At 40.3% G+C, this 576,716-nt stretch overlaps 2 protein-coding genes across 8 annotated transcripts; both read left to right on the top strand.

Annotated features, from left to right (window-relative positions):
- Window positions 1-4,315: 4,315 nt before the first annotated feature.
- PPDPFL (pancreatic progenitor cell differentiation and proliferation factor like) lies at window positions 4,316-6,339 on the top strand. The gene is made up of 4 exons (XM_009903687.2): window positions 4,316-4,523; window positions 5,453-5,542; window positions 5,632-5,731; window positions 6,140-6,339. The coding sequence occupies exons 1-4, from the start codon at window positions 4,469-4,471 to the stop codon at window positions 6,150-6,152; spliced, it is 258 nt and encodes an 85-aa protein (XP_009901989.1). The 5' UTR covers window positions 4,316-4,468; the 3' UTR covers window positions 6,153-6,339.
- A 190,552-nt stretch (window positions 6,340-196,891) lies between these two features.
- SNTG1 (syntrophin gamma 1) lies at window positions 196,892-462,311 on the top strand. Of its 7 annotated transcripts, none has more exons than XM_054179614.1 (18): window positions 196,892-197,363; window positions 340,133-340,187; window positions 348,346-348,480; window positions 356,847-356,903; window positions 360,226-360,283; window positions 364,126-364,169; window positions 364,278-364,319; window positions 382,637-382,739; window positions 384,201-384,283; window positions 385,456-385,586; window positions 388,867-388,996; window positions 409,195-409,233; window positions 424,268-424,384; window positions 429,343-429,414; window positions 442,115-442,267; window positions 448,665-448,757; window positions 455,596-455,706; window positions 460,657-462,311. In XM_054179614.1, the coding sequence occupies exons 2-18, from the start codon at window positions 340,161-340,163 to the stop codon at window positions 460,813-460,815; spliced, it is 1,554 nt and encodes a 517-aa protein (XP_054035589.1). In that variant the 5' UTR covers window positions 196,892-197,363; window positions 340,133-340,160; the 3' UTR covers window positions 460,816-462,311. The 7 variants fall into 7 exon arrangements, with proteins under 7 accessions (XP_054035589.1, XP_054035588.1, XP_054035593.1 ...); XM_054179613.1 differs by having other exon boundaries at window positions 196,892-197,367; XM_054179615.1 differs by lacking the exon at window positions 196,892-197,363 and adding an exon at window positions 276,994-277,012.
- Window positions 462,312-576,716: the final 114,405 nt, after the last annotated feature.

Genomic DNA, 576,716 nt, shown 5'->3' with positions numbered 1-576,716 from the left:
CAAAGTATTTAGAAATACTCCTTTTGATTTCTCTCCTGGCTCTGATCCTTGTAAAGGGCAACAGTACCAAGCTGGTGAGTTGTAGAGCAGCTGTGAGCGAGATGAAGCCAATGCAGCCAGTGCTGAACAAAACTATTTTGTTTGGCAGCTTGCCTAACTTTAACCACTCTGTGCACCTCCCAACTCCAATACCAAAGCTCCTTTTCCCAAAGGTGGCTTATAAGAAACCTGTAACTGTAATGACAAGCTGTTCTTTTTAACAATTGTTTCTCAGACTGCAGGCCACTACATTTCTGGCAATCCTGAAAGGGCTTGAAATGGGTTGGTTAAACATCATGTGGCAGCAAGTTCTCTCTCAGGTTGGCAGCAGCTCGGGCATTAACGAGTGAGGACAGCATGTGATTAGTGGCTGCAGGATTTTACTCTACCCAGGGAATTGATAACCACCTTAAAATGCTGACAGCAGTTCATTTTCTCCAAGGTGAAAAAGTGAATATAAACACTTGTAGCCAATTATAAGCTCTTCTCTCTTGGCTGATACAGAGGAGCTAAGGTGCTGGGAAGTCTTACTGAATGGACATGAGATGAACCAAGTGGAGGTGACATGTTCAGGATTGCAAACCCCTGTTCTAGATATTTCTAGATTCTCCTGCTGAGTTCAAATACTCTATTCTCTGCATCTGTGCTGAAATCATACAGAAAATGAATCCTGCACTTCTCCCAGTTCCTTTTGCTGCCATTTATCTTTGGTCATACAGGCAGTTGGAGCATTGCAAACACAGAAGCAAAGTTCATTACAGAACCAGAAAAAAAACATAACCAATAATGATGCAGAGATGAAGCCTCAATCATTTGTTACAGCTTGACACCTTTTATTTACTGAGGAATTACAGAATTTGTCAGAGATGAAGATCACACAGGGTTTGATCACATATTTCTTCTGCCCTGAACAGAGCTTCACTCTTGCAAACACAGGGTAGGTCAAGATCCTCTACGGCTCATTTGGGGATGATAATGAAATCTTTAAAGCATTTAATGGGACTTGTAGATAATTGCAGGCACCAAAGGCAAGTGTTTGACAACTTTATTTCTGTTTCTACATAAAAGTGTCAGATGACCTTCTTTCATAGTCAGTGTAACATGGATGATGTCAGTGCAGATTTCCTGCCCTATCTGAGGGGGATTTTAGTTTGTTGTTTTCTTTTGGGATTTTTTGCTTGTTTGTTTGTTTGTTTTCCCCTAGAAAGAGCAGGATTAGATGTGAAATGATAGCATCTTCTCATTTCTTTAGTCATCAGTTATTTGCTTGGGCTGTCAAAATGGATCCAGTTAATATCAGTTGTACAGGTGAATTTTATCTACAGTACTACATGAACATCTATTTCACATGGAAAGAACTAATGACTATGACTCATTTTGTATGTCAACAAATAATCATTCAATCAAAACCATTGACAGCATTGTAAATGGTAACTTTTAATCAACAGCAACAAATCTTTCACTCCTCTTGGGCTGACAAGCTGCAGACAACAATTTTCACACTGCGGTGGTGAAAAGCTTGTTCCGTCCCTTCCGTGCTCTGGCTCTCCCCAGCAGCTCCACACCTCTCTGTCTCTTCTGCAGATTACATACTATATAAATCTCCAGCCCTCTGCCACCTTGCACACTGCCATTTAATTCTTCATCAATTCCCCAAATCCTCTTGGTTTTGATAGATGTGCCATTTAATTCTTCATCAATTCCCCAAATCCTCTTGGTTTTGATAGATGAGCCCTGCATTCCTGCTGAGCTGTCTGGCTTGGAGGAATATTTGAAGAGTAAACCAAATTAATTAAAAAGATAAGTGATGGCACTGGTCCTTGAAGGAGCTAACAAACCAAACTAACAAACCAAACAGGTTTTGATAACTAATTTTTGCATAGCAAAGGTTTGCTACTTTACACAGTGGAGCTATTTAATTTAATGCAAACCTCTTTTTACAAACTCCTTTCAAAATATGACAGAACAAGTCTGCAAAACAATTTGTTGAGGCAGTGAATAATTAGTTACTGAAACATGCATGAAGGAAACCTTTCTGAAAGTTCTCTGAAAATGTTAATACACCCATTACAAAATACTACCCGGGGAAGCTCATGGAGAGTCATGATGCCAAATTAAGAAGCAAGTCCCTTCAAATAAAAGAGCGATTTATACTTTGTGTACAGAATTTTATTGGAATGCTAATTGTGGATGGGCAGTAAGACTGGCTAATGAAAATGTGCAAAGTCTGTTTTCCAGAAGCTTAGGAAGAGGTAATATTCTACCCTCATGTGCTAAAAAAGTACCTTTCTGCATATACATGTGGAAAGATTAGACTAGACTAGACTAGACTAGAATAGACCAGGTTGGAAGAGACCTTCAAGATCATTGCATCCAACCTATCATCCAACACCACCTAATCAACTAAACCATGCAACCAAGCACCCCATCAAGTCTCCTCCTAAACACCTCCAATGATGGTGACTCCACCACCTCCCTGGGCAGCACATTCCAATGGACAATCACTTTCTCTGTGTAGATCTTCTTCCTAACCTCCAGCCTAAACCTCCCCTGGTGCAGCTTGAGACTGTGTCCTCTTGTTCTGGTGCTGGTTGCCTAGGAGAAGAGACCAACCTCTGCCTGTCTACAACCTCCCTGCAGGTAGTTGTAGACAGCAATAAGGTCTCCCCTGAGCCTCCTCTTCTCCAGCCTAAGCAACCCCAGCTCCCTCAGTCTCTCCTCACAGGGCTTGTGTTCCAAACCCCTCACCAACTTTGTTGCCCTTCTCTGGACACTGAAACTGCTCACATCTCTCTAAACATTAATGTCATAGCACCCGCACAGCCATTCAAAGGACACAGCCATGAAGCAGCACCATAAAACTTTAATGCCACGCAACCGTTTCCCGAGGTTAAGTAACAAGGTAAAGAATTGTCACAAAAGTGCTAGGAACAAAACATTCCAAACAAGTCCCTCAAAAGATTGGCTGTTCCAAGAACCAAAAGAGTAGTTTAATTTATTAGATAAACCTTATCTAGTGAATAATTAACAGGGTAGATTCAAGGTAAAGTTCAATATTGACTGTTTCTTTTGTATTTGTTGTTGTGACTGAGATATTTTCGTTTTAGTGTCTAAAGAAGGGTTATACCAGGTAATCCCAGCAGGATCAGACAGATTTATTCATTTAATGGGTTGCAGTGATTTGATTTTTAAATTTAAGTTATACTTTTGATAAGTAATCATGGTCCACAGGATGATGTAATCAGTTTTGTGTACACAAATGTTAAATGAACACTGTGGTTGAGGTCACAGTATTAGTCAGTCAAAAGGCTGAAAATATTCTTTCTGTAAATGAATGTTTATGAAATTGAGGATTAGGTACTAGGGCCCCTGTGTCTTTTAGCACAAAGCACAACTATGAAGTAAGCTTGTGAAGTTAAAACTGTTGTTTGGTCCTGTTGCCACTTCTGAAAGGTGAGGAAATGCACTGTAGGACAGGTTTTGCCATGAGATAGGTAGGATTAATTACATTGATCAAGAGAGATGTGCATTTATCTATGGGAAGAAAGAAAAAAACTCACTTTGAGATCCAGCTGGGACTTAGTTTAACTTTACCCAGACTTTTTATGGGTTTCAGTCATTACCATGAGAGTGGAGAATATTCTTTTGACTTCACTTTCTCTAGCATATGTGCATATTAATGTGCATAGTTAAGAATAAGATAATCTCTACTGAAACAGGTACAGAATAACAGAACATTGGGGAGTAGAAGCGAGATCATCCAGCCCAACACCCCTGCTTAAAGCAGGGTTACCCACAGCAGGTTGTCCAGGATCGCCACGTCCAGGCGTGTTTTCAGTCTCCACAGAGATTTCACAACGTCCCTGGGCTGCCTGTTCCAGTGCTCCACCACACCGAAACTAATTAAGTTTTTCCTTATGTTTAAAGTGAAACTACTTGCTGTATGCTTTACTTTCCCTTTCTTCGCCTTCCCCACAGCGAGCACCTAACGCAGTAGCTATTAGTCCCCGCGTAACGCTTTCTAGGAAAGCGCTCGGAAGGAGCACCGAAGCCCGAAGTGAACAAGAGAGGCGATACACAGGCCACCGCGGGCTGTCCCGGGATGGTCCTGGGCGGCTCAGAGACGGGGGCTGGCTCCGACCCGTCCCGTCCCGCCCCACCGCCCCCGGGGCGGGCCGCCCGTAGCCGCGGTGGCCCATATAGGGGCGGCCCGGGGCACCGAAGGCATTGGCTGCGGAAGGGAGCGTGGCGGTTTTCTTAGCTCCTGCGGGAAGCTTTCCTTGGGTGACTCAGGTGAGCCGCCGGACAGGGTCCGGGGCTCGGAGGTTGCTGTGCTTCCCTCTGCTGGGCCCGGCTTCAGCCGGTTAGAGAGCGACCTTCCCCCGCAGGCTCCTCCCGGAGAGAGGTGGTTAGCTCATCGTGCTAAGCCATGGCCTCGGTACCCTCCGCCGGCTGTCTCCTGGCCAAGAACCAGTACTATAGAAGTAAGTCCTTGGTGTGGGGCGGGAGCTGCCTTTTCCCCTAGTCCCCTCCCGGGCGAGAGGGCATCCTCTGGAGGAGGGAAATTGAGCCCCCCGAGCCCGTCCCGGGAAGGCGTCTGCATCGTCACCGCTCAGCAAAGGTCAGAAAGCGTCTCAGGTGGTGTCTGGGTGAGCTGGAGGGAAAAAAAAAAAAGGGGTGTTTACCTGGTAGTTTTTAATTGTTTGGAAAGTTTTCAGCCCGTCAAGGTTCTTCAGTTTTCTTGAGCATCTGCTTCTGGTTATTAATCGCGTTTTTATTTATTTAGAAGTGTGGGGTGCTTTTGTGTGTGTGTTGGTGTTTTGTGTTGTTTGTTTTGTTTTAATTGTAAACCAGAAAGTGTTACCCCAGCAATCTCTGGCTTCTAGCTGCCCTTCATCTTTACTGTTCAGGTGTGGGTAGAACACAAAAGGAACTCGCATTTTTTGTTTTTAAGTACGTGAAACAATCACTGGTCTGAGAGTACACCTGGTGTATTAGGATCTCTCTGTACAGGATGGGTGCTGTGGTGTGGGTGTAGTATTTGGTTGTACCACAGTAGAAGGCATGGAAATCAAATTGTTTTGGGCTTGAATAGTCAAGAACAGACTCATTTGTTTCGATAGCAACGTGTGCATTATCATATGGTTTGTCACTGAATTCACTGGAAGTTGTGCAAATAAATCTTAGCATCTTTTTAAGTGAGCAGTAAGTAAACTAAGATTAACTTTAAAAAACTGCAGTAGAGTGATGAATCTAATATAGAAGTCACAGTCTGAAGCTAAATAAACTTCTCTTTTGGATTCTTTCCTCCAAGATAGCAGCATGTCTGAAAAATAATTGGCATAGTAATAGTGTACTCTCTTGAAGGATCTTTTGTTTATTTTCATTATCTGTGTCTGTTTTCCGTGAACAGCAAGACAGAACTCGGAATCCAGCGCTTCTTCTAGCTCCTCCTGCTGTTCAGATGCTGTGAATGCTACAGAGCAGGATAAAGCGTTTCATGGTATTGTTCCCTTCTTTCAAATAGTCGTCTAGTTTTGCCTGTTTTTCAGCCAGTGCCTAATGGTGTGGGTTTTTTTTCTCTTTTGGCAGGGTTACCTGACATAATTGATACATATTGGTGGATAAAAAGCTTTTTTCATAGCGAGCCGCCACCACCAACTGTTGGCAGAAAAACGCTATCGGCAAGCAGGTGAGTCCTGTTTTCAGTGATGGGAATAACTTAACCAACAGGAAACTGGAATGAGTAAAGTGTTACTAAACAAACCACAATCAGCTCTAACAACCTGGGGTGTGCAGTGCTATTTTGATGGCTTAAAATACTGCAAGCACAGAAGTTTCTCATGTTTCCTTTTTAATAAATGAACTCGTGCTATTTCACATAAAGCAGGTGGTAGTCACTCCTTGCTGCTCTGCATTTATAGTGATACTTACTTCATCCTCTACCTGTAGCACTTGCACACCTATTTATGCTGTTTACACATTTTACTTTGTTCCAAAGCTGATATGAATGCATTCAAAAATACTTGGGCATATATATTTTCCTCCAAGATGTTTAATGATAATTCTACTCACAGTGGGTTTGTTTCTCTTTCTACAGTACCAACAGTTGAAGGGGACAGCCCTCTGGCTTCATTGACCGAGATACTACATACAGGCTTGTTTTTGACCAAGAGGCTTGGGATCTTCCTAACGTCTGGGTTCAGCTGCAAGAAGAAAACAAAACCTGTGGGAGAGTGGAAGAGTGTATTTTCAAAACATTTGTCAGTAGCTTAAATGATATTGCTTAATGGACTTGTCCATGGCCTACCTTGTTCATTACAGAGTTGCAGTAATTTGAGATCTCTCTAATGGAAGGTACCACAGTTTAACTATCCTGATGACTTGGATTGTTAGAGAAATGACAGTCAAAGTAAAATATTGTAGATCTAGAAGTATGCACACTGAATGACTTTGCTATAGGTGATACTGCTAAGTTCTACCCTTAAGATATCAGATGTGTGCTGATGTAAACAGGATTCAGAGATGTAGTCCAGAGTAGGACTGCTGTGTGGTACATGTTTTCTATTAAGTGTTTATGTATGAATTACAGGGAGTGATCTTGCAAGAATGCTTCTTAATAGCTTTGCTTTTAGAAAGCTCAGTTATACAAAGAAACAATAGTTTGATCCCTTTGTTCGAGCAGGGTGCATGGATCCCATCCTCAAATAACCAGCTACAACTTCTGTCTGAGTCTATGCACATTGGTATTTGAGGGCAGAAGAGATGTATAAGGAGCCAGTAATTGTAATGGGCACTGACATCTTCCAAACAGAAGAGCAACCTTAATCAGAGTTGATACTCCTAGCTCTGTTTTAAATTATTCTCACCTTCTGTGGTGCTGCTTGAAGAGCTACTTATTCTCAAGTGACTAATCCTTTCAATAGTCACTGTTGTCTGTCAGTTATGTGCCAGATCTGGCAGTGTTCAATGCAAAACAATCACATTAGTGTCATTAGCCAAGTCTGCCTTTGTTATGATTCATGCTCTTGAAAGACAGTGTAACATAGCTTCATTTGGTCTTCAGCATTGCAGATCAGTACATCAGATTGTTTTGTTGTTGTCTACTGGGTATAACTGAAATGTGTCAGAGGCCATAGGAAATAACAAGTATTTGGCTAGATAATATAATTTCTGTAATTATCTATGCAACTTCTTTATATGCTGTCACTAGACCTACCTGACCTTTGTCCATCACTGGGAGAGCTAACAAGAACAAACACTGTAGCAAAAATTTCTCATTATAGGTTAATGGTTGTCATGGTTATGCATAAATCCAGACTGTATCAATTGACTGCTTCAGGAAAGTAACAGTTTTGGAGGAGACAAAAACATGGCACATGACAACTGGAAAAAAAAAAACACAATTACAAAACAGTTCAGGAATCTTAAATTGACTTACTGCCATTGTGTAGTTTCATCTCTGTCCTTTAAGTGCACAGAATTGACATTTTTATACTAAGGGTTTTTTGAATAATAAAGATTTAATCAGTATTGGGTCAGACTTATTTTTGGTCTCCAATAACAAGCTGGTGTTCAGTTTTGCTTGTGGGGTGCAGCTGGTGAGTTTGTTTGAGGGTTTTTGTTGGGGGTGGAATAAAATCCCCACAGAAGTCTGTGTTAACATTCTTCCATTAAGTCACTGATATAAAGTGAAAAGAAATGGTAGGAATCTAAGCTAGGAAGAAGATGTGGTAAAGGAAGATTAAAAAGCCAGGCTTGCTAGTTTTAAGAAGGTGGTTGTGTCTCTTAAGGTGCTTGGAGTCACTGAAGAAAGAAATGCTGGAGCTCTTACTGTGCATAAGAGAGACAGGTTTCAGAAACAGTGGAAAAGTAGATTGGCAAGCTTCTATGTTGCTCACTGAGCTGGAGCTACTTCTTTTGTTACATAATCAATGTGGGATATAGAACGTGCCAGGAGACCCAGGAAAAAACCTTCACCTCAAAAAAGTGGAAGTTCAAGAGGATGCTGCATGTTGTTTGCCTTCCTCTGCTTAGCCTGTATGAACTACTTTTTGTAATAGCATCATGGGGATATGCTTTGAAGAGGCACCTGCCTGCATTCCCCATCCCTCACTGTAATCAGCTTCATGTTGCAGCAGCAGCAGCAGCACTGCCAGCTAATAGTTGTGACAGTATTCCAAAGAATTACCCTGCAATGAATCAACTTTATTAAATAACATCTAATGTTTCTATGGCAAAACTCCTGAGGATATGGGTAAATGGGGCAGTAAAGTGCTTGCTGTCAAAGGGCTGCATTTTATTACATCATGGTAATAAGGAAATGTCTATTTTCTTGAATTAAATGTCAATATGAAGTAACTTTGTGGGGGGAAGAAGTCAAAATTAAAATGGTTTTAGAAGAAGCTCAGACAAATTTGAAGGAGAAACTATATTGTATAGCTTAAATGCATCCTGGGATAAGAAAAACAAGAAAATGATTTGATTTTCATACTTATGTGTGTAAGACAGCTACAAATGTTTGATCAAAGATAAATTGCAGTAGAAAAATGGTTTTGTCTGTTAGAAGGGCCATAAGCAGAGACTTATTTTAATGGAGTTAATCAGTGTATTGCTACCAATCTCAAAAAAGTATCAGAAACAGGATTTATGCCAGAATATAAGTCCTAAAATCCAAATGTCACTAAGTTAGGAATGGAGAGATGGAATTGTAAACTTTTCCTGCATGATAGCAGTCATATTTGATTCCATTTCTTTCCTCCAAAGAGAACTTGCATCTGCTGGTCCTAATAATACTCCATCATAGGAGTCAAAAGATAAATCTGTTTGGGTTCAAGAAGGATGAAGTCTTCCTGATGAGCATAGTTAAAGAGAAGTTCATTACCATGGGGTTGTTCTTTCCCAACCTGTTGTAGTTTGGAGGAAATACCCTAAAGTTGCATTTCTTTCCTAGGATTTTCCTGCCTGTATATGAGGTAAGCAAAGCTTCATATTGCTGATGGACAATAGTAAGGATTAAATGTAAAGGCTCTAGCTATTGCTGTGAAATGGGAAATTTTGGGGAATAGGATAGAATAGAATAAACCAGGTTGGAAGAGACCTTCAAGATCATTGTGTCCAATCCATCATCTGACAGTATCTAATCAACTAAACTGTGGCACCAAGCACCCCATCCAGTCTCCTCCTAAACACCCCCAATGATGGTGACTCCACCACCTCCTCGGGCAGCCCATTCCAATGGACAATCACTCTCTCTATAAAGAACTTCCTAACATCCAGTCTAAACCTCCCCTGGTGCAGCTTGAGTCTGTATCCTCTTGTTCTGGTGCTGATTGCCTGGGAGAAGAGACCAACCCCCACCTGGCTACAGCCTCCCTTCTGGTAGTTGTAGAGAGCAATGAGGTCTCCCCTGATCCTCCTCTTCTCCAGGCTAAGCAATCCCAGCTTCCTCAGCCTCTCCTCACAGGGCTTGTGTTCCAAACCCCTCACCAACTTTGTTGCCCTTCTCTGGAACACTGGCCTTTACTGCAGGAGCAAGGATGATGAATGAACCCCTTTAAGAAGAATGTCTTTCAATGCAAGACTGAACAGTGAATCAATCAGCAAATCAAACTTGATTTGAGTTCTTAGCAATAAGTAATCTTTTTTTCTACTACATGTGGTGATTAATACTCCCACAAACAATGCAATTTAGTGTTCCTCTGTAGCTTCTTTGGAAAGGAAATTTCTCCTTGTGGTATTATAGCATTCTGAGATTTTAAAATATGTCCAAATATCTCTTCTTTTCTTTTTCTTTTTTTTCCCCTAATGATCTTAACTAACCATTCATTTTTTTTTCTCCTTGAAAGGAGACCCTCTCTTATTGTCACTTCTCAACTCTTCTGCAATGGAAAAACTCAGCAGGGTTCATTCAGCCCTTCCTACCAGGATTAATGTTGTTTGCAAAACATTTCTCAGTTTATTGCACTTGCAGATGGTGACTCTGAAAATTTTGACCATGATCATGTTTGGTGCCTTGGCTGACTTTTCAGTGATGGAAGGATTCTGTCAGCTTTCTCTTGTCACGCACTCCATCATGTGCCATTTGAAGCTGTTCTGGCAGTAGCAGATGTGCAGTGATCACTGTATGTGATCACTGGAAGACAGCTCTTTGTAACAGAAAGAGGCTATCACTAATAGGGGAGAGAATCTGATCAGGATATTGGGAGGAAGTCAGGGGAAAAGCATTTTTTTTCTCCATTTTTTTACACCACTTCTGTGTGTCTCAGAAACTGCAGAGAGAGCAATCAGTTTCTCTGCCCTGTACCAAAAGAGAAGGTTCAGTTCCCAGTCTCAATACTCAGTGGTATGTTCAGAGACATTCTATTGACTTTTGCTCAAAACCTTGTAAAAGTGTAAAAGCTGACAGGACATGATCTGGACAGAGAGATACTATTAGATCAACTAATAACAGGAAAAAAGGGAGCTTGTACACTCAAACTTCTTGCTTTTCTTAGCTGTGCCAGCCACTACATCTCATTAAAACTTTGTTGACTTTGGCTTCAATAAAATTAATTTTCACTTCTACCTGTAAGGCAAAACCCATAATCTCACCTGAACTGTTTAATTGAAGTAGAAGTATTGAGTGGAAGTTAAAACTGTTCTGTCAGCTTCTGAGGTGTGCTGAGGTACAGCCTCTACTATAACAGAAGAGGTCTGATAGGACTGGCTGGACATCAGTCACTCTTGTGGGATCATCTGGACAAGCTGAGGCCAGGATGGTCAGGAGAAATGCATCAGTAGTGGGAACAGCTTTTAAGAACCCACACCATTATTCAGCTTTTGGTTTATTTTGTTTTGATTGGTTTGGGGATTTGTGACTTTGTTTTTGGCTTGGGTTTTCAGTTGTTGGTTGTTTCATTTAGAGGGGTTTTTGTTTGGTTTGGGTTGGGGTTTTTTTTGTGGTAGTGGTGTTGGCTTGGGGTTCTTTTTATTTCTTTTGTTTTTTTTTCCTGTTGCTATTATTGCAACAAGTGAATAAAAAACCTTATTCTGGAGTAGACAGTGTCTGAAAAACACTCTTGTAAAACTCTCAGTGGATGATCACTTTCACCTTTAAAGATCTTCCTCATTGCTGCCAGCTTGAATTTCCCTGTGAACAGCAGTTCAAGGGTTAGTCAGGAATGCATGACTCAACAAGCAAAAAAAGTTTTAAAGTGCTGATTCTACCTCCTCTTCAAGGATTTTGACAGTCATTTCCAAAGAGGTGGTATCATTTTGTTTAATCCCCAGCTCCACTGACTTCAAGGAGTATTTTAGCACAAATAGGAGTGGATCAATAGGTAGAAAACAGCTGGAGCTATGCTTTTTGCTTCTGTGAGTCAAAGCTCAAAGCCAGCTTCTTAGAAAATGTTTCCCCCTGAGCAGTTTACTTATTTCACATTGTGTGAGGACACAAAAACTATTGCTAAGTCAGCCGAAAGAGAAGTAAAAGGTGATGGTGCTGCAGTTTTGGGGTGGCATAAAATGGTAGACAGTTTGAAATCTTGGACACTCAACCACATGGCTTTACCTCAGTTCACTTGAAAACAAAATGCAATGCACAGGTTCCTTAATATCTCAAATTAGAGAAGGTTTAAAGACTTCTACCCATTACACCTGTTCATTTGAAACACAGAAATTCACATTTATGGTAAAAAATCATCTCACAGTAATTTTCAGTCCTCTCTTTGGCATGCACTGTGCATTTTTGTGTGTGTGTTTATTGTCAGATTATATATAAAGCAGTCTCTTCATCTCTAAAACCCTCCACTTTAAATGTTTAATAAAATCTTGGAACCTTCAATAGGTTCTTACAATGAACCTAATTTACATATAATCTACTTTTCTAAGAACCTCTAGACTGTAAGTTTCATCGTCTCATAACAGTGTAGAAGTGAAAAGATAATTCTAGGGGTGAAACATGCAATAAAATAAGCTCTTTTGAATAGGTATTTTCCCATCATATTTTAACCAGGTTGATTAGTTACTTCAGCTCAGACTTACACTATGTTTATGTGAAATCTAGAATGAACCACACTGACAGAGCATGGTAGTAGCTAGACAATTCCTTCATGGCAGTAGCAGACTGAGTGAAGACTTGAATGTAAAAAGCAAGACAACTACGTTGTATGTAGGACTGCCTTCATGTTCTGTCACAGTAAAATTCCTGCCTGCAAAACACACAATCAGTTTTGGAGGCAAAAACTATATATTCCACCAAAACCCCTTTGGTGTTCTCACTCTGTGCTCTTCACAGATGTATTTTTCTAGGTGAAGCATTAGTGGTTTTGTATTTATTTATAATTTCATTGCACAAGAATGACAAGCTGAAATGCATTAAGCAAACAGATTGTTGCTTTCACTACTTGTTTTCCAGGTTGTCATAATTTTTGTCCTACATTGATCTTTTGCCATTATTGCTTAATGTATGTAGTGGGGGAGTTTGTTCTTTGTTTGTCTGTCACCATACTGTGAATGTAACTGAAGTGTTATCTGGAGGGGAAAGCTTTGTAGTGGAAACTTTCTAAACACCTCCACACCATTAAAACTGTGACTAAGAGGCTCAGCTCAGACCTTCTGAGATAAATGTGTGCAGATCCTAAGTCTCTCATGTAAGGACAGCTTTTTATTCTGTATTTTTCCAACAAAGCTTGGACATTAATCTTGAGAAACATCAACCGCTAGGCGTTATAATATTATATGGAGTCTTTATGACTAATTCTATAAATGGCTGTCCTTGCATTTCTTTTTGGGCACTAAAACATCCACAGCATTTATTATATATTTTAAGGGAGGATTTTGCAAGAGTAAGGATGATGATTTATTGGTCAAAACATTCCTCAATCGAGAACAGGCCTTTTTTTGGTACAATATCAGTCAAATCCTACATCCTCTGTATATTTAACTTGCTCACACTCATAATATTTAGTTCAGCCCCCAAACAGGAAAGTCATCTGAGATTTATTTAAACTGGCTGTAGCTCTTTTTCAATGTCACCTAATGCTGAAATCCGGGGAGATTAAAAGTGCTTATCAAAATAAAATAATGTAAATTCATTGATGTTGGATTTGCATTCAAAACCAAAGAGATTATGAAGTAAACAGTTGTGATATTCATTCACACCTACCTAAAATCCTAATTATATGTAGGGATTGCTATGGCTCAGAGAGTCACAGAGGTTAAGTTTTTGTCAATGTTCATTCACTTTCTCTCCTCTCCCCCGGTTGCTCTCTGCACTAATTATAAGTAAGACAATGACAACAACCTTTTAGCACCTACACAAGGATGAAATGAGATAGGAAAGCCAGCAAGGGCAAACAGCAGTCTCTTTAATCCTAGAACAAGTCAGCCTATCTCTAGGGCATATATCTTTCTGACTCATTGGAAAAAAACCCCACGACAACCTCAAACCAAAAAACAAACCAACCCCTCAAAACCTACAAAACCAAAATTAAACTGCTTTGTTGTGACCAGGAAATAATCTAGATGATATTAGAAACTCAGAAAATCATTTCTATCATCTATATTGAGCCAACTCTCAAGTAAGGAAAATTAATTGAAAGAAGCAGCAGCTTTGCTGTAAAACAGGGGATAGGATGGAAGCACAATTTTTACCTTGAGAAAACCTTGACTTTTGGGCTGAAAAATAACAACTCTGACATATGTTGACAAGATATGTTCCTGTGATGGCTAGTGAGAAGGAGTTTTTAAAGACTTCTTTTATGGGCTAGTATTATCAGAAATTGCTTCTCTTGTTTGCCCACTCCCATTTTCATGCACCTTACATTAAAGTGGTTTAGGTCTTTACGGAGGAATCTGTGATGTGCTGCAGCCAGGCAAAAACTCCCTGAGATGTATCTCAAGCATGTACTTAATTCAAAATGTTGTGACTGGGGACAGGCTGAGAGAGCTGGGGCTGTTCAGCCTGCAGATGAGAAGACTGTGGGGACACCTTCTAGCAGCCTTCCAGTACCTGAAGGGGGCCTGCATGAAACCTGGGAAGGGACTTTTTACAAGGGCTTATAGTGAAAGGACAGGGAGCAATGGCTTTGAGCCTGAGGAGGACAGATTTAGACTGGGTATTAGGAAGAAATTCTTTCCAGTGAGGGTGGTGAGACACTGGAACAGGTTGCCTGGGGAGGTTGTGGATGTCCCTTTCCTGGAGGTGTTCAAGGCCTGGTGGGATGAGGTCTCGAGTGACCTGGGATGGTGGGAAGTGTCCCTGCCCATGGCAGGGGGGTTGGAACTGGATGATCTTCAAGGTCCCTTCCAACCTCAACCATTCTATGAATCCATGAATCTATGAATTTCAGAGCAAACATAATAATAATAAAATATAATAATCTGTTACTACAGATTTTTTACAGATCTTTCAGTGAAAGAGCAGAAAAAAAAGAAAGCCAAAGCATTTTGACTGACCATAATGACTGTTACAGGGAAATGTAGTGTGAGGAATAAACCAAATATAACATCGACCTGCAACGTCAGAGAGTAACCACTTTACTAATCTCTGAGGAAACAACTCTGCTGTAGTAAATGGTGTATGGGAGCTTGATTTCCCCTTCTTTTGAATGAACAGCAGTAGCAGTGATGTCTCTACTTAGAGCAGGGCTGAGAGAAGGTGAGGAGGAAGGATAAGCTGAACTACTGCTGACTACTGCACATTATCAGAAGGAAAATCTGCAGGCTCATCTGGGGTTCATAGCTAACATAATGATTTCTTGTCACAGAACTAGAGGAGGTTGTCCACCAAGTCACAGTAAAAAAAAACCCCCAGGCTTTTTCTTCTTATTCTTCTTACTCTTTTTTTTTTTTTTTTTTTTTTAAGCCTGACAAACTTTTGCTATAGGAACTGAAAAGCTTTAATGAGATGAAAATCCTTGGGTAAATGGATGCTGGGAAGATGATGCTAGGTTCCAGCTCCTGAGAATTTATTTCTGAAACTTAGCTACATATATTATTATGCTTTTGATGTGCATTTAAAGTAATGCAAATTCATTAACTGAAGTTACTTTTTATTTACATAATTTACAATAGAAGGAGCCATGCAGTTTGTGGCAGGATATATATAAAGACATATTTTTAGTAGGATTTCAGCTACCTCAATATCCACTTAGTTGATGAAAGGAATGCCTTTTCAGTGTGAACAAATAAGAAATATTTTTATGATAGCTTTTCAGGATTGAATAAAACTGTTCAGCTAAAAGCAATTTCCAGTTAATAAACCTCACTTCCATTTCCCTCATGTGGAGGAGCGACCTAGAAAGAGCACTGCTTCTATTTGGCTGTGAAATACTGTGCTACAAATAGAGGATGAGGAGTTCACCTCATGTAACTCCCTATTTCCAAGAAATCCAAGTGCCTCTAGTGCTACATAAGTCACCTAGGACACTGGAGCTGAAGTAACTGCACTGAGGCTTGCTTAGCACTGTGCTATAATTAGTTGGCAAGTCAATTCAACATTTATTTCAAGTGTATGAAGGAGAAGCAGGTTCATGAATAGATAATAGAGAAGGCCTACATTGTCTGAACACATTAGTTTAAAAAAGTGTTCTTAAAATACAGGCTTATTGAAAGTATGTATTTGAAGATCTTAGATTATTCCATTTGCATTTGCATATGTATTACATGTGCATTAAACTTGCATTGAATTATTTTGCCTCAGCTAAATAAAAGCCCTCATCCCTGATGCTTCATTTTTATGAGCCTCCTACAGTCATGTGCACAAAGGCACATGGGAGAGGAGAGAAAGAGTTCTTTGTACTTTCAGTGTTTACTGAGTAGCACAGTTTTGGGTCATCACAGAACGTAGGCACAATTTGATCAGTAAAAGCATAAGCAGAATGTCTGTTGAGAATGTTCTTTTGAGACTTACCAAGATTTCTTTCAGCATTGTCTAATTAGCCTTGCTTTCTGGCGCAGCATGAAATGAGGATACAAAGAGTTCTCAACTTGTGGGGTTGTTTCTTGAGCTGTACAGTGAAAATCAACTTTTTGCAATGCATAGAGTCAGTATTTAAGGATATGGAAGGCCAGGAATATTTCTGCAGGGAGAGACAGGAGCAGAGAAGGTGGAACATAAAACACTCTGACTTCAGCTTGCTGCTTCTTTCTGCAATTTGCTGAAAATTCTCAAGTGACCATTTGTTATCAAGTTGATCTTTTTTCCCCCCATATTGTAACTATTCTACTTTTGCCAGCCAAGACTCTGGCTGGACAGGAATGGGAATACTTAACATCACTGATTTGTAACGTGTGGGGTCTAAAAGGTGGAATTAAAAGCTAACATCAATAGGTACAAGCTTTTTCTTTCAGTAAGGAGTAAAATGTTATTACAAGGCTTGTATTAACATAAGGGTAAAGCAACAGTGTTGTATCTTACCAGATAAAAAATAATAATAGTATTTCTGGAACAAATTTAGATATTTTAGGCACATACATACTTTACAACGCTCATTGAAGTGCATAGTATGCATTGAACTACAGCCCCTTCCCCCCAAAATTAGCATTACTATATTATTGCAAGCAACACAGTGTTCAGCAATTTCCACTGAAACTCTTATTAGCATACCCTAATTTTTCTGGCTGTGTAATCTTAATCTGTATTAGCATCGCTCTTTATTTTCTTCTTTCATATAAAGTGGGTAATGCTGCATGTCTTTTTAAAAGCAACCTATTTCATTTCTCAGCTTCCTCTCTTCCATCTCATATCAAACCACCAGAGCACCACTAATGATGCCTTTGCCTAATTAGTGGGGCCTGTACTAGGATAAGTTTATAATCAAGGATGCTGTGCAATGGCGCTTGCAGTTCTGCAGGGGAAGTTGTTTCTGAACAGAGTGAATTCTTATAGAGCAGTTTTCTTTTTCTTAGCAAGTTGCTTCATTCTTTTCTTCTATGGTTTTGTGTGTACACAGAAACTTAACATTTAGAAATGGTCATCTTTTATATTTTAAAATGGATTTTATTGCTAAAATATATCAATACAAGAACTTAAATGGTAATTTTAATATTCATTATAACACTTATGCAAGCATAAAGATCTGAAGATCCGTGCAATTAAACTTTTCTGCCTGAACAATAGTTCTGATGCGCTCACCTCGGCAATGAGGCTGGTGAGAGGCCTTGAGCACAAGCCCTACAAGGAGGCTAAGGGAGCTGGGATTATTTAGCCTGGAGAAGAGGAGGCTCAGGGGAGACCTTATTGCTGTCTACAACTACCTGAAGGGTGGTTGTAGCCAGGAGGGGGTTGGTCTCTTCTCCCAGGCAGCCAGCAACAGAACAAGAGGACACAGTCTCAGGCTGAGCTAGGGTAAGTTTAGGCTTGAGGTGAGGAGAAAGTTCTTCACAGAGAGAGTTGTTAGCCATTGGAATGTGCTGCCCAGGTGGTGGAATCACCCTCCCTGGAGATGTTCAAGAGGGGATTGGACATGGCACTTGGTGCCATGGTTTAGTCCTGAGGTCTTGGGTGACAGGTTGGGCTTGATGATCTTTGAGGTCTCTTCCAACCTTGGTGATTCTGTGATTCTGTGCTTTTGCTTCTTTTTGCCCATATGTAAGGAAGCCCACACCCACAATTTTTTTAGCATTCACACAACCAATTCTGACAACTTTGCCAAAATGAGGCATGTAGGATCAGATCTAATGATTCATTTACAAGTTATTATTGGGTTTTTAATAATAATATTAAATGGATTTAGAGTATTTACTGATAGCAAAAGAAAAAAAAAACTCCTCTGATTTATTTTAAGATAGTTTTAAACTATTATTATTTTCTTTCAGTTAAATGACTTTACTTTTTCTCCCCTTGACATGCTGTCTGAGGTAAGAAGCTGTGAGTACTCAGATTAGGGCAAATGGATTATATTGCAAAAACAGTTCTGAAATTTCACTTCAAACTCCTGGTCCAGATTCTAGGCCCCAGCCCTCAACGAAATCTTTATATCTGAAAAGTCTCTGCCATCTGTTCTTTGTCACAGACCACTAGCATCAGCTCAAGCCAGAAGTAATTATGCTACATGAATGAAGTGAAACAAGTTGATTTTCCACAAGCTTTACTATTACAATATTTATTAGAAGTATCAGAAACATTCATTGTAAAGCATTATACAGGAATTAAAAACATTAAAAAGAACAGAAAATCACATCGTCAGATCCAGCCAAAGCTTTGCTCTTCATGCAGAACCTGCAATTACCTATGCACATATTAGAAACATATAACAGAACTTAAATTACTCTTTTTAATTCTTGAAGGCCGTCATATTTAAATCCAACAGCTTATAATATTGGGGGACTGTTCCATAATATTGGTTTTAAAGTACTTCCTTCCCCGCCCTGGAAAGTCATAAATTAAGGCACCAAGCAAGGGTTTAAACCATTTGTCATCAGCTCTGTATGCTTGCTACTGTTTATTGTCTTCAGAAACTTCTGAAACAATAATCATTTAATTAAACCAGAATTTTATCATACCTTGTGTACACACACTAACTGTGCCATATTCATTAAGCTCTCTGAAAAGCAACATCTAACTGATGCATATAGAGAGTGCTTGTGAGGATTAAATAAAGACAGACTTGTGTGTTGATTTAACTCAGTGAGGTCATTACTGTGCTAGGAAATGTTCTGAATTAAATAACATTTAAATACATACTGTAGTGTAGATGTTTAAAGCACTCAGAGCAATGCTTTCTGGACAAGATATAAGCAGGTGAAGACCTTTATTATGTTATATAGCATATCAGAAGGCACATGTGTCACATCTCAACTGGTCATTTTCTACTGGCATACGTGTAATTAAGGCATACAATAGGTCAAAATAACAAAACAATATTTTAACACATCCAACCAAATTCTGCCTAGTTTCTCTCCTTCAGTTACAAGGTGTTTACATTACTCTCAGAGTCAAAGAGAAAACATAGCTTTCTCTAATTTGAGCAAAGGAAAATTTTCCTTATAGCCTTCCACAGCTGTCCAAAAACAACCTCTTCCCACAAATACATTGTGAGGTTTATGCATGTCTCTGTCCAGATAGCTAATCATATGAATAAGGATCAAGAGCCTTTATTAGAAATCTTCTCTCCAGAAGAAGCAATCAGTGTTATTGTGTTTATATAAATCACAATTCCTCCATAGGTGCATGAGTTAGCTATGTGTGTGTACCAGAGTGGATTGATGTGAACATTGAGGCTGTTTGGTGGGAAAAAGCAGAGGGGATGTAGAAAGGAATATTCAGTGGAGAGCATGTGCAGAGTCAGACTTCCAAAGTGATGAACCATAGAATCAAAAAGGTTGGAAAGGACCTCAAAGATCATCAAATCCAACCTGTCACCCAACACCTCATGACTGTTAAACCATGGCACCAAGTGCCACGTCCAATCGCCTCTTAAACACCTCCAGGGATACTGACTCCACCACCTCCCTGGGCAGCACATTCCAATGGCTAACAACTCTCTCTGTGAAAAACTTTCTCCTCACCTCCAGCCTAAACTTCCCCTGGCACAGCTTGAGACTGTGTCCTGTTGTTCTGGTGCTGGTTGCCTGGGACAAGAGACCAACCCCCTCCTGGCTACCACCACCCTTCAGGTACTTGTAGAGAGCAATAAGGTCTCCCCTGAGCCTCTTCTCCAAGCTAAAAGGAGAATCTAAGAGTCTAAGATCTATGGACCTTACAGGGATGCTATTTCCTGCAACCCCAAATACCATTGGAAGCTGCTGGACTGAGATTAAGTTTGAAGAAACCTGCAAGGGCCTGCTGGCTGTGGAGAATGTCTGCGTTCCTAAAGCATTTCATTTTGATCTGCCAAAAGATCAGAAACTTGCTGTGCTTAGAAAGCTTTGGTGTCTTGTGATTCTTTTGACATGTGCTGCTAAAGAAAAATAGCAGGCAAACTCCTCACAAGGCTTTTGGCTGAATTTAGGTCCTGTCACAAAGCATTTAATTTTGTTCCAGGATATTATTTACCCTAATTTCAGGTAAAGCCATTGTGAGATAGCCATAAATCATAGCCCCATGTGTTTACTCCTGAATACTTGAAACACACATCTTAAAATACATTGATTTGCCAAATCAGAGGCCTGACAAAAAAAAGGTGGTATCTATTCCTTCAGAGAGGTTTCTCTTGCACTCTCTCCTTGCAACTGAAAAGTACAATTAAGGTACTATTGGAGGTTAAATAAAAGTAATGTCAATAACATCTTCTCCTATAAGTGAGTGAGAAATTGTTTCTGCAGAGTGCTCAGGCACTGTAATGAGCTGCAGGGAAGAAACACTTAACTCTTTAAATGAGCTTTGGGAGCACTGGAGTATTAGCTATTAGGAACTGAATTTACCTTAAACTTGTCTTCACCCATCCCTGTAGATTTATATCTACGAAAGCTAAAGATGCTAGACCTTAAGATGGAAAATGGACTCATCCAACCCACAGGACACTTATCTTCCTCATCATCTGCCTGCATCTTTCCACAGGCAGATAGAGCTGTTGTGAGACTCATGAGGACCAGGCCTTAGAGCAGAAAGAGCTGAAAGCCCTCATCTATCACTTACCCACTAGATGACAGGCATTGCCGTGTAACTCAGCATGATGACTGCTACATGTCCTCTCTGCAACTGCTAGAGCTGTAGGAAGCAGCAATGTGTTGAAGCTGGACTATCAGAGGGGGCTGTGGTTACTCCTTGCCCTTCAGAGGAGTATATTTGAGGTATGGACATTTTCATATTGTCAGAGATTTGAATTTCTTTTGGCTTGTTGTTGTAGACTACACAGACCTGTTCATTCAGTTTATTCAGAAATTTATTGTGCTGCTAGTAAATCCTGGCTGGTTTAATGTTGTAGTATAGGTGTTTGATCACCCTGAGCACAGCTTCCAGGACAAGATGTATGTAGGCAAAGACATTTATTATGTTATACAGCAAGACTATATACTCAATCAGAAGGCACATGTGTCACATCTTCATTGGTTGTTTTCTACTGACATGCATGTAATTAAGGCATACAATAGGCTAAAATAACTAAACATTATTTTAACACATCCAACCAAATTCTGCCCAATTTCTCTCCTTCAGTTACAAGATGTTCACATACTTTTCTAAGTCAAAGACTAAACATAGCCTTCCTAAGCTATCCGAAAACACCCTACAGGTTAGGCCACACCTTGAGTACTATGTCCAGATCTGGGCCCCTCAATTTAAGAAGGACATTGAGACTCTTGAACATGTCCAGAGAAGGGCAACAAGGCTGGGGAGAGGTCTGGAGCACAGCCCTGTTAGGAGAGGCTAAGTGAGCTGGGATTATTTAGCCTGGAGAAGAGGAGGCTCAGGGCAGACCTCATTGCTGTCTACAACTACCTGAAGGGAGGTTGTAGACAGGAGGGGGTTGGTCTCTTCTCCCAGGCAACCAGCACCAGAACAAGAGGACACAGTCTCAAGCTGCACCAGGGGAGGTTTAGGCTGGAGGTGAGGAGAAAGTTCTTGACAGAGAGATGTTAGCCATTGGAATGTGCTGCCCAAGGAGGTGGTTGAGTCACCGTCCCTGGAAGTGTTTAAGAGGGGATTGGACGTGGCACTTGGTGCCATGGTTTAGTAGTCATGAGGTGTTGGGTGACAGGTTGGACTTGATGATCTTTGTTCCAACCTTATTGATTCTATAATTCTCCTCCAGTTTAAAGGCTAGTGTACTCTTTGAGGTGTCAGAATGTTTAAAGAAATAAAATACACAACTAAGCTTTGCTTATTGCCAAGATTTATGTTCTAAACTTAAGCAATATCCTTTTTTTTTTCGGTTATGGTTAAAAAAGAACACCTAATTATACCAGTATTATATTATGTAAGATACAGGTGCTCTTAGAAGTCTCATTAAATTCAACCCCAATAAATTACTGGTTCTGCGTGTGTTCATTTTGTACAGCATCTTTTGGAAGCAGTCATTGAAAGGAGGTTTTGTGAGTAATCTCATTTTCAGTTTATTTTGCATGACTATTAAGTACAGAGAGCAATATGGGCACAGATGCATACACACACCCCCCACCACCCTCCCCCCCCCCAAATTAATAAGAAACTATAATTAAATTGAGCCTTACACATGTTTCTGCAGGTGCTCAGACTGCTTGGTATATTCCTGAGAATCAACTTAATTCTATATTCAGTATTTGAATATCAGCTGAGAGTATTTGATCCTCCTCTTGTTGAAAACAACTGCTGCTTCTCGCTGCTGCTACAGGCATTATTTAAATGTATTGTTGCTATCACCAAATACATTTTAATATGTTGATTTTAATGTTGTATGTGGGCACTCTAAAAATGGCTTTATTCCTGTGTCTTTAAGTTTAGGACTTGATTTATATTGACAGTATTGCTTTCATAAGGAAATTTTATGTTCCAGTGCTCTGTAGAAGGCTTTAGTATCTAATTTAAAGACTTGATAGCTATTGGAGAGCCAGAGGCTTTTCTCTGACACTATAGCCTGCAACAAAAGAGGCGATAACTTGCTTCTGCAATATTTCTGAATGAGCCAGATAAAGATTTCTCTCCTGAATCCACATAATTATAATATGTAGGCATCATTGCAGAAGAACCGTTTTAGCCCCTAGAATCTGAAACTGCTACTTTCGGTTTTCTTGCTTTACCACCGCAAGAGCCTGGGTAGAAATCAATAAACTGCTATAGCCTTGTATCTTTTCATCTAAAAGGGTGTTCCAGATTTTCATTTCAGAATGCACAGTGACCCCAAAGAGAAATGCTTTCAAAATACCAGTAGCAAAACATCTTTGCATTGTATTGTGGTCAAGAGATGAGACAAACCTGATAACACAAATACTGTCGCAGCGCATCTGCCCTGTTCAGTTTTACCTCCTGTTGTACGTGTTCGTGTTGGGAACATGGGCACAGTAAACGTTTTTTCCACTTGACTGGGATGTTGGGTCTTTATAAAGCATCATGTTCTCTCAAGGATTACCCAGGAGCTACATTCCACCCTACACAGCACAGATCAAGCCTCAGTTGAATTTGCATAGTTTTGCTCCTTCTCAGCTGATTATGAGACAGCCCAGGTGGACGTGAAAGCTACAGCCTTAAGAAAACAATGGAAATGGAACATGATGTATAAGTAGCTCTGCTAAGAAGATGACTGCAGACTTTTTCTCTGCTCACTAGCTGATCTTGCAATGCCTCATAAAAGTTCCACAGGACTAATGGGTTCCCACAGGCAATAAGGAAAACTTTCTTTCCTTGTTCCAAGTGCAAAATAATATTCTTTATGAAGCTTTTAAAAGCATAGTATATAATGAGGCATCAAGATAAAAATCCCTCTTACACAAGGCAAGATACCACAAGGAACTTCTCTGTACAACTGCTTCTTCAAGCCATGGATAATAACCTCATTAGCAGTAGCCAGAATAAATATCCTGCAGCTGAATTGCAAGCAAAGATGCAATGCTGTATCCTGAATCTGGAGAACTTTTTATGTTGGCTAGAGACTACAGCAAAATAAATTACTTAGGGTTTCCATTTTGGTGCTGAGTGTACCTTCATCCATTAAATACTCAGGTGTTCAGAAAAAAAACATGCCAATGAAAGCACTTTACATATACACAGATATCACTCTTGGAGGCGATGCTTTGCATCCAGAAGAATAGCTGAATTAGCATATCTGCAAGGCAGGGAAAAGTGACAGATTGCTTTCTACAAAGCAATCACACAACTCACACTGGCAACTCTTTGGTATGCCACAGCAGTATTGATCCAGGAGACACGTCACAATCAATCAGGCTCTCAGGGAACCGTGGAAGAATTGCAACTGCTGAAGTTAACTAAGCAAATAGCAAAAAGTTTTATGGAAATTAAAAGTGACTGGTTTCAGCTACAGATACCTACCACCCTTTTTTTACTGTAGCTTGCTCGAGTAAATAATTATGTGAGCTTATTAACTCTTAATAACTCTGAGAGCATACTCCAGCTCACCTTTATTAGTGCTGGGAGTTGTTTTGCATGAGTGATATAAAGAACCCCATAACATTGTGCAACTGAACTGTGATGGGGTACAGAAGATCAACCTATTGGATGGTGCAGGGTTGCAACCCAGCATGGCACAATAGCTGTTTCTCATTCAACTAGAAAGCCTTGAGATGTTTTCTCTTATCAATGAAGTCTTTTATGTTTGCAACGCAGACTTTGTGCTCAGAAACACAGGAATAATGTTTGGTCTACTGTGTACACTAACCAGACAAAGAAATGTGCAGTGAACCTGGAGATAAAGGGTGTTTAGTGGTGATCACGCCGTAATTTCATGTGGTAAAGCCTATTTATGGAAGATAATATGTGCCTATTGAAAATCAAGCTCCCTCAGCTCCTGCCAGCACCTGACAAGGACTAAACATAAAGTTTTGCCTGGAGATGTCATAAAAGTGGCCATTGCCTTTCCCTGAGAAAGCAAAAATGCTCAGCTTCAACTCTTACTCACTTATTTTAACCCATGCCAGTTGACAGGCCCACTTCCTTAAATAACTCTACTCCTTTGCTGTTATTCCTAAGATCTCCTATTTTCTGTTTTGAAATTACAGTTTTGCCTGCAAATGGCTGTGACTAACATCTTTATTACAGGACTGAACAACAACAACAACCAACCAAAAGAAAAGAAAAGAAAAAATCTGAAAGGAGAAAGAAAAACCCTGCAGATCAAATGGGTTTGTGCTAAGTCTTATCAGCCTTGCCCTCAGGGCCATTTCACACATTTACTGTGTCTCTGCAACAGAGGAAACAGCTCTTGGCAATGACCTTTTTGAATCTAAGGTATATCTGAAATGTGCAGCAGAGCATGCCATTTCTCACCAGTAACCTTTTTGCCTGCTCTTTTTGGTTCCTTTCACTGTTTTACTCCTTCTGGGCATACCTGGTACTTCCTCTCTCTCTATCAGACAGGCACAAACACACATACAGAGTCTGAAAGGATTCCAAACAAGCTTCTGCAAACTCAGGGGAGCTTTTCTAACGTGGAATTCATGAGTAGTAAAAATCGTTGTTCCCTAGCTAGCTCTCAGCACCTCTTACACCTCTCACACCTCTCTGTATCTCAGGTGGGTTAGGACTCCTTCAGCAGCAGCTCTTCAGGAGGATATCCTCTGATCTACCCATTCTGGAGAGATATACACCTCTACAGCACTGAGCATTTTGCTTGTGCTTCATGGCATTGCCTCAAACCTTGAGCAAATATGCATGCTTAAGGAACAAACAGAACCTAACAGCCTGGGTAACTGTAAAATCCTTTGTAATGGAAACATTTTCAAACAATATATTTTGCCTAGAGTGTCCCTGGAGTATGGATTTCTGTTTGGAAACTAACTAGCATGCTGCAGGATGACTACTACAGACTAAACAGGACACCAGAGACATGCTAAAATGAATCTTAGTCTTATCAGTTATGTAATACAACCAGAAGCTTCTCCAATTTCATTTGAAAGAGATGGTCTGAGGAATAATTAATTGTGCTGCACTGTGATTTACAGTTCTGCACAGACTGATGTATTCACTTCAAGTTTGCAAGGCAAGACTGATGGCCAGTGAAACTGATGAGTGTAACACTGACATTTATAAGCCATTTAACTTATCTATTACTTCGCTGGAAGTAGTCATTACTTATTTTATGGAGTCTCTCGTTCTCTTCATACTTTATATATGGAAAACAATATTAAATATTCTGTTTAGGACAAGAGCAGCTAAATTGTTCAGGTCTGCTAAGATAATGCTGATGTTAAAAGATTGTCCTCTTAAAGTATCCATGACCCTGCTTACAGAAAGGGACCTGGGGGTACTGATTGACAGCCAGCTGAACATGAGCCAGCACTGTGCCCAGATGGCCAAGAAGGCCAATGGCATCCTGGCCTGCATCAAGAATAGTGTGGCCAGCAGGAGCAGGGAAGTCATTGTGCCCCGGTACTCAGCACTGGTTAGGCCACACCTTGAGTCCTGTGTCCAGTTCTGGGCCCCTCAATTTAAGAAGGACATTGAGACACTTGAACGTGTCCAGAGAAGGGCAACAAGGCTGGGGAGAGTCTTCAAGCACAAGCCCTACAAGGAGAGGCTGAAGAAACTGGGATTGTTTAGCCTGGAGAAGAGGAGGCTCAGGGCAGACCTTCTTGCTGTCTACAACTACCTGAAGGGTGGTTTTAGCCAGGAGGGGGTTGGTCTCTTCTCCCAGGCAATCAGCACCATTCTATTCTATTCTATTCTATTCTATTCTATTCTATTCTATTCTATTCTATTCTATTCTATTCCATTCCGTTCCATTACACTCTATTCTACTTTATTCTATTCTACTCTACTCCCTGAAACCAAGCTGTTACCACAAGAGATGCAGATGTAGCTTGTAGCAGGAGACAATGGATCACTTTTGCAATGAATGTTTTCTGCTTTCTTATATGAATATGCACACCAGTTGGTTTGTGCCCATCACTAACACATCATTGATAAGCAGCTGTTATTTTTCCTAAGCATGAGAATGTCAGACAAGAGCCAGGAGTGTCAGTGCTTGCCAGTATAGATTTGCCAGCAGATTAGAATTTAATTTTACCTCTGTGCGTTGCTTTTCATCAATGCCCACGAAAGTATCAGATCTATGGAGGAGGAAGGCAGATCAAGCACACACATCAATGCCAGCGCTAAGTGTGATTGCATCGTTATCCTAATAATACAGAGAACTGATAAAAAAAGGAGCAGACTGGTGCAACAAATGATTGACACTTAGATGAATTTGGAATGTAACACAGGCTTAAAAAACATAAATACACTGGTTGAGTTCTGCAGCGTCAGATGGAATATTGAAGGTGAAATTTAACAGCTGATACAAACTGCTTTAAATAAAACATGCAAACACCTACTGGTAGTCTCTGATTTTTTTTTTATCTTACAGGAGAAATGCAATTAATTTAAGTGATCTCTAGAAATTATATATTGGTCTTACAAAAAAACTCTAGATAACTTGGAGGCCAGCAGGAGCAGGGAGGTCATTCTGCCCCTGTACACTGCAATGGTTAGGCCACACCTTGAGTCCTGTGTCCAGTTCTGGGCCCCACAGTTTAGGAAGGATGTTGAGTTGCTGGAACATGTCCAGAGAAGGGCAACAAAGTTGGGGAGGGGTTTGGAACACAAGCCCTATGAAGAGAGGCTGAGGGAGCTGGGGTTGATTAGCCTGGAGAAGAGGAGGCTCAGACCATATTGCTCTCTACAACTACCTGAAGGGAGGTTGTAGACAGGTGGGGGCTGGTCTCTTCTCCCAGGCAACCAGCATCAGAACAAGAGGACACAGTCACAAGCTGCACCAGGGGAGGTTCAAACTGGATGTTAGGAAGAAATTCTACACAGAGAGAGTGATTGCCCGTTGGAATGTGCTGCCTGGGGAGGTGGTGGAGTCACCATCATTGGAGGTGTTCAGGAGGAGACTTGATAGGGTGCTTGGTTGCATGGCTTAGTTGATTAGGTGGTGTTGGATGATGCGTTGGATGCGATGATCTTGAAGATCTCATCCAACCTGATTTATTCTATTCTATTCTATTCTATTCTATTCTATTCTATTCTATTCTATTCTATTCTATTCTATTCTATTCCATTCCATTCCATTCCATTCCATTCCATTCCATTCTATTGAGGCTGGTTTTGATGATTCTTTGTGTTCATCCGAGCTCAAATACCAGAGTAACCATTTTCTATTAAGGAAATGGGGAGAAAAGCTACAGGCAATTTGTGGGTTTTATTATTATTATTATTATCATGTATGAGTAAAGAGCTTGTGTTTAAATTAAATATTGAAAAAAAGAACCATTGAAAAAGACAGAAATAATACAATGTCAATTAAAGGAGGACTACAAGTGGATAAAACCAAATGTGTTGAGAAGAAACACTGCAAATAACATTAATGATTTCTGAAAACTGACTGAAAATTAGCCCTTCATGGAAGCCAATGTTCTGAAGCTTCAGTGCCTGCAGATGTCAGCCTGCAGAGGACTGGAAGAATGATGGCTTGAGAGAGCAGCCTACAGGCTTTCACCTAAAACCTTTTGAAAACTTGGGGCCGCTTAGGAAAGAAGAAACACCAACAACCACAAGTGAAATCTCAGTTTCTCCTGAGAGACAACAGTACATGGTCTCATTTTGGGAGAGGGAAATACATAAGAAACTTGGTTTTTAAAATCTTCACTTCCAGCAAGTGCCATGGTGGTTTGAAAAATGTTTCCACCTAACATGAACTTCAGCAAGCTGGAGATGTAACTACTGGTTTGCTAAAAAACACTCACCTCTCATTTTATCATTAATCTAATCACTAATTTGGACCATTCTCTAACAAATGAAACTCTCAGTAATTTCACAAAATCTAGTAGAGCAGAATAGAATAGAATTAACCAGGTTGGAAAAGACCTTTGAGATCATTGAGTCCAACCTATCACCCAACACCATCTAATCAACTAAACCATGACAACAAGTGCCCCATCCAGTCTCTTCCTAAACACCTCCAGTGATGGTGACTCCACCACCTCCCTGGGCAGCACATTCCAATGGCAAATCACTCTTCTGTGAAGAACTTCCTCCTAGCATCCAGCCTAAACCTCCCCTGGTGCAGCTTGAGACTGTGTCCTCTTGTTCTGGTGCTGGTTGCCTGGGAGAAGAGACCAACCCCCCCTTGTCTACAACCTCCCTTCAGGTAGTTGTAGACAACAGTAAGGTCTCCCCTGAGCCTCCTCTTCTCCAGGCTAAGCAATCCCAGCTTCCTCAGCCCCTCCTCATGGGGCTTGTAGCATATAGCATGATTTGCAAAACACCCCATACAATAATGGGCAATCTAATGTGGATTAACTTCAAAAGAACTTTTTGGGTTTCGGGGTAAGATGGAACAAATTCTGCATGCACTACATGTTCCTTCAGGCTCAGAAATGCTGTCCCTTTGCAGGTTGGCTTTACCAAGTTGCAACAGGAACAGCTAGAAGGAAAAAGTAATGCAGTGTATGAAAAATTAAATGGATGTTTATTCCTGGACTGTGCTGGAGGCAGTGTTGCCCGGTTTAGAGGATATCAAAAGTCTTAGTGGGCTTCTGGCTATTAAAGTGGCTCTTAAGTGGGACCTGTCAAGCTATACTCCCTGCTGCTACTTTCTTAAATGGAGCCTCACTGCCCATGTTCATGGTCTTTCTTCTCCACCCAGAGTTTTTGTCTTGCAGCTGAATATTACTGCAGAAACCTGCCCAGCATGCTGCAGATAGAGCTGATGGCTGAAACTGGTAATTCTATAGTTTATTTGTACCTGATAACAAAGCAGGGCATTATGAAGCTGGCTGGAATACAGATATATCTGGTCTTGCCTTTTACTTCAGTGCACATGTAAACTTTAGATATAAATTTTTCAGAGCAGAGCTATGATTTGCAAGGAAAGGTTAACTGCAAATTACAAATTGCTTTGCTTTTACTTGTAAATGGCAATAACTGTCAATACAGGCTATAAAAGTCTATGCCTGGTTCAAATACCATCAAAATAATGGTTTGCTCTAATTGTTATCCACAATTGTTATTCCACATCTACAAAAAGGCAACACAAATGAAGTCACCTATCCCTGCAGGTGAGCATGATCTCTTCTCTAGAATGATCTACTGAAAATATAAATGCTCTTCCCAGAAAAGTTTAAGGTTTGAAGACTCTTTGCCCAGGTGGCCAAGAAGGCCAATGGCATCCTGGCCTGCATCAGGAATGGCCAGCAGGAGCAGGGAAGTCATTGTGCCCTGTATTCAGCACTGGTTAGGCCACACCTTGAGTCCTGTGTCCAGTTCTGGGCACCTCAATTTAAGAAGGACATTAAGACTCTTGAATATGTCCAGAGAAGGGCAAGGAGGCTGGGGAGAGGCCTCGAGCACAGCCCTATGAGGAGAGGCTGAGGGAGCTGGGGTTGCTTAGCCTGGAGAAGAGGAGGCTCAGGGGAGACCTTATTGTTGTCTGCAACTACCTGAAGGGAGGTTGTAGACAGGAGGGGGTTGGTCTCTTCTCCCAGGCAACCAGCACCAGAATGAGAGGACACAGTCTCAAGCTGCACCAGGGGAGGTTTAGGCTTGAGGTGAGGAGAAAGTTCTTCACTGTAAGAGTTGTTAGCCATTGGAATGTGCTGCCCAGGGAGGTGGTGGAGTCCTCATCCCTGGAGGTGTTCAAGAGGGGATTGGATGTGGCACTTGGTGCCACGGTCTAGTAGTCATGAGGTGTTGGGTGACAGGTTGGACTTGATGATCTTTGAGGTCTCTTTCAACTTTGGTGATATTGTGATACTGTGATTTACTTGATGATCTTTGAGGTCTCTTCCAACCTTACTGATTCTATGATTCTGTGACCCAGTTCTCTGTGTGTCAGTGAAGCCTGTAAGTGGGTGCACAGCTGTGATGCGAACATGAGAAGTTCTTCAGCACACTGCACAAACTACAGCCCACCAGAAACTCTGCATTCATCAAATTATTCTAAATATTTAGGGCCCAGACTGATGAAATCCTTTCCTTTCAAAACATTGCTGATGCTTTTAACTGAAGCTGTGGTAACTGCAGTTCTGAGCAGCTACGAGGCACCTCAAATACATGCACACACATTCGCACACATTTCAACCTTGGAGCAAATTAAATTCCATTCAGAGATAAGTGCAGGGTTGACTGGATTCCTTTATGTTATCTATGCCCTACTTACAGAACTGAGATGATTTTGCAGTCTTACAGAAGCTTATCTGTTAAAAGATTAGTGTTCAGACATGACAAGGAAGACAAGGTGAAACTCAAACTATTTTTACCCTCTTATTTATTTTACTGAATTGGGGTTATTTATTTATTTATCTATTTATTTTGCTGGCTGTTAAGGCTTTGTAAGACCTTATTGTTCATTTACCTTTCTTGAAAAACCTTAGTGGAATATTTTAAAAGCTTTTCCATGAATGTGGGATATCACCTCTTGATCCTACAGGAAACAAATGTTCTCAGAAAGTAATGAAGTGTTCTTGAATCACAGTTCAATCTTATAGTTAGGTTGAAGAAGCTCTCCATGTAAAATGTGATAAAATAAATGTCTAGATTTGTGAGATGGCATAGAGCATTAATCACCACCAGTCTTAGATAAATTCCAGGAGAATTCTGTGACAATTCCTGTAGGAGAAGAATGTGATAAGTTCCTTTTGTCATTTTGGGTCTTTATTTAAGCACTTCCATTTGGGCTAACTTTATAAGGCAGCAGCCTGTTACTGTTATTCCTCTCTCAGAAAAGATCCAAACTTCAAAGAATTCTCAGTTTTTGAAGGCATTTATTTGGTCCCTTACTTCTACAGTTGTATATACTGGCTCCTTTTCAGAATGTATTTCATTATGCTTAGCTTTCAAAGCTAAGACTATCAATTGATTTTGGTTCACCTCTCTTTTTAAGTATACCAATACTAATAATTTCTCCTTTTATTGCAGACTTAGAGGCTTCCTGGACCATTTCATTATTTACTTTTCCCACCACAACTTGTCATAAAATAGCAAATGAAAGAATTCTTTGTAATCTTCATCATACCAGAACCTTCTGTCAGGCCTGATATTAAATCTCTGCCTTCTAGTTTTCTTTTTCAGGAGTGGGCTAACACTCCACTTCCATTAGTACCTGATCTAACTGCTTAATTAACTCACTAGCTATATATCCTCCTCAGATGAATGCTATGAAATATATTCATAGATAGATGGTCCTGGAAGATAACAATTGGACCTCATTGAATGCAGTAGGCAAAGAGAGAGTATAGCATCTCAAAAGGTCTGGGCTGTTATCTATTACATTGTGCCTCTAAAAAGAGTCAATTTGAGTCTCTTGATATTGGAGGGGAAAGCTGGGATGCTGATAGAAAGAAAGCTGCAAAGCAGCACACTGATTAGCTGGTGGTATATTTGTTATCTGATGTTGCAGCATGCATAGAGGGCCTGCTAATTAAAACATCTCACCCATCTTTGCTCTTCTGTCCAAGATGAAATCAGATTAGCAAGTCCACTTAGTTTTAAATGAGAAAAAGTATAATGGTTTGTTTCACATACACCCTCAGTGGGTTACCACTGTTATCATGGATTTAATTACTTCCCAGTATGGGCAGAGATTAGAATAGAGTGGAAATAACAAAACCTTGACCTGTTGCTTCCATATATTGTCCCTCCCAGAGACATATATGTAGATACCAGTGTGAACTCTCCAGGAGGCAGCAGTTTGGAGAACCAGAACCATTTCATACAGAGGTGCAGATGTCACTAAAAGGATGTCATGTGTCACAAGCAGCAATTTCAACACTGGGGAAGGAAACAAAATAAAATATTGAGATTCCTTAATCTGCAGCATGGCTCCAGTACAGAGGACAAATAGCTGTGAATTACTTTGGACATGAGAAATTCTGTTGACAAAATGTAGACACCTGCAATGTAGACTAGGAATCTCCCAAAACAGTTACTGGGACAAAGGTACTTCAAATGTGAGGTTCATGTCTTGCTACTGCTGATGACATGGGTCAGAGGAATTTTACTTTAAAGACTGGAAATATTTTCCAATAGACTACAAAAGTAATTCAGATGACCAGCTCAATATGGGAGTGGTTTACTCAGACACTAATGAGACAAAATCCAAAGAGAAAAAGAAGCTGGCACTGTAGGCTTTAGTTCTTTAATGCAATAAACCAAAACAAAAAATCAAAGCACATCTGTAGCAATCAGAAATGATAAAGAAATGTGTAGTATGGGAAGCAGAATACACTAAAATGGCAAAATACAGAGTTGCTCAAGAATGTGCACAAAAGGGTGAAATACTAAAATAAGCTAAAGCTGGTATTAGAGAAATAAAAGGAAGTACTAAGGAAAAAGTACAAAACTAAGAAACCTACCTCTCTGAGATACGCCTCACTGAGTTCAGTGACACTCCTGGTTACTCAACAGATGCTTAGCATTTTACTCATGCATAAGACAGGCTGAAGCTCCATCTACCATGAAAGCTCTTAGTATTCTGTTAATATCACATGCTTTTGCAATTCCAAGCCAAGAAAACAATTACATGTAAGTTGATTAGCATAATATGTCAGCCAGAGGTTCTAATAGAGAAGGGGGAAGGCACGAGAGAAGAAAGCAATGAATGTAATTATATTGTGGATTGGTGTGCACAGAAAATAGCTGGGAAGGGGACATTATTGGTGAAGATTTAATCACACTTTTTTGTTGGCTGAGGCTAGCAGCAATGAAGTCAGTAGCCTGGTTTTATCCTGATGAGAGTTTAGGATTCAGGGCTGAGTTCAACGTGGCCTGGCCTTGGACACACAACATTAAATCAGAGCAGACTGCTTTGCAGAAAGTACTGCAGTTCATTCACTGAAAATTGCACAGGTCTTGGGCTGTGCTTACTAGCTGTAAGCATCCCATCGTTCCCTCTGAAAGGGAAAAACAAAGCTGTTTCTCATAACTGTGGAAGAATGTAGACAATTTCTGACATTTCTCAAAACTGTCACCCCCAAAAATTCCTTCCACAATGATTCTTACTTCAGCTTGAATCTCTTCTGCTGTTATCCTGGCTGGGTATGTGAATGCCAATTCAACCAATTGTCTCTGAGAACAAATACAATCCTTATTTCCAAATTATCCTGACATGCATTTGATGCAGGTTTATTGCAGCTACATTTTCTTATTAGCTTTAAGCACCTGATTCTCAGATAAATTTGGGACTATGAACTGGCTGAAATTACATCAGTTTAAAAACCTTACTTGTTCAATATTTTGCATAATTTATGAGTTACAGTAATAAAGTGAGAGCTGTTTCCTAGAGAGAGTCTGACCCAACTGATGTGAATAGCTGTAATGACTTTTAAAACAAGTATGTGCCAGTCTCACCAGTGGATCACCTTTGCACAACAGTAAACGGTCATGGACATTTCTATTAGTAAAAAGATACCAAAACAAACAAACAACTATTAGATTGTCCAGGCTGCAAAATGTTTGCACTGGGTTTTGGTAGTGAGTGATGTGCCATGGTTTAGTCATGAGGTCTGTGGTGACAGGTTGGACTTGATGATCTTTGAGGTCTCTTCCAACCTTGGCGCTTCTGTGGTTCTGTGTGATTCTGTGACTTCAGTGAGAAACTCCCCAATATCCAAAAGAGCAAATGCCAGCCAGCTCCAAGGCAGACAGAGTTGAGGAAATGTATTATAAGATTTGGGTGTATTTCTCATTGCCTTACTTTGACTTGGTTGGTAATAAATCTAACTAATTTCCCCATGACAAGTCTGGTTTGCTTGTGACAACAGGCTGGTGAATTATCTCTCCCTGTCCTTATCTTGACCCACGAATCTTTCCATTGTATTTTCTCTCCCCTGTCCAGCTGACATGGGCACCTGGCATCCAGCTAGGGTTAACTCATGTCACTGTAAATAAATTCATCAAAAATTGTGAAAAATGAAGCCTAGTCATGCCAAATAAGAAGCTTGGCTGTCTTTCAGTTAAGATCTTCCAAGGACATAATGAGAAATAAATACACTTGAATGAAAGCAGCAACAGAATACCAACCATTCTTGCCAGGAGGAAAATACTTCCTATGAGTAATGTCTCTGGCAGGGAAGTATGTATTTGCTGAATTAGCTTCAATGAAAAGACATTTACATAAAACCACATTAATTTCAGCAGGGTGTTTAACATTTCTGCTTTTGCTTTGTCCATCTGACAAAACAGAGATGGTGTGCCATGAAAATGCATGTTGAAACTGTGATTCAGTCCTGGAATCAGAGCAATATTAACTGAGTTTAATTCACACGTTTCACTTTGTATGTAGCTCCTCGATGGAGTTACAGTCTTGCTATGAACTTTTAAGGGGACACTGTTCCAGAATTTTAATTGAAATGGCCCCAAATTTACAGCTTGCCAGCATAAGAAAAATTAAACTTTACATCTCTAGTGCCCTCAGAGAGCTGTAATTCACTAACTTCCCTAGCCCCTTGATACTGCTGTTGTCAATTACAGGCATTTCTGAAGTGTAAAACTAACACAGGAACACTTTGCTCCTCAGTACTGTCTGTTTAACTGTCTGAGTAATTCCCAGATCACTCCACTGTACTCTAAGAGGACACATTAAGTTGGTTTTGGAACAGGAGAGCAGCCATATGACTTTGAAGCCTGAAAAATTCCATTTCCATTGCTGTAGTCATACCTGGGTATCTTTAATGTCTAGCTATACATTTTGTAGAGATGTTCTAATTTTTTTCTTGAGGCAATTTCTGTAGCTGCTCTGAACATTTGTTCTATTTATTAGAAAAGTCTTACTAAAACAGAACTCTGCTGGTAGGTAGAGCTGTTTGCAGGAGCAAACAAATTTACAAGGCAGCAACAGAGATTTATTTCACCTATAATTTTGATCATATCAAAAGGAGGAATCAGCAGCACCTGGTAGTGCAAGAATAACCAAAACCCTCTCCAGATGGACTCATTCCTGCCCTCATCTCTTTTATTCTGTTTACAAAGCCTGTCTCAAATCTTCAGCCACAATCAAGGAACTGGTTGGTGATATACAGGTGATAAACAGGGAAATGTTTGACTAAGTTCCCTACACTTCTGGTGTCATGCTGTTGTTCATGACAGGAGACCTGTCGGAGGGCACCTGCTGCATTGGAGAAAAGCAGAAGGGTGGCCAAACCTCAAGGATGTGCACACTCCTGGGGCTCATCCCAACATTTAATCAGGATACATCTGGTGTTTATTTCCAGGATTAGAGACTGGGGAATGTTTTCAAGTTTTATGGTTACCTAATGCATCAAGATTTTCTCTGTCCTTTCTAAGCTGCCAGATAATTCATCTTCTTCACACAGGCACTAGTATACTAATGTATGCTTGAGATGCAATAGAGCTACTCAGCACCAACATCTGTCCTTGGTTCTCCAGGGCAGAAACAGATCATAAATCAAAGACAACTATCAAAGGCAGTTGCTAGTCCTCTTCTAACCAGAGCCTCTTCTCCACAACAACTTTTTATTGAATACACAGGAAGCAAAACATTTTCAGCAATGAGACTCACTCTTCCTTGCCTGCCTTGTTTTGAACTCTGAATCCTCCTTTCCACCTCAATGATATCTCACACTTTAGAACAGTACTGTTCAGAAATAAATTCCTTTTAATGATGAAATACCACATGTAATCAGTCCACTAAAAAGCCACAGAAAATCAGGTTTCATTGACATGAAGAAATTAGTTCTGCATTTTAGCAGCTTACTTACATATTTTTCACTGTTTCTACAATCAAAATCTTCCACTAACAATTGCAAATTCATACAGGTAAGCATTGCCAGGAGTTTAGCACTGATTAGTCAAATTAACACATTCAAACTTCTGCATGTGGTGCAGTTTTGATGAAGTGAACGACGTAACTGTACCCTCTATTTCATATATATATGTGTGTGTGTAAATAAAAACAAAGAATCTATGGATATTGTCTATTAAGGGAAACATCCTGTAAGGTTTATAGTATCATAGAATCATAGAATCAATAAGGTTGGAAAAGACTTCAAAGATCATCAAGTCCAACCTGTCACCCAGCATCTCCTGACTACTAAACCATGGCACCAAGTGTCATGTCCAATCCCCTCTTGAACACCTCCAGGGATGGTGACTCCACCACCTCCCTGGGCAGCACATTCCAATGACTAACAACTCTCTCAGTGAAGAACTTTCTCCTCACCTCGAGTCTAAACTTCCCCTGGCACAGCTTGAGACTGTGTCCCCTTGTTCTAGTGCTGGTTGCCTGGGAGAAGAGACCAACCCCCTCCTGTCTACAACCTCCCTTCAGGTAGTTGTAGACAGCAATAAGGTCTGCCCTGAGCCTTCTCTACTCCAGGCTAGACAATTCAAACTCCCTCAGCCTCTCCTCATAGGGCTTGTGCTCGAGGCCTCTCCCCAGCCTCGTTGCCCTTCTCTGGACACGTTCAAGAGTCTCAATGTCCTTCTTAAACTGAGGGGCCCAGAACTGGACACAGTAATTGAGCTTTGTTTTAAAACTAAGACAGGAACAAAATGCAGTATGACACTAATGTTGATTCTGATAAATAAAAGAGAGTTGAAATATTTATATCTAAAATGAAAGCATCACAACTAATAATAGCAATTGTGTTTTTTCTAGGGGTTATCCTGGTTTTACAAGGTCATCTGCTTACTGTGTTACTCTCTGTGTAATTGTGCATGTCTATGATAATGCTATTAGTGTAATTTTGGCAACACAGAGTTCCATGAAAAGACTAAGGAATGGTAACAATGGGATCAAGCTAGGCAAGGGGCATATATGTTCATCTTTCATTTAATGGTTGTGACTAGTTTGATATATTCAGCAACTCACACATTACCATCTGCCTTGAAATACAAAGGATTTGCAAAAATCAAGAGGCATAGTTGTTATGTTTGCCTTTGCAAAGGCATGGTTTTATCGTGGTTTTATACCTCAGGATGCTCCCTTGACACAAAATAACAGTGCAAAAATTTGAATCACTTTACTGTTTAAGCAGTAGACATTCAAACCGCTCATGGTTTAGGAAGCATCAAGCCTCATGCACTTTTAATTTCCCCAGTGCAATATCTTTAGGTTTTTATCTTTGAGGCAGTATATCCAGGAAAGCTGCAAAGGCAGTAGTTAAAAATTGCTAGAAGCTACTCTAGGAAGGAGACAACTGGCAAAAAGCTTTTCAAACAACTCTGTGGCCTGCTTAAATGCTCAGAATTATAATGCAGAATTACTAACCAATTGATAAATTACCAACTTTTCAATCAGGTGTGATTTGCACAGTTGCTTTCTGTCCATTATCCTTCCTGATTCTTCTGTAGAAACATTTAGCTTTCATCATAGTGTACTACCTTTCGTACTACCATTGTACTACCAATTTCTTTTTCATGTGAAGCAGTTTTAAACATCATGCAGGTATTTTAATTCAAAGATCCAATATGTAGGGTACCAAGAATAGAAATTCAAAGAGTAAATAACCCTATAGAGCCATTTCTTCTTGATGACTCAAGCTCAGTCTGCCCTAGGCTTCCTTTGTGTTCCTCCCTGAACTGCAGCTACAAAAGAAACATTCAGAACTCTGGCAAAACACTGACGAAAATGAAATGTCATCAGAGCAATCAGTATCACGAACTGAGGTATTTATTGGAAAGCCAGTTATTAGCCTGTTTCTCAGATGAGGCACAGTACATAGAAATACAGAAAGCATGGCTAAAACTTAACCCAGCATATGCCACTGGCATATCATAGTAGTATCAGTCAGGGTAGGAAGTGACCACAAGGATCATGTAGTTCCAACCCCCCTGCCATGGGCAGGGACACCCCACACTAGGTCAGGCTGGCCAGAGCCTCATCCAGCCTGGTCTTAAGCACCTCCAGGGATGGGGCCTCAACCACCTCCCTGGACATATATTGTGCACCTATAGACATCTTCAGATGCTTGTACAGAAAACCATTCATTGATTCAGATTCTGAAGCTGGGCAGTGTGTGAAGCAGAAAGCAAACTTTGACATAACAGCTCACTAGTGCACAGCAGTACAACATTCCTGAGCAAGAGCGCTACAAGTTTATATTGATATTTGCTTGCTTTTTACAGCGATGATCTAGCGTTCCATGTTGCAGGAACAAAAAAAAGAGTGAAGTACACATCTAGCAGCAGAAAAAGGACATTGTCTTTTCAGGAAGGGAAAAGTACTACTCTTATTTCTGAGCAATTTTTATAAAGCCATTTTAAAGTCACCACAATGAAATATTAGCAACAATAAAGTGAATGTATGCTTGTTATACTTGACCATTATCTAGAGGCTTTTTCCTGCTTCTTCTTTGTATAGATGTGATTCCTTTAAATGATTCCCTAATGCTTGAATAATTAACTCTTCTGTATCTATCAGAGTAAGTTTTTCATTCATTAAACCCAGTCATTAATCACCCTCTGCTTTCAGTGATACAAGGCTGGTGGTCCAATACTCCAATACTAATCCTTTGTTTTATAAAGTGTGAATTCACAGGTATTTTAAGCTTAGACATTGTAGAGTAGGCTGAGTACTGTGTCCAGTTTGGGGCCCCTGAGTTTAGGAAAGATGTTGAGTTGCTGGAATGTGTCCAGAGAAGGGCAACAAAACTGAGGAGGGGTTTGGAGCACAGCCCTGTGAGGAGAGGCTGAGGGAGCTGGGGTTGCTTAGCCTGGAGGAGTCTCAGAGGAGACCTTATTGCTGTCTACAACTACCTGAAGGGAGTTTGTAGCCAGGTGGGGCTTGGTCTCTTCTCCCAGGCAACCAGCACCAGAACAAGAGGACGCAGTCTCAAGCTGCACCAGGGGAGGTTTAGGCTGGATGCTAGGAGGAAGCTCTTCATGGAAAGAGAGATTGGCCATTGGAATGTACTGCCCAGGGAGGTGGTGGAGTCACCATCACTGGAGGTGTTTAGGAGGAGACTGGATGAGGCACTCGTTGTCATGGCTTAGTTGATTAGATGGTGTTGGGTGATAGGTTGGAGTCGACGGTCTCAGAGATCTTTTCCAACCTGGTTTATTGTAATGTAATGTATTGTAATGTATTGTATTGTATGGTATTGTATTGTATTGTATGCTATGTTATGCTATGCTATGCTATGCTATTTGAATTGCTATGGAGCAGATAGTGGGAAAGGAAATTTTGAAATCAAGATAACCCAGGCATTGTCATATGGATCAAATAGCTGCATCACAGAGTATGACATTTGAAAAATCAGACCTGTTGAGTTCCAAATGTCACTAACAGATGAAAACTGTCGTTCCCTTCAGCTGAAACAGAAGAAACCCACAAATGATAGCTCTGTGTTGGAATAATGCCATTGACTTTAACAGAGCTACTCATGTTACGAATCTAGCCCCTGCAGATCTATTTAGGTCATACCTGAAAAAGAATTAGGCATCTCTAAAAATAACTTAGGTCCTTTGAAAGTGAGGGCTGGCTAAGGTGATATCAGAAGTTGTCAAACATTTTAAAACAAGAGAAACAAAAGAAAACCAAAATCAATAAAGCCTCATCTGAAAGGTGATTTTTAAAAAGTAAATTGGTAGGTTAGATTTTGCTGTGGTAACTCTGATATGAAGTTTTATAGTTTGGTTTTGCCCCTAAGCTACTCAAGAAAAGTCCTTCTCCAGCCAGGCCAACCAACAGCAAATTTACAAACTGGGGTTTTGTTGTTGTTGTTTTAAACAGCTTTTCTCAGTGGCCTGCAGATAGAAAGCTGCTTCTCTTTTTTTTTTTACTGATGGAACTATTCAGCCCAAGCCTAGGTCACTCCCAGCTCTGTCAGTTGGAGTTGGGCATCTCCCCCTGAGCCTGCCTTGTTTTCTTCTGTGGGAACTGTCAGGCAGTGTACACTGGAGAGGTACCTCCCTCCCTGCTCCTTGGTGTCCACATCCAGGACTTACCCCTTGCACCCATGAGTAGGCACCCATGAGTGACAATCCCTCACAGCAGAATGTCCTGCAAGGCAGGTGGGTTGGGCTGTAGGGCTGGGTATGACCTAAGAGAAGATCTCTCAGGAGGTATTTGGTCAGGATCATAGTTTCACAAGGGACAGAAATTTGCATTGAAGCTGAGTATTGGTTTGGGTACCTGCACGTATAAAGGAGCTTACTGGATGGTTGGTTTTGTAAAGGTTTGTGATGGGCTTTTTATCCCCTTTACTTCTTTGGTTTCTTTTTTCCTAAAGATGTGTTTTGCTTTCCTTTAGGCATCCAGACCTGTAAAGCCCACTGGAGGGTGAGGACTCCTCTTCCCTTTAGGCTGTGCTCAGAGGAGAGATTACTGGAGACAGAAAGGTAAAAGTCACTGTACTGAGCTGGAAGGACACAACTCATGCTTAAATAAAGAGTGCAGTGAGGAGCAGAGAGCCAGGCTTCAGCAGCAGCTCAGATCTTCCCAGGGGCCAGAGGATACAGCAGTTCACTGTTCACGCCAAAAGTGAGTTGCCTGGAAGCAAGGACTCACCTTTGAGCACAGAGTCAGCAGGAAAAGAGTTGTGTACAAGACCTCATAATTCTGCCTTGTGTTATCTACTTTTTTTTCTGAGCTATCCTTCATTGGGATTTTAGTTTCCAGGCTTTGTTCAGCAATATTTGGCTTGGGTGTTTTGTGTCTTGTTGGGTTTGTTTCGGTTTGTTTGTTTGGGTATGTTTTGGTGGTGGTGGTGGTGGTGGTGGTGTGTTTGGTTGGTTGGTTTGGTTTTGTAAGAGCCCTTTAATAGTTTAAGGTTTAAAAACTTTATAGGAAGAAATTTAGGTACAGCCACTTTAAAACAGCAATTATTTTAGGATCCTGCTCAAAAACACGTGTCCAGTGATTAAAAGCCCTTCATTCCACGCAAGGTTTTCAAAGCCTCCTAATAGTTTTCATCTAAAATGAGATTAACCATGGCAGATAAAAATTTTACCTCATTATTTTATTTTAGAAACTGCTTTGTTGTTGTTTTTTTTTTCCTACCCTGCAGCTTTGTCTTCTAGAATTATTTAGGCAAATTTCACCTAATCAGGTCCTTATTAGTTAACAGAGTTTGTGTTCAGACAACTCTTTCTCTAATTTCTGCTTTCAGGAAGCCAAAATGCACAAATTACCCAAGACACTGTACATTTGTTTAATGCTTTCTGCTTATTACCTTAATAAATATTGCAGTGGGTTTGATTACATTTACTTGTAAAATGCCAGCCACTAAGACTTATCAGAAATTAGTCCTGAGATGGAAGAGAAGGGAGAAGGCAAATATATTCTTAACACAAGAGCACCATGAGGTGTCTGGACATTGAGAGTGTAACATGCAACATCTGAATGAAGATTCTTCTTGCACCATGTCACTGCTCAATTGCATAAAGTCATATGGCTGAAGCTGCAGCCAGTATTATCACTTTACTAGCCCAAAGCAAACAGCAAGGTTTAGCTTCAAGTATTTGTTGCACCCTCTGCTGTTATGTTGGGAAACACTCTGTTTCCCACATTAGTGTGTTTAACTACACCAGTGAAATACTGACTCTTGCTGGCTTATCTCTGCTAACAAAATGATCCACAAAAGGGTTGTACAGTTATAGCAGCTATTTTTCCTACACTAAGATACTGCTTTTCTCCCCTCCCCTGAAAAATGGCAAAGCATAGTTCTGTATAAAAGCCCCAAAAGAACACGTTCATACTTGGTGGTCTCCCTTTCTCCTTCTCCTCCTCAAATAAGATGCAGACAGAAAACAGAAGCAGTCAGTTCAGCCTCATTTTAACTCCGGTATGATTATTTGAACTTGCTTAAATTAAGTGGTAAATGTGTTTAAAAGGCTTCTGCTCTCATTTACAAACTTCAGATTGTTTAGGCAGAGTAAATCTAATATAAAGCAAAAGCCAATTAGTTCTGTATCCCATTACAGGGCAGCATATACTGTGAGATTGATTGCAAGCACGAAGTTTGCCTAAAAATACAATTTCCCAGTTGCACAGAGTATTTTGCTTCACTTTTGGAATGCAGAGGAGGGAAATACTTTGAATGTTAAAAAAGTTGTATAACATAACAGTTCTTCTGCAAAGAGAAAAAAAACCTTTGATGTGAACATGAAGCTCTGGCATCTAGCAAGTCACTAAACATCAGCCTCGAAGTAGTGTCTTTGATGTACACTAGACTTTGTTACATACTTAAAATTAAGTATGTATCTTGCTCAACCATATTCACTAGATCCACCAGTTTTGAGAGAATGTTCCACGTGTGCATTACTTTCAATCTTTCTTTATTTCATTTTTTTTCCCCCCTCTCCCTCATGAGGAAGTATTTTTCAGGGTTTTCAAATTCAGTATTTAAGCATAATAAATCTGGGATCTAAAAGCTACATGGCTGTCACTTTCAATCGCTCTAACTGGAGCATATTTGTGCTTTTTGAGGCTTACAGGAATACTTCTATGAAATGTGTTTATACTTGCTGACTCTTGGGGTTGGTGGTTTTGGGGTTTTTTTTTGGTAAATTAATTTTAGTAATTTAAAGGAGTCACACTGATGCAGGTTTTTACATGGCAGTAGTGGTTCAGGTATTGCTATGTCCACTGGCAATTTCTGTGCCTGGTCTCGTGGTCTTCACTGAAATGTTTTTTTTTTGTTGTTGTTATTTTGTTAGTCTTAGTTGGTAATTTCACAGAGTCATAGAATGGAATGGAATGGAATGGAATGGAATGGAATAGAATAGAATAGAATAGAATAGAATAGAATAGAATAGACCAGGTCAGAAGAGACCTTCAAGATCATCACATCCAACCCACTGAATCACCAAGGTTGGAAGAGACCTCAAAGATCATCAAGTCCAACCTGTCACCACAGACCTCATGACTAAACCATGGCACCAAGTGCCACATCCAATCCCCTCTTGAACATCTCCAGGGACAGTGACTCCACCACCTCCCTGGGCAGTACATTCCAATGACTAACAACTCTCTCTGTGAAGAACTTTCTCCTCACCTCCAGCCTAAACTTTCCTTGGTGCAGCTTGAGACTGTGTCCTCTTGTTCTGGTTGCCTGGGAGAAGAGACCAACCCCTTCCTGGCTACAACCCCCCTTCAGGTAGTTGTGGAGAGCAATAAGGTCTCCCTTGAGCCTCCTCTTCTCCAGGCTAAACAACCCCAACTTCCTCAGCCTCTCCTCACAGGGCTTGTGCTCTGTCCTTCTTAAACTGAGGGGCCCAGAACTGGACACAGGACTCAAGGTGTGGCCTAACCAGTGCTGAGGACAGGGGCACAATGACTTCCCTGCTCCTGCTGGCCACACTATTCTTGATGCATGCCAGGATGCCATTGGCCTTCTTATCCACCTGGGCACCCTGCTGGCTCATGTTCAGCCATCTGTGAATCAGCACCCCCAGGTCCCTTTCTGTTTGGCAACTCTCCAGCCACTCCAACCCCTTTTATTTTATCTTCTTCTTCTTCTTTTATTTTTTACTATTTATTATGGCTAATGCAACTTTGTCTCCACAACTGACAATCTCTTTGTGGGTACGTGTCTGGGGAAGGTACTGCAGCTAAGAAAAAAGGATATGTACAGAAGAATTGAGGCATAGCCTTACAGTTTCTGACTTGTTGTCCAAGTGAACACAGGAAATTAGAGTTGGGGAAAATGCCATATAAGAGGGAGTGGTCTGGAAAGAGGCAGAGGAAAGTTTCGCCTCGAGAAGAGAAGCATCTGAAGGGGACTTACAAGAAGGCTGCAGAGGGATGGTTTACAAAGGCCTGGAGTGATAGGATGAGAGGCAATGGTTTGAAATTTGAGAGGAGCAGATTTAGACTGGATGTTAGGAACAAGTTCTTTACCATGAAGGTGGTGGAACACTGCAACAGGTTGCCCAGGGAGGCAGTCAGGGCCCCATCCCTGGGTCAGTCTTGACAAGGCTCTGAGCAACCTGATCTGGTTGAGGATGTCCCTGCTGACTGCAGGCATTTTGGACTAGATGATCTTTGGAAGTCCTTCCAACCCAAACTGTTCTATATTCTCTGAAGCTATGATTTCTTTGCATAAGGAAATCTTAGAACTTAGCAGGAGAAATCTGTTCCACTTATGCCTGCTGATCATAGGGGGGAAAAAAGCAGAGGGGTAAGGTTGAAAATGCTGATTTTGGTTAAAGGCAGACCTTCCTAGATTTCTAGTCTCAATAGAAAAGCTTTTTAGAGTAGTCTAGGTAGAAGTTGAACTCTGTGGACTGCAACTACTCAGGCTGAAGCATGAATCTGAGTGGATTGCACATTTCCTTGGCTTTAGGGCTGAGATTGATCAAGGAAGAAGGCATAAAGTACAAGCATCTTCCACAAAAAGAGTTTGGCTGGATGGGAGAACAAAACACTCTGAAAGCTCTTGCTTATAATGGCATGTTGTTATCTTCTGAATAAAGTAAGAACAAAACCCAATAAAAACTGCAGTCAGGCTTTGGGGTCTTTACTTCTGTTTCTCAAAGTAGGAAATAACTTATCTTTTCAAGTAGGAAACAACTTATCTTTTCAAGTATGTTTCAGATGAAAGCTTGTGTAGCAAAGTGCATTACCCTAATTTGGTAGATGGTTTCTCAAGCGTAACAAAACAGTAGAAAAACTAATCTTAAATTTGTTTTCAGGTATTAACTTTAGAAAGCTAATAAATGATTGGACAATGCACAAAGATTAGCTGAATACACAGTTCAAGAAAGTAATTTTTATTGTCTGATTTATCTCCTCAAATTAAAAAATTCCTCAATTCCTGTGACATTCCAATAGCTCTGATAGACTCAGCAGCCTATTGCTTCACAGTTAAGGTGATAAAACAGTCTCCAGTCTTCATTCACATCACACAGGACCACCTGCATTCTATGAGGTCTGACAGAGAATAAATTTGGTTTCCTCAACTCTTTTGCAGACAAGTGTTTATGACATGAAAGTCACCATGCAGATTGATTCTGTACAGTAAGGGAAAGTGCCTTTTTTTGTTTGAATTTGTGCACCTTTTTAAAGAAATTGATTTTGCTGCTCTGTTAGTGGTCATTGTGAAAGGGGCTCCTAATTGCCTAATATTTCAATTCTTTCCCTTTTCCACTTTAGAAACATTTCAGCTGCTGACTATCAGCCTAAGATACTAGTAGATTCTGCTGGATCATGAGGTGTATTCTTCTTTGGCTTAATAAGCAGAGAAGAGCCAATTAGATACTAATAACAAATTAGGGTTGAATAGTTCAGAAGTGAAGTGCAAAGAAGTCTAATTTTTTTGCAGGCAAAGAAATCTGATGAAAGCTTTCCAAAGGAGCAGCTGAGAAACTACTTTTTGTCCTCTCTAAATAAAGGGGGAATTTTCCAGCAACATGAAAGCTCTAGTTCTGGGGGAGTGGGGGGGGGGAAAGAAGTCTTAAAAGCAACCTGCAAGACAATAAATTCCAAACTGCCCATTCAACTGGAGGGAAAAAATAAACCAACCAACCAACCAACCCTGCAAGGATAAATAACTCTTCATTTCCCTCATCTCTCATAAAGATTCTGAACCTGATCAACCACAATGACTGTGTGGGATTCAGATGTTGTTCTAAGGTGCCTCTTCTTACTCTCCAGCTAGGTTTAGAAGTAGCATTGGATTTTGTTCAAGTTGAACAGTAAATCTACACAAATAAAATGGTCTTCTCAGTACTATGAGCTTCAGTCCCAGAGCCAAATATAAGGTCTATTGTTTAGCTTCAACTTCACAACCTCTTGGATGGTTTAAGGTAGAAGCCTGACATTTATGAAGTCTTTATACTCTTTTGAAGACTGCTGAAACAGTGTAAGATAAAAGCAGTACTTCCAAGCCATTATTTTTTTCACTGAACACCCAGTGTTTGTTTCTCTCTCTTGAACACTGCCTACCTTTCCTCAATCCTGAAGTTTTTCATGTAGGAGAAAAGGCAATTTTGAAGTATGCCTTGTGCTGACATATACAACACAACAAAGTGTCCTTTAGGTGGAGAGGAAAAACCCCAGAGACACTGATTTTAAAGCATGTACATATTTCCTTACCTACTGCTGCTCTGAGAGTGTTTTTTCAAATGAGGCTACAGAAAATGCTGTGGTCAAAGATTGAGAGATTTGCAATACTTCTCTAAAAAGAGACAAAGAATTGTTGTAAAGTCATTTTTGGTACTAGACTCTAGCATTCTATACACAAGGGTGGCATCTCATGAATTATATTTGCATTGCTGTACTAAGGATAACATATCACATGCAAACTAAGGATTTATCAGGGTGCAAAAAAGATGCTTGGATTTATATACCTGAGTGACAGGCAGTATAGCAGTTAATAGGATCTGGAGTCTTATAGTGTTGCATTGATGGGTAGGAGAGTTGGCTCAGGGGGGAGGGAAGAAATGAAGAGGTTTTTTAGACAATAATAACCAGGCAAACTAAGAGAAAATATTGGCAAAAGAAGCCAGAATTTTGGTGAGGTTATTTCTTTACTGAAGCTGACCTTCAACTGTGGAGACTTTACACACATTGGTAATTCTGATAAAGTTATCTTTTTATACCAGAGGAAAAAAATACATGAAATATCTCTTTGAGGTAAGGCAAAACAGTAAAGATTAAGAATCAAGAACAGAAATGAGAAAACAATGGATCTGTGGGAGCAGATAGGGGATAAAATCAGTATGAAAATGTCAAAAGAGTAATTCAACCAGCATTTTTTCAGTGGTATTTTGTAACACTGATCTCATTCTGTAGAGAAATACTGAGGCAAAGAAAAAGGAAAGCTCAGTCATGATGGACTTCACGTAGTACATCAATGGCAGGGTGAAAAACTGAGTTTAGATCTGCAAAAAACTGAGTTTAGATCTGAGTTTAGTACTGCAATGTGTCCAAACAGCAGTACCTTGTGGAAAAACAATGGAATACAGCAAGCATAAAAATGTGCAAAAAGGTAATTTGAAAGTCAGGATAGGCAGAAGGAGTAAAAGAGGCTGACATATCAAAGAGAAAAAGTGACTGTCTGAGGGAAGCTGCTCCAAAGCTAGCCCAGACTGCAGTGGCAAATCTGTTTAATGTCTTTATCAATGATACAGACAGTGGGATCAAGTGCAGCGTCAGCAAGTTTGCAGATGACACCAAGCTGAGTGGTGCTGTCAATATGCTAGAGAGATGGGATGTAATCCAGAAGGACCTGGTAAAGCTGGAGAGGTGGGCCCAAGTGAATCTCATGAGGTTCAATGAGACCAAGTGAAAGGACCTGCACCTGGGCTGGAACAAGCCTTGTTAGCTATATAAGATGAGAGAAGAGGTGATGGGAAGTAGTCCTGCAGAAGAGGACTTGGGGCTTGTGGTGGATGAGAAGCTGGATATGAGCAGCTAGTGTGTGCTTGCAGCTCAGAGGACCAACGGCATCCTCAACTGTATCAAAAGCAGCGTGGCCAGGAGATTGAGAGAGGTGATTCTGCCACTTAGCTCAGGTAAGACCTCATGTGGTGTACTGCATCAGTTCTGGAGTCCCCAACACAAGAAGGACATGGACCTGATGGAGTGGCTCCAGAGGAGAGCCCCAAAAATGATCAGGGGGTGAGAACACCTCTCCTGCGAGGTGGGGTTGTTCAGCCTGGAGAAGAGAAAGCTCCAGGGTGACCTAATAGTGGCTCCCTATTTCCTGGAGGGGGCTTACAAGAAGGCTAGGGAAGGTCTGTTTACAAAGGCCTGTAGTGATAGGATCAGGAGCAAAGGTTTGAAATTAGAGAAGAGGAGATTTGAGTTGGATGCCAGGAGGGAGATACCTCAAAATTCCTGTGATTACTGACTTCTGGAGAAGCCTGCCAATGTTCAGTTTCCTTTCTGCTGCAAAAGGAGGGGAAGGTTCAGGGATGGAGAAGAAGTAAACAGTTTTCATATGTATTGTTTCATGTGATTGGAAAAGTGTTTCCTTAAGAAGAAAACACAGAGCTGTAGCCTTTCTCTTCATTCAGTGATTTCTTTTTTATTTCCCTTTTTCATTTCTTTACTTTCAAGAGAGCAGGACCACTATGTCTATATAGCTGAGAAATCTAAAAGTGGTTTATGAAGTGTACCTGGCTGAATGTGTCTACTGTTGAAGAACCTGCATGTAGTATTAATTGGTGGGAAGTAATAATCTCTTATGCCCTTTGACTATAGAGTGGGTTTTTGTAAATGTAAAGAGATTGGTTTTCTGGAAGTCAATGTACCAAACCCCCTTTTTAGAAGTACCAGGCTGATGCTTCTGAATGTTCTAGACTTGGGGAATAAGCACAGTTTTCACTGCTGTAAAACCAAAGCAAAACAGAGTCTTTGGCTCTCAGTGGAACACTGGGTATTTTCCTCCCTTTTAATTTTGTGTTGGTTGCACTGACTGTTGACAAAAATGAGAGAAATGCTGTTCTTTATCACTACTTATAAAATGGAGATAACTCTTTAATTAATCTTCTGTTGGTGAATTGAACACAGGGGAGAGATTAAACTGATTGATTAAACATGTGGCAAATGTAGCCCTTGAAGCAACCTATTTAGACTCTTTCTGTTGGTTGTCTTGGTAATATTTTTCTTGTATCTTTTCAATATTAGGGAATTTAAGTGGCACTTGAGAAGAAAATATATTGGAAATAGCTAAGAACCAGAGAGAATCAAGGCAGAGATTTCATTGCATCTTGTCCTAAAAAAAATAAGATGAGTATATAGAAGCTAATGCTGGCATGGTATCCCTGGAGAAGAAGCAGCAGGAGAAATTCAAGTGTTTCTACTCTAAAACTCATTAATGTTGATTTATTTTATTCATGTCATTATTGCAGGGAGAAAGCTGCTATGAGCTTGTGGAATAATGTATATAAAGTTTAGTAGCATCTTAGAATATCAAAATCAATTTGGATGATTCCTCCTGACTTTCTTCCAAAGATGCTATATGTGTAAGATACACAATGGTAATATCTGTAGGTTCTATGGAATGACATAGCTCAACATCCCTTTTTCCAAGCGTATGACTTCAGTTTTTACTGATGTCAGTATTTGGTGGAAGCAGCCTGTGAGATTTGGATCTGCCAGTCTGCCTGCTTTATGTATATGTGTTGAATAGCCTACAGTTTGAGAAGGCACCCAGGCATCTGGATTCAGGCTCTTAGCTTTTTGTGCAAATGGCCTAATGATAATCAAAGCTGGGACAGGGTGTGGGAAGACTGGGAGGGAAGGTTACTCTGCGATGTGCTTCTTGGTCAAAGCATTGTGGCTGTGTCTGGGCCTTTACATTATTGTCTTTTCTTCTCCTGATGGAGTTCCTCCAAATGCCTTCCTTAACTAAGCTGCATCTAAATTTCAGCCTGATGGGTCATGCTGGTTTGCTCTTTTTCTATATGTTTTTATTTACTGTCCCCTCGTTATTACTTTACGTGGGTCTCAGCTTACACATTGTAGAGCATTGTGCACTGGTGCTTAAATTGTTTGTTAAACTCTTTATCAAGGCATGAACCAGCAGTTTGGTTGGAGGAGCCACTAGTGCTTCATATAAATGAGGGCATTTACTGGCTAGCCAGGTATTCTGTCTTCTCAGTCAGAACCTTACATATTCCAGTCTTGCATCTAAACCTATCAAGGCTGTAACAAACAACATCTCATTAGGAAGTACAAGTCAGTACTGTTTAAAAGAGGCAGCCAGAGCAGTATTTGTGTTTAATAGTGTTTCAAAGGAATATGTAAAGGAAATCAATTTTAGGTGTCCCAGCCTTTCAGAAATTTGAGAAGACTGTCCCTAATTGAAAGAGCTACAAAATTACCCTGTCAGCTGGTTCTGTTTCTCTGTCAGCTGAAAGAATTACTAACAATGGCCTTTAGCAAAGGAAAAAACAAAGTACCAGGTAGTAAGAAACATTATTTCTAGTTATATACCTTCAGATCTAATGACAGAATGTTGTTAGAACACATTAGTGCTTAGTCTTTTTCAGGATGCTGGTAAGTGGTTTCCAGGTTGAATGGTCTATATACTTGACTTGCTCTTGGGGTGCCTGTGTCAGAGTTTTAGCAGAGACAAGGGGTGTACCACTACAGGGGATCTTTTAGGCATCTGCAGTTTCTATACACTCCAATTGAGCATCCTGAGGCAGTCTCAGAGCACATAAACCTGATTCCTTCCAGAAGGATGCAGATGTGCTGCAGAACTGCACCTAGCACAGCTGAAATTGTGGATGTTCAACCTCACAAACTGTCTGAGGAAAGAGGAAAAAGTCCCTGGAGATATATATGAATGTTGGGTAATTTGTTACCAACTATATAAATCCAGTCCTGCTGATGTGCTCCACTTGCTAATACAGCAAGCAATGCACAGCTCAGGTATCTTGATGAGTGAAGTCTTGTGAGGGTTTGGTTACATGCATAAAATGACAATTTTTTGAAGAGATACCTCCATGAGCTGGAGTGTGCCTTAGCATACAGCAGGCCCATGTGAGATTCAGGTGTTCTCATAGTCCAGTTGGGAGGATCAGTCCCATGAGTGTGACAGCAGACTGATCTGGTTGATATATTGTGGCAGCTAGGCAAAAAGGTGCCTTCCCTTGAGCTACCCATCCTATGCTGCTCCAAATAATTATTTCCCTTCTTGCTGACACCTGGAGCTAAGATTTAGCTTTACTTAAGACCCAGACCATTTCAGAATGGCTTCTTTGTGCATGGTGTGAATCATAGCCTAGGTTTGTATGTTTAGCTCTTAAAGATCTATGCTAGTGAGATGAATCACACCAGGAGAGGCCAGAGGTCTGTGACTGAAGGCACTACCCTTTGTGAAGCCTACAGTCTCACAGGCCTTGAGTTTCCTCCTCCCCAATTGCTTTTCACAATGCTCACCGGTTCTGTGATTTAGAATCCTCTCAAATGCAATGCCTGTGCACTGACTGGGATGAAACAGGAGTGTTTGTTAGCTTCTAAGCTAAATTTGTTTGTACATAAGCAAACATCCTCAAGGTATTCTGTCAAACACAGGCTGTAATTATGAATCTCTGTAACTTACAGCACCGCTGGCTACTCTATTTGCAAGGCATGCTTTTGGGAGACATTTGAGGAGACGAAAGGCATTCTGTGATTAAAGCACAGAACTGGGAAATCTTGAGTTATCTGTTCAGTCCAAGCTTTCTGGTGTGATCTTGAGCAAGGTGCCTGAAACAATTCTGTTCTGAAAAAGACTTATTTAAAACCAGCACCTTGTTATTCAAGAGAAAAAGCTTCTGGGTATTCTAAGCACTCTGTGCTGACTCTACTGATGCAAACAGAACCAACCCACATCCCTTCCCCATCCCCAAAATCAACACCACTCTTTGTTGGAGTTTTAATTTTTTTTAATTCCTGTTCACCCTGAAGAGCTATTTGTCAGGGAAAGAACTTGGTGTTGTGGCTTGTACATCAAGCAAATGGTTACCACAGGGCTCCCCTGCCTTCTATTATACGACCAGTCTCATCAACAAAAGCTATCATGCCATGTTTCTATTATCGGTGAGCAGAACAGGTCTCCCTTTATTACCAGCACTTTTTTCACTTGTTTCTGGACTTTAATAAGATTGTGGTGGTTTTAATGGCCTGCTTCTAATAAATAAGGGGTGGGCCCAATTAAAAATGTTCCCAAGTTGTAAAGTGAAGGGAGACTTCAGCAAGAAAGTGTTGCTTGCAAATCCTTAGTTGAGTTTACTCAGCATCTTCAATACCTAGCTTCTTTAGCATACATACTGTGGATATTTCAAAACACAGCATTCTGGTTTCACAAATCAAAATAATCTTCTGTTATCAACCCTTGATTTGTTATCTCAGTAACAGCAGTGATAATAAATGAGATCATGCCTAACGCTACCTTCCTGGTCCTCTAAACTGCATATTCTGTGATGTGAACCTGCTAAGGCTGTAGCAGGTGAAAAAGTATTCACAGAATCACCAAGGTTGGAAGAGACCTCAAAGATTGAGTCCAACCTGTCACCACAGACCTCATGACTAAACCATGGCACCAAGTGCCATGTCCAATCCCCTCTTGAACACCTCCAGGGGTGGTGACTCCACCACCTCCCTGGGCAGCACATTCCAATGGCTAGAGACTCTCTCAGTGAAGAACTTTCTCCTCACCTCAATTGCAGAACAGGAGGCTGAAAACTGCACTTTGTCATGAAAATGTCATGCTTTAGGTGCTTTTCAAAAAGACAATAAGAAGTTGAGGGTGTTGCTCAGTGCATGTGTTCACAATAGGACACAGAGTATGCAAAACCAGTTCACTATGTATTACTTTTATTTTAGAACTGCTGCCTAAGGAAGAGGAGGATGTTTGTTGAATGATGAAGGCTTAAGTCCCACCCTTAGCTAGGCTGTAGAATCTCTTAAGCAGTGGGAATGGCTGTATAACTCACGCAAACACCATGCAGGAAAGAAAGAGCTTCTGAAGGTTGAATGGTGACAGATTTATACTATATGAAGTTGTGAGCTGGAAAACTAAGAATGTCAGGGAAAGTATGGCTCACTTGTTCCAGCACAGATTTTTGATTAGATTTTGTGATCCAAATGAAAAGATGAATCCTAATGGGTTTGAATTTTATTACAGACAGGCTTATTTTATCATATCCATGCTCCATGTTGTTTAATACCAGGGTATAAAGAAAGTTTCTGTGTTCCCTCTTGTGTACAGGCTTATTTAAAAAGAGCAATAAACCCAAACCTTGGCATTCTAATGCTTTTTGTTTGTTTGCCTGCTTAGTATTTTTCAATATGTAGATTCAGCCAGGGATAAAGAAAGAATAATCCTTTGCATAAAACTCATTTTATATCAGTAGCTCCTTTCCTTGTTTCCAAAAAATGGATGTTTATGTTGTAGCAACCTGCATGAGACCTGCTTATATAATGCTATTGAAGTTTGGTCAGTGAAGACAATAAGGTATTAAAAACTCTTTCAATTTTCCAGAGCAGATTAATATTAGGTTAATCCCATGACAAGTTGTTTTAGCATGAGTTCTGTGTGTTCTTTGTGGTGCAATGGCAGTTATGCTGCAACCTGCATCCATATCTCGAATCATCTGCAGAGTGAGGATGGATGTACTTCCCCATGTACCCCCAGGGAGGTGGTGGAGTCACCATCACTGCAGATGTTTAGGAAGAGACTGGATGGGGCACTTGGTGCCATGGTTTAGTTGATTAGATGGTGTTGGGTGATAGGTTGGACTTGATGACCTCAAAGTTCTTTTCCAACCTGGTTAATTCAATTCTGCCACTTGTCATGGGCTGATTTCTCTGACTTTAAGAAAAAAGACCATGTGGGTTAATGTACTCCTTTTGAAGAGCTCTCCTCTCCTCCCCAAGAGATAGCTGGTTTCTTTCACTGATCCTTCTTAATTTCTCCAATTGTTCTCAGGATTTGCATTTCTCGCTTTTAGCAAGTAGAAATTTCTTGTTTGATTCTGTCAACTCATCAAGCAAGGCAAATATTTGTGTAGAAAGTGAGGATTTTTTTTCCCTTATTCATATGTTCTGTCTCATTTCCCCCCTGTGCATTTTACTGCAGGTTGGCCATGACCTTTTGCCTGAATGGCTTCAAACCTTACACAGTTTTCAGCAATTTAATCCAATTATTCAGATAATTATGTTTGCTTATTGTGCCACTGTATCTAATCACTTGATTTCTTTAGTGTTTTGCTTGTTTTCAAAGAGGTATTTTTTTTCAGCCAAACTTTTGAGAAAGCAAGGTCTGAGCTGGTAATGAGAAAGGTCTTCACAGAGAGAGTTGTTAGCCATTGGAATGGCTACCCAGGGAGGTGGTGGAATCACTATCCCTGGAGGTCTTCAAGAGGGGACTGGACGTGGCACTTGGTGCCATGGTTTAGTAGTCATGAGGTCTGTGGTGACAGGTTGGACTTGATGGATCTTTGAGGTCTATTCCAACCTTATTGATTCTATGATAAAACATAAAAATCATAGTACTGCTATATCTGAGTCAAAACAAAAACCCAACCAAAACCCACCACCAAAACATGTTGCTGAGAGAATACAGGAAAAAAATGAAGGATCTTTTCTATCTCAATATTGAATCTGATCTTCAGTGATATTATTCAATATATTCAGTATTAGCTGCAGTCCACTGAGTAATCATGATCCAGAATATGCAACAATAAGCCAGCTGTAAATAGGAAGATCTTAAGTGTTTCGTGTATGTCTGACATAGTTTCTGCCAAGACGTAGTTGAAAACTTGTTTCTTCTGCCTACAAGATCACTCCTGGAAGCACTTGAGGTAGAGGATACAAAGGAAAATGACAAAAGAAAACAATAAATGTAAACAAAATTTTCTCTTTGACTATTCTGCAATGTGCACTGGGATGCTCTGCTAGAATTTCAGGTACTGGGGGATAGCAAACAGTGACTGATGAAGGGGGAAATAGCGGTGCCCTTGAAGTGTAAGCTTTTATGAATGGTGGCTTTAGATCAGAACACAGCTATGGACACAACATGCATTCCAGGGAACTAATTTTATTACTTTTTTATGGCCAGCAGGAGCAGGGAAGTCATTGTGCCCCTGTACTCAGCACTGGTTAGGCCACACCATGAGGACTGTATCCAGTTCTGGGCCCCTCAGTTTAGGACAGATGTTGAGTTGCTGGAACGTGTCTGGAGAAGGGCAATGAGGCTGGGGAAAGGCCTCAAGCACAAGCCCTACGAGGAGAGGCTGCAGGAGCTGGGGTTGTTTAGCCTGGAGAAGAGGAGGCTCAGGGGAGACCTTATTGCTGTATACAACTACCTGAAGGGTGGTTGTAGCCAGGAGGGGGTTGGTCTCTTCTCCCAGGCAACCAGCACCAGGGGATGTTTAGGCTGGAGGTGAGGAGGAAGTTCTTCCCAGAGAGAGTTGTTAGCCATTGGAATGTGCTGCCCAGGGAGGTGGTGGAGTCACTGTCCCTGGAGGTGTTCAGGGATTGGATGTGGCACTTGGTGCCATGGTCTCATAGTCATGAGGTGTTGGGTGACAGGTTGGACTTGATGATCTTTAGGTGTTTTCCAACCTTATCAATTCTATGATTTGAGGCTCATATTGAACTAGATTCCAAAGTAGCACATTGAATGCCCTATGAGATGTACTGTTCCTAGCCTTACTTTGAAGAGTTTGCAGTACTTGGACACACAGTTGATTCAGATACTACGTTTCTTTTTAAACGAAGTATCTCACAGCTTTCTGTCTTGCTTTCTGTGCAGCAGTGTTCCCTGTTTGCATGGTGGCTATGCTAGTTATCAGGCAACAGAATTTTCAGCTTTTTGGGTTACAAGTGCTGTTGTAACTTGGATAACTGGGGTGGCTGTAATTTTTTATTGTTTGATAACTGCTGTTGATAGTCAAAATGTTGGCAGTCAGTCCTTGACCTCTTATCTTGCATGCTTAGATGCTAGTAAAGGATCTACTGAACTGAAAAGGTAACTTTCACTGCAATTTCTCCAGCAATAGAAGGATTTACCATAGCCTTGGTGTTGGCACTCTGCCAGCTTTGTGACTGTTCTGGGCTTCTACACCTGAGACTGACAAGGCAAAGCTCATTGACATGAAAGTCACATATGACTAAAACACTGCAATGCTGCTTTGTATGGCTAGAACAAAACCTAAAATACTCAGCTGCAATAGCACATTCCTTGAGTCCTTCCACCTGTGAGATTACCACTGGTAACAGATTGTAATTGCTCTGTGTGACACAGCTGTAAAATACTGTGTTCTATGATGCTAGCACAGAACTTTGTGCAAAATCTTGATTGTGTTTTTTCTCCATGCTGTTCCCAGACCCACTTTTAGTTCTTCCCCTAAGGGGGAAAACAGGATGGCATACAGAAGAAACATTGCAAATCTAAGCCTTCAGTTGCTGCCAGTAAGTGCTTTTGCTGCTCTAGCAGAGCTGCTCTGGCATTCCTTCAAAGAAAAGATCTTCAGGTCAGCTCTTCCCAAACAATATGGTTTGTTGCCCTTTGCTTAATATTATTCAACACAAGATCCCAGTAATATGTTTTAAATACCGGGGTGTGGCCTGAGGCTCACTTGCAAGGGGCTGTGGTGGCCTGGGGCGTTGCAGTTACTTCAGACAAATAACTTAGGTGACTAAGATGGGAGGAGAGAGAAGGAATGTTTGTAAACTGTTCTTTTTAAGGCAAAGTATATTTTTCATCCTTGTGTTTTTTTTTAGTGATCCTTTTAGCTGTTGTGGTGGGTTGAAAGGAAAGGCTCCGCTTTCCCTCCCCCACTGAGAAAGAAGTCACGGCTAAACCCAGTCGGAGAAAAAGCAGACTATATATTTACAAGCATATATAGAAAGCAGATTATATGTGACACCACAACTACAGGTATTTTACAATGTATACAGGAGTATACAGCAAATGAACTCAACCAGAAACCAGACCCCCAACAGAGGGGGCTTCCCCCTGTGCCCCCTTCACCCCCCTACCTCCCTTCTTTCCCCGCAGAGGGTTGGAAAAAGAGAAGAGGCAGACAGAGGCCTGGAAAGGAACACAGGGAGTTAGTGTCTCTTATCTGTTGGCCAGAAGCAATCCAGCCAGCAGCAAGAACGGAGAAAGGAAGACTGAAAGTCCCAGCTCCCCTGGGTCCAAGACCTTACCTCCCACAATCCTACCAATGAAATTCGTTTAGAATACCAAGATATTTTATAAACATTTAGCCAGTGTGCCCCTTCCTTAAAGGCACAGCCTCAAATGGTCACAGCTGTACATGACCTGATGCTTTGACTGCATACTGATACATTTTAATAGAAGTTTCTTCGTTTTACATCAAAGATTTTTTTACACCATACCCTGTAGCGTGTTCCTCTTCCATACATCCCCCTGAGTCACTTTGGTGTGTTAGAATCCTCATGTACTTAAAGGCTATGCTGTCATATTCATACTAACAGCTTCACCATCTGCAAACAGAACCCAGCCTAAACCAGTTGATCTTCTAGGATTCTGTACAAGTAAGCATTTTTAGGGCAGACATGTGTGCTTAAAGAAGAGCAGCCCAGTCCCTCACCAAATTGCTCATGAAGGTGTGCTCTAGTAAGAGCTTACAGATGTGCAATCTGTCTGCACAGAAGGAGCCCCTTTTGCAGTCCAGGTGCACAGATCTAAGAGGGAACGTAGTGCTCTTCTCCATGTTGGTGTTTCCTAGGGGTTGCTTTCCATTGTTTTCTGAACTATTTAAAGGTTTCTAACTTCCCCCAGCATGCATGAAGCGTTAATAACCAGCTAGGTCACATTTGGGGACAATTATTTTGTTCTTCTGACTCTCTCAGTTTAACTTGATAAGCTGAATTTTGACTGGGCTGTCAGAGGCAAATGTTTCAAGCCAGCTGTAATGATGCTACATTCAGACAGGACTAAGCCTGGACTTGCTAGTGTGCATTTCTGAATGCTCTCTTCTGGCTCCCTTTCTTGGAATATGATGCTCTGACATATCTTGGCTTCTCAAATACATTTGCGGAGTAAACTGGTTCAGCCTGAAGAGCAGGAAACCAAAGCATAGGACTGGGAGCAAGCTGTTCCATATATAGAAGAGTTTTAGATCCAAAAAGGTTCCTAGCCAGAGTAGATGTGCAGCAGAGCTGCGATGTCAGTTGCAGCCTTCACTGTCTTCACCCACTACTCACGTTTGTCGGTTCATCTTTCTCAGCCCAAAACACCACTTCTTGGAGGCAAGCTGTTTGGCTGACGTTGTCAGCTGTCACAATACAGGTGTGCAGGAGCACACTGGCTCAGAATGGCAGACACTGCAGGTGTTGCTGAGGGCTTCATTCAGCACTTTTCTTCCAAGTGTGTAGGGCTGTATACTGGAATATGAATGCCATCTGTTACTCACTTGCTGTGTGGATTCTATAAATAACTTGGAAAGGATTGCTGCTCTGCTGCTGTAAGCTGCAGATATTTCAGACACCTGTAAGAACTTTGTATCTTCAGGAGTTTGTGGGGGGTTTTGATCTGGGTTAAACAGCTTTCTGTTCAAGTTGTAGAATCTTTATTGATCCCTAGGAGGCAACTGACTGGTTTTGTAAGCTGTGCTGACTGCATCCTGCTATCCTATGTCTATGCTCAGGTTGGCTGCTAAAAAAATCTATGTTAGGAGAGACGAAGCACAACACTTTCTTGCATTCTCTCCATGGGCTGCCCCAAAAGTGCTTAAGGAAAAGTCTGATTAATTGCTCAGGCATACAAAGAAACTCTCAAACTGTATGAATACAAGACATGTTGGAACACCTTCAGAAGATTGCGACTAAGCCATTTCCTTACCAGCAACATTCACAGTAGCTTGCAAGAATGCGGATAGTAAATCTTGCCAATGTCCCTAAAATCCATCTTGAGTGAACCAGGAGGCAGGCACTATAAATAAGTAGGAAATAAAAAAGTTGTACTTGAGTATAAACCAGAAGTGATAACCTAAAATCTAACTTTAGATGTCTGTCACATTAGAAACTGAAGTGCTGTCACTCACATCCAATCTCACAATGAGCTACTCAACCCATAGTAATAACCACTGTCACTTGGCTATAGCTTCTTGTAGGAAGGGAGAGCAGTCTGCAGTCCATAAATAAACTTGGTGGAAGGGCAGAAAATCCTCAACACCTCACATACATTGGTTGTATGAATTGGAGGCTAAAGACTTAAAAGATGCAACCAACATATTTTGCTGTTCTTTTTAATAGGAGTGGTTTATTCTGTCTCTCTGATTGGAGCGTACATGATCATGTGCCTTCTGGACAGATGCTTGAAGCAAAGCAGATCTTGGTCAATTCAGTCATTGAGAGGTGTAGAGTCAGCAGGACATCAGTTGGGTTCATTATACACGTTTTCTTTTTGCTGTTACCTTTCCTCTCCTTCTGAAGATGGTGTTTTCTTTTGTCTGCCTGCCTTCCCTCCAGACACATGCAGAAAAGCTCAGGCTTTCCAGTTTTTCAGTTTTGCAAACCCTCTAAGTCAAGGTGCTTGTGCAACACATACATAATAGAGTAGAATAAACCAGGTTGGAGAACACCTTTGAGTCCAACCTATCATCCAACACCACCTAATCAACTAAACCATGGCACCAAGCGCCCCATCCAGTCTCTTTCTAAACACCTCCAGTGATGGTGACTCTACCACCTCCCTGGTTTCATTATACAAACCACTTTTAAAAATATTTATGTTGTCTACTCCTCTCCTTTCACTACTAAGTACCATTTCCATTTTTGGAAATTTCTGTCAGGTAGAGTGCAGTAGCCCCTTGCAGCAAAATAAACAAGTGTTACAAATGCATCAGAAATAGTGTGGCCAGCAGGAGCAGGGAAGTCATTGTACCCCTGTATTCATCATTGGTTAGGCCACACCTTGAGTCCTGTATCCAGTTCCCTCAATTTAAGAAGGACATTGAGACTCTTGAATGTGTCCACAGAAGGGCAACGAGGCTGTGGAGAGGCCTCGAGTACAAACCCTATGAGGAGAGGCTGAAGGAGCTGGGGTTGCTTAGCCTGGAGAAGAGGAAGCTCAGGGGACACCTTATTGCTGTCTACAACTACCTGAAGGGAGGTTGTAGCCAGGAGGAGGTGGGTCCCTTCTCCCAGGCAATCAGAACAAGAGGATACAGTCTCAAGCTGCACCAGGGGCAGTTTAGGCTGGAGGTGAGGAGAAAGTTCTTCCTAGAAAAAGTAATTGGCCATTGGGCTGTGCTGCCCAGGGAGATGGTGGAGTCCCCATCCCTGGAGGTGTTCAAAAAGCGATTGAATGTGGCACTTGGTGCCATGGTTTAGTAGTCATGAGGTGTTGGGTGATAGGTTGGACTTGATGATCTTTGAGATCTCTTCCAACCTTACTGATTCTACAACAAAGCCCATCAATCCCTCAAAAAGCAGATGCTCTTTCCCCAGTGGTTTCTCACTTCTCAGCTAAGCTTCACATGCTACAAAATAAAATTTCCTTCTGCTACTTTCTTTCTGAAAGCTCCATAATAATCTGTATACACATTCTTTGCCCTAATGTGTTGGTTTGGTTTTTTTAATAAGTAGTCCTATAGGTTTCTATGAACCTATTTGTGGCACTAGGTGCTCACTGTAGTGTGGATAGGTTGTACAAATGGAGTATAAGAAAGCTCTCGGTTCCAGCTTCACAGGTAACTTATTGGCTCTATGTCTGATGAGAGGAAATAAAAATAACTTTTAATGCTTCTCTGCTATTGATGTTTTTCAGGCTTCCTCCTTTCTTTAAAAAAAAAAAATCTCTTGTAGCTTGAGTGTCAAGAGAGTCTTGAAGAAAAGGGGGGGGGGGGGGGGGAAACAACAGGGCACATACTAACGTCATGGAAATTTAGGATTAAAAATAACCTCTTTGCTGATGGGACTGAAGGACCAAGAGTGAAGCATGACATTTCTGGGGCTGAAACTTGAAACCTTTTTTATGGTTTTGTTAATAAATAAGTTTCTTCAGACAAATAGTAAAAGGGAATAAGCACCCAAGGTTTATTTTGCCTGGGAACTTTGATGCTGAGCACTCTAACCTGGAATGGAAGCAGAATATAAATGATGGGTATTGATGTTTAGTAAGAAGTTGCAGCACATAAAATGTTCTTCTTTTCAAAAAAATCATTTTTCATCCTGATTTCACCAATTTTGGACTATGCCTGTGCTATGTAGACTCAACTGTAGGCTACAAACCCTGTGAATTAGAAATAGTCAACATTTATCCTTAAAACTGGGGTTTTCAGTAATATGGGAAACTGTCAGTGGTAGAGGGTTTTAGTCACAGTATTTGGTCAACATTCCGAAGCACTGAAGTAATCGAAATCTGGCAGATAGTTTAGGTTTGCCTTGATTTAGTCTGAAGGAATCAAGACACAGTCAAAATGGTAGATAAACCAGACAGCTGCAGCTACTTCTTTCAAGGTCCCTTTTCATAGAATCAATAAAGTAGGAAAAGACCTCAAAGATCATCAAGTCCAACCTGTCGCCCAACACCTCATGACTACTAAACCATGGCACCAAGTGCCATGTCCAATCCCCTCTTGAACACCTCCAGGGACGGTGACTCCACCACCTCCCTGGGCAGCACATTCCAATGGCTAACAATTGTCTCAGTGAAGAACCTTCTCACCTCCAGCCTAAACTTCCCCTGGTGCAGTTTGAGACTGTCTTCTATCCATTAATTGGATGGTTTTAATCCATAACTTTTCCATGCTGTGTTTTCCAAGATCAATTAAAAATTCTTTTTAAACACCAAAATTGGCTCTTAAAAATTAACTCGGGAACTGACAAAAACACCTTTTGGTACTCGGCATGTCACTGAGCTGATTCATTACTTTCTACCCTCCATTTTTACATTGGTGCAAGTCCATTGAGACTTCCATTCTAAAACTGGAGCAGTAAGTCAGAGCAGTAAATCAGGTTTCTTGTAGGAAAATAATAAATGTCCAGTTGGGAATCTCTGGAGAGCGCAAGTTGAATGATCTTTAAATAATTCTTCCCTGGTAGGTTTTATAGAACACACTTGTAGCCCAGGACTTCAGGGGTTTCCTTTCACCTTACTTGACCTCATTTTTTTTATCTTTTAAATTTTTATTTTATTTTTTTTTTAGATCAAATGTGGTGCTGTAATCAGTTCATGGAACAATTAAATGCTGGGATGAAATGTATGGTCTTTTTGATAGAACGGACATGTTTTCTTCACCAGAGCAGATTTTTACGGCATCCTTAACATCCCCCCAAGACTAAAATTCACGTCTGAGGCATAGTTCATTTCCACCTGCTCACTAGACCTTTTAAACTCCTTTTGCCAAAAATTTCTTCTTGACAAAACCTCCCTTTCCCCTCTAGAACACTATTTATTTATTTTTCCTTATTTCCTCTGGTTTTGCAAAGCCTGTGGTGCTTCCAGAAGACTGGAGTGCATGCCGGCTACACTGACAGGACTAGGTTGTGGGGGGAGGGAAATACTGTACCTGAAAAATCCAAGTTGTGATAAAGCTTGTCCTCTGAGATACTTGACCTGTTTACAAGGCTTGTTACTGTTAGGCAGCCTGGGAGTTAGTTTGGTGTAGGTAGTGCTCTTCTAAACATCTCCAGACATGGAGCTTTGTAGGAAAGAAACAAGGAAGGTCTATCTTTGCTTTGCTGTTCTGCTTGCTTTCACAAGGCAATGCCTAAGCTTCTCAGAAAATGAGAAACAAGACAATGTTTGCAGTGCTCCACTGGGCTTGAGAAATGACAACAACAGTAATTAGGAGATGAGAATGGTGAGGAGGCCAATGGTCTTCTACACAGCTGTCATGCTCTGGGGTAGATCTCATTTTACTGCTGTGCCTGGGCTATCAAGACTGTCACCTATTCCTGCCTTGCTGATCCATTCCACTCCTCCCTTTTATGTCTTGGTTCACATGGGGGTTACACCTCTATCTGTCTTTACTTTTAGAGTACTGCAAGTAAAATTTGTTTTCCTACTAAAATGCTTTTTGTTTTCTTTCAAATTAATGGAACCCTATGGTTTGCCAAGTGGCAGTGTTTCTGAAGCTAAAAGCCACACTTTGAATGTGGAGCGAGATTTCTCACTGTTGTTATGGTAGCTCTACCTGAGGGGTGAACAGACTCAAAAGATCATCTCAGTAAGATTTAATCAAAAGCTATAGATGAATAAACCAGTCACACTTTGCTTCAAGTGCAGATGGAAAACAACTCAAATCTAGTACACGCAAACACACCCAACAGATCTAATGGATATATAACTAGCTGCAGATGGAGGACTCTGTGTGAGAGTAGCATGGGAGTATTTAAAATCCCCAGGCATGTACATTTCTCCTAACTACAGCTAATTACTAAATAAGAGTGGAGAAGTATTTTTGGAAGATACTTTGCCTGCAAGAAGAATCAAATGCATGCCAGTCACGTGGCTATGGGGTCTATCCTGCACTAGCAACAGTAAAGGTCACATTCTTCATTTACTCTTTCTGAAAATGTTAAATAAATAGCTAAGCTGCCCTGACTATACTGTGTTTGTAGTAATTTGATTTCTAATCAGAATGTTATTTATCCTGCTGGACTGTGAAACTCTTTAGAGGAAAGAATCTGTTAGTTCTTCAGCATGTATTTCCTCGTTGCATGTTCTGTAGCCATTCAAATATAAATAGCTCCTAAATTCCCTGTTCTAGGGCAATTATTTTAATGTTTCAGGGTACTTATTTTGCTTTGCTTCTGGCACCTGGCAAAATGAATAGCATGATCTTCCATCAGACTCGTCTAAACAAGAGGCCTTGCTTTCATATTTGTGTTTTTTCGTATGTAAAGCAAATCAGAGGTTGTAGACAAGCAACCATGGAAACTGAAATCCTTTCACTGTAAAATTGCTTGGATATTGCCTACACAGGCTTTAGAACAAACAGGTTGTCAACATACCTGCTCATTCCTTGGCCTCTAGGTTGCAAGCAGTAATTTAGAATTCCAGCAGCGTAATCACCATTCATTCTGATCTGTCTCCCTGTTATCCCACTTCATTCACAGAGCTATACCTGTCTAGCAAAGCTTTTGATTTGGCCAGTCAGACACTTGCTTACTCTTGTAGAACCATACTTTCATCTTTGAGTTGATAATCTAAAATTCAGCACCACTTCTTTTGGGTTTCCTAATTTACTCCTCGGGCATAGCCAAGGCGGTAATCAGCCTTTTGCCAAGTGTGAAGGGTTTTCCTTTGTTTTCATAGCATCATAGGAGAATACAGAGATTAGATTGCCATTTTAAGAGACTATAGTGATCACAAATGATGTATAAAACTCAAAACCTAGCATTTTAAATGTAAGAAATTTGGTGACTGACTCTCTTCTCTGTTACTGTGTTTGAAGTCAGGCTTTTTTCCTGACATTTTCAGAAGGCTTTGGAGGGCTGTGCAAATCCTTCTGTGAATCCTCTCCCCTTCAGCTTAAACTGTGTATATTTAATCCAAACAAAACTTTGAATTTTAAACGGCTTTTTGCCTTTCCCCTCCCCAGGTGTTTGAGTGGTTTGTGTGGCTGACACGAAAGAATGAAGAACAAAATGGTAGAAGAGGATTGATGGAAGAGGGAGCATAGTTCCCCAGGGAATATAGGGTTGAGATCTCCTGGGTTAAAGCATTGTGTCTGGAGTTAGAGGGCATTTCTAATTGCTGCTGCTGATTACAAGGCATTTTAGGAAAAACCCTCTCACTTTTTAATCTTTGATTGGAGCCCTCAGTCTTGGAGGATTTCTGTCTTTCAGGAATGCTGTTAATTTAGCAGATAAGTATAGCTTCACCTGGAGAGAGCAAACATCTTGTGCATGGAATGTCTTTGGCCTTGTGCTGAGGTGATCATCTGAAAGCAAGAACCTGGATCTCAAATTCGGACAGGCTGAGGAAGAGAGACATTTAAAACTCAGGTTAGAGGTTTCCCAACTGGATTCCAGTTTCTGTTCAACATTTCTCTCACTGCAAGTATTTCTGCAGCTTTTTGCTGTGGGCAGCAGGTTAGCCACAAATATTTGGGTGACCAGGAATTTGACAAGGAAGAAGTTTCTAATAGCATCTTTCCTGGCATTGTTGCTTATAGACTGCATCAAGCTGGGGAGCTGAGTTGGCTGCAGTGCAGGAAAATAAAGCTTGGGAATAACCCCATTGTTAGGATACCACTTCACTGGGTTGTGAAGGCACACTTCTGGAGAGGGAAGTTTGTATTCAGATGCTTGGTAGGTAGTCACTGAGTCTGGATAGGTGGCAGGTGTCTCATGGAAATGGGAAAGAGAACACTAGGCTTTTGTCCAGAAAGTACAACTGTTTTGTGGGGGTTTCTGTTTGGTTGGTTTTGTTTTTCTGATAGCTCTTTAGCTCACACCAGATGACATAATTTGTGCATTCATTATTTAAATTGTTGTCCATCCCTAGATGCTAGCCTACTGCCTTGTCTTTCTAGGCATATACACGATCTCTATCTTCTTTGAATACAGAACATGCTACAGAAAGAGAATGCTAACATTCTGTCTCTCCCCATCTGTCCATTTCTAAACTCTTAGACTGACATTTGATTTCATGTGCAACCTGCTGCACACGAACTATGTTAAGTACATAGCTGCAGTAAAATGGAATTTAATCCTGCAGATAAGGAGCTGAGAACATGCAAGTGAATCATTATCACAGTTAACAAAACTGATCATGAAACCAACCCATTACAGTCAGTTGAGAAGACCTTTGTTTCACTTGTGGCTATGGCTGTGTGAAGATGTTAGTGAGAGAGTCATAGCACAGATGTGATTCCTGAATTTATTGCTGAACTGGTATCCAGAAGTCAAGCTGACTGGCTCTGTTACTTCTGAACAGGAGGCACATCATTTCTCTAGAGGGTCTCTCCACTTGTTGCTCTCATTTGGTTGGAGTTGGCTTTTGTTTGGGTTTTTTTGGGGGTGGTGGTGGTGTTGGTTGGAGGGGGATTGTGGTGGTTGTGGTTGTTTTGTTTGAGTTGATTTGTTTGCCTTTTAATTATCATTAAAATGTGCCAGAACACTGGGGTAAGCTGTTTGAATCCTGTCTCATGAGGTAAAACAGTTCTAAGTTTCCATGGAACAAGAGTCAGAATAAATGTTTATGAGGAATAATGTAGATGATGGGAGGATGTAATTTAATAAGCAGCTACTGCACTAAATTAACAAATTAATATAAAAGGGCTGTGCTCTTCAGTGATTTTGTTTATTTGCTGGGAGTGTAATGGTGTAGTGAAATAAAAACCTCTGAATCTGAAATGATCTGTAATAATGAATTTAAGGAAGGGCACAACTGCATGGAGATGTGAAGAGTGAAAGACAAAAGCATGAGGAACAGCCCTTCAGACACCAAGACCAGTGAAGAAGAGAGGTGAGGAAGTGCTCAAGGTGACGGAGCAAAGATTTCCTGGCACTTCCATAGGGAAGACCATGGCAGAGCAGATATCCACACTGCAGAACATAGAGGATTCAATGGAGTAGGGAGAATTGTAGGGGGAGAAAGGAAGAGCTGTTATGGACAGATCAAAGCCCCGTACTCCCCACCTCCTTGTACTGCTTAGTGCTGGCAGGTAGAAGGGTCTGGTGTGAATGGGTGAAGCTGAGCTTGGGATGGCAGCTGTTCTGGTGGCTGGCAGTTGGTTGGTTTGTTTTGGGTTTTTTTTTTTTTGGTCTGTTTCTTATTAACCAACTGTGATTGGCAGCAAATGAAATGATTTCTTTCATCAAATCAGTTCTGCATGTTACAGTAACTGATAAATGCTTTCCTTGTCTTTACCTCAATCAATGAAATATTTCAATCTGGTGTCTCCTTGCTCTCTCCTTCCTCCTTTGGAAACAAAACTCAGTTTAGGCTTCTGGGCAGAAGCATTATACAGACACCAAATAATTGTAATGTCAGTTTCTTTACACTGTGCTCAATTAGTTGTTTTCTATGGTGACCTGGAAATGGCAAACTCTGCAGCTGTTCAGTGTTTAATCCAGAGTTTGAAGTCTGTGATGAGCCATTTACAGGCGAGTAAAGTTTTTTGAGGTACAGTGGTGTCTCAAGCCACGAATAATGCAAGGCAGCTTCTCATACCAGGAATATCAACCCTCTGTCCTTAGGGAATGTGGGTTGATCTGCCAGTTTCACATTAACTTGCTCTGCCCTGGACATAAGTTACAACTATGTTGTTTTTAAAATTAGCGCTGAACTTGATGCCTCACAGGAGGAGTGAGAACAAAACTTCAAGCTGTAGTTGCATCAGGAATTCTGCCAGGGCCACACTGGGCATAACAGATAAAGACTTGTGACTGTGTCGTTTATGTGCTACACCAAAAGCTGCCAGTGGCGAGTGTTTGGGATAGGAACATTTGTTCACACAGCATGGGATGAAGTGCTGAAGCGGAGGGCTGCTACTCATCAAAATAATGCTTTATGAAATGCCAGGAATTAAAATTTTAGAGCTTGAATGTGGTTGTCCTGTCACCATCAAGCACACTTATTGAGCATCATCTGAGCATCTGACCTGTGACAACTTCCCTCGCCAAGAAAAAATAATGATTCCTTTTACCACTGAATGGAAGTATTTTCAATTTGAGGAGGCTAGTGGTGGTTACACCTCCAATTTTAACATATTATATTAGTTACAGGGTCTAAGAAACATACTGAGAGCAAAAACCTATCAGTCAGCTTTATACATAGTTAAATCTATTTACTCATCTTTCCAGACTTGGAATTTTACCCTAAAACAAGTTAAATGAATGCTGTAATACTGGTTTGTAACCTGCGGTTTGGTTTTAAGGTATTGCTCTGTTACAAAGATTAAGTTTAAAAGCCAAAATCAGATGTTGGTGCTGGTAGATGTGGAAATATGGCACAGTACATCCTCATCTGCTTCTGCCTTTTGAATTAGTATGATTTTTGGAAAGCTAGTGCAACTTCACATTAAAATAGCAAAAGAAAAACCTCTTCTTCTATCAAAGGTCGTTTTTGAAGTTGCCCCTTCCATAACTCTTTGGCAATATGTTCTACAGCTTTCTTTAGCATTCAAACTCCACATCTTTTCCTTGCTTCAGCTAAGCCTATTAGAGTCAATGTTTTCTGCTAAACAGTTGTAGGTTAGAGTCAAAAGGAAGTCAATATTGAGCCTCTTTCAGGTGCCCAAAGTCTTAGGGAAATTTGTGTGCAGAAATCCCACATGGAACAAGAATTCAAAATGTAATGTCTAAATGACAGTCTAAAGATTTGACTAAATTGCAGCAATTTAGGTGTTTGTCCAGGGAGTGGAAAATGCTGAATAGGCGTGTTTTTAAAGTACCACACTACTCCAGTGCACACAGACTACTCAAACTTTTTATTCGCTTCCATATCACACAAACTGAAGGGAATTGGTGTCAGTCATGCCAGTGTAAATAAATTAGTCTTCTGAACAGCAAACCCAGAGCATGACATTTTCTAACAGAACTAACTCAGTGTGTTGCCTACCAAAATCAACAGACACCACCTGCATCCCTTGGGGATTCAGGATTAAATTTTGTTCTTCACTCTGTGCCTAAATTTAATTGCTCTTCTCAAGTGCAACAGGGAAAGCTCCTGACATTGACTGCAGTTGCCCTCCAACCTAGGGGATATAAAGGGAAAACTTGGGTTCAAATTCTCTTCTGAGAAACTCTTATTTGTTTGGAATATGATCTTAGCTGAGAGTGTGGAGCAGTTTTGTAATAGATTTCTCATTTGCAAAGATGGTGCTTTTTATAGTATATGGAATATCTTCAATTGCTCCTCAAACAGGCAGTTATGTTGCTAGTTTTGTTTTTCATGGGAATACTACAGGCAGTGAGTGACAGCTGCTTTCACTGTAGCCAAATTAATATTGCATTGTTCCATGAAAAATGAAAACCTTTTAGCAAGGAAAAATAAAACTCTGAAGTTAGAATAATTTATATGTGGTGCTAGACCTGGTTTAAGCTGATTCACATAAATGAATGTCTCCAAAATTCTCCAATCTCCTGCAGGACAGGTCTTGATTTTCTGTATCACCAAAGATGCTTTAACAAAACAAACTCTCAATCAGTATAGCAAGTCGTCTTTGGTCACTTACATACCTTAAACTGGGGGCAGATTCAGAACTGAAACTGGCTCTCTCTGAATGAAAGGTCAGCCTGCAAGCAAACACTTCTGTTTTCTTCCTTTTCCTGTTATTCTGGTAGCTTGAGGGTAGCCAGGAGATTGTGCTGGAAATATCTTGCCTAATCATAATGCTTAGAACCATTTTGTTCGGACTGCTTGGAGGGAAAATGAACAGCTACTGCTATTCTGGCACAATAGTAGCAAACCATTTATCAAATCTGAGGACTTGAAAAAGTCTGTGGACTTCAAAAAGTTTTATTTATTAGCACAGATAGTTGCAGCTTGTGCTGACTTGTGTGAGTGTGTGTGTGTATAATTAGTAGTACTTGGCAATCCTAGGGAAACTGAGAAATGCCTGAAAGAATCAAACCAGAAACTTCAAGAGAAGTGGGTGGGGTAACTAGAGTCAAAAGGGGAGTCCCTGGATATTATAGCAGCCTTAAACCTGCATGTGGCAGCATCAGAACACCAAATAAAAACATCAGGACTGTAAAGTATAAACACAAGCAAAAGAATGAACTTAATGGGCACATGGTTCATTTGTCTACGTTGCACTGGCAGCCTCAAGAGTGAAGATTCTGCCATGGATCATCTGCTCATGATCTCTACAGACAGCTCTCCCGTTGTTCCAGAGCATTTGAGAGAGCTCAGTTAAGCACAGCACCAACAGTACATCATCTGGGACTGCAGCTGTTATCCAGAGAGAAGTCGGAAAGGAAGATGAAGGGAGGGGAGGAATAAATCAAAAGCAGCCTGCTCATGGCACTTAGCACATCGTGCTCATTTCTCTTTGCTGCAATTTTTAACATCTATAGGATTGCTGAAGGTTATCTGAAATGCAAACATTCCTTATGGATGTTACTACAGGGACATACATTCTGGAGTGTTTGAACTCTTATCTTGGGTGTGTAATTCAGTCTGTTACAGGTGACTGTGCAATGCTTATAGGATCAATAGAGAACTGCATGCTTTAGCACGTGGTGAAATCTGTACAGATACTCTAGGCAAGTAGAATGGTTATGACAAACTCCTTTTCATGTTTAAGGACAGGTAGAGCACATTTGACATGGATACTTTTGCTAAAATTCAGAGCATGCTCTTGAATCTTGAAATTGTGACAGAACCTGTCCAAAATCTGCATTCTCTTTGTAACCTCTACAAAGCATTCAGTCAGCTGGAATCCATTTTGACAGAGAGGTAAAAGGATTTAGGGTCCTGTAAACTGTCAGTGTTGTCAGCTAAGTAGAGAAGTTTCACTTGGTGCCCCTCATTAATGAAAGTGTAAGAAAAAAGATGGCCATTAAAGTTTGTTGGAGTGTTTTTTGAGGAGCAAATGAGGTTGTGTATAACTGTGGACCAGACATAGCATTCACTGTTTCCTGCCCACGTTGTGATGGGCATAAGGGAAGGGAAAAATATTAGGGAATAAAAGGCAAACATTCTTAGGAAACTGTTGTCATTAATTCCACTGCTCACAGAAATCTTCTGTAAGAAGCAAAGCTCCGAGTTTGTAATTCAACAAGGAAAGTGATTTTGCTGATGCACTGTTTTCATTGGATAATTACTAGAAACTCCACAGTCAGTAGAACCCTTCTGCTGATACAGGCATATCCCAGATGGGCATTTCTGCACCAGTATACCCATTTACTTAGTCCTCTTTTGTCTGGGAGCGTTGGAAGTATGGCGCGCTCTGTTCTGGATCCCTCTCTCTGAAAAGTTCCCTTTACACTGAGAGGAGATGAGTCATTTCTTTTCTTTCATCTGCTAGCATCAACATCCCTTTCCGTTTCTTTCATCCCTCAGAGTTGCCTTCTGCCTCTTATCCTGCACTTAGTGGTGCACAAAGGAGAGTGTTAGATGTTCTCAGAATCTGTTCCTGGTGCTTATTCTTTTAAAAAGATAGACACACATCCTTCCAGGAGTACCAGTGAAGAAACCTGCGTCACTTCAATTTCGTCTGCTGAGCAGCCACAGGAGTTTGGGGATTCTTCAGAGTGCAAGGATGGCTATCTGTTCAAAAAGAATCCACATAATCACTTACATAAAAAAAGAGGAAAATTACAATAAACTGCTTCATGCAAGTTGTTAAAATAACCTCATTAGGAAGGAGTTTTATAGACGGGGGAAGGAAAGCAGAGGGAAATCACAGAAACGAAGATGCGCATCGAAACGTCTTGCACTTCGAAACATTTCAATTTGCATGCAAATTGAATATTGAATTAAAAAGCTTCAAGGAAATTAAAGCGTGAGCTATTTTATAAATGAAGAGGATATGCAAAAGGCTGAAATATGTTTTGTATGTTTCTCCACCATTCCCCTTGGCATATTTGTTGTGATCTTTCCTTCCACTCTTCCACTGAAGAAGTGGAGAAGAGTTTAGATTTGTTTTCAGGAGGGCATAAACAGCAGTACATCACAATATTATTGCAAGACAGTTGTTACCATTAATCATTATGCATATATTCTCCTTGATTTTATTAACCAGAAAGATGAAAGCAAGCAAATTTGTTTGAGGAACATGGTCAAATGAAATAAAATCTGGGGTGGGGGAAGGGAATAAAAGCAGCTGCATATATTAATTGCATTTAGTTTTAATACTGTCTGCAAATTACAGTAAATAAATGACATTGCCACTGGAAATTACATAATGAGAGCTGTTATGCAAGGGAATGCCTGTTACAGTATTAGGAATGATACTGTACTCTGCCTGCTTTTATCTGTTCATCACCAAAAATTGATGTCTACTGCCCAAGACATTATTCATGACAAACCATCTTAATTTGAGATGAAGTAATTTGTTACCGCAAAACGCAGTGCCTTTAGTGCTCATGTCTGGCCTGTTAGATATTCTCCCTTACAAGTACTGGGAAATAATTGAATAATAAACAATTCTTGCAAGAGAATAGAAAATGTTAACATTTCTCCACAGAGATACCTGTTTGTAGGGTTTTGTAAGGTAGCCCTATTACTATCAAGAGGAGGTATGGATGTGAGAAGGAAAAGCAGGCTTGTGGTTGATTGGCAAGATCAATATGGCCTTTTATTACGAGAACTGTATGTTTATTGAACTAGCAGACTACACACAAGTATAAATTAACTTACCACTCATTTGCTCGGTTTGTTTTTGGTTTTTTTAATAGAAACAGTATGACTAGACTAATATCTTTATACAAATATCCAAACACCTAATTCTCACTTAAGTCTTCAGTCCCTTGGCTTCAGGGAGGCTGTAGCCAGGTGGGGTTGGTCTCTTCTCCCAGGAAACCAGCACCAGAACAAGAGGACACAGTCTCAAGCTGCACCAGGAGAGGTTTAGGGTGGATGTTAGGAGCAAGTTCTTCACAGAAAGAGAGATTGGTCATTGGAATATGCTACCCAGGGAGGTGGTGGACTCACTATCACTGGAGGTGTTTAGGAATAGACTGGATGGGGTGCTTGGTGCCATGGTTTAGTTGATTAGATGGTGTTGGATGATAGGTTGGACTCAATGATCTCGATCTTTTCCACCCTATTCTGTTCCTTTGAGATGCCTTTTTTTTTTCGTCTGTTACAACTGTAACAAGAAGAAAGTTATACATGATGTTAAACAAAAGGAAGAAGAAAGCAGAAAAAACCCAAGCCCACAACATTTCTAGAGAGATGTTTCCAAATATGCAGTCAACAGTGATGTTGCCACAAAACACAGCAGACTTCCAAGCAAAGGTTGGTTGTTTTTATGATTGGATGTTTAAAGGTTACCAACCAGTATCTGCTGCTTGGTAGGTTTAGCGTGGTGTGTGGAGTACAGACTCTTAGTAACTGCCATAGAAGTGCTTAGGTCTTGTTTAGCAGGACCACAGTGACTTCAAAGATTTATGAAACAGCAGGAGAATGCTCTTCTAAGGTGCTCCAAAAATCAAATTCCAAAGGCAAAGGAGTCAAAGGTCTCAGACTTTCTGTAGCAAATGTGAATTAAGGGATGGAATATGCTGAGGAAAAAATGGACGAGGGGAGCTGAAAAATAAGTGTAACTGAAAGTTTTGTAGCATTGTTACTTCCATACTTCTATGCTTTTATTTCCCTTAGCAGGAAACCAGAAAATAGTGGGTGTTTATTAAAACATTCCATACCTAGCTATGCATTATGAGGCTCTCATGAAAAAGCTTTACACTTTTAACTGGGAGTTTGACACAAAACTTGTGTTTATGAGGTGGTTAACAAAACTGGCTGTTAACCCTGCTGGAATACAAATGAATACTTGTGTATTGGAAAAGATACAATGAGGAAGGAGTAACTCTAAGCCAGAACTCACTTCACTCTTGAAACTCCCTAAATGCCAATCATCGTTTTTCATGTGCTAGTGCTCGTAATGATAGCTTGTGTTTGTGTTTAACTTCAAAGATCTTTTAAGAGCAGTGACTACTTAGTAATTACTGTAATATCTCATTGTCAAGTTTTATTCTGCTTGTGGAGTAAGGAAGCATTTTTGACAGCCTAAGCAAGACAAGTAGTGGTTTACTAAGCGATAGATTTGTTGTAAATGTCCTCGCCTTAAGTAGGACTTATTTTCTGTGTTAAGTCAGGTTTTATTGCATAAAATAGTAACAGTGCACAATAAGGATTGGTTCACTGTCATGGCAAGACAATGAAGGCACTGCATTTTTCTGTAGTGTGCCAGGAACAGCAGTGTAGGATACAGCAAGATATTTGATATTTTCTGCCTATTTGATAGTTCCACCTATTAGTGTAGGTGGAATTGTTTTAAAACTAACAACACCTTTCCACAAAATATGAGATAAATGCTCTTATCTCTCTTCTAGCTTGGAATGTATTTGGATATTGTCTCTCAGGAAGTTTGTTTGTTTGTTTTGGAGTTTAAGAGTGCCATTGGACTCTAAGGTCCATTTCCTATGACTTTCAATGCTAAAGTAGGACTTGAACAAGCCATTACCTTAGTGGAACTAGTTCAAGGTTGGCTTTATCCAGCTCCACCCATTCCTTCGCTCTGTGGAGTCACAAGGCTTGTGTTACTACCTCTCAGATCGTTCCATCTTGGAAATAATATACTGTAAGCAATGGCAATTAAATATGCAAGTCCCTCCTGCATTTCAAGCGTACAGCACAATCCTGCCTCTCCTGTTATGCCAGATCATAATTCCTAACAAATAACAGAAAATGTATTTATTTTCCCCAACAGAAAATATGGTTTGTTTATTTTTTATGTGCTTATTAAAATGAATTCAGAAAAATACCATGGGCAGAATAGTTTGTGAGCCATTTAGGAGACTTCCTTTGTATTTTATGCTTCACTGTGCTGCTAAAAAATTTCGGTGTTGCTAAAATACAAGACAGTATTCATAGTTTCTAAGACTTTGATTTGTATCTGGATCTTCTAAAATCTTGCACTTTCTTTTGCCGATTGCTTTTATCTTTAGAGAAGAAAAACTGGCAAGAATTCCTGCATAAGTCTATGTATCATGAGTGTCTGCACCAGAACAAGAGGACACAGTCTCAAGCTGTGCCAGGGAGGTTCAGACTGGATGTTAGGAAGAAATTCTACACAGAGAGAGTGATTGCCCATTGGAATGTGCTGCCTGGGGAGGTGGTGGAGTCACCATCATTGGAGGTGTTTAGGAGAAGACTTGATAGGGTGCTTGGTTGCATGGTTTAGTTGATTAGATGGTGTTGGATGATGGGTTGGATGCAATGATCTCAAAGGTCTTTTCCAACCTGGTTAATTCTATTCTATAAAAAGATAATGTGTGAAAGGATCATCAGTAATTCTTAGGATTATCTTAGAAGAAGAATTTTTAAATTCCATAGGGAAAAGCAGCTGGAAGAAATAAAGAACTCTTCCTTGGAACCTGTTAGTGTAAATTCAACCACAGCAAGGTGGTGCAGGTTGAATAACTTTGAATATAAACTACTTAATTTCTATTAAAACAAACCAAAAAGGTTTGATTTTTTTTTTTTTTTTTTCTGTAACAACTGATTCTCTTGTAGTATACTATTTCCTTTTACTCTAAGAGGGCTGTGGCCTGGTTTTCATTATTAAGAAGTTGGTTTTTTATCTAACTGAATACTTCATTTCTTAATGTGACATCTTTGATTGCTGTGACATCCATTGGGATTTCTGCATCTTATCTTTTTTACCCTCTCCAGACTGAACATTAAGTGGGTTTTAGTGAAAGCATAGAAAAATAGGGTTGTGAAAACACAACTCCAGAAGTGTGACAAATTTTCCTTTGATGAAACCTTTAAGCTTAAGATTCAGGTGAAGCGCACACATAAAAGAGATCCAAGAGAGCTTGTTTCTCTTCATTATTGGACTTGATGATATTCTGCCTCTTGGTCATGCAGAAAAGTCAAACAGAAAAGTGGATAAATACTGCCAATATAGACACCTAATGTAAGATACACTAAGAACAACTGAATCTGCAAAATTAATGTAAGTTCCACACAATGTAGTCTGATGGTTATGGGGAAAAAAGGTGGCTCATTTTCCCCTTTGGCTTTGGAATATTTATAAAGATGGTTGTCAAAAAGCTCTAATATTTAATGGGAAACCAAAGTGAGCTTTATGATTTTTGTTTTTTTTTTCTTGTTATCTTTCCCCCCCTTTATATTAGCAGGGAACACATTTCTCTTCTGTCTAGCTCTCCTCATGTTTATTTTATGTCTAATATTAAGGAAAACAAAACAAAAAATCCCCAATCAAACTACTAAAACCACAAACCCCAAAACAACACATGAAAAGACTTTCTTCTTCCCAAATTGAAGGAAATCTCTTATATTAGGTTCTAATAATAGTTGTAAGGAAAGGTTTGTTTCACAATTCAGTCTATTTACCTTTTTTTCCACATTTGTTTCAGTGCCTTTCTTTTATGGATTTTCATCTTAGTCTCTTATCACACGTCACTGCATCACAGAACTGTATACAACCACGTTCTTCCAAGTCCCATTTTAGCACTTTCCTTTTGCCTTTGTTTTGGGAACTGTGAAGTAGTTTAGTAGCTGATTCTGCAGCTTGAATTTCATAAGCAGGCTGCTCTTACTGCACCATGAATTATGAGGTACAGTGCAGAATCAGGTGTAAAATACATTGGCATTCTGTCTACAAAATAAGATGGAAGAGTTTTGTAATAGGAAGTAATGCTCAGAGAGCCCTGTAATGCACCTGGCTGTCTAGCAACTGAAACAAATTTACTGCTGATGGTGTTGCAAAGGGCAACAGTAAAGGAAAGTTCTGTTCTAATGTAAAAAATTCAACTAATGTTTATGTTGCAATCAATCTGGCTCAAGCTCTTCTATAGTAGCATAATAACTTCTTTTATTTATTTATTCTTCCCTTGCAAGTCATTTTTTTTAGGTTTCATCTGTAAATCAATCACTTTCTGAGACTTAATTTTAGTAAAAGACTATTTGAAGGTTGCTAATCTGGTTGCTGGGAATCAACTGAGCTACAATTAGAGGGCATATCACAGTGGAGCTGTACAAATGATACAGAATTTTGAGAACAGGTCACTGAGATACTTTTGATGTCCCAAAGGAGAGAAAGCAATGACTAGCAAAACAGATGTATTTTTAGCTACTGCTCATTTGGGTCTCAAACATTAGGTCAAAAGTTAGGTGATGAGTCTGATTAAGATAAAGCTTGCTGACAGTTTCAGGAAGATGTAGAGGAAAGAAAAGTGGTTTAAGAAACAAGGTTCTTGGGCTAGTAAGTGTATGCTTATTTGGGAAGGTAGCTAAAAAGCCAGTCCTAAGTGAGGTTGAAAGAGGGATAAGCTAATGTGATGTTCTTAACCATCTCTATCAATCTAGGATGTTGTTTGTTCTCCCTTTAGAATGGATCTGCAAGCTGCATTTTTGACACATTTCTTTTTCTGGTATACTTTATCATTTCAAATCACTTTTCCATATTCTAATAAAATCTGGGGCCTAGCTTCTTGTGTTCTCTTCAATAGTAAGTAAAAATAAAAATAAGGCATAAATGTCACCATTTTATCTCAAGTCCATCTGCTCCATCATTCTGTGGAACTCTTTCTTACTGTCATTTCATTCAAAGCAGTGCAGCAGATGGTGTGGGAATAATCTCATAAAGCACCTTCATTTTCTTTTGTTTATAGGTGTTCTAGAAAAATCTGCCTATAGATCATTGTTAACTAGCTACTCTGTAGGAAGCCAATAAAGTTAGGCGAGTAAAATTAACAATTAATGATACACATCCTGATGTTTTAGTTGATTTTAAATTGTTGACTCTTTACCAGAAGGGAAAGCTCTCTGAAATATTACCAGATGTGGAATGACTGAAAATACCATTAAGGTTTCCCTATTTTCTCTAATATAAACTATTCTGACATTCACACTTAGCTCCTATTGTGTAAAATGATTGTTTTTTGGAAGCAAAGACCATTCTTTGGTGAAATGAAGTTTTGTGCCAGTCTAGGTGTCCCCTGTTACCTTCATGTAAAAGAATCGGCAAATGAATACAGTGCCAGGAATGGCTGCTGGAGGAAGGAGTTGTAAAAGACAATACGGAATATTGATTGCAAATTCTCCTTGAGCCTTTGTCCTCTGATGTTTTAATGAGAAACTTTTTCTGAAGTGAGCAGGCTACATAGCCCTTGGCACTTAACTTCAACAGCCTAGTTAGGAAACCAGGATCAATTAAGAGAGAGTGAGAGAAAACAAATCAAGTCACAGAGAGATCCAGAGTTACAAAATTAGTCTCTGGTCTTATCCCTTTTGTTCCAAAAGGACCTTTATCTATCTTAATACAGTGTGATCTTCATGAGACAAACCAGCTTGTGTCAGTGGCTGAGGGTGAGCATCATCAATCCTGCAGGAGGATTTCTGTTGGAGCAAGGCAGAACTGGAAACGGCATCATATGTCAAATGTGTTTAGGCAAATCTACTTCAGCTCAGTTGGGTTTTTTTACTGCTTATGCAATGTAACTGTGAGTGCATATTATGCAGGGTAAGAGTTACAGGAATCCTAGCTTAATACTATTGAACTACTAACGTAAACCAAGAGGAAATGACAGCTGGACTGTGCTGAATTAAATTCTAAATGCCATCAAAGACACACGGTGGACTAAAATGCCATCAAAAGCCTATGATGAGATCATAGCATATGAAGGTAAAACTTCTCTTAAGGATACATTGCCTTACATTCTTAGATCAAGCAAGCTGAGAAATACAAGACAAGCTTTAGTGGCTGTAAGATGATAGTTTCTATTGTCACGCTCAACTTGGAAGTTAGAGGGACTTTTGCTCTTGAAGTCCACTACAGACCGAATTTTTTCTGCTCTTTCCATTTATGATGTAGAGATGGAAAATCAAGGAGTGGTTTTAAGGAAATTAGCTAAGCAAAATCTAGGAGGATGATAGAATAGAATTAACTAGGTTGAAAAGACCTTTGAGATCATAGGGTCCAACCTATCATCCAACACTATCCAATCAACTAAACCATGGCACTAAGCACCCCATCCAGTCTCTTCCTAAACACCTCCAGTGATGGTGACTCTACTGCCTCCCTGGGCAGCCCATTCCAATGGCCAATCTCTCTTCCTATGAAGAACTTCTTCCTAACATCCAGCCTGAACCTCCCCTGGAGCAGCTTGAGACTGTGTCCTCTTGTTCTGGTCACAGGGACCAGGAAAAGCATCAGATTAAAGGCACTTTAAGTCTGTTGTAAACTCTGGATTTGTGCCCATGTTTTCATTTAGGAAAATAACCTGGATGTAGTAAGAAAGTCATTCTGCAAGGTCTTGCTAGCAAAATATCTTCTGACTTGTGTCAGAGAAATTGACTCAAATGCATGAAAATTGCTTACCTGACCAAAAATTTAGTTGTCCAGTCTCTGTTGAAGACACTGGTAGTTTTCTGCTTAGCACATTTGTCATAGTAGTTAAAGGCTCTCTTCTTTTTTTGGTCATGCAGCATGTGACTAAAGCAATCCTTCCATGTGTTCCTTTCCTTATGTAGTATTTCCTATATTTCCCCTTTCTACTTGTCATTCTCTATCCATTTGCTTTTGGCGTACCAAACTTTAGCGACATCATTAAAACTCAGATTCTTATAGAGGCAATTCACATACTCCACATGGAAGACAGACAGATATGCATTTGATGACTAATGGCATGTCTATATAATCTTGTTATTTTTGGAATAGGTTCCAGATTCCATTATAGAAAAGGTAATGAAATCAACTGGGTAGAGCAGGTTCTGTTAAAATAAACAGAAATGCCAGCAGGGAATTTCTGTCCTATTTTTAAGGCCAGATTGTTTAAAAAAATTCTGCTGTTCTCACTTTTAAATATCTTCAATGAGAGCTAAATTAATTAGGAATTTGATTCTTGCATGCATTATTACCACCCTCAAGTACTTCAGGATATCCTTATACATAGGGTTTTAATCGCAGTATATAAACAGTAATACTGTTGGGCAAATGAGTTCTGCCTGCTTTTTAGGACTTCAGATTTTTACTTCCTTTGTAAATGTGAGGCAAATTGTTATAGAACAGAATAGAATTAACCAGGTTGGAAGAGACCTTTGAATCATAGTCCAACCTATCACCCAACACTATCTAATCAACTAAACCGTGGCACCAAGCACCCCATCCAGTTTCTTCCTAAACACCTCCAGTGATGGTGACTCCACTACCTCCCCAGGCAGCCCATTCCAATGCCCAATCACCCTTTCTATGAAGAACCTATAAAACATCCACTTCAAGGTGCTAATTTGCTGTGCTGTCACTCTTAAGTGTTCAGACTGACCAAGTGATAAATTTTGTGTGGAGAAGATTACTGATACATGAATATTGTCATAAGTTATATTTAAGGGGCAAAAAAAGCTCTTCAAGACACCAAGCATTCACAGCTAAATTATTTTGTAGGTAATAACAAATTGTTTCCTGAAATGCAATTTTAAGCTGAGAGATACAGTTTTGTGTGTGTGTGTATATATATATATACAAAAGTTGTCTACTGATGTGAATTCTGCTCTTCTAGAAAGCTTGCATTATTGTTCATGTACACTTTCATCTTTTGAAAGCCTTTTCGTGGTCTTATCCACTGTCTCCTCTCACTATCCATTAGCTCTAAACCATCCATTGAATAAAACACACAATCACTTTTCCTCTCAAAACCTAAGAGTGTGAAGATACATCCCTTGTGTTTAAAGGACTTCTTTGGTGATGCGCACTCTCTCAAGTGGTGAAATTGTACAGGTGGAAGATGATGAAAGTGCCAAATATAGACAAGATCACTTTAAAATCTGGGAGGGAGGCCAGTTTTGGTCTCTTACTTTCTGACTAATACCTTTGGCATTTTTCAGAGCTTCATTTTTAGAGAGATATTATCAGATGTATACTTACCTGTTTGTCTGAACTTAATGAATCCTGTATTAAGAGTTAAGGCTTTGCCTGGAAGGAGCACAGAATCAGGTCAGAATTGAGGTTCCTTCCCCTCTTTCTTCTTCCCTTTTCCTCCACAGGAAATATTGTCAGCTGCTTCTTACCTGTCACAGTTTATTTGGGGGTTTTTCACATGGGAAGCCATTCCAGTTCCACTTTGCCTGCCAGCTCTCATGTCTGCCCAGGATGAGTGATAGACCTGCAGAAAATGTTGTCCCTTCGCATTTCACTTCTGATACAGACAGCAAGTGAGGGTAGAGTCTCTTGCAGCCAGCCCAAAAGTGCCTTAATTCAACACAAATATTCTAAATATATCTGAGAAACTTCTCCATTGATTGTGCCATCAATCTGGCAGAGCTGTACAAAAGCAGCACCTAATTTTTCATGCAAAACCTGTTATTTTAGAAAAAAAATAAGTGCAACTCTTGACTGTTATTTCTTCATGAAATGTCAAAGTAATTACTGAATATGGGGGAAAGAAAAGAATCTTGCTACAGATATTTTTCTAGCTGTCCATCTTAAGCCAAAACGACCTACTTTTTTTTTTTTTTCCCTGCTTCTTTTTAATAAAAAGAATTCCTCTGATGACACAAGTCAGCTTGTGTAACACATTGAATTAGGCTGTGATTTTTGGAAATAACATTTCCTCACTGTATCATGCTTTAGAAGAAATCAGAGCAGCCTTTGAAAGGAACCTGTGCCTTCGGAAGGACAAGACGGGTAATTTGCAGTGCAGATATTCAGATTTAATCTTGCCATTCCCTATGTACACTCTAGTTTAGCATACTGCAAAGAGTGGTATTCCAAACAAGAGCAGATCAGCTGAGCCTTTTTCAGTTTAAGCTATATGACCTTTGTTAACACCTTACTTTCTGGATCATTGTAAATGAGGCAACTTAGTTTGTGTGTGCTGGCCATGGATACAAAAGAAGATAATAGAATAGAATTAACCAGGTTGGAAAAGACCTTTGAGATCATCGAGTCTGACCTATGACCCAACACCATCTAATCAACTAAATTAAACAGAGAAAAGATGTCTCAAAACTGCCTTTTCTAAAGCTCATTCTTCAGGTTGCAAGGAGGAAAAGAGGAGGTTATTGTTAAATGCTGTTATATTTACTGGGATGATATTAAATTTGGGAGTTTTCATTCCAAAGTGTGGCTGGAGCCTGTGGCACAGCTTTTATGCAGGAAATGGTCTATCCTGAGAAGCTGCTGAAGCCCTGGAACAGGCTGCTCAGAATGGTTCTTAATTATACAAGCTTTCCTAGAACTACTGTTTTTCAAATACTATGAAATGTTGGAGTGTTTTTTGTATTGCTAAGACTTGAACTACATTTGAAACCAAGCTTATATTAGAATAGAATTAACCAGGTTGGAAGAGACCTTTGAGATCATCAAGTCCAACCTATCATCCAACACCATCTAATCAACTAAACCATGGCACCAAGCGACCCATCCAGTCTCTTCCTAAACACCTCCAGTGATAGACACACATAACAGAGAAGAATTCAGCTGAAAAACTTAGCTGATACTATTTTTTTCAGATTTAGAATCATACTAGTAGCATATAATAATATGCAAATGTGTTACAGTTACAAAAGATCTAGGAAAACATCTTCACTTCCTTAAGCAGCTGTTTCATGAAACGGAAGGAACACAATAAATTGAAGTTTAGAAATTCTAACAGAGAATCCCAATTCACCTAAACCCAAATCATACAATGCATAATATAGGATTCAGAATAGCTGAATTAAAATCAACTTGTATTACTAACTATGCAAATTGCCTATTCATAGAATCAGTAAGGTTGGAAAAGACATCAAAGATCAAGTCCGACCTGTCACCCAACACCTCATGACTACTAAACCGTGGCACTAAGTGCCACATCCAAGTCCCTCTTAAACACCTCCAATGATGGTGACTCCACCACCTCCCTGGGCAGCACATTCCCGTGGCCAATTACTCTTTCTGGGAAAAACTTTCACCTCAATGTGAGCCTGAAGTTCCCCTGCCACAGCTTGAGACTGTGTCCTCTTGTTCTGGTGCTGGTTGCTTGGCAGAAGAGACCAACCCCCACCTGGCTACAAGCTCCCTTCAGGTAGTTGTAGAGAGCAATAAGGTCTGCCCTGAGCCTCCTCTTCTCCAGGCTACACAACCCTAGCTCCCTCAGCCTCTCCTCGTAGGGATTGTGTTCAAGGCCTCTTCCCAGCCTTGTTGCCCTTCTCTGGACATGTTCAAGTGTCTCAATGCCCTCCTTAAACTGAGGAGCCCAAAACTTGACACAGTACTCAAGGTGTGGCCTAACCAGTGCTGAGTACAGGGAGACAATGACTTCCCTGCTCCTCCTGGCCACACTATTCTTGATTCATGCTAGGATGCCATTGGCCTTCTTGTCCACCTGGGCACACTGCTGGCTCATGTTCAGCCAGCCGTCAATCAGTACCCCCAGGTCCCTTTCTGTTTGGCTGGAATTCATTAAGATCTTTTAAAAAGTGTGTTTTTTGTTGTTTAGGAATTAGATAAAATTGAGACTTCAGAAATAACTGTGAAGGCTTCCTTCTGTGTGATGCTGCCTTTCATACATTGGAAAAACAAACGTAGCATTTACTTATGAAGTCCTAAGTCATTTTGACAGCAGATACATTTCAAAGTAAATAGAGAACTGGGGAATTGCTGGTCAGAATAGGTGATTACCAGGGGAAAGAAGAAAGTAATAGTGACAGATACATGCCTGTATGTTGCCAAGAATAAATGTGACCGGACTGGAGTAGCTGCCAGGGCTGTGGTTGAAACAAAGCACAACACACAGGGAATATGCAAGAGGAGGAGAAGATTTGTTACCTACCTCTTAAAACCTTAGCCAAAAATCAACAGCTCTAAAGAAATTTTGGTTGACTTACCTATCCACTGTTTCCAGATTGTGAATTAAGCAGCAGCACAATTTTAGACCTAATTGACATGTGCAGGTAATCCAAGCAGTCAAACACAGATGGGATTTCCTCAATCGAAATCTCACTTTGAGCACATATTTCAATGTTCTATGTAACTGCTTTGTCTTTGCCTGTCATGAATAATGCAATCAGCTATGTCTTCAGGTTTCACCAAGTTTTCATTTACTCAGATATAAGTTCAATCAAGATTCTTAGCTCTTTCATATCTAATACTTCTGTGCTTTATTGAGTTAAAACTATTCATTCATTAAGTTAGAAATGTTTCTTCTCTAAAAAGCTTTGCCTTTGCCTGTGGCATACGAATGACTTCTTTTTTTCTCCTCTTTGTGTCAAAATGGAAACACAACCACACACACACACAAAGAGAACCCCAAACTAACCAACCAAATCAGAAAATAACCAACAACAAACAGTAAAGTAAATAATCCCCAAGCAACCCAACCACAGGAAAAAGGATGCCAAAGTGATACTGGGAAGCTGGTATTTACATACTCTGTGAAACAATCTGGTGAGTAAAGGGGCTCAATAATATAGTTTTTAGGATGAAGCCAAGGGAGAAGGGACGATTTGTAAACTTTTATGAGTGTGAATCAAATATTTAGGGCAAGATTATCCTCTGAATCATTCCTGTGTCATGTACTGATTCACCAATCATGGTACATTCTTTCAGAGCGCTTTATTTATGAATCATTCTGGTAGCCTGGCACTGTTGTACAAAGTGTCATTAAAATTTGGGTTGTAGTTAAAAGGAGTAATTTAAGAAGTAGAGAACAGAGCTACAATGATTGAAGCTAATAATGTGAAATTTAGCATTCAGTAATGAAAGCTAAATGCAGTCTGCTTTTTTTTTCTGTCTTTTTTTTTTCTCTCCATAAATCAACCTGGTTCCCACTGTAATTACAATTAAACCTTATGAACACAAATGAAGCTTTCTCCTGCTGAAAATAAAACCCAACCTGGTATTTACAGAAATCTTGTACGTGAGGATAGAGAATGAACACAGAAAATATAGCGGTTGCTGTGGTTTACCCAAGCTCCCAGCGAACCCCAGCAGAAATATTCAGGTCCAGAGTACTTTGAAGTGACCCACCATGACTCAGGGCCCTGAAGTTTCCTTCTGCCCTCATTGTTTCCATTGTTCATTAATCTTGAATTTTACATCACCCCTTAAAGAATTTCCAAGACCTTCTTTTTCTGACAAACCTCACTCTTTTATGTCAATCCCTCTTTCTCCAGCTCTAGCCAGACAGCTCCTGCTCTCCCATTTAACCACGCAACCACCTCTAGGCTCCTCACCTCCTTTCCTTCTGCAACAGTCCCTTTACCACAAGAACTTAATTCTGATGGAAGTTCTTGCCAGTTCCTGCAACGTTTTCCTAATCCCACATTCCATTTTACACCTTCACCTACTGGCTTTGTACTCTTGACACGTGCAGGTTTTCTTTGTGTCTACCTGTCTCTTCAGAGGGTATCATACCCCTGGCTACTGTTTCTAACAGGGATTGAAAAATAGCTTAGTGGATACCCTTAATTCCTGAAGGACTACAAAAGGGGAGGGGAAAAACAATCTCAAGCCATGATAGCCTCAAATTTGAGTAGAAATCAAAATATTGTGTGAGAACAAAATACTCCTGTCCTGAAATGCTGTCTTGGTCTATTTATTCATCCTCACATGAGTTCTCTGGCCTCAGGGAAGGTTTATTAAGTATTAAACAAGTAGATTCCAGAGTTGCTAGGCAAAATATTTAATGCTGAGAGTAGTGTCACAACACAAACCATAACATAATAAAGCAGTGACAACTGTGGTAGTTCAGTGTAGAATGGAAAAGGAACAGTGCCTTTAATTATTGCCGTTATTTTGTGTGTTTTCATTGTTGCATCTCAGAGAAGTGTCAGCCATTGAGAAAGTTAAATAGGAAGCCTGCAGTTATGCTCTTGGTTGAGGGGTGAGCACAAGGAGCATTATGCCACACACCTTTGAGTTTATTCGGCTCCCATTGATGTAGCATCTTGAATACTGAGGGAATAATTCACTAATTCTGTGATGGCTGCTGTGTTGGTCAGCATATGGGTGAGCAAACCAAGAACTGCCTGAGCTAAAACGTGGGTATGTTGTGGTATGAAGAAGGCAGACTTCCATTTTGTGTTCAAGCAGTATTACAGCAGCAGGAAAGGAGTTTTCAGCCTGTCCTTTGCCATTAGCACTAGCTAATGAAACACTGCTTATGAAACCTGCTGCAGAAGGGATTCTGGAGAGCCTTATGCTGCCTTTGTGAACTGTTGCAGCCTCAGACTATTTGTGGAGGACGTAGATATAGAAATACATAGGATATAAACAAATTAGTAAGTTGCTTGTATGTATCTTTTGGAAAGGGAAAAGCCTGTAATGCACCAAGGGTCAAAATACTTAAATTCCAGGCAAGCTTTTAATAGCACAAGTCATCAGTGAGAAATAACCTGAACAGCAGGTCAACTCAGCTTGAATTAAGAACCTATGATTCAACTATAGGGGTCATGACAGTTGCTTTCTCTGTACACTGTGCACAAATTAGGCTACAAAAGAACCAATGATGGGTAGATTATACCAGTGATAACTTCAACATAATTTCCCTGGTGTTTTCCATGTATTTCCTCATATTTACCTTGCATTTTCCTGAATTACAAGGCTGAGTCAGTCACAGAAAGTGACTTCTTTAACATAGACCAAAAGTGTGAGGTGGGTTGGGCTGTTACCTGCAGAGTAAGCATTGAAAAGAGTAAAGTTAGTCCAGTAAAAGGAAGAGCTTGAGGCATGGGCACATCATGAAATGGACATGAATGTGTTTAAAGGGAAACAAGAAGTAAAGTGCACTAAGTCAGCAGGGTTAAAGGATAACCTTTCAATGGGAAGAGCACAGGGCAAACAACATACCTCATTGAAGGTAAAATTTGATGCATTTCTGAACAGGTTGTATATAACAAGACTGAAAAAAAAAATTACTGCTCAGTTCTTGTCTAGTGTGCACCAAAGAGATTAACTTTTCTCTTAGCACAAGGATCTGGGCTTAGGACTCTTAGTTTAGGGCTGTTGCCATGTCAGGTGTCTTGCTATGAGGTTATGCTATAGAAACAGCTGTTGGCTACTTTTGTTTGTAGGGGGCTTGATTGGGGTTTTGGTTTTTGTGTGTGTGTTTCGGGGGGCGTTTTGTTTGCTTTGGGTTTTGTCTTGGTTATTTGGTGCTGCAAAAGATATAATTAGAACTGAATCAGACTAAAGGGGGGAAAAAATGAAAAGAAGAGAAAGAAAACAGATCAGAACTTGCAATAAGCAGCTGGAAAACTGAAAAACAGATATGATGAATATAGTGGGAAAATGAAACTGCTTAGTCTCAGGATACACTTAGAAAATTTCAATAAATGTAAGCATGAACAGATTGAGACACTTGGATTTCTGTTAAGAGTGTGGTACCCCAGTATACCTGAAAGCTATTTTATCTGGCTGGCAGGAATATTAGCATTCATTATCTTCCAGTTTACAATCAAAGGGCTAAATGAGCACGTTACATTAACCTGAGAGAGGGTGCATTGATTGTGGAGATTCAGGACAATTGCATGGTGTTTAAAACGTGGAAGCTTCTGTTACCGGAGCGCAATTGTGACAAGATATGCCAGCTCACAGCTATAGAATTGCTTTTTAATGTAAAGCAGTGTTAAATAGATTCTATTTTGCAAGAGAAGAGCCTGAGGAAAGAAAACAGTTTACTAATAGCAGGCTGTGTCTTATTCCTTATTTCTCAATATGTACTAAGATTTTAGACTATAAAACACCTGGAGCTGATAAAAGAACATTACATCTGTTGAAAACACATTCAGGAGTAAAATCTAATTGAAAGTCATGTCCCATGATTTACAAAACAGTTATGTGACTTATTTGCTGCTATAATTTATTTGCAATCTGGCTCGTGTTTTATGGCCCAGCTCAGGTTTTTTTTCCCCCATCAAACTACAAGAGTTTTGCTGTTATAAAATAAATGAAGAGTTAAGGCAGTTCATTGGCAGTTCATCCCCTTGGGAAGCTCAAAATGTAATCATTAGGTTGATTATATCCTTTGATAAATGCAATCATTAAATGGATTTGATCTTTTGATACTTCCACGAAGCCTTCCTGCACAAACACGTCTGTGTAATTCCATGTGAGAAATACAGCAGCAACCAGGACTGCCTGCAAAACCGGCAGCTGATAGAACTAACAAGTGCCATGAGAAATACAAGTTGTGTATTTGGAAGTGCTGCTTGCTAACAATCCTTGCAAATCTTCACACTGTTCTGTTTCTGTGTGTTCTGAATGTAACTGGAGACAACAGCTGAAAAAGTTGAATAGGGAGAGCAGCTTCCACTCCTCAAAATAACCCTTTAGTGCAATCACATTTGTTGCCTCTTGCATGTGGTTTTTTTTCTTTCCCTTTTCACTGGATGCACTACGTGTCCTACATGATTACTTTACAGATTAAAAGGATACATAGGGCATGGTGACCATAACAATAAGAGCAGTTGCATTTGAGCCAGGCATTGTATTTCTGTTTAAAAGCAATTATGGAAATGTAGTTTGTCTTGTTCCGTTGCCTGTAATAATTGCTTCTTACAGGGGCTGGACAGAGAGCCCCTGCAAAGGGTGTGAATAGCAATTCTGCCTCACCATGATGCTTCAAGTTTAAAATAGAATGACACAATATGTGATTTTATTATCAAGAACTATAGAACATGTATATGACAAATGGGTTCTACGTCTATTAAAAGAGAAGCAGTGCTGTGGTTAAATGAGGTTTGATCAGACTTTGAGTGTTGCCATAGGAATGCCTGAATCCTTGTGGTGCTTCTTTTGCCTTGATGATGTTCTTGAATTTTGTGAGATCAGGACACCCTTTTGATGTGATTTTTTTTCCCCCACTACTTTGTGTCCTCATAATTCACTTTTCTGAGGCTTATAGGTGCTCTGCAGAGCTCTTTGAGTCGGGGATTTTATCACTTTGTTTTATCATACCTTCTGCAGACAGCCAACAGTCACTTGATGATTCTCTCTACCAGTTGCAGGCTTCAGACTGTCAGTGTGGGGTTTTTATTACCCTGCAGGTATCCAATTCTTTATTGTGAGATTAATGTTTGGGTGGCTTGTGGTTTATTTTGTTGTGGGCTTTTGGTTTGTTTTGTTTTCATGTCTTTGTCTTTTTCAGAAGTTTCCTTGGGTTTGGAGGGGTTCTAAAATGCTATCTGAATAACAGCTCCCACTAATCATGTACAGCAGGTTGTAATTGGTGATGCACTGCAAAAGATTTTAGGAAGAATGGTCTTCATTTTAGCCTTGTGGTAGTGCTGCATATGGTGGTGGATGCATTTCAAGCACTGGAGGATTGATTTTTGTTTGTTGACCAATCCAGCATATAGCTGATACAGTTCTTCATTCTCCAGATAAAATTACAGCATGAGAACGTGTCTTTCAGAGGTTCCTTCTAGGTGCCTGCTGTGAATATTCCTGTTACTTCACAGAACAGGAGTTATATTTTCAGAGCTGAGGGCCATGCAGGACACTGTGAAAGTTCTCTGTACATTTTACAAGCTGAAAGGCTGGACACCCATGGGAGCCTTGTTATTTCCAGTAATACTCAGAACAACCCACAGAATCATGAAGTTGTGAAAACTACTGTAATCTGCAGGAATTCAATAAAGACAAGGAAATATTAAACCATGAGTTCAGAAGAAATCTATGATATTGATACTGGAAAGAATCCACACAGTTAAAGGACTCGAACATCTTTCCTGTGAGGGAAGGCTGAGAGGTCTGTATGGAACTGCTTAGTCTAGAGAAGAGAAAGCTCAGAGGGAATCTCATCAATGTGTATAAAAGAGAGCTGGCAAAGAAAACAGAATAAGACTTTTTAGTGGTGCTGTGACAGGACCAGAGGTGATAGGCACAAACCAAAAAACAGAGGCCCCTTCTAAACATCAGGAAACATGATTTTACTGTGAGGCTGGCTGAGCACTGCCATGAACTTCCCAGAGAACCTGTGGAAGCTCCCTCCCTGGAGATATTCAGTAGCTGTCTGAACATGCTTCTGGCCAAGCAGTGCTAGGTGGCTCTATTTGAGCAAGGAGGTTGAACTATGCAGCCTCAGGAGGTCCATTTCAGCTTCAAACTTTCTAATTGTTTTTCCATGAATAATTCATTCAGTATCAACATGCATACATTGGCAACATCTGTGAAGCCCTGCCTTTTATCTGTGAATCTCAGCAGACAGATGACAGACGTTGATTGAGTTGGCTCACAATTCCTTTCAGAGGTTTTTTTTTTCTTCAGTATCCTGATAAAAAGCTCGAAAGCCACAAGGCAGAAACTGAGGGACTTGCACATTGCTACGCAGTATATATTTGTTAGAGCTGGGTGCACATGCCTTGACCCTCCATCTGTGCTGTAACCACAAAGGGATGATCTAGTATCATGGCTGCTTTTTGTTTCAAATTGGCAGCATATGAAGCTGACATTTTCCTCTTCAGTTCTTTTTTTCCCCTTATTCATCTTTAGTTTCTTTTCTTTATTCATTCTGGTGATTTTCAGAAGGTACAGACCAGTACAAATGTTGCTATTTCATGAGCAGAGGTATTTTTAAACTATTGATTTATGTCATTTTTTTTTCTTTCCCTCCCATAGTGTTAAGGTGCTAGAGGGAGGCTACCACATTCATCATTTTCCTTCTCCCAGGCTGGGATATAGGGTAGATATAAATAGAATTTCTGACTTGTTTTCACAGCAGCATTACGTTGTATTTCTTAATGATCTTTTATGTTATTAATTTGTTACTTCCCCACCCCCCTCATTATTTAAAAGGTAAAACACAAACTTCTTTCATCTCTGTGTACATCTGATGGAGTATTTCTATTTCAGGTGGATGCTGCTTTTCTCTAGTTGCAAAAAAATATCACTCAAAAGAATTTAACTACCAATATTTGTTGAGCAGAAGAGTTTTCTTAGCTAATTGCTTATTTTCCTTATCAGTACTAGTAACTATGTGGTCTACAACACATTTGAAGTGGTGGCCTTGTAGAAGACCCAACAGTGTAATAGGGTGCATTTGCTACAAAGGCTGCAGCAAGTACAGTCTTTGACACCTCTTTTTGTCCCTAATTGACTGGCAGCCTTTAGAGCAGCCGAAGGCGGCTTGCAAAAATGAGGCAGTAGTGATTGATGTTTGTGGCTGCTGCTGAAGCTTCAGAGGTTCTCCTCAATGAACGTTTTTACTTTCTGATCTTTCCGTATTTTTAGGGAAGGTTTTCCTCTTTCTGATGGAGCGAAAATAACTTTGACACACGAAGCTAAAGGTTTCTCTCGTATAACTGCACTCACGTTTAGTCATTCTTCACAATGAGCAAGACTGTAGACAACCGCAGGGTCTTTCAGAATTTACTGGTCTCTCTCTTTTTGCAAGGTCCTTTATATGTGTTACCAACAGGAAAGAAAAGGGTGCTGCCAGTAACTGCTGCCTTTTATAGGAGAGGCTTCATAGAACTTCCTCAGTATGTTGGTTCTCCCCAGGGGCAGCTTTGATTACTTCTGGCAAAGTGACTATAGTAGAATATAGTGGCATGTGGACTTCACTGTACAGAAGATGTGAGGAAAATTAATGTGTAGTTTATAGAAGTAATGCTGTTCTTTGTTTTCCCCTTTCCTTCGTTATTGGCCTTGTTCCTGAACTATAGGATGAAAGAATAAATCAAAGTATAAATTTATCTCAAGGAAGAAAATGTGTTGCTGTTGCAGTTCAAGTTTTGCATTGTGCCAGCAAAAAAAGTGTCATACAAATATAGAGAGGTCAGTGTTAAGAAGGTGTTGTGACACAACTATAAAGATCTTTCCAGTTCTTCATAAACAGAAGTTGGGGGATGCAAGCCAGAGGAAAACTTTTGTAGAAGGGGAAAAAAAAAAAGCCAACTACATTGCTTTTCTTGTGTGAAAATACAATTGCCTGCAGTAATGCATACTTCCTGAGATAGAAAAGCCAGTTCTATTAAACTGGGGCTTTTTTTGATGTGTAAAAGTACATTCTGAGGCAAACTAACAATTTTTGAGCTGTACCATCTCAACGTGCAGTCGAGGTGATAGAAAACAAACGTATGGGGAATTCATTTGTACTCCAGTGTCCATGAAAAAAGCAGTAGTCTTCAGTGCTACCAGCATTAGCAGTATGTATTGCACAGGGCAGCACAGACAGGGGTATCCTGTTGTATTCAGGATTCATTGTCTTAGACATGGCAATATTACAGCAGAACTTGGTAGTGCTACGGTTGTGGCCAGTAATAATTCCAAGTCCAGCAGACTTCACCCTCACTGCTGCCAGAGCTACACACTGGCACTACCTACAGCTTTTGTTCCAGGGGAAGAGCTTTCTACAAGTTTTTAAGGTGTTTTAGTGATGCATAAAATGAAGTCAAGTCCTTCAGTTAACTTGAAGGAAATGAAAGCAGAGAAGAGACAGAAAGGTGCAAATTAAATAAGCCACATGCTGGCAAAATTGAAAAGTGGAGCTTTAGGAAGATGAGACTTTGGAGATAGAAATTCAGACTTCTGCATTTACATTTTAAGAAACATTCTGTCAGGCTGACTGTTTGAAGAACATTTCCTTGAGTGAATGGAACCTGGAAAGAGTCTGCTCTCCTGGCAGCCTGACATTAGGACCTAGAGACTGTGAAGTCTTACTCTAACCCAATACTCTAAACCCATAAATTATGTCATTATGTGTTGAGGGAGGGCCTTTAATCCTTACACTAACTACCAAGTAGTCTTGAAATTCTGCAAGACTGACAAAACTGGAATGGATGTAAATAATTACAAAAAAATGAAGGAGAAGATATACCCTTGCATCTTTTCTGCCTCATTTATTGGAATCAGAAATGGTTCATGCAATAGGAAAACTGCTGTAAAAGGGCAATGCTGTAGCGAGAAACACCATCCATTCCAATCGGGTTTTAAGGCAGTTTTTCATTCTGTTGCTATTATAATCTTGAGGAAGCTCCATGTGAAATTTCAGTGTCAGGCCTTGTCCTGGTTTGTACAATTGTGTTTTTTTACATCTGGAAAAGGCATTGTCATCTTCTCTGACTTCATCAAGTAGTGAATGAGAACTTTGTCCACTGCTCTGAAAATCACACATTCTGCTCTCTCCAGGAGGGAGGCCTTGCTCCATTCCTCATTAGCAGCTGACTACCACTGTGCAAATGAGATTATTTCATATTCTCACTCAATCTCTCTAAAAAAAACCCCACCAAAACCAAAGAACTTGTTTCTTAGTTTCTCATATTTTTTCTCTACTGCCACCCAAACTAAGAGTAGGATTTGTCAGCTAATGTAGCGTGAACACCTAGTCCATTCCCTTACTCATAAGTACAGGAAGTGCTTATAAGGTATATTTCATGCAATCACTTTTAAATCATTGCTTTAGAATCAATGCCTTCTAGCAATATTAGATTTTCATGAGGTCTGTGGTGACAGGTTGGACTTGATGATCTTTGAGGTCTCTTCCAACCTTGGTGATTCTGTGATTCATTGACTTTAAAAAGTATAGGCATCTAGCTGGAACTTAGATGAATTTCATCTTTATTTCAGATACAATGTGTGTGCTCACACATTCTTCCAGTTTGCTGTCAAATCAGAAACAGAGCTTTTTGGCTGCATACACAGCTGAACCCCATGTGCAAATAATCATCATTAATTATTGCATTGCAAGTAATAATTAGCTATTTCTGTCTTTCCTTGTATCCAGGATGAAAAGAATAGTCTTGAGGTTATGTCAGGAAATAATGCTTTCTTTAAGACATTCTCTTCAATGAGAACTGCAAAAGGTAATTGCAACACTTAGATCCTCACTCAACTTTCCATGAGAGTGAAATTTCATATCTCATCAGAAGGAAGAGGATCTCAAACAGCAGAAGAGAATAAGATGCTTCTGGGTTTTTTTTAATGTAGTTTTGGTCTTACTGACAGTGCTGTGACACCTCTGTTTCATTTCACTTTTTAAATAACAGTCTTGGAAGTCAACATGGAAATTTACCTGCTATTTACCAATCTGCAATTATCCACAGGTGAATCAGGAAGGATTTAGAAACGCAACCACAGCTTTGGTTTTCAAATGACTGATTATTTATGCCCGTGTTAGCTAATTAAAACACACCATTTACTTGGAAAATACCACTCTGTAAATCAAAATTACCTGTCTCTTGCATCAGTCAACAAGAAACAGAAACCATACATATCCTCTGTTCCACTCTTTATTTTTTAATACAGTAATTTTTCTACCAAATACAGGAGTATTTAATGCCCAGTGTCTTAAATGGTTTGATTTCCCATGCTTGTGTTCAGACTTGTAAGCTATCCTTTAGATATCTGTGGAAAGTCTCCATCAAGAGTCCTTTGTGATCCTTAGCATCATTCATTCCATGGTACTGTAAAGGTGTGGCAGTAAATAAGCTCCTGTAGCCCTTCAATATTTGGAGTCTCCTAGTTATTTTTCATTGCTCTTTACGGCAAGCATTGTTGGAACAACTCATGGGAACTTGGAAAGCCTCAAGGATGCAGCAGCTTTTTTCTTTTTATGCTGGCTTTTTATTAGCTGTGCTCAATTTTTTTTTTTTTTTACTCTAAGGCAGTAAGAATGTGGTTCCAGTGTGACTTTCTGGCCCAGTCATTGCATGGTAAACTGCTTTCCCTCTGCAGAGAGTTAAATATAGCAGTCCGGCTGGCTGGGCTGCTTTTGTGCTGTCTTTGCGAAGATGATGGTTTTCATGACCTACCATCTATTGCTTGGTTTCCTTTACCCTGGTCAGGAGGGATTTCTTGGTATTTTATATTTGACAGCCTTTCTTAATTCTTGTGCTCTCTAGCCATTTCTTGTCAGAAGGCTTGATTCTCCCTTTATCTCTCTCATGATCATTGTGAGACTGGGAAAGAGTATTGTACAGGAGCTGGCAGGGAGGAACATGAGGGGTGCTCTCTTCCTGACTGCCAGGCTCTGTTTTCCTCTTGGCTTAGTGACTTACAGCCTTTATGAAGGCTTAGAAAAGATTAACTTTGCTTTGGCCATGCATGACATAGTCTATTGAAAACAACTGAGCAATTTACAGAAGTAGAAACAGGGAGAATTCTTTCTGTTGCTATTTGATTTCACCGTGCAGTGTGTACCGTTGCACTGTATCCATTGCAATATTACACTTTCTCAAAGGGCCTAAGTGGCTTTATTTCCTAAATTATCACTTTGAAAATACATGTTCCAAGTTCTGTTGTGACTTCTAAAACTGCAGCTGGACTGTCATGGTTCAACAACCACCACTTTTTAATTAGGTAATGCAATAAACCAATCTTGCCTAAGAAAAGAGTATTGATGTGGCTAAACTCACTTTTGGATGGCATTTGTTTAGTGGTTGAGCTTCTTTCTTTTCTGTCTTTTGTCCTTCCTCTTCCTTCCTCCTCAGTGGCTGTGTTACAAGAGATGCTCATGGAGTAGGATGCTTTTCCCCTCCATTGCCTCTTATTCGCTCTGTTGTCTTGCGTAGTCTTTCTACCTGCTGTAACAGTGACTCAGTGTCAGCTAAAGAGCAGAAGTGCTTCTGGTAGACTCTGCTTTTTTTTAATACAGTAAGAAGCTGCCTATAACACATTCTTTACCACTACTCCTGTCTCAAAGCCTGCAAAAGAGGGTATCCTGAGCCATTTTGCCAAGTAGAGGTACAGAAGCTTTGAAATGTTTCAGAAGCTTTGAAGTGTTACAGTGTTCAGTCAAAACAGTATATTCTCCTGCTCAAGAGACTTAGAATATCTTCTTTTCTCAATCTGTTCACAGCTGTGAAGTAGAAAACATACTTAGACTTTCTTTAAACTACCCACGTGGACTTTGTGCAGCGGAGATGTTTCAGAAGAATAATGGTACTGCCATGATGAATTAAACAGAACCCCATCCTGTGCATGGTCAGTAATGAAGAATCATAGGTCTAGGAATCTAAAGCTTTGGCAACCTCAGGTTATGTAACACAGAGAAAAACAATGAAACGCGTGCTCCCAAATGGTGAAAAATGTTAGCGATAGAGAAAAAGAAACCCCACAAACCATTAAGAATTCACATCATAGTTTAGGTTACAGTGGAGCAGACATTTTTACAAGGAAAACCCACAGGCACCCTCATTTAGAGAGCTGCTACAGGATAGCAATTTATGGATTTGATATATGAAAAGATAAGTTGACTGAGCCCAACTAAGCAGAAGATCATCCAGTATGTCTGTGGGGAACCAAAAGGAAAAATCAAGCCAAGAACAAAAAATTACAGTCATAAAGATTCAACTAGGGAGAACAAAACACAGGAGAGAGGAGGGTGTAGGAATTTAGTAATCTACCTTGCAGCCATGAAGCCAAAATTGTTTTCTCTGTGTATTCTACACAAATATTTGCTTATTCAAGCTACCTGAAATACTCACAGTAGTATATTAAAATCAGTGGAGTTAGGAAAAGTACAAATATGCTGATGCAACTTTATTATCATACAGAGATTATTTGGAGGAAAAAAAGACAGGCTTGCCACATTTTAAGCTAATGGTCCTCTCTAATAGCAGGGAAAATGGGGCTGCAAAGCTACTGATACAGCCATTGCCAGTAGCTATTTGCTGCTCAGCTCAGACTCTGATACCCTGGCACCTACTGTATGTTGCTGAAGGATTAATCATAATATTTATAAATTGTTAATTGAAAACATATCTGACAGCATGAGAAAGCTGAGCCTGCTGCAGTTCTGTGTCCCCAGATTCAACCAGCAGCAAAGCTGTAGGTGTGCTGCTGGTAGGTAGGTGCACACTGGTACACCATGCGTATACATCTTTGCATGTAAATGTTATAACTGGCCACACAGATCACAGGCAGACACACAAGGCACTCATGTGAGCACAGGCAGCACCAATGGACTAATCCTTCTCTGAGCAGGATGGAGGTTCACTAGTGAGAAATATGTATTTGTATGTATGTAATGCACATGTACACATGCATAAGTAGAAAATACATGAGTGTAAAGTTTGGATGCCTCCAGGATTTGGTCTCAGACACTGCAGCAATCTTCCCAACAGCTGTCCCTGAATCCCAGTGTGCCCTGTTGCTGGCATCTGGATTTGTAAGCCCATGAGGTTGCAGCTCCACTCCCCATCTCACCGGTCTGTAACAGTGCACACACAAACATACAGAGCTGGCCAGGCTTCCCCAGGTCCAATAGCTAACCCATAGCTGGTTCTCTGCTCCCACATCAGGCTACTGCAGTTTGCTGACTAAGTGGCACAGATACAAGGTGAGGTGTTGCAAATCGTTGTAAGCTATTGGAATTATTGCTGGAGACAAATGAGGTAATGCCTTCTGACAACAAAAAGTTAATTAAAACTTGGTGTTCAGAACTTTGGATTATGTAGCTTATCCTCTTCATAAAATTCTGAATAATGGCACACATCAGGCTGTAAACTTGACAGAAATTTCCCTCAACAGTCATTCTGGCTGAATTAGTGGTCCCATTATCTTGATCTGTGTTCTTTGTATTTTTACACAAACTTTCCTTACTTGGATTGTTGCAGATCATAAATGTTTTGTGATGACTTCTGTTGTATAACTGCAGCTGATATTAATGAAAGCATAAACTGTTCTCAATGCACATAGACATCCATTTTGTTCATTTCAAGAACATCAAAATTCCAGTTTGCCCAAAAGCCTGAAATACAGACTTGTGTGCCTCACAGAGAGGCATAATGGCTGCATTGCTGCAAGGGGAAGGGCTTGCAGGTTGGGGATTGATTGCTTTTATGGTCCTTGCTTCCTCTGGACACGGAGATGAAAAGACAGTGAAAGTTAACTCCTGTAGACCATTCAGACATTGCAATTCTGTAGGCTGGCATGTTAGATAAGGTGGAAACCTGAACCCAGAGTTTTGCTCTCAGTCCTTCACCATTCCTTGACCAGAGGAAAAAAATGCTGTATAGCTGCATGGCACTCTAATCCTGTTCTCATAACATCTGTGTAGCATCAGGAGGATGGACTGGGGACTTGGCAATTTGGTACAGAACTCAAGTGACTGGTTCTCACCACATGCTTCATAGATTCACAGAATGGTTTGGGCTGGAAGGGATCTTAAAGATCGTCTAGTTCCAACTGCCCTGCCATGGGCAGGGACACTTCCCACTAGCCCAGGATGCTCAAGGTCTCCTTTCCTGACAGGATATGTAGGTTCTCAGATTCTGTGACACCCTTCCAGATAATCACTCAAAGCTTTCCACTTTTAACTTCTACTCGGGTCCTACCTCTTTAATCTCTTTATTGGCACAGTTCATACCAGTCACTATCTAGCCCTTGAGGTTGCAGCTTGAACTGCTTCTTCCTGAAATAGCCACAGAGGTATCAGTGTCCTGGCTCACTCGTCCATTAGCTGTGAGTTCAAAACTAACAGCTTGGATTGTATAATTTTAATCTAACATTTAAAATGAGCAAGACCAAGCACACAGACAAGCCTCTCAGTGCAAGAAGCAGGGAGCAGCTCTTCCAGTCCCTTGGGTTTGATTAGGGGTTGAATGTGTGCAGGCAAGTTCTTTAACATTAATCTCTGCTTACTCAGTTGAAGCCAGACTGATGATTCCCTAATTCTGCATATAGCCTGGAACCAAGAACAGACATAAAAGAACATCATGCACTTTTAAATGAAATGCCTTGTATTTTACCTGCTCTCTTCCTTTCAGCTGCTGTATGCAGGTTGTATGCAGAGTGGTGCTGCCTCTGTGCATGCTGGCTAGAATAAAGACCATAATTCTGCCTTGCTGTTGTGCAGGTAACACACACACACACAAGGGAAATCATCTTTGCGTGCTGAATTAGGAGCTTGAATCCTTCATTCCACTCTCTTTCCACCCACATTGCCAGAGCAGAAGGGAGCTGCAACTTCATCCTTTGTGAAATCAGCACACTGCATTGCTTCTGCGACCTAAGGGAGGACCTGAGGCCCCACTAAACCTTACAAGTAAATCAACATGCAGGAGCTGCCATAATCCATACAGCTGCTGCTTATTTCCTTTATTTTCACCTTTTCCACTCTGCTCACAGCTCCCACCAACAAAAACTCGGAAGATTAATACTGCTACAGCAAATCTGAGCTGTTGTAAAGAATGCCTGCAACCTGTTGGTACCCAAAAGGGTTTTTATTCTGGCATGCAGTGAAGTATTAGAAAACACAACACCTGAATCCTCAAAGGATTCAGCATGTCACACATACCTTTATGCAAAGCCCAGAGCATAACATGGCATCTTTGTACAGACAAGTGAAGTCTTGTATGTTCAACCTAAAGCTTCTCAGCAGAAAAAAATTGAAGTGTATATCCTGTCTGATCAGTCATACTTAACCACTACAGATTTTAGGTGTTGATTGTCTGGGGGTGGGGGGGGAAAGAAAGGCAACACAGAAATGGGGCAAACTACATGCTGTTACCATTTTTCTTTATTTGTTATAAAACTGTATTCTTTCAGAATCACAGGTGCATTTGGTCTCATAATGTTACTAGAGCACTGAAAAAAAAAATAGAAGCTGTCCTGGAACAAACAGAAAGCATGTTTTGTCTGTGTTCAGACAGTGTCTTGAGCACCAATAAATATTGGAGATCACCATGCTGAGGACACAGTCTCAAGCTGTGCCAGGGGAAGTTTAGGCTGGAGGTGAGGAGAAAGTTCTTCACAGAGTGATTTGCTATTGGAATGTGCTGCCCAGGGAGGTGGCAGAGTCACCATCCTTGGAGATGTTCAAAAAGGGATTGGATGTGGCACTTGGTGCCATGGTTTAGCAGTCATGAGGTCTTAGGTGACAGGTTGGACTTGTTGATCTTTGAGGTCTTTTCCAACCTTACTGATTCTATGAAGCTTAAATTTGTCTTTTGTCAATATGAAGAGTCTAACTTTTTCTATGAATGTGCTGTCCTGATCAAGAGTACCATGCAGGTTTTTGAGGCCAGGCTGGATGTGGCTCTGAGCAACCTGATCTAGCATGAGGTGTCCTTGCCCACGGCAAGGGGGTTGGAACACAATGATCCTTGAGGTCCCTTCCAACCCTGACAATTCTATGTTTATAATATTTTAGTTAAGATATGGCTAATTACATTGTTTTATCTTTCTCTTTTAATTGTTAGTGATGCTAGTGGTTGTTTCCCATACAATGTATTCTTTCCTTTACTTTCTTTCCTTTTCCACTTTCCTTCCCATTTCCCCCTCTGTTTCCCTTTGCTTTCTGTGCTGAAAAAAAACACAACATGAAAGTCAATATTTTAACATACATCAAAGTAAGAGGAGATGATCAGCTAACACACTGCACAATCTTCTTTCTGCCCAGGAATAGAAAGCTGGCAGGTTTTGAGAACCAATTGCTCAAGAAAAAGCAACAAGCAAATTATCACCTTCAGCAGTCTTCTACATACTCTCGATACACTTCCTACGTAGAATGGGTCATAAATCCATATCCTGTGTGAATAAGAATGCTCATATATCAATGAACATTTGGAATGTTATGATTTTAACTGTGAGAAGTTGATGTCATCATAAACTAATGCTAACTTCAGTAAACAAAAGCAGCTTCCGCAGGATGATGAGCTGTGATGATTGCAGTTTCAAGCAGGCATTCACAAAAGGACTCGCAGCCACACAGAGAAAGTGGTTTACTCAATCTGTACATTGAGCTCTAGGCCAAACCCAAAGCTGCAGAAAGTGATTTCTGCATAATTTAGATACAAAACACCCACACTTTCATATATATTAACTTATGTGGGTGTGTGTGTCTATCTGTACCTATATAATAGTGTATCTGTGGGTAGTTGCAGATATTCACACTGCCAGACTACTCATCCTATATATTTATATAGAATGAGAAAATTTTTAGTGACTGAATGCTTTTTAAATTGTTGGAATAATTTCACTTAACAGCTGCTTTTCTAATGATGGTTTTCCTTTTGATTAAATTGTGCTTGAAATCTTAATGAAAAACTGGAGAAAACTTCTCCAACTGCCTGCAGATTTTCAGGCATGTTTTTTACTTTGTGGCAAAGTATACTTATCAACAAGAATAAATTAGTCATGACTGCATGGTATGCAGAAAGCTTTGGGCTCTAAAATTGGCTATTTCCACCTGAGGACACAAATGAGCAAGGAATGATGCCAGTAAAGAAATGTCTGTTGCAGCTGAACAGAAATAGATAGAAAAATAGCTTGTAAGCACCAGCTGTGGAGGCATGCTGCTCCATTCCTCAAGCAGAGCAGTTGTTTATCTTCAGGAGTGAGTTTACCTACCCATGTCAGACACTTCAGAGAACTTTGTAATGGGGTCCTGGGACAACTTTGCAGCAAAAGATCGTTTCAGACATTATCTGACAATATCTGAGAAGCAGAACTCCCATTGCTCAGGTTCACAAAGGAGAACAAATTGAACCCAAACATCTGAATGCACATAATGGCCCATATCTATTAAATATAGAGGCATGTAGTATTTCTTATCTCTTCAGCAGTATTTTGTCCCTAACTGGGACTAGCAGTGCAAATTGTCTGAGTATGAACTTACATTTTCCATTCTGTCACTCGAGTTATTTCCAATAAATGCAACACATTTCATCGTTAATGATGCATTGCAGCATTTCCTAATGGAATAAAAAGTACAATCAGCTGGTGAAAACCACCTCCCAGGTGAAGCTAATTCATCATTTTCAAGGGTGCAAGGGAAATCATGCAGAAGAGAAGGACAGGAAAACATCAGAAGTTTTCATCATGGAGTTTCTAACAGTTAGGGGTTTGGGTTTGGTTTTGGGTTTGTTTTCAGAAGAACATGGTATGTTCGCTTCCAAAATGAAACCCTTGTCCAGGTCTGGGCTCCTCCATTTAAGAAGGACATTGAGAGACTTGAAGGTGTCCAGAGAAGGGCAACAAGGCTGGGGAGGGATCTGGAGCACAGCCTTGTGAGGAGAGGCTGAGGGAGCTGGGGTTGCTTAGTCTGGAGAAGAGGAGGCTCAGGGGAGACCACCTTGCTCTCCACAACTACCTGGAGGAAGGTTGTAGCCAGGAGGGGATTGGTCTCTTCTCCCAAGCAATCAGCACCAGAACAAGAGGACACAGTCTCAAGCTGTGCCAGGGGAGGTTTAGGCTGGAGATGAGGAGAAAGTTCTTCCCAGCAAGAGTAATTTGCCATTGGAATGTGCTGCCCAGGGCAGTGGTGGAGTCGCCATCCCTGGAGGTGTTCAAAGAAGGCTTGGATGTGGCACTTGGAGCCATGGTTTAGCTGTCAGGAGGTGTTGCATGTTAGGTTGGACTTGATAATCTCTGAGGTCTTTTCCAGCCTGGTTGATTCTGTGATGATTGGTTATATTGCTAAGCTCCAGTAATTTCCTTCAGCACTTTTCTTTTTACCTTCTCTTGCCTGGATCAGGTCTCTGCAACATAAACAGTCTTTCCTTCTCCATATCCTCTTTCAGTGCAGTCAGCTTTAACACTTCAGATCTCCCCCCATTTACAGATACGCTTCATCTAAGTATTGTGTATGTAAGTCACTAACCAAATGCTCCATAGGTGGATAAAAAGTAAATATTTGTGGGGATCTGATATGTTTACTTAAATACACGTCTTTCCTGACTAGCCACGAGGGGGGCTGTGTGGGATTTTGTGAATATTTTTTTCACCAGTTCAAGAGAGACAGGGATCTACTGAAGAGAATTCAATGGAGAGCTGTGAGGATGACTGGGGCACTTGCACATCTCTGCTATGAGGAAAGACTGAGAGAACTGGGGCAGTTGTGTCTTGAAAAGGCTGAGATGGGATCTTATTAATGTCTACAAGTATCTGAGGGGTGGGTGTCAAGATGAAGGTGCAAGGCTCTTTTTGGTGGTGCCCAGTAATAAGACCAGGAACAACAGCTGTAAGATACAGGAGGTACAAGAACACAGGAGCTTCCACCTCAACATGAGAAGAATTTTTTTTTACTGTGAGAGTGATGGAGCACTGGAACAGGCTGCCCAAAGAGGTTGTGGAGTCTCCTTCTCTGGAGACCTTCACAACCCACCTGGGTGCATTCTTGTATGGCTTCTCCAGGTGATTTTGCTTTGGCAGGTGGGGTTGGACTTGATGCTCTCTGAAGGTCCCTCCCAAACCCCAACATTCAGTGATTAACAATAAGCACGAAGTATAAAGCACCTCACTAAGGAAAGGGGATCATTCTAATAGTTCTACTTGATAATTCATCATAACAGAGATGAAAAATGATAGCTGACTTCTGTTTATTGCTGTATAAACACCTAAGAGCTTACTGTCTAAGAGTTAGACATGAAGTACTAACACTGACTGAGAAGCACATAGAAGCAACTCCTCCTTCACCACACGTTGGTTGTACTTGCCAAGGATTTAATAGACTCTTTAATGCTATGAAGTGCATGGGAGACAAAAGCTTTGGGAAGCCTAATGAACATACAGTAGCTGCTTTTATTATCTTTGTTTATTTTTACTTTTAAAAAAAATATTCTTAGTGCCAGGAACTATAAGCTATGTTGGTGGAGATTCTTAGTGTAGACCCCCAAGAAAGATGCCACCCTGTGACACTGATTGTACTTGGAGCTCTCTGGCCCGTTGTCAGGTAGAAAAAAGCAGATGGAAGGCCAGATACATTATCATTAATACATCATTACATACAAATTAGTTAAGTTAAATTTCCATTAAAGTTAACTATGTGAGGCAGCTGCAACTTATAAGGTAAAGATAAGTTCAATCCCTTTAGGCATCCTTTAGGCAAATGTTTGCAGTGACTCAGGGGTTTTAATACTGTAAATCTGGACTACCTCCAAAACAAAGGAACTTTCTGTATTTTTCACATGATTGTGCAGGTGTATCTGCAGAAAAATATGTGGGGAGGGAGGGAGAAATAAAATCAAGCTTCTTTTCAGATGTCAAAATAAATATCCTGCTATTCCTCTCTCAGCTGAAACCACACTAAGGTGACCGCGTAGTGTTATAAAATTGAGCCAAAATTGGATGCTCAAACTGTGTGCATGCTCACACAGGTAGCAATGCATCATAAAATAGTGTTTGCAATTAGAATGCTTCCTGTTAGTGGAAGTATCATCATTGCTCTGCTCTGTTGAGCAGATAAAAGGATTTGCCACTAATCCACCGGTCCCTACGCCACCAGTCACTGAGGAGCAATATTATGTCCTGCAGCAGGTATCCTCAGCCTTACCATCTCTCTCATTTATCTACCATCCCTTCCATTGAAAGTTAGACTTAGTTTTCCCTCAGAGAACTTTCTAGCCAACTTTTCTAACGCTGCAGAACAAGAGCAAAGTATCTGGCTTAGAAACTGAGGACCAAGTACCTAATGCCCAGTTTCTGGTTAAATAACAGGGGAAAGAAGCGAACTAGATGGTCTGACAGCATGATAAATGCATTAAGCAGCATGTTTTCAAACTCCTCATAGTGATGAAATGCAGTAAAGATTCTAGTAAAAAAGGAAAAAATAAGGAGGGCTGTTTTCTCCCCCGCATCCTCTGATTAAAAATGGAATAGACTCCATGCACCACATTCTGGGAAGCTCCCAGCTCCCTTCAAGACTTACAACATCACTACCTTAAGGTAATTCTAAGAAATTAAGCTGCCTGTGCTAATCATTACTGCTGTGTTTTAGTCCAAACCAGCAGGTATTAATCAGTTGGATTTGCTTAACAGGTGAATCTCATTAACAGAGTGTGTGGGAACAGTTGAATCTACTGATTTTTGTCTGCATTAGGGATTTAGCTAAAGAGACCATTTTTCCTCTTTGGGTATTTATTTATGTGCAGCCTGCAGATAACCTAGATGTTACTGCTGCATCTATACTGGAAGAGTGCACTTTCTAATGAATTATTATTTTCTTGCTTTTAAAATGTGTACTTTTTAATGCTTGGGAGGAGGGGATGGGGGGGAATATCTGGTGCTTCAAATAAGGTTGTCTCATGCAGTTATATTGACCTCTGAGCAGCAGTGCCAGCTCTGGCACTGACAAATTTGGTGTAAAGCCAAAGAGGGTTTTATAAATATAACTTTAAATAAGTAATCAACCCAGCAGCAAGTACCAGCAATTTTTAAGACTAGGCTTTATTCTCCTCTGGCCTGCAGCTTATTTATGGATTCTGAAGATTTTACATGACCAAACCTTTTGACTAACTCTATGGGAACAATTTTGAAGGATCTGACAGAACTTACCAATGTAAGAAGGTCTTCTGCTCTCTTTATATAATACTAATTTACTTAAAGGAGAAGCAACTAATTGCTGGTTTTGGTGCACTGCAAGTCTTGAATTTCTGGGCAAAGTTTCCTTTATAGACTATAGTGCAAGCTGCTCTAAGTGGGAATGATATTTAATTATGATCATATAAATTTTTTTGAGTTATCAGAGATGTAAATTTAATACCAAAGGACTGAATCAGGAATAGTGTGAGAAGGGCAGGAGTTCTTATGCTTTGTTATACATTATGTGCCTAATTCTGTGCTATAAAGCTTTCTGTCACAGTGACCTTCACATTCTGTCATACCCAAAAGAGTTATTCCCCATAAGGCACTGGCCTTTCCTTCTCAGCTTGCTCCAGGACTGGCACATTCAGAATACTTTCCCAAACTTTCTGATTCTGAGTCAGGTTATTGATTAATATTTGCTTGAATCTCTTTTTGAAGTTAACACTTCAGTATCTAAATCTGTGGAGTTTGTCTTCTTTCTGGCCATGATGGTGCTGAGCAGAGTTGGTATTCGTGGGAGCACTTAAGGCCTGTAGCACGAGCAGCCTATGAAAACATTTTGCCTCTAACATCTGGCATGAGATGGTGGCTTTGCAGTAAATGTTTTTGTAGAAAGCTTTAGCAAAAAGGGTTCTGATTTTTCTGAGAACTGGATCATTTGAGGAAAGCATTACAGTTCTCCTGGTACTGGGAAGGTTGCTCCAAATCCTTTGGACCAAGGGTTTGAAACAAGGTCCTCAAACCTGAGATGTAGGCTAACACCCATCTAATCTCATTTTCATGGATCTTCGTATCACAAAAGAACCTCTTCTCTAATATAAAACAGGTAATTGTTGCCTCATTATAATTTATTTCTATTCCTGACTGCGTTCTCAGTTTGAATGCCATAAATAGGAACTATTGAAATCATACTGCAAAATAATTATAAGCAATATTTTTGCCACTGGGGATTCCTAATTGTGTAGAACTGATTCTGAGTTTTCCTACTCTTCAGGCAACCATGGTAGTAGAAGTGTCCTTGACAGTGCAGAAGGTGACAGAAGGTTTGAGACTCTCATGGTTTAAGCCTCCTGGTTATACGATACCTTTTATGACAATATGAATTTTGGTAACAGCAGTCATTATTGGTACCATCAGCAGACAGCTTGGAGGTAGCAGTAGCACTGATGGAGCTGAGGCTTGTCCAAATGACCATAAGGATTCAGTGGAGCTGAGCAAGCAGCATGCCCATCCTTTTTAGCAAGCTGTGTGAGGTTACTGTAGAAGTAACCAGAGACGATTTTAAATAGTCCTACCAATACCCTCAGCTACTTCTAATGAACCAAACCAATTTTAACCTTAAAAACCAAACACCTTTTTGTCTCTTCATTGATCATGTAGAAACTTGGGAAGTCGATCATCCCATCCTATCTTTTCTCAGTTTTCAGAACTGAATTAAAATGCTAGATTGATTGAGATCTTAATGACTAATATTATCTCTTTCCTTAAGAAAATTTAATTCTCCTGGGCTTCCAACAAAGAGTGAGCTCTGCCGTGGTAAGTTTCTGTTTACATCTTCTAATGTACTGCCTTCAGAGGCAATTCAGACAGTCCAACATTCTAATTCCCCACTGCCCTTTTTACTTTCCCACACAAAATTCTCTTAGCATACTAGTAAATTACTGACTTAGCATAACAGTGATTAATTCTAACTTCACTTCCATCAGCCTTCTTCATAGACCTATGTCAGTCAGGAAAATTTCCTGTCGTGTCCTCAGTCTGATAGATATAGAAGGTAAACATTTATATAATCAAAATGTATGACTTCTTAAGATAGAGCACTCTGAGTTTGAACTTTATAGTACATTTTCTTTAATATATTAAAAAGAAATCTTATTTGTTCTTAGATGTGGATGTCTAGAACCTGCTCAAATTCTATATAACCCAAGATTGAAAAGATATGAGGTTTTGGGGTCTGGCTGTTAATATGCATCTGGGCACCTCTGGCAGAAACAGAAAAAACTCATCTTACTACAAAAAATAAAATAAAATATGATTTTCCTCCTATAATTAGAAGAGCAGAACACATTTCCTTGCAGACAGCCTCTTCTGCATACCATTAAAATCCACGGTGGCATTTGGAAAGGTGCAATAGTTTGGCCACTTCTTCTCTCATTGTTTTTTTTATTAGCCAACAAGTGCTGAAAAAAACCCACAAAAGCCAGGTTTTATTAGAGCAGAAACAGGCATGAGTAAGGCTTCTAAGCAGCCCACTTTTAAAATGCCTATGAAAAGAGAACTCAAGGTGAAACTGAACAGGAATAAACCCTCTGTAAACAGATCTCTCCAAGCTGTGCTCTCCTTTTGTGCTTGTTCCTTTTTGGGGCTTTGTTTCCAGTCTTACTGACTTATGAGTTACAAGAAACTCCAATGCCTTGACTATTTCAATGCCTTTTGTCCTAAAGAACTCTTTCTTTTTGTCAGCTGTTTTACTGTACACAGGAAGACTTCTTCCCTAGGGACTAATTGACAACGGAGTGAAGAAGGTAGCTCTCACAGAAGGAGTTGTTGGCTATTATAATGTGCTGCCCAGGGAGGTGGTGAAGTCACCATCCCTGGAGGTATTCAAGAGGGGATTGGATGTGGCATATGGAGCCATGGTTTAGTAGTCATGAGGTGTTGGGTGACAGGTTGGACTTGATGATCTCTGAGGTCTTTTCCAACCTCATTGATTCTATGATTCATCTGCTGATCTATGGAGGGTGTTGCTTGATACAGGAAACTGGCTGCCCATCCACACCACTCATGCAGTCTAACATGATTCCAAATAAAACAGTGAAATTGTTACTGTTTCTCCCATGGTTAAACTGAAAAACTGATGGTTTTCTTTTAAATCATCCCAGAAATATATTCCCTGGAAAAATCCTTCTGATTTCTACTTCTCAAATGTACACTTAACTGACAGAATATATAACAAGATCAACAAAAAACTACTTCTAAGCAAAGTTTGTTAAATAGACTGAGCTGGGTAGACTTCCTTCACTGAGGTCACTTAGAAGTAATGCAGCTCTGAAAGTCTTTCACTAAACTTATTATCCCTCACAGAGAAAAACACTTCTCTTGATTACTTAAAAAAACCACCAGTGACATCCTATTGCTTTCCTTTTCTGTTTTAAAGTGTGTTGGGCTAAAGAACCTAAGAAATGAGCGTTCAACAAAGGTTAATCTGTAACATGGCTGTTAATTTCCCATTGTTCACGTTGATCAGTAATTATGAGAATGAATAGGTGAGCTTGAAACCTGTGCCAAAAAAAAACCAGTTCACTTGCTTAGTCTACCTGTAAAAACCCCCCCAAAATCACAGCAGGATCCTGTGAAGGAAGTTATAGAAATCAAGTTAGCAGCTTCTGCTCTGATCTTTCTGCTGTGTGCAGAAGTAGCTCCATTAATGCTGATTTATAGTGATGGAAATAAAACTCTTACTGATTGTAATCAGGTTCCTTGTGCTGATGGAAAACTGTTTTTTCCCCATGTTTTTCCTCTGTCTATAGAAAAGAAAACTTTCTGATGTTGTGTTAGTATTGCTTATATGCTTTCGATCACAGTATCACAGTAACTAAGGTTGGAAGAGACCCCAAGGATCATCAAGTCCAACCTGTTCCAACAGACCTCACAACTAGACCATGGCACCAAGTGCCACGTCCAATCTCCCCTTGAACACCTCCAGGGACGGTGACTCCACCACCTCCCAGGGCAGCCCATTCCAATGACGAATGACTCGCTCAGTGAAGAACTCTTTCCTCACCTCGAGTCTAAACCTTCCCTGGCACAGCTTGAGACTGTGTCCCCTTGTTCTGGTGCTGGTTGCCTGGGAGAAGAGACTAACCCCCTCCTGTCTACAACCACCTTTCAGGTAGTTGTAGAGGGCAATGAGGTCACCTCTGATCCTTCTCTTCTCCAGGCTAAACAATCCCAGCTCCCTCAGCCTCTCCTCATAGGGCTTGGATGATAGGTTCAACTCAATCTCAAAGGTCTTTTCCAACCTGGTCTATTCTATTCACTTAACTGTAAGCCACCATCCAAATCCATTTGGAGCTTCTATAGAAATCAATTGGATAAAATAATCTTGTGGCATCTGAAAAGCTGTGCTTGAGCAGAAATAGGGATTAATTGATAACAGGAAGCGTCTAAGGAGGACACAAATGCATCATTTTCTTTGACAAAGCTTGATCACCTTTTAATCATTTGACAAGCATGACTTTACTGTGCAGAGAGCAGTTTTTCTAGCTGGTGCAGGCTAGTTTTCCCCTTTAAAGTAGAGTATTAGTATCCAGCCTGCTTCACTTTCTTCAGCCATCAGTACTGATTTGATAACATTTAATATTGCAGTTGACAGCTCTCAGAGTCAGCCAGCCCCATGGCTTTTGTAAAATGTTGCTCAAGAACAGATTAAAGTAACACAGAGTGTATCTGGAGACTTGAAAAATGATTTTAACGTTATAACCTACAGTCATTAATTTGGGGGTAGTCTGTAACCTTGTCCCTGCATTACAACATCTGTCAGTCTTATGCAGGAAGTAAACCTTAACTCTTCCCAACCGAAGTGCAGATAACAGAGATGGAAAAACACCACCCTAGCATGAAAATTAGGGGAAACTTACTCTTTAGAAAACTGTTTTACCTTTGAGCTGATCCTTCTAAACTCAGCACAAATTAAAAGCTTGGACAACTGAGGCAGAGCAGTCAGAACAGTCACAGGGATCAAAGTTGTGAAAGTAAACACATTGTTAACTGGTTATGGCTTAATCAATAACTGTAAATTGGAAACCCTCAAGTAATGAATTATCTAAATACATAAAGTATGTGATGTTCTTCAAGATCAGTTAGCCTGTGCCTGAAAGAAATGACAGGTTAAAAACCTGTTTATCATGCAGATAAGATTAGACTCTCTCCAGTAGTTCTGTCTCTCTTGAACTGGGGAGCTGAGGACTCGACTCTTCTCTGGTGGTATTGCACATCTCTACCTTAGTGTTACACACCTAGTAGCATTAAGTGAAAGTCTGTGATACGGTGTCTGTCTTTACCCCAGTGTGAATCCCACACATTCTTTGTGACAACTTCACTTTGGCACTTTTCATTGATTTCTTGCAATGAAGGTGGTGCCTGATGCAATACACTTGATCTTTGTGACCCAGGCTTTTGTCACTTGCTTCTTCCTTTGAAAGAGCAATGTCTCCTGAAGTCTCATTAAAACAGCAAACGTGTGCAAGATATTTCTTTCAGTCTTTGGAGAAAAGGAGGGGGGGTGTCATATTCCCTGTAATGAAAAGAAAGCAACAGACAGTCTTACAAGAGCTGTCTTGGCATGATTCTGCTTTAGAATTGGCCATTTGGGAGGGAAAGGTGAGAAAAATGTTTCTCAGCACCCTTTTCATAGATTGATTTCTTCTTAAAACCCCAGTCACCTTATAATGTGTCTATAAAAGTAGCTACTGTGGATGTTCCTTGACTAATGTGGGTAAGTTGCACATGTATAAACACACCTGTCTCCTCCAAGTTTCTGGTTTACAGTCTTGAAGTTTTTGGTCATTAAGTCACTAACATTTAGTTCTTGCCTGCAATAAAAACAGAGCAGCCATGTATTAAACTCTTCTTTTTGTTGTTCTGAACTATCAAAGTTCATTGAGTGTAGCTTAGCAGTATTTCAGAGCACCCTGTTTTCTCGTACCTTGTGTATACCTTTGCATAGCCTGTGAAGCACTGCAAGATTTGTGGTGGAACATTCTATCTGTGAAAGCACTTTCAGTCTGACCAAAGCTATTAGATAAGCATGCAATAATAAAAACAACGTGGCTGAAAATAATTTGTACTAAAAACATTTGAAAGGTTTCATAAAACCAAGCAAACAATATTTTGGGATTAGGTTTTTATTCTCTTAACAGTCAAAATCTGCTAACAGTTCAATGGCTTACAAGTAAGGCTGAGCTGCCTTGCTTTCACTTTTCTGTGGATTCATCTTTTCCCCACATAAATATCTTTGCCCTTGCCACACTTAAGATTCAGAGAATAAACTCCAGAGCTAGCAAAGCTTATCCTCCACTTGGTTTTACAGTCTCTCTACTAGGGATATGTAGTCATAAGATCAAGGATATTTATTCTATCCTTGATGCATGTGCATAACTCTTATGAAGTTTAATAAGAATTATGTGCATACTAAGTGGAAACTGCCCCTGTAGGGTAATAAAAAGGAGTTGGGTAAGCTCAGTGGAGAGGGGAAAGTCAGTCTTTTACCTTTGAAGAGATCTGAATTGTCTAGGAAAAAAAAAAAGTCTCTCACTTCTTACAGAATACTGTGAATTTCCACATTAATGAAGCCCATGTTTTCCTCCTTTAGCAATAATTTCCTCACAATTGCTTTTCTCTGCAACGCTTCTGAAGCGGGTAATTTTTATTTTGACTTTACACCTAAATCCCTACATCACATAAAATGGAGTCATGAATTGTTCAGTGCCATCTCTTTTTTATATATATATCCTACTTCTGTGGAGGACTGCCACTTTGCAGTCTCCAATAAGTCACTAGCAGTAGAGCAGCAGTAATAAAACTGTATTCTACCTTTTTATATTCTCTTCTTCTCATATGCTGTCTTTTTGCCCTCGTGTTACATTCTGCAGGCAAACTATTTCACTGAGTATTGTGGTTTGAAGTGTTCGGCTTCACCATTTGTCAGAGCTTAAGGTTTCATTAAAACTCAAATTAAAACTTGGGAATAACTTCCAATAAATAGGAACACAGGTATCTTCTGGGTCATATGTTGTTTTCCAGTAGATATTTCTTTCACTTCTAGGCATTTTTCTCTCCCCTCTTCAACTCCCTACTAAAGAACAGCTCATAGTAATATATGAGACACTGTTTCACAAGGTAATTATTTTCTTTTGTCATTCTAGATTGTTACTGCCTCTTTTTGGTACTTTGGTTTTATTATCAAGAGCACAGTCTTTAAATGGTAAACTCTATTTCAGCAACTTTCTGGCAGAAGAGAGCCTCCAAATCCCTGTGCTCAGGGATGTTTTACAAGAAGTAAATTGCGGGCTGTATTCTGTGTGTTAGATGTCAAGGAATGCAGAGCAGTGAAGAGTGGTGCTTGTAAAGTATAACTAAGTTACCCTTCCCCACTCTACTTCAGAGCCTCATGCCATTGGTGTTTGTGCTGCTTTGGACAGTCATCTCCCTGTGTAAGAAAACTTCTGCACTTGTATAGCTCTTTCAATGTTCTCAAGCTGGGAATTCCACATAGCCATTATCTGTTTGGTTCTGCAATGGCACAGGAGATATTTTGTATATGTTTGGCTGCAGGATAATTATGCTGCTGATGCTACCCATCAGGGAGAGGCACTGAGGTGTATTTGTAATGCATCAATATATGCTGAGACCTCACAAATTTGGCATCTTTTTGTGCAGTCCTTCTGTTACTGAAGAGTTAACAGGGAAGGACACCTGACAACAATTTGGATGGTTTATGCAACTGACCTTCTTTGGAAGGACATGAGTATGTGTGTCCCTGGAAGAGAACAGGAGAATGTATAAACTCAATAACGTTCTGAATTTTTACCTGTCCTAAGCTAAACTTTCCATAGTATTTGCTTAGGCTAATACGAATAAACCACTCAGATCTGAAAGATGATTCCTCAAGGATGCAATCAAGGTACAGAATCAATCCTCATGTGTCAGGCAGCTAAGGACTACCAAGGTGCAGCAAGGGCAAGCTGCTCCAGAGAGCAAGGAGAGCCAGCAACTGAAGATGATAACGAGGCAGGCAAGGATGATGACACAACTGCCAAACTCAATCTCCATAATCCCCTCACTTGTTCAAGGTGAGCAGAGCAGGTGTAGTGTCAGACAGGAGTTAGGCATCACACAGGCCTGTAGCAGAGGCACCAGCACTACTATGGCATAGCTTGGCCAGGACAAGGAACAACTAGCCCAGCTATACACAAGTGCAGAGTGAGGTGGGGCAGGTCCCATTTCTCATGGCTTTTTCTCACACAGCTTTTAATACAGAGCTGGCTGACCTGAAGTCACACAGCTGGACCAAAACCTGGATCTAAGCCCAGGCAGCCAAACGCCTGAGAGACCTAAGGAAGAAAAAGTTGCATTCATGGCTTAAAGACATTTTGATTTCAAAAGTTACAGAAGACTTTAATCTCAGTCATGTTAGTAGATACTAAAAACAGAACTAAAGCAAAAGTATCGTATCCTTCAGTTTTTACACAACTGTGTAACTCCAGCTTTATACAGTCTGAAGGTGCTGGCAATTTTAGGTATTTTGTAGTGCTTGCTACCAAGAGATGGCAATAAATGGTGTGAGAGGGAAGGTGTGTGGCTGTATTTTTAAAACATGAAAGGGAGAACGTTTCTGTCAAGTCACCTCTGCAAGTCCAGCCTGAAAATTCTTACATGCCAATCGAGAAAGAGGAAACTCAGAATTTGCTAGTTAAGAATTAGAGAACGTATCAATCTGCTATGAGGACATTATACCACTAGGAGACAGAGATACATTGGTTTTGCCCAGGTTCAAGCTTGGATGTTTTGCACAAGTTTATCTAAAATACAAATTCAGATTGGATTCACTGGCTGAAGGAAATAAGCTGATCTCTTCAGGGTTGCTGGCCTCTGTACCAGTTCAGTGTGTGGCACCTGACACTTCTCACATTAGAGAAAGAGGAGACCCTCCATGCATTCTCTTTGCAAATCAACAAGCTTATTTTCAAGAAAGCATGTCAGCTTTTGTTGCCAGAGCTTTTCTAACTGATTATTGACATTCAAGTCATCTGCATACCTGTGTAAAAGGAACAGCTGATACCACTGAATGCAGTTTTCAACTCATCTGCATTAAAGGATGAACCTGATTGCAGCCAGCTTTGGCCGTCATCTCAGCTATGCACTGCATGCAGGTTCCCAAGCAGAGGTGGTGAGAACATTCATAACATGAACCTGTTGTTCATAGTCCAGTAAATTCATTGCTGAATAACAGATGTTAAAAGGAAAGGGGTCCAAGACTGGATTATCAGCTCCCAAAACCAGCCCAGGCTTCAAGAAATGCAACAGTGCTCCTGCCAAGTCAGTGAAGGTATGATATGTGTTTGGCGTGGGCTCAAGTCTTACAACGTGAAAGCCAAAACTCTGTGTCAATCAAAAGACTGAGGAATAGCAAAATGGTGTGTAATGTTAATCTGATGAAAACTTGGAGATGGATTTTTATGTTTGAGGTACACATTTACAGTATTAAGGCAATGTAGCACCAAGCAGGAGAGCTTTAGGGGGAAAAAACCAAACAAACAAAAACCAAACACCAGCCAAAAGGAAGGTATTCAGGTCATGTTATACAGAGAGAATTGGCAAGGCTCAAGGCTACACTTCTGTTAATTTCTCTATGAACAAAATTACATGCAATGTGGTATAATGCAGACGTATCTTCATACTGAGACTGGGAGGGAAGGGGGCTGCTATCACTAACAATATGACTACCACTTCTAAGCTTTCCAGCCTTAATGTTTTCATAGTAGGCACAGAGTTTTGTTTAGGTACTGCTACGTTGGAAAAGTATTGCTAGAATTTGCCAGTTCAGATTTTGCTGTGTTTATTCTGTGATGACTTTTATGTGACATTACTGTACAACAAGAGTAGAGAGAATTTTGCCTCCCTTGATTCACTTTTCTGCTACCAGTTTTCTTCTTGCTGTCCTCCAGATTGCCTCCTCTGGGATTTCTTGCCCAGAGATCTTGGTTGGAAGTACATACTCCATGCTGGTTTGGCTACCTGATTAGTGATACCAGGGAATCCAATATCTGCAGGTCTCCTCATTTTCTACTGTGGAAGGCTGATTTTTTTTTTTTTTTTGAGACTTGCTGACAAAGGCAGCTTTAAATCAAATATTTCCATTTCTGGTTAGGCATAGAGGCTTAACTATGAGCCTTTGGATTCTTATACTCAGCAGTTTTCATGATATATAAGTTAACAGGTGACTCTGTATTGCAGCTTGTAGGTTTTCAGGGGACTGGAGATGAAGATTATGGTCCTGAAGGCATGAAGGAATCTATTAGGTTGGATGTTAGGAAGTTCTTCATAGAAAGAGTGATTTGCCATTGGAATGGGCTGCCCAGGGAGGTGGAGGAGTCACCATCACTGGAGGTGTTTAAGAAGAGACTGGAATGGGGTACTTGATGCCATCGTTTAGTTGATTAGATAGTGTTGGGTGATAGGTTGGACTTGACGATCTTGAAGGTCTCTTCTAGCTTGGTTAGTTCTGTTCTGTTCAGTTCAGTTCTGTTCTATTCTATTTGAAAATGTTTGTGGTTTTGTGTTGGGTTGTTTTTTTTAATCCCAGTTGTTTTGTAATTACTGTAATAAGCAAAAAATCCAAATTACAGTATCCTGTAAATATTTCTTTGTGTGAAATAGTTCAATGTTAGCTATATGAGCAGCAGTCCCATGGAAAACATTTGGTAGCAGATTTAACAGTGGTTTCAGAAAGGCTTTAGGCCTCCTTGATTTCACTTTTCTGCTGGTTCAGCAGCAGAACATTAATGAGTTCAGTAACCATAGACTCAGGTTAGGAGTATGCAGAAGTATGAACTTCTTAGGGTGCTCCAACCTAGCTTGACTGTACCGATGGATCTTGCATCTGCACTTGGATCTTTCATAGCTAACCATCACTCAGTACAGGCAGCAAGCAATTAAATTTGTCCATTACTGTGTCCTGTTGCTATAACTTTGGAACAGCTTCAGTTGAAGTCTGTTAATCTCCTAGACTGGTGCTCAGTAATTATTGATGAAATTATAGTTCTTAGTTTATTTTAGGTAAAATCTAATTAGCTAGTTTGAACCATCAACAGCCTTTGTTTAAATGAAGCAAGTTCAGCTATTTGCTTTAGTTTGAACTGGAACCCAGCCCATTAGAGCTAGAACTCATTTGGGAGGGTGTAAATTACAGTTGACTCCTATTAGGTCCTCAAAAAATATAAAACAACAATTCAGGTGCTTTAATCCAAGTCTCCTGTATGTAAAGGCTATAGTCCAGTCAATTAACAAATAATTTGCTGGCTAATTATAGAGCCTGACTGCAGAATTTTAAATACAGAATGTTAGGACTTTTTTTTAATGAGGTTAGTGAAAGTACTAATAAAGTCTCTTCCCATAACTCCAAACAAACCATGAAAATATTCAGGTCTCTTCTCCCAGGCAACCAGCACCAGAACAAGAGGACACAGTCTCAAGCTGTGCCAGGGGAAGTTTAGGCTGGTGGTGAGGAGAAAGTTCTTCACAGAGAGAGTTGTTAGCCATTGGAATTGGCTGCCCAGGGAGGTGGTGGAGTCACCATCCCTGGAGGTGTTCAAGAGGAGATTGGATGTGGCACTTGGTGCCATGGTTTAGCAGTCATGAGGTGTTGGGTGACAGGTTGGACTTGATGATCTTTGAGGTCTTTTCCAACCTTATTGATTCTATGATACTATAAACCTTACAGGATGTTTCCCTTAACAGACAATATCTTAGGCAACCACCTGTGTCCATCCCATGCACCAAATTACCTTCTGTGTAGGTACTCCGTTACTGACTTCCTACGCTAAATGCGCAACAGCTTTTTCTAAATACATAGAATAGAATAAACCAGGTTGGAAGAGACCTTCAAGATCATCGCGTCCAACCCATCAACCAATCCAACACCACCCAAACAACTAACCCACGGCACCAAGCACCCCATCAAGTCTTCTTCTGAAAACCTCCAGTGATGGCGACTCCACCACCTCCCCAGGCAGCCCATTCCAATGGGCAATCACTCTTTCTGTATAGAACTTTTTCCTAACATCTAGCCTGAACCTCCCCGGCGCAGCCTGAGACTGTGTCCTCTTGTTCTGGTACTGGCCGCCTGTTTGGGTGTCTCTTGTGAAATAATTTCTCCAACTGCTCAGCTAAAGTACCTGGAGAACAGCATGAATGGTCTGTTTAAAGACTCTTGCACGTAGCCTCTTGGTGTGACAATCTGGGCTAGGAATCATCTCCTACAATTCTAAAGGGGATGTAGCTCTTGTAGCCAAGGCAAAGCATATTCTAGTCAGGCTTTGAATGTGTTTTGTCAAAGAGATAAAATGCTTTGGATGAAAACGCCTCGGATGGACACAGTTTCTCAGTCAGCTAAACTCTGAAATGGAAAAAGAAATGTAATACAACACCCAGGAGGACATACCTCATTGATTTGATCTGCCTGGGATAAGAAAATGGTTATAACAGTAGTAAAAAGAATGAAGAAAACCAAAACCATACCCTAAACAACTTTCCTCAGTGGAGAAACTACAAATCTAAACTTCCATGTCCTATTTAAATGTAGAATGCAATTTTAATTTCCTGGAAGGAAGCCATACTATTTTAGATGTACTTTGATATTAGCATAATGGAACTCTAGAAGGTAATAATTAATTGCAACCACTTTGTGAGCTCCCAGGTATCTACAACTGAGATTACAGCAGTATATCACTCATCATTAGAAGACTATTTTGTAGCACAATTTTATCTAGCTTTTTTCATTAGCTTTCCTTAACAGTGGGACTACTCAACTACTCCTCAGGTAATTAACCTTTGTTTACCTTTGTCAAGTTCTGCATTGGAACATATAGCAAAGCAGTGTAGCCTGGAGAAGAGGAGGCTCAGAGGAGATCTTATTGCCATCTACAACTACCTGAATGGAGGCTGTAGACAGGTGGGGGTTGGTCTCCCAGGCAACCAGCACCAGTACTAGAGGACAGAGTCTCAAGCTGCACCAGGGGAGGTTTAGGCTGGATGTTAAGAGGAATTACTTCATGGAAGGAGAGATTGGCCATTGGAATGTGCTGCCCAGGGAGGTGGTAGAGTCACCATCACTGGAATTATCACAGTATCACAGTATAACCAAGGTTGGAAGAGACCCCAAGGATCATCAAGTCCAACCTGTCCCAACAGACCCCACAACTAGACCATGGCACCTAGTGCCACGTCTAATCTCCCCTTGAACACCTCCAGGGGCGGTGACTCCACCACCTCCCTGGGCAGCCCATTCCAATGACGAATGACTCGCTCGGTGAAGAACTTTTTCCTCACCTCGAGTCTAAATCTCCCCTGGCACAGCTTGAGACTGTGTCCCCTTGTTCTGGTGCTGGTTGCCTGGGAGAAGAGACCAACCCCTTCCTGTCTACAACCACCTTTCAGTAGTGTTTAAGAAGGGAGCAGATGGGGTGCTTGGTGCCATGATTTAGTTGATTAGATGGTGTTGTGTGATGGGTTGGACTTGATGATCTCAAAGATCTTTTCCAACCTAGTTTATTCTATTCTATTTTATCACAGAGTATCAGTGGATGAGGTGTTTTAGGTGCAAAAGGTACCTTGACTTAAATTTAGAGCTATCTGATGAGAAACAAGAGTATAAAATCAAACTTTCAAAGAAGTCTGCCCAGAGTTAACTAAAGGAGAGACTGAGGGAGTTGGGGCTCTCTAGCTTGGAGAAGAGGAGACAAAGGGGTGACCTCATTAATGTTTATATATATGTAGAAGGTAAGTCCAAAGAGGCTGGGTTCAGGCTCTTCTCAGTGACGCCCAATGACAGACCAAGGGGTCATGAGTGGAAGTTGAGGTACAAGAAGGCCAATAAACCAAACCCCAAGATTTTTGAAAGAGTCACTTCTTCATGAGCAATCATAAATCGGTGATTTAGCAGAGGCACAGATTTTGCAGCAGTTTCAGTCATATCAGTGGGCCTGTAGGACGCCAAACCAGATGACAGCCTGGAAATATTTAGTGATTAAAGGCCAAATAGATAAGGGTCCCTGTGTGCCACTGCACTGATCATCAGTAAGTGAGATGCAGGTACAAACTGGACTTGCAGCTCCCTGGTATAAGGCAAACTACCATTGCCTTCAGGACATTTGGTGACGTGGGATGGTGCAGTGGGCATGTATGGAGGTGCTTCTCAACCCTTCTTAGCACTGCAAAGTGTGCCAGTGAGCTGAAAAAAAAGGTCCATTAAGGATCCCGCAGTGCTCTTTGAGCAAAGCTGCTAAATAAGAGCTCTAAATGGTGCATAATCACAAAGGCAGAACTTCCTTCTGTATTTCCCACCGAGTTCTGAGCACAGGTAAGTGTCACACTACAATTTAGTAGCTTCTACTCTTTGTGGCAGAACTGCATTGGGCATTGCATTACTCTTTCATCATGAATTCCAGCTGATCAGCTGCCAATGTTTATTCTTTACACTTCAGTAGAATATGCTGTGCCTGAAAATATCTTGGACATAATGTATTGCTCTTTCCTTGAACAGGTGTAGCACTACTTCTTTCTTGAAAAATAAATATCCCTCACACTGCATAAGATCTCTTCTCTCCCTTCCTGAAATGCACCTCTATGGATTTTCTTGGTGATGGTTCAGAACAGGTAAAAGCTTTTTAGAGCTTCCCAGTATCTCAGGGAATGTATTAACTCAGCTTCTGCTCCTCTTTTGAATGCTTTTCCCCACTCCTGAGATGCAGTGGAGGAGGGGTGGCAGAAGATGGATTCTGGTATTTCAGTGTCATCAGAAGCAGGGGTGATTCTCTCCTTGCACAGGCTGCCTTACACCACCTGTGGAGAAAGCTGGTACCAAAGCTGATGCTATTAGAGGATCAATTAGTTCTCCCTTGTTGTTTTTTTTCAGTTGCCTGTTGCTGCAAATCTTGAATCTTCCTTGAGTTTTATCTGAAATCCTGTGAATTACTCTGAATTTCAAGCATCTTTACTTCACCTTGACTGCAGTTGGAAGCCATAAAAAAAAAAAAAAAGGCATTTAAGAATCTTGTTAAAAACCTGCAAAGCCCTGCAGATGTTTAAGACAGACTTATGATATTGATTTCAACTGGAATTAAACTAAATGGTATTGATATGACCCAGCTAGAAATCGAATCACAACGTCCATGCAAGGTTTTGTTGTGGTTCAGAATTGCATTACTAAGCTAATATTAAAAAGGTAAATTAATTTAGCTTTAATCACACAAGAAATGTAGTTTAAGGATCTATGTGCTCTGAAATTTAGACTGTCTGGATTCTCAGACAGCTACAGTATATTTTTTTCAGTCTATATACCAGCATATTCCTTAAACTGTCTGCTTAACAAATGAACACTGAGTAAATACTACACTAACAGCTCTTAGATACAACTGCAGGCAAAGAGGTGCAGAGAGGAAGCCACAGCATAAGAGTTCTACAGAACATGGTAAGCATATTAAGAAAGTTAATGGGTTTTCACATAAATTATTTCATAAACCTCTGTAGTTCAAAACTTAATTCCTTTTTCTCATTTCTCTGTTTCATGGAATTATGTTGAATTCCACAGGAAAAATCCTTAGCCAGCTGAAAATACTGAGTTAAGCATTTCCATTGGGGGGGGGGGGGGGGGGAAATATCTTAATGATTTACAGTGTTTAATGCTTTGTGAAGAATTAGCAGCACTCTTTATCTTGCAGCACCTTTAGGTCATTTACAGTTTTAACAGCTCCAGGATTATTTGGCTTTGTTCCACAGTTTTATCTCCAGCTTCCATTTAAAATCAGAAACTTGGGGGCTTTGACATAAGCTTTTAAATTAAGCTATTCTTGTGCTAAATAACCCCAGAATTAACATACACTAAATGAACAAAAAAAAGTTTAATGCTAATAAATCCTTGTGACTGTGAATCCTTTTTTGTATTTATAATAACCAGTTTACTTTGGGTTTTTTAGATTGGAGTTCACCAAGAGCAACATGATCTAGTTAGAGGTGTCCCTGCACACTACTGGGGTATGGGACCAGATGAGTTTTAAAGGTCTCTTCCAGCCCAAGTCATTCTATGATACTCTTATTCCATGATGTATGGAGAAAGGAGCACCAGCACTATTGGCAGAAAGGAAACCAAGAAATGCATAATTTGAAATCAGTGAAACAGCAGCTGTTTGGTGCCACTAGCTTCATGTAGCTACTGATGCAGTTGGAATCTAAAACTCCAAACCAACCTCAGACACAGGCTGCAGTCAGCAGCAGTGCCTTGGAGAAAACCAGACAGAGCCTTGAAAGGCAAAGTTAAAGCCTTGAAGCGATCTTCCAGCATCTGAAGGTTCCTTGCTGCACACTTAGAGGCCAGGTCTCCAGTGCTTAGATTTCAAGCCTTCCATTTTGTGGAAGGAAAGTCTTTGTTATGGTGAGGCTCCCAAAGGTTTTCACATGGTGATTATGAATTTAGGAGATGATAGTCCTTTGGGAAGTCCCTGTGTTAGGACTGCTCCAGGGGTAAGCATACCAAGGCAGGAAGCTGCTTTGTGCTGTAGGAGTCTTCAGCCTCGTGTTCTTAAATGTTGTGTGGTCCAAACCCCATTGTTTTAGGGCCTCATACACCTACCTGTGCTAAGACAACTGATTTTTCTTTTCCATATCTTACAGCTTCATCTGAACAAAGACATGTAAAAGACAGATAGCGTTATTATCAGAAGATAGAATTATACTTTAGCCCTGATTCAGGGATAAGATTTTACAGGCAAACTATAATCAGGAGGGTGGCTGCATTCTCTTGGTGAGTAGAAGATGATGATCTCACTGTGGAAATTACTATTCTGAAAGCAATTTCACTATGAGGGGGTAGCCACCTCCAGAAATGAATTAATGTCATGACAGTAGATGTCAAAATAATACCTGATCTAGAGTGTGTATTACTGGCATTAATGACAATTGTGAGAATTTAAAGGTAGTAAAGTCATAAAACCTATACAATGATAGCTGCAGAATGGTCACCCACTGTCCCTCTAATGGCTGCTATCTAATCAGACACAAATTTTTTGGAGTATAATAGGCCATTCTAATTCCATTAGATTTACAGTGATTGCCTATAATGTAATTAACCAGTAGCTTGACTCTTAACCTAGAAATTCAGAGTCACCTGTACAGAGTAGTATAAATCTACTATCTTAATTAACAATCTGTTTGAAACAAAGCCTCTAAGCCCAGAATAACTGAAAATGGATACATTTCTGCTCTTGGAAATTACTACATCTTACTTGTAGAGACAGAAGCTGTACAGGGTTCCTTCTGGATATGGTTTAAATATAAAACTGAAGTGAGACCTAGGTGTCCAGAATATCTTAAACCGAGCAGTTACTTAGTACACTCTGCATGGGGATGCAGTTCTTATTAATTCATTACCTTTAGCTGAAAGCTAACCTGTGACAGATAAGCATCTCTTGTTTAGTGATACCTCTCTTTTTCACATTTCCAAACCTCCTAATATTTGATGTTGCTCCAACTAGTTCACCAGCGTTTTAATCTGGGAAAAGATGAGTTTCCTACATGAAATCTTTTCTGTGGGCTCAGCTGAAAGCAGAATGTTCCTTTCTGCATTAGTGGGTAATGCTCTGTGCATTTGAACTGCTGTATTTTAGCTGTAGCCACTGCTAATAGAAGTGCAGTGATTTTAACTTACCCCCTCCCCCCCCCCCAAGAAATATCCTTTTAGCAGTGAAATAAGAGCACATTATCTCATCCTAGTAGTTAAGGTTCTTTTTATATTTGAACTGCTGAAGATGTGCTACACACCTGGGGGGGAAAAAAATCTGGAAAGTGAAGTTCTCTGTCTTTATAATTTTTTTTTATGTATAACATTCCCATTTTCTCTTGTTTGCCTTATTTTTCAAAGGATACCCAGACAACACTCTCACAGCTTGACGTTAATTATAGTTGCAACTGAATTAATTGATATCTGAAAGAACAGACATTTCCACAAATAAGGAAAGACCTTCAACTAAAGCAGTGTGGAAAGGCAAAGTTTGTGCTGCAGTAGGTTGGAAAGCAAAAATTATGAAATGTGTGTGTGGAAGGAGTCTCCAAAAATGTCTGAACTACTGGTCCTTGTCTGTATAAAGCTATATATTACAACTTGTACCTTGCCACATTCTTACTGTGACTCATCACCGAGCAATCTACACTTTGCTAAGTACTGGCTGTTCTCCATGCAACTCAGCTGGCTGATGGTGAGGTTTGCCTAAGCTTTGGTCTCAACCAAAGTGATGTGAGGATTTCAAGTTTTGCCAGTTACTTCTTTTGACTAGGAATTTGTTTATAATCTTGTTTTCTGCTAGCAGTCTGAAATAATCACATTTCCTTGCACTCACTCCTCAGATAAAAGGTTAATGACATTTCACATCTCCTTCCCTTGCCTAATTCAAGTCGATCAAGAAATAGAGTAGGGACTCCTCTAGTTATCAGCCCTCTTCTAATGTGTCTGTATGGAGCCTAACTCAGTAACTCCTTTGACTTTCATGCTGATGGCAAATGAGCTCATATTTGAAGCTCATCATAAGCACTTGTTGCTGCCTGGTTGGAATGATGAAAGATCTTTGAAATTCCAGAATCCTTCATGATATCTCCTATCTCCAAAACCCTGAATGGGTTCATCAACATTTTACTAAACTCCTGAGAAGTAAATAGCTCTTCAGTCACTGGCAGGGATGTGTGTTTCTACTGTAGGTAAGTTTTTCCTGTGATTTCAGCATGTTCACTTCAGGACATGGTTTAATGTCCATGGTGATGTAAGGTTGATGATTGGACTCAATGAGCTCAGGGGGCTTTTCTATGATTCTATGAATGGCTTTTATTTTTCTTTCCCAGTGGTTTCATGAGACATAATTGTGTTGGATAGAAATAGATTGAATTTTATTTTGTATCCCTAGTTCTTTGCTGTTTGTATGAAAGGATTTGTTGTAATATCAACAGTCCTCTTACTATATCTTATTGACTTTCTCACACAGTCTAGAAGTTCAATAATCCTTGTCACTGTTTGAAAGTGAAGAGACATTGAGGCAGACAAAGTGAAAGGATGAAAGGACAGCTCTATTTTTGATACACAGTCCCACTTATGCAATGTATTTACTGTGCTAAGGTAGGCAAGGAATGAAATAGAGCTCCTTCCTAGAAGTTTTGTTGGGTTTTCTTTTAAACTCCCCTGCCCCATGTACAAGCAGAGAGGAGTAAAACCTAATCTGGTGAGGGACTTTTTAGGGTGTCAGGTAATGATGGGACTAGGGGAAATGGAGCAAAAATAGAAATGGGTAGATTCAGATTGGATGTTAGGAAGCTCTTCACCATGAGGGTGGTGAGACACTGGAACAGGTTCCCCAGGGAGGTGGTGGAAGCCTCATCCCTGGAGGTTTTTAAAGCCTGGCTGGGGGGGGTCTGAGCAACCTCATCTAGTGTGAGGTGTTCCTGCCCATGGCAGCGGGTTGGAACTAGATGATCCTTGAGGTCCCTTCCAACCCTAGCTCTGTGCTTCTATTAGAACTCTTCTTAACGATGTTCTGTATTACTGAATCAGTTTGAATGCCACTGAGAGCAAACATCAAGTGAAATGCCACCATAAATGGTGTATTTCCTTAAATTTAAGGAAAAAAAATCAGTGGGATTTGGGAATAAAAAGAGATGAGAAGGTAAGATTTTAACAATCCTACTTTCTTTTTTGGAAGCATCAATCACCTTTCTGCTTGTCCACATTGTCCACAGGGCTGCTATGCTGCAAGCACTTCAGCATGAGCTCCATGCTCCACCGTGGCTTACACACAGCTCAAAGTACTGAGGTACAAAGTATTGCTCTGCAGTTTATGGATAGATATGCATAAAGCAAAAGAGAAGGAAACAGGCTCACTTTTGTACAAGATGCAAGGCCATCTTTCAGCACATCCTTGGAACTTGAAGATGTCCCTGTCAACAGCTGTCTGACTGCATCTTGTAAGGGACTGAATGGCTTTATTTAAGTTGAAAAGTATTCTTTTCAGTAGTTTAAAACAAAAACACCCTTGCCTATGTGTGAAAGCTGAATGCTTCCCCAAAAGAAAGGCAACGTCTATTCAACCAGAGGTAGCCCAGTGTACTTAAACCAGTCCTCAAGTATATGTCCGATGTGCTAGGCTGAAAGAAATTCAAGCCTGAAAATGAGACTGGGAGCCATCTGCTCTTATTTGAAATGTCTGCAATAAACTGATCATATAAACTGCCTTTATACTCAGTGGAACAAAATGAGCACCCTAAGAGAGCTATTATTCTTGAAAGATGTTGCATTACTCATGGGATGATACAAGCCCCTTCCAGCAAGTTCCTGCTAGTTTCCCTGATGAGACTAATGTGGCTCTCATCAGCAGATTCAGCCTTTGTCCCTGCATGCATAGATTCATAGAACAATTTGGGTTGGAAGGGACCTTACAGATCATCTATTTTCAGCCCTAGCCTGGCATTGTCCATTAGATCAGATTGCTCAAGGCCTCATCCTGGCTTTGAGCACCTTCAGGGAGAGGGCGTTGCCCTGGGCAACCTGTTCCAGAGTCTCACCACCCTTACTGCAAAGAGGTTCTTTCTAGCATCCAGTCTAAATATGCCTTCCTCAAGCTTTTATCCATTTCCCACACTGCCTGTGTAGGGGATGCTGCCATTAGACTGGGTGAAACCCTGGGAGCATGCACATACTGCATGGAAAAATGAGCTCTGAGTTAATGTTTATGCTTGGATGAAGAGGCTGAGCTGCAGGCTTGCTGCATCAGCCTGCACTGTTCCAGCACTGGACACTCTTTAACAGTGAATCAGAAGGAAAAGTTTTCTTCTTCCCTTTTTCAATAAATAATTAAAAGATATTAATAGTTTTTTTTTTAAGGCAGAATTAAATTACAAAGCAATGTGAAGGGCCAGTGGTGAATGTCTTAGGCTTCTAAAAACATCTGTATTTAAAACTTACTTTGAACACATTAAGGTAGAATTGTGAAGTCAAATGCACTGTTTACAGGATGAATCTAGTCTTGTATTCATGAGGGTTTTCTTCTTAGATGTCAGTGAAATCAAGACTTATTATAGCTTATTATTATAGATTTTATTCAATCAGTGTTGTTGTATTCTATTGTTATGAAGAAATTGTCTTTAAAAGCACTGGTTCTAGCTGTCACTTCTGTCAGTGGAGTTTAAAGGCTTCCCTTCAAAAATCCTTCTTACTGCTGCTCAGAATTCTGACTGGCAGCTGTGAGATAATGATTTCTAATTATTCTTTTTATAATACTGCTCAGAATTGTTCTTGAAGTGTTAAAGAAGGAAGAGATCCTGCAAATTGCATTTCTTCCATTCCTTGGCTCCACAATTCTAAAAATACTATCATAACCAAGCATCTCCCTTTTGGTGTACCATAAATACATAAAATAATCATAAAGTTCAAATTTATGGCCAAATGGCACTACCAAGATAGTCATCTGCATCTAGAGTAAATTGTATTTGAAGGTTGGACTGTTGCTGTTCTCTCCATACTTTCTCCTTGCTTTATCATAACTCTACTGCTATCATCCAAGTGTTGTGTGTGTTTCTTGGCATAAACAAAATTTATCACTTCATGACCACAGCCATAAATACACTTGACCATATATTATAATGCTTTAAGGAAGTCTATTTGCTGTTCTCCTTAGGAGAGTTTTTCATGTTTAAAAAATACATTTTAATCTACAAACAGTTTTGGCACCTATAGTGTGATTTATCTTCATTTGTATCGTAAATAATTTGTAAGGTCTGACTCTCATCTGGTTTTTATTGTGATTTTTTTATTGTGACACTATTTCAACTGTGTCTTAGTAGATCACCAGTCTTTGATCTGGCAAATGAATAGCAATCTATATACTTTTTTCCCATAACAATTGTTTGATGTAAAACACAACAACCCCCAAAAAGTGTAGCTGTGGAAGCCATTCGGTAAGCTGCCTGAGGGACGTTAGGTCAATTTTCAGCCACACACCTAGAGGACACAGTCTCAATCTGCACCAGGGGAAGTTTAGGCTGGAGGGGAGGACAAAGTTCTTCACAGAGAGAGTTGTTAGCCATTGGAATGTGCTGCCCAGGGAGGTGGTGGAGTCACCATCCCTGGAGGTGTTCAAGAGGGGATTGGACATGGCACTTGGTGCCATGGTTTAGTAGTCATGAGGTGTTGGGTGACAGGTTGGACTAGATGATCTCTGAGGTCTTTTCCAACCTTTTTGATTCTATGATTCTCTTCTTGTTCATAATGAATCATGGAATCACAGAGTCATAGAATGCAATCTTTAGTAGGTGACAGTGCAAGGTGTTCATAGCAGGTATGTTTTCCACGCAGTAATTTTCAGTTCTTAACATCAAAATCATTACTTCCCTTTTTAAAAAGCAACTTATTCTGGAACAAAACTGTATGAGATGACTCACTGCTAAATTTAATCTTCTGTGAGGTGGAGTGCTCTCCAAAAGAAGTAGCTGGGAAGGTGTAATTACACATGCTTTATTTTTAACCCATTTTCTCCTAATTTCTTTGCCCACAGCTCTCTGCTCTGAGGAAGCACTAGCAGTTCTACACCATAAAGTACAGTAGAAATTACTAAGGTTTATATTACACTAACTTTGTTAGAAAGTTGTGGTGGGGTGGTGGTGGTGTTATATGTAATCTATTACTTTAATCTCTTCAAGATCTAAGTGTTGGAATATTTAACTTGGGGACTTAGGAAAACATTCTTAAGCAAGAGCTCTATGAACAATATGGATGAACACTGCATTTCATGGCCCCTCCCATGCTAACTTGGTACTCTCTTGTTTCATTCAAGTACCCTTGGTCTTTATTTATATGTCTGTTGTGATTTCTTGTAGACATTGTTGGTCAGTTTTAAGGCTCAGCTTGACAGGGTGCTGGGCCAGCTCATTTAAACTACATTATCACCTAGAAAAATTGGACCAGATAATCCTTGGGGCCCCTTCCATCTTGGGATTCTGTGATTATAACAAAGATAAGTGGCAGGTTATACAGGGAATAATACACAGATAATTCCAGGCCTTGGGGGATTTTATTTTACTGGTTGATAATTTCTTTGATATGCATGGATTTTTTTTTTTCCCATTAATCTTTTTCTTTCTCATTCTGTTTCCCTGTTTTTCCCTCTGCTTAATGGTTCCTGACATGTCACCATCAATATTTTCAGTCTTCCCTGGTCAGTCTTGTGGCCTACCTCTTGCATTTCTTCTATATTCATTGGGGTCTTTCCTTCCTTAATTTTCTGCATTGATGAGCTGCCCATTTCTGCCTCATTAGCACACACACACATTGCAGTCCCTTTCGTCCCATGTACCCACATAGAGAGAAGAAAGAGAAACTATTGGCTTCCAAGAAAAGAAAATGTGTTATTTGAGCTGATTTTAATACACTGAAAAAAACCCCACACAACTAAGTTATCAGGATGTGTGAATGATTTATTTACTTGGGGGTTATTTCTCCTTGGTTATGGAACACAGTTGACCTACTGGATTTGTGCATGTAAATCCTGAGGGCAAGGAAAGATAGTTGTACATACTAAAATACAGTAGATTGAAGTGCCATGCTTTCTCAGTTAAGTCTTCCCTTGCAGAGGCAGAAGATACAGCTCCACCTTTCCCAGTATTCTGGCTTCTCTTTGGTTTGGAAGGTTTAAGTGCAAGGATGTAAATTTTTAGAGGGGTTATTTTTGCCACTTTTTTTGAATTGACAGTTGTATGAGTTCATAGCTTCAATTTGAGTTAAGGAAATAAGGATTTCAGCTGGTAGCTAATGACTTGTGAAATGAACTTGAAATATTTTATGATGTCCCCATGACAAGTCTTGGCTTTAAGTCTGGGTAAATTAACAAGTGCTTTGGGGAAGGCTTTGTTAGATCATTGACTGCTGCTGTGAATGGAAGACTTCACTTCACCTTTCTCTACTTACTTTCTGCTGGCCAAAAAGCTGTCTCAGACTCAGACATAAATAAGGCTATGAGGAGGTGATCAAGAATGTTAGTTCTTTGCATAATTCCTCTGAACCTTACAGTCAGCAAAGCTGGTGCAAAGATAAAATGCATCCCAGGTCTGAATGGTGGAGCTTGTAGAATCAAGAAGGTTGGAAGAGACCTCAAAGATCATCAAGTCCAACCTGTCACCCAACACCTCATGACTACTAAACCATGGCACCAAGTGCCACATCCAATCCCCTCTTGAACACCTCCAGGGTCAATGACTCCACCACCTCCCTGGGAAGCCCATTCCAATGGCGAACAACACTCTCTGTGACAAACTTTCTCCTCACCTCGAGTCTGAATTTCCCCTGGCACAGCTTGACACTGTGTCCTCTTGTTCTGGTGCTGCTTGCCTGGGAGAAGAGACCAACCCCCTCCTGTCACCTGCAGGGTAATGCAGTCCCTTTCCACTGCCTTTGTTTTCTGCTGGCAAATCACTGGAGGTTTTTAGGAGAAGACTTGACGGGGTACTTGGTGCTGTGGGTTAGTTGCTTGGGCGGTGTTGGATTGGTTGATGGGTTGGACGCGATGATCTTGAAGGTCTCTTCCAACCTGGTTTATTCTATGTATAACCTTCTATGTATAAAGATGTGCAGCTTGTGTTCTAGTTGGAATGGAATGGACCAGACCAGGTTGGAAGAGACCTTCAAGATCATCGCGTCCAACCTATCATCCAACACCACCTAATCAACTAAACCATGGTACCAAGCACCCTATCAAGTCAGTTCTTCAGTTATAGAGAGGAATAGCACAGAAATTAAATCCTGATGTCAAAGTGGCGTTTTTATCTGCATTCCATGTTCTTATTGTGTAAACCCCTGAATTTTCCCTTGAGAGTGTTCATATTGCAGGCAGTGCAGACCCCCTTTCATCTTACTTTCAAATCTCAGTCTGCAGCTGTACTGTAAGATCACTGTTCTAGAATTAAAAAGTTTTCTTTGGTGTCATGCTTTAACAGCTTGGTGCTTTTGCAGGCAAAATTTCTCATATATGAACAACAGGCAATTCCAGGTGAGTCATTACTTAGTTGAATGTAGCTCATAATTATACTGTGGAACACCCACTAATACATCTCTTAGAGAATAATTTTCTGGAAATGTGATTGTATTGAGCTCTCAGCCAATGTGAAATAAGGTTTTACTGGTTTGCAGTTTAGAAGACGGGCCTTATTTTCAGCTATGGTGTAATTAACATCTTGAGAAGCTACTAGAGAAACCTGTTAAACTATTATTAGACTGGAGGGAAGGAAACTTGATATTAACATGGTTAATATCAAAAATAGTCTTGCATTTGTCCAAAATTAACATATGAAGAGGGGGAAAAAACCCACCAAACCAATCAAACAAGACCCCACCAAAAACTGGTGCTGAGAATTTCTTAGGCTGCACCAGTCTGGACTGGTGAAGTCATTCAGTACATACACAAAGAGAATGTGCTGCTCCTGAATCTAAACTGCTGCACTAGCCCAGGTGTTTCTACAGCACCTGGACAAGAACAGTGCACTTGAATGCCCAGGTGGAACTGGGGAATACTTGAGTGGATGAATCATAGGGATATTCTGGTTGGAAAAGATCTCATTAAATCAAGTCCAACCTGAACTCCCAAGTCTGGTGATAAATCGTGTCCCTCAGCACCACATCTATGTGTCTTTAGAACACCTCCAGGGATGGAGATTCAACCACAAGAGGGTTGTGGTTTTCCCCTTTCCTTTCTCAAGCAATGTGTTAAGGTAGGCTTTGGTTAGCATTTAGATTTCACCTTTGCCAAATATACAGTAGAGCACTTGGAGAGCCAAAGTGGTTAACTTTATTCAGTCTCATAGCTTTAGGACAAGAGTTTCAGCCAAGTCTATAGCAGTGCAAAGTAAGCTCAGGCTGATTTGCCTTGGTGAAGTGATGGAGAGGCATGTGTTGGGAGGGTGTATCCTAGACTGTCTGAAGGAAAGCTCTGTGGTTTTGCTGAGAAGTGCCAAGGCTGTGAATGGAGCTTCTGTGGCCGTCTGACACTTTCAAAGTCTGTATTCAAAAGCACATTTAAGACTTCCACAGTAGGCAAAAAAAAACCCCAAACCCCAATTATATAAATGCTTTAACAAATAGGAATCATTAATTCCATGGAAAATGTGCAACCTCTGGTGGTATTGAAGATGGTTTTAATTTGAGAGTTGAATAACATTTATTATATTTGCTTCAATCATTGCAGGAAAAGAAAGGAAATTCCTTCTGGATTCTGAGGAGCACCTATAGAAATAACTCAGACACACTTGTAGCTGAAATAGTGAAAGCAAAAGGTTTTTCAGTGCAGGTAACTGTCAATACAGTTTAATGCAATTAGAATTTTAATAATTAGCTTTTATAACTGATAGTGTGGAATTGATTACCATAGAAAATTTGAAGGCTGAATTAGAAGTTATGATCTCCTTTTACAAAGTCTTTTGTATGCAAATCTCTCTATGCAAGATTGTATGCTCAGATTTTGAAGGTTCTGGCTTTTGAAATCACTGATCTGGAAATGTGATAGTGAATATTTTGGGTTTTTTCCTTAAGACTGTTAGATATTCCATGCATTTCTGATAATGCTGTGAAGTCTTTTTATAGGAATAGATAAATAAATAATCCGGCTGTTTCCTGACCTTATTCCAAGGCACAAATTCCCAGTAAAAAGAGCAACAGGTTTTCAGTTTCTTGCAGCAGTGATGAATTTATTTGGTGGGACAGGATGTCCCTTTTAGTTCCATGGTTTCAGTGCTGCTTTTGGAGTTGACCTCTGCTCTTTCTGTCTGTGCTGCCTCCGTGTGAGAATGATTTCTACAGGCTAAATTCAGTTTACAGTTAGCATTCTGCAGCTGTTGAATTCATGGTAGTCTTTCCCAACCAACAGTTTTGCAAACACTCCATATTTAATGTTTATAGTCTTTATTTTTAGTTGCTTAAAATTAGAACGTGCATTATTTTATATTCTACAGGTACAGTAAGGAACCTACATTGAAAGCTCACAGAAACACATGCATAGAAGACTGGAGGCAGAATTTTACATTAAATACTTTTTGATAGATTTCAAGTCTTTCTGAGGACCCTGTCTGCCAGTGCTGCTGAAAACTGATAAGCCTGTCAAACTGGGCCTTCCACTGTCTTTAGGAAATTGCCTAAAATTTCTGAGCAGAATGCTCAGCTTCTCACTCCATCACGTTTCAGTGAGGCATGTACACTTGGGAGGGCTTTTTGTTTGTTTAGATTGTGCAGATAATGAAAATGAAGCAATTTTCTGAGGCTGATCTTCCTGTCTTTTGCCAGGACACGCAGGAACTCTCAGCTAATAACCTCTGTGTCTTCTGAGTGAAGAAACTTGAAAGAAAAGGAAGAGGTTGTTCTGGAAATTAGCGTTGTAAAGGTAAGGTAGAGAAATGGATGCAATCGGAATCAGGAGAGAGAGAAAAACACACATGTGGATATTGACAGAATGGGATCTGCTGAAGATTCTGACTGTAAAACTGGAGCCTGCATATGTGAGGTTTATAAGTTTAAGAGTAAGTACTTTCCTTTATCCAGCCTCTGGGAGAAATAATGCTTACTTCTAATTGGAATAATAGAAACAACTTAATCTTTCATCTCAACTTTCCATCCTAGGTTAGACTAAGAGCACACATTCTTTCTCTCTCTCACTGTAACAGTATGGGTGGGGGTTTTGGTTGTGGCTTGTTTGTTTGTTTTTAATTCCAATAATCTGGAATCCTTGCAACCCATTGTGGTTTCACTGGGACAGAATCCTAGGCCAGGCACGGTCTGCAGTTTGGAAACAGCCAGGAACTTAAGGGACACACTTTTGATCACATATTGATGACAGCAATGCCAGAAGCCAAGTGCATAGTGGTACTACTGTACTTCTAGAGTACTAAAAAACATAAAGAGCTTCAGAAATATTTATAGCACCAATTTTGGTTTTCCTAACGAATTCCTATTCCTCTAACTTTTCAAAGAAAGGAAATGGTTCTGTCTTTATTGTGCCATCTGTTCATGGCAAGGGATAGGAGGGATTTGAGAATGCTGAGCTTTTGTTGTAATTGTCAACTTAATGCTACCTTGGGGAAAAATAATTTGAAACTACCCTTGAAAGTTACCTTGATGGATTAGAATTGTAACAGGGGCAAGGTTACAAGAGAGAGCTGACAGGCTGCTGACCTGCTTTGCTGAAATAACAATGATCAGAGAAGCTATTTTCAGTGGTTAATTTAAGTTTTCTGACAAGTATGAAGAAGCATAGATGTTGAAGGTTAAATTCTGCTACCAAGTTTTGATGTACTGTTTGTGTCCAGAGATCCACCAGCAATTAGAGATCAAACTCTGATGTATTTCTCTTTTAATAGGCAAGTCTCACACTAATGAAATTCCACTTTTTAATCTAAAATTGTTCCTTATTTGCACCTCAAATTTATAGAATCAGTCATCTGAGTGGGTGCAGAAGTTTGCTGGATTGTACTGTTACAATATCACTACAGGGCAGTTTTCTCTCTGAAAGAAAAACAATTTTGCTCCTATGTAGCAAGAACTAATCAAAAACTATTGAAATATCTTTGTTTCCTTCATAAATTCACTTTCTCTAATCATTAGGTTTTTTTCACTCCTTCAATGTGGGCAAGGGAGTAGAATAGCCTTTAGAGAAGGGTACCAAAGAGGCTTAGGCTTTTCCTCCCCTTCCCCTTTTCCCTTGGATTTGACCCTGAATTGTAAATTCTAACTTGACACTGCAAAGACTTTTACTAATGAATGCCCAGAGATATGTTATTAGCACTCCAGCCTTCATTTTATGCATTACATGAGAAGCATTGAGCTTATATAGAGTCAGCACTGAACACTTAACATTGGTTCAGCTGCTCCAAGCCTGGTCCACAAGCATGAAAATAAATTGTTTCAAATACAATTATTTGTTCTAGATAACAAACATCTACCTCTAAGCCTTTGCTTCTGATGTTGGTTTTGCCTTTTATACACTGGTTCAACTCTCTCAAGCAAAGTAAGCTTCTTTTCTCTTGGAAGGAAGATTGTGCTGTAGGGTTCAATTACAGAACATCTCTGAGTCTCTAATTAAGTTGTCTCTGTTATAATTATATGACTTTTAAAAATAAATCTTCCAAATGTCTCTGAACATCTCTGAAAAGTTCAACATTTTATTAGGAGTGTGGCTGTAAATTATTAGAGGTTCCCAGTATTAGAAATTACACATGGCTTAGAACAGGCTAAATGAGTAGTGCTGAGGTCTGCTTGATGCAGAGCTGCAACACTCCAGTGTGATACTTTCACATTCATTTCGTTGTCAGGATGGTTCATCTCAGAGGTGGCTTGCTTAGTTTGTTTTGCAGACAGAAAGTAGCTGTTACTTGGGACACCTTAACCTCACAGAAGCATCTCAGCAATACTCTAGATCAGAACCAGACCCATCCAGCCTACTGTTCTCCCTCTGCCACTTTCTATACCCAACGTGTTTTGAAGACCTCTCTGAGCATGTAGTAGAACTTTTGTATTCTCTGGTAATTTGGGCTAAAGAGCTTCATCATCAGAATCTTCTGCATTTGAAAGCCTTTGAGGCTTTCTCCCCTTTCTTTCTCATTTTTGTAAATTTAAGTAAATAAATAACTAAATTCAGCTCAATTGATGATGGACTGTGCCCCACAAACCATTTTGCAGTTCTCTTGTTTCAAGGCATTTTTGTGAGTCTTGCACTCCACAAAGAGCTATTTCATTTTTGGGCTGATCAAGAACTCTTTACTGAATACCTTCCAGCCCTAGTGATTTGTTGCTGTTCATTTTATGAGTTTGCTTTAAAGCCTTTTCTAGTTACATTTCAATCTGACACAGATCCCTTCAGCAACTCCCCTGGAAATGAAAGTTGCTGCCATGGGAATCTCTCCAAATTTCAGCACAGCAAATAGGGAGGCACATTTCCTTTGGCATTCTGGTGTAGCCCTACCTCCTCTGCAGGTTTTCTTTCTGCTTTGATAATCTATTGACCCTCCAGGCTCTTTGCTAGACTTTGTTCTTCCAGTGCATTTCCTTGAATTTCTTAGAAGCTGTTCCTCAGTCCTCGCATTTTATTTTTTCAGCCTACCTCACTTATTGTAATATATAAGCTCCCAGGGTCTGAGTCTCTCTTGCTGGAAGAAGGGAAGGGGAAATGTATCTGTACAGTCCATATACAGATGTATTTTTTTTCTCTCTGTGTGTGTAGCTATATATAGGTATGAAAATACTTCTCCCAAGGATCTTTTGTCATTTCTAACAAGCTTCCTTATCTTGCTCAGTAGCAATAGTGTCAGGTTTTGTGTGAAGCCTTCTTCTGAGGCTTGTGGTATACTACTTCTAGGTGTTTGTAAACCTCTTTCTAGTTACACGTGATGCAATGTAGAACTTGGGGTCAAATCCAGCAGAAAGGGATTCCATTGAGCAACCAGTCAGAAAACTAACCAGAGCAGTAACTTCTTCATTGATTTTTTTTTCAAAAGAACACAAACAATTCAAGTATCCTGAAACAATTGCAGCTGCTTCATCAAGAATAGTTATGTGTGGGCTGCTCATCCTTTCAAGAATCAGAGGACTTTCTTCAGTGGTGCTCACCTCAAAGATGAGGAACTACATGGCCTGAAAAACCCTTCTGAAAGGGAGGAGGCAGACAGGAGTGAAAACCTGCCAATCTGCTGGGATGCTGGTCAAAAATGTTTTATGCTATTTATTCTAGTGGAATCATACAATCACTTCTGTTGGAAGAGACCTTTAAGATGGAGTCCAGTCACTGTCAAACTCTGCCAAGTCTGTTGCTAAATCATATGCTATAGTACTACATCTCTGTGTCTTTCAAACACTTCCAGGGATGGTGATTCAGACACTTACCTTGGGAGCCTATCCCAGTGTTTAAGAAGCCTTTCAGTAGTGGAATGACATAGTATTCTGAAGTTGTTAATTTGTGAAGTTGATAATACTCTTGACCCTCTCCAACAGATTCAGATCTTTCTTGTCTTGGGGGCTCCAGAGCAGGACTCAATGCTCTGGGTGAGGTCTTACAAGAGCAGAGAGGAGAGGCAATCCGAAACATGTACAGCTGCTTGAGCATGACACTGCCCCACCTGTTCACTCAACTTAGCCCATTGACACAGCTTTTTTAACACATGATCAGGTGTCTAGCCTACATGGCAGTAGGTTAGTTTCCTGGCCAGCCTGGAGTAGGAGCAAAGCAAGTTTGAGGTCTCTTAATAAAGGTTAGTTGAAGTTTACTATGTCACTGCCACAGTCCTTGCAAAAAGCACATATTGCTCTGCAGAACTAGTGGTATTGTTAGGAAAGGATGAAAGACCAAGAACCAATTAACACAGATGCTCTGAACTCAAGTGCTGTTTCACATTTTTACAATATGGTTGGGGGGGTTGGTGGTGTTTTTTCATGTCAAATGCCAAAGTTTACCCAGGTGCTCTGAAAGCAAACGGAAAAGTAGGCCATTTCAGCAAGCTTTAAACTCAGAAATTTTCCATACTGCAAGCTGCTTAATCATGTACTCCCCAGTGGGCATGTGTCACTGCTGAGATGGAGTATTTGCTGAGTGACTTCTATTTTTCAAAAAAAAAAAAAAAAATAACTAAAACCCAGAAATGCATTGAGGGAAGATTGCCTTGGAATGAAAGTCAGGGAAGCTAAGCATGAGTGTTATTGTTTCTATAGATCTTTATGTTGATTTATGCAATGTAAAGTGGCTTTTGCATTTGTGATATGCCTGCAAGCTCTTTGCCTCGTTCGTGCAACTAACTGTGGCACATTAGAAGGACACAGTACAAGCTGAAATGTTGCAGGGGAAGAATGTGATCAAGGAAATTATCTTAGCTCTTTACACCATATTTTTCACTTCCTTTTCCTGCTGCGGAGGAGCAATCAGTGTAAGAAAAAGTTCTGGCAAAGGAATAAGGAGCATTGTAAGATGAAGATAAAAAGAAAGGAGGAATGAGAGCATAGTGCTTTCCAGAAAAAACATTTCTCAAAGATTGACTGTACTATTGATGAATGTCTAAGGTGATGAGGGGTACAGGTTTCAGCTGGCATCACTGAGAAGTTACTGATTCCTGGAAGCCCTTTGAATCCAGGAATTACTTCGAGTTAATGCTGGGGTAACAGTAAGCAGAATAGCTTTTCAGTGATGATTTATTTATTGCTTAAGCTCTATGAATTCCTTTCCCAAGAAACACACTGGTGTTTTATTTGATTTAAATGAGAGACATTGGCACTGATGAGCATACAGAGCATCTGATCACATTAGTAAAGAGGTTACTGCATCCATACGTGTGTTGCTTCAGGGATTAGTTGAATCTACTCAATGAGGCAAATGCCTCAATTTAAATATCCAGCAGATTTGAGGAGATTAGTAAGAGCTGTCTGTGTTCAGAAAGGACATTTACCAGAGGACTCAAATACTGTGCTAACCCAGTACATCTTACATCTAAGACTGAATGCTTGTTCCAGATGAAGGTGACTCATCTTCCAACAGTGTCTGCTGAGGCAAACTGTGATGCCATTTCCAGCACTGATAACTTAATAAGTATTCATTGAAGATTTGTACCTATCAAAAACTTGCAACCTTTAATCACTGGTCATAGTCTCCAATGACTTCTGTAGCTTTTCAAAATATTAGCATATATTAATGCACTTTTCTATGAAGCAACAAACTCCCAAACCAAACAATCAAGAAATCTTGTTCAGCCATGGAAAAGCCTTAGAACAGGAAGGGCCTTTCTCCAGTTGCAGTCTGGTTCTTGGTTTGTGTTTGTTTGGGGTTTATTTTCCTTTCCCCCCACCTCTCTTCTCTTTCCCACATGGAATTTTCAGTCTTTATCTCAAATCATTCAAAAAAAAAAAATCACCTGCAGCCACTGTTCCCTGCTGGTTGGGGGGAACATTGGTTTTTACTTATTTCCTTTTAGCTTCTGAGAACACTGGCAAGACTTGATTACAGTAATGAGAGGTTCCAGACTACCTACTGCTCATTTTTGGTCTCAAGGGGAGCATACAAAGTTTTGAAAGTTACTTCTTATTTTAATCTCTACAGGTTTCATCATTAACTTTCCTTTCAAGTCTCTCAGTACACACCATGATTCGGATTTTCAAAGAAACCCAAATGCCTCTAAAGCTTCAGCAACTACTTCCTTTTAACATGCTTTGAAACTCTCCCTCTGAATCTTTCTGTCACTAGGGAGCACTGGTTACTTCAAGAGATTTTTTTTTTCATTCTCACTCTGGTTACTTCAAGAGATTTTTTCATTCTCCCTCTTTCATTACCTATGCAACTACCCATATAAAGTTGCCTTTCCACACCTTCATTTTATTCCCCCATCACTTTGACTTGGATATTTGACAGGACTAGGGGGAATGGAGCAAAACTAGAAGTGGGTAGATTTAGATTGGGTGTTAGGATGAAATTCTTCCCCATGAGGGTGGTGAGACACTGCAACATGTTGCCCAGGAAGGTGGTAGAAGCCCCAGCCCTGGAAGTGTTTAAGACCAGGCTGGATGTGGCTCTGAGAAACCTGACTAGCATGAGGTGTCCCTGCCCATGGCAGGGGCTTGAAACTGAATGATCCTTGAGGTCCCTTCCAACCCTGACAATTCTGTGATGCACACCTTGCTCCACTCTGCCTTTGTTCTCCTTCTCCCTCCTCATTTTCTCCCTTCCTTTGTGGTTAAGAAGTTTGTCAAAGAGTTTGTTTAAAGTTATTTACTAGAATTCTACATCTTACAGATGTAGGTTTATGAAAATGAAATTTCTATACCTAGTGATGGCATTTAGAATTGGGCAATGATGAAAGACCTTCAGTTTTTATCCTGCCAAACCATATTTAAGGTTTCTTAGGTTTGGTTTTGTTTTTTTAAGGTAGTCATATTTTTTACCTCAATCTGCACCAGAAGCATAGTCCTTGGTTTCCTCCAGGTTATGTACAGCATTGCTGCCAAATGGAATCAGAACCATCACTGTGGGTATCTCTTTGTATCTATTATCTCCTAGTGATAGTCAATGAGTCAATGTTTGCCTGCCAGCATACTCAGATGACCAGCTCAACATGTGGGCCTGATTCATCCCTAATCTTGCTAAATACCAAGTCCTTGTGCTGCAATATGAAAGCTAGGACTATGTAAGAATGATGACAGTGTGGCTCACATTCTCACATGGAAGCCCTCTTGGGCCCTGGGCTGCCTTCAGTAGCCATAGGCTCTTTTCCATCATCAAGCTGATGAAAATGGATTCATTTAATAATTGCATTTTGCTAAGAAATGCTTGGAGTAGTGTATAATTTTTATTTTTATTATCTTACTAATTATTTTAAGTCATTAAAGACTCTAAAGAGTGGAAAACAACTGAAAAAGAACCCCAATTCTTTAGGATCTTAACTAATTCCTAATCTTTTTAAGCCTTGAATTCTGGTCTAACTTCATACTCTGCTCAGATGGTGTATAGGCACTGAGAGGTGGAGTGGGACCTAGCTATTCATGTTTCAGCAGTTTGCTAGAGCTCCATTCATTAACTTTCCAACACTGTGGAGTGCTGGTGTTGCTTCAGAGAGGCAACCATGAGTCCCAGAGGCAGAGCTTAGCAGAGAGAGCGGGAGTGATGCTGAGAGACAGCATCAGCAGCTGCTGATGTCCTTGGGAAGCTGCCATGGCTTGGCAGCCCCTTCTTTTGGCAGTCTGCAGGAACACTTAGCCAGGGTCCCTGTGGGCTGCAGGATGGTTAGGTAGAAGCAGGCACATGGGGAGATCATCACAAGGGTGAGAAAAGAACTGTGAGGAAAGGGATTGAAAGAGGAGCAGATACTTTGGTCCGCCTGTGATAGGAGCTGCTGGTCTGGTTTATGTTTTCCTTCAGGAAAAAATGTGCCTTCTCTAGAAATTACTGCACCAGAAAACCAGATATATAAGCTTCAGGCAAAGCTTTCTGACTCCCACTCTTAAAAACTACCCTAAACAAAATTCTAGTCATATGCTTTTATTTACCCAGGAACAATGCCACCAACACAGCATTTACTTTTTCTCTCGTCTATATTGATGGGCTACAGATATTTCTTCTACTCTATTAAATCCTACACGTATTCTAGATAGTTTTGATTCTCATCTTGCCTTCAGGCTTCTGTCAGACAATACAGCAAATAAAGATGAATAAATATGATTGATAGTGAACATAAGATAAAATATCTCATTTGTACTCTGACACGGAACGTGAGCAATGAACACACTACAAAGAGATGGTCAAAAAAGTCACTTTTTGGGCCACTAAAACAAAGAAATGGCTTCAGGAATCTTCAGGATTGTGATTTGGTTTGTTGTAGACTTATAGGTCTGATTAAAAATAAAATCAAGTTATTAAATATATATGCTAGAGAATAAGTAGCAAATGTTTGTTCCTTCTAGCAAAATAGTTAACAGATTGCTCTAATTTCTGTATATTTTGTTTGTTAATATCTTCTCACATGTCTGTACAGACAATTTAGGATATTACTTTGGATATTTATGGCTTACTTGATATCTAATTGGTAGATATTATTTCTGTACTTGTGCTGATGATTTAAACATTTGAAAGAAGAGGAAAGAAGGATATTGGTTGTTATCAGTTTCAGAAGATACAAAAGCAGCTGAAGCTATACCTGCACTGGTTACCTAATTCTCCTTAACCTTCTCAGAAAATTCAATGCAGCAGGCACCTCCATAGGGCCACAGCTTCATTTCTGCTGATCTGTGTGCGCACAACCACAGCTCCCAAAGGGATCCACAGTCAAACATCTGTCAAATAAACCAGACTACTGGATGCGGAGTTCATGAAGGCTTAATGTCAGGAATAAGAGAGCAAATGGTATCTGATCTGACATGAAGCTAGAGTGGCAAAGGCAGTATCTAATCCAGCATCAAGCATGACAGAAAGAAGTTTAAACTTTCAGTCATTTTAATGTTTGAAGCAGCTGAGAGGAGGAGACTGATGCAAGCTCGGTGATTTGTGTCACAGGACTCAGTGTTTGTGACCTACTGCTTAAGACTTAAGGCTCTATTTGCTATCTTATTGAACCATGCTTCTAGTCAACCTCAGGGATGAGAGAAAATGTCCTCAAGTTGCACCAGGGCAGGGCTAAATTAGATAAGCTTCACTGAAAGGGATGCTTAACACTGGAATAGGCTCCCGTGGGAGGTGTCTAAAAGACCCAGAGGAGTGGTGCTGAGGGACATGGTTTAGCACCAGAATTGGTAGAATTAGAGAATGGTTGGGCTTGATGATCTTAAAAGTCTTTTCCCACCAGAATAGTTCTATGATGTAAACATAGGAAGACCCTTTATGCAGGGCTTAGCTGCTTGCCGGGGTTAACCCACAACAGATAAGAAAAGATGGTGTCTTTGGATGAGCTGAAATAGCTGGAAAAATCATACATCCCTGCAGGACTTAAAAAGTGTATTTGTTTTTCTTTGGAGTTTTTCAATTCTGTCATAGCTGCTTCTGATGTTACCTGAAGTAAAAATGCCTTTAAAAGCTCTATTAGTCTCCCAGTCCACAGCAAATGGTATCTAAAGGACTTCCTGGGCTTGAGATTATGCCTTTCATTACTAACCCCTAATAGATTTTTCTATAAACTACTCCCACTGCTTTTTATATTCTTGTAAAGGTTTGTCATCCACATCCCCTTGTGTCAGAGTTCCACAGATTAGCTACGAGCTATGGATTGTTTCTGTTTTGTTTGGTGGGTCATTTTTAGCTAGGTTACTTTGACACTCCTGGTCTTTATTAGACTAGTCTTTCCATTTTTATGTTCTCAGTGTCGCATATGACATTATCCCTCTATCCTTTATTAGTTGTTTCTTTCCCAAAGCTGAATAACACTTGTGACTGCCCTTGATCATTCTCTGATTTTTTTTTTTTCCCTGCTTCCTTTTTGAGATGGTTATGGGAGCTGCAGGAGCTGCAAAGAACACCCAGGGTAACTTTATACAATATCATTCAATAGCATAATGTTTGCAGTGTTGCTTTCCTCTTCCTTTTTTAGGCTTTTATTTTCTTTTTAACTGCTCCTGAGTATTGAGCTGACATTTTCATTGAACTGTTTATTACAGACCCATTCTAAAGATCTCCTTCCTGAGTGGCAAAAGTGGTCTCTGAGCTCCTATGCAAAATTAGGATTGTTTTTCCTTGTGTGCATCACTGTGCATTTACCTACACTGATTCCATCAACCACTTCATTATCAGTTTATTTCTTCTGCAGCTCAGTTGCCCTCATGTTTCTGACACTGAATAACTACCACCAGCAAATTTTGCCTCCTCGCAGCTTCCTCCTCCCTTTTCTTGAGATGATTTATGAAAGTGTTGAACAGTCCTGAAACAAAGTTCCTGTATGACTTCACTTTGAATTTTTAAGTTCAACCACTGAAACAATCCCAGATAATTAATGCATTTCCTTGTTGAATCTCCTCCTTCTGTACTGATGGAGATGCTGAATTTTATACATGTAGTCATGTGTGTTTTGAATAGAACAGAATAAACCAGGCTGGAAGAGACCTTCAAGATCATCACATCCAACCTATCATCCAACACCACCTAATCAACTAAACCATGCGACCAAGCACCCTATCAAGTCTCCTCCTAAACACATCCAATGATGGTGGCTCCAACACCTCCCTGGGCAGCACATTCCAATGGCCAATCACTCCCTCTGTGTAGAATTTCTTCCTAACATCCAGTCTGAACCTCCCCTGGTGCAGCCTGAGACTGTGTCCTCTTGTTCTGGTGCTAATTGCCTGGGAGAAGAGACCAGCCCCTGCCTGTCTACAGCCTCCCTTCAGGTAGTTGTAGAGAGCAATGAGCCTCCTCTTCTCCAGGCTAATCAACCCCAGCTCCCTCAGCCTCTGTTCATAGGGCTCATATACTTCAATGTTTAAGCTGGAGCAGGTATGGTCAGTCAAGGATATAATTTAGCAGACCTCCTTGAACCATGTGAGATATCTTGTTTTATCTTTTTGTTTGCTTAGCTAGACTTCTAATATTTTTTACAGGGACAGTTGTAGCTTCCTGATTCTGCAGAGAGACTTTATTGATGTCATATGATGGAAAACAGTTATCAACAATGTAAATTTGGAAACAGCTGTAGATAGATAGTATACTATCTACTACTAACTAGTGTTATCTACTACTAGCACACCTTGTGTGTTCATTTTTTCATATTGTGTGGTTGTGGACTATGTTTCTATGGGTAGGTTGACCCTAAAGTTCAATGACACCATTGCAAAGACTTGAGTGACCTTGATTAGAGGACCATGTTACTTGAAAGAAGAAAATGTCTTTGATCTAGAGGTCCTAATCTAGTAGAATAGAATAGAATAAACCAAGTTGGAAGAGACCTTCAAGATGTGTCCAACCCATCAACCAATCCAACACCACCTAAACAACTAACCCATGGCACCAAGCACCCCATGAAGTCTTCTCCTGAAAACCTCCAGTGATGGCGACTCCACCACCTCCCCAGGCAGCCCATTAGATAGACTTAGGAAATTATCAAGACTCCATTTAAGATTTTTAAGTTCAATTGCAAAATTGCCACATCAAGGGGTTCATCTCTGTACACATTTTCACTGATAAATCTTGTAGGATGGGGTGCTTGGTACCATGGTTTAGTAGATTAGATAGTGTTGGATAATAGGTTGGACTCGATCATCTCAAAGGTCTTTTCCAACCTGGTCTGGTCTAGTCTGGTCTATTCTATAGTTGTAATAACATAAATAGAGTTTAGTTACTTGTTGATAGCTGTATTTGACTGGGTAATTTTGAAAACTCTGTGGCTAAGACAAATGATGAAGGACATTTGGAAGAAACCTTTGAAGAATGTCAATGAAATCTCAGGAAATGCCAATAAAAAGAAAGACAGTGGGTGAATGGAAGGGTAAGACTTAAAGGAAAGACTGTGCAAGCACAGAAATGAATTGGGAAGACAAGAGCTGAGAGAGAAGACAAAGACAGAAAGGGGGAAAAGCTCTTCTGTCGCACCAGACAATCTGAACTTGCCCGAAGTTCACTCCAATAGAGCTGTTAATGGCATTGGAGTGGTCTTGTGAAGCTCTGGCTAATAGATGTGTGTACATGACTGTGTGAGAGGAGAGTGTGTGTATTATGCAACATTTCTTCTGGAAGAAGCAAATTTAGACTGTCTCTGAGGAGGAGCAGCAAGACAGACCACAAAGCACTATTTCCATCAAGGGGTCAGCGACTGCAAATATTAAATGTAACTGAGAGGCCAAGGGAAGAAGCTGTACAATAGCAAGCTTTAGGGAGTCCTCACATGTGCAGGATCCTGGAAATCTGTCAAGAGCTTAAATATATAGAACTCAGAAGAGCTCTGTGACAAAAGATTGTCTGAGAAATCTTCTTTTCAAGTACTTAGCTTGGCTGTTTTTCCTATAGGCAAGAGTGTGGAAGAAGACATATAATGACAATTTCAACCAGTTTGGAGCCCAGCTCAGCACCAGGGCTGTTTTCTGGATGACAGATGATTCATGCTCTATAATTTGTTTTAGCATTTATACATCTGGGTTTCAATGCAGCATTTGGCACTTCTGATTGCACCAGATTAGACTCGACTCAGAATGTACTATCTTTAAACACTACTAAGCAGTGCTTAAGGAAATGTTTCCCTCTCTGTGAAGTCTTCAGACAGTAACATCAGTGGGGTTTGGTTCATGGATTATTGGAAATGTCACAATCATTTTTTTTCTTCTTTATTTTTTTTAATGCTAGATTAATTTTGGGGAAATGTTAAGCTGTGGTTTTGTGGCAGACTTCTGGGTGGTTGCTTTTGATGGGTCTTAGCCATCATAGATGAAAGCCTGCCTAAAGGAGGGAAAGCATTGAAATTCCTCCCAAATGAATCTGGTGAAGAACAGAAGACAACCGAATCAGACCAGGTTGGAAGAGACCTTCAAGATCATTGTGTCCAACCCACCATTCAACACCATCTAATCAACTAAACCATGGCACCAAGCACCTCATCAAGTCTCCTCCCAAACACCTCCAAGATGAGCATATTTAGAGATGCTTACTTAGAGTTTCAGTTAAGCTCCTTCCTGTAGTTACCATAATTTTATTTTCTCTTTCCTTTTTTTCCCCCTACATATTTCTCCCTTGGAAACTGGAGTATGAATATATCTCACATTCTATATACTCAAGTGACCATAGGGTCAATCATTACTGTAATTATGAATTATTGGAAACCAAATATTTTTTCAACAGGAGGTGATACTATGAAAAATGTGCCAATACTCTTTGCAGTGAAACATTCAGAATCCAAAATATGCAGCTGCATTGGTCTCTCCCATTTGAGGATCTTTAATTACTTTTGCCTTCAGGCTGTGCTGGAAGCTATAACATCTAAGGTGGCTAACTCTCAGAAGTATTCTTTTCCTTTCCTCATTGTAGATTAGTGACTTTCTTCATTGAAGGAAAAAAAGGAAATGTAAGATGATTTTTTAAATATAAAAATAATTCCAAATCAGTTCATCAACATTCCTAAGTTTCCCTAAAATAATTTTTTACTGAGATGATGGTAAAAGGTGACCCATGGTTCAAGTCACGAGGGTTGGAGGGTTTCCAAGACCTTTGTATTAAAGCAATGATGACATAACTTTGTAACAGGCAGATATTAGAATAGAATAAACCAGGTTGGAAGAGACCTTCAAGATCATCACGTCCAACCCATCATCCAACACCACCTAATCAACTAAACCCATCCAGTCTCCTCCTAAACACCTCCAATGATGGTGACTCCACCACCTCCCCAGGAAGCCCATTCCAATGGGGAATCACTCTGTGTAGAATTTCCTCCCAACATCCAGTCTGAACCTCCCCTGGTGCAGCTTGAGTCTGTGTCCTCTTGCTCTGGTGCTGGTTGCCTGGGAGAAGAGACCAACCCCCACCTGGCTACAACCTCCCTTCAGGTAGTTGTAGAGAGCAATAAGGTCTTCCCTGAGCCGCCTCTTCTCCAGGCTAAACAACCCCAACTCCCTCAGCCTCTCCTCATAGGGCTTGTGTTCCAAACCCCTCACCAACTTCATTGTTCTTCTCTGGACACATTCCAGGAAGTCAACATCCTTCCTGAACTGCAGGGCCCAGACGAAATGCTCCTCTTCTTCCCTGCTTATTTTTCAGACTTGATTGAACGCTGACTGAAAATGAATTATCAAAGCATTGGATGAAATTTGCTGTTGTCTCTCGAATAACTCAATCAATAGCACTCAACCAGCTATAAAATTAGTCAATCTGCAAAATATTTGTCGGTCTATTCAACCATGAAGTTATTTGTATTCTAATCTCCAGTATGCAAGAAGTTTTCTTTTCTATTGGTATGCAGATGAGAGGAGGTTTCAATGTAAAATCTTAAAGAAAGGAATGTATGTGCTTGACAACTGAACCTTTTAACCTTTAAAATCACACAGGGTGCTGATAATTTTCTGTTCAGATGTAACCAATTTGAATTACAATAATTTATTCCATAGAAGGAGTACTCCCAGTAAAGCATGCTAACCTGCAGGAACACATTTAGTTGGTACAAATAATGCTGTGAAGGTTTAAAAAGGTTTACTTCATCCAAATTTTTGAGCAGGAGTTCATTAGAGTCTGATGTAAATTAAAGTATTATAAATATGCCTTGGGATAAGGACTGCCTATTGTACAAGGTAGAAATTGTGTGATGACTTCATGGATAGCAATAAAAGAAGAATGTGTTGGGTTTGGTTTGGGTTTTAACTCCCATTTATGTACCTAACATGTAAGATTTCCTGTTCAAGGAATTTTGGCACAGATGTGAAAAGTGCTGTATATTTTGGGTCAAATTTCTTTCATGTATGAATGTTAATGGACAGGGTGCTCGGTTGCATGGTTTAGTTGATTAGGTGGGTTGGATAATAGGCTGGAACACGGTGATCTTGAAGGTCTCTTCCAACCTGGTTTATTCTATTCTGTTGAGGGAAGCATGTTAATGATTCCTCTCAGCCTGATTTTTTTTCTTGGTGAGACACTGGGGTAGGCAAGCTGAGCTGGAATCAGCACCCTGACCTAAGCTCTCCAGGTTGGGGATAGCCAAGGGGTTCTAGAAAGAAAAGGACTAACTCATACCCAGAAGGTTAGGGCAAGGCAAAATTACTGTAGTTCCAGATACATTTATTCAGTTTGATGTCACTGATGATCCCTTTAGTAGTCCTCTGCTCAGTTTTTCTGTAGCCCAACCAAATAAAGAAAACAACAATTTGTGGAACTGCTGCATGTTTGTCTGCTAGTCACCAGCTCTGCTCATGTGCATTTCAAAAGCCTTCTCTGACCAGCGCTGGCATATGGAGCTGCTCAGGGATGAATCATGAAGGAAACATATGGATAAAACATTTATGGCATTAAGATTCTTACTGAAGCAGAAGGTGGCCTGTGTAGGCCTATAGGGATGATTCACAGATAGTCACCCCTATGTTTTCTTGAGGGCAAAACTTCCTTCTTTTGAACATCATATTTGCAAGCTTTCCCCTGCTTTTATAGATGCTTCAGTTCATGATAGGATTGCTTGGAGAAAGGCAGCATGACCTGGTAATTAAGGTGCAGGATTAGCTTGTTTAGCTGACAGCACTGCTTCAGACCACAGTGAAGGAACCTCAGCCTGTCTTTCCAGATGCAGAGCTGCCAAAGCAATTTTATGCACAGCAAGGCTACAGATTTATGCACCTTCCCTGGGCTGTATTCTTATTACTGAACTCATCCACTCCCTGGCTCTTCAATTTTTTTCAAAAAACCTGTTTAATATCTGGCATTCAAAACACCACCACCAAATAAACAAACATTACAAACAAACAAGGATGTTGAAAGTTGTTAAGTGACAAAAACTCTCATAATTAAGGCCAGTTTATTTCACACAGTGAAAAAGCTACAAAGCCCACTTGGTCCTGCTGTGGTGGAAGGGGCTGAAACAAAGAAAGGGCAATGATGAAACCCCTGCATATTCTGGTCCTCTCTCTCATCTACTCCCTGCTCTCCTGTTGCTGTGGGGAATGAAATGGCAGACACTGCCAGGGTGGTTTTCAAATAGGTCTCAACTGGATTTGTTGTTTCTGCGGCAAACTAAGCAATTTTTGACAAGGCAGCTATTGGCATCTGGCATTTTGGGAGCAAGAAGGTATAAATTCCTTTGAGGGAAATCATAGCTGCCCATGACAAAACTGGTGCAAGAGATGTATTATAATCAGGAATACAATGCACATGGCTAATTCTTAGGCAGAAACTTCAAGTAACTTCTTTAAATAGCTATAGCTTCTGTGCCCATATATGCCTATATATAGTTTCTGCTGTGTAAATATGCATCTAATTCATATGTACTACTCATAATTCAGCCACAGAGCATGATGCACGTTCATTATATATGCTGTGAAGGTATGTGATAATCACAATCAATATCATTTAAATTCCATTTTTTTTCTTTCAGAGCCTGCCTTCTGGATTTCAGTTACAATCACGATATTTCTTTTTACCAAAAAAAATACATTCCCTGTGAAGTCTGGGGATGAGTAAAGTAAGTAAAAGTTCAGATTAATTTTCAGTTTATTTGTCTGAAAAATGGCAAGGAGATATTTTTATAATCCATTGACTTCAAAGTGTTTCTGGCAAGAGTTGCTTTTAGTGCTATAAATCTCTTCTTCTTGGTTTTGTTTTTTGTTTGTTTGTTTTTTTAAAGGAGTAATTGCCACAAAATTAAAATCACATTATTTTAGCTTGTCTGCAACAAATTGTTGCTGTGTTTTTACCAGCACCTAGCATTTTTCTAGCATTGTTTCCAAAGCATTAGTCCCAACCCTGAAATGAGATCCACATGCTGATGAGAGCTGTGAAGCTGTTAAACTCTCTTCAAAGATCTTTCAGCCTCAGCCTTTTTTAGGGTCTCCTTCTTTAGCCAGGAAAGACAAGTAACAAAGCAAAAATGCTCAGATCACACAGGCACATCAATTTAATTATTTTGGAGGTGTGATGGTAGAACCAGCCATTTGTTTCAGAGTAATTTATTCATGTCTCTGCCTCCTTTCCTTGGATAGATGCTGTGAAAGAGAATTTTGCTTACATAGATGAGAAGGTCTACTGGAGTTTGTTTGCATCTTCCCTTCTAGAGTGACTAACAGCTGTGAGTTGCAGTCATTCCTGGTCTGGAGTGGTCATCTAGGAGAGGAAGCTCTTCTGCTTTAAGGAGGGGAGTAAGAAAACAGCAGAGGGGGTGTTTGGGGCATGTGATGCATGTTTCTGCTTTGCAATTTTAGCCCAGCACCATGAAGTGCTGTATGCTAGACCACGTTCATGTATAGCTGGCCATAAACTCATTCTAATTGTAAGTTTGGGGTCAAAGCAGATGCCAGCTGCACCCATAGAACAGAAGCACGTTAAGGAAGATGTAGCTGAAATACTTTTGCCTCGAGCCCAGACATATTAAGCATACTAATGGCAACTGGGGAAGGTGTCTAAGTGCTTTGTGGCCTTTAGTAACAGCTAAGCATGAACTTATAAATAATAGTCATAACCACAGAGGGGTAAATGGGGATTTGCAGTAAAATTGCACAAATGAGAATGTGGAGCATATGTGCAAGTAGTAAATGATGTCTATCAGGCATTAAAGATCTCTAATAAAACCAAAACCCTCTTGCAGAGCTTAGTGGAATCAAAAGAATCTTGCAGAATAAATGAGAAATGTCCCTGATGAAACAAACAAACAAGCAAACAAAAAAAGCCAAGCACCCCAAAAATGAGAAAGGTTTAAAAGTATGTTAATATATAGTATATCAATATACAGTATATTAATATATACTATATATACACTAAATATATATTATACTGTGTATTAATATACAGTATATTAATATATATATAGTATATTATTAGCAATCATAATCAACAAAATAATGGGGAAGAAAGTCATTATCAGGTCCATCAAAGACCTCTAAGAACTGGGCACTGAAGTCACAAAGGACCACAGCCATCAGCAACATCCACTCCATTGCATTCCATACTCTATAGTTAGAAGAACTGTCAAGAATATGGTGGTATCACTTTTGTTGATCAAGATAGAGAAATTCAGTTCTCCTTCCAGAAGGTCATGCCAACAACGATTACAATTCTAAACCGTGTTGTTCTGATGCACTTCTGCAATTACAAATGAAGATTTATGGTCTCTGAGTGGCATAATCATAAAAAGTCACTACCTAGTATAGCAATGATAAAATAATAGATGAGGACATAAAACTGGGAATGCATTAAATACTCTCAATTACTTTTCAACCTGTTGGCTGTAAAAAACAGTCTCTCTGAATATTTCATGAAATATTAGATTTCTTTCTAAAATAATTTAAAAGAATCAGCATGAATAGCACTATTCAGCCCTGTTTCCACGTGGCAGTCTATTGGGCTGCACGCTACATAGCGTTTTGCATTCAAAGTGGAAACACAAACAGAGCCACGTGGAGCAGCAAACTATTAAAACTGAGTGGTCTGAGGGAACATAGCTAGCCATCAAGAACTGTGCATACAGATGCTGTTTGTATGAATGCATGAACGCATTTTTCATCATTAAATGGGCTCTTTTAGGTGAAAAGATGCAAACAAACTACCTGGTGTTCCTTTTATTGTCTCTCCATTGACCTGTTGTATTGAGCAGTGATGGTGGCAGAGAGGTGCATTGCGTGATACCCTTTGTCTCATGGAACTCATGGAATCAGTAAGGCTGGAAAAGACCTCAGAGATCATCAGGTCCAACCTGTCACCCAACACCTCCTGACAACTAAACTATGGCTTCAAGGGCCACATCCAATCCCTTTTGAACACCTCCAGGGATGGTGACTCCACCACCTCCCTGGGCAGCACATCCCAATGGCCAATTACTCTTTCTGGGAAGAACTTTCTCCTCACCTCCAGCCTAAACCTCCCCTGGTGCAGCTTGAGACTGTGTCCTCTTGTTCTGCTGCTGGTTGCCTGGGAGAAGAGACCAACCCCCACCTGGCTACAACCTCCCTTCAGGTAGAATAGAATAGAATAGAATTAACCAGGTTGGAAGAGACCTTCGAGATCATCATGTCCAACCTATCATCCGACCACCTAATCAACTAAACCATACAACCAAGCATCCTGTCAAGCCTCGCCCTGAACACCCCCAGCGACGGCGACCCCACCACCTCCTCAGGCAGCCCATTCCAGTGGGCAATCACTCTCTCTGTGTAAAACTTCCTCCTAACCTGCCATCTTCATATTTGAAGACACCTTCCATTCTTTTTCAAGCTGCTACAACTGGGCTGACAAAAAATCCTAGTCACTATGCTTTCTCTTGACTGTTGGAAGTTGTGGTAATTGCAATTCAGTGTTTTCTGAGATGTTGGCATTAAATTTAACCTGCATATTTTATAAGAAAAGAAAGTGGCTAAAGGGAGACTGTTATTAGTGTTTTGCAATATTGCTTTATTTGTTAGTTTATTTATTATTTATATGTATTCTTTCTATTTCATTGTTTATATTTATTATTTCTATTTTGTTATTTATAGTATTTGTTAGTTTATTTGTTGTTTGGGATCTCTTTTAATGTCTGGAAGCACGTGACACCACTCAGCTCACACCGCAATACCCCTGGCAGCTCACGGGACACGAGATCACAAGGGATTGCCTTTTTGATTGTGCATATTCCTCACCCAGTAGTATTAGTAGTAGTGAAATTTGGGTTCTGATTAATTTTTGTAACATTGACTGAGGGCTTTTTTGCAGTGCAATTGTGCTATACAATTGCATGAATTTGGCCAGTGTAGACTTGAAACTGGTGGCTGATCTCCTTATTTCCTTCTGTATTCAGTGTTCAGATTAGCATTTTTTCATGTGCATATCACAAGGAACATCCATTAATACTGTGAAATACTCTGATTCTACAGTGATGAATGCCAAGCTTTAAACATTTTAGCCTTGTATAGATAAAAAGTGAATGAAAAGCGAAGTATTATCCACTGCTCATATCCTGGTTTAATTTATTAGCTCAGAGTATATATACTAAAATCCTCTGGAATTAAAAGCCTAATACTTCACTACTACTTAGTATAACAAATAGGCTCTTATTTTATATAGGTGGCTGTAGACCTCAAGGCCGTAACTGGAGATCAATAATGAAGAGCTAATCTCTTCTTTAAAAGGTTTAGCTTCAAGATACATATTTTAGTGGAGCAGAATTCTGACTGATATGAAGGTGTCTGTTTCCAGTCTCCTGGCTGCCCTAGAAGAGCACCCAGACCCTCAAGAAAATATCTCCCACATAAATTCTTCTTTTCTGCTCTTTGAACCATCCAAACATTGATGTTTGTCTCTCCATTACCCTCATATTTTGATACCAAATTACTCAGAGTACGGTACCTATCTAGGTCCTCGCATTCTGGCTTCTTGATCTTTCACTCTGAAGCTGTATTCTCTTCAGTGTGAAGTCTGCACCTTCAAGAGCAAAGGCTACAGTCAAATGAGATTCAATCAATTTTCTGGTGCCACAGGGGAGGCCACATTCTTCTCTTGTTTCTTTTTTGGTGCCATTCCTTGACACTGTTAGGGCAGGACATGCTCTTGGAGGCATTGGAGCTGCTACTCCCTGACTCCTTCTACTTGTTGCAGCCTTAAGGTTACTCCAGTGTGAATTTTACTGTCCTTGAGTTGTGTTAAATGCAAGTAGGTTGTTTGCTATTGGAAAGACAGGGTTTTGTCTTGCATTTCCCAGAACCTCTCCTAACTGGATTGTTTTGGGACCTATGGAACTGGCTGCATAGCAGTGCCTTCCACTGCTCCTCTGAAAAGTGTTGCAGCTTGCTGCAAAAGGCTTTGGGGGATCTTAGCCTGCTTTACTAGTAGCACTTGCCAGCTCTTGAGTTTCTGGACTTTCACCTGTCATGCTATTCTTGGAGCTATCGTTGAAGATGGTTCAAGGCTGTTCTTGGGAGGCATTACCTCAGAAGCACATACATGCTGAATGCAATAATTGTTTTTGTCAATCTTACACACAGACTGCAGGCACAAGGGTTGCACCTTCTAGACATTTCTCAAGGCCTCTCAAGACCTTATCACTCAGTGGAGTGATTCATCTGTCAGACTCAGTCAAGTAAGGCATGGATAGATGACTCTATGGGATAACACAACTGAGTCTGCAAGTAGAGAAGATGAGAAAGAGAGAAGTGTTGCACAGAGAATTGATGGAGAAGCAATAGACACATGAAAGCTTTGGGGTCTTCCTCTGACCTTGCCAGTCAAGTGCTGGATCAGAGACATCCAGGAAGAAAAATCTGCCAAAAGAGCTAGAGTCAGAACCAGAGTATTCCTCAGAAATCTTCCCACACTGGAAGGTGCTGTATCCTGTGAGAGACCTGTGGGTTTCTCACCTGGTTTTGCAGCAAGGCGCCTGTCATTCGCAGACAGGCAGCCACCAATATTATACATGCTTGCATGACAGACTAATACCTTGCTATATATGGAAAACGTGGGTATTGGCCTCTGAAGTCACAGATGTGTTGTTATTCTACAAGCATCTATGAACTTTTGTGCCTGGAAATCTAATTTTCATTTTGCTCTTTGAGGAAGAGTGATTGTTTTGTTCAGTTGGTTAAACTCTACTATGTGTTTTGTTTTACAATTTCAGTTTAAATTGATAAGCCTTTTTTTCCCCCCCACGTGGACTGTATAGTGGTGGTGAGGAGGGGAATAAATGACTTTCCTATAGTAAGATTTGTGTGATTGAGTGGGAAGAAGCAGGCCACTATATTTGCTGTTCTTTACTGGCTGTAGCATTAAATAGCAGTGAGAGCTTTCCTTTCTTTATACTTTATTGAGCAGATGAGATTCATTGATCTGCTTTCCCTCCTGATTTGCCATTTGCTCATATTACATCCCCTTCTGTTTGCCTGCTTTGTGAAGAGTTCAATTTTACTTTATGTTCAGATTACTTTTTCATGACTTCTAAAGTTCAATGGGGTCAGTAGTCAGATACAACATCTTCTGTTGTATGCTCTGGAAAAGCACACTCCTCGGTTTTCCTTTTGTATCTACTGGCAGGTTTTACACTGTGTTGAGGATAGCTATAGCATATGGCTTGCATTTATTTCAGACATATCTGGACCACCTCTCTTATGAAGACAGAGAGAGTTGGGATTGTTCAGTCTGGAGAAGAGAAGGCTCAAAGGAGACCTTATTGTGTCCTTCCAGTATCTTAAAGCAGCCTGCAAGAAAGCTGGGGAGGGACTTTTTAGGGTGTCTGGTAATGATAGAACTAGGGGCAATGGAGCAAAAATAGAAATGGGTAGATACAGATTGGATGTGAGGAAGAAATTGTTCACTGTGAGGGTGGTGAGACACTGGAACAGGTAGCCCAGGGAGATGGTGGAAGCCTCATCCTGGAGATTTTTAAGGCCAGGCTGGATGCAGCTCTGGGCAACTTGATCTAGTGTGAGGTTTCTCTACCCATGGCAGAGGCAGTTGGAACTGGATGATCATTCCAGTCCTAACAATTCTATGATTCTATGGTGACAGGGGAAGTTTTCAGAGGTTTACAGGTATAAACAACCTTGTACTTGGACCACTGTGACCTTGTACAGTATGGCACTCCAGTGCTTAAACAGGACAAAAACAAATAGTGTCCAAAAAAATGACCACTGAAAAAAAGGAGGAAAAAAATAGGGCTGGGGGAAGAGTATTCTGAATTAAATACAGCCATTTGTTAAACCTTGAGACAAGGCTAGAGAGAACAAGTTTGCTTTGGGTTTAGAAAATATGTGCTCCTGTCATGGGGAAAAAATGACCTCCTGTAGCAAAAGTCACAAAACTGGACTGCTGCTAACTGATCTGTGGCTACAAATAAAGGAACTGTAGACTTCAGAGGTTTGTGAAATAATGCATGTAGGGTTCCCACTGAGAAATTCAAACAGCCTTTTCAGTCTGAGTGCACACGCTTTGGTTCATGTTTTCTGATGGCCTGCATGGTGCCTGCTGTGAAATCCAACATGCATGTATTAAAAAGTAGCATTCTCTGTGCAGTCCTGGTGCTTTCCAAGCCAATAACACCTCAAGGTGGAATTCTTGGGAAATTCATAATGAAGCTAGAGAGCTGACATTATGCTCCAGGCCTCCTTTCCCAGTCAGATATTAGGCATAATAGTCTGATACTGTTGTCTGATGAAAGAATTAATTGAATTGTCTCAAAAAGTGTTTTGTTTTTTTTTTTTTTGTGAGGGCAAGTTATATGAAAAGAAGAAAATCAAAAATAAGTGGTTAGGGAGAGGGCCCACAGTGTATCTTGTAAAAGTTCACATTTTATGTTCAGCATATTCATTAGTTCTCCAGTGATCTTGGACTGTCATTGTCAATTACCTTTTAAATGTTTAAAAAGTAAATAAATAAATCAATCTGATGGAAGAAGGAGAAGAAAGCAAGGCAGTGGGTTTGACAGTAGGTTAGAGAAAGTTGAGAGATATAAAGCATAAGCTACAGTTATAGATTTACAAAGGTTCTTTCTTTCAACCAATGCCTCTTCTGCTGTTTGGAGGACTAGGAGTTGACTGTGTAAATAGGAGAAAGCTGGTTTCATAATTACAGATTAGTTGGCATTGCATATCTCAGCAAGTAGCAGCTTTCTTGCTGTACAAGTTTCAGTTCGTGTGTGGTAACAGTAGAGTTGCTCTCATGCACACCAAATTAAACCAGCAATAAAAACCTGAAATAGGCCATTTTTATTGCACAGTGACATTATTGCACTGTGCACCTTCATAAGTGACTTAAAGCATAAAACTCAACCCCCAAAACATTTTTACTACAGGGAGGGAGGTTCTCAACTCTTCTTAGTGATCATGAAAGTTGTGAGTGTATGGATTAAGCAAGGCTATTACTCCAGGAAGCTACAGTCTCAAACTGCACCAGGGGAGGTTTAGGCTGGAGGTTAGGAAGAAATTCTACACAGAGAGAGTGATTGCCCATTGGAATGGGCTGCCTGGGGAGGTGGTGGAGTCACCATCACTGGGGGTGTTTAGGAGGAGACTTGATAGGGTGCTTGGTGCCATGGTTTAGTTGATTAGGTGGTGTTGGATGATGGGTTGGACACTGATCTTGAAGGTCTCTTCCAACCTGGTCTGGTCTGGTCCGGTTCAGTTCTGTTCTGTTTGGTTCTATTTGGTTCTATTCTGTTCTATTCTATTCTATTCTATTCAACAGCATGAGAGAAAAAAAAGTAGATTGATTAGTATTTCACCAATCAGTGAATAGCTGAAACTGCCCTTGGTCTTGCTTGTTTTCTGTGTAAAAGCAATATTATCAAGGGTTGTTTTAATGTTTCACTCTGTTGCTTGAGCAATTCATAGTTACAAATCATGTTGAGATGTAGATCTATATTAGTCTCGTTACTTACAGGTGTTCTCCAGGGAGGGACTGTTTACAAGGGCATATAGCAATGGGACAAGGGGGAATGCTTTGAAATTAGAGAAGGGGAGGCTTAGAGTGGACATATTCTTTACTGTGAGGCTGCTGGAACACTGGAATGAGTTGTCCAGGGAGGAGGTGGTGGTGGAAGCCCCATCCCTGGAGACATTCAATGCCAGGCTTGAAGGGGCTCTGAGAAACCTGATCTAGGTGAGGATGTTGCTGCTTACTGCAGGAGGGTTTGACTAGCTGACCTCTAGAGGTCCCTTCCAACCCAGTGCATTCTATAATTCCATGATTCCTCTGCAAGGAACTTCTTTCCTTATTGAAACTAAAAGCACAAATTCCAAGTCTGTATATAGTTATATTAGATACATTTTTTTCAGGCATGGAAAGGCAAGGCCAGGTAAACTCCACCAGTTCCTCTTCAAATTCCTGTTCAGGCCTTTACCAAACAACCCACAGGAGTAACGTGCTGGGTTTCCTCCCTCCATGGGGACCTATCAACTCTGCTCATTCAGTGCAATGGTTGTTCAATCTAGTTTCCTACTTTCAATTTCAAGGCTCACCCCTTTACCATTCTCCTGCTTACCTCTGCTGCAGTTGGCTGCTGACTGCTGAGCCCTTATAAATCACATGCCCTGAAATATGTGAAGTATATCACTCATGGGATGTAAAAAGGAGTGTTAGGCAATAGACAATTTTTGCTCCACATAACTGATATGAGCTAAACATATTTTCTGATCTTTGGATCAGGCAAGCCCTCATTGTTTTGGCTGGACTTCATGACTGGTTTTTAAAGCCAGGCTGGATGCGGCTCTGAGCAACCTGATCTAGTGTGAGGTGTCCCTGCCCACGGCACGGGGATTGGAATTAGGTGATTCTTGAGGTCCCTTCCAACCCTAACAATTATTTTAAATACTCTAGCAAAGTGACTGCATTTTGAAGTCAATTTCAAAGGCAGCTTTTTCACCCAATTTACTTACAATTTTTCAATAGACAAAAGGCTCAACTATTTGGCTGGATGGCAACTTGCAGAGACTAAGTGTTTCACATGACAGCACACGACTATTTACAGCTCCAGTTTAATTATCAAACATCTGGTTTCCATGGCAACAGAAGGACATTCACTAGACAAAAATAAATTGCACACCCATTTCAAGGCTAAAGCATATCTAATTAAGATGCAAGCTCTCAATGCTTGAACTAAATCAAATCAAAGTTGTAGCGATGGATATAATGTTACACCAAAACCATCTAAGAAGCGATGGCATTTTGATGTTTGCTCTCAGTATGAGTTTCTCCTGTCTTTAAATCAAAAGGCAGGATGACAAAAAGTTATCTAGCTAGAGAAAATTTCCAAAAACTTATCTCTTTTTGGTTTGCTGATGGACAATTCCCTGTGCATAACAATTTGGGAGTTGTTTGCTGATTATCAGTCCTCTGTGGGAGACAAAAAAAACCCAGCGACACCCTGCATTTCATGTCATGCTCTAACTTTAGGCAGTCTTTATCCAAGCAAAATCACTACTCAAGTATTTTTATTCAGGATTTTTTTAATTTTTTTTTTTTTTTTTTTTTTTTTTTTTAGTCTGGAGATTCAGTGTCTGAATTGCTACTTTGCAGTGGCTTTACATAAGTGATTGCTGTAGGGTACATAGCCACAGAATACATTAAGTGCAAAGTCAGCAATTCTAAATTCAGCAATTCCAAGCTCAAAAAAAAAAAAAAAGGGAGAAAAGCACAGACTTGAGCTGCCCAGGTTGTTCCAATGGCATTACCTAATATTTTATAATGCTAAGTGATTGACAAATATCAGATTTAATCCAAATAAATACATTTCTCTGATTCACAACATGTACGAGGTCACTTTATATAGTAAAAATGATCAGAATCACACACACAATCACAGAATCTCCAAGGTTGAAAGAGACCTCCAAGATCATCAAGTCCAACCTGTCACCACAGACCTCATGACTAAACCATGGCACCAAGTGTCCTCTTGAACACCTCCAGGGATGGTGACTCCACCACCTCCCTGGGCAGCCCATTCCAATGACTAATGACTCTCTCAGTGAAGAGCTTTCTCCTCAGAATGGATCTTAAAATTCTATTTATATATATATATAGAGAGAGAGAGAGAGAGAGTAGCCTTCAATTTTGCAAACAAAAATTGGCCCTGGGCAGAATGGTATCAGTTAGTTGTAGCAACTGTATGTAGGATTTCAGCACTCAGACTAACATTTATAGCAGTAAACTTCACTTCCTTTTTGACTAATACAATTCTGTTTTGGTGGCAATACTGTAACAACAGTAAAACTCCACTTTCTTATCCTCTCTTCCACCTTAGCCTTTTCTCAGCCTAGAAAAACTCTCAGGTTGTGAAATTTGCTGCAACATTCAACACTTCCACACTCTGATGATCAGAGTATGAAATTTAATTGTAGATTGCATTCCTTTTGAGGACGAAGTTTAGTTGGCTGCCACCTCCTGTTCAGGCTTTTCTGTGTGTGTGATGTGTGTGAGCAGGGAGGGCAGGGGTTTCAAATTAAATGTTTCCACTTTGAATCAACAGCTTTGGAAAATTTCAGCTGCTGACAGTTGCATGGAAGGGAACTAGAAAAAAAGGCCAGAAATGTTTAGTGCTTTGCAGGCTACAAGCAACACTTTGAAAGGCATTTAGAAAACCAACTGGAAATGAAATTAAATGGTAGGCAGCAGTGCAGGATATTCTCCTTGCTATGCAAAAAGACATCTTTCACACCTGGTGAAACAGGTGACAAAGATCTGGTACCACTGTCTCCATAAGTAGTTTGTACAATTTGAGCTGGAGGTAGGAAAAAGATGCTTTCTGTAGTAGGAATTGATGCTGAAATAAAGAACAACTCTGTTTTCTTTTCTGAATGGAAATATGCCTTACCATGGGATACTGAGATTAATCATAATCCAAGAAATTGAAAACAAATTGTTTTGAGGGGAAAAAATGGCCCTTTGAAGTTATGAATTGATTCAGCAACAGTATTTCACTCAACAGTTTTACAAGAACTCTTTAAAATAAACAGACAAGAAAAAAGATGGAGTCTGAGCACCAAGTCATCCATCCATCCATCCATCCATCCCTCCACCCCTGTCAGTCCTCTCTCTTCTGAATGGTAACAGTGCCTGGCCCTGGATGGGCTGAATCTCAGGCCATGATGTTCATCCCAGCTGCAGTCTTCACTGGGTCGGGTTGAGCTGACAGTCCTCACTGTCTTTTCCAGTGAAATAGAGTTGTAGAGTTGAGTGTCAGTCCTATAGTTTCCACAGCTGGTGACAAAGATTGAAAGGGACAAGCAGCAAAAATGGAGATTATTTGAAAGGCAGAAGTGTCCAGCAAACTTGTCTTTCAGAGATGCTCCAGAGCTTTACAATTCAGAAGTCTCAATCTTTTGAGAGAGAATGAGGCAAACTGAAAATGGTACAGAATTGATTTGTTCTCATGACAACAGCTTTAATGGAAACAGAAAAGGAAATTAACCCATTCTTCTCGTGGAGTGAAGGTTGTAATCAATGTATTAACTTCTAAATGCTGAAGATTTTAAGTTAACCAACTGAAGTGGGAAAGGAAGTAAGGTGATTATATTTGTTTTCCCCCCTATGCTTCACACATTCTTTTTGAGCCCAACATGACATTTATGGTGTGCTGTTTTGCACTAGATAATGGCATGTTATTTACTATGTGATGTCCTTTTGTATGATGCACAGCAATTGAGCAAATTTGTAGGTCCTGTTTTTCCATTTATATGAATATTTCATTCAAATGGCATTATTAAGGTTATAGTCCTGCTCAGCTGGGTTGTTCCTTACCCTACAACTTTTCCCCAGCGTTTCTCCTCGAACAGATAGAATCCACCCTGTAGCTGTTCTGTACTGCTGAAGTGAGACACTAAAATTTGGATTTCCACCCTTCTTGCATAATCAGTTTTCCTGGTCCCATTTTGTAGCATGAATATTTTTTCCTCTATCGCTAATTTCTACTAGATATCAAAGCTTCTTTTTAATTTACTGATCCTAGCTTAAATCTCTCTTTTTCTTGTTTTTGTTGTTGTTTCTAATGAGCTTGATGCTGTGAAGATTAAAAGAGGCTAGGGAAAGGAAAAGAAATAACAGCTTTAAAACAGCTTTGATCTCCTAAGGTGAAGCATATTTTTGTGCAATACTTTTTCCTCTGAGGCATGATAACAGCTGAATAGATCTGGAGGGAAAAAGGAAAAAGCAAAACAGGTGGGTGAGAAAATGAAGAGGAAGGAAATGTGGGTACTTACAATGAAAATTAGATCTTTTTTACATTTGTTTTATATTATCAGCTTTCCCCCTACATTTTACTTAAAATACATAAAGAATTCAGGACTTGAAATTCTCTGAAGAAAACTAGCTGATTTCCTGAGCACTGGAATAAGAATTTAGCGTGCCAAAGCTTTTTATTCTCTTTGATATAAGAAAATGCTTTTAAATTTGACTTATTCTCAAGATTACAAATTAATTAGAAATTAAGAGAAAGGGAAGAAATCTTGCATGGGATGTGTGTTCCCTAAAGGTCCTTGTTTGTTTGAGACTAGCTAAATGTTTTAAATGATTTAAATGCTCAACTGCTACATGGCAACCTCAATTTGAGTATGGGACTTGTCATTGAATAGAATAGAATAAACAAGGTTGGAAGAGACCTTCAAGATCATCGTGCCCAACCCATCATCCAACACCATCTAATCAACTAAACCACGGCACTAAGTACCCCATCAAGTCTCCTCCTAAACACCCCCAGTGATGGTGACTCCACCACCTCCCTGGGCAGCCCATTCCAATGGCCAATCACTCTCTCTGTGAAGAATTTCTTCCTAACATCCAGCCTAAACCTCCCCTGGCACAGCTTGAGACTGTGTCCTCTTGTTCTGGTGCTGGTTGCCTGGGAGAAGAGACCAACCCCCACCTGGCTACAACCTCCCTTCAGGGAGTTGTAATAAGAGCAATAAGGTCTCCCCTGAGCCTCCTCTTCTCCAGGCTAAGCAACCCCAGCTCCCTCAGCCTCTCCTCACAGGGCTGTGCTCCAGACCCCTCCTCAGCTTTGTTGCCCTTCTCTGGACATGTTCCAGCAAGTCAACATCTTTCCTAAACTGAGGGGCCCAGAACTGGAAATTCCTCACAGAGAGATTGGCCATTGGAATGTGCTGTCCAGGGAGGTGGTGGAGTCACCATCCCTGCAAGTGTTTAAAAAGAGACCGGATGGGGCACTTGGTGCCATGGTTTAGTTGATTAGATGGTGTTGGATGATAGGTTGGACTTGATGATCTTGAAGGTCTTTTCCAATCTGGTTAATTCTGCTTTCTGACTCTATGGGGAGATGGATTGTTGAGTTCTTTACTTGCTTGTTTGCTTTGATGTCTCAGGGAATTCTACTCCTTGTGACAATGTTTTACTTGTTTAAAAGGACAGGAAGATGTTGGATTATGTTCATCACATATCACAGCTTTCCTTTCAGTGTTGGTCATAATTATTTATAAAGGCAAAAATGGAACTAGACATTTGACTGTCCTTTGTGCCTTTGAAAATCTCACCCTCCATACATAATTTAGTACATACCAATTATTTTTTCCTCAGTTTGGTTTAGAGATATCAAAACAAAATTGCATTAGAAGAAAAGGGCTGTTAGGTTTTTGACTGTTCTCTCTTTCTGTCAGAGATTAAAATCACATTTTGCCTCCCTTACAGTGGATAAATAAAATGTTATTTTAGTTCTGTGGCAAATAATGCTGCATTAATATAATAGCACTGTATTCTCCTGTCATGAATCCAGCATTTGTTTGCAAAATTAACACAGCTATCTTTCAGGTCACAATGAAAAAGGAATCTACTCCCAGCCTGTATTTACAGCTACTAAAAAAAGGGGATTAGGCTTCTCTTGTTGCTTCCACGGGTAGAGTTCCTGCTCTTTTCATATGACAGAGGTCTTGTCAAGTTGTTCTCTTAATTTAGAGGAACTTGTACAAATTTTACCCCCTCTGATAGTATTGCACATATTGAAATAAAATAAAATCTGAGGTATTTCCAGAAAGAAAAAAAGCAATAGCAGAAGCAATATCCAAATATGTTACTGGTGTTTGAGGATGTAGAGCCCAGAACCAAGTCCGAAACGTAAGTAATGTTCCCCTCCAAAAGCCATTACTTCTTAGAATTATAGGTCTCAGGATCCTAATTCGAGATGCTCAAATGCTCAGGGGTGAGGTTGCTACAATGGTTATTGACCTCAGGGCCCTCTCAATGCCCTGTAGATGAGGCAAATAACTGACAAGGGCCATCATCTCCCGTTATTGCATGAACATAGAGGAAGTCTCCTCATTTGTCAGAAGGATCTGTAATTGGAAACGTTGGAGCTTGATGTATGCTACTCACAGCAAAGAGAGCAAAGGTTCTGGCTTTTTTCTTTCCACAGGTCCAGAGAGGTCTCAGGAAACTTCTTTGTGTGGAGGCGCTGTTGATTGGAACTGTGCATCAAAACACCGTTCGGCTGGGCTCATGCCATCTCAGTTTCCCTAACAGAGTAAGGTTGCATTGTGAGCAAAGAATCAACAACGGTGAAGACCAAGCTAAAGAAAGAAGCAGAAGAATCAGGTAAGTTTTTTAAAAAGAGAATATAGATACAGATTATGTTAGAAAGGTGAGAGGCTGAGGGATCTTCACATGTAAAATTCTGAACATGTGATGCTGTGCTGAGAATGCCTTATCTGAGAAGTGCTCATTTCTCACAGGGGCAAGCGGGTATGGTTTAGCTCTATAGCTGAATAAACATTTCTTTATCTCTCTTAATCCACATAAAGCCATAATTTAAAAATTCATCAAGCATTTGAGGAACCTTCCTGCAGCTTCCAAGTAGCAATTTGATTTTCTAACAGCCAGCAGAGAGCAGTGCTACTTTGCAGTCCAAATAAGATCACACTAGACTCTTGAAAGCTTTTTCAGCAGAAACTTACCAAAATTCTCTCTAGGGCTTTTGCAAACATCTTTAGACAAGTTGTGATGTCATGTCAGTGATGAATTTTTACTAGTTCCCCTCTGAACTGAAGCAGAAGTAATGAGCAGCAGTCTGGCAAACGTGGTAAAGGAAGTCGGGGTAGAAAGGAAGAAATTTGATTTCTGTTTCTAGAATTCTTTTTGCAAAACACAAATTCCATTTTTCTCCCTATTCATTTAAATGTGACATTAAAGTGCAGTAGGAAAAAATGTTAAAAGAAGACTTTAAAAAAAAAAAAAAAAAAGAAAAAATAAAACAAACTCTAATTAGCTGTGGATTTCAAATAAGCAATAAACGTGTCTAGAGATTGGCAACAAAGCTGCTGGGGGGTTTGGAGCGCAAGCCTTATGAGGAGAGGCTGAGGGAGCTGGGGTTGCTTAGCCTGGAGAAGAGGAGGCTCAGCTGTCTCCAGCTACCTGAAGAGAGGTTGTAGACAGGTGGGGGTTGGTCTCTTCTCCCAGGCAACCAGCACCAGAACAAGAGGACACAGTCTCAAGCTGTGCCAGGGGAGGTTTAGGCTGGATGGTAGGAAGAAATTCTTCATAGAGAGAGTGATTGGCCATTGGAATGTGCTGCCCAGGGAGGTGGTGGAATCACCATCACTGGAGGTGTTTAGGAGAAGACTCGATGGGGTACTTTGTGCTATGGTTTAGTTGATTAGATGGTGTTGGATGATGGGTTCGCTATGATGATCTTGAAGGTCTCTTCCAACCTGGTCTGGTCTATATTCTACTCTACTCTACTCTACTCTACTCAAGTAGAACAGATCTCCTGCATGTTTAACAGCACTTCTACTGATAGTGACATCTCCCAGTTTCTTAGTGGCCCCACTGGTTTGGATGCAGTGAGGATGTCTGAAGTGAAATCATTAAATGGGAAGAAGTATAACAGCTGGAAGAAGAAGAAAAAAATGTAATAAATTTTAAAAAATGATAATAAAAATTAAATGTGAAATTTATCTTGCAGCTCTTCATCTGATCCCTGACTGTGAAAGATCAGAGGAGAATCCTCTAGGCATAAAGGGAAGTACCTTAAGAAGGCTGAAATCATCATTACCATTTGCCACATCCAAACCTGTATGACTGCAGTATTCAGGTTGGTGCTGTGAACACACCAGAAATCCAGTGATTGCTTGTTATTTTGCTTGTCCTTAATGCAGTGTATGTAGCAATTTGTGGCATCCAGTGCAGTAAAATATAATGCACAGATGGTCACATAAACATAGCCCCAAAGGATTATCAAGCTATAAATGAATTAATTGGTATCCCCATGCTAAATGAAGGTTAAGATCCCATTAAAATGGAGGCTAACTGCAACTCATTCCTATTATTGGGTTAGCTAATATACAATTAAAGATCCCTGAGTTCAGGTCAGAAGTTCTATCATGCACATGGCCAGAAGTTATCTCATCAGCAAAGGCATGCTCACAGCTGAATCTTGCAGGCAGCAAACATAAGGTTGTGGCATATTTGCCATTATAACAGAGGCAGAATTAGGTTCTTAAAAGACTAGGGACAGTCATACAGAGAGGACCTCTGGTGCGGGTCCAGAGGAGAGTGATGAGACTGGTGAGGGGGCTGGAGGGAAAGATGTATGAGGAAAGGCTGGGGGAGCTGGGGGTGTTCAGCCTGGAGGAGACTTAGAGGGGACCTCACCACCCTCTGCAACTACTTGAAAGGAAGAGGTAGTTAGGTGGGGTCAGGCTCTTCTCCCAGGCAACTTGTGACAGGATCAGAGGGCATGGCCTAAAGCTGTGCCAGAGGAGGTTTAAGTTGGATGTTAGGAAGCACTTCCCCACAGAAAGGCTGATTAGGCTCTGGAACAGACTGCCCAGGGAGGTGGTGGAATCACCATTGCTGGAGGTCTTTAAGAAAAGATTGGATGTGGCACTTGGTGGCATGGTTTAACTATGTCATGGTGTTAGGTCATAGGCTGCACTTGATGATCTCAGAGGTCTTTTACAGCCTCATTAATTCTGTGATTCTGTGACCTTTTTATGAATGAATATCAAGCCTGTAACATTTTACTTTTCTATGGCTGTCTGGTTAAGAGTAAATACTTAATATCTTATTAAGCACAGATCATCCTTAAGAATTGAAAGGTGCTTCAGGGAGGTGCATGTTTCTGTGCAATAGCAGCTCCTTTTTTGTTATGTTTTGTTTGTTTGTTTGTTTGAATTCTCTTGATTTGGTAGAGTTGAAATATAGGTAGGAATAGTGGGGAAAAATAATTGTAAACAAACATCTGTATATGATATAAAACGGGCTAGTGCACTGTAGACAGAGTGGGCAATCAAGGTATGTCTCTGAAGATGATTCATTAAACTTGTTAGTGGGTAACAGTTAAAAAATACAGCTGTGAAGTACTTCAAAGAGAAACACAAAACATTTGGGCTAGACATGTAGTGCTTGACAGTATGTGATTTTAAGAGCAACTAGAGAGATCAAAGCTCCAAGCAGAGGGAACCATTAAATCATTTGCCATGTGAACTGGGTGATGCAAAGCTGTATGACTCTCCTTTGCATCTTGAAATTATCTTTGATACACTGATGCTAATGTGTTAGGTTTGTGAATACAGCTATTTATAATACAGTTCTGAACTGGACTGTGAAATGAAATGCAGAAGCCGGACCACAGTCGTCCAGAGAGAGGGCAAAGCCGAGTCGTAGTCACTGCCCTGCAGCTGCAAACCTTTTCAGAAGGGGAAGGTGATGAGTCATAAAGCTGCATGGTGAAAAAAAAACAAAACAGAAACAAACAAACATCCTGAGGGATATAGACTGCTGCTGCAAGCTTATCAGGGAAATTTAAGTTGCATTTTGCAGCCTGACCCCAGTGTTAGGCTGCATTCCACTCTCTTTGACAACAAAGTGGGCATGAAGTCCTTATAGATTCCTTTTCCAAGCATTCAGAATGTCCTGAAGACATAAAACAAATGAGATTTGTCCTCCTGACACATCTGCTTAACCACAATCCTTTTATTTGTGGTAAAACAAAATTCTCAGAGAGACTATTAACTTAATCATGTCCCAGAACCTGCAGTGTGCCAGTTTCTCTGTGAGCTGGTCAGAGAAACATGCTCCACATCTCTGTAATGTCTCTGATGCCAGCAAGGATCAGTATCTGCTGTGCTGCAGAAGTCAGAGGGTAACTGCACAGCATCATCAGCTCTTTGGTTTCTGAGTTGTTTGGCCTTGTGGTCAATTACTTACCATTGAAAACCCGAGCTATTTTACCCCTCCCACACTTTCTGACAGACAGGCTTTTGCAAGCCAGCAATGTGCCCTTGTGGCCAAAAGGGCTGACAGTATTCTGGAGTGTGTGAAGAGTGTGACCAGCAGGTCCTCACCCTCTACTCTGCCCTGGTAAGGCCACACCTGGAGTACTGTATCCAGTTCTGGGACACAGAGAGGTAGGGAACTACTGGAGAGAGTCCAACAGAGGGTCACAAAGATGATGAGGGGTCAGGAGCATCTCTCTTAAGAGATGCTGAGACAGCTGGGGCTGCTTAGGTTGGAAAAGAGTAGACTGAGAGCAAGGCAAAAGATCATTTGACCTCAATGGAGGTGAAGGAGGAAAGTTTTTTTCAGTGGTTTCCTAATTTCAAATTTTATCCTGGTTTCACTGGAACAGAATTCTGGGCCAGCCATGGTCTACAGGCCATTAGCAGTTTCCAATCAGCCAAGACATTAAGCTGGGAGGGTCAAAAGCCAGGACAGCTGAGCAGAGCTGACAACAGGTGTATCCCAAACCATGAACATCATGCTCATTATAAAGGGGGAAGTGTGCAGAGAACGGGGTCTGTTCTTGATCTTTCTTCCTCTTGCTTCTTCCTATCCCTAGTAGGGGCTTGCTTATCATCCTCCTCCTGAGGACTGCTTTCCTGTTTGTTGTGACCACTGTGCATTCACTGGGGTGAGTATAACTTTTTACACTTTACCTTGTCATTAGTATTAATATTATTTTGGCTGTGCTTAAATCTTCTCTCCTGATCTCCCTTCTCTGCTGGGGAGAGGTCGTGCGCTGATAGAACAACTGCTGGCGTTTAGCCCTTGGTACAGGCTAAATGTAGACAAATTCCTAAAGCCATTTTTAACATTTGGCTTCTCTGGAATTACTCTATGTGATGGGAATGGATTTTCTGAAGAACTTTGACCCTGCAAGTATTAAACTGCATGGCATCTCTTCCATGTCCAGGGTAAATTAAGTCCAGGCATTCCATGGAGATGGAAAAACACGTAGCTTTGCTTGATATTTTTTCCCCCTTGTTATTCAGACTGAAATTACCAGAACTCTTGCAACTTTGTGACTTTTTTTTTCCCCTGTAGTCCTATTTTTTTCCAATTATAGATGGTCTTCTGAAAATTATCTTGTGCACCTGGATTCTTTCAGACTTAAAAGTGGTAGAGATGTTTGGTTTTGTTTTTCTAACGTGAGATCTGATTAGGTCAATTGCAAAGTTAGTAAATGTTTTCTCCAATATAAAGCAAGCCTTGTGAAATGGATTAGGGTGCTGATACAAACTGTGGACATGGGCCTCATGGAGTGCAGGAAGAAAGAAGTGTTTCAGTGGTTTAAGACAGTCAACTTGAAATAATCTGAACCAGTTCTGCAAGCTGCTCAGCTTCGTTGCTTTTTTATACTGCCCAACTAAAGAAAAGTGCCTTGAAATACTTGCAACTCCTTTTTCATGACTCTGTGATGAATATCACTTTCACCATTCCATGAGCATTTTATGGTAGTATCCTCCAAAATGCTGCTAGTTTGAGGGCATGAGAGGCAGGCAAGCATCTGGAGTCCTGAGCACAGATGAGTCCATAGTGTAGCGAGGACAAGAATTTCAGAACATTAGGAACTGAGAAACCTGTTGGAACCAAAGGAATCCATAAAGGATGGACAGAGTTGATTTTAATCAAAGTGGAGACAGACTGCTGGCTCTGGAAATTAAGAAGGTCATACAGAAACTGGGAAAATGTTGATAAGCATAGAGGAACACCTTGTTCAGATTGATTCAGCTTGGCAGGCTAACCAGGATGATATTCAGTGCACCCCGGAGAAGACCAGAGAGAAAATAAACACAAATAGTGAAGGTAAGTCAGTTTGCCTAAATTGGAAGCTGACTAGCATGGCAAAGCTAAACCAAGGACAAAACTAAAATGATGGCTTCTACACCAATGCTAGAAGCCTGAAAAATAAGAAAGGTAAACTAAAAATGTTGGCAATAAACATAAGCCTGATACAACAGGGATCTCAGAGACCTGGGGAAAGCATAATTAACAGGCTACAGTGTTGCCAGGCTACCAGCTTTGGAGGATGACAGAATGAGATGTACAGGTGAGGGCACTGGTGGGAAGGAAAACACAAAATTTAACAGCCTAAAAATATTGTGGGAAAAGAGAAGCATCGTGGAATTCCAGATGGAAATCCCACACTCTAACAATAATACAGAGATAGTACTGGGATGGTACTTTGGGTTCTTTGAGCTGGAGGTAATGTTGAAAATTTAAGACAGGTTGCAATACTTTGAGATTTTCACTACACAGATACAGATTCTATCTTTGCTGCCTTAGGACAAGTGGTAGAGATAAGGCTGTTGTAGGAATTGGTCATTTATTGCATGCAACTAATCTTAGCACTCTACTACTGAAAAGCTGCCGTTTGGGCTTTGGTCTTCAGTAATGCACAGGACCTGCTTCAAGGGGTTGAAAAACAGCAATCAGATTAAAATTAGGTTCAATATTGCAGTGGAAGACAACTCAAGAAATAGAATGACATAAAAATGAGGCTATTAGCAAAGATGCCCCTAAAGTGAATGCTCCAGAAAGCAAAAAGCCTGCAAGCAGCCTTGAGGCTGTTCAAAAATACTGTGTCTGTAGCCCAGGTAAACTGCTCAGAAAAAGAAAACAGAATGACACAGTGAAAATTCAGTGTAGCTAAATAGAAAACATAAGGAGGCTATGGTACAGAAAGGACTGACTTCAAAAAACATGAGGAGAGCAGCGAAACGTGTACACAGGAAACTATAAGAACCAGAAATGAATTGGTAAAAGATACTCAGGTTTATAAGGAAAATTCTTTAAATACCTCAGAAGCTGGAAGCCAGCTCATGAAACATCTGGACCACCTGATGACAAAGGTGTTAAATGGCACTGGAAGACAAAGAAACAGCAGAGAAAAGGAGATTTATATTCTGTATTTTATATTTTACTGTCAAAGATGTTGGGGAGTTTCCAACATCCAGGGCATATTTTATAGCAGATCAGGGGAGCTGTATCAGTCTGAGCTAAGTATACTGCAAGTATCAGACCACATAGAATAAGTTAGATGTCAATAAGTCATCAAGATCAGCAGCCATTCACCCAAGAGTTCTGAAGGAACTCAAATGTGAAATTGCAGAGCTGCTGGCCAAAATGTATAACCTATCATTACAAGCAGCCACTGAGTCAGGGACTTGGAAGAATGCCACTCTAAGTCCCAGCTACAAACAGGGCTCCAGAGAGGATCATGGAAGAGCAGACCATTGATTCTGCCTTTCATCCATGGTAAAAAGGCAAAGTCTGTACTAAAGGGTGAGATTACTGGGCACATGGATAAACACAGCCTGTAAAGAAAGAACCAGGATGGCCTCTGGGAAGGGAAATTTTGCCTCACTAACTTGTTCTGGGTACATAGATACAACTGCCAGGAAAGAAACCAGTGCTGCCCTGAGAGGAGAAAAAATCCAGGTCATGGGGAAAAGAGACAGAGGCTGTTGAAGCAGCACCAGAAAATGGGCAGGACTGGCAGGATTTCATCAGGCTTCCCTGAAAGCAAGGAGCTGCAGCGGACCTGCCCAGCTTCACACCTGCTCTGCCACCCTGAGCTTCATTTTGTCCATGATAGGGGCTGTAGAAGGGTTAGTTGCAGAGATCCTGGACATCTGTGGCTGGGATGACAACTGCACTGCTCAGTGTGGTTCAGAGATCAGTGTGTTTGTATGAAATAGGCTCATTGCTGCAAATCAGTATCAGCTGATAAAAGACAGGCAATAACACAATCATTTGTCTTTCAAAAGAATTATTTTTAAATGTACAGACTTCAGACCAAGGAGAATTCCTTGGATCCTAAGGCCTTTTCAGGATATAGAGGAAAAATATTAAGAAGAGTTAATTTTTTCCCCCCTGGGTATCTATTTTGACTCACAAGAATGTGGTGTCCTGGCATGCTGAATCCTGCCAGGGGCACAGATTCTAGGATAAGCCACTCAGCTCTTATAAATCACCCAGGCACCTAACTGTTAGGGGAAAGACCCCCTAACATGGAATTACAGAGCAACAAAAATGAATTGAAAATGGAATAACTGTGCTGTGAGAGAAATGAATTTAGCCTTGTGACTGCTGGAATTTCTTATGATGGTGAGATTGTTTCTTGCAAACCAAAGCTTGAAGAATATAAGGTTAGGCCACACCTTGAGTACTGTGTCCAGTTCTGGGCCCCTCAGTTTGGGAAAGATGTTGACTTGCTGGAACATGTCCAGAGAAGGGCAACAAAGCTGGGGAGGGGTTTGGAGCACAGCCCTTTGAGGAGAGGCTGAGGGAGCTGGGGTTGATTAGCCTGGAGAAGAGGAGGCTCAGGGGAGACCTTCTTGCTCTTATTACAACTCCCTGAAGGGAGGTTGTAGCCAGGTGGGGGTTGGTCTCTTCTCCCAGGCAACCACCAACAGAACAAGAGGACACAGTCTCAAGCTGTGCCAGGGGAGGTTTAGGCTGCATGGTAGGAAGAAATTCTTCACAGAGAGAGTGATTGGCCATTGGAATGTGCTGCCCAGGGAGGTGGTGGAGTCACCATCACTGGGGGTGTTTAAGAAGAGACTTGATGGGGTGTTTGGTGCCATGGTTTAGTTGATTAGATGGTGTTGGATGATAGGTTGGACTCGATGATCTCGAAGGTCTTTTCCAACTTGGTTAATTCTATTCTATTCTAATATGGTAATGCAGGGAATCAAAAAGAATGAGGAAGATGAAGCTCACCAGTATCATCTTCCTTACCTTGTTTATAGGCTTGAGCAAAAAACTCCGTAAGATCTGTTTAAATGGAGGCATTATTAAACTTACAGCTAATCAGAAACAATTAAAAACAAACATGAGTAAAAGTAAATATAAAGTTTTATAGGCTGTGAGTCCACAACCTCTATGGAATGGAGTTAGAGATATGTTTGTAGGTTAGGAGGCAACAGAAACAGGGAAGGATGAAGAAGGAGCTACAAAGGTGTGTTGGTGACAAACCCAGAGATACCTAACTGATGAACTGCAAGTTTTTTGCTGCTACCAAAATGGCTAACCAGTCTTCTGGGGGGGTGGGGGGAGGAAGAAAAAGTTTATAATTGTGGATGAAGAAAGAACAGGAAACGCATTCAAAAGCTGTCATTTACTTCGTTGCCTGGATACGCTGTGAATCATCAGAAAACTTGGAGACAGGCGTACAGGGGGTAGCACACTGTAAAGCACTTGTCCTTTATTCACATTAATAACTTGCATAAATTGGTGCCTTTAAATTCTTTTTCTAGTATGGTTATTTAAAGATTGAGCTGCAGCTGGAAATACGATGCAACTGTCTTAATGAGGTTCCCTTTCAGCCTGGATTTAGAATTTGAATAGCTATAGAATTTACACAGCTTTTGCAGGGCTTTACTGTTAATTTCTGTGTTATTCAGGATTATGAGAAGTATGCACTTGGTTTGTAACGAATGTGAGCTATTCTCAAAAGACTTGCAGTTGTTTCTGCTAGCTGCTCTCCAGTAAGGAGTGTATTAACATTCCTAAGCCAAAAAAAAAAATGAAAGCAGCATCATGTAAACAAATAATAAATATTTTAATCAGTTACATTGCTATGGTAGAAGTGATTTCATAGAATCAATAAGGTTGGAAGACACCTCAAAGATCATCAAGTCCAACCTGTCACCCAACACCTCATAGCTACTAAACCATGGCACCAAGTGCCACGTCCAATCCCCTCACACAACTTCAGTGTAGACATTGCAAACTTCAACAGGGAATGGTGAAGACCTTGGAGTATTTAATAGGGAAAACTGATGGAGAAGTGATTCCCATTTAGCTGCACAAGAAAGGAATTGTTCCTTAAGTATCTCTGAAGTCCTATCTGTCCCAAGAGCTCTGTGTGTGCAGGTTATCGTCGGTTACTGTTGCTACATTCCAGTCAGCCATTCCATGTATGCACCTATGCACACAAGTATAACTTCATAGGATAAAGTGTTCTGATATTCCCAAGTTCTTCTTCATTCCAAGTTCATTCCCAAGATGTTTGTAAGCCCTAATGATGTCAGTGGTGTCTAACTTGTGTGCCACAAATAATGACCTCATGAGCTTCAAGTACATGATATCACATCAATAGGTAAGCAGAACAAAAAGTTTGTGTTCAGAGAGTCTTCTGTTGTCTTAGGGGGGGTTTTTTTGGTTGCTGTTGCAGGGGGTGTTGTTGGTAGTTTTTTGGGTTTTGTTGGTTTTGTTTTGTTTTTAAATAAGCTCTGGAAATCAGTCGCTTCTGAATCTGAAGTGAACATCACTTTGTGAGAAAATCATAAGGGGATTCTCCTGCTATTTTGAGAATGCTTCAGTAATTCAGATGGAGAATCAGAAAAGATTTATTTCTGAGTAGGACAGTTGGAGTAGGATACTTCATGTCAGCTATCTACTCAGCACAAAGAAAGGTGGTGCAAGCAGCGTTCACACGTATCTTTATTCCTCTGCCAAGCCTGTATATCCAGATCCATATTTACAGTCAAGTCAACTCATATGAAGGAGTGCAGAGCCAGATTTATGCCTTGAGGACAGAAGTTCTTCCCCATGAGGGTGGTGAGATACTGGAACAAGTTGTCCAGGGAGGTGGTGGAAGCCCCATCCCTGGAGGTTTTTAAGGCCATGCTGGATGGGGCTCTGAGCAGCCTGCTCTAGCGTGAGGTGTCCCTGCCCATGGCAGGGGCGTTGAAACTAGATGATCCTTGAGGTCCCTTCCAACACTGACAAGTCTATGGTTCTGTAATAATGTTTTTTCCACCCTGAAGAAAGGAAAAAGATTAGAACATAAAATGAAAGTGACATTTTAATGGCACACACATACAGGTGCCCAACTCATAAGCTATGTAAGTTACTGTAAACAGTTCAGTTGATTAACCTGCATATCACCGACAAATGAGTTTGTCAGTAATGTCAGGAGCCTGGGTTCCCATTTTTCACTGGGGATGCTCTCATACAGAAGATCTTCCTGACTAAGAGAAAAGGATAAATTTATTCTCAGAATGGTTGCCAAAATATCAATTTGCATTCACTTAACAACAGCTAAATTAATTTATATGTTAATTTTAAATGTCAGTTCAAGGAAGCATACCTTGGAATGAAAAGCACGTACTTGTGCCACAGAGTGACTATATTTTATGCTTTATGAGTGATGTCATTCTTAAAATTAAACATTGGAAACTAGAATAGGATCTTGATTATTATCAGACCCAAAATAGAGCTGAAAGGTGTTAGGGCAGGAATCAGGAGAGGAAGTGTTGAGTCTACACCTGAAGCTGCTACTCACCTATCATGTGGTAGCATTGATAAATTATTTAATATCTGCTTCTTTTATTCTCCATTATGTCTTCATGGAGTGATATCCTGTAGCAATGTGCTCTGGTTGAATCTGTTTCATTTCCTTTGCAGATGGCTCGCTGCCATGGAAGATAATGGAAAAATAAAACTGCCAGGCTTCTACCTCCTGCCAGTTTCAATAGTGTTGGGGGGGGGGTGAGGGGAGAAAAAGAGCAGAATTTAATCTTAAAGACTTTCATTAGGGTCTTTCAGCATGATGCAAGCAATTTATCCATCAAACAGTTTACTTGAATGTGATGCTAATTGCGCTTCACCAAAAAAAGTCTCCTTAAATCTTGCACTGGCCTTCGAATGTGTTCAGTGTTTTAATAATGGCATGGCATGGGAAAGCTTTGATCAGGGTAGGAAGAAGTAGTAATATGACAACTAACAGTTACTTAGATCAACAGGAGCTGTTCATAGCCAGGAAAGAAGGATAGTAAGGAGGAGAAAAAAAAGCCAAACTAAGTGGTGGCAATTGATATGAAATTCAGCAGATTTAGCTTCTGTTCCACATTAAAATAAAAATCACGTTGACATTTTGCATTAAATCACTCTCTAAGTTACAACCAAGATGTTATAACCAAGTCTAAGATCTTATAACCAAGAGTTTTACTCATAAGAAGAGATGAAGCACAACATGTTTGCTCCTTGCTCTTCTGTCCTTAGCAGTGAGGGTCCTGTGTTTTGGAAACCCATACTACTTCGGGGCATACCAAAGTGAAAAATATCTTGGCTATTTTACAAAGGATTAACAAAAAGTCATAAATAAAATGGGTGCAAGTAAATCTTCCACTTATGTGTCATTATATAATGCAAGCCCAGAACGATTTGACTTGTATTCTCTTTCTGTAGCTTTTCCTATGATATCAGAAGCTAAATCTTAGTTCCTATGAATACATATCAAGATCCTTCAGCATTTTGCTGCTGTTTATGAACTAGTTGTTTATTCTGTGAGTGAAGTGCACAGATAATCCCTGGAGAGAACAGAAGTAATGATCTTTGTACAATATGTTTGGGAGTAAAAGCTTTTTCTTCTTTTACTTCCATTTCTTTTCTGCACAGATACTTTTGGAGTTGTATTTTTTTTTTTTCCTTAGGATATTAATTGCATTTTCTCATTGGGGTATCTGAAGAAAACATTCCTTGGATTTTGCCTAGAAATCAATATGGTCTTGAAATGTTATTCACTCTGTTTTCTGCTCCCATTTATGTAATTGTGCTTCAGCACTCTGAAGGAAAACCACAAGTAAAGAAATGCTGGCCAGCTGCATAATATATTCAGAGCACAATTTTCCTGTTACAAATAATCATACAAATACTCAATAGCTTTAATTACTACTGAAAATGGTGTGACAGTTCCTCTCTGCAGCATTCAAGCTGGGCCAGGCACCATTTTCAGATCTCTTCTTGTATTTAGAGAGTTGTACTCCCAGCGAGCGCCCACATCTGTGTTTAACATGCAAGGCCAAGCCATCAAAGAACTATGCAAATGCCAAATGCTGCTTCTGTGTCCACTCACTTTCCTTTTTAGTTAAATTTACTTTAGTGGTTCAATTTTCCCTTCAGGGCTCTTTTGATTGGTCTGAAATATAGGCAGATTTCTAGTAAAGCACTGTCCTTTGGTGGCAGCCTGCTTTGACATGGGAATGAATACCTCTTAAACTGCTTTACATTAGGGGAAACCAGAATAACTGCCTCTGGAATAATTTAGTTCTTCACTCCTTCAGCATTAGAAACTTGAGGAGCAATTACCAACAAAGAGGAGATACACATTCATCTTCCACAACACAGTAAGAGTAGTAGGCAACCAGTTCACCCTCCAGCCCCCTGTTGCAGAGCAGCCCACTAGGAAGCCCATCACAATGACTCTCAAAGTTCATAAATGTTTTATTAAGAAAGATCTTTCTCTTATGCTCTGTTCATCTAAAATCTTGGAATCACAGAATCAATAAGTTTGGAAAGGACCTCTAGGATCATCAAGCCCAACTGTGAACCCAGGATTACTATGCCTACTTAAACCATGAGTACATGTTTTTTAAACATCTCCAGTGATGCCTCTCTGGGCAGCCCATGCTAATCCCTGACCACCCTTTGAGTAAAGGATTAGCCCTTTATTTTGTCATCCAGCTCCATAAGAACAATGGAATAAAAAACCCATAAATGTTACCCTAGCTTATTTTATTCCTCTGTTTTAGGATTGCACCTTGTGTTTTTCTGAAACTGTCTCTGAATTTCTAAATCTTCTCTGAAAAGCTACATTTTTATACCTGTTTGTTTATATTAGAACCAGAAAGACATCTCTTACTTCTGTGGTTCTTCAGAAGGCAGCCAAGAGGCACAAATGGTAGTGAAGCAAAATGCCATAGATCTATTTCTTCACTAACCTGAGAACAGAGATGAAAGAGATTAATAACATAAAACTACTTTTAAAATCAAAGTAAAGATGCCAAGAAAACCATCTAGCCCAGGGACACTGGAAAAGGTGTAATTCATAATTATGTAACAAAAGGGGCACTGTATTTCTGACAATATTGAAGTTTAATGGGAAAGTATCACTCACTGATTTGTTTAGGGCTTGGATACACATGGAAAAGTTTGAATCACTGAATTGGAATTATTTTCTCACTGTGTGTTTACAGCTACCCTTGGCACATCCAGTTGCTCTTCAGGACTCAGCAAAGGACAAAATGCTTACAAACAAGTTAGAAGAGGAGCAGTGCTGCTGGATGCCTGGATAACCCTCCCACTAAGGTAGCGTAAATATCTGGCCAAGCTGTCATGAATGGAAGGAATTTTTAGACTTAGCTTCTGTCATCTCAGCACAGCTAAGATAACATGACTGTTGGTTTCCTGCAGATTCAAGTCAAATTTCTGAGGCAAGATCAGAGAGGCCAGGAGCAATGTCACAGAAAAATCCATCTTTCACAGTTCCACCTAAGGTGGTGCTCTTTATGCATCATCTGGACAGCTCCCACTGTCATGTCTTAATTGTATCAGGATAGCATCCAGAAGCCTGAGTTCCAGTTGAGGGCATTACTGTCAAAACCATGAAACAATAAGACAGTCTCCATTCCAAAGACATGTGTTTAAATTCACGGTGATCCTTCACAGAATTTAGGACATTTGAACATAATGTTAAAAAGAAAAACTCCAAAAACAATGGGGGACGGGGGGGAACCAACACCCAAAAACTATGGGGAATGACTGACATTACATTCTGGCACAATATGTCAAATTATTGTTATCAGGCTGTCTCCAGCTCAGTGTGTTGCACAGCAGAGTACAGCAGAAGTTATTTGTCAAAAATGAAAGACTGCCATGAAGTAATCTGCAGCAGATCTGGCTGTCAACCTGAAAAAGACCAAACCCAAACCAAACAAACCCCAAACCCAGCAGCCCTGATGTACTTTTCTAGCATGCAGGCTGGAAGAAATAATAGATCAAAAACTTACAAAGTCTGCAACTAAGGAAACTATATGGCCTTTCATCAGGAGGCTCAGACTGTTCTAAGTGTTGCATTACACTCTGAATAATTCTTCACTCCAGTGTAGAAAGATGGATTATCTAAAGCCAAGTTACTATATGGGAGAGGAATGATGTCAAGACAAAGCCTGAAGAAAGGTTTAGCATGTCTTTCTGTTTCTGCTCAGCAAGGACAAAGAAAATATGCTTAAGAGAAGGAAAGACTGCAGCTGATGGTATATGGCTAATAGTAAATATCCTACTTGGATACATAAGAGTGGGACTGGTGGTTCATTATAACTGTTCATTATTGATTAGGTACAATAATATCAGCAGGAGTTGTAGCTACTGCACAATACAGAGGACTCAGACATTGATCTGCTATGCTCCTTCATCACCCAGGGTGGTATTCATCTTCTCTAACAACAGCCACCCAAAAATAAGCTGCCTAATCTATGCTAGTGATGTAGATTCCTTCTGTGGAGGTAAATGCACTTCCTCTCATCTCTAGGTAGGTATTCACAGTGCATAAGATGAATTGTCCTTTGGAGGGGCCTCACTCTCTGTGAATTTATCTACATGATTATGATAGATCAGGTACCTACATGTTAGGGGGAATAATGTTGGATATGACAAAACTCATGCTTGTGTATTTGATAGTAATGGAATGTCTCCCCTGCACAGCAAAAATCCATGAAGCCATACCTTACTATCTCACTAAAAGGCACCTTGGGAACCTATGCAGAGAAATTTGTGAGGAATAATCTAGCCTGAGAAGGAGACTGATTTGCTCCAGAGAAGGAGCTGAGCAGCTGTTGATACAAAAATGTCTCCATACCCTCTGCAAGTCACAGCAGTTACACAAGAATGGGAGCGATACCTACTACCTGGGAGGTTTAATACCCTCAAAGATCTATATAAAAGTTATCACATAAAAGCATAAAGCAGAATACTGGCACTACCTAGGGAAGCTCAGCTTATTATCACTGCTCTTGTATCTCCACTCTTGCAAAACTAGGTGGTCCTGGTTTGTAGAGCAGTATCCTGTTCCTGTGACAGGTGAACTGTCCTTTTCTATTTGCTTAGCAATGACAACTTACCTATGGCAATAATAATGTACAGACTTAATCTAAAAGTACATGCACTTTAAGATGCTAGTTTTGCCTAGTTGTGTTAAAATTTGACCTTCCCCCCCTCCCCCCCCCCCCCAGTAATTCAGATTTGAACTGCTTCTCTATTACTGGTGTCTACTTTGTGCACTTAGATGCATGTCTGTACTTGGGGGCCAATGCACTCTCAATGTCTTGGGAGTGTTATCCCTTTCACTTAAAACATAAAGCAGCAGATGACTTTGAAAGAAAACTGGTTTAAGCTGATACTGATATTAGAGAAGAGAAATCTCACAATAATGTAGGATCAGAGTATATCACACACAGGAAAAAAAAAGCCAATACAGCAAGGAAGCTCTGGATATTGTTTATTCTGCACCACAAAAGAAAGAAGATAACATTCCATAAAATCATGCATAAAATTTGGCTTAAAGCACCTAAGAAAATTGCATGTAAGGAATGATATATAACCAAATCTTGGCCCCACGCAGCAGTTTTCAAATGGATGATTATTACAAGTGTTTTAAGCATATATAACTTTGATCAAATTATGTGTCAGTGTGACATGAGCAGAAAATCCTCTGCAGCATGTTTTCACTGCTATTGTTTAAAGAAATGGTGAAAATTTGCTTGTGATTGAAAGTTCAGCAGCAAGGTTCTCTTCCCTCCATTTATCTCCTTCATGGTGTTTTGACAGATCTTACATGCTCAGCTGCAGTAGTGACTAAAATAAAGCCATACTTCTATAAGCTCTAAGCTAAGCAGATACTATTCAGATGAAAGGGGAAATAAAACTGAAGCAGCACTAAGGGTGAAGAGAGAATCAAGTTGTTCAAAGAATGCATTTGCTTGTGCAAAAATGTATCCAAAAATGCAAGGAATTGAGGAATATAAGGAACTTCTCTCTCCTTTTTTACATGTTGGCAATGAATTAAATATTCTCTGCATTAGTATCTGGCTTTAATATTATTGCATTTTTCACCTGTCTAGAAAAGCATTCTTAGAAATGAGACAGTAATGTGGTTTTAAAGTATTAGAATCTAGAATTAGAATGAAATTACAATTTAGCCTTTACTTCTGTGATAGTCCTGAGGCTACTTCCAACATCCTGATACATTCTGGGGGCAAGCATCCTCAGGATAACATCTACTTTAATGAATTAATTTTAGAAGTGGCTTTGGTAGGAGAAATGTTATGGTAAGTTGCTCTTTTGTTTTTTTTCACTTTGTCAGTATACTTCCAATGAGCAGGGGTAGATAATAGGAATAGTTTTTAAAAGATATCTGCACAGACCAAAAACCTGTAATGATTAGGGTAAAAACATAATCACTCTGTATGGCTTTTATTCTTCAGCTGGCATGACTCAGAAATAGTTCCACAGGTAAGACTCATCATCATTACTCTCACCTGCAGGTTATTAAGTACCACAGTTGTTAGAATTCATGATGCCCAATATGTTTTCAAATCAGAAGAGGGGAGCACGGCGTGAGATTTAATACATCTAAGTGCCGGGTTCTACACACTGGCTGCAACAATCCCATGCAGCGCTACAGGCTGGGGTCAGAGCGGCTGGAGAGCGGCCAGGCAGAAAGAGACATGGGGGTACTGGTTGATAGTAGGCTGAACAGGAGCCAGCAGTGTGCCTAGGTGACCAAGAAGATCAATGGCATCCTGGCCTGGATCAGGAATAGTGTGGCCAGCAGGAGCAGGGAGCTCGTTCTGCCTGGTTAAGCCATACCCTGAGTACTGTGTCCAGTTCTGGGCCCCTCAGAATATAAAATAACCATTTGTTATTTTTAACTATGGCTTTATTAATGCACACAGATGTAAATCTGGAAGACTTTCACACTTGGAAAGTTCACCTCTGTTCTTCATTTCAGACTGTCACCCAGTGAATTCATCAGTGTCACTTAATGTCTTGTAGTCACGAGTTTCTATCAAAAGCTCAGGCACTGCCACAGTCAGCCCCATTGAAATATGCTCAACCGTTTTTGAGAAGTTGATTGTGCTGCAGTTAAAAGGGTGAATTACCCTGACTCACCTGAAGCCTTTAAGAATTTATGTTTGAAAAGGGCTTGTTGGTGTACTCTACTGAGTTTGACTTTAATGTGTGTGATAAAAAAATCATTTCAAGGATGAGGATCAAGTTTTCAAACTTTGTTCTGATTCTAGATGCATAAATTAAATACATGTAGCTAAATAGTTAGGTCAGCCAAGAACTCAAAGCTCTGAGCTTCCCTGTAATAATCAGGTAAAACCATGCAGCCCCATGAACTTAGACTAGCAATTAAACAAACCAGCAATGACAAGGTAAGGAAAAACCAGGAACCTACATTTCAAGATGAGGGATGAAATAGAAACTCAGAACTCTTGTTTAGAATAGACTGGTTGTTAGGATTGGATTTATGCTGCATTGCTGGGCACTGAGGTAAGTAAAGAACAGTGAAATTAATAGACAGGGCACTAGATATTGTCATTTAGGCTCCCATTCCCATGAAAGGCTGGACCAGATGATTCTTAAAGCCCCTTCCAACCTGGACCGTTCTATGACTCTATTAATAGCAGACTACAAGAGGTAGCTGCCGACTTCAGCGAACTCCAGCCATGCTCATTATGAACTCTACACCATCTGCTATGCAATAGTATATAACTGGGGCCTAAAATTCTGATGAGTATTCTGTTTATGGTCACTGATTTCCAAATTGCTGACTAGAAGGTACCTCCTGAACTGTGCACAGGCTTTGTTTCAGTAGGAACTGTGGCTTCACACCAAAAGAGAGCCTGGCAGTGACCGAATGCTTGTGCATCATGGATAATCTTGGAATCAGGACCTGAAAAAAAAAGAGCTGGAGAACTCAATAACTTGTAGCATGCTTGTACCTTGGGCTGCTGGAGGAGAGGATACAGAATGTGCCTTTTGGTTACCTTTGCTGCCATAAGCCACTGCTTAAAAATGCAGAGGGAACTATTGCAGTGATCTATTCTGCAGCAATACAAGGAAGCTTGAAAGAAGACCATGCCTCAGTTATTAGTCCCCCCAGAGCTGTTAGGGTCTGACATTTTACCTGTATAATGGCAAGTTTTATCTTACAGTTTAATATCCAATACAAAATTTAATACAAAATATAAAGCTTCTATTCAAGGCTGCAGATGGGAAACAAACCAAAAAATACTTTCATACCAAATTCTGGCATCTCCTGTCACGCTGCTAGCTCTACAGCTAGGCCAAAACATTCCTGCCTGTTCTTGCCCTTCTTTTTTTGTTAAGTAGGAAGGTGTCTTGCAGAATATTGTCATTTCAAAACTTAAGATGAGATGCCTTACTGCCTCACAAAATTTGTAACAAGAAATATAAGAAAAAAGTTGCATTTTAAAAAGTGCCTGGTAGCCTCCAGAGCCCAAGCCAGGCTCATTGAAGCCCAGGGGACCCCAGCTGGTTTGGAAGATGCCTTTCCATTACCTGGCAGTTACTGACTTTCTGTAAAAAGGAAAAAAAAATATATGTGCATTTATTTTTACATTTCAGTGTTTTCCTTCATTTTCATCGCTACTTTCAAGAGAAACAAAACAGGAAATTTTCACAAAGAATAGAACAGAAGTAACCAGGCTGGAAACCACCTTTGAGATCATCGAGTCCAACCTATCACCCAACACCATCTAATGAACTAACCCACGGCACCAAGTGCCCCATCCGGTCTCTTCTCAAACACCTCCAGTGATGGTGACTCCACCACCTCCCTGGGACAGAAGACTCATCTGAAACCAGGCTGTCTCACATGAAACACCCCGAGGAGTGAAACGGATCAGGAAAAGATGAGGTGCTGTGCAAATAAACTGAATGAGAAACGCAGGATTAGAATAAGGTAAGCACACTGTCCATGCTCACAGTTGCTTTTTCCTGCCTAGGCTACTGCTAGGTGACTGATAATACTTTGGCTTTTCACTCTATGCTACTTTGAATAGCACATTGCCTTACATAAACTCCTCAGTGAGACTGGCTCTCATTCTTGACACATATGTTAGGTACAGAGGCATATTCATATTTCAGAGAAGGTTTTAATTCTGCTCTTTCCCTCACACACAAAAGCCCTCCTTGCCTTTCTTGAACAGCACAACTTTGTGCTAAAATTGAGACCAATGACTCAATCTCTTTCCTGTTTCTTCCCTGTAGAAGTCAAATTTCCTAATCAATCTCTTTGGCTAGGATTGTTTTCAGGACAACTATTACCTTCCTATGGAAACACTTTTATGTGTGCATCTATCTACAGTAATAGATCAGATCCATACTTGCCAACAGAATTTCAAAATTCTCATATTATAGAAATTCAGACCAGGTATGTGCCAAGCATTCCTGAATGGTTATGGAAAGAAACACTGATTTCCACAACTTCAGCATTTTTGTTAATTTGATTGGAAGGCTGAGATAAATATGAGCTATTTGCATTGTTAGCAGGCAGTAACATGGAATATTACGCAGATGATCGCAATGAAATTGAATTTTCCAACAGTTAGCACATAAAAGATAACTGAGAATACTACAAAAAAGAAGAGAAAAATATCATTGGAAAGAGATTTTAGGGTATCACTTTAACAGTGGATGGTAAGCATTCCTGTTCTAATGCCTTTGATGCAAGGACAATCACTCTAATGTTGCCACGCAGACAGATGTAAGTCACTACTATTATTTGCTTTTGCATGTATAGGATCTGTCTATGGAAGACCATGAGGTATTTCATACTCCATGGTGCCTTTGTTCAGGAAAACACTAGTGTTCTATGTGCACCCCAGATGCTTTAGCCAAATACAATATCCCACCCCAGGACAATGCATCTTGCACAGGGATTCATTACCTTGATAGCTGAAAACTGCTAGTAAAATTACTGAATGATGGCACATAGCCTCAACCATGTTCAGATGTTGTGAAAGCAAATCCTAGCTTGAGATATATTCATCCTAGCATCCTTGGTGAGCGTGAGGACTCTCTGGTACAGAGATGATCATGGGCAGAAGTGAGATGAGAGCACCTGCATCCTCCACTCTGGCAGCTGCAAGCACCACGCTGAACATCCATTATCCCCAGAGCAGCTGGTTTGCTGGAGTCAGACAGGTGTAGCCCAACACTGTTATTTCTTTTCTCTTCCTAATTGCTAGTTTCTGGAAAGAACAAACAAGATACTTACAGTTAAATAAATATGTATGGAAATCCCTTTATGGCTTTAGATGACAAACTGAATAAAATTCTCTTCACATTAGTAGCATCCATAGATACAAGCTGGAAATTTTGTTTTTCAGCATAACTGCCGTGGGACTTAGTCTGTTATTTCTAACATCTCAATGAACTTGTTTCTTACACTGGTGTGAAACTAACTGTGCATTTACAACACGCTGTTCTCATAGCTGTCAAGGGGTTTGAATTCACCAAGTGTTTCATTTTCACAAAGTGTCAGTTTATCAGACCACCTCAGAGCACATTCCCAACCACAGTCCAAAGGTTTTCAGATTTGGGATGCTCGGTCAGTTCTGAGAGAGCCTCTCAATATAGCTAGAGAGGCTCACCCCCTGCAATGTAGGACATCAGGTACTTCACCTTGCACCAAGGTTTTTCACATCCTGAGGCAATGTGAAAAATTAAGCTTTTCCCTGTGCTTTAGATTGTGGAAATGCAGGAAAATCTTTTCTGCTCAGCTTTAATTATTTGCCTGTCCTTCCAAAGAGGGCATTCAAGGACTTTGTTTAAAAATCACTGTATAATTAATGGATATGCTTAATAGTATGATAGTGGAGTTATTTGCATTCCCTTTTTAATACAAGCCCAGGGCAAAGACAAGGGAGAGGTGGGCTTCTATTATCTAGTGAATAGTAAAGGCATTACAGCTGTGAAAACAGAGATCCAAATCTTGTACAGAAAACGGTGAGATACCTTTTCAGAAGTAATGAAGAAAATTGTTAACAGAGTCTACTGCTGAAGTATCGTGCTTTCAGAGTTAGGTAAATGAAATGCAACTGCAGTTGAAAGTCATCTGTTTTGTTATCTCCTGCACTTTTAGTGGGATGATTTTGTTTGATTTTTGTTTTTCCCCTCTCCTCTCTAGGTGTTAAATTCTTGCTGGTCTTGCTATCAACCTCTGTTATGATCCCCTAGCTATGTATATGTGAACAAAACTATAGATGTTGGCAAGATGGCTTACTGTAAGGCATGTCTTTTCACATTGTAGGCATTTATGCATATTTAATCCAACTTTGTATACAGATTTTGGGGTTTATTTCATGCTAGAAATTCCAGTCAGTAGCTGTGAGAATTCTCCCTTGACAGTGAGCCATCTTGTGCCTTAAACAATGCCAGTTTGCTGTTTTTACTAGAAGCACAGCAGCCTTTGTGGTTCCAAATTCCACAGATCTTGAGGTTTGCTCTTACCTAATGATGTGAACAAGGATTCAGAAAGGGAGTTATGAGTCTGTCAAATTATGCCTGTTGACAAGGACTTGTGGGATTGTTGCTTTAAGTTCTTGGTAGGTCTTCATAAAAATCCAGAGGAGGAAGATCCTGTGGGAGGCATATCTCTTAATTCCAAAGTTCCCATCCACCTCACTCCATTTGGTAGCTGGCATCTTGTGATTTCTTCCACACTCATGCAAAGCAGCCACTTATGATTAATGCCATCTACTTCTCTTTGGGCACTTATTGGATATTCAGCAACTGCAGAAAAATCCTGAACTTTGTCTTGAAGTTGACTTCTTAGTGATTCATTTATCTGACAGTTCTAGTGTTGGCTGTAATACAACTATTGACAAGTCCCCAAGGAAGAAAGGTACTATTCATTTTGTTACTTCCACCACCATTTGCCTAGAGTCAATGGCTTCAAACCAAATCTTCCCTCTTCTCCCTTTACCTTTAATCTGAAACACTCTCAAGATGAATATGACTGTACAGGGATCAGAATCAAGATACAGCAGACATTTGCTGGATTCTAATTATTAACAATTTCCACAGCTGTCATATAGCACCTCAGTTTTAATTGGTTGCACTAATAAAAGGAATATTTCTGTGCACTAAGGTGCAGACAATCCTCATGTAATTTAGACAGCCTGCTGTTAGCAGCCCTATGGGTAAGTACTCAGGGACTGCTACTTACTACAAAAGGCTTCCCCTAAATTAAAATAGTGCATTTGAAACTGAAATAATGCATATGTTGCATTAATATAGTCATAAATTACGCTCAGTCAAGCTGCTTTATGTCACTGGAGGAGTTTTAATCAATCAGATTGTGTTCTCTCTTTAGTATTGTTCCATTTGGAATTGTCCAGAGAGCTGTCCTGAAATAGAAGATTATTAATTTTATTTTTTTCAATTACTGAACACAAATGGTCACAGCAGTTGCAGATGTTGCATAACAAATACACTGAGAAAAAGACCTGTTCTGGATGTAACATTTACTGCCCTCTGACTGCTTGATTCCTTAGCAAAGACGGAGTGAGGCAATAGCGTGAGAGCTTGAGACCCTGTGTATCATTTATCAAATCAGGTCAAACAAGACATTAAATACAGTAAATACTTTTTATAAAGATGTGGCCTAAATCTAGAGAAGATCTTGTATCTTCTGGGAGGTACTTTGAGTTTCAAGCTCTAAGGACCTATCTACACAAAAGGAACTGTATGAACTGTAACCAAAAATCACATGTACATTACTGGGCTCTGGAAGCTGTGGCAATAAATTTTCTAGCAAATTTTAACACATTCTGCAATCTCTTCTGAGCAACATTGGAATTGGAAATTAGATAAATTGCTGATTTTCATTCAGGAATGGGTTTATTACCCACTCTGTTCGCTGTGTAAAAATTAACATATGGATAGAGGGAAAAACTTTTTAATGGGAAAAAAAAAATTCCATTTAAAATTAGTCATCTGGTGAAACTCAAAATGCATTCTGTGAGGATGACTTATATATTTCAAGTTTCTGCCTGGCTGTTTTTTTTTTTTTCCAAGCCCAAGCTTTAACTTGGTTGTAAATGACCAAAATCAAAAGACCTACAGAAATGATACAAAAGCCAATACATATGACATGGTTTTAAATAAGCCTGACAATTCTCAGAGCCTAAAAGCAATCTGAGTGCTTGTGGCTTAGCATTAAGCATATTTTACTTCATCTACATTATTAGTATATTTCCTTCTAGAACCTCTACTTGGAACAGGTTCTTACTTGAAAAATTCCCACTGACATCAGTGGGCATTAGGAGAGTTTCCAAGACTATTTGCTCTGCAGGACTCCAAAGAGTATCAGAGCTAGAAGCAGAAATGCATCATCATCTTATTTTTGTCTCCCTCCCTGACATGCTCATCTCCATGGGTAAGTGGGTCATCAGGCCAGGGAAACCTGCATCTGTGATCAGGGTGTCAGGGGACTGGGATCCCTGGCACCCAGGCTGCTCACCTGCTGTGCCACCTAGACATAGCCTAAGTGCACTTGCTACAGCACTCAGACAGCAGCGGTACTGCAGAGACATTTTTCTTTCTTTAAAGAAATAAAACCACCAAAATTTTATAAATGCAACATCCATTTTACAAGGTTAAACTAGAAAGCAGTAAAAGCAAAAGTCAAGGGATTTGCTTCATCTCATTTTGTGTCAGTGTAACTTCAGGATAATTCAGACACTGGATATTTTTTCCAGGGACCAGAAAGTTTTGGTACATGTTAATATGCAGAGTTAATCTGTGATTCAGAGAATTCTGTTTGCATCTATGTGCATGGCCATCATGTGCAGAGCTGCACCCATCTGTATGGCTGCATGTGTGTGTGTACATCATTGATGGCTTTGTGCACGTTCATGTGTGCACACAGCTCCCCATGACCCAGGCTGGATGTAGCTCTGAGCAACCTGATCTAGTGTCAGGTGTCCCTACCCATGGCAGGGGGCTTGGAACTCGATGGTCCTTGAGGTCCCTTCCAACCCTAACAGTTCTGTGATTCTATGATCCTCACCATCTGCCACAGAAATATTACCCTTATTATTCCCCATTCTGTGAAGAGTACTCTTGTGCTGTTGCTCTTTCCTTTCTGGAGCCTCAGACAGAGCTGAGTAGAACATGTAAATAAATGTTCAGGCTTTCACACTCTGAATGAGCAACAGTGGGCAGGAGAGATTCACTGACTATGATATCAGAAGGAATCAGAATGAAGCATCTGAGCCATTAGCATTTGAGCAGCATGCAGCTTAGTGAAGCCAGTTAACATGGGAATAGCTGAGGGCTGAAAGATCTTAGGGTGTCTCAAGACTTTAAAGCCCTATTATCTAAAAGCTAGTGATATTAAGGAGGCTTGGGGGAACACAGTTTCATGAAAGATCTTGGATTATTGCCCAGACTAGAATATCAAGTTCAGGAGGGTCGATGGGAATAAATCTGAGTTGGTCAGACAGATGTAAGAGGTTTTCTAAGATCTGTTTCAGCTCCAAATGTCAGTCTTTGGAGTCTCTCCACAGGATCTTCATGTCTGGGTTGTAGTTTTAATAGAGTACTTAATCACAAAAGACTGTGGAGCATCTCCTAAGCGATTCCTCTCTGTGATCCAGGAGCATTAAACCATTTTGTGACCAGAGGAAGCCACAAGCAAAAACCGTAATTTAGACAAGAGAACCATAAAAGCTGGACAGCGCCTTCTGCCTGATGTATCAGGAAGAATAGAGGGAATACATGATGTCTTGAACCTGTCTCTCTTTACCAGAAAGAAGTTTTATAAGGAAAGTTGCCATATTTAAGCTTTGACTTTTTTCTTTCTTTCTTTCTTTTTTTTTTTTTTCCTTCAGTATTTCAGTTTGTCAGAATGTATCTCTCTCTGTCCATGAAATGGCTTCAGGTTAATAGCCTTTTCTCCCAGCAGAAAAGGAGCCAGCATGCTAATACAAAACCTCTAGGAAGTAGCCAGTGCAGGTGCTGAAAGTAAATGATTTATCTATTGGCAGCTGTACATCAGCTTCTGCACAGGAGCTGCTGCAAGTGACTGTTCCAGCCTTCAGTTTGATACAAGGGCAGAGAGAAGCTGCGATATACATCAGCACCTATCAACACTAGCTGGGGTTCAGATGCCAATCAGTCAAAACAGCTTGCATGAGTGCTACATAGACTGATACACAGACTATCTGTTATAAGAGAATTAGTCTGGGGTTTTTTGGCAGAATGCCTCCATTGCAGAAAAGCCAATTTATCAAAAGTGTTTTGGTGGGGAGCCACAGTGGCACCAAGTCAGCTTGACAGAACTGTGCTTTGAAGTAAGCATCAAAAATAAATTGATACTATCAGAAGACAAAATAGATAATTTTTCTGATTTGGAATTACTTATGATTTCTTCTTTTATTCAGTGTAGTCCAATCAGCATATTTCTTTTCACTTGTGTGAAAGGAGCCTTTTTCACAGAATCACCACCAAGGTTGGAAGAGACCTCAAAGATCACCAAGTCCAACCTGTCACCACAGACCTCATGATTAAACCATGGCACCAAGTGCCACGTCCAATCCCTTCTTGAACACCTCCAGGGACGGTGACTCCACCACCTCCCTGGGCAGCCCATTCCAATGGCTAACTACTCTCTCAGTGAAGAACTTTCTCCTTCTGTGGGAAATGTGGAGATATTTTATCAACAACACAACATTTCCTACCATGTCTGGTCTGGTCTAACTGATACATTTCACAATGATTTAATTTCTGAAATGCATGTGTTCCATATGTTTAAACTTCTGCTACCTTTTAATCAAGCTTTATGCATATTCCAGGGTTTGATGTCTGTTTCTTGTAAGAGCTATTAATCAAAAATGGAAAGCAGATGTTAACCTCAAATGTTAAGTCAATGTTTTAATTTAAAAATGAAGACAAGTACAGAGCTGACATTTCTTTAAAGCATTCACAATGGTGTTGGAACAAAATCTAACTCACTGGTTAGTCCACATGGAGAAAAAAAAAGCAGGAGTTTACATTGCTTTCATAGCCAACCAACCCTACTTGTGATGAGTTTTGCTAAGGGTTTCATAGGTTTGTGATAGTTCGGTGACCCACTTACACTTAGCCTCTCAGAAATATCTGCAGAGAAGAATAATATTGCTTTGAGGTGCCAGTCTGCTTTCTCTTTCTTTCTGTTTTTTAAAGCTGAGACCTATGCTGAAGGCTAATTAACCTATAAAAACTACAGTGTCCAACTACTGCATACTGACAAATGGTTTGTTTTCATCATGAACAAGATGCAATTAATATTTGAGTACATATTAAATTATGGCTATTTTCATCCCATCTGCAGATAATAGCAGATCAGTCTTGAGAGGTATTACTGAGGGAGAAATAGAACATACTTAAGAGTCAGTTTACTCTTCTGAAAGCAATAAATAATTTAATTTGGTTTATTTAAATAGTACTTAGGTGTTTTTTTTTTCTCAGCCAACCTTTCATTATGATAATGCATAGTCTGTTACATTAATTAAATGTGTCCAGAAGAGAATAGATGAATTATTTTTACACAAATGCTCATAACAAAAGAAAGCAAAGTCTCTTTATGAGCTAATGAATAGCTAGTGGGCACAAAACCAGGAAAACCTGCAAAAGTCAGACAACTGAAATTGAGAGGGAAGTGGATCACTTGAAGTCAACTTCTGAGTCACCAATGGCAGAAAATAGGATACAGGCTGTTTCTAGGGGAAATGGGCTACTAAATGCAATATTGAGATTTGAAGGCTACTACCCTGCAACACTTTCCTGTTTCTGCCTCATGGACATATTTATTCAGGAACTGCTACAATGATTGGCTAAATCATTTTATATATAAGACATTTTTTTTTTTTCCTCCCCTCCTCTGCTTGTAAGTGTGGCTAAAGTTTTCAATAGGTTCCTGGGGCAGTGGAGTTCCCTCCAGGAAGTGGGATGATAATGCAGACAGCAAGACCGAAGCACTGGTATGGGACCAAGATGACGCAGATGACATTATTTTTAGCAGGTCTCATCTATGACTTGAAGAAAGCCACCAGGTATAGCCCATCCTTCACTTTACTTCTGTTAAAAGAATTATTTCAGACATATGTAATATTTATAGAGAGGTAATACTTGGAAGACAGATTATTACTGTCTTGCAAGACAAGTAGAGGAGGATAGTGCAAATTAATTCCTAGGTTTCATTGCTGCTGACTGCATCTCAGAAGGAACACTTCAAAGGTACCATGTCAAAACGTTTTTTTCTTGTATAAAAATAAGAAACATTTTGCAAGAATGTTTCTTATCCTAATTACAAACCACTCATTTTATGATTCCTGGATGAGGTGCCGTGGGTGGGTTTTTTTATGTCTGTAAGCAAAACAGTGCTGGAATTGCACAAGGGCTTCCTTTGCCCTGGAATCAACAGCTCTTGGGAAATGCTGTATCAGAGCTGGGGCTTCAGCTTGGTACCTTCATGGTTTTGAAATGAGTGATAATCTGGTACATGCATAAGCAGCACAGAAAACCTCTGCAGCAGGGATGTTCTGGAGTAGATTTAGTTTAGGAAAGTGGTACGCTCTGTAGAGGTGAAGCAACTTTTGTATTTGCATGAACTGTGAGGGCCCTGAGGGCACTTCCAGTCCTTACTGTTCCCACCCAGCCTCTCCCAGACCCCAACCCTGCTGATGGGACCAGCCATCAGTCCCTGTACTACTGTGCTGTGGCTTTGCCTCCCTGTAGTTCTCTCGTAACTATGCCCATACCTAGCTGTGGACCTTGATGAACTGGACCTTGATCTACGAGTTGTCTTCACAGTTTGACCTTGGATCTGACTTTGTCATTATGCCAGGCCAGTCCTCAGGGAGCCACCAAGCCTTGCAGCACCGTGACATCACCCAGGAAGGTGTACACCCTACAGAGCCCTCAGCAGCAATCTGCTCCTAAGAGCTGCCCTGGAGCACCACATTGAGGCAGAGGAGCCCCCAAGTGTGCTGCTTCCAAGGTATGGTTATATAAAGCTGTCCTAGTTATGTCATTTGCATCAGACTAAAGCAGAAATGGAGCAGATGACACTAGGTTTTGTGGGACAACACTGGAAGGCTAACTTGGTGGGTAATATGTTTGTTGTGACCACAAGTAGTTTGTTTAATACAAAAATGCACATACTTCTGAGCTGGAGTCAGTTACTTCAAGAAACATCAGCAAAGGGTGCAGCTTCCATAACCCAGATGGTTTTAGCTAGGGGTAGGTGTAGGTCAAACCTCATGCAGCGTGGCAGAAGACTACTCAGATTTTACAGAGTAGTCAAACTAGGCCAGGTTCTTTCTTCTTCACGTGCACTGAGCATCAGCACACCGTGTTCAGCATGCGTACACCCGTCATGTTCCTCACACCGAGACATCTACATCTTCTCTACAGATAGCATCAGGTGGAAAGGCTTGCCTTATTCATCCAACCCCCTCTATTTCTTTGGCACCCTCAGAAGAAGGCTTTTTCATCTCCTCTCTCTGGCTGGGAGCTATGAGTGTGAACAAATTATTGAGCCATCTGAAAGCATTTGCTGATTAAACAGCCATTACTCTTCATCTTCCCACAGGCAGACACTTGGGTGAGGTTGAAGATGCTGGGCAGACCATGTCCTAATACCCATCTGTCAGGGATTATCTGTAACAGATGTCATTTTATACCTAGGCCTTAATACCTCTTTGCAGAGTGCTTTCAACTCTGGGGCAAAACTGTGACTTCTATTCCATCCATAAACATTGTCTGAAGTATACACTAAAGACCTTTGATGCCAGGCACACAGCAATCATTTCATAAACTCTAGCCACATCTATTTCAAAATGCTTTAGTCAATTAAATTATTTGCAGATCAGAACTCATATTTGAATTCCACTGCGTCATCTTTTAACTACCCTTTGAAAAAAAACAAAACACCTGTGATGGTAGCAGAAAGAAATTCTTTCAAATCCTTAGCCATCTTTTTATCTTTTCAGTTTTCCTATGGAGACTTCTAAACGACAGAGTGTAAGTCAGCTATTTTCAAATGCTGCTTGTCTTTTATCAGTTATTTGGCTCCCAAAGGGAAAAACCAGTTTGAACTATGCAATGTGTAAAATTGATTTTTAAATGCTCAGAGGGCAATTTTATCTTCTGCTGGTGAAGAACTAGGGCAATTGTGCTAATACAAAGATTGAGAATAATACAGGGGGAAAAAAATTATTATTTTCTTAGATCCTACTGCCTGTAGCCTATGATTTGTTACTTGCCCTTTCTAATTTGTGGTAATTGATTTAAATAAATTAATTCTTAAGCCAGATAATTTCCCCGAAACTAGCTAAAATCCTTTGTTATGTTTACTCAAATTCTCTCACAGGTTAAAAATAGCCATTAATGAGATGCAAACCAAGTTTAGGCCAGCATAAATAATAACAGTACTGAACATGATGTACAGGCTGCGTGTAAAATCTGGGATTAAGTAATGAATTTAAGACTATGAACTTCACAGTTTGGCTTCTTTGAGATTCTCTGCTGTTTGGTTTCAATCTATGTGGGTTTAAATTCTCCAAGCTTTGAGGTGATTTGAAAGGCTCAGAATTTCACAGCAAAATCCACATAGATTTACAGAATTATGCTAATATGTTGTTTAAATGTGAAAAGAGGGATTCTGATGTATAAGCATATTCAGTCCCAGTCTGAACTAACCACCATGCCTCTCTTTGGGTGTACATGAGTGTGAGTCTCAAGACCTTTGAGAAACAAATCACAGCAACAAGGAATGTTATGGAATATAGCTGCATCTTTTTTGGCCACCCACAGACCATAGAACACTATTTCAGTCTCCATCATTTCCCCAGTCAGATTTTCAGATTACAAAGCAGAGTGATAAATGACACATTGTTTTATGTAAGTGTGCCAGCAACTGGCAAATCAAGTTGCTTTTTGGGTGTTGGCTTTTTTTTTGATACTTAGCTTAGACTAATTGTGAAGGAAAAGAGGGAATATGTTCATAGACTTCTCTGGACTTGGTTGTGTGGATTACTACCAGTCTGTGAATGGAAATTAAAACCAGTACAAAGTTATCAGAAATTGGGAATGTGCTTTCGTTTGTAAGTCGGCACAGGGAGTACCAAGGTCCTTATACATGACTTTGTGACACCTGTCCTTGAGAGACTTACACTTGCTATTCTGATTGCTACCTTTTCCAAAAATGCTGATGTCTTAAAGTTGATAAGGAATGAGGTTCCATCAAGGAAAGAATAGGTAGTAGTGGAGAGCCATAATGTGCTTCTAGAGGCACTTGGATGTGCTGCAAGAGTGGAAAGCCCACTGTTGCACTGATGCTGGATAAAAAGGCTTTCCCCTCTGCTTCCCAAAGCATCTCTAACTCTTTCTTATATAGTCATCTTAACTGTCCACTGCTACTTGTAATTTCTTTCCCCATGCACTTTTTCAAAGCTTCAGTCTCTGCTTTTCATTTCCCAGCACCTTCCCAGTGAACCTTAAGTTGTGACAGGCATACACACCGGTGTTTGGCTGCCAAATGTCAGAATCGCTGTCCACAATCTAAGTGAACTACAACTAGAAAAACAGAGATTGGGTGCTGTAATAATTTTGCTAAGTGAAGACAAATGACCTCTTGCAGATAGATAGTCAATACAGCTTTAAAAAGGATGTCACTCGCTTTCTTGTTGGGTGACATTCTTCCTTTCGTCCCCATCGGTTTTTTTAAGCGCTGCCATTTCATCTTTGTGCTTAGCCTCCGTTTCTTCCATTTTTAACACTCTTCCTCTGTCACTTTATCCTTCTTGGTGACTTGCATGGTGCCAGCCTGGTGAAGCTGCAGAACCTACAACAGAAATCAACCAAGCACCAGCTTATTACATGAAATTTCTTAATTAGCGTGGCCCACACTACACAAAAGCAATTCTGGCTCACACCCTCTGCCTCTCAGTGTTGATTCATATTCTGACTACGTCCTGAGCTTACCTGAAATATGATTTCTGTATACGTAAGAATCCTACGTTGTGGTTGTGCTGCCTGAAGCAATAATGCAACACAAAACTAACCTCGTTGTGTCTAAAACTGGCAATCACACTTATTTCATACAACCACATGGCACCAGTTGGATAATGATTAAAAAAATACTGCACACTTTTTAGTAGAGTTAACCTTTAGTATAGTCTTACCACTAATGAATTTTCTAACACACATATTCTAATAAATGTAGGAATAGTTTCAAAGATCCTGCAATTAGTTAATTATAACTTCCTCTTGTGGAAATTGAACTTACAAAAAAAAGAGATGGCATTCCTACACGTAGGGGGAACATAATATATACCAATTAATCTGTACTCAGTTTAAGAGTAGTATGTGAAGGTGGCTTCAGTACTGGAAGCAGATTGTCCCTTTCTGAACTTGAGAGTGGGATTTGCTCTAGTCAGGGTAGTTAAAAGGCCCTAGAAGTTTGTTTATTTCCACTTCGTTTAAAAACTGGTGTTGAGATTGTCATTCTGAGTGTTGTTCTCGGCAGGGGATGAGAAAGAAGTTCTGTTTTACAGTTCTGTTTTACTTCTATTTGACTTTGAATAGTTTTTAGTTCATTACATTTCACTTATTTCATATCTCAGACATATTTGAATCATCCTGGTCCTAATATACGTATAGTTGTAGTAATTTTTCACTCTTGGCAGAAGAATGTCAGTTCAAACCATTCAATCTTCCAGGGGAACCACAACAGGACAGGCATCTTGACTAGTGCTACTACGAGATAATGGTTCAGCACGAGACTTCATAGTTAGATATTAGTTGGACTTGATCTTGATGGTCTTTTCCAGCCAAAATGATTCTATGATTCTATCAAGCACTGTTAACACCAATCAAGAAACAGGGAAAAATAAGGATCTGCATCTTTAGAGCAGAACTCAAGTACAAATCTGTGCAATTAGGCATGACATTTACCACTCGGTATTCTTATGCATTTATCAGCTCATCACTTTTCAGAGCACCTCGACTATCTTTGCATGAAGTCATCTTTGAAAATCCTTATCCCTCGTAATGGCTCATTGCACCGTAATGAAGTAAATATTTATAAAACGAATTCATAAGGCACAGAAAGACCTTTGTTTGCACCAGCTTGGTGGAAGAAAACCCCTGAAGCCGTAAGACACACGTGAAAATCACTTTGCATTACAAGAAGCCTAAATGAATTGAGAGGAAAAGGGCTGGCAAAGAAGCTACAGAAAAGTAAAGCTCAATCTCCTCTTACCCTTTTAATTTGGAGCCTCCGCTCTGACATCCTTAGCTTTACCACATTAACACATTACCAGGAGCTCCAGCGGACGCGGCTGCGGCCACGGCTGCTCCTCCCACCCCAGTCTAGCTGGAGCCCCACGACGAGCAGCTCTGCCCCAAAACGAGATGGGGGCTCTGCCGCAACAGCTTGGGGATCCGCAGCTCCGCTGAGCGGCGGCCGAACCCGGCTCCGGGTGCCCGCCCCTGGGGAGCGGGGTGCTGCGGGGCGGCTCCGTGGGCGGCTCTCCCCAAGCTCCCCCCAAGCTCCCCCGTGCTCTGCGTTAATTCTCCGCGAAGTCTGCGGGGGAGAAGGAGGCGGGTCGGTGCCTGGTGGCCCCCGACCCGAGGAGGGGAGCCGAGAGGAGGCTCCGGGTCCCCCCACAGCGGCCATCTCACACGAACCTGTGCAGACAGGCTTCTTGTATGTCTTTTATGTATACATATATATGTACATACACACACACACGTGTGGATGTGTGTGTATCTCGCCACTCGGTCACGATATACACCCCCTTCGGAGCTGCCCGACGGGGAATGATCAGCAGCAAAGTGCCGAGTGCGAGAGGCACGGATGTGCGGAGGAGGAAAGGGACCATGCAAGGGCTTTAGAGGGGAGTATCCTCGCAGACTTGCCAAGTTTAATGCCCAATCTTTGCACGAGGCATCCCGGGAGAGCGGGGCTCACTGTACTCCGGTGAGGGACCAAGCGCCTGGGTTAGGGGCTGGGAGACACGAGAACGGTCGTTGCCATCCTGGCGAGAAGTGATAAAACCGGCACAAATTCCTGCCCAACATGGGGGTCGATGTATGTTCTCTCTGTCGAACTGTCGGTCTAGACCCACTCACGCAGCCGGGAGAAACGGCAGCCGCGGAAACTCGCAGCGGAGGCTCACTGAGGCAGGCGAGCGGGCTGGACAACTTTCCCGTCTGGGCATGGGGGTGCGCCGGCAGCCGCAGCTGCACAGCACCGGGGAAGGCTCCGCGGGCTGCAAGCTAACCGGCTGCCCGGTCGGCCAGCATCAGCGACGCCGGTGCTTGGAGTGCTGTCCCAGCACACCGACGGTCTCCGGCTGCCGCGGCGGGACAGGCTTCGACAAACCCAGCTGTGTTCCCCCGGGAGGCGGCCCCCAGAGCGGCGCTCCGCCTAAGCGCTTGCTCGCCCCACTCCGCCACGGGGGCCGGCCCGGGGGAGGGCTGCGCGTCACTGGTTCTGGTGGCGCTGGCAGCGGGGCGGCGTTACGGAGCGCCCCGGGAATCAGCGGACGGGGTGTGGGGGGGTGTCCCGGGCGGGGCCGGCATCGCCGCGGCTGGCTGCGGCCGCGGTGGCGGCGCCGCGCCGCCTCACCTCCCCTCGCCTTGCCTGGCCGCTCTCCGCCGCGGAGGGGCGGCGCTGCCTCTCCGCACTCCCCCTCCCGGCGCCCCCGCTCCGACTCCGAGAAGGGCGCGGGGAGCCCCCCACGCTCCCCCTCGGCGCGGCGGCGGAGTTTGAGCCGGCGGCGGCTCGGGTGCGATGCCGTGTTAGCCGGCGGCCCGCCCCCCGAGGTAGCGCCGGCGGAAAGGGGTGCGAGTTGCCGGGGCTGTGTCTTGGCACCATGGGCACCGGGCTGGGGGTCGCGGCGGGTGGGCTCCCTGCGCGTTCCGGCTGAGCCCAGGGATGTGCCGGCGCCCTGTGGAAATATTCTGGGAATAGCGCGGAGCGGTCCGAGGAGGACGAGCGGCACAGCGATTCACCAGCTGAGAGGAGGTCGCCCGGTGGTGCTGTACAGGCAAGTGAGTGCTGCTTTTCTCCTGCCTTTTCGCTGCGTTACCTTCGTCTCCAATGACTTTTTTTTTTTAAAGCTGTTACTCGTCCGCTCCCGGTTTTCAGCGGCGGGTTTCAGGCGTTTGGGTGCGGGGGGTTTGTGGCCGGGCTTGCCGGGGAGCCCTGCTCTAACTCTGCCGGAGTCCGCCGCGGGCATCCCACCGGTGCGGCGCTCCGCTGTGGCAGCCCGGCAGAAGGCTCCGTGTCCCGGTGCTTCCACTGCTGCAGCTGTACGAGATGATGCCTTCTTACAGCGTTAATGTAAAATGCTTTTGCCTTTGTGCTGAGCTGTAACTACATAGTGGGAGTCTCTTAATTGCTTTCCATCAGTGCTTCTCGTTAGAGGCAGGGTGCATGTTAAGCATTCCAGACCCACGTAAGATGGTGAACCCAGAGTTTTGTTTTTTTAACTTTATTGTGCCTTACCTGGTGATTTTCTTTTGAGATGTTCCTATTGTGAGGATATGGTTTGCCCAGCCTTGTTTGTTTGCTTACTTTTTAGCCTGTAGATATTTATTGCTATACTTGACGTTGTTAGGAGACAAAAAGTTGGCTGTAATTTATTTCAATATACGGAGCACAGGTTGCAGGCAGGGGACTAATTCTGCTTTTGGAGGAGCTCCACTTCAAAGGAGGAGGCCCATGGGGCTCTAATCTCTTGCTAAAAACTCAGAGCAGAGCTGTCACACTGCAAAGACTGAATTCTCCTGTTCACCTTTCAGCACTGATAACGAATAAGCTAAGCAGCCTGCCTTCCCCTATCTATGAAACACCTGTCTCTGAAATGCAGGGGATAGAGATGTGAATTCTGGGCAGGTTTGGGAGAAGATAGAACTTCAGACAGTGTTTAATTAAGTTTGCTCTTATTGATTTCCTTGGTGTCTTCTATGTGCCTGAAAGCTACAATCTTTTACAGTGACCTTGATGTACGTTCTGTTCTAACATGAGAGCGCCACAGAATAAAACCATTTACACAGATTTATTGCTAAGCTCTGACGTTTTACTAAGAGCTCAGTCCCAGTTAATGTGGTAGTTTCAGCAGGGGCACTGGGCATGGTAAATGTGTAGGAAATAACTTGGGGAGATAACTTGATGAAAGTGTAAGTTGCCATGTTGGAAGCATATGCTCCTGCTGAAATGCCACTGCGTGAAATACTTGTTGAGTTTGGAATATTTCATTTTCTAATCAGTGAGATCTCTGATCTGAGGGTGTGTGTGTGAGGCAATCTCACAGCTTCCCAGGTTAATGTGCTTTGATTTGTCAGCAGCAAGAGATCTCTTTATGCTCTGAAATACACATTTGTACATAGACACAGTATTGACATAATAAGATTAAAAGATGTTTGGATGTTAGTATGGTGAGCCTGTAACTAAGTCAGGTTTGTAGCAGAAAGATAAAGTAAGCCTTTCCTGTGATGGTGGATGGAGATCACTGTGGGTGAACTGGCTGAGGGGACTGACGTTTGCTTCAGTGCAGTTTTTGGGGAACGTTCATGTGCTTCGTATTTCTGATTCCCTGAAGATACTATGAAACACAGTTAAGTGATGCTAGACAGTGGGATGCAGACCTATCCGTTACTTAAAACACTCAGCTGCTTCTGTGCTATGTAAAAAAGTACAGTGTTTAGCAAAGTCTGCCTATGGTTTTACTCTAGTAGTTCCTTCCTCTGTTGCAGAGTGGCAGGCTTTCACTAGGCATGTGCAGTGGAGATCATAAAACACTGAAGCATGCACTGATCTGGAATTCATTTGGGTTATATATTACATTTGAGGTTTCCACAATTAGTGTAAGTAGCTGCTTATACCTGGTGGTATAAATAAATAGGATCTAAAAATTGTATCAGCTTTGTCACTTCCAATGTATGTTACAGAGCCCTTTTCTTCCTTTCCTTTTTAGTCCTTCAGACTAATCTAATGCTATACTCACTCTTTGCCTGGGGAAGAAGAAAACATAATTTAATGATGTATCATTTGGCTTTTGCAGTACCTTGTCCCATAGCTATGAGATAATCTAATGAAGATCCCCATCACTGAATTAAAGAACATGGTGCTCTAGACTTTCACTTACAGATAGGTTTTCACTCTGTTATGTGGCTGAAGAACAGACTTTTCATAGGCTCTGATAGAAAAAAAAGCAAACTAAACCAAAACACCTGAAACACATTTCTTTTTCTGTTTGAAGGCACAACCTGAGGTCTTTAAGGATATAATTAAAAACACCAACTTCTAAGGTATTAATCAAGCTCCTTTATCTTCACACATTTTCTTTTATTTTCACATTGTTTTCTTGTCTTTTGCTTGGTACTCGCCTTATACTTCAAAAAGTCTTTTAAAATGTGTGTAGTTCTTAGTTTTAGAAATTCAGGAGTGGCCAGCATAAGGCAAATCTAGTGTCCTCTTTTAATGTTCTATGTCCCAGTTTGCTGATATGTTTTGAATTGGAGATTTCCAAAGTACACTTTTTTCCCCCAGCTTTATAGCATGCCCTTTTGTTTTACTACTAGGCAAATTTCATTAATGGAGAAGAGGTTGACTGGATTCAGAAATTTCAGGGCAAGCTCAAAGATTACATTTCTGTTTTGATTTATTTTTTTTTCATGTTTGCTCAGGCATGCTGTTTGGCCTTGCAAGGTATAACTTTTATGAACTGACAGAAAGACCTGTAATGAAAATTAAACATACCAACAGTTAAGCATGGCTTTTCTAAGTCAGCCTAACTCATTTGAGTGTCATTTGTATTTATTCATCTTAAATATTTAAAACAAGCAAACAAACAGCAGCTATAATCTTATCTCAGTTCTTCCCTCTGAGGTGATCATAAAGTACCATTTCTTCAAGCTTGTGATTTAACACTGGTCCTTGTGCCTGAGCTGCTAGGAAAACTGTGATACTGTCAGTCTGTCTTACTGGTAGTTGTGGCCAGGTCGGCTTGCATGCAATGTTAAAAAGGGAAAGGCTTGTAGTGAATGTAAGAAATGTCAGATAGGTTTAATGTGTAGTCTTTCTTGGCCAATCTCATGCCTGCCTTTTCTGTTCAGGTTTCTAGGGAGAGGACTGAATGTGGGTGGGTTGAATCCAAATGTTAGTCTGCTGCATCAGTGTGTACCTCTGGCAGTATGCTATGACCTTGGCTCAGCATAGTTACCTTTTGTATTTGCCCTGAGTTTTACTTACGGTAACTGTAAGAGTCAGAAAGCCTTACTGTCATCGTGGCCAAGCTAAATAGTCTGCATTCCTCTTGCAGATCAGAGGAAGGACAGAGAGCATACAGTAAAAAAGCCCAAAAGATGGAAGCTCTAATCAACACCAGGAAATGCAGTGGAGACACAGCCAGTGAGGTTGATGTGTATATCCAGTTATCCAAGGGAGAAAATACCTTGAGAGACAGAGTAAATAGGTGATGTGTCTATTCATTATGGAGGTGAAGAACTACATGATACAGAAACAAAGATTTTTCCCACTGCCCACTTTGGACGTGGCTGTCACTGTCATTTGGAATGTGGAGCTTTATCTTCAGTACTTAGCTCAAGTTGGCCAAAGAAAGTGGAACACTTAGTGGTGTGATGAGTCTGGAGATGCAGGAGCCAAGGGCAGGGTTGTTTCCTGGGAACTTGCTCTCTTCAGTTTATTAAAGTAATGAGTAGGGAGAAACTCATCCAGAAAAGTGTTTGGGATGAGATTAATTTCGTGACATGTTCTCCAGCTTACTTTGGGAAGTGTTGGACAAAACCCTGAAAATTCTTCATCGTGATACTGATGAGAGAGTAACAGTAGAATTGAGTTATGGATGTGTCATTGTTCTAAGAGATGGGATTGGGGTTTTGCACATGAGGCAAAAAGCATGGTTAAATGATGCTGCTGGAGAAGGTTTGCTGTGCCACTCGGGTATTCAGAATGACTTCAGCGATAAGGCATGGACAGTTTGATGAAGGCTGTCTTCCACAGTCAAAAGTAGAAGGTCTTCCATGCCAGGAGCTGAATGAAGCTGTGCAGTCTTAGCCTGAGGGTGGAAGTGGATGTTCCTGGAGTGGAACAAGCCCTGGAGCAGAGTGAGAGTCCACACTGGTGCTCACTGAAATTCCCCTGTGAGATGTGGCTGAGGCAAAGGCACTGCTGTTTTACTGTGTTAATACTGGCACTGACACGGAGTCTGGGAAGGAACTCAGGGCTTCAGAGATGCCGTGAGAGGGATCGATTGCTGGCTGAACTGATTATTCTGCAGATAGTTATCATCTAGCATCTCAAGAGTGTTGGATTTAATTTTTTAATTTCCCCCCCCTTTGAAGCATTTGTTACTTGCTGCTAGATTTGGATGTTCCTTCCCTGCTCGGGTGAGATTTTGGGTTCAAAGGTGTGCTTTTAAAGCTGATGACATCAAGCACTTCTGAAGCATTCATTGCTTGGAGCTTCTGGGATAATTTTATCAGGAGACGAGCAGTTTATTAATTGGATTACTCTAAAGTTTGGATTTATTATATGTCTTCTTCAGGCTCAATGTATTTTATCAAACAGTGGGCAGAGTACTGGCTTTATTGCTAAAGATGTTAGAAGTAGCTCTTTAACTAGATTTTATGTTGCTTTTGGTCAAATTATTTCAATTGACTTATACTTACCTATGAGCAAAGGCTGTTCAAGTAAAGCAAAACTCCTGCCTTTCCCAACTTCACCTAGTTTACTGAATTTATATAAAAGAATGTGGTTATCTGTAAAGAGGTAAGAATGGAGATGCTGTTGATGACACAAATTTTTCTTCCTCCTTCTGTCAAAAGCTAAAGGGGAACTTGAAATAGTCCTATACAGATGACAGAATCTGATGAGCGACAGTAATCTTACTCTCTGATTCTTTCTTGGTGTAAAGATTATTTGGCTATTTGATTTCAACAGGTATAGCACTAAGTTCTTGGAAATATATTCCCAGCTTGGTATTCCTATGTAGCATAGTTTAATATTTGTCATAATACACAGCATTGATCCAACCTTGGTGATTCTTAAGTACAGAATTGTTTCTGAAATTCTTTTAGTGAAATGCTTTGCTATTTCAAAACGTATCTTCATTCAAAAATAGGTGAGAGAGCTTTTTCTAGTCTCTCCACATGGCAAAATGTTGTGATTGACTATTTTAACAGTTGTGAATAATGAACTGTACGTTTCAGCCTCTGCAACACAAATGGACATTGATTTTCTCTGGCTTGCTTTTGACCCGTAAAGAAGTAAAGCAATTAGAATTATGTTTGTAGGAGAACTCTCTTCTCTCTCTCTCCCCTGTAATTTTCTAGATATTATAAGGAGCCTTTGAGAACTGATCCACATTAATGTGATCAGTTTTTCATGTGAAAACGAAGGGCAAAATCTTAGTCGCCGCAGATGTCGTGCAGTTCTGGGTTTGATCACACACAGCTGTCTGCCTGCATCCTTTACCCCTTGGTGTCGCAGCTGTATGTCCTGAATGCAACAGAATTCACACATGGTTCTTTGCAGAACTGTTTTAATCAGTTATTGAATAACAAACATTTCTGTGGCAGTGTAAGAGTTTGGTGCATTCAGAGCAGTTGTCATGTAACAAAACACACACTGATGCAAGCACAGAGCTCTTCACTGAAGACAGATTGTGAGTGAAAATCAGCAGCAGACCTGTGTCTCTGTGGCTTTACATTTGGAATGCTTTCCTTCCCATCCTGTGGGTTATGTGGTTTTGATTTTTATGAAACAGCTTTATGAGCACAGAATGCAATATACAACAGAAAGTAGTATTTTCAGAACCGGCATTAGGCTTTAATAAGAGAGAGGAATGGATGTAAAAGCAAAGTGGGGTTAGGGCTCCGAGGAGCTGGAGCAGTTAGCACGTTATGAATGGGGAATGATTGGCCACTGCCAGGGGTGCAGTTAGTGGCAGGGCTCCCTGTCCGCAAACTAAGCAACTCTGTTAATGTAAGTGCAAAAATAGCTGCTCTGTTGCTTTCTCAGCTGAAGGGAAAACTTCTCAGTCAAATGCAGTGACATCCGTGAAGGAATTTTACTGGAGGAAGCCTGCAATAACTGTGCCAGACGCTTCCAAGCAAAGGGTGTAGAGAACTCATGATAACATCTGATGACTATTACCTGTCATTTTTATCTCTCTCTGAGCTTAGGAAGGGCTTCAGATAAATGTGTTTCAGATAAATGAATGCACAAGTAGAGAATTTTTTCTCTATGTTCTTAAAGATAGTTAATTTTTAAACATCTGTAGTAATGGTTCATCATATGCTGCTTTATACAACTTCCTGTCTCTTACTACCTCTTTTTTATCCTCTTCATAATGGTACTACAATGTTTTTTTTTTAAAATGAAAATCTCAATGTCCATCCCAGTCATTCTTTCTTTTACCCATGTAGTACAGTTTGCATCCTGTTGAGTCCAAAGGAGGGCCACGAAGATGATCCAAGCTCTGGAGTATCTCTGCTACGAGGATAGGCTGAGGGAGCTGGGGTGGTTCAGCTTGGAGGAGACACCAGGGGTCCTTATAGCTGCCTTCCAGTACCTGAAGGGATCCTACAGGAGGGCTGGAGAGGGAATTTTTCATAGGAGTGTCTAGACATAGGACAAGAGGGAATGGTTTTAATCTGAGGGAGAGTAGCATTAGACTGGATTTTAGGAAGGGAGGAAGTTCTTCAGTACGAGGATGGTGAGACTCTGGAGTAGGTTGCCCTGGGGGGTTGTGGATGCCTCCACCCTGGAGGTGTACAGGGTCGGGTTGGATGAGTTTTTGAGCAGCTGAGTCTAGCTGAAAGGCATCCCTGCTCATAGGTTCTCCCTTTTTGCTCTGCCCTGCATGTGTGTACCTGTATCTGTGGCTTAGGATAAATGCTGTAATAAATTTGGCCTCATGCACACATGTGTTCTTATAACAGACTTTACAGTGCTCAGAAGTCTGTGGAGGCTGAAGTGGAGTTACTGATCTCATTTCTCAATTCCAATTTCCTTAGGAAAATTGTCTGAGCACCTTCCCTTCCAGCAAGTGAGCTGAAAAAAATAGCTGGAACTACCTCTACAGGCAACTGTAAAAGTGTAAAATTAAAACAGTGAGCTTGCTAAATGCTAATTCTGCCTCAGAGAATGTAAATGAGGAGGCTGCTTTCATGGATCAAGCGTCAATATTGCTCCAGTTACAATGCGATACACAAGATAAACTTACATTCTTCATTTTATGGCAAGCAGAATTGCCTTTTCTGGGTGGTGAGAAGTATTTTAGATCTTCCTGCATATAGACTCTCTCTGCAGGCATTTAAAGTGCTGGAAAAACCCAGCACAAAAGCTCACAAAAACCCATGCAGTACTTTGAAGTTTTGCAATTACAGCTAAGTGTCACTTTCTGCAGGTTTATGGCATGTAAATAGCTGGAGATGGAACTGCAGGGAAAGCTAGTCCCTTATTTTTCAAAATACCCAAGCATAGTAGTAACCTGTGTTTAGGAGTGTATATAGTGTCCTGCTGTGTGTTCAAACCCTGTGCTTTTGCCTGGAACACCCATCTGTTTGTTCTTCAAAGCTTTTTGTTAGCTTAAAAAGAGAGTATAATTACATAAATACCATCTCTTATTTGAAAGAATTTCTTATTTATTTATTTTTAACACCATCCATCTGAAATGCACTCTGGTATTTTGAAATTATGTCAACCCACCTGCAAACATGCCTTTAAGTACCACAGAGTAATGCTAGATGTCAGAACTGTGGTCTCTTACACAAGCCAATTGTTTTCACAGTGATGGGGCACCTTGGGGATGCAGAGAAAGGGCAGTGTTTGAGCTTTGAGTTTTTCAGCTGTGCAAAAAATCCAGCATAAGGAGTGCACATGTGAGATGCCTTGGACTGGGGATAACTACATATCAGTAACACCTGTCTATGCAGCCTTTGATTTAGGATGAGGGTCCCTCAGGACATCTGCCAATCAGATTTCCAGGGTGATATTTGAAATTCTGAAATAAAGGGAAGTGAAAATCAATACAAATGTAATTTGTAACAAAATAATTACTGTAGGCAGTGCAATATGCAACCATATGCTGGTTTGGGAAACTGGTACAACCAGGTTCTTCTTCCTAAGCATTCAGAGAGGCCTAGACATGGTATACTGATTATTGCTACTTCATAGATCATAGAATGGTTTCGGTTGGAAGCAACCTTAAAGGTTATCTAGTTCCAAGCCCCCTGCCATGGGCAGGGATACCTTCTGCCAGCCCAGGTTGCTCAAGGTGTTGCTGCTCATAATCAGAAAGCTCCTCAGTCCTGTCCTGCTGGAAAGGAGACGCACTGTGTTGCTCTTTGTGTAGAGAACTGGTTCTTAGGGTAATCCTCATGGCACTTGTACTGCTGATTACCCTGGAAGCCTGGATGTGCTTGCTTGGAGCAAGAGTGCAGGTGTTTTGTAAGAGCATGACAGGCATGATGTGTGACTGAATTAGTTCTTTCTTCCTTGACCACAGAGAGGATGTTCTTCTACCTTGAGCTCAGTTTTCATCAGTCTGGGAAGCTTTTGATTTACTGAAATATGCCAGGCACCTTCCCAAGTGTGAAATGATTTATATGGCGGTCCTTTCCATGTGAATAACTGCCTGGTGTCTGGGGCCTCGCTGGAGTGCTCCTGTTAAATGAAGATAGAAGATTAATATTGAGGATTTCTGGGGTGGCACCCTTTTTATTTACAAAAAATCAGACCTAATATTGCTGTGACAGATCAGTGAACGTGCTGCAGATAGTTGCTTGTGGCAAAAAAAAACATCTTTGGGGGAAGTGTTGTGCCTCATAGAGCTTGGGCTCTTTCTTCTTGCAACCACATGATGTCTCTTCCTGTCTCCCATCTTGCATGTTGTCACCTATCAGGTCTTTAGCAACAGCATTTGCAGTCGGTCAGCACCAGGAAGGCCATGCATTGAGTTCTTTTGGGCTATGTTCTTGGGCAGTAGCCTACAGGAGACCAGGTAATTAGCCATGCATTGAGTTCTTTTGGGCCATGTTCTTGGGCAGTAGCCTACAGGAGAGCAGATAATTAGTCATGGTTATTTATGAGATTCATAGTGCTGAGACTTCTTGATGGAAACTGGTAGGATCTTCAGCATAATAATGATGCAGTGATATAAAAGTGTGGAATTCCAAGAAGAAATGGTAAATGGGGAGCATTTCTTTGTTGTTCATGCATACAGCAGCAAGTGTAGATGGCTTCTCTTTAAGGCACAAGATGCCATCATGAGAGAAGTAACAGTGACCTGAGTTACAAAGGCTGTTGTTAATTCATCTGTAACACTTGAGGTATATCGTTCATTTCTGGTTACACATACATATAAATACACAGAGAATATATTTCCCTTAAGTTACCATAAGGTTTAATTTTTGGTTTTCAGCCAACTTTTCCCTGAGGGAACGAACAGCTCATTTTAATATTTCTGAGGATGTTCCTTAGTTAGAGCTTCATATTTATGATTTCCCCTTCACAGTGTTTCTGTTCTGTCCTTTACAGATTCATCATATGGCAGTATATATTTCCAACATATATGTGTTTGTAATAGATAAATGTCTATCTGTGTGTTAAATATGATACACTAAGGGCATGTCAGCCCTCATAGCCCTGAAATTTGGAAATGTATAATAATAACCCATTTTTGATGGTGACAAGGGCTGTGTTACAAGGTTGGATGTCATTGTGCATGTCAATCTTTTACACCTACGTGAAATACACAACAGCCTGTGCATGTACAGGGATTGAGCCTCTTTCAGGTAATCTTTCTTACACCCTCCTCAAATCTATTCAGAATCACAGGTGAGGATCGTCCTCCTGGCCTGTTAAATCTTCTCTTTATATGCCTCTGCTGGTTCCTCCTTCCTTGCCTCAAGCTGAAGCTCTCTTTGTTTTCAGGGGTTTTACTTAGTAAAGCCAAGCATTGGGTGCTGTATTTAGCAGCTCACTGAGATTTTTATTCTTATCACTGGTTCAGCACTGGATTTCTTCTTCTGGTCTTTTGAACTTCCATGGTATGTATTTTTCTATTCCATATGAATGTAAAAATGCTCTACTTGAAAATCTACTTTTATAATATTGAGTGGCAGACTTCTACTAGGATACTTGCAGATGCTTTCCATCTGGAAATGATTTCAAGCTTAAACAAGAGGGGTTTTTTGGTGCTTCATTTTAAACAGTTCCTATGAGTAGTTTTATATAATTCAGTGGGATCTTAAAGATTAATTTTTGATCAACTGAAATGTTCACCTTTTGTTCATTTTTGTCTTACAAATCCAATAGCCTACTTAACATGTCTACTGTTGTGTATTAAAACATCCTGGCACAGAGTAGGAAAACAATATTTCTTGTTTCAATAACTATGCTTGACTAATTTAAAACTATTTAATATACATTTATTCAGTGAAATCACAGATGCTTGATGTGAATGTCTTTGGACATCTGCCTTTAGGCAGTACATACCAGATGAGGGCAGATTACCTGGAAATTTCCTTTTAGCTTCATAGAACATCCCTCTTTTGTTTGTGGGTGAGTCTTCAGCATTTAATGGTGGTTAGTGTGAGATTCCTTGTATTTAAACCAATTTCCATTTGCTCAGTAACGGAAAATTCAGTGTGCTGGTGTCAGGAGTTGAGTTTAAAACGCCAGAAGAGAATTTAAGAACAAGCAGCTTCAATAAGTGAAATTGGACATACCAGTTTGAATGTACAGTGAACTAAAAAAACAGGAGTAAGTGAAGAGAAATTTTACTGTTGAATCAAGACTGTGATGATGTAAAGTGTGTGGGGGGACCCAAAAATAAGATGTGGATCCTGGTGTGTGTTGCAGTGGCTCCTGCCCGAGTCCCCATCACGCTCAGGAAATGTTGGGATGGGCAATGAGCAGTCAAGTGGGCAGTGTTGAATGGCCACATTGCTGACCTGGGCTCCTCCCTTTGAAACAGATCTTGCTCTTTTTCTTACGCTGCATATTATTTTCCTCACAGTTGATAAACAAAAAAATGACATAGCAAATGAGCATAGTGCTGGAGGAAGGACTATGAGTGGTTGAGGTGCCTTAATTGGATGGGTTTTGTGGGCTGATAAGAAGCTGTGTGAACAACCCATAGTTAGATTGGTCTGTTTGGATTTTATTTTTATTTTTTTTCCAACTTTTCTGGTTGGTGGAATTTTACTGCAAGCTTTCCTGTGTAATAATTTTTGTTACTGAAGTTTAAGGCTATTTCAAAACTGTAATCTTCCCTTTAAACCTACTTAACTGCAGCTTGGCAGTATCAAGTGTACTGAGTAGAGCAGGGTCTCAACAGTGAACTGGAATTTCTGTATGGGATTTACTCTGGCATTACCACATAGACTTGAGCAAGTTGCATGAATTTCTTTTGACTCCTTTATCCCATTTAGCTTGAATTCATCCTCCGTGGACACACTGATTAGTACATTGAGACTTCGTTAATGAGTGGTTACATAAAGGTTTATTTCCAGTAGTTAGAGATTGTGGAGGCAAAGAGTGTGTTAGATATTGATTTACATGCAATTTTGGGTTCTCAGAGTATTTTGTGTGATCTAGTAGCAAATCTCTGTATACTTGGAATCAGTGCTTTCTCTGAAGTGTTATTACCTTTTAGGAGAACATTATGCAAACCTGTTACAGAAGCATTTAAAATGGATTTGTCTAGATCTACTCTTGACATAAATTAAATTTGATATGAAGTCACATTTGCTTCTTTTCCAGTCTCTGGAGGGTTTGGGATATACATACAAGCACTTGGAGGAGTCTGTCTGTGTGCATTTTGTCTGTGAACAGAGCCACAACTGCTAAATAAATGCATTCTTTTTCTGCTACAGCCCTGGAAGAATCAGACTCCTATTTAGAGAGCTAGAAATTCTCAAAGTAGATTTAAATTTGTTTGCAGCTAAAATAACAGCTGAACATATGGGACAGGAACCTGTGCTTCTGGGTACAATGCAGCAGTTCTGACTTAAAAAAAAAGTTCCTTTTCCTATGTTAAGATTTAGTTTCTAAATTACTGTAATTCTAATCTGGATATGGGTTTGATGTAATGCTACGTTATTCTTGTTACAGGAAAGAACTAAGATAAAACTCAAATTATAAGAGGAATTTGAATGAAAGTGGAGAAATAGCACTTGTTTTGACTGGCTTCATCTTAGGCTAAGCATTAACAGTTACTCTGACAGTGTTTCTAGCTGGCTTCAGCCTTGCTGTAGCCAGATTTATAATGGCACAGATCTCTGTCTTTAGCATGGGCCAACACATTGACTTCCAGATCAAAATACTTACCAAATATTCATGTTCTGGCAAGACCTCTAACATATTATGCATATGCATATAGAATGGATGACAACAGTGTAAGTAGCATGGTAGTAACAGTGCAATTGAGTTGTCCCCTTTAAAAGGAGAGAGAACTGTCCCATGGAGATCCCCTCTCTCCCACAGCACCTTGTTGTCAGTGGCTCATTCTGCAGGGTGGATCAGCAAGCAGGTGTATTAGTTGCTGGTGTGAGACATTAAACCACTTACAACTTCTGCTTTGCTGTCGTTGCACACGATATGTCCTCATTAGCAAAGATTTCTAGTGCCATTGCCTTCATCTTCCACAGCTGTCTTGTTATCATAAGGTAACAACTGTAGCTGATATTCAGATTTCCTCACCATTAGGGCCCTGCTTTGCTTAATAGGAAGTTATTGTTTCAATACAGTGTTCTGGCATAGCACTGGGATTATGCAGTGTTTTCACTTTAAATTGGATAATCTAGTCTGGCCTTGCATGTATTACGTTTATGTAAATAGCTCTGTGGTCCCACCACTGTAGGACCTGGGTTCCTCCACAGCAGTTAATAATTCTGCAAGCAGTGCTTGCATTTGTCTTTACTTATTTTGAAGCAATAGGTTATCTGTCAAGAATAAAAGCTCACATCCCTGGCGGATGTGTTATCTGCCAGTGGGATTAATTGTTTTATCCAGCTGTGTGTTTGCACACAACCCTAAGGAACTTTTATTGCCAGTAACTCTCCCTCTATGACCCATTTTGCTGCAATTGAGTATGGGGAAGAGACTGCAAACTCATAAAGGCTTTTGGAGATGTTCAGACATGCAGTTATTTATCACCCATTCACCCTTGGGTGGGGATATACATGCAGCATAATAACACAAACTTCATTATCTTTTAGGCAATCACATGAAAAAATGATGCCAACTGTGCCAGCATGTCCTTTGGTTTTCTGTCACTTGTTGCTCTCTGGATGTTTTGCATACTGTGTTGTATTTCACAGTGCGTTTATAGAGAATGTATCGTGAGTCCTAGTTAAAGTTTACTGTGGCCAAATTTGTGATCACGATACAACTGAGGAATGCAGTTTATTAACATAGTTGGGGATGTGAGACCTAGGATTCCATTAATTTGTCTGAGTGTTTTTTAAATTATGGCTGGGGGACTGTGGAATTTACTTCAGTGTAGCACAAATGGGCTAAGAGAAGCTGTGATCAGTGGCAGTAGGCAATTTGAAAAGAAACTGTATGGATGAAAGGCTAAAAAGCTTCTGCCATATAATTCTGGGCTCAGTAGTTCATCGTTACCCAATAGCAAAGATTAAAGCAGTTCACAGCTTAGAGGCTGTAAACCAAAACCTGTCCAAGCAAGGCACAGGAGAGCCCTAAAACCTGATGAAAATGCACGAGGATAAACTTCCAGAACTCCTATTTGCATTTAAATATTTATTACTATTTTATCTTTGTATTTCCCTGTGTTTGTCTCTCCTCCATGCCAGCTTTCCAGCCTTTGAAAGAACAGTAAACAGCTCTCTCACAGAAAGCTTAAGTCACTTCATTCTCTTTCATTCCTGTGGCAGTGACAGAGAGGATTATCTAGTGAAATATTTCTGCTTGGTGATTGGAAATACAGATTCTTCTTTTTTTAGTTTTACTGGGTGGATTATTGGGGTTTTGTTTTGGTTATACTAAAACACTACAATGAACTTCAGCCAAATTCTAAGGTTTATTTAGTGCTCCTGCATTTTGGGGGAGAAGTTGTTCCTGGAGTTACTCAGATCCTCCAGTATCCATGCAGAACCCTTGAAAATGAAATGTAGCATTCAGATTTGCATTTTCCAGCTGCCTTAAAGTACTTCTGTAAGCGAGGGGGAAACATCTCGCTGCTAGCAAAATTGGCACCATTTGTGAATTGGCTTCGTGTTTTCTGTTGGTATCTCTTCAAATGAAAGGTGTAAAATGGTCTTGTCTAGCTGAGGGTATTTTCTGTAAAAAGATTAAAGTTTCATAATGCTAAATTCTAGTAAAATTTTACTGCTGGCAAAATGTCAGTGCATGCATGCTGTGGGAAACTGAGAGCCCTGTGCTGCATTGGACTTGGGAAACTGAAAAACATTTGTTCACGGGTGTTTTTGGAAGTGCAAAACCAACTGTGTCAGTATGGTACTTTCTTCAAAGGCTTTTCACAAACCCTGTGTGAGGAAAACACCCAAATATATCTTTCATGTCAGGGTGTGGGAAGAGGATTGTTTTCGGGTAGCTTTAGAAGACTATAGGGAAGATTTGCTTTTGCTTGAGTTAGGGAAAGCTATGTTTTGTCTTTGATTCTGAGAGTAATGTAAACGCCTTGTAACTGAAGGAGACAAGCTGGACAGAGTTTGGTTGGATGTTTTAAAGTATTGTTTTGTTGTTTTGACCTATTGTATGCTAGTAGAAAATGACCAATTGAGGTGTGACACATGTGCCTTCTGATAGATGATATAACTTTGCTGTATAACATAATAAAGGTCTTTGCCTGCTTACGTCTGGTCCTGAAAGCATCGGTCGAGGTGAACCCAACATCTATGAAACTTCTGTAAAACATCTGTACTTTTACATCAGGGTAAAACTCTCTGAAACTTCTATAAAACATCTGTACTTTTACATCAGGGTAAAACTCTCTGAAACTTCTATAAAACATCTGTACTTTTACATCAGGGTAAAACCCAAAAATAACTATGGAAAAGATGCAATCTACCTTGGCTATTGGAGTGCTGTGTGAGTGCTGGATACAAATCTCTAGCAGGTGAGGAATGTGGTCACGTGCAAATTTTTCCTGCACTGATACTGCTAAAGTTCTTTCCAAACAAACAACAGGATCAGGGCACAGAAAATCTTGTAAGTACAAAGCACAAAGACATTTTTTTAATGTGCAGTACTAAAACACACTGGTGGATTCACATTCCTTTTATGTCTTCACATTTGGCTAACCTGTTTTGCTGAATATATTCTTTTTGTTAGATTTTTCACCCTCTTCTCGCCACTCTGTGCTTTTCACTGAACTACGAGAGGTAATAATTTACCTGGTGGTGTCAACCAAGTGAATGAGAATCGTAGAATCAATAAGGTTGGAAAAGACCTCAAAGATCATCAAGTCCAACCTGTCACCCAACACCTCATGACTAACTAAACCATGGCTTCAAGTGCCACGTCCAATCCCTTTTTGAACACCTCCAGGGACGGTGACTCCACCACCTCTCTGGGCAGCCCATTCCAGCAGCTAATTACTCTTTCTGTGAAGAACTTTCTCCTCACTTTGAGCCTAAACTTGCCCTGGTGCCTTGACTCTGTGTCCTCTTGTTCTGGTGCTGGTTGCCTGGGAGAAGAGACCAACCCCCACCTGTCTACAACCTCCCTTCAGGTAGTTGTTGACAGCAATAAGGTCTCCCCCGAGCCTCCTCTTTTCCAGGCTAAACAGCCCCAGCTCCCTCAGCCTCTCCTCACAGGGCTTGTGCTCAAACTGTTAGTTTTTGAAGTCACTTCCATTTACTAAAGATCTGGTCACAAGTCAGACAAAGGTTGTGTTACAGATGAAAATAGCGAGGTATGTCTTACAAATTTGTAGCTCAGTGAAACAAGTTAAACTAAGTTCATTGGGTCTGAAGCCAAGAGCATTGCTACAGGGGATGCATAATGTGCTGTGATATTATTTCCAGTGAGCTTTATGAATAAAAGGGTAGAACATGTTAACCATGATGCTGATGGCTAGGCCTAAATTGAATTATAACTGCATTAACTGTAGGAGCAGGTTTGCCCTTTTATTTGCAGTTATTAGGAAATCGTTTTCTTTGAAAAGAAAACGAAGCAGATTATTACAAAGGAAGCATATAATGAAGAGTCTTTTGTGGATGTGAGTAATTGTCTTGTTAGAAAATAGAGATTTGTTCAGTGAAATCTAGCCTGGGGTGTAAATCGAAATGCAAACACAAAGCTGAGCGATGGTGACACTGGTCATTAAAAAAAATGAATAAGTCTGCTGAAACAAAGTAAGGTTGGTCAAAAAAACCCCACAACCCTTCTGATTCTTTCCCTGAAGGAATTTCCAATCATCCTCCTTATCGGTTCCAGAGCATTGATTAATACAGAAAACAGAAGTAAGGGTTCCCATCTGCTTGGCTGTAGTGAGGTCACACCTTGAATACTGGGTTCAGTTTTGGCCCCCTCACTACGACAAAGACATTGAGGTTCTGGACCGTGTCCAAAGAAGGCCAGTAAAGCTGGTGAAGAGTCTGGAGGGCAAGTCCTATGAGAAGTAACAGAGGGAACTGGACACTTTTAGCCTGGAAAGGAGGCAGCTGAAAGGGGAGACTCTCTACCTGAAAGAAGGCTGTAGGGAGGTGGGGGTTGGTCTTTTCTCCCAGGTATCAAGCAATAGGAGATGAGGAAATGTCTTCCAAGTTGTGTCAGGGGAGGTTTGGGTTGAATATTAAGAATAATTTTTTCCCCCAAAGGGCTGTCAATCCCTGGAACAGGCTGCCCAGGGAAGTGGTTGTGTCACCATCCCTGAAAGCTGTTAGAAGCTGTGTAGGTGTGGTGCTGAGGGACATGGTTTAGTTGTGACCTGGTAGTCCTGGGTTAATGGCTGGGCTTGATTATTTCAAAGGTGTATTCCAATCAAAAGAATTCTATGATTCTTCCCTCCTGCACACAGTGGGAAGGAAACCATCATGTGAAAGTTGCCAGGACTGTGCCAACAGTGACCCTGCTGGCTCAAGTACAGTGTGGAAAGCATCAGGGCACATAGCTGGCCCCACCGTTTCTGCTGTCTGCCCAGCTTCTTTCCTTCCCAAGGTGGCTCTGTGTAAGGGCTGACTCCTGCATAAGTTTGTGTGATTGCACAGGAGTATAAATCAGTTGGGGATGTGTGGCCTTTCCTCACAGCAAGCTAATACCATCCATAACTCAAAATGAACAGTTCCTTTCTTGTGCTTTTATCTTACTCTCCAGATTTTCTGGTTATACTGTAAGTGGTCCTTTCAAAACCTCTTGCCAACCTGACTAAAACAAAGATGATAAATTGTCTGACATCTCCTTGTGTACTGTATGACATTCTGTTCTTCTAAATAATTTAGTAGCAGAGAAATTGAAATGAAAGCATGACTCTGGCTTCTTCAAAGCGTTCATCTTGACAATTTATGGGCTTTCACAAAATATTTATCTTGTGTCCAAGAACAAAAAATGAGGCAAGACAGATTTGATATTGCATCAGTGGGTTCGTGTCACTTTTGCATGTTTCTCAGTAAAGAGAGATTTGAATCCCATCTAATCAAAGTTGAATCAGCTCAGATGAAATGATAAGAAGCCTTCAGTTCTGAAGACAGCATCAAAGAGTTGGAGTGCTGAGTAGGTGAGGGAGGTTACCACTGAAGCTGCCTGGATACTCAGTATGATGCAAAGGCTACATTTCATGTTTGTCCCTGGTATTTCAGTGTCTCAATTAGAACTCCCTGGAGCTCATTTATGAGGTCTTAGGAGTCTTTATCAGTTGCCTTGAACATTTTCAGGGTTATTTTGGTTTCATTAAAGCAGTGTAAAATGAGCAAGTGGTGATTTCCTTGAAAGATAGTTTTGGGCTATTTCTGTGCTGCAAATGGAGGTTCACGTTCTGCTGGTGGACAGAGGCAAGTTGTTCTGCTAACCAACTTTGGATTACTCTGTCTTTTATGTATGATGCACATCATTAACAGTTGCCATTTTTGATCTGTTTGTTTATTCTTTTTTGATTTTTTTTTCGTGCCAGTCAAAATGCATTGTCACTCTGTAATTTGGCTTCACCAAAAGCAGGAGCTTACTTTTGGAAGCACTGCATTCCCCGCTTTTAGAGTTAAAGGTAACAAAATGGAAGCTGATTCTGGCTGTAACTGACACCTGCTGAAATAATGTGTTTTCTGATTATATTCATTAAGCTGATGCAAAGTGCTGTTAGCAGTAACTGTTGAGGCACATGCTGAATGACTCTTAAGCTGCTTTGTGTCCACATGAGACTGTCTGTGCAGGAATTAACTTTAGACTTAAGACAGGTTTTAAAGTAGTTCAACCTTGGTGTCAGGTTGGTCATTATTTACAGCTGCTTTGCTTTGGGGAGGTATTAGTTTATGCCCTAGCAGAGAGCATCATTTGTTGCCTTTCAAGGGTGATGTCATGCTGTTTACTGGTGGCAAGGAGACTTCACTTCAGCTGGTCAGCCTGTGCCAAAATGCATTCTTTCCTCTGTATTAGCTAGCGAGTGAATGAATGAGTTAAGTAAGGTAACACCTCATAGCTTTATCCTGGAAAATCCTCTGAAATTCCATCATCTGATTAACATCATGGGTTGTCTGATTGCTGCCAATAAGCTCCACAGGAAATTGCTGAACTAGGGCACCAAATTGTGTTTGTTAAGAGGGGATGATCTTGGTTCAGGAAGTGATCAGGAGTTACTTCAGCATTTTCTTCTGAATATTGGAGTGAATCAGTTTGATTCGTCATACTGTATTAATTTCAGACCCTCTGGAAGGGAGATCAATGCCCAGGTTTAGTTGTAGGAGTTTAACATCATTATTGAAGCAGGCAGCAGAGAGAATCAGAAGTAAAAATCTGTATGGGATGGATTGGTAATTGTGTCTATCTCAGCATTTCATTATTCAATGAGGAAGAGTCCTGTGGAGGGTCTGCTCCAGGCTAGGTGAGCTGGTCTGGCAGAGATCAGCAAGGAGGAGGACTGAACCCCCAGGAGGTGGCATCTAAATGTGTCCAAAGCAGTGAGGGAGGAGAACTGGAATTTTGTGATTAATTGATCAATTTAATAGTTAATCTGTTTCAGCTCCCTCCACTCTAAATTACTGACAGGTCCCTTTAATTACCTCACACAAGTAGTAATTAGTTTGCTTCAGTGACAGTTCCTGAGGTATTTACTGCATGTGGCTATATTGGAAAGTCAGGCAAATTAAAAATATGGATGCTCCATTTTGCTGTGGTGTGGATGGGTTTGTAAGTTCAGCCTATGCTTCCTATTTTAAACACATTTCTGTACTTAAATTCTGGTAATAAAGGCCAAAACCCAGATTATTTAAAAAAAAAACCCAACACCTTAATGGGACTGCACCGTTATAGTGAATTTTCCCTGTATCATTCTGAAATGAAAACATTGCAATTACTCAAATTATTCCAGAATTGAGCTTTGTAGGGAGCAGTGGATTAATAACCATTTAGAAGAGCTTTGACTCTCAGTAAATGACTAAAGCTGAAACTTGACTCGTTTCAGGACAGTACATGGAGACTAATAAGCTCATTCAGAGATCCCCTGGAAAGTAATGTGCCAATTCATGAAACAGAAATCAGATATATCCATCAAGCAATGGAGTTCTTCATAGTCAGCTCCAATTTGTTGTTAGATTTTTGAGGCATTTCCCAACAGACAGGGCTTCAGTGATTTATTTTTTGTTGTGAGCTGAACTGCTCAGTTTTTCCTGGGTATGAGTTTTTTAGTGCTCTTGAGGTTTGTTTCCTACTGTTTTAAAGCATGTTCTGTCTTTTGCTTTGGCCAGAAACATTGAGTGGTGATTTTGACCAGGCGAAAATGAGGAGAGAGTTGTGCAGCCTTGCTGAACTCTTGCAAACCTTGTTGCACAGTGGTCTGCATGGAAGCTCTCTCTGGCCAGAGGAAGCAACTCTGGAAATATTTTTGTCTGCCTGTAGGTTCTACAGCTGATTTTACTATTTAATCTGCAAAAGTGTATTTTCTAAAGTCATGCTTGTTGGTTTTGCTTCCAGTAAACACTTAACACATAGAGAAATAAGTAGACCTCTTGACATATTTGTGCTATCCAATTAATTAAATGTTCAGAAACTGTAATAAATACTTGTATTTCTTTGCCTTCCTTGGTTATTTATTTCAGTGGATAATGTATTAAATAAAACATGACCTCCCCTGTTCAAAATTGAATATGTAGCTCATTGCTTTTGCAGTTTATTATGTAGCCCTGGACTTCTGCATCAGAGAATTATTTTCTCCCATCTCCTTCATTAAATAAATGTTGGGAATCCTCAGTTTGTAGAGATTCAATTAAGTAATTTGTTTCTCATAATTAAATAATGAACCACAGCAACTGACCAAGCAAATGCCCTCAGAAGTGATGTCTGAAACATTTTACCATGAGCCTGACACCAATTTGTTGACTGTATCTCAGGTAATCAGCTTACTATATTGGATAATTTGATCATAAATTTGATCAGGCCAACTCAGTCAGAGATGCCTCTGATTTGCTGCTAAAATGACAGGTAGATGTGGTGCTGAGGGACATGGTTTAACACCAGACTTGGTAGAATTAGATAAAAGTTGAACTTGATGATATTAAAGGTCTTTTCCAGCCAAAATGATTCTATGATTGTATACTGTTCTATGTTGTCATTAGGGCTCTGTTGATCAACCACAGTTATCAAAGGCACCACTTTTGTTAAAGCCATTAATTTCTTTAGTGCAGTGATTTTGCTCAGAATGACAATACAACAAACTGCTCTTCTTCTGCTTCCACCAGGTGTGATAGAAACTTGATCTTTATTTCAAGAAGGAAGAAAAGATTCAGTTCCCATCTAAGTGACTTTGTGTTGCCTGCTGCCTGTGTTTAGTTAATCCTGAATACCTTTCCAGCAAAGTAACAAACATTTGATTTCAGAATTGTGTGACTGCATAAATATCCTCATGAGCATGAATTAATGGAGGCTTCTGTGTGGGGATTTGCAGGGCAAGGGCAATTTCTTTCAGACTGAAGACTCTTATTCATCACTGGAGTAGTCTGAGCATCTCTGTAGTGCAGAATGCTGTTGCTACCTCTCATCCCAGACCTCAGTTCTGCTCTGGCACAGCTATAGAGTGGAGAGGATTGTCTTCCCTCTTACGACAAAATGCTCTTTTTGCTTCACTGCTGGATGAGATTTCACTTGCAATTTTTTTTTTTTGGTGTGTGAGGAAGCTTGAAACTGGCAAGATGGAACCAAAGATGACCTCTAGAGGTCCCTTTCAACCGGTGCATTCAATGATTCTAGGACCATTCTGCAGAGCTTCTCTGGGCAGGAAAAGAAATGGGACCTGTACTGCATGAAAGTAAGCGCTGAGGTGCTGCCTTACAGGATGGCCTGTTTGTCTCTATTGCTTTGCCTATTCCTGTCTCCCAGACAAGGACAGGGCCAGGCCCTTTCTAGCCTTTTGCTATCTTCATTTTTTGGACATGCTTTTAAGTAATCCTGTGCATTATTGTGTCTGTTTGAAAGGCTTACATCTTCAAAGCATTTCATTTATTCTGGATTTGTAAATAAGCTTCTAACCCTATGGAAACTGATTGCAGCCTGATGTAGCTTCTGCTTCCTATCCCATTCTACGCTGCACAACAGCAGAATTATTGAAAGATAAAGATGGGCCTTCCTGCTTTGGCACACAGCACTTTTCCAAGTGCAGGATACTTCAGAGGAGCAAGATACTATTTGAAATGTGCGTGGCAAAATAGAGATGAAACAAAACTTACTGTTTCCTGCATATTTAAGGAATGTAGCACTTAACAACTACCAGAAAACGTTAGGGCCACATTGAAATGCAGAATGTATGAGAAGTCTTTGGGGAGATGTTTTGACTGTTGCGGAATGTGAAGAGTTTCCATCGAGGACAAGATTACAGAGGAGTGTTTGCATTATTCAGCATGTAGTTGAAAGGAAATAACTCTGCAATTCAAGGGCAATGAAACACCCATGGGACCATTGATGAGATTATGCTATGAAAAGAGATTTTTACAATACTTTTGGGTCATAACTGGATTAAGTAAGATTCAGTGGTGTATAAAGAAAATCTTGCAGGAGAGCTGCGGCATTCATATCTTCTCCAAAAGGACAGAGATAATGATGATAAAATACGATTAGTGTAGGATCAGTGTGGCTTTTTGTTTCATTTACTGTTGTCTGTGCAATGATGCTACATTTTGAAGGCACTTGTGAAAGCTTTAGCTACAGTGTGTTCTGAAAAGATTGAAGGGGGAACACTGTGCTCCATGGTTCTGCAGGCAGTGCTCTGAATAATGAATGAATTTAATGAGATTCATTTTGATACATGCTGAAGTAGGGTTGTGTGATTATTGGTTATTGCCTGTCATTTATGCTTTAGTAATGTTTCAAAATAATCTGTTTCTGCTGATGGAAGATTGTTTCAGATCAGACAGGAAAATCTTACTGAAATGATTTGCTGACTCATCCACTCAGTACACAAATCTGTTGTTGTATGCTTCATGCTTGTGGTGAAATAATTCATTCTCTTACAAAAGAAAAAAAAAGATATTTGAAGCAAACCATATATAAAAATGATCTACAGGCTCTCTTAAAAAGCCTTAAAAATGAGTTTAAAATCATCCTGGTGGAGTGATACTTCTCTTGTCATGTTGTTTGAGAGTAAGAGGATAACTGATATTTATTATGCAGTAGGACTGACAAATAACAATCAATCCCTGATTTCCTTTGATACTTTTTTTATTATGTTCAGAGCAAGAAACTTGCTCAGTGCTTGTAGCTACAATTCAATCAGTAAAGAATATGAATCCGCTGCTTTGACAGCCTAATGATGTAGAAAACTATGAGGCAGAACTGGTCAATAAAGAGATAAATGCTTACTGCTCATAAACTTTTTTGAAAGGGAAATCTTGCCTCTTCTCTGGTAGGTAGGTTCTGGGTTTACTGGTGAGACAGATAGGATGCAAACGAGGTTTGTACCTGGTATAATGTGTAACACAAGAGATTGTCTGTATCACTAGAACTGGCAGTGATGTAGGCCAAATGTTTTGTTATTCATTACTCTCTTTTGTGTCATGGACAATCAGGAAAGAGGCTTTTACTTTTTCAAAAGCAACAGGGTTTTTAAATAGTCACTTAGCTAAATTTGCTCCTGATTCAGAAATTGAACCATTTCCTACCACAAATCCTTCTGTATAGTATTAAGACATAAACTTGGTAACATGGTTCTTAGAACATTAGTTGTTGTGGCTTTGGCTGGGGTTTAGATGCCCAGGAAGCTCTTTACTGTGAGGGTGGTAGAAAACTGAACAGGTTGCCCAGGGAGGTGGTGGGGGCCCCAGACTGTATGAGGCACTTAGTGCCATGGTTTAGTTGATTAGATGGTGTTGGGTGATAGGTTGGACTTGATGATCTCAAAGGTCTTTTCCAACCTGGTTAATTCTGTATTCTGTATTCTGTATTCTGTATGCCTGGAGACATTCAAAGCCAGGCTTGGTGGGGCTCTAAGCAACCGTTCTTGGGGTTTTGGACTCTATGGGGATTCGACTCTATGACCTGTAAAGCTCCTTTCCAACCTGGTGCATTCTATGATTTAGTGTATAAGAAGTGTGGGCTAATCTGACAGGGCACCTAAATTAAACTCATCCTTAGTTGTTGAGGAATGGCTTGTAAAGACATGGTTCTATGGAATTATGGTTTGAACAAGAGCATGTAGGCCGCACTCCATCTTGTTATTTACTGCTCACAGTAAGCTAGTGTGTTGATGCAGCCAGGCCACCGTGGCCTTGTAGCTGTGCTTGCAGCTGCCTGCAAAGGATAACAGGATACCAAAGCAAGGTCACTACGCCCTTACAGGAGATAACAAGTAAGGAAGAATGTAAAACAGAATTCTTGTGATTATCTCATCAGGATGGGAAAGCAGGATGTTTAACTGCAGAAGGTGGGATCGGCAGCTAGGCTACTGTATATAAGAAGTGTCTGATGCTCAATAAAGTTGGATTTCGTGGATCATATTGATCGTTTGCGACCCCTTCTTGCGGCAAGTGGCGCCTTGAACAGGGACCTTCCTTTGGAACGACACTTCCGAAGACAGAGAGCGGCGTTCACCGAAGCCCAAGTCGTAAGATTTCCGGCACCGGTTCTGGCAGCACCGGCGGCGAGCTCGGACCAATAGGGGGGAGCGCGCTCGGACCAACAGGGGGGAGCGTGGCCGATCGATCACCAAAGAAGCTCGGGCAAACGCAGAGTGGGATCGATTGCTGAAGACGCTGCAAAGTCTGGGAGACTGCCATACAGTCTGGGAGACTGCCTGTGCGCACAGGTACCAAAGCAAAATGGGAAGGCAGGCGGCGTATGATTTATTTAAGTGTTTTTTAGAAAAACGCAAAGTATCAGGCATTGATCTGAAAAAGGAATTAGAAGGGTTATTGTGTATAATTTGCTAGCGGAGATAGTTATTCTGATGAAACTTATTTGGAGAGACTATGGAAACAGACTGTGGGACTGGGTCACTACCAAGCTGCAAAAGCCGTGGCGAGAATGCATAAACTGTATTAAGAAATATCAACTAGAACAGCGAATGGCTGCTGCAGTTACAGCAAAGTTCTATCTGAGTTGCAGCCGGACGATGTGTTTCAAAGTATCGACCGATCGACCGGGGCCGCCCCCGATACATCTTACGGCGGCCACATCGCGTTTTGCTAGCCACCAGCACTACTGTCTGCACCCAGCGGGGAAAAAGCCGAGAGAAGGCAGCTCGGTGCGTTCGATCTCGTTCATCAACACCTTCCTCTGATATCGCCAGCGAGGGCTCGGATTCGGAGACAACAACACCGCCAGCGAGGAGTTCAAGCAGCGTCGACTTTGCTTAACGGCCCCTCTGAGAAACAGCGGAGCGCTTGGGGGCTCGCGGTGACGGCGTTCTTACCACCGCACCCCGCCCGCGATGGCTCCGACCAAGGCAGTACCGACTGACGCACCACTGATACCGGCACTGACAGCAGCGGCAGCCCAGTGGCGGCCGCTTGCCCGGCCCCCACCCTTTCCCCCGCAGAGGCTCGCACCAGTGACCCCCCTTTCCCAGTGGCTTCAGCCGCGACTCTGCTCTGATTTAAAGCGACAGTGCTTAATTTTCTCATTCCTGGTTGTAATGTCTTTCAGAGATTTGCTATTTAGAGTTTTGCTAAGTTTTTGTAATAAGAATGGTGAATGGTACGCATTTGGTACTTGTGGGTGGTTAATACATAGCCATTGTGCTAAGGTGTGAAGATTTGTTATTTAGAGTTTTGCTGGGTTTTCCTGGTGAGCATAGTGAATGGTATGCATTTAGTACTTGTGGGAAGTTAATGCATAGTGGTTGTACTGAGGTGTGAGTACTTGGTGATGAGTTCACCTTGTGAGATTTTCTTTTGGTTCGAACCTTCTTGTCTTTGTTTTTGTGTCTGCCTAGGCATTTCAAAGGAGCTCCATGTAATATTGTAATAATGTTAAGGTTTGTAGTGAATAGGTATTCATTTTCTAAGGTATTCTTTAGCTAATGTAACGTCTTTAGATTTCTTTCTTAGACATAGCCTACTTAAAAAAAAAAAAAAAAAAAAAAAAAAAAAAAAAAAAAAAAAAGGTGTGAACAAAAAGAGGTAACAAGTGCAAAGAACAAAAAAAAAATTTTTTTTAAATGGTAAACAAAAAGGTATCAAGTGCAAAGAAAAAGTTTAAACATACAAAATATTACAAAGGTACAAAAACTCTGGCTACAAAAAATAGAGTACTAAATACCAGAATAGAGTACTAAATAACAGAGTAATAAACAAGAAGAGCAACAATAAAATTAAAATATTAAAACCAAAATATGACAAACTAAAAAATCATAAGGATTGCTGACAAAATAGCTGTTAACAAAAATGTAAGAATTGATAGCAATAAATAAAAAATAAGGATTATCAAAACTACTAGATTAAAACAAAAACTCTATAAAAAGAAGACATCAAGAAAGTTAAAATGCGCAATAATAATAAAAAGAATTAATAGAAAAGCAGGTTACAAATATAATAGAAAAGCAAAAATACAAATAAAAATAGAAAATAGATGAAATGAATTAAACATGCAAAAAAAAATTGAGGACTATAAGATCAAACAAAATAAAAGATTAAATACTAGATAAAAAAAATAAAAAGGTGATTCGAATAACAAATTAAAATACAGATTAAAAATGATAACAACAAAATACAAATAATAATTAGGAAAGTAAACAAGAAATAAATTTTAAAAACAGATGACAAGTAGGTCGCCTCAAGCTTTCTTTCCTGCTACCTGTGATCATCGCAATAAACAACAGCAGAGGAATCAAGACCGTGAGGACACAACACTGCCCATGAAGCTGAACATCGATCATCTGGGATCACAAACGCCATTCAGAAGAATGTACCATGGCATCATGTGAATTAGGACTGAATATTATGGTTGTTTGATAACTTTGTCTTCTCTCTTGTTAACTACGGATAAAGTTTCATCTTTACATTTTGCCAAAACAAAAAAAAGGGGGGAAAAGAGAGAATACCCCCATAGTAGGAAAAAAAAAAAAAAAAAAAAAAAAAAATTAAAAATTAGCTCATGGTTACCCTAGAAGTGCTGTAACCCTCTCACCACAAGACACACAGCGCAACTGTCATGAAATGACAACCAGCAAACCTGCCTAGCAGTGACCTCGACTGTCACGATGATCCAAGATGTCAACAGAAAGCATCTAACTTCTAACTGAGTGTCGTGACTGCTTAACTGTTGTGTGAATGTGAAGAGATCAGAATTACTAGGATGAGCAAAAACACGTTATTTTGTGTAATTTTATATTGGGCAAAGCAATGAAGCTCTTTTTGCTCTTGCTGTTTTCTTGCAGATTTCTGTCTGTGAAGCTAGAGCCTGGCCAGATCTACCTTTACAGATTAAAGAAATCTTGCTGCCATTAAGCAGTTGATGATTTTTGACCATCCTAGAGAAAATAAAAATGCAACATACCCCTAAAGCAGATTGTAAAAGAGTGCTAAGGATTGCATTTGTGTCTTAATCTCTGTGTGCAATGTGTTCAGGCATAATCAAGTCTTCTCTGTCTATAAGTGAAATGTAAAGACTGGAACTATTAAGATCTCAGTTCTTCTTTACAATGTCTGTTATCTTTGACCATGTGTTATGCCAACGCTGTTAGAATATTCTAACCAGTTCAACTTAAGCACCGTGTCTTGCATGGGTGACATGGGCCAACATGACAGGCAGTAACAAATTTTGTTTGAGCTTGTAGACAGTGGGTTATACAATTGATAGAAGAAGTTTTAAGGTTTTTAGGTATCATTGTATTAATTTTGATTATTGATAAGCCTGAATGTATTGTGTAGAGTTATATAAGGCCTTATTTGTATTAAAGAAAACGGGGGAATTGTTGAGGAATGGCTTGTAAAGACATGGTTCTATGGAATTATGGTTTGAACAAGAGCATGTAGGCCGCACTCCATCTTGTTATTTACTGCTCACAGTAAGCTAGTGTGTTGATGCAGCCAGGCCACCGTGGCCTTGTAGCTGTGCTTGCAGCTGCCTGCAAAGGATAACAGGATACCAAAGCAAGGTCACTACGCCCTTACAGGAGATAACAAGTAAGGAAGAATGTAAAACAGAATTCTTGTGATTATCTCATCAGGATGGGAAAGCAGGATGTTTAACTGCAGAAGGTGGGATCGGCAGCTAGGCTACTGTATATAAGAAGTGTCTGATGCTCAATAAAGTTGGATTTCGTGGATCATATTGATCGTTTGCGACCCCTTCTTGCGGCACTTAGTAAGTGCCAAAATAGTCCCTCTGTATCTATTGCTTTAATAGAGAAGCTTGCAAACTGTAGTGACCTTGCTTAAGCAAGGTAGTAGTGCTCTTAATGTTTGGTGATGTGAATACTCTTGTGTATGTTCTCCTGTGAGTATGCTGCTAGACTAATCCAACATAGCAGATTACGGTGTGATAGCTGAAGATAAATTTGGAGCTTGACTAACCTGAAAACCAATCTGTTTGACTTGTTTGTAGAGATTGTTCTGTAAGAAACACATTTTCTTTAAGGCACATCAATTTCCTGTATCAAAAATGATTCAGGGATTTTATATTAGGATAAGGTAACTGGCATTAGAACTGTTATTTGACAAGAAATTGTCTGTAACATAAATCAGTAAAAGCTGTATTAGAAAGGACATAACAGCAGCATGGGTAAAATTATAAAGGGAAGGTGAAAAACAGAACAAAAAAGGGGAAATGCCAGACATAGATATTTTTTTTCCTATTTGAAATAAAATGTCTGGATTAACACTTAAAAGTGTTTGGAACAAGTGTGGTTTTAATACAAGCCAAGAAGAATGGCACTAGGAACAACAGGACATTTGAGCAAGAACAAAAGGAAGAATGGAAACCTCTGAGAGTGGAGGGCACACTGATCTGGTTGGTTGAGTAACCAGAAGCTGGCTGTTGTCATGCTGATTGAAACTCACCAGGCAGTGTTCCAATCTATCAGTTTATGAATAGGATCTCTGCAGGAACTATGCAGAATAATTAAAATTTGGGAAAGAACATGTTTTAATGAGTCTCCTTAAGTAGTGATAACTTAATTTGCGAAGGTGTTCAACCCTCAGATTGGAACACAGGTTTTTCCAAGACAGCAGTGTTAAACTATAAGTCAAATATAAAAACCCAAATCACCAAACTGTTTGGTTTTTTTCTTCCATGTTTGCATGACCAACTGTGTATATGCTTCACAGATTCAGTGTGGTTGAGTAAGTGAATGATAATGTTGCTGCTACTGAGGAAAAGTTGTCTTGTCTACCTGCAAGATTCTTAATGCTTTTTGTACTGGAAGAAACTAAATATAAGAAGAAATTAAATTTTCTGAAATAGTTTGGTGACAGAAGCTCTAACTTCCTGTTACTCCATTAATTCTGATGATCTGCTGCTCACAGTGCCTCAAGGGCAGCTGAAGCCCTTGCTGTGCATGCTGTTGTTGATTGCTGGAAGGATATTGTCATAAACACAATGCTGAAGGCCCTGCCTTGCTTGCTCTTGAGTGTTTTGTCTCTAGTGTGTGTGGTAGACTATCTTTAGAAACACCTGACAATTCAAAATGAAACATGGATTCCTTCCTGGTAATGCATAGCAGAAAATAGTTCACACCTGGTATTTCTTAGCAATTTGAACGTATGATGGGCTTGGCAGAATCAGACTAGGCTATCTAAGCAAATTCAGTCTCCTTCCCGCTGGATGTTGTTACTCTGGCAAAGTCCATGAGTGCCAAGTCCTATTATGTATTTGCAATGGGTAACTGATCAGTTTTATGTGCTCCTAATCTATGAGAATAAGATATATAATGTACCCGCTCATACCTGCCAGCTCCCATTCAATTTTCCGAGCACAAGTGTTCTCAAATGTTTATACGGTTGATCACGTTTCCATCCAGACTGCTGTGTGGGCCACCTGCCCCTTCTTTGCAAATGTATTCCAGGAGAATTAGAGCAAATGACTCCTGAGGGATGTCTTCACTCTAGTTTATAGAGTTTTTAGTGAAGGTCAGCAGCTGGAAATAAGATTATGCTGCTCTTTTTTTTTCTTTCTTATTTACCTATCTGTGAAGCACAGTAAGATTTATAGGTCACATGGGCCTGACCCACCAGGCAAGAAAACCTCAGACCATTCCCCAGCAGTGTGATTTGTTTGAGTGTTCTATTCTTCACACACAGGTGGAAAAGGGTAAGCAGAGATGATGTGCTGGTTCCTGTTACTGAGTAGAAGAGAAAGCTCATGCCTTTAGAGCACTTCAGGGCCAAGGCTGGAACACCCAAGCAAGTGAGATACTGCCATTAGACTTAAAACCCCATGAGATATTCATGTGGTCACTGCCTCCCTTGCTTTCACCACTACATGTGCCAGCAATAGCCTCTGTTTGATTGAGATGAGCAGTAGTTCCTTTGACTAGTGGAAGCAGCTCTGAAGCTGGAGTTGCTTCCCTCTTTTGGAAGGTTCTCAGCCATAACTATGGTGGGTGTCGTAAGGGACTGTGACCGGCCTTCTAGAGTTACACTGGTAGATCGGCGCTCATTTTGGTACCTTCTGTTTCAGATTTAAGCCTGCACAGTTAGTTTCCAGTAGGCATGCTCAGAGCTGTAAGAGAGACATCAGTATATGTTCTCTACCATACTAATATTAAATAAATATTTGCAAAATCCCTCCTACGTTGGTAAGCTTCTTGTATGAGGTCCCTTCTGGTCTTTTGGCAGTGTTACAGCAGCTATTCATCACTCTCTTTAGGATTTCCTGTTTTATTGTACTGAAGTGTATCCACGTTGTGCTGTGATATCCAGTAATTTTAAGTGTTGACATGGGTTCTTAGTTTATATGTGCCTATTTTATTTGAGATATCTGGACTCCAAGAAGCCCCACACCACGTGCAGTGAATACCTAGCAAGTTGACAAAGCAAATACTTTAATTTCTAGGGTTGTCAAATTTGTCTAATTCAGTAATTGAATTTCTTATTAGCAAGCAATGCATCCATAAATAAAAGTGGCATAAATAAACAAGAAGTTAGTAATAAATCATTAAGTTTAATTCTTAAATTAGTTTTTAGGTAATATAAATAATTTAGATAGTTTTTAGATAATGTAAATATTTGTATTAAAATAGTGCTTCCGTTTAAGTACAGCAAGACAAGAGGTAACGGCCTTCCAGTATCTGAAGGGGGCCTACCAGAAGGCTGGGGGGGACTTCTCAGGATATCAGGTAGTGATAGGACTAGGGGTAATGAAATGAAGCTGGAGGTGGGGAGATTCAGGCTGGACATGAGGAGGAAGTTCTTCACTATGAGAGTGGTGAAGCCCTGGAATGGGTTGTCCTGGGAGGTGGCTGGGGCCCCATCCCTGCAGGTGTTTAAGATCAGGCTTGATGAGGCTCTGGCCAGCCTGATCTAGTGTGGGGTGTCCCTGCCCATGGCAGGGGGGTGGAACTAGATGATCCTTGTGGTCCCTTCCAACCCTGACTGATACTATGAACACACAACAAGTGCCTTGTTGCTTAGGTGGCATAAACACATCATCAGTTAACGACACCATCCACTGAGGGCAAACATTTCGGGGGACTTTGTAATCGCAGCATTATGTTGGCTGAGGATGAGTTGGTTTCGTGAGTAATGATCCAGGTAATGGGCTAGAACAGCATCATCACAAAATGAATGCTTTTAGTTATTAATTGGTAGCCTCTTCCACATATTGTGCTAAAATATTCTGTAGTAAAACCAATCTTCATTAGCGATGCCGCGCTAGATTGAAATGTTGCCGTATCCTTCTGGGCACCGGCTGAACAGAATGTTTAAATGCTCGGTTTTAACCTCATAATTAAGCCTAATTTTTTGCTTGCAAAACACATAAACAAATTCTCACTTCCTGCAGGTTTAAATCATGTTGTGTTCCACAGCATTTCAGAGGGAAGTTGTGCTCTTTCCAACCCAGTGGTAGATCAGTAGTAGTCTTTTTTGGTAGCCGATTTCAAGAGTAGAGAATAATTTAGAACTGTAAATGCCATTTAGTTTAAAATAAGCAAAGGAGATATGACTGGTCCTCATGGAGACTAGTTGATCTGAAAACACCTGTGTCCTTGTTAGGAGAGGGAAACAATTATTGAAGGTAGTTGTGTTCTGGAAGTGAGTGGACCCAAATACTCATGTACATTTCTCAAGGAGAAACAGTATTAAAGAACAGAAGCATGCAGAACTTGAAAACCACAACAAACTTTGGAGATTACATGATAAATAATGACAGCATTGCTTGCACATGATTGCTCAGAAGTGATTACTTAGTGGGCTGTGTACAGCCAATGTAGATGTATGCTGGAGAAAGACAGCCTGCTGAATGGACTTTGATGTACTGCTCAGTTAATATCTGTAGGAGTAAGTGATAATTATAAGTGGTCTGCTTAAATAGAAAATATGGAAGGTGGCTTTTCACCACCAGAATTTTGTCTGTCAACTGCTGCTGGATTTCTCAGAGCTAAATGTTAATTCTGCCATGCAAGATGTAATAAGTAAGACAGTCCTCCTTTGCGGGAGCTTGTGCAGACACCTCCTACTTCATATAGGAAAATACTGCCTCTAATGTGTTACAACTTCTTTCGCTGCACGCTGACTTCTATTGACATGTACTAGGATAAACAGGGTTTATAGCTTTTCCCAGCAAAGGTTGAAAATATTTAATGCATTTGTCTTACTTCAAAAAATGTAAATGACATTCATTCCTGGCTAACACACTTTATGTGCAGTTCTATTTGATCTTTGAGAATAGATTTGATTTTCCTGTGTATTTTCCCTTCTGGTAATGGCTAGCTAATTCATTTGCTCAGCTGGGAATTTCTTTCATGATTTGTTTTCAACCAGGTCTGCCTTGCATGTCTCACTAGTACATGGGTTTATAAATAAATAAATTTCCAAGTTGCAAATGTAAACAAGCACATAAGAGCATTTCCAATTACTTTGTAAACAAGTTCCGTTTCTGCAAATATGTTTACCAAGCTGTACTGAAGTACAGCGAGGAAAAACTGCCTGTTCTCAGTTATTTTAGCTGGAATACTTCTTGCAGCTGAAAATGTGATGGTTTATGGCTGCGTACTTGTGTGTGGGGGGGAAAAGAAGAATTTGCTTTTCACTTTGCACTTTTAGAAAGTCGTGCATGTTTCTGGATCAAGCAAGAAGGATTGATTTGGTTTTGTATTTTGGTAGGGGATTTCTTTGTTTGTTTGGGTTTTTGTGTGTGTGTGGTGGTGTTTTATAATCGAGAAAATTGACAGTAAGTCACTGCTTTAGAATAGAATAGAAGAGAATAAACCAGGTTGGAAGAGATCTTCGAGGTCATCATGTCCAACCCATCATCCAGCACCATCTAATCAACTAAACCATGGCACCAAGCACCTCATCCAATCTCCTCCTAAACACCTCCAGTGATGGTGACTCCACCACCTCCCTGGGCAGCACATTCCAATGGGCAATCACTCCCTCTATGAACAATTTCTTCCTAACATCCAGCCTAAACCTCCCCTGGTGCAGCTTGAGACTGTGTCCTCTTGTTCTGGTGCTGGTTGCCTGGGAGAAGAGGCCAGCCCCTGCCTCTCTACAACCTCCCTTCAGGTGGTTGTAGAGAGCAGTAAGGTCTCCCCTGAGCCTCCTCTTCTCCAGGCTAAGCAAGTGCAGACCCAGTATTGTGTTTATGAACACAAGTGTGCTGCAGACTTGAGGTGCAGTTGCAAAACGTTCAAGTCCCAGAAACATGGGTTGGCTTTCCCAGTCAGTGTCATTCTGTTTGATTTTTAGCCTTTTTTGTTTCTTTTCTGTAGCTAATGAAACCTTTATTTTGAGGTGTAGAAATATGTCACTGTTTTTGCACGTTTTATGAAAAAGTTTGTGCAGAGATTATTAGGGGTGAGTTTTAAACTGGTGAATGTCTCACAAGAGGTTGGGTTTGCAGGTACTTTGTAATGAAAAGATCAGGTCAGGAGCAGGGTGAGGATCTAGTTGTACTTCCTACTGTCCTTGATGCGCACTGGCAGGTGGGGATGGCTGGTTCTGAAGTCTGTCATAGCCCTGAGGCTACATCTTCTCCTTCTTTTCTCCTGTGTTACTCATCCTGCAATCTCCTCTTCTGAACATACCAGAAGACATTCACTATTCAAGGTCTGAGAGGAGACAGAGAAACTTCTATTGTTGTTCCTGCACTTGGTGTGGCTTCTCCTTGCAGGTTTGTCCCCAGCACCACAAATGAAACAGAGCATGCAGGGGACAGCTGCTACAACTGATCAGAGCAATGTGGTGAAAGATGCTGGTGCCAAATAAGAGAGGCATGATAAGTTGTTCAGGGAACTTTGACACAGTGGGAAGTCCCTTAGAGAAAGTGTGTTTTCCTTTAGCAGGAAATTGGGAGTGTCTGTGGGTGTGCATGTGTATAACATACGTGAATCTCTGTTCCATGCAGTCTTAGTATTTATGGTTCCTAACTGGTTGAAAAGAGTGACCAACAGACTTCTGTGGAACGTAGGCATGATGAAAATGAGCTACAGAGTTTGACTGCCTTTTTGGAGTCAGGTTTTTAAGGGGGAATCACACATCATACAATTCAATGTTTCAGTTCCATGAAATAAGGAAATTGGATTAGTTTTTAGATGGCCCTGTCAAGCTGAGTCTTGAATATTTCCAGTGAGAGACTGCATCACTCTTCTGGCAACCTGTTTCTAGTGTTCAGTGGTCCTTACAGTAGGTATTTTCTTTTCTTATATCAGGTTGGTTTCTACTGATTCAGTTTCTACCTGTTGTTACAGTTGTGTCATTGTTCATCCTTATTAGTGTGTACCTCCATGTTCTCTTATCAACTACTTCTTAAATATTATAAGTCATCTTGCCTGTAGGCTGAAGAAACCCAAATACTTCAATTGTCTGTATGTCCTGTTCTTCAGTTCTTTACTCATCTTGGAGACCTTCCACTTACATGGAGGACACTTGGTGGCCTCCAATATTTTTCTCTGTCTGTCCTGAACTGGGATTACCAAAGTAAAATCAATGGAACATACTCAAAATGTGGACCACTGAATGCTGAAGAAAAGCTGGGGAGTCAAATGGGATAGGATGAGGAGAAGGAGGATAAATTTACAATGTGCTATTAATGATACTACAAAATATGTATGTCTCGTGGTGTCTGTGTTTTGGACACAGGGCCCCTTGTCCTTTCTATGGATCCATTCCTATAGAAGATGAAGATCTTTCTGTCCTTCAAACTGTGTGAGTCATGGTGTGTTGTTAAAGTAGCAATGACTCAATTCAAGGAAACATGGCCCCATCTCACCAGAACGTGTGATTCATCCTACTGATATTGCCTGGGCAGTTTTGAAGGATGGTGCATGGGAATTACTTGGAGGACTCTGTCCTTGGAGTTCTTGATATACACGAATCTATACTTCTTTAGCCAAACTAACTGAAAGGTCTTTTCAACAGGATGAAAGACAGTATTATCAAATGAGTTTGCCTAATATGATGTGGAGCAAGGTTCAAACATGACTAAGCAAGCTGATGTTAAGATTGAGCATAGGTATACCAAGAAGGCATAGAAATAGGCATTAGAAAGATGAAGACACTAATTAGTGCTGCTGAAGTGGCAATTAATAGATCATGGGCTACTCAGAGGGCTGTATTGCTCCTCATTCCAGTGCTTGTATCGGATATACCAGGGTGCACCAGCTTGCTTTGCAGGATCCTCTTTGTACAATCTGAATGATGTTAAGACCAGGAAAACTCAGTAACATACCTACCTTTCTAAGGGCAGCACCTGCCATTGCTCTAGATACTTCACTGTGAATAGATCACCAAAGCACAGGTGTGTCCCCCTAAACTTAATAGTTCCACATTGCAGTTGCAGTGTTCTGTGTGCTCTTTTAAATCTGCAGCCTAAGTTTGGGTGTGATGCTTTTCCCATGGCTTACACCCATATCCTACAGCATACCTAAAGCTTAGTCCTCTCATAGTCTTTAATAATAATGGGTTACTTTCCAGAGGAAAGAATTCTGACAAAATAGTCTAAATACTTGTATTGTCATCCTGGTAATAAAAGTAGACATGCTGACTTGTTTCCTTCAGAAATCTTAGTCTCTGTGTGCTGTCATCTCATCTTCTTTTGCTTGAAATGATCTCAATGTCTTTGGCAGCTCCACCGCCCCTTTATTGTTTGTGGGTAGTCCTTAAGAAAAAACCCAACACTTTGTCTGTCAGACACTGTCTTTGATCTATGTACTAGTTGTTGTTCATGGGACATGACAGATGCTAGCTGAACCTCTAATGGTTAAAATCAAAACAGAAAAACACAATCGCCTTGTACAAGCAGGGAAACCAACAAGATAGAAGAACTGCAGTAATAAATGGACAGCCAGAGTTCTGGTTTTTTGGTTTGCTCTACATTGGTGTAGTGTTTTGCTCTACATGAAAATCACTATAGAAATAAAACACTAGTTCTTGGTTCTTTGATGTCCCCCCCACCCTCCCTACAATACCTAGACAGTACTTGGGTTCCTTATTGGTTTGCTGTCTTTGTTTCTGATGCTTGGTGTGAAAGGCTGAGCTGCAATATGAAACTTCAGGTCCGGGTGATCAGCCCCCCTGGAACAAAGTCCTGTGTTGGCTGTCCAGTGTTTGGAACTTTAAGGAACTTGTCTTCTATCAGAATACATCTTTATACTGAGCTAATTCAGCAGCAAGCATTTTAATATGAGTAATTAAAATGCAAAGGATAATTTCAGGGCTACCTCTGAATCCATCATAATATAGCAGAATATTAAACCATTAAATGTCTTCCTTATTCAATATGCTTGCTTGTTTCTTCAGATAAAGTCTGCCTGGCATCAGTAAAAAAGACCCAAACCCATGACAAAACCAAGCCTTGTGTCCTTTCAATATCATTGGAAATTCCCAAAGTACTAAGGGATATGCTGAACTCCAGTTTAGTTCTTGAAGGGATTAGATGTGAAAGTAAAGGGTAGGAGTAGTCCACGGTTCTTCAGGCTGGGGGGAAGAATGGTTACTGAACTTCTGTGCTGTCCTTAATGTCCAAGAGAGCAGTCCTACAAAATCATTGTCAAGTTAGATGTGCACATAAACACACCAGCATTTCATCATTCTGGTGTCTAAACTGTTGAAGCTCTCTCTCTGGAATACACCCCTGTGTGTCACCTTCTAGCTGTGTGTTGGGAGAAATTCCAGGTATGCATCATGGTTTTTGAAGACAGATTTGCATAAAGCAAGGAGGAAGCTGAAAGGTATAATGCAGGTACCTGAATGCTTCTGCACTGTATTTTATGTGCACATAATATTTGTAATGGTGTAATAAGTTTGTACTGGAACACACAGGGATTATGTGGGACCCCAAGGACCTAAGGATCTTGGAAATTCATTTGTGCTCTTGGCAAGGTCGAAGGGTACAGATTCAGAAAGGACAGAGGCAGTTTGTGATGGACTGGAAAGACAGTCTGACAATATTTAGAATTAGAACCAGTTCCACTGTGAGAAATTAGTCTATGATTAAAATAAACTTCTGGAGCATTTTCATCTCCTACTCTTGTCGGGAAAATCAGTGGAGCTGAGATGAATGATGTTTTCATGTAGTGAGCACTGTGCTCTTGTTGAGAGCTCCCTAGGCACTTTAGTGTTGGTCCCACCGCTCTGAATACATCTGCAGATAAATTTTATGTAATCTGAATAGGGTGTAGCAGTAACTTCACTCTGCACCTATTGATTGTTGTTTGAGTCTGTGGTTTGCCTTTATGCTTCTGCTTTTACTGAAGGCACAGTCCCACAGTGCAGCCTTGAAGACAAGGCACTGGCACTCCAGTTCCCCAGTTCTCTGTCTTCAAAGGAGAGAGAGAGTTGAAAACAAAGTTAATTCTATTCTGTGAAATAAGTTTGATAATTTGTCTGTGTGGCATCTACTATTTATCATCACTACAAGTGTTATAAAACAGCAATCTTTGAGGTCACTCTTGTGCAGGATCATCACTTACTATGTAGAAGCAAAAGTGCCAGAAACTGAATGCAATGTTCATGTTTTCATACTATAAATACTGAGTATGAGGGTTTTATTCCTTGTATATTTAGTTGTTAATTCCTGAGAACTGAACAAATTTGCAATCAAAATAGGTCCAGTTGCCTTACCTGGAGCCGTATCTGATTACTTCTGGGCTCTGTTTCTGTTTAAGTCTGTATGGATTTCAGTGATGGATGTGTTTACCATGTACTTATTTAGATTTCTGGTTCACACACAAGATAGGCTCTTACCACACAGCTTTCAGACTTGGCGATGATAACTTCACCCCATGTTGCTTTTCCAATTATTTTTCTGTGATACATGGGTTGCACAGTGAGCCTATTTATTTTATGAAGTTTGGGAAGTCAACCCACAACATTTTCAGAATTTATCTGTTCTGGGTTTTGACAGTTCCCAGTAATCTTGTGGATAGCTATTATTGCTGTCCATGGTGTGTAGCAGAATCCTGCTGAGGATAATGTCCGAGGACTTTTTCATTTTACCTTAGCTTTTTAAGTATACAAAAGAAATTAAAAGAGGATGGGGACCTTGAGTACTGTGTAGAGTTCTGGGCTCCTCAATTGAAGAAGGACATTGAGATACTTGAACGTGTCCAGGGAAGGGCAACAAGACTGGGGAGAGGTCTCGAGCATAAGCCCTATGAGGAGAGGCTGAGGGAGCTGGGGTTGCTTAGCCTGGAGAAGAGGAGGCTCAGGGGAGACCTTATTGCTCTCTACAACTACCTGAAAGGAGGTTGTAGCCTGGTGGGGGTTGGTCTCTTCTGCCAAGCAACCAGCATCAGAACAAGGGGACACAGTCTCAAGCTGCACCAGGGGAAGTTTAGGCTTGAGGTGAGAAGGAAGTTCTTCCCAGAAAGAGTAATTGGCCATTGGAATGGGCTGCCCAGGGAGGTGGTGGAGTCACCATCCCTGGAGGTGTTCAAAAAAGGATTGGATGTGGCACTTGAAGCCATGGTTTAGTTAGTGATGAGGTGTTAGGTATTAGGTTGGACTTGGTGGTCTCTCAGGTCTTTTCCAACCTGGTTGATTCTATGATCAGTTATATGTATATAGAGAGAGATAGAGAGTTGACAGGTAGATAGATAGAAATCTCTGCTTTTTTTTTATTCTTTCTTTGTAATGCCAGTGTATTGTAAAGTGATTTACAGATGGTATCTTGAATAATGATAATTATTCAGAGACCTGTGCTTGGTGCAGCTGCATTCACCTTCTTCTGAATATATTAAGGAAAGAAACCTCTGTGCCACTTTTCCAGAAATATTGTTTCTCATGGAAGTAATACAGGTAATAATTCATTCTTAGCACAGTCAGGCATTGAAATGCCTGCAGTGGATAAAATAATTCCAAGTCACGGGCACCATCTCAGAATCATTGAGTAAACTATGGAAGCTACCCAACTCAGACCATCCTCTCTATCTGAACTCAAACAAACCAAGAGTGAATGTAAATATGAAGATAACTCATTGCAGTAGGACTTCTGAAGGAGTTGTGATCAGATTAATGCAAGATAAGGAGGACAACTGAATAAGGATGATTTGGGAAAATCTATTCTGTTCTGAATTCTCAATCTGTTTTGTGCTTCAGGTCACAGCTCCTCAGTCTATCTGCAGAAGACTCATTGCCTGTGAGTGGAAGTGTCTGTGCACAAGTGACACGCAGTTGAATGCATATGCTACCACATAACTGAATTAAAAAGTACTACCATGTCAAAAAACCCCAAAGTCTACACTTTGTCCATATTTGAAAGAGATGCAGAGTAAATTTGTAGTAAAGGTCTTCATCCTGCTTTCTTAATTACAGAGCTTTTGGTTAAAAACCACACAAACCAACCCCCAAAAGTGAACAACCACCCGCAGAACCAGGACAGTTTTACACCTGAGTTCAGGACTTACTAAAAGTGATATTGAAATGTATTTGACACACTTAAAAACTGAAGTCACAGCTCTCAGTAGATGTGTAGACCATAGGTCTGTGTGATACATACCTTTACATGGTCGCATTCTTAATCAATTATTTACTGAGTGTAATCACTTACTTGATCTTTTTTTTTGCAAGAATGCTAGTGCCAAGGTTCCATTTGGCACAGTGTCCACTCCCTGGCTGCAGCTAATCATGGATATTGAAATGGAAAGTGCAACAAAATCTCTAAGAGACTTCTATGGCACAAAAAATCCAAATGTAAAAATACTAAATAGAAACCTTCACTTTGTAAATTATTGCCTTAAGCCCTAAGGCTTAAGGGCTTTTTAAAGGGTTATGAGGATTTGGAGATCACTGCTAATTATGTCTTCATTTTAGCTAATGTGGCTGTAATTTATAAAATTATGGGAGTTACCAAGATTGAATTTTTAATTCTGTTTTGTTCCTTTGCCTGGGAGAAGAGACCAGCCCCCTCCTGGCTAAAACCTCCCTTCAGATAGTTGTAGAGAGCAATGAGGTCTCCCCCTGAGCCTCCTCTTCTCCAGGCTAAACACCCCCAGCTCCCTCAGCCTCTCCTCATAGGGCTTATGCTTGAGGCCTGTCCCCAGCTTCGTTACCTTTGGGAGGTGGTGGAGTCATTGTCCCAGGGGGTGTTCAAAAAGGGACTGGATGTGGCACTTGAAGCCATGGTTTAGTAGTCATGAGGTCTTGGGTGACAACTTGGACTGGATGATCTCTGAGTCTTTTCCAATCTTCTTGATTCCATGATTCTATGATTCCAATAAAAGAATATTCCTTTGGTGCCAGAATACCTGCTATTTACTGCTATAATTTATTGGTATCAGCCCTGGTTCTGTTGTACCATAGCTATAACCATGGATCCCTAATTAATACCATATTGCAGTTGAAAAGTCTGAAAGCTATTTTCCTTTCCATGTGAATAGTACTGTGCATGAGCAGTGTGAAGATGCTTTTGTTTACAAACAAAAGCTGTGTCATGTTTCTTCTTTCATTTTCCTTTTTGATAAAATTTTAAGGTTTAGTTGACAAGTGACCAGTGTTAAAGATATGCTGGATTTAGCCTGGCAGAAAGACAATCTGCAGAAGAGCAAACATAATTACTGTGTGTATACAATCCTACTGCATGGGACAGGCATCAGAACAATATTGGTTAAAATTGGTCCATTACCTTCTGCGAGAAAGCAGGGATAAAAGTACCCTCGTGTCTCATTTTGTCTCTGCTTATGGTCATGCCTGTGTTGGTGCTTTAATATTTCATTAGTTGCTTTGTTTTTGTAGTGTGTTGTTTTTAACTGTAAGGCATAGCAGTTGTTCAGGCCACTGAGCACCTCATGGGAAAGTGTGGGACAAACTCAGTTGTTTGCTTTTGTGGTGATGTACTCAAACAAAGCAAGTTAAACACATTGTGGTATAGAAATTACACAGCACAAACAAATATATGAGGAACACAAGACGCTTACCTTGACACTTTGGCTACCTTGTTACTCCTTTAGGCATCTTGTGACTAAATCTAGCTGGCCTTATGTTTTATAGGCCAATTGCTCTGGTAAGCACAGTCTCAAGCTGTGCCAGGGGAGGTTTAGGCTGGATGTTAGGAAGAAATTCTTCACAGAGAGAGTGTTTGCTCATTGGAATGTGCTACCCAGGGAAGTGGTGGGGTCACCATCACTGGGGGTGTTTAGGAGGAGACTTGATGGGGTGCTTGGTGCCACGGTTTAGTTGATTAGATGTGTTGGATGATGGGTTGGATGTGATGATCTTGAAGGGCTCTTCCAACCTGGTCTGGTCTAGTCCTGTCTAGTCTATTCACATGGAAGAGACATGTAGCAAGTCAATGGGAATGAGGTTTTTCAGTGACTTGCATAACTTCTTGAGGCAACCAGATTGTCCTACTGGAATCTGAGATAGGTGTCTGTTTTTGTGGATTTTTTTTCTGGGATATGTACTGCAGAAGTTCACTGTTGTAGATCACAGCCAGGCATTTTAAGGGAAAAAGACCTGATCCTTGGCACCTTTGTTAGAATCTCTTAGCAGTTACGTGCTTTTTGTGACAAGTTTTCTGACACTGTGTATTTAACAAGTAACTCCACTGTGTGTAGTTGATTTCTGTTCTATTCTAGGAAAATGTAATCTAAACTATCTGTTATTTCATCCTATCCAGTGTTCATTTCAGAGTAAAAAATAACCTCACTCCAAAACCATTTCTAGCTATGACCAGAGTTCCTGAAGTGACCTTGCCCCACCGGTTTGGCTGGTAGTGCCAGCTGCTCCCTTTAACTACCATCTGCCCTTTCCTGCCATCACCTGTTTGTAGTCCACTCAAGCATCATTTCTTCTTCAAAAGAAAAGCTTGTGCTAGAGGGTGCTTGCTGGACCCAGAGTTAGGTTATTCTAGGTGTGAAGGCAGAGATGAGGAAAGGATGGGGCATGCATATTCAGGTTGACCGGGGCAATGTAGCTTGATGTCCAACAGAGAAGAGGCAGGTACCTAGGTTTTCCCACCAGGGAGGAGGAGGCACTTTATCAAACTTACTGTTTCTTTTCTCAATTCTAATAACCTGGAGAATATTAGATTTTTTATTTTTTTTTTAAATATATTTGTTGTGGTTTTTTTTTCTGTTCCTTTTATCCTGAATCTTTTTTCTTGAATATATATCTGCCTGTCGAAAATGAAGCTTCTTCACTTTATCGACGGGGCCTGAATGAGGCTGCAGAATCACCGTGAGATGTGGCAAAACATTATCTAGTTACAGATCAGTATGACCCCTGGAAATAATGAAATTTTGTGGGACAAAATTGTACTAAAACCTCATTACCCTTGGACTTGACGTAAGTAATTGAATATCCTGATTTGCTTTTGTGAGGGTCACACGCTGCAGGTAGGAGAAGCTGTCAGTCTGCTCTGGAAAGGAATGCTTGCAAAGTGGTAAGTGCATAATGTGGTTTAAGTAGACTTACATCATCTGCACTGCCATTTCCCACTCTGTGAACTGAAAGAGAACCAGGCTGCTGTTTTAAAGGACAGGTTTTTAAGAAGTGGCTTGAAAGGATACAGGCTTTTAATAAAACTTTTTCAAGTTTTTTTGTTAACCTGTTTACTTCTCTTTGTTATGAGCTGGCTTCAAACAGTTGTTGTTTTGCTTTGAAAAAATTGCTTGTCTGCCTTTGTAAACATCTTGAAATTGTAAGGCACTTTAGGCTGTCTTTAGAGTGGGCCCGTCTCTAGATGGCACATCACTCAGGGCTACAGGGGGACTGTCAAAGGGACACACATTTATTGATGGGAAAGGTCTAGTTGTACAAGAGGTACAAAAAACTGCCTGTTAAGTTTCCATTTTCTGAACAAACAAGCTTTATTAAAAGCTCTTCCTACCTGAGGTAATTCAAGAAGGTAAAAAAAAAAAAAAATTGGGGAAGGATTCAAGAAGAGTTTTAGTCTTTGGGCTTTGCAACTGGATAGGCTTCTTAGACCCCAGTTTTTCATCCAGCAGCTATTCAATCCAGGATAGTGTTGATGGCTGCCCCAGTTTTACATCAACCATTTTGCTGTGTGTCTAGCATTACTCACAGTCTCCCCCAACTTGCATGACTGTTACATGCATCCTCTTCCACATTGTCTGCTGTCAGTGAGCTATCTCATATATAGGTTTCTCTGACTGCTGACCTCTTGGGAGCCATGATGTAGTCAACGCTTCAACATGCTGCCTTTTGTATGTACCCATTACGTAGAACATAATGGGAGTGGGCTATAGGGCATAGCAGAGTAGAGGAGAAGGACCTGCTGCCTCATGAGCTTGAGTGCTGTGACAGCAAACATGCACTGATCAGTAGCTCATACACTTGCTGGTTTTATTTCTTTTAATTTTTTCCTGCTTATAAGAATTTCTGGACAAGTTTTAGCCTTGCTCCCAGGAGGATTTTTCAAACCACGCTGCACCACTGGGAAGGAGGCTGCCTTTCAACCAAGTCTAAGCCAAATGTGGCTCTTCAGCCAGTTTGTCCATTCCTGATACATCACATACTTAGGCATTAAAGTGTGAACCAGCTGTCTATTGAAATGTGAGGATGTGTCACAGGAGGTGCTTTTTGAAAGGTAGAGATAAAGTGTAATTGCCATATCTCAGTAAACACAGGATCAGCTTAATCTGTGAAATACAAGAAAAATAAACTCTGTATTCTTTGCAAACTAATCAATAGACTTGTATTGACTCTTGCTACGTAGGAGACACAGCAGGAAACCATCATGCTTTTATACAGCTTCTTTCAAAGAACTTGTGAAGTTCATTTGGGGATAGATGTTGACAGCTTAAGTACATACAAGCAAAGCTCTCGCTTCATCTACCTCACTTTTGCTTCATCTTCCATATGTGCCTGAAGGTTTTTTATGGGTACTGTCCACACTGTTTTCCATTTTAAAATACACTGCAACTTGCTTTTCACAGTTTGCAGATCTTCTCTTCCTTCTCTATTTTTGCTATGTCTATCATATTATGTCAGGAGGACTGTATTGGTAATCAGTAAGCAAGCAGTGAACAAAAGATGATACCGTGGCTGCCTTTTCCAAGCAGTGCAGTAAATTTGGTTTATAGTAGCTGTGTTTGTGATCTGAGACATCAATTGGTATAAAAACTGTCAACCTAATACCCATTTTTGCTCTGGAAATATTAATCCTATTTCTGAGTTTTTGCCTCTGTCTTTGGCTTTATATAAAGGTGCCACAGAGCTAGTGAAAAGCATGCTGCTCGCTGCATGCCAGGTTGTTCTTACCTCTGAGTACCAGTGAGCCTCTCAGCATACCAGATTGTGAAGGTGTATCTTGAAGGCACTCATTCTGAGTGCCAAAATGTGAGATACTTTTCCGTACCTCAGGTCAATTTTCTCTTGGCTTCATTTTCAGCTTTCGCAGGCCTTCTTTAATGCACTTGTGCTGCCAGTTCCATAACTATTTAATATTTCAATTTATATGAGTATGTCAGAGTAGAATTTATCCTTTCATTATTCACCAGTTGTAGATATAATGATGTTCTTTATTTCCCTAAGAAGGGAAAACAGTGTGCTGAACCTGTCCTTTTGGTGGTGACAGAAATGTGCAGGTTTTACTCCCTCAGTGAAAAATTATTCTCCCTGTGCTTTAAAATGTGCAAGAGTTCTTGAAATCTGTTTTGTATGCAAACTATGTCATTTCACAGGCCAGTTTATTTTTATTTCAGGTAAATAATTTTTCTTGTTTGGTGATAACCCTGTCTTATGCTAGTGAGCATTCCATGCCAGTGACAGATTCTCTCATAGGTCAATAAGGGGTACTCATTTTAGAAAGACAGCCACGGGCAGTTTAGGCTTGAAGGGAGGAGAAAGTTCTTCACAGAAGGTGAAGAAAGAACTCTTTTACACAGAAAGAGTAATTGGCTATTGGAATGTAGGGAGGTGGTGGAGTCACCATCCCAGGAGGTGTTCAAAAAAAGATTGGATGTGGCACTTGGAGACATGGTTTACTTATCATGAGGTGTTAGGTATGAGGTAATAGGTTGGACTTGATGATCTCCGAGGTCTTTTCCCACCTGGTTGATTCTGTGATTCTGTGAAATCTTGCTTCCAAGACCTAGAATGAAGACTGTATTGCAGTCTTGGTAGAATGGTAGTTCAACATATACAGCCTGGTTTTATTTTGTTTTTCTATTTGTTTGTCTTCATTATCTAGGCAGTGGATCTTACAACTTTATTAATTGTCAGATAATGATTATTTTACATTTAGGATGTAGCTTAATCTCAATTGCATAGTTAGTGGATGCACCTTATCTGCCTTCAGATGGCTCAGAATTGTGTTATGAAAGAGAGATAAAGACTGTTATCTGCAAATCACAATTCTGTGGTTTGCATGTTATGACCTTAAAATGTGCAATCACATTGTGTGGCTGCTGTTTAGGAACAGATGTTTGTGACCAATTCAATTCCTTTAAGTGAGATAGATTACAGAAACAGCTGGCTATCACATTATTAGAGATTAAGTCTTAAAGACACTGCAATTGAAATAATTATGTTACTCTTTTTTTTTTTTTCCTGGCTACAGAAATGCTGCTGGGGTTGTGGAGATTAGTCTTGTCCACAGTGACTCAGTGTTCAGAAATGACTGATTTCTTTAAATGAAAAGAGGAAAAAATGTGACTCCAATAGAGCTTTAAGAGTCATTGCTTGAAATACTTTTTTCTTCTTTGTTTGCCATTCCAGTGATGAGGCTTCTCGCCCTCAGGAACACATTTTAAAGGCTGTGATGTAGGCAGGTGTAGAGCCATTAAGAACTGCTGTCAGACACCTTTGGCTCTGCTACTGCTGAAAGGAGTAGAATGGAGTACAGAATTTGGATGATACCGAGAGGTCATTAGTGTTGTCTGTGCCATCACATTGATTTTAATTGATGGCAGACCTCAGGCATTTTCACTAAGAGGACTGTATCATGTGGAAACTTATCTTAAAACTTACATAATCATGCAGCTACCATCCTTTCTTGTGCTACTTCTGGGGGGTTGAGTCATCCCCCAAAAATAACCCTGAAGAGATCATGTATCTTGTACCCTCAGTATTCTTTGGGACAGCTGTGTTGTTTGCTTTTCCTGTTTAACTGAAAATATTAACACACACACCCCCCTCTCAATACAAATAGAGGCTGCTTTCTTTCCAGGGCCAGGCTATTTTCATTTTCCCCTAGGAGCTTTGTCTTCAGCATTACCTCTTGTTTCATGGTAGAGTGCAGGACAGCCTGGAGCGTGTTTTGGTGCAGGAAGAATGTTTTCTCTCTCGTTCCAGATAGTGAATAAATGATTTGATTGTTCCCTGGAGAGCAAACCACCACGGCTTGCCAGTGAGCTTCAGGTTGCCTGCAGGACCTTAGGAGTGAGGCCAGATGGGCTGGGAACCTGCCCAAACCCTGGCTCCTGTGCGCTGGCTGCCTGCTGTGCCCTCGCCTCCCATCAGAGGCGTGTGACGATTGTGCTCTGAGGCTGGGCCCTAAAGCAAGAAGCATTTGAGCCTATTTCTAACAGCCTAACTAGGCCCTTGGGTCTTATGGACATACTTAGCACTTTCTGGAACAGTAAAAGTGAGGTAAAATGCTCATAGAGGTGAAAACTGCTGCTTCTCTGGGCCAAAAGGAGAGGCTGGTTCTGAATTTGCTTAAGCAGGTCCTTTTCAGTTACAAATGATGCTGAAATGTGCTAAACCAACATGATTTCCCATCTTTCTGAATTCTGGTATAGGGCTCTTATTAGCCAGTCTAGTGGCTAGGGGGGGGAAAAAAAGTTCCAAGGACAAAAAAATTAATCTTGCCTGTAAAAGAGATGGCAAAGACATTCTGGATAACCACCATATGATTTTTCAGATGCAAAATGTCAGCCTTCATCGTGGCTATGCTCCCAGAAATACTTCATCAGAGCTTCAGCTTGACTGTTTAGATTAGAGAACGTTTGTTTGTAATTCTGAGCCATGGCAGAAATACGTGATCAATATTTAGCTAGTGGAACTGTAATTTCTCATCTGCTGACAGGTAATGCAAGATATTTTACTGCCTGAAACTATTTTTCCTTGCCATGCTAAAAATCAGTCTTCTCTCAAGGCCCTTCTCACAGGGCTCCCTGACGTGACCTCTGGCTGCACCTGAGTTATTGAGCTGCTTTTGTTAAGATGCTGATGTTGGTTTGTAAGGTGATGAATATGCAGAGAACATATGGGAAATGTGAAGGTACAGCCATGGACAGTGATGGTGGACTGGAAGTGTGTATCACGTAGCCTCGCTGCTCTTGTCACGCTAAGCAGATACTTCATTTCCACGGCAAATAAACTTTTGAGGATGATGTGTGCGTACCAGATAAAACAAGCAGTGAAATAGCTGTGGCACCAAGTCAAATGGTAGAACAATCAAAATTGTAGCATCTGATGTTGGAGTAAAAGTACAGGTGATGTAAGTGCATGTTCCAAGAGTCCCAACCAAGTAAAGCTGTTCTGAAAATTCTACTGCTGTTGCTGCAGATAGGGAAGACTTTTGCTTCAGTTAGGCCTAAACGAGGTAGATGCCTAAGACAGTATTGTGAAAACTTGTGGATGTGTTCTGTATTTATCCAAGGATAGTCACATGTAATAATCATTGAAATAAACTGTGGAAAATATTTGGAATGCTCTTGTGTAAGAAGCCACATAACATATGGCAGTCATCACCAAAGCATGCTTGAATGACTGTAGGAGGACTGTGAATAACACATTTCATGTCCTTCTAGGATGTATTTTTCTTTATATATACTTAGTCCTTTGGCTTTTTATGGGACTTGGAACCTAAGTGTGGAGTGAGTAGGGAAAAGTATTAGTGGCAGAAAGGTCCAGGCACATCATTTGCCGTGAGATATTCAAAGGTTTATTGTTAAGACTAGCAGGGGTAAGCTGAAGTATAGCACATATGTGCTGTACAGTGGGCTCATGCTAGAGAAACCATAGGGTTACTGTAGCCCCCACTAATATATCTGTGTGTTGTAAGGCAGAAGAAATAAACTCGAGCATGGCATTGCCCTGCTGTGGTCTAGGGCACAATAATTGTGTGTCTTCCATTGTACTATACCATGTGGTAGCATGGAGAAGCATTCTGTAGGCTGTAAGCAAATTAGACCTAGGAGGATCCTCAAAGATAGCATGAGTATCTATCTGATAAGATAGAGAGAGGATTATCCCTCCAGTGTTACTGCATTTATTGCACTTGGATTTCCTGCCAAGCTGTGGGGTTTTTTTAAGCTGAGAGTAGGATATTTACCTGAACACCAAATTGATTTTGAGTATAAATAGATAATTGACAACATTTGTGTCAAGATTGATGTTAAATATAATGGGGCTTTATGACGTCTTTCTTTTCATCAGCCTACCTCTTTCTCCAGTGCTCCCAGTTGAATTACAGTTATATGTCATCCACTATTGACTCATCTCACCCACTCACCCACCTCTGTAATCCTGCTTCAAATCCTGACCTGCTGTGGCCTTGGTCCCTCTCTTGGCAGGTGTCTGGCTCCAGCTGAGGAGCTGAACAGCCTGCTGGCCTTGGTGGGGGCCTCAAGAGTGATTTCTTGTCTCTGCGATCACTATCTCCTGTCTGGTTTTTGGAATAATTCAATGCTCAGATATGAACCTGAGCATATTTTTAGGGGTTAAAAAAATGTGTCTTATGACAAAAATGTCAATTTTTGTCTTGTAGATTTAAAAAAAAAAAAGTTTTTAAAGGTATTGTGTCACTGCTGTTAAACACAGCCTGTGTCTGCAAGGAGTGTAGATGCAGGGCTCTGAAGAAAGGCTCTTTTGGATTATTTAGTAATCTTTTACAACATATGGAAGACTCAGTTTCAAAATGGGAATCATTTCATCCCCATCAAAATAAATAAAAAATGAAGTGAAGCACAAGGGAGCAATGCTGCAGTAAACCTCAAAACATGGATATGTCCTCTCTTGTTGGGTTCACCTGATTATGGACTTTGAATTTCCATCAGCTTTCATCTTTATCAGTCGCTTTAGAAATGCCCCTTTTATGCATTGCCTTCCTTCCAGGAAAAAGTCTTGAATTTTCTTTGTCTTGAATTTGTCTGTGAATACTGGCAAGGTGGGAAGTAGTTCCTGCTTGGGTGGGCAATTTTGCTGCAGATACATGCCTTCATCTGTGAGTTGATGGTGTTCTTGCAAACCTGAAATGTTATTTCTGAGTATGTTTACATTAAAGGAGGGATTGCTCAGGACAGTTCCTGCATGACCTGTTGCCTTTGGCAAGCCTCAGTGAAAAAGGCTGTGAATGCCTCTGTTGAGAGTCTCTCTCTTCTTTCTAATGAATCACTTAGAATACATAGAATACATAGAATAAACCAGGTCGGAAGAGACCTTCAAGATCATCGCGTCCAACCCATCAACCAATCCAACACCGCCCAAGCAACTAACCCACAGCACCAAGTACCCCGTCAAGTCTTCTCCTAAAAACCTCCAGTGATGGCGACTCCACCACCTCCCCAGGCAGCCCATTCCAATGTGCAATCACTCTTTCTGTATAGAACTTTTTTCTAACATCCAGCCTGAATCTCCCCTGGCGCAGCCTGAGACTGTGTCCTCTTGTTCTGGTACTGCTTGCCTGGGAGAAGAGACCAACATCCGTCTGTCTACAACCTCCCTTCAGGTAGTTGTAGAGAGTAATAAGGTCACCCCTGAGTCTCCTCTTCTCCAGATGTATCACTAAGGTTGGAAGAGACTTCGAGGATCATCGAGTCCAACCTGTCACCACAGACCTCATGACTAGACCATGGCACCAAGTACCACGTCCAATCTCCTCTTGAACAGTTCCGGGGATGGTGACTCCACCACCTCCCTGGGCAGCACATTCCAATGACGAATGACTCTCTTGGTGAAGAACTTTCTCCTCACCTCAAGCCTAAACTTCCCCTGGTGCAGAACTCTTATTGGACAGTCCTGAGGTTGAAAGGGCTTTCCTGCTTTACTACTTTGAAGGATTTTTGTCATCTCAGATAGGTGGAATGCCAAACATGATTATTATTATTATTTTTATTAATTTTACAAATTAGTTGGAAGAAAGATCAAATAATTGGATTAAACCCATTTTATTTGTTTTTCATACTTTCTTTTTTTAAAGTCTTGAGATAGGTAAATCAAACTGAGTCCAAATTAAAACTCACCTATTGCCCATTGGAATGGGCTACCTGGGGATGTGGTGGAGTCACCATCATTGGAGGTGTTTAGGAGGATACTTGATGGGGTGCTTGATTGCATGGTTTAGTTGATTAGGTGGTGTTGGATGATAGGTTGGATGTGATGATCTTGAAGGTCTCTTCCAACCTATTCTATTCTATTAGATTCTAACAGAACATTTTAGCGAAGCTGTTGCCTTTCCCTTGAAGTTTAGAGGTTGATTGTATCAGCCAGAACAGGATTCTGAAGGAGATTTTTAGTTTAGACTTCCTGATTTTAAGTTGGTCAATGGCAGAAAATTTCTGGCAATGTGGTACTAAGCAAGGCGTAAGTAGTTTTAGGTCACCATGTTTGGCAGTATGACTCATGATGTGTGGCAGTGATTTCAGAGAAGCTTTCTCAGGATGTGTCTCTGGAGCCATTTAATTACTTATTCCTTGCTAAGCAATAACACTTAGGATACTGGACAAGGAATGGAGGCTGACTAAACTCTCAGGTATAGCGCAACTAGAAACTGTGCTTTGATTCTGTGTTGTAGATTTACTTTTACAGCTAAAGGGAGAATAGGGTCAAGTGAAAATAAATAAAATCAGTAAGAATAATAAAAACCAACCAGAAAACAACCCCAAATGAACACAAAAAGAAAAAAAATAATAATTAAGAAATAGACTTGTAGTCATTATTCCCCTACAGATAATTTAACAATACGAACTCTAAAGCAAAGTTTGCTTGAACAAATTAGTAGCAGTGTGCTCTTTATGCCTCCACTGTATCTTTTATGATATTTCATTCTCTACAGACAAGTGAAAATTGAAACCAAAACCATTACATGTTGCTCCAAATGATTGATTCCTCTGTCTTGGCAACGCAGAAGTTGTAATTTGTCAAATTCTGTGACTCAAAGTGTTAAAGTAGCTGAATTTGCAAGGTACATTTTAACATAGCTGCCAGTTTGCGTGGAGCTCAGGTCACTTTAGATAATGCCTTTCCTCTTGGTATTGAGTGCAATATTCTGGTAAATTCTGTGGGAAATAAAGAAAGGAATGTGTACTTGTGAACATGTAATTATGAGTGAGCTTCAGTTACCTACATTAAAGATACCATGTAATAGGTATAACTTGGAACTCTTTATTAAGCAAATATTTCAACTATCAACCCTATGAAAGAGACAAATGTGAAATACCTGGTAGTGTGAACCTTTTCTCCTGTCTTCATACAAGGCCTTCAATTAATCCACACACACTGCAATTACACTTTGCAGTAGGTAATTTTTACACTAGACGCTGGTGCATGTAAATGTGACGAATGTTTTCCTCTTCCTGAAGGTGGTATCAGGAAAGCAGACTCTCATTTTAAAAAAGGATAATTTAGAGAGAATGCTTTTTTTTCCATATTTGCTCACAACATGAACATTTTCTAACAGCTCAATGTGTTTTGATAATGTAAGTAGAAGTGGTTTTGCTTTTATTTGCTTGAATGGAGATGTGGAATCTCCATGCTTAGAGATACTCAAAAGTGATTGAAGAAGGCTCTGAGCAAATGAGTTTCATGTTGAAGTTGCATCTGTCGTCATATTTGTCCCAGCTTTCAATGAGGTTTTACTAAACCTTCAGAATCTCTCTCCCAACCTACATCTTTCTATGAGTTTGGGAATATTAAATGAAATTAAAAAAAGGCAAAAAGTGTATAAAAAAACCTGGCAAGGTTCCCCTATGTAAACATGCAAGAGATTTTTGCTTCTTTCATGTTTCTTTCTGGGGTTTTTTTTGACAAATAAATCCTTGGGTTTAGAATGTGCTGCAGAGGGAACTGAGCATTACATTTTCAAATCAGTTATTTCATGATGGTTTTTCTAAGAAAATAAGTTTTACCCTTGACACTGAGGGAACTTAATCTCTTTGTAGCAAATGTGATTCTTGAAATGAAATAATTCTTGATTTCCATCTATGCAGCCATCCAAGAGATCACTGTGTTGCATGGCCTCAGTGTTTGATTTCTCCCTATTTCTGTGATAACATACTAGAAATAGAGCCCCAAAAGAAAGTGATTTGTCCAGGTAATATAGGAAGGCTCTCAAGAAAGCTGTAAATTTGATCTCAATAAAATACTTTTTGTGGAGATTTAGTGACCAAACATTGCTGCAGAGAAAAATAGAATACATTGGAAATGTTTTCTGTGGGTTGGTTGCTTGGTTTGTTTTTGTAGTTAAACATATATAGTTTGATCATATAACTGAGATGATTTAAGATCTGTTTGGAGCTCAGCTTTGCAACAACTTCAAAAGATCTGACCTCACATGGCTGGGGATATGAGATGGGAGACATGATTTTATTTGATTTTATGTGATTTTATTCTTCAAAATCTGTAGGGGAGCAGGAAAGTACCTGGATAGGTACAGCTTGGAAAAAAAGGAGGGAGATAACAGATCTAAACCTCCTTCATTGAAGCAAGTGGTGAAGGAAGCACAACCTGTGGGAAGATGTCATCTGCACATTTATTGGAGTGGACAACTTGTGTATGCTCTGAATCTGGATCCTAGAGAATTAAGCAGATCTGAGTTTCTGTACTGTGCCATTTAAGTAGATAACTAAGTCTCTGATGAAAGGAAGTTGGTGTCCTTGAGAGATGGGAGCCATGGAGTAGGGATCCTGCCTTGATGACAAAGGAAGACAGCAGATACATTGGAGGCATTCTGTTGAAGTGGAAAACCAAGTTACTAGATGCAGAAACTCATTTCTCTCCAGCTTGAGCTGGAGACATGAACTTATATATAATGTCACAATTTCCAAGCTCACTTGAACTGTCAGTGAAGGTCAGCAGACAGCTACATAAGCTTCCAACTGCAATGCTGTTAAGTAGTGCTTCTGTAAAACTGATTCCAGATGATAGGAGGAGTTGGGCTGAAGAGGTAGGAGTGTTCTTGTAACATGCATGTCTAGCCAGTGCCATAAGAAATCTGAAGTGGCTTGTGTCCTGTGTACCAGTAGTACCAGCTAGTATAAGATAGGAAGAAGTTAAATTTGATTTAAAAGGGCAAAAGAATGGTATTGACACTCCAGTAGGCCATGTAGATGCATTTAAAACCAAGTATAGAGTGCTTCTGTGCTGACTGCACAAATCTAAGTGCTGAAATGAGGAATCCCTGGATTCCCAGGTTATACATGGTATAGAATAGTCCAAATGTGTGTTTAGACAAGAAAAGAGAGAGCAAAATGTGTTGGTTAGAAACAGCTGACTACATCAGCATGTGCCATTGGATCTCTGTGGGTGAAATTCCAAACAAAAAGAAAAAGATGTTAACATGAAAGTACAAATCAGAGAAACCAGCCAGCTGAGATGGTCACAAGGATCTTAGAAACACTATTGGAGAGAAACTTTGGGGTAGGCAGTAGAGCAGTGCCTCTAAGTTTGCCCCTGTACGAAATGTCATGATGTGGAATGAGATAGACAGAACTGTTGTGTGCTGTAAATGACTGAAATAATATTCAAAGAGCTCACAAAAGAATACTCTTGCTTTAGTACTAAACAGCACCATGCAGATTTGAGGTGCAGAGGCCAAAGGATCACTGTGAAGCAGTGCCTAATGAAAAGTTGTAACACTCTGGTGGCAAAATGCTTTTGACAGATTTCCTTAGCAAATGCTTTTAATTACACTGAGCTAAACTGGAATGCACAAGTAAAGCTTCTTGCAGATTAATAACTACTTAAAAGACAGCAATTGAAGGTAAGGAATAATGGGTACTTTTCCTCAGTGGAAGGAAAGAGACAATTCGCCAAGCCGTGTCTTCCAGGCTGTGGATGTGTTATCTGCAGTGGAACTGAGAAGTATAATAGATCAGTCCTGTGTGCTGTCTCTTGTTGTGAAAGTTTACAGCTAAAGGATATATTTTTCCACTGGCTGCATAATACCACTGCAGATGTTATTGTTATGTAGTATAAGTGAGTTCAAAAATGATAGGCCATGGCTACACGAAAAGTAAGAAGGGATGAGAGTCATCGAGTTGTGTTTGTATGTAGGTTGCTAAGGCTAGCTTCAGATCAAGTCTCTCTCTCCCTGCTTGTGATACTTGCTAACATATATTTCAGCTTGTAAGCCGTGAGCAGGTGGTGCTATCACCTACAAAGGGTTGAAGAAGATTTCTAGCTCATTAAGAGGTTTAGTAGGTATATCACAGAATGTTAGGGGCTGGAAGGGACCTTGAGAGTCATCTAGTCCAACCCCCCCGTCAAAGCAGGATCACCTATAGCAGGTCACACAGGAATTGATCCAGGCAGGTCTTGAATATCTCCAGAGAGGGAGACTCCACAATCCTCCTGGGCAGCCTGTTCCAGTGTTCTGTCACCCTCACAGTGAAATAATTCTTCCTCCTGTCTCCATGGAACTTCCTATGCCTCAATTTCCAGCCATGTCTGAGATGTTTCTTAGTTGCTCTGAACATAGATCAAACAGTCCCATCTGTCTGTTTGTCCTTGCCCCTTTTCTTCTGAGAATAATTATTATATTGTTTAGGGGAAGCATGCAGGTATACTAATACCAACAACTCAATGTTTATAAATGGTTTATATTAAAAATGAAGCTTTTAGTATTTCACTGATGAAAGGAAATAAGTTGCCTGCAGTATTTAGGCAAAATGAATAGTAAGTATGAGGTCAGGTTGGATGGAAGCCACTGTCCTTCCATCAGTGCCCACATTTTAAGTCTACAGTACAAGGTAGCTGTCTCTGCATATTTTCTCTGTGGCATAATTCTTGAAAAAGCTTTCTTGTAGTGAAAACTTGCAGTCTCCTGATCCAGCATTTCACTTTCCTTTTAAATGTCAGTTATATTAATATGTTAATGATGGCAAAGACTAATTAGTGGAAATATCCTCATGAACAGTGAAAAATAATGAACTACAGAGTCCATTTCTTACTGGGAATGAACTTCTCGATGAAGAGAAATGTGCTCAAATTTTTGCTTTTGCAAGAGGATTCCTTAAAATGCAAGAAAAACAATGATGCCATGCAGATACAGTGAATACATGACTGAACTATATTCAGGAGATGTTGTCCTTGATGTGAAAGTGTATTAATTCAGTAAATTAATACAGTGGGTTGTACCTGCTTCATTGAGCAGGAGGCAAAATTACAGGAAAAAGCCATTGTGAAACTGGGTCAATGGAACCTTATCAAGCTTGAAAAGGAACAATAGAGCTGAATTTAAAAAAGCCTTAGTGCTTAGTTTCAAATCCTGGTATTTGTGTCTTAATTTCAAGTTCAGCTCTTGATTTCTCCCTGCCTGACAGTATGAATGAAGAGATGCAAAGGTAGCCTGAAGAGAAGGTTTTCTGCAATGACTTAGAAGTCCCTGAAAACCAGGGAGGGCATGATTGGGGGAAAAAAGTGGTATCTTGAGACTACTGAGATTTTAATGGTGTTTTTAACTTTAGAAGCTGTTAGTCATAGTGGACTAAATGCTGGAATGGGAGAAAGAACTCGAACATGTTTCAGTGGTGGAGGTAATTAGGAGGTAAATTACAGGAACAACAAAACCGGTGAGTTACCTGCTGCTTTCTCTGCAGTCACATTTTGTTCCAGAGCACAGCTGCATGTTCTTCTAGCACACAGGTCTTGCTTTCCCAATTCTATTTACAGATATTTAGGAAACTGGATAGAGGCAGATAAAAGCTGGATAAGAGGAGAAACTGGGTAAGAGTCTTTGAGAATATGTCGTGTAGAGGATTCCTGAGAGGCTCTTTGTGCCGTGAGTCAGAGCGCTCTGTGGGGTCTGAGTCAGAGGTGCCCCTGTGAACTGCTTAGAGTCAGGCAGCTCTGCCTAATCTCACCCAGCTGCACTCGAGTGGTGCCCAGAGGCTGTACTGTGTCTGGTCATCTCTGTACCATGGAGTTTTAGATGTGTTAAGTACAACTATGAGATTAGTGAGGGTGCCTGCCCAGATCTCTGTGTGTAGATGGGTCGAGAGGTGCTTTCTGGGTTTGCTATTGTGTGCTTGGGTAGGACCTTTGTTTAAAAATCAGATAGCTCCAGAGAAGCAGGGTTTGAACAAAACAGTTTTGGCATAAGAAAAAAATGATTGGAGGAAAAGAAATGGAAGAGTGTGGTTCTGAAACAATGTTTTAATGAGGGAAGGAACAAAAGCTCCAGCTTTTGACGTAGTGCCTGAGATAATAAGAAACTGGACTTGATCTTACAGTGGCTCCCTTCCAGCTCTGTGACCTTTGCAACCTCTATGTTAATGTGAGTTGTGCACAATGAATCCTGGAGCTGATAAAATAAGTCATTAGTATTTCATTGCCTCTGTAGTGCTTGGAGAGTGTTTGTGCCAGAGGAAAGCCAAGCTGTGGGAGTACAGCTGTACTTCTGTGTGCTCCTACCCACTGGGGTCCTGGAGGCACCCAGGAGTGGTCTGTAAAAGGACAGGTAGTTCTTTCTTAAGAGGTTTTTTCTGACAGCAGGCAGAACCTTGACCCCAGAAGAGGGAGGTCTTTTTATCATTGAATCACAGAACAGTTTGAGTTGGAAGGGACCTTTACAGGTCATCTGGTCCAACCCTCCTGTAGTGAGCAGAGACATCTTTAACTAGATCAGGCTGTTCAGAATTTATAATCATCTTTATATGAAAAACTTAGGATTGAAAGAACAGGTTATGATTGTGTAAAACAATCGTGTGGTGTTTGCCTACATGCTGAATGTTTGTACCTGGTTGCTGTCCCTTGCATGCAGCTGCCAGAGAAGATCCTTGCTGGGTTGTGGATTTCACTGTTGTTTCTCCTTCAAAAGGTGGTGAAGGGCTCCTTTATAGGGAGGTGGATGCTGAAACCATTTGAGCTACCATCTGAAGAGGTTGTGGGAGCAATATTAAAGTTGAGTACACATGAAATAAAGATCCTTTCCTGTGATATTTTTTCTGCCTTAGAGAAGAAGATTGTAAGGCATGCTTGGTTTGTTTTCTATTAACAAAGCTGTGCCTTAGCTTCTCATATTTTGCTCTGCCTATTGTCCTAGGCAACAATACCCATTTTTCATTTTAATGAGCACTAAAACTCCTGCCAGTTTTGTCTAACAGAAAGAAAATCTTGAGAATACTTTTCCTGTAAGAAGAGCAGAGTCATTATGAGTCATTTTAGATTTGCAAACTTTTCTCTTTCAGTGTGGATAAGCAAATGTTGTTTGTGTTTATCTCTTCACTATTTTAATATGTAAGTTCTCTCTTTTTCTCCTCCACCCCATACTAGATGGAAGATGTGCATGGTAACTCTATAAATTGATTAAAGAATCACAGAATCATTTCACTTGGAAAAGGCCTTTAATCACAGAATGCCCTAGTTTGGAAGGGACCTCAGAGATCATCTACTCCAACCTCTCTGCCATGAGCAGGAATACTTCTCAACTAGACTTTGTTGCCCAAGGCCTTATCCAATCTGTCTTTAAACACCTCCAGAGAGGGGGCATCCACAAGCTCCCTAGGCAACCTGTTCCAGAATCACACCACCCTCATACTGAAGAACTTCTTCCTAAGATCCAGTCTAAATCTATTCTCCCTCAGCTTCAAACCATTCCCCCTTGTCTTATTGCTAGACACCCTCATGAGAAGTCCCTCTCCAGCTTTCCTATAGGCCCCCTTCAGGTATTGGAAGGCAGCTATAACGTACCCCAGAGTCCTATGTCCTTCTTAGGATGGGGACACCAGACCTGAATGCAGGTGGGGTCTCACAAGAGCAAAGGGCAGAATCACCTCTCTTGCCCTGCTGGCCACACTCCTCTTGATGCAGCCCAGGACACGGTTGCCTTCTGGGCTGCGTGAGCGCAGTGCCGGCTCTTGGTGAGTTTGTCATCTGTCAGCACCCCCAAGTCATTAAGATCAAGTCCAACCATTATCTAACTGCTTATTTGGACTTCCTAAATACAGTTCCACTGTACTTCCAGACACATAAACACGAATACATATCATACCTTCTAGTTTTCAAGAGAAGAAAATACCTTTTTTGAGGCTGTCATGATGTTCCTTATATACAGAGTAGGTTGCTTTCATCCTGTTTGCATAATGGTGTTATGATAATCAGATCATCAGGCTGCCAAGGGAAAAGAATCTTACAGAACCGTGCTATGTGGCAACTAAGGAGTGAGAAATTTCAGGGGATTGAGTTGCTTTTACAATTACAGGTAATTACAATTTAATTAATTACAATTAATTAGCTACATAACCGGGATTCACCGACACGGCAGTAATGTGGCTATTTGTAAAACAAGCACACAAAGCAATCTTGTCTCAGGATCCATTTTGGATTCTGGAAATTTATTCAGCCAGTGATAGCAACATTACACCCAGGCTTGATTTCTAACTTTAATCACCAGTGTCTGCAAAGTATTAGAGGCTTGTTGAGACACTGATCTTCCACACTGGAGGATTAGGAAAAGCTCTCATGCTCCTTTAGTGTCAGTGTAAGTCCACAGATGCTCATGATGGAGGTTTTTGTCACCCTGTCATATCTCAGTCTCAACAAAGTTTCACTTTCTCATGTACAGTCCTAGGGTTTCTTTCTTATGCTTTATAAGGTGCAGGTATTGTGGTGCTGAGGAATATGGCTTAGGTGGTGACTTGGTAGTGCTGAGTTAATGGCTGGACTTGATGATCTGAAAAGTGTCTTCCAACCATGATGCTTCTGTTACTAGTTGAACATTTCCTTGTTTCTAGAAATACTTTCATGAATTTGGATGATAAACTCTGGAGGTACAAGGTGGATCTCCTTATCCCACCAATAAGACATTTTAAGTGGCTGGAATAATCACAGTGCAGTATGTGTCGGGTTTTTAGTTGTCATAACGCTAAGGCTGAAATATTCAAACTGAGGTCATTAGATCTCAGATCTGCATAGACTTAAACCAAACAGAGCTCCTTTATGAAGGTGTTCACTTTGGTATGTCTTAGTGAGCTCATTGGAAGACTTTGCAAGAAGGGAGCCATCCCTTAGCTTGTTGAGGTATGAAATCTTTCAGAATGCCAGGCAATAAAAGTGCCAGGTAAGTGGAAGGAGCTTTGGGTGGATTGATTTGGAAAACAAAAGATGAGAAGTCTCTAAAACATATTTTTTGGTTTTGTTTGTTTTATTTTAAATAGCTGATTTCTAAATAGTTTGTCTTCTTGAATTCATTTAGAAGGCAGTCAGTATGTCTCCTAAGACTCAGCTCTTACAACACTCTCCGTAGCTACCTGTGAGGAACTGTCATGTTTTTGTAGTTTACTTCTTCTGCAGTTTCCAATTACAATATCAATAGCATTTAATGCCTGCTGCTGTTACTGCTAAGTAGTTACACTGAGGTAGTAGCTAAATACCAAATCAGAGTTTCAACATACTCAGTTTGTGTATTGATTCTATTAACAGGGTATCAAAATTTACTATAAAATACAGTGTAGGCTAAGTAACTGTTGGACCAAATTCCTATTGCATGCTATTAATGACTATTAAATGGTCTTTAAATAGTGAATTACTGGATTATTAATGACAACTGCTTTTCCCTCTGGATTTTCTTTGTTACAAAATGATAGAATGGTTTGGGTTGGAAAAGACCTTTAAAGACCATCCAGGCACTGTCATGGATAAGGGCATCTTTTCCTAGATCAGGTTGTTCCAAGTCCCATCCAGCCTGACCTTGCACACTTCTAAAAATGGGGCATCTACAGCCTTTCAGGGCAACCTGTGGCAGAGTCTCACCACCCTCATCACAACAAATTGCTTCCTCGTGTCCAGTCTAACTCTACCACCCTTTGTCATGTGAGTTACTTGTGTCAGCTCAAGGTTGAATGCAGGCTTTTCTTCCTCATGCACAGCTCCTTTTGTGAGACCTGTTGCCCTCTCAGTCCACACACAGAAGCCCGAGGGTGCTGGGGGCCAGAAACCTGCTTCAGCACCTTCTAGGGACCTTGCAAACCTCACACTGCTCAGCACTCTGCTGCTGTTGCTGCTGCTGCCCCTGGTGTCAGCTTCCCACTGCTCGTCAAACTATTGCTTTTCTCTGCGAACTGTATTGAACAGTGGGAAGTTTGTAGTAAGATGCAGCTAAAAGAATGTAACTTGTAAAAAGTCAGCAATAATACAACATTGTTACTAATAACAACTCACTCCTGTAAGTGTTCCTGCCCCTTTTCCATTACTTCAGCCAAGTGTTTCACAAAGAAAGTCTCAAAATATGTGTTTCCTGATGAAGCAAAATCTTAATCATAAGTGCATGCCACTCTCCTTTGTGAGAAGAAAATTACTAATTCTGGATCCTCATAGCTGGAATAAGTGACTGTAAATACCTGATAACCTTCATTTGAGAAGCTACCATTATTTTATGAGTTTACATTTGCTGGCTCTCATGCACATAAATAATAAGTGATTCCTGGAGTGAAATAATTGTGTTTAGGATATTCTATTACAGTGATTGTCAAGGAATTTATTTCTCTCATTTACAAATGTTGTTAAGAAGCAAACTGTTTCTCAGGAGTCTGTAATCTCAGACTCTTAATATGATGTTTCTGTGTGTCAGCTAAGAGGTCCAGAAGTCCAGAATCACAGAATGGTGGGGATTTGAAGGGACCTCTGGGGATCATCTAGTCCAACTCCCTTGCTAAAGCAGGTTCTTGTACATTAGAGTGCATTGTTTATGTGTATAACACGTTTTTTCTTTCCTTTAAAGCACGCTGCCAGGGCTGAGATGAATTGGTTAAACCCTACAAAGTAGAGCTCCTGCAGCTGTAGTAAACACACAGTACCTGAAAAAAATGAATTTTCATGTTTACATCTATACTGAGTACTCTATGATATGCCACAAGAAACTCCTTTCAATACTTAGTTATTTTATCTTGCCTCTGGGAGCCTGGATTGCTGAGCATTGTGCTCATTAATTTCTGATACTTGCACAGTTCCTTCAGCTCAGTGGAGCTTTAGCAGTTGAGAAGGGCTTTCTGAAGTCCTCATTTTGTTGTTTAGTAAAAGAAGCAGGATGTGAAAACAGGGCTGTATCTTGAGCTCAAATATTATTATTATTTGTACAAAAAAATGTTTAGCTTTAGTGCTAAAAAAAACCACAAACAACAAAAACTTGGAAGTTAAATATAAACAAGTGCCTGACAATTGAAGTTTTAACATAGATTTACGTTTTGAATTATGGACTTCTTATTTTTTTTCTTGCTTTGATTTGGCCACATAAAGAAACTTGCTGCGTGTTCATCCAGCTGTTATTCCAGAAATGGACAGATAGATTTCCCTCCCAAAGCAGATGTCAAATTTGCAGAGATCTGGGCTCATTTAACAATGTCTATAAATCTGCAAAGAACTGTCCAGATTTTTTATTACCAGGTAAATCTTCTTTATTAATATAAGCAGACATGTTTTCTGTTTGTATAATAGTACTTTGGCAGGCCTGTCTTTAGTATAAATATCCTTAGTTGACAGGTGTTCTCTTGTTGGCAAGAGATAAAAAAGAAGAGAATAGAATAAACCAGGTTGGAAAAGACCTACAAGATCATTGAGTCCAACCTATCACCCAACACTATCTAATCAACTAAACCATGGCACCAAGCACCCCATCCAGTCTCCTCCTAAACACCTCCAGTGATGGTGACTCCACCACCTCCCCGGGCAGCACATTCCAATGGCCAGCCTCTCTTTCTATGAAGAACTTCTTCCTAACATCCATTCTAAATCTCCCCTGGCACAGCTTGAGACTGTGTTCTCTTGTTCTGGTGCTGGTTGCCTGGGAGAAGAGACCAACCCCCACCTGGCTACAACCTCCCTTCAGGTAGTTGTAGACAGCAATAAGGTCTCCCCTGAGCCTCCTCTTCTCCAGGCTAAGCAACCCCAGCTCCCTCAGCCTCTCCTTATAGGGCTTGTGCTCCAAACCCCTCCCCAGCTTTGTTGCCCTTCTCTGGACACCTTCCAGCAACTCAACATCTTTCCTGAACTGAGGGGCCCAGAACTGGACACAGTACTCAAGGTGTGGCCTAACCAGTGCTGAGTACAGGGGGAGAATGATCTCCCTGGTCCTGCTGGCCAGACTGTTCCTGATACAGGCCAGGATGCTGTTGGCCTTATTGGCAAAATAACTGGTGTGTTAAAGGAAACACTGGTTCCAGAAAACAAGACATTGTATTTCTTTCTGCAAAGGTTATCTGGGGTATTCCCCCCCCTTCTTTGTTAGACTCTCATGTACCCTCTGGCATCCAGTAGTATCTACAGAAGGTTTTATCCCAAGATCTCAGTAGCAGTTGTCTCATGTTTTAAAGATTAACTGGGCTTGTTAATTCTGTTGAGCCATGTAAAACTGCTGAAGTTTGCTGCAGGTATTTTTTTTTTCCAAAGAATTGTTTCAAAATGTAGGAAGACATAAATTCTCTTTTTTTTTTTTCCTTCAAAGAAAGAACATTTTCTTGTATTGTAATTCAAAGCTGATGTTGTATGAATAGGATTTGTTTAAAAAGAAAATTAGACTGTTACAGTCTTTTAGATGTTAATCCTACAAAAGCTGCTGCTTTTGAAGTTTTCCCCAAGTGAAATCTTACCTCTCCCCAACACACTGTTTCTTTTAAGAGAGAAGTAATTTCATATCAAGCAGGCTAAATGTCAAATTCTTTGTTCTTTTTAACTGCCAAGTTCATCTAGGTACTTTTCTGTGGTAGAAAAGTTTCTAACCTTAAGGCAATACGGGGACAGGCACCTTTGTGTCAGAGTGGGTAGCGACAGGGAGTTAAATGTGTTTATGTGATCTTGCCAAGTGTCTAACCATAAGCAGTGAGATAATTTGGGGGCTTTGAGCAAACGTTAATCTGATGCTGTAGCTTCAAAATACCTTCCTAGGCAAGGTGCCTAAAGGAGGGGGAGCTGGAAGGCTTTGCAGAGGGAGCTTGATGCTCATGCCGGAGCAAGCTCTAGCCTGGTGCCTGAAGCAGGTGCTGCTGCACTTGAGGTTTTGGTGGGATGCTCCTGAGGCTGGCTGGTTTTGGCTTCACAGCTGAAGAGCCTCTCACTCATCAGATAATGCTGACAGACAGTCTGACAAGATCGTGCTTCTGTGAGTGAAGGGAGGGGTGGGGGGGGGGGCGGGCATTGCTCTTGCCAAGCTGAGGCTCAGCAGGAGCTGCTCTGTTCAAGAGTCTAGCAGGGAGCAAGGCACTGTGCTTGTGCAATGATAGGTGTGTTTTTCATGTGTAAGAGGCAGCAGTTAGGAGATCCTAATGAGCTGGGAGCTCAGCAAGAGATTGTGTGAATCAAGAGCTGTTGTTTGTCGCAGCGGCAGATGTTGCTTCTGCAAGCAGCGGGCATGATTGCTGTCTGGATGGGCTTAAGATGTGACAAGTGTTATCTGACTGGAAATTTGTCATGCTTGACCCCAAGCAAAGACAGAATAAAGCTTGTCAACATAGAGATAGCCTACAGACACTTCTGCCTGCTTGCCATCCAAAATCACTGTGAGGTTTTATTAAATGTAGAGAAGGAGAAGCAGTTCAGTTGGTTTGAATAGGGATCGCTCAGTCAGGCTTAATTGCCTTTAGTTGTAATAATCTGTGGAAGAAACTCGAGTTTTAGGAATGTATTTCCATGTTTATTTGTGAGAGAGGGATTTTTATTAGTTGGTTTGGCAAAATGAAAAAACCTTATGAATTCATCAAGGCTCACCTGACTGTCTTGTTGAGGTTTACACTTCTTCACTTCCACTCCTTCCCTTCTTACAGAGTCTCTTGAGAACTTTATTTTTCAGCGTATTACTTCTGCAGGTGAACCCCCCCCCATACCTACCTCTAACTGCAATTAGTTTAATAAGGGAAATCTTATATAATCCAAGTGGTGATGGAGATGTTAGGCACACATCTGGAGAAACTGAAATACAGTGCACCTGTTGTTTCTAGGTACTTACCCATACCTGGTCCCTGTACTTCTGATTTTGTTCTCCTGTTGTTTTCAAGGATTATTTTAACACAGATCTTTGGACCTTTAATTTTTACTCTGGACCTGTTTTATCTTTGTCCAACATATATTATTTGCAAGGATATCGCTCTTATTGATCTGGGGAGTAAGGAGGAAAAGTGCCAAACTCTTGTCCTTAGAATAGCACATCTCAAGGTTCTTTCTGAAGTATACAGATTTTCAAGTGCTCAAACGTGGCTGTCATGAAATGGAGAAAAATCTTAGCTACCTGTGTTTGCTTCCATCATAATTATTTATTGGGAGGGAGGGATACAGACTTCCTGTTGTAAAAATGAAGCTTTAGAAAATACATCACTGAAAGCTAGATAATAGCAGAAATTCTTTTGTTGTCCTATGTGTGTACCAAGACATTGCACCATACTTAACTTCTCTGTCACTATTAAGCTGACAAACATGTTCGAGAAGTTTGGCTTACACTGAGTAAAACAATGTAAGGTAGGTTTATGTTTGAGAGGGATTTTAATGCCATCCAAAATGGATTTAAGAATGTGAAGAGGCCTTGTTTTCTGGTTTTACAGACAACTTAATGCCATCTTACATTTTCACTTGGGTGTGTATATGCATGTGTGTGCCATCTTGATACAATCAAGATGATGAAAGCTGGTAAGAGGATATCAGCGGCTTCCCTTTACTCTCTGTTGCCCAAATTAACAGTAAGTCCTAAAATTCATCTCAAGAGCTCTATTTAAAGATCAATTTTTAAAAAGTAACAAGCTGCTGGAAAATACATGAAAGACCTGAGTCAGTAGAGATAGTACTGCAGCAGATACTGAAGGGAACATCTTGTGTGGCTACTGCCTTTTATGTGTGAAGGAAAGAAAACACAATTTCTTCCTATGTCACTGTAGGAATATGTAAGCCAGCTGTCCAGTGATGCCACTGCTAGAGGAAATAAGTTAATTACTTTGTGATGGTTGTCATAGCTAACAGCAAGTGGATTACTGTGCACAAAAGCTAAAATTATCTTCTTCAGGTTTCATAAAGATGAAAGAAATATCAGGCTCTCCGCTGTTAGTGATGGTTGAATCCTCCATAACTCAGAGCATTAGGCTTGGTTTCTTGTGGGTTTTTGTTTGTCTTTTTTCTTTTTCTGGTCCTGTTAATTTATGGTTGATCTTCCCTGAACCTACCCAAATGTATTGCATTGATGAAAAATTGATGAAACAGAGAAGGAAAAATTACAACAAAAAAGGCCTTGTCATAACATAGGAAGAAATATCTGGGAAGAGATGATGCTAAGGGAAGGTAAAGCTTCTTGTTGAATGTGTTTGCCTATAGAATTAGAGAATCAACAAGGTTGGAAAAGACCTCAAAGATGCCATCCATAGAGGTGGTAATAACAAATTGCTCTATCACATATTAAAAAGGATGGTGATGGGTCTGTGTGGAATAGAACCATTTAGGACAAGAGCAGGATGAATTCTTTCTGTTTGAGAGCTCTAAAGAGAGCCACTGCATGGCACAAACACTTAACCCGGTGTGATTTCCTTCTGCAGGCCTCACCAGAGATACTGTAATTTGTTTAAATAACATTGCTGACCAAGAAGAAGAGAGGTCATAGAAATAAATGTCTTAGAACAGCATTCTTAGAGCAAATTGAAGCTTCTTGACAAGAGCCTTGGGCTTTCTATTTCAGAGATATACCAAGTCTGTAAACAACTTACATATGCCACTTGCTTGGTGCCAGATGCTTGCAGCCAGGTTAGCTGAGTCTTCAGAAGCTTCAGGGAAGAAAGTGTATCCTGATTCTTTTCTTCATTTTTTGTAAAGTCTTTCTCTTGGTGTGTATTGTTATTTTTCAAACTGCTATTGGAAGGTGAAAGAAAGGAATGATCCATGTGAAGGTTATAAAAGAACACCAGCATAAACCATAAGACCTTGTTTCCCTTGGCTGTTTTCCATAATGAAGAAACAAATTATTGAAAAAAGAAAAGTCAAACTGCCTTAAAAATTGGGGCAGAGCACCCACTGGGATGGATATGGAAGGCTTTGAAAAATAACCATACACATTTGTAGTTTGTTGTGATTCTCTTCGCAGCCTAGTGATAGGGCACAATCTGATGATGGTTCTTGTGGTGGTTTGAGCCTTAACTCGGGCTTAAGAGCTCAGAAGGGGGCCAGGCTGAGAATCCCTCCCCTGCTTCCCCCCTCCTCCTTCCCAATAGACAGGAGTTAAAAAAAAAAAGGGGGAAGGAGCAAATCCACCAAGAAATATTTTGGGTTTGGCTTGGAAGTAGAGAGATAAAGAATTTTCTTTAAACTCTCTGTGTGTGTGTGTGTATATTTTTATATATATATTTATATATGTAGTCTAGTAGTCATGAGGTCTTGGGTGACAGGTTGGACTTGATGATCTTTGAGGTCTTTTCCAACCTTGTTGATTCTATGATTCTATATGTAACAGTAACAGGCAGGGTTCACAAGGGTAGGGAACAAGGATGGATGGGAAAAGGAAGAAATATGAAATACAAAACCAGTCCTTTGCAAAGTGTGGAAGCAGCAGGGAGGACCACGTGGCAGAGAAGCAGCAAGCCAGCAGCAGCTCTCTTTCGTCCCTGCGAGGCAGAAGGAAGAGAGCAATGGCTGCAATGTCCTCCCCTTTATACTGGACACGGGGTGGGGAGTGGAACAGACCAAGTCAGTTTCCCAGGGGGAAAACACCCTCCAGGGAGGGCAAAAACTCTCACAAGCCCTCCCCTTCTGCTTCCAGGATGGGCATAGCCCATCACAGTTCTGATCTGCAATGTAAATCCATACTTAGCTTTTGAAAGAAATTGTTCTTTTTCTTGAACTAGTCTAACCAGTGTATCCCATGACTATGCAATGGCACTTGCATGTCTTCACTTGGAGCAATAAAATAGGCTCAGCTATTGCCTGCATAAAAAAGTGCATTAAAAATTGTATTTCAAAAGCATGTATTACATACCTTTGTAAGGCAATACTGGACATCCCATCAATATGAAACATATTTCCTTGCAGCCTTTTCATTTTGAGTTTTAGTAAGAAATACCAGTTAGCAGGAGTAAGGTTTTGATGAGTTACTGATAAATACACAACTTCTAGTCTTAAATCCAGATTGTGCTCAGCACTTCCATTGCTATGAAGAAATAAGCAACTGCCTTCCACCTGTGTCTTCTGACAGCCTTGTGAGCCATCTGTGAAATCTGCTGGAAGAGAATTTAGGCATGTCTTCCCTTGCATCAGTCCTGAAGACAGACAGTCACTTCTGAAAAGTGCCTGCCTCTAAAGATCATTTATATAATACAACTCAGCTTACCGAAATGTGTTTGAAATATGAACCAGTCTGATTACATAGATTTGAAAGTAAAATGCTGTCCAAATTAAGCCTCACAGAAGCTAATTAGACATCATTTATGTAGTGAGATTTTATGTTTGGCAACTTAAAAAATGACAAACAAATACCAGTCTCCCAAAGTTCAAGAGTACAGAATACAGAACAAACCAGGTTGGTAAAGACCTTGGAGATCATCGAGTCCAACCTACCACCCAACACCATCTAATCAACTAAACCATGGCACTAAGTGCCTCATCCAGTCTCTTTTTAAACACCTCCAGTGATGGTGACTCCACCACCTCCCTGGGTATCCCATTCCAATGGCCAATCTCTGTTTCTGTCAGGAATTTCTTCCTAACGTCCAGCCTAAACCTCCCCTGGTGCAGCTTGAAAAAACAGTGTAAATGAAACTTAAAATCTGCAGGGGTTGAGAGGTGGTGTGATCCTAAGAGATTATAGATCTAAGTAAAACATTACAGTGACACCAAGCCTTTCTAAAGTTCAGCTTCTTACATCCTTTTCCTTCTGAAATATGGCTGATCTGCCAACTGTGTCAATGGCTGTGATGCCAGATCTGCTGTGGATTTGGTGTGTGGTGTATTACATTGGCCCTGGGTTATGCTGTGGGAGAAAGGGCACAATTCTGATTCCCTTGTGTTTGAATCTTCTCATACTTGGGAGTGCCTCTGGCCTGTTGGCTTTATCTGAAAAGATATATTTACTGCAAAAGCAAAATAGCATCCTCATTGTATCTGCTGGATGACTATGGGCAAGAGAGTGCTGATGTCAGTATGACCAGGTCATTCCACCTGCTGAGCCAGGTCACTCTCACTACTATCTCCCATTTTGTTGGCTGAATCTTCAGTTTGCTTGCACTGACAAGAATTATTTCTGAAACAGTTAAAAATTGCAGCCTGAAAGGCAAAAAATTGAAGTAATAAAATACTTTTCCTGATTAAAATGTTATGGTTTGGCTTTCATGAATTATTAGATGATTCCAGTGAACATGAAATGCAAGAGCTACATATGATTCTTTAGGGGAGTAAGGCATTTTGTAGTGAAAGATTGCTTGATGCCATTGGTGAGGAGCTAGTGGTGCACAGCCAATGGCCCTCTGCACTGCCTGCCATGCTCTGCTCTCAGGGTTCCTCCTAACTTTTTTTCCCAGCTTACCTTAGTATTAAAGAGAGTCAGTTATGTTATGGGGACTTATTTTAACTTGGTGAACTGCTGGGTTCTGGGAAGTGTTTGGTGGCATGTGATGTACCAGTGGAGATGGATGAATGCTGTTAGGGCCCCTGTGTGCATGTTCTGCTAGCTTTCAGATGCATGTCATTCACAGTTGTGTCAGGACAACTGAACAGGTTTATTTAGTGAGATGGAAAAAGAAGCTTCATAGCTTGAAGCAGGCATCTATTTTTACTTTGCCTTCTCCCAGGCTGTCCTGCCAGGTCCAGCAAAGCAAAGGCTTGCAGGAGGCATGGCTGATGCTACCTGCAGCTCTGCCTCTCCATAGGAAGCTCCCCACTATTGAGGACAAAGGGACAAAGTGTGTCAGGTAATGAACTGCTCTGGACTGCAAACAGAACTCAGACTGACATTGGAAGTCAAGGAACATTTGGAGTTTCACCTTTAACTTAGAGGTTGTTAATTCCCTGCTCACTGCAGAGGGGTTGAACGAGGTCACCTTTGAGGGTCCCTTCCAACCAGTGCAATCTGTGATTCTGTGAATTCAGAAAATGGCCACACTCTTGTATGGTTTGGTTTTGGTTGGTGGATGTACCAGCATATGGATTTGTTGCTTGTGTGTTCCCAGAAACCTTTCTCAGATGCTGGTTGATTTGTATTGCTTCTGCAGTGTTCATTTCTAAGCATGAAACACCTTATACTAGAGTGGTGCTTTTGCAGATGCTCTCCTAGCACAGCCTGTAAAGATAAAAAATTGTTACAGGCTAAGAATAATAAATAATCTATTAGAAGCACTCTCTTTTAAAAAAAAAGGCATTTTGAGGTTATTAACTGAATTCACTACTTTCAAAAGTATTGTTCCCCATTCCAAACAATGAATATTCATGATTCAGTTATTTGTTTCACAGCTTATTTTCCATGCATTTTAATATTAGAGAAATTAATGCTATGCATTAATGCCATTGTCACTGTTTGACTCATTGTTTTTGCAAATGGCAGATTGTAATGTTTCAAAAAAGACAGGGCAATAGAAGCAGGGAAGACAAGGAGTTTGATTACTCATACAGTGAGCTTTGATACATTTACAGAGCACATGCTGAGGCTGCTTGCAGTCACGGGAGTTTACACTCAATAGCTGAGGGGAGCCCTTTCAGCCTTGAGTCAGTTGGAGTCATCTTCTCTGGAGACTTTTGAAACCTCTCTGGATGTGTTCCTGTGGAACCTGATCTAAGTGAACCTGCTTTAGGAGCAGGGCTGGACTGGATGATCTCTTCTGCAGGTCCCTTCCAACTGCCCCCATGTTGTGATTCTGTGTGATTCTTATAATCTAGTGGGGTCAATACACAGTTCTGGATGCCACACTGCTTGAAAGACAGCCTGTTTGTTTATGTGATAAATCATAACATTGCTCTGGGGAGGAGGATTCTTTACTTTTTCAATCCTTCTTAAAAAGTTTAGCCACTGAGGCCTCAGAGACATGTAGTAGGCTAAGATAAATTTTTTTATGCTGATAAACTCTGTCAAGCAGCCTGGTTTCTGTGCCTTGCCCATCACTAAGAACCATTCTACAGTTTAGAAGGGTCCCACCCCAGCTTTAGGTTGTTAGCCACTGCTGTCTTGTCTTTTGAATTTCCTTTATTTTGGGCCATATTCTGCTGTCAGGAATTGTGTTCATTAAAAAAACCCAAACAAACAAACAACAAAACCAAGCAAAACCCTGAGCTCTATGTTGATAGTAAAGGGACTATGTTGATAGTAAAGTTGTGATTCAGGGACCTTGAGTCATGGTGGACTGTGGGATTTGGAAAAAAATATTGTGTCCTGTGTTTTGTAAGGATAAACAGCACTTGGAGCCATAGCTTAGTTGTCAGAGGTGTTAGGTATTAGGTAGTAGGTTGGACTTGATGGATCTCTGAGGTTTTTTCCAACCTGGTTGATTCTGTGATTCTATGATTCACTTGACCCTTTTGGACTAAACAGCTTTTGCAGACTGGGTTGAAATTGCTTGAGTTAGGCAATCAAGCTTGCCAGTGTCAATCATCTGTTTCTAAATTTAGTGTTTGAAAGACTACAGCTTTGGTGTAATGTCTAGTGTCCATATGGAACAGGCTGTTATTTTTAATGGGTTGTCCTCAGAAAGTGTTTCAACCAGCCTACAATTTGCAGTGTTGTCACTTAAGTAAGAAATTAGGAACAGGAATCAAAAGGTTTCTCAGATCGGTGGCTGCTGGGTGCAGGTGATCTTGGATGTGTCAGGTTCCTGTACGTGGAATGGAATAGACCAGGTTGGAAGAGACCTTCAAGATCATTGTGTCCAACCCATCATCCAACACCATCTAATCAACTAAACCAAGCACCCTATCAAGTCTCCTCCTAAACACCTCCAATGATGGTGACTCCACCACCTCCCTGGGCAGCACATTCCAATGGGCAATCACTCTCTCTCTGTGTAGAACTTCTTCCTAACATCCAGTCTGAACCTCCCCTGGCACAACTTGAGACTGTGTCCTCTTGTTCTGGTGCTGGTTGCCTGGGAAAAGAGACCAGCCCCCACCTGTCCACAACCTCCCTTCAGGCAGTTGTAGAGAACAATAAGGTCTCCCCTGAGCCTCCTCTTCTCCAGGCTAAGCAACCCCAGCTCCCTTAGCCTCTCCTCATAGGGCTGTGCTCCACACCCCTCACCAACTTTGTTGCCCTTCTCTGGACACCTTCCAGCAAGTCAACATCTTTCCTGAACTGAGGGGCCCAGAAGTGGACACAGGACTCAAGGTGTGGCCTAACCAGTGCAGTGTACAGGGGGATACAGAAGAGCTTAATTTAAGGTTGTCAGTTTATTAGATACTGCTTTTTCATAAAAGAATACATAGAATACATAGAATAAACCAGGTTGGAAGAGACCTTCAAGATCATCGCGTCCAACCCATCAACCAATCCAACACCGCCCAACTAACCCACGGCACCAAGCACCCTGTCAAGTCTTCTCCTAAAAACCTCCAGTGATGGCAACTCCACCACCTCCCCAGGCAGCCCATTCCAATGTGCAATCACTCTTTCTGTATAGAACTTTTTTCTAACATCCAGCCTGAACCTCCCCTGGCGCAGCCTGAGACTGTGTCCTCTTGTTCTGCTGCTTCTAACTTATTTTTTGAAAGAATAGAGAAAATACCCTTCATTAGGCTTGATCAGCTGCTTAAGTGTATAAAGGCATGAATTGAGCTGAACAATGCCACTGTGACATTTTTGTCAGGGCGGGTTTAATCCAAAATGTCTGAGCATCCCTGAAAGTGCCTGATATTTCATTATTTATAACCCTTCTAATCACTCCACCACTGCATCAAGTAGCTGAAAAAATTAAAAGGGGATGCATTTACACTCTTTCCTGTCAACAGTGGTAAATTAACCTGAAAGCAATATAATTATAGTTCACAATATGTACAAATTATTAGACTTACTAAAAGGCATCAACTCTGTGAGAACTGCGGGAAAACAACCCCACAACAAACAGCTGACACTCAGGACTCCGATGGTTGCCAGGTTTGTATTTGTTGTATATATAACATTCATGTATGATTCCAGCTTGCTTTGTTTCCAGTCACCTAGAGGGTGGGACCTGCATAACCTTGAAGTATCTTCCAGATATATTTCAGTTGCTGTATTTCACTTGTTGCTGCAGTAAAAGGAGGATTTTCCTACCATTAGAGCAGGGGTTGACAAACCCTGTCTCAAAACCTTCCTTTATCTCAGTATGACAAAAATGTTTTATCAAGGTTTGCCATGTTTGTAGCATGCATCTGTAGAGGTACACACTGCTGGCTGATAGGAAAAGGAAACCTCTTTATTCCTTGTACTTTGGTGCCCTCCACCATAAAAGGCTAAGTGAAAGATTGTTTTCCATTGCAATAAATAAATAAAGCAGCTACAATGTAGATAATTACATCCACATTCTACAGTGCTCTGTGAAGAAAGATATACTAATCTTGGCTTTAAAGCCAGTTTTTCTGCTGTACATCACCATTTATTGTATGTAAAATACAAGCATTTTTTCCTGTTTTTAAGAGGCAATGACCTGCTTTTTAGAGCTGGGATTGTTTAGCCTAGGGAAGAGGAGGCTCAGGGGAGACTTTATTGCTGTCTATAACTACCTGAAGGGTGGTTGTAGCCAGGTGGGGGTTGGTCTCTTCTCCCAGGCAACCAGCACCAGAACAAGAGGACACAGTCTCAAGCAGCGCCAGGGGAAGTTTAGGCTGGAGGTGAGGAGAAAGTTCTTCACAGAGAGAGTTGTTAGCCATTGGAATGGGCTGCCCAGGGAGGTGGTGGAGTCAGCATCCCTGGAGGTGTTTAAGAGGGGATTGGATGTGGCACTTGGTGCCATGGTTTAATCATGAGGTCTGTGGTGACAGGCTGGACTTGATGATCTTTGAGGTCTCTACCAACCTTGGTGATTCTGTGATTTATGGTCTTTGGTCTTTACTTGGCATGTGTACATTCGGTTTGCAGTGGTCTTATGTGCCAGGAGTGAGGGTCAGCATGCCATTTACAACACTGGAAGCTGGAACAAAGCACTGATTTTCATGGCATAGAGATTAGACATGCCATGTGTATAACAGAGAAATTGGGAAATGCAGAAGAAACTTCAGCTTGACAGACCTAATAACGACAGAGGAAAATTTGTGAGCTAAATGTTCTGTGAAATATTGTGTGTTTTACATTCCAACAGCCTGAAGAATTCAGTTTACTTCTTATATTAATGTAAATGAATATTTTTATTAGACCAGTAAGTACTGTTGGAACAAACAGCATGCCTTGAGGCACATGGTCTTTCTCACAAAGAAAGATGCAGCAAATTTCTAGCAAAAACATGTTAAAAAACAATGGTGGTTATTTTCATCTAACTGTGTTAGAAATTGAATAGCTTAGAGCAAGTAGTGGTTATGGTCTAGAGATGTGTTAGCTGGAGATGGAGGTAACCATGCCTTTAACTCACTGGGACCGAAGTAGAAATAGTACTGAGCAGGGTCAGCAGGAATATAAGAGGTGAAAAATCCATTTTAACATAGAATCAATGTCAAGACTTTTGTCAACAGCAAAAGTAACATCCTACAATCCCTGGCAAAGACCAAAAGAAGGCTACTAGTCTTCCATCCTATGTTGGAACCTAGGTAGAGAAATCATTAAACAATTAGACTTTATGGAAAGACGAAAATAGCTGAGAAGAAAATTTACTAGTTCCTTTTACTGGCCAAAGGATGAGAAGCTGAACATGAAATGTGCACTTTCAACCCAGAAGGCCAATTGTTTCCTAGGTTGCATCAAAAGAAGTGTGGCCAACAGATGGAGAGAGGTGATTCTGCCATTTTACTTTGTTCTGGTGAGACCTCATCTGGAGTGCTGTGTCTAGGTCTGGAGTCCTCAGCACAGCAAGGACATGGACCTAATGGAGCAGGTCCAGAGGAGGACCATGAAAATGATCAGGGGGTTGGAGCACCTCTGCTACAGGGACAGTGTGAGGGAGCTGGGAGTGTTCAGCCTGGAGAAGAGAAGGCTCCAGGGAGACTAATAGCTTGAAGGGGGCAATCTGTTGTAGTGGAGGATGTCCCTGCTAGCTGCAGGGGATTTGGACTGGATAACCTTTGGAGGTCTCTTCCAACCCAAACCCTTTTATGGTTCTGTGATTCTGTACTTCTTATAAGTGTAGAGTGTTCAGTATGCTTCTTCAGAGAAGAGTGCTTATTAGTTGTGAATGGCTTTTAAAGGTTCTTTTATTTAGCTGCATAGCAGTCATTCCATGGAAAGCTGGACTATGTCAGACTTCAAGAGAACATAAATTAATGTAGACTGCTGAATCAACTGGTGATGTGCTGCACTGAATAGGGAAACAGAATCCTTCCTTGTCTCAGCTCCCTCTGCTTTGTGTTGTATCACATGCATATACTTCTGGAATAGATGGCACCTGAAATGCATATTGAAGTATCTAGAGAGAGCAATTCATTTTCCCAGTATTCTAACAGAATTTGGTAGCAGCTAGAAATAATTTGATCATCTATTACATGTGACTTTATAGTGCCAGATTTACTCTTCTCCTGTATCTGTGGTTAAAAAGATAAAAGGATCCTTAGCCATCTGCTAGGATGTTCATCTCTGTTACTACAATAATCATCAAGTGATGGCAAATACAAGCAACATATGCCTTCAGGATGTCATTATTTTCACTAGGCTACTGTTGGTTTGGTGTTTGTTTGTTTGTCTTTTTTTCCCCAATGATGCCTTTTGTTTTATTCAGACCACGTTTGAAATGATTTTGTTCATTTGATTTTGGTAAACTATATTTGGAGTAAAACAGGTGTGAGCGCAAGGGAGACGATAACTCAGTGTTGAAATTAAGTTCACAGAAGTACTGGCATCAAATGCAAGTTTCAGGTCTTTAAATGTGTTTAGTGTTGGCTTAATTATTGTATTAGCACCATAGGTATATTCAGTGCTGTATATGGCTGTGTAGGAATGGCTTTAAAATAAAACAATGACAACATCTTGAAAAGCCACACCAGCCAGTGATACAGGCACAACTCATTACTTCCATTTTTACTCTTGCAATCTAAGATTGAACCTGATATCAGTGACCAAAACCATGTAGTAAATAATTAGAAAGAAGACATGAGAAGCTCGGGGGTTGTTTTTTTTGTTGGTTGGTTTGCCTTTCCCCTCCCCATCCAGAAAGCCTGATTCAGTAGTCTGTGTTCATCACAAGCTAACTAGTGAGGTATGAAGACAGAGGTGCTTAGAAATAAGGAACATGTGGAACTGAGTGAATACTTTGTGGAGGAAAACTGTTAAATATTTGTTTGGGCTTAATTGGATTGAATGTAAGCTCTGAACATTAATTAAAGCTGTTTAATGAATTAATGATTTCTTGTGAGGGGGAGTAAGCTAATCATGTAAGAATTCAGCTTTATTTTTTTTTCCAGAGTGCCAGTGTGAAGAGGAAAAAAACCATAATCTTTCATAACAATTAATATGTTTGAGCTGTGTTAAATGTCTCAGTTTTTACCTTGGTTAATTAAAGGTGGCTTTAATAAAAATGAAAAATTAATGTCATCCTGAGGACAAGAGTCTTGAATGTTGAGTCCTACACAGTATACTTACTGGTTTAGATTCTAACTGAGCTATACACAGCTAAACTACTTACATTCTGTTTATGGAGCCTGGCTGATTATAAAAAAATCATAACCAACTATACTGGACTTCAGAGAAAGAAACCACCTGCTTCTGTAAGTTAAAGAATGTAATAATGCCACGAGATTAAAACTGCAATAAAGTCCTTGAAACTTCCATCCCTCCTTTTCTTTCTCTCCATAATGATGCTATGTTTAGGCTGGATGTTAGGAAGAAGTTCTTCATGGAAAGAGTGATTGGCCATTGGAATGTGCTGCCCAAGGAGGTGGTGGAGTCACCATCACTGGAGGTGTTTAGGAGGAGACTGGATGGGGTGCTTGGTGCCATGGTCTAGTTGATTGGATAGTGTTGGGTGATAGGTTGGACTTGATGATCTCAAAGGTCTTTTCCGGTCTGGTCTGGTCTGGTCTATTCCTATTCTATTCCTATTCTATTCCTATTCTATTCTATTCTAGTCTATTCTAGTCTATTCCTAGTCTATTCCTAGTCTATTCTATTCCTATTCTATTCTATTCTATTCCTATTCTATTCTATTCTATTCCTATTCTATTCTACACTGGAACATACTTTTCTTTATGCTTCTCTGTTTACACAAACCAAACACAAAAACAATCAATCACAGATATGAGGAGAGAGATTACAGAAGAGCCTTTCCTGCTTCTTTTACCCTGAGCTCTAGGTATGAAAGATCTGAGTTCTGCCCAGTTTTGTTTAGGTGAAAAAAAAAATTAAAAAGAGGAGAATTCTATGTACACATTTATGAAAATGGGAGGGTGGCTTCTGCTACTCAAGTCAAAATGATAACTTGCCAGGAAAATGAGCCTAACCTGTGTTGACCCAAGTGTCGTTTTGATCAGCTCCAGAGTAATTATTGTTGATTGTATACAATGTGAATTGAGCTGTTGAACAGCTTGTTAGACCTTCCAAGTCTCTCACCATCCATTAGCTACTAGAGTTGCTGTCTGTTCATGTCATGAGGTATCAGATGGAACAGTCAGACACTACATCATGTTGCCTCTTGATTGATTCCTGTGAATGGTTAATTCAGTCAGCTGGACAGAAATGAATATATCGAATAATCAACAAAGACTTTTTTAATCTTTTTGCTCCAAAATGTTTAAGCAGAGGACAGGAGCAAGTTAATTTTGTCTCCTTTCCCCCCTAAGCCCCCCTCCCCCCCCCCCCCCCCCTTAGCTTCTTCACCGATCTTTAAGATTAAGCCTTAAAAATAAGCTTTTGAGAATCCAACACTGGAAAATCAAATCAGAGTACTGCAAGAAATAAAGGCATAATGCAAGTCTGATGTGTTTACAGCCATGCAGACCAAACAGGCTGTGAAAGACATAAGCCAGCACTATGAACAAAGCAGGCACTATCTGCTGGCTTTGTTTATTATGATTGGTTTGGATGCCTAAACATTTTTAACTGTGTTTATACCTCTTAAAGCGTATCACTTAAATGTCTTCCTCTTGTCTTACCAGACTCTTGACATGATTGTGGACAGTAGGGGCTGAGCTATAGAATAAAGAGTTTAGCATTTGAAGAACTCTGCTTCCACAGGTTAAGCATTTCTGGTACGCTTAAAATGAGTTGATGCACTCACAGTATGAAGATTCATATACAATGGGCCAGGGCTTCACCATTACTGGGAGGTTTCATCTTGTGCTGTGCATTACATGTGGTGGGAAAAGACAAGGCTGAAGCAGTGATCTATCAACATATGTGTACCTAAAGTTAAGCATTTGAGGAATCCTGTTGATCTTCAGGACACAAGCATGTTCTTGAAGCTAAACATGAAAACCTTAGAAGAAGAGACCAGATTCTTAGAAAAGAATCTCCCAGTATCTTGTTGCTGTTTATTATCTTATGATGTTGCCTGCCCAGCTTCTACTAGTAGTATGTGGTTTGTCTTACTTCCATGTGAAACAGAGCATTTGGGTTCCGGTACACGAGTTCTCATGCTTAAGTCATGGCAACACTATGTTTTGCTTGGGATTGTGGGAAGCACTGTGCCTTAAGAACTTTGTGATCATGTCCTTGACAGCCCTCCTCTTTTTCAGTCATCAGCTGTGTTCAGAGTCAGTGTATGCAACTTGCTGTCTGTACTGCAGTCAGAGGTTTTTCTGCTAAGCTTTCTGCTGATTTGAAATTGTAATCCCTCTGGACATCCTGTGAAGCAGAAGTCTGATTCATCTGCTGGAGAGTTGTCTCTTGATTTTACAATTTGTACTGGACATCCACATTTTTGAAGTTGAGTGAAAATACACATGCCACGTTGACTTATCTCAGTCTTGGTTTGAGATTCATTTGGCTTGAGGTCATGTGTCTTTCAGAAGGAAAAAAAAACCCACCATACAACAAACCCTCCCATCATCAATGCTTAGTCCACAGTATGGAAACTTGAAATGTGGAATTCACTGTAAAGAGGCTTTTTAATGCCTGGGATGATTTCAAAGATAATTATCTTGGGTTTAGAATGAAATAACTTCCTGTAGGAATTTTGAGCCTAAGCCTTAGGACTTAAAGAAAATCATGTATTTCTAGTCTAGATAATGAGAATGATCAAATGGTGATCTCGGAAGGGCAAAGGTTGCTTGTCAGATACTACAGCAAGAGCTGAACTGCTTAAGTTCAAAGACTTTTAAGAACCTATTGACCACCGGTTTTAAGTAACTCAGCACAGTCTTTTCAGTGAAAAGGTAAAGGAAATTCCTGAAAACAGGAATCATGTGAAATCAGATTTCTGATTGTGGAACTATCAATCCTCCTCCTGTTTTTGGAAGTACTAACATCTGCATCAGGTTGATTATGCCGCTTGTTAAAATTTTATAAGATTAATGTCAAGTAATGACAGGATTGGTTCTTCTGACTTTATTAAATGATGTTTGAGACAGTTTGTTGCTCAAATGTTGCCACCTTTAGCAGTGAAGTTGCTGAGAGCAGCTGGAGTTTTTTTCTGGGTCTGTAGAGTTCAATAGCAATAGTTAAATTGATCGAGCAAGGATTCAAACAGCACCAGAACAAGAGGACACAGCCTCAAGCTGCACCAGGGGAAGTTTAGGCTGGAGGTGCGGAGAAAGTTTTTCACTGAGAGAGTTATTGGACACTGGAATGGGCTGCCCAGGGAGGTGGTGGAGTCACCATCCCTGGAGGTCTTCAAGAGGGTATTGGACATGGCACTTAGTGCTATGGTTTAGTCATGAGGTCTGTGGTGACAGGTTGGACTTGACGGTCTTTGAGGTCTCTTCCAATCTTGGTGATTCTGTGAAGTGCACGTAAATCTGTTATTAAGAATATGCTTTCCCTACTTCACATGGACTTGATGATCTTAAAGGTCTTTTCCAACTGAAGCAATTCTATGGTTCTGTGAATTCATTTGTTTTCAAGAATGTTTTAATTTCTGAGTAACTTGTAAGAAATACAAGATTCATCCCTGCAAGTAACTCCTTTGACTCATACCCCTTGGTTTCTTGCCGTTATTCCTTTCACCAGTGATGTCAGTTGTCATGTTTTCTTCCTCTCTGGGCAAAAAAGCCCAGTTTTAACAATCTGTACACTAAGGTTTTCCACAACATTCTTTTCCCTTTTAGAATGCCCATGGACATTTATTGTAATGAGAATGTGAAGTATGCCTCAGTGGATTCCTGCCGGGTATGTCATCTCCAAAATCACTGCTTGAAATGCTGGTTTTGTAAGAGACCACTTGTTCTTAGTGGAGAAAAATGCCAGTGCTGTGAGGGAAAGAGAGAATGATACAAACAAAAACTGGGACAGGAATTGCTGTGTGACAGATGGAGGTGAAAATAATGTGTTTAATTGAAGGCCAAATTGAAGAAATAAGGGAAAGCAACATGTGACCAAATGTTAAATTAGTCTGTGCTGCTGGAAACTCTCCTACATAAACTTTAGTTTGGCTCTTTCATCCACTTCTTTGTACCACATCTATATATTTCCATCTTTTTTCACTAAGAATCACTTTTTTTATAGGTTGGAAGTTACATATTTTATGGTAGATCCTGTCATGATCTAAATGTCATGATCTTTTTACTTGTAGACAGCAATGAGGAGACCTTATTGCTGTCTACAACTACATGAAGGGAGGTTGTAGCCGGGTGGGTGCTGGTCTCTTCTCCCAGGCAACCAGCACCAGAATGAGAGGACACAGTCTCAAGCTGCACCAGGGGAGGCTTAGGCTAGATGTTAGGAAGAAGTTCTTCATAGAAAGAGTGATTGGCCATTGGAATGTGCTGCCCAGGGAGGTGGTGGAGTCACCATCACTGGAGGTGTTTAGGAAGAGACTGGATGGGGTGCTTGGTGCCATGGTTTAGTTGATTAGATAGTGTTGGGTGATAGGTTGGACTTGATGATCTCAAAGGTCTCTTCCAACCTGGTCTATTCTATTCTATTCTATTCTATTCTATTCTATTCTATTCTATTCTATTCTATTCTATTCTTAGTTGTGTCTGTAACTTTTCTTTACATGCAATTAGGGATTGAAAAGTGGAGTTAGAACCTCAGAAGCTTTTAAACAAATTAGTTTAACAATCTGGAAAATATTTTAATGTCTGATGAATTGCAACTCCAGTTGCAGTATAAATGCTACAAAAAATATCAAAATTGTGTAAATTGCAGCCTAGGCCAGCACTTGGGGTGGACATCATTAAAATTCTATTAAATTGTTTTCTTAAACCTCTCACATTGTTACTGTAAGGTTGGGAGAACCATACAGAACCTCTTCTGTGCAAGTATGTTCTACAAATGCTTCTTTTTGCAATAAGCTATTGTTTGGGGTTTTTTCTATTTGGTTTTGCTTTGCACCTTTGTATGCTATCCTCATTTGTCTTGATACTTTATTCTTTTTGTTCTGTTTGCTTTTTTGTTCTTCTCTATAAAACAAATAGCATGGAATGTGGAAAACAACTGGAGAGAAATTAAATGCTCTGAGCATCTGAATTATTGAGGAGCATGAAATTATATTGTCCTTCATTTGCTTATTAAGAACTGAACAGAGAAGAGTCTCTGTTCCCTTATTTCTGATCAGCCCCAGACTGTGCAGCAGTGTTTCAGGTTGTGTGCAGCAGTGTTTCAGGTTGTGTGCAGCAGGAAATCATTCACAACTCCTGTGCACAGATTTTTCTCCTTTTCACCTTGTTTCAGTACCTTGGGCTTTTTTGTTACTTAGATTCATGTTATGGCAACAGTTTCTCTCAGGGGCTTGAATATACAAGTGGCTGATAAGGTTCTATCAAAGGACGTAATCCTTACTTGTGGCTATTTAGATCAGCGACAAGGCCTAGCTTTCAGTAGCGTACTGAATGTGTCAGCGTTGTAGGACCCTTGGGATCACTTGAAAATGATAAAGCCCAAAATTTATGTTGTCAGGATAGGAACTATCATGTCATAACTGCTGTTACTGAAAGTGAAATATTTCTGAGACATTGAGGAAACCATTCCAGAACTCAGCTGTCATTAAAAAGAAAAAAATACTAAAAGAAAGCAAAACAACAAGAACAAAACAGAAGCAGACATCCCCTCTCTCCCCCCAATAAAAGCAGGATTTTCAAGTACTTGAGGGTTATGAGAAATTACTGCCATGACTATATTATGCCATTAGGTTAAGACTTAGTATGTTTTTCCAGAGTGTCTTACTAATTAAAATCATAATAGTACAGGCTGCTCAGAGATGTGGTTGAGGCCCTATCCCTGGAGACATTCAAACTCAAACTTGATGTGTCTCTGGGCATCCTGATCTAATTGGAGATGTCCCTGCTCACTGCAGGGAGGTTGGACATAGGTTTACAGAACCAAATGACCTTGGAGGGTCCCTCCCAACCTCATACATTCTGTGATTCTGTGAAACAGCCCAGAAATCAAACTGAAGCAAAAAAGGGTAGATTTCTGTCCTTCTACTCCAGATGCAGTTAATTTTACAAATATTTTCTTATGTGTAACTTCATAGTATATATGAATAGCTGCATAGCCATATATACATGTTTATAGAGCAATGGTTGTACAGCAATTAACTCTCATTTGTATATGAAGGATTTGCAGTTCAGCTGCCTGTTTTACAATAGTACATCGCTGCTCGTATTCTAATGCATCTGACATGACATTGGTCTCAGCTGTACCAAAAAGATGTTCTCAAGTAAGATTAATTTCCTTAAAAAAGAAAGTGTCTAAGCCAGGTAGAATGAATCACCCTTGGAGATGTTGATGCTTTTCTCTCAGCTAAAGGGGAGGCTGAGGCTAGATGTCTACCTTTTAGGTGGTTGAATCATGCTCTGTAAATTGCACCATGAATTCACTGCAGCTGTTTTCTTGGTGTCATTCTGCTGACTGTCTTCTGATTAAAGACTAATTGTACATTTGTATGTTTTGATCACTGAAATATAAAAATACCACTTCATCTTCCAGGGAGGAAGCGTGACTTGCTTCTTAAGCAGGGGAGACAGCATTGTCACTGGCATGACTGAAAGCTTCAGAAGGGAAAGTTCTGGTGAAGAGCGAAACAGCTGAGATGGCAGTAGGGTATTTTGTCCCTCTGAGTGAAGGAAAAGAGTGGAAGGTTGTAGGAATGACAGGATCACTGTCAATGAATTACTCTGAAGGAGCAGACAAGACATATTTATAATGATTTCCATGACTAGATAGAATATATCATAAAAGGAAATCCTTAAAACTGTGATCATTTCTCTGTTTTGTGATTTTGGGAGTATTTTATTCAAACACATTATACTGCAGTAGAGAACTTCTGTGTTAGAAAAGGATCCTTCTTTATTTGAGAAAGAAACTTTAGCCTTTTAAGTCTTCTCTTTTTTCCAGACTCTCACTGGAGAAGCTTCCCCTGTAGCTATGAGTGAAGGACAGGATTCGATACATTTCCTTCATATGTTTGGATATTTGATGATTAAAGAAATTATTTCTTTTTAGAAGTCATACACTAGTTATTTCCATTACTTGATGTGGGTGATAGAAGGTGTGCATAATACAACAGAATCATTCATTGGTGTAGATAACCATTGTTCCTTGAAAAGAATCTCAAAACTTCCTTAACAGAATTTGTTTAACTTCTTTGGGAAGAAAAGCAACTTCCTTAAGTCTTGATTGAGCATATCTTTGAACATTTCCCTTGACCATGGGTATCCTGATACTCTGAACATTCTAAGAGTAATTTATCTTGCAGTAGCCTTGTTAATCTGCAGTAAGTCATCTGGTGTCCTTCTGCCTAGAACATAGGATTATGATGAAAATCTGCTCTCCTTGCTGTAAACCCAGTAACAAAACCACTACTGATTATATTCTCTTTGTATTTCTGCCTCCTGGGAACTGTCTGACCTGTACTACCTATCAAGTAATGCATATGGTTGTATTTTCATCTTGAGGTATTAATTAATTCCAAACTACATGTTTTTCCTTTCAGCTTTAACGGTCTAGTTATCTGTGTTTTACAGCCATGGTCAAGATAATTACTTTGAGTCCCTGCCACAAAGAGAAGCAGCCCTGTGTGCTGAGGTGACCGTGCTTGTAGTCATGCATAAAGAGAGGGTGTAGACTTTCGTGACATATTTGCTGACAATGTGACATTTAAAGACATTTTAATGTATTGCTGTTATAAGGAGAGATGTTTTTCCCCATCTCTTTCTTACTAGGATGTTCCTGTTGATAGAGGAAACAATTCAACATCCATTTTCTTTTGCCTTTAAGCACTGTGTAGGAAATTACAGAGCTTGTTCTCAGGCAGTTCCATCCACTGTGTTAAACTCATTAGCTGTGGTACAATTAGAACAAGAATTCTAATGCAGAGTGAATGAAAGAGAATAGCAAAACACTGAGGCCTGGATTAATCCTCTCTAAAGCTAGATGTTTGAATGTGGTATGTCTGATGTGCAGCCAATTGTTCTAGTCTTCCCTGCTGTAGATGGAGAGAGAGCATCCTTGGGGGCAGTGAAGGTTTGAATGGGCTTGACTGCTGCAGAAGTTCCTGTCTCTCCACTGGCAGTAAAGGAAGCAGAAGGCAGCATTCCTTTTATTCTCCAAGGTTGTGTGCTCACTAGGTTTTGCTTGTTATAACCCTTGCAATCAGAATTCATAACAAAACATAGTTTTAGTGACCTTTTATTGAGTCTACAAAACATATCTGCTGTTTCCTTCCCTTTGCTAATACATCTGTGACTCTGGGTTCTTAGTAAAAGACAGCATTAATTGTTCATTGCATGGTCATAAGAGATACCAGGTAGTGGTGACAGAGATAATGTGAAGCAACTCTGTTTATATCAGACAAGGTAATTATGAAGACCAGTAGTACCATGTTCATGGTGATCAGTCATCATTCCCAACAGCAAAGTATCCTTTGAAATCAATTGTGCCTTTCAAAAGTCCAAAGGAAGAAAGTGACAACTAGAATAACCTGCTTGAACATCCATAGTAGACACTTTGCATAGTAAGTCAGTTATGGTTATCCCATCTTGGTGATGAAATCTGAAATACCACAGAAAATAGTGTTCTATGCTCAATTTATTAGTCATGTACAGAGTTCTCATCACTGTTAACATATCTTTACCCTATGTTTACTATAGATGTGTATTAACCTGGTTTTATTATTGGCTGCTTTAATTTCAGCAAAGGCATCCAAGCTGGCCTTGTAAAATAATTTAAACCATAGGGTAAAAGAAACCTTTAAAATAATGCAAAATATTTCTTTTCTCTTTCCCTTAGTGAGTGTCTAAGCAGTTCTTGCTCACAAGAGTAAATCAGGTAGGTTTAGTCTCCTTAGTCCATGTTGAGAAGCATGCTAACCTTGGGCACTAGAACCCGAGTTCTCTTGAAGGAAAATGCAACACACAGGAAGACCTAAGAAAATGTGTGTTGTGGGAGGTTCTTTTCATGAATTATGGAGTCTGTGGGAGCTGCCCAGAAAATTAGAGAATTGGAATTGATCCAAACACAAATAAATTAATAGACACACTTCAACTAGCAAGAGAGCTGACAGACAAATTACCATGTAGTTGCTGCAATAAAGGGTACAGCGCCCGAATCTCATCTCGTGCATTGTAACTGGGCTATAGTTGTTTGAAAAATTGCTTCATAAAATTAAATTGGGCTGCACAGGTCTTGTGTCTAGTTTAAATTCAGCTCAATGGCTGCCTGGATCCGTGTGGAAAGTCAGTGCATCGTTTAAGCATCAGCTTAAACCTTGAACATTATGCCTGTTGCTATGGTGTCTTTCTTGATTTGTACATCTATTCCCTAGGTATTTTTCTGATATCCCACATATCCTATAGATAGCTTTGTGCTAATTTATCTTTAAAATAGGTTTAAATTAGTTTTAGCAGTTAAAATTCAGGAAAAAAAAATGCCTATCTGTCTCTTCTGAAATGTAGGAAGTAAAATTTTGTTTCTCTGGGGTTGGTAGTAGTCTCGTGCTCAACAAGCTGAATGGACATGTTGGAATTGCCTTGTGTTCATGTGTCCTTAGGCACAGGATACTGGGAAAATGCAGCTCTTTTGGGATCACAGTTGACCAAATGAATGCTGGACTATTTTTATACAAGTTAGTAAACATAAGGAGACTTTTTTAAAACATGGAGTTTCTTCACTGTGGCAAAAATTGCATTTTATTCATAGGAGAGTCTTGAGTTGATAGACTAGAATAGAATAGAATTAACCAGGTTGGAAAAGAACTTTGAGATCATCACGTCCAACCTATCATCCAGCACTACCTAATCAACTAAACCATGGCACCAAGCACCCCATCCAGTCTATTCCTAAACACCTCCAGTGATGGTGACTCCACCACCTCCCTGGGCATATTACACACAGATGGAGAGCACCTACTTAATGTATGACATCTTAGTGAAGCAAAACTTGGTAACTGTAAGCAGCAAAGCACTTCCCTGGAAGCTAGGTCACTCTGTAATCCTGGTGCTCTGAATTAGGCTTTGGATGGTACATGGGACTGGTGTCACTAGGTTTGGATAAGGTAAAAATGGTACATTTACATGTTGTATAAAGGCTTTATACATCATCATTGGCTGAATGGTGTAGCCACAGAATATTTGCTTATTGTAGAATCGTTTTAAATGGTATTTCTTGGGTAGATCAAGAAGCTTTGGACTGTTTCATCACTCTGAGTGAAGCTCTCTTCTTCTGGAAGAACTTAGATGAAAGAGAAACACTTTGGTCAAATCAGACCCAGAGTTCAAGCCTAGGATGGAAGGACTAATAAAGGTATTATGGAAAGTCATGTCTGGTTTATGAAGCCAATATAATATACAGCAGGAAACTATAAATCCAACTGGGGGAATACAAAGTGTTACTAATAAGTGAAAATGTGCCTCAGGAGCTTGTTCTGTTGTGAAGTTAAATGCAACTTGGTGCCATGGTTTGGTCATGAGGTCAGTGGTGACGGGTTGGGCTTGATGATCTTTGAGGTCTCTTCCAACCTTGGTGACTCTGTGATTCTGTGAGTGCAGAGATGCAAGATATCATTCACCAAAATTTTCTGAGGGTGATGTTCAGTTTTATCAGCCATGTTTCATTGCCATTTGTGGCACCTTAACAGAGGTGTTCCTCTGTGAAGGAAAGGACAATCAGTTTCATAATGTGTTTCACTAGCAGATGAACTTCTTTTCTTTTTACTGGACTTCCTATTAATCTAAGGTATTTGTATCATAAGTTTTCCTAACAGTAGTTGTATTAGTGAAGACAGTAGCAAGTTAATCCCTGCATATGATCTTAGTTTATATACTGCAAGCACTCATGTCGATTTACTAAGTGTCTTTTTCCTCTTCTGTATCTCTTCTGTTACATTGACAAAGACTTTCTCTGATCTCCCAACATTATGTTTCTTTGACTACTTAACTGCTTTGGTCATTGAGGCACCTCTGAAGCTAAACAAAAACTGAAATGGACATTGTTTTCTTTCCCTGGGATTTTCTTCCTTCCACATTTGGGTGTGCCAGAACTCTCAGCATCTAGTCATTAAGAAACAGAATAAGGAAATGGAAGGTAGAAATTGTTCAAGGTCAGAAAACCACACACTTATTTTTCTTCTCCTTGCTCTTTTCTTGCACAAATGGTCAATGCACTAACAAGCAACAAGTGCATATATGTATGTAAAAATCTTGTAAGGCAAGTTTTAAGCTTCTGGACTAGGAGAGGAACAGCATTTTACATTTATACTTGTCATGTAACTTTAGGATTTTCTGTTATGTCCAGCATCTTTAGATCCCAAGAACCTTGAGAATAGGTCATATTCTTTTGGACATCTCTGATCTTCTCCTTAGCATGAGCAGTTTCAGACTTTTTTTCTGAAGCTTCTCTCTTTGGAAAAAAAATTACAGGTCAAAGAGTTTGTTAATTATTTGCTTAATGGTACTGCAGATTGCATCTAAAATTACTGTAGATGAAAGCAGATTGTGTGTTAGCACTAGGTTTCCCTGGGGTCTTTGAAATTATCCCGCTTTTCCCTTCTTTACGTGATTAAGATCATGGAGTTCACGTCATGGACAGGGCTCTGGTGAGGAGGTCATGAGCAGCACATGTTAGAGATTCCTTTGTGTTCTGCCTTGATTTGAGCTTCATGCCCCTGCTTTTTTATCCTTCTTGGGGAACAGGCATGTGTTCTCTTAGAACTGAGAGAGAAACCAGTCCAAACTGTAGGCAGGAGGGAAAAAAGCTCTGAAGATGAAAATCAGAAATCCTTTTTGCTGTGTGACAGATATGAGGTGTATGCCAGTCCTTCCCTTTGCTAGTTTGCTTTTTGTACACAAACAGCAAATGTTTAGTTAATCTCAAAGGTCCAGAGAGGGAAGCAGGGTGCTTATGATAAGTAAAATTGGATTTTGTGTGATGACTAATAACAGAATAGACATGAAGAGGAGCTTATTAGCCCAGAAGCTTAGCCAGAGAGATGGATTCTGGATTTCTACTAAAAGGATTCAAATGGTATAAAATTCAAGTGATTTATTAAACCTCAAATGTTAACATATCAGAAAATCTGTCAAGGTTTCATTGATTTATTAAAAGTGAAAAAGTTGGAACCTCAGTGTAACTTTCACCATGGTCCAGAGGAGGGCCACAAAGATGATGGTGGGGCTGGAACACCTCTGCTACAAGGACAGGCTGAGGGAGCTTGGGTTTTCAGCCTGGAGAAGACTCCATGGAGATCTAATATCCACCTTCCAGTGCCTGAAGGGAACTACAGGAAGGCTGCAGAGGGACTGTTTATAAAGGCCTGCAGGGATAGGACGAGGGGTAAAGGTTTGAAATTAGAGAAGAGTAGATTTAGACTGGATGTTAGGAGCAAGTTCTGCACCAAGAGAGTGGTGGAACACTGGCACAGGTTGCCCAGGGAGGTAGTTAAGGCCCTGTCCTTGGAGATACTCAAGGTCAGGCATGACAAAGCTCTGGGCAACCTGATCTAGTGAAAGATGTCTCTGTTGACTGGAGGGGATTGAACTAGATGATCTTTGGAGGTCCCTTCCAACCCAAACCATTCTATGATCCTGTGATTTGTTTATTTACCATTGGACATCTGTTTTGTCTCACGTGGCAGTACACATTGTTTAGCAGTCTAGAAAGGTTTGGAAGAATTATTTAATAAGAAACATGCATTTTCTTAAGTACTGTAAGGACAGAATAGTTTCTTGGTCTACATCCTATTTATAATTTTCTAGGTTTTATTCCTAGTGTTATGTTTTGGTTTTTTTTTTTTCTTTTGAGGATGCTCATTTTCAAGAAAGTCTGGGAGTCACACAGATGAAATTAGTTTCATGTCTTGCAGTTAAAAGAGTGATAAAAGCCCACAGATCTCAGATTGCTGTTGTAGTTTTAATAGAGGCTTAGTCTCCAATCAGACTTGCTTATGAAGATAAAGGAGTGAGACAAAGTTCACTTTGTTTTTTATTGCCTTGTAATTGCTTCCTGGGAATGTGGAGAGCATTTTGCCCTACTTTTTCAGGCCTGGTGTTCTCAATAATTTTATACAGTAAATATATCCACTGTTACACTGCTGGAACCAAAGTGGTTTAAAAAGACGGATGAACACACAAGCCAATTGGATTCTTTATTTGTTCTTGCTAAATTGTCACTGGTAATTAAGGAAGTACACCAACATTTCACTTCTTTCTGGAGAAATCTCTTTTGGCCACTGTGGAGAGTTTGTTTAGTTGTGGTGGGGTTTTTTTGTTTTGTTTTTGTTTTACCAAAACCCCAAAGTGTCAATGTACAAAGAATATTTTTCTGCAGAAATGATTTATCTGCTATTGAAGTGTGTTGCCATGAACTTGCTTGCCACTGGAAATTGATGCCACCCCCACCTAAATAAGTACAAATTTTACTGATGTTGTAGAATTCTTCACTTTTTTTTTTTTTTTCTGTGGCTCTTGATCTAAATTCTGGATTTGAGAACTGAGGTAATGCCTTACAGAGAGGCACAGGTAGTATGTTGTGTCCATTGTGGTGCTTTCGTCCAATGGGTGCTTGGTGCCATGGTTTAGTTGATTAGATAGTGTTGGATGATAGGTTGGACTCGATGATCTCAAAAGTCTCTTCCAACCTTGTTTATTCTAGTCTAGTCTTTTTGTGTTTTCTTTCACCTTCAGAGTTAAATTTCTTCTCTTTCCCTTCCAAACCATGCTGCACTTTCTGATCTGCTGACCTCAGTGTCACGCTCCAAATCTCTCCTAATTATGTGTTGCTTTGCTCATGTTGTCGCTCCCTCCGTTAGCCTAAAGTTTCATCTTGTCAATTTTGCCTTTCATAACAGTGCACTTTTTCCTTTCAGCTAAGGGCTTTCCTGTTTCCTGAGCACCTATTTTCAACCTCAGAAAAACATCTCTCCTTAAATCCCGCTGTATCACAGAATACTTCCTGATTTGTTCGTCTCCCCAGTGATGACTGTGTGCCTTGCAGATTTATGCCATACCTGATCTTGTGGAAGGTGCTCTGCAGTGCTGATTGTAATGTGCCATATAAAAATACAGTGCTATAGAAAGGATGATTAATATTATTATGAATTAATGTTATTTCAGATAAATTTAGAAATCCTTCTTAAATACTTATGCTTTATGCTTTTCATCTCATCATTTTTTGGCTCTCACCTTGTAATGTACTTTCCACTTCACTAAAAGTATGATAATGAGGCATGCATAATTGAAATGAAAATCTCTTCAGGACCCCTTCTGATTGAATATGTTGAGAATCATAATCAAGCACTCCTGAAGTCACAGAAAACTGTGCATACTGATGCACAGCACAGGTCTGGGCTCTGCGTGAAACACTTTGCTGGTTGACACACTGTCCTTTGAATTATTCCAGTTACAAAAAAGTATCAGGGATGCACTAATGGGCAGTAAAATAAATCAATAATCATGGAATCAATAAGGTAGGAAAATACCTCAAAGATCATCAAGTCCAACCTGTCACCCATGACTACTAAACCATGGCACCAAGTGCCACATCCAATCCCTTTTTGAACACCTCCAGGGATGGTGACTCCACCACCTCCCTGGGCAGCCCATTCCAATGGCTAACAACTCTCTCTGTGAAGAACTTTCTCCTCACCTCTAGCCTAAACTTCCCCTGGCACAGCTTGAGACTGTGTCCTCTTGTTCTGGTGCTGGTTGCCTGGGAGAAGAGACTAACCCCCACATGGCTACAACCTCCCTTCAGGTAGTTGTAGAGAGCAATGAGGTCTCCCCTGAGCCTTAATCCTGCACGTGCACAACAAAAGAGCCCTATAAATGAAACAATTAAGTGGTGGTACCACCAAGTGGATGCATCTTGTGCACAGAAATGGTCTCCAAAGGAGCAGAAAATCCACAGGAGCAACCAATCCTTATGTCTCTGGTACACCCACACATTTCTCTACAGATGCATTTTTCCCTGTTGTAGTTAATACTTGGGCACTTAGCTTGCATGTTGAAGCTATTCTTTCCTGACTTTTATCATAGTGGTGTGTGACCCTAAACATCTCAGTTCTCAATACCAGCATCCTTCTGTAATGTTTTGTCTTGTGAGTTTCTTTTGTTTAGGAGGATTCTCTTGAACAGCTGATTTCTTTCTCTGAGTTATGGATATTGCTATGTTTTAAAATGCATGCCATGCTTTGACTGTGTAATTGCATACCTAGGTAATGTGAAATAGAGTTTGAAATATTAATCTAAGAAAGGTAGGGCCTGGAAGGTTAAGAAATAGCAGAAAGATTCTCTGTGCTCTGGAGCACCTCTCCTATGAGGAGAGACTGAGGGAGTTTGGGCTGTTCAGTCTGGAGAAGAGAAGTCTCCGAGGAGACTTTATTGTGGCCTTCCAATATCTTAAGGGAGCCTCAAGAAAGCTGGGGAGGGACTTTTTAGGGTGTCAGGTAATGAGAGGACTAGGGGGAATGGAAAAAAAAAACACTAGAAATGGGTAGATTCAGATTGGATGTTAGGAAGAAGTTCTTCCCCATGAGGGTGGTGAGACACTGGAACAGGTTTCCCAGGGAGGTGGTGGAAGCCTCATCCCTGGAGGTTTTTAAAGCCAGGCTGGATGGTGGTTCTGAGCAGCCTGATCTAGTGCGAGGTGTCCCTGCTCATGTCAGGGGGGTTGGAACTGGATGATCCTTGAGGTCCCTTCCAACCCTAACAATTCTTTGGTTCTATAATGCAATTTCCAATCCATATTTGGGTGGATAAAGTTTATAATTGTGTGATGATCTATTAAAAAAACCTAAAGTGCTTCATTGGATGCACAGGGTAGAGAGTACTGCCAAAATGCATAGCAATTCAGCATACTTTTTTCACTTACTGTCAATGTGCCTTGCTTGTTTTGAATAGCAAAAATACTGTCAGTATCTGTTTTCTTGCTCTCCTATAATAGTTTCAGGATGCTTTACTACATTAACAAATTTCCTTTTCTAAGATACCTGTTGTGTATTTTTCCCCTTTGTATACATGTTGAAGTTGCACAGAAAACAGTTAAAGCCAAAACTGTCAAATCAATTCAGAGTGTTTTGCATACATCATTTGTGCAAAACAGGCCTCCAGTACTAATTAAGTAAACAAAGCACTTGCAGGATCCCAGGGGTTGAATCATTTAATGAGACTATTATGATAACACTAGCAAGATATCAAAGCTGCAGGTGACACCTCTGGTTTGTGTTTCTTGTCCATCACTGGGCAGGGACTATGTGGTCACGGCAGGAGAAGGATCCATTGGAATGTGCTGCACAGGGAGGTGGTGGAGTCACCATCCCTGGAGGTGTTCAAGAGGGGATTGGATGTGGCAGTTGGTGCCATGGTCTAGTAGTCATGAGGTCTTGGGTGATGGGTTGAACTTGTTGGAAAAGACCTCAAAGATCATCCTTATTGATTCTGTGATTCTATGTTCTGGATTAACTATAGCCCTGCCCGTTGCTGCCTTCTGATGCTGACTGAGAAAGTCATCCTGAGGGCACAGTCTGGGCAGTGCAAGTGGTGAAGCAGAAATTCTGTGGGGAGGAAAATGGTATGTGAAAGCATACAATTAAATGCATGTTAATATATGTATGCCAAGAACTTGAAGTAATGTGTTGTGGGGGTCAACGCTGGTGTACTTAACCACAGTTGTAATTTATGTGCTTTTTATGGGTTGGAGTTGGTTTGTTTGTGGCTTTGTTGTTGGTTTATTTATTGATTTATTTAATGTGCATTTAATGTGCATTATTTCTAGCATGTTTTGGCTTTTGTGCTGTTGCTTTTGTCGTTTGTTTTTTTTTTATTCCCTTCTTCTCTGAATAAGCTCAAAAATTACAAATGGAATCAAATGGTTCTATTCCTATTTTGATTTAAGTATTTTTATTTAAACACTTCAGATATTTCACAGCACAGCCTGTGCTTCAGTGGCTGAGGGTAGTAGTGTAAGTGGAAGAGGTGAAAACCCTTTTTTATTGGTAGAGACTTTTCCCACTGATTTTTCAGCTTTTTGCCAGGTAGCATAGGGTCATGAAAGCACTGGCTGATTTGAAGCCTGTTGAGGCACATCCTGAATTGGTTACAGACCTGTTGTGTCTATTTGCTGATCTTTTGTTCCATCTTTTCCTCTCACCACCTGACTAGATCACATCTTTTCACCCAAACACTTTGGGCAGTAGAAGAATGGATATAAGAAGGAAATGTACTCTATCTGCCTATCTATCTATCATCTACCTATCTGTCTATCTATCCTGTCTGTCTATCTAATCTATCTCTGTGCCTGTCTACATATTTATCTATCTACATAGCACTGTAATAGACCTTAGCCTTAAGAAGTAATTCTGGAGAGAAATCTAACAAGTCCTGTAGCCATAGGATGCTGTCTGCAGGTAGAAAAAAAGTCTAGCAACACAAAAGAGCTTGAATGGATTTGCTGTGCACCATAAAGCTGAAATCTTTGAAGATGAGAAGAGCACTAAAACTGGTGAAGGGACTGGAGAACAAGTCTGATGACACACGGCTAAGGAAACTGGAGTTGTTCAGCCTGGAGAAAAGGGAGGCTGAGGGGAGACCATCTCACTCTCCACAGCTACCTGAAAGGAGGCTTTAGTGCAGTGGTGGTTGGTGTCTTCTACTAAGCAGCAAGTGATAGAACAGAAGCAAATGACCTCAAGCTGTCCCAGGGGAGGTTTAAGTTAGGCATTGTTGAAAAAATGATGCTTCACTGCAGGGGTTGTCAAGCTTTGGAACAGGCTGCCCGTGATGCCTGGAGGTATTTAAAAGACATGCAGAGGTGGGGCTCTGTGATGCGATGATTTCGTGGTGGACTTGACAGTGTTAGGTTAATGGTTGGACTTTCTAATCTTGGAGGTCTTTTCCAACCTGAATTATTCTGTGACTCTAAGTCAAAGTCTTACAAGTCTGTGTGCAATATATGTCTGCTAAGATAAACCGAAGGCCTGTACCCTGCCTAATTAGATCTGTTTTCTATGCAAATGCCTGCAGAAATATTTCTGGACATGGGAGAAATAGGTTTCTTTCCTCAGTTTCACTGTTAATTACATTTTTTTTAATATAGCTGAGCCATTTCATGAGCAAAAGAGAAAGGATACCCACAAAACCCCACTGCAGTATTCTCTGTGTTAAAATGAGTGCAGAACGCTCTGCATTAACATGGTATTCTGGGTTAACTTGGATTTAATATAGATCCTTCTGTTACAGGCAGACTTTTAAGCTAAGCACTGCAGCTCTGGACATCATCCAACTCCTGCAGTTAATTATGGTTGTAGACAGTGTTCTAAATTTTGAATCTCAGCCGTATCTGTGGTGCTGCGGCTTCAGTGTCTAAAAGAGGTTCAGCTATTAATGGAAGTCTGTTGGCTGAGATTCTGTCCAGAAAGCTTGAAATTACATCCATAAGCTTAAGGATTAATTTAAAGAAATGGAGAACTGTTGGTCTGTTTCTTCAACATAGTGTTGTGTGCTGCCTTTTCTCCAGGAAAGCATTTTTTGCTTGTTTTTCTCGCCATTGGTATCTTTTCCACCAAAGACCACTCCTGAGACTGTCAGCTTTCCCTAAGCTACAGCTCTTGTGCTGTTCATTTACTCTTTTGTCATGTTAATTAATGCTTTCTGGAAATTTCAATTTTAAAGGTTGTAATGGTTCTGACCTGAGGTGGTTGTAAAAACTGAACAAAAAAACCCCAACCTGGCTGTACATTTCTTGGCTTCTTTTTCAACCCTGTTAACCAAATCCTTAAGGATAATTCTTGAAACTGTTGTAGGAGCTGTCTTCTCTTTCTGACTTCTCACAGTTAGGCACACCATATTTTCTGTCATGTCAGACCGTGGGATGTTCTTAGCTGTCCCTCACAGACTTTGAGGTTTAGAATAGAATAGAATTAACCAGGTTGGAAGAGACCTTTGAGATCATCGAGTCCAACCTATCATCTGACACCATCTAATCAACTAAACCATGGCACCAAGCACCCCATCCACTCTCTTCAAACACCTCCAGTGATGGTGACTCCACCATAAGTCATACCCCAAGCATTTAATATCCAATTATACTTTAATATGTTTTTTTTTTTGTCCAAGCTTTTATATATAGAGAGAGAGACAGCATAACAGTGTGTAATGTTTCCCACTGCATTAAGCTACTTCCTAACTTTTGTGGTGAAGTTTTGTATAATGGAATATTTATTATGAAGAAATAATTAAAACAAGTGTGGAAAAGTCATAAAAGGAATCCTACAAAGGAGTCATATGAGGAAACTTGCAGTGCCCCCAGTGTGCCTCCTTAATTGCATCCGATACAGAAAATGGAAGGTTTAAAAAACCATGTCTTTTATAATAGCTGTTAGAAACTTTTAACCACTAAAATGTAAAATATTTTACTCTTCCACCTGCACTACAACATTCTGCCTGTTAAATATTAAAGCATGGAAGAGTTTTGCTGGTTTCGATGGTGCCAACCCAGGTAAGCAACAGCTGTCTTGGGTCTTAGAAAAATACCACTGTCAATGCCTAGTAACTGATTCTTTCCACGTACTCTGTAGTACATAGTGCCCAATGACAGAGAAAACTGCAAACTAAATACCATATTACAAGGTAATATTGTTTCCTATGAATCAGGAACATTATTGAAACCATTGAGGTTCAAGTTTTCTGAAGCAAAGTCTATAGAATCCTTTCTGAGCTATTTAAGCAGAAAATCATTCCACTGACATCTTGGTCCTTTCCTGTTCCTCTGGGGTCTCCTACTTTGTTCCACTTTTATCTTCTTAATGCTGCTGTCTTTGTCTGCATTTCCCTCTTAGTTCATTCCTTTTGATTTGCCTCTTGCATCTTTAGCAGAACTCTCTTCTTATGTACCAAGTTTTCACCTAAATCTCCTTCAAAACTTGCAGCTTTTGGGCTTATGCTAAGCTCCCGAGTTGACTGGACTGAGCAAAATAACCTCAAGTGCATAAACTAGAAATTGCTTGGAGGACAATGGCTGCTGCTATCCAGGAGCTGTCCAACTGAAAAGAATACACAAGCCTAAAAATTTTCACAAAGCAGCAGCCCTGGAAGAAATTCAGATTGCAGAGCAGGAGTGAAGTAAAGATATAGCACTGTAGCAAGACAGTGAGTTGGAAGGAAATGATTCCCAGGATTAACAAGCTGCAGAATTTATGCTTACTGAGCTGTTAAAAAACAGTGAAGGAGAAAAATAAGCTAGCAACAGTTGCAGAGCATGAGAAGTGAGAAAATGAGAGGTGCAGGCAAATAGGATGGTTAAGCCCATAACACCTTGGAGTGAGAATGGTTGGCATTAACCTTATTTTTATTTGTTAATTGGTCAAACTCTGATTTGTAAATTGAAATCAAGCGATAAAGAAAATCTGTGAGTCTAGGGGCTTTGCAAAAGTCAGTTGAAAACTGCAGTAGCTGATCTGCCAGACTCCACAGAATCACATAAAGTTAGGGGTTGGAAGGGACCTGGAAACGTCATCTAGCCCAACCTCCCTGCCAGAGCGGGATCACCTAGAGTCGGTCACAGAGGGACTCATCCAGGTGGTTTTGAGTGTCTCCAGAGCAGGAGAATCCACGACCTCTCTGGGCAGCCTGTTCCAGGGCTCTGTCAACAATATATTTCATAGATTCATAGAATGGTTTAGGTTGGAAGCAACCTTAAAGATCATGTAGTTCCAACCTCCCTACCATGAGCAGGGACACATTCCACTAGCCCAGGTTTCTCAAGGCATCATCGAGCCTGGCCTTGAACACCTCCAGGGAGGGGACATGCATGAACTCCCTGGGCAACGTGTTCCAGTGTCTCACCACCCCCACTGTGAATACAGTTGTTAGTACCATTTGTAGTAGTCTGTCCGTACCTTGCCCAATGCAGAACAGTTGAGATAGTCTCTGAGACCCAATTTAAATACCTGCTTTGAGCTTCAGATTCTTAAATTTTGCAAGGCTAAACCAAATTCAGGAGTACCATAACAAAAGAAATTGCAAGAATAAAAGCAGAAGTTAACTTGGAGCATAAGATAAAAGAAAGTTAAAAATAAACCCAAACTCCCATCTACACCCAAAAATTAGTCTGAATTGAATAAAGGTAAGGCTAATAGAGAATACATCCAAGCCTGATTTAAGTAGAATTATTGCAATTTACACTGAAAAAACCTTGTGTGACTCTTTCTGCTCGTTACAGTCTCTGCAAAAATAATTGTAGTGTCTAAATTAAAGTCATTAATCAAAGATTAATTATGTATCATCAGATAGTCTGCTGCTAGAAGCGTATGAATTTTTTGTTCAGGATGAGCTCTTGCCAAAACACCTTTTCCTTTCTTGTACTGCAACATGTGGTTTGCTGGTGGAGAATTGCTGCAATTTAAATGCTTTTTATTTTACATCCTAGCCAGGTACTTTAAATAGTTTAACCCTCTAATACATACATAAGTGTGAGGATTAGAATATAGACTAGCATTTTGAAAACATATTTACAGTTTTGCTTGGTTGTAAACATTTGTGTGTATGTGTGTGTGTTGAGTTACTGGTTGACAAAAAGGCCCAACCAGTAGTTGAAGGTCTGGATATTATTTTTCAAATGTGTTGAATTCACTCTAATTTGAATTTTCTGTTGGCTTGCCTATTCTGCTTTCTTGAGTCCTTGCAGGTGAGTGGGGGAAAAAAAGTCATACCTTAAATTTCTCCAGTGTGCTACTCATTACTAGTTAAGGATGCTGCTTCTTTCCTTTCTTTCCAAGGCCAACACCACCACTGCTGCTCTGCAAGACTGACATTTCCTGTGTTAAGACTTTGTCTTCCATTCCTCAGAAACTAATCTTGCAAAACCAAGTATGCAACTACACTGCACTGGTTAGGCCGCACCTCGAGTACTGTGTCCAGTTCTGGGCCCCTCAGTTTAGGAAGGAGGTTGACTTGCTGGAACGAGTCCAGAGAAGAGCAACAAAGTTGGTGAGGGGTTTGGAACATAAGCCCTACGAGGAGAGGCTGAGGGAGCTGGGGTTGCTTAGCCTGGAGAAGAGGAGACTCAGGGGTGACCTTATTACTCTCTACAACTACCTGAAGGGAGGTTGTAGACAGACGGATGTTGGTCTCTTCTCCCAGGCAAGCAGTACCAGAACAAGAGGACACAGTCGCAGGCTGCGCCAGGGGAGATTCAGGCTGGATGTTAGAAAAAAGTTCTATACAGAAAGAGTGATTGCCCATTGGAATGGGCTGCCTGGGGAGGTGGTGGAGTCGCCATCACTGGAGGTTTTTAGGAGAAGACTTGACAGGGTGCTTGGTGCTGTGGGTTAGTTGCTTGGGGGGTGTTGGATTGGTTGATGGGTTGGACGCGATGATCTTGAAGGTCTCTTCCAACCTGGTTTATTCTATGTATTCTATGTATTCTATTCTATATAATTCAAAGCTGTATTAAAGTGTTGGCAGAAGACTCCATTGTGATAAAGCAGGCAGTCTGTGCTCTAACACTTCTGCATTTCTGAGGAATGGTTTGGGAAACAACAAGGGAGGTGTAGGTTGGATATTAGGAAAAAAAAAATTCACCTAAAGAATTGTCAAGCCCTGGAACAGGCTGCCCAGGGCAAGGTTGGAGTCACCATCCCCAGAGGTATTTAAAAGCCGTGTAGGTAAGGTGCTGAGGGACATGGTTTAGTGGTGGACTTGGCAGTGTTAGGTTAATAGAATAGAATAGAATAGAATAGAATAGAATAGAGTAGAGTAGAATAAACCAGGTTGGAAGAGACCTTGGAGATCATCGTGTCCAACCTATCATCCAACACTACCCAATCAACTAAACCATGGAACCAAGCATCCTGTCAAGCCTCGCCCTGAACACCCCCAGCGACGGCGACCCCACCACCTCCTCAGGCAGCCCATGGGAGTCAATCTTAACATTCTTTTCCAACCAAAGCAGTTCTGTGACTCTATGATTCTATTATTCTGTTTTGTTAAGCTGCTTAAAACTGTAAAATATACATTGGCCATCAATATGAATTTAGCATAAATGCTCCAGGTTGGTGTCCTGACCTTCATTCAGAAAGGAGACAAGTGGATCGCTTGCAGAGAGAGGATGAGTGATGACTTTCCCGTGACTACACTTGAGCTGACTTCTATGCATAAATGAATAAAATAGAAAATAATCATGTGAGGAGATACATGTGCATGTCTGTATGCATTCACCTTTTTTGGGTCTTTCTTAAAGATTAAGGAGGCTTCCGTTTCCTTTCCCTGTTTTCACTACTTCTAGCAAAGCCACATGGCCCAGCTGTGCCATATTCTCTCTTATGTCCTATTTATAAATGTGGTGGTCAGTATCTCTGCAGATGTGACTGTGAAAGAACTGTTCCATGTTTTTCATGATCTGGCAAAGGGCATGGGGATTGCATGTGTCTTTGAGTGCATTTTCCTTGTAGTATTAAGTAATGTTCCTTAATTTCTATTTATTTTTCAGTAGGCCAGTCTGTGTCTGTTGGAATTAGTCTATCAGCACTATTAAAGTGCTGCTATTGACTACCATTAAGAATGCATTATGGTATCTACTATCAGTGTAATCTTCACTTAGAGTCTCAGTCGTGTACTGTAAAATAATTGGCATTCAGTTTCCTCATGTTTAGCCTCTACTGCAGGAAGAATTTCATATCTCCTTTTAAGATATTTTTATCAGTGGGAACTGCATTATTTTAATTGGCACACTAAGTTTTGAGTTGGGATCTAAATGCTATTCCTTGAAGCTATACAGCACTGAAGTGAAACACGTGCTACCTCAAAAAGAGAACCTTTTATCTCATACTTTTGTGGAGACACATCCTGTGGTTGACAAGAGAACAGTTTATTGGGCTGCTTCCTAGAGCAGCCCAACACCATGCTCCTTGTGGAAGCTGAACCGTACCCAGGTTTCAAGCACAGTCATTCTGTAGGGTCAGTTTCTTCTCAGCATGCTTATGGATGAAACTTGATGAAAATCATAGAATCAGTAAGGTTGGAAAAGACCTCAAAGATCATCAAGTCCAACCTGTCACCCGACACCTCATCACTACTAAACCATGTCACCAAGTGCCACATCCAATCCCCTCTTGATGGTGACTCCAGGGATGGTGACTCCACCACCTCCCTGGGCAGCACATTCCAACAGCTAACAACTCTGTGAAGAACTTCCTTCTCACCTCGAGCCTAAATGTCCCCTGGCACAGCTTAAGACTCTGTCCTCTTGTTCTGGTGCTGGTTGCCTGGGAAAAGAGACCAACCCCCTCCTGGATACAACCTCCCTTCAGGTACTTGTAGACTGCAGTAAGGCAGCAGAGAAAGCACTTGAAATGAAGACATGATGAGAAATCGTTAACTGATGAGTTCAAAAGTTTCATTAAATTTGATATATTGAAAATAAAAAGCAGAGAGGTGCTAAAGTTCATCACTGTTGCTTTTCAGTGGTTTTTTTTTTTTCAATACTCCTTTGTTTTGTGATGCATTCCAAATTGCAAAATACCTTTGATGGGGTTGGAGTACATCCCTCAGTGTGTACATGCACAGCAAGAACGAATTTTCCTGTACCCACATACTCTAGCTTTCATGTATTTGTTTTGTTTTCAATTAAATGGCCTCAGTCTGCACCAGGGGAGGTTTAGGTTGGATATTGGGAGAAAATTCTTCAGTGAGAGAGTTCTTAAACATAGGAACAGACTCCCCAGGGAGGTGGTTGAATCCCCATTCCTGGAGGTGTTTGAAAGATAGAGATGTGGTGCTGACGTGGTTTGACACCAAAGTTGGTAGAGTTAGAGAATGGTTAAAATCCATGATCTTAAAAGTCTTTTTCACCCAGAATGGTTCTGTGATTCTGGGATTCTCTTCTGAAGCCTCTTACACTAGTCACTAACAAACATAGTCCTCACCTAACATGGCAATTTCTGTTTCTAGTTCCCTAATGGTTCCCCAGGTACCAGGTAGTAGAGAGTTGTGGAAAGGAAGTTTACCTAGGAAGAAAGGAGCTTAAAGACTCTTGAAATCTCTGGTGTGATCGTCATGCCTTCTATTTCCTGAGTCATTTCACAGTGGTTGTGAATGCATCTGACTATGCTCTTGGGCTAAGGGAATGCATCAGACAGCTTTCTCTCACAATATATAAAAAGCTAGCATTCAAACAAAAATTCTTCCTGACAAAAGCTGTGGCTTGTGTCAGGAGTGAAAATTAAATGCAAGATGGATGATTCAATCCAAAATGGCACTGAAGCCTTGAGGACACACAACAATTTTTTCTTTATCATGAAACCAGTAATTAAAAGTCAGACAATCTCTCAATGTCCCAGCAGACCAATGAAAACACAAAATAAGTGTTTTACAAGCCAGTGTTCATTTTAGTGTTAGATCACAAGTTCTTTTGGTAAGATTAAGGCAAAAGGTGACACATGCAAGCCCTGATATCAGAATCCTGCCTGGGCGTAATCATAGTATCATAGTGTCAGTCAGGGTTGGAAGGGACCACAAGGATCATCTAGTTTCAACCCCCCTGCCATGGGCAGGGACACCCCACACTAGATCAGGCTGTCCAGAGCCTCATCCAGCCTGGTCTTAAACACCTCCAGGGATGGGACCTCAACCACCTCCCTGGACAACCCATTCCAGGGCTTCACCACTCTCATGGTGAAGAACTTCCTCACATCCAGCCTGAATCTCCCCACCTCCAGCTTCATTCCATTCCCCCTAGTCCTATCACTACCTGATATCCTAAGAAGTCCCTCCCCAGCCTTCTTGTAGGCCTCCTTCAGATACTGGAAAGCCACAATAAGGTCACCTCGGAGCCTTCTTTTCTCCACGATCATCCTCGTGGCCCTTCTCTGGACACACTCCAGCACATCCATATCCCTCTTGTAATAGGGGCTCCAGCACTGGACAGAGTACTCCAGGTGGGGTCTCACCAGAGCTGAGTAGAGGGGGAGAATCACCTCCCTTGACCTGCTGGCCACACTTCTCTTGATGCAGCCCAGGATCTGATTGGCTTTCTGGGCTGCAAGGGCAATGTTATGTTCATTCTTGAATTTAATTAATGAATTAGGAAGGTAAGGCAGCAGAGAAAGCATTGTCCTTGAAATGAAGACATGATGAGAAATAGTTAACTGATGAGTTAAAAAGTTTCATTAGAGTTGATATATTTAAAAGATAGTGAAATTAGTGGAAAAAAAATGGGTTAAAACTTAAATGAACCTTTCTTTAAAATCTATGTATAAAATACACTATGTGTGCTTTATGAATACATAATAGGAAAATAGATTAAGTGGAATCTGTGCTCTCTGCTTATTTTTATTGCTCACTTTTCGTTTTCTTGTAAAGTAAGATTGATTTTCATGCTTGTTCCAGTTTAACTGAATGCAATTTAAAGAAAAAAAAAAACACCAGGCAGAAAGAGTCTCAGATAGTTTCAGCTCACTGATGTTAAATACAGAGTTGAACCAAAAGCTTAAAAATTTGTTATACCTGGGGGCATCTTATTACAAATAAAGGTTCTCTTTCATGTGAAAGTAAGTATTGAATGTTTTAACTTTCTGTTAAAAATTCAGCAGGACTGTACTCTTTTCCGGAGAGAGGTTAACAAAAGGTGGGGGGGGAGGAGGAATGCATCTGGCATAAGCAGAAACAGTTAGTTCATGGTGAGAATGAAGCATACACAGGATTTTTACTTTTTATTTTTCCTTTCTGAAGAAACAACCTTTTAAAAATCCCCTACTAAACTCAAACAATTGCAGTGCCTAATGCTCTAATCACATCTATCTATTTACGTAAGTGTCCGTATGTAAAAACATTTGCCAGAACAGCACACAAGCTGTTTGGGGATTATTTATTTATTTACTTCTTCTTTTTCAAAGTCTACTGTGCCTAAATTGTGAGGATTCTCAGCTTTATGTGAAAACTCGTAAGCTGGACTTCTGAGCTCTACAGTGTTGAGCTCTAATACAGCTGTAAACCATCCACAAAGGCAGCTGCTGTAACAGTTCTAGACTGAGGCAGTATCAGGAATTTGCAGCAGTGTTCTCCCATGGTCAGAGTCATGAAACATACTCCTTTTAAAGATGTCTCAATCTTTAGACTTAGGTTATTTAGGACATCCTGATTTTAAGTTGGAATGGGCTGCCCGGGGAGGTGGTAGAGTCATCATCATTGGAGGTGTTTAGGAGGAGACTTGATAGGGTGCTTGGTTGCATGGTTTAGTTGATTAGGTGGTGTTGGATAATAGGCTGGACAAGATGATCTTGAAGGTCTCTTCCAACCTGGTTTGTTCTATTCTAAGTCCTATGTAAGATAATAAAATGCTGTTTCATGTGAGAAGATCAACAGTTAATGTGCTAACAAGTCATTAACACTTAATGGTGCAGAAGAATTGTGTGTGCTAATCCATTTGTACAAGAAACACTGAAGATATTGCATTGCCAATTCTCCATGCAACAATATACTCAATTCTCAATATCACACAGAATGAGGTAAGCAAAGGCTGTTCACAGGCTGATGTTAAACTTGGTACATTCCTGGACACAGAAATCTTTTATTCCACTAGGAAGGAAAGAGTGAAAGAAATACGTGAAAATACATAGAATACATATACATAGAATAAACCAGGTTGGAAGAGACCTTCAAGATCATCGCGTCCAACCCATCAACCAATCCAACACCGCCCAAGCAACTAACCCACAGCACCAAGTACCCCGTCAAGTCTTCTCCTAAAAACCTCCAGTGATGGCGACTCCACCACCTCCCCAGGCAGCCCATTCCAATGTGCAATCACTCTTTCTGTATAGAGGTCATTTTAAGCATTCCTTTACCTGGCTCTCTATGTTGTTTAAATTATGTTTCTTTTTTGCATGGGTGAGAGGCCTTAGTCATTAAAAAGAGACAACACATTTTGATTTTTCATTGTAGCAGTGTGGAGACAAGCATAATGGAAAGGATGGCTGGCACAGGAAAGGGATGGCTGGCACACTGAGGGTAACGGGGTTAAGTTGCACCCATGTTTCCCAGGTCTGTCTTTGGGCTGGGCTTGCACAAACAATTGGCGCTTCATTCTGCCCCACTGTGGTCGGTAGTAAGAGTGACTCCTGGGGATTTCGGAGAGTTAAACATTCCACAGCTAGAACAGTCTATCTACAGTATATCCTGCTGCTAATAAAACAGGAAAGCAGTGCTCTGTGCTTTTTGACTTTCCTAGAGCTTTCCTAGTGTGGCCTTTTTTCCAGTCTTGTACTCTCTTTCTCAAAAATGTCTTTTATACCACACACAGGCATGGTCTGTGTAAACATTGGCTGTGGACTGGTTGGAATGTCCCTTCCCTCTCATTTTTTTCCCATTATTTGTAGCCCAACATGTGAAAAGAACAATGAACTATGTCATATCCAAAGGACTACATGGTCTCATCTATTTTCTTTCTGCCTCTTCTGGCTCTGTTACCTTAGTTTTCATTTTCTCTGCACAAATCCATCAAGTATTAAGTAGCAAATTTAACACTTAATAATTAAATGCTGGATTGTGCAAGCCATGCAAGTTTGGTTTGCGAGTGTTGGCAGTGGGCCAGATCTAAAGCTGGAATTGAAGGCTGGCTTTGGGCCAAATTTTCTGCCATGGCTTAATGAAAGCTGAAGACTTCCTGCTACTGATTTGGAGTTTTATTGGAGATGGACAAACAATCCTAATTTCAACAGTCCCCTGCCAAGCAGAATGGAATCTAGTAAAGTATGACTTTAGGACCTGAATAAGTAGCAATCAATACAGCTTAATTAGCCTTACACCTACTTTGTAGAATTAGTGTTATTAGCTCAGTGTTTGCCATCAGGTTTCTCAGTGATTGAAATACTGTGGTCTGTGCTATAGACTACTTGGCTCAAACTTCTCTTCTGCTGACCTTGTGGCAACCAGCAGTCACCATCTCAAAATGGGAGAAGCAAAACTTTCTTTAATTCTTAGGTACAATCTCAGGATGATAAACACACATACAAAGATTCCAGCTTCAATATGCTGTGGTAAAATAGATAGAGTTCTCTCGTTCCAAAAGTAATCTAGGTTTTGTTACAGCTTTCAGTGATTTTACAACTGAAAAGGACCTTTGAGACCCTCATCCATAAAATGGTGCAAAGCCCTCTATTTTGTGCAGCAGAAATTTCGCACAAAGAATATGGGACTGGTCATAAACAAATGCCAAAGGTTCTTTAGTACCTTGTCTTCTAGCATCATCCAAAAGACACCCAAGGCAAATACAGCCCTGTTGGACTTTTGATACAGTATTGACATGGGTTTTGATTTTTTTTCCCCTAAGTGATCATGTTCTTTAAAAATTGTTATGAATAGACACATAAAAATTGCAATTCCTTTTTTTATGTGTAAAGTGCATTGACTGAGGTTGTATCAAAGGCAAAGTGATGAAGAGTGCTCTGATGGAGCTGTAGTGAGTGGTGTTTAGTTTATGCTTTGTACTGGTTTTACTGGGGTATAGTCCTAGGCCAGCCATGGCCTGTAGGCTGTTGGCAATTTCCAATCAGCCAGCAGATTAATCTGGGAGGGGCAAAATCCAGAACAACTGAGCTGAGCTACAGGTGTATCCCATAACATAAACATCATGTTCATTATAAAAGGAGAAAGTCCACATTTCCCTTTGTGCTTTTCTCTCCTCTCATCCCTGGGGACTGACTTTGCAGGAGATGATGACTGGGAAGTGACTTGGGAAGTTTGTCAGTTCTACTTCTGAAGCAGGTGAGTGAAATAATGTGATGCCAGCAACAGTGCTATTACAGTAACATCAGCAGTTAGGTAAAGGCAAGGACAATCTCATTCACTTTGACTATTCAGATTCAGTATCTTTGTCTATATGCAGTCAGTTGGCTCACTGCACATTCTTGTCATGTGCTGTTTAGAGGGAGAACATCCATTGTTTGATGAAATGAAATCATTTCAACTGTGTTATATATGTTCCCCAGCTAAGAGGAAGAGGTCCTTGGAAGAAGAACTAGGAGTGAATGTGAAGGGTGTTTTTTTTTTTACATACAAGAGAAGGGAAAAGTCTGAGGAGATCAGTGAACAAAAGTTTTGAAAGCCTCTAGTTCTTTGAGGGTCAGGATCCAAGAAAATTCCTTGGCCCTAAGAGGTTAAAAATGGGGTGAATTTGCCAACTGCTCTGGGAAATATGGAGAGACCAGAGGAACTCATCACTTGGTATTCTGAAGGAATTACATTGCTGTAGAAAAGGGAATGTTTTCATTATTTGTGTGCAACAGAAATGTTTTCAGAAACAGCAGGTGATATTTTTCTGTACTTGGTAAATAGGATTCTGGCAGCTGGTGATAGAAAACCAGGGCAGAGGTTTATGATCATTGATGGCTCTTTGTGGGAGTGATATTTGGGCTACGTTTTTCATCCTGGATGTTTCACTGGAAAAAAATGCATCATTGTTGTGATGATTCTGGAAGTGGGAAAGTTCATCTGGATGGTAGTTTGTTTTGAGGAGAAAAAGGAGAAGAATGGGACTGGTGACCCTAAACAGCTTTAAAAAGAAGCAGAGCCTGCAAAAGAACCTGTTAAAAAACAAACAGGTTTCTTAAAAACCCCATAAAGCAAGCATGCTTTCCTTTGTTGTCTGTTGTTGTCCTTTCAGAATACAGAGGAGGTGGAAGTGAAAATAAGGGTGGGTTAAATGGCACTGATCAGTCTGTGACTTGCTTTTCCATACTACATGGGTCTGAATTACTGTCTCAATCAGAAATGCTTATTAAACAACAAATTCATTCTACATTTACCCCTTCAAGCTAAATCAGCTGCCATAGATCAAATCCTTATGCTTTGCATCCATAAGGACAATCCAAACCACCCATTAATCAAAACAGCCTAAACTCCTAATCCTTTTCTATTCAGTGCCTGGATATAATTGTCACCATTTAAGTTTGAAATTTCTGTTTACTCCTTTATAACTCCTTTGACCAGATCCTCATTAAGGTCTTTCTTTTACTGTGCCTGAAGGAGAGGCAAATGAGGCTGAACTCTTAGTCCCTGAAACTTCATTTTCCTCTCCTTTCCTTTGATGTGTGGGATATTTTAATTACACTGACATTAAGATCAGAGATGTATAGTGTCATGTGCAAACAGCCCTATGTATTGCCTGGGTGTATATATCTTTTCCAGTGACTCTTGCCCTTCTGTGATGGGTTGGTGTACATGACAGTCTGTGGAGATTTTACATGTCAGCTAGATACCCAAGTGCAGAATGCGGCAAATCACCCTTCATCGTTCATCAACCATCTTGTAGTTCATCTCTACAGTAACTGACAGCTGTGGTGTTCTTACTGCAGCCCAGCCTCACAAACCCCACAGACTAGCTAGACCTTGTCTTCTCAGAAGCTACTTAGGCAGAGAAGAGCATTCTCTCTTAACAGCTTTTGTTTATGCCTGGTAATTACCTTTTTTTTGTACTTACATCTGCAATTCCCTTGACCTTTATTCCATCCCAGAGATTGTTTTTCAACACAGGCAGAAGTGTTCTTTGGTTTGCTAATGTATGGTCTACTAGTAGTAGTTCATCTAAGCAATGCTAAAGTTAAAGCACACTTGTTTGAAACAGTGGAGTTTGTCATGACATGAGATCGCAGGATGTTAGGCGTTGGAAGAGACCTCTGAAGATTGAATCCAACCACCCTGCTACAGCAGGACCATAGAATCCAGCACAGGTTGCACAGGAACACATCCAGATGAGTCTTGAAAGTCTCCAGATAAGGAGATTCCACAACCTCTCTGGGCAGCCTGTTCCAGTGCTCTGTGACCCTCACAGTGAAGAAGTTCCTCCTCATCTTGAGGTGGAACATCCCGTGCTGTAGTTGGCAGCAAAGACTTTACATTATGCTGGTTTACCTTTTGTGCAGCTGCAATTTTTTATTGCATAGAACTTTTATAGATGTTTTACTTAAAATCCCCAAATTGCTGTGTATTTCCTCTTGAAGGCTTCTAAATGACAGAAATTATGCAGAGTTTCTTAGCCTGCCTTCTAAGTATTGAATACACATAGCCTTCATGGTTCAGCTTTTGTTTCTTCAACTCTCTGTGAAGTCTTGAATGTTGGTTTAGTCACTTGATTGCCTTTCCATCTGTTATGATGTAGTAAGGACGATGATGGCCAGGCCCAAAGAGTTGTGGGGAGTAAAGTTAAAACCAGTTGTTGGCCAGTCACAAGTGGTTTCAGTTTTGGATTCTTATTCTTAGTCAGTGTCCTGATTTTCTTCAAAGCACTTAGACCAGTTTGGCTTCACCATGGTAGTTGTATTAGGTAGGTTAGAGTGTATTACATGTATGTCACCAGTACGTTGTTAGCACTTGGGACTTTGCAATTGCAGCACTTTTTCTGGAGGCAGCCTTTAATTTTTTAAAAGGATGAAAAAAAAAGTTGCATAGGAGGGAGGTCACAAATATAAGGCCTTTTAAGCAGTTCCCCTGGAACCTGGCCATACCCATCACACACTGCAACTTTACCTTATGGCCAACTTCACTGAAGCCTGCAGAGAGGACTGGAATAAGAGGATGGCCATTTGCCCTTTATTCACTAAAAGGAGAATGTCCCTGAAGAGCCTGAAATTTACTTTTAGCTACCTCTGACCTAATGTACCCTCTCTCTCATAAAATCTTCTGCCAGCCCCAGGTATGTGCACGTCTCCAAATGATTCCTCATGAGCTGTCCACGCGTGCTGAACTCTTTACCCCCACACAGCCTTTCGAAAAACCTTTCTTGAGATCTTACATTCCAAGTGAATGTAAAAATATATCTTGCCATTAGCAGTTTAAGATTTCAAACTGTGCCTACCACAGGCATCTGTCTGACTTTTGAAGACTATAACTTGGAAGTTTCAATGAAACTCTTCCTATTTACAGAACTTCAAAACAAGTCACTCTTTCCCACTTAAAAGTTCAACAACACAACAGAAGATTTATAAACCTGAATTGCTGCTTTCCAAAGGTTCCATTTAATACTAATAATGCCATTCTAAAGCCTGTCCAACTCGGCTAAGGAGAAGCTATTGACTTCATGCTGCTGTGATCCTAGTGAGATGTTTTCACATTTTCCAAAGGCCCAGTTTTGTTCTGTTTTCACAGCACAGGTTTTTTTTTTCCCAGTCCTCTACGTTTTCTAACAAAAAGAACAATGATTTAGTGTAAAAGTAATAAATTACACTGTAGAAAATTATGCTCTTCAATCAGGCTAAGGAGTGGGTCTGACTATCTCTGTGCCACAAGCTGGTATAACGTGACCTGGAGAGATAGGAGTTGACTCTGCTGTTGGAAATTTAGCACAGTCTGTGTTCAAATGGTTTTCATTTATAATTCCATGAAAACTTAGGTTACAGAGCTTCATAATGTGTTTGTGATCTTAAGCTTTACCACTGTTTCTTGAAACTCTTCACTTAATATATTTGCCAAGAGCTTTTTCCCCTGCCCCAAGTGAAATTAGGTCTTTATTTAATTTGAAACGTGGACCATAAGCAGTCAGATCCATTTGTGCAGTTCTTGACACCCATTGCTTCTCTCAAGCTGTAGGAAAGGCTGCCAAATCAGCAGGCACAAGGCTCAGTGACTACTTGAGGGGCTTTGTACAGCTGTGTCTGAGAAATGGGCAGTTGGGTTGGCAATCTGACATCTTCACTGTGTTGGGAAACAGTAGCGATATTCCTTGGAAGTACTTGAATGCTGAGGGAAATAAGGGATTCTATGGTTTTGGTTTTGTGGGGGTTTTATGTTTGTTTGTTTTGTTGTTTCTTTTTAAATTATGGTATGTAATTGTGCATCTCTCTTGCAAAAGGCCAGTGACATAAAATAAATACTCTCCACTGACAGAGGGTAAGAGTCTTAGCTTCAGGTAAGACAACAACAATGCTGACAGCCAGTTCCCGGACATAATGTGTATTAACACCAACAATATGTCTTAAAGATGGGGATGTTTATTTTGTATAGTTGGCAGTAAAGTGGCTTAAAGCAAACTAATCAGCTTCTGCCCCTTGTCCTTTCTGTAGCATCTGCCTTTCTCTGAAGACTTTGCCCCCTTACTCCGGTGTCTTCACGCTGTGATAGTCTCCTTGGTCCTGCTCACTCTTCATCTTCATGGGGTTGAAGGTCAAATGTTCCTGTAGCAGTAAAACAGACTGAGAAATGCACCACTGGGTGTAAAACCCTTCAGGACAAAAGAAAAAAGAATAAAAAAAGGTGGCCTTGCTGTACAAAAAGAAATCTTGATCTAAGGAGTCGGTCTAATTCCAGTCATAATAGTTTCAGGCCGCCACCCCTCCCACCCCCCCGTCCTAGGGACTATTGCCTATGTCTGCTGAGACACCAGAGCTACCTGCTAGGGTTGGGAGTAGTGATTTCTCAAGGAAAAAGGAGGGTGGAACTGCAGTTTCTCCTTGAAAGGCTCTTCAGTTGGCTGGTCTGTACGTGTGAGCCATCTGCTCGCCCATGGCTGTGGTCTGCCCTCCTGTGTACTTACTGCACAGCTGTGGAGCAAGGGAGAAGGGCAGGGAGGTGACCCCAGGTACAAGGTAGGTGTAAGGACAACAGCAGGTAGCTAGGAAAGACAAAATCGGGCTTGGAGCCGTGTGATAAAGGGTGAGGATGGGAAGGGTTTGAATCTTTTAACGTATCTAGAAGTGGGTTTCCACAGAGTGACTTGGTTTTAAAGGCTGTAGGTGTGAGGTGAGGACCTGGGCATCTAAGTGAAAGACACTCATTATGGAAAGGCTGATACTACCAAGAGGCTCCCATGCATGGGTTTCATTGATCCCTCTTTACTTTTATTTTTTTTTAAAGAAAAAAAGTCTGGTAATAATGAAATATATATATCTATGAAGTTACAAGTAGGGATGTTTATTTGCTCTCTGTTGCCAGATGTTTCAAAGGTTTGGTTTTATAGTGTTCCTCGTGTTTAAACTCTAATCATTCTTTGACATTGGGTAAATTGTAAATATTTTTCTTAGAAATAAAACACTTATTTTGAGAACCCAGATTTTATCACCCTGATAATGTGTTTATGAGTAGGCATAATATTCCAGAAGAAATAGTGGCCTGTTTTATTTTACATGCTGCTGTAGATGTTTATGTTGCTATTTAATTGCTTGGATGGGAAGATAATGAATCCTTGTGCATACACAATGTTTCTGTTGTAATCATTTGTAATTTGCATTAGAATAAGCTAGTAGAGAGGCACATAGGAAGCCCTGGAAATATTTACACTTCCTTCACTTGAAAAGTTTTAAATCAAGCAGAGTATTTGCAGTTAATTAACAGCTTTAATAAGAGGATCAGTCAATACCTCCGAAGAGATTCCAGGGTAAATACCTTCTTGAATCCAGCATGATCATCTGACTTTTATTTTCTGACTAGGCTTTTTAAAACTAAATTGTTTTAAGAAAAATGATTTATGGAGGCTAATTAACAGATCAGAGAATGGTTTGGGGTGGAAGGGACCTGCAAAGGTCACCTAGTCCAACCCCCTGGAGTCAGCGGGGACATCTTGCACTAGATCAGGTTGCTCAGAGCCATATTGAGCCTGACCTTAAATATCTCCAGGGGTGGGGCCTTAACTACCTCCTTGGGCAACCTGTTCCAGTGTTCCACTACCATCACTTGGAGGGATTAATCTACGTGAACTGTATCATTTGAACTGATCAAAAGAGCTTTCTTCTGTCCTCTGATAGCGAAGGTGCTTTAGAGAATGCAGACTGTCCAGGACTGCCTGGGTTAAAGGTAACCATTGTGTAATCTCAACTTTGGAATGAATGGAATAAATCACATAGGGAAAAAAACAAAGGATGAGGTGGTGAATGAGATTTCTGTAATGAACTATTAGGACCATGTAGAGTGTTGAGAGTTGTTCAGTTTTCTCTGGTTTGTACCCTACAATTTTGTCACGTTCAAAGTTAATTCTGAAGGGACTAGGAACTGGTTTGTGCTTTATCTAAACTACACCTAAGGTGACAGTGAAAAAAATGCATATCAGCTACTGTTCTCTGGGATCTGAAAGAGACAAATACTCACTTTTTATTTTCTTACCAGGCTTCTAGCCTTGAAAAAAGTCATCCAGATAGGGCTTTCCTGAGGTGAAACAGACTTCAGGTTATATCAGGGCTATCCTTGGGTGGTATTCTTTTCTCTTGGATGTGTTCTTAGTATATATCCTGTATGCTCATCTGGCTTTGTGGGAGAGTCTGACTGTACTTAAGTTTGGGTTTTTTCAAACCAACTTCAAGATAGAGTTGTGCCCAGTTTGGCTATGACTATGTAGATTGATCTATGCCATGCTTTGGGCAGGGAGGATGTGTGTAAAGGCATCCAGATACAGCTTTCTGTGTGGGTGTATCTGTATCTCTAACCTAGGGTAGACATATGGCTTGATTCATTGTTTTGTCAATTACTATCACAAGTGCAGGGCTGCTTGAAAGGTGGAAGACAGACATGTTTTCATAAATGCTATATTTAAAGGCAAGCAGCACCCTTTTTTTTCTGTGGAAAATGAGAATCAATATTACACAATGACATACCCTATTTACCATTTTATATGAAAGGTCTCTCTTCCACAATCTGTAGGTGTAAGATTTCTTTTCCTATGGATATGATTTAAATTCTAAATGTATGTACATTTTGTCTGGATCTTGAGAAGTTCTTAGGAAAAAGGGTGAGAAGCATATTTGTGATATTTGTTATCACCTACTTGGGTTAATTTATTCACTTTAATTTAAATGTCTCCTTTTCCTGCTGCATTTTCTGGTTACCATGGATCCTGATTACTTTTTTTGTGAAGGAGAATAACAATGTAGTAGAGGGTCATCTACCTTTGGCTATGCTTGTTAGTTGAAAGCTTTCTTGAAAATCTGCTAATAAACCTGAAGGTGCTGGAAAGAAGCTGATGCCTTCCTCCTGCTTGGGTGTTGTTATGTATTAGCCTTCTAGATATTCATCTTGATTGTACACGAGCCAAGTGTAGGATTGAGTTTTTGTTGGTGGTGTATGTCTATCATCTAACTGACAGGAATGCTTTCGGTGGTTATTAATAATCCACTAGGGAATACTCTTCCAGAGGAGTTTTATCTATATTGCACAATACTGCTGTAATTCCAAAGCATGAAACCAGGGACTTTGTGCTGTAGGAGGGGGAAAAAAAAATACAATATGGAATGCTGATGAAATAAAGCATTTTGCTCATTCTCTGCTTCCAGATTGCATCTGTGCTTAATAGTCTGCTGTTTGCATTTACTTATTATCAGCAGGGCATAATGACTCTACTGGCAAGGCTTATTTGAGGATCTTTCCAAACTTCCTCTCTGGAGTGGTTTGACATTCTCTATTGAATTAACAGGTGAAAATAAAGAAACAGTGGGCCACCATGGAAACCATTTCATTTCTGATCAATCTCATTTATCCAAAATAGTCACTGGCCCAATGCTGAAGAGCAGACATCGCTTCCATCTCCTGGCTGCCTACGTGATGTGGGCACCCTGTAGAGCTGGGCTCTTATGAAATGGAGAGGAGCAGCCAGGCGAAAGTGGTTAAGCCTACCCCATTTACAGACTAATTGTATTCTTTGTGGGGCGCCTTGGATTCTTTCCAGATGATTAAACCCACAGCTGGCTATTGTTGTAGAAATCTTCTCTATATTTTCAGGAGAAAGAAGAATTGGATTTTATTATTTTTTTCCCTTGAAAAGCATATTCCCAGCACTACTGCTACTGGAGATCTGGAGATGGAGCACTTCTGATGCTGTAGTTTAACTCACTTCATCATTTAGGAATTTCTTAGCAGTGGTCTGGCAGGCTCAGTACCTGGTCTAAGGTCTCAGCTTTGTGTATCATCGATTTCAGTATGTCCCAGAGATGAGATCACAGTATCACTAAGGTTGGAAGAGACCTCAAAGATCATTGAGTCCAACCTGTCACCACAGACCTCATGACTAGACCATGGCACTAAGTGCCACGTCCAGTCCCCTCTTGAACACCTCCAGGGACAGTGACTCCACCACCTCCCTGGGCAGCCCATTCCAATGATGAATTACTCTCTCTGTGAAGAACTTCCTCCTCACCTCCAGCCTAAACCTCCCCTGGTGCAGCTTGAGACTGTGTCCTCTTGTTCTGGTGCTGGTTGCCTGGGAGAAGAGACCAACCCCCACCTGGCTACAACCACCTTTCAGGTAGTTGTAGGGAGCAATGAGGTCACCCCTGAGCCTCTTCTTTTCCAGGCTAAACAATCCCTTAGCCTTTCCTCACAGGGCTGTGCTCAAGGCCTCTCCCCAGCCTTGTTGCCCTTCTCTGGACACGTTCAAGTGTCTCAATGTCCTTCTTAAACTGAGGGGCCCAGAACTGGACACAGTACTCAAGGTGTGACCTAACCAATGCAAAGTACAGGGGCACTATGACTTCCCTGCTCCTGATGGCAACACTATTCCTAATGCAGGCCAGGATGCCATTGGCCACCTGGGCACACTGCTGGCTCATGTTAAGCGGCTATCAATCAGCACCCCCAGATGCTTCTGGGTTTTTGAAAGATTTTTCGACATAGCAGTGAACGTTTTTTTTAATGCTTTCTTCTTTCTAATCTTTCTGTATAACTTGTGTCCCACAGTGTTCAGATCTCATTTTATCTCTGCCTTTAGTTTCACATACTGATGGGTTCTACCCTAACAATGATTCTTATTCTCAAGGCTGGCTGTTCTTCAGTTGATTACATCAGAAGATATTTTCTCCCTTCTCACTCTCATTACTGACATCTAATGTGTTCTTTAAATGTTTTTAAATGTCTTCTGTCTCTTTAAAGCCTTCCTACAAGCTCCCTGTTGTACAGACAAAACTTTCCAAGCTTAGCTGCAACTCATTCTCTCCATGTAAACCAAGTTTCAAAGTTGGCTTGATCTCCCAGATTTGGAATAAGTTGTTTGTTGGTTGTTTTTTTTCTACCAGGGAAACAGATTATGATTTGGAAAGGGCTTGACTTTACTGTAGAAAGTAAAAGGAAAAAGAGCTGACAATACAAAGTAGATTTTGTAGCTGAGTCATAAGGAACTGTCTGTCCAGATAGTACTACCCTAATGTGGAGTCCACACAGGTTATTGTCATTTGGGTACTATAGTCAGGGTCTTGGAAGTGATCCTCTAGTGGCTGGATTTGAAAGAGTCATGGGTATGAGCTCAGAGTATTTGCTCATCTTGATTAAAATAGGGTTGCCTGAGTGCAGAACTCAAATATGTAGGCACTGAAAGTACTACCCAGATGGAAGGTTGGGCATCTTCTGCCACCTGTGTCCAGCAGAGGCTGCAGTTTGCTGTAGATTATTTTAAGTATCTCCTTGTAAACTTAGATCTAAATGTTTTCATTTAAAGCACAATATGTGTTTGTATCGAATAAGAAACCAGAACTTGCTCTTCTGAGCCTATATCCTATTCTAAACCAAATAGCATGTGTGTTTTAGCTTTTTTTTTTTTTCCCTTTTCTTTTTGTGGACTGTAAGTACCCAGATCTGTATAGCATATGGCTGAGAAAGTACCCCTATGATCTTTTGCAAGAAGACCCGCTGTAACACTGGCAAGTCTATTTTATGCTCATCAAGAGCTAGTGGTTTAGCCTAGCATTTGCCTTTACCTGTTTCTACAAAAAACTCACTGAGCTTTTCATGTCCTTTATGTATTGCTCCTGAGATTAAATTTCAGGAAAGAATCTTACAGAGTGTATCAACACCGGAAACATTTGCACCACTATCAAGACCTATGGTTCTTAGGTCTGCCCTGAAACTATTTGGCTGTTAACATTAGAGCTCCCTCACCAATATTTAAACAACACAACTGAGCTGTGAATGGAGGGAAATCAGAGGGAAAAGCCAACATTTGTCACCTGCTGGACCAGGTAAACAACTCAGTTATTTGTTCCACTGTGGAACAATATTTATCCCCAATTTACTTAGTCATGCTTGGTTCCTTAGAGATTAATGGAGCTTCACTGTCAGCACCACAGTCCCCATTTAAGATACTTTCTCACTCCATCACCACTTTAGTGGAAATAGATGGGCTGTTCATTTGATACAGATCACACTAACAAGATGACAATAGCTGGATTCTTTTTAGCATCCCTCAGAAATACTGCTGTTCTCCTCCTCTCCATTCTTTTGTGTTGGGAAGCAGCAGTGTAGTGCAACCATTCTTTGCGAGCCATTTTCTGTGCTTTTGTCCTTCACTTGATTTTCTTTCTGTGGTTATACTTTGATTATAGATGGCAGAAGAAAGAAGGGTGGTCTTTGTTTCATCTAATGATGACACTGTGCAGTGCTCATGAGCAACAAACTCCATTACTTCATTGCTTGTTTTCAAAAGGTGCTTTTTCCCTGGCATATGAGAGAAGCAGTTCCCATTATTATCATTTTTAGTCTACTCTTAAAGATGATTTACTTCATTTGTGATCTCCTGCTGTGTAAAACTTGGAACTGCTCATAGGTTCTTAATTCCCTTTTATATGCAATCAAGATCAAAGAAAGAAGTAATACTTGCCTGGACAAAGCAGTCCTTTCCTCTGGCACACTTGCATGTTTCTGGATACAGATCCCTGTGGATCTTTCTTGTGTCCTTTGAATGCTTACCTTCAAGATTCTTGCAGCAAATCTGTATAGACTCCTTCCCTGAGCTGCTGCTATGATTAAAAGAAAAGGTTTGTCTACTAAGAAGAAACTTCTCCACATGTAGTAATCATAATAATTCAGCTTCAGAACTGAAATATCTGTAATATTCAGCCTGCCACAGAGAGAGAGACCATTCCTCTTTATTCTCTTGTATCTGCTGTTTTGTTAGTATATAGAAATTCCTGGTTACAAATCCAGAGCCAAAGCTTCCCATTGCATGGAGGCAACAGGGGGGAAAATGCAGGTATCACTTGGTCATCTTTGGTTGGACTTAGTATTCCAGAATTAAGCTCTGTTAAGTACGTAGGAAGTGAAAACTGGCAGGATGTAGGTAGATTGAGTTTTGGTCCCAAGGTTTTTATGGTCTGGCAGGTGGTGGGATTCAGTCCTATCTGTATTAAGCCCCTGTTGTTATTCCTGAGTCAGTGGCAAAATTGCTCTGGAAGAAGAGAGTCATATGAATGGGGGAGTTATGTTGAGTAAAGCAGATTAATATTAAAATGCCTGCAATTCAATTTGCTTTCAGACTAATGTTTTCCCTGAGGATGTTTTCAACTTTTAAGGGCAATAAAATCATAGGCTTAGATTTGACAGCTTGAAAATTACATGGCAGATAAGATGATTCCTTGTAGAGGAGTTTGTTTTTTCAACTAACAGATGACACCACTTTGCCTGTAGGTTGCTCTGTAGAAACTCAGAATTTGCCCTTCCTTTTACTAGCAACATTTTGTTCTTCTAACTCATTGGGGTGAATTTGTCTCATCCCCTGATGGGAGATGAAATGGGGGGCACAACTTGCCTGCAAACATCCAACTGTTCACCATCCAACTTTTGATTGTGGAATCCAGGCAGCTGCTCCGAAGGATGATTGTGAAACAATGTCAGATTCTGATTCTTCATTTGCTTTTCTCAATCCCCCTTTCAATTCTTTGTGCTGTACTTATAAAGGAAGACAGTGGGGAGAGATGGGTGAGTTCAAAGAATGAAATTCCTGTTTGAGTGATAGAACAGCAAAGTAAGCTGGCAGTTGCCCCAGTGGGACACGCTTAGCAGATACTGCTTACATGATCTTACTTGTCAACAAAATGACTCATTAATAAGTGGAGGATAGATTTAAATGTCACTGATGAAATTTTTGTACTGTAAGGCTACTCATGTATGTGAATTCCCAGTTGTTTTTTTCCCAAGATGGCCTGATAATGCAGAGTATTAGTGGAGACTGTGTGTAGAGGAGATGCGTCCTTGCTTGTTTGGGACGTGTAGCAGAGACTGTTGGTCAGACTCCCAGTTACAGCACAGATCCAGTGAGGTCTGCAGATCTGTACCACCCTGTCGAATTTTTTTTGGTAAGCTTTCAGTAATGAACATCAACATCTGTTTCCTTCTGTCACAAGAATTTCTGTGCAGTTCTGTTGTGTGCTAGGTCTGTGTGCTGGATGGGTGCATACTATGGATTTTCCTCTGCTCTGTGTTGTCCTAGTTGTAGTCCTAGTCCTTCAGTTTCCTTGACTTTGTGGAACATGCCACTTCAAAGCCCTTTCCTAATTCACATCTTTCTTGGTTTATATCTATCTCTGCATGCCAGTACAGCCTCAGATCAGACAGCTGACTTCTGACTCCATTGATTTAGCTACATTTATGGGTAAAGAAACTACCCAAAACTTTTTACTCTTAGGGAGTGAGAGAAAGAGCTTTCTGCTTCAGCAACTGCTTATGCATATTTATTGACTAGCTTCTTTGAGGATGTTATGATGAGCTCACTTATGAGTGAAAATGACTTGAAGTAGTCTCAGATCTCAATATCTGTGATTCCAATTAGGAATTTAATAAATGTTGAAACCTTTTAAATCTTTCATTTATTCATAATGTGGCATGACAATAAACAGCTGGTGACAGTGGAGAAATTCAACAGGAATCTACTGTCTAGATTAGTTTCTTCTTTATTTTTGTTAGCTTGCATCTGTGACCATGACATGCTTAACTTCAGAGAACTCATTATTGCTTCTGTTGTGCTCTATCAATTTTCATCTTTCACAGTCAGTGGTGGGCAACTGGTTTAAAGAATTTCTGTGCTCAAGGGAAGGATGAACACATTTTCCCCTTTTGTTTCATGCCTGAATAGGACAGCCAGGTGATCTAGAACAGAAAAATAAAGATACATTAGAGATACTGATTTACCAGTGTTTCATTTAGCCATTCTACAGAAAAAGAAAATAAATGTTTTCTTCATTTGAAGATAAAACACCTGGAAATTTATGTTGCTAAAATATTTGGCGGTGATTTGTTAGAAACTCACAAATTGTGTTGAGTGGGAAGAGGACCTTCGAAGGTGGTCTTGTCCAACCCCCTTGCAGTCAGCAGAGACACCTCCAACTAGATCAGATGGCCCAGGCTCACATCAAGTCTGATCTTGAATGTCTCCAGGGATGGAGCCTCAACCACATTCTGGGCAGCCTGTTCCAGTATTTTACCCCCCTCATGTTGTAGAGAACTTCCTTCTTAAATGCAGACTTCAGTTTTCTATCTGGACTTCTCAAAATGGATTGACAACTAGATTCTTTCACTTTTCCATGTGTCTTTGCTAGCTCATGTTACTGACCAGGGTTAGCCTGTGGCATGCATGAAAGGAATTGGTTGCTGCAAGCCAACTTGTATGCAAGAGATAATTGATAGCTATTTTTATAGCTTATCTTTGAGAAATATCTAGAGCGTGCCAGCTGTCACTGATGTATGATGCATTTAATGCTGCTTCTGGTGTTCTAAATAAAAAGATAGACATTCAAAGGTATCAAGCGAGGCATCTTCTCTCTGTGAAAATACAGCTCAGTGTACTTGTGAGAGTAGGAGAGGATATTGTTACCTTTTCACCATGTATCTGCTACAATTTGCTGATGACTTTGCGTGCTCATGCAGCTGTCCTTCTTGGAGATTACTCAGTCTTCTTGCAATACCTAAGAACTTTCTCTGAGTGAGTTTCACAGTTTCTCAACTCCTAAGACCTCCTGTGTAGTACTAGTTGAAGGACTGGTACAAATAGGTGTCAGTAGTGTATGCATACATGCTGCAGAGTTGAGGATTCCAGATCATTCAGTTGCTGGGTGTATTTAGTATATCCCAGAGACACTGAATTTACCACACATGACAGAATGTCTTTGGAGGAGCTGCAGAATGAATGTAATCCAACTGTTACATTGTGTTTGCATATAATTGTCTGAAGAAAGATGATTGTTGCTGATCAAGTCGACTAAATCAGCTTAGGTAAGTGCATACTCTCTCTACTAAATGTCTCCTCAAAGTAATCTATTTCTGGGTTTCAGTTGTTTTGCCAAAGGAAGCAGGGCACTAACATTTTTACTTCATCTGCCCAACAGGTGGGATACGATAACAAACTAGATTGTTACTGGGGTTATTGTTAGATGGACTTTTGCTATAATTAGAATTAATCTTGATCTGAAATGTGCAAAAACCCATCACATTTTCTTCTTAGTTGCAAAGGATTTGTTGTCAATGACAGAAGTTGTCAGCTTTGGATGTGGCATACGATGACTGGGACTAACTGAAATAAAAGTACAGATGGAACCACAGATCATCCTGCATTGTCCTTCTGCAAACTGTCCTGTCTCTTCAGGCTTCTGAACTGCCAGCCATAAGTTGTTGTTTTTCTTTCTTATCTTGTGAGTTACTTCAGGAAAAGATCAGATTCCAGAGAGCTGCAGATTTCTCCAGCTTTGAGGCACTCAATCCATCATATAGGCCAAAAATATTACAGTGTTGGGCTTGCTGCATATAAAATAGTGATGCTCTCAGCATCAATACCAATTAATTTCTGCATTCTCCTTTGCTCAATTAAAATGCTGTCTTCAGAGTATAAGATATAATGCACTTGTGATCATTTAGCCAGTGAGTATGGACTTTTCCTTGCTAGATTTCTGCTACTCATTTGAAAACAAACAAACAAGAGGTTACTTTTGAATGGATTAAATGTGTTCTTTTTCATTATCTTTTTCTATAGATGCAGTTTTCCAGGAAAAGATCATGACTGGAAATAATCCAGGCCTGCTGGTTTTGAAGGTTAAATGTTTTCAGGGGAGATCATAATGAGAGATACCAGATTCATAATTGTATGGGTTTGATTTATTTTCCCTTTGAGCACTTCTGCCTTTCTCGGGCTTTGTTGTGCACTTTCTGTCTAAATCAGTAAACTGGAGACATTTGCTGGTGAATATGCATTGGGAGCCCTCTATATCAAACCCAAAATCTGCCATGTCATTATTACTAATGAAGCAGTGGTGATAAAGCAAATAATTTGTGCTATTGAAATATCTAATGAAGCAATTTTTTTGTTCTGTCATAACACCCATTTTTCCCTTCAGTGGTGTTTTGTTTTCACTTGTGAATGATTGCTAGCTCCCACATGAAACTTCTTCAGCTCCAGTGTTGGAATTTTTTTTCCCCCCTGAATCGCAGTAAGAGTTACCTCTGCTGGAGTTCAACCCTGATATATTCTGTCAGCACAAGGTCTGTGCTGCATGGAAGTCCTGTTTCAAGGGTGGATTTCACTCTCCTGGATAACATTTACATCTTGCAGCTAGCAAACTTAGTTGTACTTGAGTACCCTTGTACTTCTGAGTCATGGCACAGAGTCTTTGATGGAAAGCTGCCAGTTTGATGAAGAGTAAGGACTTTGCTAAATGTACATTTTATAACACCACTTAAGCAGAAGACAGGAAGCAGAGGCTTAATAAAATGGTTTATCACTGCAAAAGTAATTACGCAAGTATTTCCTACAGATGAGCAGGACCTTCCAAATGTACTTAAGACTTTGCTTTTTGTAGATATCTCACCTTATTTATGTGAATGAAGCAAGAACAATGTAATCATCGTCTCTTATAAATTGTCCAGAAGTCTTTCATCAGTGTTCTTCACTTCTCTCTTCACTATCAGAGCAATGGACAAGAAATGGGCATAAATGGAACAAAAAATTGACAATGCCGTGACACCTCCCCCAGAAAGGAACACAAAGCACATGGTGAAGGTCTGATGTTAACACAAACAGCTTTACTTTCCTTTCAAAGAAAGAGATGGTCAGTGTCAAATTTTGAATACTGTCCAGAACATCATTCACAATAAATAGCCTAAATAAATGACAGCAAATCACCTGCCTACCAAGTAAAGTAGAGCCTGGTTTTGTCCTTTTCACACATTCCTGGTTTTGCTTATAGGAAATGAAACTTTTGGCAGCTTTAATGAACAGAGTGTAAATATCCTCATATTGCTATCCTCAAATGAAGCTCCCTGCTTCATGTTTTCTTCTCACTTTTCTGTGTAAAAGCAAGACTTGGGAATGTGACTGATTACTTTGATTTTCTTTTCCTTTTTTTTTTATTCCTTCTACTGATGGAAATGAAAATCAAAAGCTAAACAGCACCAGAACAAGGGGACACAGTCTCAAGCTGTGCCAGGGGAAGTTTAGGCTTGAGGTGAGGAGTAAGTTCTTCACAGAAAGAGTAATTGGCTATTGGAATGGGCTGCCCAGGGTGGTGGTGGAGTCATCATCCCTGGAGGTGTTTAAAAAGGGATTGGATGTGGCACTTGGTGCTATGGTTTGGTAGGCATGAGGTTTTGGGTGATAGGTTGCTCGTGATGATCTCTGAGGTCTTTTCCAACCTTATTGATTCTATGAATCTAAATCTGTATGCACAGCCAGTATAGAGAGTGTATTTGACACAAAATCAGTGCATCACATAGCCATGTTTTGAGGGAATGTAATGATATCCCTGGAGGTGTTCAAGAGGGGGTTGGATGTGGCACTTGAAGCCATGGTTTAGTTAGTCACGAGGCGTTGGGTGGCAGGTTGGACTTGATGATCTCTGAGGTCTTTTCCAACCTTATTGATTCTATGATGTATTTGGTTGGTGGTTTTTTTTGTTGCTGCAGATAAAAACCATTTCAATTGAAATTTTATCTACTTGAAATTTACCTTTTTAGAAAGGTAATGTTCTAAAAAAGAGAGTTGGAGTGAACTTTGAGAGATCATTGAGTCCAATCCTTCCCTAGAGCATGAGATCAGCTGTACTTGAACCTTCCTGGAATATTGTTATTTGGTTGCTGCTGTCACTAGGGGTGTTTTGTTTTTTCTGAGAAGTTCACAGCTTCCTTAGGCAGCTGATTTCTCTGAACTGCTTAAGGCTTTCTGCTACTGGAAAACTCTCTTTAGTGTTTAACCTTAATCTTTCTCACTCTGAATTAGTCCCAGGACAGCACTTTGTTTCCATTCTCTCTGTTCTTTTTATGTGTGTGTATATGTATTTATTTGTATGTGAAAATATATTGTTATCTTCTCTGCTCTGGAGTAAAATGACTTAAATTCTCACAGTCTGTAGAGTATATTCTTTGGATGTGTGATCGTTCTTATTTTCTCCCCTGAACTGTCTCCCATCTGCTCCATTTTGGTGTTTTTGAGATATTGTACCCAAAACTACAAACCATAGGACTCTTTCCTCGTGTTCCAGCAGATTGGGTGGAACAAATTCTCCTTTATTCTCTCAAGGCATCCTCCATTGGCAGTGTAAGTCAGGAAAACCTTATTTCAGCTGCTGACAGAGCCTTCTGTTTCTGAAATAAAAATGATAACTTCACTAGTAACTTGTGTTGAGGAGCATTACAACCACACTTCAGTCTCTGGAGAAAAGGAGATCTGTACATAGTAACTAACAGCAGTGCCAATGGTATTTCAGGTGTTGCAGGGTTCTGAAGGTTACAGCTTCAGAGAGGGGAGAAAAACACCATAGCTATTTGGTACAGCACAGCAGGAACAGCTGTTTTGCTGTGAAGTACATTGTCTGTGCCCTCAGAACGAGTGTACTAGTCTGGCCAAGCCTCCTGCTCACACATTCTCACAAATTAGTAAGTGGAAAATACAGAGAGATGTTTTTGAAGGTGACTTGGAAGAGAATGGAAATATCAACTTTTGACCTTTTCTGCTGTCTCTCTAGGTCAGTTCACCATTGTGTCCATTTATTGAGATATTGATACATATGACAATAAGGAATATTTATTCTCCTTGCAGTGAATGGGTGGGTTAATTGTGGATATGGTGGTGTGACTGGTAGTGCACCCTCAGTAACTTCAGCATGTAAAATGCATCTCCCTTTAGCTTTACCTTATGCTTTAGTTTCTTTGTAGGTTTTCTTTATGTATTCTAATGGATAAATCTACTCTGCTGTCAAGGGCAGACATTTCTGTGTATCCTGCTCCTGTTTCTCAAAGACAGGTGATGCTGAGGCATATACAACCTTAACCAGACTTCCAGTAATGTTAAAGTCCAGCATTAAAATCGTGATTTTTGAGTCTGTTGCTCTGATTTCAGAATTTAGAAACCCAAAGTGCTAAGCTAAGCTGCAAAAACCCACTCTGCTTGACATTTCCTGCTTATTGAAAAATCTCCATTGCTTTTATATGTCAAATGTATTCCAAAATGGGCACATATAATCAGAGTAATGTATTTTTCAGTTGTGGATTTTTTTTCTTCTTTACCAGTGTGTCTCAAAGCTTGCTTCTGGAGGAGGAGAGAATCGGAACAAAACGAAACCCACAAACCAAAACACACCCAAAACCCATAAGAATTGTCTCTTCACATTCTCTTTCAGTTTTAGCAGAATATCTTACCTTACAGGCACTTGTTTAGCAGCTTTTTGCACTTGGCCAGATTGCTTTTCTTGATCCCCCACTGATTTTGGTTGGACATTATACAAACACAGCAGCCTGCCAACTATGCGATCAGTGCTGCATGGACTTGTAGCTCCCCGAGGAAAGGACTGTCTTGATAGTGCATTAGAGAAACTGAAGTTAAGCATGTTGCATCTAATGAGTTTAACTTAGTAGTACATTTGGTACTCAGGTAGACGTCATTAATTTAATAGAAATCATTTACTCTCCAGTTCTAGACCACTCAGTCCAGAAAGGACCTCAGGGTCCTACTTGAAAGAGTCCAGCACAGAGCCACAAAGATAGTGAAGGGAGTGGAACATCACCCTTGTGAGGAAAGGCTGAGGGAGCTGGGGCTCTTTAGCTTGTGGAAGTGGAGACTGAGCGATAACCTCATTCATGTTTATAAAGAGGTGAAGAGTGAGTGTCAGGAGGATGGAGCCAGGTGATGCTCAGTGATATCCAATGATAGGACAAGGGGCAATCGGTGCAAGCTGGAGCAGAGGAGGTTCCAGATGAACATTAGGAAAAACTTCTTTGCTGGTAGGGTGGTAGAGCCCTGGAACAAGCTGACCCAGAGGGGTTGTGGAGTCTCCTTCTCTGGAGACATTCAAAACCAATCCAGATGTATTCCTTTGTGACCTGCTCTAGGTGATCCTCTTCGGGCAGGGGGTTGGACTTAGTCATTTGAGGTCCCTTCCAGCTCTTAACATTCTGTGAGAGGCATATGCAACACTAAAACAAAACTCTGTATCGTAGTGAAGTTGATTCATCATTAGTGGCCATAAAAATGCAAAAAACTGTTGTGTGGGGTTTTTTTTCCCTTCACATGTTCATTTGCGCTGTTTCCTGATTTCCCAATCTTAATTTCTGGTTATTTAATGTGGGAAAAAAAAATATTGATAATTTTTAAGCACTTTGTTTTCAATATTGTTACATTTCATCATTAATGAGTCACAATGAATGACATTTTCTTTTGAAAATCAGAACTTGTTATTTCTGCTGAAGCAGTTTGGCGAGCAAGGCTTTTTTGATGGGCTGTAACAGATGCCCATTCAATTTCCATGTAAAGAGGTGTCATTACTGTCAATTATCTAAGTGAAAACATTAGTTATGTACACTGTGATGTGCTTTGTAGGAAGATAGATTGTGAGGCTAGGGGATTGCTGGTCTCCCAGTGAAGGACAAATGCAGAAGCCTCTTCTCAACATTAGTCCCTGTAACATGTTCTCCTGAAGTGTTGGTGTAAGGAAAGCTTGTGGGGGTTTAGTGTCATCATGATACCACAGTGTAAAATGCCAGTCTGTCTGTTGCAACCAGAGGTTTGGGGGTGATAGTAAATTATTCTTTGTGTAGAAATAACATCAAGGAAGGCCTTATAGCAGCCTTCCAGTACCTGAAGGGGGCTGATAAGAAAGCTGGGCAGGAACTTTTTACAAGGGCTTGTGGTGATAGGATGAGGGGGAATGGATTGAAGCTTGAGAATGGCAGATTTAGACTTGATATTAGGAAGAAATTTTTTTAGTGAGGGTGGTGAGACACTGGAACACATGTCCCATGGAGGCTGTGAATGCAGCTTCCCTGGAGGTGTTCAAGGCCAGGCTGGAAGAAGCCTTGAGCAACCTGGGCTGGTGGAAGGTGTCCCTGTCCGTGGCAGAGGTTTGGAACTAGATGATCTTTAAAGTTCCTTCCATGCCAAACCATTCTATGAATTCATGAAAATAGAAATTGAAGACCACATGAATTAGAGAACAATTTAATTAACAGTTCCACTTTCTCCTGAATATCTTATACTTGACTATAGATTTTTATCTTTTATTATCCAGCTTCACCTGAGTTCATAAAATGGATAGAAAATTATAAACTGTGGTCATTGCCAAAGTAGTATTTCAAAGCATTAAATAGTCTATAATGCATAAGATGTACCCAATTTGTTCTGTATTCACACTAAGTCTTATTCCTTATGAAAATTTGAATATATGAAAACAAATGCCTACCTAGTCCTTTGAAAACCAGCATTAGACATTGCAGTGTAGAACTTTAAAACAGGCCATGCTTTTGGCTACCTTGCTATAAAGACAGAGCTACTTTATTTTTCATACTGGATGCTGTATTTTACACTAAACTTTAATATACAGCATCTATTTATAAAGCAATATTAGCACTGAGCTTTGGGTTTACTGAGTCATTATTTTCCCTTCCCCAGTGAAATTGGGCAGTGTTATTGGACTTGTAGGTTTTCATTTGTGAAAACATTTTTCTTCATGTTGCTGATGCAGTTTTTTTCCCTTCTAACAGCGGTCATGGAAGTCAGCTTGTTCATAGGAACAACTTTTCATCCAGTCACTTGTGCAACAGTTGGCTGTACACTCATTGCATTTCAATGGGGACACCTCGCCCCATTCAGCTCCACAGCACAGCGTGTAAGGGGCGATTATCTTCCTCTCCAGGGTGACTGTTTCTGTGGCATGTGAGGAAAAGGGCAATGTACTTGTGTAAATTAATCTGATTGAACATTTGGAGGGGAAATGGAATTATTATGTAGCATTTACATTATACTGGTGCTGAAGGCACTGAGCCATCCTCCCTAATTGTAGCCATAATTCCAACTGCAGCAATATGTGAAATTTTATGGCATATGTGATACCTTCAATGAAAAGGAGAACTATTAAAAATAGGATTTTGGAGCAGGCTGTGTGATGCAGAGCATGGTTTAAAAAAAAAAAGAGTAAATAAAATTTGTAATTCCTAAATACAATTTAAATGCTAGTTATCTTTTGTGTTGAGTAAGGAAGGAGTAGCTAAGAGTTTAATTTCCTACAGGGAATATAAAGAAATTTATTCATTGAGAAAGCTGTATACAAACATAGTTTTGTGGTCTGGTTGGGTTCTACTACTTGTAATACAGTGGATCTGAGTCATTCCAGCTCATGCTTGCCCCTTGTACACCAGCTTGAGTAGTGTCAATGTGTCCTTCACAACCAGGATGAAAGGGATGGCTTTGCTGGGACACATGAGTGGTCTTCCCATCCTGTGCCTTGGTGTGGCCCTCTGTCAACCTTCTTTAAATACCTTATTTTGTCCCCTTGCTTTGAACATCCTCTATACGGATTTGAGAGTGTGGGAAGGAGGTAGTTGCTGGGGTGGTGCCCAACTTCATATTCACCTCTGGATTGTGGCTGTGCTGGTTTGCTATTAAAACCCAGCTGAATTAATGGATTTTCATTAATAAAAAGAGAGTCTGAGCCTGATTCAAGTCCTACTGTGCCTAATTTCCTTTGCTGATTCCATTTTATCTATGGCAGATGACAGAGAACAGATTATTGTTAATCTTAACTGAGCTATTTGATAGTTGCAGCGCTGGTGGCCTTTTGCTGTTGTTTAGGTGATGTTGTTGAGATAACATTAGAACACTGAAAGCAACACTAAATTATCTGTTGTCTGCTTCTGATATGCATCAAAAACCATTGCTCATTCTAACTGTATTCAGTGCAACTAAGTCCTGAGATACTTCTGCACCTGCTTCACTTGCCTTTTGGCATTTGGATTTTGAAGCTAAATGTTACATGCAGATAGGAGTTTCTATTTATTGATTTGGAATTTATTTAACGAGGGAACAGCAGACAGAAAATGGAAGATGTTCTTCTATAGCATATTAACTGAGGTTAGAGCTCTTCACTCACTGAACTCTACAGCAGAAACTGCAGCAATGTTCTAAATAATGCATAAATGTTCATGTTATACTCATATATATTGACCTTTTCTATTAGGTTTTCTTTCCACAATTGGCTTTATTATCAAAAGAATCCTTCAGAAAGCTTTGTTTTGTACTAGCTTTTGCAAAATGCTTTTAATGTAAAAGAGCTCTAGGTGATCCTGCTTTAGCAGGGTGGGTTGGACTAGATCTCTAGAGGTCCCTTCCAACCCCTGCCATTCTGTGATATTTAATACCATATCTGCCTTTATCGAGGCAGTTTCAGAGGCTCTGAATGGTCTTGAAGGAATTAATATCAGCCTGGATTCCCAGGGTAAAACTATATTAGGTCCTTGCTGAATGTGACTGACATCAGTTATTCTTTTCTCCTGAGGATCAGGAAGAAGCAGTTAGACCTTGTACTACTTACTGCCATAGAGTGGAAGTGTGGATCAGTTACATCCTGACATGCTGAACGATTCAGCACTTCACATCTTCTCTCTGGAATTCTAATTCTGCTTCATCACCCTAGTCCTGGCATGGCTTTGAGAAATGTGATAGGAGAGGTGGTAGAGAAAAAAGGAAGCAGTGTTAGTGCTCTAATTTAATGGCCCACTGAATTTTCATCTCCAAGCAGCACGTGTTTGAGATGCTTTGTTCCATATTTTAGAACAGCATCTTTGAAGGTTTCTACTCGGAAGGTTACAAGGGGGTAAAGCCTCATTTAATTCCTGATTTAACCAGCTTGAGGGCGATTCCTCCAACCTGTTGCACTGGTTAAACCCCACTCAGCTTTCCTGTGTCTCATTTGGCATTGTACTAGGTGAAGGACAGTTACTGCTAAGCATTTCCAGGTTTATTGTGCATAATTTTCAAAGAAAGATTGTGGGGAAAGAAGAATTTGGCAAAAGGCCTGAATTCAAATTAAGCTAATAAAAGCTGATTGCACGTTTATTGAAGCAATGATGTCATGTTAAAAAAAAAAAAAGAAATAGTATCTGTGAGCAATAGTTTGCATCCTGGAGAGAGGTCATCCTTCAAATGAGCTGCTTGTTGAGAAACATGTTTTAATTACATTGCAGAGTCTGCTGTGTGAAGTATCACATCTTGCAGTCTTTCTCCCTTTGCTAAAGCAGAACTTTTCACTGCTTTACAGGGCAGTTTTCAAACATCTTCCCACTTACATTTGTTCACTTAAGTTGCTTCTCTCTCAAGTGTATAATTTTTTGCATGTCTGTGTACTGTAGTACATGTCTAATAATGAGATCTAAGAATTGATATTCTTAAACCTATCATACGCCACATTCAGCTCTTCTTATATAACTTTCAGTCAGAAACAGCAGGAATTTGAGTCTAGGAGGAACACCTGCAGAAACTGGAACAATATTTACAGGCTGTGTCTTGTATAATGCAGCCTTCTAAATATGAAAGTTTCCTCCTGGAGCCTTTCTATTAATTGCTCTTCTAGTGTATGCCAGGGATTCTACTTGCTACTTCTCAAGTGCAGGGGGCATTGAACTAGATGATTACTACAACTACCTGAAGGGAGGTTGTAGCCAGGAGGGGGCTGGTCTCTTCTCTCAAGCAACTGGCACCAGAATAAGAGGACACAGTCTCAAGCTGTGCCAGGGGAAGTTTAGGCTCGAGGTGAGGAGCAAGTTCTTCACTGAGAGAGTTATTCACCATTAGAATGGGCTGCCCAGGGAGGTGGTGGAGCCACCATCCCTGGAGGTGTTCAGGAGCAGATTGGACGTGGCACTTGGTGCTATGGTTTAGTCACGAGGTCTGTGGTGACAGGTTGGACTTGATGATCTTTGAGGTCTCTTCCAACCTTGGTGATTCTGTGATCTTTCTGGTCCTTTCCAACCTAAACTATTCTATGAATCTATGTGGACAATTTGTGATGCTTGAAGTTCCAAGGATCTGTTGTTCTTCCACAAAGGTGATGTGATATCTTTATAGCGTGCACTGGTAACATTTATTTTTTATGATATCAAAATTGTAATTCAAATATTAATATCAAGTGAATGAGTTTTATGGCATCTATTACTTCTGGAAGTTGGCTAATCCCAAAATAATTTTAGCATCATGATTTTTTCTCCATCTAGTGAAAAGAAAATTCAAGTTCAGTCTTAGTAGCTATGAAAGCTGAGTTCAGCAAGGTATTTAAATGTGTTTCTAACTTTAAATGTGAGCATTTCTGTGTGTGAGTTTCATAAAGCTGTTTCTTGGTAAAGAAAAAGGAAGAAACCCCTTTGCTAAATCCTTGGCTTAAAGTGAACAGAAGGTAATTAAATGTTGTCTTTTTACCTGCTTCCTTAGATAATGTTGTGAAGCCTTGAAACAGTCCATCAGATATTATGTTATGGTTAGAGTACTACAAAGTAATGCATCTTTACCTTCAGATTTTATGTATTGATTTTGAGTCTATATTTTGATCCCATTACTTCTTTATGCAACTGTGATTCTATCAATTATATGGATTTCCCCCTGGCTCTGAAAGTATAGATCATTCTTTTGAAAGCCATATTGGTGTGTTAGGAAGTTTTGGAGTTATGAACCCATATGTGAAACAGCAGAAGGGCCGGAGTTATAAATCCTGTGTTGTCAGGCGCAGTGGAAAGCAGATTTTTGAAGTGGAAGATCACAGCTCTGGAAAGATATATGGGGAAAATCCATATGTTCATCTCATTCCTGCTTGCTATATAGCAGGCAATGCATGAATCTGTATTTTCCCTAATGGCAGAGTTACATGGTTAAAGAGTTATAGGACTCCAGAAATGAGTATCAGAAAATGGGAGCAAAAGCTGCAGGCATGGCCTAGTTTTTCTGTGTAAATCTTCTGAAAGTCTATGTGGTGTTTGAATAACTACCCTGTGTTCTCATCCTCTAGAACCTGAATTCTGCCTCCCCATTAAAAGCAGCAGAGACATCTTTACATGGAAAGAGATCTCTGAATAGAAGTTACTTATTTTCCTGCTGTGGTTTTGCACAACTGTGATGTCTGTAGCCTACGTGTGATGGCACAGCTGCTGCCCCAGGAAATGTGGGATGGTGGTCAGAAGCCATAGTAAAACAGGCTTCTAGCTGGAGTGGTGTGAGATACGCACAGGCAGTGGAGGAGCTCTGAGAAGCCTGACAGTGTAACGCATTTTTGCATTGGTTATCACAAGTTGGTGTCTTGAGAGTTTACAGGCAACGAGTCTGGGGGCAGAGGAGTTACTAAAGCAGCTAACGGTTGTCAGATGCAATGAAAGCCTGAAAAGGCCCATGGTTCTGTAAAAGACTTCTTTTTAACCTGATATTTAGACTTTTTAATGATGGGATAAGCAACTGAATTCTGTTGACTGAGCATGGCACTGTGTTGTATACACTGATGCTATTACTTTTAAATCAGGCTCAGTCACTTATGCTTTATGAAGAATTCCTTTAAAATACAATCAAGTATCACAGATACAAGAGGTTTAATAGAATAGAATAGAATAAACCAGGTTGGAAGAGACCTTCAAGATTATCGTGTCCAACCTATCATCCAACACTACCCAATCAACTAAACCCTGCAACCAAGCATCCTGTCAAGCCTCGCCCTGAGCACCCCCAGCGACGGCGACCCCACCACCTCCTCAGGCAGCCCATTCCAGTGGGCAATCACTCTCTCTGTGTAAAACTTCCTCCTAACCTCCAGCCTAAACCTCCCCTGACGCAGCCTGAGACTGTGCCCTCTTGTTCTGGTACTGGTTGCCTGGGAGAAGAGACCAACCTCCGCCTCACTACAACCCCCCTTCAGGTAGTTGTAGAGAGCAATAAGGTCACCCCTGAGTCTCCTCTTCTCCAGGCTAAGCAACCCCAGCTCCCTCAATCTCTCCTCATAGGGCTTGTGCTCCAAGCCCCTCACCAACCTTGTTGCCCTTTTCTGGACACGCTCCAGCAAGTCAACATCCTTCCTAAACTGAGGGGCCCAGAACTGGACACAGGACTCAAGGTGTGGCCTAACCAGTGCAGTGTACAGGGGCAGAATGACCTCCCTGCTCCTGCTGGCCACACTGTTCCTGATGCAGACCAGGATGCCATTGGCCCTCTTAGCTGCCTGGGCACACTGCAGGCTCATGTTCAGTCTACCGTCAACCAGCACCCCCAGGTCCCTCTCAGCCTGACTGCTCTCCAGCCACTCTGACCCCAGCTTGTAGCTCTGCATGGGGTTGCTGTGGCCAATGTGCAGAACCCGGCACTTGGATGTGTTAAATCTCATGCCGTTGGACTCTGCCCATCTGCCCAGCCTGTCGAGGTCCCTCTGCAGAGCCTCTCTACCCTCCAGCAGATCAACTCCTGCCCCCAGCTTGGTGTCGTCAGCAAATTTACTGATGATGGACTCGATGCCCTCATCCAGATCATCAATAAAGATGTTAAAGAGCATGGGGCCCAGCACTGATCCTTGGGGCACACCACTAGTGACTGGCCGCCAGCTGGATGTGGCAGTGTTAGGACAATACTTCTGAAACTGGAACTATCTCAAAGGGTTCCCACTCAATCCTGGAATATATACTTCCAAGCTGTGGTGGTTTTTTTCTGATACAGCTTCAAGCTGTAGCTAAAGCTGCTTGATACCAGGGTTTCCTAGCCTAACTTGCACTTTGACACGTTTATTAACTGCCAAAAGAACGTGTATTTTAGGGACTCTGGGCAGCAGAGTCCTTGACATTAAGTTCACAGAACTTCTGCAAAGCTATCATTTCACATTGTCCTGTATATGTCTCAGATTTAACTTGTCTGCTGTTTACTCTCAGTATGTCCTTGTAGCTTACCCTGATGGCATTGCTGTCACTTACACTGAAAGAGGCCACTCTTTTCCCTGGGCTATGTGGACGTCAACAGTTTCCAAAAATAGTCCCTGTGTTTTGTTCTGCTGCAAGATCTTAATTTAGCTGAGCTTCCTGCCTTAATCATTCCTTGGTGACAGGTTTGCCAAATCCCAGATCCTCGAGCGTGCTCTTACAGCCCCACAACACCCATATTCATTTCTTGCATCCCTGTGTTGTGCTAACATTGACTTAATTTGCTTAATTCAGTCTGTCACTGGACTTTTGTACAGGGCTTGTTCTCTTTCACCTGAATATTTCTAAAATGATAAAGAATGCTCTTAAGCAATTGTGATTTGGGTGGTACTCACAACTGTACTTCAGTGATTTGCTTTTAGTAGGCATGTGGTAAGCCATGAACTTGGGATAGTTTTGGAAGTCTTGTGAAAAGAAAATTAAGATACCATAGAAATGTTGAGGTTGTAAGAGACCCTTGAGATCATCAAGTCCAACCACTCTCCCAGAATTTATAATCCCATCACTACTGCTAAACTCCTACTGCTAAACCATGTCTCTATGCACCACTTCCAAGTATCTTTTTAACATCTCCAGGGAGAGTGACTCCTGCTTCCCTGGGAAATCCATTCCATTGCTTGATAACCCTTTCTGTGAAGGGTTATCCTTTGGAGGCTGTAGGACAAGTCCCATCGACTCTTCCTCACGTTCCCAGTGCTGTTGGCCAGCCCTCTCTTCACTCCCACCCTCCTCCCGCAGGTGGTCAATGGCAGCACTTGGCTTCCTCCCACAGGTTTTCTCCTATCCAAACCATTCTATGCTTCTGTGATTCACTGAGAAGTTCTTCATGCTAAATCTCTCCTCCTTGATCAAACTGTGATAGTCCAGAATAATTTTTCTACAGGACTGATCTGTAGCCAGTTGCTTTAGATGAAGCTGAGGAGGTCAGTTACAGCAGAGGCATTCCAGTATGTTAATCTCTTTTATGCTGTCTTTGTACTTTGGTTACTGGCTTTTTTAATGATTATTGTAAGGCTGTTATCATACTACAAAGAGGAAATGCCTTGTTTCTGCATCTCAGCTCCCCAGATTTCTCAGGGCTAGAGCATTAAGCTGTTTTATGCAACTACTCCCAATGTCAGAAGCTAGTTTGATAATGATAAGCAAAATAGGAGCTGGAAGCTCACTAAGAAGTGGCAATTGCAGGTAGTACATGAACTTGGAATGACTCTAAAACTTCCAAACCACCTGTAAGACTATTAGAAGATACCTCATTATGGGTCACTTTTTAAAGTGGTTTCCAGTGGCAAATTCAGATTGTGATTGTGTAACTGAGTCATAGTGTTCACTCAACAAGACAGTGGCTTAAGTTTGCGTAGCTATGCTTGGCTCAAATATTTCATAACTTACCTGAAAGATTTTAAATGGAAGTCTTGAAATCAAATGGGCCTTGAGTTTAAAAAAAAATCCACTGATGTCTCCAAAACTCATAGGTACAGTAGCTGTATATCTATAATGTTACACTAAACAGTACCAAAGGACTTCTGCACTTCAGACACAGTCACTGTAGCAAAGCAGGAGCTTTGCTCTTCCTTTCCAAGACAGTCAAGAGAGTAGGGGAGAGGACAGAGTTCAGGTCATAATTCTTTTATTCACTTAAAAATCTATTTCAGGGAATAGAAAGATTATAGTTTAAAGACTCTGTCCTCTTACCCTGTGGGGATAGGGAACTAGAGGGAGGTATAGGGTTCATTTTGAGCATACTTTTCCCACCAAGGTAATGAAAGTAGAAAAGAAAATTCTAGCCATAAAGTGTGTGTTAATAAATGTAACACAGTGCCAGCCTGAGAAAAGGAGAGGGGGGTGGGGAAACAAGGCACAAAAAGGGGAGAAAAATACATGATAGGAGAGATTGTTGATAAGAAGGGTAAGGGTATCATTGTGTGGCAGCTTGGTGTTCCTGGACCAGCACATTTTACTAGTAGCCAGGGTTTGCTTAAATCCACCTCAGTTTCTTAAGTTGCACAGCAGACTGTAATTGGTGTCTCTTTGGAGCTTCCTCCTCTAGCCCTTTTGGCAGGATTAACAACCTGCAGGACAGGGCTGTATGGACAGCTGAGATGACCATTTCACCATCCCAGTCCAATCCAGTCCCCTGCAGAATGGTTTTCAATAAGAGATGCTTCTCTCAGGGAGGTGTTTCCTGATTAGTTTTAAGTGTTATTCACTGTCTACTTAACTTTGTTTATTTTAATTTTGCAGTGCTCTAAGTGCTGTGTTTTCCTATGTGGCATATTTTGCATATCTCAAGTTCTCTTTTTATACATTTTGACAATGTACTACTGCAGGAACAGTTTGACAATAAATAAACTTGACTTGATGGTAGTACAACAGCACTGTTACAAATTCCTGCTTTCTGGATTCCAGAGGAGTTAAAGAGGCTTTTGCTGCAATCATATAAAAATTGAAGTGGAAGATCTAATTATGTTGATTAATTTTGAGCCAAGTTATTGGTTGTGTAGTTTCTGTAAGTACTGCATTCTTCTTTATAGAAGTATCTGCTCTGAAAAAAAGAGAAATCATAGAATGGCTTAGGTTGGAAGGGACCTCACTGATCATCTACTCTAATCTCCCTGCCATGGGCAGGGGAGCCTCTCAGCTAGACTTGATTGCCCAAGATCTCATCCAATCTGGCCTTAAACACCTCCAGGGAGGGGGCATCCACAACCTCTCTTGGGCAACCTATTCCAGAGTCTCACTACACTCATACTGAAGAACTTTTTCCTAAGATCCAGTTGAAACATAACTCTCCCCTGGCTTCAAACCATTCCCTCTTGTCCTATTGCTCGACACCTTTATGAAAAGTCCCTCTCCAGGTTTTTTGTAGGCTCCCTTCAGGTACTAGAAGGCAGCCATGAGATTAAACTGTGACCTTATCACTAAGGGTTGTCTTACCTGCTTGTTAATTCAAAAAAGCATGTTTAGTGCTTGAAGAAGTGATAGCATTCATTCCTCTCTGTAATATCCAAGCAATTTCCAAAGGCATTGCAAATTAAAGTGTGCTGACTGTTTACCACTCTTATTTCCTGACTTGCTGTAGGAAAAGTGGTACAATGCCTTTTTTTTTTTTCCCCTTCCCCCTCCCCCCCCTTTTTTTCTTTTTTTTTAAACTTAAGTGAAATCAAAATATGGTATGGAAACTCTCAACTATTAGCATTGAGCATGATGCCAGCGACATGAAATTTATACTTGACTGTGAAACAATTGCATTGGCAGGGGAATGCCAGTACCTTTAATAAGAAAATTTTGTCTTGAGAGATAATGGAAAGAAAAGCCAGACTGCAGTGCCAGATAGACAACTTCTGTTTGCCTTTGCATAAACAACACTGCCTTGTAGCAGTACTGAGAAACTGTCTAATCAGGACACAGTTCATGCAGCTTCCAGAGCTGTTAAGAATTGAAGGAGGTATTTAGCTCCTGCTTGGACCCTGACACCTGCATTAGCTCTCTTTGAAATTCAATACATAATCATACTGAGACACAGCTAGTGAATATTCAGAAGGTCACTTTGGAAAAGCAAAAGATGGAGATGAAGATTTTATTATTTTCAGTTGTTGGGTTGGTTTTTTTTGTTTTCCCTTCAACATTCCAGGCTTGGACCCAAAGTTAAATGTTCCTGCTCCCCTTTGCCATTGAGCATCTCACACAAAGACATGCAGTGGTAGCCCACTGGCACTTAACCCCACCATTTTCAGCTGAGTTTCCTGTAATGTTGCTTTCTCAGCACTGGTTAGGCCACACCTTGAGTACTGTGTCCAGTTCTGGGCCCTTCAGTTTAAGGAGGACATTGAGACACTTGGACGTGTCCAGAGAAGGGCAACAAGGCTGTGGAGAGGTCTGGAGCACAGCCCTGTGAGGAGAGGCTGAGGGAGCTAGGGTTGCTTAGCCTGGAGAAGAGGAGGCTCAGGGGAGACCTTACTGTTGTCTACAACCACGTGAAGGGAGGTTGTAGCCAGGTGGGGGTTGGTCTCCTCTCCCAGGCAACCAGCACCAGAACAAGAGGACACAGTCTCAAGCTGTACCAGGGAAAGTTTAGGCTGGAGGTGAGGAGAAAGTTCTTTCTAGAAAGAGAGTTGTTAGCCATTGGATGTGCTGCCCAGGGAGGTGGTGGAGTTGCCATTCCTGGAGGTGTTCAAGAGGATATTGGATGTGGCACTTGGTGCCATGGTTTATTAGTCATGAGGTCTTGGGTGACAGATTGGACTTGGTGATCTTTGAGGTCTTTTCCAACCTTACTGATTCTATGATTCTCCCTCTGAAGGACTGCATGTTCCATTGGGTTTTTTAGTTTGCTATATCCATGAGTTTTGTTCTACTAAGACAGAACAGACTGGGTTGTTCATTTAGTCATTTTGTGGGTGTTTGTTCTGTGGGGGACCAGCTAATGTTAAGTGCAAACAGTGATGGGTAAACAGACAGGAGCCCAGGCTGCATTCAGTCAGTTCATACTGCCTTGTGGCTCACTGATTCCTATTAAGAAAAAATATTAAATTGGTTTGTACAGTGAATCCTTCATTTAGCTTGCTGATTAAAAAGGTCTGCAATTGAAATTATAAGTTATGACTGACAGGTAGATATCATTCTTGTTTTAACCAAACTACAATGAATTAAACATTAGAAAAAACCTTGTTAGCTCCTAATTGCCAACTTCATTTTGTTTTGAAGCATGAGCTTTGCTAAGAGCTGGTGGTTAAAAAGCTTTTTCAGGTGATTATTTTCCTCACTGCTAAAGAAGAGCACAGCTTTGAGTTCAAAGTTCCTCTCAGTCCTTGAACTATCAGGTAGGTTGAAGTACATACAGTTTAGGGATCTCCACCTTTATAAGCATCTTTCAACTTCAATTTGTTACAGCTGTAATTCTGTGCAAGGTGTCAATAGATCCCCCCTTCATGTATTGAACTCAGTGAGGGAAGTGTGAGGCTGTTTGGATCTAGAAACTATCTGTTCCCAATTTGTTGAGAAATTTCTCCGCAGATGAGTCCAATTATTAAAAATCATTCTGTTAACTGAACGTAACTAACTCGGTGTTCAGACAAAATGTGCTTCAAGTGTGATGGCACACAGTAACTGAGTGGGGGTTTATTAATCTGTGGTTGTTAAACTGCTCCTTTGATTCGCTCTGGGATCTGTATACCTCTGCCTGCTCTTCCCATGCAGTGCTACAGGCTGTGGTCAGGGTGGCTGGAGAGCAGCCAGGCAGAAAGGGACCTGGGGGTACTTGTTGACGGCTGGCTGAACATGAGACAGCAGTGTGCCCAGGTGGCCAAGAAGGCCAATGACATCCTGCCCTGCATCAGAAATAGTGTGGCCAGCAGGAGGAGGGAGGTCATTCTGCCCTGTACTCAGTGCTGGTTAAGCTACACATTGAGTACTGTGTCCAGTTCTGGGCCCCTCAATTTAAAAAGGACATTGAGACTCTTGAATGTGTCCAGAGAAGGGCAATGAGGTTGGGGAGATGTCTCGAGCACAAGCCCTACAAGGAGAGGCTGAGGGAGCTGGAATTGTTTAGCCTGGAGAAGAGGAGGCTCAGGGGAGACCTTACTGCTGTCTACAACTGCCTGAAGGGAGGTTGTAGCCAGTTAGGGGTTGGTCTCTTCTCCCAGGCAACCAGCACCAGAACAAGAGGACACAGTCTCAAGCTGCACCAGGGGAGGTTTAGGCTGGATGTTAGGAAGAAATTCTTCCCAGAAAGAGAGATTGGCCATTGCAATGTGCTGCCCAGGGAGGTGGTGGAGTCACCGTCACTGGAGGTGTTTAGGAAGAGATTGGATGTGGCGCTTGGTACCATGGTTTAGTTGATTAGATATTGTTGGATGGTAGGTTGGACTCGATCTCAGAGATCTTTTCCAACCTGTTTATTTCTATTCTATTTCTATGTTTCATTTCCTAAAGTACACCAAAATTGAAGATACCAATTCTTTCAGATATCTCCAAAGTGTAGAGCACAAAAGATGCCTTTCAGAATGGAGGCAGAAGGACTTGATCAGACAAACATGAAGTTTGGGCTTGGTGGTGTTGGGTTGATGAGTGATCTTGATCTTAAAGCTCTTTTCCAACCATAATGATTCTATGATTTTAGTTGTTAGCTGCTGTCACAGCTGCAGATCTGGTGTTTGTGCCTTTGAAACCTGGTTTTAGTATGTTTCCCAGTTAGCAATTCAGACAGTTCCCAGACAGTAAGAATTCCTTGTGACTTCTCTCCAGCAGTAAGAAGTGTACAAGCTGCAGTGATACAATCTGTTTGAATTAAATCACATTTGATCATAGAGCATTTCTCCATGAATTTATTTGTGCATGCGATTTTGTGTTCTTACTTTGCACCAGTAACCTTGAAAATGAAGTATTCCCTACTATTGCTTCAGTTTCAGCTTGTATTTGGCTTGTGGTATTCTCAGCACTCCACGGAGTGTCTCCTAGTGCTGTTGTGTGCACATGAAGTTTGCTTTTTTGTTTGCTCTCATTTTATTAAGCATATTGGAGTATTCAGTGATGGAAGTACTTTGAAATTACATCTATTATACCACTGGAATAGGACCTGGTTTATTATAAGAAGATCAGAGCATAGCTCAAGTGCTCAGTACATTATCCCAAATGAAGCTTTGTCTCTGAGGGCTGCCATAGCCTTCAACTCTGCCGTTATGTTTTAGCCATTGATTTCCCTTTAGAATACAAATGCCACAATAATACTGCTTGGTAAATGTTTCTTCACTATTGAATAACTGCTTGTTCTGTCAAGGGGGTGTCAAATTCTGTTCCAAATCTGTCTGTCATGTGTTACTCCCTTTACATCTATCAGCAGAGATGAGCTAAATGAGCTTGGTAACTCAGTTGTGGAGAAAGTGCAGATTGTAAATCAACTCATCGGGAAGGAAAGTAACTTTTCAAAGCTTACTTGTTTACATATCTTTGATTGCAGCAGTTCCCAGCACTTCCAGAGTAAGCCTCACTGCTATTGGAGCCATTCTATGAGCAATACATGCTGCTCATGCTAGCCCTATGCTTGCACATTCTGCTCTGTCCTGACAGTGCTGTTTCCTCTTCACATCCTCCCATCAAAGACACCGGCAGCTCCTTTTTCATCTCCTGGGGCATGAAGAACTTTCTCTGAGGAGAAAGTTATTCACTGAGAGAGTCATTCATCATTGGAATGGGCTGCCCAGGGAGGTGGTGGAGTCACTGTCCCTGGAGGTGTTCAAGAGGGGATTGGACGTGGCACTTGGTGCCGTGGTCTAGTCATGAGGTCTGTGGTGACAGGTTGGACTCGATGATCTTGGAGGTCTCTTCCAGCCTTGGTGATACTGTGATACTGTGGTTTGTCCCAAAACAACTGAACAATGGAGAGGGACAAATGAAAACCAAATATGGAGGCTGAAGGGGGCTGTGTGCTGGTAAGCAGTGTGCTGCCTAGATGAGACTGAAGGAAGCTCTTAAGAGAGCTGGAAAGGCTCTGTGCTGGAAAGTGCCTGTGATCTGGGAGATAAAGACGTTGCAGAGGTTAGCCAGAGGCTGGTAAAGGATATCTGTCAGCAGTGGGCTTCACAGATGATTATTTTAGAAATATTTTCATTTTAAAATCACTTGGTTTTATATTTCCTGCCTTTTTTTCCATCTATTACAGGAGGAGATAGCTACTAACAATTGGGGCATTTGCCCAGCGTTAAGATCGTAAAGTTTCTGTATGATGCATGAGATGTGTTCTTGTAATTCGATCATCCACAGCATTTGTTCAGGGTGTGAATTTGGGAAACAGTGACATTGAGCTGCTTTGTGAGGTGCTGCACTTTTGATGTGCTGTTTATAAAATATCAAGTTATAGAAGTGCTGATAGAAGAAGAACATTGATAATGGGCTGAAATTCCCTGTGTGCAGCTGTAGACAAGAACTGGTGGGAGACAGAAGATACAGAAGCAGTGGCAGCTGTACTGTAAAGATAAGCAACTGAGTGATTGGGTGCTTGAGAAACAAATAGGTGCAGTCATTGCAATGAGTATGATTTTGTGTTGAGAGTTATGTAGTTCCAACTTTGCATTTCAGGCAATATTTTAACAGTAAAAGCTTTTGTCACAGCACACACAAAGTTGCCTCTCGCCAACTTTTCTGGAGGAAGCTCTGAGTGTAACTTTTCTGTGGGAACCAGAGAAGTTAGTTTAGTAGGAGATGGATGTCAAGACAGTGTGTGTTTGTATATTCTGTGTTTCCTATTTTAATTAAGCATGTAAGGGGAAAAAACAAGCATCAGTAAAGTGATTGACAGGTAAATTCACCAGTGATCAACAGGTAGTGGGAGACAACATTTATATGCAATGAAAGGCAACAAAGCTGGTGAAGGGTCAGGAGAGCAAGTCTTACGAGGAGCAGCTTAGCAAACTGGTCTTGTTTAAGCTGCAGGAAAGGAGACTGAGGGGAGATGTTGTTGCTATCTCCAATTCCCTGAAAGGAGGCTGTAGTGAGGTGGGTGTTGGTCTCTTCTCCCAAGTACCTAGTGGTAGGAATAGAGGAAATGGCTTCAAGTTGTGCCAGGAGAGGTTTAGATACTAGGAAAAACTTCTTTCCTGCAAGAGTCTTTAGGATTGCAATAGAGACCTTACTTCTTATGAGCACTTGGAGAGCAGAGATAGCTCTTTATTTGATCTCAAAGCACTAGTGAAGCTGATAAGAAATGAATGATGATGGGTCTGTTTTAAATTCCTGCTTTGTGACAAAGGCAACCTAGGCTCACTCCACTAGAATTTCATCTAGAGCAAAAGCTGTGAATCAGGCAGAGCTCAGGAAACAGAGAACATTAACCTCATACGTGTGCGTGGGCTTGGGTTTAATACAACTGCATCCAGGGCAACAGGAGAAATTAGGAGACTTAATTAAGAGACTAAGAGGTTTTATTATTTTTATTATTACTATGTGAGGTATAGATTTTAGATTTTAATTTCAACTTGGGCAAATGGGGAAAATTTTGTTGAAGCTTTGAGTACTATCTGCGCAAACAGTTGCGAGCGCACAATTAACACAGAATGGCAATAAAATGCTTGATGGAGAGGATTTTGTTACAGGTTTAATTGCTGCAGTCATTCAATGAAATGGCTGGTTTGCCCAGGAAGTGTTTCCTGGAAAAGTTATTGGCTGATGCAGGAGTATTTCTATTGCAGAACCAGCAGCGGGATACTGTTGTTATCCTCAGACACCAGCCTGTTCCAGTGGCTTTATCTCATAAACAAATGAATGCATAAGTGTGCACTGGGATGAATACACTTCAGTAAAGGCCAGGCAAAGTAATAATCACAGGATTTGGTGTGACATTTTGCCAGCACTCACACATCTTCCTGACTTTTCTAACATTTGGGTTTGGTTTTTTTTTTTTTCAACTCACAAATATCTCTGCAGAGTGGGCACACTGGTAAATGACACTGGCTTCTTTGCAGAGATTAGGTATGCTAATAAAATGTGAGACAAAAGGTATTGATGCCTAAGGGGCTATAATTAGGGGGAGGCAGGGACTAAGAAAAAAGCCACAAGTTTTTTTAGAAGAGAAAAGGTATTCTAAAGAGCAATACTTAATTGTCTCCATTTCTGTTACTTTATAGTCTATTCCAAAAAAATTCAGAAAAAGAAGACATTTCCATTTGCAGTGAGCAAAGTAAGTGGAAGGGAGGAGGTTGTGGGAACATAAACACTGCTTTGATTATATTTGATGGAAGCTGGTTGTGTACTTGGTAAGAACCAGGAGCACTTTCTGACACCTTCCTCGTCCTAATCCTGTTGTGACTTGGATAATTTCCTTTTTAAAGCAATCACTATAACTGGACCTAACAGAAGTGCAGTTGCTCAGCTCAGACAGATAACTTTTATGGGTTTTGATATCTATTTTTTTTTCATTCTAATGAAATCTCTCTCTCCATTTTAGACAAATATCGCTTGCTGTGCCATAGCACATGGATTTCAGGACCACCTGTGAAGAGGTAGGATCAGCTATTTCTTCTTCTCAAACAATAGTAGAATCAAAATTGGTGAACTTTTAATCCTTTTTATATGCAAAATCCTTTTTTCACAGTTGTTTTTTTCCCCTGAAAGAAGATGAATTATATAATCAAGTACAAGTTATTCAGCTGATCACTTTATGGTTACAGACAGGCTTTATAGTAGAAGATGAAAGAATTTGCCTGGGTGTATTCATCTCTAGCCCTCACCTCTGTCCTTTCCAATTTGCCTCTTTAGGCACAATGTAGGTGCAGGCAACTGTGTTTTGTGTGAGCTTTGCTCTTAGTGAAGTGTTTATATCTGAAAGCCTGTACGTGGGGGAAAAAAAAAAATCAATGGAGTCAGAAACCTGTCTGGCACTGTTCAGCAAAATCAAGAGTGAAATGTAGAAGTATGGGAAGAGGTAAGTGGGGAGAGCAGGGAAGCTGTGAAGATGACCAAGATGAAAAGCAATTCCATTCTGATTTGATGAGGTAATAGAGTGGGGTTTTTTTTGCTTAAAATAAGTATAGCTTCATAATGTCAGTGGAGAGTACTTCAGTTTCCCCCTACCAGAGGTGTGAGAAGTATTTTTTTTTCCTGTGTTCATACTAACTTTGCCTGAAAGCAAACGAGATTGATTTGTAGATATTAAAGGGGACATCTGACTGACTTTGTGATTGTCACTGGGCAGATTGGTTTAGTGCATTTTCACAACTTCAGATCCGTTCACGCCAAACTCTTTCCTGAACACCTCCAGGGGTAGTAACTCTACCTCCTCCCTGGGCAGCCTATTCCAATGCCTGATAGACAAGGGAAGGAGAGGATGACTCCACCCATCTTAAAAAGTACCAATAATTTGGAGGTTATAAGGAAGCTGCTTTAGCTTTGAGATGAATACAATTAAATGAAGCAAATTCAACCCCAGCTTATCTACTTTGTGTAAAATGAGCTGTGTGCCATTTTTCAGTGGTGTCACTTCCAAGAAATTCTGGGAACTGTTATCTACATCTTTCCTCCCAAGCTAATCAAAGTTAATAAAATATGGACTATCATCCTACTTTCATCAAAAAATTCTGTCTAAATAAATCAGCATCAGCCTTATGCTTACACATACTGTAATTTTTAACTCAAACTTCAGCATTGTCATTGTTTCATCTACTTTGAGTTTTGTTCTGGGGAAAATATGTTGAGCTGCATCTGAAAGCCCAAGAGAGAGGAGGTCGTTGCAGCTCTGTGTGCTCAGATCCAGCTAGTAGGGAGAATGCAGATGTATCCCTGGCAGGCAGATGCATCCCTGACAGGCATATGCACACAGAGCACACATATGCAATACAGGAATCCATTTAGATTGCATATGTGGATATTTATGTATTTCAAAACGTGGTTTTAATGGTGTCAGGACAGGACTTCATGACTGTGGTGGTGTTAGGTCAATGATTGGACTCAATCGCGGTGGTTTTTTTTCCAACCAAAACAATTCTATGATTCTCTATATAGGTACTTATGGGTATGACCAGTCACACAGGTGACTTACCCAGAGAGCACCTGACTCACACAGCACCAACAGCCTCATCCTGCTCCCTTCTCTGTCTGAGCAGGATGGAGACCCCCTTGTGAGAATACATTGCGTATGTATATGCAGTATGGATGGCTCTGGCAGAAGGGTGTAGACAGTCTGCCCAGCCATTAGGGCCCCAGTCTTCCCAGTTGCTGGCCAGTACTGATGCTTTCATGCATGCAAGACACTGAAGTGGTCTTATCTGCTTCTAGGTATCTGCACATGCCCTTTGTGCCCAAGTTCCTACTGCAGGTGTTATAGTCAGTGGAGCCCAGTGATCAATTCAGTTCTCCCCAAACCTGCTGCTCAGCTCAATTTCTCTTCTCTTTTTATTGTTGTTGTTACAGGCTATTACCTATAACAAGCATTGACTATAACCACCTATATGTAGACAGGTCCAGTTTGGTGTCAATCTCAAGATGATTCTGATGATGTTAATGATTGTTTTCTCCTCCTCGGCAGCTTATCTGTAGGATGTGCTGCTTTTCAAAGCATCTTAAAGTAGTTTTATTCTGCAAGAAAATACCTTCTGTGCTAGAAAATTCAAATGGCACTACACAAAGATGAGATCTTACAGGTTTATTTTGGTTTAGAGGAAAACTAGCAGTTAGCCAATAATGGGAAGGTTATAATTGTTTTGGATTCCGTGCTCTTTTTCCTCCCTGATCAGCAAATGCATCCATTGTACTGGTTCTTGTATTTCAACAATTTCTAAACCAGAAGGCTATCCAGCTCCTCTTTTAGCCTTTATCCTGATCTTTCTGAACTTTACAAGAGCATAAATCATAGAGTCACTGGGTTCTTTAAATGCTTTCCTGTACTCACTTGACCTTATTCTATATTCTGAAAACTATCTCTTGGAAGATAACTTCAATCTCTGACATCAAATACTGTCCTCTGCAGTGAAAATACTCTTCTGATGAAATTGAAGACTTGGGATGATTATAAAGCATTAGAACATTTTCCTTCTTAGATACTGGAAGGTTTGTGGGGGTTTTTCAAGTGGGAAATTTTCCATGTATTTTATGACCAAGCTGCATAAGCAGCTTTATAGCTTTTGAGATCTTATCCTTGTTTGGTATTAACTTGGCTGGTGTTTTTTTTTCCCCTCATGTAACTTCAAACTTTCTTAACTTTGTAAATATCCCATATATTTTCATGCCTTTCAAGGATTGTTTTGAATGGGTAAATTGTTTGTCCTCTGCTTTATGAATCTTATGAGCATTCCTGTAGGCTTCACAAACTTTGCCTTGTTGTTCACAGATCTAGTGACCTCTGTTTCTGTATCCATCTTGTTGAGGAATTTTTGCCTGCCACAGATTGTGTTTTAATTTTTAAGCAGTATTTTGACTCCCTTGTGACTTTCTTTCATAAATTTATTATGTATTATTTGGGACTATTTCTAGTCTCCTTTTATGTCTTTTTTTTAGCCTAAAGCTCATAATTTCCTTTGTTTATAAATTCTGTCCAAATGGCAGTGCTGGGATTTCTGATACCGTGGACTTGTGATTGCCTTCCCTCCCTTCCCTGCCTTCCCTGCCTCTTAAATCCATGTTTAACTCAGAATGCAATCCCAAAATGGAAAATGACTGGCAATTTACAATGTCCATGAGAATGTAACGAATTAAATCTGAAGAAACATGCATGTTCTTGCAATGGCCTTCAATTTTCTGATGTCTTGCCTCTTGACCTTGACTTTAGTAATGATATAATCTAGTCCCAGTAAGGTCACTGGCAGTTCAGACATAAAAGCTTGTTTCCTTACAGCATCAGAAAATGAACATTTTTGCTCTCAGAAAGTGACTTAGTTCACTAAGAAGCTCATATATATAAAAAGATGTCTATTTTCCAAATGTCTAATTTACATATTGAATTAATCAGACTGTACCAAAGGAAAAAAAAACAACCCAGCAAATCCTCTGTAAGACTTTATTCTTTCCAGAAAATCCACCTGTGAAGAGCACCATAGCCAAATACCTGCCTCCAAAATCAAAGGAAAAAGATTAAGTCCAAATTCAACATTTCCCTGCCGTTCATTCAGGCTGGAGTGTAACATTCATGTGCAGGAGTGGGCTTTCTATCCTTTGTATTGGAAAAAGTTGGTATCTGATAGAAGAGGCTCTGAGTGACAAGCTGCACACATCCCTGTGTGTCTGGGCTGCATTCCAACTGTTGACAGTGTAAATGCTTTTCACTTACGCTAGCAACACCTCCACAGAATGAGTAGCTGGACCGTTTAAGAAACATCCTTTATGTGGTTCTGACACATATTCCTACCCCTTGTATTCATTCCCATTACCACCTTAAACCTCTGATTCGATTTCCCTTTTCATTACTGTAATTGTGATTATAAAGCAGTGGCAGGCGTATCTCCCAGCACTCAGAGGTCAGCCTCAGTTCAAATTAAGCATCCAAAAATGTAGCTGTTCATCTCAAGTGAACTACACACATATATCTAAGGCAGTTTCTGCAACCTATTCTTCTTACTGGTATCAAATTGTGGATGGCAGAGATACATTTCAGGACTGAAAGTCATGAGGTCTGTGGCACCAGCTTGGACTCGATGATCTCTCAGGTCTCTTTCAACCTTGGTGATTCTGTGAAGAGGTTTAATTTCTTTTAGGACATATCAGCCAAAGCAGAAAGTTAAAATTCAGGCCACCATGAATGAAAGAAAATGCATTGAGATCTTTTTCTTTTCATTCTCTTCCTTTCTTCAACTCATTCATGGACTAAGCTGCTCTGGGATATCTGTTGGAAGTCTTCCCACTGATGTTAACCTAGAATCACAGAATCACCAAGGTTGGAAGGGATCTCAAAGATCATCAAGTCCAACCTGTCACCACAGACCTCATGAGTAAACCACAGAATCACCAAGGTTGGAAGAGACCTTAAAGATCATCAAGTCCAACCTGGCACCACAGAGCTCATGACTAAAGCTAACCAAATTAGTTTATTATCATGAGGGAAAAGAAATAGATATCCTAGCATAAACAAAAAGTGCAGCCATCTCTTGAAAATTTCCACTGCAGAGTATTTAAAACTGCCTGAAATGCTGAGTAAGTCTCCACCAGAACAAACTTTAGAATGCCAAGGAAAACAACAAATAGGGAAAAATGTGAACTGGAAAATTTTTAACATAAAGCTTGCCAGTAGCATTAGTTAGGCCAGATAATATAATATATATAATAATATATAGGAAGTCCTGAAGGAAATTGGCTTTGAAATCAACAGGTAACTGTAAAGATGTGTCTCATACAATAGTAATTTTGCTCAGTGTTTGGGAGAGACTCTGCTGCTAGCAGAAATGCACAAACTGTAACTTCCATGTGTATTTTCTCTGAAATTAGGTATTTGTGAAGGACATAGATATTGTACCAACTTGTTCTTGGTATGCAGTGCTTCTAAATTCCTCTTAGGGATGTTATTAAGGGTCAGATCTAACACACAGTCAATATGCACAAATGTGCTCTAAGTCAGGGTCTAATGGAAAAAGGTTTTCAAGTAGCCTTTCTCACTGCCTTGCTGCTGCTGGTCTGAGTACAGCCACACTCTTTGTAGAAGCAGCCTGCCTTGAGGGCACTGCCAGCCTGTGCTGGTCTCTGATAGTGATCTGAAGTAGGAAGTTGAACACAAACTGATGTGGCAAAGCAAAGAGGGGTCAGTGTTCAGCCCCTCTGTAGTTACATTAGTTCAGGAACAGCAAGCAGTTTCTAAACTCCTGCCAAGGACATCAGCTCTTGCTGCATCAGCATTCTTGTCTAACCCAGCTTGAAAAGTTGTAGAGTGAGATGACAGAGACAGAACAGTTCAGGTACAACGTTCACTGCATCTCTCACCTAGGTGCTGTTACCTTCCTTCATCACTGCTTGTGCTTGAACTCACCGACTCCTTTCCCACGTGGAAACGCATTCTTTCACCACTGCCTATTGTTTCCATATCTGTTCTTCAGCCTACCTCATCTGTTTCATAAACATGGGCAACTTCTGACAGTTTTCTTGCCCTCTTTACAACAGCTGCCAAGTTCTTATCAACAGGATGAAGAAGGTAGAGAGGTACAAACGTAAGCAGGGTAATGTTCCTGGCCATTTTGGCTGAAACAAAGTCGGGGTTTGTGGGTTTAGCAAGCTGTTACCATCTGAATTGTGCTTCTCTATTCCTGTCTGCTGTAAGGTGATGCAGTTTTACATATACTTGAGCACAGCAGAGCTGACAGTTGCAGTGGCTTGGCTGACATGCCGTATGCTGGTTTATTGCTGTAAATCAGAAGGAAGGGCAAGACTGCCATATTTCTGCAGGAGAGAGAGCTTTTAGAAGTGGTAGATGTTTGTAGAGTAGCCCCTTTTGTTTGCCCAGAGTTATTTACAGCTCACTTTGTCCAAGTTCCTTTGTCACTTACTGCTCACTTCACAACTCCATGGAAAGAGCAGTCCTTGTATTCTGTAAAGCACAAGTTGTAAGGAAAGGGCCAGGCCAATTTAACTGTTTTACATTCCCTTTATTTTAATGTCATAATATTTTATGTATGATATGAAAAGAAATACTTCAGTGGTACTGAAAACTCCTTTCATGACCCATTTATTTCATTTCTCTGTCCGTGCCAATTGGTTGCTATCTCATAGAATCATAGAATTGTTAGGGTTGGAAGGGACCTCACGAGTCATCTAGTTCCACCCCCACTGCCATGGCTAGGGACACCTCACACCAGATCAGGTTGCTCAGAGCCACATCCAGCCTGGCCTTAAAAACCTCCAGGGATGAGGCTTCTGCCACCTCCCTGGGCAACCTGTTCCAGTGTCTCACCATCCTCACAGGGAAGAACTTCTTCCTAACATCCAATCTGAATCTCCCCATTTCTAGTTTTGTTCCATTCCCTCTAGTCCTATCATTACCTGACACCCTAAAAAGTCCGTCCCCACCTTTCTTGTACTACAAGGATGTATGATATGACCAGAGCTTCCACTGACCTCAGTCTGAGTTCAGTATGTGGAATTTTTCTTTTTTTCTTCTCTTTACTTAGTTTAGAACAAGAGTGAAAACGACTTCAGAGCCACTTTCAAAGTTATGGCTGAGTTACACACATTTGCCACTGGTGTCCAAGGGAAAACAATTTCATAAGTTTGAGCGTTGAACATGGAGCAGAAGTGACAGAACAGTTTGTCAATGGAGAACATTGTATAGAGCTATTTAAAGGTTGTCCTCGACCTTTCCACCTCTTCTAAAGCTTCTTGAGAGCAATTTAAACTTTTCTCCTGCCAGTTGCCTACAGGCAGTTCCATATTTGTGTTTGTTCTCTCCAGGCAATGGATGTATCAGAGCACGTTATGGAGAGATCTTCCAAATCCTCTTTTAACCTCTTGTCTGAGAAAGAGCCCTCAGATTGAGCCAGGTCAGCCTTGGCAGTTAAAATTCACAGCAAGACTTTTGTTTCCTTGATCTTGTCTGACCTGAATGAAGACAGTGGGAGTTTTGATATTGACACTGACTCCAAGTTTTTAAATACTTTTTATGTAGGATTTTTTTTTTCCCCCTGAGATACATGCATACAGATGTATCTGTAGCCATGCAAATAGGTGTAGGTGTGTCTACTACTGCTAAACTACACATTTGTAAGCACATTTCTTATACCAGCAATGTTCTACCAGCATAACTTTCATCCATTTTATGAAATGATGTATGAAGTGCTATTTTTAACACAGCTTTCTGGGGGGAAGTAATAGATACTTCAGGTGCTTACATGTACAGACTTTTTCACTGCTCAGTCTTATGTATAATGCCCACAAAGGTAGCACAGATAGGTACTACCACAAAGACACTATTGCATTGTTGGAAAGTCATTTATTGTATGCTGAAGAATCCTACAGACCTCTTCTCATAAATGCAAAATACAGAAGTGGGGTAAGAAGCAAGTTACTAGAGGAAGTTACATTTTTTTCAGTCTCTTTTGTTTTAGTCTTAACTTCCTTCTCATGTGAAAAGGACCTTAAAAGCCTAAGTCAGTGTTATACTCACAGTTGTACCTGAGAGAGCCTACAGTGGGTTCGTAGAGTGATCTGGATTGGAAGGGATCTCCAAAGGTCATTCTGCAGTCAGCAAGGACATCCTCCACTGGATCAGGTTGCACAGAGTCCTGTCAAGCCTCACCTTGAATATCTCCAGGGCTGTAGGCTGTTAGTGCCCAAATCTGTCTAGTTTGGAAGTGTTACTTTATACACTTTTGAGTTAAAAATGGTGTAATATGTGAAACAGTAGCTTTTATTTCATGTCCAAGTGAGGCATCAGCATTTAATACAGACATGGAAAGAACATCAGCTGCTCTGAAGCAATTTGAAAGGAGTTTCCCAAATTAATCATGGGCAGAATAATTCCTTACTATTGCAAACCCTGCCTTCAGTAGTTACTGCTCTAACCATTGTTCTCTTGTAGTCTGAGCCCAGTAAATAAATAGACTGATCTTTGGAAAGAGTTTGGGATATTTTTTGGTGTATTTATGCTAACTGTACCTGTTTCTCAGCTGTTCTGTTTCAAAGTTTCACTTCTAGCAATGCAAAGTGCTAACTGAGAAAACTTTTTTTTCCCCTTTATTCCTTTCTTTGAAGACAAAGACAGGGATTTGTTTGCTGCAGGATGGTAACCAGGAGCCTTTCAAAGTGCGACTGCACTTAGCCAAAGATATTTTGATGATCCAGGAGCAGGATGTGATCTGTGTGTCTGGTGAGCCTTTCTATTCTGGTGTAAGTAGTTTTTATTTTTTCTTTAAGATGTATTTTACACCAAGCAAGAATGCTCTGTGTGTATGTGTGCACAGCCTACCCCCATGTTCTGATATTTCATTTTATCCTTTTGCCACTGTGTGTTTTAATATCATCTGTTGAGAGTAGATCTTAGCAATACTCATCCGAGAAGCAGCAATAAGTTGTTACATGCATGACCACAGCATTTTTTTTTTCTCTACATTTCCCACTGAGTATGGTATGAGTGACAAAAGCAGTGATTTTTGCAGTGAATACAGACATCTCAATGTACTTGCATACCTGAGTATTGTCTGCAGAGCTGATATGACACCTTATGGGTAACTGTTACGGCAGGGCTTTGCTGGTAGATGAATTATCTGCTGTCTTCTGTTGCTTAGGTTGCTTCATGTGGTAGCACAACACCAGATTTCAGCATGCTGCAAGGTCACTAGTTTTACCACCACATCACGTCAATAGTGTGATTTCTGTATTACTCTTGTACACGATGTGTCGGATTTCTTGTTTAGGCATCGCAGTGCAGTTTGTGGATAAGAAACTAAGCTTTGTAGACAACTATTTGGAAGATCTGTAAAATGTTGTCTACAACAATACTGGAGGTTTTGGACTGTTGCAATGCTAAGTTTTCATTTAATTCAAGGAGATGGCTAAGAAAAAACAGAAACCATTTAGTCTTAATTTCTATGGACATTTTTATAGCTGCTGTAATTATATTTTGTGGAGTTATTTTTAAGATTTATGGGAAGCTATCATAAACATTCTGCTCTCCCTTTGAGCTAAATAAAATTATCATAGGATTTCATGTTAAATCTTTTGAGGAATAGTAATGTAGTATCTGTTTATGCAAATGTTATGTGACTGCTATTCTTTGTCTGTTTTATTAATTAATTGCTGCTGTTACCACATCCCTGTATCTCTAAATACAAGTATAATAAAAAGCAGAAACCAGAAATAAATTGGTAGGGTTTTAGCAGTGCTAACAGTGTAGAAGATTAATGGAAAAATGTATAGAAGAATCCATCTTATTGTTATGAACATCTCAAGGTGAACAGCTCTGAGTTTTTTCTCTGATACAAGTGGAGCAGGCTGCCTGCACTGTCTCCATACAGGCTGGGTTTATTTGCATGACAAGTCTGATGTTGCCTTCTGACAGTTTCATGCTGTATAAATACAATTTATTAATAGAGGTCTGTGTGCTTTATATAAAATAAAGATGCTCCTTTTACCAAGCAGACTGTAATGCAGCCCAGATAAAAAGAAGTTAGGAGTTCAAGTTCAGGCTGTAGTCGTTCAATTAGCAACACACACTGTGGCACCGTTACTCCACCAAACCCCTTCTGACATTACTCATTAAAAGGTTTTATCACACTAAAATATGACTGTCATTATTGTGCTGCAGTATCTAGTAGCTTTGCTGAAGCTGTTACTTAAATGTCCTCATGAACTGCATCTTTATTTTTCCCATTTCCCAGCAAGGCTTGCTCTTACAAGTTTTACCCTTCTTAGTTTTGCAGTGGCACTGTAGGAAATAGTGAATGATTTGCTTCACCAATTACACTCCCTCTCTCTTGTCTGCATATTGAATCCATAACTCATTAATTGATATTAGTGTGGTGATTAGTTTCTCTCCTCCTGGAAGTGTCATTGTCAGGTTAGTGACTTGTGAGCACTTTACCCTGATTTCCTCTAGGATTAAGACTAGGTCTTGAATCAGTAGGTTAATTCCAGCTAAGGATGGTTGACATTTCACAGACAGTTAACTCTTTAGTCACAGACCATTTAAATCATCTGGAGTCATGTGTTTGATTGTATAGCAGAATCAAACAAGTCTCACAGGCATCTTTTTTTTTCCCCTTCTTCTTCACTCATTTCTATTCCTGATTTATTAAGGGCTTTTATTTCTTTTTTTCCCCTGATCTTTTACACTGCTTGGTTGACTTTATTTTGCTCTTTCTGTCATTCTAGATGACTGATCACATCTATTTTTCTTTTACATGCATTCTGTGGAGCAAGAGCAAGTGTTTTTGTTAGCAGCTGACACTGAATGCCTCATGGAATAAACTTTAAGGGATAAAAAACAAATTTTCTAACTCACAAACAATAGGTTTGTTAGATTTTATAGGCAGTTATTTTTTAATCTCTTTAAATAAATAATCTTCAAATCATTTGATTATAAGCTTTTTACTTAATCACTTCTGCACTGCTGAGGGAGGAAAAGCTATTACTATGTTTCTAGTTCAGAACAGTATCTCCTCTGTTTCTTGGGTCTGAATCAATTTGCATGCTCCTCTGTGCAGGACAGACTTTAAACAGGCACTTAACGTTCCAGGGTATCCTGATCTGCATCCTGAGGAATAATCTAAATTAAATCAATGGCTCCTTAGGAATGAGGTGCTGCTTAATGTGGGTGGATGGGATAAGGACCTAGTTCTTAATTTAGAACACTGCCTTCTCAGTGGAAAACAGCTCTAGTTTCCCAAAATTAAAGGGATGCAAAGGAACCTACTTTCTTCTTTCATTATGTACAGCTTGGAGTAAGGAAACAAAATGCATGGAAGATGATAAGCAACATAAACAGTGTTCAACACTAAAAAAAAGAAAGCATCTGTTTCCTTAGCAGGCTGAACAAAATGACAGTGTTAGTGAGGGACCTGTGGCAATTCCATAAAGCTATCAAAGATCATTCCATCAGAGACTAGATCAGTTGCATCCATAAGTATTACAGAGATTTCTTTGTGTGCAACAAAGAATTGCTTTCCAAGAGATAGAAACACAGTGATTTCTGCTTTCTGCTGCTAATGGATGTCTGTTGTAGATCTAACTCCAGTGTGAATTGTCAAATCTGAGATGAGAACATTTTGTGAAACTCAGAGTCTAGAAGGCAGTGTCTGTACTAGTCCAAATTAAAGCAAATTATTTCGGTGTTTTATCAAGGAAAGTAATTAACCTGTCTAGAGACTTATTGGTGGTTTGTTGGGTTTTTTTCTTCTTTAATGGGTTTTATTAATTTGCTAGTTGAGCTTAGAAATATTTCTAACAGTGCATTTGTATGTGAGATCCCTGAACCAAGGAAATGACAATGTACTATCTGTCAAGATGGATGAGTTGAATCAGCTACTGTTTGTCTAAAAGACTGAAAATAAACTATGAGCAGCTGGCAAATTGCGAAGTTCAGCTATTAGGACAGTTTTCTTTCTCACTAAATGTTCTTAAAGGTCCTGTTAGAGAGCCATAGAAGTACTAATATACTGCTAACTCACCTGGGGATGCCAGAGAGATGATTCTCATTTCAAGTAACGTAGTTCAATGCTGCTGTGTAGTAGTGCTTTTTCTTTTTAATTAAACCTTAATAATTTCTTTTATATATATATTAATTACGAGTCTTTGGGGAGCATTGATGCAAAGATCATTCACAATTCAGCACTACTAACTTCAGTAATGTAGTTCTATGCTGCTTGTGTAGTAATGCACTTTTTTAATTAAACCTTGATAATTTCTTTTATATATATATATATTTTTAGCTCTTTTTTTTTTAATTATGAGTCTTTTGGGAGGATTGATGTGAAGATCATTCACAGTTCAGCACTACTAAAAAGTGCACTCAGGTTTTTGTGAATTTATAGAGCAGCCACTCTCTGAGTGCTATGGCTTTTGTCCAAGGATTTAACTGAGGTTAATACAAATGTATCTGAACATAACCTATGGACTTAATTGGGTTTTTGATGGAGAAAAAACCTTCATCAATAAGCATCTTTTCCAAAGTCAGAAAGTAACACTGACTTAAATCATTGAGCTGCATCCAGACCTGAGTTCTGGCATTACTAATCACACAATCATTCTTCTTTTTCTTGTCAAGATAAGGCCATATTATAGCTCGCTTTTTAAAGTTGTCCTTTTGCTATTGCAAAAATCAGCTCTGAAAGATTTATAACTCCATACAAAGCCCATGTGGTGGTAGCAAAAAATAAGTTGTGTTAGAGCGAGCTCTTCAACTTTGCACAACAGCTCAGAGTGATAAAGGTATAACAAATTTTGACATATAAGTTTATATGATTTAGTGATTGTTTAGTGAAGTTTAGTGATTGCACATTGGAACGGGCTGCCTGGGGAGGTGGTGGAGTCACCATCACTGGAGGTTTTTAGGAGAAGACTTGACGGGGTGCTTGGTGCCGTGGGTTAGTTGCTTGGGCGGTGTTGGATTGGTTGATGGGTTGGACGCGATGATCTTGAAGGTCTCTTCCAACCTGGTTTATTCTATGTATGTATTCTATGTATATTGAGAATGTATCAGTTGACTGTTCAGATGCAGTCATTACATTTCTCTTCCTTGAGCATTTTAGAGTTTTGTAGACTTCCCAAGAATGAATTCTAAATCTGTTGCATCAGATCACTCTCTATTGAGAGTTTAACATTTTCTTTTGATGTTTTTGGTCTAGGTAAACCAAGTTCAGTTAACATTAGCAACGTAAAGAAAGTGAAAAGCTTATGGTTGTAAGCATCTGGGGGTTCATTTATTTTCTCTGTTGTATTTATTTACTCTTTTGATGTGGGGTGGATTAGTATGAATGGTGCCAAAGTGAAACTCCCTGTCCTGGAGAGAATTGCAAATATGTGAACAGCCAGGTCACCTTTCAAGCATTTTTCCATTCTTGTTACAAAGCTCCCAGTAAGAAGAGTGATTTATTTTTTTTCTGTCACGTTGGTATCTGTCAGCTACTCAGTGGAGTGAATCCATTTTTTTCACAGAAGTCGTCAAATATCTATCAGATGGTGGTAATTTTTTTTTTTTCTCCTGCCAATCTGGACAGCCTTTAAGTGACAACCCAGAACTGACAGATGTAAATATGATTATTTAGGGACAACCTAAGCCAGCTTGTTTTTTTCTGCAGCTACATAAGAGGCACTGCAAGCTCCCGAGGTTCAAACACTGGGCTGCCATTTGTAAAGCCAAATTTTAAAGAGTGGAATATTTTTATTTTTTTTTTCCAACTGGAAGAAATTTTTTCCTCCCAGAAGAAGGAAAATATTGCAAACTAAAACCATTTTGAGGACCCAAAATACTGATCAATGGCAGGGCCTGATGTGAGGCAGACGTGGGAACCTACAGCTGTCATGGAACTGCAGAGAGTGCTCATGACCAAGCTGGGACCATGGGAATTCAGATCATGCACAGAGAATACACAGAATCAACCAGGTTGGAAGAGACCTTGGACATCATCAAGTCCAACCTGTCACCCAACACCATGTAATCCACTAAACCATGGCATTAAGTGCCTCATCCAGGCTTATTTTAAACACTTCCAGTGATGGTGACTCCACCACCTCCCTGGGCAGCCCATTCCCATGGCCAGTCACTCTGACTTTGGATGTGGGGGCTTTATCTCTTTTATTTCTATATGTGGTACTTTCTGAAATAAATCCTGAGCAGAGTTTTGGTAAGTAGATGTGATAGTTTTGTGCATATTCATTGCTTTCCATTATTGCTTGTAAAACAGCTTTCCATTTTTGCTTCCCCAACTGAGTTCAGCCGAGCTTTTGTTCATGTGGGTGAGCAAAACCATCACAGTAGATATTTAGGTGAATGTTTCTGCTTTGGGGCACATACTGTAGAACTAGGAGTATTTATAAGTGTGAGCAAGAACTTCTTGTTCATTCCATTCAACACTGGCACTTTACATCACATGGCTGTGTTTGTTGTCCCCAGTCTTTCCAGCACGGTTGCAGAAGGAGGGGGACTTCCAGCTGACCCGACATTCTGCTGCCATCTCTTACTGCCAACCTTCTCCAGTTGTGTGAGAAACTGAAATAAAGAAACAAACTTTGAATGTCACACAGCAGAAGTTGTTAGCAGATGAGCAAGACTGCTGGCAAGCCCTGTTAACACTATTAATTCCCACTGGAAATGTGACTGACTTGTGTCCTCTGTCCTTTGCACTCAGAATGAGTTGTAGAGTTTGACTGTTCATGTCAATTAATCAAAAAACCAAACCAAAACACACCCCAAACCAACAACAAAATACCAGTGTGAAAGAGCAAAGCACTGCCAGAAAGAGGATGTAAAATCTTCCTTCTTGAATATGTAAGAAATTGGGGGAAAAAAATATTCTAATGACATTTTCTCATTTCAAAATGTGGGATTACTAATAGGTAATGAGAGGTATATGAGAGCATGGCCTTGAAGATATTATGGCAGCAAATGTTAACAGGTTGATCTGTGAAGTTGCTGCCAACGATTATCTTTGTATTTCATTTTTATGCTAAAATCATATTCTAACATTTTCCTCCTTTTTTCCCCCCCTCACATTTTTCATATCACCGTGCCATGCAGATTCTTTTCTTCCCAGCTATTGTTTTCTTCTGCACCCATTTAGCTCTTTTCCATGTTCTTGCTGTCTGTTCACTGTGAAGAGAGATCTTGTTTTCTGTCTGGACTTAGACAAATCAATTCTTCATACCTTTACTCTTGTGAGATGACTGCCCAGACACACCCATGTCTCAAACTGAAAACGTAGTGTTTGATATCCTAGTAGAATAGAACAGAATAAACCAGGTTGGAAGAGAGCTTTGAGATCGAGTCCAACCTATCGTCCAACACCATCTAATCAACTAGACCATGGCACCAAGCACCCCATCAAGTCTCCTCCTAAGCACCTCCAGTGATGGCGACTCCACCACCTCCCCAGGCAGCCCATTCCAATGGCCAATCACTCTCTCTATGAAGAACTTCTTCCTAACATCCAGTCTAAACCTCCCCAGCGCAGCTTGAGACTGTGTCCTCTTGTTCTGGTGTTGGTTGCCTGGAAGAAGCAACCCCGGCTCCCTCAGCCTCTCCTCACAGGGCTGTGCTCCAGACCCCTCCCCAGCTTTGTTGCCCTTCTCTGGACACCTGCCAGCAACTCAACATCTTTCCTAAACTGAAGGGCCCAGAACTGGGCACAGGGCTCAAAGCGTGGCCTAACCAGTGCGGTGTATAGGGGCAGAATGACCTCCCTGCTCCTGCTGGCCACACTGTTCCTGATACAGGACAGGATGCCATTGGCCTTCTTGGATAGGAAAAAGGTTAGCTAATGGACTAGTGAAGTTTCACAAGCTGTTAACTTGGTTTTATGAAGAGTTGTAAAGTTCCTCTTTCCTATTATTCAAGTGTTATTTGGCTGCTTCCATACAGACGTTTTTAGATCTCATTAGATTACTAACCGCTAAAAGTCCGCTTAGCAATTCTGAAGTTTCTTTTACGTCACAAAACAGTCAGCATAACATATTTAAACCTTTACTGTGCCCTAAGGTGGAGTTGTTCATAATAACATTAACTCTTGACTAAATATAAATAGTTACTGATTGCATAGGATTCTGATTTTTCCTCTCCTGTTTCCTGTTGCTGTGTGCTCCCATGGTCATTCTTCACTTCTGGCCTCATTTCAAGGTGGTATTTGTGATCTCACAAATTTTCTATGTTTGTTTTTTCAGGTGAAAATTGAATACCCTTTAATGAAAGCCTAAAAAAACCCAACATTGCTTCTGTTTCACTGAATAGCTCTAAGAACATTTTTGGCAAAACCCTTAGCTCTTCTTTCCAGTCAATGAATATATGTGTGGATGAGGAATTTTCTGAGTTAAAGGCATGGAAAATGCTGACAGCTTGGCAGCAGCTTTTTCAATGAAATGGAAACTACTTTTTTTTTTCTTCTCCCCTCCTCCAGGAAGCAGCTTCTAAAACACTGCTCTGAATCTTGCATTTAAGGATCCTAGGAGGAGCTCTTCTGACTTGCCCTCTGTTTGGTGTAATGTAGACAACAAATGTGATAATGGAATTCTAAGCTGGATCATGTACGCTCAGCTTCTTTTGGCTCATCGCTGAGTGGTCTTGGAGTACACAGGCTGTATTCCTTTTGGATGAAAAGAGTGGAAAATGTGCTACAGCAGTGCAGCTTATGTGCTTTTATCAGCGTGTAGTGCTCAATGTACATATGGGATCAATTTAGGACTCGTTGAGATTAAGACTTCTGATATGCACTAATTGTTAAACTCCATACAGTTCTGTTCTTATTTCACTGCACTACTTGTGGGTACATTACAAATTGAGCAAATGAATTTTGATTGAGATAAGACCTCTGTTTCTCTTCCAGACTTTGTCTTTTTACTCTGCAGCATGGGTTTCATGGGATTTTCACACTCGGGAATTGATGAGTGTATTAAAACAAGAAAAATCAATGTAGGATGGAAGCACAGAAACAACTTAATGAAGTTTGAATATGGATGTGATGGGGGGGGGGGGGGGGGGGGGGGGAAGAAACAAAGAAACCCCAAACCATTAAACCTAACAAAACTTGGATTTATTTCATTTCCAGGAAAGAACAGTAACAATTAGAAGACAGACTGTAGGAGGATTTGGATTAAGTATAAAGGTAGGATGTTGGGGTTTTTCAATGGTCTATTATTGTATGCTACACAAAAAGCATCTTTGTATATGGTTAATGTTACTTGTAATGAGGATGAGGCATAATTTAAAGGACCAAAACCAAGAGAACAGTCTGGGATGTTAGATACCGAAACAGTAGGCAACCAGCAACTACACTGCTCTCTGGAATGGAAGGCAATGGAAAGAGCATTCACTTAAGTTTCAAGCTGAGCAACTATAATAAGGTTTGATAGGAGCTGAAAAGTGTTTGCAATTGCATAGACTACTTTTGTTCAACAGCACTCTAAGTGGTTATTAATGAATGCGAAATTACAGTGGCAGGCACATGGAACAGCCAATGAATTCATCCATCAGTTCTCCTTATGACCATCACATCAATTCACTGCAATTCATTAGCAGGACAGGAAGTGTTGTATTGTTTTCTGTTATTGTTTATTTTGCTGTAGATCAGCAAAGCAAGCAATTTATTGTGTGCCATGTTTTTGCTTGCTTCAGTAAGATTTAAGAGCATATGTGAGTGGCCCTTTCTGAGGGAGAAAGGGAAGGAAGGTCTAATAATCTGTCATCATAATTATGATTTTGAAAACCTGCCCTTAGAATCTCAATGCACCTTTAATTTTATCTTCTAAACACAGCAGTCCTCAGTCTCAAGACAGTGATGGAGAAAGCAAAGTGTGGTTCACGTGAATGCAAAGAGCCTTAAATTATGCATATGAAGTGGAAGTCTAGACTTCCCTGTGAACATCTGCTAGTACTGACCTTACAAGAAGTGACTCAGAAGAGGGATTAATGGGCATTTGTGTTGTCATTTGTAAGAATACTGCTGAATAGAAATACTAGCTCTTAAAATATGTCTTGGTGTACTTGCTGTTACCTTGTTGACCCTCTGAAGACCTCTGTTCAAGGAAATCTAATTGCTGCTTTGTGGTCAAATTTTCTCATGACTTCAGTTAACAGCACCCAAGTTATTTTATTCCAGTATCATTGCAGTTCACTGAATAAGGATGAAATAATGCATATCAGTATAAACCCAAGCATATGAGTGAGGTTTTGTTTAGTTGGTGCCATAGAAATACCTGGTTACACTAAGGTCTTCTGAGATTTTGAGTGCAAATCTGAGGACTTTGGTGATTGTGTGACTTGCAGTGGTGTATATCAGAGGATGCAGTTCATCTGAGGTGTGAATTGCAGCAGTACAGTGATTAATGACTGTCACTTCAAAATATTTGCTGTGCCTTGGTACGAATTTGTCTGGTTTTGGCATTCAGCCCCAGGCCATTATCATGCCTTTATTTTCCTGCTTCTTTAAATACTCATTTGCTATTAGGACTCTCACATGGTTAATCACCTTTTAACTTTCTCTGGAGTAAATATTGGAAGTATTCTGGACCCTTGGGATCTTTTACTCCTTTCATTATTTTTTTTTTCTCCCCTCCCCACCCAGAAAAGCAGAAGGTCAAAATGTTAATAATTCCAAAATGAAACTAATTACCCTTTGGTGACTCATCTATGAGGGGAACTCTTTTCTTCTGCATTACAACCTGAGTGCTCCAACTTGATTGGTAAAAATCAGAGGTTTTGCTAACTGCTTAAAAATAAAAATCTGCTTGTGAGATTGATTGTTACACAAGACCTGAATTTAAGCCCTTTAAAAGATTGCTTATAATCCACCCTTTGAAGGACTGAAAGAACAAAAATCCCTTGTTTTATGTTTTGCTTTGCTGAAGTTAATGGTAAAAGTGTGATTGAATTTGAAGCAGAACTGATCTGCTTTGCACTCTTTGGAAGGAATTATTTTCATGTTTCTAAAGCCCCTTTAGAACCTTCAGCAGTTAAACCTCCTCATGTGAAGGAACAGTCTTGGAGTTAAATGGAGGAACTGATAAATGTAGTCTCATATTTCAGTCATTTATAACATTTATGACAAACCTGAGGTGCAGAGATGTGACACAAGAAGCTGCTAAGTGTATGACTTCTGAAAGAACATCATGCGTCTCAGTATCGGAGTGCAGTATTCCTGCAGCAATAAAACTAATAGGTCATTAAATAAATTAAGGTTTGCAGTTACAGCCTGACTCCTGGCTACCAGATCTTCTACAGTGCCATTGTCCTGGCTGTGTTTTGCTCATTCTTTTTAAATGATGAGGGGCAGCATAAATCTGAGATTTGGGTTGGCTTTCCAAAGTTTGACTTGATAAAAAAAAAAACATCTCTAAAGCAAGCATGTGCACCTGTCCTGCTTACATTTATGTGCATACTTAGCTGATGCTCTTGCTCTCCATTCATTCTGTGATTTGGTTTTTATTAACACAATTTCTTGGATGCTGAAGTCCAACAATTAGTCTAATTTTTTTCTGAACTGTCCTGGTCCTTAGACCATCAAAGCACTCATGTTCAGTCCTTTATACATCTTGAGACTTGATGCCTGGACCCAAGAGAGCTGTTTCCAAAGAAAAACTGTCTGCTGAAGAGTAAGCAAACCTTTAACTAGAATTCCTAGACAAAGTAAGTGTGGCAAGCTGTCATTTCTGATGATCTGAATTAGCACAGGTTTCCTTCCAGCTCACACTCTGATGCTCTGTACAGATAAAAAAAAATTGTCTCTGTGTATTTGCCTTTTCCTTTCCTTTGAGTTTTCTTTTTATTATTATGCCTTTTAATTCTTTATTCTAAAGCACCATGAATGTTTCCAGTCCCAACAGGATGAATTGAGTGAAGGAACAGCATTGAATTGTTGAACTGTTGAAATACCTTCCAGCCTTCCTTTCTTTCACCTGATATATTGAACACCTGCTGTTCCATTTCTTATTTATTTTTTCCTCCTGTTTCTTTTTACTTACCCCACTGCTTTGCTCACTCTTTGTGCTTGTGTGACAGAGATGGAAACAAATAAAGGCTGCTTTTGAGATGAAAAGTCCAAACTTGCTTTTCTTGGGCCTTTGTTTACCTGTTTCTTGCCAGTATGAAAGGGGTCACAGTGTGGCTGCCATTGTACTGTGATGGCCATTTTGCTTCTGAGGGGCATGATTTCATACCTTAAGCCCTCCAGGATTCAGAGAAACTGATGTCCCTTTGCTTCAGGTCTTGTAATTTTGAGCAGCATTCAGTCCACTGCCTGAGCTGATGAGAGGTAATAAGGAATAAATCTACTTCTTAATTTATGTATTTTTTTTAAGGAGGAAATGCCAAATCAATTATTGTCTCAGTCTCTCTGAAAGTTGCAGTTAGAGAAAGGGTAAAGTATAATTTAAAGCAAAAAGGTGTTTCCAGTGACTGACAAAATTGCCTTTTTTTTTTCTTGTCTGCAGGGTGGAGCAGAACATAATATTCCAGTGGTCATTTCTAAGATTTCCAAAGAACAAAGAGGTGGGTGTCAGATTAATGCACTCTGTTTTGCTGTGCTCTTTAAAGCAAGGTGCATCAACCCTTGGGATTCTTCAGGAAGTGCTAAACGAATGCTGTTGGTGTTCCATTTCTCTCTTTGTCTTGATGGTCTCTTAGAACTGTTCCCTGGAAAAGTACAGAATTTATGTATGGAATAGTTTGTAAAAAGTCTTCAACATGGTTTTTGTTGTTTGTTTGTTTGGTTTTTTTAACAAAAGCTTTTGTAGGACATTGTTTATAACGAGAGGAAAAATTAAAAGGTATTTAGAGAATAACATTTAACTTCTTCCTAACATCCAGCCTAAACCTCCCCTGGCACAGCTTGAGACTGTGTCCTCTTGTTCTAGTGCTGGTTGCCTGGGAGAAGACACCAGCCCCGACCTGGCTACAACCTCCCTTCAGGTAGTTGCAGAGAGCAATAAGGTCTCCCCTGAGCCTCCTCTTCTCCAGGCTTAGCAACCCCAGCTCCCTCAGCCTCTCCCCATAGGGCTTGTGCTCCAAACCCCTCACCAGTCACCATCACTGGAGGTGTTTAGGACGAGACTGGATGGGGTTCTTGGTGCCATGGTTTAGTTGATTAGATAGTGTTGGATGATAGATTGGACTTGATGATCTCAAAGGTATTTTTCAACCTGGTTTATTCTATTTCTATTTCTTTTCTAACAAGTTTAACAAAAGTCAATGGTTTTGTGGCTTTTAATTCCAGATGTTTATTGCCAGCAAGCTGTAGCAGGTCAAATGTTTAGCCACAAAAGCATAATAACACTAGAAGAGAGTGCGTGTCCTTCTACTATAGTGTTTAGTACTCGGGGATGGGGAATGGCAGAGCCTTGATAATGCCCCTGCCGTTTCAGCATTAGGTGGTGTGCTCTGTAAGCCTTTGCAGCAACTCTTGCACAGCACAACTGGTACTGCATAAGATCTTTACCGTGTTTTATTTTTGAATACAAGCAGTGCTGGTGCTGAATCTCTGCACTGTTTTTAACTGGCAATGTTTTGAAGTTATTGGAATGATAGAGCATGTGCTAGGAAGATGGATAATGGTCAAAAAGCTCATGATCATAGAATCAACCAGGTTGGGAAAAAACTCAGAGATCAAGTCCAGCCTATTACATAATACCTAATACCTCCTGACAATTAAACCATGGCTTTAAGTGCCACATCCAATCCTTTTTTGAATGCCTCCAGGGACGGGGACTCCACCACCTCCCAGGGCAGCACATTCTACTGGCCAATTACTTTTGTTGTGAAGAACTTTCTCCTCGTGATTGCGCAATGATACGAGATGCAAGCTGTGAATCAGTATTAGCATGGTGCATTTAGTAGCTCTGTTGGGTTTGTGTATATTTGTGTACTTTGTGTAAGGTCACAAATGTAAACTTGGAAGCATTTCTCTCCATCTGTAAGGCAGGAGTTCTGGAATGCTGCCTCTGCACAATTGAAACTTGCCAACATTAAAAAAAAATAATCATCATCTCATCTTCACCCACACAAACAGAGAGAGGTACAGGGGAATCAGTGCATTGAGAACTGAAAGCCAGTCCTGAATGGTGGATGTGACAGTTGTGTGTAGGGAGGTTATGGAGTAGCACGGAATGAGCCCCTAAGGAAGACAGTAAGATTAACCTTAAGAAGTTACAGTTGTGACTCCATTTGTTTCACTCTACGTGTAAGTATGTAATACATAACAATGTGGCATATATTGCCTACACTAGCTATTAAAATACTATTAAGCACTGCAGGAAAAATAAGAAAAGATAGACTTCAGTTTAATTGAGCACACTAAAGTGCATACTGGTTTCTTTTATTTTTGTCATTATTTTTTTGCTGCAGTAGCTGATGCATTATTTCCAACCTCAATACCTCACTGAGATATAATCTCCATTACTGCTTTCAATAAAAATACTGCTGATTTTTAGAGAGCTCTTGGGTAGGAGACTAGGCTTGTGGTGTAGAAGGTGTCATGTCATGTGTCTGTAAAAGGCATCTGAGCTGTTTGACCCGGAGCCTATGCTTCAAAACTATGCAGGGTTGATTCTGCCTTCCTTCCAACTCTCTAAAGCTTTGCAGCTTTGAACAGGAATGTGACACTTGATGCATGTAAGGTGCTTGATGGCACATGAGGTCATATATGAATTAATAGCACAGGTGAGCCCAGTGTCTAGAATAGAATAGAATAAACCAGGTTGGAAGGGACCTTTGAGATCATCGTGTCCAACCTATCATCCAACACTATCTAATCTGGGCTGTGTGTTTGTTTAAGAACATAATAATGAATAAAGTCTACCCTCCAATAATGTAAGCATTCTTTGTTACAGCCCCTAATGAGAGCAGTCCTTCCAACACAGACTTGAGTATCCTAATTTATGTCAATATTGAAGCCAGTTTTATAACTCATGTAAATGAGTTTTTGGATTGAGTTCAGTTCTAGTCTTTTCTAGACAGTGGCTTCTGTGATGTTTTGGAATACTACAGACAAATGATGCCGTATATTCTGTTACCATTCCTTAGTTCTGCTGTTAGGGATTATTTCTTTCCTTAGAGATACCTTAATAATCTTTGTTATATGTGTTTTGTGTTTCCCTGAAGGAGCAGAGAAGTCTTTCTGCCCCTGTTACTCAGCACTGGTTAGGCCACACCTTGAGTACTGTGTCAAGTTCTGGGCCCCTCAATTTAAAAAGGACATTGAGACTCTTGAACGTGTCCAGAGAAGGGCAACAAAGCTGCTGAGGGGTTTGGAGCACAAGCCCTATGAGGAGAGGCTGAGGGAGCTGGGGTTGCTTAGCCTGGAGAAGAGGAGGCTCAGGGGAGACCTTATTGCTCTCTGCAACTACCTGAAGGGAGGTTGTAGCCAGGTGGGGGCTGGTCTCTTCTCCCAGGCAACCAGCACCAGAACAAGAGGACACAGTCTCAAGCTGTGCCAGGGGAGGTTTAGGCTGGATGCTAGGAAGAAATTCTTCACAGAAAGAGATTGGCCATTGGAATGTGCTGCCCAGGGAGGTGGTGGAGTCACCATCACTGGAGCCGTTTAGGAAGAGACTGGATGAGGTGCTTGTTGCCATGGTTTAGTTGATTAGACGGTGTTGGATGATAGGTTGGACTTAATGATCTCAAAGGTCTTTTCCATCCTGGTTAATTCTATTCCAAAGTATTTTTTTATTATACAGCTCTGCTACACAACACAGTGTTTGAAACTTTCAGCTGTAGGCTTTGTAAGGTCCCTTGTCATTTATAGGGTATGGATTTGTTTTAAAAGGCAAATTGAGTTTGGCTGGTGATTTTCTACAATATACTGATTGTCTAGCTCTCCAGTATATTAAGTGTTATCCAGCAGAAGTACTCCACTGAGTTTATCAGAGAAGTAAGATCTGAAGTAGCTTTGGTAAAAGCTTACAAGTTAAATTTGTCATTCATATGTAGCTCTGGAGTCTCCATGCTGCCTTTTTCCTCAGAGCTCGTAAGAAATGATCTCTTGCAGGCAAACAAGTCTGAGCCCTGCTGGCTTTATCCATTCAGAAAAACACTCCATAGCTCACCACAATGGCCTGAAAGATGCTAGTGACTATTTCACACACTTGTGCTTAGGCTGGGTAGATATGCTAATACTTTGAGATTATTTAAAACAAGGAATCCAAATAATGCATTTATAGATTGTTTGTGGCTTGGTTTTGTTGTTGTTTTGTTCTTTTAATTTATTTTCTTTATCAGGGGTTTGCTTAAACTTTTTAAAAGCTTGCATAGAACCAGTGGCTCAAGTAGGAATGTAGGGGAAATGTGAGATGTTTTTGGACAAAATGAGTGAAAAATATGCTTTCTGTTTTCAGCGGAGCTGTCAGGTTTGCTCTTTATAGGAGATGCAATTCTGCAGGTGAGTCAAATTGCAAGTTCCTCTGTTGCTGTCTGTTCTCGAAAAGTGAAATGAACTCTCTACTTATGAAATGTAGAGTAAGTCTTGTCTTTATCTTTTTAATAACAGATTAATGGAATTAATGTGAGAAAATGCAGGCATGAAGAAGTGGTGAGCTTTTCTGTTTCTTTTAGTCTACTTTTTGTCTTTTGTAGTTACTGGGATGAGAGTGTACACTGACAGCTGGTATCAGCTGTGTTATTCCTAACCAGATATGACTGTACTTTCTAGCGTGTCAAGCAAGTAAGATCTTGGTGCAGTCTGTTCTTCATAAATTTGTTGTAATCATTCTCAGGCTTTTTTATATGAAAGATGACTATTTTATTATGCAGATTTTCTATGACATATTCCAATGTTTCTTCTTCTGGCTTACAGCTATCACATTTCAGTAGTGCTGCACCTTTCTGGCAGTCTGAGGTCATTTTAATTTGGAAAGCTGCGATTTTGCACTATGTTGGAGTTTTGTTGTTTGCTTGGGTTTAAGCCTATTTAAAAATTGAAACAAAGCTTTCTGTCTGCCTGTCATTCTGTGGGTGTTGCTTAATGTGGGTGCTCTCCTCCTTCAGTTAAGCTCTTATCAGTGTGGATTTAAAATAACAATGTGTTAAGGAGATTCCTTCTAGAGAAGCCATGTGTATATGAGAGCTCAGTAGTAGACTGCTTCCCTTGGTAAGTCAGCTTTGCTAAAAGTGTCATGTGTTTTTGTTACATTTGACTTTTTGCCTCTTCATAACTGCTTTCAGAAGTAAGAAACTCTGTGTTTCAGAAAAGAATGCTAGAAATGAGAAGATTACCAGAGAAATTCTCTTTAAATCCTGTGTGGTTCCATGGAATTTGGACCTGTATTTTAAAAACGATGTAGTAGTCTCGTACTTGAAAGTTTACCTTTCTAAAATTTGCTTTGCCAATCCAAAGGTTCTCATACAGTAATCTGTTATGTGATGCATCTTTGAACACATGCCATTCAGGTACAGATAGCAAGAGTTAGTAAAGTTCAAGTGATCAAGATAGGGCAGGCTGAAAGAGAAGGATCTCTGCGCTGTTCCTCAGAGTGCTTCCGTGCACCGATTTGTGTACTGTAAGTCGTGCTTCATTCTCCAGAACTTTTGTTGTAGCACCTTCCATAGAGTCAGTCTAATAGGCATAGTTGTAGAGCTTTTAAGCCCTGTCTGTGCTACAGCGATCAGATTGTAATGTTGTATAAACTTAGCACAGTTGTTTGGTTTAATGTATGTTAATATGGTAAACAGGCTGTTACAATTTCAAGACATGAGAAAAAAAATATTACTCCAGGTGTAGGCTTGCACACTCAAAGGCGTGTTGAAAACTTGTGAGAACACCAGGATATTTTTCTCCTGGGACAGTCTCTTAACTGACAGATTTATGTATAATTGTAGTAGTTGTTTATAAAATCAGGGAATCACAGAATGTGCTGGGTTGAAAGAGACCTCTAGACATCTGGTCCAACCTTGTTGGATTAAGCAGGGGCATCCCCAACTAGATCAGGCTGCTCAGAGCCCCATCGGGCCTGACCTCGAATGTCTCCAGGGATGGGGCCTCCATTAGCTGCCAGGGTCAACCCATTGTAGTGTTCCACCACCCTCATAGTAAAGAACTTCTTTCTGATATCCAATCCAAACCTGTCCTACTCTAGTTTAAAACCATTGCCCAGTGTCCTAGTGCCACATGACTTTGTAAATAGTTCATCCCCTGCTTTCTTCAGGTACTGGAATTTCAAGCTTTAATACTTTCACAGAGGGGGGAAAAAAAAAAGATTTTTTGAAATTAAAAAGGTGCAGACTGACAGAGTAGTAAATGTCATCCCACCTGGAGGTGTTCAGGAAGCATGTAGATGTAATGCTTCAAGATGCAGTTTAGTGGTCATGGTAAGCTGGGTTATGGTTAGACTTGATCTTGAGGCCTTTTCCAACCTTAATGATTATATGATTCTATGTTTATCAATGTAATCTGCTTCTCAGGCTCCTCATAGATAATTCTAGCTGAATGAAGCAATAAAAGTGTATCTTAGCAGTTTTGAATGTGCATTTTCCTATGTGCAAGAGTTTTAGGAGCTTAAGAAGCAGGGACATTTTTAAGTCAAATCTTTATTCCAACAATAATTCTTAAGAATGAATAACAAATACTGAGCCATATTTAAATAAGATAAAGTGTCCAGATGACATTTTCTAAACTAAAATATGCAGAGGAGTTATAAATATGAAGCAAATATAAACCCCAGAGTAAATGAACTCACATAATCTTTTTTTGTTGTTTGTGTTCAGAAGCACTCTAATATGTTACATATTTGTGGAATAAATCTGTTGCAAAGCCTGCTATAGTAGTGATAGATATGGTTGTGTGCTGTGTAGTAATCTGGGGGTTTAGGCATAGCCATGAGTAAAGGCTAAGTACATCAACTGGTTTGCCAGTAGGACTTAGAGGTGGGATTTTGTCTGCAGCATGCCCGTTGCAGGTTGAGTTGTTCTAGCACTTCTCTTTTACAGGGTCCTTACTGACTACAGGATCTGTAACTCTAATCTCAAGGTAACAGAGAAAATAGGAAGTGTGTGGAGCATAGTTGCTCACAGCAGGGAGTCAAACACTGGTGGAAAGTTAATTTTCAGTCCTTATTGCCTCTAGGTACTTTCCAAATGGCAATGCAAGGTACATGAGCTTAGTGCTTTGTTTCTTTCTATGCATTTTGTTTTCTTCTGTAAGTAATTAAGACTTAGAAGGTGTCATATTATGTGAGAATATATTAGTGGTTTGGGTTGTCTTAATGTCTTAGGAAATATTCCTTGTGAACCAGTGTGGAATTTCTTTTCTTAGTGTGCTCCTATGGTGAAATAAATTCCTACTCTGTGGTGAGGTATCAGCATGGGGTGGGGGAAAGTCTACTAGTGGTCTTAAAAAAAATCTCTCAGCATTCCAGCAGAATGTCCTGACATGGAATGTCCATATGCTCTGTGTTCTATTTTCTTCTTTTCTTAGTCCTCTGTACTCATATCATATGTGTTCTATGAAACAGACACTTAGGGATTGTCCTTGTCTAACTGCAATCCTGTGCAGCTGGTGAAACTTTTACCCTGATTCTTCATTTCAAAGCTGTGCTTTCATCCAGACTGACTTTTTTAAAGTCCCTGTTATGAATAGTTTTGGTAATGTTTTCATTGAAATGGGTTTAAGCAGAATGAGCATATTGCATTTGTAAGACAGGACTGGAAACCAAATGATCTGAAATCTTAACTTCATCTTGACTTTGCAGATGTGAGTTTTGATACATTCTGGGTTTCTTATCTTTGTTTCCTCAATTGTGAAGCAGACATAGACTATGATCATGTTTGGCTCACTGAATTATATGAAGTGCTTCAGAATCTGTGTTAGAAAAGGATCTTTACATGAATTTTGTGCTGTTTGGTGACAGTGATGACAACAAAGTGCAACTACAGATTACTGCCTTCTGATAGTATGTGGCCAAGGTCCTGTACTGTGTAACAGCACAGACATGAAATCTTTTTCCCTGTAGACTGACTGGTGACTTCAGATACTGAAGCTGTATACTCGGTGCTTCTAACAGAAGAGCATAATTGATCTGCAGTGTGTAACATTGGACTTCAAAAATGGAATGTAAACTTTTTAGAAATCAAATATTTACTTCTTAGGAAGAGGACAAGTTGTTACTTTTTTCCCATAGAGCTGTTATTTTCTGTTTGAGGCTTGGATAATAAAAAAGTGCTAATGACACCTGAGCTACCCTGGTACAATTAATGAAAACATCTGTGACAACGTATTTGCAATGTCCTTATTGCTCATGACACTTGGAGATAATGATCTGTCAAATATTTCAGCACTGATTTCAAATAAATATCCATCAAGTGGAAAAGAACTTAGTGGGTGTAAAGAGTTCACTGCTTTTTTTTCTTTCCTTGTGTGGAGGAAAATCCTTGGGTGAGGATGTATCCCAGAGCAGTATTCTTACCTCTGTGTTCTTAAGTCAGCTGCTTCCTCAATCTGGGTTCAGCTATGTTTTCTTCAGTGTTTAAAGAATTAACGTTTGTCCCACACTCAGTAGAGACTTGAATTTATTCAAGCACTGTGAGGTTAGACTTCTAAAATAAGTTAGAGTGTTGCTTGTCTGCCTAATTGGTATTTTCACATCTTTTTCTCAAGACACTTGTAGATATATTAGTCATTGTATTAAAATTTCATCTTTTAAAGCCACTTATCAGTAGTACTGAGTTTTAACACAAGGGAGTAGAATATGCTGGCAGGACTAAAGCCAGGTCTATGTGATTAATATTGTTATTTTCTTATTACATAGCTATGCTCCTCAAAGGAGAAATCCGTTAGGATTTAGCAGGATAGAGTGCAAGACTGAACCGCCAGTTAAGTTGGAACATCCTTCAAATAACTGCTGTTGGTTCCTCCTTTTTCATGCAGCTCTATTAAAGCTGAAAGCCTGAGCTGCAAAGAAGAGAGAGTTGAGCCGTGAATTTAAAGTGTGTGCCATCAGACAGGCTTTGTTTGTGACCTTGTTACATTGATATTTTACTGTAAAGACTTGGGTTTCTTTTCTTGGGAAGCGAATAGAATATTTTCATTTTTATTTGTACATTTCTGTGCCTGACTCTCCAAAAGACTTTCTGAAGGATTTCACTCTTCACAGCATCTTCTGTTTGTGGTTCTGTGCCTGAGTTTGACTTTATAGGGACTCCATTTTTGCTTCACTGTGCATAGATGTAATGTTCTACAATAGTTAAAAAAAATAAGGAAATGAGGCTGGCTTTCTGGTAGAGGACTGGTCATTATTATTTTAAAGCTGTTTCTTTGTGGTTTGTATTTGCAAAAGCAGAGTCCCCTTTGGCTAGGTGTTTGAATTTTGTGGTTTACTTGGATTGCCTACTCCATACTAATCTAGTGAGACCAGACAGAAGAATAACGAGGAGGACATCCACAAGGCACAGGAAACAAACATACACAAACCATTCCAATTTGATATAGGAAAAGATATTTAATATAGGAAAACCCAAAACCTACTATAGCTTGACAATTACCTTCTTTGGACACTGTTACAAAAACTTCATTTACCACCAAGGACTAGAAAATACTGTCCAGCTGGCATCACCTCTGTTTGGTTTAAACAGATAACAGCCATGTAGTGTAGGCTGAAAGCGAATCCTGTGAAAGGCAACCTCTTTATTTCTCCTGGCTTCACATGGGCCCAAGAGAGCACATTGTGAACTGATGTAGCTAGCCAGAAGGAGTCTACACAAGAGGTGTGCTGAAAGCAGTGCATGTGTGCAGATACAGAGAGTCTTCTAACATCTGATATAACTCTTCAGAATTGTCATTGTTTTGGCTATAGTAAGATCAAGGGGGTGCCAGGAAGAAATTTTTCATCCAGGGGTTATCTAACACCTGTACATAATTTTAGGTCTTTTTTCCTTCTCTACAATGGGTCTTTGTCTTTTGACAGTTTGTTCGGTGGAGGAGGAAGAGGAAAGGAGAATGGACTCTATGTATTTTTCAATAGTATCCAGTGTTGGAGTGTTCCAGCCAGATACATGGAGGTTTCCAGATGGCCCACCCCATACTTCTCAACCACTAGTATGGTACAGTATGGTACTGGTGTTTTGGTATCTGTTTGTCAGCACTGGGCCTATTTCTAGATGCCGACCTTCTTTCTTTTGCCCTGATAGTACTGATGTCTCTCTGCAAGTCCAGTTAGGTGCTACCTGCTTCCCCGTTTGCCCTTTTGCAAGACTGCGGCCAGTTAAACAGCTTGCAGTAGTGAGAGGGTCACAGATGACAAGGAAAACTTTGGTGTAGGTGTGGTTAGAGAGGAAAGAAACTCTTCATTAAAAGTTGAAGAGGTTACTTATTCTCTATATCCAGTGCAGAGCTGTTGCCTTCCTGTGCAGTGAGTACTTTTCAAGGCCAAATGGGAAACAGTCTCTGCTCAGGCTAGAGCAATGTTAGCAGGATAATGATGAATAGCTTCAAACGAGCTCTAGCAAATGGCCATAGGTCTGTTCCACTTCACGTGCCCTTGTCAAGCCACTAGTGATTCAGAATATTTCAAAGGTTCTAATTATGCAGAGCTGTTAAGAGAGAAGTTCAAGGCAGTGTTCTACATCAAAAAACCCTCCTGTATTTTAACATGTTGGTGTGTGGTATTGAGGATGTATCTCCATCCTAATGAGATACTGAAATGCTTCCCCATCTTATACTATTCTGAGTATAATGTATTTGCATATGAAGTGGATAGACAGACATGTTTCAGAAAACTTTCACCATATCTCGTTCATCTTAAGGGGTTTCTTAACATCTTTTGTTTGATCATAAATCTGGCACAAGAGACGTTGTAAATCCCTTGTACACTTCTGGCTACAAAGTGTTATTTCTGAGTCACTGATGGCAGAGAGAAGTGTTGGTGAGAGCTAAAATTTACCCTAATGAATGCTAACAAATAACTTGGTTTGGTTAAATGTCTTTCACCCTGAAAGTCTGCAAGCTCCTACAGACTGTGTAAAGCATCTTTCCACCAGTCAGCAAGTGAGGATGTAAAATGAACACCTACAAAAGAATGGCAACATCAACAACTCTGTAAGACAAAGTATTGGGTGTTTTTTTTTGTTCCCTAATTAAACCTCCTGGCAGTACAAGAACATTTAATTTTTTACTTCTTCTGCTGTATCCATAGCTTTTAATATCCCAGAAGGAATCAAACCCAAGATCTTTCTATTTCAGCAGGAAAGTGTTATCTAAATGGGAGTATATTTTTTTGAGCTATCTTTCTGTATGGATGTTCCTTAGAGAGCTTTGAGTTCTGTAGCATCAGCACTGTTTCACTTGCTTTCTGGTTTTTTGGGTTGTGGGGGTTTTTGTAGTAGAAACTGGCAGCACAGAAAATTGCACAGCCAGAATTATTAATCTTTGAGGGGGCCTAGGCTTTGCAAACATGAAGCCTGAATGTTGTGCATTTCTTTGTGCTATTTGGATATATTCACTTAGCAGCAGTGTAATAGAGTTCTATGAAACATTTTTGTGCATATTTATTGTTGATGTTACAATTTTTGCTTCAGGAAACACATCCACTCTATCTACCAGTCCGTAAATTATGGGGTTTATAGGATTTTGTCTTCTCAAATGGTAATTAAATGCTGGCAAGAATGGTCTTCTGTGGGGTTATTGCCTAATTAGGAAAACAAGAAAAGGTAAAATAAGGGTTGCAGTGGAATAAGTAGCCTGATCATTTCAGATGAATATATCAGGTTTATGCTTAACTTTGAAGGCCATGAAGACCTCTTGCTACGAGCTGATTAAACCCATAATTCAGCACATTTCCATTGTTATGCTGAAATATAAATTACCTTTTTTGCTTCCTTGGAATTATATGTTAATCTCTTTTATTTCCCAAATAGCTGTAAATGTCCTCCAGTTAATTAATATCCGTTGTGAGTACCTCCAAACTCAGTTCTGTTAAGACCATCAAAATTTAAATACTGATGAAAATGATCCTAAAAGCATTGAGGCAATATTATTTGTTAAAATTTCATATTAGAGGATGACTGTGTTGGCTCCTAGTCCAGCAAAATATATATGCACTTGCAAGTATTTTGCTAAATGAGAGACTTCGTATTTGGCAAATATTTATGAAGAACAAAGTAATTTTCTCGACGTCAGCTACATGCACTACAGTTAATCTCCAGCAGAGAGGCTGCCATTCCATTAAGTGGCATGAAAACCTGTTCTTGCATGTTTTCTCTGCTGAAAACCTTTACCCACTGTGCACCTTCCCTAAAGTACCAAATACCACACCTTGAGTACTGTGTCCAGTTCTGGGCCTCTCAGTTGAAGAAAGACATTGAGACACTTGAACGTGTCCAGAGAAGGGCAGCGAGGCTGGGGAGAAGCCTCAAGCACAAGCCCTGCGAGGAGAGGCTGAGGGAGCTGGGGTTGTTTAGCCTGGAGAAGAGGAGGCTCAGGGGAGACCTTATTGCTCTCTACAACTACCTGAAGGGTGATTGTAGCCAGGAGGGGATTGGTCTCTTCTCCCAGGCAACCAGCACCAGAACAAGAGGACACAGTCTCAAGCTGCACCAGGGGAAGTTTAGGCTTGAGGTGAGGAGAAAGTTCTTCACAGAGAGAGTTGTTAGCCATTGGAATGTGCTGCCCAGGGAGGTGGTGGAGTCACTGTCCCTAGAAGTGTTCAAGAGGGGATTGGATGTGGCACTTGGTGCCATGGTTTAGTCACAAGGTCTGTGGTGACAGGTTGGACTTGATGATCTTTGAGGTCTCTTCCAACCTTGGTGGTTTTGTGAAAATATCTTTCTCAGAGATTAGATCCTGAGCTTCCAAGCAGCTTAGCAGTGTTAACTGCATATATTGATCTCAAACACTACTTCAAATACAAATTTGCCCTAGAATTATTCTTTATGCCATTTTGAAGTTGATAACAATCAGAACTTGAACAAGCAGGAGTAGGCTTGTACATTAATATTTATTCAAATTTTGGATTAAAATTTGATTTCAAACTCTTTAAGACCATGTTGTGTTCATTTTTCATGAGCATTTAAATGCTGATGCTTGATTAGTGTGACTATTCATGAAAAGTAAATGTTAAGATTGTGTTTGCCAACAGCAGATTTTATATTGAATATGTAAATGTGAAATTTGCCACTGGCTGTGTGTTTGACCCCAGCCTCGCAATGGGATTAGTGGGAGCAAATTCTTACTCTGGGATTGGTCTTTCTTCACCCAGAGCCAGGGCTCTGCCTAGTCAGACAAAATGTTCAAGCCATGTTTTCAACAATCTTAGATTTATCTCTGTTCATAAAAGATTTAAAAAAACAAGAATTGACTTAAATGCTTTGTCAACTGGATGACTTTCACTCTTCAAACGTTCGGAGCAGGAACAATAGTTGGTGTTATGCAGTTTAGTAGTAGTAGTTAGTTTAGTGAGCTTTTCACTAATTGCCTACACAAAACTATACTTGTTTAGTAATTGTGTTTAAAATCCCTTACAGAATTGGACTGTGAGAGCACCTACTGTGGTGCATTTGAAATGTGGGAACAGTTTGACTGAAGGAGCTGGGGATCCTTATATATTTAATAGATAAGCAAGCAGCCTAATTGGTTTGTTAATAATTAGGCCTAGAAAAATCAGGTCCTGCAAGTTCGTTGCTATAATCACAGTATGATCAACTGTGAAAAGAAAGACCTCCAAATCCTTTAAAATTAATAATTTGATTGGAATTATTTCCTCCAGTTGAGGAGCACACAGCTGCAATATTTGGAGACCTTAATTCCCAGAGAATCTCTCCTGTTAAGTTCTCTCCTTTCACAGAAAGATGCTTTATCCATCTTTCTGCTGTCTGAAGCCAAGAATTGGTTTGCAGCCTACAAAGAATTAGTAAATTATGGGTTTGGCTTATTCTTACAGTTTTGCATTATGTTGAACTAAAACCCACTAAAATGAGACTGTTTGCATGAATAGTAATGGTGGAGTTCACAGAGAAGCTGTGCAGCTGAAATGATTGGGAGGAATTTCTGTGTATTATCTGTGTTTTATAATATGGCCTAGATTTTGCTGAAGAGAAAAAAATAAACAAACCCACAAACCCACTATATTTCACTTTTTGGTTTGGTTTTGTTTTCTCATGGTTCCTTAAATGTAAAAGTGCAAAGCCTCTGGAGGTGGGAGCTGGGATTGTTTAGCCTGGAAAAGAAGAGGCTCAGGGAAGACCTTAGTGCTGTCTACAACTACCTGAAGGGTAGCAGCTTTGTCTCTTCTCCCAGGCAACCAGCACCAGAACAAGAGGACACAGTCTCAAGCTGCACCAGGGGAAGTTTAGGCTGGAGGTGAAGGGAAAGTTCTTCCCAGAGAGAGTTGTTAGGCATTGGAATGTGCTGCCCAGGGAGGTGGTGGAGTCACTATCCCTGGGAGTGTTCAAGAGGGGATTGGATGTGGCACTTGAAGCCATGGTCTAGTAGGCATGAGGTGTTGGGTGACAGGTTGGACTTGATGATCTTTGAGGTCTTTTCCAACCTTGTTGATTCTATGTTCCACAGGGGTTGACAGTTTTTTGTTGAATATTCTCCATAATGTGTAGTTGAAAAGTAAAATCCACCATAATCTTAGCATGGTTTACCATCACAGTTGTTTTCTAATGAAGTCCAATAGCCTTGTGTCTTAGATAAGAAATCCTCTGCAGAGTGATGTGAGTGATGTTCCTTTGGTTGTGCACACAGGATGCTGTGCAAACTTTTGGCAAAGCTGTGCAGAAATCGGTAGATTCTGTTCTAAGAGAGGTGTATGTGCTTCTTCCATTTCAGCAGGAGTTTGGTTTAAGAGGATTGCACAGAGGCTTCAGTCAATATTTGATTTGGACAATGCCAGTGAAATGAATCCCAAACAAAACCTAGTTCCTGTGTGTGGATTTCTGAGCTGTAGTACCAGTTAGGGGTTTACCCAAATACATACAATTGTAATGGAAGTGTGTAGTATTGGTAGAAGATGAAATACACATGTTGATATAACAAGGTGACATCAGAATTAGGCTTTTGGCTTTATAATATTTGACTGATGATGGGGTTGAGCAGTTCACCTAAATACCTGAAGGGATTCTACAGGAAGGCTGCAGAGGGACTTTTCATAAAGGTGTCTTGCAATAGGAGAAGGGGGAATGGTTATAAGCTGAGGGAGAGTAGGTTTAGACTGGATCATAGGAAGAAGTTCTTCAGTGTGAAGGTGGTGGGACTCTGGGTTGCTCAGGGAGGTTGTGGATGCCTTCTCCCTGGGGGTGTTCAAGGTCAGGTTGGATGAGCCCTTGAGCAGCTGAGTCTAGTTGAGAGGCATCCCTGCCTATGGCAGGGAGGTTGGAATAGATGATCTCTAAGGTCCCTTCCAACCTAAGCCATTCTGTGTCTTTATCAATCTGCTAGAGTTGTAATTTACAATTAGAAAACTATCTTAAAGTTTTGTGTTCTCCAGGAGAATTCAACTTTCCTATTTCATATATTGTCTGTGTGTATACATACATATATATATGAAAAGAGAAATGCTGTTTTCTTTCCACCTCAATAGGAATAGTTCTACTGATATTTCTAGTATTTTCAATATTATTAAGGTATTTGTCTTGTTAATCTTAGCTAGTGTTTTGGAACTCAGGTAATAAATGTTTACAAAACTGTCTGTTTGTGAATTAGTTTGAAAAGCTAGGTGCCCAGCAAATTAATAACATTCAAAAAGTGGAACAGCTGTGAGAGTTTAAACTTCTTAGCACTGTGTAACTACCCAGACTATTTAGTATATCTGAGTAATCCTGGAGAAGCAGAGCCTTACACTGGTAATGTGAAAACAAAGACAGGCATTTCTGAACTCTAGCATGTGCTCACTACCTATAGATGTGCTGGAAAAGCTCATGAAACTTGGAATGAGTTGGAGTTGAAGTCTTCTGGTTCTTTGATTTTTGGGTATGTGTTTTCATATGTGTTTTCTTGTCATGAAAACAGCATGCCATGTGGAGCTAAATGGGGTCTTTATGTATTTACTACTTCTATTGGCCACAGTCCAAGACCAATAGTAGGGCATGGAACAGAGGTTGGGAAACGTGAACAAGACCCATTGTTTGAAATTAAAATCAACTGTCTGAGGCTTAGCTGCAATGAGTCAAAGAATATTCTCATAGGCCATGGTAAATAATGTATTAGAGTTGGAGTTAATCTGTTTTAGTTTTCAGAAATGTTTCTGTTCAGGGCCCTGTGGTGTCCCCTATGACCTATGGTCAGAGACTGCAGGGGATGGTGTTCCTAATTTTGATGCATTTAAAATTTTAGCATGTTCTAATTCCTTGCTTATCATAGCTCCTTTATTGAAGTAATAGCCTTCTAATGATTTAATATGAACCGTGGTGACCAGTAAGTGCAATCTTCAGTGAAACACAATTCAAAATTAGGGTACATGACCCAAGACTGCAAATTAAGCACTTATAACAATATTGTTTTTTATGGGTTGCATTTATAAGTGACGCTAAATGAAGGAAAGAAGAAGAACAAGAAAATGGTGCAGACCCTTCCATATTTTCTCCTCAAATGTTTGCAGTGAATTTTTTTGCTGAGGCACTCCTATATTACTTCTGAAAAGATAAGCATGCAACTAAGCAGTAATTGCAGTCTATTAATACTCCAATTGAAAGATTACTGAACATTTTAGTGAGGACTGAAGCTTAAAGACTTCCAGAAAGTTGTCATCAGATCTTTCACACAAGCTTGTAAGTACTCCATTCCACAAATGTTAGACTGAAAAGTTTACAAAAAGATTATTTTCTTCCAGCTGGATTTTTAATATGTCACTGGAGTGACAATATCCTCTTGTTACCTTGGAACTGCATTGAAGAAAGAACTGACAGAAGTCTGTGTCCTCTATGTATTCTATGTATTCTCTGTGACCTGTATTTCATTCTGGTACTCTGATGCCTGATGGATTTTGTGTGTGTGTGTGTGAGTTAATTATATTTCCAATAAATTATTTGTGAAATTAATCTCTTTCTCCTAGCTTCTCATTACACTTATTCATGTTGCTTGCATCTGATTGTTTTATTCATTTGCTGTGAAGGAAATGCTGTAGATAGTCTCTAAGTGTCAGCTCAGATAAATGGCCTCCTTTGTATGAAGGCTTGAAACATGATGAAATCTATTTTTAAAGGTGGATCTCTTAATATTTTATTAATGCTTTGTATGGATTCATGAGGTTGCAGGTTCTGGTACCTCTGTTTAAAGCCCAAGAGCCTGTGGGCAAGGATCAATGCAGGAAGCCTGAATATAGCTGTAAATGACTGGTACAACATTGTCCATTTGAGAAACCACCTGATGGTCTATCTTAAACAAGTGCTGTCACCTGGAGTCAAGAGAAATATTCTTTCTAAGTGGTCAGTCTGATGGGAATTGTCAAAAAGCATCAAACCCTGAATTTTTGTGTATGTTGCTCTGAAAGGATCTTTTGTATTGTGCCTTAGCTACAGTAGTCACTGAGTAACTGCGACCTCCATTCAATTCCTGTGTCATCTTGAGAAGCCATAAACCTTGATCTGCCACTTTGTTTCAAAACAATTGCTGGGTGGTGGGCTCAGTAGGGTATCTTTGCTGTATCTACTAATCTTACTACATCCTCCTGCACTGTTTTAAAGCAGTGCCGGTAGCAAGATACATGCAGAAAAGAGTTCTGAATAGAAGGGCACCCCCCATGCTTGGCATATCCAGCATTCTGCCCTACATTTCCTTTTGCCTTGTTTGAGGAAGGTCACTGTTCTTCTTTGCAGCTCATTCAGGTTTGGGTCTAAATGTCTAACACAGGTTCTGGAACCAGACAGCCAAAAAAAAAAGGTTTAAAACCTCCAGCTAAGATGCTACCAAACTATGATCTGAATTATACTTTGAGTTGTGCAGCCTGAGTAGGAATTGCTATCATAAAAGGATGTTCTATCATAAATGGTGTTCTCTTGCTGTATATCAGCAAGACAAATTTTCTGAAGGGAAAAAAAACAAACACTTTTATAGCTTGCACTATTATATTTGTTGATTAACTTGTCACTGTTGGCAAATATTGTGGAACACAATTCACAGGAATTAAAACCACACACAGAATACAGAAAAGGTTGGAAAAGACCTTGGAGATAGAGTCCAACCTGTCACCCAGCACCATCTAATCAACTAAACCATGGCAACAAGCACCCCATCCAGTCTCTTTTTAAACACTTCCAGGGATGGTGACTCCACCACCTCCCTGGGCAGCCCTTTCCAATGGCCAATCACTCTTTCTGTGAAGAATTTCTTCCTAACATCCAGCCTATACCTCTCCTGGCACAACTTGAGGCTGTGTCCTCTTGTTCTGTCACAGGTTGTCTGGGAGAAGAGACCAACCCCCACCTGGTTACAACCTCCCTTCAGGTAGTTGTAGATGGCAATAAGATCTCCTCTGAGCCTCCTCTTCTCCAGGCTAAGCAACCCCAGTAAAAGCTCCCCGTACAGTGATGTGGTTTTGATGCAAATATTCTGTATGAACTACATGGCTTTTCCTGAATAAAACATTGCTTTTTTGATTTTAATTGAAGATAATTCAAAGCAGTTGAATTGAGCCTTCTAGTTTTGGGCCTTCTGTGTGGTTGTACCAAAATATGTGGTGTTGTATCTGCTGATGGGCTTGACAGTAGTGCATTGTGTAACTTCACACTGTCTAGGATTTAAGTTATTCATCAACAAAACCCCCCAAAATTTCTCCTTTAAAGCATATTGAAGAGTGGAATTTCCTCCACTTCATGGTAACACAGATCTTGGGGACTATATAAGTTTTCTCTGTAAAATCTTTAGCACTTTATTGGTGACTAAATATTAGTGATGATTTAAGAGGGAATTTGCAGTCTTATTTGGGAAGGGATCCTTACTGAAGTCAGAGGAACTTCACGCTTCAGTGCTTTCCTGAATATATTGAGAGAGACTTCAGCATATGCTCAACTGTTTTCCTGAACTGGGACTGCAGAAGGATTTATAAAATTAAAAGGCAATATCATTACAGACATTATTAAAATTTCAGACTAGTGTTATTATTATGTAGAGATTTTATTCACCATTATCACACATTCCCATAAAATTCACTTCTTCAAATGACCCTCTTGCAGTCATTGCAGTAATTTCATGGAAATATAGACTCTGTTGCTCCAGAAACACTGGCTCTCCTAATTTCACTGTTTCACACAGCCACTGGTTCAGAGAAGCACAAATTATTTTTTGCCTGTCTCACTTCACTCTAGAATATCCTAACTTTATGTAGGGCTATTTGTGGTAGAAGCAAATTAAATCTTGATCCTGCTGGCAATTACCAATATTCCATGTGTGAATGGGAGCTGTTCTGGTACACCACTACAAACAATCCTCAGACAATGGATTTCCTGTTGTACCTCATTCACCTTCTGCATGGAGGAACAGTAGTGTGACCTGGTGTATGCATAGAATGATGACACAAAGTAAATGAATCCTGTAAGGCAGGTTTGGATTTAGTATCATAGTATCAGTCAGGGTTGGAAGGGACCACAAGGTTCATCTAGTTCCAACCCCCCTGCCATGGGCAGGGACACCCCACACTAGATCAGGCTGGCCAGAGCCTCATCCAGCCTGGTCTTAAACACCTCCAGGGACGGTGCCCCAACCACCTCCCTGGACAGCCCATTCCAGGGCTTCACCAATGTCATGGTGAAGAACTTCCTCCTCACCTCCAGCCTGAATCTCCCCACCTCCAACTTCATTCCATTTAAAGCAGTTCAGTAGTGTGACCATTTGAGGCTGTGCCTTTAAGGATGGGGCACACTGGCTAAATGTTTATAAAATATTTTGGTATTCTAAACGAATTTCATTGACTAATTAAGGGGGGAGGTGATGGACCCAGGGGTGCTGGGACTTTCTCTCAGTCTTCCTTTATCCGCTCTCCCTTTTGGCTGGACTTCTTCTGGGCTTCTGGCCAACTAATAGATAAGAGATACTAACTCCTGTACAAGGCCTCTCTTTCTTTTTTCTCCCCTGCTAACCACCCTTGTCTCTTTTTCTACCTCTTTGGGGGGAGAAGGGAGGTAGGGGGGTGAAGGGGGAACAGGGGGAAGCCCCCTCTGTTGGGGGTCTGGTTTCTGGTTGAGTTCATTTGCTGTATATTCCTGTATATATTGTAAAATACCTGTATTTGTGGTGTTACATGTAATCTGCTTCCTATATATGCTTGTAAATATATGTGTCTGCTTTTTCTCTGACTGAGTTTTAGCCACGGTTTCTTTCTCAGTGGGGGAGGGAAAGCGGAGCCTTTCCTTTCACCCCACCACAAGTAGCTGGTTCTTTTTTAGTGTAAAATAAAGACAAGAAGTGCAAAACTGCAGTAAAGCTTTCAGCTGAAAGCTGCAAAAAGACAATTAATAAATGTAATTTAAAGTCAGATTTTCTTCAACTAACCTTGTTTCCTAGAATGGCTTTGTCAGCGACAAGAAAGTAAGTGAAATGGGATCGATAGCTCATCTCCTTTGTTGTAATCATTACTTAGTAGTTTTCTTTTTTAACCTTTCTTCTCTCTTTAGCCTTTATTCTGCATGCCAAAATGGAGTCACTTGCTGCAATATGTTTCATACAACACCAAAATGCACTGCAGTGAAATAACTATTGCTGATTTCAACTCTAATGTGTGCTAGCTTAAGTTCTTCATCCTGTGAGATAAAGAAGTTTGAGAGGTTAGGAGGAAAGGTTACAGTGGAATACTTAGGGCAACTTCGAGCCTTTGCAGAACAATATATTATCAAATGAAATCATGTAGACTCGTGGCTTGGTTAACTCTTAAAAGGAGAAAGATTCAGGGGCAGAGTTTACTGTCTAGGTTTCTTTCACAAACGGTATCCACTTATTCTCAAGTATCTTAAAAGATGACTTCATAAATTAAAGTTGTGCCATGCTGTAACTTCTCCACTTGCTTCTTCCCCACTCCTGAGTTAAAAAAAGAAATGTAGGGTGTTTTTTTTAAAGGTAGAGAATAGCTGTATTTTTCCTGCACTTTGTCTTTCCACATCTGTCATTTCAATAGAGAATACGTGGCTGTAAGTTTCTGCTTTGTCTGTGACTGTTCTGAACTGTGTGGCTGCTACACGGGGGGAGGAGAAGGATGGATTTTCTGTGACTGCTGAGGAAACAGTATGATTTCTCAGATGGAATTTAGGACTTTGGAGTCTTGATCTACTGTTCTACAGTTTGCAAATCATCTCCTTTCTGCAAAATAAGTGCTGGTTAGGAATTCTAATGTGTGAAACGTACCAGAATAAGGAAGTGCTTCTCAGAGAGGCTCATGTTGCACATTACATTTTTTTTTTAATACACAGTTTAAGTTGATGAAATTTGTTGTGACATGTGAGTGTTTATTTGCACACATACATATAAATACACACTGCACTGTAAGTTGTGCCTTGAAAACCACTGTGCTATTTTAAACAAGAGCCAGAAACTTCAGGGTGCATTTGAGATACTGACTCAAACGTTCTGTCATCGTATCGTTACTACTCTGTAGCAACCAGTATGGAGCAGAACTGTTGTGTTTAAAGTCAACATTTGTTTTTCTTGAGGAATTTCAATGCAGTGATTTTGTGTATAAGCATTTCTGCATATAGTTATGTATGTATGTAACTAAATGTGTAGCATATGTGGTTGAGAGGCATAGAATGAAGAATAACAGTCCTCCATAAATTATTCACGGGGCTTTCTCTCAAGCAGCCAGCATGACAGAGAGGTTACCTATGTGTTCTTCAGCTACCCTGAAAGCACAGCAGAAAGGGAGCTGATACATGCTAGTTGAAAATGTTTGTCTAACAGGTTGCCATATAGTAGCTCTCCAAACCCTGTTATCAGTGAGCTGGCCCTCTTCAAAGTGTGAGTGCTGTCACTTAGATGCAGGCATGGAGCAATCTCCTGTCTCCATAGGCCCAAATTGAGTCAGCCCTTGAAAGGTTCTGAAGAACAGGAGATGGTCGTCTTCTGAAGCAGAGTCGTGTGACCTGATGCTTCTTGCCTCTCATGTTATAAATGGATTTGGATGTTTTGTCTCCTGAGCATTTTGCTCAGCTGCCTCTGTGCCTCCTTTGTGGCTCTCTGAGGAGGTGCCTGACGTGCATCTTGAGGTGTCTGTCAGCCCTACCGTACAAATGTTAGGAGGTATGAACAAGAGCTACAAGAATGGGGCTCCCAATTGTGGAAGAAAGACTGGGCAGGGGATTTATGTGTTCCTGTGTCCAAAATGCAAACTGCCCTTTGGCAAAACCCAACCTTGTGCTTATCTAGGACTTAGAGCTTAAAACTGGTACTTTTCCTCTGTGGCTGTAAGGAAGATTAGGTCTCTCATCCATGCTGGAGTGCTTCAGCTAAATTTAACTCTGCCTGTTGGAAAGATTTACTCATAGGATTATGGCACAGCTGTGGAAACTGCTGCTGTTGTTTTGGTTGGAGATTTGAGACAACCTCATCGAGGGGGGGTGGAATATTGAATTTTTATTTTTATATATTTACATGCTATTGTGCAAGATGCCAGAGGAGAAGCAAAGAGGTGCACAGCTGAACGGTGTTGGGGAACAAGTTGCGCGATAGCACTGCGCAAAGCCAGTGCCCTTATAGGAATCCAGTTCCCCCCTCCACATTACCTGCATGTGTGACTGGAAACATAACAGAGAAGCATATCCTAAGCTTTGCATCTTGCTTTAAAAAAAATAAAATAAATAAATTAAAGCTCATTACAATATCTTTGTAGGCAGTTATCTTCTGATATGTGAAATGCTGTGTAGCACTGCTCAGGTTTGCTGGTTGCATTTTTGGTCAAATACTTATTTCAAGGTGTCCTGTCTGTATTTCTCTTCCAGGTTCAGGTCCTTCGTAATGCAGGGGAAGAAGTGACCCTAACTGTGTCCTTTCTGAAAAGAGCACCTGCTTTTCTCAAACTGCCTCTGAATGAAGATTGTGCATGTAAGCCTTTATTACTTGGCCAAAAGAAAACTCAATTCAGTGCTCATGAATGCTTGCAGCTTTCCAACCTGCTGCGTGTTAAGGGTGATTGACAGCGGCTTTTTTGGTCAGCATTGCTGCCTGAATACAAGCTCCTCGTGTTGCCAGGTCTTGTAGCAGCTTTCACCTCAAGCAATAAATTGCTATCTTTGCTTGAAAACCAGACCACCAGGCATCTGGCTGACGTGAATCAGCAAAGCTGCAGGTGAAACAGGGGAATTGCATTCATTTCCAGTGGTTCACATCCTGATGCAGAGTATTTAGAAGCATTTTTTCGGGCAGCATCTGATAACATTTTAGTCTGAAAGAGTTTTGTCTTGTAAATGTGAAAATGAGATTGTGTGTGTCTATTTAGAGGATTTAAATTTCCTGTTTAAAATTCAGAGGCTTTGGTGGAGGTGTCTGTCTACCTAAAAATAATTTACTCTGGATGATTTGTATTTTGTTTAAGTCCAACTGAGTTTTAGTCAACTAGCCCCATGAGAGACATATGGAGACAGCTGCCTTCCTTTAATTATATTAAATTGTAAGTGTGGGTGCATAATTATAGACAGTTACAGCACATCTAAGCATATTTATATGTCAGCCTGTGCCTTTTGTCACTGCTGCTTTCCTTCTGCTTCTTGCTCCTAGGAGGGTAAAATACATTGTCTGAGTGCTAAGGAAAAAAAAAACACCCAAAAGAATAAATATTTGAATGCTTTCAGTTTGTCATTTGAAGTTGGTAGGAGTTAAAGGAATTACTAAATAATATTTTATGCAATCATTTGTTGAAGTCCTATCTTTATCTCCCATCTAGATATTAAGTTTTAATGAAGCAAGTTAAAAAAAATTAGAACCCCATAATCTTAACTGTGCCCCACTAACATTTGTCCCTTTTATAGGAGGGTGAGGTACCACAGAGTACCCCAAGTGATGCACACAAGCATGCATTTGCATTGATCCTGTCATGTTCGTTTTGAGGTCTGTCACTGTAGTTTCCTACGCTGTTAGGACAGTTAGAATTGTCAGGGAGCATAACAAAAGCATTATTTGACTTGTTTCTTCAAGTGGAAACCAAATGAGGAGGTACCCTTACCCTTTTATCATTAAATTTACCAAAACCTTCAGTATTTTTTGTTTGGTTGGGGTTTTTTTTTGGGGGGGGTGGGTGTTGGGTTTGGTTGGTTAGTTGGTTTTGCCAAGCAGATTATTAACTCTTTTAAGCAAATAACTCAGAAAAGGATTCTTGAGCCCTCTACTCAGTTTAAAAAGGTGCTCCAATCAAACCAGAAGATAGCTGCTGGCTGAATGGAGAAAGTAAATGAATGTTGGATATGATAAAACTAGTGTGGGAAGGGGAATAACAAACACACAGAGGTTTGAATTACAACATTATAGATTAATGAAGATTTTTTTTTGGTGTCTTTATGTTTGTATTAGGTGCCCCCAGTGACCAGAGCAGTGGCACATCCTCTCCCCTATGTGACAGTGGTTTGCATCTCAACTACCATCCCAACAACACGGTAAGAGCTCAGTTCCTTGATGGAATTACACAGAGTAATGATACTATAATAGCTAAGTGGAAGTAACTAATAAGGGGCAGCAACATGGGAGGAACTCTAATTAATATTGGAGAAAGACAGATCCATAGGGGGTAGATAGAATTGCCATATTAATATATGGCTGTGAATTAAACTATGACAAATCATGCCAGCTGAGATTGTGCCTTGGTAGATGTAATTACTATTTTTATCTGGGCAATGGGATTTTTTGTTTTTTTAATTCTAGATTTTTTTTTTTCCCAGAACATAGGAGTTAAAATTACTAAAATTAAAAGATACCTTTTTAAAGAAAATGTAGAGAACTATTTCAGAATGTTTTCTTCATGATTCTGATTTGGTTTATTACCTAAAACTCCTTCTGAAGGAAGATTCAGGTGCATGGTTCTGCCTATTTTTAAGGTGAGAGCATTTTACTTTTAGAAACTTCAAATCTTAACTGAAGAATGACAGCATAAGGAGGCTGAAATGCTACAGATGTATGATCAGATTTGTACTAAAAGCTACCACTCAAGTGCAGCAAGTGGTTTCTAACCATTGTCTTAGCCAGAAAATCCTAAATTTCCTTTATTTTATAGAGATCTAAAGGTTTATCTGCTGCATTTTCAGCCTTGTGATAGGTGAAAATAGAGAAAATAAATAAACCAATGTACAGAGGATTATCATCTTGGTTTTGACTGAACGATTTTAACCACATGTTAAATCCCATCCACAGTTACCAAGTTTGGAGGTGATGCCATTAGAATAGATGTGTGTGGGGCCACAGGAAACAAATGGGTACCAGGTATCAAAACTAGTAGCTGATGATGTGATATGTAGTAAATATTTGCTTCTATTCATGACTAGCCATTTTAAAAAAAGAACACAATCTGTTTTCCCTAGGTTTTTAGAATACTGTTCCTCACACTTCCTCTGAGCATATTGATGTGGAGGTTTATATAGTTTTGTTTTCTTTGTGAGGAAAAAGTTCAGAGTCGCTCCAGTGCTAGCTAAAACCGATGACAAATGATTTGGGGATAGTGGAACACAATGCCAAAAGAAATACAGCCTTTGAAGTCTCTCTCTCTCTCTTTTCAAATCTGCTGAGTACTTATAATGAAGCTCCAAACTGAGAAGGACCTTTTGATGTTTTTCAGGATACATTGTCATGCTCCTCATGGCCAGCATCCCCAGGACTTAGGTGGGAAAAAAGATGGTGTGATCTCCGATTAATTCCACTTCTTCATTCACGGTTTTCCCAGTACCTTCCAGGATCAGATTTGTGCAGGTAAAGAAGTTCAGGAAGTTAAAACTTGACCTCTTGGTTGATAGATACAAGCCATAGGGAGTTGCCTTATTAGAAGAGGGGCATTATTAGTTCCACTACAGTTGTCAGAGAGAGACATGAAATACAGGAGCTTTCTAAAGGTCTCCCTAGGACCGTGTCAGCCCAATTTCTGCTCTGACATCAGCCAGGACCAGGTATGTGGGGAAGGTGTGATCTTCCTGCTTGTACCTAGTGGTCAGCATGCTTCTCAATTTAGATTGCACATAGGTCATCATATTTAATAATTGTTAATGCTTCTGTCCTCAAAAGCTTTTCTCTAAGCTCCTTTATTTATTTTGTTTATACCTTCGATTTTCACAATACACTCTGGCGCTGAGCTCTGCAATGTGATTAGGTTTTAAAATCTACTTCATCACCTGATAACTTCATTGGGTGAAACAGTTCCATTATTTGAAAGAATGTCCCCATGGGAGCGGTGAGCCAAGAGCAGGAGAGCGCAGGGCTGGATGAGGCAGTGTCCAGGCAGATAAGGGCCTCGTTTGACTGCCCCTGCTGCAGAAGCAGAGCAGGCTTAGGGGTGGTCTTCAAGTGAGTCCACTGTTACTTAATTTAATATTTTCCTAGTAAAGCAGAAGAAATCATAAAGGAAGATAAGAATGTTCTGGAACCATTACTGTTTTTCAGATCACATGTAAAAGAAAGTAGCTACAAAATATAGCAAGGCATAGTGTAAGATTATGATCGTACTTGTTAAAAGGTTTCAATCCAAGGTGTTGTGTGGACTAATTCATCATCTGTGTATATAAGAATGAAGTTCTAATACTAAAAAATCCTATTGAGTTCCAGCAGGTAAGTCATTAACTAGAGGACAGCTGTCTGCAGTTACAGAGCATATTTCTCCATTACAGCTCCTTCTAACCCATTAGAAACATTAATTCTTAAAATAAGCCCAAAGGATGTATCATTTGTGAGGCTGTGAGGCCTTACTAATTGAGATAAACTCTGACTGTCCTGTGTAGCCTTCATGTCTGCCAGCTTAGATGTGTCAGTGTGGAAAGACTTTATGCGGTATACCCTCATGGCTTGTCAGGCATTAGCAGTTCAAAATGTCTGGTTCCTCTGCTCATACACATGTAAAATTACCCAATTAATACAGAAAAAGCTTCATTAACATTTCTGGGAGGATTGTTCTGTGACAGAACCTCCCCAGTATCTTCTCTCTGCTGTTCTGCTCACCCTTCTGTGTTTCTATGGGTCCTACAGTCAGCTGATACCACCTACCCCAGGGTGATTTCTCATGTCCCCCAGAAACTAAGGAGAAAGGAGTGTTCTTCAGCCTCAGTTTTGAGGATATGTGGGATGAATTTTATTGTTTCTTACCACAGCCTGCTTCCCTATCACTGGTTCTCAGCAAACATTTGATAGTTCTACAAAAGCCTCCCATAGCCTCAGTTAATTCTGAGGGATGTTGTTTCTTAGAAGTACACTGCCTGGATCATCTTTGGTTTACACAGTAGGCTGAGTAGAAGGGAGTCCTGAAAGGAATGTTAGTTTTCCTGAAAGAGATAATAAACAAATTTGAGCATCATGCTGTCCCTTTTCTGTAATGACCTAGTTACAATTCTAGTCAGGAAGAATTCACTAATCATATTTCCAGTCATTTAAAATAAAGGGGTATGCTAAACAAATGTTAGCTGCATTATCTGAAGATGTTTTAAATGAATATTCCTCAAAGACCTTACCTGAATTGCTGTGGAAATGAGTCATTGAAAGTAGTTCTTAGTCTGTACCTTTAGATTTGGAGGAAATAATCACTCCCAGTGTGAAAAGGCAACTAAACTGATGTTAACTGATGGATTTAGGTAAACCACCACTCTCTGCATGTTCAGGTTAGGACACAGAAACCTTATGACAGATTCATGATTATTATGTATTATATTTTTACATATGTATTATATATATATAAAAATATTGTATTTTATTAATTATTCTGCTGTAAGAGCTGGTTCTTGTGATGGAACTCTCAAAGTAAAAAAGGTGTGTCCCTAATTCATTTTTAATACTTGCCCTCACTGAAGGGAAAAAAAATCTGTATTTGATATGAATACAGCGTAGGCATTTATGATAGAGATAGATAGTTTTATGTCCTACACAGTCAGAATATGATTTCAAGAAGGAAGGAAAAAAATACTCTGTAGAATGGATATCTCTCTTGAGATGTCAGAAATTGCCATCAGTGACAGTTTTACCTTGAAAATAACACTCAGTTTTGCCTGAACCGTTCTCAAAGAATCTAAATGGTTATTGAATTTTAAACCAGGAATTGATCCTTAATGGATGGGTTTATAGCAGAATGCCAGGAGTGAAACTTGGTATTCTCTGTATGTTTAGTAATCTCTTACTCAGAGATACAGATGTTGAAGGGTTTTTTTGGTTCTAAAGCCAGAAACCTGTGAGCTTTCTAAAGGCTGTTAGCCAAGGAGGCTATTTACTGAAAAATTAAGTTTGCCACTGCTTTAGTGTCTGAAAGTTTTCTCATGTTCTGTAATTGCTCAGCATTCAGCTGTGGAAAGCCAGTGCATAATGCATGACAGATTATTGTGTAGCTGCCCAGATTGGTACTGGGATAGAGGCATCCAGGTTGGCCATTGTTTCTGTCAGTGGATGTCTCTTGGCACTGCAGTGTATTTTGCTAGTGATCCTATATTCAGAATTGCAGTTGAAAAAAAAACCACATAATGAATGCTACCTGTTAGATTTTGCATTTTCCAGCTTTTCTATCAGTAGTTTAGAAAAGGATCAAAATTCTATAACCAAGAGCAAGTAACAAGAGGCATCCAGAAGGGAATCTTACTGTATTTAAACTATGGCTGAGAAAACTGAAACAAAAGTTGTTGAGAAAAAGGTACTGGATTCTGCACTGTGCTCTTTCTCTCTGATCTGCAGTATTACAGTATTAGCTCTTTCATATGTGTCAGCTATTTCACATGTTCAGTCTCTGAAGTCATACAGTGTTGGTCAAGGTTCCATGGAGCTGTGGAATCTAGGAAAGATTTTTTTATAGCTTTATAGAAACTTAACATAGTCTGAGTTGACCTTTTAGCCTGATCTTTTTAATATGTCAGATATTTATGAAACAAGAAAACCAGCAATTTATCAGTGTTCAGTGCCTGACCTTCATTGTAGTTGAAAGAAAAGCATTTCTACAAGTATTGTTAAGATGATATGCTAGAACAGATGAAATTTTCTTCTGACCTGATCTGTTATGACATGTCTATAGGCAAAATGCATTCCAAGTAATTGCTGTGGATGGGGTTTGCAGTGGAATAATTCAGTGTCTCTCTGCTGAAGACTGTATTGACTGGCTACAAGCAATAGCAAGTAACATTTCCAACCTCACAAAGCACAATGTAAGTATGGATCCAAGTAAGCCAGAAGGTTTCCCAATCATATTTGATTATAGCTGTCATAAAGGCCTAATGGGTTCACACACAGAATTATCTGCATATAAACAGTGCTTGAGGCTGTCTGAGGGAAGTCAACTCAGGTTTGTCATCAAATCAGACTTTGTGAGAAATCATTGAATGGGAAAACATTCTCCCCTACAGTCATATAGTTCACTTCATCACTATCAGAGTTATTCACTTCTTAGCAATACCAGCTAGCATTAGAAACAAAGACCAGACACAGAGGAGAAGGCCCAGTGTGATGGGTAAGCACGTTTCAAAGCAAAAAATGCTGTGCTTTCTGCATAGTTTGAGAAAGCTCATCTGTATGAAGACTTGTATAATCATAGCTGAATTACATATGGGGTTTCTCAATCAACACAAGGTGATTCTGTGATACAGATGTGGATGCCTATTGTCAGCAAAGTTTAAATGCATTTATGCTTCATGTGCTGTACTTCCATGACCTGATCTTGTGGGATGGATTTTTCTATTTATTTGAAGCAAGGATAAACGTTAGGCAAAAGTTTTGCCAAGCTAGTAGCAGTTTGATTGAAAGATCTTCTGGACCTGCCTGGGATGTGTTTTGCATGTGATAGCTGACATTTAGTTTTTCCTGTAGCAGTCTGTATGTTACCTTTCCAGGTTTCCCTCAGAAAAAAGGTAAAGCACACATGGGTAACTCCACTACTTTGAATTGAGTTATAACAAGGAAGCCCTTGAGGATGTAATTTATATTCTCTCAGTTTTTCTGAAATCTGCTTTAGCCTCCCAAACCTACCTCTAAATTTGCTTCTGTTTCAAATACACATGGAAGGAAGCTATATTTCTTGGGAGATTTATATTCAAGATGCAAAACTATGTTCCATCTGGCAGCAATATCTACAAGTCATTGTCTTATAAAAACGTGACAGACATGAATTCATCCACCATCTGCAAGCTTCCACACAGTACAAGCCAACTTTGTGGCTATTTATTCATCCTTACAATGCTGTTGATGTATAGAACCTTTGTTATCTCACTAGGCATCCTGAGAAATGAGGCTGCTGATTTCTTTTTCTTTTATTGTATCTCTTGCCATCTTTAGTTCAGGCTGTTAATGATTCTTGCTACCTGAAGTGGCATATTTATTAACTTACAGCAATAGATAGATGAACCTAAATTCTGTCTGATAGTACTATATGTAGCTCTGATGAGACTATAATTATGATTGTGTAGTATAAATTGAATTGCAGTAATGCACTGCTGTTAGGGTTTCAGTGCTCTAAAAATGAGTACAGTTTGTAATTCTGCACTAGTTTCCACACATACAGAAACGGGGAATCTGATGCTTTATGATATGGAAACAGTGAATTCTGCAACTCTTATGCCAGTCTTTACTTCATCTCAAAGACGTCCTGTAAAGTAATTGAGAGAGTTAGGGCTTATGACAATTACCCATGAATCTTTTCTTAGAGCTGCCCTAATTGTTCATAGCCTGTATGAATTTATGGAAGCCAATGGCACTCTCATTTCTGTAATGTACTTTTAAATTGTCAGTTGCCAGAAAGAATTAGTTATTTGACAGCATATGGGGTAAGTGGATATAAGAAATGGTAGAAACATAGAGGGGGCAGGGGGAAAAACAACAAACATAAACAAACATAAACTGGGAACAATGATTGGATGTGATTAGCAGTCCCTGTATTTTCTTTCTTTACAAGATGGTTATTGACATACACATACTGTTGATGTTAGCAATTTTCCTCCAAGGGAGGCATTCTCCTTTACCATGGCAACTTTAATAAAGGTAATAGATTCATAGCATTGTTAAGATTGGAAAGGACCTTAAACCTCATCCAGTTCCAACCCCCCTGCAGTGGCCAGGAACACCTTCCACTAGCCCAGGTTGTTCATGGCCTCATCCAAACTGGCCTTGAACACCTCCAGGAAGGGGGCATCCACAACCTCCCTTGGGCAACCTGTTCCAGTATCTCACCACCCTCACTGTATATAATTTCTTCCCTAATATCCGATCTACGTCTCTCCTCCTCAAGCTAAAAGTCATTCTCCCTTGTCCTATCTCTACAAGCCCTCATGAAAGGTCCCTTCTCAGCTTTCTTGTAGGCCCAGTTGAGGTACTGTTCAGCCTTCTCTACTCCAGGCTGAACAGCCCCAGCTCTCTCAGCCTGTCATCACAGGGGAGGTTCTCCAGCCCGCTGATCATTTTTGTGGCCTCCTCTGAACCTGCTTCAGCAGTTCCATGTCCATCTTATGCTGGAGTCATCAGAACTGGACCTAATACTGCAGGTGGGGTCTCATGAGAAGAGAGTGGAGGGTAAGAATCGCCTCCTTTGTCCTACTGGTCACACTTCTGGTTTATCCCAGGATACAGTTGGCCCTCAGGGCTGCAAGCACACTTCATCTGATTCATGCAATATTGCATGGAGTCAGATTAAATTCTTGGCTTGCACTAATATTTACATAAAAGCAAAACATCAGAATAGTGAATATGTTCTTTGGTCTTTGTAGGGTTTAAATTAAGCTCTGAGGCTCTTTCTCTTCACTCCTTATTATTGAAGGCTTTAGCTGACATAGTATAATAAAAACTAATAATCTGTTTAGTTATGAGACACTTTGGAGGGATGTCGTATTTACTGTTACGATCCCACCCTGCTGAAAGGTAGCAAGGAACCTGTAATTAAGGAGGAAAAAAAAGGAAAAAAGAATGTCTTCATTGCTTTAAAGCAGCAAAGAAACAATGACAAGAATAAAGAAAGTAGGAGCAGTCTGACTGGGAACACAGGCAAGCCACTTGGGTTTTGCAGAGAGGTAGCACATGGGGAAAGAAAAAGTACTCATTATAAGTTGCCCTTTCCTGCCAAAATACCAAGCTGCCCTTTCAGTAGCAGTTGGAGACTTCCAGCTCACTTTAACCTGGTTTTTGTTGTGTAGTAAACTGTTCAATATTCCACAATTGGTTTATTTTAAGCGAGAGTGTGTTGAAAGTGGCTGTTGAATCGAAACAGCAACTGGGAACTGGGAGGCTAGGCAATAATAACCTTTCTTTTGTATCCCTCCTCTTTGCTGTCTTCAAAAAAACCAACACAAGCAAACATCTATATCATTGTGTGTGTGTTTCAACGTGAGGTTAGCTTGTTTTCCCATCTCTTTCCCCTTACTTTAAAAATACATTTCTAAAAGGTGGTTACATCTTCCATATCCAATTAATAAAAAAGGGGAAAAAAAAACAGGAGAGAGAAAAAATAAGGAAAAAAAAAACCCTAAAAGAAATTGAAATGCACTCAAAAAGCCATGAAGCACCTCAGGGAATACATTATCAGTAGACTAATGTGTTGAAAGCACTTTCTCCATTTGGTTGTCTTGCTTCATGAAGTGCCATAGACATCCAGTGCATTCTGATAGTGCACTGCTTATATCTGCCTGAGGAAGAGAAGTGACTGGGAGAGGCAGAGGGCAGTCTCAAGAGATTGGAGCAGCCAAGCCCACTTGATGGGAAAACACGTAAACCAGCAAATTACCACTAGGCATAAAGTGCTGCAGTGAAAATGACCCCAAATCCTTTGGACTTGTCATTTCTCTGCTAACAAAATGTGTCAGGAAACTCCTCCACAGGTTTCTTATCTCTTGAAAATACCTGATGTAAGTGGCAGGCATTTCTAAGGGGGAGTCTGAAAAGTCTGAAATTATAGCTGTGCTGATTGGAGTGCTGACATGATTGTAGGGTTGGGTTGGATTTCTTCTTCACCATTTTTTTTATTTCAGAAAATGAGGTAATTACATACAAAACTTATTTCAGATGCTATCACTGAGGTCATGAAGTCAAGCTTAAAAAATTGAGAAGGATGCACCTTGTTTCATTCTCATCTCCCACTACATGGTACTCTGTGAGTTACTGCACTGAAACAGGTGTTTTTACCTCTTTGAACTGTTTATAGTGACAATATGAGAAGTGGGGGGGGGGTGTGTGATTGTTTGTTTTTATTTGGTTTTAAATTGTTTTGAACAATTTTGCCACCTGCTAAGGGTACTCTCCTAACTACCAATCAGGAGCAAATATACAGTGACAGGAAGGAAGATTTCCTTTAGTGCGTGGAATCACTTGAGACAACTTTGATCTTAAATAACTCTAACTGACTTAAGTAACATAAAGCACAGCTTCCACTGACTGCTTTCCAAATTGTCTCTGAGGTGGTGGAGTCACCATCACTGGAGGAGTTTAGGAAGAGATGTGGTGCTTGGTGCCATGGTTTAGTTGATTAGATGGTGTTGGATGATAGGTTGGACTCGATGGTCTCAAAGGTCTTTTCCAACCTGATCTGGTCTGGTCTGGTCTATTCCTATTCTATTCTATTCTATTCTGATAGTATTTCAGTTTAGGAATCCTATAAAAGTTACTGTTCACGAAAGAAAATATTAAGTAGTTTTCTTGAGTTAATTTGGGAGCTTGCTGGCAAAGAATGAATGAAAAATAGGTTTGCTGGGGACTGCAGCTGCCTTAAACATCAGATACTTTTTGCTTTTCTGGATTTGTCCTGGTTCTTAAACACAAATACCTATGGAGTTTGCCAATAAGTGAAGTAGATGTCCCCAAAAATGCAGTGTTCTTCATATAATCCTGAATTTCATCAGGGTTATTTCACCCTGGGGAAAGAACAGTGTGAGATCATAGAATTAAACCCTATCATTAAACTAAGGGGAAGAAAAAGAAGTAAGCTGCTTTAATGTCACACTTGTGTGTGCATTTATAGGTACATACACATGCAGATATGCACATAGAAAATAAGATTTCGTATGTGTTAAGGAGAAATATAATAAATCTATATCAGATAATAATGTATAAACCCCCTTTTTTGTTGCTCTGTTTCTTTCTGAAATCAAACCTCTGGTCCTTTGCTGTATGACGTAATGTCTCAGGAGGTATTTGTTGCATAGATTTGATAGATATAAAATGGTATAGCCACTTTAATATTTGATGCAGGTACTCAGTTTTTCATTCCCCAATTTTGCTTTTTATGAGGCAATTATCAGGCATGCCTGAGTAGTCTGTCCAGAGAGCACTTTATGAATAAAGTGTCCATAGAGGGATCCTAAATTCTGTTTTGATAGGAGATCTCCTGTGATAGGAACAGTAGTCACTAGTTTCTAGATACAGAGAATGAAGAAAAGACTTTTGGAAAGGAGGCAACCAGGCAGTTAGAGAATGCCTGTTCATCTCACCTGTGACTACTTAATGGTTCAGTATCGTAAAATACAACATAAAACACAATAGCAGAAGAACCTGATGCCCATTAAATCCTTACACTTACTTCCAGTTGTATTAGCAGACAGATGATGTGAGGTCAATGCAGATACACAATTTAGCTCTTTAACATGATAAATTCCAGGTGTATTCGTGAGACTGTCAAATGACATTCAAAAAGCAAACTTTATTTCCATTTCAAGTTACTGGTAGCTAATCTACTATGCTTCCAGCATGAAAAATGGAAACCACAGAGAAGATCAGAAAAAAAAAAAGTATTTTTGTAGCCCATGGTGTCAGTAATACACTGACCAGTTAAATAACAGGATAAAGTGATTTATTTAGGTGGGGGCTGGTCTTTTCTCCCAGGCAACCAGTACTGGAACGAGAGGACACAGTCTTAAGCTGCACCAGGGGAGGTTTAGACTGGATAATAGAAAGAAATTCTTCATAGAGAGAGTGATTGCCCATTGGAATGGGCTGCCTGGGGAGGTGGTGGAGTCACCATCATTGGAGGTGTTTAGGAGGAGACTTGATGGGGTGCTTGGTGCCATGGTTTAATTGATCAGATGGTGTTGGATGATGGGTTGGATGCGATGATCTTGAAGATCTCTTCCAACCTGGTCTGGTCTGGTCTGGTCTGGTCTGGTCTATTCTATTCTATTCTATTCTATTCTATTCTATTCTATTCTATTCTATTCTATTCTGTTGTTTTTCGTTAGATTTAATTGTTTAGAGGTGGTTTTGAATATGTGCAACTAGTCTGTGTGGAGGTGATTTATTTGCATGTTTCATAGGTCTTCTGTTGGTACAGAGTCCCAATAAAAAAGCAGAGTGGAGCAGTATATGTCCAGATTTCAGAGATGTTTGTGAGTCTGTGGGTGAATGATCATGCAAGCTTACAGCAGTTTCCTCCAGGGAAAACTCTCTTACCTACCTAGCAGAAAATATTGTTTTCACTGTGGTTATTTCCTGAGGTGATTTTTGTAAGGTAATAAAGGGATGAAAACCTTGCTATGGCATGTCAGCATGCTGCGGCTTCTCACATAATTCAGCTGATTTAACATTGGCAGAGGAGTTTTAGCAGTTCTTTTCTGGTATCTGACAGCCAAAGAATAAGACTTCTCATGCTGTAGCTACTTCTCTCTCTTTTAGTAAAAATAAAATCTGTCCAGTTTTAATTAAGTGATCTCATAGAAATGTTAGGTGTTTGTTCCTAGATCCTCTCCAGCCAAACTTCCTCTGTAGTCCATACACAGGAGAAAATGTCTTTAAGATTTGAAGACAATCAACCAGTCCTCCCAACTTCTTAAGTACTTCTATCCCATTGACTAGATACAGAATGTAGAGATCTCAAGAGGGTAATTAAATCTCCTTGAATTAAGTACCTACCTCTCCCACTTCTAATAGGAAGAAGGTACTTTAGCATAATTGCTTACAGATAGGAAGAGTCACCCTGACATGACAGGCAGGAGCAATCCGTACTGCTCAGCCTGCAGACCTGGTACCATCGGTCTCACCACTGGTCAGAAGTGCCTGGAGACAGAGTGGGGCTGAGGCTTCTCTCCTTCATCCAGAGACTGTTCTTTTTACTATCCATTGAGCCACACCAGTGCTGTTTAGCAGGAGGCAATCCAGTAAGATTTATCCAGTAGGAGTACTGCTGGAGGTACAGCAGATACATTCTTAACTCCTGCAGCCTGAGTACTGTATGTCCCATATCATGAGTGGGTACTCTGCTATGTCACCTACTGTGACCAAAGCAAACACTTCATGAGATGCTTTCACATCATAGATTTTTCTCCACTGTTTTGGAGTGGCTTCTTAATTTGTGACATGATTTTTACTGCAGAGCATTGCTTTGGGGAAGGCAGGCTGATGCAGAGAATATTTGCTGGCAAAGAATATTGTTGGCTTATGGTTTTGGTTTTATTTTCTTTTTTATAAGCAATGGCCATGCTGAATAAAGGGTGTAAATGAAAATGCTTCTTGTATTCCATGTCCATTTTGCCTTCCTGTTCATTGTGGCTTCTGCTTTCCCTTCCCAGGTGCAGATTATAGAAAATAACATTCTAAAAGGGTCTTGACAAGCTGTGTTTTAAACAGATTGTTTTTAAAGTTGTTTGCCTAATGAGATAGTCAGTGTACTTCCCCTGACTTTTTAGCAAAGTATGCCTGCACCTTAATTAAGCTAGCTCCTCTTGGTGCAGCAGCATGGAGATTAGCACATTGATGTACCAAACTGTAGCCATAAATAGCATTTTCATCTCAAAATGTAATGAGCAGGAGTCAGGAGAATGCAGAATGCAATTTGAATAAAAGAAGAATAGTCTGTAGGTTTGGATAGCAACTCGAACTCGCTAAGGCTTGCAGATGATTCCAGCAGTAAATTAAGTTTCCATTTACATAGCTGGATAGGTTGCTGACCAAACCTTAGCTTAAAGAAGTTGTCACTGTCTGACCTCTATTTAGTCTTCTGGTCCAAAACCCACTTCCCATTAGCTTTGTAAGTCCATAGAACAAATCACAACAGATCGCAGCTTATGCATTTTGTGCTTACAGGGTTGGGGATTGTTTTAAACCCTAGAGTCAGTCACAGAAACTTCCCACTCCTAGTTATAATTCCATTCATTCTTTACAATGCAGTGACTTCAAAGGCAGTTTCCATCAGCAAGTAACAAACATAATCAACTTGCTGCATTACTGGTCTGTGTAGCCCAACTGACCATGATGTTTTTATTTGATCAGAACTGCAACTCTGAAGTGTTTTGGATTTGAACAGAGCAGAAACTTTTAGCTCCAGAAATATTAACCCTTTCAGCTTAAAAAAAGCCTTCTGCATATAGATGTCTTCTATCCCAAGTATTAGAAGACAAGAAAGGTCAGTACTAATAATGGGATTATTGTCAGCACCACCACTCCTTTGATCAGTCTGTTATCATCTTCTCAGCAGTTCTTTGTATTGTTTTTCTCTGTTGCTGAGTTTACTGCTGTCATTTCACTTCCACTTCCCACAGAGCATGGGTGAGTCTACCAGTACCAAAGACCATTTTCATATATGAATACTTACATAATAAAAATTAATAATCTGTAGATGGCCATACTTGATGTAAGATGCATAATGTACTTGTTCACTGGAAAGACAATGCAAGAAGGGACATGGCTACAGGATAAACTTTTCGTTAGCCTAAACCAGAAGAAAGAATAGAGTAGAATTTGTCACTAAGGGTGGGCTTGGGAAGTATGTAGCACTGGTGGTAGGACTGGATGAGGTTTTCCTGGAAAGAGGGTAGGGCTGGATGAGGTTTTCCTGGAAAGAGGGTAGGGCTGGATGAGGTTTTTCTGGAAAGAGGGTAGGGCTGGATGAGGTTTTCCTGGAAAGAGGGTAGGGCTGGATGAGGTTTTCCTGGAAAGAGGGTAGGGCTGGATGAGTTTCTTCTGGAAAGGTGGTAGGGCTGCATGAGCTTTTTCTGGAAAGGGGGTAGGGCTGGATGAGATTCTCTCAACTGGGGAGCAGTAGGGGTGAAAAGAAATAATTTAGACATACGCTGGTGGTGACAGAGAAAAGAAAAGGGTTGCTTGACTGCATTTTGAAGATAAAATGATTGGCTGAGAATGGCAAGAAAGTCCAAGTGTTTAATGCTCTTTTGGATATAAATTTATACAAAAGGTCTGTTTTAAACAGATGATTGTCACCGTTTATAAGACCAGACAGGGGACTAGTCATATATTAACACAAAGAGTTTTAAATTGACGTATCCTCTTTCATTCCAGCTGTGTCCTAATTGCATTACTCATAAGCCACAAAAGATTAAACTTCTGTGCTAAATCCATTTGCTGAGTGCAGAAATTTTCTAGGTGAAATAAAACAATAGTGAAGTAGAAATGGTAAATTTGGAGTTGCTGGATAAAAACTGTCTGTAGCTGTTACTTCATTTCATTACTTGGTTTTCTTTCAGTCATGACCAGCTTAAAGTTAATTCTTTTGCAGTATTATTGTATGTGTTAGCACCCACTTAATGACTGCTAAGAACACTTCCTACTCATAGTGAAAGAGTAATTACATATTTGATGTAGGAATTGCTGCCTTCATTCATCTTTGGGATTTTTTTCCTTCTTGGGCTTTGAACTTAGCGCTCACTGCAGCCTGTGCTGTATGAATAGGCACAGAATTCTTCAGGTATTTTATTGCCTTGTTCAGTTCTAAATTCTCCAAATAACACATCATTCTGATGTGTATTACTATTTTAAGTGTTGTTATTATAATAATGTCAGGTTTATACAGCTAATTCCCCCATTATGACAATATATTGTAATGTAACCACATAAGTTTTACTCACTCTCCATCATCTGGTTTTGTTGCAGCTTGACACATGCATTTCAATTGCTGTAAATTACAGCTTTTGTGTTCTTCTGCTCCTGCCACTGTCTTCATGGTTCATTATACCTTCACTGAATAATTTTTCTCTGGCTTTTTAGCTTTAACTAGAGTGGTACACTAATTTTCTGAGCCTGTGTGTGTGCAGGGAAGATAATATCCCTGAGTGATAACTAAAACTCCACCAGAGTAATGAGAGAAGGCCTTATGGAACAAAAACCTCAATTTGTTTTACTTATTCCAGTATTTTAAGTGTCAATGTCATAAGGATGATTCCTGCTTTGATGCTGTGTTTTATTTTGGAAACTTAGAGAATTTGAAAAGATGAAATACTATTATTTGCATTTATTAGCTTATAACAGCATATTTTCCTCTGGACTGCAAGATCTATTGACACATCAAAAAATCTACACTTGACTAAGCAATCTCTTTTACTACTGAAATGCAATTAGGCAGCCAGTTGCTGTTCTGGAATCTATAGACACAGATGCACTTCCAATGCAAGATCTTAAAAACATTTCTGGACCTTTATGTGCCATGTGGCAAGTCTCACTCACACAGAAATATGTCATTTTTAAATGGATTGAAAAACATTATTATCAAAGATGATCTTTATCCCAATATAATAGAGTGAAATTCAATAAGGGTTCATAGTTTTCTCATAGGCAAGTCTGAAATGCAGATTAAAGCAAAGGTCATCTTAAATTTAACTTGCAGTATCATCAGTGCTTGCCATAGTCATTCTTAATGCCAAGAAATTGGTATTTATGAGGTGTTGGGGAGAATTCTGTGGGTTCTTCATTATTCAAAGCTCTTGCTGTTTAATGATTGCAAGGTCCTATCCAAGGCAACCAAAAATACACCATCTATGACTGCCATGTCAATGTAACATTATTGTGGTCAAAATTCTACCTGTTCTACCCCTTGGCCTGCCCTTCAGCTATGGTCCCACAGATGCACAGCACTCTATACTTGTGTGACCCTCTTGCTCATCAATTGAACATTCATTTTCAGAAATACCAGAAGGTTCTTGAGAAAACCCCAAATGTACAAGGACTTCTGCTGGGTGTTTCATAATGAATTCATAGCTGTGAGGTGAAATTGGAAATAAGTAGAAGGGACTGCATTCTTCAGAAGGAACTAAATACAAGACTTTTCAAGCTCAGCAGCTTGTTAAGGAAAAGAAGGTTAAGGAGAGTCCAATCTTCCCTACGTACAGCAATGCAGAATCTTTATTGCCAAAGAGTTTCTCATTGAAAACCAGCTCAGAGTATAACTGAATGCAGTGCTAGAGAGTCTGTGATTAATCTGAATGCAGAGTACTGTGAGCCCCATTGTGTTAAAGGAGGAGGGATCAGGTGTATCTTGCAAAATATGAGGACATGACCTTTAAATGTAAAAGTACTACTAAGTAATTTTGTAGTGTTTCAACGAAACTGTTACTTATACAGATGAGTGATAAAGCTTTCAACAGAAACAGGTACTGATAATCTAAGGTTTTTATACAAGTGAAAGTTGGTGGTTGGTAGTTTTGGGGGTTTTTGTGGTCTTTTATTTGTAAGTTTAGCAATTGTGTTAGTATCTGGTTCATTGTCATGTGAATTTAAAGTCTCAGCATATTCATAATATTTCCTATTCTGTCAGCCAAAGTATTTCAGTAATGTAATACCAGGTGATTTTATTGTTTTGGTTTTGGAATAGAATAGAATAGAATTAACCAGGTTGGAAGAGACCTTTGAGATCATCGAGTCCAACCTATCGTCCAACACCATCTGATCAACTAAACCATGGCACCAACCACCCCATCCAGTCTCTTCCTAAACACCTCCAGTGATGGTGACTCCACCACCTCCCTGGGCAGCACATTCCAATGGCCAATCTCTCTTTCTGTGAAGAATTTTTTCCTAACCTCCAGCCTAAACCTCTCCTGGTGCAGCTTGAGACTGTGTCCTCTTGTTCTGGTGCTGGTTGCATGGCAGGAGAGACCAACTTCCACCTGGCTACAAACTCCCTTTAGGTAGTTGTAGACAGCAATAAGGTCTCCCCTGAGCCTTCTGTTCTCCAGGCTAAGCAACCCCAGCTCCCTCAATCTCTCCTCACAGGGCTGTGCTCCAAACCCCTCCCCAGCTTTGTTGCCCTTCTCTGGACACCTTCCAGCAGCTCAACATCTTTCCTGAACTGAGGGGCCCAGAACTGGGCACAGTACTCAAGGTGTGGCCTGACCAGTGCGGAGTACAGGGGCAGAATGATCTCCCTGCTCCTGCTGGCCACACTGTTCCTGATACCGGCCAGGATGAGCTTAGTCACAAATGGTTTATCTGGTACTGTCAGCCAAATTGTCTCAGAAATATTGTTCTTATTTCCTGTGAGCTCCAAGAGAATAAAAGTGTGTGATTCTTTTAGACAGGAGAAAGTGGAATGGGACACAATGCCACAAAGACTAGATGTTCCTGTACTTTTATTTTTGATCCACTCAAACTAAGCAAACTTGAGTTGGTGGCAGGGTGGTGGAAGATGTAATACCTGTAAAGACTCTAGAAAGCCTCTTTAGTTTCATTGCCTCAGGTGAGGGCATTTGTCTGTGCCACTGGCGAGTGGCCAGTTTATTGAACCTTGCCAGCAGGATCTCATTTAGATCAATATGCTGTGGTATAAGTATTAAATGTATTTTTAAAATCACTAGCTACATTTCTACGGGGCATTAGGTTCTGTCAAGAGGGTAAATTGTCTCATGTGTTAGATATAATTGTGTAAAATACCCCATTTCTTCTGCCATTTTACTACCCTCTTTGTCTTATTAAATGCCAAAGTGTGAACTGCAAATGCTATTACCTCTACCAAAGTGAGAAGTCCAGAAATAATGCAAACCTTGGCAAACTGTGAACTCTTCATGGGCAAGGTCAGAAGCCAGGTGATAGATTGAGAGCATAGCAACAAACAACATTTAATAGCAGCCTTAAACTAACTGCCTCTTGTTCTGTTTCAGCCGAGTCAGAGAGAAAAGACCAGGCTGGCAAGAGGGACCTAAAAGGCAAAGTGCCGTGTGACTGAGTTAAGAAGCAACTCAGAAGCTGAGAATAGGACTTTTTAAGTGGAAGGAAAAGGAGGAAACTAATGAGCTCCAACAACTGTACCATATACAGAGAAAACTGATGATAATATAAATTCTGCCATGAGATATTTTTCTTCCAATATCTGCTAATGGTGCAAGTTAAAACCTTAGATGGGAATCAAAATTGTAGATATCTCAATTGAAACCTTAAACTGCATTTGTAGTAATGGTTTGCCGTTCCCTTCCCAAGGAAGGCTGAGGAGAATTCTGAATTGGAGCATAACTGCTAATAAAATCTCTTTAGAATTGGGTAATTACATGAGAAAGTGAACTGAGTGGAATCCGGGTGGTGTGGATAAGATGATTTGCAACAAGCCACAAGGGTCACAATAGCTCTCTCCTGTGAATGAGGAAAACCTGACTAACAAGAGGTTTCTACTCACAGGTCTTCTTCATAGAGAAGTGGTCCCATCACAGGCAGTGATGCATTACAATGCTGTTGGCAGTAACTGAAGTTTTAAGCCTAATGACAGAGTAGAAGGGGGGGGAAAAAGAGAATTAAAATCTGGCAGGCTGGAAAAGCTGTGAGATTAATGATTACCCTTCCCTTGAGGAAGAGATGTATTGGTCATGAGTGACTCATTCCTCTGTGTGATGTAAAATTCAGTCTAGTGTGGGAAGCCTGCCGTCTCCCAGGAGCTTAAATCTGAGGGATGTTGCCAAATCCATCTAGCCAAGTGACAATTAACTGGGACTGCTCATTCATGCGAGCATGACCAATTTCCACGTGACTCTAAGCAGATCGAAAGTGACTGTGGGACTCTTGGAAGAAGGCTGAGGGGGTCAGAGCTGTTGTAATGGGTTAGTCAGTCCTCCTGGTCATGTAGGAAAAAACATGTCCTACAATGCTGGTATGCAGAAGTAGTGTCACCAAAGAGGGCTTTGGCTTCTTTGACAATACCCTGAGCTTGCAGGAAAATACAGGGTGAAATGGAACTGCTTAACCTGAAGACTAATGTTTCCACTTAAAGCTGCACAAAGAGCAGGCAGATTCTTTGATTGTGTGATGGATCACAGGAGAAGTAATGGACTTGAACTGCAATTAGAAAGAGTCTGTCTTGATATAAGGAGACCTTCCAATGCTAAGTAAAGCTGTGCTTGCTGATGGATTTACTTGTAAGGCATTGAGAGTGCCATCATGACCAGGGCTGTACAAATGGGTTGGGCAGGCAGCTTTGATCTCTTGAGTTGCTTTTCAGCCATACATTAAATCTTTTATCATGGAATGAAAATATTCATATCAGTGCTTGCAACTGCATTCAGGAAGGCTAGGGTAAGACAAACTATGGCTGCAGTTAGATTAAAGGTTTTCCCCCATTTCTGTGGCATGAATACCATCTGCTAGACAATGTATTGTCTACATGTTATGTTGTAAGGACATTATTAGTGAAAACCTATGGCAGTGACCACCATCTACTAGATAATGTACTGTATAAAATTTATGTTATAAGGAAATTATTAGTGCAAAGTAAAATCAAAATTTGAGTTACCTACATCATTTAATTCTGTTGTGATATCAGAAAGTATGAAATCTGATCTTTTAAAGCAGGAGAGACATACAGATCAGTTTTTAACAATTTAATCATCTGGTTTCTGCTGGAAGAGTGACATGAGGTTGCTTATTCTGCAGTAATAACTAGTGGACTGAGGGGCTAAGAGCTGTAAACCTCTTAATCAACCATCTACACCAGATAATCAAGCATCTGATTGATTATTTGCATGTAGATAATTATTCCCATTGAAACTTCTGCTTGTTAAATACCAATGTCATTATCTTAAGTGGTGTGTCACTCAAACACTGGGTACATGCAGGACATGCTCCTTTTCAGACTGGATTTTTCCTTCATGATTTTAACTCCCTTATTAGCTGCTATGAATTACCAAAATCATAACATACTTTCCAAATGACAGAAATACTGTCTTGGTTTTACTCTAGATGCATATTGTCTTGTTTGTCATCAGCTAAGTTTCCTACCAAGCACAAATACTACAATGTGTCACATAAACAGCAGTCTTGCCTACTACTACATTTTACCCTTGTAAACTATCAACTGAAAAAACATTTTCTACCTCCAAAAACAAAAATCCTCTGACTAGATCAATACCATTCCCTCATCATATCTGGAACAATTGTTTGATTAGATTATTTTCCTCTTCAACACAGTTTGTGTGTTCAGCCATTTCTCATGGGTGTTTTACAGACAGATGTGTATTACTGCCATGTTTGGTGAAGGAGAGCGATCCAGGGTTTTCACTGTGCTCTGGCTTCAAAATCTAGTTATGTTCTGTGCTTTAACCTCATTCCTCTGACAAGTGCAGGTATCTTGAAGCTCTTTTGATCTAGGGACGTCTTGAAAACGTTACTGCTTCTTTTGCATTGTCTACTGAACCAATCATTATGACCTGCTACTCCTACTCTGTTCTCAACCTTAGATGTTATTTTAGTGAGTTCTCAAACTAAAGTATAATAGCTCAAGATAGGATTTTAACTTCACTGACATAGTGAGGTTTGGAAGCTTAGTATCCCGCAATGAGTCAATCATAGTCTGTGGAAATGAATTGTAGATTTCCAGTGCCAGCCACTATCTTCTGGTTATTAAACTTGCTTCTTTTTTGTGTCTTTCTTTTACCAGTGAGAGTCTGGAAAGTTTAGAATTTCTTTTATTTAATATTTAAACTAAGCCCTTATCACTGTCTGGTACAGGGAGAGGATACAACAAGAGCTAAGTAAAATATTAGTGGACAATAGGGTGAAATTTCAACAACGCTTTCCTTGATCATTGAGAATTCAGAGCAAAACAACAAAATATGTATTTTGGAGGCCTCTGATAGCTTCTGGAGTCCTTTATGTCACCAGAACAAGAGGACACAGTCTCAAGCTGTGCCAGGGTAAGTTTAGGCTTCAGGTGAGGAGAAAGATCTTCACAGAAAGAGTGATTGGGCATTGGAATGTGCTGCCCAGGGAGGTGGTGGAGTCACCATCCCTGGAGGTGTTCAAGAGGGGATTGGATATGGCACTTGGTGCCATGGTTTAGTCATGAGGTGTTGGGTGACAGGTTGGACTTGATGATTTCTGAGGCCTTTTCCAACCTTATTGATTCTATTCCCAGATATGGAAGATACATTAGGTTTATATTTAAAGTATTTTCAATACAAGTAACTCAGAATACATAATTTTGAAAAGGCTAGCTAGGATTATCTGAAGTGGTTACATTTCAGATGGAAGTCCTTGATATTTTCTGCATTGATAGCTGCTAGGTGTGCTGCATCTTTACCCAGGAATCTATGTATGTTGTCTTAACAAGAGGTAAAATGGATTTGACTGCTTATGAAGAAGTCAGACGGATTTCCATTGCAAATTGTTTTTCTTTGGTGGATAGTGAAATTGTTTTAAATTGCAAATGAAAGAGGTGCTCAGGAGGAATTTATTTCCCTGTTTTGTGAGTAGATGTTTTACTGATGATTACCTATACCAGCTTTTTTACTCTTAGTGTGATTGATACTGCACTAATCATGCTCCAATGAGCAACTACTTTTATGATGTAAACCATAATTATCCAGTTGCTTCATTATCTGAAGCAATGCTCCTTGTATCTCCTTCTGGTTTCTCTTTTTTTTCTTTCCCCCCAAGTCCTGTTGTTCACAGTCTTTTCAGTAAATCTTCTGTGGAGAGACCTGTGTTTTTCACTTTCAGATGGGACAGTAAGAGCGTTTTCAGACACTTTCCAGTTGTTACATTTGCCTCCTCAGTAATATGCCTGTTGCTGCTGGTGTTTTAATTACGAAGATTCACAAGTATCTTCTTTTAAAAAGCACAGTAGCAATATCATCATTGAGCTAATGTCCAAACATGGGGAATAGCTGTTGAATATTTTAGGATTCAATGAAGTCATTAATCTGGGTGGTTGGGGTTTTTTTAATTTAAGTAAAAGTAATTGCAGCCCTGTTACTGGAACATTGCAGACTAGGTTTTGTGCTTTTGTCCTTAGAACTCCCACTGTGCTCTCATGTCATAGGCACAACTCTGGTAGTTCTTTGTAATACCCATCCCTTACTTCTGTGTGGGTGGTGTTCAATGCATCACTGAATCCTGTTGAGAGAGGAAGGAAATAAAAATGCCACAAATGCCCAGGGAGGTGGTGGAGTCACCATCAGTGGAGGTGTTTAGGAAGAGACTGGATGGGGTGCTTGATGCCATGGTTTAGTTGATTAGATGCTGTTGGGTGATAGGTTGGACTTGATGATCTCAAAGGTCTTTTCCAACCTGGTTAATTCTATTCTATTCTATTCTATTCTATTCTATTCTAAATTAAAGAAGTTTAGCATGCAGATTTGCAGTCATAGTTCAGATAGCCATTTGTCCTTCAGTGGTGCTCCTACGTGCCATAAACTCATAATAACCCTCACCATGCAACTCTTTTATTTCCATGCATCACTTCCAGAGTTCTCTTAGGGCTCACTTGTATCCAACAGATCTGGGTTTGGGGGGAGCCTTCCCGCATCTTACTAGCCACCCTTTGTTTTCTCAAATATCTGCATGTATGGGAGCTCAGTGAAACATGCAAGCTCTCAAGAGAGAGTCTGTAATGTTTATTATATAAGTTGAAACAGACCATCTTGCTTCTCACTTTTGTTCTCATCTAGAAAACATAGCGAGAATGATTCAGCCTACAGGAATCTATAGGAATAGACTAAACCAGAGGTCCTGTTTATGCTTATGCATTATTCAGTGTCGTATCAAGCCTCTATATAAATGCTCATATGTTCTGTTTTTTCTCTTTTTCCTTCAAGGAACTTGATGCTGACTTCATTCAGGCTGAATGCATTTGCAATTGAATGCATCTGGGTCTTAAGAAAAATTGAGATGGGCAACGAAATACTAGAAATCATGGCAGTAATCCCAGTCTTTCTGTCCTTTAAACCATTTAGCTTGTAAAATGTGATCAACAGAGAATGGCATCATCCCTGGTGGGTCAGGAAGCAGACAGAAATGTGCATTAAATAGGTCCCATGCTCCCATATTTTCCAGAACACATTGCCAGATCCCTTTGCATGTTGTAGTTTATGTGGATTTTTCAGCCTAAACTCTAAAATCTGCTGCAGCTTGTAAAACCAGCATCAAGAGTTCCTACATCCAGTCTATAGGCCATTATATATGTATTTGAATGTATGCACCAGTCTATGATTTTTGTATGAACTCTTGCATGCTTCTGTCAGTTTTCCTCTGATCCCCTGCCTTTCTCAGTGCACGTGTGCTGGTGGGTAGCAACATTTCACAACCTTACCACATTGAGCAAACAAAAGGTAAAAGTAGGGAAGGATATTCTTCTGGATTGCTGCTTTTCTGGCATGAGGACTGTTAACTAAAATGAAATTTAAATCAAAAGAGAAAGTTGCATACCTGAGGCCAAAGCCAGCTCATCTGCTCACTCTACTGAAGAGTGATGCGTTTTCACGATCTTATTTGTTTCTCCTGCTGAGCAGGTACAGCAGTCACTGTGAAAACTATCCATCTGTGGTGGCAACATCCAGTGCACAAAATTAACTGACCTCTCTGCCCAATATTCTATGTGGCCAGCTAAATTTTTGGAACATATCTGGTCAGATATGTTTATACCCTTACCACAATCAATCATGCTTCAGACCATTCTTCTGTGGTAACTTCTGCTTAAAGCATTCTTCCGTTGTTGCTCTCATATCACCATCACTTTGCCTGCTTACTAGTTAGGTGCAACATTCTGCAGAGACCTTATTTTTTATGCCTTCCTCTTTCCACTTTTAGATGGTCACCAATTTCTAAACTACTTTCTCTACAGTTTTCTTAGATTATTTTTTTTCCTGATGTTCATTCATGGAGGTTGAATCAGAATAGAATTTCACCTCTGAGCATGAAGTGGAAGCTTTCATAATGCTTCCTATTTCTTTCCCTTCAGAGCAGAATTTGTTTACTGGCTTCTTGTTTTGTCTCCTTTTGTGCCATTCCTGATTTTTTGTATTGCTCTGGATAAACACATCTTTCTAAATCATGTTCTCAGAGTGCCTGCCTTTCTTTAGTGTTTTATTTTAGTGAAGTGTGGATTCGTTTTATTTTAAGGTCCTACTTCCCCTAACGTTTCCTCTTAACTTACATTGAAGAAAGGAGGAAACTAAAGCTGATGTATGTGCAAGAAGAGAGGGTGGAGGTGTTCTTCTGACATTTTTGCTTCAGGATACATTTGAAAACCAAATGAAATTGCTTGCCAGCATGTTCTTGACAATGAGAATTATCCTTTGATGGCAAAACTGTAGGATGTCAGTAGCAGAGACTTGCTCAGTATTTGCATGAAGAATGCAGAGAGGTTACCACTGCAGCAAACAGTCTGCTTTTAAAGTCTGAAAACCATAGTGCCACTCACATCTCTGCATATAGTTGTTTAAAGAGGGTGTTGTAAACACTGGAGGAATTCAGTGGTGGTTTTTCTTTTCTTCTTTTCCTCTAATGAGATTGAAGCATGAATTTGGGGCTTGCAGGGCTGTGCAATGGATTTCTAGGTGACAATGTCTTCAATTTAAAGACGTCTTTTACTCATCTACAAAAACAGTTGTGAAAAGTTAACATAAGAAAGAAAAAAAACTCCAAAACATCCTGGCCATTAAGTATTTGTCATGGATACACAGGGCAGATTTACTAGATTTGCACAGATGCTTTCAGGGCTTATGCTGACAATAAAGAAGAACATTCTTGTCCTACCAATGATAGGAGTGGGTTTGTTCCACATAATTCTCCTTGCCTTGGACACTTGTTTGCAGAAAGCTGACAGTTTTTATTTAGGTGGAGTCAATGACCTGCAGAGCTAAATACAGGCTCTTCATACCTCAGGTGTCTCAGAATTTTTCTCTTTGCATTTAACCCAGGGTTATTATTGAATGTTTTAAGAAAGAAATTGCTTGAACAACTATCAAAGCTGATTTTGCACACTTGTATCTAAGGTGCAAAACCAAGAGTAGAGTAAGGGATGCTTCAAAGGCTATCCCAGCCCAATTGTCTGTCTTTTCCTTAAGGAAAGGAATCTGCTTAAAGTTTGGTGACTTTGATGGATGGCAGTAGGTTGTTCTAAATTACTGATGTCGTTAAATTATGTATGTAGTAGCTACTGATCAGGAAAAAAAAAATCCTAACGACAGTGTTATAAAATTCAGAAATAATTTGGCATTTATTCTCCTTTCCTCCCTTCTGAGCAGCAGAATGAACCACACAGTGGCTGCAGAAGTGTCTCATTATTACACGAGCTTGTCAAAGATTTCAGCCCCTTTACTTCAGGAGCTTTTCTTGGGTTTTTACACGCCTCATTTGGAGTGTCTGATCTATGTCTCTAAAATCCAGTGTTTTGAGTTGATATTTTCTGGTCTAATGACTGACTATTAATCTATTTCTTTATTCCTTTTTGTAGATTAAAAAAATCAACAGGAATTTTCCCGTAAACCAGCAGGTAAGAAAAATGGAGGTTGCTTAATTTCTAACTCTCATTTCAACTGTATTTAATTGTGTGGTAACTCTGCATGATTCTAGCTCGGGAATTCTCAAGAGGTTTTTGTTTAGAGTACCCTGCTGCCTCAAAATAGTGGTTTTGGGGTGTTTTTTTCCTCAAGTCAACGGGGAAATTGGGGTGTTTGGTCAAAGCATTACCTATATAATATATACGTGTGTGTGTGTGTGTGTGTGTATGTCTATATAAAAAGGTTTTTCCTCCTGATGCTTCTTACCCATTTCACTGTAAAAGGAGGAATATCCTTTTGAGAATTAGCCTGTATCCATCAGTGCTCTGAAATGCTAAAGATATGTAAAATCTATTGTCTCAATGAAGTCATAAAATAATACTATTTGTGCAAGTTTATGGAGCAGGCTGGTAGCAGTATCTGGAACAAACTTGAATCATCTGCATATTCATCCATTCCCAGGCTCATTACTGAAGGCACTGCAATCTCTTTACAAAAGAGAGTAAGGTTCCTTGAATAGAGATGGTTTCTTGCATCATGAGCACAGTGGCTGCTCTGCTCTACAGCTGCGCATCAGGTGATTGGATCGATGGGATGAAGAGATAGAGCTGTGTGTCTTGAGAAATCTCTTCTTTCCACAATTTTTTAATTGTTTTACTCTTTTAAAGAATCAGGCTTGCAGGTTCTTAGATTAGAATGAGATGGAGAGTTTCCATCTCCACAGCTGTGTTTAAATCAGTTTTAAAACATCGTAACTTAATGAACTGGTGCCAGACTAATGCAAGAAGCTGGGGTAAAATTGTGCATCTCGGGTTCTGCAGCACTCAGCTGTCATCCATCCCAATATTTTGCAGGCATATGTGTGGTCTTGCTGACATTCACAAACACATGGATATCCCCATTTGTCTTGTTTTTGATATAATTTAATAAAAACCATGTGCAGCTGCACACCAGCTCTGTAAAACCACCTCATATTCCAGCTTAATAGGCTGCTGTTCAGCTTGATTAAGGTTACACAATTAGAACAGTCTCCTATAAAATCATCTCTAAACATTGAGCTCAGTGAGTGTTTTAATAAAAGCTCACTTCTAAGTGCTGTATAAAGGTGAGTACACTCAAATGTCACAGTGACTGGCTTGACTGCCACTCAAGCCAGGATCCTGTTTTGCTGCAGATGTGTTGCATCTCTATTACACTGAAAAAGGTGAATTGCATTACTCAGGTGGATTGATAAAACATCTGCTGTAGTGCTCAACAGCTGTGTGAAGCACAAAACATTGCCATCATTTTGTTGTCATGTTTTCAGTTGTAGAACAATAACTTCCAAGATGACTTTGCTATTGGAAGAACATTTTTAAAGTGGAATGATTAAACAGCATTCTACTGAACGGTGGCATGTCCTCAAAATCAAGCCATAGAATCATAGAATTGTTTTGGTTGGAAAAGACCTCTGAGATCATCCAGTCCAACTATCATCCTAACGCCACTATGGCCACTAAACCATGTCCTGAAGTGCCATGTCCGCACATTTATTGAATGCTTCCAGGGAAGTGACACCACCTCCCTGGCCAGACTGTTCCAATGCCTGACCACTCTTACAGGAAAGAAATTTTGCCTCATATCCAACCTAAACATCCCTTGGTGCAATTTCAGGCCATTTCCTCTCATCTCATCACTTGATACTAGAGATCCCTACCCCATTTCAGCCTTCTTTCAGGGAGTTGTAGAGAGCAATGAGGTGGTCTCTCAATTTCCTCTTCTCCAGACTATAAACAACCCCAGTTCCCTCAGCTGTTCCTCACCAGACCTGTTCTGCAGACCCTTCATCAGCTTTGTTGCCCTCCTCTGGACACACTCCAGCAACTCAATGTCTTTTGTGTAGTGAAGAGCCCTAAATTGAACCCAGTCGTTACTCTGGAAGTACATTGAGAGTGTTTCTGTTCACTCTCCTTAGGTATATTTTGTTTTCTTCTGGTTTATTATTATTAAATTAGAAATATTTCTGATTTTTCTTTCTGATTTTACATGGCTGTTGAATTGATTGTTTTTTCAGTATGCCATTACTGTAGCTCCTCAGAGTAGCCATTCTGCATCTCTTGACTGACAGTTATTGAACTCTCAGTCCCATGGTACATCTGCTCTTTCACCATCTGCTGTCACAGTCAGGATTTGATCAGGTTTATTTTGAGGGAAAATCTCTAGAATGAAGCTTCTATTGTTAAATGTTTATAGAAACGCACAGGGGGAGCTGAGTTCTTGCTGTTAAATTAAGCAGAAGTGCACAACAGGGTGTAAATTATGCTCTGCTAATTCCCCACGTTGTATTGTCAGCCATCTATGGCACTGGGTATGGACTACTCTGTAACATAAACCCCTGACAGGCTTATGTTGCTTATTAAGCTTCCTGAGCTTTCTGAAAAACAAAAGGAATATCTATCTGAATAGGTTTGGTTCACATGAAATACTTCTCACTGGGCAGTTCCTTTTACTGTTTTTAGATGTTTCTGAAACACTTTCTGTTATAAAATCTATGCTTTCTGTGGCCAGTAAAATGCTTGTCTTTTGCACTGTAGTCCAGTGTAGCTTTTGAACTCCAGGACATCAAAAAAGTTTTAGGACCGTAGACTGTTAGAGGAAATTATGTAGACAGATTGCTTCCTGAAGATTACCTGATGAGCTGGATAACATTCATGTTGTGAGACACTCAATGCAGTTATTGGACTGCATTGCTTTTATCCTAGGGCTGCATACCCTATAGCTCACAAGAGCATGGAAGTAATTTGGACACCTGCTGGAAGTTTAGATGACAGGATAGAGTGATTGGATCAAGTTCTTACTTAAATCTCAAACTATAAGTCTCAAGCTGTGTATCAAATAATGTCTGCATGTCCAACAAATTCAATTTTGCCTCAAGTGTAGAAGTCATCCTCATTTACATATTTTTCTCATTTATCTTCTCATTTTTTTTTTCCCCTAATACTAATTTATTAGTATAAAATTTTATCTCCTGCCCAAGTAGGGGGCAACAAAAGGAGGAGGACAGGAAGAAAATCTGAGTGAACTTGTTTAGAAATAGATCTCTTGAATGCATATGTTCTGTACCTTTCTGTTCCTGAAAAGTGGTGAGGAAGAGAGGAAATGAGGAAAGGAGAGAAATTGAATTCACATATTCACAAAAGATAGAGATCATAACTTTTTTTACAGTCATACTTTCAGTACAGGGGGAAACCTCTCCTTGAAGCAGGAATATCCATAGCTTACTAGATTCAAATTTGTTCTGCCTGACCATTTTGGAACTTCCACGGGAGGCCGAGGCTGGAAATAAAAACCTCACAATGCTTTATTGTAATGTCTCTTTTATTGCATCAGGTTGAGCATAAAAGTTCCCAAGAACAACATTAATTTTGGTAGATTAGAGTAGAGGTGTTAAGGAAGCCTATACACACATTATTCCCTGGGGAATTGTATAATCTAAATAAATTAATTGGAATCAATGAAGCATACACTCTAACTGTAGATCTTCCATTGAAGGAGCACATGGGACACAAAAAGCTTAGACAAAGTATTTTTAATTACAGTTTATGTGTAGAGGAGAGGTGAATAAGCATCTTGGGTTTTATCATTCACTTAATTTATTGTCTTTGTAGATCATAGAATCAATAAGGTTGGAATAGACCTCAAAGATCATCAAGTCCAACCTGTCAACCAACACCTCATGTCTACTAAACCATGGCACCAAGTGCCACGTCCATTCCCCTCTTGAACAACTCCAGGGATGGTGACTCCACCACCTCCCTGGGCAGCACATTCCAATGCCTAACAACTCTTTCTGTGAAGAACTTTCTCCTCACCTCGAGACTAAACTACCCCTGGTGCAGCTTGAGACTGTGTCCTCTTGTTCTGGTGCTGGTTTCCTGGGAGAAGAGACCAACCCCCTCCTGGCAACAATCACCCTTCAGGTAGCTGTAGACAGCAACAAGGTCTCCCCTGAGCCTCCTCTTCTCCAGGCTAAACAACCCCAGCTCCCTCAGCCTCTCCTCACAGTTTGTGCTCAAGACCAGCCTTGTTGCCCTTCTCTGGACACATTCAAGTCTCTCAATGTCCTTCTTAAATTGGGGGCCCCAGAACTGGACACAGTACTCAAGGTGTGGCCTAACCAGTGCTGAGTACAGGGGCAGAATGTCTTCCCTGCTTCTGCTGGCCATGCTATTTCTGATGCAGGCCAGGATGCCATTGGCCTTCTTAGCCACCTGGGCACACTGCTGGCTCATGTTCAACCAGCTGTCAATCAGATGATTGGTGCTTCTTATCATACCTTGTGAAAGGAAAAATATTTAGTGTCTGGATCTTCTAATAACAGTGGACCATGAATGGTTATTGATCTTTTCCCTTCCATCACAGTAATAGTCCATGGTACTGGTGATACAGCATCTGCTACCTGAATTTTAGAAAATAGTTGACATGTAAAATGCTACAAAGCAATTGAAAATTTGAGTTATCTACAAATGAAGGAGAAACCAACCAAACAAACACAAACCAAACCAAAAACCCCCCATGAAGTGCTAATCACTGAAAATGTCTGAAGGAAAAGCGACAATAAATTGATCAAAAAATGTTTTAAAATGTTGTTAATGGCAAATACAGAAACATCTCTTAGAAATTCATGACAGGAGGATATTTTTTTTGTCCTTTAAGCAGTTACATTTCCTGGTAGGGAGATGGTGTTTTGTGAGCTCTGTCTGTTAAACATTAAGCACATGAGAGAATGTTTGCTTTCAATCTTGGGAATCAAAACAGATCAAGTCCTTCCTATTTTATGCCACAGGAAATAGACATCTCACAGTGGCAAACAGACAAACTATACTCAGGAACCGACAACTGAAAGAAATATTTATTTAATAAGAATAATTTTCCTTGTTAGACTGTCTCTTGGTGATGATGGGTGTAGAACCAGAAGCAGCCCACTTCTGCTTGTGATGAATGGTTCTGAAAGAAGCCCTGTTGCTGGAGACCTTCAAAATCAGATTCAGTGTGGCCCTGGGTAGCCTGATCTAGTTAGAGGTGTCTCTGCTGACTTGTACAAGGTGACCTTGGAGGGTCCCTTCCAACCAAATGCTATCTGTGAATCTATGAATCTGTGGTGCATGCAGGTCTGGAGAGACAAAAGTATCTGAAGCAGCAAATAGGCAATGCTGTGGCCAGGAGCTACTGTGGCCAGGAACTTCTGGCCAAGGTCTACACAGACATCTGGCTTTGTTCTCTAAACCAAGTGGCTATATGCTGGCCCTGGTGGTGTCTTAAATGCCGAGTGCCTAGAGTCATTGGAGCCAACTGCCATGCTCAGAGTACCCCCAAATTCCAGCAGGATCAAGATACAGCATTGTGCAGTTTCTAGCTGCTTTCTTTAGATATCCAGCCAGAAGTCATGCTGCTTCCCATTATTTGTTTAACAGCCTACTGTTATGGTACTTGCTTACTAGAAGTAATAGTCACTCATCACTCCAACCTACTGCTCCCAGGAGCCTGCTGTAATGGTGGTAGGTGAAATAATATGGCAGCCTCTCCTTCCCTCCTGCTGGAGGAGCCTGCCATGCAAAAGCAGCCCCAGACAGTGGGAGAGAATGCAAAAAGGATCCAGGCCTCTGAGACGATGCACAAAGGCCTTGAAGGAAAAACACTTTCTGTGGGAGGAGTGGCTTCTGGCTGTGTTAATTATGAGTTTACATCCATCAGTTCTTTCGTAACGTTCCTAGGGGTCACTGTCCACACTTCTCAGGGCTTTAGTATTCCATCAGGATCTCTTGTCCAGCCTCACAGTACACAAGGCAATGTAATTCTAGCCTCAATTTATTCAAATATTTTTGGAGATTTTATTTATACTTACTATTTTGGGCCTATGCAAGTACTAAATGCATTCTCCAAGAGCCCTTAGAAAGCCTTAAGAACACTTCAGGCTTGCAGAAGTCTTTTGATAATCAGGACAGAAAATAATTGTTTCTCAATATAAATAGCAAAAGAGTTTTTTTTTTCCCAAACATTAATAGCTGTTTTCATCAGTTTGTAAGTATTGCCATTTAAATCACAGAATGGAAAGTAAAAATCTGGCTCCCTAATAGTTGTCCCCTGGTATCCATGAGTAGCATTATTCCTTAGAATGTTGATGTTAGTTTCATCAGAAGTTGAAGTATTTAACTATAGCATTTTAAGTCTTTTGAATACTTACCTATATGTTTGCATTGCTCATTTTGTGACCAGTTCAGACTTCAATCTCACACATGTATAAAAACATTTCTAAGTCAGGTCTTGTGAAGTCATTGTAACCAAAAAGGAGGTTTCTGTCACACGTCTTTATTTTGCTGTGGAAGCAGCAATATCAGAGACTTAAAAGGCAGCTTTAAGTATGCACTGAGTATTTGCAGATTTCCTCTGGCTTTACACTTGGAAGTATAAGCATCTAACTCTATAGAAATGTAATTTTAATGTTATGCAAGTTCAAAACATCTCTTGCTAAAATGAATTTCAAGCAAGTGTACCCTGTTAGCCATCGTCTGTATTTTCTGTGTGCACAGTTGTTGGGGATTTTTCTTCTTCTGTTGTTACCTTTTCCTTCAGATAGAGCTCAGCAAGCAGAAATATATCAGGCTCTCAGGATGTTAGCAAAGCAGCAACCTGAGTAGCATGGTCTTTCAGAGACAGCCAGGTAGCCTAAATTGCACTAGTCCTGTCCAATTTCTCTTTGCCAGTACTTGTAAGAGATAAAAAAAAAGGCAATCAAAATAGTATCTGGAACCAGTCATTGAAATCTAATTGAAAACTTCTCCTGGGGCAAATTAGGAATGATAATAGATGATCTTAAGTGCTTTACTCACACTAGTACATGAGAAAGATGAGTATGTCAGCTGTTTGGTGGCATTATCAAAAGTCTGAAGGACACTGTCTAGTGTCTTGTGATATGTTGATTTTTTTCCTTCATTCAGCACACTTCAGGAGTCTAACCTGAGGTGACACAGATGAATGTGATGCATTGTTCATCAGAGAGGAGAAGGCATGCCCTCCAGCTCGATTATCTGAAATAGTTGTTTGGTCTGTTTATATTTTAGAGCCTGAAAAATGTGTTATATTTATGTTGTGTACATTTATAATGGGGGAAAGTCATTAATCAAAAGATAAGTCCTAAGCATAGTCAAGCTACTAGGCTCTAAAACAGATGATGTTTACTTTCCTGCCACCTGAGTGGTGAGCTTTCTGTATTGCACTGTTATCTGTTTAAACCCTCAAAAGCCCAGAAATTTTATCTTGGATTAAAATTTACAGCCACCCTTGTGCTGGCTCATAAATTCAGTAGGGCAAAAATGAGATTTGAATATGACCATATATCAAAAATTTTCCCAGTTACAAAAATCAGACTCCTCCTGGTTGTAGTTACACAACAGCAAAAGGAGGGGGGAGTGATGACAGCGTGATATACAGGAGTTTTTTTCAGTCAGGATGTGTATAAGACCTGCTCATTATCAAAGAGTTTGCTGAAAAATGCTCTGCTGAGAGTGTCAGAGGAGGCCTGAAGCTTCTCAGGTCAGCTGTCAAATGCCTGTGATGGCAGGAGAACTGTCTGCTCAGTGATAAACCTGGCAGCCAAATGAACCTCTTCAAGTGATGTGCTAAATTGCTCCGAAGGTGACTTGTGTGGCAGGTAAACATAAGTCTCTGCAAGAAGAAAGGAGGCTCGTTCAAGTGAGGAAGGCAGATTGCTCCAGATAACACAACATGTATTTTCTCACCATCCAGATACTATACCTACAAAAGCAGGAAAATGCTCAACCCATCCCATGTAAAGTGTAAGCATCCCTTGTACAGTTTGGGGTGTTTACCATAGCTAGCTACCCTAGTTAATGATTATTTATTTTTTACCTACCCAGTCAATATCCTTCAAGCCAGGGCTAGCATGAGCCAATTCTGCACTCATTCCTTCCTAGTAAGTTTACACACACTCCTCAAATTAAACACATTTGTGCCTGATACTGCAGTTTGCATCCAAACCTCTTTGTACAAACAGCTGCATAAGGTCTTTTGTGGAGAAGGTCTTAACACAGGCCTGCTGTGCTTTCTAAATGCTAATCACCTCTATTAAAATGAGCAAATTTAAATTGTAATTAATTTTAAATGCATGTAATTCTTCATCGACTTAAATAATTTAAGGGAGGCAAAAACCCTCCGACTTTGGGTGTTGACATTTTGACAAAGGCACACAGTTGCCCAATTAATGTTTAAATTGTCTTTGTCATTACAAGAATTTATATCAATGAGCAGATACTTAGAAGTCTTAAATAAATCAAATTACTGCTTTGGAATAAACTGTAGCTATTAACATGTTACACTGCACGAGAAACTGAGCAGATGAGAAGGCTCTGAGAAACCTGGAGAAGCCAAGCACAGCTGTGCTATAGCCATCACTTGTCCAATCTGTGAAGGGAATGAAGGCACAGAGCAGTCAGCGTGGTCCTGATTGCTAGAAAGGGCTCTTAAACCTCATTGGGCTAAGGTTTCTCATAGGAACATATTAGATGTAAAGTAGAATAGAATAGAAGAGAAGAGAAAATAGAATAGAATAGAATAGACCAGGTTGGAAAAGACCTTCAAGATCATCACATCCGACCTATCACCCAACACCATCTTATCAACTGAACCATGGCACCAAGTGCCTCATCCAGTCTCTTCTTAAACACCTCCAGTGACAGTGACTCCACCACCTCCCAATGGCCAATCTCTCTTTCTGTGAAGAACTTCTTCCTAACATCCAGCCTAAACCTCCCCTGGCACAGTTTGAGACTGTGTCCTCTTGTTCTGGTGCTGGTTGCCTGGGAGAAGATACCAACCCCCACCTGGCTACAACCTCCCTTCAGGTAGTTGTAGACAGCAATAAGGTCTCCCCTGAGCCTCCCCAGCTCCCTCAGCCTCTCCTCATAGGGCTGTGGTCCAAACCCCTCGCCATCCTTGTTGCCCTTCTCTGGACATATTCCAGCAAGTCAACATCTTTCCTAAACTGTGGGGCCCAGAACTGGACACAGGACTCAAGGTGTTGCTTAACCAGTGCTGAGTAATACAGTGGTTTCAGATAGTGCTGTTGATGCTGGACAGGTATCTGCAGACAGGCAGGTATGGTTACCCTAAGCACCTACCTTCACCCTGATTATAATGTTGTATCCTGGGAAAATTCTCTGTTTGAAATATACTCTGTTTTCAGGTTTTTTATATCAGTTTTCAGTTATCTGGAGTATAAGGGGAAAATAATCTTCCATAACTAAGAAGTATTTGTTGTTTTGTCTGGTACTGTTAGCTTTAAGACCCCTAAATATTTCCTCTGTGTGTGTAGTAGTTCAACAAACACAGCAGGGCAAAACCAAATGGAAAACCTAGATTCAGCTTTGGTCTGATAATAAGATGAAGGAAATTAAACTGTTATGGGTTGCAATAAATGTTTTTGTGTTCAATCAGGATCACCCAGAGCAGGTTGCCCAGGACCATGTGCATCCACAATTCTGACCAAAAATAGTTCAGTTCTAAATTTTGAAGGTCAGAAGGAAAAGTCAAAGGAAGTATTTGCTTAAAGTCATTCCTTTGCTATTAGTCATTCCATTAGGTAATTTTTTTTCTACAGAATGCTATGTCTGATGTTTATTTGCCACAGAATATAATGGAGCAGATGCCTTATTAAATTATTTTACATTTAAATCTTGAAAATATGTCAAATGACCTTTTGTTGCCATTTCTCTTCTGTTTCTTTGAGATTAGTCTCCCGATGCAGACTGCTTTGTTTTAGTGGACTTTAGGAAGAGGATATAAAGCAATCCAAAGGAGTAATAACCATCATAATTGACAGGCTTTTAAAAAAAAGCCCTGGAAAATAGAATAGGAGATATTTTGAGCATGTTTTTTTCTTGCATTTGCTCAAAATTGTGTAGGATTAGCTGACTTTGCAAAAAATAAACCTCACTCAGCAAAAAATCCTGAACTTTTTGAGTACAGAAGAGATTTTGCCAGTGATTGCATTACAATCACACTTTTTGTTCCATTTTAGTGGGGTTTTATTGGTTTTCTGCCAACAATTTACTCTAATGGATTTTGCGAGTGTGCACACAGAGATAACGATATTAAAACCAGGCTAGAGAGCATTATCTGAGTTCCTCATCCCTCATAATTTTTCCCCTGTGTTGTCTGACATACTCATTTGTCTTCTGACACCATGTTTATCCTGTTGCCCTACAGCAGTGTTTCACATGCGAGGCTCCCCAGATAAAAAGCTGTCAGTGCATCTGTTCTGGTCTTTGAATTGCCTCAATCATTTAATGTCACATGCATTTTACATTTCTGAGGGAAGTTTCTTGTCTTTTAATCTTGCTCTTCTTCCTAAAATATGATAAAAATCATATATTTAATAAAATTCCAAACTCTGGAGAAGTCTCTCTGAAAGTCAAGGCTATATAAGTCGTTTTACCAATGTGACTGATATGAAATATGGAGATTTATGGCAATTTATCTTGCTTGATTAGGACATCTGTGTGATGTAGGTACCTATTAAATTAGGAGATTATGGATTTTTGACTGAAGAAAGTGTCCTGTTTCATTTATCATTGAGATATAGATTTTTTTTTTTGCTTTTAAGCTGTACTTGATTTAACTCATAAACCTTAATAACTTATTGAATCTTTGTTACTGAACCAGCAGCCACAAAGTTAACTAATTTCTGCCAGCATTTGATTTTGAAGGATGAACTGCTTCAGTTCAGTTGGAAACCAGGACTTCAAAAATTATTTGTGGTAACATTGCACTTAAAAGATAAAATTTGCTTCACTCTCCTCCCCTTCCCCTCCTCTTCCCGTCCCCCCCCCCATTTTTGGTAGTGATCAATAGTTTATAGGGATTCAAATAACATTTTCTAAGGTTCAAAGACTAATCTCCTTTTTCAGTTCTAAAGGGCCATTCTATGCACTGTTTGTGATTCACACATTTAGTTTCAAGTAGACTCATAGAGTGGTTTGGGTTGGAAGAGACCTCTAGGGTCATCTAGTCCAACCCCCTGCACTAAGCAGGGACATTCTCCATTAGATAAGGCTGCCCACAGCCCTGTTGAGCCTGGCCTTGAATACCTTCAAGGATGGACATTCAACTACCTCCCTGGGCAATCTTTTGAATTTCCCTATTTTTGGCCAAGTCCACATCTATGGTATTAATCATGGAATCATAGAAACAACAAGGTTGGAAAAGACCTCAAAGATCATTAAGTCCAATCTGTCACCCAACACCTCATGACTACTAGACCGTGGCACCAAGTGCCACATCTAATCCCCTCTTGAACACTCCCAGGGATGGTGACTCCACCACCTCCCTGGGCAGCCCATTCCAATGGATAACAACTCTCTCTGTGAAGAGCTTTCTCCTCACCTTGAGCCTAAACTTCCCCTGGTGCAGCTTGAGACTGTGTCCTCTTGTTCTGGTGCTGGTTGCCTGGGAGAAGAGACCAACCCCCACCTGGCTACAGCCTCCCTTCAGGTAGTTGTAGAGAGCAATAAGATGTTCCAAACCTTACAAGTCAAATGTCATATTCATTTACTCCTTCAGTCCACATCTACACACCAAGTATTAACTTGGAAAGTTAAGATCCCTTTCCAAATAAATAGTTTTCTTGAAATTGTTCATAATCAAAGGTTTTTTAGAAGTATGCTTACCAGTAACAGAAATGTCTCTAGAATGCAGCCTTTATTTTGTCCCACAAGTGAAGTTTCTCAGCTCCATTACATTAAAATTGCAATATTTTATCTAACTTGACATGTTGAGTGTGCTTAGATAAATTGAGATCCCTTTACAAGTAAAATAATTATCAAGAATTTGTTCAGTTTAGACCTGTTTTCCAGAATCTAGCCCATGGTATTTCATTCAGCTTATGAAGATTCACATGCAGTCCATCAATTTTGCAAGTGGTCCTTATTCTAATGATACAACCTTTGCTTAACAGTTCTGTGTGTTGAATAATAGGTATTTAGTCTGAAGGAGAAAGGCCTTTTTGTTAATAAAACCTTGCTGCAGCAGGTTGTCTGAAAAAATCAATCTAATTTCTCCTCATGATGTGCAGAGGCAAGGGAGAAATACCTAAAGGAGCAATTGCCTTAAATCTCATGGCTGCTTTAGTATTAAGGCAATCAAATGTGAAATATCAATACGTCTGCACAGCATGAGGGACTGCATCCTGTTCTCCTGATGAATAGCAGAAGTAGAAATGAGGAATGGGGAAAAGAAAAACACTAACTGAAAATAAATTGCATACATTGCTACAGTGATATTAAATATCATCGAGCAAATTGCTATCTTGCTGTGTGTCTGACTTTAATGAAACAAATCAAGATAGAATGAAATAAATTCAGCTTAATTAATTTAAATGCATAGATGTCTCAATTCCTAAAAATTAGGGCTCATCAATTCCCTTTTGGGAAAATGTGGCAAACCTCTGTCTGTGGTGGTACAATTCTTTTGTACTAATTTAACTTTTCTGTGTAGCCCCTCTCAGTCACTGAGCTCTACAGATTCCTACCAAGTCAGAGGCTGAGGGAGCTGGGGAGGCTCAGGGGAGACCTTATTGCTGTCTACAACTACCTGAAGGGAGGTTGTAGCCAGGTGGGGGTTGGTCTCTTCTCCCAGGCAACCAGCACCAGAACAAGAAGACACAGCCTCAAGCTGCACCAGGGGAGTTTTAGGCTGGATGTTAGGAAGAAGTTCTTCATAGAAAGAGTGATTGGCCATTGGAATGTGCTGCCCAGGGAGGTGGTGGAGTCACCGTCACTGGAGATGTTTAGGAAGAGACTAGATGGGATGCTTGGTGCCATGGTTTAGTTGATTAGATAGAATAGAATAGAATAGACCAGGTTGGAAGAGACCTTCAAGATCATCTCTTGGATGATAGGTTGGACTCGATGATCTCGAAGGTCTTTTCCAACCTGGTCTGGTCTATTCTATTCTATTCTGTTCTGCTCTACTCTACTCTACTCTACTCTGCTCTATTCTATGCTATTCTGTTCTGCTCTACTCTACTCTAGTCTACTCTACTCTACTCTGCTCTACTCTACTCTACATTGGATAACATTAAATAGAAATGAAGGCAATCTGAATCAACTTTGACTTGAGAGAATGTAAATGTTTTCTAACTATAACTGTTGTGTTTCTACCTATAACTGTTGTGTGTTTTGGAGTGTTGGTTGGTTTGGCTTGGGGGTTTTGTTTTGGGGGTTCAGTTGGTTTTTTCCCCCTCAATATTCATGTAGGGATGGATGAGATTTTAGAGGACTTGGCTTTTTAGGTATTGCATGGCAACAAAGTGTTGAGCACTCTGCTTGATTCTTGAGTATTGTGGTACAGGTCTGTCATCACTTTGGGTTTTACAAACTTGTTTAATCACCAGTACAGCAGATACTTAACAAAAACCTGATTTGTTTTACCCAGGACTATATTGCAGCATTAATGTTTGTTATTGGCAAAAGAATTAAATGTTGAGGTTTCACTGTGTGTTAGAGGAATGAACCTTCTCTCTGTCTCTGTTTATAGACCATAAAATATCTCATAAACTGTGATGTCGAGTAATAGTGCAGATTTATTGGATGGGGGTTTGAAGAAACCATTAATTTCCAGTGTGTTACAATAGAATCTAGCAGAATAAAAGAAAGGAAAAAAAACAACACCAAAACCAACCAAAAACCTACCAAGAAGCCAAACAAACACCCCCCACGTGTTTGTTTTATTATCTATTCTATTAAGAACTGTCAATGAAAATCCTTCTCCCAGCTGCAATGAAATGAACTTGTGTGAATTGTTGGGGTTTTTTTAAAGGGCATGACATAAAAAAATCACAAGAGGTAAAACATGCAGTACAAATATTAATTTTAGGTACATTTATACTGTTGGTAAATGACTTATCAATTGACTATCAATGTGATTGCAATTGGTTTTCTCTAAACTCTTTTACATGTTCATTCCTGGCAAAGAATGCCCCACGCTTAGCTTATGTAGAAATCAGCTTCACAAAGAGATTTAAGAATAGATCTGTTCCATTAGCAGCCCTGAATGAAGTATGGGTTGATCTGTTTTCCATAGCAGCAGTGTACCAGTTGCACAGGGGAAATTACATTTTATTACTAATGGTATGGTTATAAACCAGAAATTGTATAATGCATCTGCTCCCTGCTCAGATGTTCACCAGAAGTTGTAGCGGCGACTCATACTCTGTTTCTCTTTAAGGATTTGATACTCAATTACTAAAACACAATAGCTGGATAGGTAAGGAATTAAATCCTAAAATGGGTTTGAATAAATTTTAGTCCACACAACTGTGTTGGAAGATCTGCAAGCAGTGGTAAGAATCAACAGCAGTCTGGTTGACTCTTAGATGAAGACTGTTCAAAATAGTGTCTGAAACCAGTCTGTTAATTTGCTGTTCCTAAGCGAGGAGGTTCAGAACTCCTGCACAAGGGTGTCTGGAAGGTAAAAAGAAAAGAAAACTTGACATTATTTGGAAGTAAACTTGGTAAGATCACATTGTTTGAAACATAATAGTGAACTTTTCTGTGGAGATTGCATTTGTCACGGTGTAACAACAGTAACTTGATTTTGTATTCCTGCCCGGTGCTTCCTGACACACTTCACTTGTGTTACATTTCTGCAACGTGATCTGTCAGCAAATATGTAGAATTCCTTCAGGGAGCTTTTAGTGATATATTAGAACCTCTAAGATCCACTGAGAGTGTGTTTCAGCTTTTTTTTGTTGTTGTTGCTAGTAAACATTTGCTCTGATCTTTTTGAATTGGCATCCCTTATGCAAGTATGTGATCATAAGTGACCTGCCAATACACAGTATATCGTGGCAGCGGTGCAAGGTTTATAGCTGTGTAAAATTTGACAGACATTAGCTTATTTGCATGAAACATTTGCAATTCATCTGAAGAAAGTGTCAGAGGAATTTGTCAACACTATTGATTTTTCTGTCAGATAGTCTACATGGGCTGGACGGAAGAACGGGAACAAGACTCCCTTCAGGATCGAATGTACACACCAAAGTTTCTAGCATTGAGGGGATCCTCCCTATATAAGTTTTTAGCACCTCCAGTAAGTATGCTTCTCATGCTTAATGTGGATAAATAGTATTAAATATCTTCATGTAAAAAAGTATGAAGCTTTCACAATGAGATACCATCCATTGAGCTAACAGGATTGCAGCTTACAGCACTGAGAAGTTCCAGGGTATGTGGTATAGAAAACAGCTGTTCATCAGATAATTGGGCATTGAAAAGAATTTCCTCACCTGGGCACTTAGAAAAATACAAGAGAAATCTGTTGGTGCTGAAAGGGGCTTTTTATTTTCCTTTAGCAGAACAAGCCTGAAGCAAGGTAGTTCATTTTAAACTGAATTATCATTGCAGTAAAACTGCTGAGATGTGGGGAAATATCAAAGCTTTTGCATGCTGTGGGAATGGCAATATCTCTGTCTTTAGACTTCATCCTGAATGTAACTTTTATGCTGCTTGGAAGCACCAAAAGGAAGGTGAGAAAACAAATTAAATTGTTTGGGCAAAATATATTAATTGAAATGTGACTGGCAGCACTAGGCAAAATTTAGCTGTTGTCTCATGCTTTGCAATTTACTTTCACAGATCATGGTATATATAAACTGCAGATCCTCTAGCCAGTTTTTAAGCCAGTACTAAGGAGTGAGTAGCAGTCACATACCAGCAACAGAGTGTCATGAGGAGTCAGTTAATCTGTTCATTGGGACACCTTTCTGACTGCTGTTAAGACCTGTATTGCAAGATCTAGGCTGTAGCTCTTTTCTGCCTGAGTCATGGTCTAGTTTGAGTTGGCAGGAACAAGGTCACAGGTCCAGTCCCCCCGGAGTGAGCAGGGGCAGCTTCAACTAGAGCAGGTTGCTCAGAGCACTGTCCAACCTGACCCTGAACGTTTCCAGAGATGGGTTATCTACCACTTCTCTGTGCATCCTGTTTCTTAGGTAGTTCAAAGCCAACTTGCAAGTCTCTGCACAAGTTATCAGTCAATATTGATGCTTGTTTAGCAACATGTTTAAGAACACGTGAAAGACATGAGAAATGGATGTTAAGCTTTGTGTGCTTAATGTTGGTACTCTAATTCAGTGGTATGACAGTTTGGTTCTCCCATGGATATTACTTGGAGTTTGGCTTTTGTTGGTGGATATTTTTCAGGATCAGATTGAAATGTCAGATTGTGTTGGCAAGCATCTTTGATTCAAAAGCAGTTCTCCTGGCTTTGGCAGACCTACCCAAACATGTGCTGCCCATCACATAAAGTCATCTTCATCCTAGATGCTAGACAGAGGCAGAAACAATGCTGAGAGCTCCTATTCAGTATAAAAGAGGATGATTACTCATTTGTAAGCACTATGGAAGGAACCACAAGCCTCTTTACTAAGGACTCAGTCATAAGTTTTCAGGAGTATTATGTTGGTGGTGGGTAAATGGGTGATAGGTGATGATTAATAGGTGTGGGAGGAACGTGTTTGTAATAGGGTTGTGAACCATGATGCTGTGAATGAGGACAGTTAGCCAGCTGTTGCTGTATGAGACAAGCCACTGATCTTTGAAGCTTTTATAGGTCTCATTCAGCTGAGCTGCAACATGGTTTTGTTTTGCCAGATTCTGGTTCTTACTCTAAAGTAGAAAGACAGCTCAAATGTAGAGAAAAGTGTTTTCTCTCTATGGAGCAGGAGGGAAGCGGAGTGACAAACATGCTTTGTAAAGGACAGACAGAGGAACAGCTCCTATAGAGCTACTTTAAAACATGCAATGTATGAAATATTTGCACACTTACATACCCAGCAAAACTGTCTTCTTATCAAAGGCTGCAGTAAGCCTTTTCTAGGAGCACTTCTAAAATCCTGGTTTAGAGCAGGATTTTTACACAGAGAGTTGTTTGCTGTTCTGCAGGTGTACCTGTTCATCTCCTCCAGGGACTACAGAAGACTAATGCCACAGTTTCAGAGCTTCTATTTGTGAAATGTGCAAAGTGTAGTTACAAGAAGAGAAACATTTTTAATTATATTTGCAGTGTGAGCCCCTTGAATTAAGTTGTTTTCTGTTGTTGCCAACTTTTTAACCAGAAAATCAAATGCAAGTATTTTCGTGGTCCCTGCCAAAGTCTAGCACATTAAGGAAGTGTGTGTTTGAACAGCATGTATCTTATTTTATCTGTTTGATCAATATCTGCTTTCCATGCTCAGACAAATGAGCAATTCTAACATACCCTATTTGCATTTTGAAAGCTTTAAAGAAAATTAATTTTTTTTTTCCTCTCTCTTCCCCCCCCCCCCCCCCAATTATTTCTTGGTACATTTTGCCCTTTAAATTATTAACTGTGTCAGGTCTGGTGGGTTTATACTTGGAAATTTCAGGTAGAATGGACTTGAATTGGGAAAAAGCTGCTAACACCTTTTTTTTTTCCCCTTGCTACCCAAGCTTTTCAATTAAGACATTAAAGGTAAACAGGATAAGCAGTTTCTATGAATGTCTTAATTCTACAATTGCTTTTGCTTTGCTCATATCTTTTATAGAAATAGTTGTATTTTCACCTGAAAAAAAGTCCCTTTACAAGTACAACCAAAAGCAGATAACTAAGGTAAAAAGGGGAGCTCTGATTAAGTGGGGTTTTTTTCCCCCCAAAGCATGGAGCCTGCAGTAAACTTTTAAGCGTAGCTCTGAGTGGCTTCATGTTACAGCAGCAATAGGAACTACTTTTTCTCATGGGGCAATATGGCTATAGCTTGTGTGGCTGGTGTTCTGTGTTCAGCGGAGCTAGCTGCAGCAAGACTCCTCTCCCCATTTCCCTGTTCATGGTGATAAAGTGATTTCATTTTATTTTTTAATCCACAGTAGAAAGAGCAGCTTCTTTTATTTCCCCTTTCTTTCTTTGTCTGAAAAAAGGCATTTTAGAATAGAATAGAATAGAATAGAATAAACCAGGTTGGAAGAGACCTTCAAGATCATCGCATCCAACCCATCATCCAACACCACCTAATCCATTAAACCATGGCACCAAGCACCCCATCCAGTCTCCTCCTAAACACCTCCAATGATGGTGACTCCTCCACCTCCCTGGGCAGCCCATTCCAATGGCCAATCACTCTCTCTCTGAAGAATTTCTTCCTAACATCCAGTCTGAACCTCCCCTGGTGCAGCTTGAGACTGTGTCCTCATGTTCTGGTGCTTGTTGCATGGGAGAAGAGACCAGCCCCCACCTATCTACAGCCTCCCTTCAGGCAGTTGTAGAGAGCAATAAGGTCTCCCCTGATTTTACATCACATCTCTGAATAGCTTCTTAGACTTCAAGATTGTATGTTTCCAGTATTTCTTTACTTCCTCATTCAATATCAAACAGTTGGCTGAGTCTCAGTATTTAGTCTTCTTAGAAATATGGTTTAATACCATTCTTCAATAAGGCAGTGAAAACAGAGTTTGGCTGCAGATAAGTAAAATGCTAATACAAGAGGAACTGCAGCGCTGAATTGTTGAACTTCTCATTCTTGGCTGTGGTTTCCTCAAAGGATTTTCAATTATATCAGAGGTTATATCTGAAAATCAATTAGAGAGGTAGTTTTCTCATACCACACCAAAATAATTTTGATCAAGGAAGTTTTATACCAAGGCATCCAAACCCATAGATGCTTCTCAGCCATGTTGTATCTGTTAATGATGGCTTCTTCTCTAGATAAAAGAGAAGTTGATCTTATATAATAGGGGTTTTTTTGTATGCTATGAATAGCATTTTATGATACATTATTCAAAGAACTTTATATTCCTTAGTCTTCATCAACTTCTTCATCTTGCCTAACAATTGTAATGATACAGCTGTATTCCTTTGGAGCTGGGCCACTGTTCAATTCTTCTTACCAATAAGTCTATTTTTTCTTTCATATATAGTCTCAATTTTCATTCTATTTTTTGTGTTCTTCTGTTTTTTGAGACTGTGAATAATTCTCCTTTCTCACAGTTGCCTTGGAAAGTTATTTTTAGATCACTGTGATATTGCCTTGACTCTTCCCTTAGTGAATATATTCATCTATCCTTTTCTGTCTTACTTAAGGCTTAACCCTTACTCTTGCTTGATTTTACTGAACTCATTTATCTACACAAATTTTTGGCCTAAAATAGGTACTTAAAATTAGTAGTTAAAAGCATTTGTCAAATCCTAGCACAAGGAGGAGAAATTTATTACTCCTGAAATATTTGTTAGAATTTAGGAGTAGATCAATCTTGGTAAGAAAGTTGTTTCTTGTAATTTTTAACTCCTGGATTTCCAGGCATGTAGGGTAAGTGTGTAGGACCTTGCAAGGTTGGAGACTTGAGCAGATTTGCAAACAGTGCAAGTGAATGGGGGCAAATTGTGGCATGCAGTTAAAGGGAGTGAAGTAGTGAGAAACATGCCCTCTTGTAGTCAGGGCCCTTTGAGGGTGAATTTGAGGGCTGCATCCTTTCAGGATCTAAATGCAGCCCTCACCAGTTCCCAAGGGAAGGCTTATTCAGCATAGATCAGCCTGGAAACAAAGACACTGTGTTGATTTGCCATTGGAATGTGCTGCCCAGGGAGGTGGTGGAGTCACCATCACTGGAGGTGTTTAGGAAGAGACTGGATGGGGTGCTTGGTGCCATGGTTTAGCTGATTAGATAGTGTTGGGTGATAGGTTGGACTTGATGATGTCCAAGGTCTTTTTCAACCTGGTTAATTCTATTCTATTCTATTCTAGTCTAGTGCATTCTATTTTCTAATGTAGTCTATTCTATTTTCTATTCTATTCTGTTCTCTACTCTATTCTGTTCTATGAGGTACAAGCACAAGGAAACAGGACATCTGACCAATGCCTCGATGGAACAGTAGTTATTGCTCTGAGACAGAGCTTGATCTTTCTGTATACATTATACTCGATATGAATGGTTTAGGGATAGACTTAGTTTTGGGGGTTTTTTTAGAACTAAGCTTTGTTCTTGTAATAAACAAAAATAACTTTCATTCTTTTCCTGTTTGATTTTTTTTCTTCCAAGGTCACAACCTGGGATTGGACACGAGCTGAGAAAACGTTTTCAGTCTATGAGATAATGTGCAAAATTCTCAAGGTATGATAAGAAAGTATAAAATAAATTACCACTTTGTCAGACCGGTTGACAAGCCAGAGCTTAACACTGCTGCTGGGAACTGCATGTTGCCACCTAGCAGAAAGAGATCCATTTCTTTCCCTTTGAAATCAGTATCAGAAGTCCTGGTGTCAGTAGATAGAGATCCAAACCAGAAGGCATGGCAAAACTGGGAATAAACTGATTTTGACTAGGAAGCTATTTCATTGTAATGCTGTGTGGATGTTATAGCTTTACTTTAATGTCACATTTATCCAGTATAACATTTATTTTCTCTGAGAAGCTAAAAAAATGATGATCAGTTTGTTTGCTTTCAACTATGTTGATGCAACTCACAGTGGCTGCAGTGTGAGATTGCTCTTGGACTAAAAGCAAAGTCCTCAAAATATGCAATACTATTCTGAAATCTTTTTGTCTTATTTCTTCCATTTTCTTTAGTTTCCCTTAACTGTAATAAATGGGAAGAGGTAATGAAATATATTAATACCACTTTAAAGCTATGGGGAGAAAAATGAATAGGGACATCGTTGTGCATTATAGTTAATAATTAATTGGAAAGTCATTCAGAATTTTTATGTTTTAAAACCAGTTTTCCAGCATTTCTCAACCTAAAACATGAGGAGAGGAAAAGGGGATAAAAATCTGAACATTACCTCTTTCCATTCAGCTGAAGTGCTCCCCTGTATATGTTGGTTTGGGGAGTTTTGAGACAAAATTGGGTAAACTGTAATTTGGTCTTTTCTGGAGCTTTATCTGGGCACAGATAGACTAGTATCAAGAGGTATGAAAAGTCATATTTTAGGAGAGTGTTTCCCCTTGGGAAGATCTGACATGGACATAGAAGGTGCATGTCCCAGTGTTTGTAGTTCACATAGGCACGCTCTACTCCACTTTCCTTAGGGAGGCAGCTTTCCGATGGGAAAGCTCAATACATTTCAGAAGCTTTTTACATCAGAGACTTCAAAAATAAGAAACCAAAGCTATAATCTGGGGGGAAAAAAAAAGGCAAACAAACATTAAGCACCAAGGTTACACTAATTTGAGAAGTAAGCCGTTGGAGCCAGAGCAACCCTTCCTTCTGACTTACCCAAAGGTTTTTCCTTTACTGTTTGAATAGACAGGTAGAGAATATGTGTCATATAGTTTTGTCTAATTGAAAGGCCTTTCTCCTTTTCCTTTCTTCTACTATTATCCTGTGTTGATGCTCTTCTCATTCACTCATTTTAGCCATTTTTATTTGTTTGCCTCCTCTCTTTTATCCCCTGTTCTTGTATTATCAATGCAGGGATTTATTTATTTTCTCTGTTTTCAGCTCTGTAGCAAAGGTTAGTTACAGCCACAAAGCACTAAAACCTAAACCAATGTCTTCCTGCCACTTTTGTGTGAAAATAGAAAAGAGTGCCAAGATGGAGGGTTTGGTTTTTTCCTTATCAACAGCTCTCCAAACTGTCTGAAAAGAGGTGTAGCTCCTCCATTCTCAATCCATATTAACAGAGGACATCCCTGCAGAGAGGCAATTTCAGTTTAAGTGGTACAGGAATGTCATTTATGTGTTTCTTTATCATGTTATTCGCATTCAGTTATTCCTTTAAACGTAGTCAAGCTTATAAAGTGGTGAAATGTTTCAAATGAGTTCTTGGGCTTAAACCTGTAAATAGAAAAATGGAAGTAGAAAAAAAACTAATCATTGAAATGAAATTACAGCTTCTAGTATTGGAGTATTAATCTTCACCTTACTCTAGTTTCCTATACCAGGTACTATAGGACTTCATTGTGTTTTCACTAAAAATAGAAGCAAGTAAACCCATCACTATTACTACACTGAAGCTCTGTAAACATGCAAGATTTTGTTCAGGTTTTATGTCAGCATCATAAATATCTCCATTTTAACAGTGTGTGTTTCCAGACACACATGTTCAAGCCCCATGGGTATTACTGAAGCAGAAGCAGCTTAACAGTTACTCTGGTGCTTTGTGATCACCTTCAATCTTCTTGCCTTCAATAGTACCACACATGGTACTTTTATTCTAGATCTGTTTTACCTGGAGAATGAGTTGAATGGCAAAAAGGGCAGGCTAACAGGGTTTAAAATGATTGTATTCTCAGGGATTGATGGATAGCATGATAGCTCAGGAGGTGTAATGAAAGAAAAAAAAAAGGAAGAAAAGAAACCTGGGCTCTTCTACCACAGTGTTTTCCTTCTCCTGCACTTCCTTTTCTTCCATGGCAGAGACTGAGTTCAGGTCGTTCTTTCCAGGAAAATTGAGAAGATAGAATTATTCTGTATTTCTCCTTCAGAAGAGACAATCTCATGTTGTGCAGAGATAAATCCAGGAAGATAGTAATGCCTCCTTGGAGGACAGTATCATCACTCAGTATCTCTTAACTGGGTTTAGTTCCATGTTCTCAGCTAAACTCAAACTGTTCAGTCTACACATTCACTAGGAGTAAATATCATAGAATGTGGGGAGGGACTGTTTAGAAGGGCTTGTAGTGATAGGATCAGGAGCAATGATTTTAAACTCCAGTAGGGTAGATTTAGGTTGGACAAAAGAAGGAAGTTCTTTACAATGAGAGTGGTGAAATACTGTAACAGGCTGCCCAGGGATGTGATTGAGTCTCTGTCCCTGGAGACATTCAAGATCAGACTTGATGTGGCCCTGGGCAGCCTGCTCTAGCTGGAGGTGTCCCTGCTGACTGCATGGCATTGAACAAGGTGATCTTTAAGAGCCCCTTCCAACTGGATGCAATCTGTGAATCTGTGAGACATTCCCAGAGTGTTTGCCTTGCTTACTGAAGTTATTAATGTTCTTCAGCTTCATCCAAGCATCTCCTTTTAATGGTGATAAAATGCTTCCTGTACTTCTCTCACCTGCCTTGTAACTTCAGTGTGTCATGCAAAGAGTATTTGGAGATTTGCAAGAAAACCCACACTTTGTTCAACACAAAACAGGAAGCATATTCAGGTGTCAGATCAGCTGTGAAATGAAATGTGAGGATCATTGTGAAAGGCAGTCTGTGCCAGCAACGTGTCAGGGTGGTGAATCATTGATGTTTATAGCTGGTATCATTTACATCAGTGCAGCTATAATTTTCTCACTATATTAATCAGGAGCATCATGGTGTCTCAGAAGACTTGTATTTCATTCCTTATTTAGCTGCCAGCGTGTGTAAAATCCTCAAAAGCAGTTATGTTAATTTTCCCCACTAAAATTTCCTGTAATTTTGAGCTCCCATTTCCAATAAGTCAAGTGTGGGAAAAGGATGATATAAAAAGCATGGGGGGGAGACTACTTAAAATGTTTATATATTCAGATAAAGTTTAAAATTAATGCCAGTAGACACATAAACATATAAAGTGCAGGTACAGAACATATTTCAAGGTCTAGCATTAATACAGTTTGCTCAGTGGCCGAGACTTGCATCTTGATGTCTTGCTTCCACTCGAGTACTTCACATATACTCAAAGCTGCTTAGGAAGCAAGAGGAGTGCATCTCTTTTGTGAAGAGGTTAATGCTGCATCCAGGGAATATTAATTTTTTTCAGCCAGGGTTGAACCAGGTGACAGTTCTGGGAAAAAGTGCTAAACTTTTGAGTGTTCCAGTTCTGAACAGTGGAAGTAATTTTCAGTCCTTGCTTTGCCTCCTGTTGTAATGCTTTTGCAGAAAAGAGAGTCTGTCCCCTCCTACTCTACGTAGAATTAAAGTTGTCTTGTAAGGTGAGGGAAATAGTAATTGCAAATGATCTCCGTGTCCACTGTCATTAAGACCATCATTAAGTTGGCTCCAGTGACACAATAAAGAACACTTTTAGGTGATGGTGTTGTTCAGTACTAAAATACTTCTGATGAGAGCATTGAATTCCCAGCACTGGATTCCTCATAAGCATAAGCTGATGTGTAGCTACTCCTGCCTTGCACAGAGATATACTATAGATGACCACACCTCTGTCCCAGCAATCCATCTTTGCTCTTTGTGATGTCAGTCCATTTCTCTTCAACATGGACAAAGGAATAGTCTCCAGTCTGTGCTGTGTTCATTTGGACAAGTTTAATAGGCCCTGTGTGTTAAAGATGCTGATGTTCCTGCAATTGTGCAACACCATCTAAGAGTCATTTTTGAGAGCAAAGTGGCAGTGTTATTGGATGTATGACAGTTGCCACTATATAAGGACTTGTTAAATTTGATTCAGAAACAGAAGGGCAAAAAAAGTTTTTAAAGGTAAAGTTAGTAAGTAAGGGTTTTTTTTTTTCTGTTTCCCTTTAACTATAGAGAGATTACATTCTTAATTTAAAGGGGGGAAGAAACCCACACAGAACCTTTTGAGATGTTTAATGCAATATTAGATAGTATAAGCTGGCACATTTTGGGGGGGGGAATGAGACAATTATGTTGGGCTCGAGCTGCCAATCTCAAAGTCTGCTCCTTCTTCCTGGAAGAAATAACAAGATCGAGACACAGAGGAACAGAAAAAGAATATCAGATACAGACAATATATGTTTAAATGACTCCTGCAACCTCTCTGTTGGTTGGAGGCATCAGCTTTTCCTTCTTGTAAGAAATTGCTTTTTTTGCTGCCTGTCTAGTGATGAGACCGACAGTGATGTCGAAACATCCTTGAAAGGCAAAGCCAAATTCAACTTTTAACATAAGGCAAAAGGGATGATGAAAATGAACAGAAGTAAAGTGTGAGATATAAAATACTCCATGAGGATAGTCAGGGAAGAGAAGGACATATCTCACAGCCCAGCTGCTCAAGATTTATCCAAAGTTTGAGGTTTCCTTTCATTGACTTTAGACCAGTCAGGGCATTTCTCAGGATTGGAGTGATGCACTGTTTCAGTATTTTATCCACTAATATGTTCTGATAGAGCAGTTTGATTAATTTATATGTGGCATCTTTCTCTAATTTATCAATTTTCTCTTTGTGGTCACATTCTTGGAGTACTTAAGATTTTATTCCTCCCTCCCCCCCCCCCCCCCCCCCCCCCCCCCCCGGCTCTCTTTGTGAGTATTGCAATAATTTTAGCATAAGATCTTGCAGTTTTATTACATAAAGAATTTAAGACTACAGGCTTTCATGAAACAGTGATCCTGTTATTGTTTCATTGGATCCCTGTGTCCAATTCCTTACATGGAACAAATTGTTCCTGTCTCAGTGACAGCTATTCAAAGTTTCCTTTGCATCCTCTTCACGGCGGAGGTCTACATATTGCTCGGTATCAACAGCCAGAAGCCAACACTGAAAACAGAAGCATTCACTTCCAACAATTTTGGGTGGTTTGATGATAGGATCTTCTTTTCCCTAGGCACTTTTGAATTTTTTCAGGATTAGCAAGTACATGGAAAGCATTACTTTTTTTTTTTGCACATTTGCTGATGCAGATTTGCTGACATATTGGTACCCACCACAAATGCTTTCACTATGCTACCCGAATCTATTCTCAGCCTGCCATAATGTATTGACAAGCTATTGGAGTAAGAAACTCAGTTGGGGGGGTGAAAAAAGTGCTTTCTTTCAGAGAAAGAGGCTGCAGTCATGTAAGTAATGTTTATATTATAATGAATAATCGTTGTGGTGGGTAAATTTTCAGCTTTTTACTTAAACAGCTTCAATTCTTACCCTTCCAATGTTTGTGTCCTTCACGAAGGCTTTTGAAAGACTTTTTCTTACCTTTAAAACAAATGCATCTAGAGTTAAAAAAGAAAACCAAACCAAACAGAAGCAAACCACCACAACAACCCAGGCCCATAAAAATTTCACCATGTGAGAAATAGAAGAACTCTTCTTCAACACAATTTCTCTGTCCACTTCTGGTTTTGAGTGCTTTTTTTATCTTCTTGAAGAGGCACACAGCATCTTGAAGGAGAAACGGTGTAGCCTGTTCTCCTTTCCCATGGCTAGTAGCATAACATCCCCTTACAGCTAGGAAAGATAGGAAATGTTCTTCTCTTCCTATGTGGCATGGGGATGGAGCATATTCAGAATGAAATCTTCAAGACAGTTTTTGCCCAAAACATCTGGGCCCCACAATTTAAGAAGGACATTGAGACACTTGAACATGTCCAGAGAAGAGCACAAGCCCTACAAGGAGAGGCTGAGGGAGCTGGGGTTGCTTAGCCTGGAGAAGAGGAGGCTCAGGGGAGACCTTATTGCTGTCTACAACTACCTGAAGGGAGGTTATAGCCAGGAGGGGGTTGGTCTCTTCTCCCAGGCAACCAGCACCAGAACAAGTGGACACAGTCTCAAGCTGTGCCAGGGGAAGTTTAGGCTGGAGGTGAGGAGAAAGGTCTTCACTGAGAGAGTTGTTGGTCTTTGGAATGTGCTGCCCAGGGAGCTGGTGGAGTCACCGTCCCTGGAGGTGTTCAAGAGGGGATTGGACATGGCCCTTGGTGCCATGGTCTAGTAGTCATGAGGCGTTGGGTGACAGGTTGGACTTGATGATCTTTGAGGTCTTTTCCAACCCTATTGATTCTATGATCAACGTTTTTCAGTAGATCTTAACCTGTTGGGTTGTTTTTTGTTTTCAAGAGTGGCAGAATTTTCCTCCCATCCCCAAAGCACTCATTGCTGAGGCCCCAGGGCCGCTTGGGTGGTTCTTTGGTTTTAGCATGGACAAAACTATTTAATTCTGCTTCCTAATGTATTTCACAGGACTGATGCAGCTGTTTTAACTGTAATGTGAAACTAAAAAATATCCTCAGGCAGGCAACTAACATGGGGGGAAAAAACAACCCAGCCACAGTTGTTTAAATTTCAGAAAGCTGTAAACAAGGGCTGAGAATTAAAAGTCAGGACCACTTTTTAGCTTTGCTATCTGTTATCATTATGTTTACCCTTCTGAGATCTGTTCTTAAACTCAATTTCCAGCAAATAAAATGCCTCAAAGTTTGGACAGCTACACAACCTTAATAAGTCTCCAAGGACATGTTCAGCACAGTTATTTTTTTTTTAAATCTCTGTAATTACATTGGTCTCTTATTTCTCTTTAGCAGAAAATATCCACCAGTGCTCCTCTGGAAAGTATGAGAATAATTTCCTTCCCCAGATAGATCAGTCTGGTTTATAGAATAGAATTAACCAGGTTGGAAAAGACCTCAAAGATCATTGAGTCCAAACTTTCACCCAACATCATCTTATCAGCTAAACCATGGCATCAAGTGCCTCATCCAGTCTCTTCCTAAACACCTCCAGTGATGGTGACTCCACCACCTCCCTGGGCAGCACATTCCAATGGCCAATCACTCTTTCTGTGAAGAACTTCTTCCTCACCTCCAGCCTAAACCTCCCCTGGTGCAGCTTGAGACTGTGTCCTCTTGTTCTGGTGCTGGTTGCCTCGGAGAAGAGACCAACCCCCACCTGGCTTCAGGTAGTTGTAGAGAGCAATAAGGTCTCCCCTGAGCCTCCTCTTCTCCAGGCTAAGCAACCCCAGCTCCCTCAGCCTCTCCTCACAGGGCTGTGCTCCAAACCCCTCCCCAGCTTTGTTGCCCTTCTCTGGACACCTTCCAGCAACTTAACAAAGTTTTGAAAACTCTCCTTCTATGACATAGAAATAAGCACATTTCTGAGTGGAGGTCATTAAGCACTAGGCACAATTATGGTACTGACTCAGGAGAAACCTGTGTTCAGACTCTCATTCTGAGTCAGATGAGGGTCTTTGAGACTGCATCATCTTTTAATTAGGCAGAATAGGAAATTAATTTTCCTATTCAGGCTGAATAGGAAAGTAATTCAAGCTCACTGCTGGACTTAATAGGTTACAGGGAATGAACATTTCTATTTTCTGTCAAGCAATCAGACAGATCTTTTAAATGGAACTTTAATTGAAAAATTTGTGCTGCAATTATAACTATTTGTCCCCTCAAGAAAACTTTTTGTGGTTTGCTTTGTGGTTTGTTTTGGGTTTTTTTTGTTTTTGGGTTTTTTTCCCCTTTAATTTGGACATGGAAAAATATTCTGTCCAGTTTTTGTTTAGCTGGCATTCTGTGCTTGTTTAAATACATATAGATACAGATGCAGTTTCAGCATTTTTCTTATGTTTTTTAACATTAAAATTCATGAGTCTAAATAAGATGAGATATACACAAACACATGCATGCCTGAATGGGTCAGGGTGTTGTGTTTTTTTTCTTGATTACTTGATTGTTTGGGATGTGCTGGAGAAGCAGTACCTTTTTCTTTCTCTCTGGAGTGAATCTGTTCCCTGCTGCCTGCAAATGCTATTAAAAACATCTCCATAGCAACTAATGGCGATGCTCCAGAGAAGTGTTCCCAAAGTTTCAGATAAAGAAGTAGATCATTAGAGCCCCTTAGAAAGGAGGAATCTCTGTATATGTAGGTAGAGATGATAAGGGGAACACAAACAGTAAGATAATCAGGGCACTGATACCAGGAAGTGTAAAGGCATGAAGTGATTAGTTTTTACAGTCACCTTGGGGTTATTACTCTTGAGTTGATGGGAGAATGCCTTTTGTCTTCAGGTAATTTAGTTGCTAGATTTGAATCTTGCCTATGATAGGACAGATTTTGCAGGACTAGCATTCTGTGATTCTGTGACTAAATTAGTCACCAAAGAAAGCAAGTTTTGTTTGTTTTCTCATCAGTGTATTAAAAACTGTAATGATTAGTAACACAAACCTTTATATTTACCTTATTAGAACAGCTGAAATAAAATGATCTAAAAAGTCAAGGTGTATTTGGGTTTTTTCCAGGTATGCAGCTCCAATTAGGATGGTTTTGAATATCTTACATGAATTGTTCCTATCAAAACCTGCTTGTCAGTGTCACTGATATTTGTGGTTCTATTGCCAAGTTTCTCTGTATGTTACATATAACTTTGTGGTCACCCAGACTTCCAGACAGTTCTTGAGCACCATCTGGATGAAAATCATGCTATGAGCATGAAACTGGTGGACTTAGCTTTGTTTTCTATTGCATGGACCTTTGTAGAATAGAACTCAACTCTCACCAGCTAGAGTAGTTGTTGAGGGTCTCTTGTATCTCAGCAGATTTAATTAATAGCCAGAGTATGAGTATTTAATGCATTCATCATACTTAAAATCAAAAGACACAGGTAATAAAAGAGGAGCAGTGCTGCTTCTGGAGAGGGCAGTCTTTCAGGAGAAAAGATTACCTCTGCAGAAGAGAAGGGAATGCCACTGCTTAGTGATAAAGCAGCATTCTGCCTTAATTTGAAAGGACCTGCCTAATGAGCCATGAATGGTTCCCTTAGACAAATTTATTACGTGCACTTAATATGGATATCATTATTAATTAGGCAAGCAGGAGTCATACCATCCTGTCAGCAGAGATGCTGGATTACCCTGAAGCTGGGTGCAAGCCAAGGACTTTCCTCGCAGCCCATCCTTCAGCAGGGCTAGTTTCTTTCCAGTAGGGAATTTGCATACTGCTACAAGTTTTGTGGCTGTTCATCTTCAGAGAACCTGTATTCATTCACACTGAGCACATCAGGGGCAAATGGTACAGCTAATCAGTAGCAGTATGAAAGAAAAAATCAACATGAAATTGGGTCATGTCCATCATTGACTAGTAAGTGACTATAAAAATACAGGGTGATAGCTGATTCTTTAATGAGTAGAACAACATTTCAAATCTTAGCTGAAATAATTACTTGGTTGAAGTTCACTAATTAAGATGAAAACAGGGTTTTTTTGAAATGCCTGACAAATTTAGCTTACATTTGCAGAGACTTTTGGACAATACAGACTTTGATTCCTAAGGGGGGAAAAAAACCCACAAATGTTTTAAGTTCCTACCATTACAAGGACATTTGGATAACTACATTTTAGCTTTGCCTGTTTATCTTTTTTTCCTGCAGTTACCCATTGCATGTGGTTAAATTTATAAACCTGGAATACATATTGCCCTGTTTATAATGCTTGAGGCCAAGTGAAAAACTTAAGGAAGACCTTGGAGCAAAAAGGAGTAGAAGCAGTACTAAAGGGAGCCTTGCACCCAGTTATTTTTATAAGTAGAATGAAGTACCACTAAGAACCAAGAGGAATACCTCAGGTGTATGTCAGCATTTTAAACTGAAGTAAAACATTTAACTGTATTTGACTTGAACTTTGCTTACCATGAACTTAACCATAGCCAGGGATGTCAAAATCATGAGTACATGCATTAGAACTAGTCAATAAAAGTTAAATTATTATCCAATTAAATTATAAATTCCTAGTTCTGGGGAAATGCTGAATTTTCTTTTACTCCAAACTAGAACTTCAGAAAAATGTAAATTCCAATCATAAATTAGAGTACATTATGTGTTGCTTGTCACAATGTCATGTAGTAATCTGTTGTCCAGGGAGGTGGTTGAGGCCCCATCACTGGAGGTGTTTAAGACCAGGCTGGATGAGGTTCTGGCCAGCCTGATGTAGTGTGAGGTGTCCCTGCCCATGGCAGGGGGGTTGGAACAGGATGATCCTTGTCCAACCCTGACTGATTCTATGTTTCTATGATTCTGGTTGAAGTACTCATCATTATTGTTTTATCTGTAAACCAGTGAGGGGAAATACTGCTTAGTATTAATTAGATCTGTTCTAAATAAAAAAATATTCTCATTTTCATATAGAAATAGCAAAAAACATGATTAATATTGTAGATCTCATTTAACTCTTCTTTCCCTTTTCATCCTCCAGCTTTGATGTAATGCTTAGCAAAATCTAGTACAATTATTGCCAGTAATGTTGATAATGAAATACACAAGCTTTTATGTAATCACTTCAAAGAAGTTTCTAAGAGTTTGGTATTTTTCAAGCACATTTGAACAGAGATCAATCTCAGTAAACATTTTAACTTTGCATTTTTCACTGCCTACATGAGAACTCACCTCTTTTTTCATAGCCAGCCTATTCTTCTCAACAGGAAAAATCCTGTAAGAAGGGCAGAGTCTAAAAATGTAATTTAAAAGCTTCGAATCTGAACTGTGCCCAGCTAAACAGAGATGTGCATTCTGCAGCTGAGCACTGCACCAAAATTTCTCTTGTTGAAAACAGGGGCAATTGCTTTAATGACAATGACTCCTGACATTCCACATAGTGCTGTAGCCTTGTTTCAAATAAGGTCTAAGAGCGGCATTAGGAATAATTAAACCATGTCCTGAAGTGCCATGATTACACATTTTGTTGAACACCTCCAGGGATGGTGACTCTACCACCTCCCTGGGTAGCCTGTTCCAATGCCTGACCACTCTTTCAGTTAAGAATTTTTTCCTAATATCCAGCCTTAAATCTCCCCTGGTGCAATTTGAGGCCATTTTAAAATCTGAGCAACTCAGTTTGGTCACTGATTGTAAAGAGAAGGTATGTTGCCTTCATAGCTGATCCTCCTAGAAACTGTAAAGCAATTTTGACCCAAGAGCATTCATGAATGCCTGCTGTACTGGCTTTCTTGAGCAGCTCTGTCATATGAGTACTAAATGAAAGAGAACAATAGCTTACTCTGCTATTAGCTGCTTATCTGCTTCAGAGTAGCAGTTTCGTACAGATTCCTGGTTTATGTATTTCTAGTTCTTGGTCAGCATTAGGCCCTTGGTTCTCTGCCTGAGAGAGAGCTGTCTTGGACAATGCAAGGCACTCTTCCAGCTTGTATCAGCTGGTTATGGTCCCCTTGGTCTCTTCAAGTCATATATAACCAGAAGGCAATAGTGTCCTGTGAGCCTCCTTTACTGATCTAACTGTGCCCTCTGCTATGGGGTAGCACTGTAGAAATTGTACCCAAGCTACCTCTACCCAAATTTCCAGATACATTTGCAAGGACAGCTGGTGATCTGGTGGCTTGTGACAGCTGCTCTGCTGTAGCAGGGACAAAATTAATTAACACTCTTTCTGCATGTGTGTTTTTCACTGGGACAAACCACAGGGCAGAATTTTAGCATAAAACATCCTGTGTTTGGAAAACAAATAAATAACACAAATCATGGGAAAACATTTTAGTGAGAGAGTTCCTGATTAACTGGGTTGTTCCTTGATACAGTGCAAATTTCAAATGCTAGCAGTCATTAAATATCATGTATTTATAACTGTTACGTGGTGGTGTGTTGAAAATAAAGCCAAAAGTAGCTTCCTCCTCCAGGTCCAAAGCCAGCAGCTCAACCACTGGCAGCCACTGTAGTCTCCACTGGCACTATGCAGCTGTAGACAAATTTTATGTTGCATTTTGTAAGCCACTGGAAATAAGAACTTGCTTTATCAAGCCTCTATAGGGAAAACAGGACAGATGGACTTTTCATGCTGCTTAAATAAATCTCTTGCTTCCTTTGGCCAACCTTCCAGGAGTAGGGTGAGTGAGTTGAATAGGTCGGAGAAGCTGATATTTGTCTTCCTCTCATGAATAGAGAGTGGATGGCTTTTATAGAATTTATCTAAGAGTTTATAGCTAATAACATTTTTGAGAAGTGATTTGTGAAAACATTGGAAGTTATGGCAGATATGCTGTGTTGTTCTGTACCATTCTGAATATAGATTTCTTGTTTAAAATTCATTGAAATGCCAATGTTTAGACCAGAAGGCTAATTCTCAGCTCTTTGGCACTCAGTAGTTGCTACAGTGTTAGAGCTTTTTAAAAATGCCATTTAAAAATGCTGGGTTTGAGGCATAGATGTTTGCAATTAAAACTATTAATTGATGTATGCCAGATTATATAACTTCAGGTTTTCATCAGGACAGTGATCTGCTGGACCGGCGGAAACATTGCTTCAGCGTCCAGTCTGAATCTGGAGAAGATCTTTACTTCTCTGTGGAGCTAGAGTCTGACCTAACACTATGGGAAAAAGCCTTCCAAACAGCAACTTTTTTAGAAGTTGAACGGATACAGGTGAGAACAAATGAATAAGTTAGGCCTGTATGAAAGGAATGTGTGAAGGGGAACAAACAGGCTTCTCCTGGTAGCTTGGTACTGTGGAACTCAGGCTCTGATAGCACTTTTACCCCCCCTTTATTTTCTTGGCTCTTTTTTTCCCCTCCATATCTCAATTTGGGGATTAAAAAAAATGGTAATAATATTAATTTTTAATATAACTGGTCTTGGCCTCTTCATTTTTCCTTCAGCAATCCTGAAGGGAGGTTGTAGCCAAGTGGGGGTTGGTCTCTTCTCCCAGGCAACCAGCTCCAGAACAAGAGGACACAGTCTCAAGCTGTGCTAGGGGAGGTTTAGGCTGGATGTTTAGGAAGAAGTTCTTCACAGAAAGAGATTGGTCATTGGAATGTGCTGCCCAGGGAGGTGGTGGAGTCACCATCCCTGGAGGTTTTAGGAAGAGACTGGCTGGGGTGCTTGGTGCCATGGTTTAGTTAATTAGATGGTGTTGGGTGGTAGGTTGGACTCGATGATCTCAAAGGTCTCTTCCAACCTGGTTAATTCTAATTCCTATTCCAATTCTAATTCTTAGCTGCTTTCATCCACCAGTTTGCAGATTCAGCTGAAGTCTGGTTTGTCTGTGTAGTGGTATAATTTATCTCCAACAAGTTCTTTCATTGCCCTGTGAGATAAAAAAACAACAACCAGGTATCAGCTGTACATAACCACTAAAATTGTGGTTTAAGCCATCATTCATATGGATACTCATGTTGCCTGTGAATGATAATCCATTTGTGTGCAGATTTGTGTTACTATGGAATCATATAAATTTGAAACTGTAACTGCACTTTAAAGCTGTCATTTAAAATTAGTCAAATGTATTGTGTGCTGTTCCATAATCATACCAATTAAACCAAGAGTTACTCAGTGAATGTAAATTGGCATCAACCTCCCTGAAAGTTTAATCAGGGCCTTATTCTGATGTAGTTCTAAAGAATACATCACAATGTAAATGTTTTTTAATAGTCCCTCACTACAATTATGTGATAAACTCAGTTTAAACCCAGTTCATAGCTTGTGCCAGAGGTATATCTAACCCAAAAATTACCCAGATTGTATTTTTTGAGGAAAGAAATATCTTAGAGGAGAGATGGTCAAGCTGATTTAGTTTAGCAATAATATCTGCTAGGATATTGTAGTGGTGCTGTTGTGGTATGTTACAGTCACTCGTAGTTTTCTTTAGCATAGTAAGAGATGCTAATAATTTGCTTAGTTAATTATAAAGAAGAAAAAACGTGGAAATGGAGCTCCTTTTTGCTATCTCGTATCCTTGTTATATGAAGAATCTGAGCAATATATGATTCTCAGGCTCCCTCTATGTACCTCCTATTTAATGCTAAGATTTTCAGCACTTACATCATGAATATTTTTCTTGCTATCCTTCTTGTCTGTATTGTAGTTGTTGCTTAACTTTTGTCTCCATTTAAGATGAATCTGAGTTTCAAAGTCTGACTTAAATCTTGAACTTCTCTTGAGGTCCCTTCCAACCTCTAATATACTGTGATACTGTTGGGTGTCAAGTGGAGGGGGCCAAGCTCTTTTTGGTGGTACGCAGTAATAGGACATAGAATACATAGAATAAACCAGGTTGGAAGAGACCTTCAAGATCATCACGTCCAACCCATCAACCAATCCAACAGCACCTAAACAACTGACCCATGGCACCAAGCACCCCATCAAGTCTTCTCCTGAAAACTTCCAATGATGGTGACTCCACCACCTCCCCAGGCAGCCCATTCCAATGGGCAATCACTCTTTCTGTATAGAACTTTTTCCTAACATCCAGCCTGAACCTCCCCTGGCGCAGCCTGAGACTGTGTCCTCTACGAGGACAAGGAACAATGGGTTCAAACTTGAGCATAGAAGATTTCACCTCAACATGAGGAGAAACTTCTTTACAGTGACAGTGATGGAGCACTGGAGCTGGCTGCCCAGTGAGGTTGTGGAGTCTCCCCCTTTGGAAACTTTCCAAACCCACCTGGATGCATTGCTGTGCAGACTACCCTAAGTGATCCTGCTTTGGCAGGGGGTTGGACTCCATGGTCTCTTGTGGTCCCTTCCAACCTCTAATATACTGTGATACTGTGACTTACAGTATGGTTTCCCTTAGCTTCAGATACAGGTTGTAATCCTAGTCAAAGATATCGTTCTATCCATAACTTAATTTGTGTGTATTGAGGGAGTAAAATCTAAGTAACAGCTCTGGATTGTCTTCCTCAGTGCCTGCCCAACCTGCTGAATTACCCATAAAGCAGATTTAAGATATTTTGTGTTCCAAGAGAGAACAAGGAATGAGTGCTGAAGTAAGTGCCTCTTTGGGGAGAAGGATGCTTCAGTTCTGATAATGTTTTCATGAGCTTTCTGTGAGAAATCAGCAGCCAAAGCCAAACATCCACAGTATATATTATTAGCAATCACTTTTAATGATTTTAAGCATTTGTTAAATGTGTAAGAAATTTTAAATCATCAAAGTCTTCTAGGTAGAATTTCTGCATCTTTTTGTTTTTTTTTCCCCAAGTGCCTGAATTAAAAGACAAGTTAAATAAAGATGAGAAATATCTTAACAGGGTTAATGACTGTCTGTAAGTCGACATTCCTACTCTGACCCAGGACCAGAATGATACCCAAGTGCATACAGCACATGCATGCATAAAACCAGGGACTTTTTTTCCATCAGAAAATTCAAATCGTACTGTCCAGAGATTCTTTTGTTGTTCTCACACTTTTGCTACCCTGAATTGTTTTGAACATCACGGAATGTGTAAAGAATCAGTGCTGCTGGTGATCTGCGCCTTGCAATGCAGGTTTTTTTCCCCACCAACCACCACACTGAGCCAACGGTGTGCTGCATCTCCTCAAACTGTGCACTGCCTTCTGTAGAAAGAACTTGCAGTCTGGGAAGCAAGTTGCTTTTTCAGTATAGCATTGAACCAAGACTGGTGTGTCCTGTATCTCATAAATCTTAACTTCTCACTGAGTCTCATTAGTCCAGGCACAGTGCTCTGCTTCAGCAGAGGTAGCTGTGCCAGCTCGGTCTGGTGCTGCTATGCGTGTTATAGGTTGACCTCTGGTATGGAGGTGGAAGGTCAGATGAGCATAGATGGCAACATGTGTTTGAAATCTGATCTACTATCTCCTTGCTAAATTACAATTCTCAGCAAAGGCACTATGTCTGTCCTATGTAGCTTGGAGGTCTACATGTAAAAACATACTTTGCATCATTGAGGGAAGTTAGTAAGATGGTTCTACAGAGCTGTACATTTTTTGCTTTGCATGCAAAACCTGAACATTTTTGCATATGTGAATTCATCAAGTAAGAAGTCACTGTGAAATATGTTACTTTACACTCTGCTAATGAGATGTTGCCAAAGGCAATAACCTCTCCTTTTCTAACAGCACTGATTCATGATCTAAGTTTACATTTTCATAGCAGTTTTGTGGTATAGCTGCTACAGAAAAAGCGACTTTTTATTTGCTTATGCAAACACAAACATCATATGACTGCAGCACCACAGAGCTGAATCATTAAAAATGTGGGGAGTTTATGGATTAGCAGTCACAAGGGCCAACTCCACCTCTATACTCTGTGAATTCAGGTTTTATATATACAGTGAAGTACATGACGTTTTTTCAGTGTTAGAAGCTACAAGAGTAGATCAGTCCCTGCTTTGCATCTCAACAGCAGCTCTAAGAAATATGTCATTTACTGGCAGTTGGAGCTTTTGAACACATCTTTGATGAATCACACAGTAGCATAACATTTGCTGTTACTCAGCAAAAACTCAAAATCATCTCGTAAGGCATGTCATGGATTATTTTTGCTTCTGAGTTCTAGATAGCCATGCTATATCTATAGACAGCCATGCTGTATCTATAGACAGCCATGCTATATCTATAGACAGCCATGCTGTATCTGTAGACAGCCATGCTATATCTATAGACAGCCATGCTATATCTATAGACAGCCATGCTGTATCTATAGACAGCCATGCTGTATCTGTAGACAGCCATGCTATATCTATAGACTGGCTTACACATGGCACTTGTGCCCTATGGATAACCAAGAGAGGGTGTCCTTCAGCTTCAGTGGTGGATATCACTGTGTGTAAAACCAGGATTCTAGAACTCCTAGGTGTGCATAAATATTAACCAACAATTATTTGCCTATAGTTGAGACCTGATCTGATCGATGGAAGCAATTCACTCATATTTCAGCTTCAGAAAATAAATCTATACTGAAGTGTACAGAAAGTAAACTTTCCAGTAACCAAAGAGCCTGTATAGCTATGAACTTTTGCATTTTCCTTCATTACAATGTCTGTTTAAGACACTAAACTTTAAGGCGTTAAAGAGCCTTTCAGCTTCTTGTGTTCTGGGGAAGGCCCATTTAAAATATAAGATAGGATAGGATAGGATAGGATAGGATAGGATAGGATAGGATAGGATAGGATAGGATAGGATAGGATGTAATAGAATAGAATAGACCAGACCAGGTTGGAAGAGACCTTCGAGATCATCGAGTCCAACCCATCACCCAGCACCATCTAATCAACTAAACCATGGCACCAAGCACCCCATCAAGTCTCCTCCTAAACACCTCCAGTGATGGTGCCTCCACCACCTCTCCAGGCAGCCCATTCCAATGGGCCCTCTATGAAGAATTTCTTCCTAATATCCAGCCTAAACCTCCACTGGTGCAGCTTGAGAGAGCCCAACTATAAAATATGTAAGACCTGTGATTTATCCTTGATAATCAATATGCCAAACACAATAACACATACTTCTGTAACACTGATAATTTAGTAACTCAGATTGTCCTTGTGTTTGCAATTTATATTTAGGTTCCTTGACACATTATAGATCATGGAAGCCTTTGTTCTCACTTCCAGAATATATTTCATTTAATCTGGAGGGTAAAGTTTCAGCAAAATAATGATGTTTTGTTTAAAGAATTTACATCAGATTTGGAAATGCTTTAATCTCTTGAAATAGTCTGTGATTAAAAATATGAGTGCTTCGTTTTGTACCTGAAGTCAGCCTTCAGGCACAGCAGTGGTTTTGATCGTGAAAATGACACTAATGGATGCCTCACAGCAGGCACTGAAGTGTGGTGTTATGGAAATAAATAGATGCATAGAATTAAAAGTCGCCGAACAAGGCTCTGAGCAACCTGATCTAATGGAGGATGTCCCTGCTCACTGCAGGGGTGTTGGACTATATAGCCTTTGGGGGTCCCTTCCAGCCCAAACCATTCTGTGATTTCAAGGTTTCTTGTAGAAGCCTTTGAGATACATTGCTCTGCTTGCAGAAGGAAAAAAGGTATATGATTATGTCAATTACTAGACTGTAGGAAATACTACCTTTATCACCAAGATTAAGGACCACAAAAAAGCACAAAGAACAGCACACCAAAGGCATATTTTACAAATGCATGTAATTTTTTTTTTTCTTAAAAACCTGAAAGGATTATAATAATGCAGGAGGAACAGAATAGAATAGAAGGTACCAAAACAAATAAGTGTTCCAAAATACTCAGCACTGGTTAGGCCACCCTTTGAGTCCTGTGTCCAGTTCTGGGCCCCCCAGTTTAGGAAAGACTTGCTGGAATGTGTCCAGAGAAGGGCAACAAAGCTGGGGAGGGGGTTAGAGTACAGCCCTATGAGGAGAGGCTGCAGGAGCTGGGATTGCTTAGCCTGGAGAAGAGGAGGCTCAGGGGAGACCTATTGCTCTCTATAGCTATCTGAAGGGAGGTTGTAGACAGGTGGGGGTTGGTCTCTGCTCCCAGGCAACCAGCACCAGAACAAGTGGACACAGTCTCAAGCTGCACCAGGAGAGGTTCAGGCTGGATGTTAGGAAGAAATTCTTGCCAGAAAGAGAGATTGGCCATTGCAATGTGCTGCCCAGGGAGGTGGTGGAGTCACCTCCAGTGAGGAAGAGACTGGATGGGGTGCTTGGTGCTATGGTTTAGCTGATTAGATTGTGTTGGGTGATAGTTTGGATTCAATGATCTCCAAGGTCTTTTCCAACCTGGTTAATTCTATTCTATTCTAAAATGAAACTTCCCTTTGAGCAGTTGTCATCAGCAAACCACAGAAGCAGGTCTGAGTCTAATTGTGTTTTTTTTCCTGATGGAAGCAAAACCTCTTTTTACAACAACTAGAAAACTCCTTTACTGATATCAATTCTTTGAATGGAAATATGCTGACAGTAAATTGACCTATTTACACAAAAATGGCTTCTTTCTGATAATAATTTAGAGATACACAATTAGAATAAAGACACCAAAATACTGGTCCTAGAAAGAATTGGAAGAAATGTGTTCTGTGGTAACTACCTTCTCTGATTTTTTCTTTTGCAGTGCAAGACATATGCCTGTGTTTTGGAGAGTCATCTTATGGGACTTACCATCGACTTCAGCATGGGCTTTGTCTGTTTTGATGCTGCCACAAAGGTAAAGTTCTAAGGCTTGTTTCCATCATTGTTATCATTCCTCATTATTTCTTCTGTTGGGGGATTTAGAAGGACATCCTTAAAATGTACCTCTTTTTGTTATCACAGTGTATCATATCTTGTCAAATCTCTGGTGCTTTCCTTTAAAACTTAGGGATGACTTCTAAACGATGTAAGAAGTTCTATTCTGTTGGGTGCTTGTTATTGAAAAGTCAATACCAATACCAGTCTGAAACAAGCTTCAAGTCTTCATTCTTTAATTTGACATGAAAGCTCTGACTGCTTCAGTTTGCTGTTTCTTTTGCTGATGCTTTCTCGGTTTTGAGAGGAAAGAATCTTCTTGGTTTCAAGCTTACCTGTGAGCTCTGAAAACTGCCTTTCTCTTCTCAAATTTCATGGGTGGATGTATGTTTTGTTACAACAGTTCTTAGATTGTGTTTTAGATATTTTTGTTCAGTTGCCTGTAGAAGGAGAAACCAGCCATGATCTCTGTATCTCAGGCTTTTCCCATCAGCCCTGAAAAAGCTCAGTACAGCTGATGAAATAATTTGCTGTATCAAGTGATAATATGCCATCAATTTCCAGATTATATTAATGCAAGTCCAATCTCAGTAAAATCGAGAGCCTACCTGTGTTTACATTTGCACTAATTGCTAACAAGTGCTAGAATGTAAACAGGCTTTATTGCTACTACTTGACACTGCTCTTATGGGAGAATGTGTGCTCTGAATCACATTATGAGTTCCACTTCAGTACTTCCTTCCCTTGGAGATGCTGCAGCAAGGCCACCAGCCATTGCTGGGAATGTTCTCTTCTCTCCAGAATATGCTTCTGTCCCCTGTCTTAATTCACCTCTTCCCACCACATGACTCTATTAACTAGACACTTTTTCTTCCTTCCAGTTTATTCTAGTGCATGTTTACACAAACTGTGGTGAATGAAATTCAAATACTTAGGTGTTTCTTTTTGTTAAACAAATAGTGTAGAAACACACAACTGTCAGCTTAGGAGGTAATACAGAAAAATCAGTGCAACAGGATTAAAATGTAGTGGCCCAGGATAAAATGTGTAGATTTACCCCCACTCTCCAATAACATTATAGAAATGAATAGAAATGAATAGGATAGAAATGAATGGAATGGAATAGAGTAGAGTAGAATAGAGTAGAATAGAGTAGAGTAGAATAGAGTAGAATAGAATAGAATAGACCAAACCAGGTTGGAAGAGACATTCAAGATCATCACATCAACCCATAATCCAACACCATCTAATCCACTAAACCATGGCACCAAGCACCCCATCAAGTCTCCTCCTAAACACCTCCCCAGGCAGCCCTTTCCAATGGGCAGTGACTCTCTCTATGAATAATTTCTTCCAAACATCCATCCTAAACCTTCCCTGGCACAGCTTGAGACTGTGTCCTCTTGTTCTGGTGCTTTTGTATAAAAATGTAATCTGCATCTCCTTCAAAGCTCCTGCACATCTCTGATTCTTAAAAGCCTTCTTTGTTTCCTGCACTCTCTGTGTTTTCCCTTTTAGTCTGATGAAAACAATGTTACCGAGGTGCTTGCTGATTTGTCTTTTAAAAGTGGATTTTATTTTCCTGAATGGAGAGAGGAGCCATGCCAGGAAAGCTCAAGAGTCATTTCATGGAGAATCCTCAAGGTTTCAGGGTTTCTTTCATTTTACTCTGATAGAGGAAGGCAGTGGTCAAAATTAATGGTTAAATACTGTCATCTGTGCTAAATGTATTTCAAGTCCAACGCATCACAGCTCGATAAAAACATTGTTTCTGTGTCTGCATAGACCTGTGATAAATATGAGTACACCAAGTATTAAACTTGAGGTCTTCAGAACAAATCTGTCCTGAGATGTGATTACAGCAGCGCTGGCATAAATCACAGCCATCTCTGTGCATATCACCTGCTTTCTCCTACTCGTTTTCTGACTGATTACTTGGGGAGCCAACAGTTGTTTATCATTTGGAGCATTTGGTGCGTTGCTTCATAACAAACCGTTGTGATTTCCTGAAAGGAGATTGAATGGTTTTTAAGGCTGCCTAGTTAAATCAGATTCTTCCAGCATCTCAGAAGATAACATCTTGATTTCAGCTAAACAGTTCATAAAGTACCAAATGTAATTACGGACGAAAAGCCATTTCTCTGCCTGCAGATTAAAAAGAGGCAATGTGCGTGCTTGTGCTCCTGCTCTTCTGTAGCACTCTCTAGAGCCAAAGCTCCAGTGCAGGGTGTCTTTTGTTTGGATTTTTTTCTTTCTTTCTTATTAATAAGAAGCATCTGATGTAACTTTCATAATGGACAAGAATAGTTACTTTATTAGGGCTACCTTTCTTGCTTTTTCCTTTGTCTCATTTTTGTTCTTTGTCCTCTGTGTCCTCCCCTATCTTTCCTTTTGCAGGTATAGAGCCTCAGCAGTTTACAAAGGAAATTGCCTTGGTCCATAATTCTTTTGTAGTAAGACACCCTCCAGAGATTGGTAACACGGTAGAACTGAGCATGAACAAGATCTTAATCCTGCTCAGTTCCCTACTGCTTCTGTCAGTATGGACGAAGTGTCACTTTGCTAGAATTCAATCTTTCTCAATTAGGTATGAGTCAAACAGCCAAATTAAGGTGTATCCCAGGTGCCTGAAGACCCAGTTGCTGCTGTTCTTGAAAATAAGGACCTACAAGGCATCTGCTCTTGATTTAGTTTGACTTTTAGAGCTTACCACTTATTTCAGTCAAATGACAAAACATTGGTTTGAAAGGTGTCCACTAAAATTAAGCATAATTCTGTAATATGTAAGGAGAGTATACTAAAAAAGAAAGCCTTAAACTAGACAGAAGAATGGGTTTAAGCAGTGTCAAGAAAAAAGGAGGTAGTGTTGGACAAGTACAGCTGCAGGCTTTTGAAGGTACAATGGAAAAGACAACAAAGGGATGTGCTCAAACTAACAATTGAAAAGTGACCCCTGACATCCCTTCCATAATAAAGATAATTTCTTTATTTACTCTACCATTTACAGGTGGTCTGAGATGTAGCTGTCTAATCATCGTAAAACACTGACAGATGCTTTCAGGCTTTTTTTCTAAGCATCCTACTGAAAGCCAAACTTCTTTTGCTACTACACAATACAAGCTGTATGATTCATGCCAATGGAAAGTGTAGAGAAAAGCTGTATTTGGTGATGTGCACTGGCAGGTGAAATGATGCCCTTGCAGTATGTGGTACAAACTTTATTTCACAAGTTCATTAAGTGTAATGAACTCTTTGCATGAGCAGAATTGGTCCACAGTGCATAATCCAGCATAGATGAGGCAAGATTGTTTAGTAATAAATTGAATTTAGTCCATTACTGAAGCCATAGGATATGAATTAATTCTCTTCTAGTTGGAGGCTCTCCTGTTGACAAAATACAGCTTTTCTTTCCTAGAGCCACGGCAAAACAGCCTGGATATCCTTCCTAAATCATACACCTATCACAGAGCCGTGGACTGGTCAGACATTGTCATTTCTGTGCATATTCCTTACAGTGTGCCAAGCAGAAGTGCAGACACTTATTTATTTGCTTGGTAATCCAAGCTCTGTTCAGGGTAAATGAAGCTCCTTGACCCAAAACAAAACCCCTAAGCAATACTCTTGATCATACCCTGAACTAAGATAACTGTTATGCATTCCCATTGTTGTGATGCCATTGTTTAGATGGGAATTGATTTTGATGGCATCTCATCAAAATTGTGTGTAGTTTAGTTCAAGATTCAGACATGATGGGAATGAGCAGCAAATGGATTTGTAATATGAATGTGAAACTATCTTCTAAGGTCCCTTGCAGAATATGTGGTTTAGATGCAGTGGTAGCACTAAGAACAAAACCATAGAATAGTCGGGATTGGAAGAGACCCCTGAATATCAGCTAGTCCAGCCCCCCCTGCTAAATAAGGTATGCCTAGAAGCAATCTAATTTTCTTCATCTGTGTGACTGTGGGGAGCATCAAAAAGTACTACAAGTACTGAAGTCAATAGCTTTTCTTCCATGTGCCATTTGTGTGCCATCTATAACATAAAAACATGCAGGCTGAGAGCATCCTTGGGTGATTATAGCAAACCAGCACTAGCAGAAGCTAATAGGCAGTACTTTGGTTACAAAGACTAGAACAAATGAGTCCTAGATGATTGGACATGAGGAAGAAGTTCTTCACTGTGAGAGTGGTGAAGCCCTGGAATGGGTTGTCCAGGGAGGTGGTTGAGGCCCCATCCTGGAGATGTTTAAGACCAGGCTGGATGAGGCTCTGGCCAGCCTGATCTAGTGTGAGATGTCCCTGCCCATGCCAGGGGGGTTGGAGCTAGATGATCCTTGTGGTCCCTTCCAACCCTGACTGATTCTGTGATCACTTATAAATAAAATATTTCTCATTAAAAAGTATTGGTGGAGAATCTTGGTCCCAGGTATGTCAGAGGAAGAAAAAAAAACCCTATTAATTTCAGTGAGGACAGGATTTTGCTTTTTTGATGATTTCTTATTACAATAATTTAATAGCATCTCAAGAGAAGTCTTAAATCTAATTTGTCAACCTCTCTGCACTGTTTATTTGTTTGCATTCAACAAATGGTTCTGAGGAACTCTGATGCTCCAAAACATGAAAATATCCTTCACTTGGCTTTGACAGGGGTGTATAGATCAGTATCCCCAAGGATGCCTGTTTCTAATGCAGGAGAATTAGCCTTTAAATCTAGAATTTAGAACAGCAAGTACTGTGACACTGAAGTCAGCCCACAGGAAATATGAAAGCTAAAGACATGTGAAGCTCTCTCTCGTGTGCTAATGTCACTGCTGTCACTACACATCTTTGTGAAACTTGGTGCTTAGGTGAGCAGATCTTGCTTCTCCTTTCTGCTTTGGAGCCATCAGGTAGTCACTGAAAAAGGACAGGTCTGGTTCCTGCTCACTGCTTGTGCATTTTACAGTATCGAAAATGAACACAGCAACAAAACAAACAAACAAAAAATATCAAAAAACCCTCAGAACTTATGAAGCTACAGAAGAAGTAAATCAGGGATCCCCAAAATACTGGATTTTAAGAGTGATCTGACTGCTGATCACAGCGTTCTGCATCTTGTACATCTCCTACATGTGCAAGATGCTTCAGCTTCAGGGCAGCTTCAGCTTCTTTTGGCAGGAGACAAGGAATTAAATGGGTCTTAACGGGCATATGCTTAATTAACCAAACCAATTTTAGCTACCTATAATTTGGACATCTAGTTTAAGTCAGTTACAGTTCTAATGTAGTGTGGTGCACTGAAGTGTAGACACTTAGGAAGTTCATCAAAGTGAACCAGTATTCATCCTAGTTCAAACCTGGGTGAAGCAACTGTTTGTCAGAAGTTCTCTAGAACAAAAGAAGTAGGCAGGTTGACTAACTTGAATGTTTGATATAATGTGTATTCCTTCATTACTTAAAAATCTCCCTGATTTGTTGCAAAAAGAACAAGAGGACACAGTCTCAAGCTGTGCCAGGAGAGGTTTAGGCTGGATCTTAGGAAGAAGTTCTTTATAGAAAGAGTGATTGGTCATTGGAATGTGCTGCCCAGGGAGGTGGTGGAGTCACCATCGCTGGAGGTGTTTAGAAAGAGACTTAATGGGGTGCTTGGTGCCATGGTTTAGTTGATTAGATAGTGTTGGATGATAGGTTGGACTTGATGATCTCAAAGGTCTCTTCCAACCTGGTCTGGTCTGTTCTATTCTACCCTACCCTACCCTACCCTACCCTACCCTACCCTACCCTACCCTACCCTACCCTACCCTACCCTACCCTACCCTATCCTACCCTATCCTATCCTCCTTCATGTGGAAATTTTGGGGAAAAACATGCAGTTTGTGGAAGATCACCCAAAAGAAACAGATAGTTCTTTTCATTTGGGAATCATTGCATGCATTGCTTAGGGTATATTTATTCCTTACACTTTAGACAAAGAGTGTTTAATGGTCTCTGAGAAGTATACTGTTGAACTGTCAGTTCCAGGAACTGGTTTTGATATCCTGATGGAAGAAGTGCAGTCTTGTTGGGATTAACCTCAAGAAGGATTTCATCACTCCATTCTATAGCCCTGATTTTGCAGTGCACTTAAGAGCTATTGCTAAACAGAGCTCTCCTTATCCAAGGTTATGTATAAACTGAAGTGTGTTCTTGAATCATGCCCATGGTTTGCTGTGACTGTTGTTCTCTTTCCTCAAGTGGGAATGAAGCAAGTGGCAAAACTGCTCAAGAAATGACAAAGTTCTGCACATCTAAACATCCTTCATTTTCACTCAGACTTTATCTGATTGGGAATAAGGCCAGGTACCCTCGATTTTGCCAGCCCATCTCAGGGTCCTCGTCACTACTGCCCCTCTTTCATGGCCTCCCCATACATCATCAGGGAAGAGAAAGATACTAGCTTCTTTTTTCATGGTTGTTCTCCTCAGATAAAAAGACCACCAGTGCCCTTTACATTTCTCATCTAGGCAATGACAAGTTTAAATGGATTTGCTGTTCCTGCAGAAAGGCAGTACTCTTGATCTTCTGACAAGGCTGGGTTAAATAGGTCTGTTAAAAAAAAAAGGGCTTTAAGCATAGGTAGAAAGAATGGCCACCTGAATACTGTGTGAGGTTGTTTGGGTTTGGTTTGTTTAACTCACTATCTACAGGACATAACTAAACATCGTTGCTGAAACAAGGTGAAAGGACTCGCACACACTTTGAGATGAGGGAAGCCATTCCATTTTCTGTAGCACAGAGTGGTCAGCTCAGGATGACAGTGTTTGCTGATTGGCTTTTTTGTTGTTCTTTCCTCTCTAGGCTGTCCTTTGGAGGTACAAGTTTTCCCAGCTCAAAGGTTCTTCAGACGACGGGAAGAGCAAAATCAAATTCTTGTTCCAAAACCAAGATACTAAACAAATTGAAGCAAAGGTAAAAACAATATATCATTTTATAAATAATAATAAGGATTATTATTATTATTATATATTATATATCATTATTTTAATATATACTATAATATTATATATATTATAAACATATTGTATTAAATATTATAGTATTATATATTAAATATATTATATTATATATTATACTATTATATATTATATTAAATATATTATATTATATGTATATTTTATATATATATCTGCTTCCATAACTATGGAAGCAGATAGGGGAATGGAAGAGTAAATTAAACTAAGTTACTTTGAATATCAGATTCATGCACAAAGTCAAAGAATGCAAAGGAAAAACTACATCTTCTCTAGTGAGCGTTTGTACCCATTTCAATTTGTTTACAGATGAAGTGTGTTCAGTCTGAGAGATAAATGTAGCTGTAAAAATGAATGTGAAGATACTTGGGTCATATCTTTGGAACTTTGGTTGGTTTAGAATTCTCTGCATAGGCCCTTTCACAGTATCCTTTAAGCCTCTTCAGAAGAGGTGGAACAATCTCTTTTGGACTTGACTAGCTTTACAGAGTTAGTGGTGTAGCTATTTGGGAAACTCTGGAGTCATTAGGAGATGTTAATCAGCTTTTCAGAAAGGCTGGTAATGCCTTACTGTATGCAGGCTTCATCTGGTATCAGTTGATGGGAATTCTGTAAAACATCTGCTAAAGGTTGTGATGAATATTCATGGCCACAGCTATCATCACCTGTTAGCTGCAGCTCTGTGCTTCAGATGGCCTGGAGACCCACTGTTGTAGGGAAGGTAGTGTAACAATTTCTTTACCTGAAGATAATACATTTTTTTCTTACCAGTCATTGCATGAGCAATAATCAGAACATAGTGAAATGAGAGCTTGCAGCTGAGAACAAAACTAAGACTCTGAAGAGCCATTGCCCCATAGCTGTATGCTATGAATTTAGTTAGAGTTTGACCAGGTGTACATCTTTTCATCTTTAAAGTAATTTAAATATTTAAGCATTTGCATTGCTCTCTCAGATACTGTTGAGGTGCTGCCTTTTTGTACTGATGCTTTTGTCTGGCTTCTCTGTAAGTAACATTGTGTTACTATAAAGACATACAGGGTAGTAGCAAAGAAGTGTTTCCTTGTAGATATAAGCGAATCCAGGATGAAAAATCAGAACAGTAATTACCACAGGTCACACCTGTGGGCCCATGGCAGGGTGTCTGGATGCAAACACCTAACTTTAAAGGTTTATAAGGCAGAGTCTAAGTGGATTCTGAGAAGAAAACCATGTAAGGGCAACATTAATCACTGATAGCCCTTAGACATTCCAATCTGTAGGTTATTTCCCAGCTGTCACTCAGCAGGAGATAGAGCACAAGTTTGCACAATCAGAGGGAGTTTTTCTGACTGAGAGCTAGAAAATAGAGCTGTCAGCTTGGCAGAACGTGGAGCCTATGTGTCCCTCTCCTCTGTCCTTACCAGGCTGTTGGAACTGGGTTGAAAAAAAGGAGAAAGGAAGGGCAAAGCTTTCTCCTCATTTATATGACACAAAGGGGATTCACTCAGGCACCATCCTGTCTAGTTACTTACCTGTTTCCCTGTTTAGCTATAGCTAATGATCCAATAGTGTCTGTCAAGTATCACAGCAGCTTCCAGAAGCTAACTCAGAGTGCTGTGCTCTTCAGTTTTACCTGGCTAACTACTAGACCACTGCAAAGAAACTAGTACAAAAAGGAGGATCCTAAATCTACAAGAAATCCTGTTTATACATATTATGTATATCTGCTATACATAATAATCAAATATGTGTATATATATATGATTATGATCTGTAGCAGACAGTAGGATGTGCTATAGTTTTGGAAAGATTAGGATAAAGTGGTAAAGCAAATAGTATAATGTAGGAGTGAGCAAAAAAATTTATATATATATATAGGCACACATATCTCTACACATAGCTATAGATATAAATATGCTGATTTTCTTGTAACACCCAGAGTCCATTTCAGTTTTTAAAGTGAACACAGCAATCAATAATTTCTGGGGGCTGGGAGCTTCTGTGCCTTGTAGACAGCATCTGTATAACCCAAAAGCTGCACTTCACTGTGAGCTTTCCCCTTTCTCAACATGCAGGGCTTTTTCTCAGCTCAGCAGCTCTGTCAGAAAAACTCAGGGTAGGTGACACAGCTGTGCTGCAGAGGGTTAGCTTTTGTTCACAGACTGGCTGAATCCCTGTGCTGAGGGTTACAGAACCAAAGTGAATACAAAAATCAGCACATCAAGATGAAGATGCAGGCAGTTGTGTTTGCCTGTTAGAATATGGAGAATGGAAGAGGTGAAAAAGATGGTATCAGTGAAGGAGTAAGTGTAACTTCAGGGACTTACTATTAATACATGTTAAATAATTGTACCTTAATAGTAATTAGTGCCAAATTAATTTGCACTTGCAATTATCTTGCATAGAAATCTAATCTAAAGTAAGGCAAATAAATGGCCTGAGTGACTGCTGCTGTAAAGTGAACAAAACACTCTCAAGTGTTGCAAGGTGTCCTGATGGGTGCTTGCACCACTTTCCAGTCTGCCCTTGCTGCTTGTATCAGGTATATACTCCAGTATACACTTTGTAATTAATCCTTGTTCTTCTCCTTGAAGGGTTTTCTGTGAGCATCACAGTTCTCTTCAATTTTAGAATATCATCTTTAAATGGGGTTTAAGTGTACATCCTTAAAGATTTTTCACAGTGATTGCTCAGCTGCAGTGACTGCATTCTGAGCTTGGGCTTCTGACCAGTGTAGGTTTGGGTGATTCCATTTTTAGTTTCCCCATGTCTTGCACATGGATTGTCTGCATAATATCTGTTATTATCTAACACATTGGATGAATGAGCAAATATCTTCACATATCAGTAGTTTGTATATGGATGAAAGGAAGTAACATTTTCTAAGCGTAGCATTGAACACTTCCAAACTTACCATTTTGTAGCTGCATTGTTGGAGTAGTTGTCATTAACACAATGCAATAAGAGCTGAAGTTTTTCTCATCTAGGGGCACACTCCAATTTTTACTTCCCTTTCAATCCAGACTTTCTTCATGAAAGGTTACAGAAACAGCTGGATAATTGTTGGTGATAATTGTACTGATGCACTATGAAAATTCAGTGTCCAGCAGGTGTAATTATGACAGCAAGGACTTCCAGCTCATAGGGTTACCTAACTGACTTGAACTATAAACTCTGTATTAATAGGCTTATCCTATTGAGACAGAGGAGGGAATGCAGGCTTTCTACAGATGAGACACAGAATTAATATTAAGGATATTTCACTGTTCCACTCAATATTCATTCTTTCAAGCTTCAGTTTGATTTATTTTGGTTTTGAGTACCAGGATGATAAATAATACTGTGTTAAGGAGATAGCTGACTGTTAGTTATTACTCTGAAATAGCTTCCATAATTCCTTGTTTCCTCATGTTTTCCTATGTATGCAGCATTTTCCTAGCTATGGTAATTTTCTTTACTTTGAAATGTAAGGAACAAAACCCTTGCAGAGTGATAAAATTGCCCTTCTCCCAGTGTTAAAAATGGCAATGTCTCTAAGCAGATTTTTTTAAATGGACACAGATGGCATGATTGTCAAACTTGGCATAAACTTTGTGTTCCTTATTGAAACTTGCTAGTTAGGGGAGTCTAGAGAAGCTCATGGGATGTCATAAATTCATTTCTGAGCGTGTCTGAAGGACATCTGCTCAGGTTATGAGAGTTGAACAAAGCTCCACCCGTTGAGTACCTCGCTGGCCACTGCACAGGCAGCTGTCTGCTTTCAGGTGTGAGGGGTTTGTGAACATCTCCATGAGTTACTTGAAGCAGTTTCTTCCAGGAAATCTCAAGAGGCAGAAAATTGCAAGTTAATGTCATTTTGAGAGCTTTAGCAGGTTTTGTTGAATTTACAACATGATCAATATTGTTCTAAACAAAGAAGCAAAGCCCTCAGCATAGCAGAAAGCACTGGACAGAAAGACAAATGGAATACACCGGAGATGTCTACTGCTGGCTTCATATTACAATGAAGACATCTGTCTAGGCTGTGAATCAAAGCAGAAAGGTGACAACTCTGCACCACCATCCCCACACTTAGATGTATTCCAACACCTCAGTATTTGCTTTCAAATACAATGGGTATTTATTGATTAAATGCTAGCTCCAAAACCAGATACTGAAGATAATCTAAAAAGCATTGATCAGAGAAAGGGAACTAGACACAAAGGAGTAAATTTATATATGCTAAAAAATGGAGGGTTTATTTATTTCCTCTGTAGTGGTGTCTGAGAGAGTCCCATACTGAGGAGGTAGAAAGAAATGTAAACTGAAGCAGAAAGAGGAGGATTTTAATACTGCTGGGCTTTCTCTAGTCAAACAACAGTAACCCACACAATGGAAACAGATCCCAAATATCTCTATGTGACAGTAGCACTTGGGAAAATGTGTATGTTGTTTTGGTTTTTTTCATTTCTTTACTGTTAAAGAATCATCATAGCTAAGATAATAGCTACTGCTGTGAGCTGACATAAAGAACAAATGGAACATATCTGGAACTCAACGTTGTTCACCTTTGTGGTACATTTGGTACACACTTGGAGACTAGAGATGTGTAGCTTATGGTGCAACCATTCCAATTTATCTAATTGCATGAAACTGAGAGGAAAATGTATATTGTCACATTCCTTCCCCTTTAGCCAGTAGGATCTCCTATTTGTATGGAAGCACTTCCCTCAGAAATGTGTCCACCTTAGCCTCCAAACAATTATTTGCAGAATGGGATAGCTCAGCATCTAAGTCCCTGTAACGCAGAATTGTCAGACACAGTAGCAGGAATACATCAAAGTATTAAAAGTATTGCTGTTTGAAAGGGCTTTGTTCCCTTTGTTGTGAGATGTTTCTTGTTTAACCTTTCTGTTTTCACTTCCAGGAGCTGGAATTTTCCAACCTGTTTGCAGTCCTTCACTGTATCCACTCATTCTTTGCAGCCAAAGTGGCTTGTTTGGACCCTTTGTATGTTGGCAGTCAAGCCACAGCTTCTGCTGCTCCCACAACTTCTGGTACTGGCAAATTAAAGTATACTACTTGACATCTCACATTACAGCACTGCCACTTACCAACAAGACATTACAATGTATAAATATTCATAAGATGTAGACCTTTGATGAACCATGTACATGGAAACCAATCCTGGAGGCAAGACATCTTGCAGCATCAGCAGATAAATGGTCACGTGGGATCATAAATTCATCTCTGTTCTGCAAGGCATCAGTAAATAATCCTAGTCAAACCCCCAGAATAGGATGGATATGCTTTTAGTATGATCTATTTGTACTTACATAGTGCTTTAAAGCAACACTGGAAGCAAAGGAATAAATGCTGAGATGAAGCACTTCAGTATTTAATAAAATTTTCAAATTGCTGTAATAATAAACAAATAGAATTGTCATCTTCCTGTTTTCAGATGTTTTTAATGACAATATACTAAACTCTGAGTATGAACTTAATACCCTATCATCATATTAGAAATGGCATAAGAGCAAGCAGCGAGCATATAGTACATGATGACAAGGAGATAAGCATGAAAAGGCATTGGTGTAAGTATCTCCTCAAATAAGAAAGCACTTTAAGCACTGCTGTAAATCCATACTTGTGTCCATACATGGAGTCATGCTGCTTTGCCTAGCCTGTTCTTTTAGCCTAACGATAACAACGGCAAAGACAGAGCCATATTGGATACGTACGTTAAAAAACAGCTCACAAAGCAAAACATCCTTCTGTGAGTACGTCCCTCTTCACAGTTCTTCACAGGAAGAGAGATTGGCCTTTGGAATGGGCTGCCCAGGGAGGTGGTGGAGTCACCATCACTGGAGGTATTTAGGAAGAGACTGGATGGGGTGCTTGGTGCCATGGTTTAGTTGATCAGATGGTGTTGGGTGATAGGTTGGACTTGATGATCTCAAAGGTCTTTTCCAACCTGGTTAATTCTATTCTATTCAGGTAAAAATAATGTGATATGCATCTCATTTTAATTACAAAGTAAGTATAAAATACCATGTCTGCTATCTACTGCCTCCCTCTACTTTTGTCCAGAATTAAATTCTGTGAATCTATTAGATTTTGCTCACAGATCTTAGGTGTTGAATTTGTTGCAGAGACAATCCACTTAATATGTTGTTTCTGTGTTTAACCTTGATTTCACTTCATAAGCAGAACCTCTATTCTACTCAGGCTCTCAGCAAAACAGATATCCTACATTATGCTTGGAAAAAATGAGTTCACCCTTTAAAGTCTTAATCATTTCTTTTTGGTTTGTATTGTGAGTACAAGACAGGACTAAATTAAATAACGTGGAAAGAACAGGTGACAGAATGCATAATGTCTTTGTATGCAGCACTCTGGACCACATAGGAGCTCCAGAGTGTGATGCAGTGAGGAAATCTGAAGGAGTTGTAAATTTCAAATCGATAACTTCATTTGAATATCACTTTGCAAAATAATGTAATGTTATGCTATTATACACATCAGTGAAGAGGGGAAAATGGTGGGAGGGTGTGTGGGATAGCTAAAACAATAGGAAAGGTGGGGGGGTGGGGTGTCTTTTGATAAGAGAACCTAAAAAACTGCAGGAAGAACACTTACTGCAGCTACAGTCTGTGCATAGCATTTCAAACAGTAATTTGTAGGATTTCTCTTTATTACATTGCAATTGAAATTTCCCCTTTTTATATTTGTAATTTATTTTCAACTGAGACTCAGTATAGAAGCACAGAGCAGGTAAGGGTTGTGGACACCATCAGCCTTGCTCAGCAGAAAGCTTAGTTCTATCACATCACTTTCTACATGTTAAGGTAATTAAAGCTTCAAAAGTGAGGCCAGAGGAAAGGCATTGGGAAGAACTCAAAATGTGAGGCAGGGACAAAAGATGAATGAACTGCAGGGACAAATCATCTCTCTGGATTTTTTGCTTTGCATTAGAAGTATTTGGCTTTGTGTGTGTGAGAGTATCCTTGCCTTGAAGCATAGCTGAACTCAATACTTGTTCCAAATAAGCTGAAAATAGACTTTCTGGGGACCTTTTTATTACTTTCAAATGTATTTCAGTTAATGCTTACTTCGTATCAGTAGTCCTCCAAGTGTCATGCAGTTATTTTTTGTGCTGAATACTATGGAATGATGTCATAGTCCAGCTATGAATTGCTTTAAGTGTCAGCAAAATCCAACATTTTCATAGTCATCATTGTGTATTTGTTTATATGGCTTGTCCCTAAATGAGAGAGTCACATCCTGGCCTCTGAACAGCACCTCAAACTAGCACGGCTGGCCATGAGATCTTGAGTTCATCCCTGAGAGTCTACAAACCCAGTATTTTAGATCCAAAGTTACAACAGTCTGAGGGTTGTAATGATGGTTACTCAGGCACTGTCCTTGTCAAGCATGCATGTCAGAGCACTGACAACACTGAACAGAGAAGCCTGCTCTTGTCAGTGACAGTTCTCCTGCTTAGTGCTCCCAAGTCATCTCCTTCATTTCTGTGCGTGGCTGTGGCATTCAGCCAGCACTGGCATTTCCTAACACCCCAGTAAATGCTCTGCTGGTGATGGCAGAACCTAAACCAGATCAGCTACCTGATGAACACTGTTCCTTTAGCTGTTCATGTTATGTGCACAGTTGTGCCACTGAAGCTGAGCCTTGTTGAAGGGAGGTTGTTTAATGTGGTTCAATGAACATAACATTGACCCAAAGCAGCAGAAAGTGTGTCACTGCAGATTGCTGTAAGTGAAGGGACTCTGTGGTATGAAACCCTCCCCACTCTCAATTTATGTGTGTTGTAGAATGCTCCTCATGCAGACCTCAGCTACTGACATGAACTTTTGAGACTCTGCTAGAGCATCCTAAAGATCTCTGTCAAGTGTTCTGTTTGTAGAACTGCTGTATTCATCAGTTTTGTAACCAGGCATTAAATGCACAACATTCAAGAGACAAGTATTAGCCTGTAAATTGATGTTTGTTTGGTTGGATTTTCCCTAGAAATCTATACTTCTAAAAGATAAAGTGGCAGGGCTTAATCAATACTTTCATTTTCAAGAAGATAAAAGTGATGTTGTGAGAATGCAAACTGCTGTTGCCTTGCCTGCTTGACAGTGTTGGTGGTTAATGCAGCAGAGCTTGTGGCACTGACCTCACAGGACATTCAGAGGTGACTCTGCACCCAACCTTGCTCTATTCTATTCTATTCTATTCTATTCTATTCTATTCTATTCTATTCTATTCTATTCTTTCTAGAGCAAGCTGAGCAGAAGTTCAGTCTTGAACCAAAGAGGGAAAACTTTAAACTCTGTGCTAGAACTAACCCTGAAATACACTTTCCAAACATATTAAGTGGTTGTATTGTTCATTTAAATACCTACAGGAGATTCCTATTTAAAGCATAGTGAACTTCATATGCCTGTGTCAGCACCCAGGCTTTATGTTGCAGCCTTTCATTTCACTTACAGTAACTTGCAGTCATTATATATTAAAAGTCACCACAGCCCAGTGACAATGAAAAAAAGAAATACTTCCAATGAGCTATCAGCTTTTGCTAAGAATCTGTATGCAAGTGAAAACAAAACAGAAAAAGAGCTACCAACCCACAGCATAAAAAGTGATTTGTTCTCCTTCTGTCACAATACTCTTAAGTAAGTTTAATTAAAAACTTCTTCATAGCTCTGTGCCTAATGAAGTGATGTTATATAGTATACCAAAAATAGGTACTCTTAAGTATAGCTAAATGCATTTAGTTTGATTTTCTTTGCTTTGTGATGGAAATGTTAGATGACCTGACCCTTCACAGAGCTAACCATATGCTAGGTTATGGTCTTGGCATCATGTTATTGTGAAAGTGTCACTGATTTGATCTCTGTTATTCTGGATTTCACCAGTGAGTGAATACATTTCGTTTCCTGCATCTGTTTCAAAACGCAATCCCAGATTTCCAAGAGAGCTTTACATTCCAGTAGCATGAAGGCAGCTTTAAAATCCAAGTCAGCATATTTTTACATGTTGGCCCTTTTGTTTTGTTAATTAAGTGCAGCAGGAAGTCTGTGGAGACAAACTAGTTGTAAGTGGATTGTTTTTTCAAGCCAGCCATTTGAAGTTTTTCCTATTCAAATGAGCATTCCTAAAATACAGAACAGCATCAATATGCTTTGAGATGAGAATCATGAAAAAGATTATTTCCCCCCTCTCCCAGATTAGTCCTTGATTCTACAGAAATGTTTACTTTGTGTGACTTTATCAGGACACCTCAAAGCAGACAGTTAATCACGAGTAGGTAGTTGTCAACACTTTACATGTGATTTGGTTTATTCAATGCCTTAAGATGTTTCTTACATCAAAGTATTTAAGAGACTGGAGGTCTTGTGAATGTACAGTTTAATGCCCTTAGAAATTCAGCAGCTTTGCTGGGTGTTGTCTCAGTACCCTCAAGGATTCCTTATGCCAAAAAGCAAGTCCAAGTTTTGTTCTGGTCTAGCATGGCAAGTGTAATATTCTTTCTGTTGAACACTGATCTTTTGTGTTGCACTTTCCATTTCCTTACAGGGTCTGGTCTCTGAAAAAGTGTAGTGTTTGAAAACCAGTTTAAACTGGTGGTAAAGTGTTAAACCTCAGGCAGTTAGGAGTCTGTGCTTTGGATCAGTTCTGCCAGATGGGAAACGTGAGACACTGACCTGAGCTCCCAAAATTTGAGTGTCTGTCTTGGATGCCTAAGGTAAGACTTAAGGCTATCAAAAGGGAAATGTGAGGAATGTAGCTTAGGATCCCTGAAGGTGCATACATAGTTGTGTCTCTCTAAGGATCTAGAGGTGCTTCTAGGGTAATGTTTTCATCCTATCAGGAATGTCCTTTTGAAGCCAGGCCCTTGCCTGCTGCAAGTGGTGTGGCTCAGTTGGTAGCACATAAGACCTTTAATGGGGAAGGTCGTGAGTTCAAGCCTGCAGTGGGCCTGCAGTGGGCACTAGTGTCCTCCCTACTCTAGTCATGAGGTCTGTGGTGACAGGTTGGACTCGATGATCTTTGAGGTCTCTTCTAACCTTAGTGATACTGAATACTGAATACTGAATTCACTCCCTCTGCTGGTCTTCACCTCACAGCGCTGTCTTTGAGCATATGAACTTAGGATGGAAGTAATCAAGCACCACGCCTGTGGAGTTCCAGGTCTTGAGGTGCTTTCAGATCATGCTGTCCAGCTCAAATGAGCCTTGAGGAAAAACTCCTCTGAGATTCTAAGAGTGAGGCTGTCAGCTCCTGGTGCTAGCTGTTTCTGTCTTTGCAGTGGCTGCTGCTCCTGCACCATGGGTGCTTGAAAGACCCTAGGCAGCTGAGCGTCACAGTGTAGCCTGCCAGAGCAGGGGGCTGCCATACTGTGGCATGGGGTAGAATGGGGGATGAAAAAGGGTGATGGGTGCCCAGGGCAGGTTCTTCATCACCTTTATCCCTCGCCCCAGCAGGATAGCAAGCAGGCTACCTAGGGCTGGTCCTCCTTCTTCCCTCTGTGTCTTTCTTCCTGTCAACCACAAATACACACCTGAATATTTGCTGAGGTCCTCAAACACACTTCCTTCACCCCTTTTGCTCAGCAAAACTGCTCTCAGCCACATGACAGAGTCTCTCTATCTCTCACAGTCAAGGAGCAGTATTAAGGATTATGGCAAGGGCATCTGTGCAGCAGTAAGGGTGCTTGAGTGTGTCGTTAATGTTCAGGTTAAAGCAAATAAAGTCATATCTGACCTTAAGTTCTTTCCTGACTTGGAGGGTTCTTAAGTGCAATTTTAGCATTTTCCTGGAATGAGGTCTCTAGTGTCAGCACATTTCTGCTTGCTTTGCTCCATTTTCAGGACATTTAGCACAGATAGTAGTTCATGTTCTGTTGGACTCAGAGAGGGAGGACGTAGGAATGCTGAAATAAACCAGAATTTTCTGTTTAGATTCTGTATATTATTCCAGTAGGTTACATAACCTGTTAAGATACCTTGAATGCTACAAACCTAAAGGCTTTAATTGATACCACCTAATCAGTTTTCACTACGATCTCCATGCTTTCCACTTTCCAACAACTTGGCTCCACGAGAATCCCAACAATGTATTATAGGAGTTCTTTTATTACTCAGTATATACTAATATATAATGCCCTCTGTGTGTGGGTGTGTGTGTATGTGTGTGGGTGTGTGTATATATATTAGTATATACTAATGGAAGATACCCAGTGTATATTAATGACAGTTAGGTGTTAGGCACAACTATAAACCAGAAGCATAAATCCATGAAGCTTTACATTTAAAGAAAAACCTTAATCTTATAATACTATAAAGAGAAAGAATATGTATATTAGTTGAAGAAATGGCTATTTTTGCAGGATATGCACAATCTGGATATATGATAATGAATCAATAAACATTAACCAATTTACTGTTTCATACCTCCAGGAACTTTGACTGTTGGTTTTTTTTTTTCCCCTTTTTAATTATCCTTACCCCCTTAGCATATTTGCAGTCTATGTCATGAGTTTTAATTTGTTATGGATACAACAAAAAAAAGAGAGAGAGAGAGAGACTGAAAAAATGTAATAGAAAGTGCTATATATTTTATAAGTATTAAAACAAAACTGAAGAAAAAAAACTGTTCAGATTATTTATTTCCTTTTTAGTTATGGGTTTTGGTGGTGGTTTGTACTCTGTGTTTGTAACCAACATGAGTCACCCAGTTGTTTGAGCTCATTAATGTACCACTAATAAAATGCTATCTTCTGTTTTGTTTTTGTTATGTTTTGGGTTGCTTCTTTTTGTCTTTTTTTCTCTTTTTTTTTTTTTTTTCTCTTTGTAATGGAACATAACAAGAAAAAAAAAAAACAGAAAATAAATGATTTTTTTGTAACTAATCTGTTGCATTCAGTCCTGGAGTTTTGTATTGGTGAACGCCAAGCCTGAGAGAGCGAGAAAATGCTTTGGTTTTTGGTGGGGTGGTAAAATGATTTCCCAACACCATGTTCAACTTTATTTAATAGTGTTTAACAATAATTTAGTTTAGGAAGGATGTTGACTTGCTGGAGTGTGTCCAGAGAAGGGCAATGAAGTTGGTGAGGGGTTTGGAACACAAGCCTTATGAGGAGAGGCTGAGGGAGCTGGGGTTGCTTAGCCTGGAGAAGAGGAGGCTCAGGGGAGACCTTATTGCTCTCTACAACTACCTTAAGGGAGGCTGTAGACAGGTGGATGGTGGTCTCTTCTCCCAGGCAGCCAGCACCAGAACAAGAGGACACAGTCTCAAGCTGCACCAGGGGAGATTTAGGCTGGATGTTAGGAAGAAGTTCTTCCCAGAAAGAGTGATTGCCCATTGGAATGGGCTGCCCAGGGAGGTGGTGGAGTCACCATCATTGGAGGTGTTTAGGAAGAGACTTGATGGGGTGCTTGGTGCCATGGTTTAGTTGATTAGGTGGGTTTGATTAGTTGATAAGTTGGACACAATGATCTTGAAGGTCTCTTCCAAACTGGTCTGGTCTATTCTATTCTATTCTATTCTATTCTAATGGACATCATGAGAATTTCTTTGCTTAGATGGTGGTTTCCATGAAGTACATCTCCCAGTGAAAGTCTGACTAGGAGTCTGGCAACATCTACCTCTCCCCTGGCTATGGGTGAGCTTCAGCTTATCTACAGCCAGACTTGTTTTACCATGCAACCACCGGTGACATCTAATTACTCAGTGTTTATTGGAATGAACCCTGGCCTGATAGTGCAGTGCTTGAAGGTATCTTTTTGTGCATATTTAAAAATATCCTCTTCACAGAGAGTTGTTGGCCATTGGAATGTGCTGCCCAGGGAGGTGGTGGAGTCACTGTCCCTGGAGGTGTTCAGAAAGGAATTGGATGTGCCTCTTGGAGCCATGGTTTAGTAGTCATAAGGTGTTGGGTGACAGGTTGGACTTGATGATCTCTGAGATCTTTTCCAACCTTATTGATTCTATGATTCTATGAAAAGACTTTCAAATGGTACTGCAACTATTTGAGCAAAACTAACTGTGATGAGTTTTGTTTTATTTTTGAGCCTGGCTGAGGGAAGAGATGCTGGAAGAAGTGGTGCCCCGATTTTATTTAGCCATCTTTGTACCTCTTCAACAATTTAGGGTAAGGGTCTGCCATGCACATCTTACAGGCATGTTTTTGGAGGCTTTCTTGTGCAGAGAATCCAGGTAAGCTTCCTTGTAACAGTTCTGCTGTCACATTTCTCTTACACTCCCTCCAGAAGCAATCACTATGATTTTCTTGGATCTCAAGCTGGGGTTGCCTTCCTCAGTTCTGTAATCAAGGAAATCTTCCTTGCTAGCCCCAGCTCTTTCAGCATCTTGAAGAGAAAAATTATTTATTTATTTTTATTAAAGGAAGTTTGTTGTAATTATGAGGAACAGTTTGTGATGAAAAACTCCTCAGTCTTCATTTCCAGATGTGGTTCAGCAACTGGAAGAAGGTTGTTGCAGAGCTGCCACTCCGTGCTCCATGATTTGGCCTTGCGCAATTGTGAGTATAGAAGATAGCAGTGGTTTACCTGATTTCCTGCACTACCTAAGGTGCAAGCTGAAGCTTTATCAGGCTTTTTTCTTTTTGCTACGAGGCAGAGAACTAGAAAGATTTTTACTAGCTGCTGAGATTGTCAAGTGAAGATATCTCTAGAAACTGGGAGTTTGAAAAAAGGCCAAATAAAAAGCTGCATCAAGAGCTTCAGTGAAAAGCCAAGAGATCAAGTTCTTACGTGGCCAGATCCAAATTCTCACCTTGCTTTTCTGAACACATACAGAATCCTTTTAGCTAGTTGTACTTCTTTTTCCTCTGTTCCTGTTTTGCCCCATGGGGCCAGTGAGGGAAGATAGGTTCTCAGAAAGGTCAAACCTTTTCACTGGAACGAAGAGAGGTAGTGGGGTGGTTGGCTGTGGTCTTTGCACTGCAGTGCCACAGAGTGCAGCGCAGGCTTAGGTCATGACAGCATTAAAGCTCACACTCCTTGTACACCAGAGGGGAGATATTTGAAAGAAGCGTGAAGTGAAAGCCTTCCATCGTTTCACAAGAAACAGGAGCTCAGACTGTGGTTTATGTGGAAGCAGAGAGGCAAAGGCAGCTCATTTTTGGGTCATTCATGTGACTGGGAGCAGCTTCAAAGATGTGCATGGGGCTCCTCACTGATGGGGAGGTTGAGGGCTCCAGTGCTGCTATAATGTAAAAGAGATCTGAGCTGTCTGAGGGGATTAGAGGAACCTAGTGACCTACTGTGAAGCACCAAGTAGCTTGTGAGAAGGTAGGAAAATGCTCAGAGGAATATACATTTAGGAAGAACAGCCTGAGTCACTGAGTCTCATCCAGCTTCCTCAGGCAGTCGAGTCATATAATCCTGCTCACAAATGTTTAAACTTGATCTTAAAAGGAATTAGGATTTTGGCTGTCTCCTTCTTGCTGGAAAGACTTCTGGAATCTTACTGCTCTGACGGCTTGAAACTGTCTTCTAATTTCCAGCCTAAACCTGTTTGTAACTAGTTTATATCTACTTGATTTTGTGCCAGTATTCTCCTCTTATTTAAATAGTTATTCTCCAGCCCTGGTGTCATCTCCCCTTTTCCTCTCCTCTCCTCAATGTATTTATAGCAAGCAATCATATGCCCTGACAGCTTTCATTTTGCCTGAATGCACAAGCCAAGCTTGTACCGAAGATGTCTGTGCAGCGCAGGGAAATTTGGTGCAGAGATTCCGGAGCTGTTGCTGACTCCAGCTTATATGTCTACCTGTTGTGTTGCAGCAATACCAGCTCAGGGCCAGGAGCAGTTCATCCACTTGAATGCAGTTTGAGATAATAAATACAGCTCATCAGCACCACGCTGTGATATACTGCTTCTAGAGCAGATAAAGTCCATGGCAGCTCAGGGCTTTCTGCACTGCTCTCTCCATTGCTCAGTGCAGACATTCTCTAATCACGATCCCTGGCTGGTTTCCATTCCGTCCTAATGGGATGCAGTCTTAGTCTAAATCTCTTCCAATTTACCTTTTCTGTCGTTGCTGTTCCCTGACTGTGACTACTTCTGTAGTTTTGCTGTGCTCCAGGTATGATCTCCCTCATGTCCTGCCCTGTGGCCATTAGATTTGTCGACTGTCTGTGGAGACTGTGACTGGTTGCATGAGTTATTTCCACAGCTGCATCACACTGGTGACTCACAGCTACTATATCATGGACCTCCTTGTTCTTCCAGTTGTGTGATCAGCTCACAGCTCATCAGTAATGAGGATGTGGGTTAGGAACAGGTTACTTTATCACCCAGAAGATAAACTGGGAGCCTTTATCTTCTCTACCCCCCTGCATTGTGACGAAGGAGAGACTGAGAGAAATGAGCAAATTATTTTAAGTGTTAGCTTTCAGTGAGACAGCTCCAAGAGGTGTCAGGGTAGAGATGCAGATTTGGATGCAAATTCTTTTTTCTGGAAGGCAGGTTAGAGGCTTTCTATGCCAGTCCTCCCCTTTCCACATCTTTTGGCTTTCAGCCATGGCTGAATAGAAGAGAATAAAAAGCCCTGTTAAGGGGAAAGGAGAAAGAATGAAAGGCTTATAGGAAACCTTTTCCTTACAGTCTTTCAGAGGTAAAATATCTCCAACATTTATCAAGTCTTGTTCCATCTTTACAGTCAGACAGTTTATTTCTGAGTGATTAATCTTTTCTTTCTTTTTTTACCCCCCTGCAGCAGGGTTATATTCAGGCAGCCTTGGTTGGGACAGAACTCCCCTGACCAAAGTAATATTCTTTCTGTTTGGGCCAAAGAAATTACATTTTCCAAAGCCCATTTAGGTGAGCAGAAGAGGTTTCAGAACACAACACAGTGAAGAATTTTACCAGTTTCACTGTGTGAGGTAATCTTTCTATTGCTTTGGGGGTTTTTTAGGTGAAGGTCAAGGCATCAATGGCATTACCTTTTTTTTTCAATCCTGTGAACCCATTTTTTTCCCCCCCCACTCCTGTGTGATTGGCCTCAAGGAGTTTTAAGAGAACAGAAGTGCAAATTAATAGATAATCAACAAAAAAACCTGATTTGCAAGGATTAACCTCAGCTAAAAGTCTGGATCTGAAGTTATTAATAGCTTGTGCAAAACAGCAGTTGTTTTAATGAATAGGAACATTAAATTTACATGTGCATTCAGCATTAGCTTTAAAGGAGAAGTTGTCAGCTGTTTCTATATCTATATAAAGAAAAATATCTTCAGATACATAATGTGTCAGGCTGCCTCATAATAAATACATACATTTGGCTCAACTTAAATCAAACACACTGTGGTGGCTGTATCCCAAAAGGATAGATGGCTGTTTAAAGTGCTGCTTTGCCCCTGATGTTTGGCAGCTGAGATGGAGTGGAGCTGAGCTCATCAGCAGGGGCAGGAGAAGCCTGTTGAGTCCATGGGTACAAGCTAGTACCACCACCTTCTCAGAGTAAGGCTGTTCTGCTCTTTTGGCCCTCACAGAAAGACTTGGGTCAGTCTGACCCTCAGTGTGGGAAACTTCTGGTCTTCTTTTGCATTATTATAGGAGGAAAAACTGGCTTCACAAAAATGAGCAAAGGGTTGGCACAATCATACTGTCATAAGCTTGTTCTGGAAGGCACCTACGCCAAACTTCCCTTGCCCCTAGATGAGAGAATATTAGAGCATTATATTAATTTTAACTTTTTTCCTTTTCTTCTTCTTCTTCCTTTTCTTTTTCCCTAATGCTAAAGTTATTTTTCTAAATCTCCACCTTTATGATCTGGGTCAGGGTAATCCCAAGCACCCATATAGGCTGGGCAGCAACTGGCTTGAGAGCAGCCCTGAAGAAAAGGCCTTGGGGATGCTGGTGGAGGAGAAGCTCAACATGAGTCAGCAGTGAGCACTTGCAGCCCAGAAAGCCAAGCAGAGCCTGGGCTGCAGCAAGAGAAGTGTGGCCAGCAGGGCCAAGGAGGTGATTCTCCCCCTCTGCTCCACTCTGCTGAGACCATACCTGGAGTACTGTGTCCTGGAGCCTCTATTACAGGAAGGATCTGGAGGTGCTGGAGCATGTCTAAAGAAGGGCCAGGAGGATGAGCAGAGGGCTGGAGCTGCTCTGCTATGAGGACAGACTGAAGGAGTTGGGGCAATTCAGTCTGGAGAAGAGAAGACTCTGAGAAGACCTTACTGTGTCTTTCTAGCAGGTAATGATAGGACTAGGGGGAATGGGAAAAAAATAGAAATGGGTAGATTCAGATTGGGTGTTAGGAAGAATTTCTTCACCATTAGGATGGTGAGACACTAGAACAGGTTGCCAGGGAGGTGGTGGCTGGATGTGGCTCTGAGCAGCCTGATCTAGTGTGAAGGGTCCCTGTTGCAACTGGGTGATCCTTGAGGTCCCATCCAACCCTAACAATTCTATGATTCTATGACAGATGTTACCTCACCTTAGTTTTGGAAACACTGCCAGTCAGCAGTCTGCTCCTGCAAAAAGAGGCAGGAAAGGAAAAAAAGTCTTTTAAAAGCTACTCTGCAGCTAAATACTGAACCTTAGTAATATGATTTCTGCCTCTGTAGCATGAATAAGAAGTGCTGTGGATTATTATATGCTTATTTTAAAATTAGAATAACTATTATATTGTTATATTGTATTGTTATAGAATCATAGAATTGTTAGGGTTGGAAGGGACCTCAAGGATCATCAAGTTCCAACCCTCCTGCCATGGGTGGGGACACCTCACGCTAGAGCAGGTTGCTCAGAGCCACATCCAGCCGGGCCTTAAAAACCTCCAGGGCTGGATGATGATTCTTGCCCATTTTGCCTTCATCTATCTGTCCACTTCTGGTTCTGGAAGAAGAGTTTACATGGGATAATGCCTGGAGTTTTAGTATTTCCTTTCACTTCTGTGAAAAGATGTCAGATTGCTTTAGTAGCACACTGCTATATTCTGATCAGTGGTTGAAAACGGAGGGGGGAAAGAGAGAGAGTGTGCTTTAGTAGGAACAAATAAAATGATGCCTGCTCTCTGTGAAATTGTAAATCATATTTCTTGATGGTTTTACTTTAGAGAAAATAAAAACAAATGTCAATGGGATTGTATTTCCCCTTTTATGAGTTCTGAATTATTTTTTTCTCTCTCTTTTGTATATGCTAAGATAACTTCATTTCTTTCCCTTAGGGCTACAGATGTATTCTCTTATTTATGCTGAATCAACCCTGCAAACTCTTGAACTTTATGTGCAATTTACTGAGGCTGAAATATTACTCTGAGACCGTGTGTGACAGCCTGGAATGAAATGAAGCCACCAAATTACTGTTATTTACCTTATTTGTAGTGCTTAGTTTGTTTCAGTTATTAAGTCAATATGTGATCAGAAAAATATGGGATCTGGGAGGTAAAAGAAAATGTAAGAAGATCTAGTCCAAAAGCTGTGAGCCTTCATGTGTTTTGTTGAATTCCAGTACAGCAGTAGCCAGATAAAGCTCTCAGGTTCCATAAGGAAAACATGCTTCAGATCCCATGCTTTCAGGATCTCTTTAGTCACTCTCTCTCTGGTTGAGCCCTGGCAGCTAAGTTATTTTATTTTCATTAGACCATTTTCCTGCAGCTGTTTGTACTGACTCCATTTGCTAGGCTTGGGGTTTTTCTCAGCAGTAACTTTACCTGGAGCAGGAACTTCTCTTAGCACTTTTCTGGTTTGTTTTGGTGAGTTTTTTGTCTAATGTGTTGCTCTTTTCAGCAGTTTTCATACTTAATGGCCTGAACTTTTGTACCCAGGACAGACACTCATTTTCACTGGAGACTGCTTTAAAAAACATCAGTCTGTGGTTGGTATGTTGGGGATGTGTCATAAGCTTATACTCTAAAATCCTCTACTTAATCCTATTCACATGTTTAGAATTGATCTGTCAAGTACCTTTGAGACAAGAGGAAAAAAATGGTTTCCAGCTTTATTTCAGGTAAAAGCCTCTATTCTTTTCATGAAGAAATTCACTCAAGAAGCAAGAGACCAAAGCATTCCTATTCTTTTAGACTCCTTTAAACCCAGCGACAAAAGCTGTTGTGTACAAAAGATGTTTCACTTTAAAACATTCAAAACCCCTGTTTTCCCTTTTCCTTTTCTTCAGTTCTGTGAGCTTTTAAGCCACAGGTAAAAAAGAAACCTTTTGCTAAGAGATTTCTCTGCGTATCAACAACTTACTCATTTGAGACCTGTGCCTTTTAGACCTGTTTTCCATTAAGTTCCCTAATCTATTTTGAATTTGCTAGTATTTTCTGCTCCCAACAACTGTTGTGATAATAGCTTGCAGAAGCTCATTGTAAGAAGAATTACTTTCTTTTGTATGTTTTCAACCAAACTAATACGAGTTTGAGCAAAAGCCTGTGTTTCAGCCCAGTTGGATCTGGTAATGAAATGACCTTGTTCCTCACCTGTATGAGTCTGTAAACCTCAGTCATATTCCCTACCTAGCCTCCTCCTTTCCAAACTGAAGAGTCACAGCCTTTCAGACAGAAGCTGCTCAATTGCTTTAAGTGTTCTCTGTATCTAATCTGACTTGGTTAAGGCCAGAACTGTATACAATGCTATGGCCTGAGACAGCAGTATTTCATTTAAGAGCAAAATGACACTTTCTGTCTTCCTCTCAGTATCTGACCTGAGCATACTCCATTCTGGGACCTTTTCTTTCCCCTGCTGCAGATGGGCCAGTTATCTAGAAACTTTCAGCCTTGGCTTACTCTTCAGCTCCAGTTCTAAACTCAGCCTCATGGAGCCCCAGTTTAGACTATTTTCTCTTTGACAGCTTCATATATTTATGTCCATTGATGCTCAGCTACTACCTTTTAGTCCAAACATTTATTTGCTAAGTGCTTTTTCAGTACTCTTTCACTAGCATGGCATTTGTCTGCTTGCAAGAGGTTAATATGATCTACAGACTTGCAGATGCACTGCATAACTCCTTCCATATGTCCTGAAAAACTGAGTAAGGCTGCTCGCTGGAGGAATCCACTGCTGACTCTTCTCCAGCTGGGAAAAGAATCATTAAGTTCTAGCCTTTGCTTCCAATCTTTACAACATAGAATCATGTTTAAAATGGCAAAAGTGAAAATTATCTGTTCTCTGAAAAAAAACCCAAACCTTTGCCTTTTCACAAAGGTCAGCAGTTGTGGGCTTAGGAGAATAGAATAGAATAGAATAGAATAGAATAGAATAGAATAGAATAGAATAGAATAGAATAGAATAGAATAGAATAGAATAGAATAGAATAGAATAGAATAGAATAGAATAGAATAGAATTAACCAGGTTGGAAGAGACCTTTGAGATCATCGAGTCCAGCCTATCACCTAACACCATCTAATCAACTAAACCATGGCACCAAGCACGCCATCCAGTCTCTTCCTAAACACCTCCAGTGATGGTGACTCCACCACCTCCCTGGGCAGCACATTCCAATGGCCAATCTCTCTTTCTGGGAAGAACTTCTTCCTAACATCCAGCCTAAACCTCCCCTGAATAGGAATGGGTTCCTGAATAGAGTAGAATAGAATTAGACTAGACTAGAATGTTTGTAGTCAGAATTGACCTGCAGTGATCATCTTGTCCAACTGCCTGACCAGTTCAGGCCTGAACAGAAGTTAAAGCATGTTATTAAGAGCCTTGTCCAAGTGCTTCTTAAACACTGGCAGTCTTGAAGCATCAACTACCTCTCTAGGAAGCCTGTTCCAGTGTTTGATCACCCTCTCCATAAAGAATGTCCTTTCCAAGACAAACTGTTCTGTGATTCTATGACTGTAGTACTGTAGGTTATGAGAAAGCACAACCAATCCACACATACACTACTACATACACTACTACATACACTACTTGTCTACATGTACCTGGCAGATTCTTTCCAGCCTGAGTCATAGGCTCAGCTGTTGTCCCTTTCAATAGCAAATGTCTTCATTGTTTTGTTTGCATTGGCAAGCTTTTCCCCCCCACCCAGGCCAAACCAATTTCATAAGCTGACAGAGGCCAGAGCCATCAAATCCAATAGTTCTGGCATTATCTCTTAATGACCCTTTTGTGGGTTATCATGAGTCATCTCCTATTTTCTACATGACCCATCTCAGACAATTGCAAGCAGGAGGCACTTAAGTAAAAATATTTGTATAGAACTCACTAGGTCAGCCTACAGCTTTATCAAATCATTTCAGAGTAGCTCTAGGTGAGTCACAGCAGCAAACAGGACATTGATGAGTCTTGCAGAAATCAATAGGTGCCTGCATCTGCTCAGCAATCTGTATAAATTGACATTGCAGATCACAGAACTGGGGCCAAAATTCAAAACTGTATGTGAAGAATTGCTTTAATCTTACATTTGATCTTCAGAAGGTGATAGCTCATTAGTGTTGTAGAGATCAGTGGGAGTCAGACAAGGATAATAGCTATAGGGCAAGGTCCAAAAAAATTGTTTAACATACAGCAGATGGGTTTCTATCTGGTATAAGGGACCATGAAGGAGTGGTCAAAGGAAGGGTTTGGATCCCCTTTTTCACATCAGCACTTTTAACTGTAGATTTGAAACCACCAGAATTTCAAGAATACATTATACTTGCTGCCTCTTGGCCAAAGAGAAAGAAAGGGTCCCACAATGTATTCATGTCTGCCTGGAGTTCTTCTCAGTAAGCACATTGCCAGGTAAAGCTCTGGTGTAAGCCAGCACTCACTGTTTTATCATGATACCTGGTATTGAACCATGACATCTTTTATTACTACAATTTTCAGGTAGGGTAGGATAGGATAGGATAGGATAGGATAGGATAGGATAGGATAGGATAGGATAGGATAAGGAATAGAATTAACCGGGTTGGAAAAGACCTTCAAGATCATCAAGTCCAACCTACCACCCATCACTATCTAATCAACTAAACCATGGCACCAAGCACCCCATCCAGTCTCTTCCTAAACACCTCCAGTGATGGTGATGCCACCACCTCCCTGGGCAGCACATTCCAATGGCCAATCTCTCTTTCTGGGAAGAACTTCTTCCTAACATCCAGCCTAAACCTCCCCTGGTGCAGCTTGAGACTGTGTCCTCTTGTTCTGGTGCTGGTTGCCTGGGAGAAGAGATCAACATCCACCTGTCTACAGCCTCCCTTAAGGTAGTTGTAGAGAGCAATAAGGTATCCTCTTCTCCAGGCTAAGCAACCCCAGCTCCCTCAGCTTCTCCTCATAGGGCTTGTGTTCCAAAACCGTGGAACAGAATATGTAATAACAACATGGAATCATAGCAAATGGTGAATTTTAATTTCATCTTCAAGTGTGTGCCAGTAGCAATAGATGTAAACAAGCAAGAAAAATTCTACATTCAGCTTCACCAAGGCTACAAAAAGTTGACCCCAAAAGACAGGTTTCCAAACTAAAGATCTCAGCTCCCACTTGAGAAGAATATGCAGAATTATAAAGCACGAATCAGTTGGATTTTATTTTGGGCAAAAAAATCAATTTAATTAGCTAAGTATGTCATGGGGTCACAGAGTGATCACATAGGAATAAAACAATCATAGAATTGATAAGGTTGGAAAAGACCTCAAAGATCATCAAGTCCAACCTGTCACCCAATACCTCATGACTACTAAACCATGGCACCAAGTGCCATGTCCAGTCCCCTCTTGAACACCTCCATGGATGGGGACTCCACCACCTCCCTGGGCAGCACATCCCAATGGCCAACAACTCTCTCAGTGAAGAACTTCCTCCTCACCTCCAGCCTATGCATCTGTGAGTGGATTCAGTACCAGAAAATGCTGGGGAACTTTTTTTTTTAGCAGTTAATTTGCCAATTTGGTGAGGCAGTGCTGCAAAAAAAAACCTTATTTGTCCTTCCCCCTCTCTCTCTCTTTTAATTCTGATCATGTCTATATAATAGAATGTATTTGACATTCTCATGTCACATCAGAATGTCTGAAAGCAAAGCAGACATTTGATGTGACTTCATACATTGTCAAGTCCTCCTTGTAAAAGGGGTGTGTGACAATTCTTATGACTTGAAGGGAATACAAGGGAATACAATTCCCTTCAAGTTTTCAGTGCTCTGAATAAATGCCTCTGCCTTTTTAAAGTTTTATTATGAAGCACAGAGAAACTTTATTATGGTACAGAAAAACTAAGTAGTGTAGATGGCAGGGTATCCAGCCAACAAACACAAAGCTGCTCAGCAAAAATGGTCCTGATGATGTAGGCAAAGGGATGCTGAGGAACATTCCCAAGCGCTGGAACTGAACTGCTCTCAGTGTTCAATCATTATGGTCTTACACTCCTACTGATGTTGTTAAACAATTGATTCAAATGATCCCTGGCACATACTTGGCCCAGACTGCTTCCAAAATAATTCCAGGTAGGATTCCAGAGCAAGCAGTAAGCCAGGACCATTCACCACAAGGAGACTGAATGTTGTTGTCCTGCTCTTGGAGGGTGGGTGTGCAGCAGTGTGTGTGAGGGCTACTCCATGCCAGCTTGTCTCAGTGCCAGGAAAGAGTATTGGCCATGTTTAATTTAGTAGGATAGATGTAGCCTTGGAGGCCTTTTCCTGTGTATTAACAGAAAATCACTTCAGAAATCAAAGGCTTAATTAGAACCAAAGCATTAGTTTAATTTATCCCTGTCTGCTGACATTTTAATGTGTTTATGCAGTAAATGAGTGGCTGCCTGATCATTGTTTTGCATTTAAAATGTGACTGTTACTGTCAAGGCTTACAATATGTCTTCTGTTATGGAAACACTGGGGCAGATCTTTCTTACCAGGAATCACAGAAGTTCTGAGTTTTGTCTCACCTGATGCTCAAGGGGCACAGAGGTATTATATCTGCTTGGATGTATCAAGTGCTGTTGAAAACAAAGAGTAGGAAAAGAATGGACTCAGGACTTTACATCAGAAGAGTTTGTTGCACCCTTCATGGTTTAGTTGATTAGATGGTGTTGGAGGATGGGTTGGACGTGATGATCTTGAAGGTCTCTTCCAACCTGGTCTGGTCTGGTCTGGTTCTGTTCTATTCTATTCTATTCTATTCTATTCTATTCTATTCTATTCTATTCTATTCTATTCTATTCTATGGAGAAGCCTGTGTAGCCTGCTTGGGAGCAGAGCTCCAGAGAAAGTCTGCTGTGACACTGGAGCAGAAGGTAAATCACACTACAGATGGCTCTATCTTTCCAGACTTGGGATATGAGATAACAATAATGCAATCATGCTAAACTCCATATATGGTTTATTAGTAAAGTATTTTAATTACCCAGCTAGGGAGATAAGTACATTTATTGGAAATACAAAGCAAGAGTTGAGCACAGTGGATATCTTCAGAGTATAAAACAACCTTATGGTTACTTGTAATAGAATTAAAACTGTTATTATCAACTGTAATGTAAATCTTCTCTAGGTAAAGGTGTTAAGAGCATGCTATAATTTAGCAGGTTTCAGCAGGACACCTAATGAGTACAACTAGCACAAGAACAGTGAAAGATGCTCAAATGCAGCGATGTGCTTCCAAGAGATGAACTCTTTTTGCCCAATGAGGAAGCTATTCTCCTTTCTCAGGGACACTGCTTCATTATAGTGCTGTGTCCTGGCACACATAGTTAAAATTTATCCTCCTGAAATAAATGCTGAAGGTATCATAGGTAAAAACATGTCAGCTGTAGGCATGGTGAGACACTGAAACAGGTTGCCCAGGGAGGTGGTAGAAGCCCTATCTGTGGAGGTATTTAAGGCCAGGCTGGATGTGGCTCTGAGCAACATGCTTGAGCATGAGGTGTCCCTGCCCATGGCAGGGGGTTTGGGACTAGATGATCCTTGAGGTCCCTTCCAACCCTAACAATTCTATGATTCTATGGTTGCACAAGATGAGTAAATGTATCTTAGGAAAGCTTGTCCATAAACTGGTCTGAATGTCTGTAATATGAGTTATCAAAAGATGGGACAGGACCTGGTAATTAGAGTTTTCTCACCTGAAACAAATTTGTTGCTACCTTTTGTTGCTATTTAGAGCATGTATTGCAGCCTTTTGGAAACTCAATGTGGAAGGACAGCTAGTACCTGGATCTCCAACTCATGCCACTGTCTTATGATGTGTTACAGGTCATTTTCACTTGAGAACAGCTCTACCATCACAGCAGGAGTGTGGCAGAATTAATATGTCAAGCTTCTTGAAATCTGAACAGCAAAGTCTATCATTTTGTCCTAACTTGACTGCTTTTTTTGAGTGCTGGATGAAAACCTACAGGAGAACAAATCTTGAAGTGAACAGCAGGGTCTTCATCACTGAAACTTTAAATGAGCACAAGCAAAAAAAGTAAGCCAGTGTGTGTTCTGAGTGGAGAGTGTGCTAGTCATTGTGACTTAACTTTGACTGTTTGGTTCTGAGTTTATGAGCTCAGCTACTTTCCAGCAGTATTGTGTATTTGAATTGCTTCTTGCTTTCTGGGGGAGAGGTACACAGTGCTTTGTGGAAAAGCATAAGCATTAAAAAAAAAAAGACAAAAAGAATAAAACCAATGGGCTAGGGAAATTAGGCTTTTACACAGTAGATGGTTTTTAAATGGTTATAGTGCTCACGATAGGCTCAAGCTCTCATCAGCTCTTCTAGGGACTTCTGTAACCAGCCTCGAGTGGCAACGAGAGTGGAAGCATTAAAGGCGAATGGCTTTGGGCAGTGGCAGCCTGCTGAGACCTTCCCTTTCCACGGCAGAGCTATGGTGCCACAAATGCCAACAAGTTGAAGCTGTCAGGATAATCTTCTGCCACTCTGCAGTTCAAAGGATGTTGATGTTACCTGTGACTAGCAGATACCAAGTAATGGGGATCCACCATATCCTATGTCGTTATTCCTTTGCTCTACCTTCCCACGCAGAAAAGCGCTGGGTGATGGTCAGTACAGAGTCCAAGCTCACCTAGAGTGACTGACAGTTGTAAAGTCAGAGTCTGTCTGCTGGTACTGTAGAGAGCATTTATTAATTAGTATTCTTCACTAATAACTTGTACTGAAAGAAGTAGAACTTCTTTCAGCTCCTAGACCCGTTTTCTTGGGAGCTAAACCACATCTTCTTCAATTACAGCACCTGGATTTGGAACAGTGAGGACAGCAAATCCTAAGTGCTTGAGCTGTGGAATTGAAGAGGATGGACAGAAGTAAGTAAATCTGCTTGAATTTCCATTTTCTGCAGCACAGTGAAATTTATGCTCTGAATGAAACAATAGCTGTACTTCCCTTTTGTCAAACACATGTCTACCTTTAAGGACACAACAGTGTTTATCTGTTTTTCCCTGAATACCTGGTCTGCAGCCTATATGTGACAAGGACTGTGACAGTTCCATTAGTGAGGATTCTAACTGGCAATTTCAAGGTGTTTATTGGCATTCATGGTGGCACTGTTAATGGGAAATGTGAACTTCTTGATAGGCTCAAAGATGTCACTGATAACTCTTGTAAGAGCTTGAGTTTTATAATATGCCTATTTTATTCACCTGCAACAACTGACTGTTCCTGGTGTCACTTTGTATGCTCACAGTAATATCATCTTCTATAAAGGGCAGGCACTTTTTAGCCCAAAATCAAGGAACAGACAAATAAACCTAAAAAACAGCAGCATAATTCACAGAGCCAAGATGAAAGATAAGTCTGATGCTCCAAGTGATGTTCCCAATAAAACATTGCTCATTACAAAGGAGAAGAGGAGACTCAGGGGAGACCTTATTGCTCTCTACAACTACCTGAAGGGAGGTTATAGCCAGGAGGGGGTTGGTCTCTTCTCCCAGGCAACCAGCACCAGAACAAGAGGACACAGTCTCAAGCTGTGCCAGGGGATGTTTAGGCTGGAGGTGAGGAGAAAGTTCTTCACAGAGAGAGCTGTTCACCATTGGAATGTGCTGCCCAGGGAGGTGGTGGAGTCCCCATCCCTGGAGGTGTTCAAGAGGGGATTGGATGTGGCACTTGGTGCCATGGTTTAGTGGTCATGAGGTGTTGGGTGACAGGTTGGACTTGATGATCTTTGAGGTCTTTTCCAACCTTATTGGTTCTATGATTCTGTAGGTGCTGCTTTATGAACCAACTACCAGACAAATATGTTTTTAATCTCCTTATTCTAGTATTAAATACACAAAAATTCTGGTCTTTTTAATTAAATTATCAACTACTGCTTTGTTCCAGAGGTCTCCTTTCTTGTTCAGAGTGCAAAGTGCACAGTGCTTAATGAACAGCTATTCAATATTTTGGTTTTCACTCATCAGAGTCTGGTCCATGCCTTATTTATTGCATGCTCTCAAAATGCACTCTGAAGAGAAACATTAAAATCTCCTGAGCTTTCCTGTAGTACTCACACTGTAATATCTGAACACTGCTGAAACCTGGTGGTCTTGGAAGTCTTTTCCAACTTTAATGATTCTCTTATTGTATGATCCAGTGAAACAGTAACAGATTTGTTTTCACAAGGTGCTGGAAGACCATTAGGCATTTGGCTTGTTTGCAAAGTGAGGACAGAATGATTAGATGCAAAAGTTGTTCACTCATGTTTGGTGTAAGTCTCTCAGGACACTTTAAGAGTCTGCAAATCTACAAGTGCTGAGGGTAGAACTTTCTCATGTCAGTCATGAGTAAGGGCCCTTGGGAATTTGGAATCCAGCTGCTCAGATCTAAAGTCAGAAACCCAGGAAAGAAGATACATGTAATTAAGAAATGGATTGCATGGGTTTTGGTAGCCTCAGAGGAATGGTATCACAGAGAGAAAGAAACCAGTTCTTCAGTCATCATTAATTTGCTTCAGAGAGAAGACTATCCTCTCTTTACCAGCAAGGTTATCTCATTTGTGCCATTCCATTCAGTGTCTGCAGCAAAAGGGGCATCGCATCTGCAGACAGCTTCATTTTCTGAAGAGCACTGCTTTACCGTCAGGAGGTGAAGCCCACCAGAAAGCACTGCTCAGTAAGTGATCTTGACTGCATCTGCCCAGCTCTGATTAGATGATTCTGAGAAATGCTGGGAAAATACAGTGAGCAGAGATTATTGGCATTTGGAGAGGCTTCCCTGAAAAGGGTGGATTGTGCTTGCCCTGCTTTAACGATTTAAGTTTCTACATAAAACAAAGCAGCACAGAAGAACTCTCAGTGACTTTACATACATCTAACACAGCTAAGGCAGGATGCCAGAAGGTGACAGTGAGCCAGGTAGCAGCAGCTCATTTGCTTTAGGTACACATAAAATCAAAGAGATTGGCCTGGAGTGACAAGACAAACAATCAGAAACACTTTTTCCCCCCAACATTAATTATTCTGAGTACATTTCCAAGAGATATCTGTGAGTCTCATCCCACAGAGCAGTGTGAAATGACAGTTGTGAGATAGTGCCATGGATTCATCTATCTGTGTTAAAGCTCTGCCTGTGTTAGTCTCTGACCTATTCATTTTGTTAATTTTTTGGTTTTTTTTTTTCTTTCCCTTTATTTCTTTTCTAAATTGCATTCTGCATTTTTCACTTAGTTGTCTATTGCAATATCCAAGATTAGTCCTTAAGAATTATTTTAAGAGCACCCTTCCAAACAGAATGTTCTCTTTTCCCTCTTCTGAAATCCCTGGCTGGCAATTTTGTTGCCCTGAAGGCATTTCTTTCTTCTTTGCTAATAGATGCAAGGGCTCTGACCACGAATCCCCAGATCTCCTTGGCCTCCCTTATAGCTGCATGTCATTAAAGCATCCATTCCCATGTCTTGATCATTCTCCTGCCTTGTCCCAAGATTCTTATTCCTTACTGGCTGGCAAAGATTTGAAATTAGGGACAATTTACAGGGAAATAAGTAAAATAATTGCCATCCTGAGCAATATATTACTGAGGCTTCATTTGGCTTCCCCCCCTCACTCCCCTCCCCTTCTTCTTTTAGCATCTCTGGAATCACTGAAAATTACATGCTGTTATATAAAGAAATCCTAAAATTGGTGGCAATAACTTTTAAACTGTCAGCAGCCAGTTCATGAGCTGCTGGTGTGAAAATGGAAGTCTCTGAGAGGACACTGAGGAGATCAATTGAAATGGGAGCTATAATTACTACCATCCATTGTTACCATTAAAGTATACCATAGGGACATACAGATTTTAGTATCTTCATGGTATGCAAAGTCTTGAGTATTGATCTTGTAGTACCTTGGAACAGCTGAAAAAAGGCACAGCACCTTTACTTCCCAGGTGTGAATCTCTCTGTCACAGAATTGTCTGACTCAGAGCTATAGGGAAACATTCGTAGTGCAAACATGTCCCTACTGCCCAGGAAGTTCTCAGGATCCTGGAATTTTTAGTACATGTTCAATCTGTGAGACTCAGCAAGCTCCCCAGCTCTGAGGAGAGGATATCAAACTTCAGGTGCAGTCTGTATAATGGGACTGGTCAAGATGTATCATCTCTCCCCATCTGTTCCCACCTTCTCCTTACTTGATGTCCTGGTTTCAATTGGAATTAAATCAAGATATGCCAGGGAAAGAAGAATGTTCTTGCAGGGCCCTCTCAGGGTAATAAGAGGAATTAAACATCCCACTTAAACAAAAGCACTTTTGGGTGGAGAAAGCAGGTTGGGAGCTTCACATTTAGCTTTCCACTTGGCGTCAGAGAACTTGGCCAAACTAAGCCTGTGGAATTGCAGCAAGGAACAATCTGGTGCTCCGTTCTAAGTTACTCTGCCACCTAGCTGAAGACCCTTGGGCTCACCTTTTATATGTAAATAAGAATGAACTATAAAGGGGGTTTTGTTATTCTTTATTCAGGCTTTTCTTTATTCTTTATTCAGGCTTATCATTGCCCTACAAGGAGAGGCTGAGGGAGCTGGGGTTGTTTAGCCTGGAGAAGAGGAGGCTCAGGGGAGACCTTATTGCTTTCTACATTTTCCTGAAGGGAGGTTGTAGCCAGGTGGGGGCTGGTCTCTTCTCCCAGGCACCCAGCACCAGAACAAGAGGACAAAGTCTCAAGCTGCACCAGGGGAGGTTTAGGCTGGAGGTGAGGAAAAAGTCCTTTACAGAGAGAGTTGTTAGCCATTGGAATGTGCTGCCCAGGGAGGTGGTGGAGTCACTGTCCCTGGAGGTGTTTAAGAAGGGACTGGACATGGCACTGGGTGCCATGGTTTGGCAGTCATGAGGTGTTGGGTGAAAGGTTGGACTTGATGATCTTTGAGGTATTTTTCAACCTTATTGATTCTATTCTATTCTATTCTATTCTATTCTATGATTCTAATTAGGTTGGGACTTCCTAAAGGTTTCCTAGAGGTTAATTTCTATATAAACAAAAGTAGACAAAAAGAAGATCTCCCAGGACTTTGTGAAGAAGATATGCCTGTAAGAAGGCAGCAAGGTGGGAATTGTTGAACAAAACTAAGAAAAATAACAGGATGTCCATTCTTGAGGAATGGCTTTGTGATGACCTGCATTTCTGTCTACCTCCTTAAAAATCATCTTTGTTTCCATAGAAACAAAATGAAAGCAATAAAAAAAAAAAAAGCAGGTAAATTTGATAGATGGAAGAAAGCTGTTTGTGTAGCAGCTATGTAAGTGCAGTAGAAGGAAAGCAACAAGTAATCAGGCAAAGAATTAATTGTATAGAAGCAGCAATGATAATTATGACTCCAAAATAATGAATCTAATTTATATTGGAATAGAACAGAAGAGTTCTGTTGGAAGGGACTGATCATGAAGTGCCATTGCCTAACCAATTCAGGGCTGAAAAAAGTTCAGTGCATTGTCCAAATGTCTCTTAAACATTGATGGGCATGAGGCATCCACTGCCTCTTTAGGAAGCCTGTTGTACTGTTTGACCACCCTTTCCATAAAGAAATGCTTCCTAATGCCTAGTCTGAACCTACTTTGGTGCAACTTTGAATCATTCCCAGATGTCCTATCAGTGGATGAGAAATCGGGACCTCCTGCTCCACCTCCCGTCCTCAGGAAGCTGTAAAGAACAATCAGGTCATCCCTCAGCCTTCTTTACTCCAAACTAGTGAAGCCAGAGTCCTCAGCTGCTCCTCACAGGACATGCCTTCCAGCCCTTTCACCTGCTTTGTTGCTTTCCTCTGGACACATTCGAGGACATTCACACCTGTCTTCAATACTGGGGCTCAGAACTGCACCCAGTACTGAAGGTGACACTGGATACAGTGGAATGTTCTCCTCTCTTGGTCATGCTGTGTTTGATGCACTCAGAATGTGGTCTGCTCTCTTGGCTTCCAAGGATGCCTGCTGACTCTTGTCGAGCTGCTGTTGACCAGAAGCCCCAGATCTCCTTCAGCAGGGCTGCTCTCCAGCCACTCCTCTCCATTTCTACTTGTTTCTGGTGTTACACCCTCCCAGGTGCAGAATCTGACATTTGTTCTTGTTAAATTTCATGCCATTGATGATTGTCCAGTGCTCCAGTCTACCTTTTAAAGTCTGCCCTTCAGTCGCTTCTTCGCTGTGTACTTACTTATCTCACAGCTGGAGGACTTGTTCGCAAGGATGCTGTGAGGGACTTTTTTGTAGGTCAGTGTGGAGAACAGTAAATGTGTTATTACAGACTCCTAACCTTTAGATCCAGAACTCTATGAGTAGATGAGAGCATCCTAGAAAGAAGAGTAGAAAGGGATCATATGCAGAGATGATCTTGCCTAGGCAGAGTAAGAAAATGTCACTGTGACAGTGAGAACATAATCTGTCTGTGATTGTGAGTGCTCAGCTCAGTCCAGATGTAGCCAGAATACTTTTAATTACACAGTTTTCAAGGTATTATCTCTTAGTCTGCAGTTTTTTACTGCCATGCAAACTATGTGCCCAGTCATAGCTAATGAGCTGTGTTACTTGTTTAGAGATATTATTTTAATATGCCATATAATTGCTTCCATACCCATTACACTCCTGATGCAGGAGGCAGATCTGATAATACACAAGCTCTAGATGCTATTATTTGGCCAGTGACTTGCTGAACAGTGCTCAGTTCCCTACTAGCTTTGCATTTGCCTCATTCCAGAGCAAAAGTTTTATTTAGAGTTCCTCATTGCCATGAACTACTCTATGCACACCCACACACTGCCTTGCTGTCCTTCAAACAGCCATTAGGTCTCTCCCTTGTCCACTCTCTCCCATTATCATTACAGGAGGTGAAGTGAATGGCAGAAAAATTCTCAGGGTGAGCTGCACAGCAGAGCAGGTCAAAGCTAGCAAAGTGAATACATGGGAAGAAAAACACAAAATAAAACATGTGAGGGTTCAAGTGTCTGATTCAGCAGTGGCAGCTCTCTCTGATGTTCTCCTGCAGCACGTGGGTCCCAGCACATGATTTGAAAGACCAGAATGAGCAGTTTAATTTAGTAGATCCCCTTGAGATCACTGGTAATGATATAGTAAGTTTATGCCAATGAGCACCATGAGGGCTAAAGAGGTACTCTGACCACACTTGATACTTAAAAGGCTCTTGACAACTTTCCCCAGAGGCAGATTTTTATTCCTGGAATTAGTGTAAAATGATGCTCTTGGTAAGGGCTAGCTGCTCCACCAAGTTGCTTTCCTAATGCAGACTGCTGTGCAGTGCTACTGTGTGTAAAATGGTCTTTCACACTTGAACAGGCAGAGCTTAACTTCCCCCTCATGCTGGGTTGATTATTTCCTGTTTGGCACATGGAAAATTCCATGCACGTGGTGTATATGGGTTAGCTATCAGTTAATCTTCTTTGCTGGCACCAACTTAACAATAACAAGAAGCTGTTGTAGTATTAAACAAAGGCAAGAGCCCTTCAGATGCTTCTTAAGAACTCCAGCAAGTCTAAGCAATCATCTACCATTAGTTGGTTTATTTCATTAATGAGTTGAAGGATGTATTTAGATGCAGACACTTCATAAGGATATCTCTACACTTTTTGGTAGAAATTATAGACTTTCTTAGTAGAAGAAATCCTCTGTTCTGATCACCTTTTCTCAGCCAAAATAAATCCTATTGCGTTATAGAATTTATATGGCACTTGGAGCCATGTTTTAGTCATCATGAGGTGGTAGGTATTAGGTAATAGGTTGGACTTGATGATCTCTGAGGTCTTTTCCAACCTGGTTGGTTCTATCATTCTACATATCTTACATACTTAGTGCTACCCAGGTAGCATCCTTATTTTATTCCACATAAGCAAACATGTTTTTCCATGCTCCCTGAGCACTAAAAATAGATTTGCATCCTGGATATTGCAACTGACAGTTTTCAAGGGCAAAAATTGTATCACACGTACAAAATTGCCTATCCTTTGAAAATGAAATGCAGTTCTCAGTCAGTGAAGCTGAGACAGAAGAGCAAAATCCCTGGAAGATTATATTTTGCAGCAGCTTATTCCATTGTTGCATTCTTCAATAACAAAGCTGAAGTGATCAGAGTTACATCTATACAATTTGTTCTCCTTGATGAATTCTTTTCACACCCCCAAAGTGCATTTAGCAGTAATTACATTCGTTGTTCTCAAAGCATTTTTCATTGTCAAATGTACCACAAACCATGTACACGATGGCTTCCAGCATTAGCCCTTCTAGTTCAACATTTTAACTGAATTAGCTGATGAACATGCCTTTCCATACATCTCTTTGGAAAAAAAGCCTTTGCTTGTAACAACAGAGTTGTTGATCAGTGAAAATTTACCTACCCTGCCTCAGCTCCCAGCTTGAAAAGAGTATAATAGAATCAGAAATATGTGCATTTAACAATTAAGGGGAATAACTGTCAAGGTCCCTATCTAACACTGGGCTTCTAGCTCTTCTGGACATAGGTGGTCTCTTGAGTTCCCTAGCTGCTAAGCAGAGTCATAGGACAGGAGGAAGGAAAACAGTTCTGGGCCCCTCAGTTTACAAAGGACATTGAGACACTTGAACGTGTCCAGAGAAGGGCAATGAGGCTGGGGAGAGGCCTTGAGCACAGCCCTATGAGGAGAGGCTGAGGGAGCTGGGATTGTTTAGCCTGGAGAAGAGGAGACTCATGGGTGACCTTATTGCTCTCTACAACTACCTGAAGGGTGGTTCTAGCCAGGAGGGGGTTGGTCTCTTCTCCCAGGCAACCAGCACCAGAACAAGAGGACACAGTCTTAAGCTGTGCCAGGGGAAGTTTAGGCTCGAGGTGAGGAGAAAGTTCTTCACAGAGAGAGTTGTTAGCCATTGGAATGTGCTGCCCAGGGAGGTGGTGGAGTCCCCATCCCTGGAGGTGTTCAAGAGGGGATTGGATGTGGCACTTGGTGGCATGGTCTAGTAGGCATGAGGTGTTGGGTGACAGGTTGGACTTGATGATCTTTGAGGTCTCTTCCAACCTTGGTGATTCTGTGAAAAGTGACTGCACGATGGGACACAGCAAAGCCAAGTTCTTCTCTCTGGGTACAAAGTGTGTTGCACAATTTTGAAGTAGACAGCAAACAAACAAATAAATCTTGGAGGCAGATCTGAAAATTGTGTATCTCATTTTGAGTAAGAACTTTACCAGGGAAGCTGTAATGATGCCTTTCCCTGGTTTTTTCCCTCCCTCTGGTTCCATCACTCTTGCTCACTTAGCACAATGACAGCCTCAAGAGAAAATGTTCTTTGTTTTTTTCTTTTTCATCAAAGTGGAGGTTTAAAGGGCATTCCCTAAGGAAATTGTAGGTGTAAGTTCAGATCACCCTGGGCAGACACAGGACCTTAATTCAAGTCATCCTATCTATTGAACAAGTAAAAATCCTTGGCCAGCAGGAAATTATGCAGATAGTGTATTGTTTTCTTCCGTTCTGTTTTAAGCTCTGCTAGTCCAGAACTATTGATCAGGCCTATCACAAGACTATGCTGTGAAGTCATTTAAGCTCTGCAGTCTTGTAGGATTGTGTGTGAGGCCAGCAGATTGTGAGGTCAGCATTTGTAGTCTCCTAAATTAAAATGCTCAAAAATACACCGAGAAGCTTTTGTGTAAATGGAATGCAGACACGTAACTGAAATTCTCCTGATTAGTGTCCCTAATGAAAGGAACAATTGCCAGGTGAGAAGCACTTCAAACAGCTAATTGTTCTTTGTAATCACAAGTGCATGTGATTTAACATGCCTGGGATGTCACATAGAACATTGTTTTCACAATTGAAAATGAAAATGTCTGAAAATGAATTTCTGTAGAGAGTGATTTATCTCCAGCCAGTTCAGGACATGAAAGTTTGAGATCACCTCTGTGCATTTCCTTGTAGAACTAATAATGCTGTGTGTGACATCTGGGGTTTTGTTGGCTAGATGGGAGAATTATGCACAGCTATGTGGAAATCACCACAGATTTTGGAAAATGCCAGCTAGTCAGAAAAAAATGGAAGAATAGAAAAGATGGAAATGTCCTGAAATTGTGCCACAGGAGCTTGGATATTAGGGGAAAATTCTTTACTGGAAGAGTTGGCAGGCATTAGAACAGGCTTCCCAGGGAGGTGGTGGAGTCACCATCCCTGGAGGTGTTCAAAACACATACAGACATGACACTTTGGGATATGGTTTAATGGGCATTGTGGTGTTGGGTTGATGGTTGGGCTTGATGATCTTAAAGGTCTTTTCCAACTGAAACAATTCTGTGATTCTATAATAAGAAAGTATGTCTGAAATCTGACTGCTCTTCCGAACCTAGGTTCCTCCAGAGAAGCAGCAGCTGTTTTGCACGACTTGTATTTATTGCTCATAAAATGTCCTGAACTTACATACTTAGGAGACTTGTCTTTGAAATGCATCCCAAAGGTGGTTAAATTGTCCTCCAAAGTTGTTTAAAGTCAAGAATTGTGCTGGAATTCTAACCATCAGAACCCAGTGTTTCTAATGAGAAGAGAGTGAGAATTCTAGTTGAACAAATGTCATCACTCTCTTCGTGCACACCGAACTGGGTGATTAATTGCAATGATAACTTGATGATCTTAGGTGATGTGCTGTCTAAAAAGGAAGAAGAGGATGAAAGATATTGAAAGATCATTTTATTTTCAGAATAAAAACTCTAATTCTAGTAACACTTTTTTTATTCATGAACAGTGACAGATCACTGTTGAGATCGTGTTTTCATCATTGGACATGGACATGCAGATCTTTCCTTCTTTTACACTTCAGCTTTGCACATTTCCCTGTCTAGATTTACCCTCTAAGTAGGTGTCAGAGGGAACTTTTGCATCATGAGTGCCTGATTCCATAACTGGTTCCACCAGGAACTTTTCCAGGCTCACCAGTGGTCTGCCCAGTTTGCAAACCAATCAACAATGATTAAGAGTTCATTTTTCCCGTGTGCTGAATGTTGCCAGTCTTCAAGAACACAGTAGTTGGACTGGCATGTCACCTTTCACTAGTGAATGAGCTGACACAGACATTGCCAGGTGTCTAAAGAAGTTGGGATTTGTTTTGTTTTGCTTTTCCAGAGGAGAGTTTTCTTTGTGGGGGAGCTGCTAATGGTTTAGCTGTGCTTGCTATCTGTTAATGACTCTGTGACCATACATTGACAATTTTCAGTGCATTAACTAAATGAAACGTGCTATAGCTTCCCATTAAGTTTTCTGGATAATGATATATCATTGCTTGCTGTATGGATGATCTTCTACAGATAACTAGTGGTGAATAGTTAACAATTGTGGTTAATTTTAGGTAAGCACTACTCAATGCCTAGCTAAGGACACTAATACAGGCTCTACTACAGGCTCCCACACAATACCATGGTAAAGTCAAAAGCAGAACAAAGAACCAGACTGGGGGACTTGAGGGAAAGTGCTTCTGGAATAACAGAGCTCGTAATCTTTAAGACAGGAAGAATTAATAACAGGAAAATGAAAAAGAATAGACTTCAGGAAGGCAGACTTCAACAAGCTTGGAAAACTGGAAGTCTCTCAGTTTAAAATTTATTCAAAGGGAAAAAAAATGAGAAGTGGCAAGTTCTTGCAGAAATGATACTAAGGTCAGAGGTGCACACTATCCCAGTGTAGAAGGAAAATAGAAAGTGGATAAGAGATGAACTGGACTAAATCAGGAGCTCTTCTTTGACTTCAGAGAAAGATCATATTCAAGAAGTAATATACAGACAGCAGAAAGTAGGTTACAGTCAAATGTGAACGTGCAGCATGAGAAGGCAGAGAACAAATCAATTACTTGGATGTTCATGACCATAAGTTAGTGGGAATGGTATACTATCTACAGATGAAATTAAGGAATTTCAAAGATCATTTTTACACTAATCCTTGATAAAATGGCTGCCTTTGATGAACTGACTTAGAGAATTAATTTCTACAATAAAAGGTAAGATCTCAGCCTTCAGTAAAGATGGTATTGCATACTGGGTGCTTAGGTAAGATGCTTTCAAATAAAGAAGGCTAAAAGCATTTCATCCTAGGGTATGTGAGAAACAGGTTCTGAGTTCTCAGAGTCCTTATGGGTTATCTTTGAGATCTCACACAGATCAGGCAGCAGGAGGATGGAAGAGCGCTTCTTTCTTTATTTGAAAAGAGGAAAAGGAGGAAATATAGGCCAGCACCATTCAGTACTACTATAAATGACCAAAAAACTGTTTGCAAGTCCCTGGAAAGGAACAAGGAAATGAGTAGCAGACAAAATGGATTTGTCAAAACCAACATATGTCAAAACAATTTAATTTCTTTTTGTGACAGGGCAGCAGACCTTGTGGACAGGGAATAGCCAATAGATGCAATATATCTTGAATTTAGTAGAACTCTTGACACAGTTTCATGACATCGTTATAAGCAAGCCATTTGGTCTACATGGAAAAAAAACACTATTGGAGAACTGTTCAAAGAGAATCACAGAATCATTGAGGTTGGGAGGGACTTCTTGAGGTCATCTAGTCCATTCCCCATGCCCAAGTGAGCTCAGCTAGACCAGATTACACAGAGGTCCCTTCCAGCCCTAACAATTCTATGATTCTATGACCAGATTTTTATTATCTCCAGCACTGAACTTGCCTTGGAAAAATACATTTCACTTAATATTCAAATTGTATATTAATCATTCCTCTTTCCTGGTGAAATGGTGATTTGCCATAGGTGAAAAACCTGGAGTAAAAGACCTACTCTAAAGATTGCTGGAGACATTGAAGATGTCTTCAAGAACCTTGTGAACATGGAGGTATTTTATTTCACCACCTTTGTCACATTTGTCCTACTCAGTCTAGAATGGGTTCCAAATGCACTCTAGCTCACATTTAAGGTTATTAGGAGTGTATGTGGAGTAAGTGCAGCATGATTTCTTGGGGCCAAATGTTCTTTCTCTGTTAGAAGATGTAATTTTTTTGAAAAGCAAGATAGCATATTTGCCTAGGAGAATTTAGGATTAAATGTGCAGGTCAAGGTTTTAAAAGCTTTTATTGGCAAAACATTTCTTAGAACCCTTTTCAGGCATTACTTGAGCACTTGGTTATCTGTAGCGTGTTGAAAATTGATGGAAACTAGGAGTCAAAGGACAACAACTGTACTGAAATTGGCTCTTACATCAGTTCCAAAAGTTTTATCTTGCTTCATCATCTGTCATTTTCAAGATGCAGTTTTAGAGATCACAGACATTCTTGTGGATTATCAACAGTAAGCAGTGGACAGATTGTGTTCTGAACTGAATCTTTAAAAAGGGTAATTTCTCCCTCTCTGCTTAAGTACTGCAGCATTTAATAGGCTCTGTGAAAAAACAGGGTTTAATCTTGTTTAGCATCAGATCACAACATCAACTGTCCAAACAATGCTATTGCTTTCCACAAATTCTGTGGCTTACTCCCCTTCATTTTTGTTAGCACTGGGGGTTTGGCTTGATAAGCCATTGCTAATTGAAGGAGTTCTATTAAAAAATCTTGTCCTAGGTAGCCTTACTATAAACTAAAGCCTGGCACCTGATCCAGTTTTGATCTGCAAGTTCCAAAGCTAAGGTTTATGTGGCTATAAAGCAATCCATATGTACTGAACAAGATGATTAGGTATTCAACAGAACAATTAAGCAGTCAATTCATTCTAATAGGTTTTAATCTTGTTTAGCATCAGATCACAATATCAGCTGTCCAAACAATGCTATTACTTTCCACAAATTCTGTGTTTTACTTCCCTTCATCTTCCCTAGGTTTAAAGATTACCTTTCCCATAGGAAGCATTTTCTTCTGAGAGTGACACTGATGTCATCAAATTGCACTTCATGGAACAAATGATGATTTCTAATTGTAAAACATTCAGCTCCAAGATTGACATCATTTTCACTGCACTAGTGGAAGACTAGATGAGGGGAAGGGAAGTTTATGTGTACTCCATAGTTTTGTTTTCTCAAATGCTGAATCTTTAAAAAAGAAAAAACAAAACACCACCAAAAAACAAACCTCAAGAAATGGTATGAAGTAGCATAAATATTTCATGAAGATGTGCCACCTCCAGGAGATATGTAAGTGCCTTGGGGAAGTCACAACTGAATAAAGTATTCACATTAAATTCCAGACATATGGTAATAACATCCCAATCAACTCAATTACTCAGTTTACTACAGGCAGAGATAAAACAAATGACACAAACAAGATGTGTTGAATACCTTCTTTCTCAGACACCTCTGCAAAGACCTGTGCTTTGTGAAAAATGTCTTCTGAGAGCCTACCACCAAAATGAGTCTTCTTTGCCTACCAGTTTCACAAAGGGACAACTGTTCCCCTAACACACACAGCCCTCCATTCAAATTCATTCCTACCTTTGAGACAGATGATTTGGAGATTTTATTTCTTCCTGTGCACCATTTGAGGAAAAGTGTGTCTTAAGCACCTCTGTGCATGTAAGAGCAGCTGAGCTGTTTCCATCTGGCACTAAAAAAAAGTGTTTATTGCAAAGGGACCCAGCGCTGCAGAGAATATTCAACACTGCTTGACAGTTTGCACTGAGAATAGAGCTGCCCATAAAAATATCAGAACCAAGTTTTAAAAAAATACTTTCTTAACTTCAGGAACCAGTGAGGTGTGTTAATTTTGGACTCAGCTAGGGCAGCTCTCTGCTAAGAAGGAAGGGTAAGTACTGTGTACTTGCTTCACAGTGCTGGTGCAGTAGTGTGAAGGTTTAATCCTCCCACCACATAAAGCACAGCTAAACTCAGTCAGAGAAGCAAATGGAAAGCTGTATTTTACAAGCAGAATGAAATGAGTATATACAAAATGTACAGGATTTACAGTATATACAAAAATATGCAGGAAAGAACATAACACAGAAACACCCTCCTGAGAAGAATCCCCCTCTGAGTTCCCCCAAAGCCCCTTTTCCCCTTTCCTCCCCTTTCCCCTTGTAGTTAACTGGGTGAAAAAGGATTTTAAAAAGAGAAATAGGAATTGAGGGAAAAAAATTGTTAGTTCAAAGCAGTTGTTAGGGAAGTTAGTTTTCTTATCTCATCAGTCCAAGGTCAGCAGCATGCACTCCGGCCAAGAACAGAAAGAAAAACAACTGAACACAGACTGTAAGTTCTTAAAGTTACATTCTACTGATCTGCCAATGAAATTCGTTTAGAATGATCTTTGTTTTCCTTTTTTACACCAAAACATTTCAGCTAATGAATTCTGTAGCTTGTCTTTTCTTAAAGGCACAGCCTGAAACTGTTGCAGCTGGTAAGTTTTCAAAGCCCAGTATTTCTAACTTAAACACAGAGGGCTTTGACTTACACACCTCTGAAGGTCTTTGACTCTAAATAGAGTACTGTGAAGTGTAGGCATTACCTCAGTTTTCCAGACAGCATTGTCTTTGATAGCATATGGCTCTTCTGATGATGCAAATCATTGCAACTGAATTCAGAATTGCCAAGGCTAATTTTTGACCCTGTGGAAAAAAGGCCTTCCACACGTTTCTAGTTTTTATTCAGAAAACTGTATTTCAAACAAAGGAAGGCCAGAAGGAATAAAATTACTGGATTCTTACTTAAAAGTAGGCAGATCCATGAAGATTGCACTGGGCCAGACTGTAAACTCTGCAATAGTTGTTGTGAAATACACAACTGCGTTTGAACTTTACTGACCTGTCAGACGTTGTTGCATGTTCATCAGATAAATTGCTATTGACTAATTGAATGTCCATAGTGGTCAGACAGATTGATTAAGTTTCTAGAGATTTTGGCTGTTGTTTTGCTCTAACTCAGCATGAGTTTGTAGGATTTAGCTCTTGTTAAGTACATGGTATTCTCAACCATCTGAGGCCATGAAGCATATATATTGAACTGTGAATGTGATAATTTATAAGGAAAACATGTGTGTATATATAAAAAAAAAACACAACAAACTAACCCTTTATGCTAATTATTTTAGGTTTGCATAGAATAGAATAGAATAGAATAGAATAGAATAGAATAGAATAGAATAGAATAGAATAGAATAAACCAGATTGGAAAAGACCTTCAAGATCACCAAGTCCAACCTGTCATCTAACACCATCTAATCAACTAAACCATAGGACCAAGCACCCCATCCAGTCTCTTCCTCCAGTGATGGTGACTCCACCACCTCCCTAGGCAGCACATTCCAATGGCTAACAACTCTATGAAGAACTTTCTCCTCACCTCCAGCCTAAACTCCCCTGGTGCAGCTTGAGACTGTGTCCTCTTGTTCAGGTGCTGGTTGCCTGGGAGAGAGACCAACCCCCACCTGGCTGCAACCTCCCTTCAGGTAGCTGTAGAGAGCACTAAGGTCTCCCCTGAGCCTCCTCTTCTCCAGGCTAAGCAACCCCAGCTCCCTCAGCCTCTCCTCACAGAGCTGTGCTCCAAACCCCTCCCCAGCTTTGTTTCCCTTCTCTGGACACATCCCAGCAACATTTGAACTCTGCTGTTATTTTGATATTAGTAATTTTCCTAGGGTCCTATTTCTCCCTTTCATTTGTATTACCAAATATAACCTTGATATCCTCCCCTTCTAATATATTTTACTGGTTAAAATAGCCCCTCAGTGTGTGGATCTTCGCAAAACTACGACTTCCTATATCCAGAGATGCATTGAAGAGAAAAATACAAGCAGTTCTTGCATTTATTGCTAGTCTAACCCAAGTAGTGGATCTGCTATTTCATACAGAACAGAACAGAATCCAATTTTCCTGCTAAATCAAAGGGGAAAGAGGATCAATCTGCTGGAAATGGCTACAAAATGCTATCCCTCCCCCCCCCCCCCCCCAAATAACCAGTAATGGCTGCTGCTGTGTTTTCCCTTCACAATGGGCAAACATATACTTACAGGTCAGATTACTGCTATTGTAGCTTGAATGAAACAAGAATGAATAAATTTGTGAGGGAAATGTCTCCATGTGCACTTGGGCAGAGTGTCTTTGGTCTGTAGTGTATTAACAGTGAAAATAAACCTGACTTTTTTTTCTTTTTAGCTGGGAAATTGCAATGTCTTTTTTTTTCCTGCCCTAGTATTGTTCTGCTTTTTATCAGCTTGCCTTGGAAAGGGAAAAAAAAAAAAAGGAAGAAATAGAGGGAGAGTGGGAAGTTACTTCAGGAACAATGTGGCCAGCAGGACCAGGGAGGTCATTCTGCTCCTGTGCACTGCACTGGTTAGGCCATACCTTGAGTCCTGTGTCCAGTTCTGGGGCCCTCAGTTTAGGAAAGATGTTGACTTGCTGGAACATGTCCAGAGAAGGGCAACAAAGCTGGGGAGGGGTTTGGAACATAAGCCCTATGAAGAGAGGCTGAGGGAGCTGGGGTTGATTAGGCTGGAGAAGAGGAGGCTCAGGGGAGACCTTATTGCTCTCAACGTTTTCCTGAAGGGAGGTTGTAGACAGGCAGGGGTTGGTCTCTTCTCCCAGGCAACCAGCACCAGAACAAGAGGACACAGTCTCAAGCTGCACCAGGGGAGGTTCAGACTGGATGTTAGGAAGAAATTCTTCACAGAGAGAGAAATTGCCCATTGGAATGTGCTGCCCTCGGAGGTGGTGGAGTCACCATCATTGGGGGTGTTTAGGAGGAGACTTGATAGGGTGCTTGGTTGCATGGTTTAGTTGATTAGGTGATGTTGGATGATGGGTTGGACTTGATGATCTTGAAGGTCTCTTCCAACCTGGTTTATTCTTTTCTATTCTATGCTATTCTATTCTATGCTATTCTATTCTATGCTACTCTATTCTATGCTATTCTACTCTATGCTACTGTACTCTACACTACTCTACTCTACGCTACTCTTCTCTACGTTACTCTACACTATTCTACCTTAAAAACAAAATCCCCTGAAATACTGCATCAGTCTTGCATATGAGAGGTGAGTTATCTTAAAGGATGCTTCATTTTGAGCTGCATTTTTTAAAGTGTACACATGAAAAAGACTTCTTCCATTTTAAAATGATTGTATAATTAATACCTGGTGAAATAGGTCTTGGTACTTTGGTATTGCTGTTAGAAAGCCTGTTCGTAGCTTTGTATTACTGGTAGAGACTCTGCAGGAGCTGAACTAAAAATAATCTGCTTGTCTGAAAAGACAGTGGTTGTCCAAAAGCACTAAACAAAATCATCCTGCAGTGTTAAACAAAATCATCCTGCAGCCTTGCCAGTAAGGAAGAGGCAATATCTGGTTTCACAAATTTGTGCTCTTGGGTAATTAATGTAAAAAGGAAGATAACTACCTGAGTTCAAGCATTCAAAACAGAAAACCAGCCACAAAACAGCAATTAACGTCAGGACAGGAAATCTTGTTTGTTTGTTTAGATCTTCCAGTGAAGATTTGGCAGGTCTTTAAATCAGAGCACTCAGAGCTGATAAGCACACATAACTCAATATGACAGGCATTGTCTTGGTGGTTAACAGCCTAGGTGACAGCAGGCTATGGTGCAAAACACATTTACACATGAACTACTTCCATGCATAAAAAGCTTTTTCTAAACTTTTTAAAACACTTTTTAAACTCTTGTTAAAAAACAAGAGTTTCTTTCTTTTATCCTTGTAATGAGTATCCTTCTGGTTTTGCTGTTGTGTAACAGCTTTATAGCTTGCATGAATGGGTGAATTATTTAATATTTTTTTAATTTCATAATAAAAAAAAAAGCATTTAATATTAATTCACTGTTTACAAACTGGTTGTGTAAGAATGAGCTGTAAGTGCCTGAGGATGATTCTGGAGCCCATAATGTTTCATCTTTGTGTGCCTGGTTTAGATCCAGGCAGCATCAAGTGCTGCCCAGGGAGGTGGTGGAGTCACCGTCCTTGGAGGTGTTCATAAAGGGATTGGATGTGGTACTTGAAGCCATGGCTTGCTTAGGCATGAGGTGTTGGGTGATAGGTTGGACTTGATGATCTTTGAGGTCTTTTCCAACCTTATTGATTTAAGGGCAATTAGGCTGGGGAGAGGCCTTGAGCATAAGCCCTGTGAGGAGAGGCTGAGGGGGCTGGGGTTGTTTAGCCTGGAGAAGAGGAGGCTCAGGGGATACCTTAGTGCTGTCTACAGCTACCTGAAGAGAGATTGTAACCAGGAGGGGTTTGGTCTCTTCTCCCAGGCAACCAGCACCAGAACAAGAGGACACAGTCTCAAGCTGCACCAGGGGAGTTTAGGCTGGAAGTGAGGAGAAAGTTTTTCCCAGAGAGAATTGTTAGCCATTGGAATGGGCTGCCCAGGGAGGTGGTGAAATCGCTGTTCTTGAAGGTGTTTAAGAGGGGATCGGACATGGCACTTGGTACCATGGTTTATAGTCATGAGGTGTTGGGTGACAGGTTGGACTTGATGATCTTTGAGGTCTTTTCCAACCTTATTGATTCTATGCTTCTATGATTATATTCTATGATTCTATGAAGTGGGCTGCTTAGATGTACAGCATGAGTTGTTGATGATCTCAGACTACATCCGGTTATTGAAGTATCCAGTACCAAGTCTATTTCCCATCTGCATGATCACTTCAACAAAAGGAATAATAGTAAAAAAGTGACATAATATTAATTTCAGTTTCTGCATTAGTAACATATAGCAAGATTAGTAAATGTTTATTTGTTAGCACTGGAGGTTTGGCTTGATAACCCTTTGCTAAGTAAAAGAGTTCTATTAAAAAAATCTTGTCCTAGGTAGCCTTACTATAAACTAAAGCCTGGCACCTGATCCAGTTTTGATCTGCAAGTTCCATGGCTAAGGTTTATGTTGCTATAAAGCAATCCATATGTACTGAACAAGATGATTAGGTTTTCAACAGAACAATTAAGCAGTCATTTCATTCTAATAGCAGTATAAATTAGCATGTTATTAGGGAAAACAATCCTCTGCCATTAATAAAGTCAGTCTTCCATGAGGAAGAAATAAAACAATTAGAAAAAAACAAAACTGTTAACTGATAGTAGGAAGTTAAAAGTTATTTCATTTCCTTTATTACATTTAAATGATAATGATCACAGAATCACCAAGGTTGGAAGATACCTCAAAGATCATCAAGTCCATCCCGTCACCACAGACCTCATGATGTGACATCCACACAAAGAATCTGAACATCCCAACACTTAGCTGAATTTATAACACAGTGATGCTCACAGTGAAGTTACCAGTGATGGAAATAACTTCCCTAAAAAAAAACCCCAAATTGTTTAAATGCAAGTTTAAAGGAGGGGTGCTTGGCAGATAGCATATGACACACACCTTCGCAGAAGTCAGAAGGAAACAGGAATAAAGAGCACAGCAGTAAGGTGGGGAGGGTGTGGAGAGCATCGGGTCTGTGACAGGCACAGAAGGAAATGAAAGCAGAGATATAAAACTGAGTAAGACTATGTGAAAATTTTAAAGAAGAGAATGTCCTAGAAACCAAAATGCATTAGATTGCAGCCACCCCTGATGAGATTTTTAGGATGAATAATGGAGCTAAAAGAAAGGAAGAGAGATTATGTGGCATTTTGAGTACAGAAATTGATGTACTTGGAAGGCAAAGAGAAATCAGCCTATGGTGTAAGTTGTGATGTGTATTTTAGCAGATGTATGCTTAGAGAGAAATAATAAGTATATAGTAAGAACTGAGGCATGGAAACTGGAACTGGAAGTGAAGCTTGCAAATAGGTACCTCCCCAGATGCATTTAATGAGGAAGGACTTCTGTAGTTAGTACTTTAGTACTTCAGCTTGCAGTATTACTCACGCAGTATATAAGGAGTGTGTAGATGATATATGCAGATTAATTTGATGAAACTTTAGAAGAATTCTGGCTCAGCTTTATTGGCTGCCTAGCCAAAATTTAAAATCCGGACCTGGATCCCAAGAAGCACTGCAGAATAGCTGCAAAATGAGGATCCACCAAAAAACGTGCTGAGTGGGAAGTTAATGCATTAAGAAGAAATTTATTTGAATGAAAAACTCCAGTGAGCAGAAAAATTGTAAGAGGAAAAGCTAATTAATTTGTTGGGATTAATGAGGGAATAAGCTAGATGAATCAGAGTTTATAAATTTTCTCAGTGATCTAATATTTATGCCACTTGTAAAATCCTAAATGTTCCTCAAGGAACTTTGATAGGTAATGACCAAGAGCACACATGCATGGCCATAAACCTAAAGATAGATTTTTGTCGTCAGTAAGAAAGACTCAGGTCAGCACTCCTCGGGATCTGTTTCCAGGAGAGCGTTGAGGACTGCCCATGGATGTAGGAGTCTGTGAGGAAGGAGAAGCTGATCACATGTGTGAGTAGAGTGAGCCCTGGGGCTTCCTTTCATGCTTCATTCTTTGATTCCATTCTTAACTCAAAACACAGAAAACTTTCTAGAAATGTCTTTCCTGTAAGTCATTCCAGGCAATTACCTCGAGGAGAGGAGTGATTCATTCCTACCATGGACTTTAATCCATTCTACAACTGGCATCCAGGTTTAAACCTTAAGCTGCATTCAGCTGAGGTTTGTTGGGAGCAACTTGGCGTAACATATACATTAGTTCACCACGTGGAAGAACATTCTATCAGAATTAATGAGGAACTCTTGCCTGTTTCACTTGGCTATTTCACTTAGAGAGCTCATCTGTTTGAGAATATGCAGAACAACCCATGGGTAAAACTACACGTTACTGAACACTTGCTTTTTAATGTTCTGATTTCCTATTTTGCTCTGCACTGTGCAGAATTCAAATTACTTCTGACCTCAAGTACACCCTCAGAATGTATCAGCGTTGGAGAACTTGAAGTCTGGCCTTTGGAATGGGTCTTGGCTCCTCAGTATAGAGCTGTGCTGTGTTATATCATAGAATCATTGAATCAATAAGGTTGGGAAAGACCTCAAAGATCATCAAGTCCAACCTGTCACCCAACACCTCATGACTACTAAACCATGGCACCAAGTGCCTTGTCCAATCCCCTCTTAAACACCTTCAGGAACAGTGACTCCACCACCTCCCTGGGCAGCACATTCCAATGGCTAACAACTCTATGAAGAACTTTCTCCTCACTTCCAGCCTAAACTCCCCTGGTGCAGCTTGAGACTGTGTCCTCTTGTTCTGGTGCTGGTTGCCTGGAAGAAGAGACCAACCTCCTCCTGGCAACAATCACCCTTCAGGTAGCTGCAGACAGCACTAAGGTCTCCCCTGAGCCTCCTCTTCTCCAGGCTAAGCAATCCCAGCCCCCTCAGCCTCTCCTCATAGGGCTTGTGCTCGAGGCCTCTCCCCAGCCTTGTTGCCCTTCTCTGGACACGTTCAAGAGTCTCAATATCCTTCTTAAATTGAGGGGCCCAGAATGATTCAAGAGTAACACTGTGATAGCTTTAATTGCATTTCGTCTAACTGTACTACAGAGTCTCCTCTGTACAGTAATCCCCAGGGATTCTTTCATCACTGTCCCATCATACTTGTGCAGTTTGGTCATCACAGCTCTTCTGATTATTTTTTTCTTGTTTAATCTGATTGATGCAGAGTCACCAAATCATATTTCAGGTAGTTGTCACAATTTATGTTTTTAAAGGCATAGATTAACAGTGCAGCAAACATGATGCTGAAAAGTGTCCAGCTAATAGATTGCCTTATTCAAGTGCATTTACAACAGCAGTCTTCTAAGTATCCTTGACTGAGGACATACGTGGTTTGTGTTTAGAATAAATAGAATAGAATTAACAAGGTTGAAAAAGACCTTTGAGATCATTGAGTCCAACCTATCATCGAACACCATCTAATCAGCTAAACCATGGCACCAAGCACCCCATCCAGTCTCTTCCTAAACACCTCCAGTGATGGTGATTCCACCACCTCCCTGGGCAGCACAATCCAATGGCCAATCTCTCTTTCTGTGAAGAACTCGTTCCTAACATCCAGCCTAAACCTCCCCTGGTGCCACTTGAGACTGCGTCCTCTGAAGATGTCAATGACTTTTGAGGCAGCAAAATTTACATAAGATCATAAAAATTTACATAAGATCATCAAATTAACATAGGATTAGCATCCTATGCAGGCCATCCCCACCCATGGAGTCAAAGGTACCATGATCTATAAAGTTTCTGTGGAAGTTTTGATTCTGCTCATGACATCTCTCCTAGATTTGCTATTCAACAAAATTTGTGTCACTTGTACTGTATCCAGAAGAGAAGTTTGATTGGTTTTCAGGTTGGATCTCTGCGACTTCATCAGCGAAACAGATCAGAATAACTTTGGCTTGTACCCTTCCTAGCAGTTGTCATTATAGGAAGACTCTGATGATTATGGGATGATGACTGATTTCATTTCTGCACTCACAGATGGAAACTGATAACATCTTTGAAATCTTTTTCCTGAGCTCGTCAAGTAAAGAATGCCGAGTTGTCTCACCAGCTCATGCAAATCATGTGCTCTGACATTTACTCTTTCTTTCTTAGCTTTCACAACTGCAGAGATACTCAGTTAACTTGAAAACTGATCAATTATTTGGAATGCTTTGTAATTATCTTGTCCTCACTGTATATCAAATGACCATTCTGTTTATTATGTTAATGACTGAGCCATGCACCAGGGGAAGTTTAGGCTCAAGGTGAGGAGAAAGTTCTTCACAGAGAGAGTTGTTGGCCGTTGGAATGTGCTGCCCAGGGAGGTGGTGGAGTCCCCATCCCTGGAGGCATTCAAGAGGGGATTGGACGTGGCACTTGGTGCCATGGTTTAGTCATGAGGTGTTGGGTGACAGGTTAGACTTGATGATCTTTGAGGTCTGTTCCAACCTTGGTGATTCTGTGATTCTGTGATTTGTGTCCTGTCCCTCTATCTCACAAGGCAGAAAGGTGTTTAAGGGGTGTTGAACGCTGACTGAAGGAGTGAGATGTTCCCTGGACTAGGATTCATTGAACAGACTGACACTTCATCTCAGGAGAGCAAGGACTATATGAAGCCATTATGGAGGTTTTAAGTAGTGGAAGCAAAGCAAATAGAGAGCGATCACTTATTTCTCAGCATACAAGAATACACCAAATAAAAAGATTGGATGGCATGTTGGAAATACAAAAAATAAAAGGCAGTTTTTCAAGCAGCAAGCAGTCAACAGCTGAAGTTGTTACCAAGATGTTTATAATCCCAAAGCATGAATAATTTCATAAGAGATGTGATAAATACATGGAAGGAACACCCCTAAAAAGTGCTATTAACACAGACCTTCCGGCTGAGGCAGTCCTTAAGCTGCAAGTTGCCAGAACTGTTCATTGCTCTGATGTTAAAAGGAGATTTTCCCTAAGCAATGCTGACCCCATTCAGAGGCAGACTTCTGGGAGAGATGGATCTTTAATCTGACCTAAGGCACCTGTACATATGTACTTACACTCTCCTGTAAAACTCCAGCTCGATTTGAAACCGTGATTCCGGCAAGTACTTTGACGCGCTGCCAAGCTCTAAAGATTCTGCTAAAGTATTACCTGCCAGAGTAATATTTCACCTTTTGTGCTGCATAATATGTTCTCTTTCTCTATCTCTATTTCTGATGGAGCCAGTTTACTCTAAAGCAGGGGTTACAGCTCCATTAACACGTAGGTCAGTTTTATTTAAGTAGAGACACTGACAGGCAAATAGTGTGGTGTAACTGGGTCCTTCTACTCAGTAGGATACACAGTTCAGTTGAAACCTATCAGTAGGTGTCATCATATCAAATAAGAAAGCATGACATCTTGCAGCCATCCTCATTAAATGCAAAAACCCCCCACAACCCAAAGACATCAAAAATAAGTGGACAGCTTCTCCACTGCAGGATTTAATAAAGTGAGTAGCACTATTGAGTGGGGAGAGGGAGAGGGGGAGAGAGGAAATAAGCTGTCAGTAAATGTCTTTTCATATACATGTATATATATAAAGAACACGTCATAGTTTGCAGAGGGAGGCTATCTGAGTTATGAATTAAATGCTCTCACTCAGGAGACAGTACTCCACCAACTGCTAGCCTAAGATGACTGAAACAGAGGTCCCAAAGTTCAGCTGGGTTTAGTTATGTATGAAGAGATCTGTCCCAGTGCTGTGTTGCCTCAAGGTGACAATTAACTTTGCTCACTACTTAGACTTCCCTGTCCTGAGCTGAGAAGCAGCATGTAGCTTTCCCTTTCTTTTTCTTTTGTCCAAAAACTTCATCCTTGTTACCAGCAAACTAAGCTCAGCATTTTTTTCTTAATTATAGCCCAAGCAACACTTTTTGACACTGAAGATTTTTGAAATGCCAGGGTGAGTGGCATGAGAGAAACTGTTCTGCATGGGGCCAAAAGCTCACCATAGAGGCCAGAGGCAGAAAGGTAAGATCTTTTTACTAATCTATTACACAGGGGTCATGAATGTAGTAAGCTTTTGCTGTTAGAGTGGTTAATGTACTTACTTCCATCTGAGCTGAGTCAGAAGGTATAATTGACCATGTACTGTCACTTTTGTGTGAGAAAACGCAGTTTGGAGTCTCTCCAGTCTGACAAAGGCTGATATCATTCATTGAGTCTTGAGACAGTTGCTTGTGCAAGTATCAGTCACCATAGGCTGTATCATGTGAGTAAAAATAAATAATTGAAGAGCCAAAGGGAGCTAAGTGCTGAGAACTAGAATGTAAATCCCTAAGGTTGTCACTCCTGAAATGGCACACAGGTTCTTTGGAGATATGGGAACTTTTCACAGATTGTCCAGTGTATGAATTATTTGAGCAGTTTAGCTTAAGATTTCACTGGAGACTATTACAAATGCAGCTACACTATCTGGGATATGATTTTTTTATGTGGAGGAACAGAAACTATCATAAGAAATCACGATACCAAAGAATAACATTGTCATGGGGGGGGGGGGGAGGGCGGGAAGGAAAGAATCTAGCTTTCCACCTTCTGTTCACTGGCAGGGACAGTCTTCTTTTACATACCAAGACTTTTACCAAAGTGGAGATACACAACAAGAGAGAAAATGAAGATATTTAAATATGTCTAAATATATATAGATAGATAGATAGATATACAGTAGTTTCATCAGTGCACATTAAATAATAAAAATGAGTATAGTGAAACCTCAGAGACCTCCCAAGATTGCTTTAACTTTCAGAGGAGTAAACATACTTCTCTGGACTATAGCAGTTATATGCCACAGGTCAAACTAACATTTGTGTTTTACAAAGGCAAAATGGCAATGGTTGTGAGCAGTAAGTCATCAAAGCAGGATTAGTCAACAGACTGATATTGTCTGTCCACAGTCTGAAGAAACACAGTCTGGATAATTCCTGTAGACTGTTTGCAGAGGCAGTGTATAAAGCTAAGCAGACTGACAGTGATCCTTGCTTTCTATAAAGAAACTTGGCAAGGCCAGGAGGGGAAGTTTCTTAGAAGTCCTGGGCAAATGCATGGAGACACACAGAGAATTAGGGCTGATAGAGGTAAGGAGACCTTCCTTTAGCACTTCATAGCTCCTTACATCATTTTGACTGTTGACAACCGCATTGAGGCTGGGATGGTTCTTTGAGCTCTGACACACACACACACACACACACACAAAAGAGAGGATATTATGTGGGCTTTTTCCTTATGAGAGTAAATTCTGAGGAAAAATGACACAGGATTGATTCTAGCTCTTTTAATTATTAATTTTGAATGATGAAAAAAAAGCCAATGAATTCAGCATGGAGACAATTCTGATCCTTCTGCCTCAGGGACAAAGGAGAATACAGTAAAAAAAATATTCTGACAGGCTTGGTGCTTTCAGAAAAAGCAAGCTCATGTTGTGTGTTTTGGAATAAAAAGCAGGAGCATTAACACTTCTGCTGTGAGCAGGAACTCTGTCATGCAGCAATAATCCCAGGCAAAGAGCTATAAGTAACTAAGATGTGGTACTGGTGCATAAAGATGGAGAAGAAACCAGGTACCTTTCTCTGATACTTTATCCCTTTCTTTTCTGAGGCAGAGCTGCCAATCGTGCTGCCATCCTGTGGCTTGTATTTAATGCAGCTGCTTTGGCTTAAAGCTCATTTTCCCTCATTGGGCACCTATTCACAAACTGATTTGAGCAAGGAACTCAAGTGTTAGTTGCTAACGAGTGGATGATTCTGCAAGTAACAGCTGACTGATTTCTTGGTGGTTCATTTTGGCATCTATCTAGAGGGCAGGCTGTGATACCATTTCTCTCATGTTATGAATGTGTAATTGAAAGTGAGGGTTGAAGGAAAATGCTGAAGAAGAAATTTAACACTTTGCTAAGATAACTGTGTTGGCAACACTGCTGATCGATTCTAAGTTACCTGGAGTAGTAAGTAAAGGGATGATAACAAGGCTTAAGCAAATCATGAATAAAACAATATCTAAATTAACCTGTAAAATCATAAAATGAGAATAGAGACATAAAACACATAAAGAATATGTCACGAGGTCTTCTGTAATCAAGCACAGCTTGGGTCTGTAAGGTCAGTACAGTTTATGCTGTACTTGCCTGATCTGCAGTTAGGCTTCAATATATTTGGATTGCAACTGTTATGCATCCTAGAAATAACATAAACAGTGTGGTTTAAAAAAAGAAGGATAATTCACTCAGTTTGTACATATTTATTACTCCACTGATACATCTGTAAAGTTGTCTAAACAGTTTTAGTAACTAAGAAATGTATGGATTAAAATATTTAGCTGTGTCTTTGCAATGGAAATAGAAAATCAATACCTTTTATACTCCATTAGTTTGATTTTTGTAAGACTTCTTCTCGTTATTCTGATAGGCACTTATGCATGGCTTGATTTAAATCTGAGTAAAATTAATCTGCTAAAAACTGCTGTAGGGAAAGAACATTGAATGAATCAAGTTATGCCTGGTGTTTCCTGAACAGAAAAGATGCAAAAGAAACTACTGGGTTAAAGTGAAACTTTCCTTTGGCAACAGGTGAAGGTTAATTTCAGGGGGTTGGAACACCTTTGCTATGAAGACAGGCTGAGGGAGCTGGGGTTGTTCAGCCTGGAGAAGAGGAGGCTCTGGGGAGACCTAATAGCAGCTTTCCAGTACTTGAAGAGGGACTACAAAAAGGATGGAGAGTGACTGTTTACAGAGGCCTGTAAGACAGGGGACAATGGCTTCAAACTAGAAAAGAACAGATTCAGATTGGATGTTAGGAACAGGTTCTTTACTATGAAAGTGGTGGAACACTGGAACAGGTTGCCCAGAGAAGTGGTTGGGTGGTTGGAGACATTCAAAGTGAGGCTCAACAGTGTTCTGGACAACCAGATCTAGTTGAGGATGCCCCTGCTGACTGCAGAGAGGGTTGGACTACAGGACCTTTGAAGGTCCCTTCCAACTCAGTCTCAACTTCCAGTCTCAGTCTCAGGCTGCGCCAGGGGAGGTTCAGGCTAGATGTTAGGAAAAAGTTCTATACAGAAAGAGTGATTGCACATTGGAATGGGCTGCCTGGGGAGGTGGTGGAGTCACCATCATTGGAGGTTTTCAGGAGGAGACTTGATGGGGTGCTTGGTGCCGTGGGTTAGTTGTTTGGGTGGTGTTTGGTTGATGGGTTGGACGCGGTGATCTTGAAGGTCTCTTCCAACCTGGTTTATTCTATGTATTCTATGTATTCTATGTATTCAACCCAGACCATCCCATGATTCTATGATTCACATTTATATTTTACAAATGCATACTGCCTAAGCAGTTTGCTCACACAAGACAAAACTACTATTTGAATGCATCTGTGAAATCTAGACCAAATCACTTATATTTGGAACAGCTGAGAAGCAGTGCTTCTTCAAGTTTATTGGGACAGTTAACCCCAAAGTGGAACAGCCTATCACTACTGATGCATCATTTCTGAACATGAACTTTCAACAAGTTACCTAAGCAAGTTACAAGTTGCCTATCATTACCCTATCTCATTCATGCCCAAGATTTTAAAAAGCATTTCCTTGCAGCTTGATTTTTCTTACAAAGCTCTGAGCACAAGCATGCAGCCACCAACCACATTCGCTGAGTAAATACAGCACAGGCTAATTTTCTGTGTGAAGCTGGAGCAAATGAGTGCACAAGGCTTTCATTCTCCCTGGCTACACTGTTTTGACTGCTATGCATCTTTTGTTTACATTAGTGTTAACCTCAAATGTCTTCCTGATCTATTTCCTGTTGACACAGAATGGCAGTCTGTACAAATGGGAGTTTCAGTTGACTGGCTGCAAAATGATTGTCGATAAAATGAATCTATAACTACTGAAATAATCCAGCTCCGACAGCAGGCAGAGTGACATCCTTTCCACGTTGCTTTTAAGGACTTAAATGTTTTACCTATGAACACATACCAACAAGCAGACAAAGCTGTTGTGCTTTCTGCTGGGTTCTTTTGGTTTGGTGAGGGGTTTTTTTTTTGGTTGTTAGTTTGGTTTGGTTTTGGTTTATTGTTGGTTGGTTCGGTTTTGGTTTATTGTTGGTTGGTTCAGTGGAGTTCTTTGGTTTGGTTTGGTTTGTGGTTTTTGGTTTGGTTTGCTTTGTGGGGTTTTGTTTGGTTGGGTTTTTTATATAAACATTATCATTTTCTGCAGGAAACATTGCCATTTGGAATAATTTTTTTCCAGTTACAGAAAGATTGCTGTTCAGATGTTAAGCTGGGAATAGCACTAAGGAAGATGTAACCATGTCAGAAGCAATTTCTGTACAGTTACACTGATGACACATGACAATAAATTTAGAGAGACACCAAGATACCTCTGTAAATAGTAAAGCATTAAGTTCAAATTAAAAAGTTTGAACAATTTCTTTTACTTCACTCAAAGTAGATAATATCAGAGCTTAAAGCTGTATTTTTAACTTACCCTGAACTTACATGTCATCGTAAGACTCTGTGGGTCTGCCAGCATGGTCTGTGTCTCATCAGTCTCTCAAGGAGAAGCACCTGTCACAAGGTCACAGCGTGGCTCTGAAGAGGACTAACCTGTGCAGTCTCATAAGGGCAAAATGCCTTTTCCTTCAAGTCCATGCAAGAGCAGTCTGTCCTGCTCCATGGCACCTGCTCCAGGTGTGAGGTTCCTGTGGCTGCAGCTCTTCTGCCTGTCATGTGTGGGACAGAGGGGGTTGCTCTTGCCCCTTGGAGTTTGCCATGCAATGGAGTACAAGGCAGCCAGGATGTTCTCTAAGTGGGAGATGGTGGAGTCACTATCACTGGAGGTGTTTAGGAGGAGACTTGATGGGGTGCTTGGTGCCATGGTTTAGTTGATTAGATGGTGTTGGATGATAGGTTGGACTCGATGATCTCAAAGGTCTCTTCCAACCTGGTCTATTCTATTCTAGTCTAGTCTATTCCTATTCTATTCTATTCTATTCTCTATCGTGAAGTTTTGTCTTTTATTTTTACGTGCTTTTAAGACTTCTGTTCATCCTCTCCTTCCATAAGCCTCACTGTTTTTCTCCTTCACTTCCTTGCATCTCTTACTCTCCAAAATTCAGTGAAACAATTCTAAATATAAATAATAACTTAATTTAAAAGTGTCAGAGAGCATTTCTTCAGGAAGAACTGATTGAAGAGAGTGAGACGCCCTGAAAAGTAAGGGGTTAGCTGTGGTTAAGAGTCCTAGTATGGAATGATCTAATCTACAGGAGGTCAGTGACTATGTCTTTGAAACATGCAGTCTGACCTTTCATAGGAGAGGTTGTGATCCAGTGCACTAAGGTAGTAGATTAACCAATGTACAGTTACTGGCTGAGACCTTTACATGCCACTGGGACCAAACAACATTTTCTATGGTATTGCTGAAGAAAATATTGTCCCCATGGCTGCTTGTATACTCTTGTCAGCTCAGCCTATAGCTTCTCTTCTGAGTAGGAATGCCTCTAATGTAATTTGGGTAAGGCACCACCTTGATTTTCCAAGACATTGGACCTTGTGGAAAACTGCACATTTAAGGACCAAACAACCCCATTGTCAATGGCTCACCAGTGCTTCTGCAATGCGGTTTCCAGTGTCAGCTGAAGTCAGTGTAACAAATTGTCAGGGACTACGGACACTGAACCAGTCACCTCTGTCCCACACTCTCTGGTGCAGAAGAAATGAGCATTATTATAAGAAAAGAGTTATTTATGAGTTTGTGTTGTGTGTCCAGCTGTGGGCTGGGAACACAGCATTAACAGAAGCTTCTCCTCATGAAAGCTTTATTTCTGCAGGTACCAAGGCAGCTTGCCCAGGAGCCATATAGTAAATATCAGGCAAAACTGTTGTGTAGCTCGTGAGGATAGAAGAAATTAATATTACAGCCCAGCAGCTGAAAAACTGGGACATGGCCTGGCAAGAGAGCTGTTCATTATATGGCTGGCTGTTGGCTGCCCCCAGTCTTGGTCCATCTGTTCTTCCTCCATCCTCTTGTGAGCCCCACAGCTCCCACTGTCTTCAGCAGCAGTTGCTTATGGGCTGCTTGACGGCAATGCAGTGTGAAAGAGACTCTAATCAGAATCATAAATCCATTAAAAGCACTTTGCAGCAGTGATATTTCTCTAAAAGAGATAAGAAATCAGATGGACTCTTTCTTTGTAGTGGCCTGCATGACTTCCAGTTATATGCAGACACACTCTATTTTATTTATTTCCCCATTGAAAATACAGAAGATCTATGAGTAATTAGGAGAGCCAGCCCCTGGTATTCAGCTGCTGATCATTTCAGACCTATAATGGCATTTTCTGCACCCAGCAATGAAGTGCATGGCTGTTAGAAAGACATAAAATATTTCCAGCATCTTCCTTTTTTTCTTGTTGCTTTCATTTAATAAAGCAAAAAGTTATCCTTATGATCAAAGACTCTATTTACTTCTCCCCAGGACAAAAATGTGTTACAAAGTTTATTTTTTAGATCTCATTTAGCCTGAAGAAGTACCAAAAAAACAAACCCCAACCAAAACAACAATAAACCAAACAACCAAAACCAGGAAATAAAAACTCTAGTGCATTCAGTTACTGTTTCTTGTCAAATTTCTGCAGGTGAACTTAAATTGCTGTTCTTGTGATCCTTTTGGGGCTTAAAGCTAGGAAATGTGAACAAAAAGAGAAAATGGAAGAACTTTGAACATGTCTCAGCAGATTTTAAAAATTTTGTGAGTTTACCATTTTTTATGCTTATGAAAGCTGTCTGTGCATCATTTATTTCACACTCATGTATTTAAAGATAGCATTTGTTCGTCATCAGAGATTCATTATTAAAAGATATTACCTTGCAATTAGTAATCTTTAGGCGCTTTCCCAGTGAGAACTTCTTACCCCTGCTTACAAGCCTTTGTAAAGAAGGGCCAAACTGTGGTGGAGTTGATTTTCAGCCCATGCTGCAAAATGATTTCAGAGTGAGTATGATGCACAAGGTACTTCTGATTGGGGTCATTGTTATAATTATTTTATCAACATAATTAAGTCTCAATCAATTGCAGTCACTAAGTGTTGCAGTAAACACTGCAGCACAAATAACTGCTGAAAGTAATTTAGGTAATGCCTCCTGCCAAATTCTATTTCCACCGTCAACTGCTCTAACAAAAAGATATTTTCCTGAGAGGCCTTGCTTGGGAAACAACTTTATTCTTTCTGCTCCTCAAATAGAGTAAAATTAAACCTTGCCTATGGCTACTCAAGCTTCTGGAATACTTGTAAGACATTTATTGTTTGTGTTTACACTACAAGTCAATACAGAGGCAAGCATTCTTAGAGCACAAAAATGAAAATAACTTCTCCAGTCCACATTTTTTCAAGTGTTTGTTTCAGAGGCTGCCACTCAAACACCTCTGTTTTAAATCCTTCTCTCATATGCCTGCATGAAGCTGATCAGAAGGTTGAAATGCAGCCTACAAGAATGTCACACCACAGGAAGAATTTAGCATTTGATTTTTTTCCTCTGATTCACGCTGTGAGGAAAGTGTTTCATTTTACAAAATAAAAAGGTATTTAAATGGTGAGAAAGCTATATTTAATCCTCAGAGAAAGGAAACCTCAAAACACCAAACAAACCAAAAAATATCCCAAGCAATTCTGAAAGCTAGCCAGGAAAGAGAAAGGATTTACATTACTGTAGTGATCCTTTCCTCCATTCTCTGGTTTTATAAGACCATTTTCACTAAATCAACTCATAACAGACTGGACAAATGGGTAGCAGGACTCCTATATATCTTCATGGGAACATCAGTTTTCAACATTCCAAATTACATTTTCAAAACTTTGTGTGGATACAAACATGAATTTAGTGTGTGTGTGTGTATATATATATATATATATACATATATTTAAATAAGAATGAAAGATCATTGATAAAGATGATTACAGCTTTCACTATTGTGGTATTTTTAATTGTATTTTACATTCTTCCTACTGAAAATGAAATAGAGATGGTCTCTTTTGCTCTTTAGAGAAATTAGTTCATGCTTCCAAAATCAACCTAACAGTGGAGGAGAGGAGTATCTGCTAGAGTGAAGAAGCCAAGAAAAGAGAAAAATCATTTATACAACTAACTTTCTGTTAGAATAGAATAGAAAGAATAGAATAGAATAGAATAGAATAGAATAGAATAGAATAGAATAGAATAGAATAGAATAGAATAGAATTAACCAGGTTGGAAAAGACCTTCGAGAGCATCGAGTCCAACCTATCACCCAACACCATCTAATCAACTAAATTATGGCACCAAGTGCCCCATCAAGTCTCTTCTTAAACACCTCCAGTGATGGTGACTCCACCACCTCCCTGGGCAGCCCATTCCAATGGCCAGTCACTCTTTCTGTGAAGAACTTCTTCCTAACATCTATCCTAATCCTGGTGCAGCTTGAGACTGTGTCCTCTTGTTCTGTTGTGATGTTTTGTGTGGTGCTGTTACATTTATGCTTCTGCATTGTAGCTCAAAACCTGGAAGCAAAATGTCTATCTTTATATGTTACCTAACCAATATTACCACATATACCAATATGTAAATGATTATGTTGAATGTGGCTGCAGACATCAAACCCAATGAATGTGGCAGGAGAGCTTTCTTAATGCTATAGATACAGTGTTCACAGCTGCAACTGAACTGTATGTCTGCATCTTTGACTTGCCTCTGCAGCTGAGGTTCTTCTACATCAAAGCCAAATGTATGTGCTGAAGAAAGTCAAAGGTGTATTCTCTGACCAAACACAAAAAATGCTTTCTGTTTTAGAAGAGTATTTAGCTACTCAGTCATAGCTGACAACAGATATTTTGTCACTTACACGAAACAGAAGGGTTTTATTGAGTAAAACCCTTCAGAATGGAATGTGTGTGTGTGAAAGGAGACTCTTTGTTCTGGTGAGTAAGGCAGAAATTAACAGAAAAGTAATCTACTTCATAATTCTGTTTCACTGTGTTTGATTAATTAGAAGAGCCCTCCTCCCTTTATTCTCCCAAATTGTTATGTCAAGGGAATGTGATATTAATTGAAAATTCTTCTTTCCCCTCAGGTATCCAAATGGTCATATGGCAGGATTAATCCTTCCTGTTAATTTGATTACTAATAAAAAATTACAGTTTTTATTTATTGCTCAGTTGAATAATTAATTTCCCCCATCTGCTATTTGACAGCACTTGACTATACTGAGATAATGGATTTCTGCCAATTTATGTCAGAGTAAAATTGGTCCTGTGCACAAGCACTGTCCCATTTTTGCTGGAAAAAAACACGATTACACTATGTAAACAGTGGAAAGTAGGACACATGTTCTGGGCTCATAAAAAATGATTGAAAGTAATGCTGAAAATGAACCCAAATGGAGTTCAGAGCAGAAATAATCTACCCTACCAATTTTTTTTCATGAACTTAAGGAACAAGTTAGATGCCTTACTTTATTAGTTCATACTCTGTGTAACCTTTTTCCTTAGCGCTAATTGCAAAGAAGCTCGTGTCTACTGCAAGAAGAAAATTAGGTCAGCTGAAATGAGAAAGATATATCTGCTCCAGGGAAAATGTGTGCACGTGGCTTTATGGATAGGTACAGGCTATACTGATAGATGCAGGTTTGCTTCCATCTCTCTAGACATGTGCGGACACAGAGACGTGCATCTGTGTATATGCACATGCACCAAGGTGATATGTGCTTATTTCCACACAAATTCCTTATTTTTCTGTGATAAGATTGTAAAGCGATGGGAAAACATTATTTCAATTAGTAATAGATGTTCCTTTTGAATGGGATGTTGCTTCCAAACTAAACCCAAAACTTGCCGTTGCCCAAAGGCAAATGAAGTTGCAGCATGCCTGCTCTCACACTATTCACACAGTTGTAAACACATCAGATGAAAATATGTGAAAGATGTTGGTAACACTAACATTAAAAAATACACAATGACAACGGTGAAGCTGATATTCTTCTTTACATTTATTCAAAAGTAGAAAATTCATTAATCTTGGATGGGTACAGCTCACAGGAAATAACCTCTGTGCAAAGAATTTTTTGCTTTGCATAACTAATTTACCTACGACTCAAAAGCAAAGACCACAGAAAATAATTTACCGTTGACTCAGGGCTACATTATAAAAACAAAACAAAAGAAAACACCACCAAACAAACAAAAAAAACCCAAACCAACCAAACAAGAAAATCCCAAACCAAACAAAAAAATACACACCAGGGAGGAAGGAGGAAAGAAGAATGTAGTTAACTTTCTATGCAGAAGAAAATGTAGACTAGACTAGAATAATTTTCACTTGGAAGGAGCCTACAGCAATCATGTAGGCCAACTGCCTGACCATTTCAAGACTGCCTGAAAGTTCAAGCATATTATTAAGGGCACTGTCCAAATGCCTTTTAAACATTGACAGGTTTTGGGGCAGCAACCAACTCTCCAGGAAACCACTTCCAGTGTTTGAACACTCTCTTGGTACATAAATGGTTCTTAATGTCTGGGGAGAGGGCTTCTATGATCATAGAATCATAGAATCAGTCAGGGTTGGAAGGAACCACAAGGATCATCTAGTTCCAACCCCCCTGCCATGGGCAGGGACATCTCACACTAGATCAGGCTGGCCAGAGCCTCCTCCAGCCTGGTCTTAAACATCTCCAGGGATGGGGCCCTAACCACCTCCCTGGACAACCCATTCCAGGGCTTCACCACTCTCATGGTGAAGAACTTCTTCCTCACATCCAGCCTGAATCTCCTCACCTCCAGCTTCATTCCATTCCCCCTAGTCCTATCACTACCTGATATCCTGAGAAGTCCCTCCCCAGCCTTCATGTAGGCCCTCTTCATAGTCTACATCTAAACCAGCAGCTTCTACAGTGAATCTCTCTTGAGTTTCTCCCAGAGAAAAAGGCTATCTTCTTCTGTAGTTCTTTTGGAAACATAAAAATATACCCTTGTAAAAATCAGGGTGGCTTTTTTGGTTTGCTTGTTTCTTTGTTTTCTTATTTTGGGGTTTTGTTTTTTGTTTGTGTGTTTGTTTTAGTTTGGGGGGGTTGGTTTTTTGGGGGTTTTTGGGTTTTTTTGCATTTGCCAAGTGAGTTTCTTGTGAAAGAAATGAAGTAAATTCCTATGTTTGGTTTAGTCATAAGAAGTAAAATACATAGACATAATTAACTTGACTTTATTAAGCAGGAACGGAATCATGCTACACTTAGTTTGTTTAGTTTTCCTGACTGGCAAAATCTATTCCTTTGCCTAGATGTGACCTAATAGCTCAGAAGGTGCTGCAACATTGATCCTTCCTCATTAATGACCTCATTAGTGCCTCTGACTAAGTTTAGTTTAATAATTTATGACTGCAAAGCTGCTGTACTTTAGGCTTTGTTGATCCCAGCTTGTGATTTCAGTCAAAAGCATTTCTAGAAATAATTATTCTCTGAGTTTTCAATTATATCTAGTGTGGGGTGCCCTGCCCATGGCAGGGGGGTTGGAACTAGGTGATCCTTGTGGTCCCTTCCAACCCTGATTGATACTATGATATACTATGCCATGGAAGGCTGAAATGCAATCTAATAAAAATAGGGAACTGCTTTTTATACTAAAGGATGGTTACAAAGTCATGAAATGTGATGCACAGGAATACAAAAGGATTTTTGTGTGTGTGTGAATTGGTGACCAGGTTTTTTTTTCAGGAACTTATATAAATGCATGCATTTATAAGAACCTCTCTGTACCTAGGGAGGCTGGAAGCCTGCCTCTTTTCCATTAAAAATACATAAGTATTTTGAGCTGATTTCAGTGCTGCTGGGGAAGAAGTTGATATGAACCAAGCAGTATCTCACACGTAACCTTTTGCCTCCACAGCTCTCGGCACAGCTGCTTGTGTGACATTTTGTAATGTCACAGGAGTCAATTGTTCTTTTTAAAAAATGATAATCAGGATGACTTCCAATCTCAGCTCCTCGTGTACATTTATCCATTTACATTATTTCCATCTGCTGTTATGGTCCATTCTCCATTCTAAGGCAGAATGGTGATATTTCTCAGTAGAGCTGCAAGAGAAGTAGTAAAGAGGATGCACTGTAGTTTAATTTGTACTTCCTGCTGCTCATCTTGTATGCTTTACACACACAAAGCTCCTGCTGAAGTCGGGAGAAGTTTGAATGCCTGAAGAATGGAAATTAGACCTTTTGCTGCTTGCAGCAAGTGGAGCTTGACCACTGAGTGATAGCTCCAGCACGCTGGAAGCAATTTCCCCATTAGTGGTTTGTGATTGTAGTTTTACATTTATAGATATTTTGTAGGGGTTACTCTTCTCCTGATTGAATCGTATACACTGGGACACCTTGGACAGCTCAGGAATGACTAAAGAAGGGAAACAATCACTTGATATGCTCCACGTTTTTCATAATGAATGTACAAGGGGATTATATGGAGATTACTCCTAAGAATAATTCTCCTGTAAACACCTAAAGCAAGGCAGTAGCTGTGCATTGAGGTGCTGAGCCTCCTCTGGAATCAGGGCTTCAAAGTTAGAAAAAAAGTATCCAGATCCCCAATAAATCTATCCCACTTGTATTAATGACTTACAGCAATAAAAATTCATGCTCTTGCACGTTCTCAGCTTGTGCATTACAATGAAGCATGTACATAATTAAAAATTCCCTGAGGTCTGGAAAAAGATGTAGAGGTCACTTTTTGGAAAGGTGGTTGCAAAGACTGAGGTGCAGTAAGCTATCCTGAGCAAAACAATTCAAACTTCTGCAGAGCTGTGTGTTTGCAGTATTTTATTTGTGCCTTTTTTTTTTTTTTTTATCCAGTCCATTGTAATTGTTGACAGATTTTAGTGTTTTAAAAAGGAAGTCTCATCGATCTATGCAAACATCAATTGTGAGAGAGAAGAGGGCACACTGAACTTGGGGTAGAGTCCCTGGAAGAGAGACATCACCTCCCGAGCTTGTTCTGGGGCTCTGCCCACTGTTTCTTCAGCCCCAGCACCTTCAGACATGTTGCCTGTTGTCTGTGGTGGCTGGGACCGTGGCTTCCTCCCTGGGGCTGCAATCGGCCAGCTACATCCTGTGCCAAGACAGCAGGATTTGGTCCATGCTCTTAGCTGGGATTGCTGGAAGGCAGTGCCCACAGTGCCTGCATGCGACTGCTTTGCTGGTGGAGATGGAGGAGCAGCAGGTCCCAGAAAGTGAAAAATGACAAGCCAGCTCGCCCTTGCCAGAACTTTGGCAGTACCTGGGACATTTTTGTGGTGCCACAGGAGTGCCTTCCTCTCAGCTGGAGCAGCGGCCTTGGGACCGTCAGTCCTTCTCTTCAGGGGCTGCTGTTGCTCCCCACGGAAGCACTCCCAGCCCCCACAGGACGTTGAAGGGCTTACCCCAGCCTCCCGCTGCGGCTCTTCTGGCTCCCTGCCCACACTGGGGGAAGTCCTTTGCTTTGGTTTCCTCCAGGCTGATGGAGGATCCTGGACTGGGTGTCTGAGATCCTCCTTGGGTGGCAGCAGGACTGGGGGCCACGGCAGGACTGGGGGCCATGGCAGGGCTGCCCTCTCCCTCTCTGGCAGCATGGCGGCCCTCCAGGCCCTGCAGCTGCCAGGCCTCCCCGCTGCAGCTCTGCACAGCCATCTTGCTTGGGCTTCCAGCAGCTGCTGCAGCAGCATTTGCTCCTCCAACCCAGAGGACCAGGAGGGATGTGCCCAAGGCCTTCAGGAAGGAAGCCAGTGAATGTCCTAAATGTCCTTCTCAGCTCTGGATGCAGCCAGGTCTGCGCAGGCTGGAGGAGCCCTGGGTGCTCCCAGAACAGGGATGTCCAGATGCTGGGCTGCAGACTGCCCAGAGGAGCCCTGGGCACCACCCCCACAGCCTGCTGTAGTGGTGCTGCAGGGATGTGGGCAAGTGGACGGCCAGGAGCTCCTTCTGCCTTGTGGCTGATTGCTGGTGACACTGCATATGGTGACACGATGTCCACTCCCGAGTTGCTATCCCTGGAGGAGGCATCAATTCCTGAGCCTGCCCTGTGGCCGTGCCTGCTGCTTCTTCAACACCAACACCTTTAGACATGTCTGCTAGGGTTGTGCCCCTGAATTCCTCCCTGGGTTTGCAATCAGCCAGCTGCATCCCACACTGAAAACCTCAGGAGGTGGTCAGGTTTATGTAGATCTTTTTGTTGATGGTGGTGCCTCGAGGAGCAGCAAGTCCCAGAAGACTGAAAACTGGCAGGCCCCCTTGCCCTTGCCAGGGCTTTGGCAGCACCTGGAGCATGCTAGTGCTGCTGGGGGAGTGGCTTCCTCTTGGCTGGAGGAGAGGCTGTGGAGCTGCCAGCCCTCCTCTTTGGGGGTTGCTGTGGCCTCCCACTGGAGCATGCCCTGTCCTGGTGGGATGTTGAAGGGCTTGCCCCAGTCTCCTGAGCCTCCTGCTGGGGCTTCTCTGGCTTCTTGAGGATGGGAATGGGAGCAGAGGGAGGGCTGCCAGGACCCTGACAGAGGGCAGCTGCAGAGGTGCTGGGCAGGTCCTCTGCATTGGTTCCCTCCACGCTGCTAGAGGGGACCAGACCAGGCATGTGAGACCCTCCTCTGGAGGCAGTGGGGCCGGGGGCTGCAGCAGGGCTGGAGGCCACAGCAGGGCTTCCCTCCTGCTCCCTGGCATCACAGCCACCCTCCAGGCCCAGCAGCCGCCTGGCAACCCCACCGCAGCGCTGCACAGTGACTTCGATCAGGTCCCTCACAAACACTGCTGTGTGCTTCTCGAGGGTAGCCACCAGCAGCTGCTGCAGCATTTGCTCCTCCAACCCGAAGAGGCCCAGGAGGGGCATGGCCAGGTCCTCTACTAAGGCTGCCCATGAAGGCCGACCCCTGAAGATTCTCCTCAGCTCTTCACGCAGCCAGGCTCGCACAGGCTGGAGGAGCACTGGGTGGTTCCTGAACAGGGCTGCCCATGTGCTGGGCTGGAGGCCACCCAGGGCACCCTGGGGCACCATCCCCACAGCCTGTCGTGGTAGTCCTGCACAGCTGTGGGCATCTGGATGGCCAGGAGCAACTTTGGCCTGGCGTCTGATGGCTGGGGACACTGCAGGTGTTGAGACAACGTCCTCTTCAAAGCTGTCATCATCCCGCATCCTGCGCACGATGGAGGAAATGCTCCCCTTGCACAGGGGGCACACCAGCATTCTGCCAGCCCGCCGCTTGGTGCAGGTGTAATAGAACTGGTGGAGGCATGGCAGCACGAAGCTGCCGTCCTCCCCCCAGCTCTCCAGGCAGATTGAGCAGTGGCTGTCTCGCCCCGAGGCCATGCTCTCCACCTTCTGCAGTGGGCTGGAGGGAGCTGTGGATGTCAGGCTGCTCCCTCTCCCTGGGGCTGCAGCAGCAGCTGTTACACTAGAAAAGAGTAGAGAGGCCATGGTCATGACCTGGCTTGGGGACAGGTTGAAGAGACAGCCAGGTCCTTCAAGAAGGAAGCCTTCCACCTCCTCAGGGTGAAGTTACCCTGCCCAGCTCACCTCTGCTGCTGCAAGCACGCTGCCCTGTTTGCCTGCACCTGTCAGGGCCAAGGCAAAATCCGTAGATGGCTCTGGGTTCCGGCTCCGAGAGCTGCACCAAACACCTCCCTTAGCACATCGACCAGCGCCAAAGCTCTTGTTCAGCACTCCAGACCTCACTCGCTCGCTTGCTTGCTCGGCAGGAGTGTGGACTCAAGTCGCCTGGGTGAGACTCGATGCCTGAGTATAAGCAGCTTGGAAGGCCTGCTCACAATGCGTCGCTAGGTGAAGTCACAAGCCATCCCTCAGGGGGGTAGGTGGGGCACTGGAACCCATCAGTTGGTGACAGAACTGTAGAATGTGCTGGGCTGAAAGGGACCCCTGAAGGTCGTCTTGTCCAAACCCCCTGCAGTAGGAGGGACATCACCAACAAGATTAGGTGCTCAGAGCTCCATCAAGCCTCACATTGAGTGTCTCCAGGGATGGGGCCTCCACCCTGGGCAACCTGTTCCAGTGTTCCACCACCCTCAGAGTACAGAACTTCTTCCTGATGTCTAATCTAAATCTACCTTTCTCTAGTTTAAAACCATTATCCCATGTCCTAGTGCCACAAGCTTTTGTGAACAGTACCTCCCTAGCTTTCCTGCAGGCCTTCGTCAGGTACAGAAGGCTACTATAAAGTCTCTCTGGAGCCTTCTCTAGGCTGAGCAACCCAAACTCTTTGTAGGAGAGGTACTCCAACCCTCTGATCATATTTGTGGCCCTCCTTTGAACCTTCTAGCAGATCCACACCTTTATTGTTTGAGGGCCCCAGAGCGGGATGCAGTACTCCAGGTGAACTGTCACCAAAGCAGAGGGACAGAATCGCCTCTCAGTCTGCTGGCCACACTTTTGACGTAGCCCAGGATGCAGTTTGCTTTCAGGGCTGCAAGTATACATTCCTAGCTCATGTCCAGCTTTTCACTCACCCACACCCCCAAGTCCTTATCTTCAGGGCTTCTCCCCATTGCTTCATCCCACAGCCTGTATTGATAAAGGGAATTGCCCTGACCTCTTGAGGTTTACCTGGTCTCACTCCTCCACCTTGTCCAGGTCATCAGAACCCACTGTTCAAAGATGTCATGAAAGGCCATCTTCAGCTGCGGTGCTCTCCGCAGCAGTGCTGTGGCACCAACACATATCACAGAATCACAGAATTAACCAGGTTGGAAAAGACCTTCGAGATCATCAAATCCAACCTATCACCCAACACCATCTAATCAACTAAACCATGGCACCAAGTGCCTTATCCAGTTTTATTTTAAACACTTCCAGGGATGGTGACTGCACCGCCTCCCTGGGCAGCCCATTCCAATGGCCAATCTCTCTGTGCAGAATTTCTTCCTAACATCCAGCCTAAACTGTAAAATTGTTTTAAAATCATAGAATTGTTGGAGTTGGAGGGCACCTCAAAGATCATCCAGTTCCAACTGCCCTGTCATGAGCAGGGACACCTCACACTAGATCAGCTTGTCCAGAGCCACATCCAGCCTCAACTTAAAAACTCCCAGGGATGAGGCTTCTACCACCTTGCTGGGCAAAACATTCCAGTGTCTCATCACCCTCATGGTGAAAAATTTCTTCCTAACCTATCCATTTCTATTTTTTTTCCATTTGCCCTAGTCCTATCATTACCTGACACACCAAAAGTCCCTCACCTGCCCCATTTCCCCCCTTTTTCCCCTCAAACCCAGAGCACCTGGGCTCTGTTGGAGTCTCCTCCCACCCCAGGTGTGGCCACTTTGCCCTCCCCACCCACTCCCCTTTTTAATCCCCTCCAGGAAAGGTAGAACCCCTAAGCTGAGCCCATCTGGGCTGGAGGATCCTCCTCTCATCACTGGTGAGTCCTCATGGTACACACTGGGTGATGGTGGTGGTGACAACAAAGGCCGGGGGGCCTGGTGGCCCCCCGGTTGTTAGGACTAGAATTGATGACTACTCCAATATTATCCACAGGTGCTGGCTGGGCTTCCTTACTGGGGCTGAGCTCCTCTGTTTGGTACCTTGGCTGGTTGAGGGTTTTGCAATTGCAATAGCTTTTTATTATTTTTAACACTAAAAGCCAATACCGAAAACTGATTCTTTCCTGGAGACATTGTTTTGTCTCACTCCATTACTCACTTCCCTGCTCAATTTTCAGCTTCTTTTACTGAGTCACTAATTGCCCAAGGTGTAGACAATCTTGTATAGAAATAAATTAGTTTGACTTATTTTTTTCCACTCAATTTTCTTTCTCTTCTTTGCTGTTATAATGTAGCAAATTAAATGATCTTTTACAAACCTCAGAGATTAATCTCCAATGTTTGATTGTTTGTCATACTTCATAGTTATAATTCATAGCAAATTAAATTGTTTAGTTTCAAGGTATTCTACTACTGAATAGGAGAGAGATAGAAAATCTGTTTGTGGACCATTTGTAAGCAATAACTTAAATAATATTTAGAGAAAAATAACAAAGTTGTTCCAACTAAGCAATATTCTGTGTACTCTAACCTTGTTTTCTCATCTGAAATAATGATTACCTAAGAGAACTACCAGTTAGATTATGGGAACCAAACAATGTAAGGATGTGTGCCCCTTCTTGCTTATTACCACTGAACTTCTCACAAGAGAGAAAAGAGTGGTATTTAATCTTGCATGTAACATTAAGCATTTTGAGTATTCTCACTTTTCTGTTGGATTCCTCTCATTCTGTGTTTAAATAGTACTTTTTTTTTCCCCCCAGAGAGAGCTGAAAAAAGAAAAGTTTTCATGCAAATGCCTATTTGCATAGACCCCATGCATTTGAGGAAAGGTTACAGGATTTCAAATTCTAACATCTACAGTAAAGTTAATGACAAAATAGGTCAATTTGAGCTTTAGTCAAGCAGAATGTTCCCAGCTGTGTGCAAATAATGTTTTGTTAAGTATAAAACACCACCAGTTGGAGTCAGTAGCTTCAGAAAACCATTTAAATAAGGGATAAGGAAATACTTAAGGTCCTTTAGTGTCTGCAGGCATTATCCTCTAATGTCTTATGTAAGATCATCTAAAGAATTAAAGTATTGGTTTGAAAAACACAGATATTTGTGAAAAACTAGTGGCTCTACAGCAGCCCTTGTTTGGGTCACTGCTCTCCCTGTGTCAGCAGAAATGTTATTTTGTTGTGGAAGGTGATCAGTCCAATCGGGCATGACTTACCTGTGATAAATCTGCACTGTGTTTTCCCAGTCACTGCTTCAACCAAACCAGAGATTATCCTGAGTTGGAAGGGCCCCACAAGGGTTGTTCAGTTAGCTCCTGACTCCACACAGGAGTAAAGGTTAAACAAGTGCTTTAAAATTGCAAGTTGCACTGTTGGTGCTCCTGAACTGCCACATTCTTAGAAAAACCAAGTTACTTTTTCTAAATTATCATAATTGTTCATTCACAGTCTTGTTCAGGCCAATTTATTAGCTGTGCCCTATGTCAAATATCTTAACTTCTCAGCTCTTGCTTTACAGTAAAGCTTCTGGAATAGTGTTGATAACTCTGCTAATAGATATGGGTTTCTTCTGCACTATTATTGTTATATCACTTTAACTTATGAAGACTATATTGAATGTAGCAACAATTCTTTCACTGAACCATACTAGCTTTTCTCATATTACTTAGTGTTCCTTAAGGTAATGTGTTCTGACTGAAGGCACACACAAATTGATTATTCATGTCAAACTGGAAGACTTTAATTTTACTGTGACCACTGTTAATTCAGGCCTAGAAAGTACAATAAAAGAAACCCCACACTCTCCTCCATATATGTGAGAATCTGGCCTTTTATTATAAATCAAGATACTACAAATTAAGAGTAGTTGAAGCCAGGAAGCTATGTTACTGTAAAGCTGACACAAATGAGAAGATTCAGGCCTTTCAAGAAATATATTTACATTAGTGACTTGTCCTTTTAAATGTATTTGTGGCCTTGATTGTAAATCTTTTAGACAGCATATTCATCATGTATATCAGCACAGAAAGCAACTATCGCAGTACTTGGAGCATTGCAAGGAGTCTTAAGCTGCTTTTCAGTAAGTTGGGACCAGCACTCTTTTCAGCTAACCTCCTGCTTAATGTTTTTGCATTATTAGTGCCAGCCCCTGGATCATTCTGATAACACCATGAAGGTATTTCTGCCCAAAAAAGCATGACTAGCTTCAGTCTTGAGGCAAATAAGAAGCCTTTTGTAAACCTCCGGGCATTCACAGATTCAAGTTTATTTAAAGCTGTAACAGCTAAAAATTTGCTGCTTTTATTATTAAATCTGTGTGATCATATGAATCCAAAGCTTAAGTTTAAAAGCAACCAGGATGCCTGATGTCTCTGGTAACTATCGGAGGAGTGTACAGGAGTGTAACTGATTCTGTCTTGTTGTGCTGATCAGGCTCCAGCAACAGTGCACAGATGGGAAGGAGTTACAACTGTCTTCAGTGATGAGCCTGTTAATGGGGTCCTAGCAAAAGTGAGTACAGGAGGATAATGGTAAGGTGTGGACTACACAGAAGTTAAATAAGAAAAAAAAAGTTCACTCTTTTCTCTCCTCCCAAAAGATGTTTCTGGTCTTCATTTTTTTTCTTCAGTGATAGATGTAAGCCATATTTAGAAGCGGCTTCTCCAGTTCTGTTGTTTCATGGTGTGCTGGCCTCAGAGAAGAATTAAATCACAGACTGAACACATTAGTTATAGGACATTTTGAGTTCCATTCAAAGTTAAAGACAAGTATGTATTTGTCTTCCTTGAGATGAATTTAAAGGGTTTTTTCCCCCCTAGATCTGATAGTTAAACAATCATAGTAGTTTATTGAACATGCAGTTATTGTCTTAACCCTGTGCTAATGCAATGCAGTTAGATTTCTTTTGGGTTTCCCAGCTATAGGTTTGGGTGCATTCTCTAGCTGCTGGGGTGGTAGCCAGACATGCACTGTCCTTTCTCTTGTTCTACCCTAGTGGTGCAGATTAATGGCAATACAAACTCTGAAAGAGTGGCAGGTCTCTGTTCAAGAGTGTTTATATTTGCAAGGTTTGATTATGGAAATGCAGCACCAAGCTGGCCTGGCAAGGCCTATTAAAGGAGCATTAACAATTAGCTACCTCTAAGCTGGCTTCATGTGGAGACACATAGCAGGATATGCTTTGCTAACTCTGTTAGCAAGTGTTCACTATTTTAGATGTCCCAGTCCTGCTTTATCCAGGTTAACAGTCCTTCACTGTAGTTTGTAACACCTGCAGCATAATTTCTGGTTTTTCTGATCTTTACCCACTTTGTTTCCTCTGCTGCCTGCACTGTTACAGCCATCTGACAACCATCAGTACAAATTGACATAACATGTTGTCAGAGCATACTCCAGGGAGCTGTTAATTATTGTTATAACAAAAGCTGTCTGCCAGCTCTGTTCTCTGTTGCTTAATTTGCAGATTTTAAGACTTCTCAGTCTCTAGCCTATAGAGAAGGCTCCATCTTGGGACTTAATGGTCAGGTTGAAAGTACTTAAGGATACATGAAATTATGTCCTTCTCATGGTAAACACAACCAAGCTGTTCTGGAGTAAACTGTAATGTGGAATTTTATTCTTTCTATACCAAAAATATAACAATGTTGGTTTTATACCTGGTTATTATCCTTGAAAGCTATCCTTTGGGGTATGTATACACGAGTCACATATGACACATGCATTTTCTTAGGGGGAAAGAAAAATATTTTGTGTCCTCAGGCCTCTGTGTTTGAGAAGTCAGTCATTTGTGACTCCTTCAGCTTCACCTTTGGTCCAAAAGCCACAAGTCTACACCCTGATGATACAGAATTAATGTTAAATGTAGTTCTATGAAGTTGTCAGACAATAGTGGGGGGGGAGAAATCTGTTTGATCTGAGTATTTTAAAGGAATGACAGCTGCAGATGGAGGCTGGAACTCAGTGAGAGTTTTTCATCTAGGGGAAACATGCAGGGTTGTTTTCAGCTCTTTGCAAACCAATAATACTTGGATAGTTCTGGAAGAATTTGAAGACCAATAAATTCTTATATGTAAAAAAATAAAGTAAGATTTTTTTTTTTTGTTTGGCTTACAAAAGTAAAAGTATGGTATGTGTAGGCTGACCTCACCCCTTCAACAACCTCTGTCCTGTTGTCTCTCGTGGTGTTCAGAATGATGTGAATTTAAACATTCATGGCTTGTACTAATTAGTCATTTTTTTATGCTAGGAAGTACAAACACAAGAATCAAAAGATAATCACACCAATGGAAGAAGACAAAAATCTGCTGTGGCACAGTATTTTTTAAAATTTCTAAAGCCTTACTGTCTAGTGAAAAAAGTCAGATTGCTGCCACTCTGCCTTTATGTGCTTGGAGCACATGTGCAAGTAGCCTCTGTATGAGAACATGGGAGGAACTGGCTGCTTCTGCTGCTCTGCCACAGCCCAAAGGACTCTCAAGCAAAACAGAATTGTCTCATGGGGGTTTTCTCATTCCCCTCAAATCTCCCACAGTCTGAGTAAGTGAATTCTCTGTCTCTTTCTTTCACCAGAAAATCCATCACGGAAAACAGAACAAGGGAAAAAAAAACCCCAACAAACTGATTTGAGCGAGACATTTCCTGAGAGCTTTAATTCTGGTAAATTTTATACATCTGTGTGTATACAACTGTAAGTAAACTGTGTTTATTTAGAAGCTTCCATTAAGTGTAATTCATTTTTGAGCCAATAATATAGCTGATAGAAAAATAACTTCTTTGTGTCTCCAGATCTGTAAGTCACAGCATTTGGCCTTTTAGAAATAGTGCCCTCTGTGAGAACCCTGCTTGGACCTCATTGATCTGTGTTTTGTAGCTGGTGAGATTAGATGCTTATAGATCTCATATAGTCTTCTAACAAAGGAAGGAATCAACTTGTCCTTTAGTCTCTGTCTCTGCTGGCATCCTTTCAACTGTGAAAAATGTTTTCTGTGGACACAGAGAAGTTCAGAGTAGCCCATCTGTGCTTGTGCTGCTGGGCATGACTTTTGTGGCAGAAAAATAAACCAGAGCTGATCAGAATGGGGCCCAAAACTCTCCATTTGCTTTTTGACTTCCCTGAAGTACTGAAGTCTAATTTCTTTTCCCATTGCACTTTCATCCCCTCTGCAAGCTTGAGCAACTCGAATTCATTCCAAAGTGGCTGGTTAGATTCATAAGATACAATGTGTTCAACAAAATGAATTTCAGAAGTATGTTGAATACAGGATACTGTCAACTCCAGGTTAGCCCTCAGGAATTAAGACATTTTTATTGTTCATCTTATTCACTAATTATTTGAACAAGAACAAAATTAACTAGTAAAACTCAATTACCTGACTGTTTGCACCTTTATTTATCACAGTACTTATGAGTTATACCTTAATTATTTTGGACTAACAGGTGCTTCCAACAGGAAAGGAAGAAAGAAATGGGCTGGGAAGTATAATGCTTCATGAATGCTGTTACTTTTATGTGTTTAAAAAAAAACCCCACCAAATACTTTCAGGAAAATGAAATGGTTGAATATTTAATTTCTGTTTGTGCTGCTTAAAATCTTTCTTTGTTCTGAGTGATCTTTACTGAATGAAAACAAATGTTGCCTTCAGTCTGTAATTTTGACATTTAAATAGAAATTCCACTCTTTTCTCCAACATAGTAATATGATGGTATAGCTTTCTTTCCTTTCCTTTGTGGTTGTTTGTTTTTGTGTGTTAGAAGCATTCTTGAGGCTGGCAGCCTGTATAGTCCTTGCTTTTCCAGTTTGTAAACTGTTCTTGCCACAGGTGTTGATTGAGACTATCTTATTTGTTTGTGTCCAAGCATAAAATTTATTCCAAACTGAATGAGTATAGGAAGCTGCTCCCATCTCCAAATCCTAAGAGAAGCTGAAGAAAATGATTAAATATAATATATATTCCCTGGAGGGTAGAATTGACTGATCTAGGCCAGACAAAAGGGAACTAATCCTACAGGCTAAGATACTCTTAGTGGCAACCAGCATTTCCTGGTATGTTCACATTAGTAACATCTGTGCTCAGTTACACCAAACAGATTCAAAGGCTTACCAGAAGGGACAGGAAATTTCTCAGTTATCAAGAAACTTGAAATAGCAAGGACATAACTGAGATAGTGAAGATATTTATTTTTTTTTTCCTCTCTCAATCACAAGGTGAGCTTATACCTTAAGTCATAAACTGGATTATGACTTGGTCCCTCTGACAAAGTACCTCTGGCTGGTATTTGCTGTTATGTCTTCTCAAGGCTTTCTGTGCCACTGCAATGGATAAATGGATATTAACCTTCCCCTGATCTTAAAAACTGGCAGACCAAAACCTTCTGTCTGTGACTCCTCTGATTGTAGTCAAAGTCAAGGCTCTTTTAGAGCTTTGCTCTAGAAGAGTGACTGCAATTTTGGGCATGCTGGTTTTATGAGGCAAGATATTAAGAGATTCTGATTGGCAAAGGCCAGATGAAATTATTATTATTTAAGACTATGCAACTAACTGAACAAAAATAAGTAAAATCTAATTACTTTTTGATGAATGCTGATCAAAATTATGTTCATTTTATATATAATCTAAATGATGGATCATCAGATATATACTCTGTCACATAAATAATCAGGAAAAATACTTAGGCACATTGCTAGTTATTAACCAGTGCTAATTATTTTCATGCTGAGGACATTATGAGTAGGACCAGTAATGCAGGTGGACAGGCACCTCATACTTCAAAGTGATTTAATTACTGAACAACATTAAGTGGGTGCCTTCCTAATTCCATGCACTTGTCAGTAAAAATACTCATCTGTGACATTTAATGTAATTGAGTTGTCAGCAGCAGTATGTCAAATCACTGCTGTGTATGAGCAACCTCCACATTTGGGTAATTTTGCTGATTGGTCCAACATTTTGTGCTAATGAATACACAGGCAAACCAAACTGCAGTAGGAGATGGATGTTCATGTATCTTCCACTAATTCTTCAAGTACACTTCAGGCTTTGCTTGAAGCGATAACTTTTTCTCCTCTCCATCACCTTATTTTGTAGGAAAACACAGAAATGTAATCATTCTGTATGTGAATCAAGGACACTTCACAATTTGCCACATAATGATATTAAAAATATATATAACTTGAGAAATAAATAACTAAGCAATACAGCTGACCTTGTTCTATGATCATATCCTCTCTTCTGCATTCACCAATAACTCCTAACATCTAGACTTAGATAATGACTCAAAGATATAGCTCTGCTGATAACAGATCTCAAATGTACTTGTTTATTGTAGCCTAACTGCTATGTGCTCTGATTATATACAACATAAAGCATATTTCATCTTTAACAAGAGCTGCTAATTAGGAATGTTTAATGTGCAGAACTTATTTTCCATTCCATCATGTTTATGATGGAATAGTGTATGGGAAAAAAATGTAACTACATTGGTTCACCTATTATTTTCCTGTTCATGTTGTACAAGCAAAAATAAATCAGTCCTTCATATTAAAAATAACAGACTTTGTGTCATCATTCAACAAATATATATGTATATATCATAGAATCAATAAGGTTGGGAAAGACCTCAAAGACCATCAAGTCCAACCTGTCACCCGACACCTCATGACTACTAAACCATGGCACCAAGTGCCACGTCCAATCCCCTCGTGAATGCCTCCAGGGATGGTGACTCCACCACCTCCCTGGGCAGCACATTCCAACGGCTAACAACTCCTTCTGTGAAGAAATTTCTCCTCACCTCAGGTCTAAACCTCCGCTGGTGCAGCTTGAGACTGTGTCTTCTAGCAGCACCACTTGACACTGAAACTTAAAAGAGGTTTCTCTAAGATATTTCAGTGTCCTGATAAATATCAGAATTGTAGCAGTCCATTGGAAGAATAATTGTGTCTTGTGTTGTAAACAAAGTAGAAAATGCAGGAGGCACAGTTTCTTTCTTTCTTGCTATGCTGCTTGTAGTGCCAGGGTGGTTTTCTCTCTTTCATTTTTCTCCACTCTGAATTTCCCATGACTGGCCGTTAACACAACCCCTCAGTAAAGGACATTAGTATTTTGATGTCATCCAAGACATGGAAGAATTGTGAATAAATACCTTTTGGAAAGATTTTACAACCTGTACATTCCATGTGTGGTGTTTGGGAACTAATGGATCATTAGAAACCATCTTGACTTAAAAATCTATCAGCCTATGTAAAAACTTGTCAAAGATGCAGTTTCCTTTAAGCTAAGAAAGTAACCTGAGGATCGTTTTTGTCATTTACTAAGCCTAATTTCTTGGCCCATGAAATTGAACCTGCTTCCTTTCCAGTTATACCACAGCTCCTCTCCAGTCTTTGATCATCACATCCTCAATGATTATGAGAAATATTTTTAGCTGGAAAAACCCATGGCAGGTACTTGCTTTAACAGCTTTGGATCTCATTCATAGTGTTAGAACTTACATTAACCTTTCTAATTGCCAACCATTTATCCATGTGAAAAGAAAGATCAGTTAATAATATTTACACCGTAAACTGCTGCACAGGTTTGCTTTACTTTATCACATGCCTTTTTACCATGTCATGTTGTGACTGTAGGAGGAAAAGCCACAATCTGCTTCCCCAAAGCAATACCTGGCACAATATCTGCTCATTTTAAAATCAAAACCCAGGCTTCATACTTCATGGGAAAACTCAGTCTAAGGTGACTACTGGACATGCCTGTAACTGGCAGAATTGTGTCTGTCTGCAGCACATCCAGCATCAGAAAACAGGAGAAGCAGTATTCATCGTTACAGATTTGGGTTGTTAGAGGAGAAATTAATATTCAGATTTCTTTAAAGAATGAGCAATAACAAAGAACTTTAATGTTGTTGCCAGACTTTTGCAGAGTGGCTGGAGGGAGAGCTCAGGGGTGCAGTTTTCACACAGTGCCAGAATCTGGTTTGGCAGCTGATCTTCTCCACATTCATCAGGAAACAAACCTTGCAGCTGCTTGGAACGTGTCTGTTTGCTGGCTTTCTCATTTGCAGGAGATCTGCAACCTTCCAAATCCTTCTCTATATCTATGCTACCACCCTGTTCTGAGGCCTGAGCACTACCACGTGATAGCTTTGTCCAGGAAGAAGCATAGCAATGTGTGCCAGAGCAGGATCCTGATCTCATCACCCATCTGGCAGAGAGCAGGCAGGTGCTGAAATGGCTCATGGTCCATGAACTGGTCTGGTTGTCTCTGTAGTTTCACAGATCTGTGTTCCCTATTGATGTCTCTTCAAAGATACTGGCTTTAGACAAAATTATTACTAGGAAGTGGAGTGAGCACGTAATGATTTATAGGTATAGAAGCTTGGACTGCAGAGAGCCTATAGTTCTGCAGACTGCTGTAAACAATTAAATGAAGTTCTCAATAGAGGCAAAAAGGACGGAGGCCACACCACTGTGCATTCAGGTATCTGCTGTCAGGACATTCCTTAGCCAAAAGCATTTAATGCCCATCCCAGAAACATATGATAGATTGTGTAGTATTCCAAGACAAATTAGACTTCCCCAGCATAGGAATACTGACATTTGAGAATAAAATTGTGCCATCATTTGAAGTCAGCTGCAGATTTCTGGCACAAAAATAGAATATTCTCTCTGTGTAACTTAACCCATTGGCTGTCTCAGCTAACAAATCAGATGAAAAATGGGGGCCATGGCCTTGGTGTAAGGCAACACAGCTCCACTGACTAAGCCAATTCAGACCATCTGAGGCTAGTGTTCTGTGAAGCTGAAATTGTTCACTTGATTAATGGACCAGCTGTCTAGCTCTTATCTAACCTGGACTGTAACCAGAGTCTCTTTTTGTTGTCAAATGCCAGTGTGAAGTCCACAACCAGGAGCATCTTTAATTTAACGTGTAATGAGCTGAGAGACAGTACCATAATTTTTTGCCACCTTGATATATGACTTAACTGTGCAATTCAACACAAGGATAGTTTTCTGAGTTTAATGCAGAAGCACTAACATGAGGAGAAGGAAGAGAAAGGACTGTGTAAAAGGACTATGTAATCTGTTAGCAGCATCTGTGTTCGGACCGCTGACAGCTAAAAGAGGCCCAGCACTCTTGTGGTTTAACCCCAGCCAGCAGCTAAGCCCCACACAGTCACTCACTCCCACCATGGTGGGCTGGGGGAGAGAACTGGAAGAGCAAAGGTGAGAAAACACATGGGTTGAGATAAAGACAGTTTAACAGCTAAAGCAAAAGCCACAAATAAAGGAAAACAAGGAATTAACTCACAACTTTCCATTGGCAGGCAGGAATTCATCCCTCTCCAGGAAAGCAGGGCTCCATCAAGTGTAGTGGTGACTTGGGAAGAAACCACCAGTCCAGTTGGAGTCCATTTACATGTCTATTGCATTACTAAGTGCAAGACTTTGGTTGAGTGGGGAAGTCCAGGAGATAAAAGGTAATCTTCAGTGGTGCACAGTGGTGCAACTACAAATTCTACTATAATGTCTAAAGGTGTTTACTTCCACTCAGAAAACTCTTTGATCACTTGAGGTTTTGCTCCCCCTGCTTTCTCTTGATGCTGATTAGTGCTAATAATCATGTGGTAGTTTAAATACATTACACCTCTCTGCACTTTCCATTAAGGTAGTTACTCTTGAAATGCAGTTCTGATGAATTCCACTGATTGGTGGCAGCATCATCCAAGGGGTCTATTTCTAAACAGCACCATCTTTCCCAAGCATTGTGCAAAACCAGTGCTGGCACTCCTAAATTATTTGTATGCACACATGGAATTTGACATAGGCAATATTACTGTACAGAAACTCCAGCCAAATTATCACCAGGATGGCAAGTGAGCAATGTATTGCTTTTCAGCAGGTCTGTTCTTTTGAGAACCCAGAGTTTGTTCCAGTTTTCAGTTTCTACAGAGTGTGACAGAGCACTGGAACAGGCTGCCCAGAGATGTTGTGGAGTCTCCTTCTCTGGAGATTTAAAAAATCCACCTGAACATTGCAATCCTGGGCAACCCGATCTAGGAGAACCTGCTTAGCAGGAGGGCTGGACCAAGTGATCTCAAGAGGTCCCTTCCAACCCCTCCCATTCTATAATTTCAGGAGTTTAAGGACACTGAATAGAATTGCTTGCAGTTTCTACAACTACCTGACGGGAGGTTGTAGACAGGTGGAGGTTGGTCCCTTTTCCCAGGCAACCAGCACCAGAACAAGAGGACACAGTCTCAACCTGTGTTGGAGTTTAGGAAGAAATTCTACAGAGAGAGTGATTGCCCATTGGAATGTGCTGACCAGGGAGGTGGTGGAGTCACCATCATTTGAAGTGTTTAGGAGGAGACTTGATTAGTGTGCTTGGTTGCATGGTTTAGTTGATTAGGTGGTGTTGGATGATGGGTTGGACTCAGTGATCTTGGAGGTCTCTTCCAACCTGGTCTGGTCTGGTCTGGTCTCTTCTCCTCTTCTCTTCTCTTCTCTTCTCTTCTCTTCTCTTCTCTTCTCTTCTCTTCTCTTCTCTTCTCTTCTCTTCTCTTCTCTTCTCTTCTCTTCTCTTCTCTTCTCTTCTCTTCTCTTCTCTTCTCTTCTCTTCAACTATGCAGTCTAGCACAAGGTACAAAAAGGTACCTCCAAGTTAGCAATCCATGTAAAGTTTACTGCTGTCTTAAACCAACATATGGGAACCAGATGTCTTTAATTTATTATGTCCTTTTTTGTGTGTGTTACCTAAGTGAAGGTATAGGTCTTTTATAAAGAAAAATCCTCTTCAGTTGTCAACTTTTGTAAACATTTATAAGATATTCATAAATTAGTTTTCACAAAACGTGTATTTAATGATGTTTATGAGACATAGGGAATGAGTAGTTTGGATTCTTTGTTTTCCCACAGGTATTTAGCTTTAGTCAAGCTGTTTCCTAAACCAAGCAGTCATCCAGCAGTTACATTTCAAAAAAGAAATCTTGGCTTCTCAGATAATAATCCAATTTCAGCAGCTGGGGCAAGATAGAGAGGTATAAATCTCAGCAAAATCAAATACTCAATAAAATCGTAAGAGCTGAAAACTCCATTCTATCTTGATAATCAGAAGCTTCCTCCTGGGGATTTCTTTAAATAAAACTTTCCACGCTAGTTTCACTGAAGGAAGACTTTTCATTTGTGCTTTCACTCAATACAGTTGCATTGTATGATCCAAATATCCCACAATAAGAAACTGCAGCACATTGTCAAAGAACTGTAGCAATACTTAAGGTGCTCAGAGTCCAATATACCACCGTCTGCTCAGATCAACTAGGCTGCTGACAGACCTGAAAGATGACTCATTTTCCTCATCCACATCTTCTGGGAATCTCTGATGGATGAAAGGATGACTCTCATGACATCAAAATAATGAAAAAAGATGAACTCTGACAAGTTGTCTAATACTATTTCTGTAACCAGACCAAATTAAATTCCTTACATAGTATTGTTATTGGGTTCACAAATCGTGACATGGTCTTATATAGGCCTGCTAAACTTCTGTCCCAAAGGAGATGCTCAACACTCTTACCTTTCAAACCATATGCCCACCTAGGCATGTACCACAACAACTCCATGCAGTGCTACAGGCTGGGGTCAGAGTGGCTGGAGAGCAACCAGACAGAAAGGGACCTGGGGGTACTGATTGACAGCTAACTGAACACGAGCCAGCAGTGTGCCCAGGTGGCCAAGAAGGCCAAAGGCATCCTGGCCTGCATCAGGAATAGTGTGGCCAGCAGGAGCAGGGAAGTCATTCTGCCCCTGTACTCAGCACTGGTTAGGCCACACCTTGAGAAACCCATGTTAAAATTGTTGTTTATTTAGTTTAGAAGATATGCTTTATCTTTTGGTTTAGTTTAGGATGCAGGGCAAAAGGTGGAATTGGAATATAGGTAAGGAGGTATCTGCCAAAATGAATGATCCTCTCTAACTAATGACCAAGCAGAGGAGTCCTCCAAGAGGAGAGAGGCAATGGCAATTGATAGGTGGGCAGGAGATTTCTTATGGCTGGTCAGGGAAACAGCAATGATACTTGTATTTAATCTGACAAGCAAGCTGAGCTACCTGCAGAAGAACAAGTGCCAAAAGCAACTAAATTTAACTACAGATTCAATAAAAATGGATGTTATTCCTACTTAAAATGCAGACAACCAAGAACAGGAGCAGACCCGTGGCTTCCTGTGAATTTTGTCTCAGTGTTGCCAGTTTTCAAATGGATGATCTTGGTCAGCATATCAAAACTAAACCGCGTGCACATACTCACTTTAAATGATCAAGGCTGCACAACCCTGCCATTTTGTACATTATTTTTCAGTGTGCACCATCTGTTCAGTTGAAAAGCAGCTCCAAAAAAAAATAAAATAAATGATGTCAGTAAAATAAGAACTAAATCTGTTTTCTCAAATTTTATTGTCCAGTTGAAAATCATTACAATGGTGTCTCTGTAGTTAAATGAGCTTTGTGAAAGGAATTAGCTTTGCAAGTCACGTAGCAATAGAAGCCTTTCATCATTCTTTCTCCTGTGGCACTTCAAAAGACAGAGAGGTGTGTTCCTTTAATATATGTCTACTTATAAGCTGGTAAAGATCTCTTTGGTTGAAGGTCAGGAGCAAACTTCATTACATGAAAGCTAGCTTATGTTATTTACCTCCAAACCTTGCTTCATGAAGCACATACATACAAACTTGGGAAAGTCTTCAGAGTCATTTAAATTTCAATGCAGTACACTACAAAATTATTGCTTTAACATAATTGATATTAATGTGTTTCCCATCCTCTTCTATTTTATAGCTGACTAACCCTTTTACATGCCACTCAGAACCGAGTCATTGAAAGGCAGTGCTACAGAACAATGATCAATAATGTGCAAATTTTTCTATTGTACTGGATTTTGTTTGATGAAAAGCAGATTTCCATATTGGTTTTCAGCCTTGCTGACATCGTGCTTCAACAGAGTCAAACAGAGTCAAACAATAGAGACCTGCAGCTTCACTTTCATGGAGTGGTTTTGGCTACAGTGTGTAAGTTATCTGGTCCACATGCGCACAGCAGATCCCAAAGCTTCCGAGTAAACATCCTCAGCATTTCCTGCTTTGTCTCCCTGGCAACATCTCCTTTACTTTGCCCTTGCAAAAGCCATTGCTGATGTCTTTCTTTCTCACTGTGTTGGATTCCACCTAAGAAAAGATAAAGCAGCAGTGATGAGATTTGGGTCATTAAGCAAGACGCAGTTACTAACACCCTTAATGAATTAGATTTTCATGTATAAGATTTCTACTTAGTAGAAAGAAGAGCTTAAAAAGAGGAATTTTGCTATTCTCTCCTGCCATGAACTCCGGATAATACTTATTTCCTCTCAATTAGTCTTTCTGTGACAAAGTATCCTTTCAGGAGCAAATAGCTGTTTGGCACCTCTACTGAAACCTTATTCCAAGCATAATGCATTACGAAGTCTCATGTAGGGTATGCCCAAGTCTTTAGTTTGAAGATATTCATCTGGCACCTTAAGAGTTTATTGTTTCATTTTGCCATTTAAAATATAAATTTTGGATGTTTCTTCTTGTTGATTTTTGCTCAAACATCAGTTGGAGATTTGGAAAGCGCTCCAGGGTAGCCAAAGTAATAAACTCATCATGAAAAAGTACGTAACCACTTCTTAGATGATTCAGTAAGTTTGGCTTCCAGATATAACATGCTTGCAATTTACATAACATTAGCTAGTAAAAAAGTTACACAAATAGCTCATTCATACAATGAAACGTGGATTCTGGGAGTGTTTTATGTGTACTGTTGTCAAATAGCTTGACAAGACCCTACTACATCCTGACAATGCAGATGAACTGGAGTCACAGCTGACAAACACAATATCTGTTAAATGATGTATGACCACAAGAATTTATTTACATCCATGCTTTCTGGCCTCTGTTACCACTTGCACGTGATTCAGGTGTAACTTTAAGGAAGTTTTAAACAAAAATACTGTGGTGGGATCCAACCTGGAGGTTTGATATCCTGGGATGTTTAACAAGGTCCTGTAGCCACACAGTGATAACATGAGTAAGGTGGCAGTGCTAAAACCTTATTTCATATAAAATTTCTGTTTTGTTCAGCTCTGAGTAATCACCAATGAGTGCAACACTCATTTTCACTTTGATACCTGGGATAGATGAGAACTCTCCTAAGTCAGTCAGTGCTTGACCCTTTAGATTGCCAGCATAAATATTAGAATCATGAATATATCTTTGGGAATAATTTTTGTTCTGCCTGGACCTGTAGAAAGGCATAGCAGGACAGTGATCATCCTCACTCTCTAGTGTAAGCAATGATTTGTGAAGTGACTGGTGGAAGCAGGATGGCAGGGTCGATAGTTTAGAGGGTGGAGAAGAAGAGGTGATTTCCTGCTGGGTTTTGTACTGCCGGTACATGATGAGAATCAGAACTGTGCAGGGTTTTCTTAAACTGCTTTAAGGCTGCTGTGTGTGATTTTTCCAGCTATTTTTCTGAAGAGTTTGAGTCCCACATATCTAAAATCCGAGTTGAATGGGTGCAAAGTTTTCCCTTCATGCACATTCTAGGATATATTAGTACACTAGTGATACTTATATTACATTTTATGCAATTTCTAACCTTTAAAGGGTAACAGAAGAGATTTATGTGCTACAACAGCAGGGTATTTTACTCCCATAGTTCTTTATGTCCTCACCAAAAAGCAGAATATAGGCTGAAGTTTAGTATTAGCCTTCTAAAATTTCCTTTTGCCAGACACAAGAAGCCAGGTAACTTCAGTAGCTGAGGAGATTTTTGGCTCTGGGATGAGCTGTATGCTCAGTTAAAGTGATCTGTATATTCCCAGTTTGGAAATATTCAGGAGCCAAAGGACGTGATTGTAAACAGATTTGAAGGACACTTTCGCTGAGGGATTTTGTGGTCATGAACTAAAGGCAAGGTCATTTCTGATGAAGGAGTCGAAGGAAGCAGATGAGACCTTAATGAAGGTGTTTAGTAGAAAGCAAGACATGCTGAGCTCATGTCGACAAATTGAGTGGTTCCAAGCCTAAGTTTAATCAAAATAGTAATCGTTCTACACAGTTTTAATTAAATGTTGCAATGTTCTATTAAACTCTAGATAACAATGTCATTATGTGAGTGGACAAAATTGGGTATTAAGAACTCCAACTAAGTTATCCAGTGGTCTAATTTAAATCACTATCTGCTAGTAAAGGACAAATGTTGGCAAAGCTTATGGCATAACAACCAGAAGTAAAAATTGAACCTACTGTGAAGTACAAGAAAAAACCATATTTATATAGCTGCAACCCAGCCTGGTCTGAATTCACAGTTCACAATAGGTATTGCCACTCATAATGGGCTTATTTTACAGCGAAGCATCTGCAATTATACCCAATATGCAGGGAGATCTAAGCAGCAGCTGACGTTTTAAGTGTGGTATTGTCTGGAAGTACTTACCTTCAGCTTAATATTCAACAACAACAACAAAATAATTAGGATGCTTTTCTCCTTGAGAGGATAATAAATAATCCTACCAAATGCAGTTAGGTACAGGAACAAATTATCTTTGAAACCTCTAGAAATTCTTACAACAATGTATAAGCAAATAATGATGTAATGAAGCCTTGTAATAGGTCTTAAAGCGTTTAAATCTGATGTTCATTCACTAACAAAGGGGGCAGTCATATTGGCAAGGCATAAGCATACTACAAAATAGGGCTCCAAGCTTCCCCTGAAATTCCTAACAGGAAACACAGGGCTTCTACAGGAGAGGGAAAGTAGCAGTTTTCAGTGAGGGCAAGATGAGAATCAGGACCAGTGAGGTCTGGAGCACTGTCAGGTTTTTCAGACGAGATTCAGCTTTAAAAAGAATGGGGTTCACTGAACTATGCAACTTGCAATTAATCCCACAATATTCTAACAATACAGGAGAAGAAACTGATCTGGCTTTTTCAATTCAAACCCAGACTACCATCATAATAATCAGCAAATAATTTAAAATATGAATCCAGCTCCCAGTCAAGCAGAAAAAAATCCACCCTTACTATTATGGAAGTGTCACCAGGTGATGCTATTATTTACTATTATCTTCCAAATTCTCTTAATAAAAGGCAAACTTGGAAGACATGTGAACACGTAGTAAATGAGACAGCAGAAGAAAATGAGGTTGTTCTCAGATAAACTTTGTACACAATAGAGGACTTCCATCTCTCCCATCTCCAGTAAAAGTCAGGTTTTGAAGCTAAGTAGTTCCCAAAACATGGGATGAAATTCCTAAGGCAAGATTTGTTGCATCAATGTTATCTTCCTTTTCTACATGTAAGGTAACAAAGCATAAGGGGAAAAGACTGCATAAGGGAACTGTCAACTAACAGGCTCAGAGTCTCACTTCATCTATTCTGAATGTAAAGGCACAGGGTCACTTCCATCCTGTCATGCAATGAACTGAGGCAGTGTTTGCAGAGCACAAGTTCTAATGTGGACAGAGAGGGGTCCCAGCACTTCACAGTGTAAGAACAGCTTAAAATAACAGGGGAAAGCATAAGATGGTATCCTCCTGGGTAATGACACAGGGTTGAGGAGACTGATAACACAAAATGAATTAGATTTGTTGCTAATCTGTGCTACTAATAGTCTCATTTTGTTCCCATGACAAGAAAAGCTGTATGCTCATCTATATCTCCTGTCACTCCACAGAGCTACAGCAGTACAATGATCCAATATCACTCTTAGTTATCCTCATTAAGCTCCAGAATGCCTACAGATTATGTTAACACTGATTTCACCATATAGAGAACTCTACTATCATGGAGATCATGCTCTATTTCCTTAAGTCTGCTTTTTACTTCTAATTTTTTTACTTAAACATTAAGCATTATTGTTCTGGCAAAGGTAGAATGATGTCTAAATATCTATCTACTTTTCTTTGCAGCTTTTCTAAATCTGGGATTAGGAGTAATTCTAGTCAAGGAATGATTGATTTATATTTTTTAATGAAAGCATTAGAATTGCATTCTTAGGCTGAACATTTGCTGTCTTTACCTTTACTGACAGCTGCAAAGCTGCAGTCCTCATTTTGCAGCTTTCTCAGTTCTCACCTTCACTCATTTAAAACTAGTGACATGCTTTTCTGACATACACAGGTTTGAGATGCTGAACCTGTCATGTAGTAACCTTTTCTGGGTGAGGTACAGTGGCATAGCATGCCCTCGTTTTGAAATCAAATATCTCATCCTTCTCAATGCTTGAGTTTCCCTCTGCATGAATGATAGGGCCTTATGTTAATCAAAAATGACCACATAACATTCAAAATTTGGTGGGACAGTGAGAACTTGTCAGTAGATCACAAGTAGGGCTGAATAACTATTTATCCTTCCTGCCTTGACAGAATAATAGGGCAGTTGACTACCACCTGCAATTTCTGCTCATATTTCTCCAGAGGTGGAAAGATAGAATAGCATAGCATAGCATAGCATAGCATAGCATAGCATAGCATAGCATAATGGAATGGAATGGAATGGAATGGAATGGAATGGAATGGAATGGAATAGACCAGGTTGGAAGAGACCTTCAAGATCATTGCGTCCAACCCATCATCCAACACCACCTAATCAACTAAACCATGCAAGCAAGCACCCTAGCAAGACTCCTCCTAAACACCTCCAATGATGGTGACTCCACCACCTCCCCAGGCAGCCCATTCCAATGGGCAATCACTCTCTCTGTGAAGAATTTCTTCCTAACATCCAGTCTGAACCTCCCCTGGTGCAGCTTGAGACTGTGTCCTCTTGTTCTGCTATGTTAGTAGGTAAAAGCAAATGTCTGTCAGACCAAAATGAAATCTTTTTTCTTTCTTTTTTTTTTTGTTTTCTCTCTAACTGACAAGCAGACAAACAACATCTGCCACAGAATGCACATGAAAAGATGGACTAAGGAGATTCCAGTTTGGGAGTTTTGTGATTTCCCCTCTTTAAAGACTAATTGAGAAATCACTCACCGAGTATTTTAGCACTTATCTTTGGCAAACGAGTGATAGCTGCCACCCCCCAGGGTCTGTGTTTTAAATTTTGGACCTGGGCTGCATTCTGGACCTCTGTCATGCAGGTCAAAAGAGGTGATCTGCACAGGTGATCCTTTTTAGTGTCTTGTAGTATATATAGACAGACGGATGTTGGTCTCTTCTCTCAGGCAGCCAGTACCAGGACAAGAGGACACAGTCTCAGGCTGCGCCAGGGGAGGTTCAGGCTGGATGTTAGGAAAAAGTTCTATACAGAGAGAGTGATTGCCCATTGGAATGAGCTGCCTGGGGAGGTGGTGGAGTCACCATCATTGGAGGTTTTCAGGAGAAGACTTGATGGGGTGCTTGGTGCTGTGGGTTAGATGTTTGGGTGGTGTTGGATTAGTTGATGGGTTGGACGCGATGATCTTGAAGGTCTCTTCCAACCTGGTTTATTCTATGTATTCTATGTGTAAAGAAGCTCTATCTATACTCTTATGGCTATCTATACTCTTATGGCTAGTTATACCCTGATTATTGCATTCCAGTTTATAGATGCACTTTCATATGTGCAGTCTTTTACTTCAGCTTTTATGTTAATTCTATAGTCCCATATATTTCTTCTTTTTTACTGTGTTATGTTTTAAATGGGCTCCCCCTTTGCCATGCTGTGATTAAAGTTGGTGCTTATGCACTGTTTCAATGGAAGAAGTACAAACATGGATTCATGTAAAGGGCTGTTTGAACAGAGATCAGCAAGTAACAGCTGTTGCCACTTTCAAATCCTGTCTGCAGGATTAATTCTCTAATGCAGCTTTAAGTCAATAGATGTAGCTTAGCTGGTGGGATATGCCATTTGCAAAGGTATATTTCATGCTACTACACTGAACACCTTGAAATCAAGCACTTTATGGTGCTTGCATCAGGTCCACCTTCTAAATGTGTCACAAATAAGGTGTCTGTGACTGATTTCATATGGCATACAAATACATACAATTTCTAGTATATATATGTAAAATCATAGAATGGTTGGGGTTGGAAGGGACCTTAAAGAGAAAAGAAGTAGAAGAGACCTTGTATCTGGGAGACCTTACAGCAGCCTGTCAGTACCTGGAGGGGGCTTACAAGAAAGCCAGGAAGGGACTTTTTTAAAAAGGGTTTGTAGTGATAAGATGATAGGGAATGGAGGGAAAGTTTAGACTGGATACTAGGAAGAAATTCTTTACAGTGAGGGTGGTGAGACACTGGAACAGGTTGCCTAGGGAGGTTATTCAAGGCCAGGTTGGATGAGATCCTTAAGCAACCTGGGCTAGCAGGAGGTGTCTCTGCCCATGGCAGGGGGGGTTAGAAATAGATGATCTTTGAGTCTCTTCCTCTCCAAACCATTCCATGATTCTATGAATCTAGTTCCAATGCCACTGCCTTGGGAAGGGACACCTACTAGATCAGGTTGCACAAGACCTCATCCAACCTGGCTTTGAGCAATTCTAAGGTGGAAGCCTCCACAACATCTCTGGGAATGTAACATTCTTTTAGTGTATTAAAATCCCACACCAGTCAGCATATTAAAGACTCAAATTCAATAAGTAAAAATGTAACACTTTCCACTATTAAGACACAATCAGTAATTAAACAGATTGCTTTGTGAGAACTAAGACCTGCATATCCCTACTGTATCTATTTCTATCAACCTTGATTAAATAATGCTATAGTAGGGGGATTATATTACATAGCTCATCACAAATTATTACTTTCCTTATATTTATCTGGATTTTTTTTCTCTCAATTGTCTGCTAAAAATCCTGATTTCACACAACAGTCATGATAGATAAAAGTGACTTTAACTAAGCAAGAAACTTAAATGGATGAGTAAATTCCTACAGGATTTTGAAGGTAAAAATCTTCACCTGAGAAAGAAAAACCAAAAGCACAGCGAAATGTGTGGCAGCTTCTTCTGTTGCTAGTATTTATCCTTCATGTGAGCATTGTATAACTCCGTTCAAAATCAAGCATGCAAGAAACAATACTTTCATAGCTTAGTAATAGTGTACCTGCAACTTCTGTATTTTGGTGTGCTAAATAATAGTCATCACCACCATTATCAACAGGGAAGTTGGCATGGCAATTAAAACTTTCTTTTTCAAAAGCTTAATGTTTATAACACCCATTCTCACCGTTCCTAAAAAGATTTCTGCTATGCACAATTTCTGGCTCCTGTTCCACACAGTCCAGTTTGACTTAATTAAATTCAGGTGAGAATGCATTTGTCCTGATATACCTTGGAATGAGGAAAAAAAAAAAAAAGAAATAAATGATGGCTTAATTGTTTTCATTTTAACACAGTAATTGCACTTTACAGCATGAACCTTCATGTTGAGATATATGCTGCACTAAAATGTCATGAGAATGCTGTAAGGGCTCACAGGCCATTCTCCCTTTCTTGGAAGATGATAGATTCTCCTTTTATGTTTGAAATATGAGATTACCATAAAAAGAGACTGGAGCTACTGCTTTAAAGTTCCAGTGCTGGGAACATTTGGAATCATGCTATAAATTCAGCTCAGTCTTACCTGTTCTATTCCATCCCTCCCACCGGACGTGTGAGGGCTGCAGTGCAAACAAGGTGTTTTATTCATTGAATCTTGATATATATCTTTTCTATTTTACTGATTCTTCAAGTACCTCTTCTGAAATGTCTCAGCTAATCACAGATTCTAATTATGACTTTAAGATATGCAATTCATGAGGCTCAGACATTTAAAATGAATGTCATTTAATAGAACACTTACTTTCTCATTAGCAGAGATAAATATGCATGATCCTAAGTGTTTTGTATTCAGGTTATATACTCTAAGCTTGTCCCTAAGGCTGCCCTTAATGGAAGTTCATTTTGGACCAGCAGTGTTAACAGATATAAACAAGATGAGCATTGGCTTTTTACATATTTTTACCTTCTCATTCTGTACCACATCCATTCAAAAATTTCTTCTCTCCCCCCTCCAGATTTCAGCAGGACTCTGCAGAAACCAGTGTGAGTCTGTTAAGTAAAAACTGAATAAAATCAGGGTCTAGGGATCGATCTGTGCTGATTATTGATATGGCATTCTATAATTTTCACTATCACAGCAGGCAGTGTGGATTTCTTACAAGAAATTTAATGTCCACTTTTGAGCTATTGCAGCTGCTATATGAAACACCATTCTGCTTCTCATCTGTTCTGGGTGAAAGTGATAGTTATTAGCTCTCCTGGATATTAAAGAACTAGGTAGGTTGTTACAGTAAATAACTACACAGTCCCACATAAAGGCCTGGGCAAAACAACTTAGAAAATGTTTCCATCTAGTCTCTTAATGCTTTCTCCAGTATAGAAATGAAGCATTGATTGGAAGAGGCCAGCTCTGATGGCTGGCTTGTCATTTCACAGGTGCTGAGCTCCAACTGCCTTTACTCCCTGCCAGTCCACACATCTGTACAGCAAGATTTGTCAAATACCTTACAACCTTTTTTTCCACCTGCACTTGTACCTAGTGACCTAGCAGCATCACGGAGATGTCAACACAGGAAACTCTACAGGCTCAGGGTTATCAAAGCTGTAAGAACGTCTACCTTGGCTTCCCAAAGATGGTGCAGTTTATGCTGGAATTAATATTTCTTTGGGAAGAAAGAAGTTTCATTTAATATCATTTTAGAATGTCCCATCCCAAATTAAATGTCTTTTCCTTAAATATTATCCCACATTATTTTTCAATCTGTTTATTTCTTTCTCTATCTACTTTTTGCAAAGGACAAACAGGTGAATATTTTGACTTTCCAAAGTCAGTGATTCCTGATGAGCCAGAGCAAGTAGGATTACTTATCTTTACCAGCATGAGAAAAAAATATGCACTCATAGTGTCTGATTAAATATTTTCAGGGGCTGCAAAATTCATCAACTCTAAGGTTCTGTCTTCAGACTCTCTTAGAGCCGTAATGTAAAATAAGTACATATGAAGTGGTTAATGCCATTTATAATTATGTTTATGCACAAATCTGTTGAGGAGAAGGAGAGGAGCACGAGAAGGAATTTTAGCTTTCCTATTAGCATCATCTGAAGCAACACATGATCACAACTGTACTTTGTATTCTTATTGAGAGTCAACCAATTGTATAATTCAGCAGGCAGCTTGATACTTGTCAGACTCTTGGGACTTAACCTAGATTCACTAAGCTTTTGGTACATTAAAGACACCATCAGATATTTTTACAAAAGTAGGCATAAGTGAAAAAGAACCACAGCTGCATATTGCCTCAAGGTTGTATTTATTGAGCCCAGCCTTGGATAGTGTGGTGTGTCTGAACAAAATACGATAAGTAGAGGTGATTTAAGATAAGAGATCTCAGTGGTTAACTTACTTTAATTAAAGATATTTCAAAAGACAGACGAATCAGGAGTAAAGAAGAGAAAAGAAACGTGCTCAGTGAATTAGCAGGTGATTGATTCAAAGGTAAATTTGTGAATTTTCTAAGCAGCCTGATGAAAGCTGAATAAAATGTTATTCAACTTAACTTACTAGAGTTCAATTTTTATTACTTCTTCAAGTGTCTCCTTTCACTGAAACAAGTTGCCCAGGGAGGTGGTAGAAGCCTCATCCCTGGATGTTTTTAAGGCCAGGCTGAATGTGGCTCTGAGCAACCTCATTTAGTGTGAGATGTCCCTGCCCATGGCAGGGGGGTTGGAACTAGATGATCCTTCAGGGCCCTTCCAACCCTGACAATTCTGTGATTCTAATACATGAAGTTTGTTCTAGACTGTTAGTTTTAATTATTTCAGTCTGAAATAAGTTATATACAACAGTGTCAAAGATCACTCTTTAATGTTTTTCAGCTGAAGCTATAATTTCATCCCCAACATTACCAAGCCAAAACCAGCTTCTAAAACTAATATGTTTGTGCTTGTTTTCCTTTGGCTGTAAAATGTTTAAGGAACAGATAAAAAAGCCAGCAAAAACAAGAATGAAAGTGATATGTATGTTGGTTAATTAGATTATGGATCTAGAAATGGTTGCAAGCCTGCAACAAAATGCCAGTCCTGAAATGTTGAAGAGCTCCACAGAAGAAAACATGTACACAGGAACTGTTGACACTCTAGCTGTAGCCTTTTGAAATGCTGCTTTACACTGTGTGCTGGCAACATCACAGATTGTGCCATATTGAGGCATACTGAGGAAGAATAATACTATGTCTTGTTCCCAGTATCTGTTACCTGGTTCTAGAGCAATGGTAATCACAGTACACTAATTAAATTTTCCATACCAGATTCTGATGTCTGAGTGGCTTGAATGAAGGCATAAAAGGTGTAGAGTATGAATAATACAGATGTCAACTCATGTCTCAATTAGTATTTCTCTTCTGGTCCTATTGTCATAGCATATCTTAGCCCTGACTGACAGACAAGCGATGGAGTGAATGTGAGTAAATGATCTTCCCCTCCTTCTGTATCCCACAGATATATCCCCTTTCAGCTGAATTCCAGTGTAGAGAGCATGACTGAATCACAGTATTTCACTTCTGGATGTTCAGTAAGCTCAGATGCAGTTTGGTCTCTGAACACCCAATGTTGTATAGACAGGGAAGGGGTCAGTGATACAATGTGAAAGATGACAGTCTATGACAAAGAATTACACCATAGGCCAACATGGTCAAAGCTGTTCTGAAGCTCAGTGCTTATCTGCTCTGCAACAAAGAGGATGGATTTTCAGAAACATTGATCACTGCAACTCACTGAAGTGAGTGGAAAAACTGAACATCTGCAACCAAAGTTTCCATTCCCAGAATGGAAATTACTAGCTTCAGTGTCTACAAAAGCAGAGGAGAAAACCTCCTTTTAGGGAAAACAAGAAATTATTCCTATAATACTTCAGACTTCCACAGTATCTTTAATAAGTGAATAATAGTCTCTAGCAATTCTCTTATAGTCTAATAGATCTTCCTAACAACCTCATTTGTCTGTTACAGGCTGAAAGTAATTCTACTTTTTGCACAGCTAACATTAGCAGGATAACAAATATAACTGTATTCTTGCACACATTTATGAATATAATTTTCATTCTGACTGTATTATTAGACAAATTTTGTTTATCAGAGACTCGAGGTTTTAAAGAAGTTGAATGAAAGCACTACAGTGATTTATATTAGCTCATGCTGTGAGCTTCTGGGATCATTAAATCATTAAATGATTTTTATAAGTCTCTATGGTTTGCTTTATTAGGACTGACAGAAACATTTGGAACGATGTTAATTAGATTGTGTAGCTTTCTCTGCACTAGGTTCAGCTCTGTTCTATATTGTCTCATATAATAGACTATGACTCATGGTACTACTTGGAGAAAATTGTATTTGCTACTTTAAACTTGATGTATCCATGTAATCCATTCTGAGACCTACCCTGTCATAAGAACGTATTGGTTCAGAGCAGTGGCTGAAGAATTAGTGCATAAACGTTTCTGCTGGTAGCTTCTTGGAATAAGACACATTGAAAGTAATTTTCAAAAATGAAACACATGATCAGTGCTGTCATTTGAAATATATGCAGACTATGAATGTCATCTACACACCACAGGACTTGAGTGGATTGCATTATTCAACACAAGCCAGATGGAAACTGTCTTGCAGCCAGCTCCTACTCATACCCTGCAACAAGTCTTACAGGCCAGCTTTCAATCTGTCTACTTAACTGTGTGGAAAGCAACTTCTGGTATCCTAAAGTTTCACCTGATTGTAACCTGTGTATCATTTCCACTGCCATCATCACTACATCTAAATGTTTCATGACTTAGACCTAGCAGTGTTGAACAGTTAGGTCTTATTTGACCAGAATGACTGCCTTGTGGTGTTGAGTACTTGCTAGGTCATTCAGAGATAAGAAAGAAGATGATGGCCACTGACAATATTTTTAACTTCCTGCTGGTTCCTCATACAATATTAATATATACACACATATATTAGTATGAAAAGGATAAAATAAGGAAAATAAAGTTTCATGTAAGTAAAAACAGAAGGGGAAAAAAGAAGAAGAAAAAGGCAAACATTACTGGTAATCCAAATAATTTCATAGTCTTAACTGTCTTAGTAAGTTCATGCATCCTTTGAACACCACTACAATTCAAGCAGCTCCTACTTCTCTTGGGTTTTGCTCTTGGTTTAGGATCAGCAGTTTGGCAGCACAGTGTTTTATAGGCTAAAAGAGTTGCTGCTTGATGTAAAATAGGGAAGCAATTTTAGGTAAAGGGAATCTAATAACCAAAACCAGGCTTTGGCTGATGGTGGGTTGGCCTTGACTAAGGACTAAAATTCCACCAAGCTACTCACTCACCCCCACCCCTCAGTGGGATAAGTGGAGAGAACAGAAAAGAGAGATTGCTTGCCAGTTACTGTCATGGCCAAAACAGGCTCAGCTGGGGGGCAGTGCCTGAGCACCTGCACCTAGCACAGAGAGAACACCTCAATTTCTTAGCCCCCACCCCTTACTGTTGAAAAAAGTGTGTTGAGAATGGGTTTGTGCCCAGGAAATGGTGTTTCTGTTCAGCATTCCCTCTGAATCAAGGTCATGCCTTGTAAGTTATATTTTATACCCTATCAAAACATAAATTACAGGCAGATATGGTAATCACAAAATCATAGAATCAATCAATAAAGCCTTTTCTGTTTACTGTTGTAAAGTGTCATGCTGGTACTTCCCATTTTATGTCAAAAACATCTTGATATTAACATTTTGAAATAAACCTGTATAATTCAACCACCTTTCCTGTCTGGAACAAAAATCAAACTATTTTTTATTTCCCAGTAATGTCTTTGTATGAAGAACAGTGGCCTTTTCACCTAGTAATACTCTTAATCTTCATTTTTCATAGCAGCAAATGATGAGAGCCTCCTGATAAGTAGATGATGCAATTAAGGCTATGTTTCTTCACTACAGGCTGTGGTTTTGTTCACAGCAGACATGAACATTTTATGTCACCGAAGATTAAGTATTATAGTCTTTTCCAATGACATTTGTAGCTAAGCACATTAATATTAAAGGTCAATGTCCCTTTAAGTGGATCAATAAGAAACTTGACAGTATAATATAATATCATAGTTTCATAGCCTACCAGGTTTTGTAGAGTTTGAATCTATGTTGTCTTTCTCATTCTTCTGTTGTATACTAAAGAGACCAGAAAACAAGAAGACTCTTCTCAGAATAGCTACACAGAGTTGTGGTCATTATGATCCATGGAGTAAATACTGCTGTGTTCCAGGGAACATTGGCATCCAGGAGCATAGAGGCAAAATAAATGTAATTCCTTGACTGGGGTATCAAAAATGAACCTGCATTGTCAACAATAAAGGAGGGCAAAACAAGGGAAAATTTCATTAAATATTATGATTTTTTTTCCTAGCCACAAGAAGAGTCAAAGTAGTTTACCTCCTTGATTTTACTAAGTCTGGATTTTTGCAACCCTTTAATGCCTAGGACAGTGTTCCCACTACTAAGCCTCATTGTACTTTGAGAATAAAAACTGAGTCACATATCTTTCTGCTTCCTCCTCTCTTCCCCTTTACTTCCCCCTTCCTCTTTCCCTTCTCTTTCTCCCTTCCCTTTCTGTTTTCTGTGTACTTTTAAGGTCTCAGATAGAAAGATTAAATATCCTTGGTTTAAAATCTCATGGCAAACTAGTAGCTCCAGAATTTGTTAATCAAAATAAAGAGCATTTTTCCAAGAGGTAAACGTGTCTGACTGTCGGTCTCATTCAAGAAACACCGCATTGCAAACCACTGTTTGTGCTGTTTCTAAGTGGATGATTACTTCCAACAAGTTCTTACCATTTCCAGCTCATTAAAGATGCTCCTCTGCTGACCACAGAAGCATAATCCCAACATTTATCCAGATCAGAAAACGATAATTAGGTACTGAGAGAGCACCACTGTTGTTTGTGATGAAGACAGTTTCATCTTGTTCTATTAAGAGAGTCTGTGCAGGGAATGTGTAGTGGGCAGCTACCAGCAGCTGCTGTAGCTCTTTCAAGACTGCCATCTGATTCTTGGGAATTGCTTAAACAAGACTAATAGGCCTTGTACCAGTACATGGCTTCCCAACATACAGAGTGGTGGTCTTGGGATAACACATGCCATTGGCCACTTAGACTGAGCTGTAAAATAGCAGCAACGTGCCGTAGATTCATGCTCACCTTAGATGAAATCCACAGAGATGAACTCCTTGCTAAGGTTGTTTCTCATCATTTGTAATTCCCTGCGGAACCATCAACTAAAGATCTGAAGCAAAAATTGCAACTTAACAAAAATCCTCCCTTTGCAACTGCTGTGTTTTAGAATCCAGTAAAGACAAATGATCACATTAGCACTTTGGCATTACCGACATGAATAATACTGAAAATCACTTCCTGATCGGTTCCTTTTCCTTTCCATTTTCTCTTCTTGTCTGCCCTTGAAACCTGCTTTCATTTTTAAATAAACTTGGAAGATGAAATACACAAGTCACTCCTTTGGTGGCAGCATCTTTTCTCTCTTCTGAAAGTCTAAGCAATCTCAACATTATTGTCAACTCCTGGCCAAGAGAGATGCAAGATTTTATCTTTCATTTACAATTATATTCTGCCTTCTTAGAGGTTCTGTCTTCTTCCTTTTGAAGCAATATGTCTTCCCAGCTTTTTTTAAGGTTTACATGGATTAGTGAATCCAAAGATCTCAAGAAGAATTTCACTATCTTTAGCTACCCCAAATCTTTTCAGTTTAGAACCTTTCAAATATAAAAACCAGAGCCAGGCATACTAGTACCCTTCATATTACTATTTAGCTTATGCTGAGCTTCTGAAGTTTACATTTAAGTGAAGTAGAATAGAATAGAGTAGAGTAGAATAGAATAGAATAGGAGTAGAATAGAATAGAATAGAGTAGAATAGAATAGAATAGAATAGGAGTAGAGTAGAGTAGAATAGAATAGAATAGAATAGAATAGAATAGAATAGAATAGAATAGAATAGAATAGAATAGAATAGAATAGAATAGGAGTAGAGTAGAGTAGAGTAGAGTAGACTAGACGAGACCAGACCAGACCAGACCAGATTGGAAGAGACCTTCAAGATCATCACGTCCAACCCTTCATCCAACACCACGTAATCAACTAAGCCATGCAACCAAACACCCCATCAAGTCTCCTCTTAAACACCTCCAATGATGGTGACTCCACCACCTCCCTAGGCAGCCATTTCAAAGGGCAATCTCTCTCTTCATGAAGAATTTCTTCCTAACATCCAGCCTAAACCTCCCCTGTAGAATTTTTTTTCCGTCAGATCTGGATGCTGATGCTCAAAAATCACACTAATGAGAAAGTTCTGTTTACAGTAAAGACATGGAAGTGTCTTTTATTCTCTTAACAGATGGCTTTCACAAAAAATGAAAACAGAAGAGCCAGGGGTTCCAGATGCTCAGTCTCCAGAGGTACTTATTAAAATTACCTAAAGAACAATTTTAACTGCCACAGCTTTGGCAAATTGGCATAGAAGTTTGGCATGCAAGCAAAGCAGTGCTCAAAGTCATTGTGGAGACTTGAATGGGGAGCAGGGGGAGGCAGAAGCAAAGAAAAACATGTAAAAAAGAAAAGAAAAAGAAAAAAAAATTGTGGGAATGATGAATTGCCAGCAATCTTGACTGCTCTGCAGGAAAAGGTCTCAGACTGAGAGACAGATTCCTCAAATTTAGCCTGAAGTAATTGTGAGCTATCCATCCTTTTGAAGAAAGAAAGCAGGAGGCTGAGAAGGATTCAAAGCTGGTTAAGGAATGTGGGGATTTCAGTCCTGATTCTTAGCCCAGTAAGCCATGCTTCGGAGGGTAAGCATTTAATCCATTTACAAAATGTGTTTCTGGATCCAAATTCAGCTAGTACATTAAAAAGATAATCCTACCTTAGCCTGTCAGATTCTTTTCTGGCACCGAATGGTACAGCAAGTGCTGGTGAACGCTTGCAAGTTAATATTTGTCAAGATTTCAGAGAGGCTAGTCGGTTTTAATATCTTCTGTCACTAAATTACACTTTATTTGGCTCTATAAAATCAGAAACAGTACTTAGAATTCTCATCACAAGCATTAAATGAGAAATTAAGAGCCCATTCTACTCTTATATTGTTCTATTAATAATCTTTTACTTAAGCAAGGACGCTTGAAGGAGCAGGTAATGTAGTTTATATTATTTCTACGTTAAACGCTGACATAGCCAAGGCAATTATTTCTATGGTACAGAAAACATTCTTCCTTTTCCTTATTAGCAAGTTTATTTGGGGCATATTAGATGTTTTCCCAAAGTAGTTCTTAGTTTTAAAAATATATCTAATTTATGAGGTGTAGAATGCAATGCTGAAGCATAAGGACATCCAGGAAGGTGATTTTAGACTTGGCAGTAAAAAGGATTTTTATATATTAGGAAATGACAGGAAAGGGAAAAGCAAAAGCAAACCAAAAAGCTAAGGAGTTAACATTAATAACAAGCAATGTGATAAAAGACTTTCTCTTGTCTATTGAAAACATGAGATAACAAAATGGATTTGTTTAAATACAAATCACTTTCCACCCTGAGTTCGCACCCTGGATTTGGCATTCAATTACAGAGGTTTAAAATACATATGTAAAATCTCTACCCTGTTAAATATTTGTTCATTTATAACCTTACTCTTTTACAGTTATGCTGATTTCTGGTTTCATTCATCTTCAAATGCACCCAGATTCAGGAGCTAAATCCTGTAGCATGGCATCTGAAAAGAATTCCCTAAAATGTATCAGAGTGTGCTTAGTAGAGGCACTGCTCAATAGCTTTTTTTTTTTGCAGGCTTTACTGTCTGTTGTGGAACATTTGGTGTTTACAGAAGCTCTTGGTTAATGAATGTTGGGAGTATTAATGAGGTCATTACGAAAGGAGTGTTTATTGTAATGCACAACTCACAGTTTTAAAATGTGGTCTGTAGAAAGCTTCCCTAGGAGAAACCAGGCAGGCAAGAAGAGGAAAGAATCATTAATTAAAAGATGTTAAGAGGGTGAGGGAGGAAGCAATGACCTGCTAATTCATATTACCATGTATTGTCCACAGCACCTAGAATATACCATAGACTTATGTAAATAATTAACTCATCTCACCTTGGCTGAGGACAGTCAACATATACAAAGGTTTGCTCTAGACTTGTCTATTCTCTTCTTGGAAGCAGCAGAGCCAACTGTAAGAAGAAGGAGGAGAAATGAAATAAAGAACTTGCCAGGGCATATTGAGGCAAGGAAACTAAATAACCAAGATCCTAAGTTCATTGCCATCATTTCCTTAGGAGCTAAAGAAGGACTTATCTAAGAAAGAAAATAAAAGCACAGCTACCTTCAGTGTAGACAATTTTTTAATCCTGCCCTGACAGAATGCAGGTCAGGATTTTTTTCCCTTTTTATTCCCCCCTCTCTGACTTATTACCGATTAGATGTGGGAGTTCTCAGAAACAGACAGGGAAATCATTCACTGAGCCAGAGGAGTCTGGCTGTAGGTAAAAGAGCTAAAGTTGCCAGAAGACAGGGAAGGCTTTTGGCAAGAAAAAAGATCAGGAACACTCTGAGATTTAGGAATCATCAAGTATCATGAGTACAGCACTGTGTAAATGACACAGAGGAGCTTCTGGGGATTTGAGTGGTTGGAAATGTCTTTATCTCTCTTGTGTATTGCTTTCCTTCACATTCTCTATCTTTTGTACACCTAAACTATAATTTACTTTATATACTAGTAAAGCTTTTGGTGTTCTGGTTGTGGTTTTTTTGGGGGGAGGGTGTGTCATTTAGGTTTTGGTTTTGTTTTTATTCTCTTTTCTTTTAATTCTGTGTTTATTGGTTCATATAGATGCCTTTTAGAGAACAAAAGGCACTATCAGTTTCAAGAGCCTGAAAAATTAGCAGGAAGAGTAATACTTTAATGGAAAAAATCTACATATTGTCTGGCAGTGCAGGAAAAAAAATGTGGTTCTCTAAAATCAGACTCTGACTAGAGATCAATATTTCATGCACAAAGGCATGGGAAAGTCACACGATAAAAGCCAGAGGGGGGGAAAAAACAACAATGGAAGTAACTTAACCATAGAAGGATTTGAAGAGAAGTGTGCATACAAGATGAGATTTGTTGTGTAATGTAATTGCTGGCACTGATCTCTGTGTGTAGGAAAGGAAGAAAGTCAACCTAGGAATGAAGCCTGGGCTATTGAGTACCTGTCCAGATAGCTGATCTGTCAGCACAAATGTGATCAGTTATTCCAGTGATTCCAGGGAAGAGTTAAAATTAGGAAGAAAAAATAGTCCAATCTGAGTTCAATCCACAAAAATCTGTGGTTATGTGAGAGTTTCTATTTTCTCTGCTAGGGCAAGTGGAATTTGAGAGGTTTCATGATGATATCAAATAGCTTTTACGAAAGAGTATAACCAAAAAGTTTGAGTGGAGCACCTCTCATTGTTCTGAATGTGATCTAAAGGATTCATAGATGTCATCAAACTGAAGCTTGTTGCAGTGCTCTTTGTTCCTGAAAACAGCAAAATGACAGATAGACTATATCAGTTTTCATCAGGGAAAGAAAAGTATTGTTTGCTCTGGCCAAAAAATGAAGCCTGAGGTTTTGGTTTAGGTCCCAACAAGAAGAGAGGATAAACCAGACTTTTTTCTATGCTGAAGGATACTTAAGCAAAGCAAATTTGTAGTGCCAACAGTTGACTACTACAGTCTGGCTGCAGCACTAAGTAAATGAGTCCTTTTTTATTCCTAGACACCTTAGGAAATGAATTACTGGTCTCATTACCATTGCAAAAACCCTTGAGGACAAACAATATTAACTCTACTGATGGAGGGTTTCTTTCCAGAACTATCTGCATGGTGTCTGGGCTAAACACTTGGGTTGTGAGCAGTAGTTTTAAAATGCTTACCTCTTCAGGCAGTTAAAGGTGGTTGCTGTAAAGGAACTTTAATTCTTAGAGATTCTTTTAAATCTGGAGGTATCTAATTTCAAGTAGAATGGAGAGGCTGACAGCCCTTTTAGATGGTTTGGTGATTATTGTGCTCTACCTTCTGTTTCTGCCTGGCCACCCTTAGGCTGATATTGCTGATTTGGCAAAAAAAGAGAAATGTTAAATGTTGCATGAGGTATTTCTCTCTGTATTGACTCCACCATTAGGATTAACACTGACAAATTTGGTAAGTGAAAAGACTCTGCTAGTGAATTATGCTGTAAGCAATCCCATTTGCCATCTTCTGGTCCTTTTAAAAGCAGTTTAACTTGCATAAGGTAGTGAGTCACTGCATTATTGAATTTGTCCTAGCAAGGACAGCTTCCATGTCTTGAACATATCAGTTCTCCACAGGAGATAATTTATTTTTTTAATGGAAAGTAAGCATCTCCTGTACTCTTTGTATGCCAAAGCAGAGTGGATTATGGGATCCCAGATTTCCTCCTCACTTGAATTAAATTTGTGATGGCCGTAGGAGGTGGCAGACAAATTTTGACAACCCACAGAACAGAAAAAGAAAGGTTCCCATGATAGAGTGAAAACTAATAATTTTAACAGGAAAAGATGACAGCTAGCACAAACTGGTTGTTCTTGAAGATCAATATGCTGTCCAGTAAAAAAAAAAAAACAACCAAGAATCAATTTTCACAAAATGTGGTCTCTCTCATGTCTGTGTAGGTGGGACAAATCTACTGGTAGCACATGAGTGGGAGATAGAATAGAATAGAATAGAATAGAATAGAATAGAATAGAATAGAACAGAATTAACCAGGTTGGAAAAGACCTTTGAGATCATCAAGTCCAACCTATCATCCAACACCATCTAATCAACTAAACCATGGCACCAAGCACCCCAACCAGTCTCTTCCTAAACACCTCCAGTGATGGTGACTCCACCACCTCCCTAGGTAGGACATTCCAGTGGCCAATCACTCTTTCCATGAAGAACTTCTTCCTAACATCCAGCCTAAACCTCCTCTGGTGCAGCTTGAGACTGTGTCCTCTTGTTCTGTTGGTGGCTGCCCGGGAGAAGAGACCAACCCCCACCTGGCTACAACCTCCCTTCAGGTAGTTGTAGACAGCAGATCACATGAAAAGACTGGTGGAGGAAATGGACCAAGGGATTGCTCTCCCAGATATGAACCCCTCAGGAAATAGAGAGCTACTAAACACTTTCCACAGTTATAATGCAATGGGCAGAGAGTGAGGGAGGAGATATATACAGGTAATAAGGCAGGCCCAGCACCTAGAGCAGTCTGAGCAAATGGGGTTTTTACATCCACTTTGGGATATCATCAGACTTAATAACAGTGCTACTCCAATTTCTTGGATCAGGTCCCCTTCAAAGTCATGAATAACTTTTGAAAATGGTCAGCTAGACACCAATGCCTAAGAATTTCAATCACTCACTCACTCGGCTACAAAACCATAAAAAGAATCAAGTAGATATTTCTTCAAAAATCAGAATAAAGACATTAAGAAATGGAAAAGGAATAAAATAATAATTATTATTAGTATTAGTATTATTAGTATTAGTATTATTAGTATTATTAGTATTATTAGTATAGGACAGAAAACAGGATAAATTAGGTTTAGGCAAAAATTAAAGGGAACTCAAAATATGCCTTTATTTTTCTCTTTTTAGCTTTATTGCATTTTTCCCCATAGAAAAGAAAATTCTTTCTTTCCTTTTAAAGTGTACTTACTTCACTGGAACCAGATATTGCTTCAAAACAGTAATGAAATTGTAATGAAATAAATATTTCCAATTAATTCTTTTCATCAGCTCCTACAAGAAAAGAATGAAAATTTACCTACTTTACAGGCAGGCAGGAAAATAGTCAGTGGTGATTTTGGAGGGTATTCCTTGTTTTGCTCTGCTTGCACACATGGCTTTTGCTTTACCTGTCAAAGTGCCTTTATCCCAACCATGAATGTTCTCACTGTTACCCTGGCAATCCACTTCCCCATCACACTTGAGGAGAGTCAAGGCATGGCTCTGTGGGGCTGAGCTGCCTTCAGCTACCACCTTTTGCTCCAGCAATTAGATTACAGATGTGTAAGAGGCTGGGAGGCAATGTAGTCAGGACAACAGGCTCAGATTGACCAGAGGAAAATTCTATACCATAAAACATTAAAGATCAACTTTTCATCAGCCTGACATCTGCAAAGTGACACTTTTTTTGTTGCCTATGGTTGATCTAAATGCAAATCAGGACTCATAAATAATTTTGGAGTATTTCTCTTAAAACTTTGTAAGAAAATTTATAAACTGGGTCATTATTTTTCACTCTTTCAGGTCACTTACAGCTGTAAACGTGGGTGGTGCTGTCTGAAGATTTTAACCATGAATTATTCTATCCCATATTTCTATGTATACCCCTTGTTTTAGGAAGAAAAAGTATTCTAGAAATCAATGTTCTCCTTCTCTTTAACAGACAGCCCTTCCTCCAGTCTGGTTATGAATAAATGAAAAGTTCTTGGACTGTTTCACAACATTCTTTGGATACTCTGAGCTGCTGTAAGTCTCCTGAGGAGAAGAAAAAGAGGGGTTTAATGAAGCAGCACCTATTTACGCAATGTGGAAAAACCAACAAAGGAATGAAATGTATCCATAGCTGTAAAAGTGCACCAGAACAGGTCCAGAATACAGCACAAAGTTTAAATTGTGCTTTGCTGTTGAGGGTTGAAAGGCAAAACTTTACACAAAAGAAAGTTGATTCACATCTATTCAGATTCTGGGTTTTTGTGGTAAGTCTACCTGGCCAACAGCAAAAAACACACACAGCTGCTCACTCACTTCCCTTCTCCCATGGGGCAGGGGGGGAATAGAAGGAAGCCAAAAAGACTTGTGGATTAAGACAATGACAATTTAATAATGAAAGTAAAAGCTGCTCATGCAAGCTAAACAGAAAGAGGAGTTAATTTAACCCTTCCCACCAGTAGATGTTTAGCACTTCCTAAAAGGCAGAGCCTCAGCAAAGGTAATGATTGCTTGAGAAGACAATGGCCATAATTACAAATGTTCTCCCTTCCTCCTCTTCACCCTGAGACTTTAATGTTTTATGGTATAGAATTTTCCTCTGGTCAATCTGAGCCTGTTGTCCTGACTACGTTGCCTCCCAGCCTCTTACACATCTGCAATCAAATTGCTGGAGCAAAAGGTGGTAGCTGAAGGTGGCTCAGCCCCACAGAGCCATGCCTTGACTCTCCTCAAGTGTGATGGGGAAGTGGATTGCCAGGGTAACAGTGAGAACATTCATGGTTGGGATAAAGGCACTTTGACAGGTAAAGCAAAAGCCATGTGTGCAAGCAAAGCAAAACAAGGAATGCCCTCGCCATTTCCCATTGACAGGCAGGTGTTCAGTCATCTCCAGGAAAGCAGGGCTCCACAATGCATGGTGGTTGCAAGCACTATAACTCCAAACATCCCTCTCCTTCCTGCTTCTTCCCCCAGGTTTTATTGCTGACCATGTTGTCATGTGGCACAGAATATCCCTTTGATCAGCTGGTGTCAGCTATCTCACTGTCAGACTTCCAGGCCTTCTTCATCTTTTCCAGTGGCCAGGGATGCAAATCTCAGAAAGGAAATTACATATTTTAACTACATATTTCACTCAAAATGGATAGAAAGCTCAATTTTCTGATTATTTTAATATTTGGTGTATTCTCAGCTAGTTTTGATTCCATTTATACAGTCTCCAGCAGAATACAAAATCATGCTGAAGCACTACTGAAGTTTAACATGAAAGTAAACTGAAACAGATCAATAGTGAAAGAAGAGTTTGAGGTTATCATGATCCAGTGTTAAAGAAGAGATCTTGAGAGACAGTCAATGAGTTTGAACAATGTAAGATCAACAAGGGTCAAGAATGAAGGATCAGCAAGGGAGAGAAATGGAACAGATGGAAAGAGAGAGAGGCAGAGAGCCCAGGAAAACAAATGAAAATAAAAAGACAACAGAAGAGAAAAATGGAACAAATAACTGTGACAAAGAACAGAATACAAATAAAGATGTAAAGCAGAAAGTTGGAACATTTAGATAAGCTTACCTTCAAATGGTAGCTGCTCAGCTTTCTTATCACAAAAGCTCAGCTCATTTAATTTTGTCAGGTAGAAGACCAACAGCTTTTTGTTTGCTTTTTTTTTTCTGTTTACAAAAAAAGATCATCTTTTCTTTAACTGTTCATATGTTAGATGCTGTCTTGACTGATAAACTCATTGTGCTCTCCAAAGTGGGATATTCCATCTTCTTCATGTTCTGTTCCCACTATAAATGCAGTTGAATCCAGAAGTAATGCCTCATGTGCATTTGGCTAAGGCTTACCTATATATGTCACTCATTCTTTTTCTCACCATACTTACAGGATTTCTCTTCCCATGCAGGTTCTTGTTATCCCATGACCCTCCAGTAAATCTGTCAGCACTTTCTACCAGGTGCAGTAGCAGAAACCTTTGAGAAGCTCCCCTGTTATTTCAAACAACAATGCAGTGTCTTCTCTTGGTTTCTCAGAATTCTACTGTGATATACTAGAAAGGAGAGGATTAATGGCTGGCTGCTGTGGTAGCCATAAAGTTCATAACAGATATATATGGATGGAATTTTAAGTTGTATGCATGACAGGGCTGAAATATCATCCTGCAATATTTATATCAATACAATCTTTATATCAGGACTTAGTATCATTTTATTTCTAAAAGATCAGTATGAATATGGAACAAAACTAGAAATGGGTGGATTCAGACTGGATGTTAGGAAGAAATTCTTCACCGTGAGGGTGGTGAGAGACACTAACAGGTTGCCCAAGGAGGTGGTAGAAGCCTCATCCCTGGAGATTTTTAAGGCCAGACTGGATGTGGCTCTGAACAATCTGATGTAGCGTAATGTGTCCCTGCCTATGGCAGAGGGTTTGGAACTACATGATGCTTGAGGTCCCTTCCAACCCTAACAATTTTGGAACAATATAATAGATGAAATTATTCTAATTTTAAAATTAGCATATAATAAACCACAGCATTTCTTATGCACACTACAGAGGCAGCAATCATATTAACTAAGGCTTCAACCACCCCATCACACAGTACTGAGGATCATCTCACATGGACAAGAGTATGAAACCAAATGCTCTGTTAATATGGCAAAGGTGTGTATTTTCCATTCCTTGCCATAGGATAAAGAGCAACATGCTTTAAATAAACAACACTGGTATAAGAATGGTGCCAGAGCATTGTGTTCTGACTCAAAATGACTGCAATATTTCAGTGTGTACTGAATCAGCACAACAGAGAAATCCATTAAGCCTGAATATATTCCAGGGGAGGTTTAGGCTGGGTGTAAGGAAGAAGTTCTTCATAGAAAGAGTGATTTGTCATCAGAATGTGCTGCCCAGGGAGGTGGTGGAGTCACCATCACTGGAGGTGTTTAGGAAGAGACTGGATGGCATGCTTGGTGCCATGGTTTAGTTGATTAGATGGTGTTGGATGATAGGTTGGACTCGATGGTCTCAAAGGTCTCTTCCAACCTGGTTAATTCAATTCAATTCAATTCAATTCAATTCAATTCAATTCAATTCAATTCGATTCAATTCAATTCTATTCTATTCTATTCCATTCCATTCCATTCCATTCCATTCCATTTTTTTTTTCCCATGAAACAAAGACTTCAAACTCTTACAGTCAGTTCTAATTCTACACCTTCTGTGGGCTCAATTCTCTAAAGGAAAGCTAGCAATGTATATTCAAGAGGATGAACATTGATAGTATATTTAATCTTTGTTAATCAAATTAAAGGGCAACAGTGACTGTAATATTATTTAAAGAATAATAAAACTACTCTCTTACTCAGTTTCAGTTTATTATGCAGGTCAAAATTTCCATATATTAAAGTCAACCTAAATTTTTATCTCTTCCATATAAAGATATAAATGTCAAAACTTCTGTAGCAACAGACTATAAAACTGCCTAACCCAAACTGGCAGTAACAGCTTCTCAGTATAAAATACAGTGCAGTTAATCAAGAGAATAAAGGTCATGTTTAAAGAAGCAGAGTAAGCAGCATTAGTGATAATTAACATTTTAATCAACATAAATTTAGCAATTAGGAAAAGACAATAAAGTGGCTCAACATATTTCTCTCCTGTCCCTTGCATTTACTGCTTTTGTGCTGTATTAAAATCAAAAGTATTGAAGTGTGACGCTGCAGGGATAGAATCTTAAGAGCTATAGGTGTTGAAAATGGGCAATGCTTACTTGAGCAAACATTCCTCACACATCATCTTGTTGTGGCATTTGCATAGTGACAAAAAAAGTAGCAGAAAATCCCAAATTCTCAAGAGTCTCCTTCAAAATCAAAGTCAAAATGAAGTCATGGCATTAGGATGGCAATGGTGGTAATGTGCTGTGGTGCCTCAGCATTGCACATTGCTGGCTGTAGTCTAATACACAAAAGGTTAATATTTTGAAGTTCCCAATTGCAGCATCTTGAGGCCAAGGATAAATATGTTATGACATAATGTGCAGAATAGGGGAGATCATCGAAATGACAGATTCTAGCTGTGGCCATGATACTCTGAGTTGTGTTGTAAAGCTCAGTCAGCTGCTCTGAGTTCAGTCCTCCTGGATTAAGATGTCATTTCACAGAAACAAAACATCACAGAATACCTAATCCTGCAGTGGCAAATGGCCAGGCTTTACACTGTACCTCTGGCATTAATTATTGCCACTATCTCAGCCAGGAAACAACCTTATCACCCCAGCTGGGACTGAGCAAGTATTAGACCTGTCACATTCTGAGGTGGCAATTAGTGGGGTTATTAGCAGGGTAACACCTCGGGGAGCTGAGGTGAGTCATTCAGCATTACTGGAGAAGAGCACAAGAATTCCTGCTGTGGAATCACCTTGTCTTGGGCAGTGCTGACCAATATTTGTTAATAAAGTTGCATAATGACCATTTGCACTTCAAACTCATTTTCAAAGTTCCCTAATCCCAAGCCACTGCTACTTTATAGATCTATCACCCTTCAATAGTGATCACTGTGATTCTCACTGTCAGTGAGAACATCAAACAGAGTCAGTTCCTCCTCCAAATGATTAATTTTGAGAAAACTCCACTCTTACTTTTTCTTTCTTTTCAGATAATTAGCAGAGAGAGCAGACTTCATGTCAGAAAACATGTGGTCAGATCCTGTCACAAAAGTCCAGAGCCCAATAATATTGTGCTAACTACACTTTGCTTTTCTAAGCACCTGATTGATTTCAGCAGGAGCAAAGGACATAAATGTAGTCTGTGTCTTCATATGTTTAGGGATGCCACCTGTCACTAATCTCATGCATTTTTAGAGCACCAAGTGTATTTTTTGATCCTCAAATGCTTTCTAACAAGGATGACAACTCTGATCAGCAAAGAAATAACCGTTGGAGACAAGCATTTTCAATGCTAAACCAAAATTCTCACTGCTGGCAGTAAAGTTGAAGCATTCTGGCAATTACTTTACATGGTAATAAAGTAAATCTTGCTGGCAGATCATTTCTTTTCATTTTCCCAGCTGCAGATACTGCAGAGTTTAAAAAGTAATGTGGTTTTGCCTAGTTCTGTAATTATAGATGGGTTTCTGCCTAGACTTTTAATGTAGTAGCTTATGTCACAGATAAGTTTTTACTCAAGAAGATTCCCCCCCAGTTGCTACAGTTTAAAGTATTTAAAGGAACAATTTAAAGGAGCAATTTCAATTAGAATTTAAAGGAACAATTATAACATTAAATTTTACTCCTACCATCTATAATTCCACAGAAGACACTGAAATACAGAACTGGTAATATTGAGAGGAAGCATCATTGATGCAGGTGTTGGTAAAGCCAGAGCTAAAAGGCAATCATTTCCACAGTACAGTATTTAAATAAGCACATTGTAGTTTGGACCTGGGGAAAGTAAGAACAACAGCTTAGTGTCAATAGGGTAGAAAGAGCTGAAGAAAGATCAATGAGGTAGAAAGGCAACAGATACCACTTGAAATATTTCCTTCTGAAAATTCTAGCTCAGAGATTATTTTGTTCTTCAATAATAATAAAAAAATAGTTTAATTCCCCACTGGCTAAAAAGTCATCATCAGTATTCTGGAGGACTTTAATAGGTTTCTGCAGCTTCTCTGTGGAACCATTGGTTGGGGCATAACCCCAGGGAGCTGGTCTCTTCTCCCAGGCAACCAGCACCAGAACAAGAGGACACAGTCTCAACCTGTGCCAGGGGAGGTTTAGGCTGGAGGGGAGGAAGAAGTTCTTCACAGAAAGAGTGATTGGCCATTGGAATGGGTTGCCCAGGGAGGTGGTGGAGTCATCATCACTGGAGGTGTTTAGGAAGAGACAGGGTGGGGTGCTTGGTGCCATGGTTTAGTTGATTAGATGGTGTTGGATGATAAGTTGGACTCAATGACCTCAAAGGTCTCTTCCAACCTGGTCTATTCTATTCTATTCTATTCTATTCTATTCTATTCTATTCTATTCTATTCTATTCTATTCTATTCTATTCTAACTCTGTGGTTTGCACTGCTTGCATATCTCTTTGTGGGACTGCATCCTGCATAGTTGCACCTTGCACACTTCTTCACATTGGAGGAGAGGACTGAGCTGTTAGGACCCAGCTCCAATATTTTTTGAGTCCTATCCTTTAGCATTTTAAAAGTAGTTTTATTATCTATGTATTTAAAGCACAACAAAAAAACCCCACTTTGGCTCTGTTTTAATGTTTCTTTTGAAGATTTTTTTTCTTTCCTTTCTGTGGGAGTTATCTATTGATTTCAACACATTATTAACAGGGCTGAGTAAAATTCAAACAGTAGAGTTTAGGCACATGACATCAATCAATTCCTGTTTACAGAATTTTCAGACACAAAGTCTATACTTTCTGGAGTGTGCTTAAGGATGGTGCAGCATAATGGGAGAATGATGATTTTAGGTTTTTTTCAAGGTTACTATTCAAGCTGCTCTGGGCAAAGTCTGATCATCAACAGTGAAGAAAAAATAGTTTTAGAAGGAGTTTGCAGATACCTAAAGCAGCAGAGTGCAAATATAACAGGAATGATGCATTACACATAGCATAGAATTATTAATCCCAAATCACTCTAGAATTTATCTTAGCTAAATTTCTTCAGGCTACAGTATCTCATTTGTGTGTGTGTGTGCATAAGGATAACATTGAGAAACTAGGAGAAAACCATTACAAAAGACTGTTCATAAACTACCAATCCTTAAAATTTCATAGCAGCATTTTTACTACCCAGAGCTTTAAATTGTATCTTCAGTTTAATTCAGAAAATACCTTCAGTTCCAAACTCTGTCTGGCTGGTCTCCTCTCTCAGGCAACCAGCACTGGAACAAGAGGACACAGTCTCAAGCTGCACCAGGGGAGGTTTAGACTGGGTGTTAGGAAGAAATTCTCCATAGGGAGAGTGATTGCTCATTGGAATGGGCTGCCCAGGGAGGTGGTGGAGTTGCCATCACTGGAGGCATTTAGGAGGAGACTGGATGGGGTGCTTGGTGCCATGGTTTAGTTGGTTAGATAGTGTTGGGCAATGATCTTGAAGGTCTCTTCCAACCTGGTCTGGTCCATTCTATTCTATTCTAGTCTAGTCTAGTCTAGTCTAGTCTAGTCTACTAAAGGGTTCCTGTAAGACATGTCATTCTTATTTCTTATTTACTCTCTCAAGATAGTCTTATTTTCCTGTTTCTCTCAAGACCTTTGGTACAATGAATGGAAACAGTATGCTTCAGCGATTTTCTTGAGGATTCAGGATAGGTTGAGTGGAAGAGAAATGAAGTGTTGCAAGATGCTGGAAAATATTTCCCCTACTATGGCTTGCTTCCATGTTTGCCATCTTCTGTTCAGCACACTGGATTTTTTTTTTAAGACCTTTTCTGGCCTCAAAACATAATAAAGAGTTGCAACTTCAACAGAAAAAAGATTTAGAAGTTCACCAAATGTTACTATTCTTAATGTAATTGATACTGAAAGAAAATTGCAAAGAAATGGTCATTATTCATGATACTGCTCTGTGACTGCAAAACGAAAGTCCCATTTATAAATGAGATTTGGCAACACAAGGGTAGGGTTGAAAAAATGAGTGACCCTGAGGGGCCAGGTTTACAGTTGCACCTGGGCATGATTTTTAGTCACATGATGAATGCATATGACTTGAAAGCCTTTGATCTAGGAGATGAATTACCCAGAATTACATCACTACAGTACTGCATAACAATCTGCACAAGTTACAGACAAGCAGATGGCATAATCAAGTGTTCTAGGTTGTCCTGTGGTAGCTAATTGAGTCAATTTGGTTGTTGACATCATCTCAGTCTTGAAAACAAGGCAGAAAATAACATCTACATGCTTTAAAGCAAGCAAACACACATCAGACTTGACTACCTAGGATTCAAAGATAATCAAAACTATTATTACTTTCCTTAGGAATTCTTACAAGAGCTCATTCTCTGGTAAGTGGAAATTTTTTCAGACCAGGGTTTTAAATGTTTGATTTATTTTTTTCCATTTCATTTTTACATCTATAAATATCTGCAGTGTATAGTCTCTTATAAACACTAGTCATGCTTAGACAACCTGAGGCATGAAAACCTGCTTACCTGAAATATGGCATGGTCTACAGTTTGCTAAATGTCTTCTTCAGGTTTATTGGGATAAGGGGAAAAAACAGGGAAAAAAAAGATGTCTTGCTGGTTAAACTATCATATGTGTAAATGAAATCATGAAATGCACTTCCATGGCACCAACACAGTTCTTGTTCCACTTTTTCTTTTTTTTCTTTTTAGTATCAGGGAATTAGAATCATAGAATTGTTATGGTTGGAAGGGACCCCAAGGATCATCTAGTTCCAACCCCCTCTGCCGGGAGCAAGGACACCTCACACTACAGCAGGTTGCTCACAGCCACATCCAGCCTGGCCTTCAAAACCTCCAGGGATGAGGCTTCCACCACCTCCCTGGGCAACCTGTTCCAGTGTCTCACCACCCTCATGGGGAAGAACCTCTTCCTCACATCCCATCTGAATCTACCCATTTCTAGTTTTGCTCCCTTCCCTGAAGGGAGGTTGTAGCCAAGGGGGGTTTGGTCTCTTCTACCAGGCAACCAGAACAAGAGGATGCAGTCTCAAGCTGTGCCAGGGGAGATCTAGGCTGGATCTTAAGAAGAAGTTCTTCACAGATAGAGTGATTTGCCATTGGGATGTGCTGCCCAGGGAGGTGGTGGAGTCATCATCACTGGAGGTGTTTAGGAAGAGACTGGATAAGGAACTTGGTCCCATGGTTTAGTTGATTAGATAGTGTTGGATGATAGGTTGGACTCAATGATTTCAAAGGTCTCTCCCAACCTGATCTATTCCATTCTATTCTATTCCATTCCATTCTATTCCATTCTATTCTATTCTATTCTATTCTATTCTATTCTATTCTATTCTATTCTATTCTATTCTATTCCAATCCTGATGGCAGAAGGTGTTCATATTGGCTCTACACTCAAGTAATATGTATCACAGAGAATCTAAATAATCAATTCTAGTTCTCCTCAAACTACAGTGGTACAAAGAAGAAATCTTTCCTGCTGTGTAAATTATTATTTCACTGGTCTGCTAAGGGACTGCTCCACTTTGAAACCTTGCTAACTCAAAGGATGGATAAGAATTTTGAAATTTCTCTGCAGGGAATTCATGCCCTGCTTCAAAGCCCATGGAAAAAAAAAAGTTGTTCATAGACTTTGAGTCAAGCCTGATGTCTCCCGAATTCTTTGGCAGAAAATACTGGCACACACGAGAAAATGAGAACACAAAGCCAAGCACAGATACTCTGGTGGTCAATAGGATCAGTTTTAATGCCAAAACTAAATGTCAGTTAAATAATTTGAGATGTTCCTGAAAATCATTTCATGCCATCATTAACCTGACACAAAGGAGTAAGCCAAAATTGAGAAAAGTCTGTAGTATGGCAAAGAGCAATAGCTACCAACTGCACAATGTGGAAAGAAATACAAGGTCATTATATTCACCAAGAGAAGTATTGGTGAGTTGTCATCTCTGTAGAAATGGGCTATGAATTAAACCTGCTCAGGAGGTCAAGGGAGGTTATTTACTCCATCTACACTGCTCTTGTGAGACCTGCTTGAGTGCTGTTACAGTGGATCCTGAACTGAGTAGCAAAATTGATCAGAAGGCTGGAGCAGCTCTCCTCTAAAGAAAGGCTGAGAGAGCTGGGGTTGATCAACCTGGAGGGAAGGCTCTGAGGAGACTTTATTGTTGCCTGTTGTGGCAATAGATAAGAAGCAGTTTATGCTGGAGTCATTTCTTGCAGAATAGTAAAGCAGCTCAAAACAAACTGTTTGCTCCTCTCTCAATCAAACTATTATTGGTCTGTGTGAAGTAGGAAGTTGTTATCTTGCTTGGCACGTTCTTCTCCCACATCTCATATGACTGCATTGCTGTTGACACTAAGACAAGTAGCAGCGAAAGCCTCCCATCATCATGTTCCTAGTGATGAAGGAATGGAATTTTGGCCACCTCCTCTTCAAATGTTGCGCACTGCTGGTGTTGCATTCTGACATTTCCTTGAAGTTTGTACACACAAATCTGCAGACTTTATGGATCTGCTAACTATGGTGCAGCACTGCCACCTGGATGGCAGTGAAGGATCTCGGGCCAAGAGCCCATCACCATTCTCTAAAAAGGAGACAAAGAAGATAAAATGCATTTGTATCCCTGTGGGAGCCCAGTGAAGGTCTTCCTTGTCCCACATGAAGTATTTTATTTGTATCTTTAAACATAAATGAAAAGTTAAGTAGTAATAAAAAATGTGTGTGAGCTGCCCTTTAAATAAATAACTAAATAGAAGTGCTATTTTTCTCTAATTTACTTGGAGCTTCAGCACATGTACAGAAGGAGAACGGACCATGATCATCAGTGCTAACATCCAGCATGAACATCTGCATCTTTTTGCTGCCAGCAGTATAAAGCTGCCAGCCCAAATAGCTATAATAGCCAACTCCAGAACACAAAAATGTTGCTTGCCCAGTAGATACATCAAAATTTCTTCTGACCTCTGGGCTTCTTCACTACCAAACAGTAGGAAGCCAACCTGAACAAGTGACTCCCTGCTGCTGTCCCAGATATCTTCAGCTCCTGTGGCCTGAAATTGCTTCCAGCTTGGCAGCATAGTGAAGCTCCAATCATCATCCTCTTCCGTCTGCCCCTCTAGAAATTAGGCCATCCCTCTGTCCTCCTGCTATTGGAGGTCTGGTCATCCCAACAACGTGCTTCAAGCAGAGGAACAAAACTGACAGACCAACCATTTGCAGAGTAGTGGAATCATTACCTCTATTTTCCACAGGAAAGTGAAAAGAGGCAAACTGTTTTATAATTTGTGGGGGAGCCAGAAAAAGAAAGACACATGCATGCAACTGACACTGAAGGTTATAGCACCAACACCTGGAAGCAACACAAATGTATGTGATTATGTCTTTATGGAGTTCTATAGACACATACTCAAGTATTGCTACATACATCTGTAGTTCATCTGTTTTATATCTCTTTTATATCTGTTTCCCTATAATACACACACACTCCCCTGCACTGGATGCTAGGAAGTTCTTCACAGAAAGAGAAATTGGCCATTGGAATGTGCTGCCCAGGGAGGTGGTGGAGTCACCATCACTGGAGGTGTTTAGGAAGAGACTGGATGGGGCACTTTGTGCCATGTTTAGTTGATTAGATAGCGTTGGATGATAGGTTGGACTCTATGATCTCAAAGGTATTTTCCAACCTGGTTAATTCTATTTCTATTCCATTCCATTCCATTCCATTCTATTCCATTCCATTCCATTCCATTCCATTCCATTCCATTCCATTCCATTCCATTCTTTATTCCAAGAAACAAAGGCTTCAAACTCTTACAGTCAGTCAGGTCTTTCCCAACCTGGTTAATTCTGTTCTATTTGTAAACATCCATATACAAATCACACATTCTGATGCTGCTTTAGAATTCCTCCTCTTTTTTTTCTACTTTCTGCTGAATAAATCCTTTCAGAAGGCAGAGCATTCTAACAGAAATCTTTCAAGATAAGCCATAAGTGAATATTATCCAAAGTAGAAAGATTCCTAAAATAAATTGCACACGTGGCACTGACAGCAAAGAAGAAACTCTCCAGAAAAATTCACTGCAGACAAAACTGAAATAGAGAAGTGTCACATTAGCAAACGATGGCATGAAAGTCATGCACACATTGAAATGAAAATGAAAACTTGGAAAATAAAGTGAAGGCAAGTAGGGAAGTGAATGCCATTTGGAAAGAGAGAGACTGCTCTGAGGAAAAAAGCAAAACAAACCAAACAATCAACTTTTGAACGTTTGATTTATTACATCAAATAATGCTGCACAAGGATTATGATAACCAAAATCACACGTGGGTATCACTGGGGGTGACCTAAGCTGTCAACTGCTCTGAACACCAGTGACCTTTTCCAAACAGTCTGCCAGTCCAAGTTTTCCCCACATTTCCAGAAAGAAACAAATCAATAGAATGCATGGATAAAGAAAGAAAGTCTTCAAGAGCAAGCCCACAGTAAATCAACAAATTGTGCTCTGAGTCACTCTGTACTCTTGCCACTGTAGTTCTTGCCCTTTGTCTTCTACTAAGCTCCTGACTGACCTGTTTTGTCATATCTAAATTAAAAATGTTTTCTTTTCAGAAGCCCAAGTCTCTGTGTAAAGAAAGGTCTGCAGGTACCAACATATTAAGTAAATAACTCTTCCTACTGATTTTTTCTCCTGTAAATCAAAGTGAATTCAAGCAAACATTCATGTTTTGACTCATTGCTTTTCACAGCTGCTGGTTTTCCCCCCAGATTGGTCTCTATCCTTTTCACCTTCCTATTAGAAACATTTCAATCTCCCATGTTCTCCCTCTCTCCCACAGTTCATCAACCCATTTCACATCTGTCTCCCATTATACAACAGCAGCAACGCTGCATGGCTATTTTAGTGGACATGGAAGAGCTGAGAAATAGAAAGAGGATTCAATAGGGAAAAGAAGAATTTTCACAGATCTGCATTGCATGTATGTGGCTCTTTTAGTTACCTAGGAAATAGTTGTGAAGTGGAATATGCTTCTCAGATTAACTCCCAGAGCTACAGGTGCAATGGAGTGCAATTCATGTGGACATAAAATACACTAAAAATAATTGATTAGCAGTCTGTGTTTCCCTTTTAAAAAGAAAGAAACCCACTAAAACTAACCATTAGGACACATTTTCCCAAGGTTTGTTGTGAAATAAATGTTGGATTATCAGGCTCGTTTTGCTAGAGTGGCAAAAATCAATTCAGCTGCTGTAAAGGCAGATTTATGAAGTGGCTCAGATGGCAATCTGTAAAGTGTTGAAAATCACAGCATAAAAATATCATGACAAACAACAGAAGAGTGGAAGGGATTTGCTAAGTCATCAGCTCCAAACTCTTGCTATAAAAGGAAACTGTCATATGATCCTTCCCCTAAATGCATCAAACTTCAGTATAAAACAAGTTATATTTTTGCCTCCACTGCTCTTTTTAGAAAACTGTTGCAGAAGCTTACTCCTCTCTAGGATAGGTATCCTCTGCTGAATTAATATCTGCTCAGCTTATACTCATCAGTTCTGGTGCTAATGTTACCTTTTGTTTAAACATTAATTCTCCAGCATTTACTCCTTACAATATTCACAGGGGATAGTGCTAATTCTTCTGAGGTTCGCTCTTCCAAAAATTCTTCCCCTTCTTGTTTGTAAAGCAGACTGCCCATTATGCTCATTATCTGGTAGGCTGGTTCAAAGCTTCCCATTTGAACTCTGTGCCCCATGATATTAAGAAATTGGTCTATTGATTTAAAACCTGAGGACAAAGACTGTAATGAATAGAAGAGAGCTTTTCTGGCTGTTGTTGGCTTTTCTATTATGTTCTAGACCTCCATGTGTTGTGAAACTGAGTAATGGATATGCACAGGCCACCAGTGCTTGTGAAGAGACCAGTTCTGAATGCATCTATTCATATATGCATACATTTTGCTTATAGTCATGCATTTCCCCAGATAATTAGATTCATTTCATAATAGACCAGATGGCAGGGCTTCTAAATATCTATTAGCTTTTTCTCCATTGTGATGCTTTTCAACTTATTTCTGTGATAAATTGCAAGAAAACAATCACCTTGATTTATATGTGACTGTAGATACACATGTGAGGGGAGAGGACTGCTGTTAGAACAGTGGATACAATCAGTACCATTAAAACTGCTTTGCTCCAGAGAAATATTAGGAAGCACTTTATCTGATATTTGGGAAGGAAGGAAATGATAAATAGGTCGTGGAGAGACTGCACTTAAATGTTTTCTAAATGCAGTTATCACCTGGAGGATGGGTCCTCAAAGGTCAGTAATTCACACACAGTATTAAAAAACCTCCCACCATAGTAACATATATATGCCATGTATATTCAGCTCTCCCTTTTCTTTGTGAGGCCATTTGAACAGCAAACTGCAGTTGTAAGCCATGCGTGTTGAAAGGCTGTCGATGATCAACAAGCTTTTGGGTTGCTTTCCCTTTAAACAACAGGGAGACTGCACTGCTCTGAGTAGAGTGCTGAGGAGGAATAAAGTGTCACAGTGCTAAGGAATCACAGGCATTAGATTTGATGCTCATTTAGCAGGGAAGGAAGACACGTTAAACCAGTGCAGCCTGGAGGGAGAAATGACTCATTAGACTTCTCCATCTTTAGCTTAGCAGAGCTATTTTAGTTATTTCCTTATGCATGAGAATACCATTAGTCCAGGTTTCAGGTAAGAAAGCCCTTGATATGTATATTTTGTTTTATAAGGAGCTATATGAATTCATTTTGTTGCCCTGTATCTCCAGGTGTTTGTTTTTAATGCTCAGTGAGTAGGCAAATTTCAGTGAAAATGAGAATGAGGAACAAACAAAGTGACAGCACAAAACTGCTTTGCCTCATGAATCAGCTCAATAAAAACAAATAATAATAATAAAATAAACGTGGAAGGATCAGAAGGCTGGAAACAGGCAGTGACAGGGGATCAATTCAACTGCTAGAATAAAACTGCTGGCCTCAAGTTGCAGCTGCCTGTACCCTGGAGCTCTGCTCTCTCATACACAGCAAAGCACTAACCAGAGGAGCATTGAAACAACTCAGTGCCATCATTTGGTTTACCAGGTTTTTATTCTGCTCACCTCTGCTGAGGAAATCCCATGTTCTCCCTGTGGATGAATGGGGAGTACTTGATGTACAGTGACCAGTACAGTGGCTGCAAGCTCGTACCTGCATTCATGTCCTTAAAGAAAGAGGAAGATTTTGAAGATAGGGAAAAAGCAACTAATCAACAAAAAGAAAAACCCATTACCAACCAACCCAAAACACAAAAAGGAATCAGCAAGTGGAAAAACCTCACAACAACCAAAACCCCAGAACAAATGCCTATGAGATGAGATGAGATGATGGTGTAGTTCTGGTGTCTGGAGGGGAGGATGTCCAGGCAACAGCAGCGAAGAAGAAATCTGCTTAGGGTTACAATGTGCTTTGGCTATCTTTGCTGTATTTCAGCTTCTTTCAGCTAAAATTATCTTTTGATCCTTGAATGTCATATCTAACTGAACCTAAAACTTGTTTCAGTTTAAACCCACCACAGATCCTAAGTGCTGCAGGCTTACCTTTCCTTTGGAATGATCTCAGATTGCTATTCCTCTGGGACAGAAAGTCATAGGTAAATAACATCTCCATGCAAACATAGGTCTTCATATTTAGGAAGAAATAAAATCTCTGAAAGTCAAAAGGTGAGTCAAAAGTTTTATTATATGTTCATGGGGTTTTCCTAACTAAATTTGGCTATAGTCTCAAGATGTGCCAGGGGATGTTTAGGCTGGAGATGAGGAGAAAGTTCTTGACAGAGAGAGTTGTTAACCATTGGAACGTGCTGCCCAGGGAGGTGGTGGAGTCACCATCCCTGGAGGTGTTCAAGAGGGGATTGGATGTGGCACTTGGTGCCATGGTTTAGTCATGAGGTCTGTGGTGACAGTTTGGACTTGATGATCTTTGAGGTCTCTTCCAACCTTGGTGATTTTGTGATAGTGCACTGATCCGTTCTGAATAGCTAGGTTACTACTTTGCTGTGATTTCTTTATCAAGCAGCCCAGGAATAATGAAGTTTATGACATGCCACAAGATGAAGACTCAAGTCACCTTTTTTAAAAGCAGATGTCAATGAAGACTGTTAACATTCTCCTTTTCTCTATGTTGCTTTTTTTTTTGGGGGGGGGGGGGGGGAGAGGAGTTAGGGTTTTTTGGTTGTTGTTCTGGGGGGGGGGGGGTTGTTCAGTTTTAAGAGAAACAAAAGATTTTGGTGCCTATTATCAAACTAATTTCACTTTCATTTCCTTTCATCACGTTACTTTTTTATTTTACTACACAAAAAATTGCCAAGATGATGAACAGTTCATTTAACTCTGAATAAAACAGCATGCAAGTACCTATTTTTATCAAATGTGGCTTCTATGAGCTCTTACATATTCAAATGTTTTTGAGCTAATGTTAATTATTTTAGCCTACCCATTTCCCCCCTATTTTCCTGGCTCTTTTGTTCTTTGGAAAAAGAGCTGAGTACTTTTTTTCCTCCTCAACTCTAAACAAAGACAAGACAAAGCTTAATATTTAAACGTTTGTGCTATTAGAACAAAATCTTTGTCTTGAAGACATAATGACTTGTAGCATGCAGAGCCTTTGTGGTAAGAAAGAAACAGCAATTAAAAAAAGAGCAGTCTCTCAGGTGCTGAATTAGCTGCTCAAGAGAGCTCATGATGTTCCAGGGGAAAACCAGAACTGCACACAAGTTTGGCAGTCTTCAATAAGTTGGCCACTGCAGCATTCCATAGTTGTCCTCTGAGACAAATGAAAGTGGAAGCCTTGAAAATGGCTCATAGAATGGTTTGTGTTGGTAGGGACCTTAAAGATCATCTAGTTCCAACTCCCTGCCATGGACAGGGGCACCATCCACTCGACCAGGTCACTCAAGGCCCCATACAGCCTGGCCTTGAACACCTCCAGGGAGGGGCCATCCACAACATGAATTAGAAGCATTTAACAAGTTCAGTCTAGTGCCTAACAGTGTCCCTCAACAATGTCAAGATTGAAGGTATTTGGCTTCTCTAGACTAAAGAAAACAGAGAGTTGATTTCAGCTATTTGGGAAATGCAGGTAGATGATTTATTGTCCTTATTGAAAATAGAAAAAAAATATAAAAGAAAAAAAAAGAAAAGAAAAAAAGCATGAAGAGGACATTCAATTGAACACAATTTCATGCACTTCAGTTGAATAAACGTATGGCAGAATCCAGTTGCTGGTCAGCTAGGCCCTAGCAGTTTGGCCATCAGTATGCTGACTGATGTTTCACTGCTTGTTATAATCCTGCACAAATGAAATCAAAATGTCACTTCTGATATCTTGATGAATTCCCTGATGGAAAGAGCCTTGGATCTGCTGAAAGGCAGACTTTGGGATAAAAGTCAACAAAATGAATAGGTTTGCCTTAAGAAAGGAACTTCAGAACAGGATTTCCCACTGGGTTTTTGCTGAGAGTTTCAAATGGCATAAAAAATTGTTTTTAGGGGAGCAATATGAACTTCCTTCAGAAT

The sequence above is a fragment of the Dryobates pubescens genome, chromosome 3 (assembly GCF_014839835.1).
Source record: "Dryobates pubescens isolate bDryPub1 chromosome 3, bDryPub1.pri, whole genome shotgun sequence".
Classification (NCBI taxonomy): Eukaryota; Metazoa; Chordata; class Aves; order Piciformes; family Picidae; genus Dryobates; species Dryobates pubescens.
This window is presented reverse-complemented; position numbering and strand designations above follow the sequence as displayed.

Coding starts and splice junctions, on each gene's coding strand:
- PPDPFL (XM_009903687.2), top strand. CDS start 4,469: ATGGCCTCGGTACCCTCCGCCGGCTGTCTCCTGGCCAAGAACCAGTAC. Junction 4,524..5,452: donor CAAGAACCAGTACTATAGAA/GTAAGTCCTTGG, acceptor TTCCGTGAACAG/CAAGACAGAACTCGGAATCC. Junction 5,543..5,631: donor GCAGGATAAAGCGTTTCATG/GTATTGTTCCCT, acceptor CTCTTTTGGCAG/GGTTACCTGACATAATTGAT.
- SNTG1 (XM_054179614.1), top strand. CDS start 340,161: ATGGATTTCAGGACCACCTGTGAAGAG. Junction 424,385..429,342: donor ATAAGTTTTTAGCACCTCCA/GTAAGTATGCTT, acceptor TTTTCTTCCAAG/GTCACAACCTGGGATTGGAC. Junction 442,268..448,664: donor TAGAAGTTGAACGGATACAG/GTGAGAACAAAT, acceptor TTTCTTTTGCAG/TGCAAGACATATGCCTGTGT.